The sequence below is a fragment of the Leopardus geoffroyi genome, chromosome D1 (assembly GCF_018350155.1).
Source record: "Leopardus geoffroyi isolate Oge1 chromosome D1, O.geoffroyi_Oge1_pat1.0, whole genome shotgun sequence".
NCBI lineage: Eukaryota > Metazoa > Chordata > Mammalia > Carnivora > Felidae > Leopardus > Leopardus geoffroyi.
The window spans coordinates 104,445,961-105,003,085 of record NC_059329.1 but is presented as its reverse complement, the minus strand read 5'-3'; the positions used below and the strand labels follow the sequence as shown (position 1 = coordinate 105,003,085).

General features: G+C 40.9%; 18 protein-coding genes, 1 long non-coding RNA gene and 1 pseudogene across 41 annotated transcripts; 8 read left to right on the top strand and 12 right to left on the bottom strand.

Annotated features, from left to right (window-relative positions):
• Positions 1-9,364: 9,364 nt before the first annotated feature.
• On the bottom strand, positions 9,365-37,682 carry LOC123601763 (membrane-spanning 4-domains subfamily A member 14-like). 7 transcript variants are annotated; one of them, XM_045485388.1, is made up of 8 exons: positions 37,274-37,682; positions 36,221-36,346; positions 35,844-35,897; positions 30,395-30,538; positions 25,659-25,715; positions 14,757-14,876; positions 12,072-12,128; positions 9,365-9,552 (listed from the first exon to the last, which is right to left on the bottom strand). In XM_045485388.1, exons 3-8 carry the CDS (start codon positions 35,889-35,891, stop codon positions 9,469-9,471), a joined length of 510 nt encoding a protein of 169 aa, XP_045341344.1. In that variant the 5' UTR covers positions 35,892-35,897; positions 36,221-36,346; positions 37,274-37,682; the 3' UTR covers positions 9,365-9,468. The 7 variants fall into 7 exon arrangements, with proteins under 7 accessions (XP_045341344.1, XP_045341346.1, XP_045341349.1 ...); XM_045485390.1 differs by lacking the exon at positions 36,221-36,346 and adding an exon at positions 10,733-10,814; XM_045485393.1 differs by lacking the exon at positions 30,395-30,538.
• Positions 37,683-47,575: 9,893 nt separating this feature from the next.
• On the bottom strand, positions 47,576-67,715 carry MS4A13 (membrane spanning 4-domains A13). 2 transcript variants are annotated; one of them, XM_045485386.1, is made up of 7 exons: positions 67,416-67,715; positions 65,152-65,270; positions 62,530-62,670; positions 59,239-59,295; positions 58,182-58,301; positions 53,911-54,006; positions 47,576-48,184 (listed from the first exon to the last, which is right to left on the bottom strand). In XM_045485386.1, exons 2-7 carry the CDS (start codon positions 65,203-65,205, stop codon positions 48,125-48,127), a joined length of 528 nt encoding a protein of 175 aa, XP_045341342.1. In that variant the 5' UTR covers positions 65,206-65,270; positions 67,416-67,715; the 3' UTR covers positions 47,576-48,124. The 2 variants fall into 2 exon arrangements, with proteins under 2 accessions (XP_045341342.1, XP_045341343.1); XM_045485387.1 differs by lacking the exon at positions 47,576-48,184 and having other exon boundaries at positions 58,182-58,197.
• Positions 67,716-77,886: 10,171 nt separating this feature from the next.
• MS4A12 (membrane spanning 4-domains A12) lies at positions 77,887-88,140 on the bottom strand. Its single transcript, XM_045482578.1, has 5 exons — positions 87,877-88,140; positions 84,441-84,578; positions 81,939-82,060; positions 78,169-78,274; positions 77,887-77,988 (listed from the first exon to the last, which is right to left on the bottom strand). Exons 1-5 carry the CDS (start codon positions 88,138-88,140, stop codon positions 77,887-77,889), a joined length of 732 nt encoding a protein of 243 aa, XP_045338534.1.
• Positions 88,141-104,346: 16,206 nt separating this feature from the next.
• On the top strand, positions 104,347-276,495 carry LOC123601759 (membrane-spanning 4-domains subfamily A member 4A-like). 5 transcript variants are annotated; one of them, XM_045485376.1, is made up of 9 exons: positions 104,347-104,632; positions 172,591-172,794; positions 205,167-205,265; positions 260,285-260,444; positions 261,539-261,667; positions 263,850-263,906; positions 268,624-268,782; positions 273,090-273,191; positions 276,121-276,495. In XM_045485376.1, exons 2-9 carry the CDS (start codon positions 172,724-172,726, stop codon positions 276,190-276,192), a joined length of 849 nt encoding a protein of 282 aa, XP_045341332.1. In that variant the 5' UTR covers positions 104,347-104,632; positions 172,591-172,723; the 3' UTR covers positions 276,193-276,495. The 5 variants fall into 5 exon arrangements, with proteins under 5 accessions (XP_045341332.1, XP_045341331.1, XP_045341333.1 ...); XM_045485375.1 differs by having other exon boundaries at positions 104,347-104,828; XM_045485377.1 differs by lacking the exon at positions 104,347-104,632 and adding an exon at positions 131,922-132,020.
• Positions 112,660-126,268, bottom strand: MS4A1 (membrane spanning 4-domains A1). The gene is made up of 7 exons (XM_045485373.1): positions 126,080-126,268; positions 119,782-119,956; positions 119,243-119,362; positions 118,010-118,066; positions 116,264-116,503; positions 115,387-115,488; positions 112,660-114,499 (listed from the first exon to the last, which is right to left on the bottom strand). Exons 2-7 carry the CDS (start codon positions 119,938-119,940, stop codon positions 114,281-114,283), a joined length of 897 nt encoding a protein of 298 aa, XP_045341329.1. The 5' UTR covers positions 119,941-119,956; positions 126,080-126,268; the 3' UTR covers positions 112,660-114,280.
• MS4A5 (membrane spanning 4-domains A5) lies at positions 131,228-149,698 on the bottom strand. 2 transcript variants are annotated; one of them, XM_045485383.1, is made up of 5 exons: positions 149,432-149,697; positions 146,140-146,268; positions 143,635-143,691; positions 142,277-142,429; positions 131,228-131,373 (listed from the first exon to the last, which is right to left on the bottom strand). In XM_045485383.1, the coding sequence occupies exons 1-5, from the start codon at positions 149,582-149,584 to the stop codon at positions 131,272-131,274; spliced, it is 594 nt and encodes a 197-aa protein (XP_045341339.1). In that variant the 5' UTR covers positions 149,585-149,697; the 3' UTR covers positions 131,228-131,271. The 2 variants fall into 2 exon arrangements, with proteins under 2 accessions (XP_045341339.1, XP_045341340.1); XM_045485384.1 differs by lacking the exon at positions 143,635-143,691 and having other exon boundaries at positions 149,432-149,698.
• Positions 167,198-189,595, bottom strand: LOC123601757 (membrane-spanning 4-domains subfamily A member 14-like). The gene is made up of 6 exons (XM_045485372.1): positions 189,324-189,595; positions 187,887-188,015; positions 181,524-181,574; positions 179,589-179,738; positions 176,411-176,509; positions 167,198-169,605 (listed from the first exon to the last, which is right to left on the bottom strand). Exons 1-6 carry the CDS (start codon positions 189,456-189,458, stop codon positions 167,386-167,388), a joined length of 2,784 nt encoding a protein of 927 aa, XP_045341328.1. The 5' UTR covers positions 189,459-189,595; the 3' UTR covers positions 167,198-167,385.
• MS4A7 (membrane spanning 4-domains A7) lies at positions 196,781-219,278 on the bottom strand. Of its 2 annotated transcripts, none has more exons than XM_045485382.1 (7): positions 219,136-219,278; positions 210,281-210,440; positions 205,543-205,677; positions 203,777-203,833; positions 201,848-202,054; positions 198,264-198,365; positions 196,781-197,115 (listed from the first exon to the last, which is right to left on the bottom strand). In XM_045485382.1, exons 2-7 carry the CDS (start codon positions 210,425-210,427, stop codon positions 196,942-196,944), a joined length of 822 nt encoding a protein of 273 aa, XP_045341338.1. In that variant the 5' UTR covers positions 210,428-210,440; positions 219,136-219,278; the 3' UTR covers positions 196,781-196,941. The 2 variants fall into 2 exon arrangements, with proteins under 2 accessions (XP_045341338.1, XP_045341337.1); XM_045485381.1 differs by having other exon boundaries at positions 219,028-219,141.
• A 13,868-nt stretch (positions 276,496-290,363) lies between the features above and the next one.
• Positions 290,364-300,474, top strand: LOC123601756 (membrane-spanning 4-domains subfamily A member 6D-like). Its single transcript, XM_045485371.1, has 7 exons — positions 290,364-290,476; positions 291,836-291,998; positions 293,531-293,665; positions 293,990-294,046; positions 296,905-297,114; positions 299,003-299,104; positions 299,889-300,474. Exons 2-7 carry the CDS (start codon positions 291,852-291,854, stop codon positions 299,982-299,984), a joined length of 747 nt encoding a protein of 248 aa, XP_045341327.1. The 5' UTR covers positions 290,364-290,476; positions 291,836-291,851; the 3' UTR covers positions 299,985-300,474.
• Positions 300,475-304,787: 4,313 nt separating this feature from the next.
• Positions 304,788-314,259, top strand: LOC123601754 (membrane-spanning 4-domains subfamily A member 6D-like). Of its 3 annotated transcripts, XR_006714250.1 has the most exons (7): positions 304,788-304,968; positions 306,501-306,635; positions 306,960-307,016; positions 309,875-310,084; positions 311,973-312,074; positions 312,859-313,055; positions 313,952-314,259. XR_006714250.1 is itself a non-coding variant. In XM_045485369.1 (6 exons), exons 1-6 carry the CDS (start codon positions 304,822-304,824, stop codon positions 312,952-312,954), a joined length of 747 nt encoding a protein of 248 aa, XP_045341325.1. In that variant the 5' UTR covers positions 304,788-304,821; the 3' UTR covers positions 312,955-313,444. The 3 variants fall into 3 exon arrangements, 2 of the variants coding, with proteins under 2 accessions (XP_045341325.1, XP_045341326.1); XM_045485369.1 differs by lacking the exon at positions 313,952-314,259 and having other exon boundaries at positions 312,859-313,444; XM_045485370.1 differs by lacking the exons at positions 309,875-310,084; positions 311,973-312,074; positions 312,859-313,055; positions 313,952-314,259 and adding an exon at positions 307,313-308,141.
• A 5,192-nt stretch (positions 314,260-319,451) lies between these two features.
• Positions 319,452-328,285, top strand: LOC123601753 (high affinity immunoglobulin epsilon receptor subunit beta-like). 4 transcript variants are annotated; one of them, XR_006714249.1, is made up of 8 exons: positions 319,452-319,821; positions 322,012-322,536; positions 322,980-323,111; positions 323,989-324,045; positions 324,963-325,106; positions 325,351-325,471; positions 326,273-326,374; positions 327,624-328,285. XR_006714249.1 is itself a non-coding variant. In XM_045485368.1 (8 exons), exons 3-8 carry the CDS (start codon positions 322,381-322,383, stop codon positions 327,747-327,749), a joined length of 717 nt encoding a protein of 238 aa, XP_045341324.1. In that variant the 5' UTR covers positions 319,492-319,821; positions 322,012-322,215; position 322,380; the 3' UTR covers positions 327,750-328,285. The 4 variants fall into 4 exon arrangements, 3 of the variants coding, with proteins under 3 accessions (XP_045341324.1, XP_045341322.1, XP_045341323.1); XM_045485368.1 differs by lacking the exon at positions 325,351-325,471 and having other exon boundaries at positions 319,492-319,821; positions 322,012-322,215; positions 322,380-322,536; XM_045485367.1 differs by lacking the exon at positions 325,351-325,471 and having other exon boundaries at positions 319,493-319,821; positions 322,012-322,111; positions 322,380-322,536.
• Positions 328,286-340,708: 12,423 nt separating this feature from the next.
• LOC123602737 lies at positions 340,709-344,481 on the bottom strand. The gene is made up of 7 exons (XR_006714529.1): positions 344,374-344,481; positions 343,588-343,676; positions 342,952-343,083; positions 342,701-342,757; positions 342,169-342,300; positions 341,304-341,402; positions 340,709-340,867 (listed from the first exon to the last, which is right to left on the bottom strand). It is a non-coding gene; the product is annotated as an uncharacterized LOC123602737 (long non-coding RNA).
• A 22,520-nt stretch (positions 344,482-367,001) lies between these two features.
• Positions 367,002-386,234, top strand: LOC123600550 (membrane-spanning 4-domains subfamily A member 3-like). Its single transcript, XM_045482577.1, has 7 exons — positions 367,002-367,087; positions 376,017-376,173; positions 376,561-376,692; positions 377,469-377,525; positions 378,127-378,270; positions 382,425-382,526; positions 386,028-386,234. Exons 1-7 carry the CDS (start codon positions 367,002-367,004, stop codon positions 386,145-386,147), a joined length of 798 nt encoding a protein of 265 aa, XP_045338533.1. The 3' UTR covers positions 386,148-386,234.
• A 9,065-nt stretch (positions 386,235-395,299) lies between these two features.
• LOC123602783 lies at positions 395,300-395,412 on the top strand (annotated as a pseudogene).
• A 442-nt stretch (positions 395,413-395,854) lies between these two features.
• LOC123601752 (membrane-spanning 4-domains subfamily A member 4D-like) lies at positions 395,855-402,992 on the top strand. 3 transcript variants are annotated; one of them, XM_045485364.1, is made up of 8 exons: positions 395,855-396,258; positions 396,438-396,485; positions 399,178-399,347; positions 399,688-399,822; positions 400,003-400,059; positions 400,648-400,779; positions 401,830-401,931; positions 402,398-402,992. In XM_045485364.1, exons 3-8 carry the CDS (start codon positions 399,228-399,230, stop codon positions 402,485-402,487), a joined length of 636 nt encoding a protein of 211 aa, XP_045341320.1. In that variant the 5' UTR covers positions 395,855-396,258; positions 396,438-396,485; positions 399,178-399,227; the 3' UTR covers positions 402,488-402,992. The 3 variants fall into 3 exon arrangements, with proteins under 3 accessions (XP_045341320.1, XP_045341319.1, XP_045341321.1); XM_045485363.1 differs by lacking the exon at positions 395,855-396,258 and having other exon boundaries at positions 396,268-396,485; positions 399,181-399,347; XM_045485365.1 differs by lacking the exon at positions 395,855-396,258 and having other exon boundaries at positions 396,268-396,485; positions 399,688-399,786.
• Positions 402,993-405,483: 2,491 nt separating this feature from the next.
• LOC123601751 (membrane-spanning 4-domains subfamily A member 3-like) lies at positions 405,484-418,477 on the top strand. Its single transcript, XM_045485361.1, has 7 exons — positions 405,484-405,645; positions 407,879-408,035; positions 408,540-408,671; positions 409,693-409,749; positions 410,398-410,541; positions 411,916-412,017; positions 416,192-418,477. Exons 1-7 carry the CDS (start codon positions 405,584-405,586, stop codon positions 416,330-416,332), a joined length of 795 nt encoding a protein of 264 aa, XP_045341317.1. The 5' UTR covers positions 405,484-405,583; the 3' UTR covers positions 416,333-418,477.
• A 2,266-nt stretch (positions 418,478-420,743) lies between these two features.
• LOC123602736 (membrane-spanning 4-domains subfamily A member 4A-like) lies at positions 420,744-427,016 on the bottom strand. Its single transcript, XM_045487203.1, has 7 exons — positions 426,798-427,016; positions 423,717-423,855; positions 422,977-423,111; positions 422,711-422,767; positions 422,209-422,325; positions 421,332-421,433; positions 420,744-420,951 (listed from the first exon to the last, which is right to left on the bottom strand). The coding sequence occupies exons 1-7, from the start codon at positions 426,866-426,868 to the stop codon at positions 420,865-420,867; spliced, it is 708 nt and encodes a 235-aa protein (XP_045343159.1). The 5' UTR covers positions 426,869-427,016; the 3' UTR covers positions 420,744-420,864.
• Positions 427,017-439,110: 12,094 nt separating this feature from the next.
• MS4A2 (membrane spanning 4-domains A2) lies at positions 439,111-446,741 on the bottom strand. Its single transcript, XM_045485360.1, has 7 exons — positions 446,457-446,741; positions 445,280-445,403; positions 444,611-444,745; positions 442,498-442,554; positions 441,567-441,722; positions 441,128-441,226; positions 439,111-440,264 (listed from the first exon to the last, which is right to left on the bottom strand). The coding sequence occupies exons 1-7, from the start codon at positions 446,516-446,518 to the stop codon at positions 440,166-440,168; spliced, it is 732 nt and encodes a 243-aa protein (XP_045341316.1). The 5' UTR covers positions 446,519-446,741; the 3' UTR covers positions 439,111-440,165.
• A 9,464-nt stretch (positions 446,742-456,205) lies between these two features.
• Positions 456,206-470,732, bottom strand: LOC123601748 (membrane-spanning 4-domains subfamily A member 3-like). Of its 3 annotated transcripts, none has more exons than XM_045485357.1 (7): positions 470,218-470,523; positions 464,990-465,161; positions 464,207-464,341; positions 461,688-461,744; positions 459,614-459,772; positions 457,271-457,372; positions 456,206-456,647 (listed from the first exon to the last, which is right to left on the bottom strand). In XM_045485357.1, exons 2-7 carry the CDS (start codon positions 465,143-465,145, stop codon positions 456,618-456,620), a joined length of 639 nt encoding a protein of 212 aa, XP_045341313.1. In that variant the 5' UTR covers positions 465,146-465,161; positions 470,218-470,523; the 3' UTR covers positions 456,206-456,617. The 3 variants fall into 3 exon arrangements, with proteins under 3 accessions (XP_045341313.1, XP_045341314.1, XP_045341315.1); XM_045485358.1 differs by having other exon boundaries at positions 470,251-470,521; XM_045485359.1 differs by lacking the exon at positions 464,207-464,341 and having other exon boundaries at positions 470,218-470,732.
• A 14,947-nt stretch (positions 470,733-485,679) lies between these two features.
• Positions 485,680-526,607, bottom strand: LOC123600549 (oocyte-secreted protein 2-like). Its single transcript, XM_045482576.1, has 4 exons — positions 526,571-526,607; positions 489,060-489,238; positions 487,817-487,920; positions 485,680-485,998 (listed from the first exon to the last, which is right to left on the bottom strand). The coding sequence occupies exons 1-4, from the start codon at positions 526,605-526,607 to the stop codon at positions 485,800-485,802; spliced, it is 519 nt and encodes a 172-aa protein (XP_045338532.1). The 3' UTR covers positions 485,680-485,799.
• Positions 526,608-557,125: the final 30,518 nt, after the last annotated feature.

Sequence of the window (557,125 nt, the reverse complement as noted above, 5' to 3'; positions counted from 1 at the left end):
CCTCCCTCGCTGCCTCCCCTCAGGAATCAACAACCCATTTGCTCTTGGTGTTTTTCTTTTCCTTTTTTCCCTTTTAGGTTGGAAACTAATGACCACGCTTCATAAACACTAAACGCCTAGAATAAACATACATGCATGTTTAGTTTTCTGGTGAAACTAATAAAATTTAAACTAATCAAATTTGATGCTATGCTTAATGGTTACTACGTGATGAAAGAATTCAGAAAACATGTGAAATATAAATTCATTATAGTTAACATCAAGTTGTATTTTATCCAGTGCCATTTGCTATGATGGCGTAACTGTAAGTGATAACACAAAACATAATTTCACATTCAAAGTTGTCTTGGTGCGTCTCTTCTCCCTTGTTTCCTACATTCCATTCTTGGTTGGTCCTCTCCATCCCCAAGGCCAACCCTCCAGCAGAGGGTCAAGACTTTGGAACCCACGGGCTAAAATTAGCTGGCATTCATTGTTGCTGTGTATATGTTGTTTCTTTGTTCCATTTTTGGCTAGGAGCATGATTTCTGCCTTTGACTGTTGGGGTGATGATCGTAGAGACCAGATCTTTGTGATGCCAGCCGCGAAAAAGAAATGATAATTATGTGATAGGATAGAGGCACCAACCATCGCTCCCATGGCAATCCTATTCCAGTATATAAATGTATCAAGCCAACATGTTGTACATCTAAATTTACAAAATGTTGTATGTCAAGTATATTTCTATTAAAAAAAATAAAAAAGGGCACCATCACCCATCACTTGATTTCTCTGGCCAAGCTACTTTCAAATCGAAACGACTGGAGAATCCTTTTGATGCGACATGCTAAACATTTTTCAATTCTGTCTTCCTTTGAGACGTTTTCTTTTATATCAGGTTATTTTCATATGAATCTCACACCCCAGAAGCCTGGATGGGGTTCAGTAAATGGTGAGACTTTGGGTTTACGCCTTCTGTTCCAACCCATATACACCCCCGACCTGAGTTTCCCTGAACTTCTCTCATTTCCTCACCTGATTTTGGTTTTTATTTCTATTCCTTGTCTCCTATCAAAGGTTGACACACTTTCAGTTAGTTGTGAATGAGTTTGAATGTCAAAGCATGCTTGGAGTGGAGAAATAAAGAATTTAAGTATTACTGGTTTCTTCCAGGACTAGTGATATTTTTTTTTAAATTTTTTTATGTTTTTTGTTTATTTATTTATTTTTATAATTTAACTTTATTTTTTATTTTTTTAAATTTACATCCAAATTAGTTAGTATATAGTGAAGCAATGATTTCAGGAGTAGATCCCTTAATGCCCCCTACCCATTTAGCCCATCCCCCCTCCCACAACCCCTCCAGCTACCCTCAGTTTGTTCTCCATATTTATGAGTCTCTTTGGTTTTGTCCCCCTTTCTGTTTTCATATTATTTTTGTTTCCCTTCCCTTATGTTCATCTGTTTTGTCTCTTAAAGTCCTCATATGAGTGAAGTCATATGATTTTTCTCTTTCTCTGACTAATTTCACTTAGCATAATACCTTCCAGTTCCATCCACATAGTTGCAAATGGCAAGATTTCATTCTTTTTGATTGCCGAGTAATACTCCATTGTATAGATATACCACTTCTTCTTTATCCATTCATCCATAGATGGACATTTGGGCTCTTTCCATACTTTGGCTATTGTTGATAGTGCTGCTATAAACATGGGGGTGCTTGTGTCCCTTCAAAACAGCACACCTGTATCCCTTGGATAAATGCCTAGTAGTGCAATTGCTGGGTTATAGGGCAGTTTTATTTTTAGTTTTTTGAGGCACCTCCATACTGCTTTCCAGAGTGGCTGCACCAGTTTGCATTCCCACCAACAATGCAAAAGAGATCCTCTTTCTCCACATCCTCGCCAACATCTGTTGTTGTTTGAGTTGTTAATGTTAGCCATTCTGACAGGTGTGAGGTGGTATCTCATTGTGGTTTTGATTTGTATTTACCTGAGGATGAGTGATGTGGAGCATTTTTTCATGTGTCGGTTGGTCATCTGGATGTCTTCTTTGGAGAAGTGTCTATTCGTGTCTTTTGCCCATTTCTTCACAGGATTATTTGTTTTTTGGGTGTTGAGTTTGATAAGTTCTTTGTAGATTTTGGATACTAAACCTTTATCTGATATGTCATTTGCAAATATCTTCTCCCATTCTGTCGGTTGCCTTTTAGTTTTGCTGATTGTTTCCTTCGCTGTGCAGAAGCTTTTTATTTTGATGAGGTCCCAGTAGTTCATTTCTGCTTTTGTTTCTCTTGCCTCCGGAGACATGTTGAGTAAGAAATTGCTGCAGGCAAGATCAAAGAGGTTTTTGCCTGCTTTCTCCTCAAGGATTTTGATGGCTTCCTGTCTTACATTGAGGTCTTTCATCCACTTTGAGTTTATTTTTGTGTGTGGTTTAAGAAAGTATTCCAGGTTCATTCTTCTTCATGTCGCTGTCCAGTTTTCCCAGCACCACTTGCTGAATAGACTGTCTTTATTCCATTGGATATTCTTTCCTGCTTTGTCAAAGATTAGTTGCCCATACGTTTGTGGGTCCATTTCTGGGTTCTCTATTCTATTCCACTGATCTGAGTGTCTGTTCTTGTGCCAGTACCATACTGTCTTGATGATTACAGGTTTGTAGTATAGCTTGAAGTCTGGGATTGTGATGCCTCCTGCTTTGGTTTTCTTTTTCAAGATTGCTTTGGCTATTTGGGGTCTTTTCTGGTTCCATACAAATTTTAGGATTATTTGTTCTAGTTCTGTGAAGAATGCTGGTGTTACTTTGATAGGGATTGCATTGAATATGTAGATTGCTTTGGGTAGTATTGACATTTTAACAATATTTGTTCTTCCTATCCAGGAGCATGGAATCTTTTTCCATTTTTTTGTGTCTTCTTCAATTTCTTTCATAAGCTTTCTATAGTTTTCAGTGTATAGATTTTTCACCTCTTTGGTTATATTTATTCCTATGTATTTTATGGTTTTTGGTGCAACTGTACGTGGGATTGATTCCTTGATTTCTCTTTCTGTCGCTTCATTGTTGGTGTATAGGAATGCAACCTATTTCTGTGTGTTGATTTTATATCCTGCAACTTTGCTGAATTCACAAATCAGTTCTGGCAGTTTTTTGGTGGAATCTTTGGTTTTCCATATAGAGTATCATGTCATCTGTAAAGAGTAAAAGTTTGACCTCCTCCTGGCTGATTTGGATGCCTTTTATTTCTTTGTGTTGTCTGATTGCGAGGTTAAGACTTCCAATACTATGTTGAATAACAGTGGCGAGAGTGGACATCCCTGTCTGATTCCTGACCTTAGGGGGAAAGCTCTCAGTTTTTCCCCATTGAGGATGATATTAGTGTTGGGTCGCTTGTATATGGCTTTTATCATCTCCAGGTATGATCCTTCTATCCCTACTTTCTTGAGGGTTTTTATCAAGAAAGGATGCTGTATTTTGTCAAATGCTTTCTCTGCATTTATTGAGAGGATCATATGGTTCTTGTCCTTTCTTTTACTGGTGTGATGAACCATGTTAATTGCTTTGTGGATATTGAACCAGCCCTGCATCCCAGGTATAAATCCCACTTGGTCGTGGTGAATAATTTTTTTAATGTATTGTTGGATCCAGTTGGCTAATATCTTGTTGAGGATTTTTGCATCCATGTTCATCAGGGAAATTGGTCTATAGTTCTCCTTTTTAGTGGGGTCTCTGTCTGGTTTTGGAATCAGGGTAATGCTGGCTTCATAGAAAGAGTTTGGAAGTTTTCCTTCCATTTCTATTTTTTGGAACAGTTTCAAGAGAATAGGTGATAACTCTTCCTTAAATGTTTGGTAGAATTCCCCTGGAAAGCCATCTGGCCCTGGACTCTTGTTTTTGATTGCTAATTCGATTTCCTTACTGGTTGTGGGTCTGTTCAAATTTTCTATTTCTTCCTGTTTCAGTTTTGGTAGTGTATATGTTTCTAGGAATTTGTCCGTTTCTTCCAGATTGCCCATTTTATTGGCATATAATTGCTCATAATATTCTCTTATTGTTGTTTTTATTTCTGTTGTGTTGGTTGTGATTTCTCCTCTTTCATTCTTGATTTTACTTATTTGGGTCCTTTCCTTTTTCTTCTTGATCAAACTGGCTAGTGGTTTATCAGTTTTGTTAATTCTTTCAAAGAACCAGCTTCTGGTTTCATTGATCTGTTCTACTGTTTTTTTGGTTTTGATAGCATTAATTTCTGCTCTAATCTTTATTAGTTCCTGTCTTCTGCTGGTTTTGGGTTTTATTTGCTGTTCTTTTTCCAGCTCCTTAAAGTGTAAGGTTAGGTTATGTATCTGAGATCTTTCTCCCTTCTTTAGGAAGGCCTGGATTGCTATATACTTTCCTCTTATGACCACCTTTGCTGCGTCCCAGGGGTTTTGGGTTGTGGTGCTATCATTTTCATTGACTTCCATATACTTTTTAATTCTTCTTTAGCTGCCTGGTTAGTCCATTCATTCTTTAGTAGGATGTTCTTCAGTCTCCAAGTATTTGTTACCTTTCCAAATTATTTCTTGTGGTTGATTTTGAGTTTCATAGCATTGTGGTCTGAAAATATGCATGGTATGATCTCGATCTTTTTGTACTTACTTAGGGCTGATTTGTGTCCCAGTATGTGGTCTATTGTGGAGAATGTTCCATGTGCACTGGAGAAGAATGTATATTCTGCTGCTTTAGGATGAAATGTTCTGAATATATCTGTTAAGTCCATCTGGTTCAGTGTATCATTCAAAGTCATTGTTTCCTTGTTCGTTTTTTGATTAGATGATCTGTCCATTGCTGTGAGTGGGGTGTTGAAGTCTCCTACTATTATGGTATCACTATGGATGAGTTTCTTTATGTTTGTGATTAATCGATTTATATATTTGGGTGCTGCCACATTTGGAGCATAAATGTTTACAATTGTTAGGTCTTCTTGGTCTATAGACCCCTTGATTATGATATAATGCCCTTCTGCATCTCTTGATACAGTCTTTATTTTAAAGTCTAGATTGTCTGATATAAGTATGGCTACTCCGGCTTTCTTTTGTTGACCATTAGCATGATAGATGGTTCTCCATCCCCTTATTTTCAATCTGTAGGTATCTTTAGGATTAAAGTGGGTCTCTTGTAAACAGCATATTGATGGGTCTTGTTTTCTTATCCATTCTGTTACCCTATGTCTTTTTTTTTTTTAATTTTTTTTTCAATGTTTATTTATTTTTGGGACAGAGAGAGACAGAGCATGAACAGGGGAGGGTCAGAGAGAGAGGGAGACACAGAATCGGAAACAGGCTCCAGGCTCTGAGCCATCAACCCAGAGCCTGACGCGGGGCTCGAACTCACAGACCGTGAGATCGTGACCTGGCTGAAGTCGGACACTTAACCAACTGCGCCACCCAGGCGCCCCTACCCTATGTCTTTTGATTGGAGCATTGAGTCCATTGACGTTTAGAGTGAGTACTGAAAGATATGAATTTATTGCCATTATGATGCTTGTAGAGTTGGAGTTTCTGATGGTGTTCTCTGATCCTTTCTAAGCTTTGTTGCTTTTAGTATTTATTTATTTATACGTATATTTTCATCTTTTCTCTCCTCAGAGAGTTCCCCTTAAAATGTCTAGCAGGGCTGGTTTAGTGGTCACAAACTCCTTTAATTTTTGTTTGTCTGGGAAACTTTTTATCTCTCCTTCTATTTTGAATGACAGCCTTGCTGGTTAAAGAATTCTTGGCTGCATATTTTCCTGATTCAGCACACTGAATATATCCTGCCACTCCTTGCTGGCCTGTCAAGTTTCTGTGGATAGGTCTGCTGCAAACCTGATCTGTCTTCCCTTGTAGGTTAGGGACTTGTTTTCCCTTGCTGCTTTCATGATTCTCTCTTTGCTTGAGTATTTTGTGAATTTGACTATGATATGCCTTGTTGATGGACGGTTTTTGTTGAATCTAATGGGAGTCCTCTGTGCTTCTTGGATTTTGAGGTCTGTGTCTTTCCCCAGGTTAGGAAAGTTTTCCACTATGATTTGCTCACATAACCCTTCTACCCCCATTTCTCTCTCTTCCTCCTCTGGGACCCCTATGATTCTGATGTTGTTACTTTTTAATGAGTCACTGATTTCTCTAATTCTTAAGTCGTGCTCTTTTGCCTTCATCTCCCTCCTTATGGTATATCCATAAAATGAAGCTTTATTTGACAGTGAAACAGAAGAAATTACTGATTCATTCTATAACATGGACAAGCCTTGATAACATTACACTAAGTGAAAGAAGGCAGTCACAAAAGACATTCTTATGAAATACCCCAAAGAGGTAAACCCATAGAGACAGAAAGTAGATTAGTATTATTCAGAGGCAGGGTGAGTAGTTCAGGAGTTGTTCAAATGACTGCTAATAGGTTTGGGGTTCCTCTTTTGAATGACAAAAATGGTACAATGCTAGGTAGGTGGTAGTATTTGCACAACTTTGTGAATATATTAAAAAACTACTGAAGTTTATACTTTAAATAAGTGAATTTATGATATGTGAGTGATATCTCAGTGGAAAAAAAATGTAAAGCAGGATGTGTGCTTGATTTTGTCTCTTTAGTTACGAAGTTTTGGAACAATGAGTGACCCTCAGTGACTCTTTCTTCCTTTGTGGAGGCCCCCAGGTGGGCAGGAGTGGCTGTTTAAATTTTTGTATGTTTGATTTGCTGATCAGAGTGTGATCCAGATAGTGCTGCTGTCTTCCTTCCCCTAGTAAGGAAAGAGGATGGGGTCTTGACTCTTGTTTACATCTGTGTTCCCAGAAGCAAGAATTATGTCTGATGCACAGTAGGTAGTCAATAACTAGTGTTGGATAAATGAATGAATGAGTGCCTCCAATAGTTCATCACTTGGAACTAATTCTCTCTGGTTTCCTAATTCTAATATCTTGCTCTGTGATCACAAACAACCATTCTCTAGTTTCCATATATTATGACTCTGCCTAGAGCTACTCTTCGTGTTATTCTAGACCAGACTGTACAGCAGGGTGCATGTCAATGAGGGCAAAAATTGAGGTTGAAATCCCACCTGGGCTCCAGTTGCAGAGTTGGCTCCCCTTGTGCTGAAGTTGGTCATCCAGGGAAAGGGGGCCTCAATTCCTAATTTTACTGTCCAAAGGGGGACCCATCTTCTAATTCAACCCAGAAGGCATACTGTTGCGCAATCTCTCCTCTTGGACTGGGTGCTTTTTTCTAATTCTCACAAAGGCATCTTACGTGTTGGCAGCCATGTTTTCAAATCATTGGCCCCATGAACCCTATGTTTCTTCCAAAATTATTGGCCTTTTCCTGGCATCATATCCTTTTTCATTCAGGCTGGATCCCATAGATCCAACTATTTTACCTTCTTATTAGAACTCACAAATGCAAGTTTCCCACATTGTAATTTCACCTTCTCTGTATGGAGTGTTGTAGGGAAACCCTCACAATCACATGGATAAGCAGCACAACAAATACATGGTTTCAAATCTCATTGGCTTTATCTGTGTTTTTCATCTGCTCTTTGACTATGATTTGATCCTTTCTGTATCTGATTCATATAACTCTTAACCCAAACAAGTCCTTTACCAACTACTGCCTTTCACTCTTAGATGACTGCCTAGCCATTTATTTCAAAGGAAAAATTAAGGCTGTCATGCCCTTCCCTTATGTCTCCCAATATATGTATTTACATGACAATTATTTCCTATTTGTTTACTTGCTGAGAACCAGGTATCCTTCCTCTGTTCCTAAAGTGTATATCTCTATGTCCCTGTGCTATTAACCTCATTTCCTTTCATGGGCTCATGATCCTTATTCCATCAGTTACCTCTTTGTCTGCAGTATATTCAAATCTTACTCCCTATTCTACATTTCCTCTTAAACTATATATGTTCTCAAGTCTCTCTCCCTCTTTTTTTTTTTAAGTTTATTTATTTATCTTTGAGAGAGAGAGAGAGAGAGAGAGAGAGAGAGAGAGAGAGAGCATGAGCTGGAGAGGGGCAGAGAGAGAGAGGGAGACACAGAATCCAAAGCAGGCTTCAGGCTCTGTGCTGACAGCTCAGCTGGGGCTCAAACCCACGAAACATGAGATCATGACCTGAGCCAAAATCGGATGCTCAACCAACTGAGCTACCCAGGCGCCCCTCAAGTCTCTCTTATAGTTGTAGTTTCTAGTTGATGGTTGACTGAACAGATGCTACTTCTTTCTCATGTCAACTCCAACGCCAAGAAATTAAAAAAAAAAAGCCTTGCTACATTGGAAAACAGGAAGTGACATTATTGTTGAACCAGAATCTGTGAATTCCTAGGGAACAAAAAGTATACAGACTGTACTGAAGAAAGAGTGCATAACCTAAAGACACTGCAACAGAAGATGGTTCTAAATGGTGGAAGTTCCTGCATTTCATGAGCAGACGATATACACATATAGCACACAGGTATTCCACTCCTGAATTCATTTCTTAAAGAAATGATTCAAGGGGCAAAGAACTGTAGGCAACCTAGATGTTTATCTCTAGGAGAGTGAATGTGTACAATGTTCTGGATGCGTGCCGCAGAGTGTTGGGCAGCATTTAAAAATCATTTTGATAGATGTACTGATAGCAGTGTGGATAGATCTTAAAAACGTACCGCTGAGAGAAAAAAAAGTACGTTGTGTATGTATGTTGTGCGTTTGATCTACACGAATTACAAATACATGCTTACCGTACAATGTCATGCATTGTCTGGAAACACTTAAAAATATGCATATTGTATACAATGGAACAGTTGCTCTTGGAGGGAGGGAAGTGTGAGTGGGGTATGGGGGATGGGACATGGTGTTTTTTAAAAATAGAGGAGGCTTACAGACATATAAAATTTCTAACAAGGTAATGTACCTAAAATGTTTATAAAATTCAAAGTGTGATAAAACATAAAGTAAACTTGGGGGCTAAGAGATGTAACATTTTGGGAGCTGGACTTTCTAGAAAAATGAAAATCCAAGAGACATTCATTCATTTAGTCTCAATAATATAGGGAGATATTAAATTATAATACACTCGACTCTGGGCAAGCAATGCAAATGTTAGCAACATCTAGGAAGAAGGAAATATTAGAATTTGTATTTCAAGCTAATCTATTAAGAGACACTCACAGGTAATGGGATCTTTTATAATTTATACTGACTTTATTTTCCGCAATGAGATGATTTCCTTGAGTCAGAATTTAGCACATCATCATACAATATTAGATCTAAATCCCACTCCAGAAACATTATACCCATTTTTAGAATTTCTATTGTATGGGAGAATCTATGGCCAGATTCAACTTGAGATAAATTTATGCTCACCTCCCCACAGAAGAAAAACCATACTTATCAATTAAAAATTTTATTAATGAAATGGGGGAAAGGAAATACTACGATGGACTTCATTAAAATGCATTTTCCAAGAAGCCTCTTGAACAAAATGAAGTTCTTCATTCACCACTATGCTTTCCTCCTTGACTCAGGTCATTACGGTTCTTTAATATGTAGGAAAAGGATCCCCTTCTGCCGTGTACCTGAGGTAAGTTGGATGTTAGTAAACTGAACCATTAATACACTCCCAAATAAATAACTGCAGGATTTGGGGTAGAATTTTGGAAAGAATGCTAATTGGAAAGTTCTCATCCTTGAGATTTAAAAATTAAACCATGGGCTTTTGGTGCTTTTAAAAAATTTTCCTTCCTCCTTCTTCCTCCTTTGCTGCCTTTTTCCCTTTTTTCCTTCTCTTTATTTTCTTTCTCCCTTCCTTCCTTTTTGTTTCCTTAGGTTGACAGCCAAAAATGATGTTATAGGAATAGATACATCCCTTAAAAATATTGATCACGTAAGAACATATAGTTTTCTACTCAAACTAAATTGCATTATTTAGTATAGCGTTGCATACCTATCAGTTTAAATTCTAATTGGGTCGAGAGCTATATACATTCTCATAGGTTCAATTCATGATTTTTCTCTTTCAATTTATTCATAGGGAATTATGAAGTTGACGTGTGTGTATGTGTGTTTGGTGCGTGTGATCTAAATATACGTGTCCTCTTTTTCTCCATCTCCCAGTATTAAATTTATGGCAGCCAACACTTACAGCATGAGAGTCTGATATTATAGCACAGCATTCATTTCTGTAATAGTTTAGATCCAATCTACTTTCTTGAATCGCATTTCCCACCACTCACCTCCACAAAGACTATACTCCATGCTCATTAATTTATTTACCATTTCATAAATATGCCTTGTTTGGGTTACCATCTTAATCTGCAGAATTGCTTTGCTTAAATACTCTCTATTTTGAATTAGTCTGATAAAACTATTTGGAATAGAGATGGGATTATCAGAAAAATTTTCCCCTTTGGATTTTCCACTTTCTCTTGATACTCAGAGGCTACATCTCCATTTCTACTGCAAAAGGCATTTCCTTTTGAAAATACGTGAGATGTCATTCCATAGAAATTACAAGGGTCTTGAAAGCCTGATATCTGGAACACTGATTGCCTTTTAATACATTTTCTATAAAGTTTCCCTCTCCATTGCTAGTTTCTGAGATCCTAAGAAACATATCATTTGAGGACGTTTTCCCATATTCTGGTGTTCCATAATTTCCATAATCATACATTCCACACATGACACTTCTGATAGGAATGAAACCTAATAGTCTTGGGTATAGTTTTCAAAGCTGAGATTTACCCATATCATTCTTACCTCATCTCATAGCTTAGATGAAAGGTTTCCTTGGGCTCCTTCATTTTTTTCACATTATTTGGCAATTTGCATTTCCTTTCTCCTATCAGAGCAATGGTTGATTTGATCTCAGTGATTTGTACTTTAGTATGAATGTTTCAATGCCTATCCTTACTTAGCAGATGCTTGAGGTGGAAGAAAATATTATCTGGGTATCAATGGCTTCATCCAAGTACATATGAAGGCTTAGAACCAGAAATATTTGAAAACAAGATCTGTAAGTATCTCCCTTCCCCTTTTCTCTCAAATCTTTTTTCCTACTTCTGCTCCAAGACCCCCAGGGTTCTAGGCATTCTGATTCTTTTTTTTTTTTTTTTTTAGTGTTTATTTATTTTTGAGAGAGGCAGAGCATGAGCAGGGGAGGGACAGAGAGAGAGAGAGAGAGAGAGAGAGAGAGAGAATATGAAGCAGGCTCCAGGCTCTGAGCTGCCAGCATAGAGCTTGAGGTGGGGCTTGAACTCATGAACTGCAAGATCGTGACCTGAGCCGAAATCGGTCGCTTAACCGACTGAGCCACCCAGGTGCCCCTAGGCATTCTGATTCTTAATGATCATTTCCTAAGTCTCCCTATGTATCTGGTCTAGAATACATAGATAAACCACTCTTTCCTCCACATTAACGTTGCATTCCTTCTGAGTTGTTCTTATGATTCAGTGATCCTTAAACCTGGGCCTCTGATAGGGGAACTGGGGAGGAAAGGGCAGATGTATCTTTTACCAAAGTTCTCTGATTCTGTGATGTTGAGGTCAGTTGGAGATAAAGTTTGTCTTTAGACATGAAGTAGTAGATGTGGAGGAAGTAGGAAAATGGATTTTACCATCTTTTCCAACTTCTTAGTTACTGTAAAATTGTGGTTTCTGAAAACGCCAAAGAGTCTACACTTTGCTATTCAACACGTTTTCTCAAACTTTGAAAATTAAAGGTATAAGACTTCAGCATTCCCATATCCCTGGACCTGCTTATAACCTCCAAAAAGTTCTTTTTGTTTGTTTCTAGTGAAATATCTATTGACTTAAGCAGACTCAAGCCAGAAAATCATCTATCTCTATCCTGTTCTCTCACGAGGTGTGAACATAAAAAAATTATGTAATACAAAACGTCTTTGTCGAGGGCAAATTATTGTCCCTCAGTTGTGTAGAAACCTGTTCAGTGCACATTAGTACAGTGTGTTTTCAGCTACCTTTAACACATCTTAGAGACGACACTAAAATCTTATTAAAACTTTAGTTCAGTTCTTCAAACAGGTTCATCATGGAAGCCAGTATCTTCTAATTCACCACGGGAGAAAGGGGATACTTACCACATCTTTATTATCTGAGATGTTTAGCTTTGTATATCCAATGGGCCACGGTGCACGCTGTAAACAACTCCAAGATGGTGAATAAAAACAGATATTCTGAAAGGATTTTACCACTTCTCTGTTTCCAAAAATAAAATGTACATTCCTTACAGATATTTATACATTAACACTTTAAAAATAATCAAAGCATTGTACAATTAATTGCAAGAAGGTAAAAAACTAAGAGAAAAACTACTCAATATATCCTCAGCCCCCAAACTGTGGTTATTTATATATATTTTCTTGATCATAGTGATAACTCATTGAGGACGAGCGTAAGCTGACAGTTTTCTGCCAAACGGATAAAGAGAATCATCAGTTACGTTTTCCTGTGTGTGGTTCTGGGTAAGGTCAGCAAATTTTCACTGAAGCCAGTGGACCTCTAGAGAAGATGGACTCGGAACACTCTTGAAGTTCGGTGTTACAGAACTTATTTAATGGAAAGACGTTTAGAATTAGGCCTGTTTTAGGAAAGGGCCCTAAAGAGAAGCTTACAGTGGAGGGAAAAAAAATTTGGGGTTTATGACTAGACTCAACAGAAGGGCTTTTGTGTCCTATGGGTAGGTGGTTTCCTCCTGGGATTGTGCCTCTGACTATAAACTCCAGTAGACCCATATCCTTGTAGGACACTTAGATAGTTGCAGGCCGGAAAGGCCCAAAGCACTTTGTGACAAGGCCACCATGGGCTATTGAGACCAGTTTTCAATACTGACACCATTTGATAGCAACCGAATCCATGACATGTGAAATTATGGGCATGTTGGTAGATTACTGAGGTAGTCTACTACTACTCAACTAGAGGTTTGGAGTCCATATTGATTCTTTGGCTGTCAATGTTCTTGAATAATTTGAGATGGTCAACAGGGAAGAAGACCTTGGATTTCTTGCTTATATAAGCATTGGTGGTTCGAGAGATAAGTTGGAAAAATGAAAGAATCAAGCTTATAATTGCACTCCAACCCAGGAAAACGAGACATTCCTATTGTGTGAATATAATCTGAAGCAGTATCTGGAGGCTTATGTTTATTCAAGGTTTTACTTTAAGGTATCCTTCAGGGTATGTGTCATAAAATATTAGCATTCCCTGCAGCCAGAAGATGTTTCTCTGATGTGTCATTTAACTGATTTCTGTTAGGGCTCAATTTTGTGTAGTGAAATAACTTGGAATTTAGACCATTTTTTATTAGAATGAATGTTCTGCAAGAGCTCTGACCATGAGTAAGTAGATTAACATTTCTTTTCTTTTTTTTTTTAATGTTTATTTATTTTCGAGAGAGAGAGAGCATGAGTAGGGTAGAGGCAGAGAGAGAGGGAGACAGAGAATCCCAAGCAGGCTTTGCATTGACACAGGGCTCAAACCTACAAACCATGAGATCATGACCTGAGCCAAAATCAAGAGTCAGTCACTTAACTGATTGGGCCACCCAGATGCCCCAACATTTCTTAGCTTATTTCTGTAATTGAGTCAGAGACATAAATAATTCCCTGAGGAAGTTTACAATCCCACTTGCTGTAAAATCACTTTCAAAGCTATGTAGAAATAAGAAAAATTCAGCAAAATGCAAACCAATGTATGTGCTTTGGAACTAGCTAATTAACTAAGAGTTTGGGATTTTTAAGTAAAGAGAGCTTGATGTATTAGGCTAAAAATTTAGAAACAGGCAACATCTGGTAGGCTCAAATCAGAAAAGCTGGTTTCTAGGTCTTGGTCAAAAGCCCATCTCTTTTGACCTCTGTCAAGCTCTGGGCAGATAGGATAGAACAGAAAGACAGGAATCCACAGAGAAGGTTTTAGAACTTATGGCTTTAACTCCCACCCAACTTACTTAGCACTGATTCCTATCTCCTTGCCATAATAGCTTCTTCTCCCCTCCACATGAACAAACATATATGGTTAAATGCACAAATGTCCACAGTCCCACGTGGATAGAAACACAGCTATACACACATAGTGAAACACAAACATGGACACATTTAAAACAGACTCAGACCTGCTGACAGGAAGATTGACAGACACGAAGCAGGAAGTTTAGAAAGATCCATATAGTCGTGTGTATACAGAACTGGTTACACATAACATTCCAAATCACATCCATTTATAGTGTTCGACTTTATTCTGTCTGAAGATCACATCCCTGGCGAGCATAAATCCCTGGGTCCCTGGTGTCACAAGTACATAAGGATGTTATTTCCTTCTTTGAAGATCAAATCTTGCTAGAATACACTTGATCATTTAAGGTCTGGGAAAACTGGCTTCCGAGATGAGGTACCTAGGAAGAACTGAGCTGCCCATTATGAAAATACTAGGTGGGCCTATTGTATACCAGAATTGGTATATAATACCAGTTTTGAATACAATACTAATTCAATACCAGAACTGAATATAATGCCAAACCACTCAAAACACATCTATTAATATTTAGAATACATTCCATTTGCATACTTGAGGTTTGGGGTGATCCTAGGTTTAGAAAGGTAACCTGTAGTTTGAACCACATTTGTAGCAGAAGGCACACATCAGAGTACATTAATGATAAAGGTCACTGCCGTATCCTGCCTAATACTTAACTACTTTGATCGCGCACCAAAGAATTTAAATGTAACTCTAAATCTGTGACGAAATTCTCGTAGAAACCTGGTATTTACCTCGGGCCAAATAGGAGCTTGTGTAGTCAAACTGTATATTATAAACTCAAATGATAGTATAAGCAGACCAATCACGGCAGCGCAGGCACTTACGATGTTCATTGCTATAGCATAGGACATCTGGAATAGAAAGAAGAGAGTCACCAGTCACCGGAAGTTATCCATATACATCACTGCCAGGTACATTCAAGTAGAAGATTTATACAAATCCTGATCTTTCCAGAATAGTAAAGGCCATCAAAAGGACTGTCAGAACTGCAGATTTGTCCCAATAACTGAACAATTTGGGAGAAAATAAAACTTTTGATGTAGCGTGCATACATTCATTCCTTCTCTGACAACTAATTGTTGAATGCCAATTCTGTATCATACAAACTGTCCTCTGTGTTGTTAGATAAAGAGGCAGAAAAGAAGTGGTCCTGCTCTCAAGGAAGACTGGTGAGGAAGATGAACAGTGCCTATCAGATGTGAATAAGATGGAACAAATGTTAACAATAGAGCCAAATTTTCAGTGCCACACAGGGTCAGATGACCAGAGAGCTAATATTCCAGGAGTTCGCCATGGTTCATTTAACAGTGCTAGAAGGGGAGTCATGGGGAATTTTGCTGGAGAGATAGGTGTCATCTAGATAGATAGGATTTTATCTTGAAGATAGTGGGGAATTAATTACATCCCTCAAAGTGCCATTGTTTTCAGGCCACATCTTGTTAGGCTATGTACTCAGGACAATGCATATGTAAATGTTGCTGCATAATCACACTTTGTCCATAGATGAGGTCAGAGGAGTGATAAGCCCTATGATACTTTTGGAGGATATCCTTGTCTTATACTTATTTCCTTGTTCTCATTTGCATCAGTAGAATTCTATCTTTTTTTTTTAATGTTTATTTATTTTCGAGACAGAGAGAGACAGAGCATGAATGGGGGAGGGGCAGAGAGAGAGGGAGACGCAGAATCTGAAACAGGCTCTAGGCTCTGAGCGGTCAGCACAGAGCCCGACGCGGGGCTCGAACTCACGGACTGCGAGATCATGACCTGAGCTGAAGTCGGATGCTTAACTGCCTGAGCCACCCAGGAGCCCCAAATTGTATGTTTATCTATATGCTGTTCACTGTTGTACACTGATCTTAATTTATTCTTTTGGAATAAATTCCCCTTAGAGATAATTACATTAAAATAAAATGTTCATTAACTCTTAAAATCAAGTATTATTAGTTTTACACTTTCTTTTTGATTATTTCCACATAGATTTTGAAATCAACTTATCAACAATGAGAAAAAAATCCTTTTAGGACTTTGATTGGGATTGTATTGAATCTATATAAAATCATTTGAAGGAAAACTGACATCTTAAAAGTGTTTGTTTTTCCATCCATGAACATACCCATTTATTTAGATACTGTTCAGTTTCTCTCTGTGATGTTTTGTAGTGGTCTATGCAAAGGTTTTGGAAATATTTCATTGACACTTAGGGATAAATTCTTGTTTTTTAAGTTTATTTATTTGGGGGGGGGGGGATGTGTGTGGGGAAGGGACAGAGAGAGAGGATCCCAAGCAGGCTCCATGCTGTCGGCTCAGAGCCCGATATGGGACTCACACCCATGAACCATGAGATCATGAACCGAAATCAAGAGTTGGATGCTTAACCTATTGAGCCACTCAGGTGCCCCTAGGGAAAATAATTTCTAAGTGTTTTATTTTTGAGTGCAATTGTAAAGGTGTTTTTACAAATTTCATCTCCAATACACAGAAATACAGTGGACTTCTTAATGTGAATTTGTATTCCTCAATGTTGATAAATTCTAATTAGTTGAATATTTTTTTGTAGACTTCTTAGGATGTATAGGAATGTCTATGAATAAAGCAGGTATTACCATTAACTTTTTATTTTTTATTTATTTATTTTTTTTTATTATTATTTTTTTCAACGTTTATTTATTTTTGGGACAGAGAGAGACAGAGCATGAACGGGGGAGGGTCAGAGAGAGAGAGGGAGACACAGAATCGGAAACAGGCTCCAGGCTCTGAGCCATCATGAGCCATCAGCCCAGAGCCTGACGCGGGGCTCGAACTCACGGACCGTGAGATCGTGACCTGGCTGAAGTCGGACCCTTAACCGACTGCGCCACCCAGGCGCCCCTACCATTAACTTTTTAAACTTGATGTTTTTTATTCCTTCTTCCTGACTTAACTGCACTAGACAAGAACTCCTGTACAATATTACATAAATTTGGTGAAACAGTAACTACTTGCAACATTCAGATCCAAGGGAAAAACAGGTTTTTACCATTAAGTATAATATTAGCTACAGAATTTTTTTTTTTTAAGTTTATTTATTTTTTTTTGGGACAGAGAGAGACAGAGCATGAACGGGGGAGGGGCAGAGAGAGAGGGAGACACAGAATCCGAAACAGGCTCCAGGCTCTGAGCCATCAGCCCAGAGCCTGACGCAGGGCTCGAACTCACGGACCGCGAGATCGTGACCTGGCTGAAGTCGGACGCTTAATCGACTGCGCCACCCAGGCGCCCCAGCTATAGAATTTTTTGTAGGTGCCCTTTAGTGGGTTGAGGACATTCACTTCTACTATTTTGATAAGATCCTTGTAAAAAAAAAAAATTCAGGGGCGCCTGGGTGGCTCAGTCGGTTAAGCGGCCGACTTCGGCTCAGGTCATGATCTCGCGGTCTGTGAGTTCGAGCCCCGCGTCGGGCTCTGTGCTGACAGCTCAGAGCCTGGAGCCTGTTTCGGATTCTGTGTCTCCCTCTCTCTCTGACCCTCCCCCGTTCATGTTCTGCCTCTCTCTGTCTCAAAAATAAATAAACATTAAAAAAAAAAATTTCAAATGCTTTTTCTTCATTTCTTTAATTACCCTAATATATTGAATCACACTGATTGTTTTTCGAACGTTGAACCAAGCTTGCATTCCTGGAATAAATTCTACTGCATTATGATTTTAAAAATATATCACTGAATATGATTTATGATATTTTAAGTGTTTTGACATCAGCATTCATTATGGGTAGTGATCTTCTATTTTTCTTTTTCTTTTAAGGTCCTTGCTAATTTTTGGTGTCAGGATTATGTTGGATTCCAAAAATTCCGTTGGAAAATGTTCCTTCTCCTTTGTTTTCTGAAATATTTTGTGTACCATGTGATATCATTTGTTCATTACATCTTTGATAGATTTATTACTTAACATATGTGCCTAGAATTTTCTTCATGGAAAGATCTTTAATGATTAATGCAATTCCTTTAACAAATACAGGGATATTTAATTTTCTATATCTTCTCGTCCTTTTGGTAAGTTGTGTTTTTCACAGTTTATTAGTATAATGTCGTTTATAGCATTCCCATGTTATTTTTTACAGTCTCTAGTATCTGTACTGATATTTCATATTTAATTCTTGATATAGTAATTTGTGTTTTATCTTATTGTTTCTTGATCAATCTTACCAGAGGTTTATCGATTTTATTAATCTTTTCAAAGAACAAATTTTCAGCTTTGCTAGTTTCTTGTTTATCTATTTTCTATTTTATTGGCACCTGCTCTTATCTTTATTGCTTCATGCCCTCCACTTACTTTGTATTAAATATTCTCTTTCTTTTCTAGTTTTTAAGTTGGAAATTTAGATAATTGGACTTTAAACACTTCATTTCTTCTACTATACACTTTTAAAAGCTGTAAATTTCCTTCAAGCATTGTTTTATCTCAAAAATATTGATATGTAGTGTTTCTGTCATTCAGCTCAAAATATTTTGTAGTTTTTTTTGTGATTTTTTTATTCATGTGTTATTTCTTAACTGTATTGTGTAATTTCCAAATATTTGGATTATTTCTTGGATATACAATGATTAATTTTTCATTTAATTTGCTTTCATTTTAATTTAATTCTATTTCAAGTTATTTCTGTTCCATCAGTAGGTTGCCTATAGTAAGAATAATAAACCTATTCTATAATATTTCATGCAGTCTTGTGAAATTTGTTATTATTTTCTGTTCCAATGTATGCTGTCTCTTGGTGAACATTCTATGTGCAGTTTAAAAGAGTATGTATTCTAGAGTCTTTCTCTGTGTAGTGTTTTACAAAGATTAACTAAGTCAAATGTTTCAATTTTCTACTCCTGGTTTTTGTTCACCTGTTCTATCAATTACTTAGAGAGACATGTCAAAATCTATTATGATTGTGGATTTTTCTATTTCTCCTTTTATTTCTTTAGTTTTTGCTTCATTTATCTTAAACTTCTAATATTAGATACCTACACATTTGTGGTAGTTATGTATTCCTGATGCATTAACACTTTATTACACTGAAATGTCTCTATTGGTAGTCACGTGGTATGTTTTCATATTTATTGGTTCGTAATGATTATAACACATGAGCTTCCTTATGCTTACGCATGCCCATCTTTTCATGTATATTTTTTGATATTCTGTTACTTTTGGTGGGCATTACTTGTTTGGCTAGTCTGAGGATATTGGACTTTTAACTGGAGTGTTTGTCTATTTACATGCGATATGATTATTGATATATTTGGGTTGTTCTATTTTTTTTTCTTTCTCTGCTTTGAGTTAAAATATTGTTTTTAAGGTTTTTATTTTACTCATTTGAGAGAGACAGAGATAGTGCGAGTGGGGTAGGGACAGAGAGAGGGAGAGAGTGAATCCCAAGCAGGCTCTATGACGCGAGCGCAGAGCCCAATGTAGGGCTTGAGCTTACGAAACCGCAAGACCATGACCTGAGCCGAAATCAAGAGTCAGATGCTTAACCGACTGAGCCACCCAGGCACCCCTGGGTTAAAATATTTTTTAAGCTTTTGTTTCCTTAATGGGAAATTTATTTATTTTTATTAATTTTTTTTAATCTTTATTTATTTTTGAGAGGGGGGAAGCCGGAGTGGGGGAGGGGCAGAGAGAGGGAGACACACAGAATCCAAAGCAGGCTCCAGGCTCTGAGCTGTAGCACAGAGCCTGATGCAGGCCGCCAACCCATGAGCTGTGATCATGATCTGAGCCGAAGTCCGACACCCAACCAACTGAGCCACCCAGGCGCCCCTCCTTAATGGGCTTTTTAACTGCATATTTTTGTATTATTGTATAGTCTAGGCTCTACTATATGTATCCTTAATATATCACATTCTACTCAGAATTAATATTGTCCCACTCCTTGTAAAACATAACACATTTATGGTATTTTAATTCTATTTACTTTTGTGTTACTTTCGTAAAATATTTTACTCACACATGTTATAAAATTGAAAATATAATGTTAATTTTTAAAGTGAGGTATATAATTGACATGCATGATTATATTGCTTTCAGGTGTACAACATAATGATTTGATATTTGTATATATTACAAAATGATCACCACAATAAGTCTAGTTAACATCCATCATCATACATAGTTAAAAATTTTTTCATCCTAGTGATGAGAACTTTTAAGATTTATTCTTTGGGGCACCTGGGTGGTGCAGTTGGTTAAGCATCAGACTTTGGCTCAGGTCATGATCTCATGGTTCATGAGTTCAAGCCCCACATCGGGCTCTTTGCTGTGTGCACAGAGCCTGCTTCAGATCATCTGTCCCCCTCTCTCTGACCCTCTCCTGCTTGTGCGTGCTCTCTCTCTCCTCTCTCTCTCTTTCTTTCTCTCAAAAATAAATAAATAAAAACTTAAAAAAAGATTTATTCTTTTAGCAGCTTTTTAATATGCAATGCAGTATTATTAACTATATCAGTTGCCATGTTGTGTATTACATCCCTATGATTATTTATTTTATAATTGGAAGTAGACACATTTTGACTCCCTTCACTCATTTTGCCCACCCCCACCCTCCACTTCTGGCAACCAACAATCTGTTCTCTAGTTGTATAAAGGTTTTTTTTTTTTTTTTTAAGATTTTTAGAAATTTTAGACTTTTTGTTGAATATTCATATATATATGTAAATTTAGATTTTTCTAGGCTGAGATTGCACTGTATTTGTCTTTCTCCATATGACTTAGTTCATTTAGCATAATGCCCTCAAAGTCCGTCCATGTTGTTGGAAAAGGCAAAAATTCATACTTTTTTATGAGTGAGTCATATTCCATTGTGTATGTGTGTGTGTGTTGTTCTTGTATCTTGGCTATTGTAAATAATGCTGCAATGAACATTCAGCTATCTTGTATCTTGGCTATTGTAAATAATGCTGCAATGAACATTCAGCTATCTTGTATCTTGGCTATTGTAAATAATGCTGCAATGAACATAGGGATGCATCTATCTTGTCAAGTTAGTATTTTTGTTTTCTTCAGATAAATCCCTGGAAATGGAATTGGTGGGTCACATGGTAGTTCTAGTCTTAACTTTTTCAGAATCTGTCATATTGTTTTCCATAGCGACTGCACCAATTCATTCCCACCAACAGTGCACGAGGGTTCTCTTTTCTCCACATCCTCTCCAAAACTTATTTGCTTTTTTTTTATTGTAGCCATTCTAACAGGTGTGATATTATGGTTTTGATAGGCACTCCCCTGGTGTCTAGTGATGTTGAGCATCTTTTCGTGTACCTGTTGGCCTTCTGTATGTTTTCTTTGAAAACAACAGGTGCTAGTGAAAATGTGGGGAAAGCAGAACCCTTTTGCACTGTTGGTGAGAATGCAGACTGGTACAGCCACTCTGAAAAACAGTATGGAGTTTCCTTAAAAAGTTAAAAATAGAGCTACTCTATGAGCCAGCAATTGTACTACTAGCTATTTACCCAAAGGATACAAAAATACTAATACAAAGGGATACATGTACCCCTGATGTTTATACCAGCATTATCTATAATAGCCAAATTATGGAAGTAGCCCAAGTGTCCAAAGAAGATGTGGTATATATATGCAATGGTATATTACTCAGCCATAAAAAGGAATGAAATCTTGCCATTTGCAAGGGTGTGGATGGAGCTAGAGAGTATTATGCTAAGTGAAAGAAGTAATCAGTAAAAGACAAATACCATATGATTTCACTCATATGTGGAACTTAAGAAACAAAACAAATGAGCAAAGGGGAAAAAAAAGACAGAGGCAAACCAAGAAACAGACTCCTAACTATAGAGAACAAACTGATGGTCACCAGAGGGGAGGTGGGTAGGGGGGATGGGTAAAATAGGTGATGAGGATTAAGGAGTATGCTTGCTGTGATGAGCACTGGGTGTTTATGGAAGCATCGAATCACTATATTGTACAACGGAAACTAATATTACACTATATGTTAACTAACTGGAATTTAAATAAAAACTTTTTAAAAATGTCTATTTCAATTCTCTGCCCAACTTTAAACTGGTTTGGCTTTTTTGCTGTTGCTTTGTGCTTGATCTTTATATATTTTGGATATTAACTCCTTATCTGATATATGATTTGTAACTATTTTCTCCCATTCAGTAGGTTGGCTTTTCACTTTGTTGATGGTTTCCTTTGCTGTGCAGAAGTTCCTAATGTGATGCAGTCCCATTTGCTTATTTTTGCTTTTGTTGCCTTTGTCTTTGGCGTCAAGTCCAAGAAAAAAATCTTTGTCAAGACCAATGTCAAGGAGCTTGTGGCCTATGTTTTCTTCTAGGAATTTTGTCTTCAGGTCTTGCATTCAAGTCTTTAATCCATTTGAATTAATTTTTTGTATGGTGTGAGATAGTAGTCTAGTTCCATTCCTTTGCATTGTGGCTGTCCAGTTTTCTTTAAAATTTTTTTTAAAGTTTATTTATTTTGTGTGTGTGTGTGTGTGAGAGAGAGAGAGCACACAGGAGGGGCAGAGAGAGAGAGGGAGAGAGAGAGAATCCAAAGCAGGCTCCGCACTGTCAGCACACAGCCCGATGTGGGGTTCAAACTAATGAACTGTGGGATCATGACCTGAGCTGAAACCAAAAGTCAATGCTCAACTGATTGAGCCACCCAGGTGCCCCGCTGTCTAGTTTTCTTCACACCATTTATTGAAGAGACTGCCCTTTCCCATTTTATATTCTTGGCTCCTTTGTCATAAATTAGGCGACCATATATGCATGGGTTTATTTCTGGGATTTCTGTTCTCTTCCATTGATTTATGCGTCTGTTTTTATGCCATTATCATACTGTTTTGATTACTATAGCTTTGTAATATAGTTTGAAGTTAGAGACCACGATGCCTCCAGCTTTGTTCTTCTTTCTCAAGATTGCTTTTGGCTATTTAGGGGTACATTTTTTGTTTTCAGTAGTCAGTAAAGATATTAAGAAATAAAAAACACAATATTTTATCTTTACCTATATGTGGTAGGCTAAATAATAGCTCTATAATAGATGTCATAATCCCCAGAAACTGTGACTATGTAAATATGAGGCAAAGGGGAATGTATAGATGTGATTAAGTTAAAGATCTTGAGATAAGGTTACCCTCAAATATCTGGTTTGGCCTAATGTAGTAACAAGGGTCCTTGTAAGAGGGAGGAAAGAGGATAACAAAGAAAAGACAATGTGTTTATGAGACAGAGGATAAGAGATTAGAATGGTGTGGCTCCAGCCGAGGAATGTGGCAGCCTCTAGAAGCTAAAAAAAGGCAAGGTACAAAATCTTCCCAATAACCTCCAGAAGGAAAACGGTTCTGTCAACATTCTGATTTTGAGACTTTTGATCTCTAAAACTCTAAGATAATAAATTTATGTTGTTTTAAGTCAATAAGGTTGTGGTAATTTATTACAGCAGCAATAGCGCACTAACATACTATATATTTATCATTTCTGGTGTTCTTTATTTCGTCTTGTGTGTCCAAGTTTCCATCTGCCACCACTTCCCTTCAGCCTGAAGAACGTTAATTTCCTTTGGTATTGTAGATCTGATAATAGAAAGATTTCTCAGCTTTTGCTTATATGAAAATGAATTGATTTCACCATTGATACTAAGGGGATATTTTCAGTAGGCATGGAATTCTAGTTGACAGTTTTTTCCCCCAGTGCTGTAAAGATGCCATTACATTGTTTTCTTGTGTCTTTTTTAGAGTAGAAATCTTGCACATATGTTGATATATTTGTTTCTACGAGGCTTAACAATTTTAATATTAATGTAAATGGTATTTTAACATTTGTTTATCCACTGGTTTCTGCAAGCATATAGAAAGATAACTTACTTGGTTTTTACATATTGAAGATATAAAATTCATTTATTTCTTAAAGTTTGTCATCCAGAAATATTTTTTCTTCTTTCCAATATCATATACTTCCTTTTTCTTTGCCTTATAGCAATGGATAGGACACCTTAAATAAAATACTGAAGATATATGATGATAGCTTATATGCTTCTCTTGTTAAAAGATAAAGCATTAGGGGAAGTGTTAAAATTTTCAGTTTTCACTATTAAACATGATATTATTACTCCCTCTCTCTTTTGACAGATACCTTTTATTGTTTTTTTTTTTTTTTCATTCATTGAGTTGATCACTTGATTTTTATGTTTTTAATGTGGTAGATCACATTGATTTATTTTCAAATGTTAATCTAACCTTGCATTTCTGGAATTAGTCATGATGTATGATCCTTTCTATTTGCATTTTTCACTATATTATCCTTTCTATTTGTATTTTTCTATATTCTATATTTTATTTGCTAATATATATTTTTAGGATTTTTACATCTATGGTCATGAGGGATTTTAGTCTGTAATTTTCTTTTCTTATAAGATCCAGGTAGAGTTTTAGAATCAATGATATATTGTCTTCATAATGGGTTGGGAGGTATTTTTCTTCTTTTTCTATTCTCCGGTAGAAAGTTGCATAGCTTCTCCTAATATGATTGTAGATTTCTCTTTCTCTCTTATTTTGTCAAATTTTTTTGCTTATTTTAAAGTTACCTTAATAGGTAAATATTTATGGGGCACCTGGGTGGCTCAGTCAGTTGAGCATCCAACTTCGGCTCAGGTCATGATCTCATGGGTTGTGAGTTCGAGCCCCGCGTCAGGCTCTGTGCTGACAGCCTAGGGCCTGGAGCCTGCTTTGGATTCTGTGTCTCCCTCTCTCTCTGCTCCTCCCCTGATCACACTCTGTCTCTCTCTCAAAAATAAATAAAGATTAAGAAAAATTTTTTTAAAGGTAAATATTTAGGATTATTATACATTATGTTGAACTAAACCTTTTACTATTATGCAGTGTCCCTTTCTAATAAAAATCTGATAACTTTTGCTTTAAAGCCTACTTAGTATAATATTAATACAGCTTTCTTTTGGTTGGTGTTCACAACAAATATTGTTATTCCAACTTCTACTTAAACCTGTCTATATGTAAAGTATGTTTTTGTTTTAAACTTAAAAAAATTTTTTTTTAACATTTTATTTATTTTTGAGACAGGGAGAGACAGAGCATGAACAGGGGAGGGTCAGAGAGAGGGAGACACAGAATCTGAAACAGGCTCCAGGCTCTGAGCTGTCAGCACAGAGCCCGATGCGGGGCTCGAACTCACAGACCGCGAGATCATGACATGAGCCGAAGTTGGCTGCTTAACCGACTGAGCCACCCAGGCGCCCCTAAAGTATGTTTTTAAAATAAATAACAGCAGTGTAAGATGAGGATCCAATTTTATCATTTTGCGTATTCTTTATTTGGTTTTCCAGTACCATTTGTTGAAACGACTATCCTTTCCCCATTGGGTATTCTTGACTTCCTTGTTAAATATTGGTTGACTATAAACGCAGGGATTTAATTCCAGGCTCTAGATTCTGTTCCATTGGTCTGTGCTATTTTATGCCAGTGCCATACAATTTTTATTACTATAGTTTTGTAGCATAGTCTGATATTAGGAGGTGTGATGTCTCCAGCTTTGTTCCTTCTCAAGTGACTCAGAGACAATGCTACCTCCTTACTGACTCTCCTTCTTCTGGCAAATAAAACTGTTATCACTATAGTTGCTACAAGTATTCTGACTTACCAAGAACGTTGAACGCATCCTCTCTGTTAATACTGCAAAGACTCCTGAGAAGAGAAACTGGAAACAAAAATCACATTTATTAATATACCTAGTCATTATTTTTATATATAAACTTAAAGAGTAAAAGAATTCTGGAATGCTGTAACATGAGGAATATCATCTTAATTCTTTAGTGGGACCATTGAGAAAATCATTCCAAAAATAACTCAATTTTCTGTATTACAGAGATGGGGAAGGCAAGAAGTCTCTGTTCAGTAAAACAACACATGCATTGGAAATGGAACTATGTGGATCTCAAGTTGACTTCATAGGGCAAAAGGAGTGTCAAATTTTACTTAGATTTTGTCAATCATAATCTAGTGATCCCAGTAAGGTGAATTACGAGAAAATATATCCCATTAATGAACTTACTACTAGACAATGATATATACTGGTGATTTCACATGGAAGTACTTTTATTACAATGTTAAAAATATTTTAGTAATGGAAAATATAATTCAGAAAATACTTAAGTTTCATTTTACATGTTTAAATATAAGAATTATATAATGTCTTCCATGAGTAGCTTGTGCTGAAACCTTCTATCATTTCCTAAAACTTGTTAGAAAGATGACAGGGTGTACCAGAAATTTATTTATTTCATTGGTACAACTTTACGCATGCATGGAAACTTCCCATAGCATTAAAACATTAACTATTCCATTAGTGGTAAAGGGAAGGAATGCTCTTTCCCCAGAAAAATGGGGCCACTAACATGTCAATACTAAGTAGCATTTTGGGGTCAGAAGGCTCTGAATTTGAATTCCTTGCACTTTGCTTTCTATGTGACTCAATAGAGTCACATAGACTCTATCATTAGTTTTGCTTTTTTCATTGGTAAAATGGGGATTCATATTTTCTGTCTTTCTGTTTTACTGTGTTGTTGTTGTAATAGTTACATAGAGAGCAATTCGCTGAATTATTTATACCCAACTTGGTCCTACTAGCTTCTACCTAAGGCTCAGAACTACATTTTCCAGAATTCCTTTCCTCTGATGGTCTCTGCTTACAAGTGGCCAAAAGAAAATCTGGAGCAGTATTTGGAAGAGAGAAGGGAAGGAGAAAGTATCACTCTCACAAGATCATGGTGATCGGACATGGCAGCCATGGCCTTATTTTTTTTTTCTCCTATTCCTCTGTTATGTTTTCATTTTTGTCTTCCACAGGCAGTTTCCAGACTTCTCCATAACCTTCCCTCGGCAACCCCACCCTGGTGGCCAGGAACCCATGGCTTCTTAGATTTAATTACAACTTCAACCTTTCTACTCTTGCTGGTGCTTCAGGCAGAAGCAGTTAGAGACTCTCCTTACGATTCTCCAACTCTCCTTTCCACATCTTCTCATCTCCAGGAACTCCCACATTTATGAAGACTCCGATTCTCATACGAGTTTCTGTATTTCCATAAATCTTGTGGTGGTACTGTTTTCTTAAAAAAACAAAAAAACAAAAAACCCTGCAGTGAAATAAGCACTTTACCAAGTGCTTTACCAAGTACTAAGCACTGGACCAAGAAGACTCTGTTCTTCCTTAGCATCTTGGACTTTCTCCACTTGAGGTTCTCATTCTGGAAAAGCCTCCCAGAAAACCAAAACATAAAACAAAGTCATCAGAAAGAAGACCACCACCAGGATGTTTTCTTTTTTAATGTCAGACAGAATCATGGTCATAAAGAAAATTACTGTAGTTATTTATTGTATATTGCAGGCCTCATCCCAAAGTGCAGAGCCTGAACACACTCGTTCATTCACTTTTGCAGCTCCATTTCTGGATGATGATCCATTAAAAACATCAAAGGAGTATATGAGCAACAGTGAATTCCAAATGATGTATAGTTAGATCATCAACTGTTTCAAAGATGTCAGTTCCCCTGAAGAAGGCTTAGGACATAGAGACCAGCTAATGGGGTGTGGTATGGCAAACAAACAAAACAAAAACAAAAAACCCTTGATTTTATGGGCTATAACTGATTTATAAAATTCCCATTTTCTCTATTCATACATTTATATTTGTCAGACTCATGCTGGTGGTGTATAAGAGAATATTTGGGGGCCACTTTAAATAGGTGAATCGGGCACCTGGGTAGCTCAGTTGGTTAAGCATCTGACTTGAGCTCCGCTCATGATCTCACAGTTTGTGGGTTCGAGCCCCGCATCGGGCTCTGCTGACAGCTCAGAGCTTGGAGCCTGCTTTAGATTCTGTGTCTCCCCCTCTCTCTCTGCCCATTTTGTAATAATATTGATTTTTTTTTTTTTTTTTTGGTGTTGAGTTGCGTAAGTTCTTTACGTATTTTGGATAGTAACCTCTATTGGATATATCATTTGCAAATACCTTCTCCCATTCAGTAGGTTGTCTTTTAGTTTTGTTGATGGTTTCCTTTGCTGTGAAAAAGTTTCTTATTTTGATGTAGTCTCAATAGTTTATCTTTACTTTTGTTTCCCTTGCCTTGGGAATTATATCTAGAAAAATGTTGCTACTGCTGATATCAGAGAAATTACTGCCTGTGCTCTCTTCTAGGATTTTTATGGTTTCAGGTCTCACATTTAGGTCTTTCATCCATTTTGAGTTTGTTTTTGTGTATGGTGTTAAAAGGTGGTCCAGTTTCATTCTTTGCATGTAGCTGTCCAGTTTTTCCAGCCCCATTTGTTGAACAGACTGTCTTTCCCCCATTGCATATTCTTGCCTCCTTTGTCAAAGATTAATTGACTATATAAGCCTGGGTTTATTTCTGGGCTCTCTATTCTGTTCCATTGATCTATGTGTCTATTTTTGTGCCAGTACCATAGTGTTTTGCAGTATATCTTGAAATCTGGGATTGTGATATATCCAGCTTTGTTTTCTTTCTCAAGGTTGCTTTTTCAAGATTTGGGGTCTTTATGGTTTCTGCAAATTTTAGTATTATTTGTTTTTAGTTTTGTAAAAAATGCTATTGGTATTTTGATAGGGATTGAATTGATTCTGTAGATTGCATTGAATCTGTAGACATTTTAACAGTATTAATTTTTCCAATCCATGAGCACAGTATATTTTTCCATGGATTTGTGTTGTCTTCAATTTCTTTCATCAATTTTTAAAAAAAATTTTTAATGCTTAGTTTTTGGGAAGACAGAGAGAGAGAGAGAGAGAGAGAGAGAGAGAGAGAAAGGAGCAGGGGAGGGGCAGAGAGAAAGGGAGACACAGAATCTGAAGTAGGCTCCAGGCTCTGAGTTCTGAGCTGTCAGCGTATGGACCTACGCAGGGCCTGAACCCATGAACTGTGAGATCATGACCTGAGCTGAAGTTAGACGCTTAACCGACTGAGCCACCCAGGTGCTCCTCTTTCATCAATGTTTTATAGTTTTCAGAGTACAGGTCTTTCACCTCTTTGGTTAAGTTTGTTCCTAATTTTTTTTTTTTTTGGTGTAATTGTAAATGGTGTTGGTTTTCTTAATTTCTCGTTCTGCTGCTTTGTTATTAGTATATAGAAATGCTATTGATTTCTGGGTATTAATATTGTATCCTGCAAGTATACTGAATTGACTTATTAGTGGAGTCTTTAAAATTTTCTATATATAGTATCATGTCACCTGCAAATAGTGACAGTTTAACTACTTATTTACCCATATGGATATGGATGCCTTTTATTTCTTTCTCTTGTATAATTGCTGTGGCTAGGACTTCTGGTACTATGTTGATTAACATACACAGATTTTCAACTGTACAGGGGTCAGTGTCCCTGACCTCCACATCATTCAAGGGTCAACTGTACTTTTGTTTGTATGCCACTGGGTTTTGTCATGGTTTGTTATATAACAATAGGTTACTAATAGTAACTTTTTCAATGAGAACTACTTTGACCATTCAATTTAAAACAATAACCTATATCCTTTCACTACTTCCCCAGAATCTTCATTCCCCCTTACTCTACTTTTTTTTTTTTTTTACTTCCATAGCCCTTGTAACATACTACCCCTGCTAGAATAAAGCTCCCTAAAGTCTGGGATCTGTTTTGTTTGCTGATGCATTTCAGGCACCAAGAACAGAACCTGACATATAGTAGGTACTCTATAAGTACTGGTTGAATGACCAAATTTCAAATTTCTTCTCCTTCTCTTCTTCTTCTTCTTCTTGATATTATTGTTATTATTATCATTATTAAGATTTTCACTCAGGATTTTGTGGGGACAATGTCGCATTATCCACCATACTCGCAGACATAGTGAATTTTTCTTTAGAGATTTCTTTTCAATTCCACCAAATTCTTCTCAGATCAACAGAACAAAAAGACTTCAGGTTTCTTTCCCTATGTAAATTCTGTATGTCCCACTATTTCCTTAGCAATTGTGCTCGCTCATATTACTTGCTCCACTGGCAAAATAAATGGCCTATGGGTAGTGAAATAGTCACCAACCATTTTCTATTTTACAAAAATGCACCTTATGCACTTTACTATTACTATTGTTCCCATTATCCAAAGAGCATGTAAAAAGTATCCTGTTAACAAAGACATACTCTTATTATGAAGGAATATTACTGGTAAGGATCTAGGTTCTTTTCCTATTGATAGATTCCTTTTCAACTAGATGTAAGAATACATTCATTGAGAATAGAGATTGTGAATTTTTTTTGTGTTCTATCTCTGACACACTGCTTGGTTCGGAAACAGTCACTAAATGTGATGAATAAATGAATAACAATGAAGGAATAGATTATTCACTTACACACACAGATGACCAATATGCGTATCTTGTTATTACTACAAGAGGAAGATACGCTTTTCCAAATGCAATAACTTGTGTGGTAAACAAATACGTCCAGAGCTGTCCCACGAAGTGAACAATCAGACCAGTCATTATTTGTATGGCCTGGGAGGAAAGAATGCCATTAATTAATTACTACTATTCTAGTTCAATCTTTGAAAGGAACAAACATCAAGAAAATGTCAAGATGGAGAAAAAGGTGACTACCTAACAGAATTTTAGGATTCTCAACATTTAATTTAAATGAGGAGGCTTTGTTATTATTTCAGAGCAGTTTTCAGATACAATGACTATTCACATGCCCAATAAAATTGTACTAGGAGCTTGTTTATCTACTTGGTTAGCTAAGAGATCATATGGCATGATTCTTGGAGCCCTGAAAGAATTGATCTCCCTCAATGTTCATCAGTGCCTATGTGGCCAACAATCTATACCTGCAGATACAGCTACCAGACTTGGCATTTCTGACCTTACTTGTCCTTCTCTCATCCTCCTAAAATTGAGATTTTCTTTTACCACCCCCATGCCCATCTGGACATATAGTAGAGTCCTCTGTCCTTTATAAACAGGAGTCAAAAAAAGAGATAGTGAATCCTTGGGATTTTTTTTTTAATGCTTATTTATTTTAGAGAGAGAGAGAGAGAGAGAGAGAGAGAGAGAGATAGAGTACAAGCGAGGGGCAGAGAGAGAGGGAGACACAGAATTTGTTTTTTTTTTTTCAATATATGAAGTTCATTGTCAAATTGGTTTCCATACAACACCCAGTGCTCATCCCAAAAGGTGCCCTCCTCAATACCCATCACCCACCCTCCCCTCCCCTCCCTCCCACCCCCCATCAACCCTTAGTTTGTTCTCAGTTTTTAAGAGGAGAGACACAGAATTTGAAGCAGGCTTCAGGCTCTGAGCTGTCAGCACAGAGCCCAACGTGGGGCTTGAACTCACAAACCATGAGACCATGGCCTGAGCTGAAGTCGGATGCTCAACCTACTGAGCCCCCAGGTACCCCAAGGGATTTCTGGTTTCTTATAACTCTTCCTAGGAAACATTATCAGGTGTGGAGATTGAGGAGGATTTCTGCCCACTAAAGCCAGACCCGCTACGATCGTTTCCAAGTCAAAGGAGGAGGAAATTTTTAAGCTTGTTATGTTGAGCCACAACTCGCTGTAGGGACTTTCCATTGGTTTTCAGATAGATGTTTCTCAGGTGTGCCTCCTTCTGCCACAGCTAATCAACCACCCCTCCTTGCACCTCCCTACCACTGAAACACAGGAGTTAAGCCTGAAAAATCTGAAGGAGTTATATCGGAGTTCAGATCCTAGTACCTCTTGCTTTACTCGTGTTTCTACAGTGCCTGGGGACACTGACATCTTTTTTTCCTCACAGATCCTCATAAACAGGATAACTAACTTGAAATTTGCAACAGGCTTCTGTTCTGGTATATGATTATAAGGAGAGCCAAAAAGTGGCTAGTTGGTGGGGATATCTCTCTCATTTGGAGAATACTTTGCTATCCATGCAACACAATACCATGCATTATGTGGCACTTCTGACAGGTTGTGGCAGGGGAAGGAAGCAAGGGGTCTTTGGGGTAGATAGGGCTTTTCCCACGTGGCAGTGGTGTAGAGTTTCATAGGATACAATAAATTTGTCTGAAGTCTGAGTTTAGTGAAGGATGTAGGATCTTTAAAAACTTATTTTTGTGCCTTGAGTTTGATACATTTTTTATAGATTTTGGGTACTAGCCCTTTATCTGATATGTCATTTGCAAATATCTTCTCCCATTCTGTTGGTTGCCTTTTAGTTTTGCTGATTGTTTCCTTTGCTGTGCAGAAGATTTTTATTTGGATGAGGTCCCAGTAGTTCATTTTTGCTTTTGTTTCCCTTGCCTCTAGAGACATGTCTACTAAGAAGTTGCTGCTGCCGAGGTAAAAGAGGTTGCTGCCTGTTTTCTCCTCTAGGATTTTGATGGTTTTCTGTCTTTCATCTATTTTGAATTTATTTTTGTGTATGGTTAATAAAGTCATCCTGTTTCATTCTTCTGCATGTCACTGTTCAGTTTTCTCAACATTTGCTAAAAAGACTGTCTCTTTTCCACTGGATGTTCTTTCCTGCTTTGTCAAAGATAAGTTGGCCATACATTTGTGGCTCCATTTCTGGGTTCTCTATTCTATTCCATTGATCTATGTGTCTGTTTTTGTACCCGTACCATGCTGTCTTGATGGCTACAGCTTAGTAATACAACTTAAAGTCTGGAATTGTGATGCCTCCAGCTTTGATTTTCTTTTTCAACATTGCTTTGGCTATTCGGGGTCTTTTTTGGTTCCATACACATTTTAGAATCATTTGTTTTAGTTCTGTGAAAAAATGGTGTTATTTTAATAGGGATTGCATCATGGAGACTCCTCAAAAAATTAAAGTTAGAACTGCCCTATGACCAGGCAATTGCACTACTAGGTATTTATGCAAAAGGATACAAATATGCCTGTTTGAAGGGACACATGCACCCCAATTTTATAGCAGCACTATCAATAATAGCCCACCTATGGAAAGAGCCCAAATGACCATCAACTGACGAATGGATAAAGAAGATGTGGTATATAGATACAATGGAATTCTACTCATCGATCAAAAAGAATGAAATCTTGCCATTGCAACAATGTGGATGGAACTAGAGTGTATTATGCTAAGTGAAATAAGTCAGTCAGAGAAAGACAAGTGTCATGTGATTTCACTCATATGTGAAATGTAAGAAACACAACAGGTGAACATAAGGGAAGGGAAGAAAAAAATAAGGTAAAAATAGAGAGGGAGGCAGATCGTAAGAGACTCTTAAATACAGAGAACAAACTGAGGGTTGCTAGTGGGGAGATGGATGGAGGGATGGGCTAAATGGGTGATGGGCATTAAGGAGGGCACTTGTTGGGATGATAACTGAGCCTTATATTTAAGTGATGAATCACTGAATTCTACCCCTGAAATCAGTACTACACTACATGTTAACTAACTTGAATTTAAATAATAAGAAAAAAAACCCTTTTTATTTTTAAATGATTATAAATTCACAGTAATTTGCAAAAATAGTACAGGTCCTGTGCACCCTGAACCTGGATTCTCTCAGTGGTTACATCTTATGTAATTTGTAGTATAATATCAAAATGAGGAACTAGACCTTGGTATAATATGTGCCTTAGGCCAAAACATGTTTCTTATCCCCCCGCCCCCCAAATCACTATCAATAGGCTGGGATGACACAACAAAAACTTAGTAGAAAATATAGGAGACAAGCTTCATGACACTGGATTTGGCAATAATTTTTGGAAAAATAGATAGATTGAATTATGTCAAAATTTAAAACTTCTGTGCACCAAAGAACACAATCAACAGAGTGAAAAGGCAACTCACAAGATGGTAGACAGATTTGTGAATCATATATCTGGGAAGGAGTAAATATCCAGAATATATAAATAACTCCTACCACTCAACAGTAACAAAAATAGACAATCCAACTAAGAAATGGGCAAAGGACTTGACCTTTCTCTAGAGATATGGAAATGGCCAATAAGCACATGAAAAGGTGCTCAACAGCCTAACTAATTTTAAGGGAATTGTTAATCAAAACTACAATGCCACACCACTTTATAGCTATTAGAATGGCGATCATCAAAAATAATACAAATGTTGAAGACCATGTGGAGAAATTGGACCCTTTGTGTACTGTTGGTGGGATGTAAAATGTTACTGCTGCTAGGGAAAGAGTTTGGCAGTTTCTCAAAGGTTAAGCATAGAACTACTCTATGACCCAGCATTTCCATTCCTAGGTATATATATAAGAGTTGAGAGCAGGGACTTGAAGAGCTACTTTACAGCTATGTTCTTAGCTGCATTACTCACAATAGTCAAAAGGTAGAAGCAACCCACGTGTCTATTGGCGGATGAATGGATAAACAAAGTGTAGTTATGCATACAACGGAGTATTATTCAGCCTTGAAAACAAAGGAGATTCCACATCAACTACATCACGGATGAACCTGGGACCCATTATGCTGAGTGAAAGAATCTCATCACAAAAGAACACGTGCTACATGATTCCAAGTATCTGAGGTATTACAGCAGTCAAATTCATAGAGACAGAAAGTAGAATTGTTATTGCTAAGGGCCATGGGCAGGGAGAGGGAGTGGGGGAATTATTGTTTAATAGGTACAGAGTTTTAATTTTGCAAGATGAAAAGAGTTCTGTGGAGAAACCGTCAGTGGTGATGGTTGCCCAACAGTGTGGATGTGCTTAACGTCCCTGCACTGTACATTTAAAAATGGGTTTGATGGTAAATTTTATGCTTCTGTATTTTAGTACAGTTTAAATCTTCTGTTTCAGCAAATCTTCGTGTGTATTGTGTTGGCAAGGACATGGGGGTATGGCCTTGTTACTGCTAAGAGTCTTCTTATATCTGTCAAAAGTTTTAGCTGTAATTAGTGATAGGAATAGGGAGAAGTGTGTCTATTCCATCTTGGAAACCGGAACTGGAGGCTAGAATGTTTTATTAAATGAAATGAGACCTGAACTCTTGGGTAATGGTAGATCTCATTAGAAGGGCGGTAATGTAGCCAGCAACCGTCCTATTTATTCTCAGACACACTTTAACTATTCCTTCTCAATATCCTTGCCCAGATAAGTGGGCAAGAAGGTCAGAAATAAAAACCTTTAATATCATATTATTGGGAAAGAGGAGAGGAAATTTTGGGTTCATTGCGTGCTTTAACGTAGAGTCCTCGTCCAATTCTGTCAGAAGATGAGGTAGATCTTAAATAAGTGAAGGCAATAATACACTTGAGATGTTGGGAATATTCCTGGACCAAGCTTTAATCCTGTTGGTTTGATTCCTAATCTGACTCGATCACCCAGCAAAATGGGGAGATCATGCGAAAGGATAGCCTGCTACATTTGCTGGGAGCTGATTGGGAAAACAGTGGCATGTCCTGGGGATGAAGTCAAGAACACATCGCCACTATGATCACTGGCCACAAAGCTTTATGTCGGCAGCTTCTCCTGAATACAGTTTCTACAATCTGACCATCTCATTTGGGGCCGTGTTATCATTAGCTTAACATGAAATAATTTCTAGATGCCCAAAAGGGAGTTTCTACCCATAACTCAGAGTATATTTTTCTTGGAGTGTGACTAAGTTGTAATGGTTTGGAATTATTTAAATGTAGTATTTAAAGTTATGTAGCTTTAGCCCGATGTACAGTTTAGATGATCGGCTTGCATGTGGAAAATGCAGGCATGACGTGACCATTAACCCTCTTCCGTTTGGAAAGTTCACAATAGAGGTGGTTAAAGTCTCCTCAGTTTTGCATTTAGAAATTGCGACACTACAGGCATTTAGTTGTTCAAGAAGCATTTTGCTCTTACCCCCAACAATCTTGTTTCTTCTCTTATCCACAGACGACGTCTTGGCATTTTTCACTAAGATACAATAGAGAAATGGGAGGATGAAATGTGTTTCTTTTCTGCAGGAAAATTTAAGGACAAGTTAATTTTAATCATTTTCTTGGGTTAAAATTAAGAGGAACATCTACCCCTAGAGTTGCCAATTTTTCACTGTTTTGTAGTCCCCTGAGAGAATGTTTCTCCTCAAACCATCAAGATTGCAATCTTGAAAAAAAAATCCAATAATTGTTTCTCAAATAGTCTTACTCATTTTCCAACCTTAAACTGGACTGTAGCAAATTGTTGTGTGGTGGCTTCCCTGATCCATCGATCCCTCTAGCAATTACCCATATCCCCACCTTCATGATGTCAGGGAGATTGGACTTTTGTTTGCTGAGCTTTGTTCCCTCACTCCACGCTATTTCTCTCCAAATTAGAACCTGGCGCAGGGGTACCCTCAGAATCTATCCATGTGCCTATATTGGCTGCAAGGGAAGTTGAAAAATAAAATGTCATATATTCTACTTTGGAAAGGTGAGCTTCACAAGTTAGGGATCTACAAAAATGCAGGGGAGGTGTTCAATAGATAAGACAATTAAAAATAACAGACAGCTACCATTCAATTGTGGATAACCTTTGAGATTTCTATAGAACTCCTATCAGTCCTCCCTAGACTGCATATTTAACATCCATGAGGATTTTTCCTTGATCCTAGCTGATTGGGCCAAAGGTGAGCATCTAACTTGAACTGGGTCCATAGTATAAGTATACTCTTTCCTGGATTGTTTGCGCTGGTCTCCTGATGAGAAGATAGACCTTGGGAGATGTGATTTGTCACGCCCCACCGTAATGGACAAAGTGGGAGAGAAGGTGAGTTTTGGGAGGGAGGTGAATGGAAAGGACACCCAGAGAAATGAAGAGACGGACAAGGAACAGAATTTCCTGTGTTTCTGATGGCTTTCAATCTTCCCCTTCCAGTTTCTTTTGGAAAACTGGTTGACTTCTTGCCCTTACATTATGTAAACATAGCTATTCTTATATTACGATAAATATATCTTCATTGTGCTAAAACTAGTAACAGAGAGTTTCTGTTTCTTGCAGTGAAAGTCTTTTTATTTTTTTAATGGCCTCGTCTTCTAACTTTTCTCACACGGCTTTGAGAATCTGCTCTCCAGAATCTCCAATGGCTGATGGCTCTTCTGTTTTTCTCCAGCCTCTTATCTATAACCATACCTTAAGTCTAAGACGGGTCTTCAGATTCCTCACTTACAAACTTTACCTTCCATTTACACAAACCAGGAAATCTTATGGCTTTGAGTTGCCCCTGACATGGCCTGTCAGCGTTTGCAACTGAGAAAATGTAGAAAGGCATAGTGGAAAGAGTCAAACTGAAGTTCAAATTTTGTCCTTACAAGTTACTACGTGGTCTTGCCCATATCACTTATTCTTTCAAAGGCTGTTTCCTCAGCAGCAACCCGCCCCCCCCCCCAACAAAAAACAACAAAAACAAAAACAAAAAACAATCCTGTAGGATTGTATTGGGGGAGGGGGAGCAAATGAGAGAAATTGGCACAGAACTGAAACCTGAACAGGAGCCAGCACTGGGAACACCTGCCCTGAGAGTGGTGCGCGCGGACCATGGATCCCTGCGGTCACTTGATCACAGGGCTAGAGGGGCTCGATCTCACAGGTGGTGCCCTTAGTTCGGTGCCGTCCAGCTCCGGGAGTCTTGGGGGCGGCACTTGCCCAGTGGGCGCCACTTCTTCAGCGGCGCCCCTCATTTCCCCTCGCGGGGCCCTAACGCTGCGGTTGGAGCCAAGAGCGTGGCTTGTGGGCGCAGCGCGAGGGGCCCCGCGCGGACCCCTGCACGGCGGGGGCCTCCAAGTTCTGCTGAGCGCAGGCTCCCAGGACACTGTCAGGGCGTGAGATGAGAGCTGACTCAGGCCAAGCTCTTCCTGCCTGGTGCTCTGACCACGGATCTGGGCCTTTCCCTGATTCCCTGGCCGCCTCCACAGAGACCTCCCCATCAAACAGATGTCCTCATCTCCCCTTTTCTGCTAGGTTGGGGTCAGCGAAAGTCTTTCAACCTTTAATCTCGACGCAGTGTAGCAGAAACCGTACTGGTCGGTAAACCTGGGCCTTGGTCCTTAACTCTCCTATTAGATACATGAATGCTTGGGGCAAAATATTTATCTTCCCTGCTCTTTAGATTGTTTTTCTGCACCCTGAAATAATCTATGTTCTGTGTACCTCCCACATGTACGAAATCGTGTAATACAAGCTTCAAATTTGTTGTCATCAGCTCCCAACGGCTAATATATTGGAATCCTAACTTGAGCGCCAACTCCTTGAGACCAGGTGCCGTTTATAACCTTATTTATTTATTTATTTATTTATTTACTTACTTACTTACTTACTTACTTACTTACTTATACTTCTATTTTTTGAGGAGAGAGCTCACACATGCTAGCACGGGAGAAGGGCAGAGGGAAGGAGAGTATCCAACAGGCTCCACACTCAGCCTGGAGCCTGATGTGGGGCTCGATCCCAGGACCCTGGGATCCTGACCTGAGCTGAAATCAAGAGTCCCACGCCCAACCAACTGAGCCACCCAGGCGTCCCAGGAATAATTTTTTAGTCAAAATAATACAAATGTGGCTTGGAAGTACTAGAAATTATGTTTAAGTGTTAATTGTAGGGGCTAGAAATACATATGGTTAAAACAACTGTATTTTTGTTTGTTTGTACCACTTGTCAATGTCTTTCTTTACTTTCCAACATTTGATTTGCTCCTTGTTCTCTTTGGGCTTCTGTGGACTCCCTTCCATGGCCTTATGTTTTGGTCTTAAATGATATTCTTCCCTAGGGTCCCTTCTATTTTCAATCTCTTCAGAAACTACAATTAGAAAGATCCTTGAACTAAACTTACCAATTTAGCTTACAAACTTTAAGGGGTTTTGTTTGTTTGGCTAATTCTGTGATTTGGTTTCTTAATTCTGATTTTAAGGGACTTTATAGAAGGCTTGGGATCTCTAAGATATCATCTGGCTACTACTTTATAAAGTTTTATACCTGGTTTCTTGTGGACATTTGGATTGCTGGGCCTGGGTTTCTCAATGGGACATGACATTTGCACATATAGAGTGGACCACAATCTTGCCTCAAGATCATGAAGATATTCACCTATATTAAAATCTAAAAGCTTATTGTATTATCTTCTTTAAAAATTGTGCTACAATATATGTAACATTTATCATTTAAAGCATTTGTAAGTGTACAATTCAGTGACATTAAATATGTTCCCAATGCTATATACCCATCACCATTACCTGTAGCCAAAACTTTTTCATCATACCCAACATAAATTCCATATCCATTAAAATATAACTTCCCCTCTTCTTTCCTAGTGCCTGGTAACATCTATTCTGCTTTCTGCCTTTATGATTTTGACTATTCTAGGTACCTCTTACAATTGGAATCATACAATATTTACCCCTCTATGTCTAAATACTTAACTATGCACAATGTTCTCAAGGTTCATTCATGCTGTAGCATGCATCAGAATTTCACTCCTTTGTAAAACTAAATTGTTACTTCATTGGATGTACAGACCACATGTTATTTACCCATTCATCTGTTGATGAATATTTAGGTTGTTTCCATGTTTTGCCTACTGCCAGTCATGTTGCTTTGAACATTGGTTTATATGTATCTGTTTGAGTCCCTGCTTTCAATTTCTTGGGATATACACCTAAAAGTGGAGTTGCTGGAATGTGTGGTAATGCTATGTTTAATTTTTTTGTTTAATTCCACTGCTTTCCAGAGACTACATTTTATATTCCCACCAGCACAGCACAAGTGTTCCGACTCTCTACAGACTCACCAACATTTGTTATTTTATTTTATTTTTATTATTATTTTTTTATTTTTTTATTTTTTTTTTCAACGTTTATTTATTTTTGGGACAGAGAGAGACAGGGTATGAACGGGGGAGGGGCAGAGAGAGAGGGAGACACAGAATCGGAAACAGGCTTCAGGCTCTGAGCCATCAGCCCAGAACCTGACGTGGGGCTCGAACTCACGGACCGCGAGATCGTGACCTGGCTGAAGTCGGACGCCTAACCGACTGCGCCACCCAGGCGCCCCTGTTATTTTATTTTAAATAATAGCCATTCTAGTGTGTGTGAAGCAGTATATCATTGTAGTTTTGATTTGTATTTTACTAATGGCTGGTGATGTTAAACATATTTGCATATGCTTATTGGCCATCTGTACCTTTTTTGGAGGAGTTTTTATTAATCCGTTGCCCATTTTTGAATGTTTTGTTGTTGAGTCGTAGGACTTTTTTTATATCCTGAATAGTAATCTCTTGTCATATATATGATTAGCAAATATTTTCTCCCATTCTGTAGGTTGTTTTTCTTCCCCACTTTTTGGTAGTGTCCTTTGATGCACAAAAAGATTTTAATTTTGATGTAGTTCAATTTATCTATTTTTTCTTCTATTGTCTGTGCTTTTGGTGTCATACCCATAAAATTGTTGAAAAATCTGTCATGAAAATTTTCCACAATATTTTTTCCTAAGAATTTTATAGGTTTAGCTCTTAAGCTTAAGTCTTATTCTACCTTGAGTTAATTTTTGTATATAAGAGTCCAACTTCATTCTTTTGCATGTGAATATCCAGTTTTCCCAGTACCATTTGTTAAAGAAATCCTGTCCTTTCCCCATTGGATGGTCTTGGCAACCTTGTCAAAAATCAATTGGCTGAATATGTGAGGATTTATTTCCGTCGGTCTATTCTATTCCATCGGTCTATGTCTATCTTAATGCTGGTACCACACTATTTTAATTCCTAAGCCAAAATGGCATAAATCAAAGAAACAGTTACCACTCACTCATGTGGAAAACATTTTGAATGTTCCAGACCCCCAAAATAACCTCCTCTTAGGCTTTTCTGACAACTTAGGATACATCTTGCTAATGGATACACAATATAAATCAAGATAAAGCACAGATGCTCACAGACACAATTCAAAGTGACGGTGGCTTGATGCTGAGATGCTAAGTATAGTTCTCTGGGGAAGGAACATGGCAGAACTTCTGTTGCTGCTCAGGATGCACAATGTCTGTATAATGGCTCACTGCAAAACAAATGCTAAACATTATTTTCACTTTTTGTCCTTTTTTGTTAAAGTATAAACCAAACTAAAACCTTTGGATTTCTTTCAGTTAGTGAAAACAGGCACTAATGTAGATCTCTTATAAAAGCAAACTGACAAAACATGGACTTTTGAAAAGTAGGGGACACAAGTATAAATTAAATTAACTTATAATCAGGAAGTGTGATGCCTTCACTTTGTTTTTCTTTCTCAAGATGGCTTTAGCTATTTGTGGTCTTTTGTGATTCCATATGAATTTTAGGATAGTTTTTTCTATTTCTTAGAAAAATACCATTGGAATTTTTATGGATTGCATTGAATCTGTAGATGTCTTTAGGTAGTATGGAAAAAAATATACTTTCAGTTTTATTTGAGAGAGAGCATGCACAAACCGGGGAGACGGGCCGAGGGAGAGAGAGAATCTTAAGCAGGCTCCAAGCTCAGCACAGAGCTCAAGACAGGGGCTTGATTCCACGACCTTGGGGATCATGACCTGAGCTAAAATCAAGAGTCTGACGTTCAATGGACTGAGCCACCCAGGCACCCCAATAGTATGGATATTTATAAACACTATTAATTCTTCTCTTCCAAGAACACGGGGTATCTTTTCATTTATTTGTGTCTTCTTCAATGTTAATGTTTTCAGTGTACAAATCTTTCAGCACCTTGGTTAAATTTATTCCTAAGTATTTTGTTTTTAATGCTATTGTGAATGGAATTCTCATTTCTCTTTCAGTTAGTTCATTGTTAATGTAAAAATGCAATGATTTTTTTAAATTCCCCTAGAGACTTCTTGTTTGACCTGTGGCTTAGTTAGAAGTGTGATGTTTAATATCCGTTCTTTCCTCTGCAAAGTTACTAGACTGACTTCCAAAAGGTCTTTTACTTGCTTTGATCTTTAAGCAAATTGAATCCTGAAGTATATAATACTTGGTGCTTGGTATTTTTGTTCAATATTAATCAATTCTATTATTGATGAGTATTTGGATTTGGAATTTTAGATTTTTTTCAGTTGGGCTTTGGAATTCTGATTCTATGATTATTCTATGAATCTCTTGTCTTTTGTTGAACATATGTACTAGTTTTCAGGCTATAAACCTAGGAATGGAGTTTCTAGTATTAGATATTCTTAAACTGTTATCACAAGTGGTTGTAACAATTTATGTGTTTCTAAAAGCTGGGTATATAAGTTGCAGGTTCTTTACATGATCCAAAAGAGTTGATTCTATCATTCTTTTTAAATATGTTTTTGCCATCCAGGTGGGTGGATACTATCATGTTTTATTCAATCCTATACTCTGATTTTTTGTCTGCTTGTTCCATCAATTATTGAGAAAAGTTATGAAAATTTTCCCAGTATAATCATGGATGGTCCATTCATTATTTTAGTTCAATATTTGCTTTATGTATTTTAATGATGTGTCATTATTTACATACAAATGTAGAATTATGTCTTCCTGATGGATTGACACTTTTGATGAAATTTCCTTTTCATCTTAAGAATTTTTTTGCTTTAATATTTACCCTAATACTAGTTTGTCTTCCTTTGTTCTATTTCTTTTCTTTCCTTTCTTGCCTTCTTTTGGATTTCTCACATTTTTATTTGTTTTATAAACTATTAGGTTGCTATACAGTCTTTTATTATTCTTTTTTTTAAATGTTTTTATTTATTTTTGAGACAGAGAGAGACAGAGCATGAGCAGGGGAGGGGCAGAGAGAGAGACACAGAATCTGAAGCAGGCTCCAGGCTCTGAGCTGTCAGCACAGAGCCTGATGCGGGGCTCGAACTCATGGGCTTTGAGATCATGACCCGAGCTGAAGTCGGACACTTAACCGACTGAGCCACCCAGGCGCCCCTTATTATTCTTTAAGTGATTACAATATCCACTCTCCCTCAACTTATTAAGCACTGTTATAAATCAGTTCTTTACCTTTTTCCAGACAAGGCAAAGACCCTAGAACATATTAACTCATTCATCACCTGTATTGTGCTATTTAAGTTCTCTTTTAAATATATTTTAGTATGCCTAGAAATTATTTATATAGTCACGTTCATTAATCTTTACTCAGATATTTATGCTATTTCATATTTACTTTTTCCCTTCCTACTTCTTTAAGTTTCCATGTGGGAGCCTTTCCCTTTTGTCTTAAGAACACTTACTGAACTTTCAAATCAATGCTGATGACTTTTGGCATTTGTTAACAAATCGGCTACTATTCTCTTTTGTTGCTGTTCTTTAAAGGTAAAATGTCTTTTAGCCTTGTTTACTTTAAGACTGCTCTCTCTGTGCAGTACAGAAGCTTTTTGTCTTAATGAGGTCCCAATAGTTCATTTTTGCTTTATATTGCCTTGCCTTTGGAGATGTGTCGAGTAAGAATTTGCTGTGGCTGAGGTCAAAGAGGTTTTTTCCTGCTTTCTCCTCTAGGGTTTTGATGGTTTCCTGTCTCACCTATTTCAGGTCCTTCATCCATTTTGAGTTTATTTTTGTGTATGGTGTAAGAAAGTGGTCTAGTTTCATTCTTCTGCCGATGGAATGGGAAAAGATATTTGCAAATATCATATCGGATAAAGGGCTTGTATCTAAAATCTATAAAGAACTCACCAAACTCCACACCCAAAAAACCAAGTAATCCAGTGAAGAAATGGGCAGAAGACACGAATAGATACTTTTCCAAAGAAGACATCCAGATGGCGAACAGACACATGGAAAGATGCTCAACATCACTCATCATCAGGGAAATACAGATCAAAACCACACTAAGATACCCGCCTGTCAGAGTGGCTAAAATGAACAAATCAGGAGACTATAGATGCTGGCGAGGATGTGGAGAAACGGGAACCCTCTTGCACTGTTGGTGGGAATGCAAACTGGTGCAGCTGCTCTGGAAAACAGTGTGGAGGTTCCTCAAAAAAAATTAAAAATAGATCCACCCTATGACCCAGCAATAGCATTGCTAGGAATCTACCCAAGGGATACAGGAGTGCTGATGCATAAGGGCACATATACCCCAATGTTTAACAGTGCTCTCAACAATAGCCAAATTATGGAAAGAGCCTAAATGTCCATCAACTGACGAATGGATAAAGAAGATGGGTTTATATATACAATGGAATACTACTTGGCAATGAGAAAGAATGAAGTATGGCCATTTGCTGCAACGTGGATGGAACTGGAGGGTATTTTGCTAAGTGAAATAAGTCAGGCAGAGAAAGACAGATACCATATGTTTTCACTCATATGTGGATCTTGAGAAACTTAACAGAAGACCATGGAGGAGGGGAAGGGGAAAAAATAGTTACAGAGAGGGAGGGATGCAAACCATAAGAGGCCTTATCTTAAGGACTGAGAACAAACTAAGCATTGATGGGGTATGGGGGAGAGGGGAAAGTGGGTGATGGACATGGAGGAGGGCACTTGTGATGAGCACTGGGTGTTGTATGGAAACTAGTTTGACAATAAATTATGTTAAAAAAAAAAAGACTGTTCTCTCTGTGGCTGTTTTTATGCAGTTTTACTATGATGTGTCCTTAGATGTACGTTTCTTTGTATTTACTAAGTTTAGGATTATAACCCTTCTTGAATCTATGATTTGATATTTTTTTACATTATTAATTTTTTAATGTTTATTTTTCAGAGAGAGAGAGAGAGAGAGAGAGAGAGAGAGTATGAGTGGGGGATTGGCAAAGAGAGAGGGAGACACAGAATCTGAAGCAGGCTCCAGGCTCTGAGCTGTCAGCACAGAGCCCGATGTGAGGCTTGAACCCACGGGCCATGACTTATTTGCTTTTATCTCTACTCTCCTGAAATTCTAAATACATGGTATTAGAATTTTTCATCAGTGCCATAGGTCTCTTACTCTTCCCACTCCCCACATTGCATTTTTGATCATTTTATCAATGCTTTAGTCTGATTTTTCCTTCTACTTTTTCTTTTATCTCACTGATTTCCTTATCAGCTATGTTTTTAAAAAAATTTTTTTAATGTTTTTTTATTTTTGAGAGAGAGAGAGATTGCTAGTTGGGGCGGGGGGGGGGCGGTGGGAGTGGGGGAGACAGAGAGGGAGACACAGGATCTGAAGCAGCCTCCAGGCTCTGTCAGCACAGAGCCCGACGTGGGGCTCGGACTCACGGACTGCAAGATCATGACCTGAGCTGAAGTCGGACGCTTAGCCGACTTCCAGGTGCCCCTCCTTATCAGTTATGTTTAATAGCTGTTACATTCACATATTTAGATCTTAATTTGTTATGTCATTTCTCATTTCTATTTCATTTTTATAATTTTCATTTCTCTGCTGAAATCTTAAGATTTTATAATTCTGTTATTTGGATCTATTGTGGGCCTGTGGTTTCTATTGGATTTCAGTTAATTTTTTAAATTGTTTTTTAAAAAAAAATTTTTAATGTTTATTTATTTTTGAGAGAGAGAGAGAGGGAGATAGAGCATGAGCAGGGGAGGGGCAGAGAGTGAGGCAGACACAGAATCTGAAGCAGACTCCAGGCTGTGAGCTGTCAGGACAGAGCCCAACATGGGGCTCGAACTCACGGACTGTGAGATCATGACCTGAGCTGAAGTCGGACGCCTAACCAACTGAGCCACCCAGGTGGCCCTTTAAATTCTGGCTTTGATTGAATCCCCATTGTGTATGCAAAACCTTAGTGATAACTTGATGCTCAGGATAATGCTATTTTCCTCTTGAAATTTTTGCTTTGGTAGAGTGTTAGATTTAGAGAAGCTCCCGTTAGTACAATCTGTAACTGAGCTGGTTGGGTCTCAGCATAGGTCTGTGAGAGGGATGGCCCGCCTTTGCTCACTTTCACTGTTAGGATATAGCCCTTGTAGCGAACACGACAGAGAATTCTGGATGTTTATGAGTTTCTCACTTTTCAGTGAGCCTGAGCTCCAAGTACTTGTCTCCACAACCCAAAAGAACACTGGAAACTCCTCTCAGCTTCTTAACCTCTCATCTGCTGTTTGTGATTCAGAAAATGCATCTGGTGGAAAAGCTATGCCAAAAGCTTGTATTGTGCCTTGTTTTCAACTCTGGAATCTTAGCTCCTTAAATCCAATCTCCCTAAATCCTAGATCTCAGGTTATCTTCGAACAGATGGTGTTTAAAAATTGTGGCTTGCCTTTGTTGTGTTCTTTGTAGGATGTTTGGGCTGTAAGAACCTAGTCCTTAATTGCTGAAAATGGAAACTCTCATTTTCATATTTTTAGCTACTACCAAAATCAATCTCTATAGTGAGCTTTCATTCAACTCCTAGGTACGTATTTTCAACTGCCTAATAGATCTCTCTACTTAATGTCTCATAGTTATCTTAAATTCAATTTATCCAAAAATAGAATTTATCATATTATTGAAGCCTGCTGTGTCTTTTACATTTTGTATCACTCAATCCAGAAACTGGCGGTGGGGGGTGGGGGTTGTTTTAGATTCTTTTTTTCCTTCATCACCTATGTTTAATCAGTCATTATAGCTAAAACTTACCCTCTTTTTCATTACTTTTCTGAATCATTGCAATAGTTATCCATTACTCCCTCCCACACTCTAGCCGTTCTTATCAAATTTAACCTTTCTAATGCATTTCTCCCTATTCAATACTTTTTCCTCAAAAATAAATCGAAGCCTGTCATTCCCTACTTAAAAACTCTTCAATGGCTTCCCACTATCTTCAAGATACAGTTCAATACAATATAGTCATCAATCTTTGATGATTTGATTTAGTATCTGGCCTTTTCTTCCCTCTCCAACTTTCACTCGAACTGCTCCTTCTTGTCATTGTGTTTTAATTATATTTTAGTTATTAGAATATACTATGATCATTTTCACATTTTGGTTTTTGCACTAGCTACTCTCATTTGAAATGTCTTCCCACCTTCCAATCTGCTTCATCAACTACAATTAACCCCCCTGCTCAGAGGCCATATCCTTCATAAAGCTTTCTTTCCCCTTATATTCCAACAAAAGGATCATTATCTCTTCTGTGCCACTTCATTTGTTTCATACTTCTGTGTGTGTGTGTGTGTGTGTGTGTGTATATATATATATATATATATATATATATATATATATCACACTGCATAGTCTTAATTTGTTACCTGTTTGTTTCTTCCCCTAAAACAAAAAAACAAAAAAATCTTCGTGGTGAGGTCCCTTATTAGTCTTTGATATTCCTGAGTTTAATATAATCATTAGCACACAGAAGACACTCAATGTGTGTTGAACTGAAATTCTTAGACCCATGAAATCTTTTTATAGCAACTGATGAAACCTTTTGAGAGACAAGGCCGAAAACCAACAAAAAACGGCAGCACACTTAAAAGAGAGCTACATGAATTCACTGGCATGATTGATTCTGCTGAGCAAGGCTTTCTGAAGTGCTGTTCCCTATTAGAAGAGAGGGGGAATCTGAATTCAGAACAGATTCTTGGGAGATTCTCCTAATTATGAAAAAGCAGCCTGTTCACTTTGAAAAGCAATTGAACAGATGATCAAAGCAATGATGAGAAATAAGAAGCAAGGGAAATGAAAGGGAAGAAAGACAGCAGAGACTTTCAGGGCAGGAAGGAACTTTAATGAGGAGAGAAACAGTCAAAGAGGAACAATGAAGGGACTATGAATTGGATGACTTTGGATTCATCCTTTGTTCAAGTAGAAGCTAGTTCTGGTAGAAGAAGTCATACTGAAATGTACTCTTTACTTGTATTTTAAAGTTTTCCTGAGAATTACGTAGTATCACTCACCAAGTCTTTATAGCCTGCCCTCTAGAGACAATCACAGATCTTTTTTATGGTCTCTTACAAAAGCTCTCTTAGGGAGAGGTGAAGCTTCAGAGTTAAGACAGGGTTGACAGGTTCAGAGTACTAGAAAATAATTTTTCCCTCATAATAACGTATTTAAATAGGGAAAAGCTTTCCACTTGGAGCCTACAAAAATATGTGCAGAGAAATTCCTTGAATACCGAGAAGAAAAAATCCAACTTGTTTTGTATTTTCTTTTGCACAACACCTGTGGGCTTTGTAGCAGCTTTGTTATACAGAGATATCATTAGGGCCCACAGCAGGTATGAGCACCAGGAAAAATCTCACATTTTTAAGGTTCTTAAAAAGTACTCTCAAATTCCTCTGGGACAGCTGTGAGACTATCTTCATTATGATGACTCTGAAAAAAAAATTAACCTCATGTAAATCATATCATGCTTCCTAAAATCATACATCTAATAAAGACTTAGTTTTAAAAAAAAATATAAGCAGTACTGATGTTTATAGAGTAAAATGTCAAAGTTCCATTTGTCCTCTTTCTGTCCCATCTCTACTTCAACCCACTCTCTTAATTCCTACTAGACACTGGTAGATTTGGCAGACTTCCAGACTTTAACAACAACAAAATATTCTTCTTGAACATGAACAGATGCCAGCACCCCACAAGTTACCTTGTCACGATATTTCCCAATTTCTACCCATTTCTTCCTTCCCAAAGTCACTGTCATTTTGACTTTTAGGTAATTAATCATTTCTTCCTAGTTTTACTAGCTTGCATCCCTCCGTAAACATTACAGTTCAGGTTTAGTTTTGCCTGGTTTCAAACATCATACGAATGGAATCATAAAGCATGTATTCTTTGAGTCTGACTTTCCATACTTAACATTGAATAAATGACAGTCATCATGTTGTTAAGGGTAGGTACAGTTTATTTTAATTACCACGTAGAATTTTGTTAGAGTAACATTCCTCAATATAATCACCACTCACCCATTTGCAGTGTTTCCACCTTGGGACTATTATGAATTAATATTGGTATTTCCCTGAGAGTATAACTTAGTACATTGCCACACACATTTCTGTTGGGTACATACTAGTAACTAAAATTACTGATAGGGTATGTACACCTTAACTTTCCATAATAATGCCCCAAAAGTTTTCAAAGTCGTTGTAATATTTTATATTCCAAGTAGGAGTGAAAGATTTCTTTTACCCATAGTCATTATCATTAGTTAGAATTGTATTTTGAAATGTAATCATTCTGTTAGGAAATTAATATCTCAGTGCAGTTTTAGTTTAATCTTATTATTGAAACGGTTGGATTTATGTCTAATACCTTGCTATTTCTTTTCTATAGGTCTTGTGTCTTTTATGTTCCTCCCTTACCTAGTAATACTTTCTATATATTATCTTAATTTTTTGTTGATATTATTTTTTTTATAATTTTTCAGTGTTCTTACTCATTAGTCTAGGACTTCCAATGTGCATCTTAATTTACCACAGTGTTTCAGACGAATGCTAATTTAATTCCAGTAAAATACAGAAACTTTGTTCTTGTATAGCTCTATTCCTTCCACCTTCCTTTGTGTTATTATTGTCATATTACACCTACATGTCATATAGTCAATAATACAGTGTTATAATTATTGATTTTGTAAACTTATTTCTTAAAATTTCAGAAAAAAAGGAGAAAATATGTATCTATAGAACAGGGATTGGCAAATTATGGCATATGGACCAAATTTGGCCCACTGCCTGTTTTGGAAAGTTTTACTGGAATAAAGCCATATCCATTCATTCATATATTGCCTATGGCTGCTTTAATGCTACAAGTTAGAGCTGAGTCATTGGGAATTAAGGTTGATAATCACATGACTTGAAAAAAAGATTATTTTCAATTGTCTGGGTGAGTTCAATGCAATTTACGCAATTGTCTTTTAAATCAGTTGAGAGAAGCGCAAAAGATATATTTATATTGTTTTTATAGTCATCTGTGTAATTACCTTTACCTGATGCTCTTTATTTCTTCAGGTGTTGAGTTCCATCTGATATTACCTTCTTTTAGACCAAAGAATTTCCTATAGTGTCTAAGGCAGTTCTCCTAGCCACACATTCTCTTTGTTCATCTGTGTATGTCTTTATTTCACCTTCATTTCTGAATGGATAGTTAAAGGATATAGAGTTCATGCTTGACTGTTTTTTCCTCCAACACTTTAATATGCCATCTCACTACCTTCAGGCCTCCATTGTTTCTATTTTTTTAAAAAATTTTTAATGTTTATTTTTGACAGAGAGAGAGAGAGAGAGAGATGGAGTGTGAGTGGGGGAGGGGCAGAGAGAGGAGACACAGAATCAGAAGCAGGCTCCAGGCTCTGAGCTGTCAGCACAGAGCCCCATGTGGGGCTCGAACTCACAAACCGTGAAATCATGACCTGAGCTGAAAAGTCAGAAGCTTAACCGACTGAGCCACCCCAGCGCCCCAGGCCTCCATTGTTTCTGATGAGAAGTCAGCTGTTAACCTTATAGTGGTTCTATTGTATATGAAATCAATTTTTCTCTTGCTGCTTTTAAGATTTTCTCTCCTTTTAAAATAAGTTTGGGTCTCAGGTGTCTAGGAGTGAATCTCTTTGTGATTATTCTAAGTGGATATTATTAAGCTTCTTACATATATAGAATAATACTTTTCATCAAATTTAGGAAAATTTTGGCCATTATTTCTTCAAGATTTTTTCCTGTTCCTCCACTTTCTGGGATTCTCATTATGCATATGTTGGTGTACTAGATGGTGTCCCATAGATCTCTGGGGCTGTATTAAATTTTCTTATTATTTCCTGTTCTTCAGATTGGATGATCTATATTGTTCTATCATGTTTGCTGATTTTGTCTTCTGTCAGAGATCTGCTCTTCAGTCCCTCTAGTGAGTTTTTCATTTCAGTAACAGTGTATTTCTAAACTCCAGAATTTCCATTTGGTTCTTTTTAAAAATTAGTATTTCTTTCATTTATATCATTGTTTATTAAAAATTAATAGCTTTATATAAAGAACTGTACATATTTGATGCAATTATATGAATTTAGGTGCAATTAGATGAATTTAGACATACACAAATACCATGATACCATATGACTACAATCAAGGTAATAAACATTAAGACTCTTATTTGATGAGTCATCATTTTTAATATTAATATGTTAATTAACATATTAGTCAACCTGTTTTTCTTTAGTTCTTTAAAGTCTTTCTTTGTGAAGCCCATCATTTGTCTTTCTCCTCCTCCCTAAGACTGTATCTATTGATGCTTTTTTTCAAGGGTGTCACTATTTCCTGTTTTTTGCATGTCATATTTTTTTTTTTTTTGTTTAAAAGTGAATATTTTACATAATATATTGTAGCTACTCTGGATTCTGATTCCCCAAGAGTGGTTGTTATTGCTGCCCTTTGTGACTTGCCTGTATCAATTTTGTGGAGTCTGTGTCCCTTGCAGTATATGGCCTCTGATATATCAATCTACTTACTTTTTTCATTTATGTTTTTAATCTTAAGACTGGTTTAATGGGGTTCTTCCTTGGTCAGCATACATGGTCAGCTAATCAGTGGTCAGAGGTGTGCTTAAACACCTTGTGATATGCTGTACTGTGTCTCCCTAAAGTTTATATATTAAAGTCCTAACTCCTAGTGCCCCAGAATGTGACTGTATTTGAAGACAGAGTCTTTAAAGTAGTAATAAAGTCATTAAGGTGGGCTTTACTCCAAATGACTGATGTCCTTATAAGAGGAGGGAAGACCATGTGAAGACCTAGGGAGAAGACAGACATTCAAAGCCAAAGAGAGAGGCCTCCGAAGAAACAAAACCCTGCCAACACCTCGATTTTGGAATTCCAGCTTCCAGAAATGTGAGAAATGAAATTGTAGTTGTTTTAGTCATCTGGTCTGTAATAGTTTGTTATGGTAGCCCTAGTGAAGTAATACATATTTTGAGCCAGTAATATTTCCAGCCTTTGTCAATGAATCAATGTAGCTTAGGGGATGTATTCAAAGTTTAGGCTGTTTGTAAATCTGCCCCAGCTTTTAATTTGTGTTTGCAAGGTGTCTTATTCAGCCAGGAGTGAGCAGTTTACTAGGACCCTCTCCAGTGTCCTAATGCATGCATAGCCTAGCCCATGCACATTTATAATGTTCCAGGAAACAAGGATAAGTAGGATATTATCAAGGCCCACTTTGGCTCTCTTGTTCTCCGGATCTCCCCGTTAAGTTTCTGGCTGGTTGCCAGTCAATTCCTACCCGAACAAACATCATGAGCTCAGTTAGGTTGAGTGTTATATTGGCTTTCCTAGATTTTTGGCCACTGAGATGACTGCTGTTTTAATAACACCCCTGGTCATTAAACTTTCTGTACTCTAACAGAGTAAAACCAAATAAAAACCAATCCTATGTAAACTTCTGCAAAAGGGAACCTGGGAGTGGAGGCTGGGAGGAATTGGAGCAGCCCCAAACTAAAATGTTTAAATTATTCTTAGTGAGATTTAGTGAATTTTCTTCAGTAAATGCTTCTCAATATTTTGTATGCTTTGGTAAATTTCCAGAATCTTTAAAAGATTGTTTATTGACAGTTTGTCCAGTTTTAGCATTTATTTTTAGGAAGCATTACTATATCCTCACTCAACCATTCTGGAAGCCCCACCCATCCCCTCTGTTTAGAAAACTCTTTTTTCCATGTAGTCTCAGTTACTTCTGCACTTCAGTTAGTCCCTGCATGGAGACCTTTTCTTACTATCCTATGTAAAAATAATCTTTGCTTTGTCTTTTTACTCCATTTCCTTTTACTCCATAAGTTTTCCACTTCCTTAAATTATTTATATATATATACATATATATATATATATATATATGTATATATATATACATACACACACACACACATATATGTAGTATATATATAAACACTCAAAAATATAGTACTATAATATGTATTATATATAAAATATCTAATATATAAAAGTATAGTATTAATCTAACATATATAGTACTATAAATTAATATAATGTATATAAAGATATGTATATGTGTGTATATATATACATATATGTACATATGTTTGTGGGTGTATATATATGTGTGTGTGTGTATGTTATTTGTTAATTGTGTTTCTCTTCCACTGAAACGGAAAGCTTTCTGATAGTAGGGATGTTGTCTTGTTAATCACTGCATTCTTTTTTTTAAAATTTTTTTTAATGTTTATTTATTTCTTGAGAGAGAGAGAGACAGAGTGTGAGTGGGGGAGGGGCAGAGAGAGAGAGAGGGAGACACAGAATCCGAAGCAGTCTCCAGGCTTCGAGCTGTCAGCATAGAGCCTCACGTAGGGCTCAAACTCACAAGCCACTTAAGCCAAAGTCAGCTTAACTGACTGAGCCACCCAGGTGCCCCTTAATCATTGCATTCTTAGTGCCTATTACAATGCCTAGTAAAGAGTAAGCCCTCCATAAATATGAAAGAATGAATGAATGTAGGTACTTAGCTTTTTTAAGCTTGTGACAAAATAGTCATTCTCATAAACTTCTGTAGTACTGTGGATTCTGACAGCATTTTGGGATGTTATCAAACTTGTCACTACACTTCTAGAAATCAACTACCTACAGAAATACTAGTCTTATATGCAAAGATCATTGTTTATAATTTTTAAAAAACTGGAAAAAAGATAAATATGCAGCCAAAAAATGTTGAAATAGATACTAAGGAAAAGTATGATGCTACTAAAAGGCATTGTTTTGTTTTATCATGGAAAGATGTTTATCATAGTTGAGAAAAATGCATGTGAGAAAGCAATATGAATAGGATCACACAGTTAGTAAAAAAGAAAACTGTATGTGTGGGTCTGCGTGTGTGTTTGTGTCTTTTTTGTGTGGATTTGGATGTGTGGGTATGTTGAGGACAATAACAATTTACTCTAATTTTACTTGACAGTTTCAGGTATTACTTTGGTAACTTTATAAACAATAAGGAAAAACATTAAAGGAAATAGTCACATATTCAATTTTCATGAGTTCTAACACATCGTATCATCTCTTTATAGAATGTGTGCTAGAAATCAACATCTCTTGACTTGCCGGAGACTACACGTACACTTACCAAACCAATACAGCCAAAGATTGCGTATGTTAACGCAACAGAAATCTCAAGGGAGTAAGAGAGCAGTAAAATACGTGAAACTTCCCTTCCAAGTTTCTGAAACCAGAAAATAGGGAGAAATCTTGCATTATTATCTTTAGTAAATGCAAGTACATTCACAGAAAGAGCTCCTACCGTGACAGTCAAAGAAAACGGGAAAAATAAGTAAGATGCTTTCACCATCTGACTTCCCTAGTCATTTTCTACTCCTTTGCCTTTGGCTCCACTTTTCCTAGCCTTAATTCCCCCAGTTCACCATCTACAGCTTCCGTTTTTGATCTTCATCACTCAGCCTTCTGGTCTTGCTTCTTAGAACTCTTCATTCTTGTTATTCTCTTCATGACAAGGGGCTCTATCCAAACACTTCAGTCAATAAGATTTGATTCTTCTGTCTCCAACGGTAAGATGCCTACTAAAAGATTTTATCAAGCAATCTTCATGTATTAAAACAACTATTGTTAATTACAGACCTACTTAAATGTATCTGTGTGGTGATAAAAATCTCACATAGAAATTGCTGGAACATGATGTGGAAGGATGGGTAAACACTCAAACACCACCATCTCACTTGCAAGTATAAGGTGATTATGATTTTGCTGGGATAATAAAGCAGATCCCTTCTGTTGCTGTCAGAAAGATATTTTCTTTTTTTTTTAAATATGAAATTTATTGTCAAATTGGTTTCCATACAACACCCAGTGCTCATCCCAACAGGTGCCCTCCTCAATACTCATCACCCACCCTCCCCTCCCTCCCACTTCCCATCAACCATCACTTTATTCTCAGTTTTTAAGAGTCTCTTATGGTTTGCCTCCTTCCCTCCCTGTAAAGAAAGATATTTTCAACTACATATCAGGATGAATGATACTGGTCTTAATCCTGAAAATAAATGTAGTTTTTGTGCTGGCTATAGAAAGACAAGAATGATATGCAGACGTGGAAAGAGTAACATTACAATTTTCTCTCCTTCAGTTCTATCTCTTCCTCCTTCTCCATTTTCATTCAGTTTATTTGATATCTTTTATGCAAGAAACTATTAGGTGGTAGGGATTAGACGGTAAGAATGAAAATGACCAAAAATTCTAGCTTTCTTAAGGTTTATATTCAAGTAGAAAAGACAGATAATGTAAGGTAACATACGATAAGGTTAAATATGTCAAAAGGGATAAAAAACTTGCTTGGTAATTTTAGGGGACTGGAGGTTTACCCTAAGCCATTCATATCTAGGAAGGCTTCATAAAGAGGTAAGACATTGGAAATAAGAGTAGGACTGAGAAAAATGAAGGAGGGATGCAACATTCTAGGCAGCTTTAAATTTTCATTTATTAGTTGCAGTGTAACCTATCTTGTTCTGGAAAAAATGTAATAGCACACATTACAAGTGTGACAAAATAATTAAGAAATGGAGACATAAAATAGAAATGATAATAAAGCCAAAATACATATCACACGACCTATGGTTTGATAATATGAACGAAAAATTGAATGCAAGAATGACCGTGTTTTGGGGCGCGTGTGTGGCTCAGTCAGTTAAGCATCCAACTTCGGCTCAGGTCATGATCTCACGGTTTGTGAGTTCAAGCCCTGCATCGGGCTATGTGCTGACAGCTCAGAGCCTGGAGCCTGCTTTGGATTCTGTCTCCTTCTCTCTCTGCCCCTCCCAACTTGTGCTCTATGTCTCTCAAAAAATAAATAAATGTAAAAAAAAAAAATGACTTGTGTTTTAAGAAAACGATAAAGGGAATTTAACTCGGGTGTAGGGAGTGCATGATGTCAACAGGAGGATAAAGAAAAGATTATAGAGGGTTTGAAATGGCAAGTTACCTTATCAGAATTCTGATCTAATTTTGTTGGCAGAAACACAATTGTAGCATCTTAGCTGGGAAGTTCTGGTGACCTCTTAGCTGCCAAGATTGTAAAAAGTCATTTTGTCCATACTCCTTAATTTATACATGTGAAGTGTTACTCTCAGACAAATTCTCCCCGCTTTTTGCCAGACAAGTTCAAACAGGCAAACAGCAGAGAGTGACTGAGTTCTTGATACATGATTTAAGCCTTTGAATCCCACATAAATCAGTGAGTGCCCTTTTCTTGCTTAAGTCAATTTGCATTGTATTTCCTGGCACTTACAACCAAGAGAGCCCTAATTAATAAAAATTAGAGTACATAATAAATAGTACTTGGTAATTGGGAAGACAGTGGAGAGACAAGGGTACAGGATTACATCAAGGTTTTGAGCTCTGGAGGCTGAAATAAGGGAGTCTTGCAGCACAGTACTTTTGAGGAGGCAAATATTTTCCATTTTATATCTGTTGAAATTCTGTTTGACACCAGAAGCATATCCATATGAGATATACAGGCATATTTGGAATTACAGGCCTGGAGTCTGGGAGACAAAGCAGTTCAACTAACAGGTATATGTTATCATTTGCTCCATTGACACATAAAAAAACTAAGGAACAGGGAAGTTAGGAAACTTGTCCGTAGGGTCACATACAACGAGTATTAAAGATAGTGTTTGAATAAAGTCAGTCTGGTTCTGGATTTATACTAGCAACCATTTTCCTATCTGAGAAGTATGCTTCAGGGGCATGCACTTTTTGGGATAGCTGAACCTACCTGGAAACACTGGTAACTTGATGAATTTGTGGGGTTAGCCAAGCAACTTGCTTATGTTAGAAAAGCTGGCATATGGAAAATACTGTAAAATGTTGGCTGCCTTAGTAAATGCAGGAGTAGAATTCTATAATGCCTCCAGGAAAAGATTGTGGGTCTAATATATAAGTTCATTTCATGTAATTAATCACAGCAAACAAAACTGAAACGTGTGCATTTGGGAGACTGAAATTGCTCATTAATACTGAGTTCAGGTCAGCACTGCTGGTCCCTTTATGATACAGTGCAGGTAGAGAGCGCGATGGGGGGAGTAGCAAGTTCATCCCTCATCTACAATGACTCTTCTCATTAGAATTATTTTTGAACTAAAACTTTCAAATTGTTACTTTTTGTTCTGTTGTTCGAAAACAAAGAGGAGGGGCATCTGGGTGGCTCAGTCAGTTAAGCGTCTGACTTTGGCTCAGGCTAAGATCTCACGGTCCTTGAGTTGGAGCCCTGTGTTGGGCTCTGTGCTGACAGCTCAGAGCCTGGAGCCTGCTTCAGATTGTGTGTCTCCCCCTCTCTCTGCCCCTCCTCTGCTTGTGCTCGGTCTCTCTCTTTCAAAAATAAACAAACATTGAAAACAAAATTGAAGAAAAAGAAAGTAAGGAGGAGCTCCACTCTAGTATGTTCTCATTTGAAATGGAAGATTTTTATTTATAAGTATTGCTGAAGTCTTTTGCACACTAATATTCTGGGATTCTGAATTTAAAGCCAACACAATTGAAACAGATTGTGATATCAGTGAAGATACTCACATTTAATGGAAGACGTTACTATCTTACAAAGAAATGCAGTTATTTCTCTAGTACAAGGTATACGATTGGTTATTCGATTAAATGGAAGCAAGACAGATTCATGTACATTTAGCATTTGAGGACACAAGGCAAATTGATGCGAGACACAAAAATAGGCTGCACATGAAAAGCTCTGTGTTAAACCAGAAATTACTAGGTGTCAACAATTCCAACTATAAGCATTGGTAAGCAGAATTCTTTTGTTGATTTTGGGAATCGTTTTAAGGTCTAGGATTATACTTTTCTTTCATTAGGACAATCATCAGTGACCCTACGCCTAATGCATATACACTTATCACTGACGCCTTCACATTATTTACTTGCTTTGTTTTAATTAGGCATGTCAGGAATTCAAACATTCTAGTAATATTTACCAAAAAATCATGTCAGAATTATTTTTGAATTAAAATTTTCAATCAAGGGGTGCCCGGTGGCTCGGTCAGTTAAGCACCCGATTCTTGATTTTGCCTCAGGTCATGATCTCATGGTTCATGAGACTGAGCCCTGAGTTGGGCTCTGCGCTGACAGTGTGGAACCTGCTTGATATTGTCCCCCCTGCCATTCCGTCCCTCCCTTGCTTATGCGGGTGCACATTTATTCTCTCTCTCTCAAAGTAAATAAACATAAAAAAACCCAAAATAACTTTCAATCGAGACCTTATTACTTAAATAAAAGAATTTCCTGAAGACTAGTAAAAGCTTTGTTTTACCTCCAAAGGCTTTAAAACCTTGGAAGAGAATTGTTTTAAATTAAGACGTTCCTAAGGAATTGGCCACTTACCGCTTGTCCGTAATTCCTATATGACACCGAATTAAAAGAAGACAACTCAATTATTGTTAGAACTGATGCAATAACTGAAGTAATTATGCATGAGATGTTCATGATCAAAGCAAATGTAATCTGTAAAGAAGATACATGGTAAGTTTGTTATATTCAAAATAAACATTTTGGTTGTTTGTACTGCTGAAAAAAATCATCTAGTCAAAATGCTGATCTGGTTTCTGAAGTTTCAGAGGTGTTCGTATGCTTGCCATTAGAGTAAAGTATTTTTCTGGTTTACATGATACCCAGTTAATCTGGAGGGAACAGTGAAATATCACACCAATAAGCATCAGTCTTCCATTTGGGCTTAAAAATGTTGTATTTTACAATATTCTGGGTCATATGAAAGAAAGATTAAGATAGGGTTTGAACAAAAGGAGTTCCACTGCAAAGAGGGAAAAGAAAAAAAAAGATGGAAAATGACGGCTTGTAGAAATAAGTCAAATAAGAGTCAATGATTTTTAACCCAGGATTTTCATTCTCTAGGGAGATCCATCAGCATCTTTGGATGTAAGATTTTATCTGTAAAACTGTGAGATCAGACTCATTGATTTCTAAGGTATCTTTGAGCTCTAAGATTCTGAGAGTTTTTTTCTTTCCACTATCTTACCTGTACCATAGGTGGATCCTCTGGATAGATCCTCTATCTTATTACAAGATCCAATACTATCCCCAAACTAGATAGACAGTTTGGAAAATAAAGTTTTACAGTAGTAGTATGTCTATACATAAAGGCATTATTAGGTCCTATTAAATTTTTTCTACTAGTAAAGTTCATACAACGTTAAAATAAGATAGACTACTAAACCAAAAACGCCCTATCTTTAAATTTAGAAACCTTTGCATAATGATACTGACCACTATAGAATGTGTACATTAAATTATGTGTTCCTAGATTTTCACTTGATTCTTTATTTTACAAGCATGGTAGATTCCTTCATTGTTTAGATACTCACTAAAACCTTGTAGTTTTGTGACAAGTGATTTCTAGGATACCCTAAGCATCTCCACTTACCACGCCTGGAGTTGGATGCTTTGCTACTCTTATTATGGAGACTCCTGCAATGATAAACTGGATATAAAAACATATTTATAAATACTCATTGATGATGCTCATCAACTTAAAACATATTTTTAACAACTCCTCTTCTAAGTCAATTATTTTTAGACTACCAAGAATTATAAAATATAAAGAGGTTTCCGTAGAAGGGATCAGGACAAGTTTCCATCATATAGTCATGAACTGAAACGTTATAGCAGGGTCACTGATCACAGAAACTTATGGGGAACAGTGGGCAGAATTCAGGTTGTGGGTTATGCCAAAGATGACTTCAAGAGTCCCGAGTCAGGGACCAAGTTTGCTTATATCTGCACAGACTTTCTGAACTCACTTGATTATTATTTTGAATGCTATCCTTCCTAATAAATTGAAGCCACTGATTGTAATTACTGTGCATATATTCAGATGTGGAAAAAGTGGTTCATGAGTCTATTCCAAATTGTTTGTACAAAACATACCTCTTGAGACTGTAGTCATTATTAAGGTAACAACTACATTTCATGTTTTTGCCTTTTTTTTTTAAGAGTTTCCATTATTTCATACCAGGTTACTTTGTCTATTTCCCAGAAGTGCAAAGCTATGCCATATTGTTTGAAGGTGAGCTGTACAATTCCCTTGATATATTCCTTTTGTCTTATCTGTTTTAGGCATTTTCACAAAGATCTAAGTCAAAGAATAATTTGTGGGAACACAGCATTCATGCTATCCCGTTTACAGGAAGGCCAAACCTTGAAGCTTACTAACTCCTAATTATCTTTAAGGATAACTTAAATCTGCATACTCAGCACTTCATTCTGTAACATTCTGTAAGCTGAGATTTCTAAGAAGTACACAGTGAAAGGAAGAACTAATATAAAGTTGAATTTTAAACTAGAGTGCTCTCTAGCTAATTACCAAACCATGTGCTTCACAAAATACCTTTCAAAGTTTATGACCTCAGTGAGAAGTTTTGCGTTTAATTAAACTTGATTGAAGTTTTAGATAATTTATTCTAGGAGCTACACATGCTATTTTTGTAACATGTATGATTAAACGCTGAGGGCCATGAATCATTTATCTGGATTTTGACTGCAAATTCACTATTCTACTGTTCTGTAAAGCAATGCATTGACACTTGTGAACCAACATATAAAGGCAGGGGATCTCCTAGAGGCCACAACTCTCTCTATAGCCCTCTCAAGTGGTGGTCATTTTCTCTTACAGCCCTGATACCATTGGTTCTAGGCATAAGATAAGTGGTCTCCTTGCTCCTCATTATTACTTTCAACTCTCTCTCTCGTCAAATATTGTCAGATTCTACCACCCACTATCTGTCCTGGTTGAAGTCATCTATTGATGACTTGGTCACTCCTCTTGGTGATTTTAATTCTTGTCTCACTCTCTCACACCTCTTACATCTTGGTAATTATCCTTCTAACACCCTGGGCTTGTGGTTCTTTGACTTTCTCTTCTCCAGACCTCCGACCCCATCCTATCTCAGTCACTCACTCCCATATTCATTCTCTTGTGCTTGTTTCTACCAATAAGTGTAACATCTTTCAAATCTCAATTTAAAGTATCCCACTAGGACCACCAGCTTCTATCTCTATACCTCATGCCTGTAGTATCACAACTCTAACAGTCCTTTGGATTGGATTTATAATCGAGACCCTCACCTCTCTGTTATATTCTCTCCTTTGCCAGTTTAAACTCCATGGTCAACACTACATTCACCTACATACACTTTCAACTCCTTTTCACAGTTCTTGTTTGATCACAGATCATGGTTAAATCCAAATCCTGATTAAATGCAGTTCTCCTTCCTACTGAATGCCTGCACCCATGTGGCCAAACATGATCTAAGACACACAACCATCTTGACCCATCTCACTACACACAAATCATGTTCCTAAAGCTTAAGTGAGCTCTTAATGCTTAGCGAAAGGCAAACTACTTTTCCACAATGCATGCACTCTCTTTTTCTGGATGACTATTTCATACCCTTTCTTCAAACAACCAGTCCATTATCCCATTCTCATTCTCAGCTCATGATCTGACTTCCTAATTCACTGAGATATCTGAAGCCATTGGAAGAAAAGTTCCATAAGCTCCCAATGTCCCATCTACTTGCAAATCAAAATTTGTCCTTTCTGTTCCTCTACCTTTCCATCCCATTACCCACCTTGGCTCTGTTTACATTATAGATGGACAGTTCTTTGTTGTGGGAGCCATCCTATATGTTTGTGAGGTATTTAGTCGTATCCTTGTCTTCTGCCTGCTAGAAGCTCACCCCAGGTGTGAAAACCAAAAATGTCTCCAGACATCACCAAATATTCTCTGAGGGGCAAAACCAGCTCTCATTGAGAACCACTGCTGGAGATGAACTGCCCATGGACCTAGCTATTTTATGTATTAAAATTCATCATCTCTTGCCTACACCAGTACATGATTCTAATAATCCCAACCTGCTTCCATTTATTTCATACCCATTTTCTCTCTTCTGGTTCAGTCCCCTCGATAAAAGACATGATACTTCCAACTTACTGAAGCAAATAAGCAAACCCTCTCTTGACCCAAAGTTCCCCGGCTACTACCTCATTTCTCTACATACACTACATTACACCAAACTCCTTAAAGGAGTTGTATCTGCTGTCTCTAGTTCTCCTCCTGTTATTTCTTAAACCAACTCCAGTCAGGTTTTTGCCCCACCATTCAACTGAACCTACATGTCAAGTTTATTGCTGGCTTCCATATTGCTAAATCCAATGGTCAATTCTCAGCCCTATTTGGCAAAATAACAGATTTCAATATAGTTTATCTTTCCTTAATTGTTTACTTGGCTTTGAGGATGCTGTACTCTCCAAATTTTTTATTACTTTATGGCTGTCTAGAAACCACAGAGTACACACATTAGAAAATGTGACTGTAGACTCATTGTGTGAAGAAGGACCCTAAATATGAAAACTAACCAGGCTAATGGCTATTATAATTCAGATTCTTTGTCTTCCACATATCTAAGGACAATCCAACCTGTGGTTGTCACAGTCTATTCCCTCCTGTATCCACATCTCTTATAATAGCACTGGTAAATTAAAGGGTCTCAAAAAATATCTGGTGAAAAAAGGAATTTGATTTTGAATCAGTTACCAACATGGGATTTACTTACATAATTCTGAAAACTCTGTTTAGAAATTGTTCCCTATCTTCCACTAGTGGCACGAATAGTATTTACGGCATGATGAAATCATATAAATATATTCTACTCACGATGACTCCCCATAAAGGACATCCTGCTTTGTAAGTTATAGGTTCGTATGTCCCAAAGACTCCTCTAATTTGTCCCATATACAAAATCAGTAGGAAGTACCACATGAAAACGTGAAATATGCCAATCATAATCTGGACAGCCTGTGAGAAGAGAATGGTATTAGTACTGAAACCATGCAATTTACAACATAATTCCAGTAAGTGTTAGCTAGAAGACACGTTCAAGGTTTTTATGAAAGATAAAAGTAAAATAGCAATGCACTTACCATGTATCTTCTGGATTGGTTAGCTTCAAAAGACAGCCCTAACTAGAAAGTACTGAGGTTTACCAAATAGGAGTAAGCCATACTTGGAGCAGCAGAATGTTCAATGATAATTCTGGTCAATTCTCTCATAAAAAAGTTGACAGTCTGACTCTACTACTGGCTGTCTTCCCTACCTATCAAATAATGGCAGGAGAGGAGAAAACTGAAGGTATTTGAGGAAAACTGTGGTTCTAATTGATTTGCATGCAGGAAGCCATGTGGCCAATATTTGCTTGTACATTAGTAATTTATTAAGGTTGAGTCACTTTTTGCATCTTTTATTTATCTTTTCCTTCAAGGCATACTTGTTGTGTATCTTGTTCACAAGCATGCTGGGGTGAGGCATGGTCCAACACAGAAATACAAAGAGGGGCACCTGGGTAGCCCAGTCGGTTGAGTGTCCGACTCTTGATTTCGGCTCAGGTCATGATCCCAGGGTCGTGGGATGAAGCCCTGTGTCAGGCACTATGCTAAGTGTGGTGCCTGCTTAAGATTCTCTCTCTCTCCCTCTGCCCCCTCCCCTCCCCATGCTCTCTCCCTCTCTCTAAAACTAGGGATAAAAGAAAAAGAAAACAAGAAATACAAAGAATTTCCAATGTAGACTTGCTTGTACGAGGTCTTCCTATTGGATAGGGGAGGGGTTGTGTAGGGGAAAATTATTACTTAACTTTAATTTGTAAGAAGATAATTATAATCCAAGTAAATAGGTGCCAGTAAATTTATTTCTCAATTTATATGTGGACTGGTATTTCATATATTGGATCACATTTTTAACTACTCTTTAAAAATTTCAGAGGGTACATTATTTTCACTTTAACATAAATTGTAATAGGACACTGCTTAGTGTTTTAATAGTTCCAGCTCTTGGTAAAGCAAGTAGTCTAAAAACACATAAATGCAATTGGCTAATATTAGAGATACACTTTAGAGACTTTTCTTTTATAGAAAGACCACTTTTGGGTAACAACCTTATGCATTTTTTACAGATTTAGAATTTAGGATTTCCTTTGCATCAAATTTGGAAGAATGGCATTATCTTGAGAGATTCTTTGGATTTGATTGGGAGAAAATTACAAAATCCTTGAGGGTCTGGACTTCAGTAATCTCCCCGTTGTCACCAGCCTCTAATACGGTGCCCGGCACAGAGCAGGCATCCAGTAAATACCTCTTGTAGAAGCACATCAGTATGAAGAACATTAATTCCACATGGCTTTCCAACTGTTAAGTGAGTGGGCTTGAAAAAGTGTCTCCTTGGCAGTTTTCCTGTATAATACTATGAAACATCCAAGTAGCCAAAGCTTGAAAGGGACTCTACAAGAAAGCAAGGTTGCTAGTGTGTGAAGGACAAGCTGGGTTTTCTTATTTAAAAATGGTTCTTAACCTAGAGTCAACAGATGGGATTCTAGGAGGTCACAGTCCTCTTCCCCCAATACAAAAATATGAGGGCCAAAGATTATTATATACACATGAATCTGGGGAGAAGATTCAGAACCTTCTTCCTATGTACAAAGGGGTCTGTGACTACAAAGAGATTAATAACCTCTGCTGAACAGTCAGGTGGGAGACTTAGACAATTGATCTACACAGCAGCCAAGTTCAAAGGAAAAGTTCACATCCAGTGGAGAAGTTCTTTCTCCTTCAGATATGAAAGGGCATGATCTTCCTAATTCCTTGGTGTTTATTAAGAGCTAGCTAAGCTCTCTGTTTATAACTTAAGAGACGAATTAGTAACCATCCTAGTGCATAGACATCAATACAGTAATTGAAAGAGATCAGCAATGGATCTCTTTCTTAGTTAAAAAAAATACCATGTCTTTGATTTCTTTTTGGGATTTATTTATTACCCTGTGTATATTGGTTTAGTAGGTATGCTTATATCTAAGCACGTATTTCTTTATGAAGAGACAGAAGATCAGTCAAAATTTGTAGAAGGCAATTAGCATTAAAAAACATTTTTTGGGTGAAGGGGAGTGGGAGATACAGGCTTCCAGTTATGGAATGAATAAGTCACAGGAATAAAAGGTACAGCACAAGGAATATAGTCTATATCGTAATAGCATTGTATGGTGACAGATGGTAGCTATACTTGTGTTGAACATAGCATAACATATAGTCATGTTGAGTCACTACGTTTTATACCTGAAACTGATGTAACATTGTGTATCAACTAAAAAAAAAAAAACCCAAAAATCTTAAAAGCCCATTTTTTACTTTTTTATCTTAACCAAATATGCCCCTCTTCAGATGGAAGAACCATCCTCGCTCAACTGAAATAGTGCATGTTCCTGAATTTAATCAAGAGCGAAGTCTTACTTACCCCTAAAACAAGACTGTCTGCTGTAGAGAGTTTTGAACATACACATACAGCCATACTACCAGCATTTCCTCTAGATGATTATGCTTCGAATCTTTGGTGATATCTTTATTAGCAAACTTCTACAAAACAACACAAAACACATATACACGCTTTGCTTAAAAGAAAGTTTGATTCTTTCCCTACTGTTTCACAACCACCTCCCCAAACTCTGAAGCAATTGCTTTCTTCTTTCCCTGCCTTACTTTGTAAAGGTATCAGTTTGCATCCGCCTGTTCTGAATAACAGCCTCCATAAGTGAAAGGTCTCTCTCTATAACTAAAAAGTATAGGTATATTACAGTTATTTTTCCTGAGTAGGCAACAGTGGCTCTGGATGATAAGGTATAAAGAACACCCAGGGAACAGAGCTAGAGAATTTTCAGTAAAGTTTTTACAATTCATTTGCAATGTGTAATTGATTCAATGCAATTCATAATGCCATGTTTGCATTTCAAACCCAAGTTCTTGTACTTACATTCATCATGGGCTCATGATTTTTTTTCTTTTTTTTTTTTCCTACACACATTTGCTATCTAGTTCTTCTTTCTGTGTGAAAGAACTTTTTCTGCCATCAGACAACTTACCAGAGTTGCTTCTACAATCCCAAAGGCTTCTCCTGTTCTTTTGTTATTGTTTTGTTTTTTCCTGTTATTCCTGCATTTCTCCCTGGTGTTCAGAAAACCTGGCTAATAATTGTATCCTTTATGGATCTGATGTTACATCATCCTACATCTTCTAACATGTCATACTTAGGTCAATAACATGAATCATGCTACTTAGCCCGGTGATCAACTAAGGTATGATCTTAAACCTTGAGTCTTGGTCCTTTCAGAAAGGAGGGTTTCAGTAAATGATCCCTCATTCCCTATACCCTTAAAATCTCATGATTTGATTATTTTAATGAGTCGTTAGTTTCAAATATCGGTTTTCTGAGTGTCTCTTAAATCTCTTAAAGTATAGAGACAGAAAAAAGCTAGGCAAGAATTTAAGAGCTACTGACAGCAGAGAAAATAATGTTAATAACCTAAGTATAAATAATAAGTTTTGTATATTAAAATGCCACCTCTGAGAAAGACCAAAGAAAGGGTATAGGCCTAGACAGCAACCAAGATTGATCATTTTGTCATGCTTAAATAAAAGACACAGAATTTCAGAATTCATATATAAAGTAATGAGGAAGTCATATCTAGATTGCTAGGAAAATAATAAAAAATAATTAGCCCTTTGGCGTACGCAGAAAAAATTCTTTTCACAAAGCTGATAGTGGAAGCACCATGAGTGACTTGGGGAGAATATTTAGCACCTTTAGCGTCTCCATCAGGCCCCCACCAAAACCACCAAAACTTTAATGAAGTACTCATTAAAGTACCAAGAAAAAAACAGGTTGTTTGTGTTTAAAATTCTTTAGCTTAACTGCTGGAAGGAAGAAACTAAGAAATTCGACAATATATTGCTGGAATAAAGGATAGTTAGCACTTTTTCAAATGACATTCTATCTACATTCAGTTACCCTACAACCCAGTTAAGCATCTCATTTTTGTAAAATTAGATGAATAAAAAAGAAATAATAAATAATCTATTTGTATTTATTTTCTGGTGGTCCCATCCCTAATCCCAAAAGCCAGCTGCAGAACAAGCCCCTAGCCCTTATTCCCAGCCCTATCTTCATCCCCTACACTTGCCTTATTACATAGTAATTCTGGAACAGTCACAGAGAGCTCATGTCTAGAAACCGCTTGTCCATCTTTAGCATGCAATGCCTCACTGTCTTCAGAATAAAGTTCAAACTCTTTGGCAGGGCAGATAAAGCCCTTCATCAAATGTTCTCTGCCCACCTTCTCAGCCTCATCCCTGTCACTCCCTGGGGTTCAGCCCCAACAGCTCCAAAACAACCTTCCTTGGGAAGCCTCTGCCCCACCAGTCCGTTAATACTCCTCTCCTTGCTCCCCTAAACTACATCACGGTGTCACCTCACTTTGAATGATCAGGACTGGCTCCCGAGGCAGGGTGAGCTCCCGGAAGTGGAGGGATTCATTTCTGCACTTCCAGGGCCAGACCTGGGCTGTGACCCTGGGACTCACACTTGATGAAACGGACTGGCCAAGGCCATCTGCACAAAGATGGGCGGGGCAGAATAGGGGAGGTGGGGGACACCCAATCCTGTCTCCATGCCCCCTGAGGGCTTTTAACACCGAAGAAATCGCGGAAGCAAAGCGACATCATTACCCCTCATTTTACTTGGTCAAGGTCCTAAGGATCGAGTTTTGCCCTCTCAGGTCCAAGCCGAGGCTAAGACGGGGATCCCCGCAGGGGCTGGTCTCCCTGCCCAGCAGCGCTCCTCCAGCACCCCGTCCGGGTCGTCCTGCCAGTACCCAGGCCTAGCTCAAGAGGCAGATTTCAGCTGGCGGCGCCCTCAGGGCCAGGCCCCCAGACTCCACCGGGCATCACTGAGCTTGCCAGGAGCCCAGGACCCAGCAGGCCCGCAGGCTCTTCAGGCCACGCGGGCCTCCAACGGCAGCAGCAGCAGCTGCATCTTCCTCTTGTGCCTGCGCCTGCGCCTGCGCCTGCGCAGGGACTCCTGGTACCGGACGGCAAAGAGGGCGGGGACGGTGGGGAGAGGGGCCGTGTGCGCAGACTCACTAGGGCTCTGCGGGCCACGTGGTCGGACCCGCTTGGTGTCTGGAGAAATGGCCCTTCCAAACTTCGCCTTCTGTTACTGACCCTTCCGGTGCATGTTCTATGTAATGAGTGGCCAGGATCACTGATGAAAAGTCAGTCCCTCACTGTCTCTGTCCTCAAAGGAAAATTGTAGCACAAGTGGCGCAAATGCATTTTAGGAGGTGTACCTGTTGAAAACGGCAGGTAGTTGGGTCGATGACTACCCTCCACCGTTTTTTTGTGTTTGTTTTTGTTTTTTGTGTTAAACGGAAGAAGCCAAGGAAGGAAATTAATGAAGAGACTATTTAGCGAGACACCGGCATGACTTTTTGATTCTCTTGCTGAGGTGAGTTTACCTTTCAGGTTACACCGGTATCAGTTTTCTGTTTGATGTGGAGAGTCGTGAAAACAATCTTTAGGAAAAGATGTGTAGAGAAGTAGAGGTAGCAGCCGGAGGATATAGAAGAGTCTGGTGTGGGAAGGTAGATGAGGAAGTCAGAGGTTGGGGGGAACCTTAAGCAAAAAATGTGATCTTAAATTAACTGACAAGTGCAGGTACTCCTATTATGCAATTAGCATGACTTACTGAGGCAGTAAAGTCAGGGCACAGCGGACATTCCTGCAGCCACAGAATGGCTTAATGTCATAAAGTCTCTTTTGTTCTAGGAAAATTTACATTGGTACTTGGGAAAATTAAAATTCAAGCTTGGGATGTAAATATCTAGTGAGTGATAATGAGCAAAGCATTCAGAAACAGATTTTTCTTTTATAAGGAAATTATCTAAAGGCCGCTAAAAAACCCCTTTTTGCCAAAGGCAAATTACCAGTATATGTTAAAGCCACCAAGATCTTTTAGGATCATGCATAGCCTGAAAATCAGTTATAAACTCAGTAACTTTATTGTTAGCCCCACAGGTAGGTTCCTTGCATTCTGACTCTACAGTCCCCTCAACTGAAAGAAAAGAAAATATGTCCAGGCTGTTCTAATGCCTTTACGTCTTGTATTGGTCAGTGTATCACTGAGGGTGTTTGTTTTAGTGCTGTAATAAAACACTTCAGTTTCTAACATTAGGATTGTTGTTTTGTGCTTTACCTGTCTGAGCAGAGAGCGATCGGACAATATTAAGCATTCTCTGCGCTATAGAAAGAGGAACTCGCTTGAATGTGTTATCGATATCAGGATTATGGATTTTGTAGAAATGAGAGTCCGTTTTGATGAGATGGTTCCCTATTGGAATTGGCTGCCATGATTGACTGATTGTAAAAGAAGTGATATATCTTTTCTTTTCATTTAAGAAAGGAAGTTACCTTGGATTTGAGGATTTTCTTGGACGGGGGGCCAAATATGTACTCGTCTTTATTCAGCGAATACAATACATATTCATATGTATTCGGTGTGAACATAGGCAAGAATAGACGAGTAGGTCAAACTGTGGGATGGGCAAAGTTCCTTGGTACTTCTTAATTCCTCTGATAATATCACAGATCAGTAAACCAAGTTTGCTTTTCTCAGTCCCCATAAACTGGGTTTAGAAATTCAGAATTAATTTCATTCTTGTTTTTGTCACTTGGTTCTCAAAACGCTGCATCCTTCAACAATAAAGAGGCAGTCAGTCATGGTATGACATCCAATATGACTTACTTTTTTTTGTTTTTTTGACTTTTTAATTTTTGTTGTTTAAACTGTTTTTCCATGCCGGTTATATTGTTAGTTTCTCTTGAACTGGTTCCAAGGATAACAAAGACATTACGAAGGTAACAAAAATATTATGAGGAAATGCGATGAGACCACTATGCTTCTTGATACAACGTTGTTAAGATCATTGTTGGGTCTTATTACAAGAACTCCACTGGCTATAAACCTTGATAGAATATTTTGTCGAAGTTGCTGTGAGCAATTTAATTTCACTTATGTATAGGAGAAAACAGATAACTTCCTCTGGGTAAACATTAGGTTATTCTAGTAAGAAAAATGGAAATAAATCTGTATAACACTGGGGAAACTAAACAATTGAGTTTATTGTAGATATGCAATAAATATATATGTATATTTATATAAAATATAGTATTTATGTATATGGATACATATACTTGCACACATATATACTTATGTAGTAGATTTTAATTTCCATATAATTAGCATTATTACTTAAATTCAGTTCTTTAATGAGATGCTAATTAATAGCATAAAAATTATTTTGCCTTTTTTTCCTGCATTTTCTATGTCCAGACAGTATGTTATGTGCTTTACGTGTGTTTAAAGGTAAACTGAGATACATTAAAAGTTTGAGGAGTTGAAGCAAACACTGATTTGAATTGGGCAACACAAACCGAAAAAAGGAGCACTCTATTAGCAGGAGCTAGGGGAAAGGTTTTTGTGTAGATGTGGATGCAAAGCAAGGAAGTTATGTGATTGGCTGTAGTTTAGACAGCTGCCTTCTTTGGAAGAGCCTCGTTGGTTGTTTGTGGTTAGTTGCTCTTAAGTTTAATTTTCTGAGATTGGAGTGCATTGATTCTGGTGTTGGTTTCAGTTTGCTTATGTAGGCTGTCCAGCATTAGAGCCACTCTGGTCTAATGGCCTCCTTGTTTAACAAGGTTGATCACATTGGCTTATCTACTTAAACTTCACCATTGTTATTATTTTAACTGGTGAGATTACTGAGGCTTAGAGAAGTTGAAGGTCTTGTTCATAGTCACATAGCTTATAAAATGTGCAAGTTTGCCGTCCTAACTCTAGCAGTCTAGTTCCAGAATCTGTGCCCCTTTGCGTTCTCAGGCCTGCTTCTGGAAGAGCTCTGCCTGAGGCCTGTCACGGAATTGTGCAAGGAACACTGTTGGTGGAATCACAAGGTCTAGGGATGGTTCTCAGCTCTGGTTCTGACAGCTCGTACTCCCTTGTACTGGTCTTTGACTTTGTTTTCTCCCTTGTAAAGTTAGGGTCTCATGTCTTAACGTCCCTGACATTAAGCTTTTGATTGCTAGTGCATCCGTTTCAAGGATATTCCTCTCAAAGAAACAATTGCCAGTTGCATGACACAGCTACTAGCGAAACAACTGGAGAAGAAACAGGCCGCTTTGCTTATGATTTCCTCTGAGAAAGCTCTGGTTAACATGGGTTACTAACTGCTTGAATGACCCCACTTTTCCCTTCCTGTGCCCTCATTCCTGATCTTACGTTTTTTTTAATGTTTATTTAATTTTGTAATTTTTTAAATGTTTATTTATTTTTGAGAGAGAGACAGAACGTGAGCGCGGGAGGGACAGAAAGAGAGGGAGGCACAGAATCCGAAACAGGCTCCAGGCTCTGAGCTGTCAGCACAGAGCCTGACGCGGGGCTCGAACTCACGAACCATGAGGTCATGACCTGAGGTGAATTCGGCCACTTAAACTACTGAGCCACCCAGGTACCCCTTAACGTTTATTTTTGAGAGAGAAAAAGAGTGCGCGTGCGTGTGGGCGAGAGGGGGAGGGGCAGAGAGAGAGGGGGCAGAGGATTCAAAGTGGGCTCTGTGCTGATAGCATCAGAGCCTGATGTGGGGCTCGAACCCACAAACCTTGAGATCCTGACCTGAGCTGAAGTCAGAGGCTCAATGGACTGAGCCACCCAGGTGCCCTATCCTGCTCTTATGTTTAAATTCACCCGTAAAGGGGCTCCTGGGTGGCTCAGTTGGTTAAGCCTTTGACTCTTGATTTTGGCTGAGGTCATGATCTCATGGTTCGAGGGTTTGAGCCCCACATTGGGCTCTGTGCTGAGAGCGTGGAGCCTGCTTGGGATTCTCTGTCTCTCTCTGCCTCTCCCCTGCTCGCACTCTCTCTGTCTTTCTCAATAAATGAATAAATGAATAAATAAATGCACCCATAAAGAGCGAACCCCAGAAACTGTAGATATTCCACCCTCAACCCTAATAAAGGCAGAACCCCATGTTTGTGCTTTCTTTCTCCTTTTCTCCCTCCCTCCCTGTGAACTTGCTACCTGGCCCTTAGGGCATGCTATGTACCCTCCAGGACTTGTGAGTAGTAAATCTTGTTCTTTGGAGTTTCCTGATGGTTGCTGCCGAGGTGCAACCTGCATTTACAGTAAGGACCACAAGGACTGTGCCCGTCCAGCCACAGCATTGGCTTCAGGAGGGGACATGTCTGTGGGGACTGCCACGAGCGGTAGGGCCCAGGCGAGGGCCGCAGACGTTCAGGTTGATAGCATCACTATCAGTAGGCTGTGACCAACAGAACTAGACATTGCAGCTGGCATTCAATGACTACATGAAGTGGCCTTTGGCCTAAAAGTCTGTACCAGATTATGAGTGTTGCTAAATACTTGGGGGCATGGCGGGAGTTGGGAAAACACAGCCACATCGTTTAACCGACTGAGCCACCCAGGTGCCCCAAAACACAGCCACATCGTGAGTGAGGTGTAAGCTGGGTAGATACCGGGGTAGAGAAGGAGACTGATGTAGCTCGCTGAGTACTGGGGAGCTGCTAGAATTGAGTAAAGGGCTGTCTGTTTTTTTTTTTTTTTTTTTTTTTTTTAACGTTTATTTATCTCTGGGACAGAGAGAGACAGAGCATGAACGGGGGAGGGGCAGAGAGAGGGAGACACAGAATCGGAAACAGGCTCCAGGCTCTGAGCCATCAGCCCAGAGCCCGACGCGGGGCTCGAACTCACGGACCGCGAGATCGTGACCTGGCTGAAGTCGGACGCTTAACCGACTGCGCCACCCAGGCGCCCCAAGGGCTGTCTGTTTTTATTTTTTATTTGTATTATTATTATTTTTTGGTGTTTTTATTTATTTTTGATGGCTGTCCGTTTAAAAATTTTTTTTTTTCAACGTTTATTTATTTTTGGGACAGAGAGAGACAGAGCATGAACGGGGGAGGGGCAGAGAGAGAGGGAGACACAGAATCGGAAACAGGCTCCAGGCTCTGAGCCATCAGCCCAGAGCCTGACGCGGGGCTCGAACTCACGGACGGCGAGATCGTGACCTGGCTGAAGTCGGACGCTCAACCGACTGCGCCACCCAGGCGCCCCATGGCTGTCCGTTTTTAGAGTGAAGTCAGGGAACTGGGGAGCAGAGAAGAGGTGGGCTTGGGGAGAAGAGGGAATACTTCAAAAATATAAATTGCCTTGTAGAGAATAGTCTGGGGGAGAGGAAGGCTCTGTTTGTTTTAATTGCAAAATGAAGGGAGAAAGGCAGAAATGAGCCGGTTTTAGGAAAATGCTAATGTCCGAGTCCTCTCCAGCCTGTGGGAATTAGGACACACTGGTGGTGTGGCCACATCCGCCCTCCTTGCCCCCCCTATCTGCTCAAGCACACCTCAGTTCTCTGCAGATCCCCACTTCCACAGTACTTTTGGGAGTCCCCAGAGTTTGCACCCTGTTGTGAGCACAGCAGCCACTTTCCTTCAGGGCTTGCAGGTGCCTTTTGTTTGTCTGTTTTTTTAAAAAACAATTTTTTTTAATGTTTATTTATTTTTGACAGAGAGAGAGAGAGAGAGAGAGAGAGAGAGAGAGAGAATGAGTGGGGGAGGGGCAGAGAGAGAGGGAGCCGCAGAATCTGAAGCAGGCTCCAGGCTCTGCGCTGTCAGCACGGAGCCCAATGCGGGGCTCGAACCCACAGACCGTGAGATCATGACCTGAGCCAAAGTCGGATGCTCAACCGACTGAGCCACCCAGGCGCCCCATTGCAGGGGCTTTTGTGAGGAGGTGGCTCTGCCCCAGGTGCTGTCCCCTACTGCTTCCCAAGCTCTAGAGCCTGGGGGGCCCAGCAGCCTTGCATTGTCTTCAGTCCTCTTCACAGAGCAGGAGCCTGGGTATAGTCCATGTGCAAATGAGAACACAGCTTTCCCCATGGAGCTCAACCCCGGTCATGGTCACAGTCATGGAGGCCAGGCTGGCAGCTGAACTCCACTTCCTGCTCTTTGAGCTCCAGCTTCAGATACTTGAGCTCAAAACTTCCTGTAGGATCTTTCCCCCGATTCGAACCGCTTCTCCAAATAGATGCCTGGGGATCCTGGGCATCTCCCTCCTGGTCATCCAGGTTTAGGATAGCTTCATCTGCTCCATGGGAGTAGGGGACAGTTGTGACCAGTTGAATTTTAGAGGGGTGTAACAAATGCAAAACACACTGTGGAGAAAAGAGCTTTCGGAATTGTTGTGTAGGCCTTGAATGAATCAATGATACGTACGTATCCGTGATGTATGTGTGGATTCTGGAAGGAGGACTCTGAACCCATGTATCTCATGCTGAGATCTTGACCTTCTTGAAGTCTTAGAATTTAGAATTGGTAGACACCCTGGAGCCCTAGAGATCTAATCATAACCTGTGTTGTTCTGAGGCGGGAAGACAATAAATATATGGTACATGTGGGTTCTCCTCGTGTAGCTTCACTTACGTTTCTTGAGTGAAGTCTTGTACTCAAACCCAGCATTTTTTCCTTGCACATGAAAAAAGCCTGTATATACTGGCATTTAGATAAGGCCTGCTCTACCCCATTTTATATTACCCCAAATACAAGGTATGTAAAACCTTAACTTTGTGTAAGAGCCTAGAACAGTGTTTGGTCACAAAGTAGTAATATGTTTTTTTGAGCAAATGAATGAAGAAATGAATATGTTTTTAGATGATCCAGAACGAACATGATGACCCATAGATCATCCTGGATCCATCCAGCATGATCCATAAGGCCTTCCAATAGTGATTTGGTATTAGTAATAGGCATACGACTTCTATGCTAGGGTATAATATTTCTACTCCAGTCACTTTCTCAGGTCTCAGATCACAGTTACATTTTTAGAAAGCTGAGGCAATTTAAAACTTAAAGTTAAACTTACTGATATGATTTTCCATAGGAAGTCTAACACTTAGAGGGTATAGGAATCCAAGAACAGAAGCTTTGTTTTTCTCAAGCGCACAGAACAGCACCCTCTACAGAGTAGGCACTCACTAGCTGTATGATGAGTGAATGAATGATTGAATGCTTTCCCCAATTGCATAAAAACATGTTTGCTTTGTTTAAAAGGAATCTACTACATAAGAATGTTATGCTTACAGCATTGTTAAAATTGCAGAAGTAGGCAGTCTTTTTTTTTTTATTTATTTACGCTATCCAAGGCCTCAACTTAAAATACAAATTTTAGATGGTTGAAACCCGTATCTGTTAGCATCTTTTGAGTATCCAGCCAAAAGAAGAATCAGAGGGGGCAAATCAATTGACACGCTAGATATTGAGTTAAGAGACTCTTAGGTGTGATCAAAAGGTACCAGGGCAACTTTCAGGAAGCAAGTGATGACCGTACTTATTATATTACTAAACTCCTTCTCTCCCATCAGAGTCAGGTGGTTCCTTCAACATGGACTAAAAGTTTACTATAGAGAAACATTGTTTGTTTGTTTGTTTTGGAGCTACAAATCTCTCATTCTACCCCAGACCGTAAGAAGAGTGGGAATAGGGATTAGGAACACTGTGTGGATTTGGGAGCCAGACTGCCTGGGTTCAGGTTCATGCTCCCGTCTTGCCAACTGCATGTCTTAATGGCAAGTTTTTAATCTCTCTGCTGTGGTTTTCTCATCTGAAAATGATACTTATTTAAAAAAATTTTTTTTTTAATATTTATTTTTTTTTAGAGAGAGAGAGAGAGACAGAGTATGAGCGGGGGAGGGACAGAGAGAGAGGGAGACATAGAATCCAAAGCAGGCTCCAGGCTCTGAGCTGTCATCACAGAGCCTGATGTGGGGCTCGAACTCATGAGCCATGTGATCATGACCTGAACCAAAGTCGGATGCTTAACTGACTGAGCCACCCAGGCCCCCCCAGAAAATGATGCTGATTATAGTACCTATTTCACAGGGGTGTTGTGAGCATTAAACGTATTAATTTTTCCTAAGTGTTTGGGATGTGCCTGGCACATAGAGTGGGCTAAATATTTGTTATTATCATTATTACTGCTACTAAAGTAAAGTGAGAAAAAGAATATGGAAATTTATTTGATGGAAATTTATTTCAAAAATCAGCTTTGCTAGACATGCTTCTCTTCCCTAAAGCAAGTCTTACTTTTTAAGTTGTTTATCTAGATTTACAGTATGCTACCCCTCCAGGCATTTTGAGTGCATTTAGTGCCCTCCGACCATGGGGTGCGTGTCTTTATTTTCATTTAGCTGCTGAGCTTCATGGTGAAGGGCACAGCATTCCTGATTACCCAAAATGCTAAATAGTGGGGACCCAGGCAGACCAGGAAATTTGGAACTGTGTAATAGTCACCTGACATAATACATCTGCTTTCCCAGATGCAAAAATTCCATTCTTCTCATCTGCCTCTTCCTTGATTTCAATTTCTCTGCTTCCTCTTTCCCTATATATTTTGTCCCATTTGGCTTTTAATTTTTTTTCTTTTTCATTTTATTTATTTTTAGAGAGAGAGAGAGAGAGCACAAGCAGGAGAGAGGGGTGGCGTGAGGGAGAAAGAATCTCAGCCAGGCTCCATGCTGAGCATGGAACCTACTTGGGGCTCGATCCCACAATGCTGGGATCATGACCTGAGCCGAAATCGAGTCGGACGCTTAACTGACTGAGCCACCCAGGTGCCCCTGTCCCACTTGGCTTTTAAAAATAATTCAGAAACTTCAAAAATGGGTAATACTTTGCTGTTTCCAAACTGCTTTCACATAATGTTATCTTGTATGATCTTTACAACATCTCTACTGGAGAAAGGCAGATAACAATTTTTGATCAATCTATCTGTCCTTTTTTTTTCTTCCCCTCTTAACCTAGTTTAGATTTCATAATCCATCATTTCAGTAATACTTTTGGCAGTGTCTCATGCTTTTCTGCCCCTTTGGTATTTTGTCATCCTGTCTTGCAAAACCCTAATCCTGGATGAAACCAAATAGGCACTTTATCTAGATTCGCATCTGAGCAGCCCAAGCCGTGCTGAAGCAGTCAGTTTGTGTTATAAATTTGTGAGCATCACTTCAAACGTGCCTTCAGTGTAGCCTGGCAGTCCTCTTCTGTTTCTCTGATCAGTTTATTCTCTATTTCCATGACTTTTCCAACATTACCCTTTCTGTTCAATATTCTGATTCTACACATGGCCCCAACCTTGGGTGTCACCTCACTTCCGCTTAGTTTTTAAAAATTTTTTAAAATTTACTTTTGAGGGAGAGAAAGAGAGAAAGACCACGAGCAGGGGAGGGGCAGAGAGAGAGAGAGAGGGAGACACAGAATCCAAAGCAGGCTCCAGGCTCTGAGCTGTCAGCACAGAGCCTGATGCAGGGCTTGAACCCGTGAACTGCGAGATCATGACCTGAGCCGAAGTCGAGATCTTGGAAGCTTAACCAACTGAGCCACGCAGGCTCCCCCTCACTTCTGCTTTGACAGGGATGACGCAAGGCATCGTAATGGGGTTTCCTACATCCTGGGTACTATTCCTGCAAACCTGTTGATATCTGCAACAATGACATCTTCTTTTCTTTGTGTTATGTGACTAAACCACCCTTCTGCATCACTTGGGCCATGCCTTCCATATACACTTTGATTTCTTGATGCTTATACCACAGTCATCCCTTTTCTCTAATATATTAAACAGCTCTCTATCTTAGCCGGATTGTTCCCCTTGGCTTTTAAACATGCCCAGGGTTTTCCCATTTCAGAGACAAAATAGCCATAACCCCAGTAAAACTCCCTCAGTGTTTCATCCTTGGCCTGCTGTTACCCCACTGCAAATGAGTTTGATGTACGTGAAAATACTCTGTAAATAGCAAAGCTTTGTAGTTATCCAGGAGGCAGGGTTTGATGATATGAATGTACAAAATACCGTGAGCCATATTCAGTCTTCCGGTCCTTCGCCTTTGCCAGTGTGGTAGTGGTATGTGGGAAGAAACTGTGTCAGGGAAATACATGCGGTTATCATTAGCGACAAAGTAAGAAGAATCTCAAACACAGTCTTCAAAGATTAGCGATCATCGTGGACTGTGGAGGACAGTTTCTTAAGAAGTTCCTGCAGAGCAGTTTAACCCCATGAGATTTTCTGGTGCTCTTTTTTGTTTTAAATGGCATAAGCGAGGTGGCCATTGTCTCTGGGAGGAGCTGAGGAAGACTCTGGTGCCAAGGTACTGGTTGCATACACATTTGGAATAACCGGGACTGGCTGGAAAGAAAGAATAAAAGAAGCACTGTCATTACTACAGTCCTACTCAGTCCTGTTCCCAGCCCTTTCTCCCTCCCCTGACTCAAGGCGAGCTCTTGTGAACCTGCCGTGGGACTTGACTGCTACTCTTCTTCCTCCAGCACATACTCAATTATTTTACAGAGAAGAGGCCCAGCTCACCCTGCTGGTCTTGGTGATTGCTTCGTTGGCAGAATGGGCTACAGTACAATTTGTGCACAACTCCAAGACCGAGAAGATGATCAGCAGGGCCGAGATTCCTTTCCCAGCAAGCTGAGATCAAGAAAAAAACACGCTGAAATTTTGACTCATCGGGAGGGCTCCCCGCAGGCTTCAAAAAGTTATTGGCTCATCGAAGGTGCCACTGTTCATGCTCAGCTTACTCCATGATTGTTTCTCTGTTATCACCAAATGCTTATTTCAGGGAAATGTGAATTAATTTTGAATTTTCTTTAAAATGCCGCAAAACTTTCCTTTTCTCCAGCAGACTATTTAGAAACATTGGAAAAGAAGTGCATTGTTTTTCTTTGCAATGGATTTCTTGTTTTTATAAAAATGTTACCTGCTTATGAAAAAAAAATTAAGCCATATAGAAAACAATCAATCATCCCTAGTGTCACTGCCTAGAAATAAGCAAAATTAATATTTTCTGCCTGTTTTTCCAGAACTCTATGTAGAGGCCAAAAGGCAGATAGAAAAATGGATGCGTCGTGAGACAGCAAGAACTCTTCAAGAATGGAATTGTTTTGTACTTACTGTTTTGAAGTTTGTAAATACCATTTGATTTTAAAAGAATAGAAATAAGTAAATGAAGTGTGCTAAAATTACAACTAAAAGTGTATGAAATCCATGAAGAAGTTGAAGTAATTTTAAACCTACGCGTTTCAATTTTAGTGTGGAATGATTGCTTACGAAGAATAAGGCGATTGGGCACTCTTATTTCACATCTGTCTCGTCTCACCTCTCTTCACCTTTCAGATTTTGATGATTATGTCACTTTTCACTTATTTTGGTGGGGGGGAGTGGGTGAACGTGAAAAGCTTTATATTCACTCCTGTAGCTGTCATTTCCCTTGCTGTTCAGTCTTCCAGTCCCAGATGATCATTTCATTAGTTTAGCGCTCCTTGCTAATCTTTTTACACAACTTCTCCCTGCCTTTCTAAGTTCTTGATTTAATTTACATCATGTGTGGTTGAATAAGCCTTGTTCAAGAATTTTATTGGGTGTGTTATTCTTGACTCACAGTTTCTTGTCACCAAAAACTTGATGACATTGCTCCATTGTCTTTCCTCCCTGCATGTTGCTGTGGTGGACACTGAGCCATGCTGACTTTTCTTCCAGCTTATAGGTGATTGGATTTCTCTGCCTAAAACCTTAACGAATCTGTTGTTATACTTTATACCTTAACAAGGGTCTATATCTATGCATCTTTCTCGATGGGTTTATGTGTCTTTCTCCCAGATAGGTTATTCTCTTTCAACGTAAAAGTTCAGTGATTCTCTTCGTTCAGGATTTTTTACTCAGTATCCCTGGTTACTTTTTTTCTGTACCATTTGTTGGATTCTCTACTCAGGGAAACCAAGTATTATTCTGTTGGATGAAACTTGCCTGTCTGCCATGTTTATCATCTTCTTTCTATTTAATATATTTCTCATTGTCTTCTGTGAAGACTGTGATAGCAGGTTTTCTCTCTACCATATTTATTGAGTCCCTTGTGTTTCTTGCTGTGTGTGATTTCTTTATTAGATCTGTAGTGGTTTGGGCTACTTGGTTTCTCTAGTGCCACAGTTCTTTTTATTTCATCCTGTCATTTTCTCTCTCTTTTAGAGAGAGAGAGAAGAGAGAGAAAGAAAGCATGCACAAGTGGGAAGAGGGGCAGAGGGAGAGAAAGAATCTTAAGCAGGCTTCGCATTCAAAGCAGAGCCCAATGCAGGGCTTGATCCCATGACCCTGGGATCATGTCCTGAGGCGAAATCAAGATCGGATGCTCCACCAACTGAGTCACCCAGGTCCCCCCCCCCCCATTTTATTTTCTTATTAATTAATGATTTTCAGTAGTATAAAAATGTTCATGAGAAACCTTCTATTGATAATTGGGTAATGTTTTCTCCCGTATTGTTTTTTGTTGGTGGTATTGTTTTATTTGTTATGTGTGCCACTGCTGCGACATGGTATAATATGGCTTGACCTGCTATTGGAAATTTCTTTTGTTGTCTCTGTGTTAAATGGAAAAACCTATACCTGGGATTGAATACCAATACCTGAAACCAAAGAGCTGGTTCATGTGTTAATCACAGAGTAGAGTCATTCTGTCAGAGAACAGGAATTTGAGCTAAAATTTAAGGAAGTGGTTGCCCAGACTAGTAAGGAATCTAACCACGAGAACGAGGACACTCAGTGGATTCCTCATTGGTGTGACTCACATCTCCATCAAACCAGGGCACATCTTGTGAGGAAGAGGGAAGACACGTGTGTTTGCATCCATTTTATCATCTGATACGTCTTTTGTTCTAATCAGTTGAGTTGTGTATCTTTTATTCAAAGTTAATAATAGGCATCTGAGTGTTTCTGGTGACCCATTAACCCGCGGGAATCTTAAGTTTTCTTTCCTCCTGTCTTCCTTTTTTTCCTTCCATTTCTTCCTTTAATCACTCTGATGTATTTAGATAGTTTCCTACCACTTTTTTCAGTTTTCTCATTCTTCAAGTGAACAACTGTATATAGGCCTTATGTTTGTTCAGATATAGTACAGGTGAGTTTTCCCCCGATTATATTTCTCCTTAACTTTGTCCACTTTGTCTTCCTTGTTTCCAGCTTCAACTTAAGGGCTAGATACAGTTTTGTGTACATTTTGCTCAATGCTAACTATGCAGCTGCAGCAGTGAGAAAAATAGCTTAGCTGGCACTGAGCACAGTTCTTGCTGGTGAATGTGGGCTCTGCTCTCTCTCTCTCTCTCTCTCTCTCTTTTGAGAGAGAAATGGTATATCCTGTTCCTGTGGATTTCTGCTCACTCCTCCATGTTTTCAAGGTGCACTGGAAGAAGTTAACTCTGGTGACCTTTCCTACTTCTCTTGAGGTCCTGGGATCCCATGGGCTTTTAGCATTCAGGATTTGCTGTATATCTTCTTAGAATTGACTGCTCTCCACCTAAGTCTCCTTAGCCCTCAATCGGAGAGCATTAGCGAGACTTCTCTGTATATTGTCATTTCCTGCTTTTCCTAGTTTTGTTTCTGGGGAGTAAGAAACCAGGTCAGGAGCTGTGCTCTGCCACCTTGAGACACAGCAGAATCATTTGGTTTTTCACTTGGATGCCTATTTAAATGGCGATTTTTGAGTAATTTGTGTTCTTTGGTTTGGTATTATAGAGGATATATATTGTGTTCTTGCTTCACTCCGTGGTACTTACCAAGAAGTCCCCTCATATTCTTGCCTTCTTATAAGCACTTCTGTGCACTTGGCTCTTGGGGAAATGGTCAGAGTCCATGCTTTGCCTGACTGTGGTAATGAATGGATGATTCTGTTTGGAGAACATTGAGAGGCACGTGCTTCATTTTCAAGTTGCTTCATTTTTCAAATTTCTCTAATACAAGTTGAACATCCTTGATGTGGCCAGTTTCCCTTCGTCCCGTTCTCAGTCTAAAATGAAACTACTCCATAACTTGACTGTCTTTGTTACGCAGAATTTCAAACCTCTAGAAAATACTGTCTGGGCGTCTTTAAGTCTCTTTAGCTGTCTTCCCCATCGTTCATGTGATCAACAGTGAGAGCAATAGAGGGTGTGCTTTCTGCCCCAATCCATCTGCAGAAGTGTCTCTTCCACTTTATTCTACAGTCCTAGCGATCCTGTGACGTAGTAGTGGGGCTGCTATACAGTCATGAGAGATACGTGTGAGAGTGGCCAGAGAGGAGATGTGTGGTGGGTGATGGGATACTTAGGATTGCCCAGCAGTCTTGGCTGAGGATCCCATTCATACCCGCATCCAGCAGCAGCAGAGTCACTCCAGTGGAGACAAAGATCGCACTGACCGTGTTCATGCCTAGGCTGCCTCCAATCTAATGGAGGTGACAGGAAAAAGAAACCATACGTAGGAGAAAAACGAAGCAAAATGAAATAAGAATCAGTTAAATATAATGGCTCTCAATCCTTGAAATCTTCAAACAAATTTTGAAGTCGAAATGACTTTTGTTTTTCCTGCCTCTCTGAGTTTTCTTGAAAACTGTGCTGTATGCAGAGCGTACTTCTAGTATCTGTAGAAAAAGGTACATAATACAGAGCAGAAGCTCATCCATCGCGTTTGTCTAAAAGCCTCACATACAATAACAAGTGTGTTCCCGGTTTAAAATACTAAAATGACAAATAAAGCTTCAATGAGCATTTTTCTGTGGCACGCATTGTGTGAAATTATTTACGTACATCGTCTCATGGAACTCCTAACACCACCATACAAGGTAGTACAACAAAGCATCCATTGTTACATAGATGGAAAAGCGTGTCTGCAAAGACATGTTTGCTGATAAATTTAGAAATTGACGAAAACCCTGAAGTCGCTCTAGGGACTCGATAAAAAAAAACCCAGGTTTAGAATGAGGAAGTCATTAGGCTTTTGTGGGTAGAGATGTATGGGTAGAGTACAAAATTTTCTTCAGTTTCTACAAGAAGATTTCGACACGCAGCAGGATAATTGGGAAGCCACGTCTTCAGCCAACTTGCTAGCAGTGGCTGAGTTAGTTCTTTAGAATTCACAAGAGCTTTGGCATGCCTTAGGGTTTCCCCACGGGCCTCTAAAATGCTGCTGGAAAAATTGCTTCAGGTACCATTTTAGTAGCCGTCTTCTCCAAATGGACAGATTCTGTGCCTGGACAACCTCAGTTAGAAGGAAGGATCCATAAATGATGCAGAGAAAGGGTGCTTTATTTTGTTTTTTAGATGATGACAGGAGTGGTTAATCGAGGTTAGACTGATTTTAATTTCGTTTAGTCTAGCCTAGTCCCTAGTCCAGTCTCTAGTCTAGCGTTTAGTGTCTAGTTTAGTGTCTGGTCTAGGAGAACTTGAGCAGCAGGACTCTGTGTTCCCATTTTTCCATTCTTTCCTCCTGCGCCGGATTAAATACAATCCTGAAACCACCTCTGCTCTGGTTGTCACCATGTCTTGGCAAATCACGTTCCTGCTCCTGTTTCAAAAGTAGACCAGGAAATTGCAAAAGGTGGGGAGCTGTGGCCAAGAGAGTTGAAAGACCTGTCTCAGTGATTGGTTTCATAAACTTTTTCTGTACCCAATTGGTGCTTTCAGTGATGACTTAACAAACTGTAAAACAAAAGTCACATCTGAGTAAAAATAGGCTGTGTGCAAATAAAAAATAAAAATACAAGGCAAGGCAGAACTGAGAAGTGGCAAATGAATAAGAGAGGCTTTGATACCAAAGTGGCGGGTGGGTATTTCCTGGCTCCTATATTCTGCTTTGGAGTTCCCCTAATGCAGTGTGACCCGGTGGAACCAAGGAGCCCTAGGATAAAGCTAAAAACCTTACGTATACCAGTTTCCGCTCTTGGGAGTTAGACAGTCAGGACATGGGGCTCTGCCATTTCTGAGTGGCAAATTGTGTGGACCGTGCTGGGGCACACATACCATGGAGGCAACCGGTAGAAATTTTTTTGGGGGAAAGAGTGCCCCCCTTTGCATTTTCTGAATCCACTTGCTCAATTTTCCTCTCCAGATCAATTAAATGAATCTTTCAAAGAGTTTAAAAAGTAGAAACATTCTGACTTACCAGACTAGGGGAAAACTGCTTGGATGCCAGTATATAGAGAGCACTGGTAGCAATGAACTGTAGAAACAGACACATTTATTTGTGAAACATGGGTTCTTTGGTCGTGGGAGCTTCTCTTTTAGTAGGAAAGATTGGTCTCTTTATGTTCATCTAGTTTCCCTGTCGAAAGTTCCTCTCATACTTCTCCATTTTCTGGAGTAACTTTCCGAGATTGTTTCCTTTGGACTTCTCCCTTTTTTTTTCTGTCCTTAGTTTCTCACATATAAAGAACTCATTCTCTTGTGAGCTTACCATGTGTGATGACTTCTGAGCTCACAGCTCCGTCTCTTGTCATGATCGTTTGCGTGTTTTAATCATGTTCCCGATCACCTCCTTTTGCCTCTCTCCACCCAGTACATACATTTCCATCTAAAACATAATCAGGAACTAAAACTTTGGCTTGTTGGTTACTTGATCAGTGTAAACTTGAGGGTATGAGTTTAAATTGCAGGTTAAAATGGAGAAGAAAAGCTCTTCTTTTTTAAATACTCAACCAGAGCTGCTATATCTCACTTTTACAGTGGATCAGATGTGGGGCTTTTATAAAAAAATGGGCTATGCATAGGCTCGGGACAGCGGTATCTGACAGACTGAGAAGGAGAGAGGTGTTCTAGCAGTCTACTCACAGAGATGCCACCCCGGATCGCGTATCTGCTAATAAAAGCAAAGGAAAGAAATGCAAAAACTAGTCCATAAATGGTGTCCATTAAACCTAAAATAATTCTGAAACCAATGTGCGTCAATCCAATCAGGATCTGGATTGCCTGAAAAAAGAAAACGGGCATTTTAAGGTTGCTTCTTCATTTTCAGGTATGAATGAGGCATCACTGTCGTTGCTGCTGCTGCTTTTTTGTTGTCAGCTCCGTCAAGATGCATGGCTGTCCTTTATGCATATATACCTGTACCGCAGGAGGTGGGCCACAGAGATTTTGGCAGATGCTGGAGCCAGGTCCTCGGCAGAGGCCTTGTTTGAGGTATTTGGGGAGGCTTGTAAGGATGGCCCAAGGAGAGTTCTTCAGGTGCTACTGGTTAAGCATGCAATGGTGTCCCCTGAGAGCCTCTAAAAGACTCTTAGGAAAAAATGCTTAAAAAAAAAGTTTATTTACTTATTTTGAGAGAGACAGAAAGAGCACACGTGCGTGAGGGAGGGACACAGAGAGAATCCCAAGCAGGCTCCACACTGTCAGCGCAGAGCCCAACGTGGGGTTCGAGCCCACAAACTCGTGAGATCATGACGTGAGCCAAAATCAAATGTCAGATGCTTAACCAACTGAGCCACCCAGGTGCCCCCCACAAAATTTTTTTTTTAATATTTTTTTAATGTTGTTTTATTTTTTTTATTATTTATTTATTTATTTTTTTAATTTATTTTTTTTTTCAACATTTATCTATTTCTGGGACAGAGAGAGACAGAGCATGAACGGGGGAGGGGCAGAGAGAGAGGGAGACACAGAATCGGAAACCGGCTCCAGGCTCTGAGCCATCAGCCCAGAGCCTGACGCGGGGCTCGAACCCACGGACCGCGAGATCGTGACCTGGCTGAAGTCAGACGCTTAACCGACTGCGCCACCCAGGCGCCCCAATGTTGTTTTATTTTTGAGACAGAGAGACAGAGCATGAATGGGGGAGGGTCAGAGAGAGAGGGAGACACAGATTCGGAAGCAGGCTCCAGGCTCTGAGCTGTCAGCACAGAGCCTGATGTGGGGCTCGAACCCACGGACCGTGAGATCATGACCTGAGCCGAAGTTGGACACTTAACCGACTGAGCCACCCAGGCGCCCCCCAAAAAATGCTGTAACTTTGATGGCCGTTCCAAATGGACCTGTTTTCCGCTTGGGAAATCCCTGTTATGGGGAAAATATCAATGAAGGAAGTATTGGTGAATTTATGGGGCATTAAGTACATGTTTGATAATATTCTAAACCCTTCACATTTATTGTTTCATGTAATCTTCCAACCGATTGGATGGAGACACAGAGCTGTCTGTCTTAGTTTTCTCAGGCTGCTGTAACAAAATACTGTGCTACCTTCTGGGTAGCTTATAAACAACGGAAATTTATGCCCACAGTTCTAGAGGCTGGGAAGTCCCACGTTCAAGGTGGTTGCCTTCTGGTGAGGGCTCTCTCCTTGGTTCATAGCGGGGGACTTGTCACTGTGTTTTCACATACCGGAGAAGGCTAGGGATCCCTCAGGAGCCTCTCTTGTAAGTCACTAATCCCATTCATGAGAGTTCCTCCTTCATGATCCAATAAGTATTTCCCAAAGGCCCACCTCCTAATACTATCTTTAAAGTTAGGATTTCAACATAGGGATTTTGGGAGGACATTCAGAACACAGCAGTGTCCAAGGTCATATAATTACTGAAGAGCAGATCTGGAAATTTAATATAGGAAATTGATTCCAGAACTTGTGTCTTAAGTATTGAATCCAGCCTCCCTGAAGGTTCAGCTCCCCCTCTCCACAAAGTCATCTTGATTATACTGGTCAGCGTAAGCTCTTCTTTCTTTCTAAATTCCTGTTTTATCTTATGATATAGATTATACACCTTATTACTTGGTTTTATGCTTATTTATATTGTTCTTTTTTAAAAAAAATCTTGGGTGCACAAGCATTTTCTTGTTGGCCAAGACATATCCTCAAAGACAGGGAACACATCTTTGTACCTCTTAGAGCACCTTCCTTCATCCTGGATGAGCACATTTGTGAGAAATAGGTACTGTTAGATTGGGCCAGAAGTTAACTGGAGATTTACCGTTTGTTTCTTCCCAAATGTATGCCTTAATCTGCCCAAGAAGACTGCAGATACAAAGATTGCTGTGTTTATTTCTTCAGTAGCTTTCTGTTGAGTACAGTTATTAAGTTGAATCAGAGTTGGAAAAAAAATCACAGCTTCCTAAATAGTGCTAAGAGATTCATATTTTCTTTGAATAATGAATTTCCTTGAAATTCAGACTAATGAAAGCTATGAGCCTTCTCCCTGAAAAACCATTCTTAAACATCCATCCATACACACATGACACTTTTGTATAGAACTTCAGAGGTGTCATGGGCCTCTTTTAGCCAACCACGGGTCTCAGTTGAAGCGATTAGGCCTTATATTTGGCTTTCACAGACTCTTCTTTAGAGCAGAAGTTCAGTCATCTGACCTCAGGCTTCTTATCCTCACCCTTGCCATCATCTTGATGGCAGTTAGATGTTGGGTTAATGCTGGTCTACTCTTCTCCTGGTATCACCCTGGCTGTACCATATACCGACCAAACTTGCCTACAGGCCAGATTTGGTAATTTGGTCATTTAACTCACTCTTGATTTTTGGCCACAGCTACTTTACGTTCTGAGTCTGCTGGGGCAGATGCCCCAAGTCCTACCACCTGTGGCTCCTGTACTGTTGTGGTGCTTGGGGGCTACTAATAGTATAGATGTACAGTCTTCAGGGAAAATAAATAGCTTCTGTCAACTGGAACTTTTACAAACAGAACGGCAACCATCACTGTAAAGTCCTTCCCCTGAACACCTCTCTGTTACCAGTTAGAATGCCCCAGTGGCTCCCCATTTCCACTCAGAGTACAAGCCAGAGCCTCTGTCCTCCAGGCCTCACAGGGTCTGGCCCCCACCCCTCCTCTGCCCTCCTTGAGACGACCACCTCCCTCCATCATACTGTTCTCCTTAACCGGCCTCCTTCCTGTTTTCCAGACACAGCACATGTTCTCCTCGAAAGGCCTTTCCAACTTTACCTGGAAGCTCTTGCCCTGATGTCTGCATGGTGTGCTCCTCCCTTCCTGTCTTTGCTCAGATGTCATCTTCTAAGGAAAGCCTGCTCTGATCAACTTGAAATTGCTACCCCTGCCCTTCACTGCCTGGTACTTCTTATACTTTTTATGCTTCTTTATTTATTTACATTGGTCGTCATCCCCCACTATACAGTTTCTAGAAGAATGTTCAGAAATTTTTAATGATTGGACATGTAGGTCATGAGATCACAAACTTCTCTCCACGTATAACTTATAAGGACAATCAAACCTTGCAAATGCAAAATTAAAATTCTCATAGTAAGTAGACTTACCCCTAGTATCTTTGCTTCTTCTCTAAAGTTTGTGGTTGCTGCTCCTGTAGCTGGGTTTACCATTTGTACGTTTCCTTGGCCCTGCTGACTCTTGCTGATGATTCCTGGAGACCCAAAGAAGGGAGGCTGGGCACTCTGAGCTTGTTTTGTGGGGCGCGTGAAACCCAGAGGTGGTGGAGACCCAGGAGCCATGGTGTTGCTTGGTGGGTAAGGACTGAGTGTGGTTTCATATGTTTGAGGTTGGTTTGTTGGCTGGGATGACATCCCTATGTCCTAAGTACTATAAAACATAACAAACTTGTAAATTTACCCATGAAAGAAATTAAAGACAATCTTGTCTAGTGTCAGTTTTCTGTGTGAACGCTGTAGAGCAAGTGAGCAAATAGTGGGTGATGACAACCAACGTAAACACGATCCTCGTTTGACTTTGGAAGGTATACCTCCTATAATTCAAAGGAAGCGAAGGAGGGGGAAGACAGGGATGGTTTTATTTTCCATTGATTGTTCAATTTTCTGAAGTATTTATACATATTAACCTTCCCTGAGTTCATTGCTTCTGAAGGACAACAGAGGGAGGGAAGGGATGGTGGTGGGCAGAATTACGCACCTTCTCTCCCCCAGAGATGTCCACATTCTAACCGAGGAAGCCGTGAATATGGTGGGTTACACGGCAAAGGGGGTTTAAAGTTGCAAATGGGGTTTAAAGTTGCAAATGGAATTAAGGTTGACAGTCAGCTGACCTTAAACGGAGATTTCCTGGGTTATTTGGGTGGGCCGAGTGTAATCACAAGGGTCCTTAAAAGTGGAAGAGGGAGGTAGAAGAGAGAGAATGAGGTGTGGAGATGGAAGCAGGGTTGGAGAGAGGCTGTGCTGCTGGCCTGGAGTGGAGGAAGGAGCTGGGAGCCAAGGACTAGGGTGGCCACTAGAAGCCGGAAAAAGCAAGGGAAACATTCCGTCCTAGGGCCTCCAGGAGAGAATGCAGCTCTGCCCACACCTTGATCTTAGCTCAGTGGAACTGGCGGGCTACAGAACTGTCAGAGAATTTGTATTGTTTTAAGCCACTAAGTTTACGGTAATTTATTATGGCAATAAATAGAAAACTAATACAGGGGCCAAGGATACAATTGGATGGTAAAAAGGCGGTCCAAGATTTAAAATAATCTGTCACTGCTTTTCCAAATAGATAATTCACATATGGCCAATTAAATTGATCGTCTTGTTCTATAGGAAAAATATTCTTGAGGTTCCCTATTCATTTTTGTCCTCTGAAGCACAGAGTACCTCAGGTCCTTTGTGGCCAAGGGGAATTTTGTTGGAAATCAACCAGCACAACTATATATGGACAGTAATCATTATTTACCCTTGAAAAAAAAATATATGATACTTAAAAAAGTTTGTCTTCAGTGTCCTTAGATTCCTTTAAGACTTCTTTCCCAAACCATTTTCTTGTACATTGTAAGTATTAAAAAAGTAGGAGTGCTGAATGCCTGCATCACTGTGTGAAGTATGAGTAGTCTGCTTGGCGCATCCTCCCCTGGTGTTTAATCAGTGACGCTTATTCAGACTATGTCCTAGAATCCTGAAATTTCAGAGTCTTGCCAATTGTTTTGTCTTTTACCTTGGGTTGACACAAGAGAATTTGGAGCAATACAGGTTAAACGCCGTGATTGAGGTTACATAGAAAATGTGTGGCAGAACCAGGACTAGAAGGTTGAGCTCTTGGTTGTTGGTGTGGAGCTCCCCATTCCAACCACACTGCTCACTCTGGATGCTGGCAGAGCTGGCCTGTTTATTTTTGAAACAGAGAGAGAGAGAGAGAGAGAGAGAGAGAGAGAGAGAGAGAGAGCATGAATGGGGAAGGGATGGAGGGAGGGAGACAAAGACTCCAAAGCAGCTCCAGGCTCTGAGCTGTGACACAGCACAGAGCCCGATGCAGGACTCGAACCCCAAACTGTGAGATCATGACCTGAGCTGAAGTTGGACGTTTAACCGACTGAGCCACCCAGGTGCCCCAGAATTACGGTCTTTTGATGCATGGAGAAGACTTTACAAGCCAGACTGACTTCTTAATGGTTCAGTGATTAACTTGCTAAGGCCTCAGCCTCAAGTGAGCTGTCTAGAGAGCTAGCATTTTATGAAACACTTATTATAGGCACCGTAGGGTGTCATGGTCAGGAGCAAGAACTTGGGGTTAGAATCCTGGCTCTGACATCAGCTCCGTGTCTTTGGCAAGCTTGCTAACCCCTCTTTGCTTTAGTTTCTTATCTGTAAAAGGAGGATCTTAGGAGTACCTTCCTTATAGGGTTACTTGGAGTATTAAGGAGTTATTCCGTGTAAAGTTCTTAGAATTGTACCTATTAGAACTTCATGGGTTGGCTCCATTACTGCCAAGCTGATGAAATATATTATCTCTCTTAGTCTTTAACCACTCCTGCTGCCCCCGATGAGGTAGGTACTAATATCATCCTCATTGTACAGTGAGAGAAGTGCATCAGAACCTACACTTGTAACGCTTAGCTTTGAGCTGCGCAGGTGCTAGATACAACTGAAAAAGGTGGAAAATTAAGGGGAAAGGTGGAAAACACATTTTGGAAACCTCTGAGTACAAAGGGATTACTTTTTCAGAGCGGAAACACATTTTAATTCACAAAAGGTTATTTATTTTAATTTTTTTAAAAACTTATTTATTTTTGAGAGAGAGAGAGAGAGAGAGAGACAGAGTATGACCAGAGGAGGGGCAGAGAGAGAGGGAAACACAGAATCCAAAGCAGGCTCCAGGCTCCAAGCTGTCAGCACAGAGCCCGACGTGGGGCTCTAACTCATGAACAGCCAGATGGTGACCTGAGCTGAAGCCGGACACTTAACTGTCTGAGCCATCCAGGTGCCCCACAAAAGGTTTATTTTAAACAAACAAACAGTTCCATAGCTGTGATTCTTGGAGTGACTCCCTATAGCTCTCAAATAACATTTGAGAATATGAGATTTTATAACCCATGGATGTGACTTCTGTGACTATTTAGTGCTCAGGCCCTATCAATGTGCTATTTCCCTAACTCCCCATCTGCTCCTTCACTAACTCTGGGGCCTGGAGCAGCTTTCTTAACCAAATCCATTATATCAGTCCCTGTGTCTCAGCTATGAAATGAGACTAACGATGTCATTCGGAGTGGCAGGTATGAAGATCAGGTAATCTCAATTCCTGTGAAGCTGTTGGAACGGTGCCCATCTGGAGCTTGATAAAAGGCAACTATCATTCTATTCTCAGAACCCAAAGTCTAGGTTGAAGAGGGGATGTGGGCATATGAAAAGTGTATGATGGAGATTGAACTCAAAAGGTCAGTGCCAAGACCAAGGAGCTAGGAGATGGGAGCTCATGGTTCGGTAATTAACCAGAACAAAATTTTTCTTAAGATTTTTTTTCTTTAAGCATTACAGCAATTAAATGATCTGTGCATGGAGGTGCTATCGTTACCTCCTTCCTTTCCTGTCGATCATTGTCATTTTTGTTTGTCTCATTGGGAAATTTAATAAGAAATTTCAAGGTTTTTCATTTATTTATCAACATTTTTTGATTTCACATCTGCTGTTTACTTCTTGGACTAAGGCCTGTGTGTTGCATATAGAATCCAGACTATTCATAGTTTATAAAGAGTATGCTAGTCTTCGATGCATTCTCATGGGGGCAAGTACTCTTGTAGAAAAAGGTTTAAAGAGCTGAGCCAGTCTCGATCCTTTGACTGTATACTAAAATGGCTTAATGTACAAACAGCTCTACTGGCTACCTAGTTGGTACAAAGGGAAGGGAAAATGCTCAGGGGAATAACTAAGTACTAATTCAGTTGAAATGAAGATAATCCTGAAAATGATGGAGGAAAAGGGAAACCAATGAAATGACTGTTTTCATCAATAGCGCCTTTTGTGCGATATTTTTTCTTGACTGTTGGTAAAATATTTACTATCAGTTGTCCTTTCTTCTAAAAATTAGAGCAACTGTAATTATTTGTAAACCCAAAGAACACATCAAAAATAAGTCCAATGAGGGGCGCCTGGGTGGCTCAGTTGGTTAAGCGTCCGACTTTGGCTCAGGTCATGATCTCATGGTTCGTGAGTTCATGCCCCGCGTTGGGCTCTGTGCTGACAGCTCAGGGCCTGGAACCTGCTTTGGGTTCTGTGTCTCCCTGTCTCTCTGCTCTTCCCCTGCTTGCATCTGTCTCTCTCTCTCAAGATAATAACTAAACATTAAAAAAAAAATAGGTCCAATGAGATCAAAAGCACAGGACTGTTGCAGATAAAAATTGGAAACATTTACTTTATTCTAGTTTCTTTCTTCCTTCCTTCCACATGAATGTCACTTTTAACGTTACAGGGTGAGGATGACCGCCATCTTTGAGAAGAGGTTGTAGCACACAGTGGGTCATACTTCTAAATCATTTCTACGGCGTCCCCCTCCGCCCCCCGTGCATACATACACAGGAATACTGACCGAGTGAAAATGAGCGATCTTCCCCACCACGTTTTTTTCTCCCCGTAACAAAGCGCCTCGATCAAAAAGTATTGCAGAAGCAGTGCTACAGTATTTCTGCTGTGCTCTGTAGTCCTGCGGTAGCCGCATTATCATCAGATTGCTCACAAATGGGACATCGCTTCCCCTTGTTGATGAATGTTCGTGGAATGGCACACATTTGACCCTCCTCTGTCATCTCTCTTAGCATTAACTTTTGATTTTTTTTCCCCTTGAAGTATCTTTATCCTGTGTTAGAGCAACTGACATTCTTTTTCATTTCTGTCTTGTTTTGCATTTTCCCCTTCTTTCACGTCTTCCCTCTCGTGGTCTCTTTTCCCTCACTTATCTGCTTGGCCTGACTTGGAGTCCAGAGTTAGCTTCATCCCTCCAGCCTAGAGAACGGGATGCTGTGGAGAGCCCACCTGGGGACAGACCGGCGCTGCTCTTTCTGCCCATTGATTTGGGGGAAGAGACAGAGATGTGTCAGTGGACTTACTCCGTTCCTTTGGCACCCATCTGCTTCCTCGTTTTCTTCCAAGTTCTGTGCCAGTCTGAGATGTTTATCTGGTTATTAGAGGCACTTTTCACTTCCTTACTTCAAATCAAGCCGTCTCCTCTTTTTATTTAATTCCAAAGTCCTTCTGTCCTTGACTCTCTTCCACCCCAAGTGGATACGGAGGCCCAACTGTAAACTTGGAAATAGGCTGCACTTTTACGCTTTCCTCCCCTTTGTCCTGGAAGCCCTTTCTGACACACCCAAACACGTAAGTGCTCGTTTTTTTCCAGCCCCTTGGCGCTCTCTGATACTCATTAGTGCAACATCCTAGTGCATTTCAGCGCCTTTTAAGTTAGATGAACAAAATTGGAAAATGCAGATAAGAAACAAAGAAAAGCATCCATACTCCCACCAGCCACATGTAATCAATGATAATATTTTCATTTAGATTTTTAATATTTTGTTTGTAAATACATATTTTACATAGAGACATTTATGATTTTGGACCATAAATTAGGATGAAATTAGGATCCTATTAGGATCCGAAATTAGGATCCTAATCATATACATTTCATAACCGGATTTTTTAGCTTCATGTTTTATAAACATCTTTTCATGTCAGTAAGCTCATAAGTATTGTAATTCCTTTTTTAAAAAATTTTTAATGTTTATTTTTGAGAGAGAGAGAGAGAGAGACAGCATGAGTCGGGGCGGGGGGTGGGGGGAGGGCAGAGAGAGAAGGAGACACAGAAACTGAAGCAGGGTCCAGGCTCCATGCTGTCAGAGCAGAGCCCGATGCAGGGCTCGAACTCATAAACCGTGAGATCATGACCTGAACCAAAGTTGGACACTTAACCGACTGAGCCACTCAGGCACCCCATCATTGTAATTCTTAATAGTGACACGCTACCCCTTTTTGGGGAAGTGTCCTATTACATTTCAATTATTTATTTTCAGGACTGTCTCACAGTGACACCTGAATGCCTTGAGGGCAGAGATCCTTGGGCAGGGACCAATGTCCCATCTCTAGCCCTGTGTATTATACAACACCTCAACCATGATGAGATTCATTAAATATATGTCAAATGAGTTAGTGGAGTGAATACAGATTCCTCTTCTATGTTTTTTTTTCCTTATCTGTTTCCTTATCTGTACTGTTGAAGGTTTTCTTTCTCTTGTGGTTTTTACATTTTGATATATTTTTCTAAAATGGAAAAATAGATACTGAAGATTTATGAATGCTCTGAACTTGGGAAAGTGACAGTTTCAGGCAATGACATTGCTCAAAGACTGAAAGTGATTAAAGGAACAAGAAATCAGCTTTATTTTAGAAAGACCACAGAGGCATGGTGATATTTGTCTGGCAAAGTATCACATGCCTAACATGATTCATGTTATCCAGACAGCGGAAGGAGAAAGGTGAAAATAAATGGTGTTTTTTAAACCTAGAATGCCTTCCCTTCTCCTGTGGCCTTCCAGACCCACCTCCATGCAGTAAATCTTACTTATTAGTAGACTTCTGCATTGTTGTGTCTCCTTCCTGGTCCCATAATGCCTTGTGCCTCACTAGCTTAGACACATTCTTGTAAAACCGAGTTTAACGTTAAATAGAGGTGACAGATGTCACTAGTTATTTAAAATAAAATGCTTACTTCATTTTTATGAGGGAAGAAAAAGCTTCTTTCTTTCTTAAGTGAATATGGAACTCCTTATTCAGAGTTCAGAGTTCTGAAATAAGGGCTACCAAGAAAGACAAGTATTCCAGAACATGCGTTTTCTTTTTTTTTTTATTTTTTATTAAAAAATTTTTTTATGTTTATTTATTTTTGAGAGAGAGAGAGAGAGAGAGAGAGAGAGCAAGTGGGGGAGGGGCAGAGAGAGAGTGAGACACAGAACCCGAAGCAGGCTCCAGGCTCTGAGCTGTCAGCACAGAGCCCGATGCAGGGCTGGAACCCATGAACCGCGAGATCATGACCTGAGCCAAAGTCGGACGCTTAACCGACCGAGCCACTCAGGCACCCCACAACATGTGTTTTCTGCCTTAGGTGATCTTCTCCACTAGCTAAGAGAAGGTTGTGCCCATGGTGGTATCCCATGGGATTGCAATTATATGATCTGTGACTGAAAGGATCTCCAGAGAAAGTGTGGGAATTAATATCATTAGATAATGAACTTCCAACTAAACAAGGGATATGTGATAGTAGTTGCTATTATTATGATAATAATGTAGCTAACAATTACTAAAGCTGAGTCAGAGGGAACTTTCTATAGCTGAGTCAGAGGGAGGTTAAGTAACTTGCCCAGGGTGTTAAAACTAGTAAATGCTAAATACTAAGTCTCCACAAATACCACTTGTACATAGGTTGTAACACCTGCCTTTCATAGTGAAGTCAGACTGGTCTCTGTCTGTAGTAACATCGCTTGGAAACTGAGCCTGGACCCTTCAATATGCAAATATTTTCCTTTTGACACATTTGAGTGCAGTTCTCTCACTAGGCTCCCTATCTTAGGGGTACTCCCTAGGGTAACCAGGTCACAAATGGAAATTTCTCTCATCTGCTCTTTTTTGATCACATCCCTTTGTTTCACAGAAGGAAATTAAGATGTTGATACATGAGTTATATTTTGTTAACATTCATTCTCCAATCAAAGGCCAACACGCCTTTCTTAAAGAGTTCTCTTTTGTCAACAGGGTAATACCCTTGCTGTTTTTCTCTGGATTTTCAGCATGATTTCAAATATTCACATGTAATTCATATCAACTATATTAATTTCTTGGTCAACTAAAAGTACACCCCTACTCCATTTCTCTAAAAAGGGAACAGTATTGCATTGAATTCTTCCTGCCAAATCTCTATTGCAAGTTAATAGCCCATTTCACTGACTTTATGCTGTCACTAGATTATCATTTTAGAAGTACATTAATCTGTGCTCACCTGATTTCTCAAAACCTGGAAACGACCGGAGGAGTAGTATGGTCCTTGTGAGAGTACCGTGCATATTCACAAAGTAGTGTCTGTCTTAGGTAGCCTCTGAGCGGTGCAGGCTAGTGGTTCAGGTGGCTTCTTTATACTGCAAAGTGGTTAGCTGTTTACTGTTTTCTCCTGTTTGTTCCTGTATAAAGACACCTTGTTGGGGCACCTCGGTGGCTCAGTTGGATGAGTGGATGAGTGTCGGGACTTCGGCTCAGGTCATGACCAGGTCATGTAGTTCATGAGTTCGAGCCCCGCATCAGGCTTGCTGCTCTCGGCACATAGCCCACTTCAGATCTTCGGTCCTCGCCTCCCTGCTCTGCCCCCCCCCCCACAGCCATCCCTCCCCCACTTGTGCTCCCTCCCTCAAAAATAAAGAAAACTAAAAAAAAAAAAGACACCTTGTCACACAGTAACAGTTAAATTGCTGGCCAGTTTATGAAACTGCATACATCCTAATCTTCTAAGCTTTGCGTATAAGTAACTGAGTGAACTCACATGGCAAGAATATTATGGAATCAAGTGATTTGTTCTCTTAGGCGGTGAAATTTTCAGTTGCGTATACTTATTAGAACTCTATTGTATAACCAGAGCCCTGTCATTACAACTTAAGTACAACAAAAACGCTTCTCTAGTTAGCTTTTCTAGGAAGTAAGTGATCATTTAAAAAGTTTCAAGTCTGGGGAAATCGTGGAGCCGGATTCCTAAGAAGTGAACCAACGGTCGGAATTTCAGACAGGCTTGGTTTTGGGCAGGTGTGAGGCTGCACCCTGGTTCTGCGGTTGGAGTGGAGGAACCAGAGCACTAGCCCAGAACGGCCCTCCAGGTCAGTGCTTGGCAAACTACCTGCGAAGAAAGACCATTAAAAAAAAAGTGTTTTCCATCCATCGGGAACTAACACTTTTGGGGAATATGAAAGAAATTATTCGCTAGGAAAAATAAAAAAGACAACAAGTCAAGCCCAATTCTTTTGTTAGAATCAGTGGGCGCAAAATTGTTATAATAAAAATAAAGCGGTCATAACATAGGAAAATAAAAAGTCACAAATTTGAAGGCACTGATTCATAAGCAATTAATATAATTATATTGCACATAAGTTTTGGTCTTCAAACTCGTAGCAGAATGAAAAGTTACAGAGTAAATCAAGAGTTTCTACTTTAAAAATCTATACTCATGCTTGGAACACACATTATGTGTGTCACTAAAAATTCGAAGTTCCACATTAAAAGATATTTTTTTAATATTTATTTATTTTTGAGAGAGAGAGAGAGAGAGTGACAAAGTGTGAGGGGCTGAGAGAGAGGGAGACACAGAATCTGAAGGAGGCTTCAGACTCTTGAGCGTGATGCAGGGCTTGAACTCACCTTGAACCTTGAGACCATGACCTGAGCCGAAGTCAGACGCTTAACTGACTGAGCCACCCAGGCGCTTCTAAAGTTCCACATTTAAATGAGCTTGTTTCATACTTATTAGTTTGCTTAATATAAATTGTACTGAAGGCAATGCTACTTGCAGAGGATAATGTATTTTTAAGCTGTTTCTGTTTTGTTTTAATAATACTCAGAGTAGAGAAATCAATCACACAGCAGTATGTTTATAGGAAAAGGAGAGATTTAGAATATTTTCAGCAAATACACAATAGTTATTTTAACATTTATAATAAGGTAATTGATGCCATATTCTCAGTACACGTCTTCAAGCCATCAGTAGTCAGTTCCAACAGTTTATCCAGTGCGGTTACAGAGTAACTATTTTTTTTCTTTTGGCTGAAAAAATGGACTCTGGAAAGATTAACTGCTGATTTATGGAGCTACTTTTGATGGGATATAAAAGTCGTAAGGTGATTTGTCATGGCTCTTTGCAGATATGTTAATGTCAAAACCATCTACCATTTCCTTTCTGGTTGCTGTTAAAGTTAGATTACCTGCCATCACTGTCTGTAAACACTCTGTTTTCCTAACTCACTGGCATTTGCTTTTGCCCTTTCATCTTTTCATTGTAAAACATTTTGCAGTCCTCCTGGGTTAGAAATATTCAGATTATTCCCCTCCAGGGAACTGGGTCTCTGAGACTGTAGGTCAAATATGAGCCAACCAAGAGGAGGGGAGTTAGCCAGAGGCCGGGTGCACTCGTGAATGAACGCATGTGGCTTCCATGGTGTGGCTTTTTACAAGGCTTGGAAACCGTGTGTGTGTGGTTTCTGAGCCTGAGTTGTAGCCTCAAGTGACAAGTGCAGTATGGAGAAGTAACTGTGACATAAAAGTGACAGATTTCATCACCAGATGGCCTTCAAGTTTAGTGGTTTTTTTTTTTTTTTTTTTTTTTTTTTGCATTACAGTTTTAATTCTTTTTCTGGAATATCAGGACATTATTGTGGAACCTTCAGAGACAAGAACACATGTCCTTCTGCTTCTCCCCTGACATTGTACAATCCTAGAAAATAATCAACAGTTGGGAATCTTATAATAATGCTTGTACAGTATGTCTATTTGGTTCACGTATCTTGAACCTAAAGAAAGCATTTGTCTATGAAAGACCTTGAATTCTAGTAGGTAAGGGTTAAATTGGTTTTGTGACTCTAGCTAACACTATTAAAGTGCAGAAGAACAGAGCACATTTAAAAATTCACTAGATATTCACTGAGGGCCGATTCAAGGCCCGACACTGCCTTGCGTTCTGATGAGTGAACATGACAGAAAGTACTTTCACACTCTGTGGTTCTGTGTCTTTTAGGTGCTTCTCTTCCTACTGTTCTGCATTAAAGCTTCAGCCGAGCAGACCAAGTTTCTTCCTCAGATAGGATCCTATCATCAGAGCCCTCCAAGTTGATGGCATCAGTAAGGGTAAAGGCTACAGACATTTTCAGATACTTGTATTCTGTTTGGGTCAGGTTGGGTGGTGGAGTTTCTGAAGTATTAATACCTTTCATTTCACCAGTGGGAACCCATTTCTAACATGCCAATGCTGTGGAATAAGCCACCCGCTTTCAAAAAAATTATGACATTTATTGCTCTAATTAGCAGAAGGTCTAATGTCAATCACTGTAACTAATTGCCTCCGGAGAATGTGTTTCATCATCCGAACGCCAGTTAACCATCGCCATTTCTAATGTCAACAAGTAGCTACTTGGTGTCTAGCTTAATACAGCTAAAAAGTAACCATTTTTACAGTGTGAATTGAAGTATTTGAACATAGATATCGTAACCCCAGGTCTTAACCCACAGATAGTCAGATTGAATGGGTCTGAAATGGGGTTCAGAGTTTTTAATAATCACTCCCAGTTGAAGGGAGGCCACCATATTTTGAGAATCACTGGATTATTATAGCAGAAGCATAGGGGGCTGGAAAAAGCTATAGTGGCAGATAAGCTATGTACCCATTCAGCGGAATACTAGTCAGTAATAAAAAGTAATAAACTGTTGGTGTCTACAACAGCTGATGGATCTCAGGAGTATTATGTTGAGCGAAAAAAGCCAATCTCAGAAGGTTACATACCATATGATTTTATCTACAGCGTGTACAGTCTTAAAATGACTACATACGGTTGCCAGGGTCAGCGGTGAGGGTGTAACTAGGAAGGGAGAGCATGAGGGAGTTTCTTTGTGGTTATGGAAGAGTTCTGTATTCTCAAGGGAGTGTTTTGGGGATGGTTTGACCGTGCTGGTCATTGCATGAATCTATGCACGCAATAAACTATATAAACATAAAAAATACCGTATGAAAAACTGGTGAAATAAGTTCTGAGGCTTATTATTTAATAGTATCATACAAATGTCAGTTTCCTGGTTTTGGTAATTGTGCTAAGATGATATAAAATGAGAACATGGGAGAAGGTGAGAGATGGGTGCCAGGGAGCTTTTGTGCCATGTTAGCGGTCTGTTCCTGAATCTAAAATAATTTCAAGATAAAAAGTAAAAACAAAAGACAAAGCAAACCGAGGTGGATGTGAGGCTATAAATGCGAACGTTAAAGGTGGCGTTCGAAAAGAGAAAAGGAAGGCCGAGCCCATGGTGGAATCTAATGCAGATACTCCGGGTTCAGATTCCTATTTTCCCCCTTGCTAGTTGTAACCTTGGGCAAGTTGGTTAGCCTCTCTGTCCTTTAGTCAGCTCCTCATGGGAAAGGGGAAATAGTATCCATGCCAAAGGCTTATGGTGACAGTGAAGGGATTATGCTTACAAAACACTCTTACAGTGTTTGATACATAGGGAAAGACTCGGAGAGGTGGGGAAAGAACCGTGGAGATGCGGGTTAGAGTGGCTGGGGGAACAAGGGCAAATGCAGGGGCCCAGAGGATCGACAGAAACACCCTGCAGGGAATGGGGAGGGGTGCCGGGTTGGGGAGAAGACACGGGTGGGGTGCACCTGTTGGCCCGGAAGGTACAGGTAACAGGATTAGCTACAGGTAGCGATTTGAACTACCTCTCCGGAAGTTTGAGCCAGGAGAATAAAAGCTCAAGTACTTGGAACTGATGTCGGGGATACTCGGAAAAGAGGAAGGTTGTGTAGAAGACAAAGACACGTTTACTTTTGTTCTACTCTGAGCGCCCTGAGAAGTTAGTGTTGCTGATGGAAGCCGTCTCGGAGGTGATTCTCGGAGGTGATTCCACTAGGTTCTTAAAGAATAAAGTCTAACGTAATTATTCAAAAAGGATTGGTTGAGCAGGAGATGGGATGCTGGGGTGAATGAAAAATGGCTTTTACCTTCAGACAGCTGATATCCTAATGGGAGGGTAAGTGAGTGAAAGTCAATGAAATATGCAGTTACTCTGAAGTCCAACTAGTTCATCAGATAAGAATTCATGGTGCTTGGTGGGGAAAGCACTTGCCTTTGAGCAGGACTTCCTCCGAGGTAAGAGGGTCCATGGGATCCCTGGAGCTAAGAAGCAATCTTTGTTTAAAAGCAGCAGCATGAGAATATAACTTTGTCTAATACTGGGAACCATTAGCGGCCTCTGCACTCTCACTCGTTGACTCTTCCCCAAAAGAATCAATGAAGAAGGATGAGCGGTCATGTTTGGTGATCACTTTTCATAATCTCCCCTGGGTTTTTGAGTGGGAGAAAGGGAGCCCACCCTCTCCCTGTGTTAGGAAACAGAGGTAGACATAGGGGGGCACACAAGACTGGTCAGCCCCTATCTCCACCCCCAGGTGAACATCGTGTTCACTTCCTTTCCTGTCCCTCCCCCGTGAGTTACTGCTTTCTGGAGTAGGAGGTGAGGGAGGTACGGTGTGGGCCTAGTCTCTTGGGGGCCCTGAGTTTTTTCCTCCATGATCCTTGTTTGATTTTACAAGATACCTCCCCCCTGCCACCAAGCACACCTTAGTTTTTGCATTATTAATAACAGACTCTTTTTGTGGGTGTAGTCTATCAGGAAATGTTCATTTTTTTCAGACGAGCAAAGCAAAAGAGCTTCTGTAGAAAATGTTTTTTGCCAGTTATTGGAAGGTAGAATATTTCAGAGAGAAGAGTTATCATTTAAGTGTAAAGAACATAGCCAAACAAAGAAGCCATCTCTGAGAAATTTTCAGTTCGACCCCTGCCATCCATCCAAGAGTGAATATTCAAATCTAAACTGCTTTGTTATTTTATTTTATTTTTTTTTACTTAAAAAATGTTTATTTTTTTATTTTGAGAGAGAGAGGCAGAGGGAGAGGGAGAGGGAGAGAGAGAATTCCAAGCAGGCTCCACGTTGTCAGTGCAGAGCCTGATGCAGGGCTTGAAGTCACTAACTGCGAGATGGATTTTGAGCCAAAATCAAGTTGAACACTTAACCAACCGAGCCACCCAGGCACCCTGCTTTGTTATTTTTAAAAATATTTCTGCCAGAACTTCTATGAAGAGGCAGTCCTATATCATATTTCATTGACTCTGTCACATCATTAAATTATAGAATTGATATAAGATGGCACATCTTTAGAAGGAAGACAGAGATTTTCCTTTTTAGCCTTGAGAGAGACAGTAGGAGAAAAGATGAGGCGTTTGTGATTAGACTGAAGTGTGAATCCCAGCTCCCCTCTTACCAGATGGGTGACCTTGGGAAGTGACATTTCTTTAAACTGCATTTCTTTGTCTGTAAGATGGAATCACAACCACTCAGCTGGGTCGAGATGAGGAGTAAATAATTTACTGGTATAATGCTTCTCTCCTAATGCCCGTTACATGGTGTATGTTTAACAAAATGTAGTTTCTCTTCCCCTTATTTAAACTATTATATTTATATTTCTTGCATTAAGTGCATTTCCTCGTTTTGGTCCTCTGATGTGCAGGCATAGTTCTAAACGGAGATGCCTTATGAAGAGCAGTCTTAGAGCAGACCATTGCTCTTTCCTGCCACTGCTGTCCCTTTGCTCTTTGTTCTCATTCCTGCCCTGCTGGTTGAAATGGAGACTTCAGTGACCATGACCCGACAGATTCATTACCTGGACTGCTTTGAACCTAGACGGAAGCGGGATGGGCTCAGCCGTTTGCCTCTGGATGTCTCATCTAGTCCTTGATTTTGCCTCCTCTTGTTAAGACTGTCTGCTTCCATCGTAATCTCTGATTGCCTCTAAGATCTCCCGTGGGCCACCTCATTCTCTGCTTGCTGAATATCTGAAAAGAGCAACTCTCATTTCTTCTATTATGGACAGTGGCTTGGCTCAGCAAGGTTATCCCCTACATTCAGTGTCTTCCTCTTAGGTAATGCTACAGAATGTGGTTAAATATTGGCTTTTCATTTTCTCTTTTCTCTCTGCTAACATTCTAATCATATCTTCTTTAGCTCATTGAATCTTTTCTGTCACCAACTCTACTCTCGCTATTAAATTACCTCTTCATTATTTCTTTTATTTCATTTATTCTATTTATTCAGAAATTATAGCATCTACCTTTTTAAAGGCACCCTCTCCAAAAAAAAAAAAAACCCAAAAACAAAAACAAGAAAAACAAAGAAGAAGGAAGGAAAGAGAAAGAGAGAAAGGAACATAGCTTTATTCCACACTATATGGATTTTGTGCTTTGTTATGTCTTGTATTTCCACTGTGTTTCAAATATTTGATATTATTAATAAAAGCATAAACAAAGGAAAAACACATTTTGGTGCACAAATAACACACACACACACACACAAAAGGGAAATGCTATTAGAATGCTTTTCCATTTCACTAGCAATAAATTATTAAGCTGACATACAATTTTCTGCTTAATGAATTAATAAGGAAGAGAATATGAGAGAGAGTGGCAATTTATTAAAACTATTCTAAATTTAGTGAGCAGGGTACACCTATCTTTTAGGGTGACTGTATATCTTTTCTACAAACGATATGGAACAAATTGTCACATGTGAGAAAAAGTATTGAAATCCCTTTGATTCAGTATTACCCTGACTTCTAAGGTAAATTTATTTAATAAAGGGATAAAAGGAGAATACAACTAAGTGTATTTTAGCATTAAATGAGAAAACAGATACACAGATGAATAGATATCTAGGTAGATCATACAGCCAGATTCAACTGTAGTGTTCACCAACAGGACAGTTGGGTAAAATAATTTTGGCATTTCTAGTGCAGCCATTAAAATGAGAATAGAGAGGGGCACCTGGGAGGCTCAGTCAGTTAAGTGTCCAACTTCAGCTCAGGTCATGATCTCAACAGTTCATGAGTTTGAGCCCTGTGTAGTGCTCTGTGCTGACAGCTCAGAGCCTGGAGCTGCTTCAGATTCTGAAGATTCCCTCTCTGTGTGCCTCCCCTGCTGATGCTCTGTCTCTCTCTCTCTCTGTCTCTCTCTCTCTCTCTCCAAAAAAAAAAAAAAAAAACATTAAGAAAAATTAAAAAAAAATAACATGAAACTATAGAAAGACGAAAACACATACACGAAACACATTAGAAATGTTATGCGGAGAAAAGAGTATGTCTCTTAATTAACAGGAATACAAATAACCATTAGCAGAACTGATTTTCAAGCATCATTATTTAATAAATATTGTTTGAGGACCTTCTCTGTACCACACACTCTTAAGTGCTGCAAGTTCAGTGATAAACACCATATACAAGTCCCAGCTCTCAGGAATTTGTGTTCTAGGAAGGAGAAACAAACAGACATGTCAGATTATGGCAAACAAGTGCCAAGTGGAGAGTTACGATGAAGTGTGTAGAGAACGAGGTGAAATCGGGTGGTCAGAAAACTAAGTTTTATGTTGTTTTCTTCTCCATCATTCCTTCAAAATTCTTGAAATAATGCCTTTCCAATTCAAAAGTGCATTTTAGAAGCTGTTTAAAGTGATAAGAAGTTACCTAAATTCTTTGATCTTAATGATTTGGATTCCATGGAAGGAATTTAGACCAATGGTCCTGAAACCAAAGCACATTAGAATCACGTGAGAGTTGAAAAATGCTCCAGTTTAATTAAAAGAAAAATACTCATGTGTCTGCTTCATTCAATAAGCTTTAACAAAGTTTTCTACCGTCTTGTGACTTGGATTGTTCCTGTCATGAACTTAGATTCACTGCAGCTGTTTCCTGCGAACGCAAAAGGGTAACTTCAGCCAAGTTTCATTTCCTACGAAGATGAAGGCACAGAGCTGTGGACGGATCTCTCGGCAGCTCGTTCACCGCAGGAGCTGCTGAGAAATGCTGCCACAGTTATATACACTAGGAGAGCTTCTAGACGTTTTAGGGCCAGCGACATCTCTCCACCGTCCTCTCACCTGGTCCACAAATCTGGTCTGACTGCTTTCCCTGTTGGTCGTTCCTAACCAAGCCGAGAACATACTGGTGAAGATCAAGGATGTTGTAAAAGCCTCTGTGAGTAAGCCGGGAGTGCTACAGCTGAACCCCAGCTCTTGAGTAAACACAAGCGTCCCCGCTTTGCCGCGTCCTCTTCACCACTCACGAGGGACAGCAGGTCAATGCATCTGAACGCAGTAGACCCCACAAAGGCAGGGATATCTGTCTGTGCTGCTCACTGCCTACGGCCTCATCACGTAGAACAGGACACATGGTAGGTGCTCAGCAGATATTTGGACTCGTTAAATGGACGAAGCCTCAGGCTTACCTGTGCCTGCAGGTTTTAGGCCGTCTTCCGTTCAGGGTGATTCCTTCCCTGCTCGTCACTCAAACCACTGAATCATCTCTCTCCTTCCTTTCATGACTAAACTTCCCAAAGCAGAGTCTCCTCTCACAGGTTCAGTGTTTTCCTGCCACATCCGTTTTTCAGTGAATGGCAGTCTGTCGTCTTTCCTGACTGTCTTCTACAATTGTCCCTCCTAACGCTGCCAGTGACCTCCCAATTCCTGATCCCGGTGGCCTCTACTCGTCCTCATTCCTTAGGATTCTTCCCGGCAACACTGCTCTGCTGCCTCCTTCCCCTTTGAGACACTTGTCCTTCCTCAGCTTCCAAAACAGGACACTCTCTTAAGTCCCCCTCCTGCTTTCCTGGACGTCCTCAATTTCATCTTCACTGATTTCACTTTCTCCGACAACAGCTAAACGTGGGCCTTCCTTACAAAGTGTCTGTCACCTTCTCCTGGGAGCTTCCCATTCATTAACTCTGTCAATTTGTAAGTGAATCTTTTGTGCAATTCCATCTTCAATCCTGTTCTCCCATCTGATTTTCAAACTTGTATTTGCAGGTATTTGCATATCAGAATGACCCTTCAGTCTGCAGTGTGAAATTGTAGAACCAGCCCAGTCTGAGCTCGTGATCCAATTCCCAAGCTTCCGGTTTCTCGGTGTCCCATCTCTCTCCACTAGCCCTGTCCCCATTTCATGCCCTTCCTACCCCTATCATCCAAACTCAAAGCTGAGAGAGATCTTTGATTACTTCCCTTTTATAGCTAATAAAGTCCTTCACATCCATTAAGTCCTGTCTACCCCCAAATATATTTATTTATTTATTTTTTAAATTTTTTTTAACGTTTATTTATTTTTGAGACAGAGAGAGACAGAGCATGAACGGGGGAGGGGCAGAGAGAGAGAGACACACACAGAACTGGAAGCAGGCTCCAGGCTCCGAGCCATCAGCCCAGAGCCTGACGCGGGGCTCGAACTCACGGAGTGTGAGATCGTGACGTGAGCCGAAGTTGGACGCTTAACCGACTGAGCCACCCAGGCGCCCCCCCAAATATCTTTAAATACACTTTAAATATCTCTAAACACTCGCCCTTCTCTCTACTTAATGCAGGACTAGTTCTTATTTACTCCTGTTGTTTCTCTTATTTTCTACACTATTAATTATAATTCCTTGCTTTCCTACTCAAACATCTGCAGCGATTCCCTGATGCTTATGAATTCAAGTCTGGATGCTGTGGGCATTTAAGATTCTGCACAGTGTGGCCCCGGCCTTTCTCTACTGCCTTGAGTCTAATTACCCACTAATTTAACCACAGTCCATCTAGGTGATTCTGTTATTGCCTCTGAACACGACTAGGATGTTTCTGTTTTCATCCTGTATAGGTATTGCCCCACTTACCTGGAGTATTTGTTCCTTACTCTCTTACTATAGAATTTCTACCTATTCTCAGTTCAACTCAAATTCCTCCCATTCCATGAGATTTTCTTGTGATGCGCTAAACCTTCATAGAGCTCAGTCCTATCCCGTAACAGTATTGAGCAATTGTTTTGTGCTATGAACTAGGGCATTTGACTGTTATTTAGTCCTTCCTGGCTGTCTTCTATCTCTTAAAATTATTTTTATTGGAATACAATTCACACATGGTAAAACTCATCTGTTTTAAGTGTTTTTAAATGGCATTCCCAAAGTTTTATGACCATCACCACTATCAATTCCAGAGTATTTTCATCACCTCCAAAGGAAACCTGAGAGTTACTCTACATTTCCCCCTCCTCCCAGCCTCTGGCAACCGCTAATCTACTCTCTGTTTCCATAGATTTGCTTATCATGGGCATTTTGTATAAATCGAATAAGAAATCTGTGGCTTCTGTATCTGGCTTCCTGTACTTAATGTGAAGTCTGTAAGTGTCATCCATGTTGTGGCATGTACATGTTGTGGCATGTACCAGTACATTGTTCCTTTTGATGGCTGAATAATGTTTTATTATATGGATACACCACGTTTTCTTTGTTCATTGGTTGGTAGACATTTGCGTTGTTTCTGGTTTTTGCCTGTTACGAATGATGCGCCTGAGAACGTTTGTGTAGACGTTTCTGTGTAATTGTATGTTTTCAGTTCTCTTGAGACTATGGGTGGCCCACTGGGTCTTATAGTAACTTTACGTTTTTCTTTGTGAAGAACTGCCAAAGACATTTTTAAAGAAGTCACACCATTTTCTATTACCACTAGCACTATATGAGGTTTCCAGTTTCTTCAAATACTCACCAACACTTCTTACTTCCGTTTTGTTTATAGCCACCCCCGTGGGTGTGATGTAGTCCTCATTGTGGTTTCGATTTGCATTTCCCTAGTGACTAATGATGCTGGGCATCTTTTCATGTGCCTATTGACAATTTGTATGTTTCACTTGGAGAAATATGTATTGAGATCCTTTGCCACTTCTTAAGTTGGGTATTTGTCTTTTTAATTGTTGAGTTGTAAGCTTTCTTGATACTTTTGGATACTAGACTCTTATCAGACAAGATTTACAAATGTTTTCTCCCCTTCGATGGATTCTATTTTTACTTTCTTTATAGTGATGTTTGTGGCACAAAAGTTTTATTTTAAGCACATAAGTTTTTAATTTCAGTCATGTCCAATTTATTTTTTCATCATTGCCTAATCTAATATCATGAAGTTTCCACCTAGGTTTTCTTCTAAGAGTTTTCTAGTTTGGGCTCTTATGTTTAGGACTCTGATCCATGTTGACCTAATTTTGTGCATGGTGTAAGTGTCCAATTTCATTTTCATGTGGCTGACCAGTCTTTCCACCACAATTTATTGAAAAGATTATTCTTTTTCCATTGAATTTTCCTGAACCTGTGCTGGTTATCTTTTTTACCCCAACAAAATAGTTTTTATTTTATTTTATTTTATTTTATTTTATTTTATTTTATTTTAATTTAATTTAATTTAATTTTACTTTATTTTATTTTTTATTGAAGTAAAATTGGCATATAATATCCTATTAGTTTCAGGTATACATATAGTGATTAAGTATTTTTATACATTCTGAAATGATCCCAAATTAGTCTAGTTACCATCTGTCATGATACAAAGTTATTACAGTGTTATTAACTATATTCCATTCCCAGTGATGCAAATTACATCCCCATGGCTTATTTATTTTATAACTGGAAGTTTGTATATCTTAATACCCTTCGCCTATTTTGCCTACCCCTCCCCCCCCCCCAATCCCTCCTCTCTGGCAACCACCAATTTGTTTCCTGTAGCTATGAGTCTGTTTCTGTTTTGTTTATTCATTCATTTTGTCTTTTAGAAATCACATATAAGCGAAACCATGTGGTATTTGTCTTTCTTTGTTTCTTTGTTTCTTTTTGTTTTTTTGAGAAAGAGAGAGAGGGAGAGGGGCAGAGAGAAAGACAGAATCTTAAGCAGGCTTCATGTTTGGTGCAGAGCTCTACTCAGGACTCAATACCATGACCCTGGGATCATGACCTGAGCCAAAATCAAGAGTCAGACGCTAAACTGCTTGAGCCACCCAGGCACCCCATGCCCCAAGATTTCATTATTTTTTATGGCTGAGTAATATTCCATTACACACACACACACACACACACACACACACACACACACACCTTTCTCCATCTATCAGTGGACACTTAGGTTGCTTCTATATCTTGGCTGTTATAAATAATGTTTCAATGAATATGGACTTGCCTATATCTCTTTGAAAATTTGAATAAATTTTTTTATTTCTTTGGATACTCAGAAGTGGAATTGCTGGGTTGTATTATAGTTCTATTTTTAATTTTTGAGGAAATTAAACCTCCTTACTGTTTTCCATAGTGGCTGCACCAGTCTACATTCCCACCAGCAGTGAATGAGGATTTCCTTTTCTCCACATCCTCACCAGCACTTGTTATTTTTTGTCTGTTTTGGCAATAGCCAATCTGATCTGTGTGAGATGATATCTGATGTAGTTTGCGTTTGCATTTCTCTGATAATTAGTGATGTTGAGCATATTTCCATGTGACAGTTGTCCACCTGTATGTCTTCTTTGGAAAAATGTCTATTTAAGTCCTCTGCCCATTAAATTTTTTTTTTGATATGGGACAAGAATATAGACCATAGAAGTGTAGGTCTATTTCTGGGGTTTCTATTCTATTCCATTGATGTATATCTGTCTGATTCCATTGATGTATATCTGTTTTGTGCCAATACCATACTGTTTTGATTACTATAGCTTTGATTACTATAGCTTTGTACTATAGCTTTGAAATCAAAGACTGTGATAACCTCCAGCTTTGTTTTTCTTTTTCAAGATTGCTTTGGCTATTTTGGGTCTTTTTTGGTTCCATACTAACTTTAGGATTCTCTGTTCTAGTTCTGTGAAAAATGCCATTGGTATTTTGATGGGGATTGCATTGAATCTATAGTTTACTTTGGGTAGTATGGACATTTTTAAATTTTTTTTTAATTTTATTTATTTTTGAGACAGAGAGAGACAGAGCATGAACAGGGGAGGGTCAGAGAGAGAGGGAGACACAGAATCTGAAACAGGCTCCAGGCTCTGAGCTGTCAGCACAGAGCCTGACGCGGGGCTCGAACTCACGGACTGTGAGATCATGACCTGAGCCGAAGTCGGTTGCTTAACCGACTGAGCCACCCAGGCGCCCCAGTATGGACATTTTTAACAACATTAATTCTTCCAGATCATGAGCACAGTGTATCTTTTCATTTATTTGTGTCATCTTAAATTTCTTTCGTCAATGTCTTACAGTTTTCAGGTACGGGTCTTTTAATTCCTTATTTAAATTTATTCCTAGGTCTTTTATTCTGTTTGATGCAGTTGTAGATGGGATTTTCTTAATTTCTCTTTCTGGTAGCTCATTATTAGTGTATAGAAATGCAACCGATTTCTGTATGGTAAGTTTGTGTCCTCTGACTTTACATATTTCATTTGTTAGCTTAAGAGTTTTTGGTGGAATTTTTAAGGTTTTCTATATATAGTATCATGTCGTTTGCAAATAGTGACAGTTTTACTTCTTTCTTTCCAATACAGATGTCTTTATTTCTTTTTCTTGCCTAATTGCTATGTCCAGGACTTCTAATACATTGTTGAATAAAAGTAATTAGACTGGGCATACTTATTCCTGATCTTAGAGGAAAAGCTTTCATTTTTTTCATTGCTGAGTATGATTTTGGCTGTGGGTTTGTCATAAATGCTCTATTATGTGGAGGTACATATTTTAAAAAAATTTTTTTTAACGTTTATTTATTTTTGAGACAGAGAGAGAGACAGCATGAATGGGGGAGGGACAGAGAGAGAGGGAGACACAGAATCGGAAGCAGGCTCCAGGCTCTGAGCCATCAGCTCAGAGCCCGACGCGGGGCTCAAACTCACGGACTGCGAGATCATGACCTGAGCTGAAGTCGGACGCTTAAACGACTGAGCCACCCAGGCGCCCCTATGTGGAGGTACATATTTTCTATACCAACTTTGTTGAGAGTTTGCTTATAATAGGTACACTTTTAAATCATCTCTAATTAAGCACTACAAGTTTTGAGGACTTGGAGCTTCTCTTATCTTTAGGTATACCCCTCTATACTTTACAGTATTCCTTACCCATAGTAGGTGCCTGGTGGATATTTTGCTACTGTCTGTTTCTCCAATCAGATAGTGAGGCTCTAAGAGGAGGGATCTCTGCTTATTTTTGCTCATCAGAAGCCTGAGATCAACAAATATTTTTGGATGAATGAATTGCTTTAGGATTTTTGTTCTCTCTTGCAGAAGAATGCATAGGAGGCACGAATAAGTTTCTTCTAGTAAGTCAGGAAGGGAAGTGATGAGTGAAGAGCAAACATAACTCCAGAGAATAATCTGAAATTAGCTTTGATTTTGCCACCATATGATCCTACCATATTCATTTTATATTACTTGGTCCTCATTAGCTCAGAACATACAACCAGCTTTTAAATTAAAGGAAACCCGTTTAAGAATTTTAGACTTGGGGCACCTGGCTTGCTCAGTCAGAATAGCACACGACTCTTGATCTCAGGGTTGTGAGTTTGAGCCCTGCATTGTGTGTAGAGATTACTTAAATAAATAAAAGTTAAAAAGCACTGCAGACTTAATGTAGGAAAATTTCTGATTTGAACCTTCCCCATCAATGTTTTAGGTTTTTAAAACATATCAAATCCATAAATGAACTCGTGCTCAGTCTGAAGCTACCATTTATATGTATTGGATCTTTGGCTGTTTACCTGCCAAAGTGTAAAATTAATTTCCTGGCTTTTAACATATGTCATTACAGACTTTGTCAATGTTTGAAGTGTAAAATCACATTCTGCAGCTCCAAAAGTGATTTGCAAAAAAAAAAAAAAAAAAAAAAAAAAAAAAAGGCCCTTAGTACTCAATTATAGAGGAATATTGAATTATGTTATATTATGTTATATTGATTAATGAAGTACTAAGTTGCAACTAACTAGCTTATGAGAATTATGTATCAATAAGGAACAATATTTATGATATAATGTTAATTATAAAAAAACATTATATTATGTAGTGATTGCAGCCAGGTACAATTATGTATTACTATGAACTGGAGTGATCAACCATCCTGGTTTGCCTCTATTTAGGTTTTAGCACTGAAAGTTCTGCATCTCAGGAAATCCCTCAGTCCCAGACAGACTGGGATGGTCAGTCACCCTCTTAGGAACAAATTGCCAAAGGGATAATTGGAGAGAAAAGTCATAGCAATGATTTTCATTCTTCTTTAACAATAGACATTAATGGTGTCTCAAAAGAAGTTATGTGAGGTTAGTACAAACTGATTATGGTTTGAGATCATAAAAATGAATAAAATAACTAATATAACATTACGTTAATTATACTTGAACAAAAATACATATATATAATAAAATTTATTTTTTTAAAACTTTTTTCTTTATATATTTATTTGAGAGACAGAGACAGCATGAGTGGAGAGGGGCAGAGAGAGAGGGAAAGAGAGAATCCCAAGCAGGCTCCATGCTGCTGCGCAGAGCCCGATGAGGGTCTCAAACTCACAAAACCAAGAGTTGGACGCTTAAGCGACTGAGCCACCCAGGCACCCCAAGAAAATAAAATAAAAATTTTAAAGACACAATGGTTTTGGAGAGGGATCCTCACATATATTTCAGAAATGGAGAAAATAAGATAGAAGACAGAGCTTATCTTCTTTGAAGATTTTCTCATTAGTTTTTTCCTTGGTCTGCCATTGCTCTCTTCCCTTTCCTCTAGTTCAGGCACATTCCGGAGTGCTCAGTGTGAGAAATCAGTTATTCGATTATTAAATCTTCTGTGAAAATTTTCCTTGGGAATGCATGTGTGTAAGAATACACTGACACCCGAGGGCACCTGGGTGGCTCAGTCCATTGAGCGTTGGACTTTGGCTCGGGTCATGATCTCACAGTTCATGAGTTTGAGCCCCACATTGGGCTTGCTGCTGTCAGCACAGAGCCTGCTTCAGATCCTCTGTCCCCCTCTCTCTGTCTGTTCCTCCCCCACCCACATTCTCTTTCTCTCTCAAAAATAAAAATAAATATTAAAAAAAAAAGAATACACTGATATACATAGCTGATGTCGTGACATCCCACAGTTCAAACCCGTATTGGGATTATGTGAATATAAACTTAAGGCTATAGGAGCCTCCCTTGTGGTCTGACGTTACAAGAATAGAGAAGACTGGGAAAACACTGTGTTGGAATCATCTGTTTCAGACAAGAACACAAATATAGTTTTATTTATTTAAGGCTAATTTTCAGGACTTTACATATAGAGATGTTTCATCTCTCTCTCTTTTTTTTTTTTTTTCTAAGCACAGGAAAGATCTTCTCTCGGTGGTCCCTAACAAAGTAGAAATATCACAAGGCATGGAAATTACTTTGACTGTTGACCTGCCAGAATCTGGCAGGGTTTATCATATAGAAAATGCCCAAATGTAATTGATAGGGTATAAACATTCTTCCTATGTAGGGTACTAGTATCTCTGAATATGAACAGGAATTGAGAAGTAGGGTAGCTATTACCTGAGATTTGGCATTGTAACTAATTACATTATTTTCAAACATGATCTGTTTTGAGAATGTCCATAGTACTTAGTGTCTGCATTATGTAACCTAACAACCAAGTATATATTAATGATGTGAGTAGTTTTCCAAATGTTGTGAATGTCTGTGTTTTTTATCCCTGAGAAGCAAAACTTGATTTCTGACTCTTCTGTGTCTCTCCGAACACCTATTTTATGCTAATCAGAGAGTAGGTGCTTATTAAAACCTGTTGACTTTGCTCAGGTAGTTTATACAGGCTGTTTGGTTATTTAAAACATTTTAGGGTTAGAGTAGGAAGATATGGGTACAAAAGAAGGCTCTCAAAATTACTAGCTGTGACCATTAGCAAATTACCTTTACTTATTTTTAAGTTACTTAGCCTCTTTGAATCATTTGTAAAATATGGATAGGGATTTTTTTTTTCTTGATGATGGAAGATCAAATCTAGTTATTTGATAAACTACTCTGTGAAATGGAAATTAGTCTACAAATACAACCGTTGATTATCATTTAAGATGTGGGTACTCATTATGGCATCTTCTTTGATTCTTTCTTCTCTTGCCTAAAGGCTGAAAGTAGGTAGACAGTGCAACCAAGAGCCTAGAGCAGGAGTTAGGGAAAGTTAAGACAGATACAGACATGCCCATTTATAAGCTGCGCTGTTTGTATGAAGAAAGAGCTGGGTGTTGGCCACTAAGAAGTTCCCTGGTGGGGTGTAGGCACTCGAAGAGTGTACCACAGTGTCAGCCCCGTAGAAAGATAGCTGGAGTAGTTCCTTATCTCACCTCCCTACCATTACCTTTTACTCTCTTTAGGACAGTGGTGCACAAGGGACCCCACAACATACGTAGATGTGGAAGGAATTAAAGGAAGTGTAGGGATGGCCTGCACAGTGGTTTATCTTTTTCATCAGGGGCAGAGTCTCTCTGTTGCAGAGGGACGAGGTGGAACCTCTACTCCGACCGCTACTGCAAAGCCTCGCCCGGGAAGGAGGCCGGTGAGCACTGCCGAGGTGCAGCCCTTGCTCTGCCTTGTTTGAATTTCAGTAAGCTGCCCCAGACAGGAAACGTGCCGACATAGTCGCCTGCCATGGCTGGATTCTCTGCGTGAGAGAGCGAGCGAGCGCGAGCGAGTGCCAGTGAGCTGTGGTCACTCCGTGCGAAGGCCAGAGAGACATGTGGAGGGTGCCTGCAGAGGGCCTCAGGAAATGAGGGTGAATACGTCTCTTGGAAGCTGTGAACACTAATGCCTAAGAAAAGGAAACAGAAGACAGAAAAAGAATAGTTTAAGGAATGCTATCGTTTTCTATCGGTGAAGGTTCCTGGTCTTGAGGAGGTTCCGGAAAGTTCATTTCCGTTTCCTCCTCCTCTTCTTGGACTGGAATGATTTCAATGTCTTCTTCGTTCTTTGGTTGGGAAGATACTTCAGTCAGCTCGACCGCTTCTTCTGTTATTTCAATTAGCTGTTCTTTTTTGTCTTCGGCAGCTAACAGGACAACTACATCCTGGAATACAAAATTAAACAAGCGTTTCTAGACCTTTACTTTTGGTGCATTTGTCAGCAGTGTCTGTGAATGTCTATCAAAGACCTCCTGTTTTCTGTGTCGTTTATGCTTTTTCCTATATGCCTCCAGATACCGGGACTGATTTCCCACGTGCCCAGATCCTCACCAAATCACCCATCAAAGCTCATCTGCAAGATCAGCAGATATTTGCCACTTTGCCTGGAATGATCACACAGTATTTTGGGAAAGAACGCTGCAGTAATGGGCGAATTTAGATTCGAGTTTTGATTTGCCTTTTATTGCCTATAACCTTGGGAAGGTAATTTTCTCTCTAGTCCTGTTTTTCTCATCTGCCAAATGAAGGACTTGTGACAGTCTCTCGGTTGTATCGTGAATCTAACATTCTGTGGCTCTGAAGCAGTTGATACAGCTCTGTCACGGGGATATTCGTATCTCCCAATTGTGGAGCCTCTTTGACCCATAGTTTTGGAAGTGGGATCTGATGAAAGGGTGGCGGCGGGGCGGGGTGGGGAGGGGAATGCTGGGAAATGAAGTGGACGAACCAGTGCTTTCATCAGCCTGTCCGGCTTCCACACGTTACATGTGGGATCACGAAATCAAGATGGACGCCTGGAGCGGGGCAGAGCTGAAGGCTCGTGAGCACACGTACTGCAGGGCTGTATCCTCTGTCTAACCTTTAGACTGGCTTCAAATTTCAAGACACTTTTTCCTCATTATTGGTATTCTCTGCTTTCCAGAAATCTGCCAAGACCATTTTTCATGAAGCTCCTAGTCTCAAAGTTACGTCAGATTACATTCTCCAGAAATGAGTTTTTGTAGACGTGATTTCCTAGAGGGGCTTAGTGGACAGGATGGCTACTACTCACAGCTTTAGGTTTGGAGCACAGTTTTTTCCATTCACTCTCAACAATGCCAGCTGTCACAAGTTTCTGGAATAAGGTAAAGACCACCATCACGGCAAAAATGCTCTGAGGAACGACAGAAAAAGTGAAGGCAAGAATGTGATAACAGCTTAAAGAATATGGTTGGTACTCAGTAAATGACTCTTGGCTACAATTAAATGATTAAAAGATCAGTTCTGTAGAAGATGGGTTCTTTAGAAGATGAATTCTATAGGTGAGTAATGACCAACTGTAAACACTACTAGTTATCTTCATAACCCCGACCCTTAGCACAGCTGCCTTCACAGACGGTTAATGCATGTTGCTGATAGGAAATAAGGTAGCAGCAATTAGTTGAAGAATCAATTCTATGTAGGAAAAATTAATCAGTGACTCCCAAATTAAGTTGTATCCAGCTTTAGGTGTTATGGTATCACAACCAAGGAAACCTGTCTACACTCGGGAGATGCATTTTTCCCCTTCAGAGTCTCCACTAAAAATTCACTGAGGCAAAAGGTGTTCATAGAACTTAGGTGCTTCTTCAATGTTCACCTTAATCATGCTAATAAATGTTAACCGATACTAATATAAAAATGTTAAACAAACACGTAGCACCTTCTGTGTACCAGTTCTAAATGTTTTTGTATATGTTAACTTACTGCTCAAAACAGCCCTGTGAGGTGAGTACTGGTACTTTCCCCATTTTACAGTTGAAGAAACTGAGGCAGAATGTGGTTAAAATTCTTGCCCCGAAGCCAGATAGGCAGTAAGTAGCAGATGTAGCCAGTCTGGATCCAGAGTTGGCACTCGTAATAAAAATGCCAGACTTCTTTCCTGAGAAGAAATCCAGTCTCACACTTACCAAGAAAACAGATCGTATGCTGTCACAATATTTTATAGACAGAGAGTTTTTCTCAGAGGGCTTACTCTCCGGTTGACAGGTGTGGATGTCAATATATGGCTTGGGACTTTTAAGAAGATTCAGATTCTCCATTTTAAAAAAATGGGAAATTGCAATATTAAATATGTCCATGATCAAAAGAATCATTCCAGAAATAGCAGCAAAGAGGCTCAGTGAGTTCATTATCATTTTCCCTTTGACCTGAAACGGAGACATAAAGACATGTTAATGGGGTTTGATTTCATTTGGAGAATACAAGGTAGGAAGGAATTCCAGATCCCATTCCTCCCATTCATAAAGGCACTGCACCCAAATCATCCTAAGCCACACTTCTCTCAGTGGTTTTTAATGTCCTTGTCACCGTAAAATGAAAACCTTCATCTCTCATTCCTGTTCCTTCCCCAGTCTTCCTCATCTCATTTTACCCTGTCACATCCAATCAGTTTATCAAGAGAAAATTTTAGGAATACTCCTAAATTCTTCTATTTTGCATCCTTGCAGTTCCTTTCACTGCCCCTACCACCACGCTGGTTGCATTCGGTAAATACTGGCTAAGTGAAGATAAATAGTCTTCAGCTTATATATGTCTGCCTTAGAAGGTAGAGGGAAGAAAGGGAAGGAGGTTCTTGCATCACCATGAAGTGGGTGTAGGGAGGGAAAGCGCAGATAGAGCCCTCTGGGTCTCTACCATCAAGTGGAAACTAACAGTAGCAAGAACACCACCACCTACTCCCTATTGACATGGGTTGCAATCAGCCTCAGTCTGCCATCTTCCAAAACATAATTAGGGCCGATGCCTCGGGGTAGCACCGGTGAAGGGTGTCAGAATGAGTTCTACCTGCCGGGATGATAGAAGGTCAAACCAGGAAAATATAAGTGACAGGTACCATAATAGTATGGGATTATTGATGGTTATTTTAAGACCTATATAGTTCATCCCTGGCTATAGGACCTACAGATTGCAAGTCAGTAGGACTTGCTGTATCTGGAAAATAAAAACAACTTGATCTTCCTAAATATTTTTTTTTTCTTCAAAACCTGAGTTTAGCAAGACCACCTCTTGAGAGGAGCCATTTCAATCCACTCCATCCGTCCCTGGCTTTGGAAGTGCCACAAGTCAGTAATAGCTTATTAGTAAGTATAAAAAACTTGGGGGAGGAAACTTGCTGGTAAGCTCATGACCTGGATGTAAGTGTGTTGGGAGGGTTATAGGACAAGACCCTCTGTAGCTCCTTATATAGCCTCTGAAGCACCTGCATGTATGTTACTCCATTACATACTCATGACCATATGGTAGCACCATTTTATAGAGGAACGGAGGGGCAAACTGACTTGCTCAAAGTTAACGAGGATTGAGTTTATCGTGGTATTGATTAGAGTTTTCCTAAACGGTGGTCTGAGAGAAAGTACACGGCTTTCAAGGAGACCTGTTAGTCTCACACATTTAACATTCATAAGACCATAAGCATGTGGCTGTTCTTTGGTCTGCCTTTAATTCTGTTTCTGCGGACATAATTCAGGTAGGCCTCATTTCCAAGTTTTTCATGAATAAAATCACAATAGCTTTCTAGAGAATCTTTTGCCTTTTGGGGTTGAAAGAGAACTCAGTGCTACTGTGATTCCAAAGGTGTGTAAGGGTTTTTGTTTTCAACTGAGAAAGTAGGCATTTCTCGGATGCGTGGGGAAGAAGGACATACGGTTACTTGCCAAACTTTTCCTGGGGTTTTTCTCCGCTGCTACCAGGAGTGATCCAGAAATGATATACTGTGAAAAGAGAGGTGGTGGGTGGGGAAGGTATGGGATAGATGGGAGAGGAGGCAGACAGGGAGGGAGGCAGAGAGGGAGATGGCTTTTAACATGGAGAACTGGTTGTTAAAAAGCTATCCACATTTCCAACCACTTTCACCAAACTGTCCAGCCATTTTTGCAGTATTCATTCATTTTTCAGCAGTCATAGTTCTCCTTTTTGCATGCTCAGCTATATTCAGCTGATGCCTTTTATGCAACTAACTGGGGAGCTGCGACCAGGAATATAGTAAGACCAGAGGCAGAACACAAGTTTTTGTGCCAACGAATACTAACACTGTGAATTTAAAAGCTTCATTTTTAGTTTCTCTCTTTTCTAAGTTTGTGGAATTTCTCTTTGGAGTTCACAGTGATTTCACTGATTGTGATGCCAGGGAAGAATGAATCAAGGTGGCCTGAGTGCCACGGGCACACGCCATTAAAATGTTTGCTGCTACAGGAATTGATGGTGATCATTTCCCATCTTCCTTGTTCAAGCTATGAAATGGAGGGGACGCTTGCTTTCATCCATCTCTCTTTGTTTTGAAAATCTCAGTCCTGGGCGTATCTTTCTGGTAGTAACTGTGAAAGTCTAATGGGGATATAAACATGACTCTGCTGTACCACACCCAGACACGGCTAGAAAACATGTACACGAAACAGTCATGAGGATTGCTCATGACAGATTGCTGCTCTGCTGGTCAGCCAAAGGAGATTCATTTGGGATGGGACTGATTTCACCACCTGAGATAGTAGCTAAAGAGAATTGTAGGAAGAAGGAATAGGTGGGAGGAAATGGTATGCGCCTGCTCCTTCCTGCTTCTGGAAACACCCTGCCGCACAGTCCGAATGTTTAGTGCCCTTCTCACCCCTCTCCACATTGACTTTGGAGAGTCCTGCTTTGAACGGTCTTCCTTCCCTGTGTAGATCCATGCAGGGCACCTCTTTCTGAATTTACATGAAGTGTGACCACTGACTCAGGGAGATTCATACTCGGTTCCGTCAACCTCTCCTTCCACTAAATTACTGTCACCTGATAACCTATTTCTCAGCCACATACTTGCCTCATCACAGAAATAATCTAGCATGCTATTGTGGAGCTTTTCAACCTTTTTGTCTGCATCACTGCCCAAAGGGCTGTTAGTTGTTACTCACCAGAATACCTCCCCAGAGAGGGTACCACACAGTCATACAGATGGGTGCATAGACCTCCATGTGGATCATCAGGAGGCCACCTAGGGCCATGTGGAAGAGCCCGTTCATAATCTGGACAGCCTGGAGAGAGAAGTAGGGGTCTGATGAGGAACTCAAGTCATCATCAAGTCAGAAAGCAAAGGCTGGAAGCCCTGATTCCGGACCCGGGGCTGTGTAAAACGCCTAAAGGAAGTGGGGAAGGTGCCAAGATCTTTGTCTTGTTGCGATCTGCTTTCCTCACCACCTGGGGCATTTCCAAGACAGATATGTCTGGGATGCTGGTGACAAACTGGGATGGGAGACCCCTAAATATGCAGACCGCAAAATCAAAAGGAGACATAAGATCACCGTGACAACTTCTCTGTACATCCCTGAATTGGCACGCTGTGTCCGACATAAAGGACACCTCACGTTGGATTGCATCCTGTACCTGGCCTATAGCCTCTGCTTGTCTAGGCCAGAGAGTCTCGCCGATATGGAACGGGGCACAGTTGACTTACCCCCAGTGGCTTAGATTCCTTCATGAAGAAGTTTTGTGTAGGGCCCACCACCGAAGGCATCTTTTTGGGAATTATTTTTTGAACAGGATTCATGGCAGTCGGACCTTTCATAGCATCTGCTGGGAGAGTTCCACTCATTGAATTTCTGGGTGTCGCCATTTCACCCTTAGAACTCCTAAAAATAAATAATAAAACGGCGGGGGGGGGGAGAGAATAGGATTTTCAGCGGTCTTTTGTCTCATGCATTGACATACTTTTCCCTTTATTCTCTCCGTGAGTGTCGTTGAGGATAGACATGGACTTTTCCCAGTGGCTTTGGGTCTGAGGCAAAGCCTACTACTATGTTCTAGCATCTCAGGCAAGGACATTGGGCCCCTGGAAATCCTGCCGGTATTCTTGACAACAATGTTTGGGGCATACTTTATCATGGAAGAGAACACCATGCTCACGTGTCCACATGTCCTGTTTGTTTCTCATCCCTGAATGCTTTTCTTACGCTCTCATGTTGGAAAGTGTATTTTGTATTGACTTTTCCTTGTCCTTTTGCTTCTCTGCCTTTGTCCATTGTGATGGGCCAGAGGCATCATGAGAGATAAGTGTCTGACTTCGGCTCAGGTCATGATCTCGCGGTTCACGAGTTCGAGCCCCTCTCTGCCCCTCCCCCACTCGTGCTCTGTCTCTGTCTCTCTCTCTTTAACATTAAATCTAACATAACATTAAATTTAAAACATTTTAAAACATTAAATTTAACATAATGTCTCTTTAACTTAAAAATGTTAAAAGGAGAGAGAGAGGGAGAGTCAGATGAGGACCGTCCTTAGTCAGCAGAGGCCGATTCTAGTCTTCCTTTACCACCAACTCTGCAACCTTGAGTAATCACTTTAAGGAGGTTCTCAGAGGTTGTATGTAAGACTGTGGCCTCCTGACACGGGTTGCCTAGGTTTAAATCAAATTCTGTTTGCGGTGAAACTACAGGAAAATTCTTTAAACTCTGGGCCTTATGCTTTTCAGCTGTAAGATGGGAATAATAATTCTTGTCTTATGGTCTAGGGTTTCTGTAAGACTCAAATGGACTGATGAGCTGTGTGGGGCTGGTGTCTTCATTTAGGTATATCTCAAATGTCAGCCTCTCAGAAAAGCCTTCCCCAAATCCTCGGTCCACAGCGCAGTCTTTTTCACAGCACCCGTTTTATTTGTGTACGTGGCCCATATCACTGCAGGGAATTACCTTGATTATCTGCTTGCTTGTTTACGGTCAGTCTCTTCCCACTAGAATATAAATTCCTTCAAAGCAGAGACCTTATCTGTCTTGTTCAGTATCTAAATGGGGCCTGGATTGAATAGTTTCTTGATATTACTAAGGAAATAAATGTATGTAAAGCACCCATGTCTGAATAATTAGTGCCTGTTTTTGTCGCTCTTCTTGTTTTTACTATTATTACCTCTGTAGGCATTAGTTTCTGTATTTTTCCCCGTTGGAACAATGAGACCAACGTCCCTGTCACAGACCTGTTGTGAGAAAGAGGTTCAGACGTGAAAATGCCTCCCACGTGGGGAGAGAGGAGCAAGTGGTGTTTGTTCTTAGAATTCATGCTTTATTCACTTCTGAAGTTAGACGGTGATTATTACCGAGACCCTTTCCAGCTCTCATGTTTTAAGACTGCCCAGTTTTCTTCATCTTGTGCTTCGTCTTGGGATTTATGTTTGCATCAGCTACTTATGTGAATTCTATCGGGTCTTTCCTGGGCCCTGGAACTCTCCTTAGAGATGCACCTTTGGTCTCGTCCTTGTTGGCTGTCAGTCACGTAAGGAGCCTTGGAGACAAAGACTGTCTATCCAGCTTGCTTATCGTACTGAAGTCACACCAAGCCCAGCACTGGTCCGGACCCCACAGGTCCTTGGGAGTCACCCAGGCCTTACGTTTGCACCCAGTGTGTGGTTACAAAGAGATTTCGCATCCTCAGTTCATTGAAGCCTCACAGAGTAGACAAGGGATGAACTGTTGCTTTCATTTTGTAGAAAAGGTGGCAAGGGCACAGAATAGTTAGTCCCTTGTTCCCAGTTACGTGACTACTGGAGATCGAAAGTGAGGGCTTGGACCTCTCCAACGAGGCATCTATGGCTGCTTTGTCCCCCGTGCAGGCCAGGGGTTCAGCCTTTCACTTATGAACCTCTCCCTACTTCGGGTGGATGTGACATTTGGATGACTACTATAAAGCAATTGAAAACAGACTCCCTGTCAGGAGGACAGAGGAGACTTCGGCTGGGTGCTCTGCACTCGATTTCACCCCACCTGCCGATTACCAGATGTCATGCGGTCTTGGAGGTCTCGGTGCTTTGCACCACAAACCACACCCAACAAGATGACTGACAAAAAGGAGTGTACTAAGGTAGGCCTCTAAGGAGCCTCCAGATTGATTCTGGCCAGGAGGCAGAACTTTGGGAGCTGGTCAGAAGCTCAGAAACCATTGTGGCCATTTGATAAATGAGGAAACTGTGGCCCAGGGATGGGCCGCGCCTCGTCACAGACCTTGCACCTGGTGACAGAGCCGACCAGAAGGCAGTCACCGCGGCTCTGAGGCCAGTGCTCTCTCTGCGGCCCCACAGCCAGACCATGTCGTGTAGTTGTTTATGGAGCATCCTCTATGTGCCGGGGTTACCGCACATTTAGTTCCAGGTCGCCCAACACCTGTCTTACCCAGAAGGCATCTTGTCTTTTTTTGCAGGTGTGGAATGCAGGTGCAGAGGGGTTGGTTCGTTTCCCCATTTGTAGGAAGGGAATGGGCTGGGAGTCACCAATTCCTCTCCAGGGGGCTCATTTTAGCGAGGACAACTTAAAGAGCAAAGGTCATCAATTATCTGGACAGAAGGAAATGATGGGACTAGTGTGGTTTGAATTTCTCCTTATTTTTCAGCTGCCTGAGGCTGTGTCACTGTTACTGGTGAGATAAACCTCTTAACATAAGCAAGTTCTGCTGCGGCTGTATCTGTAATGGCTAATGGCAGTAATGACCACTGGGGGGAAATGTTTTATTTCACTGGTAAAAATGTGCCTGGGTGGCTCAGTTGGTTAAGCGTCTGACTTCAGCTCAGGTCATCATCTCCCAGTTCGTGAGTTCAAGCCCCTCATCGGGTTCTCTGCCGTCAGTGTGGAGCCTGCTGCGGAACCTCTGTCTTTCCCCCCTTCGTTCTCTGCCCTTCTCCCATTTGTACTCTCTGTCTCTCCCAAAATAAATAAATAAACTTAAAAAAATGATGTCTCATTATGGCAACTGTACTCCTCTGAAGGCTTCAACACATATTACTGTAAAATAGTTTATAGACACAAACATACCCATCATTTTGTATGGAAATAAGCTTTCTAAAATATGTACATATTTCAATGCCAGGGCATTGTCGACCAGGAACTGAAAATTTTCATTGTATGGGAATACATAAAATTAGACCACATACTCCCAAGGATATTGTAGATTCCTGCAGCTTTGCCCTGTGGTTGTTTCTTAATTGTTCACGGTGATTTAAAACGGTGCCCGGCACACAGCTCTGCTCAAAGCCCGGTTCGTACATCCGCAGGGGTGACTGAGCACATTGGCCAAAATGTGGTAACAGCAGGATTTTGTGCTCACTAAACTATATCACCCTCAGGGCTCGGTTTGTCTGACACTGCCTCACTCTATTACAGCGACTTCTGCAAATCTCTTCTGGTTTTTCAAAGGCACCACTGTTTCTGGGTGCATCCACTGCAAGACAGTCTCACAGCCTGTATGGGTTTGGGTTTGAATAATGACTGTTTAGGTCCAGTAATTACATCACTTAATGAGAAGTTCAAAGCTGCCTAGCTTTCGTTACCTCCACTTCCTCCCCTGCCACTCAAAATAGTTCTGTGTTTCTGCCCTTTCTGGTCCTGTGCGCTGAGCTCTGAGGAGGAATGTTCTTACTTCCATTCCCTCTGCCTGGGCTCCTCAGCCCCTCTCCAGCCCCCCTCCTTCCTCCAGGATGGCAGCCCCTCAGGGCAAGCGGGTCTTGTGTCTTCAGTCCGTGTGCACTCGCGTGCCACAGAAAGTGCTAGTCCCAGCTCTGCGGCCTGCCACGTCTGTGATCTCGCTACTCAAAGTACTGTCTGAGAACGTGGGAGAATTTGCAATTCATAATGTAGTAAACGCTCAGAGGATAACTGTGTCTTTTGTAGGACTGAGATGTACCGCAGCGTCCCCATTCCCAAAGCCCCTTCCTTTCATCCAGCAGCCACTGCCCAGGCCCCCCTCTGTCATCCCCGGCGTCTTCAGAGCCCCTCCACTCTGTTCCTCCACTTCTTCCCCACCCGTCCCCTCTGGGGGCCTCGCAGCAGGTGGGCAGAGCCACTGGGCTGAGGCCACTTTGTGCAAGGACTGCCCTGCAGAGTCAGCGGCCTTTCCTCAGGCGTGAGCACTCAGATGGCTTTATTTCTGTCCCTCTGGCACCCAGGTTCCAAGAGCTGGAGCCACGGTTCTCTCCAGCCCCTTCACCTCCACGCCCAGTCAGGGCCCAAGTCCTGCTGCTTCTTCCTCTGTAAGGTGTTTTCTCTTGCATGCGGACCATTTTCTACCTCCAGTGTCACCCCGAGTTTCTCACTTCCTCCGTTGGTTGAGCACAAAAATCGTACTCTTCTGCCTTCAGTCTTGCTCTCGTCTAATCCATCCTCCACAGGGGCGGCTAGAGCAGGCCCCGAATCACTGCTTTAAGTCCTGCTCGATCTGAGCTTCAGCTCTTTGTCTAGTCTGTCTTGGCCTCGTAGGAAAACCTGCGCCTGGCCCCCCCACCGCATGGCCTTCACGGAGCCTCTCGGCGTCCCATTCGGAAGCCACACCACACCGCTCCCCGCTGGACCGCTGGTCTGGAGGTATCTTCCTCTCTCTTCCCTCTCCGCTTTGAAATGCTCCCCTCCTGCCCCCTTCACGGTCTCCCCATTAGACATTCACATCCTTGGGACTGTTCCCGGCACGGGCTCCTTCAAAGGCCCCAGCTCTCTGTATCCCTTACTTGTCCTCAGCTGTTTTCTCCTCTAACTGGGGGTATGTTCCCCAAGGGCTGTCCTGCTAGGGTTACGTGGAGAACCTGCTTTCCATGTACTACGAGCTCGATAGATGTTAAACCGAACGACTTCCTCAGCGAAGATTCCCACGTGAGCACGCAGGATGTTGGACCAAAAGGTGGTCATTTCACCTCACCTGATGATCAGTGACATCAGGCCATTTTGTGGAAAACAGGGAAAGGCGGTCACATTATATACTGGTTCAGGAAACAATTATGACATGGCTAAAGCTCATCTTTGTTGCCCTTCATTAGATCTTCCTCATCTGCAGTGCCCACTCTCACTGCAGGCTTCTGTGATGGATTTGAGGCAGGATCTGACGCTCCGTTTCATGTCCCTCCCCCCCCCCCCATCCTCCAGTCCCCTCCAGAACATGTTAGCCTGCAAGGTTTAACAACATTTGGGGTATTCACATTTAGCAGCATATCTTTGGAGACCAAATCATTCAAAGCAAGAGAAATGGAAATATTTTCATTATAACCACGGCTGATTATTTTCTTCTTCAGTGCAAGGTGGTTCTAAGAACCTTAGGATTTTAGCTCATTTAATCTTATGTAAAGCAACGAGTGTTAACCGTCACCCCCATCTTGTGGGTGAGTAAAACCAGGGATGTAGAGGTTTGGTGACTTGCCTGTATCTATCAGAGGCCCCAGGCCTGCCCTGTGTCACTCACCTCCTGTGTACGTGGGACACCAGCAGTGGAAGTGAACCACTGTAGATACCTTATAGGCGGTGGACCTCCGGTTGGAGCCCAGCAGATTGGTAACCACGCTCTCGTCTACGTGCTACAGTCTGCTGCTTTTGTTCGGGACACCCAGTTCACTGGCCAGCGTCTTTCTTGAGGGAGGGAGTGGTTCAGAAAGCGGGTGGGCAGCAAAGCCTGGTACCCCTCCTCAACTTGTGACACTGTCAGAAAACCCAACCGGGGAACGAGAAACTTGAGTCTCCAAAACCATCCTATGCTTTACAAGTCACTCCCTTTTAGTCTTTTTTTTTTTTTTTTTTTAAGTTTTTATTTATTTTGAGACAAAGAGAGTGTGCAGGAGGGGCAGAGAGAGAGAACCCCGAGCAGGCTCCACACCGCCAGCACAGAGTCCAACGCGGGGCTGGAGCCCACAAACCGTGAGCTCATGACCGAAGCCGAAATCAAGAGTTAGACGTTTAACCGACGGAGCCCCCCGGACGCCCCCTTTTTAGTCGCTTAAACAAAGCAAACTGGTTGCTTACCTGCGTGTCTGAGGCCTTAGGTCGCAAGGCTGACTCAGATGCTGGCTGCCGAGTTCACTTCCACTGCTGGTGTCCCACGTACACAGGAGGTGAGTGACATAGGGCAGGCCTGGGGCCTCTGATAGATACCAGGTGACAGGAAATCAGTGGCTTCTGCTACCTTGGCCTTTGCCCCAATCACTTTGGTTTAATGCACACATGCCAGAGCCAAAGGATATACAAAAAAGTTTCTGCCTTACCACGAGGTTTCACTTCTCGAAAAGGATCCCAGGGGACTGCCTGGCGTACTTTACGCTCCCCTAATTAGAAGAACTTTGCAGCCCCCACCCTGTGAGCAGGTGTGGACGGTGGGTCCCCAAGGGCAAGAAGGGCTCTAGAAACTCTCTACAGATGGGCTGCTAGGACTTTTACCTTTTTACTTCACTTTTAGGAGTGAGTGGGTGGGAAGAAGTCATCCAAGCAGAGAGATTCAGGAATCAGTAAGCCCGGTTGCTCGGGAGTATTGCAGGTATCCCTCTGCAAGCGTTGTCCACGTTTGCCCGCACTTAGGGTCCTCGTGGGACCACGTATGTCTCGTGTGGGATTTACTAGAAATGGCCTAAAAAATATACTTTGGTATTGTAGAGCACAGACCCAGAAGCTCGAGGCAAGAGTTGCGTGTTTGGGGATACAAACTCAAGTAGCACTTTTACCTACAGACTCACTTTTCCCACCATCTTTCTGGCTCTCTTGCGTCGCCTCTCTCTTCAGTCTGGCCTGGAGCTGTGCTAGGGGTAGATCAAGTGAGGGATGGAAGAAGCCGGTGGCCAGGAAAGTGTGAACATTTGGGAAAGGAATTTTTGCCCAAAGGTTTCGTACCCCTTGCCTCCACCTATACAACCCCTATGTTCATGTTGTTGGATTTTTTTTTTTTTTTATTGCTTTTTAGTTTCCTTGTGCATCGCTTTATCTCATTAGGGAGTCAGGGCTGTAACTAAGCAATTGTTTGCCTTCATCTAGTGATGAAAGAAGGCAGCACTCCTGCCAAATCTGAGTTAATTCCTATCTTCCCTCCATCTCTCCCTCCCTCTGTCCCTCTCTCTGTTCTCCTCCCTCTCCTCCTCCCTCCCTCCTCTCTTCTCTATTTCTCCTTCTCACTCTCTATTCTTTAAGGTGGTTCGGACTGGAGGGTCATAAGCAATGGGTGGTAATCATTCTGGAGTGGCTGGTCTGGGTGCAACATAAAAACAAACACCTCCCCACCACTGAAGCAGGTCGTCAGTGGAACGGGCTACCATTTGAATAGAGGACTTGCTGTCATCAGTGTCCACACGTGAAAGGCACGCAGTCACCTCCCATAAATTTCGTAGAAGGGAAGTGGGACCATAAGCTCCACCATCCATCTCAGATTCTGGTTGTGGGTCTGAGGATCCGCTGAACTGCTTGAACGGTTGGTGCCGGGGACGATCATTAACGTGACATCGGAGTTGTGGATGATGGGGAGGCGTGAGGCCGGAGTCCAGGACGGTGGGTGGTCACTGGAGCGCACCTTCATTTCAGTGAGCATGGAAACAGGGTCCGGGCTTGCTCACGTATGGCATCAGTGAGGCTCGGACTGGGTTTGCACAACCTGAATTCCACATCCTTTTCTCGTGTCGGCCCTGTTCTGCCCACGTCTGGCTTAGAGTGTTTGCTACCCTGTTCTTGGTGGTCAGTGAGATCAGTTAGGCGGCTCTATAATAAATAAACTTGAATTTGAATAAACTTGAATTTGATTCTGCGTAAACAAACAAACTTTCACTTTACCTTTGCTGGTTTGGATCGATTGACCTTTCAGTGCTTGAGTGTGTCGACATCCCCACCACAGTTTGGATTTGTCGGTAGCACTTGCTCCATAATTTTTTTTCTCTCTGTAATGTTTGAGGATATTGGGTCTGCCACCCATTTAAAATCTCTCCCCCTCTGAATTCAACCTCCTGTCATTACCTAGTGGCTTTCTTGCTTCCTGATGATGGTCTCTTTCTTCAAGTCTACACACAAGTTTATTAACTAAACTTTAATTTAGTTCAGTTTGCCTTCCTTTTATCCCCCCACCTCTTAACACTTCTACTTTTTTTTTTTTTTTTAATCCTTGGGACATTTTGCCTCTCCTATGAAAACTACATTCTACAGCACAATGATATCTGTCCTTGCCTTACTCAGTCAGCCTTACTACACGTCCCTTGAAAGCAGGGCTAGTTTTTCTGATTGTTGAGAGATTGTGGTTCTGTTTTGGTTCTTTCTCCCCCTCCAGATGATTATCACAATGCTCTCTCCAGTATCAGGAGGTAATATTATGGTGTGTTCCCCAAGACAAGGCGCTGCTCAGCAAGGCATCGGGGACCCCGAATTATCTGGTGTTGGAGGGTTTCGTTTTCAGAGAATTGGTAAGGGAGAAGCAGGGTTCCTGAGAGGCGAAACTAAAGATCTTACTGAAAATAGATCTTGGTTATGACTTGGAAAATGTCACTGTTGTGTTTGTAAATCACTGATACCAAAGGAAAACGTACATTCAAGTGTGTAAGAGCTTTGGAGTTTGCGAGGTCTTCCTTCTGATCCGAGGAACTACTTTATATTTTTAACAGGCAAATACTACTAGTTGAGCACCTACTTATATGCCAAGCACTGTCCGTATAACACCTGTAGTATTGATTCCGTTTTAGGATTGTGGAGACGAACATTCAGGAAATGAGGGAAACTGGCCCCGAGTCACATAAGTGATGAAATGTGACGTTGAGAAAGCAAGAAACCCTCAATTACACATTTGAAAGAAATCCTGCCATTTACGATGCGATTTTTAACTTCTAGGCTCTGGTTAAATTAGTTCACATTTCATTTAAAGCTCACGGCAACCCCATTAGGTAGGTATTACTGTTGCATTTTAGTCTAGGAATTCAAAGCTCACAAAGGTTAAGTAACTTGTTCAAGTCCTTAAGCTTTAAATGGCAAAACTAACACTGAGACCTGGTTCTGACTTAAAAGCCCTTACCGTTAGGCGATGGTGTTCCCACCCTTAAATAGATCTCATACATCCACACATCTCAGCCTTACTCGGCTGCCACCTAGTTTTCATCAGAACATGACTCCACTGGAAATAGATATTTTAAGTAAATAAAATGACTATTTTTCATCAGAATCTTGCTCCCCCGTCTCCTACCGTCACACATGTACGCATAGGCCTTTCTCCTTCCAGCTTATGGCAGAAACGAAAACCTGATCGTGTATTTCTTTGCATATGCTAAACGTTTTCTGCGCCGAAAGCAGCATAGGATGATGAGATTTGGAGTTTGGCGTCTTGATTCAAATCCTGGTTCTAAATCCTACTCCCTTTTGTAGTCTCAGAAAACTCAACCGCTTTGAGCTTCGGTTCGCATGCCTAAGGGGCAGGCTCCACATAGCTCCCCCAGAGGGCTGTCCTGACAGGTGGAAAGACAGAGGGAAGATCCCCAGTACTTGGCGGATAGTGTCAGCGGAAGGAAATGCAGTGTAAGGCTGCCGTCTCTGCATGCAGCCTGGGAATCTCCCGGCGTCCTTGAGGCTCTTTCAGGGGGTCTGTGACCTCAAGATCGCTTTCATAATAATACTGAGACCTTAGTTCCCCTTTCCACAAGTTTAGAGCGGTCTCTCCACAGGCCACAGAACATGAGCCATCACATCAGACGGGCTGCGAAAGCAGTTACCACAATCCAGTTGCCTTCCATTAAGCTAGAGAGAAGCTCTGCACTGGAACCACCTGGAAATCTTTACAAATTATTGATGCCCAGCTCTCACCACATTTTTATTTGATTGCTATGGGGTGGGGTGGTGCATTAAGGGGGGGGGGCGTTTATAAAAGTTGCTCGGGTGATTTGAATGTGCAGTAAAGTTAAATGGGCATTTGATTCTCAATGGGTATAAAGTTTTTGTTATTCAAGATGAGTAAGTTCTAGAGATCTGTGCAACAGAGTACTTAGTTACTAATACAGCATTGTACACTTTAAAATATGTGAAGAGAATAGACCTCACATTAAGTGTTCTTGCCAAAAAACAAACAAAAAACAAACAAAAAACCCTCAAAAAAGCACAGGAACATTTTTAGAGGTGATGGATATGCTGAGTACCTTGGGTATGGGGATGGCATCAGGGAATACGTATACATGAAACGTGTGCATTGTTTTGGTATATAAACTATACCTTTAAAAAATAAAAATAAAATAATGTTAAGTAACCTAAAAAAAAAAAAAAAGAGGATTTGTAAAACTATGTAGCAGCACCACTCTCCACACTAATTTTCTTTTTTCTTTTGGAAAAAATATCATGTTAATAAAATGTTGTGTTAATAAAATGTTACTTGTATTATGTGTGATGGGTCTTGAATAATTGTTTTGAGTGTAAAGGGGTTCTGAGGCCAAGAGTTTAAGGGACGTTGGTACGTGGGTGTAGGGATCAAAACCCTGGACTCTGGAGCCAGGCCACCTGTTGCTGTCATGGCTCTGACATTGTGGGCTTTGTCACCGGGGGCACTTCACTTACCCTCTCTTGACTTCAGCTCCCTGGCCCATGAAATGAATATAACAGTAACATTCACCTCTTAGACTTTTTGTGAGGTTCAATGAGTAACACACCTAAAACAGTTAGCATAGTGCCCGGACCGCTCTAGTGGCTTTTACTGATATATACCTTCATTGTTAACTGTTCTGGTTATTATGAGTGGCTAACATTAATGACCTTGCAGGATCATTGTAAAATGTGTGGGTCGAGCCATTCTTCCAGACCACCTCATTTTTCCATACAACCATGGAGAAGGAGCCGTTAGGTGGAGTCTCTTGGAGAGATCGGCGGGAGACGTCACGGACCTGCTCACCCCCACACCGTGGGCTTTGGCTCATTTCTCTGTTTGTACGGTGGCCATGCTGTGTTGCTCAGTGGATGCATGAATAACAGGAGGCGACAGCAAGGTGACCATGTGATTGAGGGAGAGGAGGACCTGGCAAGGATGTGTTTTATTAGCCAGAATGTTCCCAGAGCCCACCCTCTGAAGTCACTCCCCTTTTGCTTCAGACAGTTGCCAGCCTTGAGGTTCTATGTTCCTGCTGGCTTCTTCTCCCACACGGAACTCGCCTCTTTAGGAGGTGAGGAGGAACTCACCTAAAGATCGTAACACATCTTTATTCCCACAGTACGCTTCAGCACCATTAGTCACAGTTGCAACAATAAAAGCATCTCTTCAGAATTGAGAACGACAGAGAGATGAATAATTCAATAACGCTGAAGGCCATCAACATAATCAAAATTCCCTGGAACGGAAGAAAAAGAAGAAGAAGGAAAAAAATGGAGAATCATGGTATTAGCACAATAATGATTTTTCTGATGACAGTGAGGTAGAAATGCCCAGGTGGGAAAAGCTCTCCCACATGTCTCAAGTGCATCCCGTGCCTACGAAGCAAATTAGTGCAAGATCATGAGAATATACAGCCATTTTAACACGCAGGACGGCGTATTATTTTCTTAGAGAAAGTCATACAAAACAATACATTTTCTGTATTATAGGCAGGAAAGCCTCCATTTTATAAATATATACCAATATAAAAAATGATATCAAAAAAGTAGTCTGTTGAAGGAGAAAGATTAAGAAATAGGAAAAAAAATAGAAGCAAAAATAGAAAAGGAAAGAAAGAAGAGAGGGGAAAACCCTACAGGGCCCAGAAAAAAGAGGAACATGTCGAAAAAGGCATACAGATCGAAGCATAGGCTAATAGTACCATCTTCGTTCTTTTTGTAACTGCCAGAGACCCTTAAAATGCTTTGTATCTTGGCACCAAAGAGCACGAACAGCACATACACTTTGTTGGGAGCCCAGAGGCTGGACACGCAGTGTTCTGCCAGTGAAAGTGTGTGAAGATCATAGGGTTCACATTCTGTTCTGCAACCGTGTCTACGTGGTGTGAGTATAGGTTGACAAACTGTTTATTTTAGAGTCACATGGTTTTTATTTTATTTTATTTTATTTTATTTTATTTTATTTTATCTTATTTTATTTTATTTTATTTTATTTATTAATGTTTATTTATATTAGAGAGAGAGTGTGTCTGTGCATGAGCGGGGCAGGAGCAGAGAGAGAGGGAGACACAGCATCTGAAGCAGGCTCCAGGCTCCGAGCTGTCAGCACAGAGCCCGACGCGGGGCTCGAATCCACGAGCCAGGAGATCATGACCTGAGCTGTACTCAGAGGCTTAACCGACTGAGCCACCCAGGCGCCCCTCTGTTTTGTTTCTTAGTAGTATCCTGCCGTTTGAATAGTCCGTTTCTTTAGCCACTCTGTTGTTGATAGACATTTGAATTGTTTCTAGTTTTTACTATTAGAATAGATTTTCTGTGAATATTCTTATATATATTGTGGAGACATAAAATAGGCCTGATTAATTTTCATAAAAACTGCCAGATAGTTTTCCAATGTGGTTGAGCCATTTTACATTCCCACCAAAAATGTATAAGAATTCCATTTGCTTCACATTCCTGCCGCCAACATTTGGTTTTGCCAGTCCTTGTAATTAAAGTCATTCTGGTGTGCATACAAATATTGTGATTTGAATTTGCGTTCTTCTCATAACTGATAATGTTGAATAAATTTTTACATGCTTACTGGCCATTGGCATGTCTTTCTTTGTGAAGAGCTTGTTCAAGTGCTACTCTTTTTTTTTTTTTTTTGTCTTTTTATTATTGATTTTCAGGAGTGCTTAATACTTTCTGGATATGGGTCTTCAGTCAGATAGATGTATTGAGGAGATTAACTCCCATTCTGTGCCTTGCCTTTTCACTTACTTTTTTTTTTTTTTTAATTAAGTTATGATTGGTATATAAGCCTGTGTAAGTTTAAGGTATACAATATGTTGATTTGATACACTTGTATATTGCAGCATGGTCACCACCACATTGGTTAGCTAATTACTTCCATCATGTCACCTAATAATCAATTTGGGGTTTTTTTTGGTGGTGAGAATATTTAAGATCTAATCTCTTTGCAACACTAAAGTATATAATACAGTATTGTTAGTAATATTGACATTGCTGTGCATTAGACCTCTGGAGCTTATTCATCTTCTAGCTGGAAGTTTGTATTCTTTGACAAGCATCTGTCCGAATTCTCCACCCCGCAGCCCCTGGTAACCACCATTCCACTCTCTGTTCTCATGAAGTTGGCTTTGTAAGATTCCACATGTAAGAGATATCATACAGGACTTGTTTTCCTCCATCTAGTCGGATGGAGATTTCACTTAGCATAATGTCTTTAGAGTCCATTCGTGTTGTTACAGACAGGTGGCTTTCCTTCTTTCTCATCACTGAATAATATCCCATTGTAAGTGAACCACATATGCATCTGTTCATGGACGTCTAGCTTGTTTCCATGCTTTGGCTATTGTAAATAATGCTGCAAAGAATATGAAGGTGGCTCATATCTTTTTGAGTTAGTGTTTTCTTTTCCTTCGTATACATACTCAGAAGTGTAGTTGCTGGATTCTATAGTAGTTTTATTTTGAATTTTTTTTGAGGACCCTCCGTATTGTTTTCCATGGTGGCTGCACCGATGTCCATTCCCACCGCCAGTGCACAAGGGATCCCTTTTCTCCACAGCCTCACTGACTCTTGTTATTTCTTGTCTTTTTGATAATAGCCTTCTAACAGATGTGAGGTGATATTTCATTGTGGTTTTGATTTGCATTTCCCTGATGACTCACGATATAGTGTGTCTTTTCATGTACTCGTTAGCCATCTGTATGTCTTCTTTAGAAAAATGTCTATTCAGATCCCCTGCCCACTTTTTAATTTTTTTTCTGTTGTACAAGCTCTTTATATATTTTGTATATCAGCCCCTTATTAGATATGTGACTTGTAAATATTTTCTCCTATTCCATAGGTTGCATTTGCGTTTTATTGATGGTTTCCTTTGCTTTACAGAAGCTTTTTAGTTTGATGTAGCCCCTCTTGTTTATTTTGCTTTTGCTGCTTTTGCCTCAGGTATCAAATCCAAACCATCATTGCCGAGACTGATATCAGAGAGTTTACTACCTATGTTTTCTTCTAGGAGTTTTATGATTTTAGGTCTTACATTCAGGTCTTTATTTTGAATGATCTTTCTATTCATTCAAAATAGATAGATTTTATCTATTTTGAATTGATTTTTATGTATGGTGTAAGATAGTGGTCTAGTTACATTTCTTTGTGTGTGGCCTTTTAATTTTCCTGATAACCATTTATTGGAGAGACTGTCTTTTCCCCATCATATATTCTTGGCTCCTTTGTTGTGAATTTTTAAAAATTTTTTTTAACATTTATTCATTCTTGAGAGAGAGAGAGAGAGAGAGAGGGAGAGAGAATGAGTGGGGGAGGGCTAGAGGGAGAGAGAGAGAGAGAGAGAGAGAGAGAGGCAGAATCCGAAGCAGGTTCCAGGCTCTGAGCTGTCAGCACAGAGCCTGACGCAGGACTTGAACCAACGAACTGCGAGATCGTGACCTGAGCCAAAGTCGAACGCTTAACTGACTGAGCCACCCAGGCTCCCCTCCTTTGTTGTAAATTAATTGATCATACGTGCATACGTTTATTTATGACTCTGTATTCAGTCCATTGACCTATGTATCTGTTTGTATACCTTACTGTTTTTGAGAACCATAGCTTTATAGTACATTTGAAATCAAGAAATGTGATGCCTTCAGCTTTGTTTTTCTTTCTCAAGATTGCTGCTCTGCTCTTTGGGTCTTTCGTGGTTCCATGCAAATTTTAGGATTATTTTTTATTTCTGAGAAAAATGCCATCAGTAGTTTAATGGGGATTGCATTGAATCTGCAGGTTGCTGTGGGTAGTATAGGCATTTTAACAATATTAACCCTTCCAATCTATGAACAGGGGATATCTTCCCATTTATTTGTGCCTTCTGTTTCTTTCATCAGTGTCTTCAAGTTCCTTCACCTCCTTGATTAAATTTATTCCTAGGTACTTTATCTTTTTTGATGCAATTGCAGATGTGACTTCTTAATTTCTTTCTCATGGATCTTTATTAGTATGTAGAAATGCAACTTATTTTTATATATTTGTATTTGGATCCTTCAATCTTATTGAATTCATTTTATTAGTTCTGATAGTTTTTTTGGTGGAATCTTTACGGTTTTCTGTGTATAATATGTCATCTGCAAACAGAGACATTTTTACTTCTCCCTTTCTCTTCTCTTCTCTTCTCTTCTCTTCTCTTCTCTTCTCTTCCCTTCCCTTCCCTTCCCTTCCCTCCCCTCCCCTCCCCTCCCCTCTTCTTTTTTTTTCATTTTTTTTTCCCTTTCTTCCCCCAATTGCTCTGGCTAGGATTTCTTGTACTTTGTTGAATAGAAGTGTTAAGAGTAGGCATCCTTGTCTTGTTCCTGTGGGCTTGTCATATATGGCCTTTATTATGTTGAGATAGGTTTCTTTATCTCAGTGTGTTGAGAATTTAAACTGTGTTTAAATTTTGCATGTTAAATTTTGTCAAATTCTTTTTCTTCATCTGTTGAGATGGTCATATGATTTTTATTGTTCATTATGTTATTGTGGTATATCACATTGACTGATTTGTGTATGTTGAATCTGGCATCCCTGGAATAAACACCACTTGATAATAGTGTATAATACTTTTAATATGCTATTGAATCCAGTTTGCTAATAACGTGTCGAGGATTTTTACATCTATGTTCATCAGGGATATTGGCTTGCCATTTTCTTGTGGTGTACTTGTCTGGTTTTGGTGTGGGTATTCCTGGGCTTATAAAATGAATTTGGATGCTTCCACCTTTTAGAAGAGTTTAAGAAGGATTGGTATTAATTCTTCTTTAAATGTTTGGTAGAATTTGCCAACGAAGCCATCTGGTCCTGGATTTTTCTCTTTTGGGAGGTTTTTGATTACTGATTCAATATTCTTCAGGGCTAATTTGCCAATGCCAATTGTTTTCAGTTTGTGTTGGTTTGATATCTCTACTTCAACTTTACTTTTAAAGAACATTTTCACTGGACATAGAATTCCACGCGTTATTTTATTTCGGCACTTTAAAAATGTCATTCTGCTGTCCTGCGGCCTCTATCAGGCCTCCAAGTGAAAAGTCAGTTGGAAGTTTACCTTTATTTCTTTGAATGGGATGTCCTATCTTCTGGCATGAGTGGTTCTGTCTGGTTTTTGTTTGTTTACACTTAAACGTAATATGCAAAAAATGGTAGAAATTCTAAATTATGTTGTCTTCCTCTGGAGATGATGTGATTTTCTTCCATCAGACAGATTAGGGGAAGGTTACCTTGATAAGAATAATTCCAAGGATGGATTTCAGTTTTGTGGGATGGCTGATCTGTTTCTTTTGTCCTTGGTTCTAGGGTATAGTCTTTCTTCAGAAGTGAAATTTCGGGGTGTTTCCTAGACTCCACCACTGCTGTTGGTGGACTCTGAACAGTTTGTGTGTATGTCCCCAGCACTGCATGACTGCTGAAACCTATTCTTGGCCTTTTAGCCTCTTAGCTTCCTATCAACTTGGCTTCTGAGCTTTGCATCCTACACGTAGGAGTCAGCAAATAACTTGTGGAGGAATGCGATGGAGCATTTTGGGTTTACTTCAACGTGTACAATTCTTACACGATCCTTGCACTTCAAATCCTGGCGGCTGTGGTATCTTTCATGTATATTCAAACAGCTGGAAATGTTTTGAAATAAGATTTGTATATTTAAAAATTCTTTTTAGTGTTTATTTATTTTTGAGAGACAGAGACAGAGCATGAATAGGGGAGGGACAGAGAGACAGGGAGACAAAGAATCCGAAGCAGGCTCTGAGCTGTCAGCACAGAGCCTAATGCGGGGCTCAAACCCACAAACTGTGAGATCAGGACCTGAGCTGAAGTTGGACACTTAACTGACTGAGCCACCCAGGTGCCCCAAGGATTTGTATATTTTATGAGTATTTTCTGTAAACCAGTCATTGGCTGTTTTACTCCTTTCTAATGTATGCATGATTTCCTTTTTACTAATTTCCATTCTTGTCATTATATATTAATTTATTCTTCTTTCTTTGGGCTAACTTTTTTCTCCTTTAATCCCTGAGATTAATGTTTGGACCATTGTTTTTCAAAGTTTCATAATTTATAGTATCTACATTTCTAAGCTATGAATTGCCTTAAAGTATTGTTCTACCTTCTGCCCTCAAGGTTTTGAGCTTTCATTTCAGAACATGTTTGGATTTATATTTTAATTTTTTCTCTGATCCGATAATTCCTTTGAAGCACACTTCTTCATATCAAACCACGTAGGGGCTTTTGAAATTATTTTAAATCATTGTTTATGGTTTTATTGCATAAGACATACACTATGACTTCAACCTTTGGTATTAGTCTGAAATTGTCATATTTACCAATATATAATCATTTTTTGTGTGTGTGTTACAAAAATGTGTATTCTGTTGTTGTTGGAATAGTAGACAAAATAAATCTGTGAGCTAGTTTTTTACTTTTGATGATACCATTAAGTTTTAAAACATATCAAAGTCTAAAGTTCTTCAAACCTTCACCCTCTTCTCAGGGAAAACTCAGGCCCTTAGCAAACTCAAATAGCAAAAACACGATTTGCTCCCTTCTCTATTTACATGTTAATTCTGACTGGTATTTTATTATTATTATATTTTTAATTAAAAAAATTTTTTTAATGTTTATTTATATTTAAGACAGAGAGAGACAGAGCATGAACGGGGGAGGATCGGAGAGAGAGGGAGACACAGAATTCGAAACAGGCTCCAGGCTCTGAGGTGTCAGCACAGAGCCCGACGTGGGGCTCGAACTCATGGACCACGAGATCATGACCTAAGCTGAAGTCAGCCACTTAACCCACTGAGCCACCCAGGCGCCCCCTGACTGGTATTTTAAATACTTTATTTTTAATCTCAGTGTATCTTATTATTGCTGTATTACACAAGCAGCCTTCACTCGTATTTGTCCATGTGTTTATCACATTCTTTGTTCTTCCTTCCTTCTTGTGTCTCATTGTGCTATCATTTTCTTTGTACTTGGAGTTCATTATTATTCCTTTAATGCTGCTCTGCAGGAGACAAGCTTGAATTTTGTGTCTCTGAAGAGACTTCATTTCACTTCATTCTTGTAAGATGTTTTAATGGGCCATGAATGATAGGCTCTTGGTTGGTATTTTTTTGTTTGTTTCAAAACACTGAAGGTATCGTTCGGTCTTTGGCTTTTATTGTTGCTTTTGAGAAGTTAACTGTTAGTCCAGTGGCTTCTACTTTTTCCTTTTGGTAATTTTCATAGTCTTTAGTTTTAGTTAAGATTATTAAGAATTGATCATGGAAGGAAACCATGATTTGAAAAGTAACTGTACTTTGACTCAGCAAATTGAAGTGCACCAAAGCATGATATGGATGCAAGACCAAATATCTAAGTTCAAGGTTTTAACATAAGGCTTCTCAGAGCCTTGTGTTCAAGGTAAGACCACAGAGAAATGTCTTAATGGTAATTCCATGTGAATTGATGTTTTCCAAAAATTAGACCACTGACTATCCTTGCAACTATTCTAGTTTGCAACTCTGAACAGATCCTTTCCAGACTACTGTTCCTCTCCCCTAAAATTACCTTGTGACTACTCCAGCTGATGAAAGCCTATAAATGCTCTTTTCTGTTTCCCCCTTATTGCATCTGAGACCCTATGCTCTCCTTTGATTAGCAGATTTAATACATTCAGCTTTTAACTGCCTTTGATTTTCCTGGTGGTCTTTGAAGGTGCCAGACAGCCACAGAGACCCCCAGAGAGGTCTAGCCAGACCCCTCACCTTTTTGGTCCTGGTCCTTTGACTCATTTAGTGACTATTCCACTGAATCTGTTTGAGCAACCCTGTGCAGGGTTTGCACATCCCTGTTGATGAGGGGAGTCTAGCACTTTTTATTGAATAGTGTTTATTTGTCCTAGAAATCAGGTCTCCCAGGACTTTTTCATTAGCCCTTCACATTTGTTCTTGTTTACTTTTTACTTGGTGGGGGAGGAAAAAGACAGTCTGCCAAAGCTTTGCCACTAACCATCCTGTTTTCCAATCTGCCTTTTATCTATGTTTTTGTGTATCTATAAGAATAAATCATGGGGTGGGGGAGCGCCTGGATGGCTCAGTTGGTTAAGTGTCCAAGTTCAGCTCAGGTCATGATCTCACGGCTCCTGAGTTCAAGCCCTGCGTCAGGCTCTGTGCTGACAGGTAAGAGCCTGGAGCCCGCTGCAGATTCTGTGTCTCCCTCTCTCTGCCCCTCCTCATTCTCACTCTTGTGTGTCTCTCTCTCAAAAATAAACACTAAAAAAAAGAATAAATCTTAGGGAAGGAATAATTATAGATTTAAAATTCTGTCTTCTTATTCAGCCACCAGGACTAATGAGTAAAATGTCTTTTTGACCAGTATCCTCTCTAGGACCAATTATCTTGGATCGCTTAGTAAAAACTTGTGAGAAACCTTTTCCAGTCTTGTCTATGTGTAGGAAATTGGCTGTAGGAGAGACTCTTCTTCATATATTCCACCTGTTGGAGGCTGCTGATTCCTTGTATCTGCAGGCAGGGGTAGATTTTCTAAGGCCTTTGCTGTCCCTGATATCTTCTTACTTCCTGGTAATCATTGACTAAATCCTCAGAAATTGATTCTGTGTTATATCTCGGTGAATTATATAACTTCTTTTCTGATAACTGGTTATAAAATTTGTCTTGCCCCCCCCCCCCCCAAACAGATGTGGACTACTTTCCCTTGCCAGCCAGCTAATCGTTTTTGTGTGACCTTAGGCAGGGGATTGGTTATTTTGGAAATACCATCAGGGAAAGAGTACACTTGAGTCTTTTTTCATAAGATCTTATGGAAACCACCACCACCACCACTACCACACTTATTATAGACATCCAAGCTATAATCTAGAAACCTCATGGAAGCAAATGGTCTAAAAGATTAGGACAGCTAATGCACAGGTGGCCCTGTGCTCCTCACAATTAGGAACTAGGCTGCTTCCTCTGCTCAAGATGACCAGAACAAAATTATTCCCCCTTCAAAATGACAGATGCCATTGATGACGATGGGCTTATCATCTTGGCTATTTTAACTCCTCTGTGCTAGTTCAAGGTGCTAGGTTATTGGTAGACAACCCTACATACACAGTATTACCATGGCAACCTTCCTTGAAAATCAGTATTGTCATATTTCTTCATTCACTCAGGCCGACAATAAGGGACAAGCTCCTGAAACTGATCCAAGAGGAAATAGAAAACCTAAATACATGGATGACAGTGATTGTAAAAACATCTCACAAAGAAAAACCCAGACCCAGGAGACTTCACCAGTGAGTCTTCCTAACGTTTACAGAAAATTTGATACCAATTTTCACAAAGTTTAACAAAAAGTATAAGAGGAAGGAATATTTTCCAACTCATTCTATAATGCCAGTATTAACCAGACATAAAAAACAAAGACGTCACAAGAAAAGATGATTATAGGCCAGTATCCCTTATAAATATAGATGCAAAAATCTTTAACAAAGTACTAGAAAGCTGAATCTGATAACATTTGTAAAGGATTATATACCATGACTGAGTGGGATTTATCCTAAGAATGTAAGGTTTATTTAAGACAAAAAAGGCAATCAGTGCAATGCAGCATAATAATAGAATAAAGGACAAAGACCTCATGATTGTCTCAGTAGATCTAGAAAAAGAATTTCACTAAATTCAACACACATGGTAAATACATTTAACAAACTGGGAAGAGAAAAAACTTATTCAATCTGATCAAGTCCATATAAAAAACCCTCAGCCGACAGCATACCTAATGATGAAAAACTGCATGCTTTCATTTTTTAAATTTTTTTAATGTTTATTTATTTTTGAGACAGAGAGAGACAGCATGAACAGGGGACGGGCAGAGAGAGGAGACACAGAATCTGAAGCAGTCTCCGGGCTCCAAGCTGTTGGCACAAAGCCCGATGCGGGGTTTGAACTCACAGACCGTGAGATCATGACCTGAGCCAAAGTCGAATGCTTAACCGACTGAGCCACCCAGGTGCCCCATGCATGCTTTCATTCTAAGCACAGGGAAAAGATGAGGAAGGATGTCTGCTCTTGCAATGTCCATATTTTACTTTTAAAAAAAAAATTTTTTTTTAACATTTATTTATTATATTATTTTGAGAGAGAGAGAGAGACAGAGCATGAGTGTGGGAGGGGCAGAGAAAGAGGGAGACACGGAATCTGAAGCAGGCTCCAGGCTCTGAGCTGTCAGCACAGAGCCCGACGCAGGGCTCGAACCCATAAACCGGAAAATCATGACCTGAGCCAAGTCGGACGCTCAACCAACTGAGCCACCCAGGCACCGCAATATTTTACTTTAAAAAAAAATCGTTTAATTTTATTTTTCAGAGAGAGAGAAGCAGAATATGAGCAGGGGAGGGGCAGAGAGAGAGGGACCCAAATCTGAAACAGGCTCCAGGCTCTAAGCTGTCAGCACAGAGCCCGACGTGGGGCTTGAACTCATGAGCTGTGAGATCATGACCTGAGCCGAAGTCAGACACTTAACCTAGTGAGCCACCCAAGTGCCCCACCATATTTTACTTCTGTAAGGACTCCCTTTTCCTCAGGTGATTACTTTCCAGCTTTCTCTGCAAATTTTGATGGGTCTTGTTGACTGTTTTTTCTGTAGATTTACATCTTTTACATTACCTTAAACTAATATTAGTGGTGTTTTGGAAAGATTAGAAGTAAATCCCTGTTTTCAATGTATACCATGTTTTGTCAGAAGTCCAGACTAAATATTAACGCCAAAACCAAAACCATAAAAACATTCCCCTCGTGATTCTAATGTACCTCTAGGGCTATGAATTACTACCGAACTGCTCTACCTGTAGTTTTCCTCTTGTAACACTCGGTCTTTTATATTACACTCATTGGTACATGTTTTACCTTCTCTACTCATCTGTGAAATCCTAAAGGTGGGGGTTGTAATGCGTTTATTTTTCTATTCCACAATGCCTGGTATAACCTATAAGATACTATTATTTCTGTAAATGTTCGTAAATAAAAGACAATACATGTGTCTACAATGTTATTTAGATTTTGCTGATCGGGTGCTAATAAATCTTTACGATTACCCCCATTATCCCTTACTGTAAAAATGTGGCATACTTACAATGAATAGGGTATTAATGGCCCGGCACCGACTATTTGTGTCTTCATGGCCACAAAAGTAGTTTTGATCTAGAACGAGACCAAGTGCGATGAGAATAATTCCAGCTGTTGCTGCCAAGGCACTAAGAGAATTCATTGCTTGGGTTGTCTTCACCTGAAAGAGATGAACATAACACTCAGGCTATAGGCAGAGCAGCGGTGGGAAGACCGGGAGAGGGTTTTAGTCACAGCATTGCAATGCCACTAGGCAGCTGTGTGATCATCTGTGAGACACTTCATCCCTTCGGGTTTCGGGTTCTCAGCCACAGAATAATGGGATCCAGGGAGCTCTGAAAAATCCTTCTGTCCTCCATGATCTGTACCCGAGTTAACTCCCACTTACTTGGGGGAAGGAGTGCACACTGGACAAAAAGGGACTTAGGCGTTGTCACCTTGCATTGCATTTTGATGCCCTGGTAAAAGTCATGACCTACTTACATTTTTGTTTCATGACTCTAACTAAACATTGTATTTCTTTGCAATTTTTAGTTCTTCCCCAAACTTTAAACCTGCAGGGGACACCCTGGGCTGGAATTACTTTCTTGGCTTGTTAATTAATATCTCACATTTTTGATTCTTTGAGAAAAGTAAAAATATTCTACTTATAATTTATCTGTAAGTTAAAATCTCACACTCATTAACACTATATTATTTATTTGAACTTTTGCTTATAAGGTTTAATTAGATTGTCTTCACGGTATGCCTGTCATGTGAGCTAATAAACTCGTGCCTGTTGAAATGTCTGGCAGGAGATAGGACCACAAATACTTACAAAAAGAATGACTGAGTGTGTCACTGAAATGCTGAGACCCATTTTACCTTTTGGCTTAGGAACTTGGGGATTTATTCTATGTTTCAGTGTTTTCATAAATAAGAAACTGGATTACCTAGAAGACTCTCCTGGCACTAGGGGCGCTTGGGTGTCTCGGTCAGTTAAGTGTCCAACTTAGGCTCAGGTCATGATCTCACAGTTCGTGGGTTCGAGCCCCACGTCGGCTCTGTGCTGACAGCTCAGAGCCTGGAGCCTGTTTCAGATTCTGTGTCTCCCTTCTCTCTCTGTCTTTCCCCCACTTGCACTCTGTCTCTCTCTCTCCCAAAAATAAACACTAAAAATTTTTTTAAAAAAAGAAAAGAAAACTCTTCTGGCATTAGTGTTTTATGATTCCATGGACAAAAAAATCCAAAATGCCATCAATTGGTATCAGTACTTGACAGTTTGTGGAATTGTAGTGGTTTAAAGTTTTTCCAAATTCATTTTCAAGGCTAGACTTAATTATTTCAATGTTACACATTTTTTAGGAAAGGAGAAATCTAACTCACCAGGCTTCCTGTGGGTTTTCTTTCCAGTGCAACTAGGAAGGCTCCAGAATTAATGAACTATTAAAAAGAATAAATATCTTAGTGATGGGCTTGTTTAGCTGATGCTAAAGAGGTCTCAGAGAACAGACCTCTCCGTGTTTCTTGTACATGCCTTCTTAATTCCTATGATCTTCAAAGCAGTGAGCGAGATGCCTCAGGTGACTATCTACAAATGAGTAGCGGACAAAATACTGAACTAGAAAGTAGCTTTAGTCTTAACTATCTATTTGAACACTGGGCTTTAGTTTTCTCATCCATCTTCCTTTTACAGCTGTTGTGGACTCAGCTTTGATATCACGACACATTGGTGTCAAATCAGTTCACAGCCAATAGGATCAGGTTCTGTGATCCTTTTAAGAAACATCCTCCTTGAGGAGGGCACCTGTTGGGATGAGCACTGGGTGTTGTATGGAAACCAATTTGACAATAAATTTCATATTAAAAAAATAAAAAGAAACATCCTTCATGCCCATTTGCGATCCAGTGTGTTCTCCCAGCTAATAGGCTGGGCATTCTGAAAAAAATCCCCAGGATTTTCATGGAGGTGAGTCATACATGGTAGCATCATTACCTGGTAGAAACTGCAGATGGGATTGCAGCACACCCATTTTTAAGTTTCTGGCCCCACTGCCTGGTATTTCTTCAGCCTCACCTCTTACCCTCACTCTCTGTGCTGAACTCTTACAGTTCTCAGAATAGAAAGTGTCCCTTCTCCCTTGGCAGCAAGATATCCCTACCCCTTACCCCCAGCCATTCCCCACTCCCTTTCTCTGTGTGTGCCCTCCTCCTGCTTAACCACTGGCCCTTTAAAACTCCCATGAGACTGGAAGTATCCCTGGGAAGTCTCCCCTCCTTTTTGTGGGTGCCCTTCCTCTAGAGGCAGCTTGCGTGTCTGTTCTCACTCATCACACCATATGGTAATTATCCTACTCTCCACTTGAGAGACCTCGAGACTGAGAACTGCTTTTTCTATGAATTCCCACACACTGTCTCTTCTCTGGCACTATACTAGGTCCCAAAATAATGTTTATTGAATGTTATGAAATGTGATTAAATGTCTCTGTGCAGCTCAAAGATACCTCTGTTTCTTTACTTTTCTAAAAAGTTCTAAAACTTTTTTCTAAAAAGTTTCTTGACTTTTCTAAAAAATTCTAATTAAGAATTCCCTCCTTTACTTTCATCTCGACTTCTGTAAGCACTTTCTACACCCTCTGTGGTATCATTAATCCCAGTACCTTGAAATGACCTGTTTACATGTTTGCTTTCTTGGTAAACTGAGAGCCCTTTGAAGGAAGTGCCCATGTATTACTCTTTTTGTTTGTTTATTACCCACCCCCCCCCCAGATTAATTGAGATATAGTTGGCATGCAGTGCTGTTTAGGACGTACAGCATAATGATATGACTTAAACATAGTGTGAAATGATTATAATGAGTTTACTTGACATCAGTTATCTCATATAGATACAACCCCCCCAAAAAAAATGAAAGAAAAAGAGGAAAAATAATATTTTTCTTTGTGATGAGAACTCTTAGAATTGACTCTCTTAAAAAATTCTATATGTATCGTACAGCAGTGTTAACTGTCATCCTGTCGTACATTTGTCTTATAACTGAAGTTATGCTTATTTATCTCATAACTGAAGTTTGTGCCTTTTGAACACCTCCCTCCATCCCTTCTCTCCTCACTCTCTGCCCCTGGAAACCTTAAATCTGAGCTCTAGTTCTATGAGGTTTTTTAAATTCTAAATATAAGTGAGATTGTACAGTTTTTGTCTTTCCCTGTCTAACTTATTTCACGTTAACATAATGCCCTCAAAGTCTAACCATGTTATTGCAAGTGTCAGGATTTTCTTCGTTATTTATGGCTGAGTAATACACACACACACACACACACACACACACACACACACACACACAAGTATGTATATACACTTCTTTATCCATTCATCTGTTGATTGACACTTAAGTTGTTTCCGTATCTTGGCTGTTTTGAATAATGCTGCTACGGACATGGAGGTGCAGATATATCTTTAACATAGGGTTTTCATTTCCTTTGGATATATTTCCAGAAGTGGAATTTCTGGATCATATAGTAGTTCTATTTTTTATTTTTTGAGGAAACTTCATACCGTCTTTCATAGTGAGGGTCCATGTATTATTAACCTCTGGATCCTCATTGCCTTCCTCTATGTGTCCGGCTTATAAAGATGGCAACTTATTTTGAAGGAATTAATGGACAAATAATGTTAAGATCCAAGGAAATGTTCCCACAGGAACTTCAAGGCCCAGTGATGGAACATCAGCAATTCTGATGAATTAATGGGGAAAAAATTTCAACAAAGTTGATTCTTATTTTAACTTTTCAAAGCATATCATGCAACTGAATGCAGCTCATTTTGTAATTAAGAATTCCCTAGTATTCCTGTTGGCGTGGCCTCAAATTTAACTCAATTGCCTATACTCACCAAAACAGAGCTCCAGAATGGATATCCTGAAATAAATATAAAGGGGAACCTTGGGTATGGGTTTTCAAGGGTAAAAAGGAAAACAACTCCAAAGAAAAAGTTCAGCAGTCCAAACAGGATCTGGATAGCCTGTAAATAGAGGAAAAGTCATGATGAGGAGGAAGCAAGACGGTAGGTTCCCTTTTCAAAAAGTGCATGATCCTCTTTTGGTTAAAAGGATTTGGCAATTACCTTCCTTATAAATAAGGGAAGGATAGCAGAAGCCCTTTTATGATACTCCCAGGTGTTTTCTTGATCCCTTTATCTGATACTTTGTAATAGGTAAAGTGATCTAAATCAGTGTTCTGGAAAATGTAGTCCATGGACTGGCAACATTAGGATCTGCTGGGAATTAGAGATGAAAACTCCCAGGCCCTGTATCCTGTATCCTATACTTAGTGAGTAGAATCTCCAGGTGAGGCTGAGAAGTCCATGTCAAACTCCAAGCATCAGGGAAATGCACTTCCAAACCGCAAGGAGATAGGACTTCACATCTGTTAAAATGGCTATCATCAAAAAGACAAGAGAGCAAATGCTGGTGAGGATGTGCTGCCCTGTTGGTGGGGATGTATTACCATGGAAAAAAGTGTGGAGATTCCTCCAAAAATTAAAAATAAAGCAAATAATGAATACAAATAAAGCCAGGGTTTAACAACTGCTAGGGAAGATGGGTGAGCGTGACATAAAGAATGGAAGGGGTACCGTGTGTGAGTCTGTTTTCTCTGCCCTCTTATTCTCCGTCTGTCTTCTCGGTCTGAGTAATCTCATTCACTCCCATGGTAACTATGACCTTTAAGTAGGTGAGTTGTGAATGAGATCATTTTCCTCAAGTCCAGGTTCCTTTGAGTAAGTTCAACGCAATAGCCACCGCCCATCCTCTAAACTATTAAAATTGTTTCCTGCCTGGCTTTTCCGCACCAGCTTCCTTTTTCTCTATTCCAGTGTTGTGTCAGTGCTGAAGTAGGATAGCGAGACAGAACCAATCCGTTTGAAACAAAGCTGCCCAACATTGTTTGAAACAAAGCTGCCCAATCTGGTGGTCATCCAATTCAGAGAAGTGTTTAAAAATTACAGATTTCAGGGGCGCCTGGGTGGCGCAGTCGGTTAAGCGTCCGACTTCAGCCAGGTCACGATCTCGCGGTCCGTGAGTTCGAGCCCCGCATCAGGCTCTGGGCTGATGGCTCAGAGCCTGGAGCCTGCTTCCGATTCTGTGTCTCCCTCTCTCTCTGACCCTCCCCCGTTCATGCTCTGTCTCTCTCTGTCTCAAAAATAAATAAAAACGATAAAAAAAAGAAAAATTTAAAAAAAAAATTACAGATTTCAACCACCACCACCACCCTCAAAATCGCTGTTCAGTGGTTCCGGAACAAGGCCCAGGGACCTGATGTATGTATTTTATAAAGCTCCTTAGGTAATTTGTTGGTTTCACAGATTGGAAGCTACTTGTCTCTATTGTAAAATCAAAGTAGGGGTGGGATATAAGATTCTTGGCAATTAGGTCTCCACAAATTACCTTCCTGGTTGTTTCCTTTTCTCTCCCAGTTAGTTCCTAAAGGTGATTTTTCACATTTCAAACAGTTTTGATAAAATATACATAACAAAATTTACCATACTTACCATTTTATTTAAATTAAGAGGCTTTACTTTTAAAAGTGGTTTTAGGTTCACAGCAAAATTGCATGAAAAGTACAGAGTTCTCATGTATTTCCTGTTGCCTTCCCCCACTGCTTCCCCCACTACCAACATCCCATACTGGTACATTTGTTGTCATTGATGAACCAACACTGACACATCACTGTCAATCAAAGTCCATAGTTTACATTAGGCTTCACTCTAGGTGTTGTACATTCTGCGGCTTTTGACAAATGTGCAATGGTGTGTATCCACCATTATAGTATTGTGCAGAATAGTTTTCCTGCCCTAAACATCCTGCCCTCCACATATTCAACCCTACCTCTTCCCTTCATCCCCTGGCAACCACTGATCTTTTTGTCTCCATACTTTGGCTTTTCCGGAATGTCACATAGTTGGAATCATATAGTTTGTTGTCTTTGCAGGCTGGCTTCTTTCACTTAGCAATGCATATTTTAGGTTCTCCATATGTCTCTTCATGGCTTGATGGCTTATTTATTTTGACCATCAAGTCACATTCCCTTGTGTGGATGTACCGCAGTGTATTTATCCATCCTGATTTTTCTTATTTCTTTTTTGTTTGTTTGTCTTTTAGTCAATCCCCTTAAATCTTTCAAGTCTAATTTGCTCTCTCCCAGCTCTTCTTTGCCATTCCCAAACTACGCTACCATGAGCTCTTTGTTCACAGTGCTTTCTCTATCTAGAAAATTCTGCCTTCTTCCTTTCCCTTCATTTCTACTTATTAAAATTCCATCACTTCTGGGGCACCTAGGTGGCTCAGTTGGTTAAACATCCAACATCCAAAGCCCCACATATAAAAATACCATATCATGTTATCAAAATGAATTCTGAGTTCTGATTGGCAAAATATAAAACCGTACAACTCAGTAACCCGGGATATAGAGCATGATCTATTGACTTCTACTTGATTTTCTCTTCCTTTTCTCTGAACTTGACTAGGAAAAAACTCCTAGTTGGTCATTTTGGAGATTTTTACTTTAATTGTGACCTTCAAAAGCCCAGAGGATTCTTTTCCTCTACATAGAAATTTGTACATAGTTGGTTTAGAAATGTGACACTTCCTGATTTGAATGGAAATAAAAGTTGGAATTAGCTCCTACCTTGAAACATTGCACCACCAAATATTTTTTTCTCTTTCTTCTCCCCCCCCCCCAACCCCCATCTTAGTTTAGGCTTCTGAACAAAGTAATAGAATCTATAATACCCTGATGAGGTGGCTGATTAAGCCCATGGTTCATAGACTGGATGGCTTATAAACAACAGAAATCTATTTCTTATGATTCTGGAGGCTGAAAGTTTGATAGCAGGGTGCCACAAGGTTGGGTTCTGACGTAGACCCCCTCTGGGTTACAGGCTGGAAACTTCTCTTTTGTAACTTCACATGGTGGAAAGAGAGCTACTTACCTCCCTGACCTCTTCTTATAAAGGCATTAATCCCACTCATGAGAGTTTACCCTCATGAACTAATTACCCCGAAAAGATCCCACCTCCAAACACCATTACATTGGAATTATGGTTTCAACTATGAATTTTGGGAAATACAAACATTCAGTCCCTAACACACCTCAGTAGAGTATACATTAGGGCAGATCTTACTTACCCCTAAGGTTTTCATTTTTGTGGTAAGTGATTTTGGAAAAGGGCCACTAGATTCATAGGTTGTGGCTATAAACTCTGGTGACTGGAACTTGGAAACAGTGATCTCCGGAGGAAATACAAGAAACACAGGATTGTGTGCAGAGTTTGAATCCATTATGGTGTAGTTGATATTTTAAAATGAAAAAATGTTCTTGTTACTTCAGTCTAGACCATGTTCTTCTCCTGTTCCAAGGCTGTCTGGAGCGCTGGCATTGTTGTGCTTTGTCTTGGAATTATAGAACCACAGCGTCATGGAGTCATAGAATATCAGGACTGGCCGAGATCTCGAGGTTAGTGAGTAAAATTTCCAGGACTGGGGGTCAGAGGACCTGCCCAGTAGTTCTAGTGCAGTCAGAACCTCACCGTGACCTTGGACAAGTCATGTGCTCTCTCTTAGTTTCAGATTCCATATATTCACATTGATCAGGCTGGGCTAGATGATCTGTGAGGACATTTTCCTTCCCAAATAAATGAGTATTAGGAACATTCATTCTAGTTCTCTGTCTTCAGGAGGTAGGGGACAAGAGCTCTCAGGCCCTCAGAATTAATCAGTAATCCACCTCTTGAAGTATATAGTGGCTGTTTAGGTTGTCACTTTGTTTTTGCCACCGGATTTTATTAGCTTTATCTGTGAACAAACCCCTTCAACACTGAATGGTGTGGAACAATCACCATTTGATTTTGCTTACAATTCCATGGGTCATGTGGGTGTTCCTACTGGTCTGGTCAAGCTCAGCTCTTACCAGCCAGGTTTTCTCTGCATCTGTGGTCAATTGGTGGGGTGGCCAAAGCTAGATGATTTAGTGTGACCTCAGTCACATAGCTGGCAGTTGACAGACTCTTGGTTCTTCTCTAACTCACAATGTTTTTTAAACTTTTGCAGAATCATGTGTGCTAATCTCTCATTGACCTAAGCAAACTGCAGAGATGGCCTATATTTAAGGATAAGAAAACAGACTCCATCTCTTCATGGGAAGATCTGTACTGTCATATGCAAGGACCTGCATGAAGGGAGGAGAAAAATTTGTATTCATTTATATACTTTCCTTTGTCATCCTCTGGTGTTTCCTTTTTTCCTTTTTCTTTCTTTCTTTCTTTCTTTCTTTCTTTCTTTCTTTCTTTTACAGTTTATTTATTTATTTTGAGAGGGGGGGAGAACATGAACAGGGGAGGGGCAGAGAGAGAGAGAGAGAGAGAGAGGGAGAGAGAGGGAGAGAGAGAGAGAGAGAGAGAGAGAATCCTAAGCAGGCTCTGCACTGTCAGTGCACAGCCTGATGCAGGGCTCTCTAACTCACAAACTGTGAGATCATGACCTGAGCTGAAATCAAGAGTCAGATGCTTAACTGACTGAGCCACCCAGGTGCCCCTGGTGTTTCCTGATAAGATCAGGTCTCCCTAAATTGAAAATCCTGATGTGACAGCCTCTAGCCACTTTCCAGTTAGAACATACTAAAGTACCAATCCCCTTATAGTTTTTTCTGAATTTACTTTCTTGCATTCAGTTTTTCAGAACATGGAATCCTAATGGTGATCTTCCTTTATGACAATCCTTTGATATTGGGTTAGTGTTCTCTCAGTTAAGCAAACTCTATTCCAGTATACTTTGTAATATACCATTTCATCCCCATTACTCATGTTGTAGCTTTCCTATAAACCTTTTTCAGTCTTTCTCTCTCTCTCTCTCTCTCAGCATGATGATTGGCACAATGTTGTAATAGTCATAAAATGGTAGAAAGATAACCTGAAGTTTTGATTATGCTTTAATTCATGCAAGCGAATTCTGGAGATGCAGTTCTGGAAGTCTCAATCCTTGGAACATAAAAACCTAGAATTAATTCCCAGGCCTTTTATTAACTAGGTATGAGGTCTTGGCTAAGTGATATATTAACTTACATATTCATATTAAGTTACCTATTTATTAAAATATTGCATCTTTTATCTAAAAATGAGAATAAAAATTGTTACCTTGTAGGGCTTTTGTGAGTGAATTATAAAATATCTGGCAGGTAGTGGATGCTAAACAAATTATAATAAAAAAAATAGCAGCAGTTAGCATTATTTTTATTATAATTGCTGTTTTAATCATGATGGCTAAATGCTTTGTTTTACTTGGTGTTTGCAGTATTTCCAAAGTTTATTTTGCCTGGCTCTTTATCAGATAAGTGTTCAACGGATTTTTGTGACCTTAGCTATAGGAGCTTTAGAAATGTCAGAAGTTATTTTACCTCATTTCTACATTTCAGGGTGGCCATGGAATGCTGTAGCCCTCCTGATAATAAAGCATCTAGGTCCTTCGATACATGAATGAGATAAATTTGTGCACTGCTTTTCTTTCTTCCTATATCTTTCCATTTCTTTTCACTTTCCAATATGCTAAAACCTACAATTTCCATGAAAAATGCTCTCGTTCTAAAGTGGCTTATGGAATAATGTATAATACCCCTGTATTCCTCAGTGTTCCCAAATCAAGCTTCATTTGAAGCCTCTTACTGCTGGCTTTTCCAGGAAAGTTGCAATGATCCAAGCGACCGACCTTCTCTGATTCACAGTTACTGGGGTCAAGTCTTCTTCCCTCAGCTTCCCTAATTCCCATGCTAGAAAGTTGCATGAAAGGCCCTCTGTGCTTTCTCTTATCCCTCTCTTCCTGTAGCTGAAGCTCAACTTTGCCTTTAAATTTCTTGTCTTTCTCTCTGGTGCAAAATCTTCCCCTTTTTGAAGATGCATATTCATACTCTCGGCAGCTAAGTATTGAGACCAGATGTCACCTGCTTAGGTGTTTGCAGATCCTCTGGTTTTCTCTTGCTCTTTCAATTACAGAGATCTTATCCCATGAATGATTGATGAAACCCAGTGCCCCTCCCAGGTATATCTCGGAAGGGGTAATTGGATATGAGGGAAGGGGATTATTTTAACCAGGGACTAAGGGGCAAACAAAATCATTTCCCAGAACATCATATAAGTAAAAACATACAGTATATCAGAAACTAAAAATAAAGCCTTTAATCAGAAAGTAAGAAGGATACTGAAATGTAGGGTTTCTTTCCTTTTACTTTATTTTATTTTTTATTTATTTTAGAGAGAGAGAGTGCAAGCAGGAAAGAGTGGCAGAGGGAGGGAGGGAGGAAGGGGGGGAGAGAGCATGAGAGAGAGTGTGAGAGTGTCCCAAGCAGGCTTCACGCTCAGCATGGAGCCGGATGCGGGGCTCCATCCCAAGACCCTGGGATCATGACCTGAGCCTAAAACAAGAGTCAGATGCTCAACAACTGAGCCACCCAGGTGCCCCTGAAATGTAGGGTTTCTGAAACCAGTGATACAGTAAGTATATCTAACAGAGAAGCTTACAGATGGCTAATACTGTCTGTGTGTTCCAACCTTTCAAAGATAAACTTTTCTCATTATTTCCCTCTATCATGTGAGCAGACAACGAAAAATTACTAGAAATAAGAGGAAATGTGAAATACAGAAACTGAAAGAAAAAAAGGTCAGAGACTATGTAAGAGAAGAAAACTTGACAAAAAAATCCATTAATATACTCAGAAATGTAGGAAGAAATATTGCATCCATGAAATGGGAAGAGACACTACACAATGGAAATAGAGAACAAATAGATCTCTTGAAAATGAAAATGAAGAATGCCTGGGTGGCTTAGTCGGTTAAGCGACCGATTCTCAGTTTTGGCTCAGGTCATGACCTTATGGGTTCATGGGATTGAGCCCCGTGTTGGGCTCTGCACTGACAATGTGGAGCCTTCTTGGGATTCTCTCTCACCCTCTTTCTCTCTGCTCCTCCTCTGCTAGCATGTGCTTTCTCATGAGCTCTCTTTCTCTCTCTCTCTCTCTCAAAAAAATAATAATAATAATAATAATAATAAACCTTAAAAAAGAAAAAAAAAAAAAAGAAAGAAAACAAAATTGATAGCCAAAAAGAAAATATCAGTAAAAGTATTGGGATGTAGTAGAGAAAATTAACCAGAATGTAGGGAAAAAAAGAGCAAGGTAATATAAAAGAGAGAAAATACAATAGTAATAATAACAATAAACTGGCTAATTCAGGACATTCAATAGCAGTTACAGAAAGAGAAAAGAGAAAAAACAGAGGAGAAAATCATTTAAAATTTTGCAATTAAATTCTCAGAATTGATGAAAATAGACCCACATGAATAAATTTCAGTATAGTTGGTACAAACAAAAACATCCTTTAAGATTCCAAGAGGGGAAAAAATTGAGTCACACCTAAAGGACTAGAAACCAGAATGGCTTTGGACTTTTCAAACAGCAATAGTAGAATTGAGGAGACAGTGAAGCCTTAAACATTCAGAAGAAAAAGCTGTTCTAATCTATAATTTATAGCCAAGACAACCCATCAAACTTTTGAAGATATCTAGATTAAAACATTTTCAGACATACACATTTTCCAAATGTTACTTTCCATGTGCTTTTCTTCACAGGGCCACTGGAGACATGGAAGGGTATTCGGACTCATCAGCCATTAAGGAAAATGTAAATTAAAGCCACGATAATATATCACTACAAACTCATTAGAACAGTTAAAATAGAAAAGTGATAATACCAAATGCTAGTGTGGATGCAGAGAAATTGGATCTCTCATACGTTGCTGATGGGAATGTAAAAATTGTAAAGTCACTTTGGAAAATAGTTTGGCAGGTTTTGTAACTCAGGAATTGCACTCTTGGACATTTATCCCAGAGAAATGAAACTTCACGTTAACACAAAAACCTGTACGGGAATGATTCTAACAGCTTTCTTCATAATGGAAAAGTACAGAAAGCAACCAAATGTCCTTTAGTCGGTGAATGCTTAAAATCTGGTGGGAGCATACAATGAATGGAATGCTATAAAAAGCATAGACTACTGATACACACAGCAACATGAATGGGCCTCAAAAGAATTATGCTTAGTGCAAAAAAAAAGCTCTCAAGAGCTTGAATATTGTATAATTTTATTTAGGTAACATTCTTGAAATAGCAAAGCAATGGGAAGGAAAAATAGTGGTTGCCAGGAGACAGAGGTAGGGTTGGTGGTGAGGTGATAATACAAGGAGGAATCAAAAGGAGTTGTTTTGTGGGTATGAAACAGTTCTGTATCTTGACTGTTGTGATGGTTACGGAAATATATACATAGGATAAAATCGTATGGAGCTAGACACAGCTAAACACATGCACACACACACAAATGGATGACAAAAGATGTCAGAAACTGAATAATTTTAATTAACTGTAAATGTACCAGTGTCAATTTCCTGGTTTTGATATCGTGTTACAGATATATAAGATATAACCAATGGGGGAAGGTAGGTGAAGGGATACATCAGATACTTATCTTTGTAGCTCCAAAGAATTTTGAATGAGCCTAAAAATACTTCAAAATGTAAAGTTAAAAAAACTTCACAGACTTTGAAAAGTAAAAAAATATATATTATTGAGGTATGTACCAAAATAAAGTATATGTGGGTATTTACTTTTATTTTTATGTTAGAAAATGATCCAGAAAACAGTTCTTAGGAACATTAAAATCAATGTGCTTCCATATCTTGGCTGTTGTAAATAATGCTGCGATATGCGTGTGAGTGCATATATCTTTTCAAATTAGTGTTCTTGTTTTCTTTGGCTAAATAACCAGTAGTGGGATTACTAGAGCATACGGTATTTCCATTTTTATTTTTTTGAGGGACCTCCATACTCTTCCACAGTGGCCGTACCAGTTTACATTCCCACCAACAGGGCACAAGGATTCCTTTTTCTCCACATGCTTGCCAACACTTGTTATTTCTTGTCTTTTTTATTTTAGCCATTCTGATATGTGTAAGATGATACCTTACTGTGTATTTGATTTGCATTTCCCTGGTGATTAGAGATGTTGAGCATCTTCTCCTGCGTCTCTTGTTCATCTGTATGTTTTCTTTGGGAAAATGTCTCTTCAGGTCTTCTGCCCATTTTTAAAAATCAGATTGTTTGGGGCTTCTTGGCGTTGACTTCTATAAATTCTTTACATATTTCAGATATTAACCCTGTGTCAGATATATCATTTGCAAATATCTTCTCCCCTTCAGCCAGTTGCCTTTCTATTCTGTTGATGGTTTCCTTTGCTGTGCAAAAGCTTTTCACTTTGAGGTAGTCCCAGTAGTTTTTGCTTTATTTTGTTTTGTTTCCATTTCCCTTGCCTTAGGTGATGTATCTAGAAAAATGTTTCTGTGACCAATGTCAGTGAAATTACTACCTGTGTTCTCTTCTAGGATTTTTATGGTTTTAGGTCTCAATTTAGGCATTTAGTCTATTTTGGGTTTATTTTTGTGTATGGTGTCAGAAAGTGGTTGACTTCATTCTTTTGTATAGTGTCCAGTTTTCCCAACATCATTTGTTGAAGAGACTGTCTTTTCCCCTTTGTATATTCTCACCTCTTTTGTCAAAGATTAATTGGCCATGTAAGTGTGGGTTTATTTCTGGGTTCTGTATTCTGTTCTATTGATCTTTGTGTCTGTTTTTCTTAATATGAAATTTATTGTCAAATTGGTTTCCATACAACACCCAGTGCTCATCCCAACAGGTGCCCTCCTCAATGCCCATAACCCACCCTCCCCTCCCTCCCACCCCCCGTCAACCCTCAGTTTGTTCTCAGTTTTTAAGAGTCTCTTAATGTGTCTGTTTTTGTGCCAGTACCATACTGTCTGATTGCTACAGCTTTGTAGTATATCTTGAAATTTAGGATTGTGATACCTCCAAGCTTTGTTCTTCTTTCTCATGATTGCTTTGTCTACTCACGGTCTCTTACGGTTCCATACAAATTTTAGTATTATTTGTTCTACTTCTACGAAAGGTGCTGTTGGTATTTTGATAGGGATTACATTGAGCCTAGATATGGAAGTGACCTAAGGATCCATAGATAGAGAAATGGGTAAAGAAGATATGGTGTATGTGTACACACACACACACACACACACACACACACACACATTATGAAGCCATAAAAAGTGAGATGAGATCTTTCCATTTGCAACAACATGGATGGACCTAGAAGGTCTAATTATGCCAAGTGAAACAAGAGTGAGAAAGACAAATACCATACGATTTCACTCATATATGGAATCTAAAATACAAAAGAAATGTATGAACAAATACGAAGCAGAATCAGACCCATAAATACAGAGAACAAACTGATGGTTGCCAAAAGGAAGAGGGTGAGGGGGATGGGAAATGGGTGAAAGGGAGTGAGAGATACAGGCTTCCAGTTATGGCATGAGTAAGTCATGGGAATAGAAGGCACAGCATAAGGAACATAGTCAGTGATGCTGTAATAGTGTTGTGTGGTGACAGATGTTAGCTGTACTTGTGGGGAGCACAGTGTAACATACAGAGAAGTTGAATCACTATGTTGTATGCCTGAAAGTAATGTAACATGGTGCATCAACTGTACTCAAATAAAAAAATTTTAAATCAATAAATGTGTTATACCCATATGTGGCAAAAGGATGCAAAAGTCTACTGTACTTTCTTTTGTTTGCATTTTGTTTTATTTTTCATAACAAGGGAGGATAAGCAAGAAATCAGTGAAATTTAAAAAAAGGCTGTGGAAAAAAATCCAGGGATAATGGAAAAGAGATTTGGGGATGACGGCTGTGTACCAGCAATAGAAGGTGGGTAGGCTTCTCCAGGAGAAGTTTCTCCAGGAGAAACTCCTTCAAAATGAAAAAATGGATATGATTTGTGATATGAATCAATGTGTTAAGAAATTTAGAAAGCTGGAGAGTTCGAAGTTGAAAAGGAAAGAAAAAAGAAAAAGCAAGCAAGCAGGTAAAGAAAAACACCATTCCAGAGGAACAAACACTGCAAGAGAAAGAATAGTTTATTAAGTGGCTCAGTTCTGGTGGCATATATAAAGAGATTAGAAAACACATGTCTCTCTGCCTAAACTGTGAGTTTATAGAGAGAATGGAGGATGGGGCACATTTATTTGTGTCATCATGTTGGGGGTTGGAAAGAGGAAAGGGAGTTAAATTCTTATCTCCCACAATGAGGAGATCTGTGCTTCTTCACTTTCTTCACATAAAGGCTTTCATAGAAAATGATACTTGTCTGGCGTGTGGCTGAATTAGAGGTGCTTAGAGTTCCACGTGGAGCTACTGGTTACTCAAGATAATTTCGTATGACTAGTTATCTTTAAAATCATGTGAATATAGAACTGTGGTTATTGGAACCCTAGAAAATGACTGCTTTGGTTGCGTGTGTGACAAGTCAAGTTCATGTAGCAAAAGGAAAAATAATGCATCAAGATATATTGAATCATCTTTCTTCTTTCTTTATTGTGCATCAGGGATGTGATCAGAAGAATTATGGCACCCAAGAAAGTTCCATGCCCTAATTCCCAGGACTGTGAATGTGACAGGATATCACACCCAAAAATAGGTTACCTTGAATGGCAAAAGGAATTTTACTGTGTTTACTTTTAAATAGGGAGATCATCCTAGATTATCTGAGTGGGTCCCATGTAATCCTGGGACCCCTTAGAACTAGAAGCAGGAGAAGTTTGAGAAGGATTTGACAAGTCATGGTTGTGTTGAAGTTGGAGAGGGCCACATGAGAAGAAATGGAAGTGGCTTCTAGGAGCAGAGAGAAGCCCCCAGGTGGCATTCAGCCAGGAAGCAGGGTCCTCTGACCTCAGATGTGAGGAGCTGTGTTCTTCCAATAAGAAGTCTTCCAACTTGGAAGAGGACCGCCCTCCTCAGGACCACAAACCTGGCCAGTACTCGAATTTTAGCCAAGTGACGCTCTGAGCAAATAATCTAACCAGGCTGTTTAGGACTTCTGACACACAGAAACAGAGATAATAAACTTGTGCTGTTTTAAGAAGCTGCATGTCTGTTAATGTGTCACACATCAATAGCTAATACAAGGGGAAAAAGGTAAGGCTGTTAACCATTTTGAACAAGGTTTTTTGTCTTAGCAGTTCTATTACTCTGAGGAGGCTGACCTCTCTGACAAATAATTCCATGCTTTCCTTGGCCTAGTACCATAAAAGTTTTCTTTTTTAGGTCACAAGCCAACTGAATGTTCAGCAATGGATTTAATGTATGCAGTTATTTATGAACTGGGTCAGTTCTCCATACATCTTAGCATCTTCTGGGTCCTGGATTCTCTGCATCTGGCCAGTACAGGAGGGAAGAGAGACTATGAGAAAAATACAGGGGATTTGAGGAGCCAAGCCTAGGAGTGGTGAGCATTGCCTCACCGACATTCCACTGGTGGTTACCTTCTCACCCTCTCAGATCCCTCTCACCTGCTGTCATCCGTAAGTGGGAAATTTAATCTAGCATATCAAAGTGTACTTGTGAACAGTCAGCTCATTTTTCCCCCAGGGTCTTGGGAACTGTAGGTATAAGGTAGTATTTGAAAATCAACTCTTTGGGGCGCCTGGGTGGCTCAGTCGGTTAAGCGTCCAACTTCAGCTCAGGTCACGATCTCGCGGTCCGTGAGTTCAAGCCCCGTGTCAGGCTCTGGGCTGATGGCTCAGAGCCTGGAGCCTGCTTCCGATTCTGTGTCTCCCTCTCTCTCTGCCCCTCCCCCGTTCATGCTCTGTCTCCCTCTGTCTCAAAAATAAATAAACGTTAAAAAAAAAAAATCAACTCTTCCCCTGTCAAGTGCCATCTCCCTCTCCCATCCCCCAGCCAAAGTTCCAAAGGGAACCAGTGCCCGTCACCAAACCTGCTTGTACCGCGCAAACACCCAACACTGTGCTTCTGTGGATCCATCCCTCCCACGGGCCTGCCTCCCTCCCAGTGCTGCAGGGCCCCTACCACAGGGGACCTCTGATGGCAAAGCGAGCTAAGCCTGCCCCTCCTGCCCCTGTGCACCTTGCAGGTCCACCCCGGCTAATACGCCCTTGGCCAGATCCCATGGAAGCAGCACCACAAGCCTGGCAGTGTGCAAGCAGCCCAGACAGGGGCCACACCACACCACAGCGAGTCCTGCCCCTGGGAGAGGGGAAGATAAGGTACACACCAGTCTGACTGCGGCCTCGCCCACCAACATAAGTTACTCTGGACAGCACAGGGGAAGTACCCTGCAGTTTGGAGCTACCACAGGGACTACCCAAAATGACGAAACGGAAGAATTCTCCTCAAAAGAAACTCCAGGAAGTAGAGACAGCTAACGAATTGATCGAAACCGATTTAAGCAATATAACGAAACAAGAATTTAGAATAATGGTCATAAAATTTATTGCTGGGCTTCAAAAAAGCGTAGAGGACAGCAGAGAATCTATTGCTACAGAGATCAAGTGACTAAGAAATAGTCATGAGGAACTAAAAAATGCTATAAATGAGGTGCAGAATAAAATGGAGGCGGCCATAGCATGGATTGAAGAGGCAGAGGAGAGACTAGGTGAATTAGAAGATAAAATTATGGAAAAAGGGGAAGCTGAGAAAAAGATAAAAAAATCCAGGAGTATGAGGGGAGAATTAGAGAAGTAAGTGATGCAGTCAAACAGAACAATATCCATATCCTAGGAATTCCAGAAGAAGAAGAGAGAGAGAAAGGAGCTAAAGGTGTACTTGAACAAATCATAGCTGAGAACTTCCCTGATCTGGGGAAGGAAAAAGGCATTGAAATCCAAGAGGCACAGAGAACTCCCTTCAGACATAACTTGAACTGATCTTCTGCATGACATACCAAAGTGAAACTGGCAAAATACAAGGATAAAGAGAAAATTCTGAAAGCAGCTAGGGATAAACAGGCTCTAACTTATAAAGGTAGACCCATAAGACTAGTGGCAGACCTATCTACTGAAACTTGGCAGGCCAGAAAGGAATGGCAGGAAATCTTCAATGTGATGAGCAGAAAAAAATATGCAGCCAAGAATCCTTTATCCAGCAAGTCTGTCATTCAGAATAGAAGGAGAGATAAACCTTTTCCAAACAAACAAAAACTGAAGGAATTCATCACCACTAAACCAGCCCTACAAGAGATCCTAAGGGGGATTCTGTGAGTGAAATGTTGCAAGGACCACAAAGTAGCAGAGACATCACTACCTGCATGAAACCTACAGACATCACAATGACTAAACCCATATCTTTCAATAACACTGAATGTAAATGGACTAAATGCTCCAACCAAAAGACATAGGGTGTCAGAATGGATAAAAAAAACAAGACCCATCTAATTTCTGTCTACAAGAGACTCATTTTAGAACTGAGGACACCTTCAGATTGAAAGTGAGGGGATGGAGAACTATCTATCATGCTACTAGAAGTCAAAAGAAAGCTGGTGTATCCATACTTCTACCAGACAAACTAGACTTTAAATTAAAGGCTGTAACAAGAGATGAAGAAGGGCATTATATAATAATTACAGTGTCTATCCATCATGACAGCTAACAATTATAAATGTCTATGTGCCGTATATGGGAGCCCCAAAATATATAAAACAATCAATCACAAACATAAGCAACCTTATTGATAAGAATGTGGTAATTGCAGGGGACTTTAATACCCCACTTACAACAATGGATAGATCATCTAGACACAGTATCAATAAAGAAACAAGGGCCCTGAATGATACATTGGATCAGATGGACTTGACAGATATATTTAGAACTCTGCATCCCAAAGCAACAGAATATACTTTCTTCTCGAGTGCACATGGAACATTCTCCAAGATAGATCACATACTGGGTCACAAAACAGCCCTTCATAAGTATACAAGAATTGAGATCATACCATGCATACTTTCAGACCACAATGCAATGAAGCTTGAAATCAACCACAGGAAAAAGTCTGGAAAACCTCCAAAAGCTTGGAGGTTAAAGAACACCCTACTAAAGAATGAATGGGTCAACCAGGCAATTAGAGAAGAAATTAAAAAATATATGGAAACAAACGAAAATGAAAATGCAACAATCCAAACACTTTGGGATGCAGCGAAGGCAGTCCTGAGAGGAAAATACATTGCAATCCAGGCCTATTTCAAGAAACAAGAAAAATCCCAAATATAAAATCTAACAGCACACCTAAAGGAAATAGAAGCAGAACAGCAAAGACACCCCAAATCCAGCAGAAGAAGAGAAATAATAAAGATCAAAGCAGAAATAAACAACATAGAATCTAAAAAAACTGTAGAGCAGATCAATGAAACCAAGAGTTGGTTTTTTGAAAAAATAAAATTGATAAATCTCTAGCCAGGCTTCTCAAAAAGAAAAGGGAGATGACCCAAATAGATAAAATCATGAATGAAATTGGAATTATTACAACAAATCCCTCAGAAATACAAGCAATTATCAGGGAATACTATGAAAAATTATATGCCAGAAAACTGGACAACCTGGAAGAAATGGACAAATTCCTAAACACCCACACACTTCCAGAACTCAAACAGGAAGAAATAGAAAACTTGAACAGACCCATAACCAGCGAAGAAATTGAATCAGTTATCAAAAATCTCCCAACCAGTAAGAGTCCAGGACCAGATGGCTTCCCTGCAGAATTCTACCAGACATTTAAAGCAGAGATAAAACCTATCCTTCTCAAGCTTTTCCAAAAAATAGAAAGGGAAGGAAAACTTCCAGACTCATTCTCTGAAGCCAGCATTACTTTGATTCCCAAACCAGACAGTGACCCAACAAAAAAAAAGAGAACTACAGGCCAATATCTCTGATGAATATGGATGCAAAAATTCCCAACAAGATACTAGCAAATCGAATTCAACAGCGTATAAAAGAATTATTCACCATGATCAAATGGAATTCATTCCTGGGCTGCAGGGCTGGTTCAACATTCATTCGCAAATCAATCAATGTGATACATCGAATTAATAAAAGAAAAGATAAGAACCCTATGATCCTGTCAATCAATGCAGAAAAAGCATTTGACAAAATTCAGCATTGTTTCTTAATAAAAGCCCTCAAGAAAGTCAGGATAGAAGGAACATACTTAAACATCATAAAAGCCATTTATGAAGAGCCCACAGCTAATACCATCCTCAATGGGGAAAAACTGAGAGCTTTCCCCCTGAGATCAGGAACACGACAGGGATGTCCACTGTCACTGCTGTTGTTTAACATAGTGTTGGAAGTGCTAGCATCAGCAATCAGACAACAAAAGGAAATAAGGAAATCAAAGGCATCAAAATTGGCAAAGATGAAGTCAAGCTTTCACTTTTTGCAGATGACATGATATTCTACATGGAAAACCCGATAGACTCCACCAAAAGTCTGCTAGAACTGATACATGAATTCAGCAAAGTCGCAGGATACAAAATTAATGTACGGAAGTCAGTTGCATTCTTATACACTAATAATGAAGCAACAGAAAGACAAATAAAGAAACTGATACCATTCACAGTTGCACCAAGAATCATAAAATACCTAGGAATAAACCTAACCAAAGATGTAAAAGATCTGTATGTTGAAAACTATAGAAAGCTTATGAAGAAAATTGAAAAAGATAGAAAGAAATGGAAAAACATTCCGTGCTCATGGATTGGAAGAATAAATATTGTTAAAGTGTCAATACTATCCAAAGCAATCTACACATTCAATGTAATCCCAATCAAAATTGCACCAGCATTCTTCTCAAAGCTAGAACAAACAATCCTAAAATCTGTATGGAACCACAAAAGACCCCAAATAGCCAAAGTAATTTTGAAAAACACCAAAGCAGGAGGCATCACAATCCCAGACTTTAGCCTGTACTACAAAGCTGGAATCATCAAGACAGCATGGTATTGGCACAAAAACAGACACATAGACCAATGGAATAGAATAGAAACCCCAGAATTAGACCCACAAAAGTATGGCCAACTAATCTTTGACAAAGCAAGAAAGAATATCCAATGGAAAAAAAGACGGTTTCTTTAACAAATGGTGCTGGGAGAACTGGACAGCAACATGCAGAAGAATAAAACTAGACCACTTTCTTACACCATTCACAAAAATAAACTCAAAATGGATGAAGGACCTGAATGTGAGACAGGAACCATCAAAAACCCTAGAGGAGAAAGCAGGAAAAAACCTCTCTGACCTCAGCCACAGCAATTTCTTACTTGACACATCTCCAAAGACAAGGGAATTAAAAGCAAAAATGAACTATTGGGACCTCATGAAGATAAAAAGCTTCTGCACAACAAAGGAAACAATCAACAAAACTAAAACGCAACCAACGGAATGGGAAAAGATATTTGCAAATGACATATTGGACAAAGGGCTAGTATCCAAAATCTATAAAGAACTCACCAAACTCCACACCCGAAAAACAAATAATCCAGTGAAGAAGTGGGCAGAAGACATGAATAGACACTTCTCTAAAGAAGACATCCAGATGGCCAACAGGCACATGAAAAGATGATCAACATCACTCTTCATCAGGGAAATACAAATCAAAACCACACTGAGATAATCACCTCACTCCAGTCAGAGTGGCTAAAATGAACAAATCAGGAGACTATAGATGCTAGCGAGGATGTGGAGAAACGGGAACCCTCTTGCACTGTTGGTGGGAATACAAACTGGTGCAGCCTTCCTGGAAAACAGTGTGGAGGTTCCTCAAAAAATTAAGAATAGATCTACCCTATGACCCAGGAATAGCACTGCTAGGAATTTACCCAAGGGATACAAGAGTACTGATGCATAGGGGCACTTGTACCCCAATGTTTATAGCAGCACTCTCAACAATAGCCAAATTATGGAAAGAGTCTAAATGTCCATCAGCTGATGAATGGATAAAGAAATTGTGGTTTATATACACAATGGAGTACTACGTGGCAATGAGAAAAAATGAAATATGGCCTTTTGTAGGAACGTGGATGGAACTGGAGAGTGTTATGCTAAGTGAAATAAGTCATACAGAGAAAGACAGATACCATATGTTTTCACTCTTACGTGGATCCTGAGAAACTTAACAGAAAACCATGGGGGAGGGGAAGGGGGAAAAAAAAGTTAGAGAGGGAGAGAACCAAACCATAAGAGACTCTTAAAAACTGAGAATAAACTGAGGGTTGGTGGGGGGTGGGAGGGAGGGGGGGTGGGTGATGGGTATTGAGGAGGGCACCTGTTGGGATGAGCACTGGGTGTTGTATGGAAACCAATTTGACAATAAATTTCATATTAAAAAGAAAATCAACTCTTACAATTTTATGAAAACCTAACCTAGGTTAGGTTTAGTAAGGTTTAGGTTTAGTAAGACAGTTAAAAAAAAAAAAAAAACAATTAGATTTCCTTTAAGTAAATCATCAGTGCTCTGGCTCCCTATAGCCTTTTCACCTGGTCTTATAAACAGCTGCTTCACACATTTACATTCCTTTATTGACTCCTAAACACATTTGATTTTGTCAGCTCTAGACTCAAACTCATTGATGGGACAGTACAAGGTACCTCAAAAAGGGGAGCTAAGGGAGAGATTGGCTTTGAAAAGCAGAGAAAAGTGGAATTCTTGGAGATTGGAAAGTTGCTGTTGGCCCCAGGGGGCTTTAGGGGCCTCTGACCTGCTCCCTAGAATCATTCTCAGTGGGACGGAAAAACCTCTCAGAAGATGGTTTTTATCTTTCTTACATTTTTACATTGTAAGTCCAGACCCTAGACACTGTATTTTTGCAATTTTGGAAAAATATCCTGTATTCCAAGTGTGGTACAGAAGCATTAAATTCACAGGACACTTGGGGTCTAATATGAACCAAAGCAATGAGTTTCTCGGTGATAAGTGGTGTGGACTAGCCACAGGAATCACCTCTCCAAGGACTTGCACTATTTTAAGACCCCAAGACCTTATGGTACATGGTGCATCAATGCGTGTGTGTGAGTTTGTTGGATGGGTATGGAGAAAAATGGGCAGAACTGACTGCATGGGTTGGATTCTTAAAGAATATGATGAAGAATTACAAATATTTCAGTCCACACCCAAGTTTGTGGACTGAAACACATCACATAAGCACCATGTAAACATGTGCTAATCTAGCTGAAGCAAAAGGGAGATTTATTAGTATTACTCAGAGTCGGTTGAATACAATCCTACCCCTCCACAGCCTCTTTTTCTCTTCCCTTTGTCTCTCCACAGAAGGGGATCACTCCCCTCTGTGCCTACGCTGCCCGTTTTATCTCCCCCAGTTCACAATCATGCACCTGTGGCCCACCAGGTTGTCCCTGTGGGCCCCTGGAGACGTCTCTGTCACTCTGCAGCCCAGACTCTTGGAATCACAAATCCTCTGGCTGTGTTTGAGGGATGAGTTCAGGTCCCCCTACTCCTCTGCCATGTTGGATTCTTCTCCAGAGCCAGTTGAATACAAAGTGGCAACCATTTAGGAACTGGAGGCCAACTCAGGTAGGGACCTGACCAAGGTTGAACCAACTTGGGAAGCTCAGGAGGTTAATCCTTACTACAGAGGCAAAGGCAACAAGGAGCAGATTACCAGTGTCTCTGGCTCTATGCCTCATTATTCTACTGCATATAACTTCACTCACCTCTAAGTGGAGAGTTTATGTTTTTAAAAATGACTGAATGCCTTTGAAAAAGACTTGAAAACAAGTTTTTGTGTGGGATTCTTCTGAAGACACAGATATGACCCAGTATGGGGTGACTCACAAGGATGTGAGAGAACTAAAAGAGTGTGAGATTTCAAAAAACAAGGAGGTTGGAGAGAGATCCCTGGAAATACTTATCTTAGACTTTTTGAAATGGGAAGAAAAATGCAGAAGCCAACAAGCGAGATGAAGAGAAAGGAGGGTTACCAGGTCCAAATGTATCAGAGAAGTTGAGGAGAAAGAGGATTGAAAAAAAATGTTATTAAGCTTGGAGGATACAGGGTAACTGATGGCTTTTCACCAGAAAATTTGACCATCAAAGGTCAATTTTCTTTGACCATTGAGGATGAAATTAGATGTGTGAGTGTAGTGAGTTAGAAGTGAGTGTAAGCATATGGAGGGGAGTAGAAGTTTGCTCAGTGTATCACAGTCTGTCCTACTTTCTGTTTTGACATCTGCATCCCTGCCCTCCCCTGCCTCCTACTTCCCTGTCTCTAAGTACATTTTGTTCTCTCCCTGTCCACTACTTCTGTACTCATTGCCACATTATACCTCGTTAATAACTGGGCAAACTTAGAGTATATATCCTCCACGTAGATTTGCAGAGCAGGGAGTAAAGTGGGTGGTTGGAATCGGCAAACCAGGGGAGTGGTGGGATTGGTTTTTATTTCCCACAGACTCATTTGGTTCTTGCACCTTTTGAGAGCATACACAGACTTCTTTCTGGTTGACTTACTGAGCCCCTGTAATACACAGAGTGAGAGGCGAGGAATATTAGCGCCATAGAAAAGCAGGTCCATTAAGTATTAAGGTGTAAAACAGAAATAGACTCATAGAGAAGAAACCGGTGGTTGAGGTGGGTGGTGTGAGAAAAATGGTGAAGGGGATTAAGAGGTACAAACTTCTGGTTTTGAAATAAATAAGAGGTGGGGGTGAAAAGTACAGCAGAGGGAGTATAGTCAATAATATTGTAATAACTTTGCATGGTGATAGGTGGTGACCACACTTGGCTGTGGTGAGCATTTCATAATGTATAGAATTGTCAGATCACTATGATGTACACCTGCAGCCAGTATTGTATGTCAACTATACTTCAGTAAAAATGTATTAAGCTGTAAAATGAGTTGGCGATCATAAGTTGAAAGACTAACACTGACAACAAAGTTTAAATGTGAGTTACTCCTTCAAACCCAGAAAATTCTACTATGGTGTTAATGTTTGTTGTCATTTTATTTTAGTTAAGGGCAAATCCTTTGAGTGTTTTGCAGGCCCTTTGTTTTCTGGTGAGTGAATAGGTAGCAACCATACTTGAGAACATAGGTTGGAGGAGACTATATTGTTTTTCCTTATTTTGGTTGCATGCTTGGGAGCATTGTGGCATTTGGGTAGATTTTCCATGTTAGTCAGAGTCCTCAGATTGCTGTTGGTCTTTTGGGGAACATGAGGTAGAAGTTAAAGTCATATCATCTTGGTATGAAGCTGAGCAAATTGAAATGTTTTTTCGCACATCTTGTTCTGAATTTATATCAGACAGATAGGCCAAATTTGTGTCTTGTACTGAGCTTTGGCAGGAGAAACAACAATCTGGATTTTTGTCTTCTGACTGCTGGTTGTGTAGGTTTTGGTATTTCATGCTTTCTGGTTTGTTGTCTCTTATTTGCATGGTTTCTGTTTGCATACCTTCTTTTTGGATATCTGTGGATTTAAGGTCTTGTTCCACATCTTGATACTGACTGTCGTTGAATGGAATGCTTTGTAATTGCTGACGTCGAGTTATGACGTGCACATTTTGGGCTTCTTGGTATAGAGCTTTCTGCTTTAGGGACTCTTTCTCTAGTAGATCTTGGGTTTGCCAGGCTTGGGATTCCCACCTCAGGGAATGTGGCATTTCAAGTGCCAATTCTTGTGCTTTCCACTCTTTGTTTCTCCAGCCTTGAATTCTCCGGTCTTGGAATTGTTGGCTTGAAGATTGCCAAGCTTGGTATTCCTGGATTTGGGATTGCCAGTTTTGATGTAGCTGCTTCAGGGATTTCTCCTCTTGGGCCTGCAGGTTTTCAACCTCCTCATGCTGGGGTTGTTTCTTGGGGGATGTCTCCATATCAATCTGTTGAGCTTTATCTTTTCTGTCTTTGGGTTGTTCCTTTGGGGATTTCTCCTCTCGGACTTGCAGATCTTTAGTGTGCTCCTGTTGGGTTTGCTTCTTGGGGGATTTCTCCATATCAGTCTGTTGAGCTTTATCTTGTCTATCTTTGGGCTGTTCCTTTGGGGATTTTTCCTCTTTGTCCTCTTGATATTTACGTTGTCCACTTGGGGATCGCTGCCGTAGGGATTGTTCCTCTAAGACCAGCAGCTGGTCTTTAGTTCGCTGATCTGAGGACTTCTGTTTGGTTTGCTTAACTTGGGTTTGCTTATCTATGGAGTGCCTCTTTGGGGATAGCCAGTCCTTGATGTGCTGGTCTAGGGATTTCTTTCTTGGGGATTGCTGGCCTTGCATTTGCAAGTCCTGGGATTTCTGTTTTGGAGTTTGCCAGCCTTTGTTTTGCCTGTATAAATCATGTGACTTTCGGGATTGCAGGTTTTCATTTTGCCAGTCTAGGGATTGCCACTTTGTGGATTTCCTGCTCTGGAATTCCTCCTGAGATTTCCATTCTTGGGTCAGTAACATGACTTCTGATTGCATGTCTTGGTATGATACACGTGCAAGTTGCTGGTTTCGATGTTGAAGATCTAGGGCTTGCTGATCTAGGCGTTGTATATTAGAGGACTGGGCTGCATGAAATGCTGGGGCTGCAAGTAGCATGGATTGTGCTGGCAGAGCTTGTAGTTGGGAATGCAGATCTTGGTAAAGTATGCCTTCAGATGGCGGCTTTTGGGATATCATGTCTTGGGATAATATATTTTTAGATGGCATGTCTTGGGCTAATGTGTTCTGGGATGGTGTGTCTTGGGATGGTGCATATTGATATGGCATGTCTAGGGCTTGTGTATCTTGGGATGGCATGCTCTGGTATTGTGATTCTTGGGATGATATGTCTTGGTATGGCATGTCTTCTGATGTCAGGCCTTGAGACTGTGTGTCCTGGTATGTTGGGGCTTGAGATGCCAGGACTGGCAGAGCCTGGGGTGGTAACATTTGGAGGTTTTTTATGTAACTGGATGGGAAAACTTGGAGTGGCAAAGCGCGGGACTGCAGAAGTTGGGTTTGATTTTCTGGGTGATGTGCAATAGCAGATTTTAGGTCTTCATCTTTCAGTTGTTTGGCATATGGGATCTTTTCTGTGGACCTTTCCAGCAATGTGGGAAGCAAAGGTTTCAGCTTAGGTCTTTCCTCATAAACTTGTGAAGGTGGAGAAATACTTTTCTGTTGTTCATCTAGCATAGACACAGAAGATGTGTAGTAAGTTTTACTGCTTCTCCTCCTTGAATGTCTGAAGGCTAAAGGATTTCTTGTGACTCTTAACTTGAAGAAAGTATAGCCTCCAATGAAAACAGGTTGTATGTTTGTTGTTGAATCAGCAGTGGAGGACTGTTCTTGAAGCTCAAATTGTACTGCAGTATTTTCTTCAGGGACAGAGAGTTCACTCTCTTGAGTAACATCCGAAGGCAAGAAAAATACAATCTATAAAACCAAGGGGTATAGAAAACATTAATGGAATAATCACCTTGGATGTTCTTTTCTTCTTGTATTCCCAAATTATTTTTCGCCTCTGCCTTAAGACAGTAGGGAGGACACAACATCTACACAAGGAGTTAGAAAACAAATACCAGTACTAACAGTGTCTTTACCATCGACTCACTGGTTTTATCACTATTTATCACTATTACCTCAAATATTGAAAAGGGGAATTTGGTTAAGATTGTCTGAAATATTCTTCCCATACTTAATATTATAAAGCTTCTAAGAAATTTAAAATAATCTTCTCAGCATTCATATATTCAGTTTTATAATGATTTACTGTTCACCTGCTAGGTGAACTAGATACTGGAGATCAAAACTAATTGGATGTGGGTGTTGTCTATAAGGTGCTCGCAATTATAGGTATACCAAGATATAAATAGACAGTAATACAGTTTAGCAAATGCTATTATAGAAATAGGTGCTAAGTGCTTTATGGGAATGTAGAAGTCATGACCTAATTCTGAGGGCCAGGAAATTGCTTCATTGAGGAATGTTTGATCAATGTCTTGATGGGTGGACAGGAATTCCTCGGGCAAAAAGGTAAGATGAAGTAAGATAGAAGTCAAAATGCAGGTAGAAGAGGCAGTGGGTAGAAAAACAAGGCTATGATGCAGCATAGTGTGAAGGCAGATGATAAACAGATACTGTTGGGTGGTATGCTAGCTGCTATAAGTTGAATGTCTGTGTCCCTTCAAACTTCTACGTTGAAACCTAATCTCCAGGGTGATGGTATTTAAAGGTAGAATGTTTGGGAGAGGTATTAGTTCGGGGGTGGGGCCCTCGTAAATGGAATTAGTGCTTTTATAAAAGGGAACCCCAAAGATCTCCCGTGCCCTTCCCTCCATGTAAGGACACAGTGAGACTACCAGCTATGAACCAGGAAACAGGTTCTCACCAGACTCTGAATCTACCAGTACCTTGAACTTGGTCTTCCCAGCTTTCAAAACTATGAATAATAAATTGTTGTTGTTTAAGCCACTCTGTCTTTGGTATAGCAGCCCAGATGGACTAAGATAGAAATTGATGCCAGGAAATGGGAGTGCTGCTGTAACAAATGTCTAAAAGTGTGGAAGTATATTTGGAAATGGGTAATGTTTGGAGGCTAGAGGAGGTTTGAGTTCTACATACTAGAAAAAACTTATATTGCTATGAATGAACCATTAAGGGCAATTCTGGTGAGAGCCCAGGAAGAAAAAAAGAAGAGCTGTAGATAAAGCCTTAGTCTTCTTAGAGAATACCTGAGTAATCCTGAACGAGATGTTCGTGGAAATATGGACAATAAAGGTCATCCTGATGAGGTGTCAGACAGAAATGAGAAATATGTTGTTGGAAGCCAGAAGAAAGGTGATCTTGGCTATAAAGTTGCAAAGAACATGGCTGAATTGTTTGTGTCCTAATGTTTTGTGGGAGGTAGAACTTGCAATAGTGAAGGAAATGATGGAATTTCATGTAGTAAATAATGAATATTATTAATAATGAATGGTAAATATTTTATGTAATAATGAAATTTAGCTGAAGCTATTTTTTTTAAGTTTTTCTTTCTTTTTTGAGAAAGACACAGAGAACACAAGTGGGGGAGGGGCAGAGAGAATCACAGGCAGGCTCTGTGAGCCTGATATGGGGCTCGAACCCATGAACTATGAGATCATGACCTGAGCCAAAACCAAGAGTCAGATGCTTAACCAACTGAGCCATCCAGGCACCCCTAGCTAAGCTATTCCTAAGAGGTGTTGAAAGTGAAGCTTGAATCCTTCAGATAGCTAGCTAATGGTAAAATATGAGAAGAGAGACATTACTTAAAAATGGAATTGTTAAGCAAAAAGAAAGCAGGACCAAGTCTATCCATTCTGCAAAAAAAATGAGAACACTAAGAGTATGGCCGTGACTTGTTTGATAAGGAAATCAGTATAGATCAGCCATCTCAACAATAGCCAGAACCTATTCTCCAAGCAATGGAAGAATGACACCAAAGGTGATTCTGAGCGCTTCAGGGGCTGCCACTCCTACCAGGGGCTGACAGTGTAAGAGCCCTGGAAGAAGAATGATTTCAAAGGCTAGGACCATCTCTCTGGTTCAAGCCAAGCCAGAATGCCCCCTCCCAGTGTCTCAGAGGAGGGCACCACCGCATGGGCTGCAACCAGCTGAGCCGTGGGAGTGTGACCACCCCCACTGAGGTTTCAGAATCTGCCATGTGACAGAGCACGGGCTTGGGGCCCCACCCCAGCAGAGCCACAGGCATGGGACTCCAGCCTGGAAGAGTCAAAGGGCCCAGGCAGAGAGCTGCTGCAGAGGCAGAGCTCAGGCAGAGAGTTCCTGTGGGGCCTTCCTGCTGAGCCACGTGTGGTTGGAAGCCAGAGCATCCAGCCAAAGGGGGTTACTCTTGAACCTTAAGGTCTGTTTGTCCTGTTAGGTTTTGGACTTACTTGGAACCTGACCTTTTCCCCCCTTATTTATCCCTTCTGGAATGGGAATGCCTATCCTATGCCTGTCACAACACCGTATTTTGGAAGGTTGGTGTCATAACACACTTGGTTGCATAGGCTCACAGCTAGAGAGGAATTTGCATCAGGATGGATCTTACATTGAGTCTCACTCCTATCTGATGTAGATGATACTTAGATGAGACTTTGGACTTAGCCTTTAAAGTTCATGCTGAAACAAGATAAAGACTTCTGGTGCTGTTGGGGTGGAAATAATATATTTTTCATGTGAAAGGGCATGAATTTGGGGGACAGGCAGGGATGGAATACTATAGATTGAGTGTGCCCCCTCCAGATTTATAAGTGGAAACTTAATCCACAGCACGAAGGTGTTTGGAGTTGGGGCCTTTGGGAGGCAATTAAATCATGAGTGTGAAGCCTATATGAATGGGGATTAGTGCTTTTATAAAAGAAACCCAGAGAGCGCCTTTGTCTTTCCCACCAGGTGAGCACACAGTGAGAAGATGGCATCTGTGAACCATCTGGCACCCACCAGGCCTGAATCTACTGGCATCTTGATCTTGGACTTCCAGCCACCAGAACTCTGAGAACTTTTTCTTGTTCGAGCCACCCAGTCCATGATATTTTTGTTACAGCAGCCTGAAGGTACCAAGACACTAGGCCAGGAAATTTGGACCTTCCTTTACAGGTAAATGAGATCTATTGAAGTTTTTTTAAACTAAGTGACAGCATCTGATACAACCTGTAGCCAATGCTTCCCAGTCTTTACTTTTTTTTTTTTTTTTTTTGAAAGGGGCTGTCATTACATCCTCAGTCTGCTGAGTTTTGCCATCCTGTGTCCTTTCTAAGGTCATCCATAGAGTCAGAATAGACTACTTGTTCTGTTTGATGAAGTGATTGGAACTCTGAGTGGTTAAATGACCTAATGATGGTTACCTCTCTGATTGAGGGCAGGCCTAAAATAAAATGCCTGCCACATTCTCTTGTATGATCATTGTCATTCCCCACCTTCTAATTTGTTTTCACATCTATATTTTATCACCATTGGAGGGATATTTATGTGAGGATAAATAGTACTTTAGGGGAGATTTATGCATTCTCACTTACCCTAAAACTTTTGTTTCATTTGAATTGTAATTTTTTTTCATTTGTTAAAAGAAAGATTTGGAGGCATGAATTGGAATTTCTTTAACTTTATTCAAGATTTTAAGTGTATGATTTTAAATATACTCCTCTCTAACGGTAACAGTGATTGCCAGGTGCTGGACAGAGTTCCAGAGTCATCTCAAGTAATTATTATGACATTTATATGAGGTTATTTTCCTTGTTTTATAACTGAGAGAGCTGAGATTCAGAGATGTTAAGTAACCTGACCAGTGTCACAGAACTATTAACTGGTGAGGCTAGGAGTCATACACTGCAGTTGAATTCTAGGTCCTGCACTTTTCTCTCTCCTCTCCTCTCCTCTTCTCCTCTCCCCTCCCCCCCCCCATCTCTGATATATGCTTTATAATAACCACTTCAGTTACACCTTACTCCAGGGTGGCTATTACTGAAGACTCTATAAAATAATGTTTGGGGCACGGTGGTTTGCACAGAGAAGTTGTTTGATAAATAACTCTTTCCTCTTCTTGGGATCAGAGTGCATATTACATAACATCTTTGTATTCTCTTTGTACTTTTCACATTGCCATGCCACTAAAAAATAACCCTTTCATGGGGGCGCCTGGCTGGCTCAGTTGGTTAAGCATCCGACTCTTGATTTCAGCTCAGGTTATGATCGTACATTTTGTGGTCTCACGAAATGTGAATCATCAGTAGATAATGGAAAGTAGATGTAGAGACATAAACTAGAAGGTATGAGGGGCTGGAAGGAGGAGGAAAGGGGGAGTTATGTTTTATGGCGCAGTTTGTATGGGGATGATGAAAGAGTTTTGGACATAAATAGTGCTGATGGTTACACATCATTATGAATGAATTTAATGCCATTGAATTGTATACTTGTAAGTGGCTAAAATGATAAATAGTATATTATGTATATTTTGCCACTAAAAAAGGATTACTACATGAAAGCTACAGAAATGAAGACAGCATGGAATATGTGAAAGGATCGACATGCAGATCAGTGGGACACAATAGAGCATCCAAAAAGACCTCATATAAATATGAGGTCATATGAGACCTCATATAAATATAAATATTTATATGAGGTCAATTGATTTTCAACCAAGGTGCCAAGGTGATGGGGGAAGACATTGCATTTTTGACAAATAACATTGGCATAGCTATATATCTCCATGGCAGGGGTGCGTGAACTTCTCACCTCAGAGCTATATAATGTGTAAAAGTTAACTTGACATCTGTTAAAGATCTAAACACAAAAGCTAAAGCTATAAAATTTCCACAAGAAAATAGAGAAAAAAATCCTTACAGTCTTGTAGGCAAAGCTTTGTTGGGACACAAAAAGGACTAACCATAAAAGAAAATAAATCACAAGTTGTTATGTGAAAGAAACTATTAAGAAAATGAAAAGGCAAGCCAAGGCTGGGAAGAATAGTAGCAATACATATATCTCAAAAGAGGACTTGTGTTAAGAATCATTCAAGCTCTTGTAATTCAATAAGGCAATGCAATAAAAGTTGGCTAACAATTTAAAGAGACACATCTCAAAAAAAAAAAAAAAAAAGAGGACAATAAACACATAGAATCTCATCATCATTTGCCATCAGGGAAATGCAAATTAAAACTACAATGAAATTCTACTACATACACACTAGAATAACAACATTATTAATACAACTGGCAATTCCAAGTGTTGCTGGTTATAGAGAGCAGCCATACCTCTCATATTACTTATAAGAATGCAAAGTGATACAGCCATTTTGGAGAACCATTTGGTATTTTCTTACAAAGTTAAGCATCCATTTTCCATCCCATCTAGCAACCAGGTCATGGATTTGAGAAATGCAAAAGAGAAATGACACCATATGTCTACCCAAAGATGTGAACTCAAATGTTCATTGCAACCACATGCCCATCGGGAAGTACACAGATAAGCAAATTGTGGTGTGCCCTCACATAAAAGGAACAAAGTATTGATACATGAGACAGCATGGATGAATCTCATGAATATGCTGCTTAGTGAAAGAAGCCTAGACACAAAATGTACTTATTTATGATCCACATATGTGAAGTTTGAAAAAATAAAAACTAATCGAGGTGATGGAGATACTGATTGCAAAGAGGTTCCAGAGACTCCTTCGGGGTGATAGGAATTCACTATATCTTGATTATAATGGTCGCTAAACAGGGGTGTACAATTTGTCAAAACCCCTTGAATTACATACATTTAAAATGGGTGCATTTTATTGTTAGTAAATTATACTTCTACAAAGTTGATGTAAAAGAAGAGTGGGGGAAAAAACCCCACTTAACACGGGTCCTGGAATTGTTTTTTGGGATTTAGAGAGCAGGCTCAGGAACCACATTATTTAAAAAAAATTTTTTTTAATGATCACTTACTTTTGAGAGAGAGAGAGAGACCGACAGAGAGAGAAAGGTGGCACGAGCAGGGGGAGGGGCAAGGAGAGGGAGACACAGAATCTGAAGCAGGCTTCAGGCTCTGAGCCATCAGCACAGAGCCCAATGCAAGTCTTGAACCCACAAACCGTGAGATCATGACCCGAGCTGAAGTCGGAGGCTCAACCGACTGAGCCACCCAGGCATCCCTGGAACCACATTATTTGAGTCAGAATCCTGATGTTCTGTGAACCTGGAGAGGTTACTCTTTGTGTTTTAGTTTTTCATATGTAAAGGAAGGGAGTCTTGATGGTTTTGTTAGCATTAAGTTGGTGCTAAGTGATTATAACAGTGACTGACAGAGTATTAGTAAGTGTAAGCTGTAACAATTATAAATAACAGGAGAATGGCTCTTAAATATTTTTCTTCTCTGCCTCTCCTCTGGTGAGGGGATTGACTCACACAGCCTTGTGGCCCAGGGAGAAGCTCTCCGTGTCACAGTAATATAGGTTCCCATTAAGTCTGTTTCTCTTCATATACTCTGGCAGGGAGAGAAGGAGCTATGTCTGAACAGAGATGACTGGACAGCAAAGGGGGCAGGATGGCTGCCTCAAAGGGTGGAGTGAGCCAGCCATCGCTGTTAGTTAAGCTTGTCTCTCCTTGACCTGCCTCACCTCAGAAGTTGTAGTTCAACATCTGAGAATACTGCTCTGCCCACTAATAGGCTGGGGGTCACCTTGCAGTGTCCCCACAGGAACCCATTCTTGCAGTAATATCCAACGCACCTCATCGGAGGTTGTCCAGCACTTGCTTCTGAAGGAGGAGATAGTCACAGAGATGCCGAGCTCTACTATGCTGATGACCAGTAAGACTGACAAAATTCCCTGCAAATAGTGAGGATAAACATATGGCATTTGGAATGAAAGCTGTATCATTTTAAAGGTAAAAGCCAAGGACTATTTACATTGTATGACCAAGTAAGGAAGGGAAAACCCATATTTTATTAAATTTTTTTTTTCAACGTTTATTTATTTTTGGGACAGAGAGAGACAGAGCATGAACGGGGGAGGGGCAGAGAGAGAGGGAGACACAGAATCGGAAACAGGCTCCAGGCTCCGAGCCATCAGCCCCGAGCCTGACGCGGGGCTCGAACTCCCAGACCGCGAGATCGTGACCTGGCTGAAGTCGGACGCTTAACCGACTGCGACACCCAGGCGCCCCGGGAAAACCCATATTTTAGATGCCCCCACAGCCATCAGTGACTGAACAATTTTCATCTTATGTCTTTTTGACAAGCAGAGATAACAAACCCTAATGCCTGTAGGGGCCAGGCAACCATCCCAAATAAGTGAAATGGAAGGGGAGACAGTAGAGAATAAAGATATTCCTAGGATGTGTCCATTTCCCAGTTCTGAGCAATAGTTACCGTGTGGGAACAAGGACCCCATGAGGTCTTTATTCTTTCCTAAGGAAGCTGGATATACAGATTTTTAATGTGAAAATCTCCAGCTTTTCCTTCACTTGTGGGAAGCAAATAGAGCCTATCTGCAGGCTGGATGCAGCTCACAGACTGCTGTTTTGCACACTGTGCTTCAAGGGAATAGTTAGACGAAGAAGCAGCATGTGAAATAGCATGGTGTCCAAAAGCTTAGACTGTGAAGACTGAAAGAGCTGGGTGCAGTCGGGCCAAACTTAACTTGGTCGCGTGACTGTGTCTGTAATTCTTGGTTTCCCTATAACCCATTCAGAAGCCTGGATTTCCCCCCATTTGTTGGTAAAACTGAAATATATGAAGTGCCTACTGTAAATTTGCTGTTGAACAAGATAGACCTGCTCCTGGTCATTGTGGGATTTGCATCAAATAAGGGGAGCAAAGAGTGACAAGTAATTAGACAGTTATTTTTAACTACGTTGCATTACCTGCCATGAAAAAGTATTGGGAGCCATGCACTACTATAGTGGGAGATCTGAACAGGTCAGCCCTGGGAAGGGTAGAAGCGGGATCAGGATGGACCTCCTTAATGAAGTGAAATTTAAACCGAGGTTAAAGAATGAGGGGGAATTTTAATTGTGTAGGTGGAAGAGGGTAGGCACTGGGCTGGGGAACATTGGAAGCAGGGGAAAGCTCGTCTTATGGTCCTGGGACAATAGGTATTTAACACATTAAGGAATTTGGGGAAGTGCCAGAAGTGTGGAGTGGGAAGGGTAATGACGCGGAATAATGTTGGAAAGGTAGGCAAGGTAGGTGTTACAGGGTCTTGTAAGCCTTTTAAGATGTGGGTCTTAATTCTGTATTTCACAAGAAGCCCTTTAGTAATGTGCTCAGATCTGCATTTTTAAATGATGACTCCGGCCACAGTGTAGACAAGTAGATTTGTCTTTGAGACAGAAGATATCCATTCAGGAGATGTCTAGAGCCCACTGTTCTGGCGTGTGTGTGTGTGTGTGTGTGTGTGTGTGTGTGTTTTAAAGCTTATTTGTGATGTTTGAATTACACTAAGGAATTGTGGAGTTGTATACACATGAGGTCTTGGAACGGATTGTTCATGATTCTGCATGTAGGCACTAATCCTGCAAAATCCCTAACTGTGCAAAGCTGAAAGTAGACAGCAGAGTTTTATAAATCTGGAGATTTAACCCTTTTGGTACACGGTTTCTCCCTGATTCATACTAACATAATGAACAGTAGTGGTCTCCTGTCCACTAGAAAAAAGAGTAAGGGATTATAATATATTGTATTCTTGGCCCAATTAGGACAGGATTGTGTTCCTTACGTAGTGTTCTGGCTTTCCTTAGTAAGTTTTTTTGAGTCTAATTCTGGAGTTGACCTCAGACCTTAGGAGTTGACAATATGGGATTGTTCTTAGGTTCGCTTTTACAGGTGATTATGAGGATTAAAAAGATCTCATATGCAGTGACTGGTAGTTCTTTTCTCTTTCCTCTTCATTTGGGGATACAATTTCCCATGATTCTATTTCATTTCAATCCAAAAGGTCAAGTCTCACTAACATCCTGGGACCAAAGCCTTCAAGATGTGGCTGACGGAAATAGAATGAAAGCCTAGTATGTACTTGGGGAAGTAAAGGGAGAGGCCTCTGGGAATCACTGACATGCATAAAAATAATGTCACTGAGGGGCGCCTGGGTGGCGCAGTCGGTTAAGCGTCCGACTTCAGCCAGGTCACGATCTCGCGGTCCGTGAGTTCGAGCCCCGCGTCAGGCTATGGGCTGATGGCTCGGAGCCTGGAGCCTGTTTCCGATTCTGTGTCTCCCTCTCTCTCTGCCCCTCCCCCGTTCATGCTCTGTCTCTCTCTGTCCCAAAAATAAATAAACGTTGAAAAAAAAAAAATAATGTCACTGAATACTTACTAGATAAATATTGAAAATTACACCTACAGTTGCATTTCCTGGCAAAGATACATCTCATCTGCTGTAGTGAGTAACATTGCTACATTTATGTAAAATAGTTTATGTTCTAAAATTATTAGAATACATATTAAGTGGCTTAAACACCTTCTCCCACTGTATTTTGTTTTTAGTATTAGTTGAGTAAACTCTTTAGATCATTTTGTTCCTCTTTAATTCTAGAAAGGTAAAATTTAATCTAATCTACGTCCGTACTAATAGTAATAGCCAAAACCTATTTGACTGTTTACACTGTGCCAGGCAGTGTTCTAATTTAAGTAACCCTCAGAACAGCCCAATGAGGGAGATATTCTTATTATCTTCATTTTCCACACAAAGAAAACTGGGGCTTAGGCAAGTTACAATATTAGGCCAAGGTCACAAGTGTGTAAGTCACACAAGCAGGGTTCAGATCCTGAATCACAGTGTCTTCTCAAGAGTCTGTTCAAATGCTGACTCGACTTCCATTATTAGAATCAAAATTAATGACTTGATGCATCGTGAACATAGCTCAGATAAGATCATACAGAGTGTAGGAGAATGGAGTAGGACCACTTACATTGAACAGGTTTCTACCTATAACACATATTCCTTCGAGGGAAGGCATCTGGCAGTACTTGTGCTGGTACCTGTAGCTGATAATGGTTAGAGTAATCCCAGCCACCGCAACCAAGGAACTGATGACATTCATGGCTGTGACACCTTGTCCCTAGAAAATAGGTTTTAAAATAATATTAAATAAAAACCAAACCAAATAAAAAAATTCTTGTAAGAGGCGCCTGGGTGGCTCAGTTGGCTTAACATCCACTCTTGATTTCTGCTCAGGTCCATGATTCCAAGGTCATGGCATTGAGCCCCTCACTGGGCTCTGTGCTGAGCATGGAACCTGCTTAAAGATTATCTCTCTCTGTCTCTCTCTCTCTGTCTCTCCCCCCCCCCACTCCGCCCCCTCCCCTGCTTGCACTCTCTCTCTCTCAAATAACAAAATAAAAAAATAATTAAAAAAAACATGTGCTTAAAAAAAAAATTAAAAAAAATTCCTTGTAAGAAATTCTTAGTGCATTTGTCTTTCCAGATACGCCTCAAGGATGAACTGTTCCATCAGGTCAGTATACTTAAAAGGCAAGACAACTCAAATTCTGATTCATCAAAGTCAGAAGACAAACTACGTTTTAGAATGAGCCAGGAAGCCACGAAAGGGAATGGGTAGAGAGGGAGTGCTGTATGGTTAATGCTAAAGAAGACATTCATTTTATCCTAATGCACCATCTTTCATAATCTACAAGCAAAATGGTGTGTTAGAAGATATCTTGGCCTTATAATCAGACCTAATTTTGAGTCCTAGTGAACTAGGACCTTGCACAAGGTAACTAATCTCTGGGAAGCTCAATTTCTACCTCGAGAAATGAGAATAATGTCACCTAATTTTAGGGCAGTATCCATTTATTTATTTATTTTAATAAATGTTTACTGTACCCCAACTATGTGTCCAGCACTGAATTAGGCCCCTGGGACACAAAAATAAACACAGTAGATGAGGTCCTGCCTTCCTGTGGCTTATATTCATTCCCCCAGAGGATTCAAACAATAACCAACCAAATCACTAACATATTTACAGAGTGCTACAAATTTGGACTGGGGTTTAATGATTTCCTTTCTTGATTTCAGTGTCCCAACATGGAAGGTATTAAAAGTCCAGATTGCCCTACCAAATTCCCTTTACTCACTCCATATACATACATACATATATATATATATTCCTACTCACTCCATATATATATGTTCCTTTATAACTTGAATATATATATTCAAGGCATCCTGCCTGCCTCTGTCTACGTAGCTCTCAGTGAGTCAGGGTTAGGTCTGCCTATCCTTAGTTTATTCCTCAGCTCTTAAGGGAACCAATACAGAGAAAAGAACAGCATTGGGTCATTATCTGTAGTGTCTGTACTTATTTCTATGGGTGGAGAAAGATGGGGGCTTTCCCATAGTTCCCCCAGAACTTTCCTATAGTCTGTAGCTATTCTTAGAGGGAAGTGGCAGAGGACCATAAAAAACAGTGTTAGAATGGCTTTAAGAGAAGGCTCACATATCCATAGCCTTAAAAAAAAACACGAGTCATTGGAAGGTAGTACAGACTTTTAAGTGTCTTTTCTGTGTAATATCTAGTAAATTCTCAGAATAACCTTTTGAAGAAGGTACTTTTCTCTTCAAGTTGACACAGCAATGAGTGATCGCCTTGATTCTATCCCAGAATGATCTGCTATCAATGTCAGACTCTTTCTTTCAGACCCTGGGCAGGTCCCCAAGAAAAACTTCTGTTGGTGGGGGTGAGAGCTAATGGTGACGTTGGCAGGTAGGGATGACCTGAACTGCAAATTTGATGTCTAAAGATTTTCTTGGGAGATCCTTTGTTTTAAAGGCTTTATATAGAAAGATGATGCAAAGCAAGCAGAAGGTTTTAAACTACATAGAAGTCATGAAAGTAACTTACCATACATTTTTTCTTCTCATTGATTCCTGTGATGTATCCCGTAATAACAAACTATTAAGAAGAAAAGAGATAAAAGTTAGCAGGTAGTGTGTTTGACTCTCTTACAGTATAAATTCCTTCAGAGACTATATTGTAATCTCTATGTCTGTGAATCTCCCCAACTATGTGGTCTTTCCCCCTGAGCATCAGGGAGGAAGGAGGGCAGGCACTGATGTAAGAAGAAATACTGTGTTGGATATGCCCAGCACTGAACAACACCCCTTTGCCAGGGTCAGTTGGGAGAGGCAGGCCCTTCTTTAAGGTCCACAAAATACCACCCAGATGTTTGGCCTAGCTGGGCTCTACACAGAAAGGTAATCCTGGACTCTGGGCCTGGAAGAGGGAATGGTGAGCTGTGTCTGCTCTCAGCAGATGGAGGAAGACGTTCAGGGCAGAACCCTCTAACGGCTGATATCAGGGCTGGAATCTAGTATAGTTATCTCAGCCACTTCTTGTATCTGGAACATAGAGTCTTGTACAACCCAAGGAAAGCGGAGAACTCTGTCACCCAAAGTGGAGCCCCATATTCATTTGAATATTCTGGGAATGAGAACTTCTGTCGGAATTGGTGTTGGACCTTGAGGACATCTGGGTCTCAGTGTTCGGGACCTCAAGGTGACACACGGAGATCAGAAAGTTACCTTTGATTCCTCCCTCCACTTCACTGCCCACAACAGATCACCACTGGATCAATTCTACCTCCAAAGCGCTCTCAAAGCTTCCCATCTCTTCTGTCTCCACTGTGGCCCATCTAGGTCAGGGAATCCCCTGGATTCTTGCAGCCTCCTTTCAACTGATTGTCCCAGGTTTGCTGTTACCATCCTTGAATTCGTTTACAGCTCAGAAAACCCAATGATGTTTTAAAGATAACAAGTCTTCAAATGTCACTCTCGTGTTTAAAGATTATCAGTGGGTTCCCCTTGCTCTCATATTAGAGTGGCCACATTCTTAATATGACCACAAGGGCTGGCACAACCTGGTTCCATCCTACAGTTTTGGCCTCATTTTGTGCCAGTGCCATAGACCCATTGGTCTTCTTTCTGCTGTTCTTTCCCATATCAAGCCTCTCACTCATGCTTTGCCTTTGCCAGGGGAGGCTTTCCTTGCACTTCACCCAGTGGACACCTATGTGCAAAGCACTTCCCTGACCTCTATGCCAGGTGAATGCCCCATTAAAGCTTCACAGGGCATCTGGAACTTGTCTCTTAGAGTACTTAGTGCAAGTGAAATAGCGTATCTGTGGAGTCATTTTTACTTTTCCACTTCCAGCTTCCCTATCATATGACAAACCCCATCTGTTTCTAAGAGGAGCAATTCACCACCTCCCTAAGAGGGCCTTGTTTGCCTCTCAGCACCTACAACACTGCCAAAGATAGACTATGTGCTCAGTAAATATCTTCTCAGTGAAGAGTGGAGTTTTAAAGAGCAGCATGCCAGAACCTCACTAGAATCCATCGGTACAGGTCACACTGAGTCACACTGGGGAAATTCTGTTGTGAAATAAGGAGGTGGGGAGTTGGTCTTTTTGTTTCTCTACAGTGTGGCATGTGTAGTTTGAAGATTATAGTTCATATTACAGTATTTCTATTTGGAAAATGAAAATACTACTAGTTGTGTTTGACCTGGAGATTATAGAAAAAGCATGGAATATTTATGTTTGTCAAAAGAGCAGGTTTTTAATAAAGACAATAGTCTCATTTAATTATTTAATGAATTATTATTTAATTCCTTTGTTCATTGAGTTATGTCTACTATGCAGCATGGTTCTAGCTTCTGAGAATGTAACAGAAACTAAAATAGATAATACTTTTGCCATCTTGGGAGGGTACGTTCTAGTGAGGAAAGCTGTGTTGAGTGTACCCTTAAATATTGTGGCACAAGATTAGGAACCAGAGCTGTTGGGATTGAATGGAACTAGCAGTACACTAAGAATTATAATTATGGCTCTATAAATAACTAGATGAGTGACACTCATAAAATTGTCTCTGGGAATAATAAGGGGACTAAACAACAATAGTCATCTTTAAAATTCTCCTTAAGCAGAGTGTGATGCTAAGTGAAATAAGCCGTACAGAGAAAGACAGATACCATATGGTTTCACTCTTATGTGGATCCTGAGAAACTTAACAGGAACCCATGGGGGAGGGGGAGGAAAAAAGAAAAAAAAAAGAAAAAAGAGGTTAGAGTTGGAGAGAGCCAAAGCATAAGAGACTGTTAAAAACTGAGAACAAACTGAGGGTTGATGGGGGGTGGGAGGGAGGAGAGGGTGGGTGATGGGTATTGAGGAGGGCACCTTTTTGGGATGAGCACTGGGTGTTGCATGGAAACCAATTTGACAATAAATTTCATATAATAAAAAAAAAATAATAAATAAATAAATAATTAGGGAGAAGAAAAATAAATAAATAAATAAATAAATAAAATTCTCCTTAAGCTATGAGAGTATATGATTCTATGAGTGCTAGCTAGATATGTTTAAATTATTATCTGTTCTTGAGATTAAACAACATGGTACTAAACAACTAATGGGTCAATGAAACAGTCAAAGAATAAGCTTTTAAAAATCCACGGAGACAAATAAAAATGAAACTACAGCGGTCCAAAATCTTTGGGATGCAGTGAAAGCAGTTCTGAGAGGGAAATATATGGTGATACAGGCCTACGTCAAGAAGCAAGGAAAAACTCAAATAAATAATCTAACTTTACACCTAAAGGAACTAGAAAAAGAAAAGAACAAAGTCCAAGGTGAGTAGAAGACGTAAATAATAAAGATCAGAGCAGAAATAAATGACATAGAGACTAAAAAACACAATAGGAAAAATCAGTGAAACCAAGAGCTGGTTCTTGGAAAAGATAAACAACATTGCTAAACCTTTAGCCAGACTCTTCAAGAAAAAAAGGGGAAGGATACAAATAAATAAAATCAGAAATGAGAGAGGAGAAGTAACAACTAACACCACAGAAATACAAAGGATTATAAGAGAATACCATGAAAAACTATACACCAAGAAATTGGACAACCTAGAAGAAATGGGTAAATTTCTAAAAGCACACAATCTTCCAAAACAGAATCAGGAAGAAATGGAAAATCTGAACAGGCTGATTAACAGTAATGAAATTGAGTCAGTAATAATAATAATAATAATAATAATAATAATAAAAGTGAAAGTCCAGGACCAGATGGATTTACAGGTGAATTCTACCAAACATTTAAAGAAGAGTTAGTATTTCTTTTTCTCAAACTATTCCAAAGAATAGAAGAGGAAAGAAAGCTTCCAAATACATTTGATGAGGACAGAATTACCTTGATACCAAAGCCAGACAAAGACACCAAAAAAAAAAGGAAGACTACAGGCCAATATCCCTGAGGAATATAGATTCAAAAATCCTCAATAAAAAAGGTGCCTGGGTGGCTCAGTCAGTTGAGCATCTAACTCTTGTCTTCAGCTCAAGTCATGTTCTTATGGTTTGTGAGTTCAAGTCCCATGTTGGGCTCTGCACTGACAGTGTGGAGCCTGCTTGGGATTCTCTCTCTTTCCCTCTGTCTCTCTCTGCCCCTCCTCAATTCTCTCTCTCTCTCTCTCTCTCAAAATAAATAAATAAATAAACTCTAAAAAATTATTTAAAAAATCCTCAACAAAATATTAGTAAGCCACATTCAATAATACAGTGAAAGGATCATTCACTATGATCAAGTGAGATTTATTACAGGGATGCAAGGATCGTTCAATATTTGCAAATCAATCAACATGATACACCACATCAACAAAATGAAGGATAAAAATTATATGATTATCTCAATAGATGCAGAAAAAGCATTTGAAAAAATTCAATACCCATTCATGATAAAAACACTCAACAAAGTGGGTTTAGAGGAACATACCTCAACATAATCAAGGCCATGTAAGAAAAACCCATAGCTAACATCGTACTCAGTGGTGAAAAACTGAGAGCTTTTCTGCTACAATCAGGAACAAGACAAGGATGTCTACTGTCTCCACTTTTATTCAACATAATATTGGAGGTCCTAGTCAGAGCAATCAGGTAAGAAAAAGCAATAAGAGGCATCCGTATTGGTAAAGAAGTTAAATGTTCACTATTTGCAGATTACCTGATACTACATGTAGAAAATACTAAAGACTCCACCAACTCCACCAAAAACAAAAAACAAAAAAACAAAACAAAAACAACCAGAAGTAATACATGAATTCAGTAAAGTTTCAGGGTACAAAATTAATACCCCCAAATCAGCAGTGTTTTTATACACTAATAACAGTGCCCGAAGCCATCTACAGATTCAATGCAATCCCTATCAAAATACCAACGGCATTTTTCACAGAACCAGAACAAATAATACTAAAGCACTAAATTTGTGTGGAATCACAAAAGACCCTGAATAACCAAAGCATCTTAAGAAAGAAAAACAAAGCTGGAGGGATCACAATTTCAGATTTGAAGATACACTACAAAGTTATAGTAATCAAAACAGTATGGCACTGGCACAAAAGTGGACACATAGCTCAATAGAACAGAATGGAGACCCCAGAAATAAATCCATAATTATATGGTCAATTAATCTGTGACAAAGGAGATAAGAATATACAGTGGGAAAAAGACAGTCTCTTCAATGAATGATACTGGGAAAACTGGACAGCTATATGTAAAAAAAAAAAGAATGAATGAAACTGGACTACTTTCTCTAACACCATACACAAAAATAAACTTAAAATATATTAAATATCTAAATGTGAGACCTGAAACCATAAAAATCCTAGAAGAGAGCATAGGCAGTAATTTCTTTCACATCAGCCATAGAAACATTTTTCTGGACATGTGTCCTAAGGCAAGGGAAACAAAAGCAAAAATAAATTAGTGGGACTGCATCAAAATAAAAGCTTTTGCACAGTGAAGGAAACCATCAACAAAAATTTAAGGACAACCTTCTGGATAGGAGAAGGCATTTGTAAATGATATATCCAATGAGGTGTTAATAACTGAAATATATAAAGAACTTTTACAACTCAACACCAAATAAAGCAAACAATATGATTTAAAAATGGGCAAAGGACTTGAATAGACATTTCCCAAAGAAGACATATACATGGTCAATAGACACACGAAAAGATACTCAACGTTACTAATCACCAGGGAAATCAAAACCACAATGCGATATAACCTTACACCTGTTAAAATGACTAAAATAAAAGAAGACAAGAAATAACAAGTGTTGACAAGGATGTGGAGAAAAAGGAATGCTTGTACACTGTTGGTGGGGATGTAAATTAGTATAGCTACTGTGAAAAATAGTATGGAGTTTCTTCAAAAAATTAAAAAGAGAAACACCATATGATCCAGCAATTCCACAACTGGTTATTTACTGAAAGAAAACAAAAACACTAATTCAAAAAGATAAATGCACCCCTGTGTTTATGGCAGCATTATTTGCAATAGCCAAGATATGAAAGTAACCTAAGTGTCCATCAATAGACAAAAAGAAAAGGAAGACGCAGTATATATACAATGGAATATTACACAACTATAAAAAAAGTTGAGATTGTGCTATTTGAGACAGTGGGGATGGAACTAGAAGATATTATGCTTAGTGAAATAAGTCACACTGAAAAAGACAGATACCATATGATTTCACCTATATGTGGAATCTGAAAAAAAAAAAAAAAAGCAAAACAAAAAACAGATCCAGACCCATAAATACAGAGAACATACTGACAGGTGCCAGAGGGGAGGAGTAGGGGGAATGGAGAAATGGGTTAAGAGAAGAGGGACATACAGGCTTCCAGTTGGGGAATGAATAAATCACAGGAATAAAAGGCACAGCATAAGGCATTCAGTCAGTGACACTGTAATAGCATTGTATGTTGACAAATGCTAGCTACGCTTGGGTGAGCACAGCATCATGTATAAACTTGTCAAATCACTATATTGTACACCTGAAACTAATGGAACATTTTTTGCTGGCTATACTCAAATAAAGATTGTCTACTCTCCACCTCCATTTCCGTATTTGCAAAAGAGAAAGTAGGATATTTACCCATCTGATCTCCCAGGTTGGTAGTAAGGAGCAGATGACTTACTCTACACACAGGGCTCTGGAAACTTTTAAACACTGTAGGCCTAAGAGCAGTTATTACTGTGATGATGGTAGATGCAATGACCAAATGGAGTTGCTTCTCTTGCCACAGAAGGGACTATCTGGTCTCCTTGGGGACCATATTCATGGGATTCTTCACCCTGGGACCTGACTTGACGCAGTTCAAACCAGTCTTGATAGTAATTTCGCGAAAGCTCCTAACTGGTAGTACTCACAATAAATGCTCCCCAGAATGGATATCCCGTGAGGAAAACGAGGGGAAATCTCTGGGAGAAATGGAAGTAATTGAATGCAAATATGGTTCCAACACCCGCAATGATCAGAGCGAGCAGGATCTGGAGAGCCTGGGAGGAGAGAAATGGGTACATGAGGTCACTGGTACCCCAGCCTCTTGGGACTCTCCCGGGCCCCTGGGACATCCCACTATGCTTATGTCACACCTCCCTCGACACGAATGCCTTCCTCTTCCGTTTGCCCACTGCCCTCAGAGCTTCAGAAAGTCCGGTGTCTCTTTCTTCTTCTCACTTACTTGGGTCCTACAGGTTCACGTCTTTCACTTTCACCCTTCACTGCTTATTATACCCCCTGTATTACCAGTTTACCTTGCGCCGGACAGATAGGAGTACATGTTTCCATATCCAGTCTGTGCTTTTGGAACTACGGCTCAGCCCCGTTCTCTAAAATCTGTGAAGTTTGCTGATCTAGAGTGGAGGGGCTGGGGTGAGGTTTATGTCTCGTCTGCTCTTCCGGCAAGGGCCTGTCCAGAGGTGAGAGTAACCCAGTGGGCTCACGGGCCTGTGAGCAATCTGCACCATTGGTGGTCTGACAGGGCTGATGGCTCTTCTCAGGATACAGCTTCTCCTCCAGCATTCTGGGTTTTTCCCCCAGCCCACACCTCTATGGCACCACCCAAAGTGGTACTTTTACTCTTGTACTAAAGATAGAGGCTGTATACATAGCCCTCCCCTCGGTACATGCATGACTGAAAAATGTTTTGTCTGTATGTCTACATTGTGGCTCACGGTGAAGCTTTGGAGAGAGTTTTCAAAGAACCCCCAATGCCTGGAACAGCACAAAGGGGAAGTTTAACCTCTCCTCACATGGCTTTTAGCTCCAAGGGACATGCCACCACGCCCTGAGGTCTCCTCCTCAATAAAATATTTGGGGAAATTATACCAGTTTCCTGCCTTTCTCTCTGCCAGGATTCAAAGAACAGTATTAACTCCACATGAAACAGCCCTAGGATTTCCTCAGGGTTAGGGAAGTTATTAATTGCAGGGTTAAATGAGCCCCCCCACCAAGAAACATTTCTAAGACATGTTCATAAATAAGACATTTCTAAGGCACTCTGTGTGCATTTCTAAACAGAATTTTTATTTCTCTTGTTCATCAAAATCTCGGAAAAATGGTATTATTGGCTACATATTGGCTCTTCTGCTGAAGATCTGCTTATTTGTACAAGCAAATAACTTAGGGGGTTTTATGATTAATGAAGAAGGAAACATTGTAGGCAAAACGTGAGGGAAAAGAAGGGGAATCAAGTCCCTTCCTGAAAAGGAATCGAGTCCCTTCCTGTGTCTATTCAGACACACCTGGAAAAATAGCTTCTTTTCTCCCTTCCGAGGAAAACCCGTGGACAGGAGAGCACTTACCCCCAAGACTTTTGGCTCTCCCTTCAGGAAATCCAGCAGAGAGCTCTGAGGCTCATAGGGAAGGGCAGTCAGTACTGTTTCATTTGGTTGTATCATGATGTGGGATGATCTTTGGTCCTCAGATGAAGACTCCATGATTCAATGGCAGAGCTCTATTAGAAGAGTAAGTGATTGAAAAGCACAGCTAGAGTCATGGTCTTCCATTAGCCTCCCATGGAGTCCTTAGCAATGAGCCTTAGCAGTTGCCCTACTCACTCCTCCCTCCACAGAATCAGTCATTGAGTCATAGAGTCTTAGAATTCTAGAGCACATCCAGCTCCTGGGATCCACTTGTCCAGAAGACCTACTTTCTTTTCAGTTTGTGTATAAACAGGTGACAAACACACACACAAAAATAGATGGTGTACGTGAAAACAAATCCCAGTACCTATGCTCATGAGATACAAAGGAACTAAGACTTACGGAATATCTATTCTGTTCTAGATTCTGTAGATAGTGTTTTGTTTTGGTATCTGTTAACGTTTAGTCTTTTAACAGTTCTATAGTGCTGAAACTGAGGTACAGAAAGATTACGTTGCCCAAAGTAACATACTAATGGGTAGGGAAAGGAGCCAGACTCCACTTGTCTGTCTCTAAAATTTGTGTTTTTTCCACCCTCTTCCGAAAGGCCTAAAGCTCATCCTACTCAAGGCCTTTCTGGTTTAAACAATACAAGTATGATGAAAGGAACATAAAGTGCCTTTTGCAATTTTGCTTTTCATGTTTAATTCTTTGTAGTCCTGTATTTGTTATGATTTTAAGTATTAAACCATAAAGGCGAATGGTTTCACAAACCCAAAAACCATGTATGTACAAATGTCATCTTGAGTATTTCCTAGTTGGTGGCAACCATGGCCAGCAGGGTCTCTCAGCCTCGGCACTGCTGGCATTTGGGGCCTGATAATTCTTGGTTGTGGGGACTTGTCCTGTGCACTGTCGGACACTTGGCAGCGTCTGTGGCCCCTGCTCATTAGATGACGGTCCCACGTCCCCAGCTATGACAACCCAGATTGTCTCCGGACATTGCCAGATGTCCTTTGGGGGTGGGGAACAAAATCATTTCAGGGTGAGAACCACTGATGTAGAGAAATAATTGCAGACTGTGTTCTGTTTTTTTTCCTGATAAAATGACTCCTTTTCACATCCAGACTCCAGAGAGAGTATGTATTTCTCAATACAGCATTTTTCTGCCAACATTTATTCAGATACATTTTAATTTAGGCGCCCAAAGTGCAACGCAACATTTTATTTTATTTTATTTTATTTTATTTTATTTTATTTTATTTTATTTTATTTTATTTTATTTTATTTTATTATTTTTCAAATTTACATCCAAGTTAGTTAGCATATAGTGCAACAATGATTTCAGGAGTAGATTCCTTAGTGCCTCTTACCCATTTAGCCCACTCCCCCTCCCACAACCCCTCCAGTAACCCTCAGTTTGTTCTCCATATTTAGGAGTCCCTTATGTTTTGTCCCCCTCCCTGTTTTTATATTCTTTTTGCTTCCCTTCCCTTGTGTTCATCTGTTCTGTGTCTTAAAGTCCTCATATGAGTGAAGTCATGTGATTTTTGTCTTTCTCTGACTAATTTCGCTTAGCATAATACCCTCCAGTTCCATCCATGTAGTTGCAAATGGCAAGATTTCATTCTTTGGATTGCTGAGTAATACTCCATTATATGAATATATGAGTATATGAGATATATATATAATATAATTATATATAATATGTTATTATATAATGTAATTATATAATAGTAGAATAATATATATTAAATATATATTTATATATAATTATATAATATATATTTATATATAATTAATATAATTATATGTAATAAAATATAATAATATAATATATATTATAATGTATATAATATAATAGTATATAATATATATATAATTATATATATATATATATAATGTAAGCACATCTTCTTTATCAATTCATCCACCGATGGGCATTTGGGCTCTTTCCATACTTTGGCTATTGTCGATAGTGCTGCTATAAACATGGGGGTGCATGTGTCCCTTCAAAACAACACACCTATATCCCTTTGGATAAATGCCTAGTAGTGCAATTGCTGGGTCATAGCGTAGTTCTATTTTTAGTTTTTTGAGGAACCTCCGTCCTGTTTTCCAGAGTAGCTGCACCAGGTTGCATTCCCACCAACAATGCAAAAGAGATCCTCTCTCTGCATCCTCGCCAACATCTGTTATTGCCTGAGTTGTTCGTGTTAGCCATTCTGACAGCTGTAAGGTGGTATCTCATGGTGGTTTTGATTTGTATTTCCCTGATGATGAGTGATGGGGAGCATTTTTTCATGTGTTGGTTGGCCATCTGGATGTCTTCTTTGGAGAAGTGTCTATTCATGTCTTTTGGCAAGGCAACGTTTTAAACAAAACAAATTGTGGGACAGGTCTGTACTTAAATTCTAACCAGAAGCGACAGATCACCAGAATCACGTGGAGAAGTCGTGAAAAGCATGCCGTGGCAATAAAAGGGAGGTGGACCCAGGGCAGTGCTGACTCACACTGCAGCCACACTCTGCAAGAAAAGCACCTGTTACCAACCATTGTGATTATTTGGCGATCAAGGAATTACAATAGATTAAGCATTTTGTAACCTGACATGTTGGTTTGCCATTCACACATAGATATTTTATTGCCTTTTATTTAACATTTGGGGAAATTGTATGGGAGCTTGGACTGACTAATAGCATATGGTTTTTCCTGTAAAATGATGCGAAAGAAGCGTCTTCATGAAGAATACCTGATTTTTAGGAAAGAATAACTGATGATAAACAGGAGACACAATTTTATCTGCCTTGGTCCTTTCAAAAAAACACATCTCCTTTTATTGTTTTGAGCAGGTTATTGTTGTCAGCCTCTGCCTTTTCCCCCTGCTTCTTCTTAAAGATGGGTCCTTTGATAATATTTCAGTCTATGAATTCAGACCAGAAGGCAGAAACTAGCCTATTCCACGGAGAGGCGAGGTGAGAGGATCTCTGTGGGACAGCTGCCAACAGGATGATATTCTTTGGGTGGAAATGGTATTCCCCCTATTCCCTCTTGCTTTCAACCTGCAGAAGACCACTCTTAGCGTTTGGCAGGAAACATTTAGCACTTAGCATGTGCCAATGCCGCTTTAAATAACATGAGATACTTACTCCCTCCCTAGAGTCACCCTTGTGCACGTGCTACCATGTCACTCTCGCAACAACTTTGGGTGGTAGGTTTTATTATCACACCCATTTTAAAGAGGAGGAAACAGGTCCAACGTTAATGCTGGTAAGGGTTGAGGCTGAAATTTGAGCTTGGCTTTCCCTTACATCTTCCATGCAACAATCTAGTGTGTGTGTTCTTTTTTTTTTTTTAAGTTTATTTATTTTGAGAGAGAGGGGTGTGGGGAGAGAGAGAGGGAGAGAGAAAAAATGTGAGCAGGGGAGGGGCAGAAAGAGAGAATCTCAAGCAGGCTCTGAGCTGTCAATATAGAGCCCGATGCGAGGCTTGAGCCAAAATCGAGAGTTAGACGCTTAACTGAGCCACCCAGATGCCCCTGTATTCGTTTTTTTGTTTTATTTTTTTTAATTACTATTAACTACCACAAATACAGTGGCTCAAAAACACACACAAATGTGTTATCTTACCATTTTCATGGATCAGGGGTTGAAGCAGGGCCTAGCTGAGAGGCTTTGTTCAGGGTCTCACATGGATACCTATCATCAAGGTGTCAGGCTGTATTTTCATCTATAGTCTCAAGTGGGCAAAACCTACTTCCAAGCACAGTCAGGTTATTGACAGAATTTATTTCCTTGTGGTTGTATGACTCAGGGCCCTGGGTTTTGCTGGTTGGCTGCCCTCAGTTCCCTGCTTTCTCAACATGACCACTCCCATCAGGCCACCAGGGAGTATCTTCACCCATGCTGGTTAAGATGGGAAGAAGGATAAAGAACTCGTGGTATGGATTTGAGTATGTGTGGCTCAGCCACTAATTGTGAGTTACCTTTTGGGGAACCTGCAATTTTATTCCAAAAAGTTGAGAGAACACAGAGTTCTAATATGTATGTTAAATATGTGCAATGTCTGCTTAGACTTGGTTGAAAGTGTTCACTCCTTTTCTTGCCGAGAATTTATTAGACCTTCTTGGTAGTGGTTCTTGCCTGATTGAGTTCCCAAAGTGAATACAGTAGTGAGACAAAAGAGGGAGTAAAAAATGACGCCCAAATCCCTAGCTTTAGAGATTGAACAGATGGACATGCCATTTATGAAAGACGACCAGGTGGGGGGAGTGGAGGGAAGTTGCAAATGAAACACACAATGTCTTGACTGCACCTGCTGTCAGTTTGGAATATTATTCCAGATAATTCTGAATATATGCCAGATAGTATTATTTGAAATCTTACTGAAATCTTATTCCAGATAATTCTAAATATAGTTCTCCAGATATTCTTAAGAACCTTTCTGTTGCCAGAGAAACAAACAAATAAGAAATGGATCCTGGATTAAATATTTTAGGGGCTCCTGGGTGGCTCAGTCGGTTGAGCGACCGACTTTGGCTCAGGTCATGATCTCACGGTTTGTGAGTTTGAGCCCCGCGTCGGACTCTATGCTGACGGCTCAGAGCCTGGAGCCTGCTTCAGATTCTGTGTCTCCCTCTCTCTCTGCCCCTCCCCCACTCATGCTCTGTCTCAGAAATAAATAAACATTAAAAATAAATTAAAAAAAATATTTTATTGTGTTGCTTGGCTTACAGAACAAGGAAGATTCTCCAAGGCCCTCCACCCCCAGTGTAAAAATACTAATACACACACGTTTGAAAACACACAAATAGGGGTTGAAAACCTCAGAAGAGGCTAGTAAGTGAGTGCCCTCGCTTCTAGATTAGTGGGGGTTGACATACAATTAACAAACAAATAAAATACATAGTATGTCAGATCATTGTGATTTGAGGAAAAAATAAGCAAGTGACAGGGAGAGAGAGCTGTAATTTTATGTAGGTTGGTGGGGGAAGTTTTACTGAAGCTAAGCTATTTGAAGAAAGACCCAAAAGAAGTGAGAAAGGAAGCCATGGAAATAATTGTAGGAAAAGTATTCCAGCCAGAGGGCCAACCAATGTAAAATTTATTTTTTAATATTATTTTTAATAACTTTTTAAAAATGTTTATTATATTTGAGAGAGAGAGAGAGGGAGGGGCAGAGAGAGAAAGAGAGAATCAGCACAGAGCCCGATGAAGGGCTCAGACTCACAAACCGTGAGATCATGACCTGAGCTGAAATAAAGAGTCGGACACTTAACCGACTGAGCCACGCAGGCGCCCCCTGATGTAAAATTTCTAAAGAAAGAATATGTCAAGTGACTGGAGTAGAGAGAGCAAAGGGGAATAGTTAGAGGTCAGAGCAGAAATGAGAGTTCAGATCCTATAAGGGTATTTAAGGACTCTGGCTTTTATTTGGAATGAAATGGAGTGGGTTTGAGCAGAGAAATGATATGATCTGATTTGAGATGGAAAAAAAATTCGCTCTCTGCCATGCAGAGAACAGACCGAGTGGTGTAGGTGCCCCACTAGTTGGCTCATTGCAATAATGCCAATGGGAGATGATGAACCAGAGTGCTCATGAGATGGTGAGAAGCAATCAGACTCAATATATTTTGAAGTTAAAACTAGCAAGTTTTAATGCTAGGCTGGATGCGGTGTGTGAAAAAAACAGAAGAGCCAAAGATGACCCCAAGGTTTTTGGAAGATCATGTTTTAAAAGGATTTGACTATGGAGAAGTGGGGGATGGCTCAATAACTAGATGGGCCAAGGGGTCCAAAGTAGCTTTTTCAAAAGTGTTTTTATTCACTTATAACACAGAAACAAGAGAACACAGTTATATGTATATAACTCCAGCATCCAGATCAAGGAAAAGAATGTTTCCATGAGCCCATAGACCCTCTGGGTTCCTTTCCAGTAACTACCTACTCCCAAAGGTAACCACTATCCTAGTTCTGACACTATTAGCTTAGCTTGTGTTTAAACTTTACATACACAGAATCAGACCGTATGTACTCTTTTTATGTAACCAATTTCTTTTTATTTATTATTATAATTTTTAAAATTTATTTTTTAGTTTATTCCAAGTTAGTTGGCATATAATGCAATAATGATTTCAGGAGTAGATTCCAGCGATCCATCTCCGATATATAACACCCAGTGCTCATCCCAACGTGTCTTCCTTAATGCCCCTTAGCCATTTAGCCCCTCCCCCACCCTCAACCCCTCCAGCAACCCTCAGTTTGTACTCTGTATTCAACAGTCTCTTATGTTTTGTCCCCCTCCCTGTTTTTATATTATTTTTGCTTCCCTTCCCTTATGTTCATCTGTTTTGTCTCTTAAATTCCCCATATGAGCGAAGTCATATGATATTTGTCTTTCTCTGGCTGACTAACTTCACTTAGCATAATACCCTCCAGTTCCATCCACGTAGTTGCAAATGGCAAGATTTCATTCTTTTTGATTGCCGAGTAATATCCATCTTCTTTATCCATTCATCCGTCAATGGACTCTTTTATGCATGACCTTTTCCCCCCGAACATTATGTTTGTGGGATTTATCTATACAGCTGCATGTAATTGTAGTTTGTCCACTCATGTTACTGTTTAGTACTCCATTGTATGAATATACCAGAATTTTTATTTCTCCCTTCTATTGTTTATAGTCATTTAGATAGTTTCCTTTTGGAGGCGATTATGTGTATTACTTATATGACCATTTCTGTACATGTTTTTGGAAAACACGTGTATGCATGTCTGTAGTATATTCCCCTGGGGATAGGACCCAAGGCCTTTATTGGGTCTTTACTGGGTAGGTGAGGTTGTTTACTCCAGTACAGTAATAAAATTATGGCTAATTTCTTCTTTGGTCTAGAACCTAGATGGGGAAGAGCATTGTGGTAAGTTACAATCTTTGAAGCCAGATATTTCAGAATAAAGTCATTAAATGAGACAGAATATTGAGCCACATTCAATTGACAGACATGCATTTCATTCAATTGACAGAAACGGAGCTGTATCTTTTTGAAGTACTTTTAATTTAAAAGTTCTTGCAATCCCTACTATATAACATTTAAGCAATATGAGTGTGAAAATAATACGGAAGTGGAGACTGCATAGCCATGTGATTTGGCCACTTTACACCAGCACAAGCGTGCACATTTTCTTCTCTTATTTAGGGCTGGGTGAACCACTTTCTGTTCAGTTTACCCACCTGGGATTTGAGAGACTCTTTCCTTTTCTTTTCTTTCTTTTCTTTTCTTTTTCTTTTTCTTTTTTTTTTTTTTTTTTTTTGAGAGAGAGAGAGGGAGCATGAGCAGGGGAGGGAAACAAAGAGGGAGAGAGAGAATCCCAAGCAGGCTTTGCATTGTCAGTGCAGAGCCCGATGCGGGGCTCGAACTCACTAACCATGAGATCATGACCGGAGCAGACATCAGGAGCTGGACGCTTTAATGACTGAGCCACCCAAGCACCCCAAGAGATTACTTTCAAGAGCAATAAAATGACTCTCACTGAGCAAGTGCAAAACAAAAACCGTTTTTCTAAAGGTTTCTTTCAGTGTCTAAAGTAGCTGAAATTTCAGGAAAGTCTAACCACACTTTGCCAGGAGCCCTGGCTTTCTCCTTTTTCTTCTGAGGCGTTACTCCAATGCATGACCTTGAAGGATTTTTGACATGTTGGATATGACCTTGTGATTGAGGCATGGAAAATGTACTCTGGAAAAGATAAAGTTTATTAGTGGGTTTTAAACTCTGATTTTGGAAGCTTTTTTTGATCCATATTTGAAATGCATTTCCCCCAAATGTATGGTAGTTGCCTTTCCAACTTTACCAAAATATAAAATGCATCAGTATTGGTTCGAACAAATGCTATGCTGTGATCTGCTAATCATATTACCATTTACCAATAAGATCATAATTGAGTCATAATGTATTCCTTCCCTTGAAATAATTTCTTTTTTTTGTCTTGGAAGGCAGGAGGTTTATTTTACACCGGTGGGCCCAGAGGAGATCATTCTCCAGAGATCTAAGCCCTTTAAATAATTTCTTTAGAAAAAAATGGGTTTTAGAGAAAAGACCAGCATTTTCGAATTGTAATGTCATGCCCTAAGAGGAAGTAAGGAAGAACACAGGACACCATCAGCAGAAGAGAGATGCCCTAGTAAGATACAACTGCATTCGCAAGGGAACAGAGTCATGGAGACTCTAGGGAGGCAGGTGGCTGTGTTCATGACAAGAAGAAGGAGATACAGGCTTTTCATTCTCAGCCCGTCAGCCTACATCATTCGTTCTCCTTGTGATTTTATCTGAGCCTTGGTTCTTTTATAAGGGGTTGGAGCAGGTGATTTCTTTCTTATTTTTGAGTTTATTTATTTTGAAAAAAGAGTACACATGGGGGAGGGGTAGAGAGAGGGGCAGGGAGAGAGAGAGAGAGAGAGAGAGAAAAAGAGAGAGAGAGAGAGAGAGAGAGAGAGAGAGAGAGAGAGAATCCCAAGCAGGCCCTGCGCCACCAAGGCAGAGCCCGATGCGGGACTCGAACTCACGAACCACGAGATCATAACCTGAGCCGAAGCTGGACGCTTAACCGACTGAGCCACCCAGGCGCCCTTGGGGCAGGTGATTTCTAAAACCATTTTAGCCATTCTAATAAGCAGGTCTTCTGGTTTGCGGGCCAGAAGGCACTAATAATCTCAGATACCAGTGTCATCGTGAAGGAGCCCATTCATAGAACTCTCTCCTCACTCTGAAAGTTGACTGCTACGTGAACCTCATTGCCTCCTCTTTCTGCCACTTTTTAGACCCGGAACATCACAGCTCCAATGTCGGGACCCAGCAGGTGTCATGTGACATGTTAGAGTACTCACCCCTGGGTTCTTGGAGTACAGCTGTTTCCACCAAAGGATGGAAGCGTAGGTAGCCGTTAAGAGTTCCAGCACAGTGAAAATGAGCATCACCACCAGCACCCCCTGTGAATCAAGACAGGAACAGTTGGTGCCATCAGCTAGCCCTGTGCCTGACTGAGAGGAGACTGGGGGTGAAGGCTCTAGCCGTGGAGAGAATAAGGCACAGAAGCAGAGAAATAAGCAGCAACGGTTTCCTCTCAGAACCGTGGGATCCCACATTCTGAGACAAGACTAACCCTTCCTTTATCACTAGTTGTTTTCACTGGTGTGATGTTTCTAGTGTGGATTTGCTTTTACTTATCCAGAAATGGTCTCAGTTCATCCTTTCCATCTGAAATCTGTTTTTTTTTTTTAATTCTGAAATTCACCCCTCTTATTTCTCTTTGCACATGTCCTCTCTCCCTGGCAGGCTTACTGGGGTCACATTAGATGTGTGCTGGTTCTTTTCAGTTCGCTGCCTCCTACCTGTCTGTTAACCCGTCACTCATATGTTTCAGATTTTCACTGCGATGTGTTGTGCTCCATGTGATTTGATCAGACCTCAATTTCACTTCACTGTTTATTTCTCTGGATATGTTGAATCTCCTTTTTAACTGATAACACTAAATGGTTCGTTTCAAAGATTATAATTTTCATTTCTAATCATACTGCTTAGTTCTTTTTCAAATCTACTTTTTTTTTTCTTGCTGTCATGTTATCTCATGTTGGTTTTCATTCCTTTTCTTTATGTCTTTATTGTTGAAAATATGTTTTCATTATGGTCTTCCAAATTGGTATATAACCTCCAATTCTTGAGCAACCAAACTTTCATATTTGCTGCTGTAACCCATTTTTTTCTTAGGTTTTTCAAAATATTTTTCCTCTCAGGTGATGTCAGTATATGGGTGCGTGGGGGAGGATTTAAAAAAAAATTTTTTTTTAACGTTTATTTATTTTTGAGACAGAGAGAGACAGAGCATGAGCAGGGGAGGGGCAGAGAGAGAGGGAGACACAGAATCTGAAACAGGCTCCAGGCTCTGTGCTGTCAGCACAGAGCCCGACGCGGGGCTCGAACTCACGGACCGTGAGATCATGACCTGAGCCGAAGTCGGACGCTTAACCGACCAAGTTGGTTTTTTTTTTTTTTTAACGTTTATTTATTTTTGAGACAGAGAGAGACAGAGCATGAACAGGGGAGGAGCAGAGAGAGATGGGGAAGGATTTTTTGATATGTAGGACAGACCCATTAGTTGGGTTTATGGATGACTCCCTAGATGGAAACTTTAGGTTTGATTCTGATAGAACCTCAGGAAATCCAGACCCAGGAACAGTTTTTAAGTGAATCCCTGTATTTGAGGTTTGTTTGTTTTATATGGAATTTGGATTTGGATACTGTCCATCCCTGCACATGGCTTGGTGAGATGATTTCATCCTAGAAACCTTTATGGTGGAGTTTCTTTAAGCTCCTTGGGATGTTGGGCAGAGTTTTCCTTGTCTTATTTTCATAAATAAGGTACATATTCAGTCTCTGCTTCTAACATTTTTGCAGGACACTCAGTGTGGGCTTGAAGAGCTTCAGATTTGTCATGGACATTGAAATGCCACTATCCCAGCTTGTAACACCTATATTCCCATCCAGGCCTCCCTGGTTTTCTGGTTTCAGCTCTTACTTGGTTGCCCGGCTGCAGGATCCTTCTTAGCTCCTGGAACCAACGATGCCTTTCTTCCTTGATCTTTTTCTGCCTCCCACCCTCTCTTCCTTCTTTCTTCCAACCTCAGATATACATCTTGAATCTTTTGATGTGTTACTTTGCTCAGGTTATCTTTGTGTTAATAAAGAACGGACATTTGGAGTCAAGTCCTACTGCAACTTCTCCGATTCTGCAGAAGTTCTCTGGTTGTCTCAGAGTAGGAGTCAGTTTGATGTATTGAGTTTAGTTTCCATTGAGTTAAACCCTCATGCCCCAGCAGGGAGGATGTCTCCCTCACCCTCCTGGCTTTGCTCTGCACCAGGCTGATGCCATATCCTGGGCTTCCCCGCACTGATTTCTAACCAGATGCATTTCTGTGCCCTTCCACTTCCTCAAGCTCCTGTATCAGGGGGGTTGCTTTTGGCAACCTCTGGGTCACACAGGCAGACTCACAGAAGTCTGTGAGTCTGGAAACTTGCACACACGTTCTGGGATTCCTGAGACACGTCCAAGGGAATAAGAGAGATTTCATCTATCTCCCTGGCTCCTGCTAGAGGAGTCACAAAGGAAGAAAATTTTCTCCCTAAAAGGCCAAAGTTTATGGTTTTAAAACTATGAGTCTGTATATAGAGAATTGACGAAGCCAATATTTTTATCGTCAACCACTGGTGACCATCCAGTGTGGGGGGAAAAGTGGCAAGAAAATGTTGCAGAGATGATGGCATTTCTGCTAGGATTTGAATCCATTGGAGGCTCGTCTCCCAGCCCCTTCTCCCTCTGCCAGCCCAGCTGGGCCAAAGTATAATTATGTGTTTGGGCTTAAAAAGTCCAAATTCTGGAGCTAACTTAATGTGGATAAAATTCAAATAAAGAGGGCTATTTCTGCCTGCGTCGAGGGGGTAGAAAATGCCTTTTCAACAAAGGAGGCACTCCGAGAGCTAAACCTATTGAGAATGGAATGTTTTCTATGCAAGAAAGACTGCTGACCTTATCTTCTTTATCCACTTATCTATCCGTGGACTCTCAGGTTGCTTCCGTATCTTGGCTATTGTAAATAATGCTGCGGTAAATACAAGGGTGCATATATCTTTTCAAACTAGAATTTTTGTTTTCTTTGAGTCAATTCCCAGTAATGGAATTGCTGGATCGTATGGTATTTTTATTTTTAATTTTATGAGGGACTTCCATACTGTTTACCACAGTGGCTGCACCATTATACATTCCCACCCAACTAGTGCGCGAGTTTTCCCGTTTCTCCACACCCTCTCCGACACTTGTTATTTCTTATTTTTTTGATACTAGTCATTCTGATAGGTGTGAAGTAATACCTCACTGTGGTGTGGGTTTGCATGTCCCTGCTGCTTAGTGAGGTTGACCATCATTTCATGTGTCTGTTGGCCATCTGTATGTCATATGTGAGATAATGTCTATTCAAGTCCTCTGCCCGTTTTTTAATTGGATTATTTGTTTTATTAGTGTTGGGATGTATAAGTTTTTATATATTTTGGACATTAACCCCTCGTAGGATTTATCATTTACAAATATAAGTTGTCTTTCTGTTTGTGTTTTCCTTTGCTGTGCAGAAGCTTTTTATTTTGGTGTAGCCCCAACAGTTTATTTTTGCTTAGTTCTCATGCCAGAGGAGACATGTCTAGAACCCACAAGTCTTCTTTATTTCCTTTTTTGACTTGGCACAATGCATCCCCTATATTTTGCAGTCTGCCGACAGGACTCAACCGCAGTTTGGGGGTTTTTTTTTTGGTCTGCTTCCAGCCATTCAGATCAACAAGGCACAGACTGCCGAAAAAGCAGAGATTATGCAAAGGAGAGAAATAAGAATTTCACGGGCAAGATATTCAGTCTGAAACTACTTACCGTCAGACTGACACTAGCCAGGAGACAGTCCTTGAATTCATAAGTTGAATAATAGTACCCCGAATAAGGCAGTGAGGATAGGTATTCCCTTTCTGAGTCACACGGTCGAGAGGCCGTCTCCAAGGCTACCAGGCTGTCAGCAAGGAGGAAGAGGCCTGCTCCAGCAGCTAGAGAACTCGCTGCACTTGCGGTCAGGGTGCTCATGGCCTGAGAAAGAAAATTTGCATTGGGATGTCACAACAGGAGCAGCATGTGATGCTATTAACCCTCCATCCATTGTACTACATCGTTGCGTCCCTGAGTCCGTTTCCCTTGTAATCTATGCACTCGTAGGGGGCACAGACTATGTTTTATTCACCTCTGTATCCCTCCTCACTATCTGGTTTATCACCTGATACAATAAGTAAATGTTTGTCGAGTGAGAGAATGCACACGTAACTCCTCCTCCGGTATAGGAGTTCTGGATCCTTGGCTCTCTGCAGCACTGAAGACAGAGATGGCTTGCTGACTTCCCCAACGGCCTTAGAGTCGTTCTATTGCTTTCAGCCCTTCTAGAATAGGACCTTTGGTCCCTCCTACACCAGTCTATGGCTTTTATTTCCACGAAAGAGAGAACTGGAGAAGCTAGAATACCTACCTATAGGTGGATCAGGCCCAAGAACCACGTTCACCACATTCTGATTTGGGTCATATTCTATATTTCGGGGCAAAGGGTTCTCGCAGAATATGATGCCTCTGCAAAGACGCTGAGGTGCCACACTCTGTGCCAGGTTCCCAGCACGTGCTCATTTCTCTTTGAACGTCATTCAAGGATACTGTGTGTCTGGGGGATGACTGCTCTGCCCTTCCTTCTCCCTTGGCCTGGGAGCCGTGTGGCTTCAAGTGCTGAGTTCCCAAAGGAAGTGCCGATGGAATGGGCGGCGCCTTTGCCCAGAGCTGCCACGTGCGCACTGGAGCCCACGTCCTGTCTTGTGTCCTGCGTGCGGAGCCCACATCATGCTGGGTCATCCCAAGTATGGTTTTCCCTTTCAGGGTATTCAGGACGCTTGGGAAGCCACCTGTGAGAGCCACAGCCACATGTTCCTCTTCCCCATTTTATAAATGAGAAAACTGAAGCCCAGAAAAGGAAGGAACTTTTCAAGCACACACGCGGGTCAATGACAGATCTGAGACGAGAGTTTCCTGGTGCTGGGTCCAGAACTCTGACTCCATCCAGTGGGGTGAACTCTGTCCCCTGGTTCTGGGGTTTAGATTCTAGCTTCAAGCATAAGGAACATATACCAGCCTCAGAACGCCATCTTCTGTGCCCTCAACCATAGTTAACTAGATCTTGGATCTTCCTGAGTCAGGATGTGGCCCTTCCCTAAGTCATCTTTGTGAGTGTGTGGCAAGGCAGAGGGAAAGGTTGCTAGAGTATCAAAGACCCCACCCACACACTCCTGACTTTTGTCAGGAAAGTGGCTACAGTCTGTTAATTCCTTGTTTCTGAGGGGGTGGGGGAGCTAGCCACAGGATCTAAGCCCACACACCTCTGCCTCTGACCTTGCCGTTTAGGGAAATTGGCTCATTCTGAGACAGGTTTTTCCGGAAAAGGAAGTCTAGGTTCTAGAAGGTCATCTACCCTGTTCAGGGCCAAGCTAACAAACTGCAAAGACTCCATGGTTTATTTAAAATTGTCTACCATTGAAGCAACTGAAGTAAACCTTGAAATATGACCCAGGAGCACATTGCATAGGGGAAGAGTACTGGTCTAGGAAACAGGGAATTTGGCGTTTACACCCAGTTCTGTCACCGGACCAGCAGTGAGAACTCTCTCCCCTGCTCAGAGCCCTATTTCCCTAAGCTGTCAAATGGACACTGAACTAGAGTTATTGCCTCTGAAGTTCTTTTTATTCCGGCGAGCTGAGATTCGACGGCTCTCATACTTACAAAGGGCAAAGTTGCCTTTTTCCCAGAAATGATCGAGAGGGATCCAGTAATGGCAAACTGCTCAGAGAAGAGAGAAATGATCAGTTCAGTTGTCTTGTGGAAATGTGTGCACCATGTTACTATCCATCAATCAATAAGTAATGTAAAACTCTTAGAGAGATAACACCGTAGGAATGGTGTCGGTCCATATTAAGAGAGAGGCCTTATTTCTACTCTCAGGATGCTTAACATTGACTTTAGAGAAAGGGCAGATGCACAGAGGATTGGGATTTATGTTAGCGAAAATCACTGTGAGCTGAGGTGGCCTGGAGCGGAGGTATACGCAGAAAAAGAACAGTGCTAAGTTATGAGGTGGGAAGAGAGGAGATTGAGGAAGACCAATGACTTGAAGGGATATGAAGGTAGGAGCAGCCGACAGAAGCACGTAGGAAAGGGGCTCCAATGACAGAAGGTACAGAAACACGTGAGCTTCAAGCACTGGTGTAGGGGGCCTGAGTTAGACTGGGAGTTGAAGAAAGGGGGAGGTACAGGGTCAGGTGTGAAGAGTCTCTCATCCTGAAGCCCCAGAAGTCAGTATTTTAAGTTTATTTATTTACTTTGGGGGGGAGAGAGCAGGGAGGGGCTGAGAGAGACAGAGAGAGAGAGAGAAAGAGAGAACCCCAAGAAGGCTCCCCACTCAGCACAGAGCCCAATGAGGGGCTCGATCCCATGAACCATGAGATCGTGACCTGAGCTAAAATCAAGAGTTGGACATTTAACCGACTGAGCCACCCAGGTGCCCCCAGAAGTCAGTATTTGAGCCCAGTAGTGTAAGGATCTGGCTGGTGGAGGGAGAAAGTTCTAAGCTGGAACATTGGTTAAGCTTGTGCCTTAGGGATTGGTAGTAGTCACAGACAAAGAGGGTCCAGCATGAGCTGTTCCTGCCTTTCATAAGGGAATGTGGGAGCTCAACCACTGATTAGAGAAGTAAGGATAAGTTGTGCTCTGGGGTCAGGAGCAGGGCTTCCCTGCATCACTGCATAGTTTGCGTTCACATAAAGGCTGTATCCATACAGAGGTGATGTCCTGTTAGAATTCATCTGCCCAGAATGTGTGATTTTTCCTCCTTTGTGTAGGATACTACATGGAAAAGAAGTGGCCCTTTATGGGAGGCATGACTAGACCCTGGCTAGTCTCCAAAGAAAAGGACCCCTTTCCATGAGCCTTTAGATGGAAAGTAGCAAAATAAAAAGTTTTCCAAATTCTCAGGGTTACTTCTGAACACATAGCAAGAGTGTCCTTGCTTCCCGTGAATCTTACCATCACCAGTTTGATTCTCTGCATACCTGTGGCATTTACCCATGGTGCTCATTTTATTTTAAAAATGATCTTTTCACTCTTTACCTGACAGGTGGATTATTCTTACACCGGAGGGAATGCAATGGCCTCATCAAAGACCCAAAGAAGAATGTGAAAAATCTACTTTTCCAGAGGTCGGCTGTGAAGCCAGGTAAGAAGTGTTGTGCTGGTATGCCCACTGTATTACCCTCTTGCCTCCTGCCCTGGCCAGCTACTCCCTGGGATGGTGACACAGGAGGAGGGATTAGACTCCTCTGCTGCTCTTCCCGAATGGGAGAAACGTGACATGGGATGATGACAGAGAGAAAGCTAGAGGCCTTGGCCACCTGCTCCTTTCTCCCCACCTCTTGGGACTGAGTCACTCATGATCTAGTACCCACTTAGCGTTTAAAGAGCATATCCTTTCTTGGAGACCCCATTCTACTCACACATGTAGCTGCTACAAATGGGTACCCAGACATCAAAATGGTGGAAGTTGTTGGCTTGAAGTGGGAAGAGTAAGGAGCAGAAACCAAAATCGCCCCCAAACTTGAAATCAGCAGGCAGCACATAATCTGTATAATCTACAAGAGAGAAGACGGAAAATGCTAGGAACATACTTTGAACAGATGAAAGTGATTATTTGAATGTACATTGTGTTTATAAGGAGTATAAAATATGCTATAATGTGTCATATTAAAAGGGGGGGGGAGTATTACAAGGAGCCAGTAAGCATTCTCTAAGAGAAACTCATGTATACCTAACCTCTTCCTTTCTGATAGGATTAATAAACTAGCAAATCAGGAAGTGATAATATATACATTTTAATTTTATTTTGAAAAATATAGTTGACATTTTTTGTTGTTGTTGTTCTAGGAAAAGTAGGTGGAGAAAATTGTTCTGGACAATAGTCCAGTTGGATGGATGTAGAAAGCAAACTTACCAAGGGAGAGTTAATAAAGGGCTCAATTTCAATTGAAATAAAATAAAGCCATAATTCATCTTACCTTCTTCATCATTGAATTTTGATAATAATTACTGTTTTTATGACACCAGTGGTAATAGTCTACATTTGTTGAACACTTTCTACACTCTGGTTATTTATCTCATCTTGTTTATGGATGAGAAAAATGAGTCACTGGGAGTTTAAATAGCTTGTACAAACCCACACAAATGGCCAAGTGGAGGAACTAGGACTTAGCCCTATTACTTTGATCTAGAATCCACACTCTTACCCACTGTTTAATGCATATGCAATTGAAAGATGATACAAAAACATAGGAGAAATAATGTAAAGTCAAGAGAATTCAACCATTCATACAATTAATATTTATTGAATATCTGTCCTGTGCCAGCACCAGGGAAATGAAGCAGATGAAAGTCACTGCCACTGGCCATGTATTATGTCCTTTACAGAGATGTTCCTTGGAAAGTGGAATTAGTTAGGAGCAAAGTAGTAGGAGGCCCGAGGAGTACTGGGGACAGAGTGCAAACCCTGTAGGGTTTTGTAGGCTATTTTATCAACTTTGCCTTTTGTTCTGAGTAAAAAGGGAAGTGAAGTGGATAATTTTGAGAAAGTGATTTCTATTTTTAAAAGATCATTCTAATGCTTGCCGCATCGAGAATAGATTATAAGGAAACAGAGCAGGGACATCAATAAGGAGGGCATTGTAGTAATTCACAGGTGAGATGATGTTGACTTGAAAATGACATTCATAGTAGAGGTAGTAAGAAGTAGTTGGATTCTAGTTGCATGATGAAGAGTAAGCCTCTAGGATTTACTGACAGTTTGCATGTGGATTATAGAAGAAAGGAATGAAGGTTGCTTCCAAGGGTTTTGGCTTGAGCATCTGAAATGATGGTGTTGACATTTATCTGAGATGGGGAATGTTGTATGAGGGGTGGGTTGGGGGACAAAAATGAGGATTTCAGTCTGGGACAGGTTACGGGAGAGGTGTAGATATCTCAGTGGAAACGTACATAGGCTGTTGGTTATAGGAGTCTTAACTTTACAGGAGAGAGCCATGTAAGGGAAATAATATTTTTCTTCCCAAGCCATCAGTGAAGATCATATTTAAAACTATATTACTGTGTGAGTTTACCACTGTAGCAGATGTAGCAACAAAATGGGGACTGAGCAATGGAGCACTCCAAATTTAGGGTCAGATAAATAAATAGAAACAATCAAGGAGTATAAAAGAAGCAGCCAAGAGGGAAGGAGGAAGACCAGAAGAATGTGATGTCCAAGAAGCCATATGATTAAAATGTTTCAAGTAGGAGAGGGTAGTCCGCTGCATCAAACACTTCTATTAGTTCAAGAACATTAACAGTGGAGACTTGGAAATTGGGTTACTAATGTGGAGCAAGGGGGACAAATCCCATTGGATGTGTTTCAAGAGAGAATATCATTCAAGAGGAGCTGGAAACATTAGACTTCCCACCCCATAGAGGAGTGTTGCTGAGAAGGCAAGTTGCTGGTGGGGCATTAGCTAGAGGGCCTGCGAAGTTATAAGTGTCTGTTTCTGCTGTTTTGTTCTCAAGATAGGAGAAATTGCAGGAAGATTCTTTCCTCATGGAACCGATCACAAAACATTTGCAGAGAGCATGGGGAGGATTACTGGAACGAGTAATGAGGGATGGGATTCACTGCACAAGGGAGGCTCATCGTTAATTAGAAGATGGGCATTTGGTTAGTAATGGGGAGGGGAGAGAGAATATATGGCACCGATGGGAGTAATTGCAGATGTGTGGCAGCTTGTGGACCTTCTCTCCAGATTGCCTCAGTTTTCTTAGTATGTTAGGAAGCCAGGTAATCACTGGAGAAGGATTGAAACCTATTGAAATAGTTTTCTGGGGTAGCAGGAAAGTGAATGGATGAAAGAAATATCGTGTTCTTTTTAAGCAGCTTTTACAGTCCCTTTGAGGTTATGGTCATAAATCCAAAGTGGAGTCCGTGTGTGTATTTGCCAAGGTTAGTTGCATGGGTTCAGGGGCAGAATAGGCAAAGGGGCAGAGTTAGAATTAAACCAATGTGGCAGTTTTTCCTTAAGGAGGACGAAGCTGTTGATCGTGGCTAGGTGAGGAAGGCTCGATGAAATAGGGATATTATCAGTAACTCCCAGAGAGGTTAGAGAAAGTTAGCATCGACATAGAGTTGGAGGGAGTGATCTGGAAAGATCAGAGGTGATGGACTATGGGATGCTTGAAATGTAGATAATGGTGGGTTTATTGCCGTTAGTATTGGTAACGTCCAGGGTACGACTCAGGAAATGTTTGTCTATGGAAGGATGGGCAACATACCTGGGGAGAAGAGGTCAAGGAGCAGACAGGACATGATATTGGAGGGATCATATACATGAGTATTGAAATAGCCAAGACTTACGATACGAACTCTACCCTGGGAGTGATAGTGATTGAGGAGTCAGTATCTTGAAGATAAAAGGCACATTATCCAGGAGAGCAAAAATAGTGGCAATGACCTGGAATCCTTCTGTAGAGCAAGAGAACTGTGAGAATGGGGCTCTCTTGTTTTGTTTTGTTTTCTTTTCTTTTAACTGTATAGTTCATCTATTACCCTAAACGTGTAAAATAGTGACTGGCACAGTGAAGGTGCTCAAAAAATGACAGCTGAATGTATAAATGAATAAATGTATTTCCAGTGTCTCTTACTGATTGCTGAAGCACACAGTGAAATGTGTTTGTGATTCTAGGCCATAGGTAGGCTAGATTGTAGGGAGCAGGACAGGTCTACACAGAACCAGTTGTCTGGAAGAAGTAAATTAAGGAGTGAGTATTGGTAAATGATAGTAGAATGACAGACGTTAACTGGTTTTATTTTCAAGGAAGATAGTCATCAACTGATTTTTCTACGGATGATCACTTTTCAAAATTGCCGCTACATCATTTAATGTCATTTTCTAAAAACACTGATTGTTTTTAGGTTTTTACATGAAACTCATTCTCCTAAAATTTTAATTCTCCTATCAATTCTCGATTAGTCCTAATATTAGGATTACCTAAAAGAACTTTTGAAGTTTGTGACTATTAACAATTACTTGAAATAATTATTTGTTTCCAGTGCTCAAAATATAGGTAACATTTTTAAAAATATCTCTTTTGGGAGGAAGACTGAAGTAGGACTTTTCAGATACTACATAAAAAGGGTAACTATGTTGTTTTATTTTTCTTTTTCAAGTGGGAGTGAATTACTTAGTTGGATGACACGAGATTTTTTTTTTAAGTTTATTTATTTATTTTGAGGGAGAGAGAGAGAGAGAGCACAAGATGGGAAAGGGCAGAGAGGAGGAGAGACAGAATCCCAAGCAGGCTCCATGCCATCAGCGCAGAGCCCGATGCGGGGCTTGAACTCACATACTGTGAGATCATGACCTGAGCTGAGATGAAAAGTCAGCCGCTTAACCAGCTACACAACCCGGGTGCCCCTGGATGACATGAGATTCTAAAATAGGAGCTTTTAGAGACTGAGAGGAGAGGACTGATCTAGAAGTGCCCGAGAAGCAAAGAGACTGCCTCCACTTCTATGCCCAGAAGAGAGGGTCACAGTGGAAACAGTGCCCTTGGGAGCTGGGTTCCTGTTTGCACGATTGATGAGGAGGCCTTTGAGAAACAAATCCAGGAATGAACCGGATTATGCTGGTAACAGACCCTGAATTCTAGAGGAGACAACCAGGCAGGTTTCCAAAGTCAGAAATGAATAGGAGTTGGGTCTTAAAAGGGGATAGTCAGAACCAGGTGGACATTAAAGTCCTGAGTATGAAGGATGATGACTGGGGACATTCGGATGTCTTACGGTGAGGCAGACAGGGAGAAAATGTATGGTGAGGTTAGTCCAGATCGTCTCATCTCAAAATGGTTAAGAAATGAGCTCAAAATAGATCTAATTTAATCACATTGAGTAAAATCATGTGCTTAAATCCAACATCTACTACAATAAAGACAAATGACAGGAGACTTTCTTATGTAGATTTCAAGTGGAGACCTAGTGGTTTTAGTTGATAGAAAGGCCTGAGGAGGACACAGTCTTCCCATAAAGTGCCATTTCATGTCCCAGTTGGCCTGGAGTCAGAGACAAAAATGAGAGACTCTCCCAGATCCATTGTAGATATGTAGTGTGGGTATGTTTGCAGTATTTTCCACAGTGTCTCCCTTCCAGTGACATGGACTTACTCCAAGGACTGTAGTTTCTTTTTGCAGAGTGTTTGGTGGGTTGTCCTCTTTTTGGTAGCTGTGTCTAGGTTTCTCTCTTTTGGGGATGATGATGCCATTTGGAGTAAAGCTGTCAAAGGCTCCCTTGGTCTTGGGCTTTGATAGCATGATCCTGGCGATGCTGGAAGAGGCAGTGAACTCAATTAGGTCCTGAGGTTCGACTTAAAGATATGAAACCATCTAAGATTTTTCTCCATTGTCCAAGAGGCGACCTGTCCTTTAGGAACGAAAGTTAATGTGGGGAGCAGTCTGGAAAGCTAGCATGCTTGGCACAGTCCATCCATTGTGGACAGAAAGCGTGTCACTGGGAGAAAACTGTGAACACAATTGAGAGGTGAACCATTCATATAGAACTTTCCTTGCGGCCTTGAGTGGATTCACCTCGCTGTCCTTCCAGTGGCCCCTGCTTCCAACATCCCTCTCATTCCTGTGTACCTCTGCTTCCCCTGTGCCGCACTCCCACACCACACGCCCCAGGATTGTACCTTTATGCTGCACCTTTGCTGCTCAGTCTTCCTTCATAGTCTCGTTTTCTTTCCATTAAGATGTTGATTAGCTGGGAGGCCTGGGTGGCTCAGTCAGTTAAGCATCTGACTCTTGACATCAACTCAGGTCATGATCTGAGGGCTCATGAGATCTAACCCCGTGTCAGGCTCCGCATTGAGCATGAAGCCTGCTTGGGATTCTCTCTCTCTGTCTCTCTCTGCCCTTCCTCACTCACACTGCCTCTCTCTCTCTCTCTGTCTTTCAAAATAAATAAGGAAACATTTTAAAAAAAGATGCTGATTAACCCTATTCCACATCTCTTTCTTGTATAGGTCCTGTCCCACAGAGAATGACTCCCTTGCCCATATTAGCTTAATAATTGTTAATATGAACATTTATTTAATGCTTGCTGAATTCCAGGAACTAGGCCATTGTAACTCTGGTCTTTAAAGCAACTTAGGTATTATTAACCTCACTGTATACATTGGAAACTCGGGACTAATAAGTTCAAGTTCAAATACACCTGGCACATTGAAAGTGTTTAATACGTGGTAGCAAATATAATACTAATCACTGTTTTTAAGTTTATTTATATATTTTGAGAGAGAGAGAGAGAGCTCATGCACACATGTGAGCTAGGGAGGGGCAAAGAGAGAGAATCCCAAGCAGGCTCTGTGCTGTCAGCATGGAGCCCCACGTGGGGCTCGATCTCACGAACAATGAGATCATGACATGAGCCAAAATCAAGAGGTCAGACGCTTAACTGACTGAGCCACCCAGGTGCCCCAAATATAATTATTATTATTCCGTGTTTGCACAAATGTCTGAACCAAGTCAGTGTAGCTTAGAAGCTCGTGATATTTTTCTAAATATCACATTAATTCTCCTCATCTTCCATTCTTCTTTCCTAACATTGGCAATTTCAACATAGACTCAAGGAGCATAGCATCTACTGCCGACCAGCTCAACAGTGTTTCTGGTCTCTGTGATGTGGGTAGCAGAGTCCAGCCCCTGGGATGCTCCTTAGGTCTGTTCTTAGCACAACATCCTCCCTCTTGAAAGTCATAGTTTGGATAAAGGCTTGTGATAATCTGGTGGTACCACAGATCTCTGCTCCCTGATCCTTCTCCTCAATGTCCGGGCTCTTTTGGATGGGATGCATAACATACAAAAATTAGAACTGGCACCCACAATCTCATTACTAGTGAGGGTGATGGGAAAGGGCACTGGGCTGGAAGTCCAATGCCTCAGCATCTAGTTGCATGTCTGAGCATAGGTCTTGGAGTCCAGTCCCATGCTCATATTCTAGACCTACCAATTATTACTAAACTCACGGTAAGCAAGTTGTTTTTAGCCACTTCATAGGTTCACAGTGAGGGAGAGATGAGATGATGCATGTAATGGGTTCAGTATAGAGCAGGGCACATGATACACTTTCAATACGTATTAGTTATATCTAAAGCTCATTGGGATTCCAGCTCAGATATTTATTAGTTGGCCACAGGCAGGTTATTTCCCCTCATTTATCCTCAGTTTCATTACTTACAAAATAGGGATAATAAGGCTATCATGAAGGATGCTTGTGAGGATTTGGATGAGGTGATTTAGGTGAGTGCCTTTTGTTGTGTCCCTGTGATCTTTATCAGGTGCTCCATTGTGCTCAATAAAAGGTTGGTGACCTCCACTCCATTTCTGCTCCTAGATCTGTGCCCTGGTCATTTTTCATGCTCTCTGGGCATCAAGTACCTTATTTGAAAAGTTATTAAAAACAAAGTTCTCCCTGTCTAAGGAGATAATTTTCACTTTGGGGGATTTTGGAGTCTGGACAGAAGTATGGTTGAGGTAAGATGAACGAAGAGGGAAGTAGTGTTGACACTGAATCCTTTGCAGTAGATCTGGGGCAAAGAGGCCATGGATGAGCATTCCAGCACATCTTTAAGATGAGTCTTAGCAATCCCTATCAAAATGACACCAGCATTCTTCACAGAGCTAGAACAATCCTAAAATGTGTATGGAACTAGAAAAGACCCCAGTAGCCAAAGCAATCTTGAAAAAGAAAACCCAAGCAGGAGGCATCACAATCCTGGACTTCAAGCTATATTACAAGGCTGTAATCATAAGACAGTATGATACTGGCACAAAAACAGACACTCAGATCAGTGGAACAGAATAGAGAACCCAGAAATGGACCCACAAATGTATGGCCACCTAATCTTTGACAAAGCAGGAAAGAATGTCCAATGGAATAAAGACAGTCTTTTCAATAAATGGTGTTGGGAAAACTGGACAGCAACATGCAGAAAAATGAACCTGGACCACTTTCTTACACCAGACACAAAAATAAACTCAAAATGGATGAAAGACCTAAATAAGACAGGAAGCCATCAAAATCCTAGAGGAGAAAGCAGGCAAAAACCTCTTTGACCTCAGCGGCAGCAACTTCTTACTCAACATGTGTCTGGAGGCAAGGGAAACAGAAGCAAAAATGATCTATTGGGGCCTCATCAAAATAAAAAGCTCCTGCACGGCAAAGGAAACAATCAGCAAAACTAAAAGGCAACTGATGGAATGGGAGAAGATATTTGCAAATGACATATCAGATAAAGGGTTAGTATCCAAAATCTGTAAAGAACTTATCAAACTCAACACCCTGAAAACAAATAATCCAGTGAAGAAATGGGCAGAAGACATGAATAGACACTTCTCCAGAGAAGACATCCAGATGGCCAACCGACACATGAAAAATGGTCAACTTCACTCATCATCAGGGAAAAACAGATCAAAACCACCATGAGATACCATCTCACCCATGTCAGAATGGCTAACATTAACAACTCAGGCAACAACAGATGTTGGCAAGGATGTAGAGAGAGAGGATCTCCTTTGAACTGCCGGTGGGAATGCAAACTGGTGCAGTCACTCTGGAAAACAATATGGAGGTTCCTCAAAAAATTAAAAATAGAACCACCCTATGAGTCAGCAATTTCACTACTAGGTATTTATCAAAAGGATACAGGTATGCTGTTTCACAGGGGCACATGCACCCCAATGTTTATAGCAGCGCTATCAACAATAGCTAAAGTATGGAAAAAGCCCAAATGTCCATCGACGGATGAATGGATAAAGAAGATGTGGTATACACACACACACACACACACACGTGCACACACACGCACACACACAATGGAGTATTACCCAGCAATCAAAAAGAATGAAATCTTGCCATTTGCAACTACGTGGATGGAACTGGAGGGTATTATGCTAAGCGAAGTTAGTCAGAGAAAGACAAAAATCATATGACTTCACTCATATGAGGACTTTAAGATGCAGAACACATGAACACAAGGGAAGGGAAGCAAAAATAATATACAAACAGGGAGGGAGACAAAACATAAGAGACTCAAATACAGAGAACAAACTGAGGGTTGCTGGAGGGGTTGTGGGAGGGGGGATAGGCTAAATGGGTAAGGGGCACTAAGGAATCTACTCCTGAAATCATTGTTGCACTATATGCTAACTAGGATGTAAATTTAAAAACTAATTAATTAACTTAAAAAAATTTTTTTTAATTCAAGAAGAAGATGAGGCTTAGATTTTCCTCTATGTCAGAAGCAAGACAGGGATATCCACTCTCCCCACTGTTATTTAACATAGTACTGGAAGTCCCTGCCACAGCAATAAGACAACAAAAAGAAATAAAAGGAATCCAAATCGGCAAGGGAGAAATAAGTCTTTCACTATTTGCAGATGACATGATACTTTACATAAAAAATCCAGAAGACTCCACCAAAAGATTGCTATAACTGACACATGAATTTAGTAAAGTTGCAGGATACAAAATCAACATACCGAAATCTGTTGCATTTCTGTACACCAATAATAGAAGCAGCAGAAAGAGAAATCAAGGCATCAACCCCATTTACAATTGCACCAAAAACAATAAGATACCTAGGGATAAACCTAATAAGCAAAGGGGTGAAAGACCTGTACTCTGAAAACTATAAAAAACTGCTGAAAGAAATTGAGCATGACACAAAGAAATGGAAACACATTCCATTATCATGGATTGGAAGAACAAATATTGTTCGTATTATTAAAATGTCTACATTACCCAGAGCAGTTTACACATTTAATGCAATCCCTATCAAAATACCAAACATTTTTCACAGAGCTAGAACAAATAACCTTAAAGTTTATATGGAACCACAAAAGGCCCCAAATAGCCAAAGCAATCTTGAAAAAGAAAAGCAAAGCTGGAGGCATCACAATTCCAGACTTCAAGTTATATTACACAGCTGTAGAGATCAAGACAGTATGGTATTGGGACAAAAATAGACATATAGATCAATAGAACAGAATAGAAAACCCAGAAGTGGACCCACAACTATATGATCAATTAATCTTCCACATTGCAGGAAAGAATATCCAGTGGAAAAAAAGTCCCTTCGACAAATGGTGTTGGGAAAACTGGATAGCAACATGCAAAAGAATGAAACTGGACCACTTCCTTTCACCACACACAAAAATAAATTCAAAATGGGTTAAAGACCTAAATGTGAGAAAGAAAACCATTGAAATCCTAGAAGAGAACACAGGCAGTAACCTGTTTGACATTAGCCATAGCAGTTTCTTACTAGATATGTCTCCTGAGACAAGGGAAAAAAGCAAAAATAAACTATTGGGACTTCATCAAAATAAAAAACTCTGTACAGTGAAGCTCCCATCCCTACAGAATGGGAGAATATAATTGCAAATGATAAACTGATAAAGGGTTAGTATCCAAAAGATAAAAAGAACTTATAAAACTCAATACCCAAAAAACAAAGAATCCAGTTAAAAAATGGGCAGAGAACATGAGTAGATATTTTTCCAAAGAAGACATACAGATGGCCAACAGACACATGAAAAGATGTTCAACATCACTGATCATCAGGGAAATTCAAATTAAAACGACAATGAGAAAAAGAGAGGGTACTATCAAATACCTATCCTATACTAGGCACCATATTTGACTTTGGAGATTTTGAAAAGATTTTGCATAAAAGATTTCAGAATATAAGAGATTTCAAATCTGAAAAGAGATGGGATATATACCATCTGGTAGAAAAAAATGTAAATATGGAATAAAATATTTTTGGAACTATAAAAAAAAAACTACAACGAGATACACCTCATACCAGTTAGAATGGCTAAAATTAACAGCAGAGGAAACAACAGGTGTTGGCAAGGATGTTGTGGAAATGCAAACTGGTGGAGCCACTGTGGAAGACAATATGGAGGTTCCTCAAAAAGTCAAAAATAGAGGGGCGCCTGGGTGGCTCAGTCGGTTAAGTGTCTGACTTGGGCTCAGGTCGTGATCTCATGGTTTGTGGTTCGAGCTCCGCGTTGGGCTCTGTGCTAACAGCTCCGAGCCAGGAGCCTGTTTCTGATTCTGTGTGTGTCTCTCTCTCTACCCTTCTCCTGCTCATGCTCTGTCTCTCTCTGTCTCTCAAAAATAAATAAATTGTTTTTCAAAAAGTTAAAAATAGAGCTATCCTACTACCCAGCAATTGCACTACCAGATACTTACCGAAAGGATACAGAAATACTTATTCAAAGGGATACATGCACCGAGATGTTTATAGCAGCATTATCAACAATAGCCAAATTATGGAAAGAGCCCAAATTTCCATGACTGATGAATGCATAAAGAAGATATGGTGTATATACACACACAATGGAATATTACTAAGCCATCAAAAAAATGAAATCTTGCCATTTGCAGTGTCATCGATAGAGCTAGAGAGTATTATGCTAAGCGAACTAAGTCAGAGAAAGACAAATACCATGTGATTTCACTCATGTGGAATTTAAGAAACAAAACAAGTGAACACAGGGAGGAAAAAAGAGAGGAAAACCAAGAAACAGACTCTGACCATAGAGAACAAACCGATGGTTACCAGAGGAGACGTGGGTGGGGTGGGTGACATAGGTGGTGGGGATTAAGGAGGGCATTTGTAGTGAGCAGCGGGTGTTATACGTAAGTGTTCAATTGCTAAATTCTACACCTGAAACTGATATTATACTGTGTGTTAACTAACTGGAATCTAAATTTAAAAAAAAAAAAAAGAAAATGAGGCTCAGAGAGGGTAAATAGTTTGCATAGTATTGTATATCTAGCATATGATGGAGGCAAGCCTTGAACCTGGGCAGTGTAATGCCATTGCTCTTCTGTGGGTGGGTGTGCTGTGCCCATCTAGCCACACATGATGCTCAGCCCCTCTGTCTTCCCTCCCTTGTAGCCAAGGTCCATTGACTACCACTCTCCATATTCATCCACAGGAGATCTTCTGACCTTGGAGATTTGTTCCCATATTCTGGAAACTTGACTTCTGCTGCACTCCTGTGGTTTGCTAGCCCAAATGTGCAAGGCAAAGACTGGAAGGGCGGTTCCCAGGTTCTGGGGGAGGAGGAAATGGGGAGTTGCTGTACCATGTGTAGAGAATTTCCACTGTGCAAGATAAGTTCTAAAGATCTGCTGTTAAGCACTGGGCCTTCAGGTAGACATACTGGAGTGTGCATTTAAAAATCTGTTAACCAATAGATCTCACGTTAAGTGTTCTTACCACAACAAAAAACTAAAAGAATAAAATTGGGAAGAAGGAAGGAAAGAAAAAAGGTTGCCTCCCAACTTCAGGATTTAAACAAAAGTCTCTGTAGTTCTGGATTCTTTCCTATAGGATTCCTTCCTATATTTTTCAGTCCTCATACCCAGGGACTACAGGATCTACTGGGTTCTAGTCCTGAACATCTAGCCAGGACCCGGATGCCTGGTTGGTACCCTTACCAGATTCTCGATAACATGTCTATTTATTTTCTTTTATTATTTTTAATCGTTTTGTTTAAAAGAGTGTATCACATAGCAATTGCAGTCAAAATAGGGAATACATTTTGAAGAAGAAAAGGAAGTTCCTTAAATCTCAGCTCCCACCCAATAACTAGCGTTTCATACATATCCTTTCTACCCTCATTTTCTCCCTGTCTTTCTCTCTGTATGTTTACACACATCCATTGTTCTACATAAACAGAGTGGTTCTATACATGCCATTTAGAAATCTTTCTGCACTCAACATTAGTCTGTGGACATCTCTGACAGTCATGTATGCAGATAATAAAACTCCTAAACTCAAAAGCTACATGGTAAATTCTGCTACCTGATACAGTGTGGATGAACCTTGAAGACAATATGCCAAGTGAAGTAATAAGCCAGTCACAGAAGGACAGATGTTGTCTGATTGCACTCCTGGAAGGCACTCAGAGTACCCAAGTCCCTCACGACAGAAAGTACAGTGATGGACACCAGTGGCTAGGAGGAGAGGGAAATGTGGAGTTAGTGCTCCATGGTCATGATCATGGGCTTTCCGTTCCAGAAGATGAAAAAGTTCTGGAGTTCAGTCATGGGGATGGTTGCACGAGAATGTGAATGTACCACACCACCGAACTCTACACTTATAAATGGTTAAAATGCTAAATCTCGTGGTACATATATTTCATCACGACGAGAAAAAAGCCACTGTATTCAAATTAATAGACGTTTCAAGATTCATTTAACCAGTCGTGTTATTTAGGTTATTTCTCTCTCTCTCTCTTCTTTTTATTATCATTATGAACAGTGCTACAGTGAACATCTTTGCACTTCTGTGGTGCCTCGCCTGTTCAGTCATCTCCTTAGAGTAACGTTTAGAAGTGGATTTACTGAGTTTAAGGCTATGATACTTGTATTGCTGCTTTTTAGAGGGAATGCTGTAGAACCAGGATTCTGTATGGTTTCACAAGAAGTCCCCAGACTAATGCCATCATCTTCAGACTCCGCACTCTGAGAGGGATACTTTGTCCCTCTACATTCAAGTGGAGGAAAACTTGGGGTGGCCCACCACATTTCCAGATGGTTCTAAAACCCCCATTTTGGAGATAAATCATAGCTTAGAGGACTGCTCTGCATACAGCGATTTTCTCTATGACAGAAATAGATTGAACAACAGGCTCCTAATGCAGGATCCAGGCTAATTGCACAGTATTTTCCGAGAGCATATTCTGTGTAAGACTGAGCAACATACCAAGAAATGCGGAGAATTGTAGAGAATTGTCACCTCAAGTCTTGGAGGAAACCTAAGGATTGTTTCACCCAATTCTCTTGTTTGGAAAGTGAGTAAACTACAAACCGGAGCAGGGAATTGACTCACCAGTTCATGCAGGTGCTCAGAAGAGAGAGTAAGAATCTGATTCCTGGCTGGCTATTCCAAGGACAGTCATCTCCCCCCAAAGTTCAGGATGCAAATGAACATGCCCACCTGTTCCTGGAGCCCAGTCCTCTGAGTGGTGGCTGGCGGGCCAGCTTTCTGCTTGGGAGCTCTCAGCCAGAACCTCCTACTGGCTGTTCCTGCCAGAACACTGTTGGTCCTTTGCTCTCCAGCCTGAGACTTCCTGCCCTTTTCTCAGAATAGTAGTTATGATTACACAAGATATGGGCTTCACTGTACTTACATTCAACACATGAAAAATACCTCTGCTTCCTCTTTATAAATTTCAAAGTTTGGAAAATAACACAGACTACAAGTAACACCTAAGAATAAAGAGCTTGTGAAAACTAGTGATGGTCCCAGTTAGAATTTATTCCCCGCATCGTAAAAGTAAGTCAGTCAGTTCTGTCTTCGCCTGAGTTTTCTGCCTACTAAATAGGGATGGACAATAATAATTCCACTGTTGGCTTTTGGGAGAATCAAAGAGAAATGATGTGAAAAGCTTACAAAAACCAGGCACTCCATAACCAGTGATAACAATGATGTTCATTTTGGATTTGGGAGAATTTATATATTTCCCCATTTCCCAGGCTCTTAGGGCAGACTGAAAGCAACCTATGGGGACTTGCTGCCCAACTGTCACTTCTCTGAGTGCCTCTTTGTTCTGTGCCTCTGGCTTCATCTCTTTGTGCTCTGGGAAGTCCAGGCACATCTTGGGAAGGATTCAGTGGACGGGGGTCAGAGGCAGAGACCCTGACTACGTACAAGCTCACATTCTGGGAAGTACCGGGTGTTGGGGAGACATTGTTGCCACTTGTCAAAGCCTTTTAAGGCTGCTTGCACAGCACCCTCTGCTCAGATCATTCTAGGAAGTGTGGCCTGTAGCAACAGCAGGCGGCATGACATTCTCCATACTTTCTCAGTAAGCCAGGGGTGTTTAAGAAGCTCATAGGATACTTGGAGAGAATTTTAGTCCAATCCTTTTATTCTCCAGATGAGGAGCCCACCACAGGTCACTCATCATGGGACTAGAATCCAAGGCTTTTGGCAGCTGGGTCCAGGTGTGCACCAGGGCAACAGTCTGTCACTTTGTCATCGTCTTCATCCCCACGGCCAATGTCATCGTCATTGAGGAAAACCCTCGTGGTCCAGACCTTCCTCTGGGTCTGCTAACTACTAAACAAGTTGTCAAAGAAGGATGCTGGTCATTGGGCTTCTCTCACATCTCTTCTAAGTCTGAGAAGGAATTCATGGGAAAATCAGTTAAATATCCAGTCAGTTTTCTCATATAAAAAGGGATAATGAAAAGGTTTTCTGAATTTTTGTGAGGATTCAGTCATATATTGTCACATATGTAAGTCTATATACTGTGCTCAGCAGAGAGTCTTGACATATATTAGAATTTAAAAAAATCTGTATTCTTTGCCCAACATCTTCTCCCACCCCCTTTACAGAAAAGTGTATTTCAGGTCTCAATAGTTTTTCTACATTAACTCTAAATCCATCCTCCTGGGTATTGATTGAAATACCTTAGCCCTTTGCAGAGTTCTAGTGCTCTAGACGGCAAACGATTCATGGTGCTGAGCTTGCTTCAAGGGTGCAGACTAGTGATTTCCCAATTTTCCACCCTCTCCACCCCAGGCTGACTGTGAAGTTAGAAAACATAGAAATGGATCTCAGATCTCTATGACCTTGAACAGAGATGACTGACATTTTTTTTTTCTCCAGAAATAGGGGACTCTGACTATCCAGGAGAGGTTCCCAGAGCACGGTTCATTATTCTCTTTGGGATCTGAGCTCCCCTTTTCTTTCTTTCTTTTTTTAATAATATATATATTTATTTTTTTTTTAAATTGACATCCAAGTTAGTTAGCATGTAGTGCAATAATGATTTTAGGAGTAGATTCCAGTGATTCATCCCCTACATGTAACATCCAGTGCTCATCCCAACAAGTGTCTTCCTTAATTCCCCTTGCCCATTTAGCCCATCCCTCCACCCACAATCCCTCCAGCAACCCTCAGTTTGTTCTCTATATTTAAGAGTCTCTTCTGTTTTGTCCCCCTCCCTGTTTTTATATTATTTTTGCTTCCCTTCCCTTATGTTCATCTGCTTTGTGTCTTAAATTTCACGTATGAGTGACGTCATATGATATTTGTCTTTCTCTAATGGATTTCGCTTAGCATGATACCCTCCAGTTCCATCCATGTAGTTGCAAATGGCAAGATTTTGTTCTTTTTGATTGCCGAGAAATACTCCAGTGTGTGTGTGTGTGTGCGTGTGTGTGTGTGTGTGTGTGTGTGTGTGTTTAGCTGTGCACTACACCATTCTTGAATAAAGTCACCATGAGTCTGTAAGAAACATAGGGAGTCCCAACAGTGAAGAAGCAAATTATCTTCTTACAATTAGTGTTGAATTTGCAAGATAATTTCTATTGATGTATGTGTATTCATCTTGGTGAGCTAGATTCCTTGTAGGCGTCACATAAGCTGATTATGAACTCATTTGAAGATATAGCTGAAAATATTTGAAAAACTATGAAACAACACATTTAAGACTTTGTAAGATTTCTTTCTATTTTCTTAAACCAAATGGTAGCTGTGTAAGGATATGAAACCATTTTACTATCACTTAGCAGATATTATTAAAAGGCATTTGAAGGATGCCTGGGTGGCTCAGTTGGTTAAGCATGTGATTCTTGGTTTTGGCTCAGTTCAAGATCTCACGGTTCATGGGTTTGAGCCCCACATTGGGCTCTGTGCTGGTGGCATGGGGCCTGCTTGGGATCTACTCTCTCCCTCTCTCTCTACCCCTCCCCCGCTCAAACTGTGTCTGTCTCTCTCAAAATAAATAAACTTAAAAAAATGAATTTGGAAGAATTTTATATTTCATTTTTAAACACACACACACACACACACACACACACACACACCCCTACGTTATATCAGATTTTAATGGCATTTTAAAGACAAAAATTTCTTCATCAGTTTTTTCCTATAATTTTGACTAGCAATTAATTTTGAGTGTGAAAGGTAAATATTTCTAGGAAATAAATCAAAACTGAATATAGTGTCTCACAACAACTGATTCAACCCACTGAAGCTGATAAATGATTATAAATTTTGAATAGTAAGACTTATTCTAAACTCATTTTCCCCATCAAGAGTGCTAGTTTTCAGTCTTCAGTTTACATAACCACTATGAAACGGCCTTATTAGCAGTTGGAAAAACCCTGACTTTCCCCACTCAGTGATTTCTTAATGAATTTCCTCTCTGGGGTATTTCCTTACAGGCACATGTATAAACACAAATCAGATTTCTTGCTTGCTTGCTTGCTTTCTCTCTTTCTCTCTCTCTTTTCCTTCCTTCCTCCCTCCCTCTCTCCTTTCTTTTCTTTTCTTTCTTTCTTTCTTTCTTTCTTTCTTTCTGTGTCTCTCTGTCTCTCACTCTCATGTTTGGTAGCTCTGATGATGTTTATTTTACTCTTTGACACATGTCAAATCTTACCAGATAATGGGATTAAAATCTTATGAACTTTCTGATTCAATATACATGTGATGTGAGATTCTTAATATTGAATTTTGAAAAGCTATCTTATTGATATGAAATGTCACCTTCATTTTAAGTAAGTGGGATTCAGACAAAACCCCTTCACCACTTAACTGATTATAATCATACTAACTCTTGGCATTCGATAGTCAACTAGATTTACTGCTACAGAGAATTTCTTATTTATTTAATCTATAATGATTTTCATTTAAAATTACACTTACTTGTGATTATTTTTATTGTAGTAAATAATATTGCCCCAATATGTACAGTGATGACATTATTTTAATGCATTTATTTAAGTAGAAAAAGTGAGTTAGTTAAAATAGGTAAATTACTACTGGCGTATAGTCATGTTTCTTTAATTATAGAATTTGGGGATAGAGCACTTTTTCTGAGGAAGAACATCCCAATTCTTCTCTAAGGAGCATCCCATGGTGTTAAGGAATTTAACAGCTCAATTCCTCAAGCATGAGTATAGTAGCAATACGAAGAAAAGAAAAATAATATAGCACTTTTTCTCTTTGGCTTTTCAAAATCTTTGTAACTTGTACTTGAAAAAGCAGGATTCAAAGAATGCAAAGAAAACAATCTTATTCTTTCCCCACAGCAGTTCTGTCCAAACATCCTCAATAGGACTGCATCTCCCCAGCTTCTTATTTAAAATCTAAGGCAAGTTGCTTTCAGGGAGTAAAGAGTTCAAGCCACTTGAGTATTTAAAATGTACTGTTTTACATAAGAATCAAATTTTATTTTTTTTAAATATGAAATTTATTGTCAGATTGGTTTCCATACAACACCCAGTGCTCATCCCAACAGGTGCCCTCCTCAATGCCCATCACCCACCCTCCCCTCCCTCCCACCCCCCATTAACCCTCAGTTTATTCTCAGTTTTTAAGAGTCTCTTATGGTTTGACTCCCTCCCTTTCTTTTTTTTTTTTTTTCCTTCCCCTCCCCCATGGTCTTCTGTTAAGTTTCTCAGGATCCACATAAGAGTGAAAACATATGGTATCTTTCTCTGTATGACTTATTTCACTTAGCATAACACTCTCCAGTTCCGTACACAATAAAGAAATTGTGATTTATATACACAATGGAATACTACTTGGCAATGAGAAAGAATGAAATATGGCCTTTTGTAGCAAGAATCAAAATTTCAACTGTCATTTACTGTGAAAACACCTCTCAGTTTGGGTCTGCTTTAGACAGGACACCTCCTTCCTGGAGGAAAGAGTACTCTCTCTTTTTATCTGACACTCCTCCCCAGCTTGCTAAGGGAGATTTCTGTTCCTTGCAGACTAAGGGGCGGAAATGAGGAGAGCTGAAGGGCAGAAAACATCTTCCTCGATTGGTACCTTCCCACCTTGATGTCAGGCTGGTAGGGGTTGAGCGCACTGGGGGTCCATCACTGGGATTCCTTGGCTTGGCGCCTTTGGGATTCCAAGGCCACTTATTAGCTAGGTGCTCATGATTCCCCCTACATCCCACCCCAGACTGTCCATCGAAAATCTCCAGTCTCATTCTCTTCAGGGTCTCCTTGCTTCACCTGATGTCCCTTTGCAGCAAGGTCTAAGACCACTCAGGTGGTTTCTTTCCCATGGCTTACATGTGGAAGGACAGGCCATCCCAATACTATTGTTCCCGCTTAGCTGTGGCAGACAGACTCTAGGGTGCTCTATTGCTTCCTGCTTCCGGTGTTCTGGCCCTTTTGGGATTGCTTCCCCCTGAGTATAGGCGAGACCTATGACTTGTTTTGAGTAAATAGAATACAGCACAGTGACAGGATGTATGTGATTATGTGCATGTGATTACATGATCACATTACAGGAGGCCAGCATGTCTTCCTGGCCTCTCTTTCTCTTTCTTGCTGGCTTTGAGGAAGCAGGCAGCCATGTTGAGGAGCTCCACGTGGCCAGGGACTGTGGGCTGCCTTTAGGAACTTAAGAGTAGACTCTAACCAACAGCCTACAAAGACTTCCAGGCAATTACTCAGGGGGAAAAACAAAATGGTGGGCAGGGGGTGGGGTGGGGCTCCGTCCCTCTGTCCTACAGCTGCAAGGAATTGGATTCTGTCACCAACTGGGGAAACTTGAAAGTGAATCTTTCTCCCAGACAAGCCTCAGTTGAGACCAAAGCACTGCCAACACTTTGATTGCAGCCTTGTGAGACCCTGAAGCAAAGAACCCAGTTAAACAGTGCCGAGTCCTGACCTATAGAAACTGTGAGATGATAAAGCCATGTTGCCTCAAACCTCTAAGGCTGTGGTAATTTGTATGCAATGATAGATAAATACACTGGCCATCAGGGTCAAAAGCCCTAGCCCTGGCCTCTTTTAGTTCCTCAGAGTGTATTAGACTCAAGTCTATCAACTTCCCCAAACTGTGAGGCTCCACGTTAAGTTCCCCCCGGGGGGTCCCCTTGCCACTTGTCTCTGAGCCTAGAGATGAGGGAGTTCTCCTTCCTTCTCCTACAGTGGGAAGAGGGAGGGCGGGAAACTCAGAGAACCTCCACGATTTTCTTCCGGTTAGATTGTCAGTAAAGTTTTCAAGTGACAGTCTGTTGCTAATGAAATTCTCTGAGTTTCAACTCCATATTTAAATTTCTTTTATAGGCTGGTTGAGAAAACCATTTTTGGCTATTTCTTTTGCAACTTCTGCTCCGGTGAATGGCACTTCCGTTTGTAGATAGGGAGCAATCATCAAATAAGTCCCCTGGCAAATCAAGAAGGGGGTGGTGATGGTGCTGGGAGTAGTCCCCCCAAGTTCAGGAAGTAAGGGGAAGCATGGCCTGTAGAAATTTTTAAAATAATAACAAAACTGCCATCCGCCTTATAACATCCACGTGTAAGCAATTCTAAACAATACCGATAATAAAATACTCTCCGGGGGAAAAAAAATCTTTCGTTGATCTAAATTCTGAAATAAAAGCGGCCCGTTCCTGGGCAGATCCCTCCCACCTGCTCCGTCCTTGGCAGGACGCCGGGCCATCTATTGGAACCTGAGCACAATCCCCTGCTGTGTGAGTCCTGTAAACATCCGGAAGGGACAGCTTCAGCTTCTAGCCTTTCCAATACTTTCTGCTCTTCCGCGGGACCCTTTGCTGCCATCTGCTGGGAAACTGTGAAAAGCACATAAATCCGTGATGGTTGCGAAAGTGACGAGCCTCACAGATGGGTGTGCGAGCGCGCACTCCTTTGTGGTGCTGCTGTGCGGGTGCGCGCGGGCGTACACGCAACTCAGAAAGCACGTGGAACGTTTGGCTTTGTCTAACATATAAAGAATTCCATGAAAATCTTCCACCTTGCTTTTCTTTTCGTTTGGCCTAGCGGGAATGGTGCCAGGAGATCACTTGGGTGGGCCTCCGGATAAGTGTTGAGCGGGAAGTGGGGAAGGAGGAGGCGGGACGCTTTGGAGAAAGTGAAGGAGTCAGGCTGTGGCTGGGTGGGCTTCGCTTTGTTGTCGAGGAGAGCACAGCGGGGAAGGAAAGGAAGAGGAGACGGCAGCTCACCACTACAGAGGAAGGACGGTGCCAGGCACTGTTGTTAAGTATCGGCTCATTATTTTCTCACCCCCTTCACTCTCCCTATTGTGCAAGGAGAGGAAGACACGGGGGAGTGAAGGGACTCACCCAAGATAAGATTGTTTTATGTCTGAGGAAGTAAATGGCGAGGCTTCTGGAGGGAAGGTGCGCAGGCATCCGATCCGCGGGGTTAGACATGCGTGCCCTGCCCTCTCTGAGCCCATCCTGACCCTGAGTGAGCTCTGGGAGGACACTCTTGGCAAAGGGACTCAGGGTGATGCCCAGGTCAGCGGCCCGAGGTTCCAGGACAGGACATGCCCACGCGAGCAGCCTCTCTCTCTGCTGTGGGTCCCCCAGAAACGAATGCAGGTGAGCAATTTCCATTTTCTGTGAGGGCATGAGGAAGGGAGTGTCCTTTGCTTCTGCCTTTGAAAATAGAAACAAATCTTACACCAAGCCGGCTACAACTCTGTCATTAGCGCTCACCCCGGAGGTCACAGCAGAATGTCACCTACTGGTCACTGCATGCGTCTGAGACTGAACGTCTTTGCCTCCTGAGTTTGCGAAAACATTTATCCTGTCTCAGCGGGGGGTGAAGAGGGAAAGGAAAGCATGACTGTGTCTGACTGTTGGGGAATGGAAACTTGATACGTTTTCATGAGACTTGTCTTCCAACTACTTTAAGTGTTTTGAGATGAAGCCTACTGTTTGATTAATGTAAAGTATCTTTGAGGCTGAAAGCCTTCTTTCCCATCAGTTCTGAAGAGAGCAGTCCCTCTGCCTTTGATGATTCACGTGCATGACAATGACATCTGGTCCCGCAAAGAGTACTCTCACTGTTGTTCAGGAGGGTACCCTGAAACACAGAAGAGGAAGAAAGAAGATCAAACAAGAAGTATGTGTATTATTGAAGTGACTGGGAGGCTCAGTCAGTGAAGCGTCCGACTTCAGCTCAGGTCATGGTCTCACAGTCCGTGAGTTCGAGCCCCATGTTAGGCTCTATGTTGACAGCTCGCAGCCTGGAGCCTGCTTCAGATTCTGTGTCTCCCTCTCTCTCTGCCCCTCCCCTACTTGCACTCTGTCTCTCTTTCTTTCTCTCTGTGTCAAAAATAAATAAGCATTAAAAAATTTTTAAAAAGGAAGTATATATATTATTTATGTACACTAACACATGTACTTAATATATGTCTACACACACATACATATACTTCTTGTTTGACATTCTTTCTTGAATATCTTAAATTTCTTAAAATATTTATACATGCCATTCAGAGACTTTCATAAGCTGCAAAGCAGTATGAAACTGGTATGTTAAACAATAATGACATAATTCCAGTGTCCATAGGAGACTTATAGTTTATTTTTTCTTCTTTTATTGTTCTTGTAGTAGTTCTGAAAGGATCAGGTCTGCTTCACAGAATGGTAGGATGATAAATGTTTGAGAAGAATTTTTAGTGTTCATATTGTAATTAATGACATTTTTGAAATACACACAAGTTGGGGCGCCTGGGTGGCTTGGTCGGTTAAGCGTCTGACTTCGGCTCAGGTCATGCTCTCGCGGTTTGTGAGTTCGAGCCCGCGTCGGGCTCTGTGCTGTCAGCTCGGAGCCTGGAGCCTGCTTCAGATCCTGTGTCTCCTTCTCTCTCAACCCCTCCCCTTCTCTCACTCTCTCTCTCTCTCTCTCTCTCAAAAATAAATAAACATTAAAAAATTTTTAAAAAATACACACAAGTATAGGAAATGATAAAAACTGATAGCTACATATTTACCCTAGAGATTCAAGTATTTTCATTATTTATTTTCTGTATTTATTTAGATTCACCCTTTCCCTGCTCAGAAATTAACGGTTGCACACAGCATTAAAGCTTCTATTTTTGTCTCCTTTCCTCCTTCCCTAGAGGTGTCCATAGTGAGGAGGGAACTTCCTTGATCTCTAAGTCCACATTTCCTGTGGCAAAACTTCCCATAGAGAAATACACCTTCTTTCCATTCCTTCACCCCCAACTCTCCTTCAGAGAAGGAGTGATATGTGTAACTGCAGAGTTTGGAATCAGGGATTGGGTTCATACAGCTCAGCCCCCATGACTTCATTCGTTCATTTGTTCACTCGTTCCTTCCTTCCTTTTCTGCTAGATGTTTCCTCTTAGAGGAGAGACCTGTACTGTCTCAGATCTGCCAGTGATTGTTTGGTTACATCGATTAAATTCTATCTGGCCTTGAACTGAAGGAATGCTTTTCTTTCAGCTTGCCACAAATAAAGTGATTTGTTTTGTTTTGTTTTGTTTTCACCTGAATATTTGCTCTTATTTTTCAAGTGGTTTCTAACCATGGGATGAGAAGAAAGGGTTATTTTTTTAGTGGTTCCCTAATCCCCCTAAAATCTGTCTCCAGAGACTAGGAACTTTAAAATAAAAGTAAAAACTGGCATTTGGGGGAGTTTGAGGCATGTGTTGGAGCCTTGATTGGGTGGCTTCAGGTCAATAATCAGTTGAGTTCAGTCTTGGTTAGAAGTTGGCAAGATGAGAATATGTTTCTTTGACGGGTCAGGTAATGCTGGGAGATGAGATGACCAAGCCTCATTTGGACGATGGATGCTTCTGGGGCAGTTGAGAGTATTAAAGGCTAATAGCAGGAGTATGTTAGGAAGACAAAAATGCCCAGACCAGAAGATAAGGGAAAGGAAAACAGAATATGGTCTAACCAACGAACAACGTCAACCTTTCATGAATAGATAAGGGAATGGGCCAATTTAAGAGGCGTAGCTCAGTGGAGTCTTTCAGAAAATAGGAAAGAAGGATATAGAATATTAGGGTCATATGTGATTACTGCAGAAAAAGAGGCTGCAGAGAAAAGAAACATTTCCACTACTTTGAGGGACCATGGTATTTTGGTGTGAAGTACCATACTAAACGCCTGTGGACTTAAAAGGTAAGAAAAGGGACGCCTGGGTGGCTCAGTCAGTTGATTATCTGACTCTTGATTTTGGTTCAGGTCACGATCTCACAGTCATGAGGTTGAGCCCCAGAGTCCCATGTCCGGCCATCCTTAGCCTCCCCCCCCCCCAACCCCCCCCCCCCCCCCAGCCTGTGGCTTCACAGGCATAGATAGAAGTTTAAGTCCAGGATTTCCGTCAGAGGGATTCTTTGGCTGAATTACAATGAGGACAAGGGAAACTGCACCTACGAGCCTGGTTTTATAGGCCTAAGTGATCCCATTGCAAGAGAAAGTGGGCACAGCTACTGTGGAAAAAGACCATACCGCTACAGAGATCTCACACTCGATGCAGCATGAGGGTTCCAGGGATGCAGAAACCAGAGAGGAAAAGCACACAAAGAGGTTCTGAATAAGCTCAATGGGACAGAAGTGCCACCGGAGTGACTTCATAACCTGGGGTGGCCACAGATTTCTATGTTTTGCAAAAGTACCTGTGATGGTTAATTTTATGTGTCAACCTGACTAGGCTAAGAGAGGCCCAGAGCGCTGGTAAAACGTTATTTCTGTGGGTGCCTACCAGAGGGTGTCTCCAGAAGAGATTAACATTGGATTTTGAATCGGGTGACTAAAAGAAGATGGCCGCCACTGCTAAGTATGGACTCATTGAATATGCCGAGGGCCTGACAGAACAGAGAGGAAGGGTGGCTGTGCTCTCTCTGCTTGAGCGGAGGCATCCATTTATTCTTCTCTCAGACATTGGCACTCCTGCTTCTCAAGTCTTTCCATTGGGGCTGAAGGACACAGCCAGCTTTCCTGGCTCTCCAGCTTGCGGGCAGCGGCCTGTAGGATATAACCACGTGACCAGTTGCTGCACTACATCTTCTCTCTCTCCCCCCTCCCCCCCTTCTCCCCCTCCCGCCCCCCCGTCCCCTCTCCCTCCTATTGGGTCTGTTTCTCTAGAGAACTCATAACATAGTTCCATAATGTCTCAAAGCCTACCCTGAGAGAGAAAGCACTGTGCCCCCTCACCCCACCGCAGACAGCATTTTAAAAAGGTGCCCAAATTCAGTTTTGTTCAGCCATCTTCCATTCTAGAAAGCCAGAATTGATTGACATCCTTGAGCATGAAAATCAAGGTTGCTTTTTCTCCATCTACATCCTTCAGATACTTCCGAGTTACCCCTTTGGTGCTAGGAAACGGTGTTGTAGGATCTAGGTTACCTATGGGGAATCTGGAAACAGAGCTTTTCATGGGATAACTGTTTGAAAGGTTCGTTTGGGGCTGGTTTTCTAAATTTTGTAAACGTGGAGCAGAGGAAAGTTGGAATGCTGCCAAAGGATCCCCAACTCTATGCAGAGTCTGAGGGAAGCATCCCTGGGTGAGAGATCAGAAAATGCGGCCCAGATGAAAATGGGGTAACACACTGGTCTCCTCAGATCCGTTTTCCACTTTGTGCTTCCCAGCAGTCCGTGACTTGTGGTTGGAGATCCACGTGGGTTTTTTTTTTTTTTTTTTTTTTTTAATTTTTTTTTTTTTTTTCAACGTTTATTTATTTTTGGGACAGAGAGAGACAGAGCATGAACGGGGGAGGGGCAGAGAGAGAGGGAGACACAGAATCGGAAACAGGCTCCAGGCTCTGAGCCATCAGCCCAGAGCCTGACGCGGGGCTCGCACTCACGGACCGCGAGATCGTGACCTGGCTGAAGTCGGACGCTTAACCGACTGCGCCACCCAGGCGCCCCAATCCACGTGGTTTTAAGGAGCTGACTTCTCCCCTCCTTCCAGGGTGCTCTAGCCCGAGGCTGTCAGTCAGTGCCTTTGATCCCTCCCATGGCAGTGATTGGTTCAGCCTGGACATGTGACCCAGCAGGGTCCAATGAGAATGATTGTCAGTAGTCTTGTTTTAAAACTTCCGACCAGGGGCGCCTGGGTGGCGCAGTCGGTTAAGCGTCCGACTTCAGCCAGGTCACGATCTCGCGGTCCGTGAGTTCGAGCCCCGCGTCGGGCTCTGGGCTGATGGCTCAGAGCCTGGAGCCTGTTTCCGATTCTGTGTCTCCCTCTCTCTCTGCCCCTCCCCCGTTCATGCTCTGTCTCTCTCTGTCCCAAAAATAAATAAACGTTGAAAAAAAAAAAAATTTAAAAAAAAAAAACTTCCGACCAAAATAGACATAAAACAAAACAAAACAACCGAAAAAAACCCACAACCCTGGTATAAAATCTAAATGTCTCCAGGTGTGCTCAGTCAGAAATACAGAATATCACTTTTTGCTTCCTTTGGTCATTGGTGTGCAGCACTAGGAAAAACAGGCGCTGGGAGGTCCTCCTGTAGCCGAAGAAACAAAACCTTCACGAGGTTAAGAGCCACAGAGTCCTCTGTAAAAGCAAAAACCCTCTTCGAATTTATTTTGTTGAGCGAAAACAGATACTAATGTAGGTCTTTCATAAAAGCCAAGTGGCGTAATGCAAACTTTTGAAACATGGGAGATACCTGTGTTCTGTTGGATCTAGAATATTTTAAACTAATTAATTATGCCTTATACATTTGTATGAAGCTTTTTTTATACAATAAACAATGTGCTTTCTTTCTATTGCTTTCTATTGCTTTTAGAAACACAAAGATAAGAGGCGCCTAGGTGGCTCGGTTGGGTAAGCCCCCAACTCTTGATTTATTTTGGCTCAGGTCACGATCTCACAGTTCAGGGGTCAACTCCCCCACGCCCACCCTCTTGTCGGGTCAGGCTCTGTGCTGACAGAGCAGAGGCTACTTGGGATTCTCTCTCTCCCACTTTCTGTGCCCTTCCCCCACTGGTGCTCTCTCTGTCTCTCTCTCAAAAACAAAAACAAAAACAAAACACAAAAATGATTTGTTTACTGTGACAAAGATCACTGTCTCTCTGATTCAAATTGCAATTCAGACGGGCAAATTGTCTAAATACTGTACGCTGGGCCCTAGAAATTAAGGCTAGAAAATGAGAAGACAAGCAACCAGCTGTTCTTGAGGAAAGACATGGGAAGAGAAGCTGGAGAGAGACAGTAGAGTTTGTCTTCTCTAGTACAACCAAGGGGAAAACTTGGGCTCCCCTCCCACCAGGAATTTCGGCTCACCCAACGGTGCCTAGGCTGGTAGGTTTTTCCAGGCCGTAGAAAATTGATACTAAGCTGAGGAATCCACTAAAGACTGTGACAATTCATGATTATTTATTATTTTGCACTCGATGGCGCAAAAGAAATATGTTAAGAAGATGTCTAATGCTGATATCGAATAAGTATGCTGCCTACAACTGCTACCTTGTCTTGTTTCGCTCTTGTTCCAAATTTAAATTATCTTCTCTGTCACTTCATTGCTCCCTTAAAATGTTGGCATTTTGTTCCATGAGTGAAGAGGAACCCGAAAACAGATTTGCTGCCTCTCCTCTTCCCTGCTTCACACAGCTTGGATATTTGGCATTTGACACTTGGTCACACCACTGTCCATCCAGATCAGTGTGCGCAAAGGTCAGCGCCTTGAAAGCAGAAGCAGTTTGTTACGATTCTAACACAGAGTGACAAGTGAGAGACCTAACTGGGAGGGAGCCAGGTCCTGGATGCCCAGGGCACTGAATGCCTCCTGCAGGCACTGAGCCTCCTGCAGCCACCAAAGGATGACAAAATTGCATTTGTATTTCCAGAGGTCCCTAGTTAGTAGTGTTTGCAAGGGCAAGGAGAGGCAAAGACAGGTCAGAAGATGCAAAATAAAAGGGCAAAGCATGTAATATTAATATTAGACAACAAAAAAGTCCTTATGACCAAAACACACAATACATAAACAATAAAAAAAAATAATTTGAAGATTTGCCTAGAGATCGGAGAAACTAACAAAAACACCAGTCGTGAGAGTTTTTAACGTGCGTCTTGCAAGTTTTGAGAAACATAAGCAAAAAAACCCCAGTATTTGAATCATAAAATGCTTGACTTAACCAGTATAAAGGAAACATGGTTTTTAAGCTCACTTGGTACATTGATGATAATTCACCATAAATTCATCCCCAAGAAGACCTCATTCAATTAAAAACAAAAAACTCCAGGTCACATTCACTAACCCCATTGCAAGAGAAGTGGAAATAAATAACACAAATATTTGTTACCACTATAAAAAATTTCAAGACTTATGAAAATGTATAGATTTTTAAACTCTCCATAACCAAACAAAATCTGAAGTGAATATATTTTGTTCATATTGCAACAAACGTGTGAAATAATGGTTTGGAGGACGAATTAGGATGGGGGAAGCAATAGAAACTCAAACTCTGGCATCAGGAGAATTCTTCTAGCGCTCAAGGCACAGCCTGCACCATACCGACTACAGGCATGCGGAAAACAGTGCCGTCTTCAAGTGCCCAGCAACACAAAGACGCACAGTTCTGCTAGCACCTGCCCTGTAATGCCGATTCTTGCCATCTCCCTCCCTCTCGTCACCCTTTGTCCCCGAATATTCCCTCACAAAACGTCCCCTGTTGGCTTAGCCTGTACCTCAAGGCTGCCACACCCCGTTCTCTCTCCTTCAAGTTTCTTTGTGAGTTCTGTTTTATTTTTTTTTTTTCTTCCTACACAATGGAACTTCCTAGTCAGTTTCCTTTGGGTAGCTTTTCTAGAAGCTTAGGAAAACAAACAAACAATCATCTTTATGGCTACTTGCCAAGCACCTTCTTATGACCTGCATTAGCCCTGAAACAATTCTGCAAGCTAGTTATTGTTAAGTCAGCTTTGTCTCTGTGACAGAGCATGTACGTGATTCACATCCGTGGAATGTTTAACGCCTTGTATGACCCCAAGAGAGGATTCGAGTAAATCTTAGTGTTGTATACTATAGTGGACCTACATTCATACTGCTGTCGAGGTGTTTTGCCATGCCGTACGTCCTAGTTCCCTTTGTGCCTCTTTCTGTCTGCAGCTCCTTCATTATGAAGCTTACTCAGTCTCGAATAGATATGTGTGGAAGGAATAAACTTGAGTTTGGAGCCGGAAAATCTAGGTTCAAATCCTGGATCTTGCAACTTACCAGCCATTTTGACCAAGTTCGCTGCGGTTAGGCAGTGCCCTGAGTGGCCCAGGGTTGCCCCCTTGTGAACCTGTGATAAACTGGATGAATGCAGAGCCCTGCACATTCCACTTCTTTTTTTGTGCCAGAGCAGTGCTAATGTCATGGAGACCCTCACTGAGGAGGCCCTTCAAACGCGTACACAACCACACACAGTTCTTAGAATGTAAAGGTGCAGGACTGGACTCGACTTGAGAGACCAGTATCCGTCTTAGAAATATGGGACATCAGGGCTAGAAGGGACTCGGAGGTCTCCCTAACTGAAGTAGGAGAAAACCGTGGCCCCAAGAAAGAACGCAACTCAGATCATGAAGGTAATGGATTAGTAACCCAGTTTCCCTGACCGTTCCTTTTCCTCGGTAACCTGCCTCATCTCCTTCACATTGAGTTCATATATGCAATTGAGCCACAAGAGGGAGGCGGTGGGCAAGAAAACGTGCTCTGAATTTCCACCTAACCCCCCGTGTCTGGAGGCTCAGGGAGGCTCTCCAGAAAGGCAGGCCTACAGCTGGGGTTGTGTGTACTAGATCTGGTTGGATCCCACTTCAATCCTATGTTAACCTGCGGACTTAGTGGGTAAATTAATTTATCCCTCTGAGCTTGTTTCCTCTGTTTGCTAAACGGAGATACTAATGTATAGCAAGTTGTTTGTGAGGATAATTGAGATTGCAGATAAAAAGCTCAGCACAGGGTTGATTCTCAAGATAGGTGTTCACGATGATGACAGATGATACTGACAAGGCTTTCATTTCAATGAGCACTTTTTTGTGCCCTCCATCCCATCTCATCCTCTGCATATCCTCTACATCTCATCCTCTAGAGGGCAGGCGAAAGGAATCATTTGGACTGTGTCTGATTGTTATGTGCTCCAGTCTCCTCTCTTCCCCATCGCCACGTTCTGGAAAGTCTGAGCACCTGCCTGGAAGTGGGCTTGGATTAAGGTAGAAGGAGAGAGTGACGCTAAAACCTCACCCGATCTCATATTCTGTGGGATTTGGGTTGTGGATGGGACACCAGAAACACCGCCATGCCCTCTTGTCCTTTTTGTGGAAAGTGGACCTTGCTGCAGAAGGTGAGGGTTGAGGAACGCTCCAGGATGAGTGGCCAGGTGGCACCACCAATGCCTGGCTTCCTTCCTTCCATCTTGGTGGAGCAGCCGCTGGCCTCGGATGCAGGAAACAGCTTGAACCAGAGCCCGAGGCTCCTGCATGCCAGGAGTTGGGCATCTGGACCACGCACCATGGAAATCTGTCAAGGAGGAGCTGTTGGAGTAACTCGTGGTCTCTGGAGCTAGGGGTGTCTTCGGAAGGGATGGAGCTCACCTGGTCCTTTCTAATGACGCCGACAGATGAGAACAGACTTGCACGATGCCATGGAGTGGGCCAGGGGAAGAGTCAGGAAGAAATTACAAAGTAAAATGAAATCGGGACTTTGAATAGTTCTGCAATACCCAGGTCCCTCATGGCTGGGCCATTACCACTGTTGAGTGTTCTGTTGTTTCATTTGATTTTTCGTGCTGTTTCACACACTGCGGAGCTTCACCGTTTTATGCTGACTCTTCTGCAGCCCTGCCTCCTCCACAGGAATTTTAAATTACCCACACCCCTTCTTAGGCCAGCCATGAAATAACCAACCACCTTATGTTCCCCGAATGCCGCCTACGGTTCTCACTCCCTATCCAAAATGGCTAATTGAGGCACCTGGGTGGCTCAGTAGGTTAAGCGTCTGACCCTTGATTTCAGCTCAGATCACCATCTCACAGTCATGGCATCGAGCCCATTGTCGGGCTTTGCCCTGACAGTGTGGAGCCTGCTTGGGATTCTCCCTCTCCCTCTCTCTCTCTGCTCCTCCCCTAGTCTCGCTTGAGCACACACGTACTCTCTCATCTCTAAAAAATTAAAAAAAAGAAAAGCTAATAAACGATTTTTTTCACAAAGAATTGAGGTGAATAAAATTGAATCTAACTTAATGCACAAGTATTATTATTCTTCTAATAATGTTGGACATCGTGAGTGGAATCAAACAATTTTCTGGAACCTGATAATACAGATCCCTAGAGCTCACCGGCAACTCTTTGGGCAGAGGAAATGGAAAGAGCAAAGCTCTTGAGGCCAGTGTGTGCCTGGTGTTTCTGGGGATATGGTGGATCTGAAGTGGAGGGCCAGAGGGTGGAAGGGGACAGGGCAATGTTGTCTGCCCATCTGCCCTGGCTGGGGGCCAGATCATAAAAGGACACTGAGGACTTGAGCTTTCATTCTGAGTGGCATGGAAGGCGTTGGGGGATTCTGAGCCAAGGAGAGACAGGATCTGACTTGTGGGTTCTCAGCATCACTCTGCCACCATGCTGTGTTGAAAACAGACCACAGGGGGGCAAGAGGAGACATGGGGAGAACGGTCAGGAGGCTATGTAGTGACCCAGGAGAGAGGGTGGTCTTTCAGACCACAGTAAGGCAGCTCAGAACAAACCTGGGGGGGCTGGTTAGGCACTTCTCTTTCTTCCCCTCCGCCTCCCCACGTTCAGCCTTATCGGATACCCAGTTATCAGCCAGGGTCTCCCCAGGAAACAATTCATCCCCCAGGATTCATTTGAAGGGGCTTTGATGAAGGCCATTAGGGAAACTTAGAAGGGGTGGAAGGCACCCAAGATGAGAAATGGCAAAGCTGCGCCCCCTCTCGGGCTGAAGGCAGGAGAGGACGACCGCATTACTGGAGTCCAATGAGAGCAGGAGTCGGGGAAGAGGAGATGGTCTACAGGCTAACTGTGAAGGGCACAGCTACAGCAGAGGCCGTGCCGGCGCAGGGAGAGCATAGGGGAAGAAATGCTTTGCCCCTAATTCTCCAAACAACGCCGCATGGTTTGCTTTATTATCCCAAATTTATAGGAGATTTGAGATTTTCCCAGGGGCACAGTTGGCGAGTGGCCAGATTACGTCTGGAGCTCACATCTGCTGCCCTGGGACCTTTCTATTGTACCACATGGGGTCCCACCCTGGGAGAAATGATGAAATGAAACTTGGCCTTGGCTCACGGGGCTAATGAATGTGGAAATTGGCAGTACGGGTGGATGGGAAGACAGGGTATCCACTCGCTCCTTTCCTGCCCCTCCAGGGAGAAAAAAAGAGGTGGCAGTGAGTCTAAAAACCAACCTCGGTGTTTCCATTGCTCTTGCTGATGTTTTATGTAGTCGTTCTTGTGTCTAGAGTCACCTTCTAGAGGGTCAAGGCTGCGGCTCACTTAGAGTGCGGGAGGGGGCACACTTGTGTGCCGTTTACCTCCAGGAGCCCCACCAGGTTCACAGGGTAAAGACCAGAGAAGAATGTCCTGGTGCTTCTGGCTTAGACACCATCTACTCTTTGTTACAGGAGACACACGACTGGATAAGATGTCGGCCTCGCCTCCTGGAGTCCTGTGTGCAAATGCTACTGTGTTTGCAGACAGCTAGGCTCGAGCTCTCCCAGTTGAAGAGTTCAGCTGGCCCCAGGGTGTATCAAGGCCTGGGCTTTATGGCTCAAGAGGCTCAGGTTTGCAGAAGGAGTAGTCATGAGATACGTGTGGAAGGTGGTATAGACGGCAGGGGAGGAGGTGTTCCAATCAGCTGGTTCATACTGACAAAGAGATGGTCAGATGGGAAGGAGCCAAGAATCTCTGTGGCAGCTAACCAAATGTGGAAGCACTGGGGGTCAGGGGGGCTGGTCCTTAGAACGTGTCTCTTTCGGTTCCTCACTTGGAGGATGAAGAAACAAAACGTCACCGGCGTCACTTTGAGTGTAGCCGCTGAGCAGAGATGAAAATTGGGGCCATCTCACTCCCAGTTCTGTACCTTCTCGTCTTTGGCCCCCTTGCTCCTCAGTCTTCACAGAAACGAGTTCTGAGGTAGAGTCCAGCGGATTCTCTGTGTTCTGGTTTTCTCTGGCTACTACTGCGCATCTCTGCCCCCTGTTAGCTCCTGCTCCTACGGTTTTCATTCCCTTTTCCTAAAAGCCATCCGCAAGAGCTAAAATCTTACTGAATCAGGCTTCATTGGCCCCTCAAAATGTTTCCATATAGAGTAGATCTTCAAAGTTCTCATGATAAGAAAACAACTGTTTTAACTGTGTGCAGTAAGAGACGTAAACCAGACATTGTGGTGATCGTGTTGCAATCCATGCAAACGTTGAATCATTCTCCTGTACACCTGAAACTCATATAACGCCCTATGTCAACGATCTCTCAAAAAAGAAGTATCAAATATAGAAATCCAACCTCCTAATTCAATTGAAAGAGTTCTTGTGCTGGGGGCAGGGGCGGGGCGGGAATGGGCAGACAAGTTTCAATCCGTTTGCATTTGAATATCACTCCACAGTTTACAAAACATTTGCATGTTCTTTGTCTCAGTTTATCACAGACACCGATCCTCTCTCACCAGAGCTCAAGCGGAGGGCAGATAAATTGCCTTGTGCTGGGGCTGTGAAGAACTCTTAGGGCTTGCCCTCTGAGCTTGGCATAGAGGCAGAGGTCCTCCCCCATGAAGAGTGGGGGTTCTTCAGAGACCCATCTAATTTCAAATCTGGACTTCGCACTTCCTTGCTGTGTGATCCTAGCTTGGTGTCCTAACTTCTCTGAACCTCAGCTCTAACTTGGAACTAATGATAACCTTCCTTGTAGAGCTGTTGAGGAAATTAAACAGAGATATGTCTGTAAAGCATCTCGTCTCGCGCCCTGCTCAGATGAGCCCCTCGATAAACAGCAGCTAGTTCTCAGACTCGGATACCCCCAGAGTCAACTTCTGTTACTGCAATGGCACATCCAGGGGCAGAACTCACAGCCCCAGTCCCTTGAGCTTTAAAAAAAAAAAAAAAATTGTGTATAATTTTAAGTCACCTACTATTTTATGTATTAAAACAAATTATAATGAATGGTTGCTGGAGAGTAGCATTACTTTGGATTAATGAATCTACTCTAGGAAGCTTGAGATAGCTGATCATTCCAAGTTCAGGGGCCAGAGGAAATGACACTGTGAGAAATACTGTATCAAGCCACTGAAGATGGATTTGGAGAAGTGCTAAGATATTTTATTTAGCTTTTTTGGGAATTTATTTTTTCCTGCTGCAAAGTCACAAGATAAAATCCAATGTACCAAAAATAATGTCTTTATCACTCTTGATAAAACGGAAGTGTGGGGAGAATTATTTGCCGTAGACTGTTGGTGATTATTATTTTCTGTGAATTCAGTGTTCAAAGAAAGGGAGATTAAATTTCCCTGAAGTTGTAGGCCTTTAGGGGCGCCTGGGTGGCTCAGTTGGTTAACTTCTGACTCTTGATTTTGGCTCAGGTCATGATCTCACGGTTTCATGGGTTCAAGCCCCGCATCCTGCTGTGCTCACTGAGAGCACACAGAGCCTGCTTAGGATTCTGTCTCCCTCTCTGCCCCTGCTCTGCTCTCTCTCTCTCTCAAAATGAATAAGTAAACTTAAAAGGGGGGGGGGGGCGCCTGGGTGGTTCAGTGGGTTAAGCTTCCGACTTCAGCCCAGGTCGTGATCTCATGGTTTGTGGGTTCAAACCCTGTGTCAGGCTCTGTGCTGACAGCTCGGAGCCTGGAGCCTGCTTCTGATTCTGTGTCTCCCTCTCTCAGCCCCTCACCCACTCACGCTCTGTCTCTCACTCTCTCTCAAAAATAAACATCAAAAAAAAAAAATTGTAGGCCTTTAGAATTCATCTTTTGAAAAAAATAAGAAACAATGCTTTTGTTTCCTTTTAAAACATATACATTTGTTCAGTTTCAGTGGTTTGACTCGTCTGAAATCCATTCTCTAAGAAGTTGAGATAAAAACCTAGTTTGCTCAATCGGCAAAATGATTGCAGGGCAGTAAATAAGCGCAGTTGAGTGAGCTGACAATGGTAAGGAAGACTGTGATATGCGTACATTGCTTTGATGCGGGCAGGGGTTCGTTGGGCTATTGTCACTGAACAGACCCTGTCCTTATGCATCTCTAACAATTATTTTATGTATTAGTAACGTATAGGCACAGGTGTCTGGGATTATATGTCAAACATGTTAAGAGTGATTTCTTAAGAAAGGTACCTTTCTTTGCTGCATATCCACCCTTTGCAAAACCATTCTGTCCATAATAATGGAGGAAGCCCACACAGAAAAATATGCTGTGTTTGTGTTTTTAACTTGGAATTATACAAACACTGGGGGAAAATATCTTTTCTTGAGAGATAGCATGGCAACATCCTTCCTAGATTCAAAATAATGCAGAGCAGGGCTTAAATATATCACCTCAACTTTACATGACCCCCAGTTTCTAATATATTTGCTCTCACATTTTTTGTTTGCTCTACTATTTAATAGCAGATGTCTGAGGCTTTTCCTTTCTCTTTTGCTGAGGTTGAAATATAATTTCCTCTGATGATATATCTCAACTACCTCAACTGCCTCCTAACGCACCACCTGCATCCACCGCCTCCATTTGACTCTGTTTTACCCACATAACGTCCAATAGAAACGTCCCCATGTGATATCCGGCACCACTAAGTGAAATCAGAAAAATGAATAAGATACACCTTCAAAGGTATAATAGACTGGGAAGAAAACAGATACAATATAATTTCCTTTTAGTTTAATTTAGTTGGCTTTAACGTTTATTTATTTGTGAGAGAGAGACAGAGTGCAAGCAGGGGAGAGGCAGAGGGAAAGGGAGACACAGAATCTGAAGCAGGCACCGGGCTCTGAGCTGTCAACACAGAGCCCTACACGGGGCTCGAACTCATGAACTCCGAAATCATGACCTAAGCCGACATCCGACTGAGGCACCCAGGTGCCCCGATACAATACCATTTTAAACTGATGGCTATTCTTGGTGGGTTAAACACATCTAATTTTCTCCTCTCATGAAACCTAACAAAAATGATAGCAAGAGGTAGGAAGAAAGTTATAGGTCTACAAATCCAAAAACTATGGGAGAAAATGGTGTCACATTTTCTTTTAGATGTCAGTAAGCAGATGGGTATGTAGCCAATAACTTAGCAGCCCACAGAAAGTAGAAATCCGACTGCTGGAGCTAGAAGCCTGGAAAAGGAGTGATCCCCATTGGCAGAAGTCAGTAAGGCTCAAGAATTGGGAGTGCCCCCAGTTGGATGTGTCACTGGACATGGTGCATTGATGGTTCTAAGAAGTTAGTGGATACAGTAAATTAAGTAAACTCACGAAGAAGAATGAATTAAGATCTTAGCAGGCCTAGAGGGTAACCAGTTCTAACTGGAACAGCAGAATACGGGGCTCCAGAGGAACGTCTCCAGAAAAAAATGAAACTGATGAATTGTCCTTTGAGTCTGTAGACATTGAGAGTTTTGCATTCATGGTGGAATATTTGGGAATTAATTGCTTTTAGGTATATGAAAAACCAAGCGTATGAAATGTGAGGCAGTTATTAACTCCAGGGAAGAGAAATGGTTGAAAGAAGATACAATTATGTGTAGTAATTTAGCCGCAAATGACTAAGACACTATATATTGATCCAACTAAAAATTATGATAAAACTCTTTTGGGAGATTGAGGGAAAAGAAAGTGTTATGGGGGGGGGGGGGGCTTCCAGAGTAACAGAGGGGGGTGTAGGGGTTAGTCCATTGTCTTTAATAGTGGGGAGTTAGTTATACAAGCCCAAAATTAAAAATAGTATTAAATACATTGAATTCTAATACATTAGAAATATGGAAGTACACACAAAAAAAGAACAACTAAAAATTTAAATACTTGCTTCTAGACAAAGGAAATTAGTTGAGACCAGGGTAAGGGGACACTAATGACCTCCTTCAGGCTAAATCCAATGAACATTTTGTTGTTGTTTTGCTTCTCTGAATTCTTTAGTATTACTGGAAATATTTCTTCCTGTGTTAACAGTGTTAAGCAATTTATGTGTATTATCTAAGATAATCTTCTTAAGAATCATATGACATATTATCTACATTTTACAGATGAAAAAACTGAAGTTCAGAGAGTTTATTAGCCCCAGCTCACACAAGGAATGGGATTCAAACCTAGCTCTGTGTGATTCCAGACTCTACACTCATGATTCCTAGTACTCTGGCCCTTTCTCTTCCTTTAAGGATAATTTGATTCTCAAAATTGCCATGTGAATTTATTTCCATGATTATTTTTTTAATAACACTAACCTGGCCACCTCCTACAGCATCCTCTTGGCCCATATGAATTCCACGCATCCCAATGTAGTTTGCCCCACTCTTTAGCTCCCTCTGCCATAGGCAGCAATGTGTCAGTGTCCTGTCTTCAGACATCTTCCGGGCCAAGTTAGGCAAGAATCTCTAAGCCATTGCAACTCAAAGGGTCATGTGCCAGTTAACACACGACCTTGCTTATGCTCTGCTCTGGTGGCAGCTTGAGGCTGACTTACGGTTTTCTGAACCTCAATAAGTAAAATTCCGCTCTTGCCTTCTGACAACCCCTTCTTCCAAAACTTTCAGAGAGTTCCCTCGCTGACCATGCACTTGTCTTTTTGTGAGGGCTAATGTGAGACATGCCAAAAACTTCTACACTCCTTTAAATTCCCTTCAAAAATCCTCCTTCTTGATGATGAATCTCTAGGATTTTCTGAAAAGGGTTGTTGGGTATGATGGTCATTAAGTAGTTTTGCTAACTTTTTTAAGTTCTGGAGAAATGGACCCAAAGCTGTCTTTAATTTGGAGGTACTTGTTATTTTCTGATCTTTGTTTCAAATAAATCCAGGGCCAATAGGAAAAATCACAATCTGCCTCCTATTGTTTTCATGTTGTCTTCGGTTTTGTCTTCTTTTCCCCGTCTGTGATATGTGGAATGTGTTAAGGTGTTGAAATTTACCATTGGGTAAGAATAATGAGACTACAAAAAAAAAAAAAAAAAAGAATAATGAGACTACGTGCAATGATGAATCTGTCTATGCTTTATCTCCCCTTGGGGAGGGAAAAAGGCGTTTTTGTTTCTCTGGGGGATAGTTACATTATATTAGATGTGCGTATTTTTAAAAAGAAGAGATAGATTAATGATGAATAAAGCTTTTGATAGTTGTAGGTCTATGAACTAGATGTTCAAGGAATGGAAAAGAGTGGACATGTGGCTATGACTTGACCAGCATCATTTTCTAATTTTTCTGAAAACATATCCAGATTTTCTCCTCTTAGAAATACCCCTCCATGGGGCGCCTGGGTGCTCAGTCAGTTAAGCATCCAACTTTGGTTAAGGTCATGACCTCGAGGTTCATGAGTTCAAGCCCCACATCGCGCTCTATAGTGACACTGTGGAGCCTGCTTAGGGTTCTCTCTCTCTCCCCCCGCCTCTCTCTGCCCCTCCCCCACTTGTGCGTGCTCTCTCTCTCTCTCTCTCTTTCTCTAAGTAAATAAATAAATAAAACTTAAAAAAAAAAGAAAGAAAGAAAGAGAAGTTCCCCTGCATAATTGCAAATGGTGTATTAGGATACCTATACTCATTCCTTCTATTTCTTATGTTGGGATCATGCAGTTTTTGAGTTCCAGTTGTTGTATATGTTATATTTTACATGAAAAAGCACTTACGCTTCAATGTCTTATTGCTTTATATGTTCAATGCTATTTCATGTTTTTTTATTATTTCATACTAGCTTTTTGCTGGATTATATCCTTTAATAATTCAAAGCAACTCTGAGGTGGCCTTCTGTGTCCAGATGTTTCTTAGATAATACGTTTTTTGTCCTTGCTTTTGAGTGTTAATATTTTGTAGGACTTCTTAGAGTTACTGTTCATTGTGTCCTTCCAGAAGGTAGTGAAGTTTCTGCACCTTCTAACCTTAATGATCCATGGAATCTGCCCGTTCCTATTTTACCCTTCAAAGTATCTCAAGAGACTGGTTTTCAGTTGAAACGCTTTTGGAAATACCAGAATAATCCATCTTGGAACCAAGTGGTCGTAGTCAAGGTGACCTCTGCCATCTGGTTGGGCTTCACCAGTGGCAGGAATTGAAGAACAGGAGGAGAGATAGGTGGAAGAATTTATAGAGCTAAGGGTGGCTCATCATCTCTGGGGACTTTTCATTAATGACTGGAAATAATAAGGAAACTTAGAGAAGGGAGCCTGATATTTGGGATGCTTTTTATTCAAGGACATTTGCTGATTCTGGTGCATGTCCAGTGGTGTCTAACTCTGGTTTTGCTTTTCATTTTATTGATTACTAATGAAATTAAACATGTTTTCATATATTTTGTAGCCATTTGGGTATTCTCTTTGTGGATGCCTGGACAAGTCCCTTGAACAATTTTCTGCTGGGTTGTCTCTTTTCTAGCTGATACTTACATGAGTTCTTTCTATGTTATGGTTGCATATCCTTTCTTGATTATGTATATTTAAAATGTCATCTAATATTCAGTGGATTGTCAATTTTTGCTTTATATTTTTAGAGGTTCTGCTTTTAAGTATATACACATTTAAAGTGGTTCCATCTTCCCGGAGATTTTGACTATAATAATTTATATAGATTATATAATTTATACTATATAGATATAAATATTATATCCATATATTTATATACTATATATAACTTATAAGGTTAAATTTGTCTGATATTAATAAGACTTTGGTTTAGGATTTGCCTGATACATCTGTTCTCATTCTTTTACTTTTCACTATGTTGTATTTATTAAGATTTACTTTTAAAATAGTAAGTAATCGGGGCGCCTGGGTGGCGCAGTCGGTTAAGCGTCCGACTTCAGCCAGGTCACGATCTCGCGGTCCGTGAGTTCGAGCCCCGCGTCAGGCTCTGGGCTGATGGCTCAGAGCCTGGAGCCTATTTCCGATTCTGTGTCTCCCTCTCTCTCTGCCCCTCCCCCGTTCATGCTCTGTCTCTCTCTGTCCCAAAAATAAATAAAAAACGTTAAAAAAAAATAAAAAATAAAATAAAATAGTAAGTAATTAAGTTTTGGCTTTTTTATTTGGTTTGAAACCTTTGTCACTTATTACACATAATACATGTACTCATATATTTGGAATTAAATGTACAGTCTTACTATTGTCTTTCCTGGAAGAAAAGTAAAAGTTTTAATTCTTACCAGAATTAGATAAATCAGATATACATGCTGTGATTTTTAGAGTTATAAGTAAACACATAGTCAAAGACTATAAAATTGTCAGACTAATGGAAGGGAGAAATACAGTAAGTAAAAAAATGCTGAAAAAATACTCATATTGAAAATAATACAGTAAAGAGGAGATAAGAGAATACAGAGCAGTTGCCAAAAAAATCAAAACCACTTTTTGTTTGTTCATGTGTTTAATCTATTTACTCTCTTTTATGGTACTGATTTCCTTAAATTCTCTGTGTCTATTCACACTTTAACTTGGTAATAGCTTTTTTCATGTCAGTGAATATACATTCTGCTCACCACAGCCTACATCTGATGACCATGAGGGAGGAGTAGGCCCTGAGCCTGGTCATGTGTGCAGGGAGATTGTGACTTAAGCGGGAGAGCACCCTGCTTCTCTAGACCAAGGTGCCCTCTGAGCCTCCTTCATCAGAATCCTAGCTCTAGAGGGTATAATTATAGTCAGGACTTTCATGTGCACGCCAATTCCAGAAGACCCTCCTCCCTACTTTCTCTTCTTCCCCTGTTATTTTAGAGGTTTGAAGTTATTCCTGCCTCTGTTCTGCTTCTCCCATCTGTGTATTTGCGGGGAGCAGAACTGTAATTTTGCTTGGGAAACAGTTCTCAACCTTGGGGCTAAACCACATTGCTGTGCAGTGCCTGGGTGAGGGAGGAAGGGACAACTGGCCCGGATCTTTCCAACATTATTTTAAAAATCAGTGACCTAAACAACTGCCCCAGGCTCTGCCCCACCCCCCTGTTATTTATAGTTTCTGACACTGAACTTGAACTCTGTGTTTGCTCTTATTTCTTTGGAAGTTTTCTTCTGTGCTTACTTTGGGGTAGAGAGATTCTGTGTATGCTTCTCTCTGTCAAGTCATTTCTACTCCTCACTGTGTTTCCATAATTCTTCAAAATCACTTGCCAGCTACTGCTGTCTCTAACTTTTTTGGCATTTCATGCAATCTGGAGTGAGAGAGGAGACTGACCCTTGCCATCAGTCTGGCATCCCAGCCTCTTTTGAAGTCATGAAACTCTCTGTCGCCTCTGGCATCTGTGATGGCACATTTTCCTAGCTTTCCTAATACCTTCCTAGCTCCCTTTTTCTATCCTCTGAGAACTTCTACTTCTGCTAATACTGGTTTTATCTTCCCTCAAAGGGTTTGGTCTTCTCTGTCTGCACCTATAACCCTGGGTGATTTCATCCTTCTGCCTGATACAGCTGCCTGCTCTCACTCCCTGGCTCCCTCCAGGTAGCCAACTCCTAACTGCCAACCCTCTTTGAAGGTCTTGACAAAGTTCAAACTATACACACTCAAAATGTTACTATTTGTACCTGTAATTTTGTCCCTGCCCTTGTCTGTTATCCTAGTGAATGGTCCTATCACTCATTCAGCTCCCTAAAACAGAATCTGAGTGTCGTTCTTTCCTGTCCTTATCTTTGTCGTACACATCCATCCTACCACCAAGTACGACCATTTCTACTCCCCAATCATCTTTCAAATGCATTTGCTTCTCTCCAACTTCATTAGCCCCAGTGGCGGTTCAAGTAACTATCATCTGTTCCATGTATAACTGTAGCTTTCATGAGTCTACCTCTGTGACTTCAGTATTATTTCTTCCTATTGTTTCTCTACATGGTGCCCAGGACAATATTTCTGAAAAACTCTTTTTTTTTTTTTTCATTTGGAGAGTGATAACTCCAGCGGATTCCAAACAAGAGTCGTTTGAATTAGACAGGACTGTATTTCAATCATACCTGCACCAACTCTATGCATCTCTCTGATGTTCAATTTCAGCTTCCGTGAAAACCAAAGTAGACATACATCTTAAGCATATGGCCTAATGCATAGTAAATATCTCATCAATTTTAAATATAGGTTTAACTGCATTCGTTAACATGAAGACTTTATAAATTCTCATTACTAGAATAAATTCCAAAGTCCTGAAGGTGAGGTAAAGCCCTGGGTTATCTGTCTATTCTTACTGTCTGCTCCTGCTCTGCTCTTCAGTGATTATGAAGCTTTTTCAGTTTCTTGACTGCCCCATGATCTCTCTTGCCCTTTGGTTTTTCTTCATTTTACTGATGGTGTTGGAAGGCCCTTCTTCCCCTAACTCTGCTTCCATTCTCCTGCTCATTCATCAGGAAGTCTCTTCTGCATGCCCAGAGTTGGGTTAATTAATCCAATTCTATTAGCTCTCCTAGACTATTCTACTCTACTTTGCAGGGAACTGGTTATCCTGGATTATGGTGGCGTATTTACTTGTTTGTATGCCTGGTAGTCTGTAAGCTACCCGGGGGCAGGACTGTGTCTATCATTTTTCACCATTTAAAAAAAAATTTTAATGTTTATTTATTTAAAAAAAAAATTTTTTTTTATAACCTTTTATTTTTATTTTTGAGACAGAGAGAGACAGAGCATGAATGGGGGAGGGGCAGAGAGAGAGGGAGACACAGAATCGGAAACAGGCTCCAGGCTCCGAGCCATCAGCCCAGAGCCCGACGCGGGGCTCGAACCCACGGACTGCGAGATCGTGACCTGAGCTGAAGTCGGACGCTTAACCAACTGAGCCACCCAGGTACCCCAATGTTTATTTATTTATTTATTTTTTTTTTTTAATTTTTTTTTTTCAACATTTATTTATTTTTGGGACAGAGAGAGACAGAGCATGAACGGGGGAGGGGCAGAGAGAGAGGGAGACACAGAATCGGAAACAGGCTCCAGGCTCTGAGCCATCAGCCCAGAGCCCGACGCGGGGCTCGTACTCACGTACCACGAGATCGTGACCTGGCTGAAGTCGGACGCCTAACCGACTGTGCCACCCAGGCGCCCCTGTTTATTTATTTTTAAGAGCAAGAGAGACAGAGCACGAATGGGAGACTGTGAGAGAGAGAGAGAGAGAGAGAGAGAAAGAGAGAGGGAGGGAGAGGGAGGGAGGGAGACACAGAATCCAAAGCAGGTTCCAGGCTCGGAGTTGTCAGTACAGAGCCTGACGCAGGGCTGGAACTCAGCAACCGCATGATCATGACTTGAGCCGAAGTTGGACCTTAACCGACTGAGCCACCCAGGCACCCTTTTTTTCACCATTTTATCTTCAGTACATAGCACACTGATGACTCAAAGTAATTTTTCTTTAAGAAAATGTTTAATGAATAAGAACTGAACACCACTAGCTTTCTCCTCCATATAAAATATTGAGTTCATATTGCAAATGAGGAGTCTTATGTTCAGAGAAATAATAAGGCCATGAATAAATGGTTGGAACCGGCTTTGTCTTAGTCAAATACCAGGCTCTTTCTATGATATCAGATGCCTCTTCGATTTAGAAATGTGTCTTATTAATTGCTGTGTAATGAACTTGTTGCCATCTTACAGACATTCATCCCTAATGTTGGATTTTCATGTAAATAATATATTTAAATTGTGTATAGAATGGTAACATGCAGTTTTCTAGGGAGATGAGAACAGGTGAAAATGTGTGAAATTGTGAAGAGGAGCTTTTGAAATGAGTTTTAAATGCCATTAAATTAGTTTGTGTATGTAAAGACCTTCGAGCAGTCTGACCCACAGTCAATCATCAAGCACTGATTTCCCCTGCTATAAGATAGTAATAATATACTGTAGACTAGAGACACAGTTTCACACATGCTATTATTTTCCTATACAAGACCGTATGAAGCAGTCACTGCTTGTTCAGCAAATTTCACAAAAGACATCCACACCCATTTTAGGGACACTGAATCAGTTAGTGCTTCCGACAAAAAAAAAAAAAAAAAAAAAAAAAAAAAAAAAGGAACCAGCTGTGCATCTCAGAAATACTCAGCACTGCCTTTGGGCTTCAGAAAACCTGCAGGAGAGGAACGCAGATTTGACCCGACTGAGGTGTGTAGCGGGTGCAAGCGTTGTGTGTGGACTGAAGGCTCTTGCCCAGAGTCTCCGGCACTCATAAGATATTGCGGTAGATATTGCGGTCTTGAAGAAAGGTAGGCACCTGCCTTCCTGGCTCTGGGGCTGATGGTTTTCTCATCGGCTGGTTCTAGGATCCCTGGGAGCCGAATGAGAGAGGATCAGGTCACTTCTCACAGCACGAGCTGGTATCCTGGGTTGGGGTGCATGTAATGCGCCTTCAAATGTGTGTTTGGGGGGCAGGGCTGAGGAGCATTTTTTTTGCTGCAGAGGGTGGGGGTAAGGACAGGCTCCAAAAGGCTGATGCTAGATGAGGAGGTTTCAGTTGCTTTTGACCTCTCCATCCCTGTGCTGTTAGGAAGCTGAAAGCAGTAGTTCATGCCTTTCACTAGATATTTCATGTACTCTTGACAAGGCCCCTTCTTCCTGGTCTTTATTCTCTGTCTCTGACGTCATTTTTATAATTCAGCTTCGGAAAAGCTCTGCCTCATGCAGAATTTGGTGGAGATGCTGTCAGGCAAAGGTGGGTGGCTAGTTTCACTCCAGCCCTGGGGTAGGCTGTGGCCTGACCTAGTTCCCCAACCCTGTTGGGCACCGTTCGTGAGACACCAAGCCATAAACCGAGGAAGTCCACTAAAGAAAGAGTATTTGTGGATTCTTGACATCCCTGAGATCAGAAAGAAGCTGGAGGCAATTATGCCCAATGCACTTTCCTCAGATGAGGTCAGTGAAACCCAGAGAAGGGAAATGATTTATCCGGAGTCACACTAGTTAGTAAAAGATTCAGGACTGGAACCCAGATGTCTTGATTCCTAGTCCAGACTTTTTCCTTACCCAGGTTCCTGTTTCTACTACCCCATTATCATCCCCAACCAACTGTCCAAGTTCAGGGCTCCTTTTGGACCTCTCTTCTATTTTATACGTGTGACAAAGAAGGAGAGGTGGCCCCTTCAGACCTCCGTTGTCATGTTCCCTCCTTGGCAGTTATGACCCAGGAGAAAAATGGTGATAAATGTTAGGAAACAAGAGACGGGTGTTCGTGCTCACCCACAAGGAGATTTGGTATCAGTAGAAGAGTGGGGAGTTTTTTAGGTTTCTCCACACCTATAACAGGAACAACAACAGAAAGATGCTGTAGTTGTCAATAGCCCAATGTATGTCACAAATGATATGGTGAGACTGTGGTTTGGAATCTTCCCCAATCCGGAGGAAAAGACTACCTACCTGAAATTTCTCTGTTGTTTGGGCTTCCTTCATATTTGAATATAGGGAAATTGAATCCCCTGGGGTAAACACACTTTGTCCTTGGGGCATTTTCCTTCCCTAAGTAATTAGCACATGGATTTTTGTGGTAAGAAGATAGTAGGCAGTTATACAAAATTTATAGGCAGAGTTGTTTATTTTATTTTTTCGTTTATTTATTTTTGGGACAGAGAGAGACAGAGCATGAACGGGGGAGGGGCAGAGAGAGAGGGAGACACAGAATCGGAAACAGGCTCCAGGCTCTGAGCCATCAGCCCAGAGCCTGACGCGGGGCTCGAACTCACGGACCTTGAGATCGTGACCTGGCTGAAGTCGGACACTTAACCGACTGCGCCACCCAGGCGCCCCTAGGCAGAGTTCTTTAGAAAGACCAGAGCATCGGCCCAGAGTAACCAGGATGTATGTTACTACAGAAAGATGGAAAGACCGTTAGAGTCATTTGAAAGCATTATTTTAATATAGTGTCTGCTCAGGGAAACTCACAGTCTTATGAGATATAGAGGAAGAACCACCACGGATGTTAGACAAGACACGATCTACATTTCCTAAATCCTCAGTCTGAAGGTATGTCTGAGAGATCAATGCAGACATTTATTTGCATTAAAAAGAAGTACACCAAAGTACCCATTCAGCTGGACTAAGAAGAATTATCAGTAGTTACCTTTACAATACTTTTGGCCTCTCTGATGTAAGGAGGAAATAACTGACATGTTTTTTTTCCAGCTTTATTAAAAAATAATTGGTATACATCACTATAAGTTTAAGGAGGACAGCATGATGGTTCGATTTATATATTGTGAAGTGATTACCAAAATAGGTTCACCTCACATCTGTCTTCTCATATAGATACAATAAAAAGAAAAAGGAAAAAGACAATTTCTCCTTGTGATGAGGATTCTTAGAATTTACTCTCTTAGCACCTTTCCTCTACTCGCATAGCCATGTTAGCTGGAAGTTTGCATCTTTTTACCACCTTCCTCCATTTCTCCCCTCCCTCACACTTTGTCTCTGGTAACCACAATTCCGATCTCTTTCTGTGAGTTTGGGGTGTTTTGTTTTGTTTTGTTTTGTTTTGTTTTGTTAAATAAGATTCCACACGTAAGTGAGATCATACAGAATTTGTCTCTGACATATTTCGCTTAGCATAATGTCTTCAAGGTCTATCTATTTTGTTGCAAATGGTAGGATTTCCTTTTTTTTTTTTTTTCAAGGCTGAGTAATCCAGTGTGTGTGTGTGTGTGTGTGTGTGTGTGATGCTGCCATGAACATGAAGGTAGAGATACCTTTTTAAATTAATGTCTTTGTTTCCTTTGGATATTTTCCCAGAAGAGGAAAAGTGGAATTGCTGGATGATATGGTCATTCTATTTTTTAATATTTTGAGGATCGTCCATACTGTTTTCCATAGTGGCTGCACCAATTTACATTCCACCAGCAGTGCACAAGGGCTTCTTTTTCTCCACATCCACACCAGCTTTGTTCTCATGTCTTTTCGATGATGGCCGTCTAACAAGTGTGAGGTGATATCTCATTGGGATTTCAATTTACATTTCCCTAATGACTAGTGATGTTGAGCATCTTTGCATGTACCTATTGGCCTTTTGTGTCCTTTCTTTGGAGAAATGCCTTTGAAGATCCTTTGCCCACTTTTTAACGGGGTTATTTTTTTTTCAATCGAATTATATGAGTTCTTTACATATTTTGGACATTAACCCCGTATCAGATATATTGGTTTGCAAATATTTTTCCCCATTCTATAGGTTGTCTTTTCACATTGTTGATGATTTCTTTTTTTTCTTTTTTTTTTTTTTTTTTGAGACAGAGAAGCTTTTTTTTTTTTTTTTTTTTTTTTTTCAACGTTTATTTATTTTTGGGACAGAGAGAGACAGAGCATGAACGGGGGAGGGTCAGAGAGAGAGGGAGACACAGAATCCGAAGCAGGATCCAGGCTCTGAGCTGTCAGCACAGAGCCCAACGCGGGGCTCGAACTCACGGACCGCGAGATCATGACCTGAGCCAAAGTCGGACGCTCAACCGACTGAGCCACCCAGGCGCCCCGATTTCTTTTGATATGTAGAAGCTTTTGGTTTAGTGTGGTCCCACTTGTTCATTGTTGTGCTGCTTGTGCCCTAGATGTCATATCAAAAAGTTCATTATCAAGACCCATGTCAAAGAGCTTTATTCCTGTGTTTCCTTTTCGAAGTTTTACGGGTTGAGGTCTTACATTGAGGTCTTTATCTATTTTGAGTTAATTTTTGTGAGTGGTGTAACATATAGGTCCAGTGTAATTCTTTAACATGTAAACATCCACTATCCCAGCACCGTTTGTTGAAGAGACTGTCTTTTCTCCATTGAGTATTCTTGGCTCCCTTGTCCAATAGTAGTTGACCATATAAGCTCGAGTTTATTTCTGGGCTCTCAATTCTGTTCTGCTGGACTGTTTGTCTGTTTTTCTGACAGATTACTGTAGCTTTATAGTATAGCTTGAAATCGGAAGTGTGAAATCAGAAGTGTGATCCCTTCTGTTTTGTTCTTTGTTTCAGTTTTCCTTTGGCTAGTTGGAATTTTCTGTGATTCCATATAAATTTTAGGAGTTTTCCACTTCTGTAAAAAAAAAAAAAAAAAATGCCATTAGCCTCGTGATAGGGAATGCACTATGGCTTTTGGTAGTGTTGCCATTTTAACAGTATTAATTTTTCCAATCCATGAACATGGACTACTTTTCCACTTATATGTGTCTTTAATTTCCTTCATCAATGTCTTGTAGTTTTCAGCATAAGGATCTTTAATCTTCTTAGTTAAATTTATTCATAAGTATTTTGTTGTTTTTGATGCTATTGTCTTTTTTGTCACATTTTTAAGTCTAGTTAGTTAGATGCTATTGTAAATGTGATCAATTTTTTCATTTCTTCTTCATAAATTCCATGGTTGGTTTATAGAAACAGTACTGATTTCTGTATATATTAGTTTTGTGTATTGCAACTATATAAATTCATTGATTATATCTAATGATTTTTTGGTTGAATCTTTAAGATTTCCTATATATAAAATCATGTCATCTGCAAATAGGAGCAATTTGACTCCTTCCTTTCCAATTCTGGTATCTTGTATTTCTGTTTCTTTTCTGATTGCTCCAGCTAGAACCTCTAGTACCATGTTGAATAAAAGTGGTGAAAATGGGCAACTTTGTCTTGTCCCTGATCTTAAAAGAAAAGCCTTCAACCTTTCATCTTTGAATATGTTGTTAGCTATAGACTTGTTACATATGGCCTTTATTAGGTTGAGATATGTTCCTTCTATGCCTATTATGTTAACAGTTTTTATCGTGAATGGATGTTGAATTTTGTCAAATGTTGTTTCTGTATCTTATTGAGATGAACGTGATTCTTTTCCTTCATTCTGTTACTATGATGTATCACTGATTGATTTGCATCTGTTGAACCATCCTTGCATCTCAAGAATAAATTCCACTCGATCATGGTGAATAATGCTTTTCAATGCTTTCAATGCTGAATTCGGTTTCCTGGTATTTTAATGAGAAATTGTGGATCATTCAGGGATATTGGTCCCTGGTTTCTTCACTGGTAGTGTCTTTTTCTGGTTTGGGGATCAGACTAATGCTGGCCTCATAAAATGAAGTTGGGAGGTTTCCCCCTTTTTGATTTTTTGACAGAGTTTGAGGAGAATTGGTGTTAATTGAATTTTTGGTAAAATTTACCAGAGAAGCCTTTTGGCACTGGGCTTTTCTTTGTCGGAGATTTTTTTTTATTAGTGATTGTATTTCCTTACTAGTAGCTGGTCTATTCAGATTTTCTATTTCTTCCTGATTCAGTCTTGGTAAGTTGTAGGTTTCCAAGAATTTTGTCATGTCTTCTAGGTTGTTCAGTTTGTCGGTGTAGAAGCCTCTTATGATCCTTTGAATTTCTGCAGTATCAGTTGTAATGTCTCCTTTTTCATTCATAATTTTGTTGATTTGGGTTTTTCTCTTTTTTCCTTGGTTAGTCTAGCTAAGGGTTTGTCAATTTTGTTTATGTTTTCAAAGAACCAATTCTTAATTTGGTTAATCTCTTCTATTGTTTTTTAATTCTATATGTCACTTATTTCTGCGTGTGCACACACTGGGCAATTTTAATGCTCCACTAATTTATAACTCTAACTTAGCCTTTCCTTCTTGTTTGCACAGAGCCTCAAAATAAGTCTTAGTTGAGGAATTAGGGAATCCTCAGGTCTTTTCTGGGCACACATACAACATACGTATGTGCATGGCCTTCTAGATTCCCAGGGATTTATTAGGAATTTTTCAAAGATCCCTGCAAAAATATCATTCCTGTTTATTTCCTTTAATTATTTTTTTAACCAGATTTTTCTTTATTCCAACTGTATCACTGCCTCAAGAAGCTGTGAATTAAACTATTTCTGATGATTGCTTTTAACAAACACCTTGAGGCTAGGGCTTCTGTCACTGAATGAGCCTTGAGTCACTCAAGTAAAGATAAGATCTTTAAGTGGAGCTTTTCCAGATGTCTTCCAAACAGGTCAAACAGTGACAGTTCTCTGGAGATGGGGCTTTTTAAGGATTTCCAATTTTGTTCTGGCTCATCCACAGGATCTTAAGTGACTGGTTTCTATAGCTGCCATGGTTCTAAGACTTTTAATTTTCAGGGCAACACAGTTGTGAGAGGATAATGGGAAAAGGAAAAGTTAAAACATGACAAAGCTAAACAAAACAAAACAAAACAATAGAATCAATGAAACCAAGAGTTGGTTTTGTGAAAAGATCAACAAAATTGACAAACTTTTAGCTACAGTAACTAAAACAAAAAGATGAGGCAAATAACTAAAGTTATAAATGAAAGAGGACATTACTACCAAATTTATAGAAATAATAAAAGGATTGTAAGAGAGTACAATGAATAATTGGTTCCCCAAAACTTGGATAGCCTAAATGAAATGGATAAATGCCTGGAAACACACAGTCTATCTAGACTTACTCATAAAGAAACAGAAAATCTGAAGAGATCTATTACTAGAAAGAAGATTGAATGAATCATTGAAAACCTCTCAACAAAGAAAAGCCAAGGACCAGATAGCTTCACTGGTAAAATCTGCTAAACATTTAAAGAACAATTAACACCGATCCTTATCAAACTTTTCCAAAACATTCAATAGGAGGGAACACCCTGTAAGTCAATCCACAAGGTCAGCAATACCCTGATACCAAAGCCAGATAAAGACATGACAAGAAAACTGCAGAGCACTATCCCTTATAATTATTGATACAGATATCCTCAACAAAGAATTAACCAAATTCAACAGCATATTAAAAGGATTATATACCATGACCAGGTCAGACTTATACCTAGTATGTAAGGATAGTCCAACATGTAAGAATGGATCAATTAATATGCCACATTAACAAAATGATATAAATAATCACATGTAATCATCTCGATGCAGAAAAAGCATTTGCAGGAAAAGCAAAGTTCAACATCCTTTCATGATAAAAAAAAAATTCAGAAAGCTAGAAATAGAAGGAAACTACCTCAACATAATAAAAGCCAGATATAAAAAATCCACAGCCAAAATGATACTCAATGGTAAAAGAATGAAACCTTTTCCTCTAAGATCAGGAACAAGGCAAGGATGCCTGCTTTTGCCACTTTTATTCAGCATAGAAATTGAAGTCCCGGTCAGAGCAATTCGGCAAGATAAAGAAATAAAAGGCATCCAAATTGGAAAGGAAGAAGTGAAATGATCTCTCTTCACAGATGACATGTTTTTATATGTAGAAAACCCTAACAATCACACACACACACACACACACACACACACACACACACACACACGCACGCAACTGTTAGAACTAATCAATACAGGAAAGTTGCAGGACACAGAATCAACACACAAAAATCAACTGCATTTCTATACACTAACCATGGACAATATGAAAAGGAAGTTAGGAAAATAATTCAGTTTATGAAAGCATTGAAATAATAAAAGATTTAAGCTTAAACTTAACCAAGGAGATGAGACATGCAACACTGAAAACTATCAAATATTGCTAAAGGAAATTGAAGATAACACAAGTAAATGGAAAGACATTCCATGTTCATGGACTGGAAGACTTAGTACAGCTAAGATGTAAGTATTGAATAGAACCAACGCAATACTCAGATAAAGAAAGTGTGGTTTACACATACAATGGAATATTATTCAGCCTTAAAAAGAAAACAAATTTTGATGCATGGCTGCAACATAGGTGAGACCAAGACATCTTGTTAGGTGAAACAAGCCAGTAACAAAAGAACAACGTTGCATGACTCCACTTAAATGAGATTTTTACAATAATTCAGTTCCTAGACACAGGAAGTAGAGTAATCTTTGCCAGGGGCTGGGGATAGGTGGACACAGGGAGTTACTTTAGTAGGTACAGAGTTTCAGCTTCAAGTAGAAAAAGTTCTGGCGATGGATGGTGATAATTCTTGCACAATCCTGTGAGTGCACTTAAAGCTACTATACACTTAAAACTGGTTTAAATGGCAAATTATATCCTGTGAATATTTCACCACAAAGGAAAAATGACAGAGTTCAATATGCTTACCAAAATTTCAACCACTCTCCTTGGATAAATGCTTTTTAGATTGTCGCAAGATCTTGTTCAATGTCTAGAGTTCTGAAAAAGTTGATTTTCAACATTTTTCCGGGGGGATCTCTGTGCTTTTAGAGAAGAGTAGGTTTTCAGATGTCCTCAATGGGAAATTCTGGAGGCAATTGTCCCTCTACTATATTTTTGCTTTCTGTTGGTCTTGTTTATATTTGTTTATTTTATCTCCCTTCTTGCCTTTTTAGCTGATTGGAGCACATTTATCTTTTATCATTCACTTTTCTCATAATATTTTCCATTCTTTATTGAAAAAATTACACAACCCACTTCTTATCTTTATTGGTAACTCTTGATTTTTTTATCCTTACTTGAAATCTAAAGTTACTATCTTCATCCATCACCCAAATAAAACAAGGATGTTAGAAGACCAATTGTCATCATGCCAGTCCCAAGCTTTGATTTTTTTGGGGGTCCAGTATTTTATATTTTGTCCTTTGTTTAACCTAACGAGTTAGATATTGTAGTTCTTATTTTTGTACAAACAATATGGGTCCATGCATGTTTACCAGTTTCTTTGTTAACCATGCCTTCTCGTATCATGCAACATCCTTGTAATTCTGTACCTCTAATCTTTCACATCTCTTCTATTGTGGCCATTTCCTTGTCTCTGTGGCTCCTGGGCCATTTTTCCAGATTTATCTTCTAGTTCACTTATTCTCTTTTCAGTGGTGCATTGCTGTGTAACACATTTACCAAGTTGGTTTTGTTTTGTTTTGTTTTGTTTAACATCAACATTGTTTTCTTCCATTTGAATTTGTCACATCACTTTTGCACTTTATCTGTGCTTTCTCATTTTTGTGACTCTGTTCTTATTTGACTGTTTCATCCATAGTTGTTACATCTTCTGTATCCGACTATCATAATATCTGAGGCACTTGGTGTTTCTCCTCACCAAAATCTCTTGGTCTTTGTGCACTTGGCGGGTCTTTGATTCTGATGATACACTCAGATGAATCTAATCTGTAGGATTTCTTGGAGATTTCCATCAAGAATACTCGCTTCCTTCTTTGAGGACTCCTGTGTAAGAATTATTCAGACACCGATGGCTGTCTACAAAAGTGGCCTTTTGATGTGTTTTCTCTGGTGTTCCCAACTTTGACTTCTCAGAACTATGCTTGCCCAGGGAAGCTGCAGCTGTCCGCAGGTGGCATTCATTCTCAGGATGCTAAACAAGAGTGTGTGTTTTATACCTCAGCGGGCTTCTTGTCTTTGAGAAGTGTACTCTGAAATCCGAGGCGTGGTGTCTTCCTGCTTTGATATTCTTTCTGCATTTGCCCCAAACTCATCCTCGTGCAACCTTCACTGTTTTTGACAATTACTTCGTCTGAGTTATGATCATTTTAGTTGTGTCCCAGTTTCAAAATGGAGTTCTGATTTTCTTTCTCTGTAGTACTTTTGGAAATCTTCTAGAACAGAAGAAGAAACAATGACTTTTGGGTTATATCCTCTGTTTTATTCTCCTTCATGTTACGTATTCCTTATGAGTTAATTAATTATTTGTTTCTGTCATCTTATTTGCAAGGTTTTTACTTTGCTTACTATTTTCTGATTTACTCTTTTGTCCTGTTCATTGTACTGCTTTCCAGACTTTGAACATGTCACTAAAATTAACTTAATGTTTTAAGTGATTAATCTTTATTTTCATTTGGACTTTTTTTTCCCCTATCTGTTTCTGAAATGAACTCGTTTGTTTTTCTTATTTCCACCAGGGTTTTTGCTAGATCACTAATAATGTATGTCCTTTGGCCTAGCATGTGTAAATAAGGTTAATAATGCTTTCCAGAGAAAATGTTTACTCTTTGACTTTGTGCTACAAATGAAAGAGCAGACATGTCCCAACTTGAGACTTTTATGGAGCTTCAGGGAAGCATAAATGGTATCAAAATTGATGGTGGCTTTGCAAAGACTTAAGTTTCACTTCCCTCAAAATTTATGGATGTGAGCCATGCGGCATCTGAATACAGATGCAAATGAATAAAGTGTTCAGGTGGTTTAAATGTATTGCCACATAATCTGACTGGGATTACTATATTGAGGAGAGGAAGCAGCATAAGAGTGTTATGTTTGTGCTCTGAGTCTCAGAAAAATAATTTTATGTGCCCTTGCTATGCATTAGCAAATCAGGATTTAAAACATTTTAATGAGGGCAAGAGATTTAAATTCTCCGTGCCAAGGCTGTGATTTGGGATTGTAAATTCTCTCCGCAACGTCCAGAGTTTATAAAGTAGGATCCAAGATTAAATAAATCATATTTAGTAAAGATGAACCTGGAGAAAGTTTCCAGCTCAGAGAACGTAACTGTGCTCTGAGTCAAAAAGGGAGATTTTACAATACACAGGAACACAGTTTATTCCTATCATAAAATTTACCTTTCAAAGGAGAAATGGCTGACCTCAAGGGGATATACAATAACAGGGACAGAGATAATAAGTGCGGACTTCATGTATTTGAGGGGCCCGCGTATTCACTTCAGTTCTCTCTGGATTTCCCTCTCTTCAGTGCTTTCTGGTATCTTGATGACACAGGGCATTTCTCTCTCTCTTTTCTCTCTCTGTCTCTTTGTTTCTGTCCTTAAGGTGCTTCTTGTTCCTCTTTCCTGGCTGGCTCTTGCAAGAGCTACATTTTGCAAGGACACCTGGGTGACATAGTTGGTTAAGCATCCGATTTTTGGCTCAGGTCATGATCTTGTGGTTCATGAGTTCAAGCCCTGCGCTGGGCTCTGTGCTGGCAGCTCAGAGCCTGGAGCCTGCTTCAGATTCTGTGTCTCCCTCTCCCTCTGCCTCTGCCCCCTTTGCAGTGTGTCTCTGCCTCTGTCTCTCTCTCTCTCAAAGATAAATAAGCATTGGGGTACCTGTGTGGCTCAGTCGGTTGAGCGTCCCACTTCAGCTCAGGTCATGATCTAACAGATCGTGAGTTTGAGCCCCACTTTGGGCTCTCCCCGTCAGCGCAGGGCCCGCTTCGGATCCTCTGTCCTCCTCTCTTTCTGCCCTTCCCCCACTTGCGTTTTCTCTCTCTCTCTCTCAAAAATAAATGTAAAAAACATTAAAAAAAAGTCCTTTGTAAAATAAATAAATAAGCATTAAAAAAAAAGAACAACATTTTGTAAAGATGTTCTAATAGCTGTATAATGCAGGAAGGGAATGTAGACCCCAGGTTATCCTGTCATTTCCAGGACCTCATCCTAAATTACATTTCTTACCGCAGCCCCTTTTCTGCCGCCATGGCAACCATGCAAGGAATGGAAGGGACCATATCAGAGGCTGGTCCTGGTGGGTACCAGCCGGAGCAGCCCGCTGTTATCCAGTCACATCTGTGGAAAAGGATGCCAGAGAAGTTTTTGAAGGGGGAGCCCAAAGTTCTCGGGGTAAGTCAGTTACAGATCTGGGAGAGGCCAGTCGGGTTGTAAACTCATAGCCGATGAGTTTTAATGCCAAATACTCTGTCCCATTAGCCTCACAATACATCAGCCAGCCCTAGGGGCCTGGGTATATGATGTTCAGGCCCTATCACTCAAAAATGATATGATGATATTCTGTTATATCTTGCTTCTAATTCAGTTGTATTTAGAATATAGTGGCTTGGGATGGATTCTAGGGTGGTGCGTCATCTGTGATAACTTTAGCTTCAGTGGAGAGAGGCAGCAAAAAAAAAAAAAAAAAAAGAAAAAAAAAAGGCCACATGTCCGCCAGCTGGTGTCCACCCAGCACGTCTTCCTGATAGTTGATTGCCCCGCATTGTTACTATCTCTGGGGAATTTTCTTAACCTGCTCCTCAGAGGATGAAAATTCTTCAGCTCCCTCTGCATTTCTGTCTGGAGTCTGGGGGCGGGGCGGTGTGCCTAAAAGAAATGGAGAGTTTAAGGAAAGACAGGTTAGTGCAGGTGGAAGGACAGTGAGTACAGGGGTTTATCTCTAGCCCCAGCTTTAAACCAAGGGGACAGAGTCATCACAACACACTTTGGATCCTTTTTATGCTGTGGGATGACCGTACTCCAGCACTTTGATTTTTAGAGCCCTGGACTCACTCATGTCCTCAGGCCCTAGACACCGAGAAAGTAGCACGTTGCACTTCTCTTTTTCTTCTCCTGTACACTCCTTCCTTCACATTATTTTCCCTTGCTCGAATAATTTTTAATTGCTTCCTGATTCCTGGGTCACTGCCGTCTGAGAGTGTAGTATGTAAAGGAGATCAACAGCTATGGTAGACTAGCAGCCCCCGGGGGTCAGTAAAGCACCTCTGGGTAGGTCCTGGTACATTCTTTTTACCTTGAAAATGACCGAGGCAACTGGGATAGACATCCCAAGAAACTACTTGAGTAAATTAACATATCCGTAGTTTTTTATAGGAAAGCAAAGTGACAGGAAATATCATGACCATCTGACTGTTTCAGAAGACGGAGAAGAGGGGTGACCTGGTGGTCGGAAAGGGAGTGGTAGCTAATCAGTTTTTACTTGCTAGGTCGTGCAGATCCTGATTGCCATGACGAACCTCAGCCTGGAAATAATAAAGATGAGTGCCACATTGCCATTTTCTGACACACATTCTGTTTCAGGGCTGGACGTGTACATAATTGGGAGGCCAGTGATGGTGAGTAGAGTACCTTTTGATATAGTTGGAGACAGCATAAAATAGTTGCTAACATCCTGAGCTTTGGAATTATATCCTAACCCTATTTTGTAGTTCTCTAACTTTGAAAAAGATATCTAATCTTCTTTTGACTGCATTTTCTCGTATTTCAGGTAGGAATAATAACATAAGACTCGTAGAGCCGGGCAAATTAAATATTTAATATGTATCAGGATATCACAGCAGCATGTAGCAAAAGACCCAAACCAGAATAGATTAAACACTGAAAGCACTGATTATTTCACAACAAGAAACCCAGTAGACTTTGGTGGATTTTTGGAGCATTGTAAAGTTTTACTCATCTATATTGTTCACATTCCTTGTTAAGTTTTTTTCTCTCAGAAACTTCATATATTTTTGCTATGCTAAATGAGGTTCTCTTATTAAATTTTATCTTTAAACACACAAATACATGCATATTTGTATATAATTTCTGTTTATAATGTTCTTCCCATGTGCCTTAACGAATTTTCCTAGCATTTATAGTTGTTTTTAATTGATACTCTTGGAGGTCTGCAGTAAACATATTCATATTTAACTAACAGTAATTGTAAACATTTTCCTCAAATATTTCTCTTATGTAGTTATTTTGGTTAATATACTAAGGAGAGTAATACATAACCATCTACATCGTTATCTTGATTTTGACTCTAATAGAGATGGCCCTAGTGTTTCCCTGTCAGCATGATAAAGACGTCTAATATTAGAGACAAATGTTCCATCATGTTATAGCAAATGAAGCTCTTCATGTTTTATAAATAATGGTTAAGTCAATAAGAATGTTGAATGATATAAAATGTCTTCACGTTGTAAACATAAATAACAATTAGCGTGTGAATTTTCTCCTCAAATCTGTGTTTGTAAATTGTAATAATATGCAATATTAAAAAATCTGGACATTTGAAAGAATACCCCACATAGTCATGATGCATCTCATATAATATGATGGATGATTCTCCCTGCTTTTTTTTTTTTTTTCCAGAAGTGACTTAGTTTACCCTAACCATTTCCATGTCTTGGTACTGAGAAATGTTTGAAGAAATCTACCAAGCTGTTTCATTAGATCAGTCTTTTTTCTGGTATTAAGATACAATTTTTCGGAGCACCTAGGTGGCTCAGTCGGTTAAGCCTGTGACTTTGGCTCAGGTCATGATCTCACGGTCGTGAGTTCAAGCCCCGCGTCGGGCTCTGTGCTGACAGCTCAGAGCCTGGAGCCTGCTTCAGATTCTGTGTCTCCCTCTCTCTCTGCCCCTCCCCTGCTCTCTCTCTCTCTCTCTCTCTCAAAAATAAATAAACATTAAAAAAAAAACGTTTAAGATACAATTTTTGAAACTCCTGAAATCAAATTTGGAAAGCAAACCCAGAAATTCAACAGTCAAATAGTTTAAGACAGCAGGTCTAATCAACTTGATTCCAGCTGTTTTAGCTATATGGAAAATAATTACCCAAATGATGGAGGCACATGGAATAATATAATCAACATCTAATATGTAATTGAAAAACTTTCTTTGCTACCATTTTATTTACAACTTTTAATAGTCATTTTTTTTTATTTTTTTTTCAACGTTTATTTATTTTTTTGGGGACAGAGAGAGACAGAGCATGAACGGGGGAGGGGCAGAGAGAGAGGGAAACACAGAATCGGAAACAGGCTCCAGGCTCTGAGCCATCAGCCCAGAGCCCGACGCGGGGCTCGAACTCACGGACCGCGAGATCGTGACCTGGCTGAAGCCGGACGCTTAACCGACTGCGCCACCCAGGCGCCCCTAATAGTCATATTTTAAGACAGAAACTTTAGTTTCTCTTCTTTTATAATATTTCATTAAGTTCTGGTACCATATTAGGGTTCCTTCATGTCAGGAATTTAGAAACTTTCACTATGTTTCAAGGCCCTCAGTTTAAATACCATTGCAGAGAGACTTTTTTTTGAAAGTCTTGATAAACTCTCCTGTGAATCCATCTGGTAAAATTTCTCTGTTGTTTCTGGGAAAAGAGGAGACTTATTTGCATTCTCTGGTGTTTCTTCCAATATAATTGGTCTGTTTAACATATTTATCCCAGTTAGGGGTAAGTGTTAGTAAGTTGGGATTTCAAATTTTTGTTTAAAGGTTTTTTAACTGCATTTTTTTTCTCTTGTTACTAGTTTATTATTTCAGGGTCCTTGTCAGTTGTAGCAGGAATTAGAACTACAAAAGGTCTGGTGAGTAATATTTGCTTTCTTCATTTGTTTGTGTGTGTGTTTTTGTTCCAAAAGAGGGATTAACCAAGTGTGTATTCTGCCCGAGTAGAAAATAGAGTTTGTTTGTTTTTTAAAAATCAAGAGAGATTATAAGTTTTACATAGCTGCATTGGTCTTCCAGAAATTATAATAAAAAAATGGCTGATCATAAAATTTCTGATACGGGAAGGCAGTTGCTGAGAAACTCTTTATGAAAATAAAGAGAATTCCTAAAAAGGAATGTCAAAATGGGACCCGTCAAACAGAGCCTGCACCTTGAGACTCAGCCCATAACAGTGGCACCACGTGCTGGTGTGGCAAAATATTTATTGACTTATTGATTAAAATGTGTATTCTGTATACTTTCTTCTCGAGTGCACATGGAACATTCTCCAAGATAGATCATATACTGGGTCACAAAACAGCCCTCCATAAGTTTACCAGAATTGAAATTATACCATGCATACTTTCAGACCACAATGCTATGAAGCTTGAAATCAACCACAGAAAAAAGTCTGGAAAACCTCCAAAAGCATGGAGGTTAAAGAGCACCCTACTAACGAATGAGTGGGTCAACCAGGCAATTAGAGAAGAAATAAAAAAATATATGGAAACAAACGAAAATGAAAATACAACAATCCAAACGCTTTGGGACGCAGCGAAGGCAGTCCTGAGAGGAAAATACATTGCAATCCAGGCCTATCTCAAGAAACAAGAAAAATCCCAAATACAAAATCTAACAGCACACCTAAAGGAAATGGAAGCAGAACAGCAAAGGCAGCCTAAACCCAGCAGAAGAAGAGAAATAATAAAGATCAGAGCAGAAATAAACAATATAGAGTCTAAAAAAACTGTAGAGCAGATCAACGAAACCAAGAGTTGGTTTTTTGAAAAAATAAACAAAATTGACAAACCTCTAGCCAGGCTTCTCAAAAAGAAAAGGGAGATGACCCAAATAGATAAAATCATGAATGAAAATGGAATTATTACAACCAATCCCTCAGAGATACAAACAATTATCAGGGAATACTATGAAAAATTATATGCCAACAAATTGGACAACCTGGAAGAAATGGACAAATTCCTGAACACCCACACTCTTCCAAAACTCAACCAGGAGGAAATAGAAAGCTTGAACAGACCCATAACCAGCGAAGAAATTGAATCGGTTATTAAAAATCTCCCAACAAATAAGAGTCCAGGACCAGATGGCTTCCCAGGGGAGTTCTACCAGACGTTTAAAGCAGAGATAATACCTATCCTTCTCAAGCTATTCCAAGAAATAAAAAGGGAAGGAAAACTTCCAGACTCATTCTATGAAGCCAGTATTACTTTGATTCCTAAACCAGATAGAGACCCAGTAAAAAAAGAGAACTACCGGCCAATATCCCTGATGAATACGGATGCAAAAATTCTCAATAAGATACTAGCAAATCGAATTCAACGGCATATAAAAAGAATTATTCACCATGATCAAGTGGGATTCATTCCTGGGATGCAGGGCTGGTTCAACATTCGCAAATCAATCAACGTGATACATCACATTAACAAAAAAAAAGAGAAGAACCATATGATCCTGTCAATCGATGCAGAAAAGGCCTTTGACAAAATCCAGCACCCTTTCTTAATAAAAACCCTTGAGAAAGTCGGGATAGAAGGAACATACTTAAAGATCATAAAAGCCATTTATGAAAAGCCCACAGCTAACATCATCCTCAACGGGGAAAAACTGAGAGCTTTTTCCCTGAGATCAGGAACACAACAGGGATGCCCACTCTCACCGCTGTTGTTTAACATAGTGCTGGAAGTTCTAGCATCAGCAATCAGACAACAAAAGGAAATCAAAGGCATCAAAATTGGCAAAGATGAAGTCAAGCTTTCGCTCTTTGCAGATGACATGATATTATACATGGAAAATCCGATAGACTCCACCAAAAGTCTGCTAGAATTGATACATGAATTCAGCAAAGTTGCAGGATACAAAATCAATGTACAGAAATCAGTTGCATTCTTATACACTAACAATGAAGCAACAGAAAGACAAATAAAGAAACTGATCCCATTCACAATTGCACCAAGAAGCATAAAATACCTAGGAATAAATCTAACCAAAGATGTAAAGGATCTGTATGCTGAAAACTATAGAAAGCTTACGAAGGAAATTGAAGAAGATTTAAAGAAATGGAAAGACATTCCCTGCTCATGGATTGGAAAAATAAATATTGTCAAAATGTCAATACTACCCAAAGCTATCTACACATTCAATGCAATCCCAATCAAAATTGCACCAGCATTCTTCTCGAAACTAGAACAAGCAATCCTAAAATTCATATGGAACCACAAAAGGCCCCGAATAGCCAAAGGAATTTTGAAGAAGAAGACCAAAGCAGGAGGCATCACAATCCCAGACTTTAGCCTATACTACAAAGCTGTCATCATCAAGACAGCATGGTATTGGCACAAAAACAGACACATAGACCAATGGAATAGAATAGGAACCCCAGAACTAGACCCACAAACGTATGGTCAACTCATCTTTGACAAAGCAGGAAAGAACATCCAATGGAAAAAAGACAGCCTCTTTAACAAATGGTGCTGGGAGAACTGGACAGCAACATGCAGAAGGTTGAAACTAGACCACTTTCTCACACCATTCACAAAAATAAACTCAAAATGGATAAAGGACCTGAATGTGAGACAGGAAACCATCAAAACCCTAGAGGAGAAAGCAGGAAAAGACCTCTCTGACCTCAGCCGTAGCAATCTCTTACTCGACACATCCCCAAAGGCAAAGGAATTAAAAGCAAAAGTGAATTACTGGGACCTTATGAAGATAAAAAGCTTCTGCACAGCAAAGGAAACAACCAACAAAACTAAAAGGCAACCAACGGAATGGGAAAAGATATTTGCAAATGACATATTGGACAAAGGGCTAGTATCCAGAATCTATAAAGAGCTCACCAAACTCCACACCCGAAAAACAAATAACCCAGTGAAGAAATGGGCAGAAAACATGAATAGACACTTCTCTAAAGAAGACATCCGGATGGCCAACAGGCACATGAAAAGATGTTCAGCGTCGCTCCTTATCAGGGAAATACAAATCAAAACCACACTCAGGTATCACCTCACGCCAGTCAGAGTGGCCAAAATGAACAAATCAGGAGACTATAGATGCTGGCGAGGATGTGGAGAAACGGGAACCCTCTTGCACTGTTGGTGGGAATGCAAATTGGTGCAGCCGCTCTGGAAAACAGTGTGGAGGTTCCTCAGAAAATTAAAAATAGACCTACCCTATGACCCAGCAATAGCACTGCTGGGAATTTATCCAAGGGATACAGGAGTACTGATGCATAGGGGCACTTGTACCCCAATGTTCATAGCAGCACTCTCAACAATAGCCAAATTATGGAAAGAGCCTAAATGTCCATCAACTGATGAATGGATAAAGAAATTGTGGTTTATATACACAATGGAATACTACGTGGCAATGAGAAAAAATGAAATATGGCCTTTTGTAGCAACGTGGATGGAACTGGAGAGTGTGATGCTAAGTGAAATAAGCCATACAGAGAAAGACAGATACCATATGGTTTCACTCTTATGTGGACCCTGAGAAACGTAACAGGAACCTATGGGGGAGGGGGAGGAAAAAAGGAAAAAAAAAAAAAAAGAGGTTAGAGTGGGAGAGAGCCAAAGCATAAGAGACTGTTAAAAACTGAGAACAAACTGAGGGTTGATGGGGGGTGGGAGGGAGGAGAGGGTGGGTGATGGGTATTGAGGAGGGCACCTTTTGGGATGAGCACTGGGTGTTTTATGGAAACCAATTTGGACAATAAATTTCATATATTATAAAAAAATAAAAAAAAAATGTGTATTCTGACTCTGTACAGAAAGGATTTTCTTTTGGTTTGTAGGGGAAGGAATTCACGTTAAGTCTGTTCAGTAAGGAAAAACAAATTTCAAACATTACTCTCATGCCGATATGCCTTTCACAAAGCCAATAAAAGGCAAAGGCCTAGGTCTCAACCAATGTTTTTGCTGGCTAGAGACCATATTTGAGTTTTCTTTGCTCAAAGGATAAAGATCAGACGATGGAGCATGATCTGTATGGTTTTTCCAAATCTGACCTCGGTCTGTCTCCCTAGCATCTTGTCCAGCTGTAACTGTTAAAATCTCCCTCACGCTACAGCCACATTAAGCCTCTCATGCTTTCTTGGAGAAGTTTGGTTGTTCTAAGAAGCTTCCACAACTTCACCAAGAGAAGAGAATGTAGAAAAAGGAATGCAGAGCAGAGGGAGGTCGTCCACAGAAAGCGCAGAGGCGTCAGAGGCAAGCAGCATCTGGAAAAGAATGTGCAGCCAGGCACCTGACCTAGAGGGCCGTGGGAGTTGGGCACAGACAGTTCTGTCCAGCTGGCATGTGAAAAAGAGTTTATCTCCTGGGCCTAGGGGTTGTCTGAAGGATTCAAGCTTGGGAACAACAGAATCATATTTGTGTTTGGGCAGGAGACGACCTGAAAGGGCTTGTGTTTCAGGAAAGAAACAAGTGAGGAGACAGTCCAGTCATCAAGATAGAGAAGGGGGACCAGTGCAGGGGGGGGGGGGGGGCGGGCAAGAAGTGATGTGTGCAGCGTGGCTAATGGAAACACCCCCGTGGATACTGTTGGATTGTTGACTTGATTTTCCTTTCTTTCTAGATTCAAACTAGCCTAGGATTAAACATCTTCAGTTCTGTCTTGGCCGGAGTAGGGGTCCCCTTCGCTATCTCCTCCTTGGAAGACTTTCGAGCAGGTATCTCTGCCTGCATCTTTTATCAGAGGTTGGAGAGTTGTTCCATGGCCATGGCCATTTTAATGGTGAGCACTTCCTCTCTTCCTGCGATACTGTAGGGGAAGCCAGGCACAGGAGCCCTGGCCCTGGCAAAAGTACCACACTGTATTCCCTAACTGATAAATGACTCACTTTGGGAAATTGGAAATGATTGAAGAATAGGGCCATCTTTTATTCAGAAGGCAGGCCCACATCTCATCTTTTTGTTGTTGTTGTTCCTTTCTGTTTAATTCGAAATCACCAATTCTGCAATCCACTGTAAAAAGGGAGCCCAGATGTCAATCCCTCTGTGTCCCCAGGGCTCCCTGATGGAGTTACCTGGTTCTCTAATAATAGACTAAAATTGTCTTGAACATTATCCAATGAGTGGTGAATGACCTAGTACTCCTCCCCACCTCTCTGGATGCTCTTGAAAGATTAAGCCCTTTGAGCCTCAATATCCCACTCCTGGCAAATTCTCAATTTCCACTCTGTATTTCACTACTTGGCTGTAGACCTGCCCTCACTTAGGTATTATCTTAATGGCTCTGTTCTCCAAATTGCCACTTCCACCAGAGCGTACGGGTTGTGAAGCTGTGGGCCACTGGGTAAGCACGGGGAGGGGGGCGCTATTGTGGCACAGCTGTGACCAAAATGCAATAGAATCTTTATTATTAAAAAGTCTAGGGGCACCTGGGTGGCTCAATCAATTAAGCGTCCAAATCTTGATTTCTGCTCAGGCCATGATCATGCAGTTTGGGAGCTCAAGCGCGGTGTGGGGCTCCAGGTTGACAGTGCAGAGCCTGCTTGGGATTCTCTCTCTCTCTCTCTCTCTCTCTCTCTCTCCCCCCTCTATCTCTATCTCTGTCTCTATCTCTATCTCTATCTCTGTCTCTGTCTCTGTCTCTATCCCTCTGCCTTTCTCTCTCTCTCTCTCTCAATAAATAAATAAACTTAAAAAAATTTTTTTAGGTCTAGTATCCATTCTCAGGACCACTGAATTCCTTTTGTCTCTCCTGCATGAGACCTTCCGGCCTTTCACTGTGCTGCCTCATCTCTCCCTCACTGACCCTTGTCTTCACCCACACGTGGAACCTCCGCATTCTTCCGAACTTATCCCAAATGCAGATCAGTTGCACTGCCTCCTCTAATCCTAGATATATCCTGAGTGCCATCCAGTCACACCAAAATAATCTCTTGAGTGTCTCTGCTAAACTAATTTCTACTCCTCTTAAGATTTCTAACAGCTCTTATGGAGTGCAAGTTTATTTCCTGCCGCTTCCTCAGAATCAGAGGGTTTCTTCCGAGAGCTTAGATGCTTCCCCCCTAAGATCAGATGGTGAGAAGTTGACAAGAGCAAGATGAGATTCTGTGCCTTCCTGCCTCTGATGCCCCTGTTTGTATTTATATTCAAGTGTCCTCTCTCCTCCTCCTGAAGAAGAAGCCTACTTTCAGTTTCTGCAGTTCTCTCCACTTGAGGTCTACAAGGGCACAGTAGACGAGGACAAAATCTAGAATGGACCAGCTGCGTGGGGCTGGCTGCCTGGGTGTGGAACCCGCGCAGGCACAGGGGGCTTACCAGTTAGAAGAGTGATACACCTGGTTTACTGCTCTACTGTTGCCGTCATAAAGTTCTTAATAATTTTTGAACAAGAGGCCCTGTAAATAAAGTAGCTGGTTCCACCTTCTTCTCAATCACCTGCTCCCAGAGGCTGTCACGTATCCCTATTGTGTGAACACTTTTTCTGCCTGGCTTTACAGCAGAGCAAATCCATAGGGGTTCCTGGAATCTGAAGTATCTGGTCTGTTCTTACCGGGGCACCTGCACAGTCATTCCACAGACCTGTGAGCCCATATTTTATGGTGGGTCCTACAGATGGCGCCCTGGGAGATGAAAGAAGGGGACCAGGCTCCTACCAGTAGGAAGCTCCTTGGAGGAAAATATAGAAATACTGGAGAGCACAGAGCTCCTGGGTGGCTCAGTCAGTCAAACATCTGACTCTTTTTTTTTTTATAATTTTTTTTTAATGTTTATTTCTGAGACAGAGAGAGATGGAGCATGAAGAGGGGAGGGTCAGAGAGAGAGGGAGACACAGAATCCAAGGCAGGCTCCAGGCTCTGAGCTGTCAGCACAGAGCCTGATGCGGGGCTTGAACTCACGGGCCGTGAGATCATGACCTGAGCCGAAGTTGGACGCCCAACCGACTGAGCCACCCAGACGCCCCAAACATCTGACTCCTGATTTCAGCTCAGGTCATGATCTCACAGTTCGTGAGTTTGAACACCGTGTCAGGCTCTGTTCTGGCAGCGCAGAGACTGCTTGGGGGATCCTCTCTCTCTCAAAATAAATAAACATTAAAAAATGTTTTTAAAAGAAATAAACATTGGAAAGCAGCTAGAGGTTGATGAAGGCCCAAGGACTTACTTTTGAATGTGATTCTAAGAAGAGTGAAAAAGTGAGCTCTTTGTAGGAAAGAGTAGAGCACACACTATCTGGAGTCATTAGGCAGAACAGTATGAAATTGCCAATGATCAACTCTGCTTGGTCTAGAAAGACAGCGGCTTTATATGGCTCAAACTCATGTATTATATATATTTTAGCTACTTTTTGTTGGAAGTCCAGCCTGACTCTTTTTTTGAATATAAAGTTTTATTGGAACATAGCCACAACCATTTGATTTCATATTATCTGTGGCTGCTTTTGTACTATAAGTGGAGAATTGAGTATTTGTGACAGAGACCTTATGGGCTGTAAAACCTAAAATATGTGTTAGCTGGCCCCTTGTAGAAAGTTTGTCCATTCCTGGTCTACCCTACCAGATTGTAGCATCCTCAAGGTTAGGGAAATCGTCTATTTATTTGCCGTTCTGTCTTCTGTGCCTATGACAATTCCTGAAACATAGAGGCTACAATATGTTGAAGAGATGTGTAAATAGATAAGGAAAGGACAAATGCAAATATTCTCAAGGCTCAGCTGAGTCTGTGTCACACTGTGTCACTGTGTCTGGACTCTTGGGTCTATTGACTTTTCCACAAGAAGATAGGTACGATCCCTATCCGTGGAGAGAAAAAGAATATTTAGACCAAACAATTCCAGGCATCCAATTCAGATTTTTAGGGTAGTAAGAGGACTACCTAGTGTTTCTCAAATCTGACCATACATATTGGCTGAAGATAAGCCCAAAGCCAGTTCTCTGGGGAGATGGGTCACAGACTGACTAGCTGGGTGTTCATTGTTAGGTTAGTTTCTTCTTGTCGCTGTAACAAACTACTGCCAATTTAGTGACCTGAGACAACATAAATTTACCATCATACAATTCTGGAAGTCAGAAGTTTGGAATGGTTCTCACTGGGTGAAAATCAAAGTGCTGGCAGGACTACATTCCTCTCTGGAAGCTGAGAGGGAGAATCTGTTTCCTTGACTTTGCTGGCTGCTCGAGGCTGCCTACATTCTGTGGCTTGTGGTCAAATCCTATCTTCGAAGCCAGCAGTGCAGCATCTTCAAATGTCTCTTGAACTTTAACTCTTTTGCCTCCCACTTCCACTTAGAAGGATTCTCTAACTATTTGGGGCCCACCCAGATAATCTGAGAATAATCCCTCCATCTCAAGGTCAGTTAATAACCAACCTTCATTTCATCTGCAAAGTTAATTCTGCTTGGCTATGTAACGAGACATCTCCAGAGCTTCTGGAGATGAAGATGTGGACCTCTTTGATATTCTGTCCACAATTATGACTCTGCCTATAACTACCAAGACGGGAGTTGATACTGTTGTGTCAGCTCTATGGAACTTCTGGTGCTTGAAAGAACTAAGTTATCTTTATGCCCCTAACCCCTCCCCCGCCCCTTTAAATAGTTTTCCCATTCTGTCCCCACAATAGCAGTGGAAGGTAGAGTGTAGGGAAAAGCAATTATTTTATTAATGGAAAAACTGAAAGCATGAGTGGTACTCAACAGGCCAAGAATTGGCCAAGGGTATGGCTGCAATTAGCAGCCAGTTTTTCTGACCTCAGGCCAGTGCTTCTCTTTTGGCATTGTAATCAGATGGTCAGCGCTTGATTTCTTTTCTTTTCTTTAAGTTTATTTATTTATTTTGAGAGAGAGAGAGAGAGAGCGCGTGCGAGCTAGGGAGGGCAGAGATAAAGGGAGAGAGAGAGAATCCCAAGCAGGCTCCACACTGTAAGTGCCAAGTCTGATGCTGGGCTCGAACCTATAAACTGTGAAATCATGACCTGAGCCAAAACCAAGAGTCTGACGCTTAACCAACTGAGGCACTCAGGTACCCCAGACGATCAGTGTTTTAAACTTGTCATCTCTGTTCCTCACGGTTCTTGGCTATGCATTTGTTCCTAGAGTCTGGATGCTGTGGTGCTCCTTTTAACCGTGCTAGAGTTCTTCGTTGCTCTGACCCTATCTGCCTTTGGATGCAAAGTCACCTGTTGTCATCCTGGTGGGGTGAGTATTAGGCTTCCCTTGAAGCTGTCTGTATTAGTTTCCTGTTGCTGTGTAATACATTACAGAAACATAGAGGCTTAAACAGCACACCTTTATTACTTCTCAGGTTCCATGGGTGACGAGCCTGGGCACACCTCAGCTGGCCCCCCTGCTCTGGGTCTGACAAGCCTGTAGTCAACAAGTGGGCTAGGGCTGCGGTCTCAGCAGACCCCTCTCATCCTCTTCCATGCTCCCATGACACAGTTTATTTCCTCTCAGCAGTGGAACTCACAACTCACTTCCACTTTGAGGCCAGCAAGAGAGTGAAAACCTCTGATGCCTTCAGTTCCTTTTAAAAAGTTCACATGATAAGGTCAAGTCTATCCAGAATAATGTCCTTCTTTTAATTGAAGAATAATTTTTTTTAGTCTTTTTTTTAAGTTAATTTATTTTGAGAGAGACAGAGCAAGTGGGGGAGAAGCAGAGAGAAGGAGAGAGAGAAAGAGAGAGAGAGAGAGAGAGAATATCCCAAGTAGGCTCCCCACTGTCAACTAAGAGCCCAATGCAGGGCTCAAACCCATGAACCTTGAGATCATGACCTGAGCCAAAATCAAGAGTTGGATGCTTAACTGACTGAGCCCCCCAAGTACCCCTGGTGTATAATTAACATACAGTGTTATGTTAGTTTCAGATGTACAGCTTAGCGATTTGACAGTTCTATTCATTACTCAGTGCCCACCACAGGAAGGGTGGTCACCATCTGTCACCATACAAGGTTCTTACAATATAATGGATATATTCCCTAACTCTGCATCTTCGTGACTGATTTATTTTATAACTGGAAGTTTGTACCCCTTAATCCCCTTCGTCTATTTCGCCCGTCTCCCCACCCTCCTCCCCTCTGGCAACTACAAGTTTGTTCTCTGTGTTTAAGAATCTGGTTTTGTGTTGTGTTTTAGATTCCATGTGGAAGGGAAATTGTATGGTCTTTGTCTTTCTCTGCCTTATTTCACTTCGCGTAACCATCCGTGTTGCTGCAAATGGCAGGACAGCATCCTTTTCTTATAGCTGAGCTGTGTTCCATCTATATACACATACGTACCCATCTTGTTTATCCTTTTATTTATCAGTGGACGCTTGGGTTGCTTCTATGTCTTGGCTATTGCAAATAATGTTGCAGTAAACACATACCTTTACAAATTCGTGTTTTCGTGTTCTCTGGGTAAATACCCAATAGTGGAATTACCGGATGATATGGTAGTTCTATTTTTAATTTTTTGAGGAACCACCATACTATTTTCCACAGTGGCTGCACCGATTTACATTCCCACCAACAGCGTACAAGGGTTCTCCTTTCTCCACATCCTTGTCAACACTTAATTCCGGTCGTTTTTCATTCTAGCCGTTCTGACAGGTTTTTAGGTGATATCTCATTGTGGTTTTGACTTGCATTTTCCTGATACTTAGTGAGGTTAAGCGTCTTTTCCTACGGGCTATCTGTATGTCTTCTTTGGCAAAATGTCCAAAGAATAACATCCTCTTTGATAAACTCAAAGTCAACTGATTGGTTACCTACTCACAGGAGTGACATCCCATTATACACAGGTCCCACCCATACACAAGGAGAGGGAGTCACACGAGGGCATGGGTCACTGGGTGTCATCTTAGCATCTTGCCTACCACAGTGAATAAAGAAAAGCTCATTTTCTCCATCCTCGCTCCCACAAAGGGCCTCCTCTCTTAGTCCAGATCAGAGAGTACTTCACAATGGAGAGGACCCCAGAGAGTGCCAGGTTTCGACCCATTACCCCTATCATAGCAACCTTCCCTGGGCTACTGAAGAAAGTCAGGCTTTCAAACTTTTCTACCAATGTGCACACATCTGCCCATCTCTTACCCTGAGACTGGCAGCAAATCTTCCTGGCCACTGAGCAGAAAGAACATCACATAGAGAGAGGATTGGTACATGGGAAGAGAGAGAGAAAAGACCAAGAGGCACCAGGAAGAAAAGGAGAAGGATCCCTTCCATGAACTGAATTAAAATGCCAGGAGCTGCTCATTAATTTGATTACCCAAAGGCAAATCATAAGACAGTAATCACTTGGCGAGATTATTTCTCTCTTGCTCTTCTCCCCCATTTTGTGCCTCTTTACTTTCTTTTGGGGTTTCCATGCTTCACCACATCTCCTGCCCCACAGAAGAGAGATGGACTAACTCTATGAGTGGACCTCTGCATGTCAAGGCCCTAGAAGTTAGGGTTTTCAGCAATTCGTAATGACTGCAATTTCATTAGGTGAAACGTCTTATTTTCATTGACCAAAGCATTTGCACAAGGGAGCAAATGCTTTAGTGTCGTAATGTCTAGACCTGAGCTCCCTTCTGCTCCTGGAGTTACAGAGCTGGAAATGCTGCTCCCACAATTCTCTTGGTGTGGATCCGGAGGAGCAAGGTCTTTGAGGCACGTGATGCCTAAGTTTCGTCTCTTCCCGGTTCCATCCCACATCCCGCACCCCTACACCCCCACACAATTTCACACTGAGTTTGTGGAAGAAAGACCAGCATTTTCCTCCGTTTCCTGATGATTCCTTCCATTCTGAGTTGGCGTAGTTTTTGAAATGATTGAGTCATGGCCAGCAAATCAGGATTTGGGTGTGTTGTTGCCATCATACATAAAGAACCTAATTTGGAAGAAGAGCACTAAATGTCCCTTAACACCTTGGTTTACTCCACTTGCTGGGCAGCATCATCCACTTACAGGGTCACTGTCAGCATCTCATGCCAAGAGCTATCAATGCATATTTTTCCAAGATCCAGTCTGATCTCCAAAATGCCAGAGAAACCCCACCAAGTTGATCTAGAGATCGAATCCAGAGAAGAGAGAGTAGGGTCTGACGATGATATGGCTACTTGGTTGACTCACTTACCTGCACCATTCTGATTGATTTCACAGGTTGTGTTGATTCTGCCATCGAATCCTCATGTGGTGGAAACAGCATCTCCCACACCATTTACAGAGGTCTGATGTCACCAACAGATCAACAGCAAAATCTTCCAGAAAACCTATCCTGCCAGTTGGGCAAGGACACCACTTGGGGAAGTACCAGAATCCAACTCTGATATATATATATACACATATATATATATATACATATATATATACGTATATATATATATATACATATATATATATGTGTGTATATATATATGTGTATATATATTTCAGAATCATGTTCTCATTTTCCCCCAAGACCTCAACAACTCATTTACTGGCTCTTTATCAACAATAGCAGAAATTAAATAAATAAATCATGCATTTAATGAGTCACTGGTGCTTGAAAGTGTTTATCCATCTTCAAAACTTTAGATAAGGACATTAAGTTGGTAAGTTAGATTCAGCAGAAGGTCAAAAAGGTATTGCTGAAATGAGGACTCCCTGAGGACTACATTTTTCTGCTTCCCTGGCCAACACTCCTCCTTCTGATTTAACTTTCTTCTCCTGCCTTTGGAAGTGCAAGGTGGGTTTTTTTTTTAATGTTTATTTATTTATTTATTTTGAATGAGAGCACGAGCAGGGAGGGGCAGAGAGAGAGGGAGAGCAAGAATCCCAATCAGGTTCCGAGCCCCACGTGGGGCTTGAACTCACGAACGGTGAGATCAGGCATGACCTGAGCTGAAACCAAGAGCTAGGTGCTTAACTGACCAAGCCACTAGGCACCCCATAGATGTGTTGATTTTTTAAATGACAGCTCCCTCCCTCATTTATCATTTTTTCTCCAATATTTCATTTCCACTGTACAGTTTTTGGTGCACAGCATTTATCCCCATTTGTTCTGATATCATGACCTGAATTTCCTCTAAAGAACCACCATTCCCTTACTCCCAGTTCATGCACAGGGTGAAGCTTACTCTACCCCCAACTTCTCCTAGATATGGGCAATGGCAGAATTACATCAGCCCTACTAAAGTGGCTGGTTCTGTAGTAGGTTAGTGACCTAAGAAAAACCAATTGTATAAACGACACATTTCCGATCAAAGCTAATCCCAGCATTTTTGCTTCCCACGGACCAGGAAAGAGAGTCTTCCTCTTTTCTCTTTCCTGTTGGGCTTGGAGCTGTGCCGATAGAAATCTGATGCTATTAGCAGTCATCATGCTACTGTATGAGTCCTACCAGAGGCAAGTGCTTACAGAAGAGAGCAACACTGAGAGTTTCCAAGTGAAAGATTAGTCCCTAACAAGTCCTTCAAATTTCTGATTCAAGGTGTCCCTGGAATTGGGCCAACTTCTGGAGTCAAGCCAATCCCTGAAGTTTTAGACATATAAAGAAATTAAAATAGATCTATTCAAGTACTGCAGTAACCACACGAAATCCTCCTATGGCTTCTTCTCTAATTCAGAATAAAAGCCAAAGCTCTTGGGGTGCCTAGATGGCTCAGTCGGTTAAGCATCCGACTTTGGCTCAGGTCATGATCTCACGGTTCATGAGTTCAAGCCCCACATCAAGCTCTGTGCTGACAGCTCAGAGCCTGGATCCTGCTTCAGATTCCATGTCTCCCTCTCTCTCTGATGCTCCCCCACTCACACTCTGTCTCTCTTTCCCTCAAAAATAACTGAACATGAAAAGCCAAAGCTCTTACTAAGTCCTACAAGACCCTAAATCACTTGATTCTTTGCTGTTTTTTGGATTTTATAAAATACCCTATACTCATATTTGCTGAGATGTTGCTTTGAGTTCATATTAAATGGCCAGAGAGTGTCTTTGGTAAGAACGTTTGCATACATAAACCTTTTTATATTTATATTCACATAAGCACTCTAAGAGTAGTGCATTTTCAGTTGTAAAAATTTGTATGAACATTCCAGCCTATTAGAGGAAGATGTTTTGGTTCTAACTTTTAGAGAAGACTGCCGCATTTCGCATCGTATCATTTTAAACTTCTCAGTAACCTACAGGTCTGTTTCTATTGATTCGTTTTTCTCCTGGTTATTGTCATTTTTCTGCTTCTTGGCATGTAAAATAACTTTTGATTGGATGCTAGATGCGGTCATTTTTATGTGGTTGAGTGCTCAAACTTTCTTTTTTCGGAGTATTACACTTTATTTCGGGAAGGCCATTAAACTTGTAGACCAGTCTGATTCTTTTGAGGCATTTTTTTTTCTAATCTAGGTTTTTATTGTAGCAGAACACTGTAACTTGTAAGTCCTTATAAGTCCTAAAATTTACAAGGAAAGTAAAGTATGATTTGTGATATTTTTCCTTTACCTTCTTCTAATTATAATACTAGTTCACTACAGAAAAAACAGAAAATCTAGGAATGTATGAAACAAAGCTCACCAATAATCCTACCATTAGAGATAAGCATTGTTAACTTGCTAATGTATTTACATATATACATATATGTACGTAAAAATTAAAAAAATAGCTTTGGGTTTATATGGCATTTCTAAGCCTATATTTTAATGTTTTTAAAAGTCTTTAGAGGGAGGCTTTAGAGTCATTATTTTAGGCCAGTTTACATTTATTATTATTATTATTTTAATGTTTATTTTTGAGAGAGAGACAGAGCATGAGCGGGAGAGGGGCGGAAAGAGAGAGGGAGACACAGAATCGGAAGCAGGCTCCAGGCTCCGAGCCATCAGCACAGGGCCCGACGTGGGGCTCAAACTCATGGACCATGAGATCATGACCTGAGCTGAAGTGGGACCCTTACCTGACTGAGCCACCCAAGCGCCCCATAGATTTATTATTAAGGCTTAACTTTTCTGGAGGTCCTTACATTTTAAGTGTTCATAGAAGACTCTACATTCCAAGTTATAGGAACTTGAATGTCTCCCAGTTCTGTGTGAGTTCTGGTAATCACTAAGCTTGAAACTACTATCTACCTGTTGAAACCAGACCACAATTGATATATTCACATTTGTTACCTTTTGCTAGATGTTGAAAGCCCTGCATTGACTGCTGTCCAATGTCTGAAAGTAGTTGTTTACAATTGTTTCAGTTTTCTAATTGTACAGAGTAGTCTGCAGAAGAAGTCAGGTGCCATGATGACAGGAAGAATTGATTTTTTTTCCCTTCAATTATAAAAGGATCTCTATAAACATAGTTGTTGTATTTTTTTTATTTTGTTTTCCAATATTTAAAATTCATTTCAGGGTGTCTAAACTGGTAATATCATTAAATCAATACTTGTCTGATCATCTAAAATCTTCAACCATAGAGCTCAAGTGTAACAATTTTCATATGCTCATTTTCTTAAGCCACCCTATTTAGATTCCTTAAGAACTAACTCATAGAAGTACCTGAGTGGCTCAGTCAGTTGAGCATCCCACTGTTGATTTCAGCTCAGATCATGATCTCAGGGTCATGAGATTGAGCCCCATGTCAGGACCCACGCTGAGTATGGAGCCTGCTTGGGATTCTGTCTCTCCTTCTCTATCTGACCCTTTCCTGCTCACGCTCTTTCTCTCCCAAAACAAATAAATAAACATTACAAAAAAAAAAAGAATGAACTCAAGAAAGACACTTGCACTTTTCAGTTGTTATTTTATATTTAAGTTCTGATATTTTCCAATGTCTTCATATAGTAATATCTGGACAGTTTTGATCCATGTTCAAAAGTTTTTGTTTTCAACCATCACAAATGGTGGTAACATAATGAGACTAAGCCATACAAATTTCTGGACAAATATTTAAATTTTTGAATTAATCAAAATTTCCTTGGTTTGATTTTTTAAATAGCTATATGATAAACACATAAAAGATATATGAAGTCACTTGCTTCTGATTTCGTGGTGGATGGGGGAAAATATGACTCTTAAATTAGAGATGTGGTCTAAACAAAGCTGACAGTGTGTTTGGCTTCCTCTGGAACTTCCTCAAGGTCAACACTTTGTTTTTTACTGACTGATATTTGGTGGGATTGCTACAGTTCATGTGATTCCCAGGAACTTAACTAATTTTGATTAACCTGTAGGGCTAAAATTTAGACTTTTTTGTCATGTCCAATGAGTATGGACATCAAACAGAGAAAGTTCTGAAAGTCCCTGTGGTTGCCCCCTGATCACCTACAGATGTGGATGTTCCCATTTTCATCGTGAATGTCAGCAAAGTGTGGTATTTTCCCACAGAGAAAAGGTCAAACATCTTGTTCCAATTCTTCTCAGTTACCACATACAGCTTCACCAGAACCACCCCCTTCTTTTTTTTTTTTTTTTTTAAAGTTTATTTATTTTGAGAGAGGCAGAGCATGAGTGGAGGAAGGGCAGAGAGAGAGGGAGAGAGAGAATCCCAAGAAGGTTCCCAGCGAAGTCAGCGCAGAATCACCCACTTCTTGAATGGACTTCTTCAGCTGGGCCAGGTGGGCTGACGGTCAAGAGGAGGAGAGTCACAGTCTGGCTGAGGGTCACGCACCTCTCGGAGCTTTGCAGCCCACTATCATCCAGGCTGTTCTCCTTCAGCTACCAGACCAGAGTGCCTCAGTCCATATTGACTGCCTTTGAAAATTGATATTTTTTTTAAAGTTGTTTTTTCTTCTAAGTATTCCTTCCCTCCCAAATTTGATTAAAGATGATGGAGAGCAATGAAAAATTTCCCACTTTACCTGTAGTTCTGAAACCACAGAGGCTGTGCCCATAACAAGGTTCTTAAATGAAGTATATTGCATATTGCATATATACATGTGTATAATATATATGTTATATATATATATATATATATATATATATATATATATACATAAATTTTAAGTATACACTATATATGTGTATATATATTTTTTTCTTAAGTTATGAAGTCATGGCAAGGTCTGGGTGTAAGATCAGAGTCCTTTTTTTGTTGACAAAGGCTATCTTTACCAGATGAAAATTCTATCTAGACTACAAAATTTTGTTATTTAACACTTGGTTAAATTGTCACTTTCTTTTGATTTCTTGGTGGATAGAGAAAAATATGACTTCTAAATTTGAGATGTGGTCTAAACAAAGCTGACAATGTGTTTGGCTTCCTTTGGAACCTCTTCAAGGTCAACAATTTGTTAATTAGAATATCATTCTACTTAAATTTATTTTGGAACAAGGGATGAACTTGGGATACAAATGATACAAATTTGCATTCAAATCCGTCATGTGGGTACAACCCAAGTATTCTCCTATCAGTTTAATTCTGTAGAAGTCTTATGAGAAATTTGTTTTAGTTTTAGTTCACCTAGCCAATGGGGGTTTCATATTTCAAATTTTTTTTTTCAATTTTTCTGTTTGGAAGACGTCTGGCCCAAAAGAACATCGGTTCGAAGTGTTTGTTAGCAAATATTATTGCTTCTCTATTCTTAGATTTCCCAAATCAGTCTTGTTTCACCAGTTTGCACATTTGAAAGGACTCACCAGACTGCCTAGAATGTCTCCCATGAGACTTTTATCTAAAGACAAAAGGTACTTTGCAGCAAGAGTCAGTGCAGGCTAGCGTTGGAGACATTCCAGTGCTCCTCATTGACCCAACCAGATACGTGAACCATGCTAGCTCTGGCTCGAACTTCCCAGATTTGTGCAAGAATCTCTCAGTATCTCCTTAAGTAGTCCAGGCAAGGCTTATTAAAGCAGTTAGGCTAGTTGCAAACTATTAGTCAAGAAACTGATATGGTGGCGGGGGGCTGGTCACCAAGGTAGTTTGGGATTCTAAACAGCACATCGTAAACCCCAATGTTCTTGTCTCAACCAGGAGTCAAAATCCAGACATTCATTCAGACATTCAGGAATCCCCAGGGATAAAGATTGAGGTTTCCCAGCACGGCTGCAAATTAACTCTATCTCTATAACATCTTTCTTCAACAAATATTTATTGAGCACCCACCACCTGCCAAGCATGTGGCAATGAACTCCCCAAGCTGTCTGAGACCCCACAGAGCTGACATTCTAGTTATTTCCGAAGTTACAGTTTTAACACATTCAATGGAGATTTCTCAGTTAAAAGTGACCACGGAAAATTGACATCATCTCTAAACTTCACTTTCCCCATTATAATTAACTTCCCTTCTCCATACTAAAACCCCTCTGACCCGCAAACTCAGGGGAGTTAATACACATTTAATTTAATGCCTCCGTCCTGAGGTTATGTGTTACCCAGTGATATGACACAATAACATTGAAGAGAAGGCTGTTAAATAGCAAAATTCAACCAAGTAGTTTAAAAGATCCAATTGGCTTTATTGAACAGTTCATGAATCAAGCAGCACACATTCCAACAAAGAGAAAGGTGCTCCATCAAGCTACATACAGAAAAGGAAAGGCTTTCAAAGGCCGAGAGGGAGCAGAAAAAGGAAATTATTAGCAAAGAATGCATTGTTTTAGACAAGGTCATGATCCTGAGGGGGGATAGGAGGGGTCTATCAGTAAATTTCCTAGAGCTGACCAGGAAATTCCATGTTGACTGGTTAGAGGTTACATTATTGGTTAGGTGTTAAGTCTGGGTTTGCTGATGTGGGGATTTTTAACACAAGTGATTCCATTAGGGGCCCGTGGTTTTCTCCTTTACCAGGGCAAACACAAAAGAATACATGCTATATGATTCTATTTGTTGAAATATCAAAACTAGGAAAAACAAATCACCGATATTAGAAATCAATATGGTGGTTACCTTTGGGGATGTAATGGCTGGAGGAGAGCTCAAGGGCCATGTGCCTCTGAGGATTGGCACTTGTCTAATTTTTGATCTAGGACAGGGTAATGTAGGTGTATTCCCTTCATGGTGATTTGCTGGACTATTATGCTTTATGCACTTTTGATAGTCCTCTAACTAAAATATCAACATTAAATCCCTGTCTCCAGCTCTGTTTTAGGGAGAACTTGGGCTGAGACCATTAAAAGTTAATTTTAGAGGCGCCTGGGTGGCTCAGTCAGTTGGGTGTCCGACTTCAGCTCAGGTCATGACCTCACGGTTGGTGAGTTCAAGCCCTGTGTCAGGCTTTGTGCTGACAGTTCGGAGCCTGGCGACTGCTTCAGATTGTGTGTCTCCCTCTCTCACTGCCTCTCCCCCATTCACGCTCTGTCTCTCTGTCTCTGCCTCTCTCTCTTTCAAAAATAAACATTAAAAATTTTTAATTAAACTAAAGTTAATTTTAAAAATAAGGGTTCTGCATCCTCAATGCAAACAGATTACATATGAAGAGATTTACCTAATATGTAATATACACATAAATTTGTCTTTGTGTTAATCAGTTTCTTCAGGCTGTCTCTGCAGGGACAAAAATTTTCACCAGCATTGAAATTTTCATTCCCGGTTTAAAAGGAAGGAAAACAAACAAGCAAACAGCAGTCACCCACATAAGGGTTTGGGGGATTCAGCATTCCACATTTTTTTCTTAACTTTCTGGTTTCCAAGGACATAGGACTCTGAATCTGCTTCTAGCCCAAACTTAGCAGTAACCCCTTTATATATAGCTCTGCTTTGATTTAAGCCAATCAAAATACTACATTTAAAGTTTACCTAAATACCACCTTTCCTCAAATCCTAAAATAATTCCACCTCTTCCTCTGATTAGATGGCTCTTAGTTCCTATAAACCCTACCCGCCCCACAACACACACATTGGAACTGATGGTCAGAACCGTTTTACAGATATACACATATATGCATATACTGCTAAACCATTTGGAAGTAAGTGTTCGACATCATGATAGTTTGTCCCTAAATACCCAGGGCATATCTAAGCCTAAAATTCTCCTATATAACCTTACCACTATAATTATATCCCAAAATTTATTAATATAATAATCCAGTATGTAGTTCCTCAGAAACTCTAAGATCAAGCTATAAATGTTGTATCTTTCTTGGGAAGGCATAACTGTAACAAATTCTCTTAAATAAATTAATCCTAATTATGTTTTAATGTTTATTATTTCATGAAAAAATTAGCCTAGATCTTGTGTTAGTCTGTCATGGCACAGTTTAACCCATTTATATATTTCAGGTAGAGCAATGTTTCCCCAAGAAGCTGGGAAGTTGAATGCAGATATTGACTTATTCAGAGAGCCATAAACCTTGGCATGCCCATAAAACTGCTGTCTTTATCAGTTGGGCCACATTAAATTTGAAGGGAAATATTTCAAAACATTTTCAGATATAAGCCATGAAACAAATACCAATAATATATGTGGGACACAGATACCTCATTCTTTTTTATGGCTGAGCAATATCCCACTATATATATTTTCCATATATATATATATGTATATATATATATATATATACATATATATATGTGTATATATATATATATATATATATATGTATACATACACACACATATATACATATACCACATCTTCTTTATCCACTCATCTATCATTGAAGACTTAGGCTGCTTCCATAATTTGTCTATCATGAGTAATGCTGCAATAAACATAAGGGTGTATATATCTTTTCAAATTGGTATTTTCATATTCTTTGGGTAAATACTAGTGGAATTACTGGATCATACGGTAATCCTGTTTTTAATTTTTTCAGAAACCTCTATCCTGTTTTCCACAGTGGCTGTACCAGTTTTCATTCCCACCCACAGTGCAAGAATGCTCCGTTTTCTCCATATCCTCATCAACACTTGTTTCTTCTGTTTTTGACTTTAGTCATTCTGACAGGTGTGAGGTGATAGCTCATTCTGGCTTTGAACTGCATTTGCCTGATGAGTAGTGCTGTTGAACATCTTTTCCTGTGTCTGTTGGCCATCTGTATGTCTTCTTTAGAGAAACGTCTGTTCGTGTCCTGCCAATTTTTTAATTGGATTGTTGGTTGGTTGGTTGGTGTTGAGTTGAATAAATTCTTTATATATTTTGGATACTAACCTTTTATTGGCTATGTCATTTCTAAATATCTTCTTCCATCCAGTAGATTGTCTTTTTGTTTAGTTGACAGTTTCCTTTGCTGTGTAAAAGCTTTTTATTTTTATGTAGTCCCAATGGTTTATTTTTGCTTTTGTTTCCCTTGTCTTAGGAGACAAATCTACAAAAATGTTGCTGTAGCCAATATCAGAGAAATTACTGCCTGTGCTCTCTTCTAAGATTTTTATGGCTTCAGGTCTCACATTTAGGTCTTTAATCCATTTTTAGTTTATTTCTCTGTATGATGTAAGAAAATGGTCCAGTTTCATTCTTTTGCATGTTGCTGTTCTGTTTTCCCAGCACCATTTGTTGAAGAGACTGTTTCCCATTGCATATTCTTGCCTCCTGTGTTAAAGATTAATTGACCATACAGTCATGGGTTTACTTCTGGATTCTCTCTCCTGTTCCATTGATGTATGTGTCTGTTTCTCTGCCAGTACCATACTGTTTTGATTACTACTTTGTAGTGTATTTTGAAATCTGGAATTGTGATGTCTCCAGCTTTTTTCTTCACTTTCAAGATTGCTTTGGCTATTCAGGGTCTTTTGTGGTCCTATACAAGGTTGAGGATTATTTGTTCTAGTCCTGTGAAACATGCTATTGGTTTTTTGGTAAGGATTGTATTAAATCTATAGATTGCTTTGGGTAGTATGGACATTTTAACAATATTTGTTCTCCTAACCCAGGAGCATGGAATATCTTTCCATTGGTTTGTGCTATCTTCAATTTCTGTCATGAGTGTTTTATAGTTTCCACAGTATAGGGTTTTTTCTTTTTTTTGCCTCCCTTGTTAAGTTTATTACTAGGTATTTTATTATTTTTGGTGCAATTGTAAACAATGGGATCACTTTTTAAGTTTCTCTTCCTGCTACTTCATTATTAGTGGACAGAAACGCAACAGACTTCCGTATATGTGGAATACAAGTAGAAAGCAAATGATCTGAGACTATTCCTTAGCTAAAACGAACAAGGTTTTATCCTATTAGATACCCCCTGTTGCCCACAGAGATCAGAGCCAGGGGACCATTTCTTCAAATCACAAAGATCCTACACACTTTAGTCCACTTAATTCTCCGTTGGAGGACCGTTTTCCCCTTTCTTACTGTCTACTACCTGCTTCTTCTTCATTATGTGAAGAAACTCTTCACTTATGTAGGATTGTCTCAGTCTTTGCCATGAACTAGCTTGTGCTGGGCTCTTGCCCTTCCTTCTCCAAATCCCTTGAAGGGTAGAGCAGGTGGTCAGGCTGTGTTTTCATCAGCAGACTTCTTGTTGCCCAAAAGCCATTTATCCCCAGCCTGTGAGCAAGACTAAAATTCTTGCAAGATAATATTTGTTTTTTTTTTTTCTTTCCCAGTCCAAGCATTTAGGACTTTCTTAGCTTTTTCCTCAAGATAACCTACCAATTAGAGATGAGGAAATAGTGGGGGAAGTACAGGAATATGTATAAATGGAGGAAGGAAAAGACTATTGTGTCTACTAGTTTATAACTTTTGTTTTCCAAAAGTCCAAAGAATAAGATACTGCTAAAGAGGTTATGATAAGTGCTCAGAAACAGACAAGTTCCCAGTGTTTGGGTACACGAAGAGAAATGGAATGGAAGCAGTAGTCATGATAAAGAGAATAACAGATGTCCCTAGGGACTTGAAGAAGATTCCTGTTGTCCTGAAGAAGACAGGGGGCAAATGCTTGGTGATGAAAGCTGAGAAGGCAGATGGGACCTGGATAAAACAACCAAGCTCCAGATGGCTGTTTGGGGTCCAAAGAGTTTGGGTCTTCTTATTTGCCAAGTAGACATCCTTATCACAATGACCTGCTTTGATAGATGAACGCCAAAATTCCCTGCCAATCCAACTCTTCGTCACTTATACACGCCTGCTTTGCGAGCTCTGCCACAGGCAGAAGGGAGACTTCCCACCTCTTAGCAGAATAAGATAACAAGAAATTAACTTCAGTGGCAGCAAGATGGTAGAACAGGAAGCCTCAGGCCCTCATTCTTCCATGAAGACGCCAGATTAACTGTATCTGGCCAAAGTGCCTCGTGAGCTTTCTGGAAACCAGTTAAGTCACAGCATCTCAGGCAAGCACAAAGCCAAGGAGAGATGCATCTAAGTGTGTGAAAAAGCATGTGATATATTACCCACCCTGGCACAGTGTGGTATGATGGGGAGAAAACTCTCCTCCAGCTCTTTCCTCAGGAGGGAAAGAACAGTGGAGGCAGAGTATGTGTCTACTATTCTGGATTTTCAAGGGGCTTCCAGAGGGATTGGTTTCTGTCTCATTGGATTCAGAGTGCCGATGGAAACTGGCAGTTTGGCTGCAAGGTTGAGGGTCACTAAGAACAAAGGCAACCACTGCGGCTTGTCATAGCGGCAGAGTGACTGTAGTACCTCGGACAGACATCAGGGGAAGAAGATGTATGGGCTCCAAAGAAGAAGTGGGCAAACCTCTTTAACTGGGGGGTCTACATGTACAAGCCCAGAGAAGACGCATCTCAGAAAAGGTTGGAGGGATCCCCAGAATCTCTAGCCATGCTGATTGGCAAAGGTCTTCCCCGTTATGAAGCCAGTTTGAAAGACTGGAGGAGGTGGCTTTTTTTTTTTTTTTTTTAATGTCCAAATCTCAAAAAAGATCACAAAGCAAAGAGAGGAACAGGAAAGCATGGCCCAACCAAACCAAAGTAAATCTTTAGAAACTGACCCTAAAGAAAAGAAGGTCTATGGGTTACTTTATCTCAAAAAGATTCCACACTCATTATTTATTGCATCATTATTCCCAATAGCAAAGAGGTGGAAACAACCCAAATACCCACTGGCAGGTGAATGGATAAACCAGAAGTGGCACATGCATACAGTGGAATATTATGCAGCATTAAACAAGAAGGAGATTCTATCACACGCTACAATGTGGATGAAGCTTGAGGACATCGTGCTACGTGAAATATGCCAGTCAAAAGAGGACAAACGTTGTACGATTCTATGGCTGTGAGGACTCTAAAGTAATCAAATTCATAGAAACAGAAAGCTGAATGATAGTTGCCAGGGGCTGAGGGTGGAGGAAATGGGAAGTTGTCATTCAATAGGTATAGAGCTTCCGTTTTACAGAAAAACGTTCGAGACATCTGTTGCATGACAATGTGAATGTACTCAACACTAGTGAACTGTAAATTTTATGTGGTTATATAAATATAAATATAATTATAAATATAAATATAGATAAAATATAAAAACTAAATGGAGTGCCTGGGTGGCTCAGTTGGTTGAGTGTCCTCTTGATTTCGGCTCAGGTCATGGTCCCAGGATCGGGGATCGAGCCCCGCATTGGGCCCTGCACTGGGTGTGGAGCCTGCTTATGATTCTCTCTCTCTCACTCTGCCCTCCACTCAAATAAATACCATACAATAAAATAAATAAATAATCTAATGCAATTTTGAAAATAAAAATAATAAAAATTTTAAAAATTAAAAATTAAATCAATGAGTTAAATAGCAACAATGGTTCGTCTCTTGCATACTTGCCTTTGCACAGAAGTCACAGAAAAAAACCTTTTTGCTTCTAGATCAATGGTTTCTCAATGAGGCGATTTTTGTCTCCTCTCCACTAGGGGACATTTGGCAATATCTGGTGACATTTCTAGTTATCACATCTGGGGTAGGCAGTGTTACTGGCATCTAGAGAGTGCAGGACTCCCCTGCCCTGCAAAAAAGAATTATCCAACCCAAAATGTCATTAGTGCTTCTCCAGAGAAGAGATGTCCTAAATTATAAATCACAGGTGTTACTGCTCTGTCAGTCCTTTCCCTCCAAGTTGGATTGGTGGAGTCCAGACTCTGGAAATGAGAGATGGTCAAGGTGGGATGGGTCTAAGTCGAGAAAACAGAGAGAGGAGTCTCTTGTTCAGATATTACTGAAGCCCAAAAGAAAAAGGAGGAGGAGAATGCAGGGGATAGAGGGAGGCAGGGAGGGAGATTGGAATTGGGTGTTTGAATGGTGTGGATATTGGAGGGAAGACAGGAGATAAAGCCCTTTTGGACTACCACTCTGTATGGTCCGGTACTAAGCACCTTGCACGTGTTGTTTCATGCAATCCTGTAACTCGTCTGCGATTATTTGAAGCTATAATTGTATAGAGAGGAAGACAGACTGTAGAGGGAGTCTTTGCTTGGTTGATAGAATTAATTGGTTATTAGCAAGAGTCTGTTCCTTCTCTCAGACTCATCTCTCGAGTTTAACACAAGAGAATTGCATTAGTAATCTGTGCCATCTAGTCCTGGGAACTAAGCTAACCTTAATGGTGTTTCTTAACTCTTTTCTTTAATGTGTGGAGTTAAGTGCAGAACCCAGAATCCCTTGAGGTGACAGTGATGGGTTGCAACTGTGTTCCCCGGGTTCCTTCTGGCTCTCCCCCAAGGGAAAGAGGAAGCTTGTGGAATGGGGCTGTTCAGCCTCTATGACTGGCTCCGGTGCTGGCATCCTGAGCCAGCACCCTGATATATCAAAGTTGGCTTCCAAAGAACGTCCATCTGGATGCTTGAGGGTGCATAGGACCCCTCTGCTTCACAAAAGCATCCCAAGTCTGAGTTTGTTAAATCTGTGCAGGTCCTTCCCCAACTACGCCCCCATCTGGTTTCACCACTTCCTAGAAGTGTCCAACCTTTCTGGGACACAGAGATCCATTGCTAGAGAGAGAGAAACCAGAAAAGAAAGACCACCCTATAGCAGGCAGCATCTAGGCAGTGGATGCTGAGAGGCTGGTTCAGCCTGTCCAGAGCCTAAGGAACTGGAAACAAAAAAATTTACATAAGTAACAAAAACATTTTTTCTATATTCTATTATTACTGTTATTACTTATATATTATTGAATGCCTCTTGAAATCAGCATAGTCATTATCACCATTATTATGACTATAGTTAGCTATATGTTATTTAATATTATTATTTATCAATATCACTATCACGATCAATGTTACTATTATTGAATGCCTCTTGGAAACAGTAAAGGCCTTCTATAAATATTTTCTCTAAACTGATTCATAACAAATCTCCAGTGTTGGTACTGTTGCCCTGTTTAAGAGACTTGAAAACTGAGGCAGAGAAGAACACCGACTTGTCTGATAACACAGAGCTAGGAAGTGTTGGGGTGGCAATGCACACACAGAGCTCAGGGAATCTCACGTTCTCCCAATCTTTAGGTTTTCTACTGGAGACTTTGCTGAAGATGCTAGGAGTTTGGGGGAAAAAAGGAAGTGCAAGCACATTTCACAAATCCACAATCTGTAAGTATCACATCCTGTGTGGCTATAAACTCTGGACTGAGGAAGGGCTGGTGATTTTCAAAAGGCGAAGACCAGGAGAAAATTCTACAGGACTGTGTGAGAACCGAGAGTCTCCTGGGAGTTTGAGAGACCTCAGCTGCAACCAACAGGCTGGTCCACGGGCACAGGTAGGCAATGTCCAGAGACTGTTTTCAACTTCTGACTCCCCTGCTGTGCCTCCCTTAGAGGGGATATTGGATCGGAAGCTCCTGGAGAGAAGAGGCACCAGATTATTTTGGAAATAGAGCAGGCAGAGGGAAGGAGTTCTGGATTAACTCTTGCTGCTGTTTTCTAACTGTGTGATCTCAGTGAGTCCCTTACCTGAGGTCACGTGATCAACGAGAGCACAGCTCTTGCCCCTTCAACTGTTCTTGGGCCTTGTACAAACTGGACAGTCCAGGGGCTGAGAACGGTGCTATGAGCAGAGATGCAGGCTGAGCTCGTCGCTAATACTGCAGGCAGTTTGGTCACTCGAGGCTGGCAAGTGGAAGGCTCGGGCCTGGAACCTGGCTTTCATGACTTTGGTCCTGTTACCGTATTTCTACTTGCTGCTGCCTCTCCAGAATGAGTCAACACAGGCACAGGCTGCTGTTGCCAGGTGGAAAGGATGAAGGGGTCACACGATCTAGTGAATTGTGCAAAGGCTCCATACTCAGGGGGAGCTGGGGTCCAGTCCCAGCTCTACAGCTCTCCAGTTATGTGAACATGCCTGAGTAATCATCATAACTGCAAATATCTCTTCGGCATTAACTCTTTGCCATGCATGTGTGCAAAGTGGGTTTTATTTCCCTTCACAACAAGCTTTTTGATTCTGAGTTTCCCTCACTACGGCATGGTTTTGGTAACTAAAGAACCAACTAACCTACAGCGTTGTTGTAAGGATTAAAAAGGCATTATAGGGTGGGGGCACCCGGCTGGCTCAGTCCGTAGAGCATGTGACTCTTGATCTCGGGGTCATGAGTTCAAGCCCCATTTTGGGTATAGAGATTACTTTTTAAAAAAAAGGCACTAGAGGATAATGTCTCATAAAATACAACTTAAAAATACTTGGGATTAATCCTAATAAGTATTATTATTGGGCTAAAAAATGGACAGTTAGGTAGCGTGAGAAGTACAGAACCCGAATAGGAAAACACTGATGAATAGAACCCTTCCTGCATCTCATAACTGGTAGGGACGTTTGAGGGTGAAATTCTTGGAATATTTGGCTATTCACTTGTTGTGGGTAGAACCAGGGGAGAGATTTCGACGTATTGCAAGTTTTGTGTGACCATCTGCCTCTCGAGATTGGTGTGCCAAACGCCGTTGGGAAACAAATATTCATGATGCCAAGTATTTGTGGTTTTCACTGCTGCATGCTGTATAAATTTCCTTCCCTAAAAGAATAGGTCAAGTCCAGACTAAAGGGCAAATACTGGCTTCCAATTTTGGGAGGCCTGAGAGCTCTATACTTTTTAAGAACTGAATGTGTTTATTTTCTCTTCCAGGGTTCGTGGCACAATCATGCTATCACGGTCCATGACCAATGAGGCCATTGCAGTTCTGACACCAAATGGCATCAGCTTCCCCCAAAGAGGGGAACCTAAACCCACCAACCACAGGCAATACAACCTCAAGAAACAACTAAAGGCAGAGGTCAAAGTTCTTGGGGTAAGCCCAATTCAGAACGTGCTGGAATGGGATGGGGAGGGGGGGCGGGGTACAGGAAAGAAACTGTAGTCTTTAGACTATGCCATGGTGGCTCTTAAGTTTTGCCAGAGGGACTCTGGGTTCATGAGTAGTCCAATGGAAGCCACTTGTAGAGCCATCCAAACCTTCCCCAGACGTAAGATGATATTAAAAATGTTTTTCCCCTCTTCTGAATACTAGCAATTGAGTCTTTGTTGATGTTTCCCTAGTTTTGCAATAGCACACTCCTCTTTTTATAAAAAATCACTTTCTTTTTTTATTGTTTTTAATGTTTCATTTATTTTTAGTAGAGAGAGAGAGAGAGAGAGAGAGTATGGGCAGAGAGAGAGCAAGACACAAAATCTGAAGCAGGCTCCAGGCCCTGAGCTGTCAGCACTGAGCCTGATGCAGGGCTCAAACTCATGAACCACAAGATTGTGGCCTGAGCCGAAGTCAGACGCTCAACTGACTGAGTCACCCGGGAGCCCCCAAAATCACTCTCTTGAAGTGTAATCAGAGTACAAAAAGCCATATGTCTACATGTTTTACCAGAGTAATGGTGATAAATAATTCCATATTTTATGTATGTTTTTTTCTATGTGTTCACCAATTGCATGCTTAGGCAACCTGACTGATGTTTTTGAAGGGAATTTTTCCCTCACCACAAATCATGAGAAAAATAAACTTCTCTCCCCTCTTTTATCCTTCCCTTCTGAGAACAGGGATGATATGTGTCTTTTGTTAGCTTCTCTCCTCTCATGCATGATTTGCTAGAGCTCTGCGGACTGAAGGGAGGAGAGCTGGGAGGGATATATGTAGGACTGGAATTATCTCTGCAGTTATATGATCTAAGGCTGCAGAACCTGGGGGGACCCTTTGCCTTGCCTCAAATACATGATCCTGTGGGGTACTTTGAGGTTCGTGGGACATAATGTTTGGAAAACTGCTTGGCAAATATTCACAGGGCTGGAAATATCTGCAGTGGGGGTCAAGGAGGCAACCTTGGCTCCTTGGAAGCCAAGATCCACAGCTGTAGGGACGTGGACTGGAGGGGTCAAGGAGCCGACCGGAGGGTCAGGTTCTCTGTTGTGTCCAGCAGGGTGTGGGAGATGAAGGGAGGGACTTCCACATCACCAGTGCCAAGGCGGTGTGAGGGCTCTCAGATCGCCCCTGTTTCCATAAGAGACAGCAGAGTCGGTAGTAACAGAATGAGAGAGCCAGGAAAAACAGTCCAACACTGAGCCGGGAGCAAGGGCCATGAGCCAGAGAGGCAGAGATGCTCGAAGGCTTGCTGAGCACTGCCAGATGGCCCGAGACTATAGTTTTCTGTGACACAGCAGCATTTCCTCCAACATCTTTGTGGAGCCCCCACCCCAGACCTTTTACAGTGTCTGTATCCTTGCTGGGATCCTGTAGACGGTGATGATGTGCGAGGACCCTGGGAGAGATGGAGAGGCTTTGCCTCTCCAAACGCTGACTTTAATCCTCTGTCTCCCTTCTTCTTCTTCCAACAGGCTATTCAGATCCTGTGCGGGGTGATGGTGTTGAGTTTGGGGATCATTTTGGTATCTGTTCCGTCCTCTCCATCCTTTACCCCGGTGTTTTCCACCCTTTTGAAGTCTGCTTACCCATTCATGGGAGGCTTGTGTGTGAGTAGAGATCCTTAGGAGGACAAGCGGGGTGGAAGTGGGAAGAAGATGCCAGGAGGACAGGCTGCGCACCTGTCAGCTCACTGTCTGCCGGGAGCAAGGGGTCAATGTTAGAACATGTTTCCCTGTGCGTATAGCCCAAGGAAGAGTTGAGTCGGGTGGGATAGCAGGAGTCACCTGATTCTACATCTGTGTCTTGGTTGGCTCAAATAATCATTTCTTCTGAAGATCACCTTACTTTTCATCTCATCACCTTGTGGCTAACACTGCGGCTTCGTGTATACGTAGAAACTGACCTCACCGTTGTCTCTCCTTTCTGAGTAGTTTGTCATTTCTGGAACTCTGTCAGTCATCATGGAGAAAAAGTCAACTAAGCCTTTGGTGAGTATAAGAACTCTGTCCCACTACTCATGGATCGAAACGAAATTTAGGGAGAACTCTCCAGGGTCAATGTCTCCACCTTGCAGGTTCAGAGCGGATATTTATCAGAGTCAGGAATGGAGTCTGGATTATCCATATTCCTGTCCAGTGCACCCTCCTCCGGTCACTGCACGCTCAATCACAGACTTCATTCAGGGTACTGTCTTATACTCTAGATCAGTGCCCAGGAATCTATTCTAGAAAAAGTCTGCCTCCTTATAATGCACTTTTGATGGTGACTGGACTTTAAATTTAAGTCTTCAGGGACGAAGACGGTGACAGTGTTACAAAGAGGTGTATGTGTTGTGGATTCTGTCCAAACCCTTGAGAAAAGCCAGTCAAAATTGTTATGTGGGGAATTCTCTCTCATTCTTTTATCTATCTGATCTAAAACTCAATACTTTTGGAGGATCTGAGTATAAACTCTCGAGTCCTAAAAGGTGTCATTAATTATTGGTATTGGATAAAAAAAAACAAATTTTCCTGCGTTTAACTCTTCCAGGAAAGCCAGGATTGGGAGTGGCAGGGAGAGGAAAGATGGATTGTAGGGAGGTTTCTAATCTGTAAAGTTTCACTAAATCTTCACTCAATCCTAGGTCCCTCAAGTAGTTTGATGTTGGGGGTCACATGTGAGAATGCCATAGAACAAAGTAGCAGAGAAACTCCATTTGGAAGCTCTGCTTAAAAAAAAAAAAATCTCCTGAAGAGAGCAGGAAATTAGAGTGAGTGCTCAAGACAATGCCAATCCCCCTCTCTCTCTCTCTCTTTCTCTCTCTCCCTCTCTCACTCTCTCTCTCATCAGACTTTAGAGGTTGATTACTCGGAACCCTTACCTAGCCCCCAAGCTGCTAGATCAGTGCTGTCCTATAGAACTTACTGGAATAGCAGAGATGAAGCAATCACACTGCCAGTCACATGTTGCAACTGAGAACCGGAAATGTGGCCAGTGAAATAGACAAACTGAACTTCAAATTCTATTTCAGTTTACTTTAAATATAAGTAGCCTGTGGCTAGTGACAACCGTATTGGATAATGTTTCTAGGGGCCCCCCAGGGGGGCTCAGTCGGTTAAGCATCCAACTCTTGACCTTGGCTCAGGTCATGATCTCATGGTTCGTGGGATCAAGCCCCGCACTGGGCTCTGTGCCGACAGTGCAGAGCCTGCTTGGGATTCTCTCTCTCATTTCCTTCTGCCCCTCCCACACATGCACATGCTTGCTCACTCTCCCTCTCTCTCAAAATAAATAAATAAATAAATATTTTTTTAAAGACTAATGTTTCTAGATTATCGGGGAAGCTTATGGGACCCTTACCCCAGAGAAGAGCAACACCAGAGTGAACAGAGCAGCAAACTCAAGGCCATGGGGGTGTGAGCTTTGGGTGCACTCAGGCTCACCAAGTCATGAATCTTGTAGTGAATTCTACTGTGTTCACACATTATACCAGCCCTTTCTGAGGTGGAGGGAGAGTGCTGTCCCAGAACAAACCTAAATTATTCTAAGAAACCTATACTCTAGAAATCAGGTTATCAGGAGGCCCAGGAGCGTGCACCTTAGTCATTATTTTAGGGAATGGGGGTTTGGAGGAGAAAAATGCCCTGCCTATTCTCTACTGGGCCCCAAATCTCCAACTGCTGAGCCCCTAAAGGAAGAGGAACCTAGACAGGATTATGTGATATTCTTTTTTTTTTTTTTTAATTTTTTTTTTCAACGTTTATTTATTTTTGGGATAGAGAGAGACAGAGCATGAACGGGGGAGGGGCAGAGAGAGAGGGAGACACAGAATCGGAAACAGGCTCCAGGCTCCGAGCCACCAGCCCAGAGCCCGACGCGGGGCTCGAACTCATGGACCGCGAGATCGTGACCTGGCTGAAGTCGGACGCTTAGCCGACTGCGCCACCCAGGCGCCCCATGTGATATTCTAATTTGTGGCTACTGGGAGTTCCCTGGACCACACTCACCTATAAATACAGCTTTCAGGATCATCCTCGCTCGAGTCCCCTTTCCTGTGAGTCGGGGTAGAAGAGACCACATCTCTGAGCTCAGTGTATTTGTTGCCCTCACTCACTTCGTACGTGTGGAAACGAGACCCAGAGTGGAAAATGGAACTGGGGAACGGAGCACAAACTGAGAGGGTCGCAGGCGAAGCTACTACCATGATGTCAGCTTCCTAACACCCAGTCTGACCTTCTGCCTCACCCTGCCACTCACGTGCTACACCATCCTCGGGCCTAAGACTACAACTCTCTCTATACACTCCTTCATACAGAGCTCTGGGTATGACCACTCGTTCATACAGAGCCCTGGGTCTGTCCACTCCAGGGCTCACCTAAGCCCGACTACACTGTGTCCCCATATTCCTATCTGGGTGGCTGGGCGTTGAAGAAGGTGGGGTGCAAGGAGGAGCGCCTTGCTTCATCTGCCTCCTCTGCTTCCACCAGGAGTTTCTGGATGAGTTGGGGGAGAAAGAAATCACATCTGCCTTTGGTCATACCTTTTAGGGGATTCTGTAGACACGGCCTCAGGAAGCCCAGCCATCAGTCCTGGGTAAAGGATTCAGGAGAGGAATATTCTCTGTCACCTACTGAAGTCCTACGTGGGGAGAAACATTTCATTTATTCATTCACCTAGCCAAGATGTACCTTCTAGGTTCAGAGATGTTGCTAAGTGCTGGGGAGACATACAGGTTTAAGTCTACCCATGCTAGACTTCCTGAAGGACACAGATTAGAAAGTCAGGTTCCGCAATGCATTGGCAGAGAGGGATGATAGAACGTTGGTTGCTCATCGGAAGTGATTCTTACTCAGCATTTGTCTGTCAGGTTCAGAGCAGCGTGGTTGCAAACATTCTGAGCTCTCTATGTGCTCTGGTGGGTTTCATTCTCCTCTCTGTCATGTTGGATGCTGTGGATCCTGCCTTTCGGAAGTGTACCTTCAACGAAGAGCAAAGAAAACCTGAACGGACTACATTTAGCTATTTTATTAACCCATATATGGACAAACAATGCATCACGGCCAAAACCACTCTGACCGTAAGTATTTTTAGATGGGTTGTTCCAGTCATATGAGGTTTCTGAAAGCCTTGACTTGTCGTTACCCCTTCTGTTGAAAATCTGTCTAACTCTTTCTGGTTTGGGCATCTGGGGGAAGGCCAAGGCTCTGTCTTCCCAAAGAGGGGGGCACTGCCCGACCGAGATGACAGGGTAGGCTCTGGGGCAGTGAAATGGAGTAGAACAGGCAATGACAAATAAAGGTGATAAGGAAAAGCTAAAACTTACCTTGATAGAGTTTCTTAATAATCAAAGTAATTCTGTTGTTAGAGTCATAAAATAGGAGTTTGCCAAACCAAAAATCTTGGCACGAGGAAAGGTAAATTCAGAAAGGCAAAGACAGCAGGAAGATGTAAGTGATCAGGAAGCATGGAAAGTATGTGTACTAGGGTGTTAACTTGGCCTGAGCAGACATCAGGCCCAGCACTGAGAAGTAGAGGGTAGGAAGTGTGACCCTGGAGGTGAGGGCTTCTCCTTCCGGTGACCGCAGTGATGAACAGTATTGATCGAGTGAGAACGCAGCATCATTGCTCTTTGTTATAACTTACAGAGGTGGAATTTATTAAGTTGAGAAATATATATAGGAGGATGGAGAATGGCAACTGATAACAATTGGCACTGTTAGGGAAAAGAAAGCAATGAAGTTTGGCTAATAGAAATAATGTCTTAGGTTGGAGCATTGAAGGGTATGTGTGTGGTCAGAAAACCCCGAGAAAGACACGAATAAAAGGGCTCCAGAATATCTGTTGTCCTGCAATCACAAAAGTGGGTGATGTCAAGGACACAGCTGGAGGATGGCCAGAGCTGGTCAAGCACGTGCTTGCACACCACTCCTTATGGAGCTGGCCCAAGGAACTTGTTTCCCTCCAGGTTCGTGATATGATCATGGGGAAAAGGTACCTGCAAATGAGGTTGGCAGTAATTGACATAACCCCACACTTGGTGGAGCCAGCTCATGGTGAGAATCATCCTGGAGAGAAGTTTAGGAGGGATTTGTATAATGAATAAAGTATGAATTGGTGAGGGATCATTTTGCTTTATAAATAAAGGGACTATAGTGAGCTTGCTTGCTAGGACAATTTCTCGTTAACGTCCACGAGTTGCGTTTCCTCTTCCACTGTGTGTAAATAGACGAGAAGTTCGTGCAGTCACATTTGCTCTCCTGTCCTATCATCTCGCCCGGTCTGCACGAAGGCTGCCTCAGGACAGAAATGGTAGAACCTAGTCTCTTGGTGGAGCGTCTTTTTTGAGTTGGTTTGCTTTGTCAGTGAGGGTGGCGGCTTTGTTTATGCTGTGTTTATTGCCTTGATTGTTCTTTCTCACTCTCACAGACATCAAGAGAGGCTAAGAAAGCCCATCCAGAGGGGGTGTTAATATTGCCTTTTACAAAGGACTTGCACCAATGAGGTCAAAACCTCATTGGTTCTCAGATCCCCCTGAGAAGGAAGTATCATGGCGCACATTTGACAAATGAGGAAACAAGCTAGAGAAGCAGAGACTTCGGGCCCACTCAGCTGCTTGAGCGGTAGAGGTGAGGCTGAGACAAGAACGGGAGCTGGCCTTTCCCAGCCTGGGAGTTATTATACCATTAGCTGAGTCAACGATGTAATCAGATACAGCTATGTCTCCGAGCGAAACGTACAATGCACAAAGTGGATTATGTGTAGCTGATGTAATTACAGTTCATCCTCCCTCTCAAGGGTCTAAATAAGCAAAGGGATTAAACTAAGCCAATTGCTAGGCTGGGCAGGAGCAGTGTGCTCTTCACTCTGTGATGGTTGAGGCCTTCATCCCTACAATCGCCGCCCAACAAGGGATGAGGGCTTCAGTTGACTCAAGCACTGCCAATCTTGTATTTCCTCCACTGCAGGGAACTCTGTCTGTGATGCTGATTTACACGGCGCTGGAGTTCTGCCTGGCTGCGCTCTCTGCCGTGATTTGGTGGAAACAGGCTCACTCTGACTTCCCTGGGGTGAGTGTGCTGGCCGGCCTCCCCGAATCCTGCCAGGTGTATTTCAGGTTCAGGGTTGTGTTGAGTGATGTCAGCTAGAGTGACTGACGGGCTGGCAGTTGTCGGTCATGAGATATACATCGGAGCTGGTTTGATGGGGATGGAAGACAGATGAGGAAAGCAGATAACGACTGGGGAGCTGACTGGCTGAGGGTCAACCAAATGGAATGGTTGAACCTGAAAAATGGACCGGTTCGGTCTCCTATCTTGTAAATGCAGAAACCTGGAAGTTAAGTGGCCTGCCTGGCATTGTGTGTGAGTCTGTGCTGTGCTCGGGTCCCTAGAACTTGGCTTGTGTCTTTCCTAGACAGCCCCAGTCTCCTTAACGGTCTTGACTCAGTGAAAGATATTTGCACATGACTGGATTTGGCAAACGTCCTTTGCTCTGGCTTCACCTTCCTGTGATCTTCAAATTCTTTTTTCACCTAAAAGATACTTTTAAAAACTTGTTGTTTCAAATCCCATGGGACAGCACCCTCCCACCACCATAGACTCACAGCTTCATTTAACCAAATTAAAAAGCCTTGATTTATCCAAAATTTTATTACCGAAAGCAGGATGAATACTGAGCTGATGAGCAGCACTTATTTAAAGAGCTTAATGACATGCTACACTCATCTTGTATAACACACATGCATACACACACACACACACACACAGATTGGAGGAAATGACATCGAGAGATGTATATATTAAGCTGAACCTTAGTGAAGTCTGAAGAACTAACATATTTTGTTTCTTTTAGCGTGTGCTTTTCCTGCCTCAGAGTTGCAAGAATAAATCCAGCACACCCTCAAAGGCATTTTGTGACCCTGGATATGAAGAACTAGTAACTTCTTAGGGGAAATAGTCATCAGAAATTTGGCTTTATGATAATGTATGAAGACCAGCCAGAGAAACTCAAGAAAGCAAAGTTTGAGTTCCCTGAAATGTAGCGTTTAGGTAATGAGCACTGGAAATGTATATGTTTGTTTTCTTGTTGCTGAATATATGTGTTCAGTAGGGGGGGTCTTGGTTTGGCATTAGGTAAAAGCACAGATGTGTAAGTTACCATCGACTAGACCGCCAAACAGTCAGACATTTACCAAAAACCTAGGTAGGATCGTGTGATTTAGTGATCATGCCGAAGTAAAGGAGACAACTCTTTCCTGTCCCCCTTAATCGCCAACAGGAGTTAACTGACTTACGGCGGCGTTCCGACTCTTTCATAGTAGACAGTAGTGTTCCCTCACAGGATTTTACTCATCACCACATGTAGACAAGCCCCGTACAATTAAACCTCAGGAGCTCTGTAAGTAATTGGCTTCAAAATAAAATCTTTATTTGATTTCTATGATGTGTATTTTATCAATACCACCAAACAATTAACTCAATTCTACCTGGAGATAACATCTAACCCTACAGGTTAAGGGCTCAGTCCTATTAGACTGTGACCCTACCACCCTCTTCCCACTTCAGATGCCAGTAGTAGGTCCAGATTGTCACCTGAGCTTCTGGCCCACTGGCTACAGGTGGAGGTTCCCAAGCCCCCTCCTTAGTTCAACTAATTTGCTAGAGTGACTCACAGAACTCAGAGAAATGTTTCACTTACTATTACCAGTTTATTGTAAAAGGATATAACTCTAGAAAAGCCATAGGGAAGAGATACAGAGGGCAAGGAATGGGAAATGCTGTGAAGGACCACTCTTCCCGAATCTCTTTGTTTTTACCAAGAAGCTATCCCAATCCTGTTCTGGCGTTTTATGGAGGCTTTGTTACATACCCATGATCGATTAAATCATTGCCCATTGGTGATAAAACTCAATTTTTACCCCCTCTCTCCCCTCTCTTCTTTCCAGAGGCCAGGGGGGTGGACTGAAAGTTCCAATCCTCTCATCAATCATAAGGTGGGTTTCTCTGCTTGGGGAGGGTCCCCAACCTATCCTTAGGTTCCCTGAGGGCTTTTCCCAAAGCTAGACTTCTCTTAGCTTTGAGTCCTTTCTCAGAAAAGGCAGCCAGCCCTTTAGGCAACACTCAAAGTCACTTCTTACCATTGGTTCAACATAACCAGCATGTTAACCACCTGTGTCTTTTAAGCGGCCACGCCCCTCAAGCCTGAGTGAAATGAGATTGGCATCTACCTTGAGATCTGAAGATGTATTGAAAACACGTGTGTTTCACATAGAACATGCTCCGTTGAGTTTTATTTTCAATTTTCTTCCACCACCGCCACCACCCCCCCCCCCCACCAACTTTTTCCCTTACGCCAACTTGATTCTCTAAACAATTTGAATCTCTGTCTGCCTCTGGATTTTGAAACTGATTAATCTCCTAAGATCTTTCATTCCTCCAAGAGTGTCTGTACAGGGCTCTAAACAGAGAATCTCAGACTGCAGCAATTTATTTTCTCTTCCCTTTGCTGCCAAGGAAGATTTTAGAATTAAAGGCATTTTTCTTTTTTTTTTTTTTTTTTTTTTTTTTTTTCAACGTTTATTTATTTTTGGGACAGAGAGAGACAGAGCATGAACGGGGGAGGGGCAGAGAGAGAGGGAGACACAGAATCGGAAACAGGCTCCAGGTTCTGAGCCATCAGCCCAGAGCCCGACGCGGGGCTTGAACTCACGGACTGCGAGATCATGACCTGGCTGAAGTCGGACGCCTAACTGACTGCGCCACCCAGGCGCCCCTAAAGGCATTTTTCAAAGCTTCTGCACAGGTGACTCTACTGACATCCAGTGGTGATAAAGAGAAATGCTTTCCCTCCGCCCCCCCCCCGCCCCCGCCCCTGAGCCCCCCAAATAAATAGAAAAGGCAAGCCAGGGTAATAATTCAGTGTCCATGGAGAATTTCCCTGTGGGCAGCTAATATGACAGTATAAAATCACACCTGCAAACTTTGTCTGCATATGTCATCAGTGAGAGGTGACAATGCATCTTTCAGAAATAATTTATTATTTGTATCTTCAAAAAGACATGAACCATTACTATAAGAAGCTAGAATACCTATATTCTTATGAAATAAAATAGGCTTTAATATGAGGCATTATTAGAGAGAAAGAGGGATATTTTATCATGATAAAAGGGTCAACAGAGCAGGAAGAAACAAGGGTAAATGAAGGTGTAATTAACAGCAGAGACCCCCAAATATAGGAAGCCAAAACTGACAGAATTGAAAGAATTCAGCAACTGCAATTGGGTTTCAATATTTTATTCTCAATCATTGATACGAAAGCTAGACAGAAAATCAAGAAGGAAATAAAAGACTTGAACACTATTAACCAACTTAACTTGATGCACATATATATATAAGATAAATCTTAATATAGGGGCACCTGGGTGGCTCAGTCGGTTAAGCGTCTGACTTTGGCTCAGGTTGTGATCTCACAGTTCGTGGGTTCGAGCCCCGCATCAGGCTCTGTGCTGACAGCTCAGAGCCTGGAGCCTGCTTCAGATTCTGTGTCTCCCTCTCTCTCTGCCCCTCCCCTGCTCATGCTCTGTCTCTCTCCCAAAAATAAATAAATATTTTTTAAAATCTTAACATAATGTAATATATATTATTTGTAGTAATGCATTTGTTATACAACAATAGAAAACAAATATAGATCATATGTTAGAACTTAAGACAATAAATTTTATAAGATTGAAATAATATAAAGTTCTCTGAACAAAACAGAATTAAACAAGAAATCAATAGCAGAGAGACTTTGTGGAATCCCCATATAGCTGTAAATTTAAATCACTCATTTCTCAATTGACTATGGGTCAAAGAAATTAAAAAAAAAAAAGAAATTGGAAAATATTTTAAATTGAATAAAAAAGAAAACATCAAATGTATGGGAGACAGCTAATCCTGGGCCTAGAGGAAAATTTATAGCTTTCAGTGCTTATATCAGAAGCAAAAATGTCCCAAATCCATAACCTTAAGCCCCCTCCCATGAAACAGGAAAAAGAGAGAGAAAACTAAATCCAAAGTAAGGAGAAATAAGGAAATAATTAAGGCTAGAGCACAGAAAAATAATGAAGAAAGACTAAGGAAAGCAAAGTTAACCCTTTGAAAATGCCAGGAAAATGAACAAACTTCAGCTACACAGACCAAACAGAAAGGAGAGAGAAGACACACATTATCAAAATCAGTTATGGAAGAGGAGACCCATCACCAACTCTACAAAAATTAAAAGCATTATAAAGCCCTTATATATAATTCCGAACAATTTTATGCCAGCAACTTACACAAATAAATGAAACTGTAAGGTAGACATAAATTACCAAAACTGATCCAAAAAGAATTAGAAATATATGAATGTATCTATAACAAGTGAAGAAATTGAAATAATATTCAAACGCTTTGCCACCAAGAAAAGCTCAGACCCAAATAGCTTCACTGGAATATATCAGATACTTAAAGAAAAATAATAACAATCCATTATAAACTTCTTCACAAAAGAAAGGAGGCGGGGGGGCGCCTGGGTGGCTCAGTCGGTTGAGCGTCCGACTTCGGCTCAGGTCATGATCTCACACTGCGTGAGTTCGAGCCCCGCATCGGGCTCTGTGCTAACAGCCTAGAGCCCGGAGCCTGCTTCAGATTCTGTCTCCCTCTCCCTCTGTCCTTCCCTTGCTCACGCTCTGTCTCTCTCTGTCTCTCAATAAATAAACGTTTAAAAAAAATTAAAAAAAAAAAAAAAGAATGAAAGGAGGGGACGGTCTCCGCTCATTCCATGAGCCAAAGCCAGACAAAGACATTAGAAGAAAGGAAAGCTACAGAATAATGTGCCTCAAGACTGCCATTTTTTTTCCATTCTCCTGAGGTCACAAGGGCAAAGTCAAATAAGATGCCGATTCTGGTGATACCTCTTTTATCACAGTGTCAGTCATAACCCAGGCAAGGGGCATCTCACCTGGGGGCTTGTTTCATAGAGTCTTTGTAGAGCCATTCTGAAGCCGCAGCTTTTGAGGTATTTCCATGGCTTCAGTAGGCGTCGACCATCACAAGGCAAAGGAAGGACAGTAGAGCATTTGCCCTCTTTTGAGTGTAAATGATGCACTTCTCCGTTAGTCCATTATACACTAATTTCTTAGGAGCCATTTTTTTTTTTTTTTTTTAAATTTTTTTTTTTTTTTTCAACGTTTATTTATTTTTGGGACAGAGAGAGACAGAGCATGAACGGGGGAGGGGCAGAGAGAGAGGGAGACACAGAATTGGAAACAGGCTCCAGGCTCTGAGCCATCAGCCCAGAGCCCGACGCGGGGCTCGAACTCACGGACCGCGAGATCGTGACCTGGCTGAAGTCGGACGCCTAACCGACTGCGCCACCCAGGCGCCCCAGGAGCCATTTTTATGGATAGAACCCTTCCTGCATCTCATAACTGGTAGGGACGTTTGAGGGTGAAATTCTTGGAATATTTGGCTATTCACTTGTTGTGGGTAGAACCAGGGGAGAGATTTCGACGTATTGCAAGTTTTGTGTGACCATCTGCCTCTCGAGATTGGTGTGCCAAACGCCGTTGGGAAACAAATATTCATGATGCCAAGTATTTGTGGTTTTCACTGCTGCATGCTGTATAAATTTCCTTCCCTAAAAGAATAGGTCAAGTCCAGACTAAAGGGCAAATACTGGCTTCCAATTTTGGGAGGCCTGAGAGCTCTATACTTTTTAAGAACTGAATGTGTTTATTTTCTCTTCCAGGGTTCGTGGCACAATCATGCTATCACGGTCCATGACCAATGAGGCCATTGCAGTTCTGACACCAAATGGCATCAGCTTCCCCCAAAGAGGGGAACCTAAACCCACCAACCACAGGCAATACAACCTCAAGAAACAACTAAAGGCAGAGGTCAAAGTTCTTGGGGTAAGCCCAATTCAGAACGTGCTGGAATGGGATGGGGAGGGGGGGCGGGGTACAGGAAAGAAACTGTAGTCTTTAGACTATGCCATGGTGGCTCTTAAGTTTTGCCAGAGGGACTCTGGGTTCATGAGTAGTCCAATGGAAGCCACTTGTAGAGCCATCCAAACCTTCCCCAGACGTAAGATGATATTAAAAATGTTTTTCCCCTCTTCTGAATACTAGCAATTGAGTCTTTGTTGATGTTTCCCTAGTTTTGCAATAGCACACTCCTCTTTTTATAAAAAATCACTTTCTTTTTTTATTGTTTTTAATGTTTCATTTATTTTTAGTAGAGAGAGAGAGAGAGAGAGAGAGTATGGGCAGAGAGAGAGCAAGACACAAAATCTGAAGCAGGCTCCAGGCCCTGAGCTGTCAGCACTGAGCCTGATGCAGGGCTCAAACTCATGAACCACAAGATTGTGGCCTGAGCCGAAGTCAGACGCTCAACTGACTGAGTCACCCGGGAGCCCCCAAAATCACTCTCTTGAAGTGTAATCAGAGTACAAAAAGCCATATGTCTACATGTTTTACCAGAGTAATGGTGATAAATAATTCCATATTTTATGTATGTTTTTTTCTATGTGTTCACCAATTGCATGCTTAGGCAACCTGACTGATGTTTTTGAAGGGAATTTTTCCCTCACCACAAATCATGAGAAAAATAAACTTCTCTCCCCTCTTTTATCCTTCCCTTCTGAGAACAGGGATGATATGTGTCTTTTGTTAGCTTCTCTCCTCTCATGCATGATTTGCTAGAGCTCTGCGGACTGAAGGGAGGAGAGCTGGGAGGGATATATGTAGGACTGGAATTATCTCTGCAGTTATATGATCTAAGGCTGCAGAACCTGGGGGGACCCTTTGCCTTGCCTCAAATACATGATCCTGTGGGGTACTTTGAGGTTCGTGGGACATAATGTTTGGAAAACTGCTTGGCAAATATTCACAGGGCTGGAAATATCTGCAGTGGGGGTCAAGGAGGCAACCTTGGCTCCTTGGAAGCCAAGATCCACAGCTGTAGGGACGTGGACTGGAGGGGTCAAGGAGCCGACCGGAGGGTCAGGTTCTCTGTTGTGTCCAGCAGGGTGTGGGAGATGAAGGGAGGGACTTCCACATCACCAGTGCCAAGGCGGTGTGAGGGCTCTCAGATCGCCCCTGTTTCCATAAGAGACAGCAGAGTCGGTAGTAACAGAATGAGAGAGCCAGGAAAAACAGTCCAACACTGAGCCGGGAGCAAGGGCCATGAGCCAGAGAGGCAGAGATGCTCGAAGGCTTGCTGAGCACTGCCAGATGGCCCGAGACTATAGTTTTCTGTGACACAGCAGCATTTCCTCCAACATCTTTGTGGAGCCCCCACCCCAGACCTTTTACAGTGTCTGTATCCTTGCTGGGATCCTGTAGACGGTGATGATGTGCGAGGACCCTGGGAGAGATGGAGAGGCTTTGCCTCTCCAAACGCTGACTTTAATCCTCTGTCTCCCTTCTTCTTCTTCCAACAGGCTATTCAGATCCTGTGCGGGGTGATGGTGTTGAGTTTGGGGATCATTTTGGTATCTGTTCCGTCCTCTCCATCCTTTACCCCGGTGTTTTCCACCCTTTTGAAGTCTGCTTACCCATTCATGGGAGGCTTGTGTGTGAGTAGAGATCCTTAGGAGGACAAGCGGGGTGGAAGTGGGAAGAAGATGCCAGGAGGACAGGCTGCGCACCTGTCAGCTCACTGTCTGCCGGGAGCAAGGGGTCAATGTTAGAACATGTTTCCCTGTGCGTATAGCCCAAGGAAGAGTTGAGTCGGGTGGGATAGCAGGAGTCACCTGATTCTACATCTGTGTCTTGGTTGGCTCAAATAATCATTTCTTCTGAAGATCACCTTACTTTTCATCTCATCACCTTGTGGCTAACACTGCGGCTTCGTGTATACGTAGAAACTGACCTCACCGTTGTCTCTCCTTTCTGAGTAGTTTGTCATTTCTGGAACTCTGTCAGTCATCATGGAGAAAAAGTCAACTAAGCCTTTGGTGAGTATAAGAACTCTGTCCCACTACTCATGGATCGAAACGAAATTTAGGGAGAACTCTCCAGGGTCAATGTCTCCACCTTGCAGGTTCAGAGCGGATATTTATCAGAGTCAGGAATGGAGTCTGGATTATCCATATTCCTGTCCAGTGCACCCTCCTCCGGTCACTGCACGCTCAATCACAGACTTCATTCAGGGTACTGTCTTATACTCTAGATCAGTGCCCAGGAATCTATTCTAGAAAAAGTCTGCCTCCTTATAATGCACTTTTGATGGTGACTGGACTTTAAATTTAAGTCTTCAGGGACGAAGACGGTGACAGTGTTACAAAGAGGTGTATGTGTTGTGGATTCTGTCCAAACCCTTGAGAAAAGCCAGTCAAAATTGTTATGTGGGGAATTCTCTCTCATTCTTTTATCTATCTGATCTAAAACTCAATACTTTTGGAGGATCTGAGTATAAACTCTCGAGTCCTAAAAGGTGTCATTAATTATTGGTATTGGATAAAAAAAAACAAATTTTCCTGCGTTTAACTCTTCCAGGAAAGCCAGGATTGGGAGTGGCAGGGAGAGGAAAGATGGATTGTAGGGAGGTTTCTAATCTGTAAAGTTTCACTAAATCTTCACTCAATCCTAGGTCCCTCAAGTAGTTTGATGTTGGGGGTCACATGTGAGAATGCCATAGAACAAAGTAGCAGAGAAACTCCATTTGGAAGCTCTGCTTAAAAAAAAAAAAATCTCCTGAAGAGAGCAGGAAATTAGAGTGAGTGCTCAAGACAATGCCAATCCCCCTCTCTCTCTCTCTCTTTCTCTCTCTCCCTCTCTCACTCTCTCTCTCATCAGACTTTAGAGGTTGATTACTCGGAACCCTTACCTAGCCCCCAAGCTGCTAGATCAGTGCTGTCCTATAGAACTTACTGGAATAGCAGAGATGAAGCAATCACACTGCCAGTCACATGTTGCAACTGAGAACCGGAAATGTGGCCAGTGAAATAGACAAACTGAACTTCAAATTCTATTTCAGTTTACTTTAAATATAAGTAGCCTGTGGCTAGTGACAACCGTATTGGATAATGTTTCTAGGGGCCCCCCAGGGGGGCTCAGTCGGTTAAGCATCCAACTCTTGACCTTGGCTCAGGTCATGATCTCATGGTTCGTGGGATCAAGCCCCGCACTGGGCTCTGTGCCGACAGTGCAGAGCCTGCTTGGGATTCTCTCTCTCATTTCCTTCTGCCCCTCCCACACATGCACATGCTTGCTCACTCTCCCTCTCTCTCAAAATAAATAAATAAATAAATATTTTTTTAAAGACTAATGTTTCTAGATTATCGGGGAAGCTTATGGGACCCTTACCCCAGAGAAGAGCAACACCAGAGTGAACAGAGCAGCAAACTCAAGGCCATGGGGGTGTGAGCTTTGGGTGCACTCAGGCTCACCAAGTCATGAATCTTGTAGTGAATTCTACTGTGTTCACACATTATACCAGCCCTTTCTGAGGTGGAGGGAGAGTGCTGTCCCAGAACAAACCTAAATTATTCTAAGAAACCTATACTCTAGAAATCAGGTTATCAGGAGGCCCAGGAGCGTGCACCTTAGTCATTATTTTAGGGAATGGGGGTTTGGAGGAGAAAAATGCCCTGCCTATTCTCTACTGGGCCCCAAATCTCCAACTGCTGAGCCCCTAAAGGAAGAGGAACCTAGACAGGATTATGTGATATTCTTTTTTTTTTTTTTTAATTTTTTTTTTCAACGTTTATTTATTTTTGGGATAGAGAGAGACAGAGCATGAACGGGGGAGGGGCAGAGAGAGAGGGAGACACAGAATCGGAAACAGGCTCCAGGCTCCGAGCCACCAGCCCAGAGCCCGACGCGGGGCTCGAACTCATGGACCGCGAGATCGTGACCTGGCTGAAGTCGGACGCTTAGCCGACTGCGCCACCCAGGCGCCCCATGTGATATTCTAATTTGTGGCTACTGGGAGTTCCCTGGACCACACTCACCTATAAATACAGCTTTCAGGATCATCCTCGCTCGAGTCCCCTTTCCTGTGAGTCGGGGTAGAAGAGACCACATCTCTGAGCTCAGTGTATTTGTTGCCCTCACTCACTTCGTACGTGTGGAAACGAGACCCAGAGTGGAAAATGGAACTGGGGAACGGAGCACAAACTGAGAGGGTCGCAGGCGAAGCTACTACCATGATGTCAGCTTCCTAACACCCAGTCTGACCTTCTGCCTCACCCTGCCACTCACGTGCTACACCATCCTCGGGCCTAAGACTACAACTCTCTCTATACACTCCTTCATACAGAGCTCTGGGTATGACCACTCGTTCATACAGAGCCCTGGGTCTGTCCACTCCAGGGCTCACCTAAGCCCGACTACACTGTGTCCCCATATTCCTATCTGGGTGGCTGGGCGTTGAAGAAGGTGGGGTGCAAGGAGGAGCGCCTTGCTTCATCTGCCTCCTCTGCTTCCACCAGGAGTTTCTGGATGAGTTGGGGGAGAAAGAAATCACATCTGCCTTTGGTCATACCTTTTAGGGGATTCTGTAGACACGGCCTCAGGAAGCCCAGCCATCAGTCCTGGGTAAAGGATTCAGGAGAGGAATATTCTCTGTCACCTACTGAAGTCCTACGTGGGGAGAAACATTTCATTTATTCATTCACCTAGCCAAGATGTACCTTCTAGGTTCAGAGATGTTGCTAAGTGCTGGGGAGACATACAGGTTTAAGTCTACCCATGCTAGACTTCCTGAAGGACACAGATTAGAAAGTCAGGTTCCGCAATGCATTGGCAGAGAGGGATGATAGAACGTTGGTTGCTCATCGGAAGTGATTCTTACTCAGCATTTGTCTGTCAGGTTCAGAGCAGCGTGGTTGCAAACATTCTGAGCTCTCTATGTGCTCTGGTGGGTTTCATTCTCCTCTCTGTCATGTTGGATGCTGTGGATCCTGCCTTTCGGAAGTGTACCTTCAACGAAGAGCAAAGAAAACCTGAACGGACTACATTTAGCTATTTTATTAACCCATATATGGACAAACAATGCATCACGGCCAAAACCACTCTGACCGTAAGTATTTTTAGATGGGTTGTTCCAGTCATATGAGGTTTCTGAAAGCCTTGACTTGTCGTTACCCCTTCTGTTGAAAATCTGTCTAACTCTTTCTGGTTTGGGCATCTGGGGGAAGGCCAAGGCTCTGTCTTCCCAAAGAGGGGGGCACTGCCCGACCGAGATGACAGGGTAGGCTCTGGGGCAGTGAAATGGAGTAGAACAGGCAATGACAAATAAAGGTGATAAGGAAAAGCTAAAACTTACCTTGATAGAGTTTCTTAATAATCAAAGTAATTCTGTTGTTAGAGTCATAAAATAGGAGTTTGCCAAACCAAAAATCTTGGCACGAGGAAAGGTAAATTCAGAAAGGCAAAGACAGCAGGAAGATGTAAGTGATCAGGAAGCATGGAAAGTATGTGTACTAGGGTGTTAACTTGGCCTGAGCAGACATCAGGCCCAGCACTGAGAAGTAGAGGGTAGGAAGTGTGACCCTGGAGGTGAGGGCTTCTCCTTCCGGTGACCGCAGTGATGAACAGTATTGATCGAGTGAGAACGCAGCATCATTGCTCTTTGTTATAACTTACAGAGGTGGAATTTATTAAGTTGAGAAATATATATAGGAGGATGGAGAATGGCAACTGATAACAATTGGCACTGTTAGGGAAAAGAAAGCAATGAAGTTTGGCTAATAGAAATAATGTCTTAGGTTGGAGCATTGAAGGGTATGTGTGTGGTCAGAAAACCCCGAGAAAGACACGAATAAAAGGGCTCCAGAATATCTGTTGTCCTGCAATCACAAAAGTGGGTGATGTCAAGGACACAGCTGGAGGATGGCCAGAGCTGGTCAAGCACGTGCTTGCACACCACTCCTTATGGAGCTGGCCCAAGGAACTTGTTTCCCTCCAGGTTCGTGATATGATCATGGGGAAAAGGTACCTGCAAATGAGGTTGGCAGTAATTGACATAACCCCACACTTGGTGGAGCCAGCTCATGGTGAGAATCATCCTGGAGAGAAGTTTAGGAGGGATTTGTATAATGAATAAAGTATGAATTGGTGAGGGATCATTTTGCTTTATAAATAAAGGGACTATAGTGAGCTTGCTTGCTAGGACAATTTCTCGTTAACGTCCACGAGTTGCGTTTCCTCTTCCACTGTGTGTAAATAGACGAGAAGTTCGTGCAGTCACATTTGCTCTCCTGTCCTATCATCTCGCCCGGTCTGCACGAAGGCTGCCTCAGGACAGAAATGGTAGAACCTAGTCTCTTGGTGGAGCGTCTTTTTTGAGTTGGTTTGCTTTGTCAGTGAGGGTGGCGGCTTTGTTTATGCTGTGTTTATTGCCTTGATTGTTCTTTCTCACTCTCACAGACATCAAGAGAGGCTAAGAAAGCCCATCCAGAGGGGGTGTTAATATTGCCTTTTACAAAGGACTTGCACCAATGAGGTCAAAACCTCATTGGTTCTCAGATCCCCCTGAGAAGGAAGTATCATGGCGCACATTTGACAAATGAGGAAACAAGCTAGAGAAGCAGAGACTTCGGGCCCACTCAGCTGCTTGAGCGGTAGAGGTGAGGCTGAGACAAGAACGGGAGCTGGCCTTTCCCAGCCTGGGAGTTATTATACCATTAGCTGAGTCAACGATGTAATCAGATACAGCTATGTCTCCGAGCGAAACGTACAATGCACAAAGTGGATTATGTGTAGCTGATGTAATTACAGTTCATCCTCCCTCTCAAGGGTCTAAATAAGCAAAGGGATTAAACTAAGCCAATTGCTAGGCTGGGCAGGAGCAGTGTGCTCTTCACTCTGTGATGGTTGAGGCCTTCATCCCTACAATCGCCGCCCAACAAGGGATGAGGGCTTCAGTTGACTCAAGCACTGCCAATCTTGTATTTCCTCCACTGCAGGGAACTCTGTCTGTGATGCTGATTTACACGGCGCTGGAGTTCTGCCTGGCTGCGCTCTCTGCCGTGATTTGGTGGAAACAGGCTCACTCTGACTTCCCTGGGGTGAGTGTGCTGGCCGGCCTCCCCGAATCCTGCCAGGTGTATTTCAGGTTCAGGGTTGTGTTGAGTGATGTCAGCTAGAGTGACTGACGGGCTGGCAGTTGTCGGTCATGAGATATACATCGGAGCTGGTTTGATGGGGATGGAAGACAGATGAGGAAAGCAGATAACGACTGGGGAGCTGACTGGCTGAGGGTCAACCAAATGGAATGGTTGAACCTGAAAAATGGACCGGTTCGGTCTCCTATCTTGTAAATGCAGAAACCTGGAAGTTAAGTGGCCTGCCTGGCATTGTGTGTGAGTCTGTGCTGTGCTCGGGTCCCTAGAACTTGGCTTGTGTCTTTCCTAGACAGCCCCAGTCTCCTTAACGGTCTTGACTCAGTGAAAGATATTTGCACATGACTGGATTTGGCAAACGTCCTTTGCTCTGGCTTCACCTTCCTGTGATCTTCAAATTCTTTTTTCACCTAAAAGATACTTTTAAAAACTTGTTGTTTCAAATCCCATGGGACAGCACCCTCCCACCACCATAGACTCACAGCTTCATTTAACCAAATTAAAAAGCCTTGATTTATCCAAAATTTTATTACCGAAAGCAGGATGAATACTGAGCTGATGAGCAGCACTTATTTAAAGAGCTTAATGACATGCTACACTCATCTTGTATAACACACATGCATACACACACACACACACACACAGATTGGAGGAAATGACATCGAGAGATGTATATATTAAGCTGAACCTTAGTGAAGTCTGAAGAACTAACATATTTTGTTTCTTTTAGCGTGTGCTTTTCCTGCCTCAGAGTTGCAAGAATAAATCCAGCACACCCTCAAAGGCATTTTGTGACCCTGGATATGAAGAACTAGTAACTTCTTAGGGGAAATAGTCATCAGAAATTTGGCTTTATGATAATGTATGAAGACCAGCCAGAGAAACTCAAGAAAGCAAAGTTTGAGTTCCCTGAAATGTAGCGTTTAGGTAATGAGCACTGGAAATGTATATGTTTGTTTTCTTGTTGCTGAATATATGTGTTCAGTAGGGGGGGTCTTGGTTTGGCATTAGGTAAAAGCACAGATGTGTAAGTTACCATCGACTAGACCGCCAAACAGTCAGACATTTACCAAAAACCTAGGTAGGATCGTGTGATTTAGTGATCATGCCGAAGTAAAGGAGACAACTCTTTCCTGTCCCCCTTAATCGCCAACAGGAGTTAACTGACTTACGGCGGCGTTCCGACTCTTTCATAGTAGACAGTAGTGTTCCCTCACAGGATTTTACTCATCACCACATGTAGACAAGCCCCGTACAATTAAACCTCAGGAGCTCTGTAAGTAATTGGCTTCAAAATAAAATCTTTATTTGATTTCTATGATGTGTATTTTATCAATACCACCAAACAATTAACTCAATTCTACCTGGAGATAACATCTAACCCTACAGGTTAAGGGCTCAGTCCTATTAGACTGTGACCCTACCACCCTCTTCCCACTTCAGATGCCAGTAGTAGGTCCAGATTGTCACCTGAGCTTCTGGCCCACTGGCTACAGGTGGAGGTTCCCAAGCCCCCTCCTTAGTTCAACTAATTTGCTAGAGTGACTCACAGAACTCAGAGAAATGTTTCACTTACTATTACCAGTTTATTGTAAAAGGATATAACTCTAGAAAAGCCATAGGGAAGAGATACAGAGGGCAAGGAATGGGAAATGCTGTGAAGGACCACTCTTCCCGAATCTCTTTGTTTTTACCAAGAAGCTATCCCAATCCTGTTCTGGCGTTTTATGGAGGCTTTGTTACATACCCATGATCGATTAAATCATTGCCCATTGGTGATAAAACTCAATTTTTACCCCCTCTCTCCCCTCTCTTCTTTCCAGAGGCCAGGGGGGTGGACTGAAAGTTCCAATCCTCTCATCAATCATAAGGTGGGTTTCTCTGCTTGGGGAGGGTCCCCAACCTATCCTTAGGTTCCCTGAGGGCTTTTCCCAAAGCTAGACTTCTCTTAGCTTTGAGTCCTTTCTCAGAAAAGGCAGCCAGCCCTTTAGGCAACACTCAAAGTCACTTCTTACCATTGGTTCAACATAACCAGCATGTTAACCACCTGTGTCTTTTAAGCGGCCACGCCCCTCAAGCCTGAGTGAAATGAGATTGGCATCTACCTTGAGATCTGAAGATGTATTGAAAACACGTGTGTTTCACATAGAACATGCTCCGTTGAGTTTTATTTTCAATTTTCTTCCACCACCGCCACCACCCCCCCCCCCCACCAACTTTTTCCCTTACGCCAACTTGATTCTCTAAACAATTTGAATCTCTGTCTGCCTCTGGATTTTGAAACTGATTAATCTCCTAAGATCTTTCATTCCTCCAAGAGTGTCTGTACAGGGCTCTAAACAGAGAATCTCAGACTGCAGCAATTTATTTTCTCTTCCCTTTGCTGCCAAGGAAGATTTTAGAATTAAAGGCATTTTTCTTTTTTTTTTTTTTTTTTTTTTTTTTTTTTCAACGTTTATTTATTTTTGGGACAGAGAGAGACAGAGCATGAACGGGGGAGGGGCAGAGAGAGAGGGAGACACAGAATCGGAAACAGGCTCCAGGTTCTGAGCCATCAGCCCAGAGCCCGACGCGGGGCTTGAACTCACGGACTGCGAGATCATGACCTGGCTGAAGTCGGACGCCTAACTGACTGCGCCACCCAGGCGCCCCTAAAGGCATTTTTCAAAGCTTCTGCACAGGTGACTCTACTGACATCCAGTGGTGATAAAGAGAAATGCTTTCCCTCCGCCCCCCCCCCCGCCCCCGCCCCTGAGCCCCCCAAATAAATAGAAAAGGCAAGCCAGGGTAATAATTCAGTGTCCATGGAGAATTTCCCTGTGGGCAGCTAATATGACAGTATAAAATCACACCTGCAAACTTTGTCTGCATATGTCATCAGTGAGAGGTGACAATGCATCTTTCAGAAATAATTTATTATTTGTATCTTCAAAAAGACATGAACCATTACTATAAGAAGCTAGAATACCTATATTCTTATGAAATAAAATAGGCTTTAATATGAGGCATTATTAGAGAGAAAGAGGGATATTTTATCATGATAAAAGGGTCAACAGAGCAGGAAGAAACAAGGGTAAATGAAGGTGTAATTAACAGCAGAGACCCCCAAATATAGGAAGCCAAAACTGACAGAATTGAAAGAATTCAGCAACTGCAATTGGGTTTCAATATTTTATTCTCAATCATTGATACGAAAGCTAGACAGAAAATCAAGAAGGAAATAAAAGACTTGAACACTATTAACCAACTTAACTTGATGCACATATATATATAAGATAAATCTTAATATAGGGGCACCTGGGTGGCTCAGTCGGTTAAGCGTCTGACTTTGGCTCAGGTTGTGATCTCACAGTTCGTGGGTTCGAGCCCCGCATCAGGCTCTGTGCTGACAGCTCAGAGCCTGGAGCCTGCTTCAGATTCTGTGTCTCCCTCTCTCTCTGCCCCTCCCCTGCTCATGCTCTGTCTCTCTCCCAAAAATAAATAAATATTTTTTAAAATCTTAACATAATGTAATATATATTATTTGTAGTAATGCATTTGTTATACAACAATAGAAAACAAATATAGATCATATGTTAGAACTTAAGACAATAAATTTTATAAGATTGAAATAATATAAAGTTCTCTGAACAAAACAGAATTAAACAAGAAATCAATAGCAGAGAGACTTTGTGGAATCCCCATATAGCTGTAAATTTAAATCACTCATTTCTCAATTGACTATGGGTCAAAGAAATTAAAAAAAAAAAAGAAATTGGAAAATATTTTAAATTGAATAAAAAAGAAAACATCAAATGTATGGGAGACAGCTAATCCTGGGCCTAGAGGAAAATTTATAGCTTTCAGTGCTTATATCAGAAGCAAAAATGTCCCAAATCCATAACCTTAAGCCCCCTCCCATGAAACAGGAAAAAGAGAGAGAAAACTAAATCCAAAGTAAGGAGAAATAAGGAAATAATTAAGGCTAGAGCACAGAAAAATAATGAAGAAAGACTAAGGAAAGCAAAGTTAACCCTTTGAAAATGCCAGGAAAATGAACAAACTTCAGCTACACAGACCAAACAGAAAGGAGAGAGAAGACACACATTATCAAAATCAGTTATGGAAGAGGAGACCCATCACCAACTCTACAAAAATTAAAAGCATTATAAAGCCCTTATATATAATTCCGAACAATTTTATGCCAGCAACTTACACAAATAAATGAAACTGTAAGGTAGACATAAATTACCAAAACTGATCCAAAAAGAATTAGAAATATATGAATGTATCTATAACAAGTGAAGAAATTGAAATAATATTCAAACGCTTTGCCACCAAGAAAAGCTCAGACCCAAATAGCTTCACTGGAATATATCAGATACTTAAAGAAAAATAATAACAATCCATTATAAACTTCTTCACAAAAGAAAGGAGGCGGGGGGGCGCCTGGGTGGCTCAGTCGGTTGAGCGTCCGACTTCGGCTCAGGTCATGATCTCACACTGCGTGAGTTCGAGCCCCGCATCGGGCTCTGTGCTAACAGCCTAGAGCCCGGAGCCTGCTTCAGATTCTGTCTCCCTCTCCCTCTGTCCTTCCCTTGCTCACGCTCTGTCTCTCTCTGTCTCTCAATAAATAAACGTTTAAAAAAAATTAAAAAAAAAAAAAAAGAATGAAAGGAGGGGACGGTCTCCGCTCATTCCATGAGCCAAAGCCAGACAAAGACATTAGAAGAAAGGAAAGCTACAGAATAATGTGCCTCAAGACTGCCATTTTTTTTCCATTCTCCTGAGGTCACAAGGGCAAAGTCAAATAAGATGCCGATTCTGGTGATACCTCTTTTATCACAGTGTCAGTCATAACCCAGGCAAGGGGCATCTCACCTGGGGGCTTGTTTCATAGAGTCTTTGTAGAGCCATTCTGAAGCCGCAGCTTTTGAGGTATTTCCATGGCTTCAGTAGGCGTCGACCATCACAAGGCAAAGGAAGGACAGTAGAGCATTTGCCCTCTTTTGAGTGTAAATGATGCACTTCTCCGTTAGTCCATTATACACTAATTTCTTAGGAGCCATTTTTTTTTTTTTTTTTAAATTTTTTTTTTTTTTTTCAACGTTTATTTATTTTTGGGACAGAGAGAGACAGAGCATGAACGGGGGAGGGGCAGAGAGAGAGGGAGACACAGAATTGGAAACAGGCTCCAGGCTCTGAGCCATCAGCCCAGAGCCCGACGCGGGGCTCGAACTCACGGACCGCGAGATCGTGACCTGGCTGAAGTCGGACGCCTAACCGACTGCGCCACCCAGGCGCCCCAGGAGCCATTTTTATAGATGTAGACAATTGATCGGTGTGATTTGTCCCCGTTCCTTTGGCTGGCGCTCCTCCTACTGGCCAAAGAGGGAAAAGCTCACTCTTGGTCTTGTTAAGCAGGAACGCTAAAAAGGAATGCTCAGCTGACTTGCCATTCTTTTGCAGTTCCTTACTCATCCATTTTGCTAGATCCTCAGGTCAGGTTTCTATCATTTCCATATTATACCGGGAAGTCCTATTATCAGCAACTGATTTTTTTTTTAATTTTTTTTTTAACGTTTATTTATTATTGAGAGACACAGAGCGTGAGCAGGGGAGGGGTAGAGAGAGGGGGAGACATAGAATCTGAAGTAGGCTCCAGGCTCTGAGCAGTCAGCACAGAGCCTGATGCGGGGCTCGAACTCACAAACTGCGAGATCATGACCTGAGCCGAAGTCGGTCGCTCAACCAACTGAGCCACCCAGGCGCCCCAGCAACTGATTTTAAAGCCTGTGCCACCTCAAACCGAAGGGGTTCAGTAACCACCTGGGCATTCCCTTTATCAAAACCTTTTTACTTATAAATAAATCCTTAGTAATATTTTTAGTTAAAGATGAATCTGGGTCTTCAATGCAATGTCACTTCTGATGCCCAATGTTCCAGTGGTAGCGGTTAGGGTTTAATTTCTTTTTATTTAAAAAAATTTTTTTTCTTACATTTATTTATTTTTGAGAAACAGAGTGAGACAAAGCGTGAGCAGGGGAAGGGCAGAGAGAGAAGGAGACACAGAATCTGAAGCAGGCTCCAGGCTCTGAGCAAGAGGTCAGCACAGAGCCTGATGCGGGGCTCGAAACCACGAACTGTGAGATCATGACCTGAGCCGAAGTCGGATGCTCAACAGACTGAGCCACCCAGGCGCCCCAGGGTTTAATTTCTAAAGAAGACTCATAGGATCCAAATGGACTATGTGTCCCACTTTAAGATCTATTTTGCAGGACTAGGACATGATATAGCAACAGCGTTAAACTAAAGATGTGCGTTCCAGCTAATGACTGCCACATTGCAAGGGGTCCATAATGAAGGGCTTGTGTTCCAATTGCCCTCCCTTTCCCCCTGTGATGCACGTTTGTTTTTGATAAGGAATCCCAAAAGAAAACCTCAGGACCAGGACCAAATTGTATTGGTTTGGGGGCTTCTTATACCTGGCTTGTCACATGGGCATGTTATTGCAACCAGCCCCAATAACATACCATTCTGTGGTCTCGCTGAAGCCACGTACACATCACTAGTCACACTGTTATCAATAAATAATGCTGACAAGCTGGCACAAGCCACCCAGAAACTCCTCAGACCCCTGGTTACAGAGCAACACAATGAATCCACGTGGCCATGCCTTGACTAAGGGTCAGTGCCCCACAGGTACTCCGGAAAAACCTCTCAGGTCTGTTTCAGGCTTGCTGAAATTAACCCCAACAACACAGGCATGGGTTTGGACAGACTTGGTTTGACTAATTACTCCTTGTGTGATCTTGGATCAATTCTCAGCTTCCTTTTTTTTTTTTTTTTTTAGTTCTAATATATAGATAATAAGTAGATCCTTGTGTCTGTCATGTAAGGACTGGAAAAGAAATTCTGAGCACTATTCACTATACCTCGGATAAACGTTGGATCTATAGGTGTCACACTCAGATGTTTGAGATAAGGAAAAGGAAACATTTTAGCCTTTCAAAAGCATACTCTCAGCAAGGAGAAAAAGCATTTGGCAGAGAAGAGGCCAGGGTTTGAAGGCATCTTTTTTGGTAGGGGTGCCTTAAATTTTTTTTTTCTTCAACGTTTATTTTTATTTTTTTGGGACAGAGAGAGACAGAGCATGAACGGGGGAGGGGCAGAGAGAGAGGGAGACACAGAATCGGAAACAGGCTCCAGGCTCTGAGCCATCAGCCCAGAGCCCGACGCGGGGCTCGAACCCACGAACCGCGAGATCGTGACCTGGCTGAAGTCGGACGCTTAACCGACTGCGCCACCCAAGCGCCCCAGGTAGGGGTGCCTTAAGAACGGAACTAGAATTAAACAGAACTATTAATATAAACATGAATCAGGGAGTTTGGGTCTAAATAAAAGAATCAAGTGGAAACCGATACAGTGGAATATGCACCATCAGAAGAGTTCAGAAAGCTGTTATCTCTGTTTCTGAGTGTGGTAGATTGTTGATTATCTTCTGATAATATTAAGGCTAGCTTATCTTTACCGCCCTTGTATCTAACCTAAAGTTGGAAATAAAGAAGCCTAGAGTAACAATTCTACCGTAACAATCCTTCTCCACGGAGGGCCAAGGGCAGGGGGCAACTCCATGAAAGATATGAAACACAAGGTTGCAAACCAGAACAGCTTGCTACTTAAAACCCACCGGCAGCCTGGGATAGACATCAAGGTAGGTGCAGCTCATTTTTGGTTGTATACATTCTGGCTGAATTTGGCAACGATTCCGGGCTTGAGTCTGGGCTGGGGATAGGCAAAAGCCCTGGATTGGGAGCAGATCCAAGCTGGAAGAGTGAGGATCCAGGGAGGGGAGGAGACAGCAGAAAAGTCTTTCTCTGCCAGCTTGGGAGTGGCTCTGGGTCAGTATTTTCTCTTACTGTCATTTGTTTTAGTAAGGATATATGCACAGATAATATGATTACAAATACGTTATCTATTGCCCAGGGTCAGCTTTTTGCTTCATTTGCTTCAATGTTATAAAATTAAAAAGAAATTAATAAAACTTTGTAGGCAGAGTTGGAGCCTCAGCCCTGAGCCGCCAGCTCATTTTCCTTCCTTCTGAACTCAGAGACCATCGTTATTTTTCCCTTCCCATCCATGTAAGACTTTTACCACATGTAGGTATGTGCATGTTCATACACATGAGAGGACAAGGTTTTATTTACTTTTTTTTAACGTTTATTTATGTTTGAGACAGAGAGAGACAGAGAGAGACACAGCATGAATGGGGGAGGGTCAGAGAGAGGGAGACACAGAATCTGAAACAGGCTCCAGGCTCCGAGCTGTCAGCACAGAGCCCGACGCGGGGCTCGAACTCACGGACCGCGAGACCATGACCTGAGCTGAAGTTGGCCGCTTAACCGACTGAGCCACCCAGGCGCCCCTTACAATTAGAGTTTTGAAAAATAAGATTATCTTCTTCATCAGAAGCTGAATATGACTTTTTTCTTTTTTTTTTTTTTTAACTCTTGAGATACACAGAAAGGTTTACACGGAGGCAAGTGTGTGATAGAAGTAATTCAGGAAGCTTTTAGAGCAACATGCACCACCCTTAATTTCTGTCCGTCCTTTGCATTGGAATTCATAATTTACCCATTAAAGTGTTACTTGTTTCTGTTTTAGAAGGTCAGCAATAGATTCCAATCTTCCTTTCATTGTTTATCATTAATTCATTTAAAAAGTAAAGGATAGTCTCCCGTTAGATGCCGAGCGAGGTTCTAGATGCTAAAGAAAGAGATCAAGAAAACCTGGTATACTAGGATGTCAGCCAGAAAATGAAACATTTTGCTACTACTTTTTATATTTCACTTGAAATATTCTGCAGTTGATTTCATCGTTAGAAGAGAGGTGTTTCACTGAGGGTGTCATAACCCGATAATCCAGGTATTTCTAATGACAATGTAAATAGAAAAAACCTTTTGGCATGGAATTTAGGATGTGTAACACTTGCTCTTATCCTTATCCCACAAAAGGGAATTTATGAATATGAATGTTAAAGGGATACTTATTTACAGTAACAAAAATAGGTCACTTAAAACATATACGGCATCGAGGGGCACCTGGGTGGCTCAGTCGGTTAAGCATCCGACTTTGGCCCAGGTCATGATCCCACGGTTCGTGGGTTCGAGCCCTGCATCGGGCTCGTGCTGATAGCTCAGAGCCTGGAGTCTGCTTTGGATTCTGTCTCTCCCTCCCTGTCTCTCTGCCCCTTCCCGGCTTGTGTTTTCTCTCTCTCAAAAATAAATAAATAAAATTTAAAAATATACATATATGGCATCTTGAAAATGCTTAATAGATCATACCATTATCTTTTTTAAAATATTGTGCAAACAGAAAAGTGATAATTAACAGACACTTGGATAGATTTTTAATATATAATGTGAAGTGTAAAACATTTAGAGACAAGGGTGCACATAAACCATAAGTAAACTCTCAAAAACCATTTATGTGTATCAGCAAAGACTTGGAATGAAGGCAAATATTGCTAGTTGTGTGTGGCTAATGTACCTTTATGTGAACTTTTCTCTTGTTTTTTCAAAATCTTATAATGCAGCCATTATGTTAAATACAGAAAAATAGTATGGCTTTCTGAAGAAAAAAAGTAATGTAGGCTTAGAGGAAAAGGCCAATCGAGTGAGATCCATTCTGTTCTATTCTAAAAATTCATCATATGGAAATTTTAGGCAATGATACAGAGAATTCATAGGGAAGCTTAAATTGCTCTATTCTGAGGAGAAAAGAAACGAACTGGAAACATGCATCACGTTGCATATTATTAAATAAGTTCGATGAATTGTCTCAGTAACATGACTTGAGAAAATCCTTATGAGGTCACAGAAACGTTGCTATTCCTAAATCACAGCTGAAGAAATAGAAACTCGGAGAATGTACCTGAATTGTCCAAAGCCACCGAGCAAATAACAGGAAGTCGCGATTCACGCAAGGGTGTGCCTGACCTTAAGGTATGCATTCTTCCAGTCCAATCCACAGCTCTTTTTTGCAGACATGTGAGAAACAACGGAGGCGTCCGCTCTACAGTGGTGAACATCTTGGGTTTCTAGAAAGTGTAAGGAAGCTGTCCAAGCCCCCGTGGTACTATTTTCCCATCCCTGCCTGTCTCCCACTGCTGTGCTCCAGAATTCCATATTCCATTGATTCCATCCTGGAGGGCTGCAGAACCGCCCCCCCCCCCTCCCCCGCATCCAGGCGTCAAGTACAGGTCTCTTACAGAATGAGTGATGTCGTTGCTACCGAGGGGACTGCTGGGGGCATTTCAACAAATGAAATTCAAAGTGCGCAGGTGGGACGAGCAGACGCACCCGATTTAGCTCAACGTCTACACAGCAAGCTGCGTGATTTCCTTAAAAAGAATCTGCAATCCCTGGGTGTAAGTTACCTTTAGCCCTGTAGACGTTAGGGGGTGAGTATGGAAAATTAAGTGGTCTACAACTTTATTTGGGGTGAATTATTTTATGCCAGCTCATAAGACTGGGTAAAAAGTGGGTAAGAAAATATATCTGGGAGTACACTTAGGTCAGATGTTTTGCTTTGAAGGTGTTTCAGGCTCCCAGAGTTCAAATGGGATGTTTGTGCCCAAATATAATATCCCCATGACGTAATATCCATCCACAGGGCCTGGGAAACCAACACCATTTTTTTTTTTTTTTTTTTTTTTTTTGGATTTCACTCTTCCGAGGATTATTTTTAAGACCCAGTGAAGGTGGAAAAGATAAAATGCGATTCATATGTGGCCTTGAGATCGAGGGAGAAAAGTCTGTAATGTAGAGAGTTTTTCCACTTCCCCCCTGTATTCTATTTTTGTTCCTCCAGGTAGCTCAGATAATGATTGGCCTGAAATGTTTCTTATTTGGGATCATTGAGATTTTTCTTTACTGGCACTCTGACTTAAGGAATCTTTTATTCTGCTTTTATATTGGTTACCCGTTCTGGGCTGCAGCATCTGTGAGTATATCTGTTTGAACTACTTTGGGAATCAAAGAAGTTATTTAGAACTTGTAAATAAAGGAAAAATATATGTAATTAGTTTATCCTCTCTTTTTGTAGACAATAGCTGAGACTCCTTTTTAGACTCTGTTAGAGGCACTGTGCCAGGTAGATAGGGAATTTGTTAGGAGAGAAAGTGACAAAGCAGCCTCAGGACCAATTGTAAGTGTTTGGAGAAAAAAAAAAAGTGCTCCTGAGTCCCATGCTCCCTCCTTTGAAGGGAGAGATCATTCCTACTTGAGAGGATCCAGGTGTACTTTAGATAGCAAATGAGGGGCACCTGGGTGGCTCAGTCGGTTAAGCATCCAACTCCGGCTCAGGTCATGATCTCACGGTTTGTGAGTTCGAGCCCCGTGCTGGGCTCTGTGCTGACTGCTCAGAGCCTGGAGCCTGCTTCGGATTCTGTGTCTCCTCCTCTCTCTGCCCCTCCCCTGCTCATGCTCTGTCTCTCTCTGTCTCTTAATAATAAATAAACGTTTAAAAAAAATTAAAGAAAGCAAATGAACTTTCAGGTTGGAATAAATTTGGATAGGTCAGGATGGGGGTAGGATGGGGGTGTGTAGGGCAGAATCATCCATCCTATCCAACTCTATCACGGTCAATGGCATCTACCTTGAGTTCTTGCCTCACTTTCTGTCCACATCAATATTCTTCCATCCACATGCCCCAAATGGATACACATTCAACTTGGTTCGATTCAATGCGTTGTTCTTTAGGAATATTCTTTTGGACTGGGAGAGATGTGGGGTTCAGGTTAAGTCATCCAAGGTGGAGGTGGGTGATGTGGATAGGAAAGCGTTCTCCCCCGTTAATGTCTTTCCTGTCTTATGAACAGTTCATCATGTCTGGATCTTTGACCATCTCGTGTACAAGAAAACAAACAAAATTTCTGGTGAGTATCAGTTTCCCTTTTGCTCATTTAATGAGTTAACAAGAACAGTTGACTCTGACTCTCTACAGGAGGCCAAACCAAAACAAGATTTGGATATTCCAGTCTATTTCGTTGACTTGCAACGTTTTCTTCAATGATCTATTTCATTGGCTTGCAACTTTTTCTTCAATCATCTGTTAATTCTTTACAAAATGAGACATACACTTAGCTTTTTTAAGAGAAGAAATTATCCAGGGGTGCCTGGGTGGCTTAGTTGGCTAAGCGTCTGACTCTTGACATCAGCTCAGGTCATGATCTCATGGTTTATGCATTCAAACCCTGTTTCAGGCTCTGTGTTGACAGTGCAGAGCCTGCTTGGGATTCTCTCTCTCTCTCTCTCTCTCTCTCTCTCTCTCTTCCTCCCTCCTTCCCCCACTTGCTTTCTATCTCTCTCTCAAAATAAATAAAAATTAAAATTAAAAAAAGAGGAGAAAGTATCCAACTGTCTGAATTTTAGCCTTGTAAGAAGCAAAAGAAGGGGGTCTTCACAGATAGATCCTTGTTTCAGTGGTTGAAGAGACACATTTTGGAAGGCTAAGATGGAGAGGGGTGCACATTTGTGTTTGTATCAGGGAGCTTCTAGTTCAGGGTGGACATATTGCAAATCACTCCTACCAGTGATATCAGAACAAACAGAAACCCCATGATGTTGGCTCCATGGGCTTTCATTTCTGGAGGATCACTTCTTCCCTTCTCTCCCATGATGTAGAGTGGCTTGCCAGAAAACTGCTTCAGTAAAACAGGAAATTGAATTCCTCATGAAGGATCCCTTACCTTGGCCCGTGGAGCCAGGGCGTGCCTCCAGGGTACTGCAGAAGAAGTGTCTGGAAATACAAAGGGCCCTGAGTATTTCCATTAAAGGCTTTATTCTCTTCCAGATCGAAGTCAGTATTGGAGCTAACATTATCAGCACACTACTTTCAAGCACTGGGATAATTCTTCTCTCCGTGAATTTAGTTGACATAGTCTTACTTGAATGCTGGGAGTTACCGGCGTGTTCGTTGGTTAAATCTTTTATAACTGTAAGTACTAATTTGTTGGATGGTGTCTTCACACGTGATGTTTGTTTTCAGTTACCTCGGCCCTCAGCGACTAAAAGCCTATGATGAAGTTTCCAAACGTTGAAACGTGATAGGAAAACAAATAAATATAAACATGACATTTGTTTAAAAAAAAAAAAGTGAAACAACCTGATTTCAGAATTGCAGAATTATGTGTGTACATTTCTGTGTGTCATTTTAGGAACACGTGTTCTTATTATTCCAGATTTTCTCTGATGAACATGGGCTGTTCTAAAAAAAAATGATAAAAAGACTGCTCACAGATCAGTGTGCCCAGAGAGGAGGGACCTGATCTGGAACATTGAGGACTGGCCTATGGATTTCTGGTAGTGAAAATGATACAAAATTTGGGAGCTGGTCTGAGTCATTTTAATGTTAATTTAAAAGATCAATGGAGGGGTGCCTGGGTGGCTCAGTCAGTTGAGCATCTGACTCTTGATTTCAGCTCAGGTCATGATCCCAGGCTCATGGGATCGAGCCCTGCATCAGGCTCTGCACTGAGTGTGGAGCCTGCTTGGGATTCTCTCTCTCTCTCTCTCTCTCTCTCTCTCTCTCTCTCTCTCTTCCTCTGCCTCTCTCCCCATGCTCTCTCTCTATTTCTCTAAAATAAAAAAATTAAAAAATTAAAAAATAAAAGACCAATGGAATGTTAGTAAATCCATCCTTTCTGTGAGTAAAGTTGAGTCACATGATGTGTGTACGTGTATGAATGTGTGTGTGTGAGAGAGAGAGAGAGAGAGAGAGAGGGAGAGAGAGAGAGAGAGGGAGAGAGAGAGAGAAAAGTCCTGGTGTATTCAGTGTTTGACCAATGCGCATGAAAAAATGGCTGAAATAGGAGTAACTAACTCTAGAATGTTAAGGGAGTTCTTTTGCAGAGCTCTGCCATTTAGAATTCCTATAACTCATATTTGTTTCTGTAGGAGTTTATTTATGGTCGCTCGCTGAGGCAAGGTTTGTGCCAGATCCAATATTGTGTCTCAATGGAATGGGCATATCTTAGACAGGAAGTGCATTGTCCTCAAAATATCCACTAACCCTGGCCCCTTGCCCCCCGGACAACCAGGATGAGCACATTGCAAACTAAAGCTGGTTGGGGAAATCTTAATTCTTGCCCTTCTCTTCTGTAGAATATTGTGATCCTTCAAATGATACTGACTTGTGTGCAGATTTTCATTTCGTTCTCACTCTGTGGGCTCACTTATACCGTGGATGGCAAGGAGATCAGCTGGGTGAGTAGCCTTTTTTATTGAGAAGGTGAGGAAGCATTTAAAGCATCACAAAGAATCAGATGTGTTAATAGTTAACTTCAGTCTCTGGTTGTATCGAGAATTGGCAAAAACAACAACAACAGCAAACACCCCCCAAAAACCCTCTTAATGGCAAGATGGGAGATGGGAGGTTAGAGAACAACAGTTACATGTTACATTCGCCAGCCACTCCATTTTCGAAATATTCCTTTGTATAGATACTTCATTCATAGTCAGTTTCCCTCATTCACTCACACATGTATTTCTTACTCATCCATCTAAAATATACTGAACATGTATTACATTTACTGTGTTGGGAGATGGGGAAACAGTGGCTTTTCCCATATCTTTAACAAGTGGATGTCATAATAGATCAAATAAATACTTAAGGAAAAAAGTAGCAGCCAAGTAAGAGATACAATAGCTCTAGGAACACGTAAGTGTGATTTCGATATTAATTCCATACTTCATAATTTTTCATGGAATCCCATCAGTCATACACACCCCAACACGTCAATGTGCTCACACACACAGACGTATTCATACGTGTATATGTAGTCTCCCACATCACCACATGTGCGTTGCTCCATATTGATTCTGCAAAGCCCTCATAAATGGTTGGCCTTTGCTACATGCAAAATGTATCATACTGATATTTCTGTTTCCACGTCCCTAGGACAAAAGTCAGGGGGACATATCTCATTGTGTTCACGGATAGCATTTTATTATTTTTTATGGAATGACTGTCTCTCTTGCTACTACTCAAATCCCTGTAGATACTGGCATGGACTGTTGGCTACATAAATACCTGACAAGATCACCGAAAAAAATGTATTTTACGGTGGTTCCAGACATGCCTAGAATTGCCCTATCTCTGCCTAGGCTGTTGTGAAAACATTGGCCGGCCAGGGTGTTTCAGCTTTGGCATTGTAGACATTTTGGAATGAATAATTACGTGTTGGGGGGGGGAGGGGGGTGGGAGGAGGGGACATGATCTGTTTAGCAGATCCCTGGCCTCTATCTGCTCGATGTCAAAAATTTCTCCCACCCCCAATTTTGGCAACCGAAATGTCTTCAGACATTGCTAAATATCCCCTGGAGGGTAAAGGTACCACCAGTTGAGGATCAGTGGGCTATACAGAGCACTGCAGCAAAAAACTTACAAGATCAAATAAAAATCACTGAAAATCTGGTTGAAGTAATTGTCGATGTTGTGATGTCCTATTTCTAGGCTTCTGCACTAAGTTGCTTGATCAGATCACATTCTGAAGATCCTTATCAAGACTTACTGACTCAACCTGAAACTTACGAAGATTTAGTGCTTCAAGACATAGACCAGGTTCACTCTCATCCATGAGACACCATTGAAACATTTTTTACCACACCAGGGCATCTTGGATCCATGATGGCAACCAAAGACAGATCTAATAGGAACCTTCTACAAATCCCCTGCTCCCCGTGTCTTTTATTATGCACTTTCACATACACAGACACAATTAGCACGGATATGTGCTTAATTTCACAGGTGACCAGCAAATAATAATATTAGCATTGCATGGCCTAATAGACCTCTTTTCATTGGGATGGTATTACCATTTTTGAGCCAATTTCAGTTCTTAGGCCTCAGAGAGGAATTTGTTGTTACCCACTTACTCCTTCCTAGAAACTGTACTTCCCTCTGGGTTGACAGTTTATTCAAATGAAAAATCTTTGTGCAAATAGTTTGGGTGAGTAGTGGCATGCCATCTGACACTGGGTCCAATCTAAGTTTCTTTGACTGTTGAATGTACTAGGTCTCCCTTGCTTGTGTCAAGGTGAACTTGACAAAATGTAATGCGATACAAAATGCACACTCTAATGTATGACACATAGTAAAAATCTAATGCAACCTCATCATTACCTGAATGCTGATTTAATCAACCTACTGCTCAATCTTTTTTCTTTTTTTTTTAATAGTGTCGCTTTCTTCTTGGTGACTGGGTATCATAGTGTTTTGTTTTTGTTTTTGTTTTTGTTTTTGTTTTATAAGGCACTATCCAGGGTTTGGTTTATCAAAGGCAAATTTTTAGGTTAGGATTTGTGTGTCTATTTTTTAAGAAGCAAAGAAAAACATCAGTAGGCAGGAAGAGAAGATAGAAGATAATCAAATGAAGACAGCAGGGGTAGCCTGCTCAGGCTGCCATAAAAGAATACCACAGAATCAACAACGGATATTTACTTACTCATAGCTCAGGAGGCTGGAAGTCCAAGATCAAGGTATCAGCTGGGTTGCTTTCTCTGAAGCCTCTTTTCCTTGTTTGTAGATGGCTGCCTTCTTGCTGTGTCCACACATGGTCTTTCCTGTGTATATGTCTGTGTCCTAACCCTCCTGTGATAAGGACACTGGTGACAATTGGATTGCATAAAATATGGCTTCATTTTATCTTAATTAGCTCTTTAAAAGACACTATCTTCAAATACAATCCCCTTCTGAGGTATTGAGCATCAGAACTTCAACATATACATTTTAGGAGGACACAATTCAGCCCATAACAAGAAAATGCAACCAGTAAAATATACCTTAGCAAGCCAGTTCCAACTGTATACGAAGTGGATCTTAGTTTAGAAGGAAAAATCTAGGAACTATATTTATATATCAACTCCTAGCTGTCGCTATTTAAAAGCTGTTCTCAGGAATTATTAATTCCCTGGCAATATCTTCCTGCCATGTACATATGTAGGACCTACCTCTCTGGGGTTGGAGAAAGTCCTCAGGCAAAGAATCGAGTGTGTGCTCTAGAAACAAGGCCTGTGGGACATGGGTTGGTCAGTGACCAAACAGTGTTGGCCAAATCATGTCCTGCTCAACTACACTCATTCCCTACGCTAGAGCCTTTTTTCACATGAAAACTTCTCAAAAACAAAAATATTGCAATAGAGGAACAAGCAATGGTACCCACAGCTACAGTTGTTCTGAAGTTTCGATAGTATCCATCAATTCCTTCTGTTAAGCTCCATTTTAGATTCCACTCACCCTCGCTCAGTACTTCTGATTGTCTCAATTTCTTCTCCATTAGGGCAGCCCAGACATTCTCCTTTGAGAGGTCTGAGCCTCTGGTTTCATGCCTTCTCCAGGCCATGGTTGTTCCATTTACCTATTTGTGGTTATTACGAGACATGGAAACATGAGGAGGCATCCTGGTGAATCCCATGAGTTCCTGACATAATCCCTTACACCCCTATCACTTAAGAGCAATACTAATTCCTCGAAGAAAGTGGGTTCTATAGAGTACCTTCTTTCATTTTCTTCTGATTCACTGGTTTGAAGATTCCAAAATGACTCACTGTTACTAGTTTTGGTGGAACCCTTACGGTGTACCTGATAAATGCCTCACCCCTGCCTCATAGGAACCAACACTCTACTTCAGCAGAGAATAAACTTCCGGGAAAAGCATAAACTTTACAAATGGATCACTGGGATATTTCTTGAGAGGGGTCACCGTATTCTATCCATTAGGGTTATAACAATACATAATAGCCACTGGCTCAGAGATACATATAGCCGTGTAAAGGACAAAGCCCCAACTCCCCAGAGTATGACAGAGTCTTGCAGTATATTTAAGAAGTCATTCTGGAATTCTAACAGGAAGAAATTAAGAACTTCTGTTCATCATAGGACACTCTTGGGACAGTGGAAACAGAGGCCACTGACTGGGGGAAAATATTTATAAAACATATATTTGATAATAGTCATGTATCCAGGATACAGAAAGAACTCTCAAAACTCAATAACAAAATAGCAAACAACCCAAGTAATACATGTGAAAAATAATTGGATCTGGTGAATCTTCATTTCACCAGAGAAGATGTAGCAGTTACAAATAAGCACGTGACAAGGTACTCAAGATCACTGGTTGTTAAGAAATGCGAATTAAGACCATGAGATTCTTTTATACTCCTATCAGAATGGCTAAAATGAAAAAGACTGATCATAACAAGTATTGGCAAGAACGTGGAGAATAGAAACCTTCATATGCAGCTGGTGGGAATGTGAAATGATCACACTGGAAAACATTTTGGCAGTTTCTTAAAAATCTGAACACATACTGATGACCCAGATATTCCACTCTTGGGTAAGTACCCAAGAGAAATAAAAGTATATGTTAACACAAAAGCATATGTACACAAATGTTCATAGCAGCTTTATTCGTAATAGCTTTCAACCGGAAACACTCCAAGTGTCTGTTAACAAGTAAGTGAATACACAGATTGTAACATATCCAAACAGAGGAATGCTACCACCAAGCAATAAAAAGGAATGAACCGTCCGTAGACAATGCAACATGGATGAATCTCAATATAATTACACCAAGTGAAAGAAGACAGAAAAACTACATGCTGTATGATTCCATTTATATAAAATAGCAACAGAAAGCAGATCAATAATTTATGGTAATGGGGATGGGGGTGAGGAGGGGCAGGAAATTTGGGGGGAGTGATGTTTCTGTTCATTATCTTGATTGTGATGATGGTTCATGGTTGTGTATATAAGTCAAAACTTTTCACATGGTAGTCTTAAAACAATGATGGTGTTTTATACACCAGTTGTACCTCAATAAAGAGTTTTGTTCTGTTTTTAAGACATTATTCACAGGCCAGAGACTATTCCTCCAGAAAGCAGAAGCCGGAAGATAGATAGATGGCTAAGATGAAGACAGTTCTTCAGACAACTTTTCTAGCTGCCTTTACTCTCATGAGAATCAGTGCTCTCTTTACAGAAATTCAGAAATCACCCCTTGTCACTTGTAAAACTAAGAACATGCTCTTTCCTGGCAGGTGAGACACCATTACCATCTGGTTGGGTAGCTTCAAAAAGTTTGGATTCAGGCTCCAAGTCTTCCTCATATTACTAGACCCCGATTGCTCAGTCCTGTGTTTCTAGCTTTCCGTAATGGAGATTAGGTTATATCAGGTTACACACAACCCATCCACTCCCCTGATCTAGAGGGTAAGATCTTATCACACCTCACTTTAGTTCCCTAAACTAATCTCCTGCTAGAGGAAAACAGCTCTTCTCCAAATATCCAGAAAACAGGGAGGAGCTATCTCTGCCCCAGGACTACTCACTCAGGGTGGGTCTCCACCAAGCATGTTATTGACTCTCTAAGAGAGTGAGAAGTGGAAATTAGCTTGATTCTTTCCCCGGTCCTGCAACCAAGAGATGACAAATGCTACTTTTAAATCTTCTGTGTTCCTCAGTGCAGATGAGGTATGCTGGAAGGTTCCCCTTTTAGGGCCTAATCTGATTGTGAGTGTCAGATGTATATATAAGATTGTTTAACTCTCGTGAGCAAATCATGCCATCCATCAGCTACAGAATATTTCACAACCAAGTAAACAGGGCATACTAATCTTCTTAGATATCTTCTATCTTTGGACTGTCCCTTGAACCAGGCCTTCTTGCAGCCTTGATCGTTTATAGAATTTGAAAGATACAACAACAACTCAATTAAGAGTAAAACAAACCATTAATCAGAGGTCCCAGTTGCAGCTATCTATCTAAAATGGGAAACGTTGGGGCGCCTGGGTGGCCCAGTCGGTTAAGCGGCCGACTTCGGCTCAGGTCATGATTTCGCGGCCCGTGAGTTCAAGCCCCGCGTCGGGCTCTGTGCTGACCACTCAGAGCCTGAAGCCTGTTTCAGATTCTGTGTCTCCCTCTCTCTGACCCTCCCCTGTTCATGCTCTGTCTCTCTCTGTCTCAAAAATAAATAAACGTTAAAAAAAATTTTTTTAAAAATTAAATGGGAAATGTTTTCAAAATGAAAATTACTAGAGGAAAAAAGTCAAAACAAAACAAAGACAAAGGGGTATTTCTGAAGACTAAGCATTCTGGAAATCAAACGGGGTTTCCTTAAGAAATAATGAATAATATTGAGGACCAAGATTTGTCCTAAGGAGTTCAAATCTATTAAATGAATCAATCCTCACAACTCTTATCCGAGGACAGTGCCTATAAACAATGCTTTTACCAGTTAGGAACAAGAAATCTAGAGAAGTTAAGTGCCTTACACATGGTATGCAGGAAGTAGAAAATGGTGTGATGAGGGTAGACCCTGAAACAGACATATGGAAGTCTAACTCCTTACACATAATAGAAATTTGTTTCTCAGGCACACAATAATTCACATTGAGCACCCCTAGCCAGAAGCAGCTCTTCCCCAGGTGGTGACCCAGTGACCCTGACCTCATCCGTCTGGCCTTCACCATTCCTTAGAGCCCTATACGTATGTTAGTAAACTGTAAGGAAGGCACAACAGAGGAGGTCACCATAGGAGTCCATGCTCCAGACCTGTCAGTAATGTTCCAGAATGAGGTCTTAGTATAGAACTGCCTGCAGAGGATGCTAAAATGTAGTTAACTCTGTGTCTAGAATGGACGGCAAAATAGACTCTGAGCAAGAGTGAGTTTTCTCCACCACCTGTAATTCTGTTGGCAAAATTACCCACTGGCATTTTCCCATCTCAAAACATACTCACTCTTCTCATCAAAGGAAACAACTCCACCCAGTCAACATACTCGTCCTGAGAACCGGAACCTTTGGGTGTATGTAGTCTGCTTCATCTGTTCCGGCTGTTATTCCTCACAGTCAGAGACCTCTGAATTAAAAAGCAGCAACACCAACAACAAATCCGTTTATTTTCCATCGCCCCCTACTCTAATTCGTGTATAGTCAAGGGTGGGAAACAACAGTTCCAAAAAGGGAGGAATGGAAAACATGCAGACGTCCTTGGTCTACAAGAATAATGGAACTCTGTAGGGCCAGTGTCATGACCGTTCCCTATGTTGTCAGTGAATGAGGTTGACTGTAGAAAGCCTGCTTCAGTGTGGAATGTGCTTCTAGTCCATCGTCTCCTAGGGCCCTGGCTTAAGTGTGGGCTGGATATAAACCCAGTCACTCTGACTCCGATCCTATTACAGGAAACAAATAACAGGCACAGGTACATATTGATCTCAGGAACGATTTGCTCTGAGAGAAAAAGGACCCGTCACCTGCCTTATGAGAATATAAAAAACTGATAATATATCTATACACATTAGATACATGTAGAGATGAGAATGGGCCAGTTGAATATGCAAAGGCAATCTGGAAGCAAAGAGTGCTCTCCTGTAACTAATCTCATTTTCCTTCCTCCACTTTTATTCAAGACTGACTTTCTCTTAAGTTCTGCAATTAAAGGTACACCCACTGAAGTGAAGAATGACTTTTAAAAGAACGAGCCCTGGAATCAGATGCTAGTGCCGTTAGCCTGTGATCTTGCAAAATTACTTATTATCTCCATGGTCTCTAAAAGAGGACAATAGTAGACCTGTATCAGAAGGCTGTTTTGAGGAAAAATGAGATTTTGTCTACAAAGTACATTTTGTCTGCAAGGTGCTTTATACATCTACGAAGCTGGACATATGCTAAAAGCTCAGTGAGTATTAGCCAATATTCTATCAGGCCTGATACTAGCTCTCTATTTTGCCTTATTCTGTGCTTTATTTAAATTCCTATTAAAATACATATGAGCTGCAACATTATGCTAAGTGTAAGAAGCCAGACATGTTGTATGATTCCATGCATAGGAAGTATGCAGAATGGGTAAACCCACATAGACAGCGTGTGGACTGGTGGTTGTCAGGGCCTGAGGGAGGGGAGAAATGGGGGAGAAATGTTTATGTTATGTGACTTTCACTTCAAAAAAATTGTGGGGCGCCTGGGTGGCGCAGTCGGTTAAGCGTCCGACTTCAGCCAGGTCACGATCTCGCGGTCCGTGAGTTCGAGCCCCGCGTCGGGCTCTGGGCTGATGGCTCAGAGCCTGGAGCCTGTTTCCGATTCTGTGTCTCCCTCTCTCTCTGCCCCTCCCCCGTTCATGCTCTGTCTCTCTCTGTCCCAAAAATAAATAAACGTTGAAAAAAAAAAATTAAAAAAAAAAAAAATTGAAAAAAAAAAATTGAAAAAAAAAAATACAGTATGGGCTTAGTTAGAAGTCGCTCTTGGATTTGCCATTGGAGAAGATATGAAAGGAGACATTGATGGCCGACCACCCCTTCCCAGACGGTGGCCCTTCGTCCTCCGCGGGAGTCCAAGCATCCGAAGTCATGCCTACAGGCTCACACATCACTGCACTGCACCAGCGTAAGAACGCACCGGGGCACTGCTCGCATCTGTGCCTCTCGTTTCTCCCAGTATGAATTCCTTGGTTTTGCCATTTCACCCTTGCTACCTTGAACTCCCGATCTTGTCTCCGCTGTCACCCTTGGGGATTTGAAATTTTGTCTGGCATGCTTCTCCCTGACCCAGGCTCAGTGTCTAATACGGTCCCCTTCATGCCATCCAACGACCAAAGTGGTTAGCTCCGCCTCCAGGAATTGTTCTTTTTTCAGCAGGAAGTCTGGATGAAAACAGGAAGTGAGGGAAGACCCAGGTTAATGCAGTGATTTCTCATTCTCCCACCACATCTGTATTGTCTTTGCATTCTGTGTCTTGGCAGGGCCTCTCCGGCCATTTTTAATTTTATACCACAATAAATGCTTCCATTTCCTAACCAGGGATTATTTAAGCCCATGAAACCTGCCTACCTGGACGGTGGCTTCCTGACCACATCACTTGTTTCTGCTGGAGAATCAACCTCGCCAAATTCCTACACTGAAACCCCTGTTTCATATTTGGCTCAAGGCCCTAGTAAGTCCCTGACGCTTCTACCGTGAGTTTTTCAAGCCACTGTCTATCTTTTTTCTTTCTTTCTTCTAATTTTATTTATTTTTGAGAGAGAACGGGGAGGGGGGAGCAGAGAGAGAAAGAGAGAGAGAATCTTAAGCAACCCCTGCACTGTCAGCCCCAGCACATGGGGCTCACGAACTCACGAGCCACGAGACCACGACCTGAGCCGAAATTAAGAGTCAGATGCTTAACCAACTGAGCCACCTAGGCGCCCCAAGACATTACCTTTCTTAACTCGTGAATGCCCCAGGTTTTGAGAAGCATTTCCTTCCCCCATCTCTGTCCACAGAGGCATATGCTGTAGCGATTTGTGTGTATCTCAATTCATCTCCTTTGTAGAAGCACCTTTTATCAGGTGCTTGAGTTGTGCCTTCCTTCTCTGACACAGAGAGGCTAGCAGGATGTTTTCATCTGAAGGCCTTCCCTTAGAGGCTTAACATTGACCTTTCTCCTGCATATTACCTCAGGAAACAGTAAATGTCTGTCAGCCTATCTAAAAGTGGTATACTCTTTAGAAATGCACAGACGTAATCTCTTTTTAAATCTTATTTTAGAGAGAAAGAGAGTGTACAAGAGGGAGAAGAGAGCAGAGAGAGAGAGAGAGAGAGAGAGAGAATCCCAAGCAGGCTCCATGCTCAGCACAGAGCCTGACACAGGGCTCAATCCCCCAACCCTGGGATCATGACCTGAGCCAAAATAAAGAGTCAGACGCTCAACGCACTGAGCCACCCAGGCGCCCCCAGTTATAATCTTTGAGTATGACTTTTGAGCCTCTGTACAAGCCTGGGGGTTTCAAATTCAGTAGATTGCCCTATTCTGTTTGCTTCTCAGTGCACGTTCTTCTTGGATGCCTTCCCAGACCAGACTGCCCATTTGAATTACAAGCTCACGAGTGCTTCAGAAAACACAGAAGACTCTCCTGAGCTGCAGGAAAAAATAATTTTCTCCTCCTTGATGTGTGAAAGACTACTAGGGAACACTTTTCTTCCTGCAACAGCCGATAGCCTACTGTCTTCTTTGGCATGTTTAGCTAGTTTCTTTACTGAGAAATTCCTCCCACGTGTTTACTGTGATGGTTAATGTTATGTCCACTTGGTTGGGCCACAGTCCCCAATTATTTGATAAAACCATTATTCTAGATGTTTCTGTGAAGGCATTTTTTAGAGGAGATTCACATTTAAGTTGGTGGACTTGAGTAAGACAGATTACCCTTCGTAATGTGGGTGGGCCTTGTCCAAGCAGTTGAAAGTCTTAGCAGAAAGAAGACTGACTTTCCAAGAGAAAGCAGCAGACTGCCTTTGGACTCAAAATGCAACATCTTTTCTTCCCTGGGCTGGATCTCCAAACTACTGGGCTACCCTGCAGGTTTTGGACTTGCGAGCCTTGATAATTGTGTGAGCCAGTTCTTTGAAATAAATCTCTCTCTCCTCTCTTGATAGATAGATGGATAGATACATGAATACATATACAGATACAGAAATAGTTATAGATATCCCTTATTGGTTCTATTATAGTTTATAGATATAACTAGCCACCAAGGGACCGTGATATTATTCTCTCAATGGCTATCTTAGAAGAAACCCTGCATGGCCCTTCTACAGGGCAGCAAAAAGGTAATTCCTCCAAAAAGGTAACGTCTGTGCAGGAGGTTACCATCTGTGTGCATTATTCTACCCAAAATAGTAGTTTTGTTCTCTTTTGAGTGGTCCGGACTTAAGCACCAAGTACTGAGATTTGAGAAATACCCGATAAATATTATTTATCTTCCTTCATCATGTTTCTACCCTCTTGAAAAATAATCAAGCAAAACAGAAGAAGATCAAAACGTCTGACAATGGTAGATGTGGCTTATAACTGGTGGCTGCTCGATTTCCCAAGAGTGGGTCTCAGAATGACACAACCATGCAAAGTCATGGCAGGGGTGGCCCCACACAGGGTTAGCACACCGTCACGGGCAGCAGCCCATTTTTCCATAGGGAGCAGTAACTCTCTACATGATGCCAGGTTCCTCCTCCCTGGTGTAACAGAATGCTTCCTCCTTTCTGTGGAAGTAGGAAGTGATGGATAAGAAAAAGGCCAGAAATGTTGTTCTGGTGGAGCTCCCTCCCCCTGGAAGGAAACACCCTTGGAAGAGAAAGCAACCCTCCAACCATACCACACCGCCCAATAGTTACCCCTGTTCTATAGATGGGAGAATTCAGATCTAGCAAAGATAAGATCTACTCCTGTAAGGGGTGCCTGGGTGGCTCAGCCAGTTCACTGAGTTGGATGACTCTTGGGGTTTGGCTTAGGTCACGGTCTCACAATGCGTGAGTTTGAGCCCGGTGTCGGGCTCCACACTACTAGCGCGAGGCCTGCTTTGGATTCTCTCTCTCTCCCTCTCCCTTTGCCCCTCCCCTGCTCTTTCTCTCCCTCTCTCAAAATAAATAAATAAACTTAAAAGAAAAAAACACTGTTGAAAGTCACACCATTCATAAGTAGTTTGACTATAGTTCATGCCCGAGTCTATCTATTGTGGGGGAATCTATTCATGCACTATTCTTTCAACGTTTATTTATTTTTGGGACAGAGAGAGACAGAGCATGAACGGGGGAAGGGCAGAGAGAGAGGGAGACACAGAATCGGAAACAGGCTCCAGGCTCTGAGCCATCAGCCCAGAGCCTGACGCGGGGCTCAAACTCACGGACCGCGAGATCGTGACCTGGCTGAAGTCGGACGCTTAACCGACTGCGCCACCCAGGCGCCCCCATGCACTATTCTTTATAAAACAACACTAGCGGGGCGCCTGGGTGGCGCAGTCGGTTGGGCGTCCGACTTCAGCCAGGTCACGATCTCGGGGTCCGTGAGTTCGAGCCCCGCGTCGGGCTCTGGGCTGATGGCTCAGAGCCTGGAGCCTGTTTCCGATTCTGTGTCTCCCTCTCTCTCTGCCCCTCCCCCGTTCATGCTCTGTCTCTCTCTGTCCCAGAGATAAATGAACGTTGAAAAAAAAAAAATTAAAAAAAAAAAAAAAAAACAACACTAGCTTTTCATAGGAAATAGAGAACCCCTTTGGCATGCTTTATGCCAATGAAATGTGAGTTGAAGCATTTAAGGAGCTGGCATTGCAAATACGCACATTCTCATAAAGATCATGGCCTGGTGGTTTACAGAAAGATTCTCATAACTGGATTAACTGAAGGATATGAAACAAAATAAAAAGAAAAGAAAAATAATGAGGAAATCTCTAACATGAATTATTGGGTAGGCTTAATTATCATTTTCAAAAATAATCAGAATCCTCTCTCTCCGTGGTCTGGGCATCTCCCCGTGAGGATAGACCATATGCGCCATTACTCTGCTTCCTCTGATGTGTCCCTCCTCGTTCTACTTAAGGCCCCTTCCTCGCTTCATCCATCATAGACCTACTGAGGTTGCCACATGGAGTTGTGGTTCATTAATTTTCACTGCTTTATAATGTTCCTAAGTGTGTACATATTCTCCTCTCTCGTGCGTCTGTGTGTCCATTTATTTATTTGTTCAAATACATAAATATAAAAACAAATGAATAAAATTTTTTTGACATCTTGTTTGACAAATTTTTCATTTGTATTTTTATTTGTGTGTATATATATATATATATATATATATATAATCCACATGCTATAGATGGATGTTTGCATTGTTTCAATTGTTTGCTATCCTTCCTTTAAGATACCTTGTGGTGCCTGACTCCCAGTCTACATGAGTACAAGTGTACTCTTGGGTCTATACCTAGGAGTGCAAGAACTGGTTCTTAGGAAATGCAGTATGCAACTTTATGAGAAAACTTAAAGTGGTTTTCCGAAGTGCTTTTTTTAAATCAAATGTCTCCTTCAAAATAAGAGCAAATATTCACATTGGTCTGCATGTTAGCCAACAGCTGGAGTTACCAGGTTCCCTAGTCAGTGGGAAGTTGTGCCCCATTATGGACTTAACCGACATTTCTCTGGAGACTGATGAGGTGAATTTTCTCGTGTTTCTTTTTGATTTGCATGTCCTCATCTATCAAGTCCCTGTTAATATTTTTTGCCCTTTTCTATGTTTGCTTTTTAAATTGGTTTGGGGCCATCTGTAAAGACTCTGTACATTAATCCTGTTGATGTTTTGTGTGTTACAATTATACTCTAGAAAGTTACTTCTTGATTTTTCACTCTGTATTTCTTTTTAATTGAAAAATTAATTTTTCACGGACTGTATAAAACATACTTCGGGCAACTTTTATGCATCTTGTTTGACAAATTTTTCTGTGCCTCAACATAATAATATATCCTTCTACACTGCCTTATAGATTTTGTAGTGGTTTTCTTTTCTAAATTAATCCATTATTCATGTAGAATTGCCTTTTTTTAATGATGTGAGTTATGAGTCCAATTTTACCTTTTTTCCCCCTTAAGATCACTTAAGATTAGTGGTCCAGCATCATGGATTTTCCCCACAATGTACATCTGGATCACCCATCGTTTATTAACTGGAAGACAAACCAGTGTCTCCTCAAACAGGACAAGTAAGGATTGCTTAGTAAAGGGTTGTTTACATCTCGCTTTAAAATATGTAGATTCCTGGGTGCCTGGGTGGTCATTAAACATCTGACTTTGGCTCCGGTCATGATCTAATGGCTTGTAAGTTCAAGTACCACATGGGATGAGCTCGAGCCCTGCTTCAGGTGAGCCCTGCTTTTCTCTCTCTCTCTTTCTCTCTCTCTGTTCACCATGGAATTCTCTCTCTCTCTCTGTCTCTGCCCCTCACTCACTTGTGCCCTCTCTCTCTCTAAAAAAAAAAGGGGGGGGGGACATTCTCCTGAATTATCTCTTGGGCCCAATATAATCACAGTCCTTGGCTCGAGCCCCTTCGAAGCCAGCAGTGGGGGGCCAGGCCCTTCTCACACTGCATCTGTGACTCTTTGATTGTCATATCACTCTCCATGACCACAACCAGAAAATTTATCTACTTTTAAGAACCTGTGTGATTCTATTGGGCCAGAAGGACAATCCAGGATTAGTAATCTTCTTAATTCTTTTGGCAATGTTTGACTCCTGTTTGCCATGTAACATATTTAATGGTTCTGGGAATCAGGATCTAAAGAGTTTTGAGGACTGATTTTTCTGAATACCACACTGCCCTTGTCTGAGAGTGTTATCAAGGAACATAGGAAGAAAAATATAGGTTATATTCTGTTTGACACTAGCTAAGAATTCATTGGCAGTAGAAATGTCCTGGATCTTCATCCAGAGGGGCAGAATCTAAAAAAAACTAGGGACACATGGAGCTGTTGGAATAAGAAGTAACCAACATGGACTTCTTTCCTCTGGTGAAAGATTTGGCACGACATGGACTGATACAAGAAAATCTGAATCAAGAAGCTTATTTCCATTTACACAGATTTGGAGACCTTAAAATGACACTGTTTCCTGATTCCTTGAAAAGCTGGTAGATCGTACGGTGGGGAATCAAAAGAATAATCCTCATCAGCAAATAAAAGCAGTCTTTATTATCCTGTGTTTTGTCACAGCAAGATTCCATGTATGTAAACTTAAGAACAGTCAGACAGATGTACTCTCAGTCTTAGTCCCATGTGGTAAACAGCCAACTGAGGGAGATTCAACAGGTCAAACTGACTGGAAATGCCACACCACAGGGATCTATTGAAATGCAACCTCGTCATACAAATGGTCAGGAGAGGGGCTGTTGTCATTATTTGGCAAGAAAACCACCACCTGTGGAAAAATCAGAACATTAGATTCTTGTAGTCGACAATAGGGAGAAAGAAACCATCTCATTTGCTTTAGAAACCGTATGGTCACTGAGCACCTTCCTTCTGAATCCTGATACTTTGCAGGTCTAGTTTCCCATTCTTGCCTTAACCTTCCTTTCCCTACACCTCTTCAACAATGCCAGAAGTGACCTTTATTCGAGAAAAAGAGGACTCTTCAGTGTCTAGGGATAGTTCTTTGGCTGAGTGTGGTTGGCTATTTCCCTGTGTCTCCCCCTGTGTTACTTCCTTCAAAGATGATAAAGACTTTATACATGGAACAGCACTTTCCCTCTTCCTAATCTTCCCCACAAAAAGAATAGAGGACACACACAGAGAACGAAGCAGAGTAGAGAGAGAGAGGGAGAGAGAGAGACCCCATAAAGACCCAGAACACTCACCTTGTTGACGGAACAGGCCGCCCTGCACACAAATACGGAGAGAGCCAGAGCAATGCAGCCTTCCGCCAGAGACAAGAGCAGCAGTCCGGTTAGCATGCCCTGGAAAACACATGGGAAACCCCCACAGGCTATAGAAGACAGAAAAGCAGGTATTGTAAGAGAGAAAATTGTTGGCAAAATTTCACATCTGGCACTAGGAACCCCTTTCCTTAGGAGGGATTCCTGAATTTTCTCCCAATTCAAACAACTTGAAAATGGATTGTTGGAATTCTACTCTTACTCACAGGGTCTAGAATGTCAGGTAAGTCTGGGTGTGTCCATACTGATTTCTGGTGGTTTGTTTGCCTGATTGCTACCCACCTTTCATGACCAGTGTTGACTTTTGGGCCTTACACGTCTCCTTTGGTCCGTCTGCCATTGTTCCTTATGACACACGACACCCTACAGTTAACCCTCCGAACTTCTCCCTCACTCTGGTTGCACCATGCAATTCAAATACCAACACACCCTCCCCAGTCACATCAGGAGGTTGTTCATGGAGCACCGGGAACACGAGTTTTTCTTTTTTCTCTTCGGATGGCTTTTCAAATCAAGAGAAAAGTGCCCCAGGGAAAACTGAGTTCTTGCAGAATTTTCCACTCACCAACCACACATCGGGGCCTTCAGACACGAATGGTACTAAAAAGCTAACTTTTTTTTTTGCTCAGTACTCCCAGCAAGACGCAAAAGGCTAGGTCCCTCAGCCTTCAGGAGAGTGTCCAGAATCTAAGTAAGCAACGGCTGCCAATTCCATGGTGAGAATTAAGAGAAAAATTCCAACAAAACCAGTTAACAGGTTGCCATGACTGGGACCGGATATACTTACTATAAACGCAACTGCGTAGGAAGACTTCCACATCACTGTGTCATACATGATTATTTCTTCAAAAATTATCACAATTATGCCAATGCCTGCTACGGTGGCACTGACTGTATTCATTCCCAGGCTGCCTTGGATCTGAAGGAGAATAAGAGAGAAGAGTTGTTGCAAACCTTTCTCGTGTTCTTCCCAGGTTAGATGTGCCAGTCGGGGACATTCAGCTCATCTGAGCTGAGTCGGGGAGTTTACTTGGAGATCTTCCCCAGTTTAAAAAGGAACTTCTGGTAAAGTTGTAGTTTTGACTCCCTCAGGCGCTCTCGTATAGCAAGCACTTGGGCACGCGGAACCTCACAGAGCACAGAGCTGAGCCCATCATTCTTGCCTAAGTGCCACGAAGGAAGCACTTCTAGGGACCCCCCTGGAACCACTTCTAGGGTCCTTCTCTAGAGAACCAGCAAGTTGTAGGTGCCTTAGCCTCGTAGCTGAACAGCTCCTTACTTCACTAGACCTATCCGAGCCTCCGCAAGGAAACACTTACCAAACCCTTGGTTACTTTCCTTCCAGCAGCAATGGACAGCGCTCCAGATATGAAGAACTGACCAGAGAGAGAAAACCCACTCAGAGTTTGTCCCATCCACCTGATTTCCCCCGCTCCTCTGCCAGTGTTATCTACCCAGTCAGCCCAAGATTAGGACCTAAACAGCAGTGCATGGGTTTTTGAGAGACAAAGATGAAGGTCTTGAAGACCCTTGAAAAATTTGAAACGCTGGAAAAATCACTAATACTCACAGAGAAGGGTCCCCATAGGTGATAGCGTATTTCAGTGGTAATGCAAAATTGAGAATCATAGTCATATAGGGGGAAAGGACTGATCGTCACACCCAGGCACAGTATTATCAGCCCAATCAGGATCTGAGCCACCTGGAAAGTAAGAGACATCCTATGAGGGGCAGCTTCTCAGGAGGAAGATTCTCTCTCAGATCAGTGCCTGTTAACCTCTTTCCCACCACTGAGACCCCAAGCCTGAGAAGGTCCCAGGAAGGTGACAGTCTACAGAGTGAATCTTTTTCCTTGTCCAATGCAGGACATTGACGTTAGTCTGCAAGTATTTATTCATATAATTACTACCTAAGTAGAATTTTTTTTTTTTTTTTTAATTCCAGTGGTGGACAGCTTTCCACCATTTCTTTCCACTTCCTGAATCTGTAAGGTCTGTGACGTTCAGGATGGTTCCATTCAGTTCACGACCACCGTCGATGATCTAGAGAAGGGGGGTATTGCGAGGAAACCCCAGTCTTGTGTCAGGAAGCCTGCCCCTCCCCACAGCCTGCACTCTGATCTCGGGCCCACTCACCCCTAAGACCTGGGGCTGCCCCTTCAGGAAGAGCAGCAGACTCTGCTGCTGCGAGGGCAAAACCCAGGTACCTGGCCAGTGTGGTTGGGTTATACTCTCACTCTCAGGAAGGTTTATCGTGTAGTCCCGGGCTGTCTCTGCCTCAAATGTCCGTGTGTTACTGTTGACAGCAGGAAAGAAAACACTTCTCAGCATGGATTCACTTTTTTCAAAGGTTTATTTATTTTTGAGAGAGAGAGAGAGAGAGAGAGAGAGAAAGCAAGTGGGGGAGGAATGGGCGGGGGTGGGGGGGGAGGACAGAGGATCCAAAGCAGGCCCGGCCCTGACAGCGGCCATCTCCACGCGGGGCTCAAACCCACAAACTGCAAGATTGATGACCTGAGCCAAAGTCAGCTGCTCAATCGACTGAGCCACCCAGGCGCCCCCTCAGCATTTCACTTTTAAATATCTTCCTTGTTCCTCAGCAAAATCCAGGGACAGGGGATTTGGTGTCTCTGGCATAACCCAGAGTTTTCCTTCTATCCCGGTTCCCATACCTACCCAAGCAGTCAGCTCAGAATAACCTAGACTGCGTTCCAGCTGCCTCTCCTTGGCAATGTGCACACAGTTATTGATCCTAAAGCAGAGACTCTAAACCTTGCAAGACTGAAAGCCAGATATTTACCTTCCGCTCATATTCCAGAAGCAAAAGCAACTGTCCGCTCACAGCAAGATTTCAAGCAAGATTTTTCCATTCACAAATTTTCTCTAGCTCAATTTACGGAATGCCCCATAGTCCAGACACTTGTATGCCTCCCACCTAGACGCCTTCTCGGAGACAAAGCATGGGGTAAAGATGAGAAAAGATTTCTTCCTACCTATGCATCTCCTCAACACACACAAATGGGTGGTTGTGCCTTCTGCGGCGTGGTCTCGAATTCACAGCGTTCAAAGACAGTGACCTGCTCTGATGTATGATGCGTGAAGAAGACTCTGTTCGGGGTCCCGGGTTGGCCATTTGTTTCCTGTGACTTATCTCAACCTTCCCAGATGAGTATCTGTGATGTGCTTCAGCTAAGATAATAATCGAGCTCCACTTCTCACACATAAAGACTGTATCAAAGGGCACACGTGTTCTCAACACCAGCTCCTCCCCACTGCTGTGCTCCTCTTCGGGACTAGGCAGAAGTCTGTGTTTGCCCAGATCCTCAACGACTGGGACCCACACCGATGGGGTGTTGGAGTGGTGGGGTTTCAGAGCTGTCGGCCGAGAAGAATTGTTGAGATACCTTTGGTGCCAAAAAGGTGATTTTATCAAAGCACGGGGACAGGACCCGCGGGCAGAAAGAGCTGCCCCAGGACCGAACCATGAGAAGAGACTGGAGTTGGGGGAGGTAAAGTCAAGAGGAAGTTTCCAAAGTGATTTTCACATGCCAAAGAAGACACAGGATCCTGGAGGCCCAGCTACTGTCCAGCTCAGGTTGTTTTTCCCCCTAGCAAAGCATCAACATTAAGACGGTGGGGAGTTCCTGGAGGAATGTTATGCTCTGCCTGCTTCAAGTATTTGTCAACGGGCTGTGGGTTATAAGGAAATTGAATTTTATCTGCCATTTCTTTCTGCCTCTGTTTCCCACATCACACACTATCCTGGCTTGATGTAGTAGAAGCTGCATGCAAATGATGAGTTTTCATAAATAAAGGCTTTGCTGAAGCCTCTGATGAGGGAGCTGAGGGCCAAATACAGGCTGGCCTACCCTCCCCCCCCCCCCCCCAGCCCCGACCAGGTGGAATATGTCTGATATTCCTCGGACACTCCTGGCTACCCAAGAACAAAGGAAAGGGGTTTAAATGCTTGCTGTGGTGATGTGGGAAACTAAGGTAAATGACAAATTAAATCCCTACTGCCTATAGCCCATTGCCAAGTCCTCGAGACCGACAGAGTGACCTCCCTCTAGGAGCTCAGCTGCCTCAAGGATGACGCTTTGCTGGGGGCAAAAGAGAACCTAGGCTTAGCATTGTCCCAACCTCGAGGATCCTGTAAGTCTACTTCCTTTGTCTCAACTGCCCCAGGATATACGCTGGCACTCATGCTCCAAACTTATGCCTGACCCACCACCCCCCCCGGCCCCCCGCCCTGAAACGCATCTGAGGGGTCTCATGACTGAGATTTTATTAAACAGTGATAAGTGGTGTTTTCTTAGCAACAGCTAACCCCTCAGTGTCCTGGAAGCCTCACTTCCAAAATTCTTTGGAGACTTACTCTATCCCTGAGCCCCTCCCTGAGGAGATATAATGAGTTACTCATCAGGACCTCAGTGCAGCTCTTCCTGCCCATGGGTCCTGTCCCCTTGCTTTAATAAAGTCACCTTGTTGCACCAAAGATTTCTTCAAGAATTCTTTCTTGGCCGTTGGCTCCAGACCACTCACCATCACCCCAAAGCTTCATCAGCCTCTGTTTTAGTTAATTCTATTTTATGTTATTTTATATGAGCAATGAAGTTGATTTTATTACATAACATTTTCAACTCCACAAGACACTTTCCATATTAAACGTTGGGTTGCATGGGACATTTTTATCACAAGTTGATTTTTTCTGGACTTGTAGTCCATGGTAACCTCTTGTAACCCACTTCACAGAATGAAAACGGTGTTGTTCTTCTGCCCGATTCTAGCCGGATGCACCACGAGGAAGAAGGATCTCCGAGTTATCCGTGACATGTGTGCCTGTGAGCATTTATGCAGATGGTGTCTCTCTCCCAAATTCCTTCTTTCTCCTGTTAGCCTGTCCTCCTACAGGCTGACACACTGATTCTCGAAGGCATCACCTTCCATAACCAATATCCAACATATTTCCTGAATAATAGCAAAAGCCCCATGATGGTGATGCTTATGTATTAGAATAACTCTCGAATTCCCCTACAGCTCTGAGGTCCTTGTAGTTTGACTTCCAGCCATAACCACTCCCCTGAGAAAGTGCTCCCTCTACTGTCCGTATTTAGGCTAACAAGTCCTTTTCAATATGATAAGGTGCCTTTAGGCCACAGTTTTGGTTTTAGGCTATAACCTACGCAGCAGTCCCACAAGAATCCTACTCTCTTGGAAAAGGTGTTTTGTTCTGGGCCTCATACTGACAAATCCCTCCTACATGGTGTGAATCTTGTTATCGCCACGAAGTTCCAGGGGTTTGTATGGTCTCAGCCCATCTAATAGTATTGCAATTGGCTAGAAATGTCTGGAGACACTCAGCTGGGCCCCTGTGAGCTTCCCACAGATGTCTCCCCTTTCCAAACCAATGTTAGGGATGGACCAGCTTTTGTGGTTATTATGATTGCAAGACACCCTTTGGAAGCCATCTTCAGGAAACTCTGAAAAAATAAAGATTTGTTACAAGACCAGGAAATCACACAGCACACCGTGGTCACATTGTGAAGTCAAGGGTGGGGGGAAAAGAGAGAGCAGGGGCCTGGGGTTCTGCTCTTATTGGGGACAGGGTGGGGGCCTAGGGTCTGGGGGACTCACTCTTTGCCGGTGAATTTAAAACACAAGAGTAGGAATTTCAAGCATGGGAAGAGAAAAAACAAGCGGCCCAAGGTATCAGTCAGGGAAATCGCCAAAGATCTCTAAAATAAAGGGGTCAGTGCCAGAGGTGTTATGACTCTTTACCAGATGGCTGGCAGTGTGTTTATTCTAGATGGTTGTCTGGGAAGTGGATCCCTGTTTGAAAGAACGCCTCTCTCCAAATCAAAGCTTAAGTTGGCAGGCACGTGCATTACCAAAAACAAAACCAAAAACGTCAGGGCTTACACTATACCTGATGAGGTTTTTGGGTGATGAGGGGTTCATGGGGTTCTGAAAGCCAAGAAAGCACTCTTAAAGACGTCTTTGGTGCAAAAAGGTGATTTTATTAAAGCACAGGGACAGGACCCGTGGGCAGAAAGACCTGCCCTGGGCTTGTGAAGAGTGGCTCATTATATACTCTGGGGCCAGAAGTGGTAAAGTCAAAAGCGAAGTTTCCGAAGAGACTTTCATATGCTAAAGACTTACTGGAAGCCTACCTATTGTCAAGCTACAGTTGTTTTTCCCTCTAGCAAAGCATTAACATTAAGATAACAGGGGGTTCCTGGGCTTTAGGCTATTGATGGGATTGCCTTTTTCTTGTAGACTGTTGGAGACTTTTATCAGTTAACCACTTGGTTTTTTTGTCCTTTCCTGTTTTGGGGTAGTCGGGACTGTCCAAGAGATATCACACATATCCCACCTGGGGCGGTGGGGTGCGCTAGCTTGTACTTTGCCCTCTGCCTGCCTTATGCTCCCTCATCAATACTGATGCATAAGAACTCTCCTCTGAGGGCAACTCTGTTGGATCCAGGCCTTTACCCACTGTGACTGGTTAAGTCACAATATCTGGAGCTCAAAATGTGCTTCCACTTAGGGATCAATCATGTACCCCCAAACTTTCCTTTCTACTCAGTAGTATCTAGAATTAGTAATATGTCTCCTTATTGTGATGTTAATAATCCGTGTCAATAATGATCTGCCCTTCTGCTGATCTTTCTAGAAAGTGTCATAATTCTTACACACTATTCTCTGGGGATTTCCTATCCCTTTGGCCCTAGTTTCTGCTATACATACAGTTTTTTTTTTTAATTTTTTTTTTCAACGTTTATTTATTTTGGGGACAGAGAGAGACAGAGCATGAACGGGGGAGGGGCAGAGAGAGAGGGAGACACAGACTCGGAAACAGGCTCCAGGCTCTGAGCCATCAGCCCAGAGCCTGACGCGGGGCTCGAACTCACGGACCGCGAGATCGTGACCTGGCTGAAGTCGGACGCTTAACCGACTGCGCCACCCGGGCACCCCATACATACAGTTTTTGAGTGGAAGTGATTTTAACTGAGCAATTTCTGAGTAAATAAAACTCTTCTCAGGAGGTCATGGAGGCAGAAGGCTACAGATAGTAAACCTATCACCTCCTATTCTTTCAGACATCAGGCTTTAAGCAGGGACACTAACAATAAGCAGGTAATGGGATCTTCAACTAATTTCTTACACCTAGTGCTCCCTATCAATCTGCCTTGGTCTGTTTTTCCCCGAATCCCACAAAGATGGGTGGGGAGCTGTCCTGATGAGGAGAACCGAGTCCAGAGAAATGTAGATAAAATGAAATTTCCTTACAACGGGCAACCTACTAATACCCAAGACACGGACAATGTAACATTCCTCAAGGAACTCACAGCTTCCTTAATGTTAATACTTTGCTAGAGACTAAAAGCAACCTTATCTTGACAACAGCCAGAACCCCAGGATCCTGGAAGTCTTCTTTAACATAAGGAAATCCCTTTAGAGACTTCCATCATCTCTACCCACCCCTACTTAAAAATATATCATCAGTCACACCTCACAATCATAATGCAGCTCTTTCTGCCCAAGGGTCCTGTCCCAGGGCATACTAAAACACCTTTTGCACCAGAGACATATCCAGAGTTCTTTCCTGACCACTGTTCTCAGTGACCTCACATCAGTCCCAACAGCCAATCCTTATCCTGTCCATTCACCCCTTCCTCCTTCTTGCCTTTTAATCCTAAAATTGCACCACCTCTTTTGAAAACTGACTAGCAGTTTCCAATAAAGCTGAATGTGTGTGTCCTGAGACAAATGTCTGGATAAAGAGAGCAGGTTTGATAGCGAAAGGAAATTTTAAATCCTACCAACTCAGAATCCTCTCCATAAAATGTGGGAAATGATGTGGTTTGATGTGGGGTGCATGAGGGAACGGTCAAGAAAGAATTCTTAAGATGTTTTTTTGGTGCGAAAAAGGCAGTTTTATTAAAGCACAGGGATAGCTCCCGTGGGCAGAAAGAGCTTCCCTGGGGTTGGGAGGAGTGATTGATTACACACTTTTAATTTGGGAGGAGTAGAGACAAAGGAAGTTTCCAAAAGGGTTTTCGTATGTTAAAGAAGACTTCCAGGATTGTGGTCAAGTTAAGGTTGTTTTTGCTTCCAGCAAGGTATTACCATTAAGACAGCAGGGAGTTCCTGGAGGAATGTCAAACTCCCCTGTCTCAAGTATTTGTCAATGAGCTGCAAGTTATAAGGAAATTTTGCTTTATCTATATTTCCTTTTGCCTTTGTTCTCCACAGCAGAAAATACAGGAAACAACTTTACTTGTTTTAAGTTTATTTATTTATTCTTAGAGAGAGAGAGGGAGAGAGAGCGGGAAAGAGAGAGAATCCCAAGCAGGCTCTGCAGTGTCAGCACAGACCCCGACGTGGGACTCGAACTCAAGAATCACGAGATCATGACCTGAACCGAAGTCAAGAGTCAGATGTTTAACTGACTGAGCCACCCAGGTGCCCAAGTTTTACTTTTCTTTTTAATGCCACTGAATTTATTTATAGTTGTATTGCCAAGTCTACAATATCCACAAATTTTGCCCATAAAAAAAAATGATGTCAAATTGACACACAATCTTACCATACCTTAGGTGTATAATATACTGATAAGACATGTCTGCACATTGCAGGGGGGGAGAGGAATCTTCCTCTGCCTTTCAAGTTCTTCCAGCTGGACTAAGAATTCAATTTACATGAGACAGATTAACAAGAGGGGGAAAAAAACCAGTTTTATTATGTGTGCACAGGGGTCCGATGATGAAATTGAGGCCCGAAGAAATGACCAAGGCAGGCAGTTTTTAGATATTTAAACAAAGGGGCGATCCATTTGGGAGGAATTTACAGGAGAAGGAAAATAGATACATAGGAGCTTTCACGAGTAAGGAATTCTTTTTTTTAAAAATTTTTTTTTTTTTTCAACTTTTATTTATTTTTGGGACAGAGAGAGACAGAGCATGAACGGGGGAGGGGCAGAGAGAGAGGGAGACACAGAATCGGAAACAGGCTCCAGGCTCTGAGCCATCAGCCCAGAGCCCGACGCGGGGCTCGAACTCACGGACCGCGAGATCGTGACCTGGCTGAAGTCGGACGCTTAACCGACTGCGCCACCCAGGCGCCCCATGAGTAAGGAATTCTAAGTGGAATTTGGGCTGAGGTAGAAGGTTAGGAAAAAAAGTAACGTGGTTTATTTCTACACCTTTCTCAATGTGAAAGTCCCTTTCTCGGATGATAGAGTGTCTTTTTTCTTTTCTTTTTTTTCTAACCCTCTTTTACTTTAAAAAAAAAAATTTAATGTATTGTTGAGAGAGGGAGGGTGCAAGTGAGTGAAGGGCAGAGAGAGAGAGACAGAGGGAGAGAGAGAGAGAATCCCATGTACTGTCAGCATAGAGCCCAAAGTGGGGCTCAAGCTCAGAAACCGTGAGATCATGACCTGAGCTGAAGTTGGACACTTAACCAACTGAGCCACCCAGGAGGCCTAGGGTATCTTTTTTTCTTCTTAGTACGGGAAGGGTACCTTTCCATACAGGAGATTTGTTTCCTGCTTTCAGAGGGACAGAGGAGGGTCTGAGTGTTCTGGCAGTGACTGTTTCCCAAGTAGCTTTCATTCAATACAATCAATATGCCATTGCGGTACATTTGGGGGTGGTCTGCCCTTGGCCCCTACAATGTTAGGCTGTGCTCACCACAAGTGTAGCTAACTCCTGTCACCACAGGTGATTACAGCACCACGGACTATGTTCTCTGTGCTGGGCCTTTCACTCCTGTGACTTATTCAGGCCAGAACTGGAAGCCTGGACCTCCCACCCCCTTCACCATTTTCCAGTTTGACTTTGAACAAGCATATATGCCAGTGTCCCTAGTGCATCTGTAAGAGCAAATACAAGTTAGAAATAGAAGGATTGATTTGCCTTGGCAACAGTAAGGGAAAAGTCTCCCCCCCTCCCTCCTTGGGATATTTACCTTAGAAAACTAGTAAGTTCCTCCTCTGTCTTATGGAAATGTATGTACATCTTTTTGAGACAGGAAAACTGAAAGAGTCTATAAAAATCTCTTTGCTCCTTTTCCTGCTTCTATTCTCGCTAGGACCTGCACCCTTACCTCAGTCTACACATGCCTCAGAATGCAAAGAAGTATGTCCTCCTCGAAAGGGACAAGGAGTTCATGATTTCTCTAGAATAAATTACATCTAAGGAAGGACAGGTGAGAGAATGACGGGACACAAAGCCATCGTATGTGTATTCCAGACCACTGACGCTAGACATCTCGATGCCAAGGCCCCCTAGCTCCAAGAAATGACACCTGGGCCCTCATCTGTGTTCTGATAGGTTCCCGGATACCTGAGAGGACACATACACCAGACCTCCATCCTCCATAAATCCCCCAGACCCTGATCAAAGACGAGGCTCATGCTCCTTTCCTTTGAGTCTCCTGGATGGTCCATCTGTATCTCTTCTGTCTAAATCTTCAATAAACTCTGTCACCTCCTCCTGGCTCCCGCCTGATTTCCATCCTTCTTGAAGCCAAGAACCCTCTTGGCTGGTCCTGCGGGACCCCCTCTAGGTCTCCAGATCCGGCCTGCCAGCATCGTCTTGAAAAGGCAAATATGTCTCTTGACAGTTTTAAGACCCAGGAATGTCTTTCTCAAGCACCTGGGAACCATCTCTTTGAAAAATCGTCGCCAAGACGGTGCCCTTAACTCCTGGTTTCTGTGGAGGGTAGGAGTCCATCTCCAAGAGGCAGCTCTCACTAGGTTGCAAATCTGCTTCCTGATAGCCTGCACAATGGTCATACGTGGATGTCTTTGTGTCATACATCTGAGAAACATTATTGGGGAAAATGTAAAAATTGTTGAAGGGTCTACATTGTCAGGTAAATGTGATGTGACTGATATAATCGACAGGAACTCAGTAGAACCTTGTTGGTCACATCACATTCTGGCTTGATGTTTATTCACTAATGAAATGGGTTTTTTTCTCTTTCTCCTTTGTGGAAAGATTTTCTGGGTTGGGAGCAGACTTTATTTCTCATCATATTTCCCCAGCAAGTCATAGTTAATCCACCAAAGGGATTTTTATACAGCTAAGAGATACAATCCTTTAGAGACATGTTCCCAGGAATAAAGACCATTGAACTCCTGGAAGAGGACTTGGTAGCACATACATTCTTTTCTTTTTCATACTAAATTTATCTAGCCATCGGAATAGCCATCTGTACTAGCTAGCTGTCTTTGTGTGAAGGAATAACAAGAATCCGGTATCTCTATGACAGGCAGATGGTTACAGTTTGGAGCAAGGCACTAAGCCAAACACTCATAGTGGCAAGGAAATGGTGATACTATCTTTCTTATTGTTTACATTTCAAAGAGATGGCTCTAAAGCCCGTAAGAAAAATATTCCTGCGTTGTAATTTGGGCAAGAGGCCTATTTAGCCTTTAAAAAAACATTTACATACATACCAAAGGGACAGAAGAAGGATTCACAAATACTAGGTTTCTCAAAGAAACGGTTTAAAAAGGAGATGGGAGCGGGGAAGAGAGAGGTCTATTTCCATTTGGCAACAGGGAAAGTTCTAAATGTTTTTATTCACCATTACAGTATTGCCGAAGCCCCAAAGTGGTGGCTTAGGAAGGAAAGTCTATTCCTTTAGGCAGAGAGGTAGCATCAGGAGTGGAATCCTAGAGTAAAGGACTGAACACCTCAATTCTGGTCAGGGAATAGTGGAGGCTACTTCAGAGAAGAAATGCGGGACCTAAGGATGACCATATCTTACCACCATCCAAACAATCCCATGTTGTTTCTTGGAAGTTGGTTGAGAAAAAGTAGATGCCCCATTAATGGTCTGTTGATATCTGATTGTCTTAGAGATGCTACACCCAAAATAAGTCTAATATTAGAAAAGTTGTATAGTGGAATCAGGGTAAGATTTTAAGGCAATTTTTTGAGGGCGATAAAGAGAGTATTTTAGTGACAGTTTTCTAGAGGATAAGCAAAGGATTCAATCATCCATGTATTGGAAAAGAGTAGGATTTACTTCAAATGATGGTTCAGGTCATTTTTTTTTTTTTTCCAAGATTGTATTTAAATTCAAGTTAGTTAATATATATAGTGTAGTGCTGGTTTCAAGAGTGGAATTTAGTGATTCATATCTTACATATAACACCCAGTGCTCATCCCAACAAGTGCCCTCCTTAATGCTCATCACCCATTTAGCCCATCCCCTCACCCACCTCCCCTCCACCAGCCCTCAGTTTGTTCTATTTAAGAGTCTCTTATGGTTTGCCTCGCTCTCTGTTTTTATCTTATTTTATTTTTCCTTCCCTTCCCCTATGTTCATCTGTTTTGTTTCTTTTTTTTTTTTAATTTTTTTTTAATGTTTATTTATTTTGGACAGAGAGAGAGACAGAGCATGAGCAGGGGAGGGGCAGAGAGAGAGAGAGAGGGAGACACAGAATCTGAAGCAGGCTCCAGGTCTGAGCTGTCAGCACCGAACCTGACGCAGGGCTCGAACTCACAGACCGCGAGATTATGACCTGAGCTGAAGTCGGACGCTCAACCGGCTGAGCCACCCAGGGGCCCCCATCTGTTTTGTTTCTTAAGTTCCAAGTATAAGTGAAATCATGGTATTTGTCTTTCTCTGACTTATTTCACTTAGCATAATCCACTCTAGGTCTACCCACGTTGTTGCAAATGGCAAGATTTCATTCTTTTTGATCGCTGAGTAAGTATATATAAAATAAGTAAGTATATATAAAAATATAGAAGTATATATATAAAAATATAGAAGTATTATATATAAATATAAGTATATAAGTATTATATATAATATAAGTATTATATGCTTTATATTATATTATTATTATATTATATATACTATATTATATATAATATTAATATATTATTATATACTTTATATATAATATAATACTTATCTAAGTATAATTATATATATTATATATTATATATTATATATTATATATTATATATTATATATTATCTCACATCGTCTTTATCCATTCATCTTGATTTACAACCTGAGAGCCATGTGCGGGTAACACAACCTGAGGTATGGCTGTGTAAGTGCATTGTTGCTTTTCCTAAGTGACAGCAAACTTTTCACATCCAGGAATTATGATGGAAGTAGAATGGAGCTCTACTACCATGAAATGAACAGAATCTGAAGTAGTGGAAGAAAAGAACAATTTTCTGATTGGAAATCATTTGTTCAAATGCAAGAGATCATCTTATTCACAGCTCTGAGATCCTGAACAAGCATAGCTTATTCCACGAAGTGTCTTTGCTAGTGGACCCCTGTCCACTATTAAACAGGCTTCTCTAAGATATGTTCAACCTTCTTTGTTTTCGATCCTGCACAATTCATTCTAAACCAGATGTGGTTTCTTGTTTCAGGTTACTGAAGGAATCAGATTTTGTGGTTGGTTGGTCGGTTTTTAGGATCCGTGGTAACTTTTAAGGGTTCAATAGTCCGCATCAGTGTTCCTTATCATTCATAATATAATAAGGACATTTCTAGTAGATCAGACAAAATTGCAATAAGCAATCTAGAATCTAGAGCTGGGAGATCCAATACAGAAATATACCCCTTGTTCTGATATACATCCTGGGATATCTACAGATAATCCACCTGAGCCATAGAAAATGGTGATAACCCATTTACAGAGAATATCTTGGCCTAATAAGACCTAACAGGGTTAGAGTTATTAAGACTATTCAGGGGCCTAAAGGACAGAAGTAGTTTGGAAAGCAGAAAGATCTATAGGTTTTAAAGGAACTTAAACAGACTTTGCTAAATTTCTCTCTGTCTACCACCTCTAGCTCATATTACACTGTAGTTATCTATGGTGATAACTCTCTTCCTGGAGAAGGTCCTCTGTCTAAATTCTTTTAGGCAGTTAAGGGGAAGGTCAAAGTTTCTTCCTGAGTGGTTTGGACCTTGTTTGTTTTCAGCTTGAAATAGTCTGCATGCCAGAGTGGATATCTTGAGGTGATTAGTTAGTTCTGAACCCTACACTTCCCATTAATCTGGCTGATAGATAAAGATCATAAATTCTTAAGGCTGTCACTTTCCAGCTAAGGCAAAAACAATTGTTCTACTAATGTCCTTTTCCCTTATCAACATAAGCGTCTTTATCTAGCGTGTATCACCTCATCAGTGACTTTATCTACTGTACCATCTCATAGCAGATATAGAGGCTAAATAGACTGCCACTTTCATATAGCATTTTAATTGTTTTATGTTTTTATTTTATTTTTGAGAGAGACAGACAGACAGAGTGCAAGCAGGGGAGCAGCACAGAGAGAGGGAGACACAGGATCTGAAGCGGGCTCCAGGCTCTGAGCTGTTGGCACAGAGCCTGACACAGGGCTCGAACCCCCGCACTGTGAGATTATGATCCGAGCCGAAGTCGGACGCTTCGCCAACTGAGCACCCAGGTGCCCGGACAGACTATTTTATTTTATTTTATTTTATTTATTTTACTTTATCATTTTATTTTTTCCGACATACTATTTTAAATAAAAGTTACGAGACAGCCTGCACAAGGACACTCAGCCCCTCCTCTGTCTCCCCTGAAATCAGGAAAGAAATCTCCCGTGTGAAAGATACCCTTTCACAGCAGGAGGGACAGAGATATCCTTTTCACCAGAGATAGAAAATTTAGATCCAAGAAGGCTGTATAAACGACACTTGTTACTTTTTGCTAATTTACTGCCCCAGCCCAAATTCTGTTTAGAGTTCCTTACTAATTGAAGCTCCCAAAGTTAAGTTGTCTTTGTCCTGTCAATTCCTCACTGATTTATTGTCTGTCTAAAAGTATAAAAATTTCCTGCCTTGGTCATTTCCTTAGGTCTCAACTTTATTCTTGGGCCTCCATAGGCATGTAGTAAAACTTTGGAGATTTTTTCCTCCTACGAATATGTCTCATGTAGATTGCATTCTAAGTCCACCGGAAGAACTTGAAGGGTAGAGAAAGAATTTTTTCCTTTCCTACACTGATAAAACTGCAAGCCTATACATTTGGTTTGAACGTAATCCTCTTGGTTACCTACAGTTTCCTCCGAATGTTCAGCAGGTTGTAATGGCAGTCAGGAGCAGTTCTATACCGATATTCTGTCTTTGCTCCTGTCCTTAGTACTGAGCTGCTACACATCCAATTGTATAATCAGCTTTTGAGTTCTTGCTTCGTTTTTGTATTCTTGAACAAAACATCTTGAAGACATTGTACTTACCTGTGTTAGATCATCACCATTCTCTCGTGAAACACCCCAATTCACAGCCTTCCAGTTGCCTTGATCTTAGTATTTAGAGCTCCTCACTTACAGTTCGACGATGAGACAACACACATGATGTCACTGTTCCCTTTTACAGAACCTGACCAGAGATTTCTGAGTGTAAAGTTTGTATTCTTTTTGTTCTTTGCACTAATTCCACAACTGCTAAACACAATTATTAGGACAATCTTCTTCTATAACAAGGATAGTGAAAATATAGAGAAACTGATTCTTGAACTCAGCCTCCCTCTTAGATGAAATGTCTTAAATCAGTACAAGAATTCTAAACTAATTATCTTTCTACAAATATTGAGGGAGACTGTAAAAGGGAAAAATCACACATTAGCTAACCAATGTGAGCACTCCTAGGATTCATACTTGTCTCAAGATGATTCCCTGGGATGCTTATATCGGTTCCCTAAATAGCTACGAGGCAAATATCTTGGCCAGTTTTCTATTATATTGATGGATAAGGTCTAATGCTCATTGGAAATAATTAAGTAACTGAGATCTTTTAAAAACATGGTCTAGAAGAATTCTTTGTAGTTTGGAACTTGCAACGTTAAATCTGTGGCAAGGTAATAATATTAGTGTTTTCTCCAAAATGAGAAATGTTTCAGAAAGGGGTCTGGCCTTCTCAGTGAATTACTCTCAGCACAGTAAACTTTCTTTAAAGGAATAATCTGTTCCTAAGATGTATCCCCTATTGGACAAAATTTCAAAACTGAAGCTCAAAAAAGAGAATTTGGATAAGCCCCAGAAATTGGCCTGGGGCCAAACTTATTTTCTATCAAATGGAGAGGATTTGCCATATGTGTAGTGACTTGGCCCATAAACATCATTTTGTTCCACCAGGGCCATAGGATGATACCTCTGTAAGGCATCGGTGTAGCACAGAGCTTTCCCTAGGAAGCAGTATACTGGGCTCTTTGGGGGGGTACAATGTGGTGAGGTAGCTGGGCATTTCTCTCATTTATGCTAGGTTTTTGCTTCAACAAAACTGAATTCCCCCGTTGTGTAAGAAAATAATTATGCAACACAGGTACCCTCTAGCCTCTACGTCCTCCAGAGAAGGTATTAAGATGGGTTAAGATGCGGAGTCTCTCTGAGATAGCCTTTTAGCTTTTGTTTTGAAACATTCAGACCTTTATCACAACCTACAAATGTTGATTCCCAGAGCCTGACACACATTTTCCTCCTTCGGTCTACCAGTTGTCCAAGAAGTCAGTAGTGGGTTATGTGAGGGAATTATCAGTATTGGAAAACTTGACATTTTGAGAATCAGAAACCACTTTGTCCACAGAACAATCATGACATGAGAAGAAGATAGGGAATATTCCCTGTGGAAGTTACATTGTCTTAGGAATTCTCTGTTTTTTAGAACTCAATTTTGACCTCATAAATAATGACATAAGGGTGCCTGGCTGGCTCAGTTGGTTAAGGGCCCAACTCTTGATTTTGGCTCAGGTTATGATCTTTCATGGGATCAAGCCCTGCCTTTAGCTCTGTGCTGACAGTGCAGAGCCTGCTTCGGATTCTCTCTCACCCTGTCTCTCTGCCCCTCCCCCACTCATGCATGCATGCACACTCTCTGTCTCAAAATAAACAAATAAATTAAAAATAACAACAACTAGGGGCGCCTGGGTGACTCAGTCAGCTAAGCGACTGACTTCAGCTCAGGTTATGATCTCATGGTTCATGGGTTCAAGCCTCACATCGGGCTCTGTGTTGACAACCCAGAGCCTAGAGCCTGTTTCAGATTCTGTGTGTCTCTCTCTGTCCCTCCCCCACTCACACTCTCTCCTTCAAAAATAAATGAATTAACATTAAAAAATATATTAAAAAAAAAAAAAAAACCAAAAACATACTTCCTTGCAATCTTCTCAAAACCCCCAATTATTCTTCTGGAGAAGAATCTACAGATAAGGAACACCAATGCACCTGAGAGAGAAAACCATGGCTGGCAATGACCTATCATTTGTCTCTGTCTCTGTTCTTATCTTTCCTGCTGTTACCAGGAGGGCATGATATCAGGAGGGTTACTCCTGTTGGGGAAATATAATTGAAAACAAGATCTTCTCCCAACCATGAAAACCTGTCCACAAAAGTAGAAGAGAAAGAAAACATTTTGCATAACAGATGTTTCAACTGTTCATTCAAATTTCACAGGACAACACTGCTCTGAGGGTAATGAGCACAGTTGGTCAGCGTAACATTGAACCATGTTGCCAATCATTTTTCGTAGGTAGCATTAAAATATGTACCTGGCCAGCATCAATATACCCACAGGATCCAAAGTGACCAAGAATTCGTTGTTCCCACTCATGAATTCTACTTTTCCAGGTTGTTTCTTTTACAGGACAGGGAAGTCAAGAATAGAATGTCAGTCCTAGTTAATACCCATTCTTCACTCTCAGAGACTACTAGGAGGGGTCTTCTAAGTCCGTGCACTTGCCTTTCCATGACACTAAAGGGAATGTATTACCTCTCTGGCTGTTGGCCATGGCTGAGCACCCATATGCCTTTTCATTTCCTGAATCGAAGCATCAGCTAAGGCGTCAACCCCCATATTCTCATCTGAGCCAGCAGGTGCTTTTATTGTTGTTCTGTTCTCTTTTCTTTGGGAGGCACCAAGAGGAGCCAAATTAATTCTTCCTCTAAATTTCTATGTAGATTTCGATAACAGAGTACCTCACATGGCGATGATCCTTCTTGTTTGGTTATCTAGGGCCAATGCTCCTGATCATCTAGAAAGCCTGTTGCCTAACATCACCTCCACAACACGCATGTATGTGTTAATCTTACCCTCCTGTGAGGCCTGAGTCAGACTCTTCTTCCACAGCTAAATAAATTGCTATCAACTCTGAGTTACTCTGTCTCACTCCATCTAGATTTTTATTGCCTTCCAGATAGCAATGTAGTCATTAACCCAGGAATTCCCATCAGTAAACTATGGGACCTTTTTCACCTTCAGCAGGAGAGAATATTAGGATTCAGATCCCAGCAGTGGGACAAGGAGGTTCTCAGAGGGCTCCTCCCTTCCCTATTTTATGAAGCAACCAGATGGCACTGTGCCCTTGAAGATACCACCACACACGATGAATGAGTTTTTCTGTGCCGCTTCTCCTGGAAGGTCTGTCCGAAATCACCAAATATTTCTACCCTTTCCTTGCAGAAGCTGCTGTAATCAACTCAGTGGCAAACCAGCTGCCTCTCAAATGGATTCCAAAAGGAAATTGCCTCGGGCAGATTTTTTAAATTAAAAAAAAATTTACTGTTTATTTCTTTTTGATAGAGAAGGAGAGAGTGCACGAGTGTGGTAGGGGCAGAGAGAGGGGGGAGAGAGAATCCCAAGCAGATTCTGCACCGTCAGCACAAAGCCTGATGTGGGGCTTGAACCCACGAACCGTGAGATCATGACCCGAGCCAAAACCAAGAGTCAGACCCTTCACCGACTAAGTCACCCAGGTGACCCTGCCTCAGGCAGTTTTTGAGACCCAAACTCAGAACGCCTTCTCTGGGTAGACCTGTTTGATTCTTTCTCAAGGTCCCACTCTGTGTTCGGGTTGCAGATATATCTCCAGTATTATCCCAGCAGTTGGATCATAAGGACACGGGAAGAATATCTACACGATTGCTCTCTATAAATATTTTAATGGCTCTTCTGATCAAGAACCCACTCAAATTCAGATTTCTTGCCGGTGACTATGTGCATAGAGCCCCAAAAGATTTTTAGATGTGGGAAATTGCTATTGCTCCAGAAGGTATATTCCATTTGGCATGAACATTTGCTGTTTTTAGGTAGGCCTGCCAAACCGACCTGTTTTCCCCATCTGAATCTCTGCAGAAGATTAGCTGTCATAACATTTGAAAGCACCCACTTGTAAAAGGTTGCATACTACCTTTTGAAGTAGGGGCGCCTAGGTGGCTCAGTTGGTTAAGTGTCCAACTCTTCATCTTGACTCGGGTCATGATCTCACAGTTATGGGATCAAGTCCTATGTAGGGCGCTGTGCTTGGGGTGGAGTTTGCTTGAGGTTCTTTCTCCCTCTGGGGCCCCTGGGTGGCGCAGTCGGTTAAGCGTCCGACTTCAGCCAGGTCACGATCTCGCGGTCCGTGAGTTCGAGCCCCGCGTCAGGCTCTGGGCTGATGGCTCAGAGCCTGGAGCCTGTTTCCGATTCTGTGTCTCCCTCTCTCTCTGCCCCTCCCCCGTTCATGCTCTGTCTCTCTCTGTCCCAAAAATAAATAAACGTTGAGATTCTTTCTCCCTCTACCCCGTTCCCCCACTCACATGTTCTAAATAAATAAATAAATAAATAAGTAAAATTTACTGTCCCATGGTAATATCATCAAGGTATGTATTGAAGTAATCATTAAGGGAAATATCAGAGCATCATCAGTAAAGTGATGAATCAAAATCATGCACCACCCAAAAGATGGACTAGGAAAACCCCACCACCCTTCTGTAATATCCCCGCCCCAAATGCATACACTCATTCTATCATGGTGAAACACCGGACAAGTCCACACTAAGAAACATTCTGTAAAACAGCTAGCTTGGAATCTCCAAAACCATTCAAAATCATAGCAAAGAAAATACAAAACTCTTCTAGACTAAGGGGACCAAAGAGATAGGGAACTAAATGGGTATATGATTCCTTACCAATTCATTTTGCTATAAAGGAAAGTATTTTTGGAGTAGTTCTGGGAATTAGATGGTACCACAGTATCAGTGTGAATTGCCTGGATTAGATACAAAGTTCTTCATCAAAGATATCATGAAGTTATGTAAAAAGCTATCTACTATATGACAGAAGGTATCTGCCACAAGTATAATCAATAAAAGGCTTATTTCCACATGTATCAGCACCTCCTACAAATCAGTAAGTCAAGGAGACAAAACAATGGGAAAAACAGATGACACTTCAATAGACACTACCAAAAGTTTAAGTGTCCAATAAACACATGAAAAATAGATACTCTACCTCACTGGAAAATAAGAAGTAAAACCAACATGCAACCAGCCTTGGTAAAGACCTGAACTGCTCTCCTCATAGAAAAAAATAGAAAAATGGGTGCAATCTATGAAAGGAGTATTTCCAGAAAATGTAACGGAGGGAGTACAGGGATTTCATTTCTGAGGGGATGAAAACAAACCCGATGAGCCCTACATTCAGGATCTCTGCCCGGAGGAATAGTCCAACTCCCAGAGAAGAAAGCAAGATCAAATGAGGGCATAGTTGTTTTATTGATTTGAAAAGACAGAGACCTTAGTTCAGGGAGGCTTGTGTGATTTAGAAATTGCAGGGGGAGTTCGGAAGAGGAGGCTAGGTGGAAAACGCACTCTGCAAATCTGCTTAGGAGTCCCTGAGTCTGCTTTACAGTAAATCACGAGGTACAGGGCAAAACTCCACAAGCCTGGACAAAGGAGAAGTTGAGCCCAGTAAGCCCAGTGATTCCCAAAGTTTGTCTAATGGGGAAGGACGCTCGGGCTGGCGTGGAGAGTCCTTGGTAATCACTCAGCACATTCAGCAGAGACCACAAAAAGATCATGCCTGAGTAAAAGGGATAAAGTTTGCCAGGATAAGGCTACTTAGGACCCATACTGACAAAGTATAAAAACAAACCGTGAAAATATCAAACTGATCTGTACATAAGAGAAGTGCCCAAGGCAATGAAGACCAGCATTACGTAAAAGAAGAAACAAAATACAGTCACTCCAAGTAGCATGCACAGTATGCACTATCCACACAAAAATTCAAATTTTCCAGACCTAACACTAAGATGGAAATTGTGACCTACAGCCAGGAAAGCAATGAACTGGAATAGACCCATAAATGAAAGAGTTAATGCAATTACGTGACAAAGTCTTCAAATAGCTATTATAAATAGTATAAATATCCTCAAAGATTAACATAAGCACGACTATAAGGTATATTGAAATGAAATATATATTTTTTAAGAAATGAAACCTTGAGAGATAAAACATACACTCTCTGAAATGCGAATTTCACTGGATGGGGTTAAGAGCAGATTACATAAAGCAGAGGAAAAGGTCAGTGAACGTGATGGCATAAAAACAGACAATATACAAACTGAAGCATAGAGAGATAATGTCTTAAAATAAATAATCAGCACTACAGTAATTTGTAGAAGAACACTAAGAAATTTAACACATGTATAAATGGGGTCACGTAAGAAGACAGAATGAGGCCTGTTGGTCATCTGGATGTCTTCTTTAGAGAAGTGCCTATTCATGTTTTCTGCCCATTTCTTCACTGGATTGTTTTTCGGGTGTGGAGTTTGGTGAGTCCTTTATAGATTTTGGATACTAGCCCTTTGTCCGATATGTCATTTGCAAATATCTTTTCCCATTGCATCAGTTGCCTTTTAGTTTTGTTGATTGTTTCCTTTGCAGTGCAGAAGCTTTTTATCTTCGTGAGGTCCCAATAGTTCATTTTTGCTTTTAATTCCCTTGCCTTTGGAGATGTGTCAAGTAAGAAATTGCTGTGGCTGAGGTCAGAGAGGTTTTTTCCTGCTTTCTCCTCTAAGGTTTTGATGGTTTCCTGTCTCACATTCAGGTCCTTTATCCATTTTGAGTTTATTTTTGTGAATGGTGTGAGAAAGTGGTCTAGTTTCATCCTTCTGCATGTTGCTGTCCAGTTCTCCCAGCACCATTTGTTAAAGAGACTGTCTTTTTTCTATTGGATATTCTTTCCTTCTTTGTCAAAGATAGGTTGGCCATACTTTTGTGGATCTAATTCTGGAGTCTCTATTCTATTCCATTGGTCTATGTGTCTGTCCTCTTCAGGGAAATACAAATCAAAACCACACTGAGATATCACCTCACGCCGGTCAGAGTGGCTAAAATGAACAAATCAGGAGACTATAGATGCTGGTGAGGATGTGGAGAAACGGGAACCCCCGTGCACTGTTGGTGGGAATGCAAACTGGTGCAGCCGCTCTGGAAAACAGTGTGGAGTTTCCTCAAAAAATTAAAAATAGATCTACCCTATTACCCAGAAATAGCACTGCTAGGAATTTTCCCAAGGGATACAGGAGTGCTGATGCCTAGGGGCACTTGTACCCCAATGTTTATAGCAGCACTTTCAACAATAGCCAAATTATGGAAAGAGCCTAAATGTCCATCAACTGATGAATGGATAAAGAAATTGTGGTTTATATGCACAATGGAATACTACATGGAAATGAGAAAGAATGAAATATGGCCTTTTGTAGCAATGTGGATGGAACTGGAGGGTATTATGCTAAGTGAAATAAGTCAGGCAGAGAAAGACAGATACCATATGTTTTCACTCATATGTGGATCCTGAGAAACTTAACAGAAGACCAAGGGGGAGGGGAAGGAAAAAAAAAAAAGGGTTAGAGAGGGAGGGAGTCAAACCATAAGAGACTCTTAAAAACTGAGAACATTGGGGCGCCTGGGTGGCGCAGTCGGTTAAGCGTCCGACTTCAGCCAGGTCACGATCTCGCGGTCCGTGAGTTCGAGCCCCGCGTCGGGCTCTGGGCTGATGGCTCAGAGCCTGGAGCCTGTTTCTGATTCTGTGTCTCCCTCTCTCTCTGCCCCTCCCCCGTTCATGCTCTGTCTCTCCCTGTCCCAAAAATAAATAAACGTTGAAAAAAAAAAAACTGAGAACAAACTGAGGGTTGATGGGGGGTGGGAGGGAGGGAGTGGAGGGTGGGTGATGGGCATTGAGGATGAACACTGGGTGTTGTATGGAAACCAATCTGACAATAAATTTCATATTAAATAAATAAACAAATAAACATTAAAAAATATTTTTTAAAAAAGAAGAAGGCAGAATGAGGGCAAAGAACAGAAAAACACTGAAAAAACTACGGCAGAAAACTTTGTAAATTTGGTGGAAATCGGGGGCCCAATGACTCAATGCAAGATATCCTAAGGAAGATAAATGAAAAGATGACCCTGTTAAGGCATATGCTAATTAATTTTTTGAAAACCAAAAATCAGAATATCTCTAGAGTTGCCAGAGGGGGGGAAATGTGTACAAACAAAGAGATGGATGGTAACAAATTTCACGTTAGAAAATACACACTAGGCAAGGAAACAAAAAATGGGAATTTATGAAGTGCTGAGGGGACTATACCTGATGAGTATTCCTTCAAAAATAGACATGTTAGCAGAAGATCTAAGGCAATATTGAAAGGGTGCCTATCATTGAAAGGCAGAACTGCTTCTGGTAAGGATTGTTATATTGAGGATTCTTCTATTGGGTGAATTTTTCAAGCTTCATGCAGCTTTAGCTGAATTTATACTCCCTTTCCAAGTGGTTGGTTGACCACTGGAGTATGGAGAAAAGACCCTTATGGTAGCCAGGGGGAAATGGAGAGAATAAATATAAGCTTCTGCATATTACAGAAAAGACGGTGTCCAACATTTGAATCCTTATCATTGTGTTGTTATCTACCACCAGAAGCCAGCAGTCTTGAGAACAGCACAGAATACAGAATACAGAAAACTATGATGTCCAGTTTTAAACTAAAAATTCCTATGCATGCAAAAAATGAGAGGGGGTGGAGAAAAGAAGGAGGAGGAGAGAATGATGGGTGGAAGGAAGGAGAGAAAGAAGGAAGGAAGGAATGAAGGAAGGAAGGAAGGAAGGAAGGAAGAGAAGATGTAACTCATGGTTAGTTTTAAAAAATAAAAAAAGATCATAGAAACTGATTGAGTTGAGCCCAAAGACCAATCATTAGTAACTCTGTGTTCTGAAAAGGGAAACCACTTTTCTCTTGCCAGCACTCTCAAGAATAAGGAAAATAATATAGTTGACCCTTGGACCACACAGAAGTTAGGGGCATCGACCCCCCACATAGTAAAAAATCCAAGTATAACTTTTGATTCCCCCCAAATTTAACTACTAAGAGCCTACAGTTGACCAGAAGCCCTACTGATATCATAAACAGTTACCACATATTTTGTATCTTATTTGTATTATATCTGGTATTCTTACAGTAAAGTCAGCTCGAGAGAAGAAAATGTTCAGAAAGTCATAAAGAACAGAAAATGAATTTTTAGTACTGTACTGTATTTGTAAAAAAACAAATCTGTGTGCTGGCGAGGATGTGGAGAAACGGGAACCCCCGTGCACTGTTGGTAGGAATGCAAACTTGTGCAGCCACTCTGGAAAACGGTGTGGAGGTTCCTCAAAAAATTAAAAATAGACCTACCCTATGACCCAGCAATAGAACTACTAGGAATTTATCCAAGGGATACAGGAGGGCTGATGCATAGGGCCACACGTACCCCAATGTTTATAGGAGCACTTTCAACAATAGCCGAATGTGGAAAGAACCTAAATGTCCATCAACTGACAAATGGATAAAGAATATGTGGTTTATATATACGATGGAATACTACTTGGCAATGAGAAAGAATGAAATCATGCCATTTGCAACAACGTGGATGGAACTGGAAGGTATTATGCCAAGTGAAATAAGTCAGAGAAGGACAGATATCATATGTTTTCACTCATATGTGGATCTTGAGAAACTTAACAGAAGACTGTGGGGGAAGAGAAGGAGAAAAAAATAGTTACAAACAGAGAGGGAGAGAGGCAAACCATAAGAGACTCTTAAATACAGAGAACAAACTGAGGGTTGATGGGGAGTTATGGGAGAGGGAAAAATGAGTGATGGGCACCGAGGAGGGCACTTGTTGGGATGAGCACTGGGTGTTGTATGCAAGCCAATTTGACAATAAATTATATTTTTTAAAATAATAAAAAAAATAAAAATAAAATCTGTGTACAACTGGACCCCCACGGCTCAAACCTGTTGAAGAGTCAACTGCCCTTCAGTGTCTTCCTGGAGGGATTTGAGGAGATGATGTTCCTAAAGTTCTCAGCACAAAACCTGTTTCACCAAGTTTCTAAAATCCCATCGGCCCACATTTATTTCTGTCAGTTCCTTCTGAACAAGAGAAAGGAGACGTGGTACCAGCCTGACAACTACTGGCAATGCTCCCCGGTACCACGTTCCTTCAAAGGTGTGTCTGAGGAGATGCTCCAGATGAGGCATGGACTCGAGGCTGAGGCTGCCGATGAAGGACTCATTTTAACTTATTGATGATGGGGCAATGAATAGAGTTTTAGTCAGCAGACTGGAAGAACGTGGAATCTGAGGGGTGGCAAGTAAAGGAATAGGCTAGAATGCTCCTAATTCTGAGCAGTGAACTTTGAGAAGTATCAGCACATCACAGCCACTTATCTGGAGAGTACTGGATGTGGGAGCACAGCCAACGAGGAGCCTCACAGAGATCAAAGTGGAGATCTGAGCCCCCACGTGATGACTCAGTCTGTGCCAGACACGGAAGAGAAGCCAACACCTCAGGAGACGCCAGGCCCCCACCTCTGTGTTCTGGAACACACCAGGTATGCACCGCTCTTCACTCTTCTTCACGATTCTGAAGGGCACCTGAGGGGCTTCTTGGGTAAATTCTGGGATGTGGAGACAAGACCCTGACTCTGGAGACAAACAGAGCCCGGGCAGGGGTGGGGCTCTGGTGCAAGGCGTCTGCTTCCCCAGGAAAATGGCTACGTGGTATTTCGTCTCCCTGCTGTCCTGCCTCCCTTCCCTGTATCCTCACTTACGCTTTCCTGAGGGAACTGCCTTTATGGTAAATAAGCTTTCCTCTGGTGGTGTTTCCCAGGGGACCCATGCAGGAGTGTTGTTTGTAATAAATGTGATTAGGGGAAAGTTTTTCTTTCATCAAGTAGGAAATAGGCTTTGCACAATTGTGTACAGAAGACGGTGGGATGCCTCCAGTAACATATTTTTGGACCTCAAATCGAGGAGAATTCGCGTTTGGATCATGTGAGCATCCTTTCCCACGCAGGGGAAAGAGGGGGCAAAACTAGCCTCTGAATCCTTTAATATTAGTTTAATTACTGTGGGGTACAGAATGGACAAGATAGGGACGCTGGGTGGCGCATTGGTAGTGTTTCACAAACATTGCCACGGCATAAACACAAGACCAATAAAACACATAAACGAGGTAAAATCGTACTTAAAAAGTGGTTTAGGGATTCTCCTTCCAGCAGGAAGTGTGAGGAGGTTTACAGAGCTCTCTTCAGGCAAACTGGTAAGAATTCTTAAGAAGCATTTAATGTGTCTACACGTGGTCGGAGAGCAAGTGAATACTATTTACTGAAGACAAATCAACGAAAACACAGGGACAGAAAGCTGGAATCTGTGGTATTTGAATCTAGACTCGCTCCCTCTGTGACCCCTCCCAGCTCCCACTCAGACGGCCATCTTCCCGACAGGAGGCAGGACCTCGACATTTGGCAGCCTGCCCCCCACTACCTGTTGTGAGGCTAAGCTCCAGGTGAGTGTGCCTGAGACGTGAGGCTCCTTCTTTTCTTCTCAACCCCCTGCTTGAGGATGAAGGCTCTTCCTTGGGCACAGCATGGCTGAGAATACTGGGTCCTGACTGCCCCACTCCAGCGCATGAGTTGGGTTCCATACTGTGAGAGGCAAGCTGAGGGGACCTGGGTCTGTTACCCTACCCCACTAAGCACGTGGCTCCTAAAGTAGTGGTGTCGTTCATAGAGAAGTATGTCCTTATTCCTATACCCCAGCACTAGAGCTATGATTTACTTTTGTTTGTTTTTGCCTGGGGGTAGGGAGTAGTAGACCATGGAACAGAGGTCTCCAAATCACTCCCCAAAGGAAGCAACTTCATTTTTTTTTTCTATTTTCATTTTTCTTTTTTTAATTAATTTATTGTTTAACTTACATCCAACTTAGCTGTGGTGCAATGATGATTTCAGAAGATTCCTTAGTGCCCCTGACCCATTTAGCCCCTCCCTCCTCCCACCACCCCTCCAGTAATCCTCTGTTTGTTCTCTATATTTAAGAGTCTCTTGTGTTTTGTCCCTCTCCCTGTTTTCATATTCTTTTTGCTTCCCTTCCCTCATGTTCATCTGTTTTGTCTCTTAAATTCCTCATATGAGTGAAGTCATATGATCTTTGTCTTTCTCTGACTAATTTCGGTTAGCATCATACCCTCTAGTTCCATCCACATAGTTGCAAATGGCAAGATTTCATTCTTTTTGATTGCCGAGTAATACTCCATTGTATAGATATCCCACATCTTCTTTATCCATTCATCTGTCGATGGACATTTGGGCTCTTTCCATACTTTGGCTATTGTCGATAGTGCTGCTATAAACATGGGGTGCATGTGCCCCTTCGAAACAGCACCCCTGTATCCCTTGGATAAATTCCTAGTAGAGGAAGCAACTTCATTTGAAACAGAGTGTGAAGGTGAAGCCTAAAGGTTCTCTCAAAAACAGTGTAGATGGTAATGAAAGGCAATTGAAAACACATCAGATTAACTGGAGATATATGCTAAATCATACACTGGCAAGCTTCACAGGGGAAAATGGAATAAGGCCTGCCTGGGGCCGGAACAAGTTTCAATTACTGACTTGGAACTCTTTTCTTTCTTATTTTTAAATTTAGTTAACCTGTAGTGTAATAATGGTTTCAGGAGTAGAATTTAGTAATTCATCACTTACCTATAACACCCAATGTCCATCCCGACAAGTGCCTTCCTTAATGCCCATCACCCATTTAGCCCATCCCCTCACCCACCTCCCCTCCAGCAACCCTCAGTTTGTTCTCTGTCTTTAAGAACCTCTTAAGGTTTGCCTCCGTCTCTGTTTTTATTTTTCCTTCCCTTTTCCTATGTTCATCTGTTTCATTTCTTAAATTCCACATATAAGTGAAATCATATGGTATTTATCTCTATCTGACTGATTTGGCTTAGCATAATACACTCTAGTTCCATCCACGTTGTTGCAAATGGCAAGATTTCATTGTCTTTGATCAACGAGTAAATATTCCCATATATATATATATATATATATATATATATATATATATATACCACATCTTCTTTACCCATTTGTCAGTCAATAGACATTTGGGTTCTTTCCATGACATAACACTTCCATAATATTGTTGATAGTACTGCTTATAAACATTGGGGTGCATATGCCCCCTCAAATCAGCATTTTTGTATCCTTTGGGTCATAGGGTAGTTCTATTTTCGTTTTTCTGAGAAACCTCCGTATTGTTCTCCAGAGTGGCTGCACCAGTTTGCATTGCCCCCAACAGTGTGAAAACGTTCCCCTCTCTCCGCATCCTGGCCAATACCTGTATTTTCCTGAGCTGTTAATGTTAGCCATTCTGACATGTGTGAGGTGGTATCTCATTGTGGTTTTGATTTGTATTTCCCTGATGATGAGTGATGTAGAGCATCTAGAACTACCTCTTTAAAGAGCTTGATGTGTGTGGGTGGCGGGGGTGGGGGGGTGGTCACCTGGGTGGCTCAGTCAGTTAAACATCCAACTTTGACTCAGGTCATGATCTCACAGTTTGTGAGTTCAAGTCCCGCGTCGGGCTCTGTGCTGACAGCTCGGAGCCTGGAGCCTGCTTTGGATTCTGTGTCTGCCTCTCTCTCTGCCTCTCCCCCACTCATGCTTTCTCTCTCTCTCTCTCTCTCTCTCTCTGTCAAAAATAAATAAACATTAAAAAGATTTTAAGGGAGCTTGATTTTGATTGCATACCTTTGTGGAGTCATTCAAAATGCACTGAAAGGGCACTGTTGAAAAGAGTAGAGCAGTCAGCCTGCAATTAGTGGAGATTAATCACTGCTTGAGGGCAGGGAAAGAAACAGTCAAAGCAAGCTCTGAGAAAACCAAGGTCATCCCAGGGTGACTGCGGGCACACCCACGGCTCTGTTCCCTGGAGAGAAACATCAGAGGCTTCATACTGAGTGGGGGGAAGTAAGCTTACTAAAATAGTCCTGCCAGGGAAGATAAACGTAAACAAAGAAATAAAAATAGCAAGCCGAGGAGGGGTACAATTCCCAGAAATGCTACAGTATATTACCTAAAATGTCCATTCTCTAGCAAAAAATTACAAGACATGCAAAGAAGCAGAAACACATTAGCATAGATAAAGAGAGGCTTTTTATAACGCTAAAGGGGTCAGTTTCACCAGGAAGACACAATTACAAACATATATGCCGCTAACAACGGAACACCAAGTTATGGTGTTACCGGTAGCAAAACCAGACGTTGAGGGAGAAAGAGATAACTCAACAATCACTGTTAGAGACTGAACGCTTCAATCCAATAATGGATCAAACAGTTAGGCAAAAGGTCAACACTGATACAGGAGGCTTGAACAAGCTATACACCAACCAGACCTGATAGACTTATGGAGAACATTCCATCCAACAACAGAAAGGCTTTCTTCTCTAGTGAACATAGATTAGTCTCCATAATAGACTATCAACTAGGCCATAAAGCAAACCTCAATATATTTACAAGGATAGAAATAATACAGAGTATGTTTTCTGACCACACCAGGAATGAAGTTAATGGTTAGTAATAGAAAGGAATTCGAGAAACTCACACACACACACACACACACACACACACACACACACTAAGTAGCACACTCCTAAAAAGCAGGGGGTCAGGGAGAAAGCAAAAGGGAGATTAGGAAATGCATTCATGATAAATGACATATACTTATGAAATGCAGCTAAAGCAGTGTGCAGAGGGAAATTGGTACCTGAAAATACCTATTTAAAAAAGAGGAACAATCTTGGGGCACCTGGGTGGCTCCGTGGCTTAAGCGTGTGACTTGGGCTCAGGTTGTCATCTCGAGGTTTGTGAGTTCAAGCCTTACATAGGGCTCTGTGCTGACAGCTCAGAGCCTGGAGCCTGCTTTGGATTCTGTGTCTCTCTCTCTCTCTCTCTCTCTGCCCCTCCCCTGCTCATGCTCTCTCTCTCTCTCTGTCTCTCTCTCTCTCTCTCTCAAGAATACATAAACATTAAAAAAAATTAAAAAAAAAAAGAGGAACTATCTCAAAATCAATAACCTAATACTTCACCTTAAGACACTGGAGATTAAAAAATAATAATAATAATACACTTAAAGCAAGCGGGGGACACCCAGGTGGCTCAGTCAGTTAAGTGTCTGACTTCAGCTCAGGTCATCATCTCATGGTTTGTGGGTTCAAGCCCTGTGTCAGGCTCTGTGCTGACAGCTCAGAGCCTGGAGCCTGCTTTGGATTCTGTGTGTGTGTCACTCTCTCTGCCCCTCCCCTGCTCATGCTCTGTCTCTCTCTCTCTCTCTCTCAAGAATACATAAACATTTAAAAAAAAGATTTGTTTTTTTAAAGAGGAACTATCTCAAAATCAATAACCTAATACTTCACCTTAAGACACTGGAGATTAAAAAAAAAAAAATACTACACTTAAAGCAAGCAGGGGACACCCAGGTGGCTCAGTTAAGTGTCTGACTTTGGCTCAGGTCATCATCTCATGGTTTGTGGGTTCAAGCCCCGTGTCAGGCTCTGTGCTGACAGCTCAGAGCCTGGAGCCTGCTTTGGATTCTGTGTGTCCCTATCTCTCTGCCCCTCCCCTGCTCATGCTCTTTCTCTCAAAAATAAAATAAACATTAAAAAAATTTTTTTGAAGCAAGCAGAAATATCAGAGCAGAAATTAATGAAATACAGAACAAAAATAAATACAAAAAAAGCAATGAAACTAAAAGCTGGTTCTTTGAAAAGATCAGCAAAATTGACAAATCTTTAGCCACATTGAATGAGAAAAACAGATAGAAGTCTTAAAAATTTGAAAGGAAAGAGGGAACATTGCTACTGATCCTACAGAAATAAGGATTATAACTGTATACTATAAGCAATTATATGTAAATGAATTAGATTTCTTAGCTTAATTGGATGAATTTCTAAAAGACACAAACTACTGAAAAGACTCAAGAATTTGTAGGGAACACCTACAAATTCATTCTATATGCCCCGTCTTCCCCTGATAGCCAGACAAGAAACTATATTACCATAAAGGAAAGCTACAGACTAATATCTCTTAGGTATCTAGATGCAAAAATCCTCAACAAATACTAGCAACTTGAATCCTGAAATATATCAAAGAATGATAAGTTCGCTTGGGTGGTTCAGTCGGTTGAGCATCCAACTTCGGCTCAGGTCATGACTTCATGACTTCAGCCCCATGTGCGGGGCTCTGTGCTGACGGCTCGGAGCTGTAGTGCCCGAAGTTCCTAAACCTCCCACAAAAGACCACCAGAGTCGTGAGTCAAAGCCAAGCGGCAAGGGGCGTTTATTGCAGGTTCGAACCTGGACCTCTGCGCACTCGTTACCGGTGACGCTAAGAGGCCTCGATCAGAGTTGGTATAGGGTTTTTATAGACAGGGACAAACAGCATAGGTGAGTGAGGGTCCGGATTGGTAAATTCTAAAGTAAGGACATTTGTTATTTTCAGATTGGGCGTCCTTGGTCTGTCCTTCGGCGAGAAGGCTTTGTCCGTTACTTGTGGTGGGAGGAGAAGAAGGGGGAAGGGGAGGAATGTGTTAAGCAAGCAAGATTACAGAAGCGAAGGACGCCAGTTAGTTTGTGTACAATTACTACAATTACTTATTTCATTACATATCAGACTACATTCATTTAGGAAGGTTTACAACCCATTCTACTACACAGCGGGTTACATCCAGGAAAGGTCTCACAATGCTCATAGCAAACAGCAAGCAAAACAGACTTCTCAGCAATTGTATTTTTTATCAAAAATCCATAATAAGCAGAAAAGAGAACCTAGCTTTAAACTAAGGTAGGGCTGTCATTTGGATTGTTCCTTTCAGGAGCCTGGAGCCTGTTTCAGATTCTGTGTCTCCCTTTCTCTCTGCCCCCTTCCCTGTTTGCTCTCTGTCTCTCTGTCTCTCAGAAATAAATAAACATTAAAAAAAAATTTTTCGTGAAAGAATGATATACAATGACTACGTGGGATGTATCCCAGGAATGTGAGGTAGATTTAAAGTCTGAAAATCAATTAATGTACTGCACCGTCACCTAGAAAAATGCACCATCAAAAAGAAAAACTTCACATGATTATCTCAATAGATACAGAAAAAGCATTTGACAAGATCTCATACCCTTTCGTTATAAAAACCCTCAACAACTAGGAATAAAAGGGAGCTTTCTTAACCCAATAAAGGCATCTATGAAAATCCCGCAGCTAACACAATACTTAACTGTGAAAGATTGGAAGCTTTCTTGCCAAGAGTAGGGATAAGACGAGGTTGCCTGTTGCCACCACTCCTGTTGTCAACATTATTGGACATTATTGTCAACTTCCATTATTGGAAGTTCTAGCTAGGCAATTAGAAAATGAAATAAAATAAGAAGCACTCAAATGAGAAAGGAAGAAGCAAAACTGTCTCTATTGGCACATAACATCGTTGTGTAGGTAGGAAATCCGAAGGACTCCACTCAAAATCCATTAGAACTAATAAACTAGTTCAGGAAGGTACAGGTTACAAAATCAATATACAAACATCCCTGTAATTCTATACACTTGCAATGAACAAGCTGAAAATGAAATTAGTAAGACAACACTATTTACAAACATCCAGAAGAATAAAATACGTAGGAACGCGTTTCGTACGAGAAGCATAAAATTCAACGCTACAGAAACATTATTCAAGTAAATAAGGTGTAGTTAAATGAAAAGAAATCTTATGGATTAGAATATTTAATGCTCTTACAATGGCAATAGGCACCAAGTGACCTGTAGAGATTCAGTATTCTCTCTCTTACAATCCCAGCCGGCTACTTTGTAAAAACTTGATACACTGATTCTAAAATTCATATGGAATTGCAAGGGACCCAGAATAGCAAAATGTTTTTTTGTAAAAGAACAAAGTGGATGACTCACACTTTCAGTTTCAGAGCAACAATACAAAGCAATAATAATCAGGACAGGGTGGTACCAGCATAAGGATAGACATACAGATCAATAGAATAAAATTGAGAGTCCAGAAATGAGTTCATCTATCTGTTTATACTCAACTGATCTGTGACAAGAGTTCCCAAACCATTCAATATGGGAAGAAGGTCTTTCCAACAAATAGTATTGTTGGATAGCCATGTATGAAATGATGAAGTCGGACCCTTAGCTTATACCATAAACACAAATTAACCCAAAATGGATTAAAATCTAAATTTAGAAGCTAAAATTAGACTCTTAGAAAAGACTCTTAGAAAAAACCTAAGAGATTTTTTTCTCTAGAAGGTCTCGATCTTCATGACCTTGGGTTTAACAATGGATTCTTAGAGATGAGACTGAAAATATATGAGACACAGAAGAGAAACAGATCAAGTGGACTTCATCACAAGTAATGCTGGTCTTCAGAGGAGACCATCAAGAGAGTGAAAAGTCACCCACAGAATGAGAAAAAAAGTATTTGCAAATCATATGTGAGATAAGGGACTTGTATGGAAAAAAAATAAGGAAGTCTTTTAACTCAATATTAAGACAAATGACACAATTTTTAAATGTACAAAGGACTGGAATAGACATTTCTCCAAAGAAGATATGCAAATTCCATTAACACACGAAAAGATGCTCAAAATCATTAGTTATAGGGAAATGCAAATCAAAGCCACAATGGGGTACCAGTTCATATTCACTAGAATGGTTATAACCAAAAGGTCAGTCAATAACCAGTGTCGTCAAGGATGTGGAGAAACTGGGACTGTCACACACTACTGGTAGGAATGGAAAATGGTGGATCCACCCCGGAAAACAGTTTGACAGTTCCTCAAATGGTGAAACACAGAATTATCAGATGACACAGCCCTTCTACGCCACGTCTACACCCGAGAGAATTAAAAACATAAGGACACACAAAACTTTGCACATCGTTGTTTACAGCAGGATTTTTCATAATAGCCAAAAAGTGGAAGCAACCAAAATGCCCATCAACTGATGGACAGATAGACAAAATGTAATATATTCTTACAATGGGATATTCCATGGTCATAAAAAAAAAAAAGAAGGAAGCAATGCCCATGCTACAATATGGAGCAGTTCTTCCTGGGCCATCTTGCCACCTAATCCACATAGAACTCGTGTTGAACCCCAGACACAGAGTGACATATTTCTGTAACCTAGAAAATTTCCCAGACACCTGTTAAGTGACTTTTGTAAGCCTCCATCATTTTCTTTTTCCTTTCTTTTTCCTACTTTTGCTACGAAGGGCCTGCTGTGGGCACGGTATTGGGATCTACAATCGTAGACAAACATGACTTGGCCTAAGAGTCCTTTATGAGCTGTAAAGTCTACAGAAACAGAAACACGAGTGTCTACTTTCCTACTAATACTTCTCACAGAAGAGCACAGAGTACTGTACCTAGTGAGCAGTGAATAGTGAATCTGATGCTGTTAATGGCTGTTTTCTGCACAGAATGAGAGAAATTGTGGCTTCCAGTGGGATAGCTGTGGATGTTTCCTCAAATCAAAACCACGGTGTCCGGTTAGGGAAGGCTGTAACGCCTGACACCTCAGGACACACACCAAACAAGCTGCAGAGATTCCTGAAGGAACATCTCAAACTCCTGGGGGTAGGTGAGCCTCAGCCAGGTGCAAGTTTTAGTGAAGAGAAACTAGAAGGTTTTTGTTTAATCTTGGGTGGGGGGGTGGGAGGGGTTGGGTAGCTTGGGAGATAGTAGAGTGCTGGGAATCCCATGGAGGAGGCCTTGAAGGACACCAGGGTGTATACCTGTAGGGGTGACTCCAGGCAAGAGACGGGCAAGCTGTCACAGTGATGTGATTTTAGCTGTTGCCAGTACAGGGAGCAGATACCACGGTACCCAGCTCTACTTAGAAGCTCTTCTTAGTGACGTCTGATGGTCCAATCCACGGGTGGCCTCTGTGTTTGAACAGAGAAATCTTCTCTCTTGGAATGTTCGCCGACGTCTGTATTTTATTCTATTCTGTCTTTTATCCAGGTGGCTCAGATTATGATTAGTGTGAAATTCATCGTCTATGGGATAATTGGAATTTCAGTTCTCCATTACGCAACACCCAACACCAGTTTCTTCTCATTTCAGATAGGCCTCCCGATATGGGCAGCTTTACCTGTGAGTACATCTGACTTATACCTAAAATAATTAATAGTCAATTAACTCTTCATTCAGTCATCCATCAAATTGTGCACTGGCTGCCTGCAAAGGTTGCAGAGTTTTCAAACTTGCCAATCTAAGGTTCAATATTTAATCTCAGCCATTGTAGACTTTCCATTGTCATAGGAGCCTTAAGGTCTATGTGTTGGTGATTATTCATTAAATTCTAGGTAGCATACAGCTATACAGTAAAATCCTGCTCGTTTCCTTTAAGAGACTCTATTGGGTTGGGTTATTAGATAATTCCTGGTTCACCCACAGAGTTCTCTTCAAATATGCATAGAATATTGAAGTGTTGAAGATGATGGTCATATAGTGAACAACTATTCCTTTGAACTTGTCTTTTCCTGGCCACAGCTACTGAGATGAGAATCATGGGATATGAGTGCACTTAGTCCCTTCTCTGAAACTCAAGATATATTTAGCTCTCTTTTTAAATTTTTCTCTACCTTCCATGGAAACATTCACTGGATTCCTTTGATTTCATCCCCTCTGCTTTAGACAAGGATTTTCACCTTTAGATAAGGATGGTCAATTATTTTCATAAGGACGCGAAGACAGCCATGAAAATTTAGTCACGCACTGTATGCAGTTCAATAATCTGCCCTACTCAAAGTTTTGAAGGGATTTTCATAGGAAAAGAAAATACACACTAAGGGTAATTGATCCTTTAGACATGGCCAGTTAATGTGCAGGAAGAAGTGCTAATAAGCTCGTTTCTCTCTCATGAGCAGTTTATCATTTCTGGATCTATGACAGTTGTGTCTGCAAAGAAGCAAACCAAAGCTCTGGTAATGTATCAGTTAATTCATATTTCATTTATAAATAGTATGTGGCCTTGTAACACTCTGATATCCTATAGAAGGCCCAATAAGCCAGAAGTTCCTTGTTTTTCAGTACATTTGTGGACAAGTACAAATGTCTTTTCTTTCCACGAATTCATCTGATCACTCTGGGTCTGGATACAATCAGAAGCCTCCTCAGGTTTAGATAAGATCTATTCCCTTGGGTTTTCAGAACACAAATCTCCATGACTAAAATTTGACATAGACTTTATGGCCATGAGTAATGTTGATATAGAGAAGTGAATCCCTTTAGGCTTGAACAGAGTAGACATTTATTTGGGCTCATCCATATCAGGGAAGAGAAAGAATGAAAGCTCACAACTGATGCTTTTTCCTGTGGCATATTTTATTCAGCTGTCAGCTGCCTCCAGCTTTCCATTGTGGGTTTCCATTTAATTTAACTGCGACACAGTTAATTAGTACCCAGAAGAGGTATTAAGAATTATTTGTGAATGTCTCTCCTGGGAAAGGTTTATGGAGGCCTGTAAGAAATCAGAAGTTAAGGGTCCTGGATATTTTCGGTGAATGAACTTTTTCTGTATTGCAGCTGAGAGGAAATCTGAGAGCTAACACTCTCAGCACAGTTGTTTCGAGTATCGGAATTCTTATTCTTTCACACAACTTAGTAAAAATCACCTTCGTGAACTGTGACATGGAAAATTTATGTCCTGGTGTCACATCAGTTGTAACTGTAAGTATTTTTCTTCTGAATGCTGAAAAGCCTGCCTACGTATGAGGCCCAGGATCAGGAGATAAGAGATTATAGGCACAAGTCTAAAAAAGGTTCCTTCATTTGAATGGATCCATCATTTCTAGGTAAGTCCGATGTCGTTTTAACGAGAGACAAAATATTTGCATTCAATACAAACAAGGGCAGGAACCCAAAATTCCTTTATGCCAATTTGATACCTTCACGAAAAATTGCAAACAAATGTACCAATGTTATTTACTTCTTGGTCCATGATTGGGGTGATTTCTATTGTCTGCTTTATATTTTAATGTTCCTACAAATTTTCTACATAAATATGCATTCTGTATACAATTAGAATCCAGGTAAAACCAGGAAAACTCTCTGATTTGAAGAGAGCAGGGAGCTGAGAGTCAGGAGAAACCAAGGCATCTCGAGTTTGTGGGAGAGCACACTTGAGAAGAGAGATCTGCAAATAGATAATTCTAGATCTATACCTAGGTCCCTTTAAATATTAATTACAGTACTTATCAGTGCATGTGCATGAAAAAATACCTGAGGGCAGAGGAAGGATCACCCCAAATGATTAGAGGGAACAGTACCCAACATTCACCTAAGGCCAGGTATAGAGTCTGTTTCCATCTGCCAGCCTGTAAAAATATCTTGTAACTGACAAGATAACATTACAATGTCTCACACGTAATAAAAAATGACCAGACATACAAAGAAACAAAATAATATGTTCCATAACCAGGTGAATCAATTGAAACAGTCTCAGAAAAGACACAGATGTTAGAAGTAGCAGACAATGACCTTAAGAGTTACTTTATTCTGCGTTCCATCCTTTCAAGTTACGTGCAGACATGGAAGATATATGTTTTAAAGTCCCACATCATGGGGCGCCTGGGTGGCGCAGTCGGTTAAGCGTCCGACTTCAGCCAGGTCACGATCTTGCGGTCCGTGAGTTCGAGCCCCGCGTCAGGCTCTGGGCTGATGGCTCAGAGCCTGGAGCCTGTTTCTGATTCTGTGTCTCCCTCTCTCTCTGCCCCTCCCCCATTCATACTCTGTCTCTCTCTGTCCCAAAAATAAATAAACGTTGAAAAAAAAAAATTAAAAAAAAAAAAAAAGTCCCACATCAAACTTCTAGAGAAGAAAACTACCATGTTTGAGAAGAAAAACTGGCCGATAGGATTAATGACAGAATTAAACCTTCAGGAAAATAAAATACTAACGAACTGGAGGAAATAATACTAAAAACCATCCAAAGTAAAAAACAGAGGCACAAAGTACACGTGAAAATATTAAAAGAGCATCAGTGACCAACGAAGTAACTTCAAGTTATTGAAGAGACATGTAACTGGAGTCCCCACAGAAAGCGAATGTAGGACAGAAAAAAAATATTTGAATCAATTGGGTGAATCTTTCCCAAAATTTGGTAATACTTGTATACTCACAGAATCCAAGAAGATGAATAAAGCATAAGAAAACAAAAAACAACTGTATCAGGGCACATCATAGTGAAATTTCTCAAAACCAATGATTGAAAGAAAGTCTTTTTGTTTTTAGTTTTTTAATGCTCATTTCTTTTTGAGAGAGAGAGAGAGACAGAGTGCAAGTTGGGTTTGGCGGGGCGGGGGGGGGGGGGGGGGGGGGGAGGTGTCAGAGAGAGAGGGAGACACAGGATCGAAGCAGGCTCCAGGCTCTGAGCTGTCAGCACAGAGCCCGATGTGGGGCTCAAACTCACGAACTGTGAGATCATGACCTGAGCCAAAGTCGGACACTTAACTGACTGAGCCACCCAGGCACCCCCTTAAAGTAGGTTTCAGAGCAAGGTATACAACTAGGGGTGAAAAACGTCATTTATAATGATAAGGTGATTTTTTGGAAAAAATGAACGAGACAGTCATTGAATTCATAAAATAAGAATGAAAAGAGAAGCCAGACTGGGAGATAGTATTTGCACAGCTCATGTCTGTCAAAGGACTGGCACCTAGGATAAATTTCTGGAATATATAAAGAACTCTCAACAATAAAACACCAACAATCCAATTTTAAAAATGGGCAAAAGATATGAAGAGACTCTGCTGAAGAAAATATGTGCATATGGCAAATGGACACACGAAAAGGCATTTAATATGACTAGACCAGCCTTTAGGTGAATATAAATTTGTTTTTAATGTTTGTTTATTTTTGAGACAGAGAGAGAGCATGAGCAGGGGAAGGGCAGAGAGAGAGGGCAACACAGAATCTGAAGCAGGCTCCAGGCTCTGAGCTGTCAGCACAGAGCCCGACGCAGGGCTCGAACTCATAGACTGTGAGATCACGACCTGAGCCGAAGTCGGACACTTAACCAACTGAGCCACCCAGGCGCCCCTTTAGGTAAATATAAATTAAGAGCATTACAAGGTATAACGACCTACCTAACACAATATGCATAATTTAAAAAATAGTGGCAATACAGAATGCTGTCAAGGATGCAGAAAAACGGGATGTGTTCTGCATTGCTGGTGGGAATGTAAAATGGTACTCTGGAAAGTATCCCTCAGGAAAGTAGTTTGTCAATTTCCTAAAACACTAAAGATACACTTAACATGCAACCCAGCAATCTCACTCCTGGGCATTAGTCTCAGAGAAATAAAAACTGAATTCCACACAAAACCTGTGCTTGGTTGTTCACAGAAGCTTTTTATGTCACACACAAAAACTGGTAACAACCAAGGGTCCTACCGCAGATAAATGATGACTCATCTATGATACATACACACAACAGAATACTACTCAGCAAATAGAAGGAGTGAATGATTGATTCACAAAACAGCTTCTCTGGATCTAAAGAGCATCATGCTGAGTGAAAAACTGAATCTCAAAATATCACCAATTGTATGATTCCACTTACATAGTATTCTCAGAATGACGATATTATAGAGGCAGAGAACAGATCAGTGGTTAACAGGGGTTAGCGATGGTGGAAGGAAAGGAAGTATGTGTGGCTATGGGAGAGCGGCATGAGGGATATCTCTGTGGAGATGGAATAATACTGTCTTAACTGTGGTGGTGGTTACACAAATCTACGCACATCATGAAATCTCACGGAATCACACACACATTATTCCGACGTTAATGTCCTGGTTCGATATTGCACCATAGACACATATGATATAACCATAGGGAGACAGTGGATAAGGGTAAATGGGACCACCTTGTGCTCTCTTAGCAACTGCCTGTAACTTCCCATCATTATTTCCATATAAAAATTGAAAAAAATGGGAAAAAGGTAGAGTAGGCACTTCAAAAAAAGATACACAGACGGCAAATAAGCACCTGGAAAGATGCCACTAGTCATTAAGAAAACACAGATTAAGATCACAATTACTGGGCACCTGGGTGGCTCAGTTGGTTAAGTGTCCAACTTCAGCCCAGGTCATGATCTCATAGTTTGTGGGTTCAAGCCCCGCATCGGGCTCTGTGCTGACAGCTCAGAGCCTGGAGCCTGCTTCGGATTCTGTCTCCCTCTGTCTGCCCCTCCCCTGCTTGCTCTCTGTCTCTCTCTCTTTCTGAAATAAATAAACATTAAAAAAAATTTTTTTTAAACATCACGATTACCTATTACCACACATCTGCTAAAAGGGACTGACATCATTTATGACAACCAGTACCAACTTGGCCTTGTAGACAATCTCAACCATCTTTCAGATGAATTACTATAAAAGAAACTTTAACCTCTAGGAGACTTCTGGTTTTGGTTAGGAGACCAGGTTCAGGAGGGGGATTGGATCCGTTTCTCCTTGAGTCCCCAAATCCATTGAAAAGACTTGCTCCTATAGACACTGCATCTTTTCTGCTATTTGAGAACGAACAATATTATAATATTAACAACATAAAGTGATCACTGTGGAAAGGAAAGTAACCAAGACTATTTTTTTAATGCAGTCACTGTTGTGTTAAAATTCATAGGAACAGTGACTTTTTTTCTTCTGAAATCCAGTTTGTCAAAAGCACCACATATATTTTTTAATTCTGATTCAACCTGGTATCACCATTTTATATAATGCTAAGGTGCTCCCCACAATGGGTCTGAGGTGAAGCTCTGGGATATGGGTTTTCATAGGGCCATGGGAGGAAAATCCAATGCAACGGAATTTTATTCTCTTTAACAGGGTCTTGTGGTTATACTGATGATCCTGAACTGTCTGCAATTTTTAATTACACTTGCTCTGTCTATGCTCACCTACAATGTGGATGGCAAGAGAATTGACTGGGTAAGTAACAGTTCTTGAGAGAACAAGGGTGCAACTGATTGTTTTATTTAGTGATGTGGGCTATGATTATTTGCATAATTTTTGAGAGAAACAAAGACAAAACGGGTGGTGTAGAATTTCTGAGAACCACTCGTTTTTTGTTTTTTTTTTTTTCATTTTTTTAATGTTTAATTATCTTTGAGAAAGAGAGAGAGAAAGACAGATTGTGAGCGGTCGGGGGTGGGGGGCAGAGAGAGGCAGAGGCTCAGAATCCGAAGTAGACCTCCAAGCTCTGAGCTGTCAGCACAGAGCCCGACGCGGGGCTCAAACTCACCAGCCATGAGATCATGACCTGAGCCAAAGTCGGTCGCTTAACCAACTGAGCCACTGAGGTACCCCTTTTAATTTTTTAAAAGAGTCTACTTATTTATTTTGAGAGAGAGAGAGCAGGGTAGGGAGAGAGAGAATCCCAAGCAGGCTCCACACTGTCAGTGCAGAGCTCAACCTGGGGCTCGGAACCCATGAACCGTGAGAACCCATGAACCCATGAACCTAAGCCACGATCAAAAGCTGGACACTTAACCGACCGAGACACCCAGGAGCCCCATGAGAACCACTCTTTATATGCTAACTTTCCAGCACACTGATTAATGCCTAGGACAATCAGAAACTTTCAACCATGTTGACACTGAGTAATTCCATTTTTTTGTTAGCTTATTGGTTCATTGATTCATGTATGTATCATACACAGAACATCTACTGGTGGGCTGCACCATGTGGCATGGAAAAGATACAAAAATAAGTCCTCCACTTGAATAATTCAAAGCATAATTAGGAACATCACCCCACGAAGGGATAACTTATACTGTCGTGGTATTGTGCTGTAGAAACTCAGACTACCTCCAAAGTACCTGAAAGTTGTAATTTTATTCTCCTTTCCTGTAACAGCTCAGAAGTCAGCGGACCACATCTGGAGGTATAGCTTTAGCTTCTTCGTTGTGTGGCTTCTCTTTCCCTGTAGAAGTTGCTGCTCTGATGCCTTCCTTCGTCAGCCGGATCTTTGCCATATGGCCACACCGAATTGCAAAAGCTGTTGCATAATTTAGCCACAAGCTGGGCAGTTGTTTGTGTAGTTTAAACCTACGAGTTGTGCTATTTGAGGATGCAGATGGTACTGAAAACCGGTAGACAAACAATTTCCTATCACGCTCTGTTCGCTGACCACCCGAATGCCCTATTCAGCTTCCCTCCCCCAAAGTGAATGCACCACCCATTCACTTTGGAAAATCATCAAGGTGGAAAATCCAAAGTCTCATGCATTTGTTATAATTGGCTCAAAGTACAGGATTTCTGAGTGGTTTGCCATTTTAGCCTATAATTCTGGAACTGCTTACTTGTTACTTAAGAAGCTACTGAATAGAAGTCTTGTTATCTGCCCTCGCTTCCACTCAGAGCCAAAAATAATAGCTGATTAGGAGGATTAAAAATCACACAAATCCCCACTTTGAAAAACAAGTCATTGATAACCTTAATGTTACCCATCTATAGGAATTATGATTTGCTTAGGCAGGAGTTGAGAAGCCCAAACAAGGATATGGCTTTCTCCTCTTCTCATTTATTAAATAGCCCTTTATTATTATTGGTTTGCCCTCTTTGGGGGTTGCTTGATTTTTGCACCCCACGTTCTGATGGTACAAGGGATCTGGGGATTGTTTCAGATGCCAAATAGTTCCAAGTTTTTGCAAGGTAGGCCTTTGAGCTTGTGAAAAGAAAATATCTTTAAACCATCAGGAATGGTAGAACAGCCTTGTTCTCTTTTTTTTTTTTTTTTTTTTTTTAATGTTTACTTATTTTTGAGAGAGAGAAAGACAGAGTGTGAGTGGGGAGGGGCAGAGAGAGAGGGAGACACAGAATCTGAAGCAGGCTCCGGGATCTGAGCTGTCAACACAGAGCCGGACGTGGGGCTGGAACGCTCGGACCGTGAGATCATGACCTGAGCTGAAGTCGGACGCCCAACCTACTGAGCCACCCAGGGGCCCCCAGAACTGTTTAATGTTAAGGAGTGGGTGGGAATTTTTTTATTTTTTACTACTAAGAGGCAACTTAAGAAAAATTTTTTTTTAATATTTATTTTTGAGAGAGACAGAGCACAAGCGGGGCTGGGGCAGAGAAAGAGGGAGACCCAGAATCTAAAGCAGGGTCCAGGCTCCGAGCTGTCCACACAGAGCCCGACCCGGGGCTGGAACGCACGGACCGTGAGATCATGACCTGAGCTGAAGTCGGAGGCCCAACCGACTGAGCCACCCAGGCGCCCCCAGCCTCGTTCTCTTTAGTGGTGAATTTCAGGTCTGTATCCGTGAGCGCTCTCTCAGTTCCATCCCTTGTATGTGTATTCTAGACAGCAGGAAAAGAAAAGAAGCACACACACATGTATTTTAAGTGTGCCAGTCAAGAGTGGTTCACAGTAATTTTTCTTACATCCACTTGGCCAGGTCTTAGAATCTGGCCATACTGAGATGAAAACAGCCTTAAAATTAAAGTCACAAATCAGTAGCCGTTTGCTCAGATAAAGGCAAATGATTTTTTTTTAAGGAAATAAGAGAAAATGTAGCTTTAACCTCATACAAGTGTCTTTTAAAAAGTACCAAATACATTTTTGGAAAACACAATGATCATCCCTCATAGAAAATCTTATATATATTCTCTCATGAAATCTTTACACATGTATATATAGGCAGCCATAAAAATCATACACACACACACACTCACACACACACACACACACACATATATATATATATATATATATATATATATATATATATATATATATAAAACAGGCGCAGATTAATTTTCTAGGCCTTCGTAAATATTTAGGGTTCCCAGAAATATCCAGGCTGCTTTTTCCACATTAAAGACAGAAAAGAAAGGCAACGATCTCCTATCTCTCCCTAGTTTGTGTCATCCTGGATATCAGTCGATTTTCTTTTTCCGTTACCTCCTACAAATCTTACGGATGTAGGGAAATAAGCTGAAAAACGTTCACACACATCCTGACACTGGGTAACTTGGCAGTGTCGGTGGTGACTGACCTTGACCTCTACTGTGCCCTCCCTGGGGAATATGTATTAAATCACAGCAGCTCAGAGTAACATGGGGTAGCCTTTGGAGTCCAGGGTATACCTTAAGGAAGAGGACTGGAATAAAACTCTGAGGATTTAGGTGAAACTATTCTTTTTTTTTTTTTTTTTTTTTTTTTTTTTAATTTTTTTTTTTTTTCCAACGTTTATTTATTTTTGGGACAGAGAGAGACAGAGCATGAACGGGGGAGGGGCAGAGAGAGGGAGACACAGAATTGGAAACAGGCTCCAGGCTCTGAGCCATCAGCCCAGAGCCTGACGCGGGGCTCGAACTCACGGGCCGCGAGATCGTGACCTGGCTGAAGTCGGACGCCCAACCGACTGCGCCACCCAGGCGCCCCTAGGTGAAACTATTCTGAATGATATTTTGGCTTATTCACAGGTTTCTGCATTATCTTTCCTGAAATCGGCTTCCGAAAGTCCTTATCAAGGCTTGTTGCATCAGCCTTCATTCTACCAAAATCTTGAGAGGAAGGACACATTGTTATACTATAACACCTGAGACGGAAGTACCGATGTGAGAATATGCTTCTGCTACCTGCAGTCATGGAGATGGAAACTGGAAGAATAAAACGAGATAAGGCCAAAACCTTCTTTGGATCCTCCTTTGTTGACTACTATTGTATTAGTCAGCATAGACCATGATGCTGTAATAAGATTTCATCCCTGAAACACCTGTACTTATCATAACTTAACCGTATTAGTTGCATGTTCCATGTGACCTATTAGGTCACAGCCACCCCTGCCAATTACAGTCATATTAAACCAACACAGACTGAAGGGTTTAGCTACAATTCAGTAGAGGCTTGAGTACAGGTGAGAGACAGGTTTACATCACGGGCCATCGTTGGTATCATCTCTAACCAATCGAGCTTCTAATCAATAAAGGATTTCTCATTCTCTTTTCATGGAGATAAGTCTGGCTAAACATTACAGCCATTACCAATATCATAGGCAGCTTCTCAAATGTAAAAGACTAGTAACGTATTGTTTTGATCAAACATTTATGGTGATTATTTTTCTTGGGATAAAGAGGCCAGAGCACAAGCCTCTCTTACAAAACCTCCTCAATATGATTTTTAAAATTCCTTTTTCTCTTTTTAAAAATTTTTTAATGTTTATTTATTTTTGAAGGAGAGAGAGAGAGAGAGACAAAGCGTGAGTGGGGGAGAGGCAGAGAGAGAGGGAGACACAGAATCCGAAGCAGGCTCCAGGCTCTGAGTTGTCAGCACAGAGCCCGACGTGGGGCTCGAACTCATAAACCATGAGATCATGACCTGAGCTGAAGTTGGACACTTAACCCACTGAGCCACCCAGGTGCCCCAAAGTTCCTTTTCTTCTAAGTTTTCCCCCCCAACCTGGCTTTGTTGAGGTATAATTGACAAAATTGTAGTATTTTTAAAGTGTACATATGATGATTTGATATACGTATATACGGTGAAATGATTTTCACAATCAAGTCAACTATACATCTATCACTCCACATAGTTGCTGTGTGTGTGTGTGTGTGTGTGTGTGTGTGTGTGAATGCTCAAGATCTACTCTGTTACCAAATTTCAAGTATATAATTCACTATTATTAATTATAGTCGCCATGGTTTATATCAGACCCTCAGAACCTTTTCATCTTTTCACTCTTTCTTTTTAAGATTTTATTTAAATTCCAGTTAGTTAACACACAGTGTGATGTTAGTTTCAGGTGTAGAATTTAGTGACTCAATGCTTCCATACGACACATCCTACAACTCTTTTTTGCAATAGTCTTCACTGAACTCTCAGCACTACAGTGAGGGTTCGATTCCCTATGGCACACTTCAAGGGAAGGACAATATATGTATCTGCCCAATTATATATCTAAATTGGAGGGAAAATCTAGCATTTTCCTTTTTGAAGTCATACACTTTTTACCTTTATAGAAATAAAAAACAAGAGCTCAGATGCTTACCACCACTCTACTAATGTGTAATTGACCTATAAAAAAACTGTATGTTTAAACTACAGATCTGGGGCACCTGGGTGGCTCAGTCGGTTAAGAGTCCAACTTCAGCTCAGGTCATGATCTCACAGCTTGTGAGTTTGAGCCCCACATCAGGCTCTGTGCTGACAGCTCAAAGCCTAGAGCCTGCTTCAGATTGTGTCTCCCTCGCTCTCTGCCCCTCCCCTGCTCACATTCTGTCTCTCTCTCTCTCTCTCTCTCTCTTGAAAATAAACATTAAAAATTAAAAAATAAATAAATAAATAAACTGCAGATCAATTATGTGAAGTGCCTGGGTGGATCAGTCGGTTAAGTATCCAACTCTTGGTTTCGGCTCAGGTCGTGATCCCAGGGTTATGGGTTCAAGCCCCATGTCGAGCTCCATGCCTGCTTGGGAGTCTCTCTCCTTCTCTTTCTACCCCTCCCCCTTCAAAATAAATACACGTTAAAAAAAATAAAGTACCTGGGAAGGATCAGCTCATACATTCGCTTGCTGTGTTCAGGGAACCTCCTGGGAAAGGTTTAGAAATAGATTCTCATAAAATGATGTTCCTTAGTCTTGCACTAACATCTAGTTAAGATTGAATGATGTTTGGGGGACACAGGTATGTGTTTCTCCTATTTTCTTACATATGGTGGCTTTTCTCTTAGATTCTTAGATGGCTTGCTCAGGCTGTGCTGGTGCCTAAGGCTCATGTAAGTTTTCCTTGAGTTGTCCCATGCAAGGAAAATGTAGGCGAATATTAATCTTATAAAAGCTATTTGTTAGGTAACGGCACTAATTATTGGAGAAGGTCATCATTGTCTAAGGGCATTTCTTTTTCCATAAAAAAAATTACCCAACTCTCTGGCTGCAAATTTAATGTTGCAATTTCATAAGCCCTTAGAGCACTTCCAAGCTGTGCTGTGAAATGATCTCAACAGTGGGGATCATTTGCAAAGGTCAGGAAATAATTCTCCTAAAACCCATATTCTGTCCAGAATGTGCAACACGGAGTATTTTGGTCCCCAAGGCTGGCTAGCTAGTTTCCTTGGTGCTGTTTTATCCAATTTTACATAGCAAATAATAAGGATTTTTTTTTTAATCAGGGTAAGTACTGTGATCCATGAAGAAGATGTACTTGATATGGAATTATATTCTCTAGGTGTTCATTATTCTTTTTTTTTAATGTTTATTTATTTTTGAGAGACAGAGAGACAGAGACAGAGACAGAGAGACAGAGAATGCATGGGGGAGGGGCAGAGAGAGGGAGACACAATCTGAAGCAGGCTCCAGACTCTAAGCTGTCAGCACAGAGCCCGAGGCAGGGCTTGAGCCCACGAGCAGTGAGATCATGACCTGAGCCAAAGTCAGATGCTCAACTGACTGAGCCATCCAGGTGCCCCATAAGTGTTCCTTATTCTTGTTGAGAAGTAGGATATTGCGCAAAAAGGCTCTCACTTCCAAAGGGTGTGTTTTGTCAATCAGGAGTCAACAAAAGAAAAATGGTAAAATACCATTTTGTCATCGTGAAGAATGAGTCACAATTTGTCCAAAGAGACATGAGAGAGGAGTGACAAAACTCTTGAGCTAATTATAGTATTATGAAGATATAAGAAAAATACACTTTTTCCTAACAACACACAGAATAAACACAAATACATTTTTTGTCTTTTTTTCACTTTTTAAAAAATTTTAGCGAGGGATGGTGGGAAAAGGGCAGAGAGAGAGAGAGAGAGAGAGAGAAAATCCCAAGCAGGCTCCACAGTCAATGCAGAGCCCCACGAGTGGCTCAGTCTCACGGATCATGACCTGAGCTGAAATCAAGAGTTGGACGCTCAGCTGACACCCAGGTGCCCCACAAAATACATTTTGAGTATGGGAAGACAGAGTGCAGGAACTGTCATTGCTAAGGATTGGAATAAAGCCAGAAAATCATGGGATAATTCTTATCAGATTATTAGCCTGCATTAAACACAATGCCACCTGGGTCCTTTTACAAATTCAGTATCTAGGGACACCTGGGTGGCTCAGTTGGTTAAGCAGCTGACTTCAGCTCAGGTCATGGTCTCCCAGTCCGTGGGTTCAAGCCCTGCATCAGACTCTGTGCTGACAGCTCAGAGCCTGGAGCCTGCTTCGAATTCTGTGTCTCCCTGTCTCTCAGCACCTCCTTTGCTCACGCTCTGTCTCTCCCTCTCAAAAATTAATAAACATAAAAAAAGTAAAAAAAAAAAACCAACAAATTCAGCATCTAAATACTAACTTCTATGTGTTTATGCCTTGTCTTTCCTACTTATTCTTCTCATTGAAAATAAAAACAGTGATTTTTGTTTCCCCTTGGATATTCTCCTGGAAAAAAAGGCATTAAATTTCTATAAAAGGATGAATAGGTTTTACAGGATGTAATTGAGTCAGAAAAAATATTTCCGTTTTCCTTTATTGTTTCTAGGTATTTTCGTCATATAGCATGCTTCACAAAATCTTTATAAGTGCACTCTAGAACTGGAGTTGGAGCTCCAGTAAAAACATCTTTGTGGGGCAGGAACACCAAAACTAGTGGTTAATGTTTCATTTCAGCCTCATTGATGGGGTTCAACATATTTTAAGACAAAGTATCCAAATGGAGCAAGCTTGCAGGCTAGGACCTTCTGTTTCCTCTTAGAGTGATTTGACATTACTTATTACGTTACTTACTAGCCTTTCTAACTCTCCTTAATAAGACAGAGGTCACAACGTTCTCCAGTAGCCAATACACAATGTTAAACGCTTACTAATATCATGTCTTTCCTGCTCAAGATTTAAAACAGTTCCATTGTCTAATGTCTTTCATTTGGCATAGCGCCCATGTTTTACTCTGAAGCTTTATGGGTGGGAATCGCATATGGAATCATAAAGATTCGTCCTTCTAGCTGATCTTCTTGGCCAACACACCCTCTGTCAGCAAGAGAAGTGCCAGGTTGTAAAGAACAATAGTATCAAGGGACACAACTATGGATGTTCAAGGAGGAAATCCAGACACCTACCAGGGCCAGTCGGGGCCAATGCCTTTCCGTCAGGAGGCACAGACCAATCTGCAGAATTTCCTACAGGGGAGCCAGTCGTTCTGGGGTGGTTCATGTTCCCCTAAATTAGCTGTAGGTCAAAGTTACAGGAAGACCTAAGACAAGAGTGTGGAGTGATCACAATCATTCCCGTATCCAGAGGACAATGGGGGCGTCATCAATAAGAGGCTGCATCTACCATTTAGTCCAGTCTCCAAAATGTCCTGGATTTGAGAGCTCTGAATTTATTTATTTTTTTTTTAATTTTTTTTTTCAATGTTTATTTATTTTTGGGGCAGAGAGAGACAGAGCATGAACGGGGGAGGGGCAGAGAGAGAGGGAGACACAGAATCGGAAACAGGCTCCAGGCTCTGAGCCATCAGCCCAGAGCCTGACGCGGGGCTCGAACTCCCGGACCGCGAGATCGTGACCTGGCTGAAGTCGGATGCTTAACCGACTGCGCCACCCAGGCGCCCCTTGAGAGCTCTGAATTTAAAATTTAGACGCTTACACAAAAATTTCTCCAAATTATAGGAGCTCCTTCAAACAGGAGGCAATTAATTTGCAAAGAGTAAAGTTTATTTCTCCTAACTCAGAGGCACTTTCTCATTTGCTGGTTGAGCCAAATCATGATTGGCTTGATGATCATTTGCATGTGCATTATGGCCAAAGCCTCCTTTTCTGTGTTCTGCCTCTATGCCTGCAATTGAAAATTCCTCCATTTTCCTTGGGGAACCAATCTTTGTAATCACTTCGATTTTTCTAGCAGTTAGACTATGTACATATTCTTAATATCTGTTTCATGTGTTGTTGTTTTTGAGCACAGAATTTGGGGAAGCCTATTGAGAATTAAGAACCATTCAATGCTAGGAGAGAAGACTACAGATGATATGTTCATAGACTGACTCGCTTCACTCTATTCTTATATGAAGTTAATTATATCTAGAACTCTGTCTATTATGTCAGGAAAGAAAATTACAAAAAAAAAAAAAAAGAAAAAGAAAAAAAAGATGACTAGTTCCTCTATGGTTTTGGAAAATTAAGAGTCACAGAATAGGTCAATCTATGTTTCCAAAAAGACCAAGCTGTCTCAACTTCTCAGGTGTCTCTTTGCACTGAGTTGAGGTTCCGGAATGATTCTTTCCCCCCAAACTCCCTAGAATTCTTTTCTGCCTTATACAGGAAAAATTCCATAGTGGAGGATAGCAAATTCTTCCGTAACTTTTCAGAATTTCAACTCACGGTGCTTAGTTCTATTTTAAATGTAGGGCACACATGTGTAATCATTTGTCAGTTTAAAGAATGTGAAATAAGAACGTGCTTTCGGAATCTCTTTCAGATATATGTCAGCCTAGGATGAACACTGTGAATGCCATATTAATAGGAGTATGGCTCATAGTCTTTGCTGCCAGTTTGGGCACATTCATTTATGACATGCAAAACATATTAGATGATTTGCTCATTGTTATAAGGATTTCCTGGTCCAGTGAAATAATTTCCTGGTATTTTTCCACATGCACAAAATGACTTCCAGAATGTATTCTCAATGCAGGTGGCAGAAATGCACAGATTATCACCGAATGGCCACTTGAAGTAAGAAAATCAGGGCCGTGACCCTGAATGAATAAGTTTCTCTGTGCTCTAAGTTATTGGTCATGCGAAGGCATGCGTACCAGGTAAAGCTAACTAAAACCTTTTTTTAGGCGAGAGCAGAATGAATGTCAATGAATTCATTCAGTGAATTTGATGCCTGTCCCTGGAAGGTAAACAATGAAAAGTCTAGATGTTTTGTTCCTTTCAGAACGATGATAGACAAAGCCCACGATTCTCTCTACAGACATCACATGGAGCCTATGCTGCCCTGATACACTGAGGACATAGTCAAGATTACTATGAAGTTCAAAAGGGTTGTTAAGATACTCCAAATTACATAAGCTTCAATAAAGAAATCTTTGTAAGTCAACAGGCTTTTTTTCATGTTAGTGATGTCAGGAAAAACACAGATAACAGGAGCTTGTGTCACTGTGTGAATGTAACTACAAATTTGAGTGTCTGTATGATATAGTGGTTAACTATGCTGCACAGTCACTTATGTTTGCTCTGTAGAGGAAGTCAGCGTGGGACATTTTATCACTGATGAGAGTAGGTCAATCATTTATGAATGAGAGCGAGCACGGTCAATGGCAAAACACATTTTGCTCAATCCTGTAAACTTTTTCTTCTTTTTAATGTTTTTTTAAAAATTATTTATTTTGAAAGACAGAGCACAAGCAGGGGAGGGGTGGGGAGAGAGGGAGAGAGAGAGAATCCCAAGCAGGCTCCATGCCGTCAGCACAGAGCCCAATGCGGGGCTCACACTCGTGAACCGTGAGATCATGACCTGAGCCGAAATCAAGAGTTGGACACTCAGCCGACTGAGCAACCCAGGTGCCCCCCGTAACCTTTTTCTATACGGGATTTTAATTGGCAGGGGATTATTATTCTAAGGCTCATCCCCTTTGTGCTTGAACTTGCCATCTGGGGGCCTCTGCATCTAGTTACCAGGGCTGTCGCTATGATGTGGTCTCAGGGAAGGTCTGTGGTCCAGAGGACTTGGAATGTTTTCTGGGACATTCTCTGCCATTTTTATATTTACCTCCTTATTGTTGTTAGCCATATAAAGCATATTAAAGTCCTGAGCCCCTGTGTCGTGTTACACGTCTGTGTGAGAAGCCCCTCGTGTTCAGTTTTGCCCCTAGGATCCACGTGCATAAGATTAGACTGGGTACAGATTGAGGAGGTGTCTAGGTAGGTGTAGGTGTTTGGATCAGAACAAGACAAAAGTAACCCCAAGAAGGATCCACAGGACATTGGGAGACCTAAGGCCATGGGCCAAAGACATACCATATGCTCCTCTGTTGTATGTCTTGATTTCTCCACAGATGGCAGTTGACTTGTCCTCCAATGAGCATGGACCCTCTATAACATCTCCATATCATGATTATGATGATGTGGCTTCCCAACCCACTTAAGTTGTTTCATTTATCTCTTCAATGAGCAAGTCTTGGATTTGTTCTAGTTTGTGTTCTTGAAAATATATCCACGTCTCCATAGCAAAGAGGGCCTAAAGTGTCCTCAGAAATGTGGGGGTCACAGGTTTGTTAAAGCTGACTTTGTTACAGTCGCCGGCTCTTTCCATCAGTGTATGACCATTGAACATAAAAAATTAAGTATACAATGCTTATGCCATCAGGACTGTCATCATGTCAGAGCCTTCTTAACAAGAAGAAAGAGACTGTTGGAAGTCTGTTGGAGATTTAAGACACTGGTCTGCTCCTGCAGAGCATATCTCAGGACCACTGACCCGTACAATTTCTGGAAAGTCATTCACTTCAGACCACACTGTGAATGCTATTTGGAATTATGCAATAAGCCATCTGTGCCAGAGTGTGATTTTTCTGATGCTTTCTCCACAGAATATAAATAGCAATGAACTATAAATAATTAAAAATAAACCCTGTCCTTAACATCTTACCTTGTAGTAGGCTCCCCAGTTTCCTGGGTCTTTGGACTTGGACCCAAATTATACATTGGCTCTCTGGGCTCCCACTGGCCGATTGTGGAACTTGGGACTTCTCAGCTTCCATAATCACCCATGCCAAGTCTTTATAATAAGTGTCATTGCCATATCAGTGCATCCTATTGGTTCTGCTTCTCTAGAGAACCCCGATTAATACAAATAGATCTGTATCATGAAAAGAAACTGAATTCATAATTGAAAGGCTTGTCACACAGAGAAGACTGGGGGGAGATGGCTTTGTTCCTGAATTCTTTTTTTTTTTTCAACGTTTATTTATTTTTGGGGGGACAGAGAGACAGAGCATGAAAGGGGGAGGGGCAGAGAGAGAGGGAGACACAGAATCGGAAACAGGCTCCAGGCTCTGAGCCATCAGCCCAGAGCCCGACGCGGGGCTCGAACTCACGGACCGCAAGATCGTGACCTGGCTGAAGTCGGACGCTTAACCGACTGCGCCACCCAGGCGCCCCGCTCCGGAATTCTATCAAACGTTCAATGAAGAAATAATACCAATATTACACAAATCCTTTCTGAAAAAAGAAGAGGAAGAAAACCTATGGAGCTTTTTAAAAATGTTTATTTTTCAGAGAGAGAGAGAGAGCACACAAGTGGGGGAGTGGCAGAGAGGGGTGGGGGGACAGAGTATCTGAAACAGATTCTGTGCTGACAGCAGATAGCCCGATGTAGGGCTTGAACCCACAGACCATGAGATCATGACCTTAGCCGAAGGCAGGCACTTTAGAGGTTATTTTTGAGGCAAGCAGTAACCAGCTCTCCCACCCCCCCCCAAAAGGATTTAAAATATCATAGGAAAATAAAATATGGATATATTTACATGAGCTTAGACCCATATATCCTTACCAATATTAATAAATTAATCCCAGAAATATGTATAAAAAAAGATACTTCATAACCAAACTGGTTTATGCCAGGTGCATAAGATAGTTTTACACCTTTGAATACGGCATAAAGGAGAGAAACCGTATGGTCATTACAACAGGTGGAAAAAAAGCTGTTGAAAGAGGTGAACTCCTTTCATAATAGAGCTTTTCAGCAAATTAAGAATATATTGAAAAATCTTCAGGTTAAGAAAAGGCAGAGCAGGGCTCGCTTCAGCAGCACAGGTACTAAAATTGAAACCATTTACAGAAGATTAGCATGACCACTGCACAAGAATGACATGCAAATTCACGAAGAAAAGGCACAGCACTCCTTTTGATGGATTTAAAACAAAAGCTAACAAGAACAGTGACACTTAACTCTTTTATACAGCTGTTGCCAGACCCAAGGATAGGAAAAGAGCATCTTTTCTTCCCCGTAGAAGCTTTACCTCAAATGCTTATGCCTTGCAGGAAGTGGGGTGGTGGTGAGGAACAGTGAGATTCTCCATCATTCATGATGGGAACCCATGGGCAAGTCCCATGCGAGAACCCAGAGAAACCATAGAGTCGAAAGGATGCCATATTTCTTCTTTCTAAGTTAAAGGATAATTTAGCAAAGGCTATAGTATATGCAAAATCTCCCTTATATTTTTGGATAATATAATTCCAGAGATATGGGCAAATAGCACATTACTCCCACCTCTGGGTTTCCTGGCTTAGGCTCTATAAGTATTGAGTGCTATTTTCCTATAATGATTTGTCAGGCAGTAGAAATGGGAGTAAAAAAGCTAAAGTCACTATAGAAGAACTATCATTGTTAACCAAACATACAAAGGATAATCTGGAAGCAAAGAGGGTAAAAATCCCATATTTATGGAAAAATCTCATATTTTTTATCCAAGGTGAGGACTTCTATGGACAAATTAAGATTTAATTGTAAATCAAAATATCGCCCCAAACAGAGAGCACATGCTTCTTTCAAAAGGTCTTTGGGAGGGGGTGGGTAAATACGGATTGAGATTTGCCCTCACAATGAGAAAAGAGTGTGCAAAGCTTTGGCACTCAAAACTGTGGCTATCTGAACAGCAGAGATAAAGGATTATCTCTGCCAACATGATGCAATTTACCCCATCAGAGAAACCCATCTGCAAGAAATACAGTACAGAAAGACGCCTTTTAGGGTGAGGCTTCATTATCTCTTCATACAACAGGGAGTTATGTCTTGTTGAGGAAAACCTATGTATACCAAATTCCCACAGCCTATAGTGCCTGATAGGAACACAGATCATATACTGCTTGATGCTCTGGGGAACTTCCTTGGAAAGACTCTGAGACTGACTCTTTGGACTGATGTTTCCAGGTCTTGTACGGATATCTAGTTAAGACCCAATGCAGTTTGAGGACAGAGGTATGTATTTTTCTTTTATTCTTATTTTAGTGGCTATTCCATTGGCCTGTAAGGGGGCACTAGTTATCTGAGAAGGACATAAATGTCTAAGGGGATTTTTTTCCCATAAAAAAAAAAAATGCTTGACTTTCTAGTAGCAAACTTAATGGTACAATTTTATTTTTAATTTTTTTAATGTTTATTTTTGAGAGAGAGAGAGCACAAAAGCATGTGAGGGGGAGGGGCAGAGAGAGAGGGGACAGAGGATCCAAAGCAGGTTCTGTGCTGAGAGCACAGAGCCTGATGTGGGAATCGAACTCGCAAACCATGAGATCGTGACCTTGAGCTGAAGTCAGACACTTAACCGACTGAGGCACCCGGGGGTTCCTTAATGTTACAATTTTAAAGACCCATAGAACCTTTTCAGATTGTGCTTTGAAATGATCTCAGCCATGTAATCATTTTCAAAAGAGAGAGAACAAGTGGTCTAAAAATCATATTCTATCTAGAATTTGCAACACAGACTACTTTTCCAGTGTTCCCCAAATCTAGCTAGCTAGTTCTTTCCATGCTGCATTATCCAATTTTTTGTAACAAATGATTACTTCTGAAATTTTTTCTGAATAAAAGAACTTTGATCCAAAAAGGAGATATTCTTGATCTGGAATGATCTTATAATCTTTACTCTTGCTGAGCAGAAGTATAGGGCATTGAGTGGGCAATCAGTTCTAAAGACTGCTTTGTAAATCAGGAATCATTGAAAAAATATTTTTAAAAGTGTTGACTTTACCATCATGAACAGTGAGTTACAGTCTGTTCAGAGAAACATATTTTTGCTTCAGATATGATTAATAATAAGGAACAGGATTAAAGCTTTTGTAAAAAGCAAATTAGTGAAGACAGTATCATACTATTTATAATGTTACAAGATGTAAGAAAAAATACACATTTATTTCCATACCTAACATAGATACTCTGTTGGTAATAACAACAGAGATGATCAGTGTGAGAAGACGGTGTTCATTGAACACCCACTGAAACAAGGGTAGGAATAAAGTCAGAATATCATGGAACAATTCTATATAAAAGATTATTGGTCTGCACTAAACACAAATACTTCTATTTCCACTTGGATCCTTAGGCAGATCTAATGTCTAAATACTAGTTTTCTTTGTGCGTGGCTTTTCCCCATCCATTTTCCATTTGAAAGTAATTATTCAGGATGCCCCCCCCAATAGTAGAAAACCTCCCCAAACTCAACTGTTTAAAGCCTAGTGTTGAATGGAAGCCTTACCAATAACACAAACAGTCAATTAACAAATATATTTTATGTTACATGAACTACGTACTACATTCTTACAGTAAAGTAAACTAAGGGAAATGTTACTAAGAAAATCATAAGGAATAGAAAATACACTTACAGTACTGTACTGTAAAAATCCACATTTAAGTGGATCTGTGTGGCTCAAAACTGTGCCATTCAAGAGCCAACTTTATAGTGTTTTTTTTTTTTTCTTGGTCAATCTCCTAAGAATAAAAGGCATTAATTTCTGTAAAAGAACCATCAGATTTTATAGAACTTAATAAAGGTAGGTAGAAGAAATATCGGTTTTATCACTACTGTTTTAATATATTTTCCTGATAAATTTGAACATACCTGTATCCCATGCAGCTAAAACTTTTTATAGTGAATTCTAGAGGTGACGTGAAATTGTGGCTGCATGGACCATATACCAAGATTCCCATGATCTCATTTCAAAAAGATCTGTACACAAGACAGAGTATCCATTGCCGTCATGATGAAGATAGCAAAGATGATACTATTTTTTGTTTATACTCAGGATGGTCCCTGTGCTCAAATAAAGAAAGATTTCTTGGTGTCAGAGAAGGAAAGCCTTCCGAACGTGAGCATTTTTGCTTAACATTTCTGTAAGCAGATCACGAGTGGAAAAGTGAGGATTTGGGCTTAGGCAGACACGGTTCCAAGCCACCTAGCTGGCTATGCCAGTGCAGAGCCATATGGTCCCTTCCGGACTTCCTGTGAGTTGTGCCTAGTTTGTATGGTGACTTAGAGGTAGGAAGAGGGAGCCAACTCAGAGTCTAAGAACACGCATGCTGCATTGTGGCTTCTTGAGTCAAATGCCGTGCGTTCTCAAACTTCAGAAAGAACTTCCTGAACCCAGAGACCAAGCAATAACAGCTCGGTCAGATACTACCTAGGAACAGAGGTGTAAATGAAAGAATTCTGCACAGCAAAATAAGGAATCAAAGTAACAAATATCATCTCTCCATGGGGCCGGAATACCAGGACTAGTGGGTGATATGTATTTTCAGCTTCAGGGCTGAGATGGCCAACCTTGTTTCAAGACAGAGCACCCATAAGACACATGCACCCAAGCTAAGATTCTCAGCTTCCTATAACGTAAGCGTACGTTACTTACACAGCCTTCCTGAAACTCAATATAATAGAGAGTATGTCAATCTGAACTGCCTGAGGTACATCGTTAAATACTTAATAAGTGTCAGATTTCCCACCCTTGAGAACTGAAACAATTACAAGTGTCCTAATTTCTTACATTTAGCACCATACCTGTCTTTTACTTTAAAATATTTATGTGTGTTAACTATTGCATGGAATCAAAGAGACTAATCCTTTTACCTGATCTTTCTGGCCAACGCATGCTTCACTTGTGTTGTGACTCAACACCCCCAGCGGGGTGAGCAACAGGGTTGTGAAGAACAACGGTACCAAGGGACACAACTATGGATCTTCAACGAAGAGATCCAGCCATCTACCGGGGCCAGTCGGGGCCAATGCCTCTCCCTCAGGAGGCACAGAGCAATCTGCAGAATTTCCTAAAGGGGGAGCCAGTTATTCTTGGGGTAAGTACAGTGAAGGTCATCTAAGGATTCTGAGGTGGCTCACATTCTCCTAAATTCACTCTGGGCCAAAGCCACATGATTACCTAAAAGTGTGGAGTGGTCACAGTGATTCCTATATCGAGAGGACTATGGGACTTTTAAATAAGGGACCGCATATACCATTTAGCCAAATCACCAAAGTGTTTTATATTTGGGAACACTGAATGTAAATTTAGGTACTGATCATGGAATCCCCAAATGAAAGTAGTCCTGAGTCATTTACAACCTCCAAATGCGGGGCAAGTAATTCAAAGAGTAAAGCAAATTCCTCCTAACTCGAAGGTACTGTCTTACTTTCTAGGTGAGCCAGATCATGATTGGCCTAATGAATATTTGCCTGTGGATCATGGTAAAGGTCTTTCTTTCATTCCACAAACTACATCTATTCCTAGAGAACACGGTATATACCTTCATTTTCCTTTTGGGACCAATCTTTGTAAGTAAATTGGAATCACTTTGATTTCTGTATTACTTAGAACTTACGTAAAATCCTTAATAGTTATCTATCAGCACAAAATTTAGGGGAAAGTATTGAGAAATATTTGGTGTTAGGAAAAAATACTATAGAATGAGAATACATTCACAGACTAACTCATTGAACTTTATCTTTGTACAGTTAATTTTATCTGGAACAATGTCTATTGCGTCTGGAAAGAAAACAACAAAAAAAATGGTGCGTTTACCTACAATTTCAGAAAATTAAAAGAGGCATAGCATAAATCAGCCTTCATTTCCTGGGGTGCCTAGGTAGGTCAGTTGGTTAAGCATCCAACTTCAGCTCAGGTCATGATCTCAGGTTTGTGATTTTGAGCCCTGCATTGATTGGGCTCTGTGCTGACAGCTCAGACAGAGCCTGGAGCCTGCTGCAGGGAGATATTGTGTCTCCCTCTCTCTCTGCTCCTCCCACTCTCTCTGCCCCTCCCCTTCTCTGCTTATGCTCTCTTTCTCTCATTAATAAATAAACATTAAAAAAATGTTAAATCAACCTTTGTTTCCAGAATGATCAAGCTGTCTCAGATTCCCAGGTTTTTCTTTGCCTTGAGTTAAGATTCCAGAAGGATTCCTTCCCTATTCCCCCATAGGTCATGCTGTCTCTGTCTGGCTCAGATGAGAAATTATCCAATAGTGGGTAACAACCCTGGGCATAATTTTGATGAATTCCAATTTTACTTACATTTTAAATATAATGCATACATATGTACAACCATTTGCCAGAGTCAAGAGGGTAAGAACAGGGACTCCGTTTCTGATTCTCTTTCAGATCTGTAGCAGCCTTGGAACGAACACGCTGGCTGCCATATTGGCTGGAGTGTCGCTAATAATCCTTGCAATCAGAACGGAAGTCTCCAGTCACTTCTTATCAGAAACAGTTTTAGCTCGTTATTTCTTAATTGTAAGTATTGAAAGACCTAGTGGAAAAAATATCTCCTGATATCTATCCACATATATGAAATTCTTTGCAGATGTCATTTTCATCCCAAGGGAGCAAGGGGGGGAGGGGCGTGTGGCACCTGGATGGCTCAGTCAGTTAAGTGTCTGACTTTGGCTCAGGTCATGATCCTATGGGTCGTGGGTTCCAGTCCCACGTTGGGCTCCTCACTGACAGTGTATAGCCTGCTTGGAATTCTCTCTCTCTCTCTCTCTCTCTCTCTCTCTCTCTCTCTCCCTCTCTCTTTGGCCCTCCCCAACTCATGCTCTTTCTCTCAAAATAAATAATAAAATAAGCTTAACAAAAATTTGAAAACGAAAACAAAAAACACAAGTGGGTAATAGGGCATAGCTTAAAAGTGACAAATCACCTGAAGAAAGATGGTCAGGGCCTTGACCCTGAGTGAATAAATATCTCTGTACTACACATTATTGGTGATGTTAGGATCTAAGTACATCAGGTGAAGCTAAGTAAAACCCTTACTTTAGATAAAACCAGAATGGGTGCCAATGAATTCAGTCAATGATTGTGATTGCTGTCTTCATCAAGGTAAAGAAGAGTCTAGTTGTTGAGTCCATTCAGCACAATGACAGACAAAGTTCAGGATCCTTTCAAGAAAGTACGTTCAACAAAACCGACACTGATCTACTGATCATATGATGAAAATCACTATGAGCTACAAAGGGATCTTAAAACATTCCAATTTGTAGACACCTCAAGAAAGCATGGTTTGCAAATGAGCAGGCTTTTTATCAGTGGGTTATGTCGAGGAAGAAAGTGGATAACGGGATCTCACTTCATCTGTGTGAAAATTATAAAAGAATGAAATTGCAAATTTGGGAGTCTGTAAATTAGAGTCATTACGGGTATCTCTGCCCAGATTTTATCTGAAGGTGGGGCCAGACTGGGATATTTTCCTACCCTGGGTTATGAAGGAGAGTGTGCAGGGTCCACGGCAGGCCCTCTCTTTCTCAGGCCTTTAATCTTTTCTCTCCGCATGATTTTAATTTGCAGGGGATTATGATTATGAAACTGATCCTCATAATCCTGGGACTCATCGTCTCGGTGTTGCTGTCTGCATTTGGATGCAGTGCTGTCTGCTGTGATGTGACCTCAGTGAGTTTCTGTTATCCCGAGGACTCAGAATGTGTTTTAGGGTATTCTCCGCCATTTGTACATTTACCTCTTTAAGTTTTACTGAACCGTTCAAACCGTAAAAAACTCTTAAGCCCCTCTTTCATGTTCGGAGCCCCTCGCACTCTGTTTTGCCACTAACAGCCGCCAGCGTTAAGATTGACCCAACACCGATACTGACAGGGCGGAGCTTGCCTGGGACTTTCATTCTCTCTCTCTCTCTCTCTCAAGATAAATGAATAAACTTAAAAAAAAAAAAAAGAAGAAGAAGAAGATTGGACCGGGCATTAGTGGAAGGTTGCTTGGCTGGACGTAGACGTTCATGTCAGAAAGAGTGGCCCCAAAGAAGGTCTGCACGTTAGGAGAACTAGGACCAGGGGCAAGTGAAATGTCATATCATATCATGAAATGCCATCTACTGTGCTGTTTTTTTTTTTTTCCTCCACAGGTGGTTGTCGACTTATCCTCCAATGACTGTGGAGTTGCCGTAGCCTCTCTTTATCATTATTATGATGACGTGGCTTTCCAACATGCTTAGTTGTTGGAGATACCAACTTTTGAACCATTCCTGGACTTCCTCTAATTGTATCATTAAAAGTAAATCAGTAATCAGGTAGTAAATAGAGTCTTAAGTGTCTGGGCGGGGGGGATCCAAGGTCATAGATTTGCTGATGTTGACTCTGCTGGGGCCCCCTACTCTATCCTCAATTATGATTCCATTTGGACATGATCAATGAAGTATGTGATCCCTCTGCATCAGCACTGGCATCGTCTCATACCGTTGGCGGTATGAAGAAAAGGAACACACCAGAAAGGTTGTAGGTATTTGGGGATTCTGGTCTGGCCTTGGAGGATGTGTGCCAGAACAGCTGATCCCCACAATTTCTGAGAAGCCCTTCACTTTGGACTATAATGCTAATGCTATACTGGGAGCTGTGCAATAGGCCAGCTAGGGAGATCATGTGCTTCCTGACACTTTCCCTAAAATGTACAATTTTCTATGACATAAATGAATTAAAATAAACCCTGCTTTTATCCTTTAACCTTGAAGTAGCCATAATTTTCCTTTATTTTCCATTTTGGCGTTCTCTGTCCCATTCCGATTATACATCATGAAGTCAGTGATGGCCTTTTCAATTCAGGGTCCTGTAAAAGCAACCCAATGAGTAAAGTGTGACTGATGTTTGAAAATAGGGAAATACACACACTTTCTGCACACAGGTTCTGCTTTTTCAGTGATTGAGCCCCTGCAGGTCCTTATTCTCCTTTGCGTCGTGGATCCTGACTCAGCCTGAAGTAACCCACACACTGTGTGGCAAGGGAATAGTGATCATCACATTTCGACTTTTTGGAAAGGCCTGGAACACAAGCAAACCTTATCTCTTCTTTAAATGCTTTTTCACAGAAAGGAAAGTCTGCTATACTCATTTACTATCTCTAGATTTTTTAAAAGATTCTGTAGGATTTTCTACATAAACAACAATGTCTTCAATAGGGACATTTATATTTCTTACTTTCCGAACTTTAGGTCTTTCTTTTCTTGCCATATGACCCTGGCTATGACTTCCAGTAGATGTTGAACAGGAGTGGTGAGCACATATACGCTAGTATTGGGGAATAAGTAGTCAGTATCTCACTGCTGGGTATGTTGTAACTGTAGGTTTTTGTATATGACTTTTTCCGGATAATGGGAATTCACATCTTTTCCTAGGTTTTTGAGAGTTTTTTCTTTATCATGAATAAATAAATTTCGTCAGACACGTTTCCTGTATATTGAGAAGATCATGTGGGTTTTTGTATTTATTCTGTCAATATGATGAATTTTACGCATTGATTTTTTTGTTAAACCACTGTTGCCTTCCTGAAATAAACTCTGTTGGCTGTGGTGTGGTATCTTTTGATATACTTTTGGATTTGATGTGGTAACATTTTGCTGTGGATTTCTGGACCTATGTTGAGAGATATTGCCACATAGTTCTTATATCTTTGTCTTGTTATGGCATTGGAGCGATGTTGACCTCGTAACATAGAAGGGATTACGTCCAACTTTTTTTCCCTTAAATATTTGGTAGAATTAGTGATATATGATGGAGTTGGTTTTGTTATTGTTGTTGTTGTAATGGTTTTTGTCTATACACTCAATTGTTTAATAGGTATTAAACTAAGGAGATCATCTATTACTGAGTCAATGTTCATAATTTGTGTCTTTCAAGTAATTATTCCATTTCCTTCAAGATGTCAAATTTTCTTCCTAAATTTATTCACAGTATTTCTTTATTATCCTTTGGATATCTCTGGATTCTGCAGTGATGTCCCTTCTTTTATTCCTTACATTGATAATTTTTGTCTTCTCTCTTTTTGCCTTGGTCAAGCTGAAGAAAGTTTAATAATTTTTATTGATTTTTACTGTAATGCTACTGTAATACAGTTATATATTAATACTTTGCTTGGTATATTTGAGCCTGGCCATTGAAATAGATGATGGATAGGTAGATAGATAGATAGATAGATAGATATAGCTAGCTAGATATAAATTTAAGTGTCATTGGAAATATAATTATTTTTTGTTTTTGCTCATGTTTATGTTTATTTATTTTAGTGAAGTTAGAGTTAATAAGGTGCTAATGCAAAGACCAAGAAAAGTTTGTTGAAAATATGAATTTCCTAGAAATTGCTCCAAAGGAAAGAATTTTATTTAGTAAGTTAAAAGAACAAATATAGTCTTTGTCAGATTAATGGAAAGAAATGCAAAGAAAGTGAGCACAAAATAAAACTATAAATTGGTATTGAGGATCACGGTGCTAATGCTTGTAAAAAAATTTATTTATTTTTGAAAGAGAGACAGAACACGAGGAGGGGAGGGAAGGAGAGAGAGGGAGACACAGAATCTGAAGCAGGCTCCAGGCTCTGAGCTGTCAGCACAGAGCCCAACATGGGGCTCAAACCCATGAACTGTGAGATCATGACCAGAGCCAAAGTCAGACACTTAATTGACTGGGCCACCAGGCACCCCACGGTGATAATGCTTCTAATTTTGAGCAACAAAACATGATTTATATCGATTTTAGTGATGTACATCAAAACTGCTTATCTAGAGTTCTAGGTGTGGAAATATAGCAAATGAGGAAACACAGAGATCTGAGCATAGATTTCTCTCCCCTACATGTTGGCACAGTCTTTGATAGACATACAGGACACATAAGCTTAAGAAGACGACAGGCTCCCACATTTGTGTGGTGGAACAACACTAGGTAGGTAGAACTTTTTTTCCCCCCATTATCCAGAGCACCAGAAAGTACTTTTGTCTATGTTCTGAGAGGGAAAGCCGTGGAACCTGACAGAGACTGAACAGAATGTGGGCTCAAGGCAGAGACAGTTTTTCCTTTCTTTCCACTGGTAGATATTCAACGTCATATATTTTAGGAAATTTTTAAAGATAATGCAGAAAGTTTCAGTGACATAGACACATCTGATCTTGTCTACATTCCTGCTTTCTGACTTTCTGATTATGCAAACAACTTTACCCATCAGCGGGTAGATAGTAAGGCTTAGCTTACCAAGGAAGTTTGTCTCCAGCCCTATTTTCTAGAAGACCCAGTGTAAGATACAGGGGAATAATTTGGTTAGAATTGTGATGCAGAAACTTTTCTGTCTACGATCTGCAAATGAAATTCAGAACATCAAGAATGGACATGGGTGAGTCAGCTAAGTTCATAATAATATTCTTAGAATCATGACAGTTTTATAACTAATCTGGTAGAGACACGACGAGGAGGACTAGGTAGGTCTGAAGCTATATTAACTCATAAAGGGTCATTGGGCTTTGAAGTCAATACTTAAGGTGAGGACATCGTGGTAAACAAGGCTAATTTTTGTATTGTTGAGTAACCAAGAAATACTGCAACGTCATTCTCTAAGTAGGCAACAGAGGTGGAGAGCAGCATTCGTTAGAAAGAGGACGGCTGTAAATGTGAAAGTCCTACTCAAAATACTGACCGTTTGGATGGTAGCTTCAAGGAGCACTAACAGGTTCAACTACAGGCTTACAATTTGATAGAATATTACAGATGATAATCACATAGCTGCAATAAAATATCATTAAAGGCATTAGTGAATAAAAATGTGCCCAGTATTATGGTCAGCATTTTTAATCTAAAAATACATACTTGTTGAGTGAATGGATGAATACATAGTGACATTTGCAGTGAGGAGTGATAGGGGATACTTTGGGGGGTCAATAGTGTGTTTCCCCCCCAAAAAAAGTTACGTTGGGAGCAATGGCTCCCTCAAACACTCAAACCTGTTACGTGTGGGCTTCGGGAGGCTAAAAAAAGGATGTGTTAGTTTGAGGCAGGCTTCGCCTAAAGAGCAGATTTTTACTTATCAGACCCATAGCTCTTTGGTCCCACATCTATAAATATGTCTGTGAATTTGGGCAAGTTATTCACCATCTTTAGGTATAAGGGTCACATTTTAAAAACATAGAATAACTGATTGATGAGATCCTCTCTATTTATGAAATATTAATGAACGAGATTCATCCACCAAAGAAATAGAAAAAAAAAATCTCTCTCGTTTGCACTTCTAGTGTGATCATACAAAATAAATTCCTTGTTTCAGCTCTTTAATGAAAAGCAACTACTGGGAATAGAAACATTGAATACTTATGATTAATCTTAAGTGTCCCGTAGGAGTTCCATGTCATGATATCTTAATCTTTTCATGGAGACTGCAAAGAAGTTTACACACTCAAAGAGTGTTGGAACTGATATACAATAACTCTTTTTTTTTTTTTTTTTAAAGACATTGAGCATGGATCTCAAGAGCCAGAAACTATGTTTCCACTTTGATTCAGGAAATCTAAACATAAGTAGCTATATAAAGGGTCTAATTCCATATCATTAGCATAATAGGAGGAGAAAACATAAGAAGGAATTGTACAAATTGTAAGCAAAGCTAAACTGAAACCTAATAGGGAGAGTGATAGCATCACAAATACCAACGTAATAAGGAACAAAGTCTGCCCCTATTTCCCCAACTTAATTTAATGGTACAAAATAGTCCTAAAATTGATAGAGTAAATGATGATATAGAAATAAAAAGCAAATATTTGGTAAAAAAAAAAAAAAAAGGTTCAAAATGAGTTAGTTTATGAGGGAAACCCCTCTTGGGTTTGCTCTACCATGGAAATCCATCATTGTTTTTGACGAGTACCAAAGCACACCCTAACTTCTTGAGAAGATAATACTAGAATTTATGCAACATTACATCTCTGATGATACTAAGAAAATTGGATACATCATTTCCAGTATCACACCTATGAAGCAGAAGCATGATTATATTTTATGTTGACAAACCTAGGGTTTCAACTAAATACAACTCTCATTGCCACACAGTGATCAAAGTTAAGGTGGCTTTTACATAGTGTATCCCGCGGTCTCTCCTATAATTATGGATACCACTCCTATTCTCTTTCATTCCTAAGATTATCTTGGATTGGATGATAAGTTACATGATATGTTTAATTCAATTAAAGGGAAATGTCTTTCATTCAAAACGCTTTGCGTTTAAATCTCAGGTGATTTTTACTCCACCAGGGATAAGGCGAAATAGATATATCACCATTCCCATTGGGGGTTCTTTTATACAAGTCTGTGGCCACATGCAATGTTAAAAAGAAAAAAAATCCTGGAGGCTATCTTACAGTTACGTAGGATTTGGTATTTCTCAACCTCTGTCATGTCTCTCCTTGCTTACCACATCAGTGATATCAGAGTCAGCAGCATGGACACATACGTATCACTTGGCCAATGCCTTCCCTTCATACGATAAAGACTTCAGATAAAAGAAGCCCAGTGTCTACTTCCATTATAATAAGATTAACAGTATTGGGCATATGACAGTGCATATCTGATGCCATCTATTACAGAATGAGCAAAACTTCGGATTCTGATGGGAAGTCTGTGGACATTCCTCCAAACCCAAACCAAAGTACCCCATTAGGAAAGACTGAAAAGCCTGGTACCCTGAAACATTTACTCGACAAGCTGCAGAAATTCCTGAAGGGGAATCTAAAAGCTCTGGGGGTAAGTAAGTAAACACTATAAAGAATTTTGAACCAGAAGCTGGGGCATATCCTGAGGGTAGAGGGTTATTCTGGCTAATTACCCTGACATAGAGGCATCAGGTTATTATCTGTGCAACTATTCTGTGGTGTGGAAGAAAGACACTTCAATTAAAAGCAAAGGACCACGTTTGTAGGAGGATGGGAGGGATGCATTAAGAGGAGACCGCAGAAGTCCTAATCTCTTAGATGAGCCTAATAGTGACTGTGTCTTATTGGAGCAAGGTTGACCCCCATGGGCAGACCTCTGGGAAAAAATAAAAAGCAGACTCTCCAGGAACTGACTCTTCTTAGTAGATCTTTTCATAATATTCAAGGGATTCAAACCTTGAAAATGGGTGACCATGATGTTTGGACCGAGTGCTTCTCTCTCTCCTGAGAAATGCTCACCATTGTCTTTAAGACATTGTTTTTGTTTTGTTAATTTGAATGGTTGGTAATTTGGTTTGTTTTGTCTCTTACCCAGGTGGCTCAGATTATGATTGGTGTGAAATGCATCTTTTATGGGATAATTGGATTTTTTGCTTTTGATTCTGAAATGTACCCAACTGTTTTCTTCTCAATTTACACAGGCTTCCCTTTATGGGGGGCATTGTCTGTGAGTATCTCACTTATATCTCAAATTATTATTATTTAATCCGTTATTCATTCATTCATCAACTCAACACACAATTTTTGTGACATCTTGCCAATTCTAGAGTACTTGCAATGACACTTAGTTAAGATTTAACTTTCAACCTGAACTTTATTTTACATTTTTTTATTTTTGAGAGAGAGAGAGAGAGAGAGAGAGAGAGAAACAAAGTGTGTGAGCAGGGGAGGGGCAGAGAGAGGAGACACCGAATCTGAAGCAGGCTCCAGGCTCTGAGCTGTCAGCACAGAGCCTGATGAGGGGGGGCTGGAGGGGGGGGGGGCTCCAACTTGAAGACCTGACTGTGAGATCATGACCAGAGCTGAAGCCCGATGCTTAACTGACTGAGCCACCCAGGCACCCCTCCCAACCTGAACTTTAATATATATTCTAATATAATAATACCCTTAAGTTCTATTCATTGCTATATAGCCTGAAGCTATTCAGTAACGATCTTGCCATTTTGCTGAGAAGAAAATCCTGGGTTTGTCACATGGGACAAGTATCTCTGAAATGTAATAATATTTGGATTAGAGAATTTGCTGGGTGGGAAGGGTAAGGAGGTGTTACTCTTCTTAAGTCATCACCCTTCTTGGCCAAATACATTGAGAAAAGTGCCATGTAATTTGAGTTCACATGTTCCCTTTTCCGCACCCCAAAGTGTGTCTTTGAGTTATATTTATTTATTTTGTTCTCTCCACATTGAATAAGTCATTTCGCCCTGTGGTTTTTATGTCCACTTCTCTGATTTAGCTAAGGGAATTTTACTGGTCAGAAAAATAAATTATAACTATGGTACTTTAATTGTGTGGTACACACACTTTAATCATCTGCTTTCCTCTGAGTTCTGAAGGGATGGCCCTAGCAGGTAGGAGGTGGGGGGGCGGGGGTACTAGATATGAAGAAAGATATGCATCTGGAAACAGGGTGGAAAGGTGACTTGGAAGAAGCCACTGCTCTGTAGATACCTTTCTTATCTTCTAAACAGTTTATCATGTCTGGATCTCTGACTGTTGTGTCTGCCAAGAAGCAAACAAAATCACTGGTAAGCTAACAACCTTCCCCTTTGTCATTCAGGGAGAAAATGAGCACTTATAACATTCTGAGTTTCCCACGTGAAGCCCAGTCACCCTGGGGATTCATTATTTTGTAGTACTTTCATCGTGTAACTGTCCCTTTGGCCCAATGAATCACGTGACCATCCTATGTCTAGACACAGACAGGCTGGATCTCCCTGGATTTTAGAATTCTGATCCCCATATCTCGTCACCATAAGAAGAGTGAGTAAAGATTTATGTAGCTATTCAAGCCTCGTTATGGTAATGGGGTGGGGTGACGTTTAATAAAGAGAAAAACATGGCTTAGGCTTGAGCAAGGCAGATTTTTACCTTTGGTGGAGGGAGGAGCTAATAGGAGGAGAAAACAAGAGACGCTGACAAAAATGTACATAATATTTTTATCTTATCCATGGTATGTGTTCATGAAAGATCAATCTTCTCTAACTCTTCTTCTCGCAATTGTGATTTATCATTGAACCAAATTGGCACTATAAGGATGATGAATGCCTGTAGATTTCACGGATAAGTCAATGAAATCAGAATTCTCTCCCCAGCATGTAGGGTCTAGAAGCCCCTGGTCCTTAACTTATAAGCTAGTTACGTCTTTTTTTTTTTTTTTTTTTTTTTTTTTCCAGCTGAGGAAGAATATAGGTGCTAACACTCTTAGCACATTGGTCTCGATTGTTGGGATCTGTATTCTGTCATATAATTTAACAAAAAATTTCCGCTATGATTGCAAGAAGGAAACTCTCTGTTTGGGCATCAAATCAATTGCAATTGTAAGTATTATCCCCCTGAATTCGGAGAAGACTGAATGCTTATCTGAGCATGATGAAGATGAGACCTGATCATTGGTATATTTCAAGAACATGACAAAAATTCTTGCTTCCAGAGTCCTTCCAAATGCCTCTCTACAGGTGCAACAATTAGAAAGAGAAAAGAACTATTTCTTTTCAATGGCAGAGAGCCCCAATTCTGTGGTCTCAATTTTATTTTTTCTGGAAAAACTAGAATGATATTAAAATCTGAGTCAAAGATTGGGGAAATTTTTACTTTATCCTTTATTTTTTAAAATTATTTCCTATTATAATATTCATCACTGCTAAGATTGTAAAAATAAGTTATTACCCAAAGCTACCTGGAGAATGAATGTTTATTCTGACTTGCCACTATTTGAGCGTAATCCTTTTTTTTTTTTTTTTTTTTTTTTTTTGCAATAAAGCCATGTGAAAGAAATGCAGACAAATGGTCTGAAATAGAGGAGAGAAAGAAATCAGGGAGAAACCAGTAAAAGAAACCAGGAACATTGGAGTGTGGGAAGACACATTTTACTTATGAGGACAATGACAAAAATTTTCACAACTGTTATTTAATTTTTACCCTAAAGCATGTTCCAAATTTAGGAGACATTCTGGGTTTTTTTTTTTTTTTTAATTTTTTTTAATGTTTATTTCTTATTGAGAGACAGAGAGACACAAAGCATGAGCAGGGGAGGGGTAGAGAGAGGGGGAGACACAGAATCCGAAGTAGGCTCCAGGCTCTGAGCTGTCAGCACGGAGCCCAACGCAGGGCTGGAACTCACAAACTGTGAGATCATGACCTGAGCCAAAGTCAGTCACCTAACCAACTGAGCCACCCAGGCACCCCGGAGACATTCGGTTTTAATTAGAATTGAGTCCAGTGGAAAACTGGGAAATTTTAGTATTTCACTGGGGAGATCTGAACCCTTACCATTTCTGCCCTGTTTATTGAGAAAAGTCAGCTTTGCAAGCCTTGGCAACATTTCTGATCTCCATGACTGAATAACAATAACTTCAATAGTAATATTACTAATAACCCACCCTACCACCAATAATAATAATAATAATTTTAATAAAAATCAAAAGTGGAGTAGTTATTATGAATTCTGTAATGTCATCAAGTTTTACTTCCCATCTTGTATTAGTATGTTCAAGAATGTTTAATATCATCTCTAACTCTTGCTTTTCTGTAACAGCACATAGATTTCTGGGCTCAGACCCAACTTCATTGCACCATTTTGTATAATGTGATGTGTCCCCTTTTGACGGCCTGATGTGGGGCTCTGACATAAAACTTTCTAAACTATCATCAAAGTGGAAGGTAATGCATGACATTTTATTTTCTTTTAACAGGGACTTGTGATTGTCCTGATGATCCTAACTTGTCTGCAAATTTTAATTTCACTCCCTCTCTCCATGCTCGTCTATAATGTGGATGACAGGAATATTCACTGGGTATGTACAATTCTTAGAAGAAAGAGGATGATTTCAACTATTTCGTTAAACAATGTGGTCGGTGACTCTTTTCACCGTTGGTAAAATGAACAAAAGCATAAACTAGAAGTGATTCTGTGGACAACCTGGAAGCTACTAGCTGTGTGTTGAGCACACTTGGAATACACAGTGTGCAATTCTCTATTCCATACGGAAACTCTCACCCATGGGTATCTATCCTTGACTTCAAACATCTGTCCATCCATCCATCCATCCATCTGTTAATTTACTATGTGAAGTACACTCTTTAGTGTGATGAATGTGCAACGTATATATCATCCAAAAATAATAAAATCAAGGTATAACTAAATTAAAAGCCTGAAAGAGATGAAATATATTATTGCAGGTATATAAAGTTGACAATACAGCTGACAGTTACAGCTGACTGGAAACACAGATATAGTTAGAATTTTATGTTTTATTATTACAGGTAACAGACGTAGGTAACAGAGCTAGTAGCATACTTTTCTCAACCTCATTACCTGGTTCTTTTTTGTGTGTTGAAATTATTGCCACAACTGTGTCAATTAGGGTTAAGTCAGACAGAAAATGGAAGGGTTTCTGGTATTGAAATCCCCCTCATTTCAAGCGTATAACATTATCACAAGCAATTGGATTACATGAGTCTAAGGGCTGGTAAGCAAGTCTGAATTCCTCAGGGCAGGCAGTCAGGAAAGGAAGGCCATAGATGGGATGGACCCACGGGCACGGCAAAGGTAGATCAGAAGTCCCAGTGGACCTGAGTGGATTCTTTACTCAGAATCCAGTCATCTCATAAGGCTGAAGTCCACGTACTGGATGCCTGGACTCCTGGAAAGTCTGGGGATGGTCTGATAGTTCTCTGCTGTTATTGGCAGAATCCAGTGGCCTGTGGTATGGAACTGGGATTGTTGGCCAGGAGTCATTCATGCTCAGCTCCTAGAAGCTGCTCTTGGATCTGTTCAAGAGGTTCCCTCCATTTCAGTAACAGAGAGCTTCCTCTTTGTCAAACAGTTTTCACGCTTTGAATCACTCTGACTTCCTTTTCTACCATCCAGAGAACACTCTGCCTTGAAAGGACTCCTATGCTTAGATTAGGCTCATCTGGATAACGTTTTATTTTGTTTTGTTTTTCTGCCATATGATATAACACAATCACGGAAATGACACCATAATATTCTTCCCACCACAGAATACTTGTGCAGCACCCAATGAGAAAAGACACAGAGAAGGGGAAGACATATTTATTCTTGTAAAGCCATGGATCTGAAGGAAAATGCGGATCTTCTCTCACATTACACTGGACAATATGTGTTGCATGACCACACTGAGCTGTAATGGAGGCCACAGAGTTCCATTAGGCTCAAATCTAGCTCAAATATACAGAATTTCTATTCTTTTTTTTTTTTTTTCAACGTTTATTTATTTTTGGGACAGAGAGAGACAGAGCATGAATGGGGGAGGGGCAGAGAGAGAGGGAGACACAGAATCGGAAACAGGCTCCAGGCTCTGAGCCATCAGCCCAGAGCCTGACGCGGGGCTCGAACTCACGGACCGCGAGATCGTGACCTGGCTGAAGTCGGACGCTTAACCGACTGCGCCACCCAGGCGCCCCCAGAATTTCTATTCTTAAAGGAAGATGAGGAACATTCTCAATCACATTCTTCTCTATAGGCACCAAATAGACACATCTACCTTCTTCCCCACACCTAAAATACAACTCACCAGCTCACGAAGGACAATAATCCAAACCATTTGTTGCTCTGGAGTTACTGTATCTTTGTAGTTCTCTACAACAAAAACAGAAGTATTTCATTGCAGTGAGGGCTGAAAGACAAATTATTTGCCCTATTTCTACTTACATTATATAAATGTGGACTTGACCAAAAATAATGATAAAACTTCAACCTGGAGATAAAAAGAGAAATGTGAAATCACTGATCTATGGCAATTACAATATGTTCCAAGGCAGGAATTATGGAGACACCCTGCCCCCCAAAAGCCATAAGATACTTAAGTTATGTCATAGTTCCCTTCTCGGGGAGGTATTAACTTATCCATTTTCCTCTCTGGCTCTTTGTATGCTAATTTTCATGGCCCTCGCTAGAGTAGACATTGGAGAGTATGCTCTTTTTAGGTATTCTTAGATATTTCTCAGTATTTGCATCTGCTCTCTACTAGTATACATGGTTTTTATATGTCAAATATTCTCTGGCTACTGTAAGTCAGGTTTTTGCCTTCTATGACAACATAGTTGCACCAAAAACAGGGATGGAAAGGTAGATTCTTTATTGTCAAAATGTGGCTTTCACCTCTGGATCCACGAAGGACCTCCTGCTATGACATCCACATCCCAATCAGCAGAAAGGAAAAGGGAAATGAGAATACACACCCTTCTTCTTAAGTGTGTAACTCCAAAGTGAGATTTACTACTTATTCTCACATTTTGTCGGCTAGTACTTAAATATTTTCCCATACTTAGCAGCAAGAGAGCCTAGGAAATATAGTCCCAATTTTATCTCCATTTTCCAGTTTAGAAACAGGTTATATTGTTAAGAGAAGAAGGGAAATGTCAGCAACAGCTCTATGGGTTAAGCATTATTTAAAAATTATGAAAACACAATAACCATCCTTTATTTATAAAACCTTACATTATTTTCTCTCATCAAATAATCATTCATTGTAAGAGACAGACATCAAATCACAAATACAAAATACAAAATACAAAATACAAAAATAAAATTTTCTATGCGTAATCACACAAAACATGTTCAGACACTCAAAAACTTATGTTCTATTAGCAACTCATTATTTTCCAGCCCATCAGCAATGCATCACATGTAATGTCCCAATATTAGCTGGGTTGGCATTCTTCATACCAAAATGATTAAAGAAGGCTCTACTATCTCTCCCTATTTCTGTTGTTCAAGAATGATTTTAATGGATATGTTTATAGTTTCCTTTATCTTCCTCAAAACTAAATACTAGTAACCCAAGTAGATTGATACTCACCTGGCTTAATATCTGGAAAAAATTAACCATTGGGTAGGTTTTTTTCCAGTTGCATTTAAATTATAGTTCATTAACATACAGTGTAATATCAGCTTCAGGTTCAAATATACAGTGATTCATTGCTAACATACAACACTCAGTGATCATCATGACAAGTACATTCCTTAATCCCCATCAACTATTCCACCCATCCTCCTTCGACCTTCCCTCTAGTAACCCTCAGTTTGTTCTCTATAGTTAAGAGTCTGTTCCTTGGTTTGCCTCTCTCTCTTTTTCCCTTGCTCATTTGTTTTGTTTCTTAAATTCCACATGTGAGTGAAATCATATGGTATTAGTCTTTCTCAGACTTATTTCACTTAGCAAAATACTCTCCAGCTCCACCCACGTTTTTACAAATGGCAAGATTCCATTCCATCCATCAGTGATGTTGAGCATCTTTTCATGTGTCTGTTGGCCATCTGGATATCTTCTTTGGAAAAATGCCTATTCAAGACTTCTTCCCATTTTTTAATTGGATTATTTATTTTTCTAGTGTTGAGTTTGATAAATTCTTTATAGATTTTGGATACTAACCCTTTATCAGATATGTCATTTGCAAATATCTTCTCCCATTCCATAGATTGCTTTTTAGTTTTGTTGATTGTTTCCTTCACTCAGAAGCTTTTTATTTTAGTAAACTCCCAATAGTTTATTTTTGCTTTTGTTTCTCTAGCTTCAGGAGAAATATTTAGAAACAAATTGCTACAGACGATGTCAAAGAGGTTACTGCCTGTGTTCTCCTCCAGGATTTTTATGGTTTCATGCCTCATATTTAGGTCTTTTATCCATTTTGAATTTATTTTTGTGTGTGGTGTAAGAAAGTGGTCCAGGTTCATTCTTCTGCATGTTGATGTCCAGTTTTCCCAACACCATTTGTTGAATCATTGGGTAGTTTTAGTCATGATTGAAACTGAACTCACCCTCTACCTTTTTTGGAGAGCAGCCATTAAGTTCCTCTGGCCCCAAATCCACACAATTAATCTTTAGAGTAAGAGAGCATATATTTGGAGACAAATCATTGAGGACTTAGATTATATTATTCTTTATGGTTTATTTTACAGACTTTACAGATTATTTTATGGATTATTCTTTGGCTTCTTTGCAGATTTCTGTATTTTTTTGCTGGAAATCACCTTCTGAAAGTCCTTATCAAGACTTGTTGCCTCAAACTTCAATCTATCAAGAACTTGAATGTAAAGAAGAAACACCTTCACGTTATCCCACAGATACTAGTAAACAAATATGAAGCTATACTTCTGTATTTTGGATCCACAGTGATAGCAAGAAGATCATACTGTGACCACTGAGGCATAAATATACACGTGTGAGAATACAACTGTGTGGTTCAAAGTCATAGAGACAGCAACTAGCATCTATAGCATCAAGAATTTGGTTGTCACTATTCTTTTGGTTGGATGTTATCACAGGCTAGGTGTATGCTCTGTAACAAAACTTAACTTTGAAATATTGGTGGCTTAACACATCAGAAGTTCATTTACTGCATACTTTACATGTTCATTGTTAGTTGGCTGTTTAGACCCACACTGATATGGGTTCTGCAAAATAAAATAATATCTCAAAAAGTTTTTTTTATTTTGCCGAGGTAGGGAAAAAAAGTTAGAAGTTGGACCTCTGGCAATGAGATACTTTGGTCGAGAAGCATGTGTCATTCTGGCCACAGCTCATTAAATGGTGACCTTCCCAGTGCTGTGTGGGAGACAAGAAATGTAGAGGGACAGAAAATATCAGTGAATAATATTATCTCCACCCCAGTGTTCTTCATCAGCCAGGATCTATTTTCTGAGATCACAATTCATTTTCCTTATTCATTCATTACTACATGTTAGAAAAAAACTCAATTCCTCCAACTCTCAAATGTATGAACATAAAGCTCCATTCCTTTCTTAAAGCTCTGAAGTTTAACCTTTCTTTGATGAAGCACAGTGAAGTCAATGGAGACCTTTCTGGACCAGTCGTGAACACTTTGCATGAAGTCTTTGGTCCATCATTTTTACACTCTGTGACTTTGGATGTGTTTCTTTCCTGACTAAACATCAGTTTCCTTATCTTTCAAATGGCCTCACTTGTGCTTACTCAGTTCTGATTGGGATATACATCAAGGAAAAGAGTAAATATATGCAAAAAATACTTTTAATCATACAAAATACTATAGATTATACTATTTAATTGGTCTAGTGTTAGGTTAATTATATTGCATCATTCAGAGTACATTAGGCTTTTGTGATGATATTTTACATATGTAAGCTTATATATAAAAGCTTGTGTTGCTTCGTTGGCTCACTGACAATCAAAGTGTTACCCATTCCCCTAGAATATACAACCAGAATGTTTCAAAGTCTAGTAAAATTAATAGTGCGTCCATGAGATCCAACAATTCCATTCCTGTTCTATACAGTATCATAGCTTCTACACACGTATGGCAATTAAAATTTAAGTTCTTTAAAATGAAAAAAAGATTCAAAGCCCATTTTCTTAGTGTCACTATCCATGTTACAAGCGTTCAATGGCCACTTGTAGTTAGTCCAAAATATATGAGGGAGAGGGCTGATAAAACTAAAAGGAGAAATCGACAAATATCCTATTATATTTGAGACCTCAACCCCTCTTTGACAGCTGATATATCACCCAGGTAGAGAAGCAGAAAGGATATAGATGACCTGAGCAGCAGTATCAATCAAGTTGACCTAATTGACATTTATAGACCTCTCCATCCAACAACAGAACATACATTTTTCTCCAATGTGCATGGAATATTTGCCAATATTGGTCGCTTCACGTGTTAGGCAACACAGCTCAACAAATTTAAAATAATAGAAGTCATACAGTTGTCAGACAATAGCAGAATTGTGATAGGTGGAAAATTCAAAATTTTTGGAAATCAAACAACATATTTCAAAACAGCCCGTGAGCCACAGGAAAGTTTTTAAAACGGGTAGAAATATGGGGTTTCTTTTGCTTTTGGGGGGCACTTCTTGTGATTTTTTTTTCAAAGCCAGATGTGATACATCATATAATAGATGGCTAAAGATAGAAATATTTACAGATATGTGTATAAACATGGTGCAGTGGACTGTGTCCCCCCTTCCCAAATTCATATGTTGAAACTCTAGCCCTCAATATGATGGTATGTGGAGATGGGGCCTTTGGGAGGGAATGAGATAGTGAGAGTGGATCTGTCGTGATGGAATTAGTGCCTTATAAGAAACGACATGAGGGAACTTACTTCCTCTCTTTGCTCTGTACTATGTGAGGATACAATGAGAAAATGGCTTATCTGGAAGCCAGGGGGGGAAACCGAGCATGCTGGCATCTGGATCTCAGATGTCCAGCCTCCAGAATTGTGAGAAATAAATATTTTCTGTTTAAGTTACCCACTATATAGTGTCTTGTTAGAATAGCTCAACTAAGACATATGAATTAGTAGACAGATGTATATGTTTTCCTCTGTTAGCTAAGAGAACCTAAAAGAAATGACAGCCCAATAGTAACAAGCACGCCTAGAGCCCAGATCTTTATTTCTAGTATGGTTCTCCAATAAGAAGAAATGGGCTGCGTGATGAAATGGCTGATTCTAAGACGTGGGCAAGAAGTTTGTAAGATGAGGGGCGCCTAGGTGGCTCAGTCGGTTGAGCATCTGACTTCGGCTCAGGTCATGGTCTCACAGTTCGTGAGTTCGAGCCCCGCGTCGGGCTCTGTGCTGACAGCTCAGAGCCTGGAGCCTGCTTCAGATTCTGTGTCTCCCTCTCTCTGCCCCTTTCCTGCTCATGCTCTGTCTCTCTCTCTCTGTCTCTCAAAAATGAATGTTAAAAAAAATTTAAAAAAAAAGATGTAAGATGAACCTGAGAACATGGTCATGTCATAAAAAGAAGCAAGTGCCCCAAATGAGACGCAATGATAGGGTCCATCAAAGGGACACAGGAGCCACTGAACGATCTCCCAATGATCAAAACAGAAACAATTTGAGCAGTAAGATAAATTGGTATTAGATTAAAACCCCAAGAATGTATAAATATTCATAAATTCATACAAATACTTGAATGCATAAATAAGTGAGAGAAAATTGACAAAACCCCAGGGCAGAATATCAAATAACTTATGAGGTTACTCTACCTTCAAAGCAGTAGATCTTAACTCCCTGACTCCTTGAGTCCAGGCTGCACACGGTGGCTGGATAGGGACATCCTTCTGAAGAGTACAGTATAAAAAGTCAGGGAAAAGCTAACTTTAGTGTGGAAAAAACTGAAAAACTGTACTCAGTGAGGTGATTAAAGCCAACGTCAACAGCGTAAGTCATGTTGATAATATGTACCCTTGATTGGATGTGATAAGGATCATATTGTACTTCTGACGTCTTCCTCCCCAAACCTCAAAACACTAGTCTGATCATGAGAAAAATATCAGATAAGCTCCAGGTGACGGACATTCTGCAAAATACTTGATCAGTATTCCACAAAACTGATGATCAAGTTTTGATGATCAAGGTCATCAAAAACAAAGGAAGTCTCAGAAATAGTCACAGCCAACAGGAGGCTAAGAAAACATGGAAGCTAAGTCTAATGTCGTGTCTTGGGTGGGGTCTTGAAAGAGGAAAAAGGCACTAACTAAAAACTAAAGACATCTGAATAATAATAATGCTGTAATGATAATGTATCAATATTGGTTCATGCTATACTAAGGTAAGATGCCAACTGATTTGGGGTATATGGGAACTCTTAATATTTTCTCAATTTTTTAAAATAAATCTGAAGCTGTCATAAAAGGAAATAGTATTCAAATTATTGCAATGTGATACAACGACATCAAAATGATTAAAATGAAAATCACATGATATCAGGGTACAGATGTACAATACCTGGAATTCAGGCATTGCTAGAAGGCAGGTGCATATGCCATATGCACTTTGGACATGGCCTAGCAGTTCCACTGCTATACGTAGACCTGATGGAATTTTACACACACACGTACCAAAATATACGGATACATTTTGCACGCACGGCATGATTCGTCCCAAATCGAAGCATCCCAAATATTCATCAATATTTACACATATAATAGATTGTCCTGCAAGTCTTACAATAGAATATCTTGCAGCGGTATGAACAAAGTATTACCACTGGCAATGGCGGGAATGAAGTTCACAAACATGCTAGAAGAAAGGAGCCATAGCCAGTGCATATATTTCACAAGACTCCATTTTATGAAATTCAAAGATGCAACTCATATTGGTGGTAAAAGTCAAGACAGCAGTTAAGCTGGGGATCTTAGTGAGTGAAAAGGGAATTCACCATTGTCTGAAACTGGTAGTGTTTACTCATGGATTCGGATGCTGCTTACACGAGGATGTCCACCTTCTATATAACTAAAAATTGGGGGCACCCGACTGGCTCAGTCAGTAGAACATGTGACTCTTGATTCCTGGGTTGTAAATGTGAGCCCCATGTTGGGGGTAGAGATTACTCAAAAATTAATATCTTGAAAAATATTAGGCAGCTGTTACAACCATGGTCTATTCAGTTTTCTGTATGTGTGGTATAGGGCCTTTACAAGTTATGAGAAATGACACTGTGCATCCTAGTCATTTGAGTGGCAATAGGACGAAGTGGGAGATTGGGACTCAAAACCACAATCAGCAGCAATAGAGGAGAAAATGCACTTTATTTGGTTGTGTAATAACTGTGCTGCTGTGCACAGATGAGAACACTTCCTGGCAGGCAAAGAGATACACAATGAATAATATTTTCAAAAGCAGGAATTATTCTATTCAAACTCCAGCTCCTCATAAATATGTTCATGGGGGGCTATTGCTGAAGACACCTTGTCATTGGTTGACTGGATAATCACCACCTGTGGATATTGAGAATAATATATACCATTATTCACATCGTCTTTCAGCTAGAGGGATTCGCATTTATCCTGGTGATGCCTACCTTTTTTGTGTATTCTAGGACCTGAAAATTAAATGTCCCTTCCTTCAGGGCCTTACATCCCTCACCCGATAAAAATTGATATCCCGCAAGACCTATGAGGTTCCTGGAAACATACACCATAGCTCTATCCGTGTATTCCTCTGTCTCCTTCAGTTTCAAGAATGACTCATGTACATAACTATCTTTCCATCACTCTGCTTCCTTATCCTTCTCATTGGTCCAGAGAGGAGGAGAGAGACAGTGAGAGAAACAAAAACGTGACAAATTTGAACCCTCCATCAGGTCCTCAACACTCACCTGAGTGACAAAGCAGGTCACCTTGCACCCAAATACAGAAAGAGAGATAGCGATGCTGACTTCCAGCAGGGAGAGGACTAATATCACAATCTCAAACGTCCTCTAGAAAGGAGGAGCAGATTCCATGAGGAGAGAGAAGAGGAAAAGGAAAGGAATATTAATAACAGATGGATACTTCCCCTGGCCCTGGATCCTCTGATTCCAATCTGACTCCTTCTCCCCTACGGAAACAGGTAAATTCCCTCTCATAACAAACCAAAAAAAGAAAAATTGAAAAGCAAATCCTAAAATAGCAGAGGGGAGTTCTATTCTGGAACTTCATTAAGTGCAAGGAAATTCAGATGAAATCACATGTGTCTGCATAGTTTTCTGGGCTTAGAGATTCTCTGTGTTGTCCACTTCAGGTTATTTTCATCCCTGTATGAATTTATACCTTTTTCTCATCTAAAGAGCAGAGAACCTCCGGGTCTGTGAAAGCGATATCATTGCCCTTTCCTTGTACACACACATACCCCCAGAGGCTCTGAGCATCTTGGCCTGGTGTCCTGACTCTCCTCAACCCACCCACAAATGACACAAAGCCTGCTGAGCCAGCCCAGCGGTCCACCCCCATCGTAACTTGACCCTGGAGACTAAAGAAAGAGCCTAATGATCAATTCTCTAACATAACTGCATTCAGAGAAGAATGAGAGAAAAAAAGGTAACTGTCCTGGTAGGTCCTAGCAGCAAGGGGCTGAAAATTCTCCCAGTGAGCTCAAAGTCCCAGATCTTATGGTGATAAGCCAGGATTAACTGGGAGACAGTCATCTCACACTAGTATGCATTTAGATAATATAAATATAATTGCAGAAAATAAAAGCAGCTCAGAAACACTTACAAGAATAAGACACTTTTTCTCCGGTGCAAATAGAACAGTCAGTTCTATTATTAACACGATTATCCCTATCACTCCTGCAACAGCACTGAGCAAGTTCACTCCCAGGCTGCCTTTGATCTGGAAGAGAATGATCAGTGTCCCCTACAACCCTCTGTTTCTTCTCCTTCCTCCCTTCGGAGAACACAAAAACATTCATTCATTTGGAAGGGGTTGAAGACACATTCTCAAATAATTTTCCTAAGTCTGAGAAAGAAAAGAGAATGCTGCTGAAGCATTGGATTCTATATTCACAGATTAATCCCAAGGATGGAGTTTCAGACAGTAGGGGCAAAAAACAAAAACAAAAACAAAAGGTAAGTCAAACCTCAGTTTCCTTATGGAAGAATTTGCCATGACCCCCATAGAGCCCAGATGATTCAGAGAATCAGAGATCATTTCTTTTGCCTTGAGATACAGCACTTCTGATTTTACTTGTTGCTTCTGGGCCCAGGGACATACTTACCAGGTTCAATGTCATTTTTCTTCCAGCTGCAATAGACACAGCTCCAGATAAGAAGAACTGAAAATGGAAGAAACCACTCAGCCTGGTGAGCCTACACCTGTCCTTCCACCTACCCTAGAGGTCATCAGAACCCCAGTCTTTAGGCCACATACTTTGCTCTAAGAAGTAAAATCCCAGGTCACATCATTGGTTTGTAAGAGGGAAGGCTGGAAGGAATGTTTGTGAATTCTACCGCGGAGGAAGTTGAGATATTCCAACATACTCACAAATAAGGATCCCCATACAGGATATCCTGAGACCATGGTAAGAGGATAACACCAGTAGTGAAAGTCAGAAGAATAAAAACACAGACCTATAACAAACAGGCACACTTTCATCAGACCAATCAGGATTTGAGTCACCTGGGGAATGAAAAAGAAGATACGCTCAGAGTATGAAGCATGCAGGCTTCTAGGAAGATGATTTTGTGGTCTCTACACAGAACTCCCATCCCCTGGTTTTGAAAGGGTTCCCAGAATGAAATCCTTAGGAATCCATGGCATTTTCTCAAGTTCAAGACTGTTTAGAAAGGTTTTATGGTGCGGTGCCTGGGTGGCTCAGTCAGTTAAGCATACAACTTCAGCTCAGGTCATGATCTCACTGTGAGTGAGTTCTGACAGCTCAGAGCCTGGAGCCTGCTTCGGGTTCTGTGTTTCCCTCTCTCTCTGCCACTCACAGTCTGTCTGTCTGTCTGTCTGTCTCTCTCTCAAAAATAAATAAACATAATAATAATTTTAAAAAAACTAAAGATCTTATGGTAACCTTCTTCCCCACCCCCCTCACTAGGGAAACACATTTTCCTTTCAGATTCCGGATCTCTGGTTTTGAAAAAATCTATTTCCTGCCACTAGGAAGGTCAGTTTATGACACAGCTAATCACATCTCAGGAGCCACAAGGGACAACTGTTCTCCTCTCTGGAAATGGCTATTTCCCCAAATACTATGCTTGGAGGTCAAGCTCACTCACCCCCAGTATTTGGGGCTCCCCCTTCAAGAAGATCTTCAGGTTGTCTGTCTGGTCTACTTGGATGATGTTGTCTTTCTGGAGAGGATTTGGGCCAAACCATCCAGTTGTTCCTTTGGGTGTATCAACATAGTCTTTAGTGCTGTAAAATGTAAATATTTTACAGAGAACAGATCCACTCTCCAACCCCTTTATTCTAGATATGAAGAACAGCCTTTGGAAAAATGGTATCATAAGGCAAGTTTGGTGTGACGGTAAGTTAAATTAAGTTATAATTTCACTCACACACTGTGTAAACTTGGGCAAGTCTTTTTTTACCATCTCCGTGCCCTAGGCTTTGAAACTATAAAAACGGTGTGCTTGGGGTACCCATCTTCTGTTGCTTGCCATACATCCATATGATTTCAAAAGATTTGTACATATACAATTAGAATTGGTATATTCTAATATTTATTTATTTTTGAGAGACAGAGAGAGACAGAGTGCGAGCAGGGGAGGGGCACAGAGAGGAAGACACAGAATCCAAAGCAGGCTCCAGGCCCTGAGCTGTCAGCACAGAGCCTGTTGTAAGACTTGAACTCATGAACCGCGAGATCATGACATGAGCTGAAGTCGACGCTTAACCAGCTGAGCCACCCAGGTGCCCCAGAACTGTATATTCTAAATAATTAACATCGTCATTATTTTTCATGTATTATTATTAAATTTTAATGTAAACATTCATGCAGGATGCTTAAATTTATATCCTCAAGAAAAAAAAATGACTGATGGAAAGTGAATCGTTATAGAGAGTCCTGAAAGGGATATGTGTTATGCTTTTTGTTCACAAGCATACTATCCATTCATTCAGTCAGCAAATATTGATGAAATGTCTATCAATGAAATGTGCCAGACCCTGTTACAGGTTTTGTTGCTTAGGACCATAGCAACGAATAAAACACACATAATTCCTGTCCGTTGGAAGCCTACGATACAGTAAAAGAAAATAAGTATTTAATTTATATCATGAATTTATAAGTGTGTGTGAATAGAAACTACGTAAAATGAGAACCTTCACTTTCCATGTAAGAAAACTTAGTTTTAAAGGGATTATATCACTTCTTCAATGTCAGTCAGCATTTCTGTGTTTGAAGCGAATGAGAATTCAATTTCCCTTGCACACTGGCCTTTGCTAATGTTCCCCTATACCACAAGCATAGTGCTGATCAACAAAAAGCCCTGATGAGCCAGAGCTGAGTCAACATGGTTTTCGGAGGTCCTTTTTTTTTTTTTTTAATGTTTTTGTAATGTTTTTATTGATTTTTGAGACAGAGACAGAACATGAGCAGGGGAGGGGCAGAGAGAGAGGGAGACACAGAATCCAAAGCAGGCTCCAGGCTCTGAGCTGTCAGCACAGAGCCCGACGCGGGGCTCAAACTCACAGACCGAGAGATCATGACCTGAGCCGAAGTCGGACGCTCGACCGACTGAGCCACCCAGGCACCCCTCAGAGGTCCTTTTAATTGTCTTATACTCCCCTTGCAAATAGATTTGTTGCAGCGATAGCCCTTATTCTTTACCCTTCTCTGCATTCCTACAAGTGCCACATGACTTTACTGTCATATAAATATAGCTACTATCAAATAAATGTATTTCCTTCTCCCCTTAATTCTGATTTCAGCCATGTGACTCACTTTGGCCAGTGAGATATCAGCAAATGTTTTAAAAGCACAGGCTCTTGAATTCATGCCATGGCTAAGAAAACATAGCTGAGTCACCTTGCTTGAGGATACAAGACACTGAAAATGCAAGATGTCATAACATTCATGTTGGCTGAAGTCATCCTCAATCAGATGGCAATTATTGACCTTCATTCTTATGAGTGATCCCAGAGGATTTCAGAAGAACCATGCACACCCACGTGCAGACTTTTCAGCAATATACACGTTTATTGCTTTAAGCCATTATGTTTCAGGAGGGTGTTTGTTATGCACCATTACTGTGGCAATAAATCACTGATGCACCCTTGTTTGTGCTGTCTGATATGCTCTGCCCTAGTTCTAATGTGACCTATAATTAGTGTGGTTTCTTTATATTTCCCAGTTTCTTTCTCATTCTTTAGCTTTAAAGAAAAAAAGATTGGTCATTCCTGAATAGTCTCCCACAGGAACAGAGATAATTATAAATAGACTTGAGCAGTAACTTCACTACCTCTGTTGAGGAAAAAGATCACTGACAGAGATTTGACAGCTCTCTGTTCAGGGATCAGGATCCAGGTCTAAGCAAAACATCCTGAAGACAAAACTTAAACTTGTGACCTTAGATGACATCAGCTCCCAGATCGTTTTTGTGTGTGTTTAAGGCTCATAAATACGGGGCAATGTCACAACATGCTAGTATATGATCTTATGTGTCTCAAAAAAGAATAATAGCTTTTTAAATTTTTTTAAAGTTATTTATTTATTTTGAAAGAGAGGGAGAGCACAAGCAGAGGAGGGACAGAGAGAAAGAGAGACAGAATCCCAAGCAGGCTAAGCACCATCAATGCAGAGCCCAATGTGGGGCTTGAACTCACGAACTGTGAGATCATGACCTCAGAAAGAATAATCTTTCTATCACAAGACAGAGAATAAAGAATGGACCACAAAAGTTTCCTTAGATGATCAACTTTCATAGTTTCCCTCTCAAATCAGGTCGGGGAGAAGCCAGGGTGTGTTGAATTACCTTCTGCACATGAATATACACAACAGAGCCATTTACTAGGAAAGGAGGGCTCTGTCTGATACCTTCAGTCAGCCATTTCTTCCCTTTCCCTTCCTTCAATTTCTCTGGCTCAGATTCCATTTATTCTGGAAGTTAGTTGATGTTTTCCCTTTGAAGAAGATGTTGAAGGGGGCAAAATTCTGCAGCCTGAACATTCACTCCCACATAAATGAGAGCCTAGCCTTCTAAAGCCAGGTCAAGAGTAGGTTAACTTGTCCCAAAGTTCATTCACACCTCAGCCTGTACTAGACATTTTTGACCCACATTCCTACATATCACCTGCCAATAGCTCAACCCAGAACTCTTCCTAGAAGCTAAGAACAGAAGATGGGCTCTTCCTACCTTTGCATCCCTCTAGAACTGCATGAAGTGGGAGGTGCGAGCTCCTCCGGGCCATCGTTCCATAACACCATCTCCACTGAGGAGTCTGATCTGATCTGAAGAGTAATTGGGCAATCATCTTCAACTCTGTGTAGTCACCATTATTTCCTGTGGGTCATCCTACCCAGCCCACCACAGTGAATAAACTGTGCTTGCATGAGATAGTGAAGCCACGGACAAACTAACAACAGAACTTGCTTTTAGATCTTGATGGCACTCCCAGGCTGTTTTCTTAAGTACCATATTTAAGGCTTTTCATAGCAAAACCTCAGTCACAGGAGAACACGTGATTCTGACTTTTATCCAAGGGCCAAATAGCAACCAAGAATAAACTTGAATTTGTGCAAATTAACATTTTGCTAACAAACATCAGGACGAAAATCACTAACCACTACAATTGAGTATACTAATCATAGGTACCAACCAACCCTTTTGATAGCCCTTTTCTCTTGGCTACACTGGAAAGCTCTTCCCCCTCTACCTTTATTGATTATTATTATGATTATGATTTTGCTTGAGATATAACATGTGATATTCTACCCTGGTCTTCCAAGATGGGTTTTCAAAAATTTACCCACAGCCCCTAGGTCCCATCAGTTGGTCTACAAAACCAGGAAAGATATTCCATTTATTTTATGGCTTGCTAATTACTTGATTTTTTTTTAAATCAGAGAACCAATTGCTGCAGAAGATCAAGAGGTATAAATGAGACCCCCAAAATTTGGTTTTTTACTGATACTATTTTTTTCTACAATATATAACATAAATAAAAGTTATATTCTTCCCACATTGATATTCCATGCTCTGCTCTTTGCATGTTTCACTGGATCTGAAAGTCTGCAAAAGGGAGGGCATTCTGTTAGGATATGGGCAGACAAAAGTAGAGTTGTTCTGACAGTTCAGAACCTGGAGCCTGGTTCGAATTCTATATCTCCCTCTCTCTCTACCCCTCCTCTGCTTGTGCTCTGTCTCTCAAAAATAAAAGGGGGAAAAAAAAGAGGTTAGAGTGGAAGAGAGCCAAAGCATAAGAGATTCTTAAAAATTGAGAACAAACTGAGGGTTGATGAGGGGTGGGAGGGAGGGGAGGGTGGGTGATGGGTATTGAGGAGAGCACCTTTTGGGATGAGCACTGGGTGTTGTATGGAAACCAATTTGACAATGAACTTCATATATTGAAAAAAAATAAAAGAAATAATAATTTAAATAAATAAATAAATAAATACATGTAAAAAAGTTAAAAAACAAACAAACAAGAAACATAGTGATAGATTCTCTCTCTGCCTCTCTCCCTCTGCATCTCCCCCATGCATGTGCACATGTTCTCTCTCTCTCTCTCTCTCTCTCTCTAAAAATAAATAAATAAAAATTAAAAAAAATTTTAAACCAGTATTCAGTACCTAGAAAAGAATCATGCAGATGAAAAATAAAGGCCACTTACTTGGAGTTAATATTTGCAAGATATATAAATTGCACAGGATTAACACACACTAAAGGCTAAATGTTTGTGTACCCTCCCAAAAAGATGGCTAAACATTTCAGCCTCCTGTGCTTTCAGCTGATGGTTCTGGGAGGTGTTTTACACACTTTTTCAAAGGTATTTGGGTAATCGAATCCCACTTGTGCAAAATGGTGGACCTAACCATCGTGTTTTGGCTTTCCTTCTCCCTTCCTGTCTACTCTCCCCACCCCTTCTCACAACTTTCTGAGCTGACCATCCAATAAACCCTCTGCACTCAAATCCTTGCTGCTTTTAGGGGAAGTGAGTAGAATAGACCCGGAAGTGGCTCTAGGAAGAAAATCTATTAGATTTTGGAAGTGTCTACACAATCAGATAATCATAAAGATTCCATATTAGGGGGAATTATAACGATGATCTCTAGTATGCTGTAACATCACTACTGAGACTCCAGACTGCAGTAGGTAGGAGTGAGGTCAGTGTAGAAGAGAAAGCTTTGAGTTAAGCAGTTTTAGTGCTTTGAACAATATGGGATAAGGATTGTGGCTGTAGCTGGTGATATTAACTGCATTAGAAATCTAGAGGAAAAGGAATAAAATTCTTAGGTCAGTTAAATATCAATGCAATACACACTATGGAAGTCATGAGGCTTCCCTTAAAACACTTATAAATATATATATTCTGCAGCCATAGAGCAGACTGTGTAAAAAACCAAGCACAAATTTAAAATTTTAAAGATAATACAACTGCAAAGGGCACCAGACACCTGTCTTTAATAAGGCTTTTATTGTATTGTCAGGGACCTCAGTTTTAGGGGAGCTGTGTGGCCACTGGTGGGGTTTTCTGCAACTTCCTACCATGGACAGCAGCAACCACATCTTAGTTTACTGGAAACAGCTGTTATTTTCCAACTACGTCCCTTTCGTGCCCTTTGATATTCTTATCTGTCTCTTTTCTGATCTCCTCCATACCCCCACTCATGAAGCCTCAAAATTCAGGGTGCTACAGGAGAGAGGCAGTATCTTCCAAAGTGATTGAATCGTTTTATGTTCCAGTTTCCCCCCAATGATGCCAGCACTTGGTATGGCCAGTCTTTTTCATTCTACCACGCTAATAGATGTGAAGTAATCTCATTGTGATTTTAACTTGTGTTTTGAGCTCTTTTCATATCATCCTTTGTTTATTTGGTCAAGTGTCTATTCAAATCTTTTGCCTCCTTTTAAACTGAATTGCTTTTTTTCTGGTTATTGAGTGAAATCTTTGTATATTCTGCATGCAAGACCTTTATCTGAAATATGATTTAAAACTCTTTACTCCCCGCCTTTTCTCATCTTTTCATTCTACATCAACATCTTTCAAAGAACAGATGTTTTTAATTTGAATTCCAATTTGCATTTTTTAAAGCAGATCATGCTTGCACTTCTCCAAGTTCACCAGCAAGGGCAAGAGAGATTTTTCTCTCTAGCAAGAAAGCCTCTGACAGTTTACAGGGTAAATGAAAACCTGGAAATTCAAATTTTTGAGTTTTCATGACCGTATCCCCATTCCAAAATCTCATCACCCCATTGTTTTTCACTGGGGTCCCTGACAATACAACTTGGCAGTTTCTTAAATGTAAAACATCTTTCGTAGGACTGAGCCTTCCCACTTCTAGGTGTTCACCTAAGGGAAATTAAAGCTTGTGTCCATATAAAGTCTTGAACATGAATGTTCGCAGTAGCTTAATTTGTCATAGACCAACCTGGACACAGTCCAAATGCTCATCGATAGGCAAATTGATAAACAAACTGTGGTAAGTCCATACAATGGAATGCTACTGTGTACACGCAAAAGCGTGGATGACCACCAGTAGAAGGTTGCTGAGTAAAAGAAGCCCAACATAAAAGAGCACATGGTTGTCAAAAGAGATTACATATCTTATCACATTATGACTGGGAAAGGAAGAGAGGCAAGAAAGATAACGTTGTTTTTCAAAGAGGTTCCTCTTTCTGGAATAATCTACAAGGTCACCTTTTCCCACACAGGAAATGGAATTATCTTCAACACCATCACTGGGCACATTCATGTCACAATAACCACAAGGAAAGATTTTATATTTAGTGAGTGAATCTACCCTCCAAGATGCAAAGGTTGGGCCACACATTATGCACCGCAATACAGACCCATAACTATGGTTGAACATTTTCACAGAGACATGGGAGAAAGACTGTCTTGAACCTATAGCTTACAGTCCTCACTTCCACACCTACCAAAAACCCTCAGAGTTAGTAATGGCGAGTCATCTCTGGCAACAGACACCTGTGTCCATCCTGGCATCCCGTTCCATCCTAAATTTCTCTCTTCCTGGTAGAAGATATAAATTAACCCATACAGGAAAGGGAATATGCAAATAGGTCAACATCCAGCATTTGGTAAGATTATCTTGAATATGTATGTTGGATTTTTATAATGGAAATCGGTGGTGGCGGTGGGGGGTGCTTCTCATTCCACATCCTGCTTTGTGTAAAAGGGGCTGGAAGACCGGGGTCAATACTTCCCAGATACTTTAGCTAGTGTTCTAGAGGCAATTTATGCTCTGCCCATGATACATGCTAGAAGAAGATCTGGTAGGAGAAAGAGAGAAGTTACGTACTTTTTTTCTAAAATGGCAGGAAAAGGGGTGGATGCATGTTTCAGCAAGCACGAGGTTTACCAGCAACATTGGTTTTCCTATCGGTCACTTGCCTCAGTGTTTTAGGGTAGCTGTATGGCCACTGGTGGGGCTTTCTGCAACTTCCTTCCTATCATGGAACTTCCTATCATCCTATCATCTTAATATACTGGAAACAGCTGTAATTTTTTAAAAGGATAGGCAATGGCAGTGTCTTCCTGAATCTGGCTCCCCAATAATTTCCAACGTTTTTTAAAATTTTTAATTATGGTAAAAAGAAAATACAACCAAAAATTTGGTATTTTAACCCTTTTTAAGTACAGTTTCAGCACTGTTAAATACATTCAGATACATGTGCAACAGCACTTAGAACTATCTCTTGTTGGGGCGCCTGGGTGGCTCAGTCAGTTGAGCATCTGACTTCGGCTCAAGTCATGATCTCACAGTTCGTGGGTTCGAGCCCCGCATCGGGCTCTGTGCTGACAGCTCGGAGCCTGGAGTCTGCTTCAGATTCTGCATCTCCCTCTCCCTCTGTTCCTCCTCTGCTCTCACTCTGTCTCTCTCTCTCCAAAATAAATGAAGATAAAAAAAAAATATTAAAGAACTATGTCTTGTTGCAAAACTGAAACTATACCCACTGAACAACTCATATCCTACCCCAATCCTTGGCAGCCACAACTCTCCTTTCTGTGTCTAAGAATCTGACTTCCTTAGATCCTCATAACAGTGGAATCAGAATCATACACCATTTGTTTTTTGTGATTGGCTTACATTACTTAGCATAATGTCCTCAAGGCTCAGCCATGGTGTACACTTGACAGGATTTCCTTCTCTTTTGAGGCTTAAAAACATTCCATTCCATTGTGTGTATAGACCACGTTTTCTTTATTCATTGGTCTGTTGATGAACGTGTGGGTTGTTTCCACCTCTTCTGTTACTGTGAGTAATGCTGCAGTGGGTGTGGGTGTGCAAATATTTCTTCCAGATCCTGCTCTCCATGTATCCCCCGAAGTGGAATTCCCAGATCAAATGGTAGTTCTATTTTTTCACTTTTTGACGAACCCTGTACTGGTTTCCGTAATGGCCGTACCCATTTACATTCCCACCAACAGAGTGAAAGGGGGTTCTTTTCCTCACATCGTTCCCAATCCTTCTTATTTATTGTTTTGTTTGTTTTGAAAATGGCCATCCTAATCTACTACAGGTTTTTTGCTCTTTGGTTACGATGAGGCTTAGATGAAACATAGACAAAACAGGTCATTTTAAGCTGATGGCAACTTAACTTTAATGGCATACCAAAGCTCCCCCCATTAACTCCCCTTTACACTTTTGATGTCATAATTTACCTTCTTGACATGCTGTATTCATTAATAAGTTATTGTGGCTATTGTGATTTTTACCACTATTTTTCTTAACATTTATACTATAGTTATTAGGTGGCTAACATGCCAACCCGTTACAGAATCGGTCTTCTAAACCCGAAGGCACATTGACCTTTACCAGTGTATTGCGTACTTCCATGTCCTTAACTAACATCTTTTTATTCCACCCCGAAGGTCTGCTTTCAGAGATTCTTGCCGGGCAGGTGTAATGGTGATCAACTCCTTCAGCTTTTGTTTGTCTGGAAAGATCTGTATTTCAGCTTCATGTCTGAAATAACTTTGCTGTATACAGTATTCTTGGTGGGTAATTTTTTTTCTTTCAGCACTTTGAATATGTCATTCCACTATCTCTTGGACTGTTGGGTTTCTGCGGAGAAATCTATTAGCCTGATGGTTGTGTAGGGTTTCTTTGTAGGGTGGGCTTCCTGCTGGGGTCCTAAAAGCAGTCAGCAGGAACTAAGGAACTACATCCCTTTCATGTTCTCTGGTACTCTTATCTGGCTCTTTCTGGATCTCCTCCATACTCCCAGTCATGGAGCCACAAAACTCAGGGTGCTACCAGAGAGAGCCAGGTTTCTCCAGCAGTGAGCTGCACAGCTGTGGCAGCTGGGAATTCACGCGTTGCTCTCACTTTTCCCTGAGAGAGGTCACCGCCAACCACTTCAGCCCCCATGCTGTGGCTCCTCAAGGAAAGGGCACCACAGGAAGTTCCTCTAACACTCTCCAATGTGTCCAAACTTGGCATTTGTTTTGGTTTTGCTTTGTTCAGAGTGCTAGAGTCTTTCCTTGGCAAGACTGGACTTCTACAAAGTCTCTCTTTTGCCTATGAGTGCCTGCCCAGGTGAGCCCTCTCCTGGTTTTCCCCTACTGGAGGCCAAGGGGTCTGGGACCAGGTAGCAAGCTCCCACGGGTTCTGCAGCCCCTCCTGACATCTGTCTGCTTGACTCCAGATGCACAAGTCAGCAAAACTCTTCCTAGGTCCCTTGGTGTTTGGCGCTGAACCCCATAGCTCTTGTAGAGGTGCTTTTGTTCACAGATGGAAGAGTCAATGTTTAGTAAGGGGAACAAAGAAGAGAGATATCTTATGCTTCGTGATGTTGGTGTCATTTCAATGCTCCAAGTTTTCCACATCAGGAACAAGTGAACAATCACTTAGAAGATGGCAGAACTCATCTATTCTACACGTCTCATTACCAAGAGAGGTGGCAGAACCAAGTGGAAACAACATGGCTATTAAATCAAGCTGGCTTGGGTTTAAATCCCAACTCTGGAAATCTACTGGCTAAATGGCCTTCGGTGAATTATTTTTATACTTGTTGTGTAAAGAACCTTACAGATTTTAAAGAGAGATATTGTTTACCTCTCAGTGTGTTTTAGGGATTAAAGTGAACTAAAACAAGGCTTCCAGCAGAAGGCTAGAGACCTAGTGGAAATTCAATTAACTTTCGCTTTATTCTCGTGGGAGTTAGAATTCCAGTTCAGCTTTTTGAAATTTAGTTGATTTCCTATGGTAACTTCCCTGCTAAGGATATTGTTCCTCTTTGTTCTAATAGTGTCTCTATTCACCCAAATGAATCTTTCTTTTTCTCTCTCCCTATTTGAATATAAACTTCTGAAGGACAGGATTTGTAGCATATTTCTTACCTTCTGTGACAGAGTAAAGTATCTGGAATTCAACATGAGATCAGCCATCATTCTGTTCTATTGTCATATCCATAGAATCCCATTAGATAAAATATCTATGTTATTTACGAGGGGCAAAAATGTGTCCAGAGGCTGGAAGTGATAGTTGTCTATCCTATGATACTTGTTTCTTGAAACAAAAAAATATTGAAAACTACCACACCATGTAAAAGATGTTCCTAACTTTCTTACATAGACTAATTGCTAACACTCCTTCTGACTGGCTTAAATCTATCCTTGTGACCAAGTCCTTACAGAAGCATGGGCCAGAATCCAACCCAAAACGTTATCTGAGGCCACCAAAGAACAAGAACAGGAAGTGAGCTGTTCTATCCGGGCACCTTTTTGCCACAGCTGAATGTTAGAGCCCAGAATCTCCCTTGATTATCCATCCCTCTCTTCCCTGTGTTTCAGATTGAGGCTTTTGCACTGTTTTCCTAGGAGTTCGTTCCTTATAGGTTAATAGTATGTGTTAAGATATTTCTCATCACCCAAGAGAAATGTTTTTATAAGTTGCCCTCCCAAGGCTCATCTGGAGGCATTTTTTTCTCTATAGCGTCTCCTCACCTACTTCTCTGATGGTTTAGGGCTAAGACAATATCATCCTCTAATGTACATTTCATGCATTTCAATTTAGTTAGAAATATTCTATGCGAAGGCTGCTAATAATTTCCTTCCCTGGTCCCTTCCAGGATCCCATACGCACTTTCTCCCGCTAGAAATGACAAGGTACAGGTGAACTTTGTGAAGGGCTTCTGAGAAGGTGGGATGGTGTGTCTCTTTTCGGGTTCAAGATTAGGCATCAATCTTTATGAATGCAGTATATCCTATTCACCATTCCAGGCACGTGGCTACATGATCTTTGGGCATGCATAATGAATTTGAAATAGTTATATTTCATATACCCATTTAAGAAATAAGAAAAATAACCTAAGATAAAATTGCCCAAGGTCAGAGAGTTGGTATCTAATGCAGCTACTGCAATTTGCTTCTGATTGTATTATATTCCCAAGTTCACATTCTAAACAATTCCTGTTCCTCGATATCATTCACCAAAACCCTAGGCAGGGCATCCCAAAGAGAAGCTGTTTGAGAGACATAAATTGAGCCCACTTGACCGTTTGTGGAGTGAGTAGAGGTCTTCCGGGCGGGGGGGGGGGGGGGAGGGGGGGAAATACTCATGAAACATAGCAACTATCAATGGACTTTCACACTCTTGCATATATAAATTCACCTCAACACTCTACATAAATCTGAAATTATGGATACAGTACCTTATTTTATCAGTGTTTTTTGTAGGTAAACCCAACCCTCATAGAATTGAATAATTTGGGAAATTTTATTTCTAAGACAATTTTCAGAAAGAAACCTTAGGTGAGCTTTTTGTCAGAAGAGTTGAGAACAAATATTATTGTTGCAGACACCTTGCTAGGACACACGTTAAATAGCATCAGCTAGCACTGATTGCTTCTGCCATCCCAACTACAAACTTAATAATTGTGATTTACCAAAAGCACAGAAATATCAATTAGAAATCTTTTGTCACCTTTTCAACAATTTTCTGTTCATTTTAGATGGAGAGCCCGAAGTCCACAAAAGGAAAAGACTATTCCCAGTTCACATTGCATAGCAAATAAATAAGAGTCAGGACCAACTTGTAACATGAGATTCATTTTTTTTTAATGCTTATCTTTCAGAGAGAGAGAGAGACAGAGTGTGAGCGGGGCAGGGGCAGAGAGAGAAGGAGACACAGAATTTGAAGCAGGCTCCAAGCTCTGAGCTGTCAGCACAGAGCCCGATGCGGGGATCGATCTCATGAACTGCCAGATCATGACCTGAACCAAAGTTGGATGCCTAACTGACTGAGCCACCGAGGCGCCCCAAAATGAGGTTCATGATAACAAGTTTTTTAACCCTTTATCCCACCATTTATTGACAAGACATGGCTGACAATTGTTCTTACAACTGTTTTCTGTCCATAGGGTTATTTATAGATTGTTCCATTTGATAAAACATTGATTAAAAAAAGAGGACTCCACACCCTGTTCTTGGTCCCAGGCAATTGAATTGGTGCTTTGATTCTCTGTCATCCTTGGTCAGACCCTCACCCTCAAACACAAACACAAACACAGATAAGAAATCAACTGAAATTATTTCAATTTATTGCACAAATACTAGTAATTGAGGATACATCAGGAAGATCACAAGTACACTAACAATTATTGATCACATACCACATCACAGGGTGAAGTGGTTATGAAGCAAAAAATGAAGGCTGGATGAACAGGTGTGCATTAGGCAGTTTTCATGGAGTAGATGACCTTCAAGTTGAAATTCTTAGAAAGATAATTTGAAGCAATGAATGTGTGAAGAAGGCCAGTTGTGTGCTCAGGGTATGCCTGAAGTGGACATATGATAAAAGGCAGGCAGGGGGCAGGACAACTATCAGAATGGTCTTGAGACAAAAATTGTGTCATATACACAGGAAAGATATAGTCAATAACATGGTTAAAATATGAATTGAGTTAGAGAAAGAATGATAATGTACAATTGTAAAGGATCCATTTCTCTTTTTTTGCATTTTTTTTTGCATTTTTTAAGTTTATTTTCATTTATTTTGAGAAGTAGAGCAAACAGGGGCAGGGCAGAGAGAGAGAGAGAGAGAGAGAGAGAGAGAATCACAAGCAGGCTCCACACTGTCAGCACAGAGCCTGACACAGAGCTTGAACTCATGAACCATGAGATCATGACCTGAGTCAAAATCAAAAGTCAGATGCTTAACTGAGTGAGCCACTCAGGCACCCCAGACTGAATCCATTTCTAGGGGTCCTGGTAGACCAGGCTTTGGAGTTTGGATGGGAATATATATGCCATGGAAGTGATGTGATCAAGAATGGTGATACAATATAACAAGCAACACAGTGAAAGGGTATATTTTCATGTTGCTATTAAATTTTGAGAAACACAATTTTATTTCAGAAAAATGAAAGTAGAAAACCTGAGGTTCTAAGGCTAGATTAAGCATACCAAGTGTGTGGTTATGTGATCACTTTTATGGCCTGGGGAAATTAATCTCTCCCTGTCACTTTTTAATTTTGGCAAAGTATATAAAACATAATTATTTTATTAATGACTTGTGAATAATGCCCCAAGATGACTCTTCTGACCCTCCACAGGACTCATCTGCTTAGGCTAAAGCTGTGAATTATTTTTTCCTCCTCTTACTAACAAAAACATCCACAGCAATGTAATCATTTTGCTTATTTTTCTTTGTGATTTTTGATTCGCAATCTATTCTCTTCTCATTTCACATATACCTGCATTGTCTCTTTCTAAATGCTTCTGCAGATGTTCTATTCACTTACCACCAGCCCCTGGTTCAAACTTCTCTGCACCTCTGGCATTCATTCACCATTGCTACTTGCTCTCCCCATCTCTGTGCCTCACCTGGAGGCAGACTTCTCTCTTGCCTACCACACCCAGGACAAGACGTCTCTTGTAGACTTCTCTCCCACCCTGCCAGCGGATGCTGTCTGAGCTGGCGAGTTATTCTCTCTTTATCTGACCTCTCTCTACTTTGAACTACCTGCTCTCTACTGTTCCACAATTCACTTTTCTGACTAATTCTTGTATCTTCTACCCTAAAATTTTTTCCTTCCCATCACCCCTGTGATTATAGGCATGTGAAAGTTAACTTGGCTTCCCTTTTATCTCAAAATAATTCCCCCAGAGTATTAATCTGCTTCATTAATGATCTCTCCAATAATGACACCAAATTTCATTTTGACCAAAACTCTGTATTAGATGCCATCAGGCTCTCTCTACTGCATTTCTTTTTTGTCTCCTAAAAATAAAAGCCTAATACTGAGCCTAATTTAGGTCTATAGGTGCTCCTCCCTCATCAATGCATACTTTTTTTGTGTGAGAGGGAGAGAGAGAGAGAAAGCATAAGTGGGGGAGGGGCAGAGGGCAAGGGAGAGAGAATTCTAAGCAGGCTCCACCAGTGAGGAGCCCAACTCGTGGCTCAATCTCACAACCATGAGATCATGACTTGAGCCAAAATCAAAAGTCAAACACTTAGCTGACTAAGCCACCCAGGCACCCCTCATCAATTCATATTTCTGACTTCCTACATCAGATTCATCAATTCATATTTCTGACAATCCATGTTTCACACACACTTACCAGGTATTCTCCTTTGACCTCAGACCCAGTGACAGAATGTGTTTATCAACCAATCGCTTATCAAATCTTGTCTTTTAATTCAACTTGTTAACAACGTCTACCAATTTCTCTTTCACTCCACGTTTTAGGTATGACCATTTCTCTCCATCCCCACTGACTCCATTTAATCTCAAGTCCTCATTCATTTATTCTTCTTTCATTTCAAATTCCTCATTAAATGATCTTTCCATTTATGGTTTTCCTGGTTTTTTACCCATCCATATCACCAGATACTGAGTAACCTAGTAAAACTCCCCACTGCTCACTCATCATTCTGCAAACATTATTGAACAAAATTGTGTCAGTGAATGTGAAATATGAATGATTCAGAAAATATACAGATTTTTGTGAGACTTTGTGTCTTTGAAAAAAATGTATGATCATTAAGGGGATGTAAAGTATTTGCATATGGAGGGGCACCTGGGTGGTGGCTCAGTCGGTTAAGCATCTGACTCTTGATTTCTGCTCAGGTTCATGAGTTTGAGCCCCATGTCGGGCTCTGTGCTGACAATGCAGAGCCTGCCTGGGATTCTCTCTCTCCCTCTCTCTATACTCCTTGCACTCTATCTCTCCCTCACTCCCTCACTCCCCAAAATAAATAAATAACCATTAAAAATATTTGCATGTGGAAGTTATATATAGTGTAAAGTGTGTGTGTGAGTATTTGGTTTGAAAAAAAATTATCATTTAGAGAAAAGAACAATTTTGACTGGAAAACCTTAAAGAATGAGGAGGGACTTAAGGTAGGGATTGAAGAAAGAAGAAATTCAAGCAAGCACAGAAGAGATGACAGAACATTTCAAGTTGGGGTGCAGATGCGAGATGGTCAAACAGTGTATTTAAGAGAGAAAATTGAAGTGGAATTAGAGAGTGGGGCCATTTGAGTTAGTTTTAAGTGTGTGTGTGTGTGTGTGTGTGTGTTCCCACAAAAGACCTTTAATCCTGGCAGGTAAATTATTCCTAATGTCTTAATTTTACATATGAGAAAAACCAGATTAAGTAAAAAAAAAATTAAATAACTTCCCACAACCCACTCAACTAAAGCAATAGGCCTGGGATTCCAATGCGTTTTCTAAGATCTGTGATCCTTCTAACATTCCATGTTGGGCTCTCCACATAAGATCAAACATAAGCAGGAAGCATCCATTGCTAAGCTGATGTGATAAACATCCACCAAAATGATTAATAGAATAGAATTCTTTTCAAATTTCCATTTGACTATACACCTATTGCTAATTATCTGCCAATTGGCCTCCTTCTCACCTCCAAATTCACCTTAAAGTAATTTCTTTCTTCTTCGCAACTCAACCTGGCACCTGACCCAGTGGTATATCTTCTCAGAATGTTCCCCCATCCACTCCATAAATACACTTTGAGGTCCCATGATATAGGAAACTGGGAAACATGAAGTGAAAGAGACAAATGTGGAAAACTTAGAACACTTATTTGGTCCTCAGTATACATTTGCTGAATGGGCTTTGTCCTTTAGGTGCTTACAGTCCAGTAGGGGGACATATATCACGCACATCTGTAGCCCTTATGAACTCTGAAAAGGGCTAAGAACCAAACATGACCGAACTGTCAAAGTTTAACTCATCTCTCAACCAGACTTCCTCTTGTTTCCTCTATTTGCACCATTATAGGCACAGAGTAAATGCTAACTGATTATTCGTTGACTTCCCACAAAAGTAGGTATGAGACAGCAATAGAAAACAAGAAAAAAAGGAGTCAATCATATCTAAAAATGGGTGAGGCAGGGGGAATCTAGGCGAGCAGAAACAACAGATAGAGTATTACCATCTGGAGAATAAATCTTAATGTAAAACTGGCAGACCATAGAGAGAATTGAAATTTTGTCGGTAGCCCCTTAAACAAAGATCTTGGTTTTTTCTAGACCTTTTGCTGTGAGTCAGAATGTTCTGAACACATAATTCTTATGAATCAGCGGGAGAAGATGTCTCCCCTTTGTCTTCCAACTCACTGTAAATTGGCGAATATATGTTTAATTCTTCATAAAGACGATCTTCTGGAATCTGATGAGGGAAAAATGATTTAATATTAATCACCAGGAATTTTCCACCACTAGACGACTTGTTCGAGAGATCTATCTCATCTCTTTTGACTTTCTGAGTGTCACTCTCTCTCTCATTACCCTGTAATTATTACTTCCATCTCCAATAAACCAAGCCAGGCTGGCTGGCCAAGTGGGCCCAGGAGAAATTACATCAGTCAATAACAAGCTGGTGAGACTACTGTGTCTGAACTTTGGTATATCTGCTGTCTTATTTATCTTTGGAGGCAAGTGATCAAAACAAAAAAAAGGCCACCAGACTTGAATGCTTTGGCAAATGGACAGATGAAGGGAGTGTGTATCATCTGGAAGATTTGAGTCCGTGCTTGTGCAAGTATTGGTGAGTCCTTTTCATACATCAAAGGTATAATGGATGGGTAAGGCAAGCAGAAATGTAGTTGGTAGTCATGAATTAGGAAGGAAAGAAAATTGAGCCTTCAGAGCAAGTAAGAAGGTGAAAGCCAAGAAAAAAGAGAGAGTAGGAACACATATGAGGGACCTATTCTGGAAGAGAAAATAAGCCCAGATACCTGGAAGTTTCCATCACATGCTACTTTCACATTTGTCTCTCATGCTCAACCCACAGCCTTTTCTAAAATTATGAAAACTCTACTTTCCTCATGCTCAGTCATGAGGATATACCCGGAGATTGGGGCTTTTACAAGTGGAAAAATGTGATTTAAAATATGAGATTTGGGAACCAAAATACTGAAACATGAAGAAATAATTTTCTAGAAGAAATGTTCCCAGAGATCCAGGACGTACTTTTAAGATGAAGCTCAAATTCTTCAGTTTGTCATTCAGGATTATCAGGCCTCTACCTACCTTCTTTTCCTGGAATACTTCTCCAAGGCCATAGATCATGAGTGACACAGCACTACAAAACCCCAGGACGGTGAGAAACAGGATCATTGCCACGATCTCCTGTTGAACAATAACCAACAAGTGGAGTCACAAGGTAGGTGCCCTGAAAATGTGCTCCATTATAGCAGCCCCTGATTTCATCACCCCCTCAACATGATCAGTCCCAATGAAGTGACATACGCATGGGGACACCACACGATGGTCGTCCAGGCAGGTGACTCCAACCTCACAGAATTCAGCTGGGAAGGGGTCGGCAGCCAGCATCTCCATACATGCACCCCCAGAACACTACGTTATGTGATAGAAGTTACAGCAGAGGATGGGGTTCACGGAAAAGGGAAAGGGAGCTCTTACTTGGATTGGGAGTCAGAATCTTAGCACTTCCACAAGAAATACATACGGTGGAAAACCAAGCCACAAAGCAGAAGTCATCTCCACGAGCTTCCTGGCAGTTGTAGATATGAGGCCAGCAACTCTTCAAGTTGATGGTCAGGATGAAGATTCCTATTCCTGCAACAATGCTGCTGACGGTGTTTGCTCCCAGGCTTCCCCACACCTGATGGTGAAGGACAACACTCAGACCTGGGCCTCCATCTGCCAGCGCATTCAGTAGACCTCCCTGCATTCTTACGGCTGGTTGCATCCAGTAAATTCTGCCTTGGCTCCAAATGTAAATTGAAAAAGGAAATCTTGGCAGGGTACTCATTGTTTGCTAAGCATCTATAACCTTCTTGCTAGGACTGTAGTCAGGAAGGCCCTTGTGGACACACATCGTCTCTCCTCAAGCAGTCTCCTTAATCAGAAACAAATCAGGGGTGCCTGGGTGGCTCAGTCAGTTAAGCCCCCAACTTCGGCTCAGGTCACGATCTTGCAGTTCGTGAGTTCGAGCCCCGCGTCGGGCTCTGTGCTGATGGCTCAGAGTCAGGAGCCTGCTTCCGATTCTGTGTCTCCCTCCCTCTCGGCCCCTCCCCTGTTCACTGTCGCTTAATAATAAATAAACGTTAAAAAAAAAAAGGAAATAAAAAAAAAGAAACAAATCATCCATTTGACGATATGACTGTACTCACAAGGACAAGGCCCAGTGTGGGGATATTTCTTAAAACAAGTGTCAAGGTACTGATGCTTTACTGTCTTTTTAAGAAGACGATTGATATTGTAATGGTTATATTTTTAATGATTATATCCAACACAAAGTAGATTGGATAAAAAAAAAAAAACCACATCCACATTCACTCATTATAGGGGAGATGATGGCACATCTCCCTCAAGACTCCTAAAATTCCATTTTTCTTATTTTCTCACAGATGGATAAAGACAGAATTGCAACTCACCAGATATATGGCATATTTCTTTTCAGACAGAATTGGAAAAAATCCGGAAATAGCAAACTGTTCAAAAGGAAGGAAGGGAGAAATAAAGTGAGTCTCTGTCTTTACTTCCCCTTTCTCCCCTATCCTCCAAATGTAAGGTTAAGTTGTGGGTACTCTATAAAGCTATGTATTAATATTTCCCATAAGCTCATCATTGTTGAGTTCTTATGTCCTATAGGGTGCTTCTCAAAATTAAGTGTGCATATGAATCATGTGACAGTCTTGTTAAAATACAGATTATTATTTTTTAATGTTTATTTATTTCTGAGATAGAGAAAGAGCAGGGAAGGGGCAAAGAGAGGGGGACAGAGGATCTGAAGTGGGTTCTGTGCTAACAATGGGACTCTAACCCATGGACCACGAGATTATGACCTGAGGTGAAGTTGGACACTTAACTGACTGAGCCACCCAGGCATTCCCAGATTACTTGTTTTAATTGAAGTATATGTGACACACACACAATGATACATTAGTTTCAGGCATACAACATAGTGATTCGACAAGTCAATCCATTACGCTCTGGTCACCACAGGTATAGCTACCATCTGTCCCCGTACAACGCTATTACAATACCACTGACTATACTCCCTGTGCTGTGCCTTTTATTCCACGACTGATTCCTTCCATAACTGGAAGTCTTTATTGCCCACTCCCTTTCACTCATTTTGACCATCCTCCAACACCCCTCCCCTCTGGCAACCTCCAGTTTGTTGTCCGTATGTATGGGTCTGTTGCAAAATGCAGACTTTTATCCAGTAGGTCCTGGAGGGGGCGTGAGATTCTTCATTTCTACCAGGCTCCCGAGTGATGCTGATCCTGACAAGCTATGAGTTACTGTTGGAGTAGCAAGGTCCAGCAGACCTGGTACATGACTGTTGTAAAATGGCTCTCATTTTGTTGTAATTATTTGTTTGTATGAGCATCTTGTGTGTTAGAGTGTCAGCCCCTTTGGGCAAGAAGCGTGTGTATGTGGCATGCATATCTTGGGTCTCACATAGGTCATGTAGACATAAAGTAATTATGAAGATGTACATGAGTAAAGATTTCTTGAAAATATAAGTCAATAGCACAAATTCAAAACAATTCCAAAGGTTCAGAGTGTATGACGGGTAGAGAGACACCTAATAAGCGAAGCGTATGGAATGAAGGACAGTAGAGAGACGTGTCAAATAAAATATGGCAAAGGTTCAAAAAGAGTCATGAACGGGTGCCTGGGTGGCTCAGTCAGTTGAGCTGACTCTTGATGTTGGCTCAGGTCATGCATGATCCCAGGGTCATGAGCATGGAGCCTGCTTCAGATTCTCTCTCTTACTCTCTCTGTCCCTCTCCCCCACTTGTGCTCTCTATCTCTAAATGAATGAATAAATAAATAAATAAATAAATAAATATATTTTTAAAAAGAGATACAATGAGAAAGCACCTAAAAGAGTTTCCAGGACATAGTATGAGTTTATCAGATACCCTTGGCCTTGTTTGACCTTGTCCTCCTCACCTCCTCAGTCTCTTCTTCCTGCCGTCATGAAGATAACTTGACTGACAAATAGCGTGAGGGATATTTTTCTGGAATTGGATTCTGAATGTTTATTTATTTATTTATTTATTTTGATGTTGATCTCTATTTTTGAGAGAGAGAGGAGACAAGGGGGAAAGGTGCAGAGAGAGATTGGGAGACACAATCTGAATCAGGCTTCAGGCTCAGAGGTGTCTACGCAGAGCCCGATGCGGGGCTCAAACCCAGGAACCATGAGATCACAAGCTGAGCTGAAATCGTACACTTAACCAACTGAGCCACCCAGGCGCCCCTGGATTCTGAAAGTTTCGATTCATTTTTTATTAGCTAAATGTCCCTTGGACAATTCATTTCACTTTCATTAATCTCAGGTTTCTCATCTGATAAAAGAGTACTAATGTGCTTACCCCAAGTGCTTTGTAAACTGCAATACATATATATATATATATATATATATATATATATACTCTAAATACTAGAATAAATAGTTGGTTAGATCTGATGTGGGCAAGAGAAAAGCTACATGCAGTGTTATCTCAGAGGCAATTGTAGATGTTTACTCACAAACATTGCTCCCCAGAATGGGTAGCCTGCTTTAAATGATGAAAAAAAATCTTCCTTAAATTCGGAAACATTGATCGCAGAGCAGACGATTATTCCAAAACAAAGACATATCAAAGCAATCAGAATTTGTGTTACCTGTGGAAAAAGATGCATATGTTTTGTAAAATAAGAAGGTATTTTTTCAAGACTGCATCAACGTCCTTATGATGAAGGCCAAACATGAGAAATTGCTTGGGTGTCTTAAGCCATCCTGAGACAGAATTCAAATGCAATATTTTCTAGAATCATCAGGCCCCTCTACGAATGGATACAGGCATGACCTGATGCAGGGATGGCCAATGCATTTCTCATGTGCCTTTATTTACATAGTCATGGTAGACATCAATAATTGTTCTTTCCATCGAGGTGCAGACAACGATTATTAATTTGATATTCGTGATATTAACCCACCAGCAACTGACCAGTGTTGGCAGATCCTCTTTGCCATTCTTCTCCTAGTCTTCATGAGGAAATGCTTCTCTCTGCTCAACCGGGACCCATGTTGCCTCCTCATCTACCAGGTTTTTCATGCCTCATGAATCCAAGTGGGGAAACTGTTCATACACCCAAATACTCTGGCTCAGAGTAGAGCCAGTTCTACTCGGTTGATGTGGGAAGATGCTCACTCACCCCCAGGAATTCCAGCTCCCTCCTCAAAAACCTCAGCCAGGTACGGCTTGGTGGGGCTGGGGCAGCCTCCTCCCGTAAGGCGTTATCATGGAGAGATACTTCCGAAAGTTCGATCTGGGGCACGCTGTATAGTTTAAGCAGAAATTCAGCCGTGAGAAAATTCTCTCTCTGTGAAGTTCTCAACTGACAGGAATGGGGGGGGGGGATTGATTATTTTTTCAAAAACAATCTTTCAGTGAAAGTCTTCATTATAATGTATAAGAAACTGAGTCAAAGTTAGTGGCCAAGATCACTGTCTGGCTAGTGATTAGAGGAACAAAATGGAACAAAAAATGAGCCAAGTCTTCTTATTCTTGGTGTGGGGTCACTACCAAGTTCTTTCTCAGTGATCTACGCTGATAAATAAACATAAAAGCAAACAGACGCGTTTACCTATGTGTCTCTCAGTCTTTTTAACCCAGAAATGGACCTGAATATATTTTGCCAACGACACACTCACCTTCATGTGCACAAAGGAATGGCTTTTAAGGGTTGGTTAAATCTCTATTCTTGTTTTCAGCCTCAGAGGAGGCTAACCAGAGCTACTGTCCCTTCTAAAACTTTGGAATATACTTAACATTTTGCAATAATATTCAGTCCAATATTGATTCCCAAAGCTCTATCATCAGCCTCTCCTAAAATCTTTAAAAGGAATGTCTTAATAACATGACCATCTTCAGTATTCAAAGGAAAACTGAATTATGCACCTTCCCCGCCACCCCCTGTTTTCTCTCTAAACAGTGGGACAGGATTCCGTGGAAGGAGATTCACAAAGATTAAACCAGGGATGAGCCCAGGGTTGTTCTGAAAACTTTCTCTCCCTGAACACACCTCAGATGCAGAGGCAAGAAATCTCAATCTTCGTTAGTACGAAACCCCCCTACCTCAACCCCACAATATAAGGTCCTTCTGTGAGGAAGTTCACGTTATTCCCAGTTCCCAAGCTGAGCGAAAACCTTCCTCCCCATCACCCAGAGAGAACGAACTACTGGCAAAGTATAGCAGATAGCTTCTTTATACTCGATGTATTCATTAAACCAGATGGGTCTGTGCCTAAATCCATGAATTGGCGTCTCCCCGGCACTGTCGCTATCACTGGCCCACTGGGAACAGAAAGCAAACAGCAGCCTGTACCTACCTGGAGGGGCTTTGTGGCATTGGGAAAGCAAGACCTGCCCCGCTACTACTTTCTGTGTCCATTTTTTCATGAGCTGAGCGAGCGACCCGTGAAGAATGCTGTCACGATGAGCCTTAGTGGGCTTCCTCTCACCGTGTGCTCCAGATGGTCAGTGAGGATGGGTTGTCTCATGACCTTGATGACTATCTTCATACTCAAGGCATGTGTCCCAGAGATAAGCTTCCCAGCTGATAAAGAGCAGTAGGTTTGTTTGTGGTTTTGTTATATCGAAGAACAAAACTGAGGGACTGAACAGGGACAAGTATGGAATGAGGAAATTTGAGACTCCTGGAGAATAGACCCGCCTGCGACCCGGACCATTTACAGAACCAGAAAGAACAAAAAACAAAAACAGTTGAGTGGAGACTGAGAAGGTGAGAGAGAACCGCAGGACAGAAAGAGATGTTCTTCTCTTCTGGAGCTTTCTCTACTTGGCCGTTTCTGTGCCAGAAGTTTTCCAAAGGTACCCTTGAGAAGCCTGTGTTCCCTGTTTATTTTTTTTAATTTTTTAAATGTTTATTTTTGAGAGAGAGAGAGAGAGAGAGAGAGAGACAGAGAGGGGAGGGGCAGAGAGAGGAGCCACAGAATCCGAAGCAGGCCCCAGGCTCTGAGCTGTCAGCACAGAGCCCCACGCGGGGCTTGAACCCACAAGCTGTGAGATCATGACCTGAGCCAAAGTCAGGCGCTTAACCCACTGAGCCACCCAGGCATCCCGTCTTCCCTGTTTAAAGTGTACTTGCCTTCACGCACAAAGGCTGAAACACTGTCTGCAAGTGTGTCTTAGCCTCTGGATCTCTGAATTGGTCTCTGACTTCAATATTTATTGTCTTTCTCTCTCTTCCTGACTTTTGGACACTATTTCTAGGAGTCTGCAGCAGACAGGCTCCAAGACTGGACAGGAAGAATGCCGTGGGCCTTTCCTGATAGAGTGTGGCAGCTAAGTGTTCACATGAAAGACTCCACGAGCTGCTAAATGTTACACTGACTCTGCTGCTTTGATTTCTGTGATGGTGAGGATGCAGCCATGGAGAAATGAGGGGCGTGAACTTGGTAATAAATCTTATAGGCCAATCAAATCAGCATCGGACCGAGCAAGGTATCTAAATTAGGGTCCCAGCTTAATGAAGGTGCTGATTTTAATAGCATAACTAGCTAGAAAAATGAATACACAGGTAAGATTCACAGATCTGGGATTGTTTTATTTGAGTTTAACTACAGACATAACCCAGAGTTGCTCTTCCTTAAACTACGAGATGCTACAAATTGCACCTCTAGTCAGTCACCTGCAATGTGTCTCTGAGATGTGATAAAATTCCCCCTCGTTCTCCAGGAAACTGAGATATGTGTGTGAACAGAAGACATTACATGATACATAAGCATACCTTTCATGACAGAAATTTACTAACCCATGTGCCATCTTCCCACTGTGCCTCTGGGGACTTGTGGACCTAACCGATGTCTTATTGGAAGTAAGAAATAACACTCCTTACACGTACCCCAATGTTTATAGCAGCACTCTCAACAATAGGCAAATTATGGAAAGAGCCTAAATGTCCATCAACTGAAGAATGGATAAAGAAGATGTGGTTTATATATATAATGGAATACTACTTGGCAATGAGAAAGAATGAAATCCTGCCATTTGCAGCAACATGGATGGAACTGGAAGGTATTATGCTGAGTGAAATAAGTCAATCGGAGAAGGACAGATATCATGTTTTCACTCATATGTGGATCTTGAGAAACTCCACAGAAGACCATGGGGGAAGGGAAGGGGAAAAAAATAGTTACAATCAGAAAGGGAAGGAGGCAAACCACAAGAGACTCTTAAATACAGAGAACAAACTGAGGGGGGATGGGGGAGGAGAAGGGAAAGTGGGGGATGGGCACTGAGGAGGGCACCTGTTGGGATGAGCACTGGGTGTTGTATGGAAGCCAATTTGACAATAAATTATATTCATAATAAAATTAAATTAAATTAAATTAAATTAAATTAAAATAATAAATGTTTTGCAAATGGAAAGAAAGAGGAAGAAAGAAAGAAAGAAAGAAAGAAAGAAAGAAAGAAAGAAAAGAAAGAACAGTCGTTTACTTACATATTTATCCAAAAAGGACATCAGGCTCTGGGTCAGGCACTGCTCTGTCACCGAGCATGCAGGAGTGGATACCATGGTCCCAGCACTGGCCCCACTCACCCTCACAAGCTAGCAGAGTAGGACGTAGATAAATGAGATCAGGTCTCCAACATGTCAGATGCCGCTGGAAACACAGGAGATTGTAACAACTCTACGTGATAAGGGCTACGCAGCGTTCAAGGAAGAGATTCCCTGAGCCAAGTATCATTTGAGCCAGGATTTAAAATTGCTTGCTTCTCCCTCAGTGAAATGAGACCACATCTGCTGGCAAATTGCCTGAAGAAATGCCTGTTGACGGTGTTTCCTGGGAGCCCGGAATAGTGCATGATGCATGCAGCAAAAAATTAGAGACTAGGCTTGAGATTTAGACGGGAAATAAATGGAGGATGGTCTTTGGTGTTCGGACAGGATGCTCGTTTGCAAGAATTTTCAATAGCAAAATGCAGATCAGAAACGGAAGACATAGCTTCGGGCTTCTAGACTGTTTCACATGTGGGTTTCACCAGCCCCCTCGTCCCACCGCTCTTGAGAGGCCTACCCTCTCCTGGACCCACATGTGGGTCCTTTCAGCATGCACTGTTGTCTTTCACAATCGTGAACACTGAAACCTAGGCCAACATGACTTTCCTGTTTTGGTGGAGGCAAAATTGTCCAGATGAGTTTTAATCATGCCTCTGACTGAAAGGAAGAAATAATAGTTAAAGGTTTCCCGCAGGCCGTGCATTTCCTCCTCCGGGCAGTGTATTTGCAGGCACTTTCCATCCATGCAACATCTTTTCCACGAGCGAAGCTTCTTCTCCAGGTACACACTACATAATGGATTTGTCTTTCCAAACTCAGAAGAAATTTGCTTTCAGATCCCATCTGAACAACTGTTTTCTCAAACTGAATGCTCAGTTTCCTTGAGATAAGTAGGCACCAGTTTGCATGTTACAAATGGAAAGTTGCTATCTCTTAGCGGGTATTTTCTGATACTCCCAAAGGGATTATTACAGCCTTATTCTCTCTGTCTCCCCCTACCCACCCTCTGGTTTCTACAACCCAGAGTATGGGTTCAATAAATACAACAGAGGGATGCCTGGGTGGCTCAGTCGGTTAAGCGTCCAGCTTTGGGTCAGGTCGTGATCTCGTGGTTCGTGGGTTCGAGCCCCGCGTCGGACTCTGTGCTGCTGGCTCAGAGCCTGGAGCCTGCTTCGGATTCTGTGCCTCCCTCTCTCTCTGCCCCTCCCCCACTCACGCTCGGTCTCTCTCTCTCTCAAAAATAAACATTAAAAAAAATTTTTTTAAATAAATAAATAAATAAATAAGGGTGAGAAGCCCAGAGAAGCCACAACTGACACCAAACTCCAGGATTCCCTGGGAAACTGGGAAGGAAAGGAAGGAAGGAAATAAGAAAATATTGTTCTTTTTAAATAAGAAAAACAGGCCAGGTGGCTCTAAAAAAAAAAAAGAAAACCTTTGTCTCTTCATTTACATGACTCCAGAAATGGGAAGAGAAAGATTGACACAGACTGCCTCAGGTGCTTAAAATCTCCTTGAACCCTTCTTTGAAATTGGAGCTTATCTGCCAGTCTGGGCCACTGAACTGCCAAGGTCCTGCACGTGTTCATTCTTTATCTGCTCACACTCCTTCCAGCTCCCCAAATGGCACTTTCACAGGGAAAATCATACGCATGTAATATATTTGTTCTCTTGTGACCAAAAACATCTGCTTAGTGGGGAGAATATGAGACACCTAGAAACATGGGCAAGGGGCAGACATCAACTCGTATTCCTCGTATGGATGATGAGCTTGTGAGATTTCCTGAATCCTCTGCCTTTCCCGCTGCCCTCCTAAAATAACTATATTGGGATATTTGCTCAGATTCATTTTTTACTGTTTTCAGTATTATTCCAAACTTTTCACAATTTCCTATTCTTTATCGGCTTATTGGTGAAAATGTAATTTTTTTAATGTTTGTTTATTTTGAGGACAGGAGGGGCAGAGAGAGAGGGAGAGAGAGAATCCCAAAGCAGTTTCCGTGCTGTCAGTGCAGACCCCCACCTGGGGTTCAAGCTCACGAACCGGGAGATCATGACCTGAGCCAAAATCAGGAGTCAGATGCTTACCTGATGGAGCCACCCAGGTGCCCAGCAAACGTAATTTTATCTCCCAGTACCTTCCAAGTGTGGTATAAATTGCCTGTCAATCCTCTTTTTCCCATTGCTAACCCTGGAGAATAAGGTAGCACAGATTATTTGCTGAATCACCTGTCTACCCTTGTTCCAGTCTGGACTGGTTGCCTCTAAGCACGTCACACTGCGGTCATCGTAGTACTTTCCATTGCCCTGTCTGACACTGGGTTCCCTATTTCCTTGATCCTGTGTGTTTCTCTTGCTTCGTGTACCATTGCAGGTTGGTAGTGTTAACCTTAAAGAACAAAAACACCGAAAACAAAGACAAAACAACAGCCAGTTGTTTTAACAGCAAAATGAGTTTGCTCAGGAATAGCAAAGGAATTTGCAATTTGAGACAAGCAAAGTATGGCAACCTGCAGGCGAGTCCAAAAAGACAAGGGAAGCTCAGCTTTTATTAGATTTCAGAAGGAAAATAAGGAGGATTATTCTGTACAAGAGTTCATTGGTGAAAAACAAGGATTTGAGGTTGTGGTGGCTTTTCACTGGCTGCAGGTGGAGGTGAGTGCGTCGTTGCATGGACAAGGAGAAATCTTTCTTCTTTTTCTTAAAAGCAGAAAATAATTTTTTTTATGTTTATTTTTGAGAGAGAGAGAGAGAGACAGAGTGCGAGTGGGGGTGGGGCAGAGAGAGAGGGAGACACGGAATCAGAAGCAGGCTCCAGGCTCTGAGCTGTCAGCACAGAGCCTGACGCGGGGCTCAAACCCACGAACTGTGAGATCGTAACCTGAGCCGAAGTAGGATACTTGACCGACTGAGCCATCCAGGCGCCCCAGAAGATAAAATTCTATGTGAAAATATCCTCTCTTGCTAAAATAATTCTTATCTTCCTTCCTCCTGCTGGTAAGGCAGGCTGGGGTGGGGTGCGGGGGGGGGGGGGGGGGGGGGGAGTGGTATGTGTGCGAGAGCGCCCCCTGCAGGGCTCCCTAGCTCCGTTTTCAATTTACTCATGGTCAGGGTAGAACACACTCTCCAGTTACAAGCTGGGAAAGGGTACCTGGGAGATAGGGTTTTTGGGATTTTGCTAGCCTGAACATTTCCTGTTTTACACCCTTGTACTTGATTGAATTCTAAAGAGGCATAGAGTTTGAACGGGAAAATATTCTTTTGCTCAGAATCATTCACTCTATTTTCTTCATCTATAGTTCATTTTAGCAATTCCAATGTAACTTTTAATTACAAATATTTGTATGTGCCATGTATTTTCTCTCTAGAGATTTGTATAATATCTCTTCACCCATTGAGGTGAAAATACATGATGTTTGGATTTAATGTAAATCTTACACATTAATTTTACTGGATAGTCAGGGGCCATTTTTGAACTGGAGACCCACCCGTGTACTTTGTTATAAAAAAAAAAATTATCCATGTATTTTTTTTGATAACTTCCTCATTTAAAAAGTCTGTTTCTTTCATCTTTGTGGGCCGCTTATTAGGGAGATGGCAGACATCCAGAATTTGTCTCTATTTTCATGTCCTTCTCACATGTAGAATACACTCATTCCAGCCCAATGGCTTAACTCATTCAAGCATCAACTCAAAAATCTTAATGATGTGGAAAACCAAGGCAGAAGGAAAAAATTAATTTTCCTCACAACTTACAGCCATTGACAAGTCCTTAAGAGAGGCAGAGTGACCTTTGTCTGGGAGCTCAGCTGTCTTAATGATGACACTTTGCTAAGGGCAAAAGGGAATCTCAGCTTAACATTATCCTGACCCCCCAGGATCCCAAGTCTACTTTAACATATAAAAATGCCTTTGAAAACTTCTTTATCTCTACCCCCTCCCAAGACATATTTTGGCAATCATACTCCAAGCTTATGGTCCCCTGATAAACATCTGAAGTGTCTCATGACTGAGTTTTTACTAAACAGTAATAAATTATCTTTTCCTAACAATAGCTAGCCCCCTCAAGGTCCTGGAAACCTTGTTTCCAAAATTCCTTGGAGACTTAGGCTGTCCCTAACCCCTTCCCAACCTGAATGTATATAATCAGTCACCCGTCACAAACCCAGTACAGCTCTTCCTGCCCAAGGTCTTGTCCCCATGCTTTAATACAAACACCTTTTTGCACCAAAGATGTGTCAAGAATTCTTTCTTGGCCATCGACGCCGAATCCCAACACTTCAAGCCACATCATTAAGTCCCGAGTCTCAGCTAAGCAACATCTACATCAGATATGGTGAGACAATTCATCTAGAGGCAAACACTTTTATGGACTACTCCGGTTCATTTTTAATCAGTATCAAATTGTGACAATTTATCTAACCCTTTCTTGGGTTGTGGCTTTATTTTAAATGTTTGACTTCATGAATTATTATTCAATGGAAATAGGGACAAAATGACCCTACACCTTACAATTTTATCTCTTAAGGTTTTTAAAAATTTATTTATTTACTTTGAGAGTGAGCAAGTCAGGGAGGGGCAGAGAGAGAGGGAGAGAGAGAGAGACTAAGGATCTATACTGATCTTTAAAAAGGAAAGAAAATTTTCCCCACTTGTAGATGCACATATAGTGAAAAATGAGCAAGATCTTGAAAGGAAAAATCATACAATTAAGGAGAATAACTGAAAACTATAAGACATTAATGAAAGAAATTGAAGAAGACAAAATTAATAGAAATATATTCCATGCTCATGGACTTAAAGAATTATACCGTCAAATGTCTGTACTACCCAAAAATAATTATACCATGCAACTAAAACAATGTGGTATTTTCACAACAACAAAGTTCCTCAAAGAGGAAGTTCTGGATAGATGCTTGAATGTTTGTGTGCTACAATATAGTACACAAATTTCTAGAATTATTAGCTTTCTAAAAAAATGATGATGATGATGATGATGATGTCATTCTCTATAAAGTAAATTACAGATGTATTAAATAATCATGTCTCCATGGACTTGAGGTAAGGAAGGGTTTCTTGCACAAAACACGAAAGGCATAAATCATGATGAAACGTTGAGTAAATACAACTACAACAAAAACGTGGGGTGGAAACTTAACAAGAGCTAACAAAAACATCAAAATAAAACAAAACAAAATCAGAATGGGAGAAGATATTTGCAACAAATGCTGTTGAACAATACAAACAATGTATGTGTTCCTGAGACTTTCAGTTCCAGAAATAGGCTAAATTTCAGAGGTGGTTAGGTGAGAGTTCGATTTCTATTTTCTGAAATTCTCTTACATCGCCTTCAGTTTAATACTGAGGTTAGTTTTTGCCACGACCACTAGTAGCTACTAGTTCCAGCTGCATCTTAATTCACAAATACGTTCCTCATATTTTACATTTGTCAACAAAGACTCCAACTTAATGATGATGGTTCCACAACTGAATCAAGCCTTGGTCCAGGAACATTTTATGGGCTGATAGAGTCACAAATGGAAGTGTTCTGATGGATCTGGATCTATCATGGTGGAGCCCAGGGTGAGGTTAACTCCCCCAAAATCTCAAGGTTGCCATCAATCTGGGGATAGCTAGAATGAATGCTGGCTAGTCAATCACAATATCCACTACAGGATGTCAAAATCCTGTAGCGATCCTGTTTTGATCAAAATTTGTTAGCCGTTATCTTTGGCAAAATGCAAAGAAATGATTTATTTATTTATAACATATTAGAGGAGAAAAATAGAATTAAATAATGAAAATGTTGATACAAATGTTACTACAAATACCTTTCCTTCAACTGAAGTTTTTTGCCTTGTGTACTGTATCAGATTCCTAATCAACCTTTCCTCCACTAACTCCTTCCAAAGGAGATCTCTAAATTTCAAGTAAGTGCATGGCTTGTCCACATTTATCCAGTGGTGTGCTGGTGGATATTCAACAACTGGCTTTCCAAAGCTAGAGGGTGGGGTGGGAATGTGACTTGTGGCTTCTACCAATCTCTGAGGTGTAAATACTACCACCATAGCCAATTGTCAGCTACCAAAAATATGTTAACTTGCGGTCCCTGCAAATTTAAAATCAGCTCTCACAAGTCGATATAAGCCAGCTCAACACCACTGCAGAAATTTTCAACTGCTTCTGAAGACTCCTAGAGTTGCTCTGTCTTGTGGTCTCCTGTGAAGCGTGTGCTTTTTCTCTCTCCAAAGTTTTACCTTGCCATCTTTCCCATACACATCAAAGTTAGATACACTAAACTCTCCTGTTAGTTCCCTGGATATCCCCAATTCTCTTCAGCTGAAAGACTTTTGCATGAATCCCCCTTCATTGTGCAAATTCTAGTAATCGTTAAGACCTCATTTTAGAAGAAAAGTCTTCTAAAAAAATGATATCCCCTCTAACCCAGGTTAGAAATTCTCCCTATGTCTTCCCAAGATTCCTATATTTTTCCTACCACAGCCCTTATTACTGCATGTTGTAATTACACATTTCCATTGGGTCTAAATCCCCCACTATGAGCAACCTGAGAGCAGAGACTATATATCATTCTCTAATGCACATCAAACTTTTCACACAGTGCATGCACATAGCAGACATTCCCTAAATATTGCTGAATGGATTAAAAAAACATAAAAATATAATATATATATATATATATATATATATATTATATATATAATATTGGTCCAGGGACCAATATTATATATACAATGAGTGTGTGTGTGTGTGTGTGTGTGTGTGTGTGTTCTGAAGAAGAGAGGCAACAATTAGTAGAGAAGAGTATGAAAGAATTTTTGCCCATGTGGTAAACATGATGCTAAGAATAGCCTATGGGTATGAACTTATGGACATTATGAATGACTCAGCTCAGTATCCAGAGAGGGGAATTAACTTCTAAATCTGAAACATAAGCACTTCAGCAGAAGATAAATCGGGAACCAGATATATCAGGAGGAGACTTAACATCAAACTGCCACCTTAAAAAGACAGCCATTGATGTCACCAGGGGGATGGGAGGAGCCACAATGGAAGTGAGGGTTTCTGCCATCCTCCCTGCACATCTGACCACCGTCCCACCCCAGCCTTAACAGCAGTGGCGACACCAACAACGGCCACTTAGTACTTGCGGTTCTATGTACCACTTACAAGGGCTGAAGCCTTATAACAACCGATGAGGTAGTCCATTGATATTACACCTATTTTATGGATGAGGAAAAACAGGTCAGGGAGCTTAAGTAACTTGCTCAACTTCACACAGGTAACAAGTGACGGTATCACAATTTAAACCCAGATCTGTAAGGATCTAAAGCCCTTATTCCTTATTTCTTCGTTTTACAGTTTCTCGCCATCCTTTGAAGAACAAATGTGGATTGATATTGCTCTCAAAGTCCCCGATTGACACCATTGTTTACGTATCAGGGCTTGTGGGAATCTCAGAAGCTGACCGAAATAAAACCTCTGAGACATGACCCTACCCCCCTCAAATGTGAGAAAAAATGATCTTAACGATGATAATGATGATTTTTTATTTGAAGTTTTACAATGCTGACGTCAGCTAAAGTCAAGAAGCATTTTTCTGCAATGCAAAAAACATCTGACTCGTTTTCCTTCTCAATGGGTGGTTGGGAGTTGGATTTAGAGAGAATTCATAAAACGGGAATTATTCTGCCTGCTTCCTTTAAACCTTGTAAGGCAATGGAGTAGGTGGGTAAGAAGAAAGATTATGGGAACAACTTTGGAGTGGTGAGCACAGAATTTACAAAAACAAAAAAGTTGAGTCAGATATTCAAGTCTCTCATGCTTCGTGCCGTAAAGAGAGGAGGCTCCTGTCTTCCTGAGGTCTTTGATGAAGCTCTGACTCATTGGAGAGTTGAGGTTGAACTTCCTTGCTCTCAGATTTAGTTTCATCAGGAGGCATTTCTGCTTACACAGAATTACCAGGTGAGGAAATCGCCTGGAAAATAAAATATCAGTTTCCAAGAAAAGGATCATCATCTCCCTCTCCTTCCATCCCTTCCTTAATCATCATGATTATCGTCAATAATATGTGTTCGCTGATTACTACTATGCTAAAGTTTTATATACATAGTCCTCACAACAAATGTCAGAAGACAATGAAAATGTTTTCATCTTATAGGTGAGTTACCTAAAATCTAGAAAGAATTCATGGTTTTTCCTGGGTATACAGTTAGAAACTGACAGGTTACATGGAAATTATTGAACTTAATTATATCTGTATAAAAATATGTTAAATATTATTATTATATTATTATATTGTAGTAACTGTATTATTATTGATATTGTCATTTATTAGCACACTAATTATATTACTATAAGATCATACTGTGATGTTATAAATGTATTGAATATTATTTTAAATATATTGTTTCCGGTTAGATTTTCACATCAGAATCCTTTTCCAGCCTTCATTCCATCCCTCACTTTCATACCATCTCTAACTCCAGGAACCCCACAAATCCTTACTACATAAAAGTATATCTTTTCAACTCTGGAAGTCGGAGAGAACCTTAAACCTTAGCAGACCATGTGAATTATTAGTCATGGAAACAAACTCACCTCTCTGGAATTACATGCGTTTTCTGCACACCACATGGCTGAAACAGAGATGCTGATGCATAATTCCAGCAAGGTAAGGATGAGCATTAGAGACATGATGCCCTAGGAGATATGATGCCTCATATGACACATAGTACAAACATTCAGAGGGAAAACATGTTATCAAGAAACCAAATATAACATCTCCCTCCCTTAAAACAGAACAAAGTGAACCATAGATTAGGTTTAAGACACAGGCACACACCAACATTCTTTAAGAGACACCTCATCAACCTAAAAACATAGAAACTGGGGCCTGGGGGGCTCAGTTGGTTAAGTGTCTGACTCTTGATTTTGGCTCAGGTCATGATCTCACGGTTCGTGGGATCAAGCCCCATGTCGGACTCTCTGCTGACAGCATTGCCCTGGTTGGGATTCTCTCTCTCCCTCTCTCTCTCTGCCTCTCCCCTGCGTACCCTCTCTCTCTCTCTCTCAAAATAAATAAATAAACTTTAAAAATAAGTAAATAATGGGGCGCCTGGGTGGCTCAGTCGGTTGAGCGTCTGACTTCAGCCCAGGTCATGATCTCGTGGTCTGTGGGTTCGAGCCCCACATCGGGCTCTGTGCTGACAGCTCGGAGCCCGGAGCCTGTTTCAGATTCTGTGTCTCCCTCTCTCTCTGACCCTCCCCTGTTCATGCTCTGTCTCTCTCTGTCTCAAAAATAAATAAACGTTAAAAAAATTTTTAAAAATAAGTAAATAATAAATAGATAAATGGAAAAAATTTACCTGGAGAGAGAGATACATTGCATTTTTTATCAACCACATGACGTGGTCACAGCTGAAGAGGCTGTAAAGGCAAAATTCTGATATTCTTGCTAACGTCTAGGAATCTGAGTCATAGCCAACTAAAGAAACGAGTAGGTAGTTCAGAACAATGGACAAAAATGACCCCCCACCATTTCATTAATGGGATTTTATTAGAAGGTTTATGTGTCTATGCCATCCCTAGAAACTAAACACTAAACTGAAATATTAAACACAAAATTACTAGACTAGCGATCATGCTATTATCACTGAGGCACCTCGAAGGAGAAGCAAACACAAGATTGCTCCAGAAGGAAAATACTACAACACCCACCTGAAAACAACAACAACAACAACAACGAAAAACCCAGACCCATAGAAATATAAACTTAGATAATTAACAATACATTTCAGAAAGAAAAAAAATGAGGCACAAACTTCTTTGCCAGCAAACAGGAGGACTGGGAGTCAGGCAGTAAAAATAGGTCATCAAATAGGTCATCACGGAGAAAAAAGTCAAATTTAAAGGAAAACCTTAATTCTAAATTGACCTCAGAAGAGGGAGAATATCTAACGCAAACAACAACATCATTTGAAAAGTTTCTTAGGGAGCTTCCCTTTAAAAATAATATACCCCCAAAATTCCAACTTGAAGTATCACATTCCAAACTTCGGTGACTCATGATTCAAAAATCCCAGGTCACAGAGAACACTGTAAATCTCCCAAGTCAGTTTTATTAAGTAAGATATGAAATTTTAAAAATTTCATTTAATCTCTCTGGGGAGTGTAATAGTAGCAGCAGCAATAAATACTAATATTATAACACAATGTGCACTGAGTTTTTTTTTTTTTTTTTTTTTTTTAATGTTTACTTATTTTTGAGAGAGAGAGACAGAGTGTGAGCAGGGGAGGGGCAGAGAGAGAAGGAGACACAGAATCAGAAGCAAGCTCCAGGCTCCGAGCTGTCAGCACAGAGCCCGATGTGGGGCTCAAACTCATGGACCGCGAGATCATGACCTGAGCCGAAGTCGGACGCTCAACCAACTGAGCCACCCAGGCGCCCCAATGTGCACTGTTTTAATTGCTCATCAAATATGAACTTGTTTAACCCTCACATCAACCCTGTGAGATTGATACTATTACCGTCCTCATATCAAAGATGAGCAAATTGGGGCGCCTGGGTGGCTCGGTCTGTTAGGCATCCGGCTTCAGCTCGGGTCATGATCTCACAGTTTGTGGGTTCAAGCTCCGCATCCGGCTCTGTGCTGACAGCTCAGAGCCTGGACCCTGCTTCAGATTCTGTGTCTCCCTCTCTCTCTGCTCCTCCCCTACTCATACTCTGTCTCTCTCTCTCTCTCTCTCTCTCTCAAAAACTAATAATAATAAAAAAAAGATGAGCACATTGAAACACTATCTAATTCACCCTTCATTGTAGAGCTAATAAGTGGCAAAGCCCAGATTCAAATCAAGGTAGCATGATACCCGATATGATATTCTTCTGTACATTTGAGATCATTTGGAATATTTTATAATTAAACATAATTTTTGAAAACATACGTTTGATAAGACGTCCATGCAAATGCATAAGTCCAGTGACTGTGAAGACGGACATTCCTTGAGAGAATACTTATTAACTGCTAAATTGATCGAGACCAAAACAAACCCAACTAGAGCAACGGTAGCGCTGGCAATATTCATTCCAAAATTGTGTTCCACCTAAAAAAAGAACAGGAATTTTCAATTAATATAGGAAGCATATGCTTCCTTCCTTTGGTAGCAATTCATTTAAACCCCCATCTAAGACCTGCAGGTCTTAAGAAGAACTTTGGTTCTTACTCTGAGGAAAATATAGAGTCCCTGGAGAATTTTGAGCAAAGGGGCAATGCAGTTAGATTAATGGGAGCACTGAGGTCTCAAGCAGGACTAGTGTAGACAGGGCCAGCGGTAGAAGCAAGGAACCCGGTTAAGAAAGATGGTGTCTGACTGGATGAGAAACAGTCAAAGTCAGATTTAGCTTGAACATAGGGCCAACAGGATGTGTGAATCAATTGGATTCAAGATTGTCAAAGAAAGAGAAGTCAGGGATAATCCTCAGGGTTTGGGCCTGGGAATCTGGAAGGAGGGAGTGCCCATCAGCTGATATGGGGAGGAAATGGAGGGAGAAGGTTGGAGGAGGAAGATTAGGATAGAGTTTGGGAGATTTTAGAACTCTTAAGTGGAAGCAATGAGATCCACCAGCCTGTTGCCCAGAGGGAGATCTAGGCTGGAAGTGCTTATTTCAGGGTTGTGGGCATGCAATGTCACTTGAAGCCAGGAGCATGGATGAGGTCACCAAAGGAGTGAGTAGGGCAGGTAACAAGGAATCGAGTTCTGGGGCACCCCAACTTTTGAAGGTCAGAGAGAAGCAAAGGAAAGGAGATTGAGAAGGGGACACTGAAAAGACAAGAGGAAACCAGCTAATGGAAGTGATCTAGAAGCTAAATGAAGAAATTATTGGAAGAAGGAATGAGTGATCCACTGCGTACTAAATGCTGCCCATGAATCAAGTTAGATGAGGACCGGGAATTGATCTCTGCGTTGCCAACAGAGAAATCAGTAGTGATCTTAAGGAGAGTGTTTACAAAGATGTAACAGGGAAGAAAATAAAGCCTTATTATAAAACAATGCCCTTCCTGGGTAGATTGGAAGTTCTTACTCGATAGGTAGGGAAGAAAATAAAGCCTTATTGGAAAATAAAGCCCTTACTGGGTAGATTGGAACTGGAGACAGAGTGTAGATAATTCCTTTGAGGAGTTTAACTACAGAAGGAAAAGCAAATTGTGCCCATAGCTATCAGGAGAAAATAAGGTCAAGGTATTTTTTTTCTGCTTAGATTAGTAACTGGATGCTGATAGGCTGATTGAAAAAATCTAGCAGAAAGACATTTGGAGTGATGCACTCAGGTGGGAAAAAAAGGAACAGAATCTAGTATTCAAATAGGGATGACAGCTTTGAAGAAAATCAGAGTCACCTACGGTAAGAAGTTAGAATAAAAAACGAATTGGTTCAGACCTGTTCTGTGAAGTGGATGTTAGAGAGGGCATCTGAATGTTCTTTTCTAAGGGCTTGGGTTTCTCAGAATAGGGAGCAAGGTCATCAACAGAGAATAAAGGTAAAAGAAAAGGGATTGGTGTTCAAGGTGGCCATCCATGGAGAAGGCACAGTGAATGAGCTAGGAAAGGCGTGTAGCTGGCAGAGAGATGATTTAGTGAGAACACATAACAGGGACTTATGAAGTGTATAAGGAATCACTAAAGGAATAGAACTTTTGGCTTTTGGGTGTGGACTTAGTGGTGGGAAAGGGTACACTCAAAGTAGTTAGAATTAGTCAAGTTTCACAACACACAAAAATCAAGAAGCCTTTTTCTGAGCTTCAGATTCATCAAATATTCAAAGTAACCATCCCAGGAATCATTCACAATCTCCATGATTTTCTGATAATTTACCATCTGAATGCCTTAAGAGAATTTTCTTGTGCATTACACAAGACTCGGTGTCTCAGTTGAATTCACCAACCTCTACTCTCTTGTTATTAATGGGTAACTTATTTCTAGTTCCACAATCATAGGAATACAGGAAGACTGCCACTTACCAACCTTTTTGTGGGCTTTCTCCCAGCTGCAACAGACAAGGATCCTGAAACAATAAACTGTTTAAACACAGGAAATGAAACAGATAAGAGAACATTAAGTCTCAACCATTTTCATTTTGTCCTCCGTCAATTAGTAGATATCTAGCAATGGTTGCATAAAATTTCTTTCTAAAATTCACACTCTATCACAGAGAATTATACTTGATGTTGCTCATCATTTCGTATGAATAAAATTTTAAATTAATTAAAATTTTGAGCAAACATGTGATATTTTATTACATCTGTTTTTATACATTATATGAGCGTGCATACTTTAAAAACATAAGATAAAGACATATATGTAATGCGATATAATTATCTTTATGCTTATACTTATATTAAATGTAAATAATATTTATTTACATACACATGCATATATAACGTCATTCTCATATTCTGACTCAAGCTTCAGATGAGGGTTTGATTTATTGGATTAGATGTTCTGAAAGAACTTCAGCAAGTCTGTCTACATTGCTATACCCACTCATTTTAAATGATTATTTTGATAAGCTATTATTTTCATGACTCTAATTTTATAAAGTGAATTCTCTACAAGTTGATGGCTTTCTCAAAATTTCATGCTGTTTTATACCCCACAAATTCTTACAACAATTTGCCGAGCCACGCCTATGGTTTGAGGGCAAAGTTGCCAAAATCATGGAGAGCAAGAGCTGGCTCCATAGATTCAATTCTCGAATATTCTGCCTGAACACAAAGGAACAGGCTTCGGATTCCACGTCAAATAACAAGATGGTTGTCACGAGAAAGTTCAGGGTCACTAGAGCTTTATGGTCGAGAGCATATGCACCCTGACCCTATCTTCAGCTTGTATTCATTCAGTCACCTAGGCTCAGTTTTTGCCTACTTTCTTTTTCTGTAAAATAGAGATGTGCATATCCCCATGTTAATATTACTGACCTTATAGCTATATGGGGATGGAATGAAATGATACATGATGAGGTCTTGGAAATTGGCCCGGCACACCTAAAGCACTTGTATTATTAACAATAGCTAAGGTTTTTATGTATTTTTTCCCCATTTAAAAATGGCCCAAAAAGAGGGCCCCCATGTTATTTCTACTATCTTACTGAAGAAACTAAAGGGTAAGAGCTTAGATATTTTTCTCAAAGGTCAATAAGGATGGGTAAGAGGAAGATTGGTTCATAGAAGGAATCACATGGTCAATAAACAGCAGGGCCCGTATACAGAGGGAAGGGGAGGGAGACGGGTGTAGTTGCAGGTAAGGCCAGATAATGTCATGGCTCTTAGACTTTACTCCATCAGCGATAGACAGAGCCGGGGCAAAGCTTCCAGCGATGGGAATCCAATGGTCAGATTTGAACCTTCATGCTGAGGATGCTTTCAAAGAATGAGCTCTGGCTTCCTGACCACATTTTCCCAACGTACTGACCCCAGCTTTCTGAGAAAAGAAAACTCTTTCCTGATGGAATAACTGAAACACTTCACCATCCTCTGTTCTACAATATGGAAGTTTTCCATTTAGATAGTCAGGATTCATTATGCAGAGAAAATGTGTACTTCAGGTTTTCTAGAAAAATTCAGGCTCCAAGTATTTCATCAAAATGATAGTAGGAACTATCTAAAAATTTCAGAAATGTTAAATCCAAATTACGTGTTTTATACTGCATCCAGAAACTGAATGTCATCTTTTGTCAGCATATGAGATTGTTGCCAAATTATGAGCAATTTTGTTTTAAAGAAGATCTGAAGGTCGATGATTCTGAAAAACTAAACTCATGAATAAATTAGAGCCCCAGATTTGCTATAAATTTATATCTTCTTCATTTGCCAATTACATGTTCCATTTACTATTTTCAACTAAACTTGCCCATCTTGGATTTCATGGTAGTCTGAGACCGAACACTTATAAATTCTCAAAGGTCTAACACCAGAATAGACAAGAAAAAAAAAAAAAAACAAAAAAATTAGTGTCTGATTAGCAAATAGTTCCAACTAATTACCTTTTTAAAAAGAAAACATCAGGTAGTTGATAATCAAATAACAAATTTATTTATTCAAATAAATTTTAAAACCACCTAGAACCAAAGCCTATTTTATTGTTTCTGTTTTGACTCAAATAGGGGAAATCAGTCTTCTGATTTCCAGACTGTAATCAGCAGGCAAATCTCTTATCTCCCAAACCAGGACTCTCTTGACTGCACAAGACAATTCACCAATACTCATTTTTCATTTGATTTTCTTAGCATCCATAAATGTAATAGCTGGATTTAATGCATGAATACATCAAGTTAATGTTTGAGACTTAATTTGTACTCAGCAAATATGATTTCTCTCACTCAAGAAGGCACCTTGTTTTTAAAAGTTGTGTAAGGAATTACAAATCAAACCCACAGCATGCAATCTCCAAACAACCTAAAAACAACACTTTAGTTATCTAACACATTTCTAGCAGTGGTATCTAAGAAATGATCTAGGGTCAGGGGAACATGAATACGCACAAAAACAGCACCCCATACTGGGTAGCCTGTGTAGAAGACCAAGAAAAACGGGCGGAAGAGACGAAATATGCTTTGTAAGGAACCTAGAAAAACACCCAGAGCCAGAATTGTTGCTCCATTCAGGATCTGGACGGCCTATAAGAAGGAAAAAAGAAAAAAAAAAGCATAATGGTCATGTACTAGTGTCCATGGAGAAGAGACCATTTGAATTTTCTTCAGAAAGGAGATATCATTGCTGGAAATGATGACAATGTCAAGCTTAACTGGGCAAGGCCTTATTCTGGGAGGTTTTCGTTCTATGCCATTCCCACCGATCCCAATGGCAGCCCTTCATCACCACGTCTCTCCCTCCTCCTGTCCATTCTCACAAACTCCTTCCAGACAGTGGTAGAAAAATAGAGGCAATATGGCTGGCAACACAAACGGGGTCAAATATCTTCCTAGCACACCTTGGGGCCATAGTATGATGAAGGCACTCAGACATTAAACAGCAGTTCATCCAAGCTTTTGTCAATCCAATTTTTAGATCTAAAATACGGAAGGCATTCATAAGAACTCAGCCTCCCGAGGTGGTGGTCAGACTGGAGTCCATTCTCCAATGCTGACTGGACAGTTCCTACTCCCCAGGTCTAAAATGGGTCCCAGTCTTTTCTTAAAGAAGCAACATTATTGACTTAGTGATGAATAATTCAGAAATCTCTCCTGATGAGGATAGACAAGGTTTTCCACATGCTATTTATTTTCTTCTGTCTTAAACCAATTTGTAAACTAAAGATGACCTACCCCAAGGGCCTGTAGCTTCTCCTTCTGGTGATTTTGTGATCCATTAATGGGCTGGTAGACAGAGTTATTCACCACCTCTGGTTCCACCTGGCTCGCTGGGGTACCACCTGCTGAGTCTGCCTCCAGTTCTGCATTCTCATCTCCTCGGGAGGCCATCTGGGGTTATTGATGGCTATCACAGAAAAGAAATCCAAAGGTTTGATGTTTTCCCTTTCCCCACCAGCTACAATTTTTTTGAGTGCAACAGAAGGGTTCATTTCCGTCCATACATCAAAATGACTCTCCACAAATGGAGCATCAATTTACATTGTTGAATTTCATTTTGTCTTGGAGTAGTAGACACCATCAAACTACTGTAGTAAGTCTGAGTGCCTCACATAACTTTGAAGCAGTGAAGTGTGATTCCTTTCTCATTTTTATATGTATGTGTACATTACATAGCCCCTCTTTCTTCAAATCAATCCTGGACAACCAGACAGATGGTTTCACTGAGAGTTGATCTCTTGGTTGAGGAAAATGACTTTGGTCAGCTCCCTATAATAACAAGAAGTATAATTTATTGAGTTGCTACTACATGCCAGCTACTGTCTGGTTGTTGTGATCGTGTTAACATATTTAATCCTCCCAACAATCTATGTTGCGATATTATTATTCCGATTTTAAAGATGAAAAAATTGAGGCATAGAGAGGTCAGATAACTTACCCACACTTAACACAGCTCATAACTGAGTTCAGCTCTATTAGGGACATTCTACTTTAAGGTCGAACATTTTTTAATCGTTATGCTATATAGTACTATATGGAAGATACCGTTCTGGGTCACCGTTCGGTACAGCGGAAGGAGTTTAAGCACCGTGGAAGAGACGAATCTAAATCCAAATTTGGCCACTTATTAGCTGTGTGATCTAGTAATGGGAGCCTCAGTGTTCACATATGTAAAATGAAAATAATTTTAATTTCATATTAACATGGCAAGAGGCAACTTTGATAAGGTCTGAAGTCCCTAACCTAATAGACAGTTGGTAAATGTTAACTTTAACTCATACTCTGCCTTGTGGCAAAAAAAAAAAAAAAAAAAGACTCAAAGTATTGTATATAAGGTTCACCAAACAACCACCTGAATCATTACACCTAAAAAAGATGTGTCGCTAAAATATACACTGGGGGCGCCTGAGTGGCTCAGTTGGTTAAACGTCTGACTCGGTTTCAGCTCAGATCACCATCTCATGGTTCATGAGTTCAAGCCCCACATCAAGCTCTGCACTTTCAGTGACTTGGGATTCTCTCTCTCTCTCTCTCTCTCTCTCTCTCTCTCTCCCTCTCAGAATAAATAAATAAACTAAACAAAATTAAAAAAAAAAATATATATATATATATATATACACACACACAGTATGTTCAATCGTGAGCAATATAACTTCCTAGTGGGAAAACTGATAAAGGGAAACTTGTTTCAGATGGAGTCAGGACGCCACAACAGGGGCTTCTCGTGCCCTGTCCCTCCTCCTCAGTTGCAGACCCAACAGGAAGAGAAGCACTTGGCACCTTCCACTTTACTATCCCAGAGAAGAGCAGCCCAGCCAACAAGAGGCTGTCACAACTAAAAGCTACTCTATTTCCAAGTCCCAGTCTGCTGCAAGGGACTTTTTGTGTATAACAGTAACTCCTAATTCCCCTCTTTCCCTCTGTAAAAGAGCAGTTCCTTCTCTTTGTTGTCTGCACTCACATATGATTTTGTGTTAGCTTGCTTGTCCCAAATTGCAATTCTCTACTCTTCCTGAATAAACCCATTTTTGCTGGTAAAATAACTGATAACAGGCTTCTCCAACACAAAGTGATTGCAAAATGCTTCTCTGCTTTTATAACCGATGAGGTGGACAGTAGGAGATTAACCACAGGGGCACCTGGGTGGCTCAGTCGGTTAAGCGTCTGACTCTTGATTTTGGCTCAGGTCACAATCTCACAGTTTATGAGTTCAAGCCCCACATCGGGCTCTGTGCTGACAGTGCAGAGCCTGCTTGGGATTCTCTCTACCCCTACTCCACTTGCTCTCTGTCTCTCTCAAAATAAATAAATAAGCTTAAAAAAGCTTTTTTTTTTTTTTAAAGAAAAAAGAGATTAACTACAAACCCATTATATACTGCTGAATTCTGCCAAAACTATTGACTTTGAGTTTAGAATGGTTTCTTAATTTCTACTTTTTGTTGCAAATTGTACGGCAGATCTATTATTCTAATAATTTCACTCACTTTTATCAGATTAGATCCATGCTGCTTCCTTTCAGGATAAGGTTTACCTTTCCAGTTCTCTATCATAAAGGGTATGTGTCATGCTTATTTATTCACAAAGGCACTAGGAAGGTGAAAGTCAGAACACATTCTATCTTTAACTTTATCACATTGAAAATTGCTATTTTACCTCTCATCAAAATGTCCTGCCAATACTGAGTTCCATGCTAGCATTTAGGTACACGCTCTGTTTAAACACTGATAAATACAGAATGACAAGGAACCCTTACCTTCCATGTTCAATACTATGCACGGAATCCAAGAAGGAGGAAATATCAAAAAGTTGACAGCAAAGTCTATTTTAATGAATACCTAATGTAATCCTGGTCAGGATGTATAATAATAAGAATGGCCAAACAGGGCCACCTGGGTGGCTCAGTCGGTTTAGCGTCTGACTTCAGCTCAGGTCATGATCTCGAGATCCATGAGTTCGAGCCCCACATCAGGCTCTTGCTGACAACTCAGAGCCTGGAGCCTGCTTTGGATTCTGTGTCTTCCTCTCCCTCCGCCCCTCCCCTGCTCGTGCTCTGTCTCTCTCACTCTCAAAAATAAACAAACATAAAACAAAATTTTTTTCATTCCCTCAAATCCCTCTCTCATCTATGTTGAACATCACCTTGCAAAGCTCAGGCTTAACATTTATCCATTGGGAAATATGTATATATGTACATTCTTTTAAAGATTTTATTCTTTTTTAAGTGATCTCCACACCCAACACGGGGCCCAGATTCACAACCTCAAGATCAAGAGTTGCATGCTTCACTGACAGCCAACCACATGCCCTGGGAAATACAACCATATTTTACATAAGATATCTACCTCGCTAAAATGTATTAATGTGGAGAGCAGTGCTCGTTCATGATCAGATACCTGCTTGCCTGTTAGTCTAGCTTCACGCCTCCCCCTCCCTATCTCACAGCTCTGTCCAGCCATGTTTCATTTCTTTTAATGCCCCCCAAGCATCAAGTTCTCAAAAGTCTTCAACTCTCCTTCTCAGTATTATTCCTCTCTTCCTGAAACACGTTTTCCCTCAAGCTCCACCTAGAAAATTTCTGCTCTTCTTCCAGACTGACTCTCAGTCCACATGCCACACTTTCCTGAGGGAAGCCATCTTGAGTCCTGGCCGGGTCTGGAGGAAGCCTCCCCTTTATTACCTCAGAACGCCCTGCCCTCTGCTTCCCTTTTCCTACTACTTACGTGCCTGAACCTCAACTGACTGGATGTTCACCTGTATCTGATGTCTTCCCATCCTGGTAACCCCAGGGCCTAGATCTGTGTCTGTCACATGCTGCGCACTCAGCAAATACATGCTTAATAAATAAATGAACTTTCGGTCCAGCTTGATGTAGCCATGCCTTATGAATGATAATGTGAAATATGTTTGTGAGGATTGGAGCCTCTCATACAGAGAAACTCCCGAGTAGTTCTGGAAGGAGGAAATCTATCATTTATTTTTTTAAGGTTATTTATTTATTTTTCTTGAGAGAGAGAGAAAGCTTGAGTGGGGGAGAATCAGAGAGAGAGGAGAGAGCAAGAATCCCACACAGGCTGCACACCAAGAACGCAGAGCCCAATGCAGGGCTCAAACCCACACACCACAGGGTCATGACCTGAGCCAAATTCAAGAGTCAGATGCTTAATTGACTGAGCCACCCAGGCACCCCTCTAACCACATCACTTAATTTGACTTTTTTATTTTGTTATTTTGTTTATTTATTTATTTTGAGAGAGAGAGCACAAGCAGAGGAGGGGCAGAGATGGGAGGGGCGGGGGGAGAGAATCCCAAGCAGGCTCGTGCTGTTTGCGCTAAGCCCAAATGTGGGGCTTGAACTCATGAACCATGAAATCATGACCTAGGCTGAAACCAAGAGTCAGATGCTTAACCAACTCAGCCACCCAGGTACCTCTTGATTTTTTTAAAATAACTATAAATGGGGTGCCTGTGTGGCTCAGTCGGTTAAGCCTCTGACTTCAGCTCAGGTCATGCTCTCATCGTTCATGGGTTCAAGCCCCATGTTGTGCTCTGGGCTGACGGCCCAGAGCCTGGAGCCTGCTTCAGATCCTGTGTCTCAGTCTCTCTCTGCCCCTCCCCTGCTCTCTCTCTCTCTCTCTCTCTCAAAGGTAAATAAACATTAAAGAATAAATAAATAAAAATAAAATAACTATACATATCAGGGAGAATTTTCAGGCTTCAGACAAAATAAACTATGTTCAATAATGTGGTCAATTGAGCTTTTTTTTTTTTAATGGGAGAAGTGTAGATTTCCTGAGAACCCATTAAGTTCACCTATCTGGCTTTTAGTGTGTGTCAGGCATTGCACTAAATGCTTTACCCATTTAACCACCATATGTCTCACACATCCATATAAATAGGTACTGCTACTATGATCCTTTCCATTTTGCAGGCGAGAAAGTGGAACACCAGAAGACTTAAGTAATTTGCCAAAACCCACAAGGCCAGCAATTTCAGGAGCTGGAGACCCGAACCTGGCAATCTGGCTTTCAGAGTATCGTTACCGTCCCTCTGAGCTCATGCAGAAACTCATTTCCTAAATCCTTACTTCAGATGCGTCCAGACCATCCCTCATTCCCACAGCCGGCAGCCGAATTTGGAGGCAGCCACTTGGATTATATATATCTAAGAGGTGTGTGTGTGTGTGTGTGTGTGTGTGTGTGTGTGTATGTGTGTGTGTAGGTGGTGTCCATGCCCGTGTCTTTCCAAAGAAATAACTAGACAATTATGTCTAACATTTTGAACACCAGAGGAACAATCAGACTCTAAGGGGAAGCCATGCTCGCAGCTGAAAGTTCCAAATCTCTACGTGACAACCAACCAGAACACTCTGCAGACATCCTCACGGCCCACTGACTCTCCTGGGTGGCACCCAGGAGACAAGAAAAAAGGGGGCTTTCTCTGAAGAGCGAATCTGTAGGGTTTACCTTGGAGGCTTCAAGCGTTGGAAGACGTCTTGCCTCTGAAGCCGAGTAGGAGACGCTCAGTAATGACGGCGACGGTGTCCTTTCTGGAAAACTGCAGCCTCTTTGGACTCAGGCTTAATGTACCTTTGCCTGAGACAACACTCTAGAGGAGTCGGTGAAAATGTGGTGCTGGCTGACTGAAGAGTGTGCCAACCACACAGGCACCTGGGACGACTCTGCTTTCAATGCGCGTCCCCAAGGCTTGCCGTTGATTAGGAAACTGGCAGCAGGAGTAACTGTCTGCTGGCCCTGTGACATTGCTTAACATATGGTTGGACCAAGAAATGCAAGCAGGAAGTACAGGGAGATGGGTGGGAAAGCGTTGTGGGATGGGGGGTGTCGAACAGTCACTTGCCCAGTAAGAAAAGAACGAAGTCAGATAGTAAGAGCAGCGTCTGGAGGAGGGAGGGTGGTCACACACATCCTTACGTTCAATTCTCACAGGCTTAGACAGGCTGGTTCGTCTGCCAACGTCAAAGATACAAAAATTAGGCAAATTGTAGTTTAATGGCATTGAATGATTGCTGCGTACCAGTCGTCACTCTAAATGCCCTGCGCGAATTAACTCACTTCAGCCTCACAGTGACTCCAGGCCGAGGTACAACGGGTAACCCAATCTCACAGAAGACAAAACTGCGGCATAGAAACGTTAACCAGCTTTCCTAACCGGATCCAGTGCCCAGCCAAGCTGTGTGCAAACCTCAAGCTCTGGGTAGGGTGAGGTCAGGATCATGCCTGCTACTCCCAGTGTGGTTTGTAAATAATGATGCCTCCTGGGGTGCCTGGGTGGCTCAGTCGGATAAGCATCTGAGGTCAGCTCAGGTCATGATCTCATGGTTTGTGCGTTTGAGCCTCACATCTGGCTCTGTGCTGACAATGCTGAGCCTGCTTGGGATTCTTTCTCTCTCTCTCTCTCTCTCTCTCTCTCCCTTTCTCTCTCTGCCCCTCCCTCACTTGCTCTCTCTCTCTCAAAATAAATAAATAAAGTTGAAAATAAATAAAGAGGGGCACCTGGGTGGCTCTGTCAGTTAAGTGTACGACTTCAGCTCGGGTCATGATCTTGAGGTTTGTGAGTTCGAGCCCCGTGTCGGGCTCCATGCTGACAGCTCGGGGCCTGGAGCCAGCTTCAGATTGTGTCTCTCTCTCCCTCTCCCCCTCCCCCGCTCATTCTCTGTCTCTGTGTCTTAAAAATAAATATACATTTCCTTAAATTTAATAAACAAATTAATTAATTAATTAATAAAGCCTCTCTTCACTTTCAAAAGTACCCCAGCTCAGAAGATACATTATTGGGAAAATGAATAAAAAGAAACCTCGTTTGTGAAAATGGTGTTGGGAAGCCAAAAGCAGGCAGCTCTCATGCCCTACTGCTTCCCTGGAATGGCAGAGCCCACAGGAAACCTCCCTTCTCAAGCCATACTATTTTGCCTTCTTTAATACCCAGCAGAAGGAAGAAAGGTGTTTCTCACCTCACCACCTTCTCCTGGCAACAGCCCAGCCAATGAGAGACAGTCACACTCAGCCAACAAGGAGCCCCTACACTTAGAATTCCCTTTTTCCCCCAATGGACTTTTTGTTTCTAACAGCCCTCCACAGCTCCACCCCTTTCTCGATAAAAGAGTGGTCCTCCCCTTCCTTTTGAGGATTTTCCTATGGTTTGCTGTAGCTTGCTTTTGTCACGTTGCAATTCCCTACTATTCCTGCACCAACCCATTTTTGCTGGTGAAATGACTGGCAGTTTTATTTTTAGGCTTAACATTCCACAATCATCCTAAATAAATAAAGTGCCCTTAAATAGATGATGGGAAGATCAGAGCCAAGAGGCAGTAGGGCAATAAATCACATGTGGAGATTCAAAATGCAATCTTTAGGAAGGTCACAGGACAGAGCCTGGAGGGAGCAGCCCATGACTGGGTGAGGTCCTCATTCTAGAAACTGGAGCAGAAGGGGAAACTCGGTCCCAGAAAAGAGAAAAAGAGGCCAGATACCATGACCGAAAGAGCGCTCTGGGAGGGGACATGGTGAACTTGGACTCTGAATATGAAGTGAGTGGAGGCCTGGCAGCCAGGAAAATGTAATCATGTGCAGGAGCTCTGTGACCAGGGCTGGTACCCGAGCCTGGAGTAGAGACTCTGGAGCTTTGGATGACAGAGAAACTCTAAACATAAGGAAATAGCTAACAGGATGGCAGCAAAAGGTATGTTCCTCATGTTTCACTTTAGCCAGAGCCATTGCAAATGGAATACTGATGAAACAGCAGGAGGAGAAGGTGTGGGGGGGGGGGGGAGGGACAGGGATGTAGGGAGGGGGAGGAAGTGAGGGAGGAAGAAAAGGAGAAGGAAGAGGGAGAGGAGGAGGAGAAGGAAGAATAAGAAGGGAAAAGACAAGAAAGTGCTCTCAGGGAAGGAGAGGAAGAAATATGAGTAAGTGAGGAAAGGAGTAGTTTCTTTTAACATACTCGTTTTAAATTAAGAACTGTAGAAAAAAAAAAGAGCTCTGAAAGGAAGTTAATTAAACTCTAAGACTTCAGTTGTCTCGTTTGTAAATATAAGACCATAGTACCCACCTTAGAGAACAGCACGTATAAAGATTAAATGACAGAATGCATGCAGAGGTCTTAGCAACTAAGATCTTTACATGCATTGGAAATAAATGAATAAAAATGGGAAGGCTCTTCAGTTCCTTAGAGAGAGAGAGACAGATTCTGAGAAACTGCTTTCACAATTTGCACAGATGACTTCTGCTGGTGTGCAATAGTCCGTAATTTCAAGAGAAAATGTTTTCAAGGATGCTGACTAGCTTTTGGTGCTGCAATAACATAATGAATAATCAAGCTCAAAATTCAAGTTGTTAATTTCCAAAAGGAAAAAAAAATGAATCTTGATTTGAATGAAGTCAATATTCCAGCTGTTCATCCACATGGGACCCATTAAGACCTTGAAAAGTGATACATTTCTCAAGCCTTGTTTGTCTTAATCCAGTTACTAAGTACTGTTTGCATCCTTGCTTTTATCCCTACACCCAAGTGCACGCTAATGTGTGCACATACCTACTAAAATCATGCTCTTCTTGGGGCAGTACCTTTATATATCTTAGTAAGCATACGTATTCTTGTTAAGAAAAAAAAAATAGTTAACCATCTAAAATCTCTGACTTTGAAATATGTTCAATGTGTCTGGCTCATTGCTTACTAGTTTATAGCTTTGCAAGTTTCTAAGTCCCTGCTTGGAAACCATGCCCTGCCCGGTGTGACGTTACTTAGTATAATCATAAGACAATAAAAGGTTGTGGTAGACAAAGATTGCTGTTACTAGGGTCTGGAAATAGTGAGCCATCAAATAAAATGAAACCAATGATCAGAAACAAGCCTTATTCTTTCCTGTTTTAGCCTCATGCTATTTTTTTAGACAAGGCGGGGAAATACACTTGTACAGATCTAGTCTTAGACTTTGGAGGAAGGCATTGCATTTTTAGAGTTGCTCAGGAAACCAGGAAGAGTTATCATGATATTTGTTGGCAAAAAGAGAAATAGCCTACATAGAAAACATTAGTAAAGTGTTCCTCCTCAACTTCCAACTACCTCGTGGAATCATTTGGGTGAGCCTCGCTCACCAAAGAAGGACTGTCTCTATTCTCAGTTGTTCTCACTGTAGTAAAAGCACTGGAGATGGGTTTAAGAACTTGTTCAAGGGCCAAAGCGTTTAGGAGATACTCAAAGCTGAGCAATCCTCAGATCCTAAGCCACAACTGGGGAATATCCTCAGAGTCAATGAGTGGGGTGGTTCCCAAAAGGTAGCTAGGGGTCTGACTTGTCTAGGGGCTCTGGTGACTGAGGAAAGGCCCCCTCACCACCAAGAATGATGTTTGATCAACTCAACACCCCTAAAACAAATAATACAGTGAAGAAATGGGCAGAAGAGACAAATAGACACCTTTCTAAAGAAGACATCCAGATGGCTAACAGACACATGAAAAGATGCTCATCTTCAGGGAAATACAATTCAAAACCACAATGAAATACCACCTCACACCTGTCAGAATGGCTAAAATGAACATATCAGGAAACAACAGATGTTGGTGAGGAAGTGGAGAAAGGGGAACCCTTTTGCACTGTTGGTGGGAATGCAAACCGGTGTAGCCACTCTGGAAAACAGTATGGAGGTACCTCAAAAAAATTAAAAATAGAACTACCCTATGACCCAGCAATTACATTACTAGGTATTTGTCCAAAGGATACAAAAATGCTGATTTGAAGGGGCACGCGCTCCCCAATGTTTATAGCAGCGCTATCAACAATAGCCAAATTATGGGAAGAGCCCAGATGTCCATCAACTAATGAATGGATAAAGAAAATGTGATATATATATATATATCATATATGTGTATACATATATATATACACATATTCAAATACTACTCAGCAATCAAAGAGAATGAAATCTTGCCATTTGCAACAACGTGGATGGAACTAGAGTGTATTATGCTAAACAAAATAAGTCAGGCAGAGAAAGATAAATATCATATGATTTCACTCATGTGGAATTTAAGAAACAACGGATGAACATAGGGGAAGGGAAGGAAAAATAAGATAAAAACAGACAGGGAGGCAAACCATAAGAAAATCTTAAATACAGAGAACAAACTTAGGGTTGCTGAAAGTTAGGTGGGTAGAGGGATGGGCTAGATGGGTGATGGACATTAAGGAGGGCACCTGTGATGAGCACTGGGTGTTATGTGTAAGTGACGAATCACCAGGTTCTACTCCTGAAACCAACACTACACTGTATATTAAATAACTTGTGTTTAAATAAATACATTTTTTAAAAAGTTTCCAAATTAAGAAAAAAAAAAAAAAGAATGTTGTGTAATCAATGTCCAGGACAGTCTTAAAGATCGGCATGCTGCTGACTGAAGGATCAAAATGGTCTCACTGAATTAGCACTGGCAGGTGCCTGGTGGGAGCAGAGCTGCTTCTCAAGTGTCAGATGCCCATGTGGAAGCTGGAGGGAGCAGCCTAGTCAGAAGGAGCCCAGATCTCTATCTTTCAGGCCCCAAGGAAGAGTAAAGGTCTAATTTCCATGCCAGTTGATGAGAGAGGGGACCCTAGGAGACACCAGTGAGGGGGGCATTGAGGAGAAGATCCAGGTTTAGGAGCCTCATATAAGCCACAGTGAATCCCTGCCCAGACCAGGGGCTTTGCATAAAACCTTGTGAGCAAGAACCCTTAGTCCTGCAACAGAAGGGATAGTCTTGTCTGAAGAATGCTATGGGTGGAAGATGAAGCACTTTATGTGGGGACTTTATCCCAGGAACAAGAGAAAGAGCAGGAAGGTCTACTGCACAAAGCCAAGTCCATAGCAGTCTCTGCATAGAAACCACGCCCATTGGAAACCAGCCCTGTCTTCATGGGCAGTGGGGACACTGAGATGCAGGAAGGCATACCAGCTGCTGGCCTTGTCTGGAACAAGATCCTGGGTCTTAGACATGAACCTCTAATGTGGGAAAAAAGTAGCAGAAGAAGGAGCTTCTGGCCTGGGTAGGGCCCATAAGTGAGTGACTACAGGCCTTTGGTCCAGCCTATTACATCAGCAGACACATGTTCAATCAATATTCAGGACTAATTGGAAGATGCATAGGCACCCACTTCTATTTCTAATCAGGATATGAATTTGGCAAGATGTAGTGCTAGCAAAGGGGTCACATGAAAACACAATCATTTTGATTATAGAGCCTGTATTTCTTCTACTCTTCCAACGTAGTAGCCCCAAATCAAAAGATCACATTGAATGAAATAGAATGAAAAATAGTGATATTTTAAAAGGTCTCCCCATAAATAAAGAGTGATCCTGAACTCTGAAAAATATTGATATTCAAAAGGTCTCCCCATAAATAAAGAGTGATCCTGAACTATGAAAAGTATTGATATTTAAAAGTCCTCCCCATAAATAAAGAGTGATCCTGCACTCTCTACAAGTCGGAGGGTTCTGTATTGTGTATAAACATTAGAATTCCTTAGTGTCTACTGCTTTTCTTCTTTGGAGAAGACTGAAAAGGTATTTTAGGGTCAAAAGCTGTTTCTGAAGGAAATAGACCCTATGCTGTTCTAGTCAGATTATTCTGTTGACAACTCATAGGAAATAAAGTCCAAAGCTAATAGAGAAATAAGAACCAACAGAGTAGTGATCACTCACTCACACTGCTAGAACACTGCTTTGCTCTGGCTGGATTCCTTGGGACCAGAGTTTCCAGATAAAATTCAAAAGTCCCAGTTAAATTTTAATTTCAGGAAAACAACAATTTAAAAATATATATAACTATGTTCCATATGATATTTGATTATTTAAATAAAGTCTCAAGTATTGCATGGAATACAATTATAACAATAATAATGTTACCACAAATCCAAGTTTAACTGGGCATCCTGTATTCTGATCTGCTAAATATCCTACACCTTACTTAGGGCACAGATTCCACTCGATTCTTTTGGATTATTCCTATTGCCAGACATGTTGTAGGCTCTATGCTACCACTCTGCCTCTCAGCCCACCATGGTATTAGACTTCTGGTTTGTAAGTGGCTATGGGGCTCCTCAGGAAAGAGCAAAAGAGTTGGCAGCAAGCCCCAAGTGAAGCATATCTACAGGGATCCCACCCTGATGGATCTGCCCCAACTTATTGGCCAAGTAGACCTTCTGAGCATCTTCCAGTGGCTTCTTGGTAAGTCATTCTCTGAGTAAGCCATCAAGTTACTCTTGCCTCCTCAGAGTCGGCCTGCATATTTTTACTGGGTAGTTTGGGGGCCTTTTAATGGGCTATTTGGGGAACTCCCTGCAAGCTGTGATCAAGAGCTTACCTGGGTCCATCCCTAGATGGGCTGTGATTGAACTACTCAAGTGTAAGATGTTGGGTGCCTCAGTCCAAATGTCTTTAGATCTGTACTGCTCTCCCCCCACTTCGTGTTTCCATCTCCTTTCCATCTTTCCACTAAAATCCCTATTGGCCTTCTCAGTACTTTTTCTTTTAAGAGTGTGTATTTCATACAACAATTTTAATTCTTTTTTTTTTTTAGTTTATTTGTTTATTTTGAGAGAGAGAGAGAGAGAGAGAGAAGGGGAGGGTCAGAGAGAGAGAGAGAGAGAGAGAGAGAGAGAAAATCCCAAGCAGGCTCCACAGTGTCAGCACAGAGTCCGAGGTGGCGCTCGAACTCACTAGCTGTGAGATCATGACCAGAGCCAAAACCAAGAGTCAGACACTTAACCGACTCAGCCACCCAGGCACCCTGAACAATTTTCATTTTCTAATAAAACAATAAATTCCAGTCAAAAAGTCTAACTGATATACATTAAATGTATCTCCACGCAGTTGGGTTCATATGTGATGGAGGTATTGTGCCTTGTAGTCAGGCTAGCATATTTTCTATGTCAGGTTCATTGAACTGTAATTTATATACAGTAAATTTCCTCCTTTTTCAGGTGTATAGTCTTCTACATTTAGCTAACGTTCATAGAAGCGTAAACACTACTGTAATCAAGCTAAAACAGCTACACATCTATTAATTCTTGGCATGTTGAACTTTTTCCTTTTTATCTACAATTGATCTGGAACTCAATCATGTCACTAAAACCTACTTCTCAAGAAAAAGAAGCCTTACTCTCACCTGTCCCTTGGCACTTCCCAAGGAAAGCAGGAATACATTTGCAAAAGGGAAATCGGCAGCTTTTAAGCATATGAGCTAATCAATACTAACTCTTTGATAAGTTGTAATTATGCTAAGTCCAGCTTTGCCTGGGGCCGAACTGAAAAACAAAGTACCTATTATTATATTGGCTTTGTAAATGTTCTGAAGCAGAGAATGAACATATACACAAAACCTTACATTGCTATGGAGACTCAGGGCAGGCTACCCGCTACAAATTTACAAGAGGAACATTTAACAACAGAGATATTCTTGTGATTTTATTTCCATTTTTTGATTTCCAAAAAGGACTGGCAATTATTTAAGGGACACCTTAACCAAAAGAATTATTTTGAGACTGTGCAATCTTTGCATGTTCGACTTTTCAACCCACCAGCTCTTGTGATATATTGCCCAACTTGAGAAACCCACAGTAGATTTTATACACATTCGCCTGCCTGAATGATGGTGAAAGCATCTGTACATAGGGTGAGGTCATAAAATAGATACAGACTGAAATGTTGGGCTCCTGATGCCTGGGTGGGGGAGGGTCTTAAAACTCACAGTGGAGTTCACCTGAGTGAGAAATAAACTTTTGCTCATTTCAGCCAGTGACATTTGAGGTCAGATTCTGGTAGCAGAACCTAATCAATACTATCTGGTGCAGCAGAGAAACAAGCTTATACTGTTTTGTACAACTGGCAGTGTGAGACCTTACATCTAAGTTCATTGACTCCTAGATTCGAACTGTTCAACAACAGTCAAGTTGCTCTAAACTATTATTCAAGAATAGTCTGGGGTTGATGGTTTTCCTTAAATAACTTTAAAAAAAAAAAAAGCACACAAGATTACATAAGCAAACAACAGCAACAAAAATCCATAAGGCAGTGGCGGGGGCAGGGTGGAACAAAGGACTTGTTCATATATTTTTAAATTAATTCTAGAAATATAGACTTGATTTAATAAGCTCTTATATATCTTGCACACAATGAAAGAAGAAAATTAAATGGAATTTAATGGAATTCGGTTAAGAAAAGAGATCCCACAATCATATTCTACCCGTTGCTTTATTTTCTCAAATGGCATTCAAGGTGGTCTTCAACTAATCCAGTTAATGGTTACCTTGACATCTCAGCAAATGGGAAAAATGTCCTTCCGATCTTCAGTCTTCCCAATATTAGTATATATTATTACTATCTGTACAATTGACTGAGCAAGACATCTATTTGTCATGCTTCATTATGATTTATTTCCAAACCTACTTTAAATCCATTTGGAAATTCTTTTTTCTATTTCCAAAACACATAGAAAATTAGTCCATATATTTTCCATTTCTACTGCCACGAAGGCATGATAACATCATCACTTGCCTTAATTACTTATAAAATTCTTACAATGCCTCTAAGCTACTGCTCTTATCCATTGTTCATAGGGTAATAAGATTGATTTTTAATAATTTGTTTTGAGAGAGGGCAAGTGGGGGAGGGGCAGAAAGAGGGGGACCGGATCTGAAGCGAGCTTTGTACTGATGGCAGAGAGCCCAATGTGGAGCTCGAGCTCATGAACCATGAAATCATGACCCGAAACAAGTCAGTTGCTCAACCAACTCAGCCACTGAGGTACCCCTGATTTTCAAATATAAATCAGATTACATCACTTCCCTGCTTACAATGCCTGCAGTGACTTATCACTTTACTAAGATAAACACAAAACAAAACAAACAACAACAACAACAACAACAAACAGTACATGTTCCTACTGGTAGCCCAGACAGATTCCCCATGATAATATATTTCTGTGGACATGGGTATCTGTTTCTTATTTTGGTAAATGACTGAATAATAAAATCATTAAAGGCAGTGCACAAAGCACAGTATAATTCTCACAATTAATGGATATTTTATTTACTTTTTGTAGAAGTGAAGCTAGGATGTATATAATTAAATGTTAACAAAGCCTTAAGGGTAGTGGATTTATATATGATTTGATTTATATCTGACTTGTTTTACTCTTAAATATCTAATGTTCCCTGTTTCATTTGGAAGAAAGAGAATCTGAAATGAGTTCTAATAGAACCACATGAAATGGATGGTTTTATATGTCAAAATTACTTTCAAAAGTTTTTAAATAATACAGATACTACATATAAAATAGAAACAACCAGAGGTGCCTGGGTGGCTCAGTAGGTTAAGCATCTGACTTTTGATTTCGGCTTAGGTCATGATCTCATAGTTCATGAGTTTGAGCCCCACATTGGGCTTTGTACTGACAGCACAGAGCCTGCTTGGGATTCTCTCTCCTCTGTCCTGACCCCAGCTCTCTCTCTCTCAAAATAAATAAACTTAAAAATACAATACAATACAATACAATACAATACAAGCCATTAAATTCATGATCATTAAAGATGATGGGAGAGTTTGTGAAGGGAAGATTGGAACTGGATTTGTTCTGGTCTCATCATTAAATGTTTGTGTGAATTGAAGAAAGATGTCTTCCCCTTTCTGACACTGCCTGGGGAATCAAGTGGCAGGACTGGAGGCCCTTCTAGAATCCAGCCACATCACCTTCATCTTGTAGCACAAAAATATTTTAAAAACTTGTTGCCTCACACCCAATAATTTCTTTTGTCCCAAGCAATTATTCATCCTCCTCTATATCCTACTAAATCTGTTAGTATAAAATATTCTTATTTCCAGATGAGGAAAGGGCCCTCTCTGTTCATAGGTATGAACTCTTTTAGTTTTACTGAGGGCTGTGCAACCACTTTAGTAGTTTTCTAGAGAACTAAAGGTCAGCAATTTAAAATGATTTGAGTGGGCATTGAGGCGGGCACTTGTTGGTATGAGCATTGGGTGTTGTATGTAAGCTAATGTGACACTAAATTATATTAAATAAATAATAAAATAAAATAAAACTATTTGAGGCAGCACGGGGTAGTGGCTAATGGCAGAAAGACCGAGATCCAGATCACCTACTTTTTTTTATTGTTTTTTTTATTTTCCTAATTTTATATTTTATTTTTTCCAGCCTTTTTGAGGTATAATTAGCCAATTAAAAGATGTGTATATTTAAAGTATCCAATGTGATGTTTTGAAATACATATATATTATGAAATAGCTTGACAATCAGGCTAATTTTAATATTAAATCCATCAACACACATAGTTACCTTTTTTTGTGAGGAGAATACTTTTTTTAATTTATTCATTTTGAGAGACAGAGTAAGCAGGGGAGGGGCAGAGAGAGAAAGAGAGGGAGAGAGAGAATCCCAAGCAGGCCCCCCACTGTCAGCACAGAGCCCAACATGGGGCTCAAACTCGCGAACCATGAGATCATGACCTGGGCCAAAAGCAAGAGTTGGACGCTTAATTGACTAACTCATTCAGGCACCCCTGTGATGAGAATTCTTAATATCTACTCTCTTAGATGATTTCAAGTACACCATACATATTTACTACAGTCACCATGCTGTATATTGTTTCCAGAACTTATTCATCTTACAACTGAAAATTCATATCCTCTGACCAACATCTTCCCACTTCTTCCCCACTGTTTCTCTGTTTCTATGAGTTATGTTATTTTAGATTTCACATGTGAGTAAAATCATGCAATACTTGTCTTTCTTTGTCTGACATTCTAACCATAATGCCCTTCAGGTTCATCCATGTTGTCACAAATGGCAAGATTTCCTTCTTTTCATGGCTGACTAATATCTATATTCATAATATATACATAATATGTCATGTATAACACACACATTTTTATCCAGTTATCCCTCGATGGATGTTTAGCTTGTTTACATATCTTGGCTGTTGTGAATAGTGCTGCAGTGGACATGGGAGTGCAGATACATCTTTGAGATACTGATTTCGCTTCCTTTGGATATATGCCCAGACATGGGAGTGCAGGATCACGTGGGAGACCCATTTCTAATTTTTTTGAGGAAACCCCATATTGTTTTCCATAGCAGCTGTACCAATGTAACACTTCCAGCAGCAGTGCATAAGGGTTTCTTTTTCTCCACACTGTAGCTAAAACTTGTTATTTTTTGATTTTGTGATAATAGCCTAGCAGATGTGAGGTGATATCTCAGGGTCTGGAGTTGCATTTCCCTTATGATCAGTGATGTTGAGCACCTTCCCACATACCTGTTAGCCCTTTGTATGTCTTATTTTGAGAAATGTCTGTTCAGTTTCCTTTGCCCAATTTTTAATCTGGTCGTTTTCTTGCTATTGAGTTGTAGGAGTTCCTTATATATTTTGGTTAGTAATCCCTTGTTAGATGTATGCTTTGCAAATATTTTCTCCCATTCCATAGGTTGCCTTTTATTTTGTTTCTTTTGCTGTGCAGAAACTTTTTAGTTTGAGGTAATCTACTTGTTCTTGCTTTTGTTGCCTGTGCATTTGGTGTTGTATCCAATTCATTGCCAAGACCAATGTCATGAAGTTTTCCTCCTATGTTTTCTTCTAGGAGTTTTACAGCCTCAAGTTTTTAATGTCTTTAATCCATTTTGTGTTAGTTTTTGGCCGTAAGATAAGAATCCAATTTCGTTGTGTGTGTGTGTGCAAATCTAGTTTTCCCAAAGCCATTTATTGAAGGGACTATACTCTCCCCATTGTGTATTTTTGGCAATGTAGGAGTGCCGCCATCACTGACTCCATCTTTGTTCTTCCATCTTGTTCATGCCTGAGCAATGACCTCCATTGGGGCTATGTGTTCCACATGGAGAGAAGGTTAATGTGTGCCCAGACTGGAATGCAAGAAGGCTTGTTTTGATGGTCCCTAAAGTGACATCCAGAAGGCTCCACTTTAGGTAACGAGTAGAGAGGACTCGTATACAGAAAGTCTCACTTTAGGTAACTATCCTGTCACCTCACCACTTTGTCCCTCTTTCCATAAAAGCTTGGTCTGGCCTTGGCAGAGAATAGCAGCAGAGAACGGGGGTGGAGAATAGCTGTGTACTATCTGGATAACTACCTGCCTGCCCACATCCTCCCTGTCGGTAAGTAACCCTGACTAAAACTCTATGTAAATAGCATAGACTGGCTTCCTTCATTTTTTGGTCTTGAAGTACTCTCACAGGCTGGAGGATACTTTACTGAACCTCCTCCACCTTCTAATAAGCATCTTCATTGAAGATTAGTTGATTTTATAGGTGAGGGTTTATATCTGGGCTCTCTATACCATTCCATTGTTCTATATATCTGTTTTTATGCCAGTACCGTACTGTTTTGATTATTATAGCTTTGGAATATAATTCAAAATCAGGAAGTGTGATGCCTCCAGCTTTGCTCTTAAGATTTCTTAAACTATTCAGTCTTTTTAGTTCCGTATGAATTTTAGGATTTTTTTTAACTTCTGTGAAAAATGTCATTGGAATTTTGATAGGGATTACGTTGAATCTGTAGATTATTTTTGGGAGTTCAGATATCTTGACAGAATTCTTCTAGCTCATTGATTCAGGATATTATTTTGTGTTTTCTCCAATTCTTTTCATCAAGGTTTTATACTTTTCAGTGTGCAGATCTTTTACCTCCTTGGTTAAATGTACTCATACGTGTTTTGTTAATTTTGATACTATAAATGGGATTTTTTAGATTTTTTTTCATACAGTTCCTTGTTTGTGTGTAGAAATGCAACTGGTTTCTGCATGTTGATTTTTTTTTATCCTGCAATTCTACTGAATTTGCTTATTACTCTAGCAGTTTTCCGGTGGAGTCTTTTTTGGTTTTATATATATTAGATGAGGTCATCTGCAAACAAATAATTTGACTTCTTCCTTTCCAATTCGGATGCCTTTTTTTTTTTTTCTTGCCTAACTTTTCTGGCTAGGATTTCCAATATTATGAATAGAAGTGGTGATGTTTGACAAAATTTAACATCTTTTCATGATTAAAACTGTCAACTGACTAGGTACAGAAGGATTTTCCCTTCACATAGTAAAGCCTGTATCAGACAAGCCCATAATGAACACAATATCCAATTGTGAGAAGCTGAAAGCTTGGCCTCTAAGACTAGGAAAAGACCACCAACTTTAAGAGAAGCTGGCAAATGATTTAACCTATGTTTCTTTTCTCATCTGTAAAATTGGTACAATCGTCATACATAACTTTGGGGTTATTAGGATTAAGTGTGCTGTTAGCATGTGCTAGTAACATTGTCTGACACGTGTTAAGCCTCACCGAAGTGTTACCTTTAAGCTTCATATGAACTGTCAAAGGTAGATGCCCACTGTGACAATCTTTAAATTCTTGGACAAGTAACCATAAGCAGGGGCGCCTGGGTGGCGCAGTCGGTTGAGCGTCCGACTTCAGCCAGGTCACGATCTCGCGGTCCGTGAGTTCGAGCCCCGCGTCAGGCTCTGGGCTGATGGCTTGGAGCCTGTTTCCGATTCTATGTCTCCCTCTCTCTCTGCCCCTCCCCCATTCATGCTCTGTCTCTCTCTGTCCCCAAAAAAATAAATAAACGTTGAAAAAAAAATTTTTTTTTAAGTAACCATAAGCAGCATTTTATTGTAAATGATATAATAGCAGCACTTCAATTTTTTTTAATTGAAATATCTTAGTGAAAAATACCTTGGCAAAATCAGATTCCAGACTCACGTAACATTCAAATACACATTTAATAAGCAATTGAATGGCACAGCTCCATCCTCATAAACGATATAAGAAATATCCCAAAAGTCAGAAGAGACTTTTTTGTGCGTTGCATGGTAAAACTGCCTCCTTGGGGAAAAGAAGGGGTCACAGGCAGCTGTTGATAAATGGTTATAAGAGGATGATACTGTGATAGGATGATCCAAACTTTCACCACCTCAATCAGTCGATTATTTCAAGTGTGGAAAAGTCACATCAGGGAGAGAACAGAAAATGTGACATCAAATTTCAGTTAAGAAAGTGGTTGTTGAAATCCTAGAATATGAATCTAATTTCCTTCTGCAATAATTACTCAAATATGATATACACAGAATTATTTTTAGGAATTGACTTTACTAGTTAGGAATTATTTTTAGGAACTGACTCTACTAATTAGTAAAGCCCACACAAGTTAAAGTATCTTCACACAAAAGGACTTTGTCTTTCCCGAGAGTATGTTAAATTTTAGATTCTGCACAAATTTACTCTCTGGCACATTTAGATACCTATCTCTATTCTTTATTTTTACTAAAAAAAATATTAAAAAATTTTTAATGTTTATTTACTTTTGAGAGAGAGCATGCACACACCAGTGGGGGAGGGTCAGAGAGAGGGGGACAGAGGATCCGAAGCAGGCTCCACTCCATAAATAGCAGAGAGCCTGATGTAGAACTGGAACTCACAGACTGGGAGATCATGACCTGAGCTGAAGTCAGATTCTTAACCAATGGAGCTACCCAGGCGCCCCTACTAAAAAACAAAAAATATTTAGAACATATTTCTCGAAGGTTCATATCAATTGGATCAAATTATTGTCATTGAAGACATATTGTTCTACCATATAGAATAGAAAATAAAATTTTTGTGAGACAGAGATACAGAGAGAGAGCAAGCGAGGGAGCACGCATGGGGTGGGGCAGAGGGAGGGGCAGAGAGAATCTTAAGCAGGCTACATACCCAGTGAGGAGCCCAATACAGGGCTCAGCCTCATGACTGTGAGATAATGACCTGAGCCAAAAACAAGAGTCATATGCTTAGACAATTGAGCCACCCAGGTGGCCCTAAAAAATAAAATTCAAATGGCTAGTATAAATTACCTATTAACATTAAATTAATCAGCTATACCCCTAATGAATAAAAAAATGAAAAATATACTTTCACTGAATCAGGACCTTTACTGAATTAGGGATGTTTAGGGATAAGATATCTAAGAAAAGATTTATACTAACTTTTTTTTAGTACAAAAAAACAGTTTTTCGAACAAAATTCATGATGCCAACTCCAAGTCTCCATTTCTCCTTAAGGAGGGAACCCGTCTGACTTGAACTTAGTAATCCTAGCTCTTCAGGTATTGTCTCAAAGTCAGCAATAAAGGGACTGGGGTCCAATTTTATTTCATTATCTGCAGAAACTGGTGTGAGCCATACTGATTTCCTAAAAAACAAAACAAAACAAAAAAAACAGAAGCAGATATTATTGGCATACTTGGTACCAGGTCATTCTGAGTCTACAGGTGGGGACAAACTTATTTTTTTACCACTGTTTAACACAGTGGCCATTTTCAGTATAATGATTTAGGGGTGTGGCACAGGCCTAGACCTTCTGCATAACTGATGATTTGTAATGCTTGCTTCAGTAAAGTACCAAAGTGCCCAGTGGAATGGATTTAGATAAGTGGATTCCTAAGAACAGTAAGTAAAAGCTGTCAAAAGCTTAATCTGACCCCATGCAGCGGTAGTAAAGGATGTGTGTGTGTGTGTGTGTGTGTGTGCGTGTGTGTGTGCAGCAGTAACATTTATGCACCAGTAACCTAATCATATATCTGTTGGCCTTGTTTCCATTTTTTTTCTAAGGAAGATAAGCTGCAAACAACATCAAAATTACTATCGAAGTAGAAATGCTGTAGTCATCATAATTAATCTGGTGGCCTACGGAGAGGCAATAGCTCCAGGGCATTATTTCAGAGTGTTTTATATTACTGGAAGCATCGGCTAATATATAGGAATGAAAATGTGTGTGTGTGTGTGTGTGTGTGTGTGTGTGTGTGTGTGTGTGTCTACAGAATCCAGTGTTAGTGTCAGCTACTCCCCAGAGTATTGCTAAATTCCTCAGCCTTCGATTTGCCTTATGGAAATAAGTTAAAAGAAGATCAAAGTATTTAACAATAAGAATGTATGTAATGTACACTTAAAAATGGTTATAAATTTTCTATGCTAATTTGGATGTAAATTTTAAAAAATAAAATTAAAAAAATGGTTACAAATTTTATCTTATGTATATTTTACCACAATAAAAAATACCAATTCTCGGGCACCTGGGTGGCAGTCGGTTAAGCAGCAGACTTCAGCTCAGGTCATGATCTCATTGTTCGTGGGTTTGAGCCCTGCATTGGACTCTGTGCTGACAACTCAGAGCCTGGATCTTGCTTCGGATTCTGTGTCTCCCTCTATCTCTGTCCCTCCCCAACTTGCACTCTGTCTGTCTCTCAAAAACAAACAAAAAATGAAACATTAAAAAATTTAAAAAAAAAATTCCCCCCCCACAAAAAGGATTCTGATAATGTTATAAGATACTATACACTTGCTCTGAGCTCTACCTTCTTTTTTTATGTCAACTATTTCCATATATCAAACAAGGATGAAATCTTTTCCAAGATTTGTAACTCGTAAAACTCAACATGAATATTACAATGACATGGTAAAGTGTTTCAGTATTCACCATTCCACTTGGTCTCAAAGTTTATGTGGGGTCCCTTTGGGATTCAGCATCTCAGTTCCACAAAACTGCAAGCAAAGTTCATCTAATGATTAGGCTGATAAACCTTTCCTTTCATGCATTTCCATGAGTTAGTATTAAAATGAAGGACTAGTTTTCTCTTTTTAGTCATTCACTGTATTCACATGGAATTAAACCAGGAGATGTACTAGGGAATTATAAAGGAGAAGACATTAAAAAACAGCATCAGGTTTGACTCTTCCACTTATTAAGGCGACTGGGTATCTAATGATTCTGCTTTGCAGTTCAGTTACCGTAAAATAACCTAGTTACACTAGATTGCATATGTTTTGATTCTAAAAAAAATATTACATTAAAAAATAAAAATACTCCATATTATTATAAATGTCAATTTCATGTTTGTTTGGAAATATGCTTACGGGTGAGTCAAATCTAAAGTCTATGCTTTGCAGAAGCATCTGATTAGGTAAAGGTAAGATGGATGCTTTCCAAAGGAGTCTGGTCTATTGGACTGACCTAGAGGCAGAACATTCCAAAGGGATTTTCTGGCTCTCACAATGCACAATCCTAGGGTTAAAGAACATCTCTGTTTGAAAAAGGAGGGTATCCTCCGAAACAACCTAGAGGAGCACGATATTTAAGCAGAAGGTACTTCTCGTAACAGGGGAGGCATACATACGTTTGTATTCTAGTTTAAGATTTATGCCTAGGGGCGCCTGGGTGGCTCAGTGGGTTGAGCGTCAGACTTCGGCTCAGGCGGCTCAGGTCATGATCTCACAGCTCGTGGGTTCGAGCCCTGCGTCGGGCTCTGTGCTGATGGCTCAGAGCCTGGAGCTTGCTTCGGATTCTGTGTCTCCTCTCTCTGCCCCTCCGCCAACATGTGCTCTGTCTCTCTCTGTAGTGAAAATACTTCTTCAGTGAAAATACTGCCTCAGGGCAGTTCAAATGATCCAATGAATAGGATAAACCTTCCCAGGATTTGTGACTCTTCCCCTTTGGAGCATCGAATGAAACTTAAAACTGTCTGCTAAGCTTTGGTGAAATAGAAGAGGAGCTGAAGGACAATTTAAAATCGGTTTCCTGGGGCGCCTGGGTGGCGCATTCGGTTAAGCGTCCGACTTCAGCCAGGTCACGATCTCGCGGTCCGTGAGTTCGAGCCCCGCATCGGGCTCTGGGCTGATGGCTCAGAGCCTGGAGCCTGCTTCCGATTCTGTGTCTCCCTCTCTCTCTGCCCCTGCCCCGTTCATGTTCTGTCTCTCTCTGTCTCAAAAATAAATAAACGTTGAAAAAAAAAAATTAAAATCGGTTTCCTAACCAGTCAGGAAACCTGTGCTCTTGGGTCCTGTGCACATGGATGGACCAATGTTCAGTGGATGATAAGGAAGGGACCATGTTGTCATCTGCCCATAAATAACGATAACTAGAAGCAAAATGTAATCCTTAAAACAAACAAACAAAAAAAGGCAATAATTTTAGAGCCAGGTATAAAGATCTAAAAAACTACTTTAAAGTTATTTTTAGGGGCACCTGGGTAGTTCGGTTGGTTATGCATCCCACTTCAGCTTAGGTCGCGACCTCACGGTTCATAGGTTCGAGCTCCACATTGGGCTCTGTGATGACAGCTCAGAGCCTGGAGCCTGCTACGGAGTCTGTGTCTCCCTCTCTCATTGCCCCTCCCCTGCCTGCACTTTATCTCTCAAAAATAAATGTTAAAAAAATTTTTTTAAGAAGTTATTTTTATAAATAATACTGTACTCACCTTTGTCTTGATCCCACGGTCATGTACAGGGTATATAAAATCATATGCAGAGGTCTGAATCCAAGTCACAGGGCAACCTGATCCCAGGTGCAATTCATCAGCAAATATATACAGATCGCTATTGTGCCCACATGGGCTAACCAAGATCATAACCCAGTCCATTGAACAACTTACTGTCACTACAGAAAGAATCATATAAGAAAGTGTCAGATGTGTATTTACATCCGGGAAGAGCCCAAAGAATATTCAGCTCTGCCCTTCGTGGTAAATAAAAGGTATTTCTTTCTCCGGCAAAGGTAATCAAGGCTTATAGAATAACATATAAAGGGTTTTCACATTACCGATTTTTCCAAAATATCTGCATATTATCCTCAAATAACTAGGCTTCATTTATTTCACAGGGAAGAAGATCAACACATAAGAAAATCATAATCTTCTAGTCCCCTGCCTCCTCTAAACGAGATTATATTCTAAAGAGGATGATGTATCTGGGACCACACAAAAGGCACAGAAGTAAATTGCAATGCATTCAAATAGGAGAGATGTATTCCCAGTAATGCTCTTTGGAGAGGGAGAAGGGGAAAGCGTGGGAGAGTAGAATCCTGATCTGGAACAGTCCCTACCAAAGACAGTCAGGGCCACAGAGGAAAGACTCTGAAGGGAGAAAATCCACTGCCTGGGATGGCAGTTCTGTGAAGGTTTCCATGTAAAACCTATTCTTATCCTTTACATTGAAATCTTCAGTCAGTCAGGAATAATCACTATTTCTAATGGACTCATTTATCCCGTGGAAGAAGTAAAGACGGACAGTAACCAGAGCTTCTCAGAGCGCTGATCAGAGTTGAACTGCATGGATCCTACTAATGTTCAAAAAGAAAACACAGATTTATTGGCTTTAAAGAGTCATGATTAGTAGTAGGGGGGAAAAACTAATGAAACAGGTTACAAAACTTCCAAAGTGGAGAACAAAAGAGAATGGAGAAAAACAAATTGAAACAATTTAGAAGAAGGCAAAAAAGCCTTAGGGGAAGAGACAAAACATCAAAGCAAACAAACAAACAAAAAGGACAAAAATTAAGCCATAGGGGGATCCTGGGTGGCTCAGTCGGTTAAGTGTCTAACTCTTGCTTTTGACTCAGGTCATGATCTCAAAGTTGTGAGTTCGAGCCCTACATTGGGCTCTGCACTGGCAGTGCGCAGCCTGCTTGGGATTCTCTGTCTCCCTTTCTCTCTGCCCCTCCAATGTGCTCTCTCACTCACTCTCTCTAAATAAAGAAAATAAACTAAAAAAAAAAAAAAAAGTAAGCAATAAGATGATTGCAATAAATGAACTGCAAGTATGTCAACAATAATAATAAATGTAAATGAACAAAATACTTCAGGCCAAATGACCAACAGCCAAATGAAGAAATTATAATGTATTTATATAATCAACTTCTAGGTAACATGGCAAATATAATTATAAAGTATCAATCTGAAAATAGTTATGAGAAAGAAGCAAGTCACAACACAAACCTTATATATCTAACGATAAAAAGCTGAAATGACAGATAACCATTTTTTATAAAAGATTTTTTTCCAAACAGAGACTATTCTTCGGTAGCCAGTACCTGCCCCACACTTAAGGCATGAGACTCATAACCCAGAACATGACCCCACATCTCATCAGATACAGCCTCCTCATGTTTTGCAAAAGTGGAAGTAACCGGGTTTAAATCTTATCTTCCTATTTCGACGCTAATATAAGTTGCTCTAACACAACCTGTCATCCAAGCTAGGATAAGTACTTTGAACTTGGATTTCATTTCGTAATTATCTTTATATTCACAGCTGCACAGAACCCAGGGAATGTTGAATATACATAGTTTGAATTGTAGCCCTTGTTGATAGTACCACCTGCACGCAGAACTTCCGGATGAGCAGAAATTACAGAACCTCCCCCTTACTGTTTAACAAAGGGAAGGGGCGGGAGAGAGTGAAAGTCTGACTGGCCATCCAACCTATAGGAAGGTAACCTTCTTACAGCTGGCTGGATAGGGCTTGAATTCTATAGCTACCCAATTATTAGATTTTGAAAAAACTGGTTAACACTGCAATGCAATTTATTCACGAGTCAGTGAAGGCCACCGAATGGGAAGATTCACAGTCAGGATGAACAGAAGTTCTGGCAGTTTGACGGAGTGTACTCAGAGCCTCAGTCCAGTTAGTGGACTGGGCTGGACTGGTTCAAGTGAATGTGCACACAAGGTGGCAATGCTAGTCAGTAACTGGAAAGTTAAGCTACAGTGGTTTGGGATGACATTTAAGACAAATTTCCCACACTCCCAAGGTCTCCTGGGAGCTGTAGGTGTTCTAAACAGAGCCACAACCAAAGCACTTACATGCTTTGGAGCCTAACAGAACCTGGAAGTAAATAAAGTAGTGACCTCTTATTCCAGAAATAAGTAGTTCAGTCACTGCTGAAGTCCGATCAATGCCTCCTGTCCCCCACCAGCATCTCTCTAAAGGCAGAAGAAAAATTAAAAAAATTGGGGCACCTGGGTGGCTCAGTCGGTTAAGTGTCCAACTTCAGCTCAGGTCTGATCTCATAGATCATGGGTTCAAGCCCCGCACTGGGCTCTGTGCTGACAGCTCAGAGCCTGGAGCCTGCTTCGGATTCTGTGACTCCCTCTCTCTCTCTCTCTCTGTCCCTCCCCTGCTCATGCCCTGTCTCTCTCTGTCTCTCAAAAAATAAATAAACATTAAAGAAAAAAATGTTTAAATAAAGTAAAGCAACAATAGGAGTATGCTCACTAATACTCAGGTGTGATAAGTGGCTCTTGTCTCCTGCAGAAAGGACATAAAGTGATGAGTAAATTGATAAGGGCTCCAAGTTGAAAGCCTTGCTTAAAGGCTGCCTTTGGAAGGCATATGTGAGCAGATCTGTGGTCAGAAAAATTGTTAGGAAGATTTTCCTTCCTAAAGCAATTAGGATAACCCGTCATGGGTGTTTTCCATTATTTATGCCGATCTCAATAATATACCACACGCCACATATGATAATGGCAGTCTGCACATCATCTAAAAATTAAATTACCTGTGCCATGAAGCACAAAGCATACACCTGATTGACTTTGACCCTGTACTCTTCACAGATGTGCTGAGTAAACTGCCCCTCTATGGTAGCTGTAGAAATATTAAGAGCTGGAGGATGATCTTCCCACAGCAAAAGCTCATTAAATTACCTCCCAGTAGATGACTCTTGCATCAATTTACGAATTGACAATAAGTAGTCATTGGAAGAAATAGTCAAACAAACGACTTTAAAAATGACCATCTGCCATCAATATTTATTACTTCTCACTTCATACTTCTCACAAATAAGTCTACCATGACTCTGAGCAAGCCAGTCCTGTGTCAAGGGGCTGTCTACTTATTATCTTCTTTCCTAAAGCACTGGGGCTTTCCCATTCCCCTTCCCATTACATTCCCATTACAAAGTAATAATAGAAAGTCGGATCACACAATGAAGAGAATGGCTAGAGGTTCAAACCTTGACGAGGAAAGCTTCCCCAAACAGTAATAGGGACCAGTAGACCTTGGAATACATTCAGGATATTCTTAAACACTTTGGAGGACCTAAGTCTTCCCAGGGTGAAAAAATATTCATATGTCATGAGCAAGAGATTCCAACACTTCGTAAGCCAGTAAGTTCTGGCTCTTTACAGATAAACCATCAAGAAAGTAAAAAAATTCAGGGAGATGGTTTGTGGGGAAAGTGGCATAGGAGAAAGCAGGTGTTCTATATTAGTGACTTTCACCTCCAAATCGTTCCATGAGTTGGAAATATTATCCTACTGTCACCTAGATAAGAGTATCAGAAGGATCCTTCCTAGAGGAAAAAAGATTGCGACAGTTCAAAGATGGATTCAACAGGAGAAGTGGCTATGGACATACAGGGAGTCCAGGCTTCTGTTGTCACTTATTTTTCTCATACTAATCTTAGTCAGTCTGACATTATGAGGTCATGCCTCTAGTATCTGAGAAATCTGAGGGAAAACCCGAGGAACACATGTAGCTGCCACACAAATTGGCTGAAGTAGCTAGAATCTTCCTTGCACCTGAGCATCATAGATCCCAGCCAGGCCTCAATGCCCTGCTTCCTCACCCCAGATGACCCCAACGCCCTGTGCTCCCCACTCCAGGTGCCCCCAATGCCATGTGCCCCTCTATCCTAGATGGCCCCAATGCCCTGCATCCCCTTACCCCAGAGGGCCCTGACGTCCTGAGTCCCCCACTCCAGATGGCCTCAGTATATTGACTCAAGTCTCCTCAGCCCGAAAGCACTTCCCTTCCAGCTGCTTGTTAAGATCTGAACTCTTCGGGAGGAGAGTTCCTGCATGGAAAGCGACCATAACTCCTCCAAGAAAGTGTTCTTTAGAACTGGCCTCTACCATAGATGCTCTCAGTGCAAGGCCAAAAAGGCAGCAAGGAGCGACCAGACTCCTAAAGCCATAGAGACCTTCATCTGGACAGAACCCCAGCCAGGACTTCTCAGGAAACAGGAAGTGGTGCGGCCTTACGTGATTTTATGCGGCATCCCACACTCAGCTGTCTTCATTTTCCTACTGATTTAGATAGGGCATGCGGCACCCTCTCAATGTCAACCACCTAAAAGCTGCAACTCTCCAGATTTCCCAAACACTGACTCTCCGAAAGGCATATCACACAAAAAGTGCTATTTGATAACAGATGGTGTCTGCATGAGGCCTGTTGAGACCATCTGGGAGGCTAGCATGGCACATGACATTTCCAGTGCATGCTAAATTGTAGGAAATTATTGGCACCAGCTGATTTTTGGGTGTCCAGCTAATATGTGGAACAGCCTAAGTCATATACGTTTGAAATCAAAAGATGATTATTTCTTCTTTTCTCTGACTTTGGCTGGAAGAATCAGCAGCAGGGATAGTAAAGTGACTTGCCCAGAAACAAACATCCCCAGGAGGAGACAGGGACCTATAGAAAGCCATCTTTCTTGGCATCAAGGAAATCTAAAAATCCGTCTTTATTGATTTGTCCATAAATTAATGTTTTAGTTAGTTTAGCCAGGTCAAGCCTTAAAAGTATTTACTTATGGGGTGCCTGGGTGGCGCAGTCGGTTGAGCGTCCGACTTCGGCCACGTCACGATCTCGCAGCCCGGGAGTTCGAGCCCCGCCTCGGGCTCTGGGCTGATGGCTCAGAGCCTGGAGCCTGTTTCCGATTCTGTGTCTCCCTCTCTCTCTGCCCCTCCCCCGTTCATGCTCTGTCTCTCTCTGTCCCAAAAATAAATAAACATTGAAAAAAAAAAAAGTATTTACTTATAACACGGGAGAATAATGTTTTTTTCATGCTGAGATTTCTTAGAAAAGAAACATTTATATTCATGTATTTTGTCCCCTTGCGCCATATATATAATTTTATGTATAATAAGTATATATATTCATTCCAGTACTCAGAAGTTCCAGCTAAGCATTTTTAAAATAATTTTTTCCATCCTGTTTTTTTTTTTTTTTTTTAGAGTTTATTTATTTTGAGAGAGAGAGAGAGAGAGAGAACAGGGGAGGGGCAGAGAGAGAATCCCACACAGTCAGCACAAGCCTGATGTGGGGCTTGAACTCCCAAACGATGAGATCACGACCTGAGCTGAAGTCAGATGTTTAACCCACTGAGCCACCCATGCACCCCAAAGTTCCAGCTAAGCATTTTTTTTTTTGAGACAGAGAGAGACAGAGCACGAATGGGGGAGGGTCAGAGAGAGAGAGACACAGAATCTGAAACAGGCTCCAGGCTCCGAGCTGTCAGCACAGAGCCCGATGCGGGGCTCGAACTCACGGACCTCGAGATTGTGACCTGAGCCGAAGTCGGCCGCTTAACTGACTGAGCCACCTAGGCGCCCCACTAAGCATTTTTTTTAATGTTTATTTATTTTTGAGACAGAGAGAGACAGAGCATGAATGGGGGAGGGTCAGAGAGAGAGGGAGACACAGAATCTGAAACAGGCTCCAGGCTCTGAGCCGTCAGCACAGAGCCCGACGCGGGGCTCGAACTCACGGACCGCGAGATCATTACCTGAGCCGAAGTCAGAGGCTTAACCGACTGAGCCACCCATGCACCCCAAAGTTCCAGCTAAGCATTTTTTTAATGTTTATTTTTGAGACAGAGAGAGACAGAGCATGAACAGGGGAGGGTCAGAGAGAGAGGGAGACAGAATCGGAAGCAGGCTCCAGGCTCTGACCCATCAGCACAGAGCCCGACATGGGGTTCGAACCCATGAGCTGTGAGATCATGACCTGAGCCGAAGTCAGATGCTTAACCGACTGATCCACCCAGGCACCCCATATGTTTATCTTTTAAATCATTCCAGTAGAAGCATCTAGTATTGTTCTAGAAGGCATCAGAGTCTACTGCTTAAAAGCTTCTACTGCTTAAGAGAGTTTCTCTGCTTTCAATTTTCACAAGTTTGGGAAAACTAGTTAAACAAGCTAAGGCTCATATTCATACTCTGTAAAAAGGAGGTAATAATACTATTTCCCTCGTAAGTTTATTGTGACTATTAAAAGGGATAACAAATGTAAGTAGTGTAGCCAAAGCTAATAGTGTACAAAAATATATATATATAAACAAGGTACATAGTGTACAAAAGTACATATATTTTCCTCAAACCTGAGTGCAGTGAATTCAGGTTTTATATACTTTTCTAAGGAAGCCTTCCAGGCCAGGAAAGAGGCAGATAATATATTCAAAGTACTAAGTGAAAAAAACTGTAGGTGTTCAGCATTTGTGACTCTCAAAGGACTTCTTAAATTCTTATCCTCAATTATTATTTTTAAAGATGCTGGATTCAATACCACAGTGTTTCAATACTATATATTTCTGAATCTGTTTCATAAATGATATTTTTCTAAGCATATGTATTCATACATGAGGCAACAGTTTGGGAATCTTTTTTTTTAAGACTTTAGGATTGCTTATGAAATGTGAGAATTTTCATCTGTGTACAATTAGAAAAACTTGCTTGTCATATATGCTACCCCAATAGCTTTTTACTTGTAAACATGAGATGACTTCTAAGTCCTCTAATTGTCTCTTTAGACTTTCTGTCTCTTGAAAGCATCTGCTAACATTTTACTAAAGAAGTATTCATTGAAACCTCAAAAAAAAAAAAAAAAGAATTATTTAGTCTTCACTTTCAAATATACTGGCCTAAAATTATATCATTTTGGGAAACCTGGGTGGCTCAGTGGGTTAAGCATCCATCTCTTGGTTTTGGCTCAGGTCATAATCTCACAGTTTGTGAGTTCAAGCCCCGCGTCGGGCTCTGTGCTGACAGTGCAGAGCCTGCTTGGAATTCTGTCTCCCTCTCTCTCTGCCCCTCCCCTGCTCACGCTCTCTCTCCCTCTCTCTCTCTCTCAAAAATAAATAAGGATGTCCTTTTTTTTAATGTTTATTTATTTTTGAGAGAGAGAGAGACAGAGTGCAAGCAGGGGAGGCGCAGAGAGAGAGCGAGAGGGAGACACAGAATCTGAAGCAGGCTCCAGGCTCTGAGCTGTCAGCACAGAGCCCCACACAGGGCTCAAACTTATGAACCATGAGGTCATAACCTGAGCTGAGTGGGAGGCTTAACCAGCCACCCAGGCACCCCTCTCTCAAAAATAAATAAATAAACATTTAAAGACAATCTATTGGTAAACACTGCAATTGTGAAACAATTTAATAGGGAGTAACTGAGAAGAATGGTTTCCTGTGCCTAAATTATTTGTGCAAAGTTTTTTAGAATTAGTGATCATTTTTAATTCCCGCTATAGTATTTTATGTTCTTATAGTGATTTCTCTTTCTTTTCAAACCCAAGTTTCCTTTAATTGTTTCCTTTTTTTTTTTTTTTTTCTGTGCAGTTAATTCTCTAGCAGTTGAGAAGCTCCTATATATTTCATTCATTGGATGTTTTATTCTATTTTTATTTGTTTTAAAGTTTACAATATTACCTCTGTGTCAAGGTCTCCAAAACCATCCCCAGTTTTGATCATTTGCTAGGAGGACTCAGCACATAGTCATATCACTCTATGATTTATTATAGCAAAGGATACAGAGTGAATGGGAAGGCGCACGGGGCAGAGTGCAAAGGAAACCAGGTGGAAGCTTCCAAGGGTTCTCTCCCAGCGGAGGCACACAAGACGTGCTTAATTCGTCCAGCAATAAGTGGGTGGCAACATGCAAAATGTTGTCTACCAAGGAAGGTCATTATAGACTCCGTGTTCAGGGTATTTATCGGGGACATTCTCTGCCTACCACCTACCAAAATCCCACATTCTCCGAAGGAAAACAAGTGTTTAACATACAGCATAGTGTTTGCAAAAAAAAAGTTTTGGCATAGTGAGCCTCTGTCATTAGAGTCATGAGAACTCTCCCGAAATCCAAATTCTCAGATGCTAGCAAGCAGGCTTTTCTTAGTATGGCAGTCTCAAGTCTGGTTTTTTTACTATTTATTTTGAGAGAGAGCGAGCGAGCAGAGGGATGGGGCAGAGAGAAAGAAAGAGGGAGAAAGAGAACCCCAAGCAGGTTCTGCACTGTTAGCGCAGGCCAGACATGAGACTCGAACTCACAAACCATGAGATCATGACCTGAGTGGAAAACAAGAGTTGGAGGCTTAACCGACTGAGCCACTCAGAATGCTCCTCAAGTCTGCTATTCTTAAATCTGTTCTGCATATCGGTAAATTGTCAAAATGGGTTGTCTTACATTTTTCTGTTATCCATAGCTAATTCATTTCTGTAGCAGGCAGAATTCTAAAGATCCTTTTTGCAATGTATTCAATCAAACATTAATCTAGGTACCACTGTGAAAGGATGTTACAGATAGAATTAAAATCAAGGACTTTAAAACAGGGAGATTAACCTGGATTTTCTGAGTGATCCAGTCTAATTACATAAATCCTTAGAGTGGAGAATTATTTCTGGCTGGAAGCAAAAGAGGGATTGCTTCAGAAGGGGATATCAGTAAGATCAGAGGTTGGTGAGGAAGTCCACCTGCCATCATTGTCTTGGAAAGGGTCCATGAAGGAAGGACTCTGGAAGGCCTCTAGTGATCTCCAGCCGACAGCCAGCAAAGGTAACAGACTTCAGTCCTACAACTACATGAAATCAAATGCTACCAACCTCCCGAATCAGCCTGCAGACAGGGTCTCCCGAAAAGCCTCCAGAAGAAACAGCCCTTCTGACAACTTGAATTGAACTTGGTGAGGCTCCAAGCAGAGAACCCTGGTGAATCACGTGGTGGTTACACTCCAACCATCAACAAAAAAAATGAATAGACAATCTGTATTCCCTTACCACATTTTCCCAATGTTTTGTGATAATTTGGGGTTTTACTTCCAGATTTTATATTCCAGTATGAAATTTAGGCCAAAGAATAAATTTTGCTAATATATCGACCTTCTAACATTTATTTGCATTTACCTTTTTTTAGTACATATGCTCACAATTCTTTTTTCTTAATGTTTATTTATTTTTGAGAGAGAGACAGAGAGAGTGAGAGAATGAGTGGGAGAGAGGCAGAGAGAGAGGAAGACACAGAATCTGAAGCAGGCTCCAGGTTCTGAACTGTCAGCACAGAGCCCCACGCGGGGCTCGAACCCAAGGGCTATGAGATAATGACCTGAGCTGGAAGCTGGACACTTAACTGACTGAACCATGCAGTCGCCCCTCTAACAATTCTTTAGAGGGGATCTGTATGTTTTTTATTGTAATCCTTATTTTGTTTTGTTGTTGATTCTCACGTGTTTAGAGGGTGTCTAAGGTTAATAATGCTTTAAGATTATAAATTTTTCTTAATCTCCTTTTTTGCCCTTCACAAATGAATTCTAGTTAGCCTGAATACAGGAGGGAAATGATTAAACTAACACTATGTCAGAATTTTAATGCCATTATTCCATACAGCTCTAACACCCAAGTTGTCAGATAATTCTGATACAATTTAATAACTTTTTATGATGTGTGTTGGCCATATAATTTGAGAATATTCAGTTTGGCTATAAATACAAGAAAAGAAGAAAGTGGTCAAAATTCATAAGAACACGAGCAAGCAAAAAGATTGTGAAACATAGTGCTAATTAATAGGATGAGTTAACTAACCAGAAGTTGTATGATAGGATACGTGCTGGAAGGCTGGTTTGTACCAGCACATCCCCAATGACCCTGTTAATCACTATCTTGAGAATGCAGAAATCGTGTCCTCCCTCTATATTCCCATCAAGCAGAATGTGCAGAAAAACATGTTCAGTGCTCAAGGTCAGGGACTCCAGGGGGTGGTCAACCCAGAGTGTCTCCCTTGTAAGGAAGAGTGTCCAGATGGCAGGCCTTGACCTCCTTGGGTCACTGGCCATGCAAGGAGGGAAAAGGCTAAAGAGAGTTGCAAGGCTAAGTTGCTACGCTATCAAAGTTTGCTGCACCTAGATCAGAAGCAGGTTTGTCGAGTCCTCTGCTCCTGGATACCCTGTAAGCAACTTCCTCCAATAAACCTAAGTCTCAGCCTCTGTCTCCGGGCGTTTTCTTCAGCCCCGCCAGACCATAGCCCACCTTTGACTTAGAGTCTGCTGGGGTATCGCTACACAGGGGCATGACAAGGATGGATAGAATAAATAGAAAACACAGAGGAACGACCAAGGATGAACCTGACATTCACTAGCTGTTAGCAGGTTATTGATCACCGATGTTAACCTTAAAAAATAAAACTGTCAGTTATTTTATCAGCAAAAGATGGATTAATTCAGGAATAGCAGAGAATTGCAATTCAGGACAAGAAAGCTATGGCAAAACCAGAGCCAAGTCTGGAGAACGAAGGAGGAACGCTCTTTTATAGGGGAAAAGGGGCAGTTGGGACGGCTGTTACAGCCAAAAAAGTCCATTGAAGTAACCTAGGAGTTGGAACTATAGTGAGTTTTCATTGGCTGAGCTGTGACTGTCTCATTGGCTGGGCTGTTGCTGGGGTTTAACAGAAACGTCACTCTGCCTGCTGCTGCGATAGTAATGGGCAGCAGCTCAAGTCATTTCCCCTGAAGGTTGCAAGGAGGCCCCTTTCTTCCTGTTCAATATACACTTGACAAGGAGTGGTAGGGCGTGAAGCCTTCGTGAGACCTTCCGTTGCTGAAGCTCCCAACGCCATTTTTGAGAGGTTTTCATTTATGAATTTTCATACCAGGTGATTATCACCCTCTAGAGTTCTTCTTTCTCACAATCATTAAGACCATCAATCAACACAAAAAAGCAAGAGGAACCCTCCTACCACATCAGAAATCTTCCTTGCTTCAGATCTCAAACCAAGGTACCTCGGGAAAAAGGAAATCGAGGAGGTGAGACTCTTCAGATGTTTGGAAATCTCTTGCCTCCTCAGCTGTGGGTGATGATCTAGCATTCTGGAAAGAACCAAGAAGCCCTTAACACAGTTGGCTTTTTCTTCTTATGGCTGAAGTTATTATAATTATAAATAAGAAATTCAGGAAGGAGAATGTGAGAAGCAGCTCTACACTATACCCCCAGATACCAGTTGTGTCTTCCCCAAACACATGGATGTGTCTGAAATTATGTCTTACCTAATATTTGATATGCATCCGTTGGACTATTAAAGCGGGGCTTTGCAGATGCTTTGAGGGATCCAAGTGGATGATACAGAAGATTCAGGAGAAACACTTATGAATTCACTGAAAATATCGTGCTTTTCATTTACTCTGGGTTCTCACGAAAACAAGCCAATTGCCCTGCCTCCCAGCCAATGACTCAGATTCGATAAACCTGGGACAAGACGTGTTAATCTGTACTTGTAACCTACTGCAGGAGATTCTGATTCAGGTAAACAAATTCACACAGCCATGGTATGGTCTAAGTTTGGAAAAACACTGCTTTCTGATTAAATTTTTCTCCACCAAAGGCATCTTCTTATGAATGTGTACATCCTTGGGGTGCTGAAAAAAGGTGCTTTTAGAACATTTTTGTCCAATGAAACCTAGTGCAAAATCTTGAGACAAAGGGATTGTGGATAGGGATAATAATGTGATCTGGTTCCATATTTTGGCAAAAAACCAAAGCTTCAAAAAGCTCCATCTCAAGAGTAAAAGTTTAATAAATTACCTTTAGAAATTATATAGTATGTCACATAGATGGCCTCAGCTTCTAAATGCAGGATCATTGTTGGCGAGCATTGTCAAATTTAGCTATAGGAATCTCCAGGATTATGAATTAATATAACAAAGGACAAGCAAAACTGTACACCTTTCATCATCAGAAACCTCAAGGTTACGTCCTTTCCATAAAATATTTTTATTTGATTTTATGTTCTTTAAAATTAACAGGAATTTATTTTAGGGTGTCTATTGCTTAAATTAATATTTGGGCTTGAGAGCCTTACAGTAGATTAAATATACAATTTCTATTTGTGAATTATACTTCAATACAGCTGAAAAAAATCCTTCTCTTTTAAAACTTGCAGGGGGGAAAAGGAGTATCTGGGTGGCTCAGTGGGTTAAGCATCCATCTCTTGGTTTTGGCTCAGGTCATAATCTCACAGTTTGTGAGTTTGAGCCCCACATCAGACTTTGTGCAGATGGTGCGGAGCCTGCTTAGAATTCTCTCTCTCTCTCTCTCTCTCTCTCAAAAATAAATAAACAAACAAATAAAAACTTGGGGAAAAAAAGAATCTGAATCTTAACACTATCCGCAAATGATATGTGTTAAAATACCACCCAGGGATATTTTAACACTATCGCCAAGTGATATGCATACATCGTAAATTTTGAGAAGCAAAATGGCACAGTGAATGGATAAGAGCATCAGACTGGGGTCTGAATTCTGAGTCTGCCCCTGGCCAGCTCTATAATCTTAGGCTGGGTACTTAACTCCAAGCTCTGAGTCCCTCATCTGTAAAATGGTGACAATAATCGGATGTAGCTCTGAGGGTTCGTGTGAGGACTGTATAAGATTATGCTCAATATCTGCACATCGTATGCCCTCAACAAATTTTAGCTAAATGTATACAGCTATTGTCATTGTCCTAGTTGGAAGCATTTTTTCCCCCATCTGGACCATTGTGATAACTCACTGCCTGCTTTTCTAGTCTTAGCCTATTCTCATTCCTCCCATCATATACTCCAATGCAAGTTATTTCCACTAGAAAAGATCAGATTGTGGTCCTGTTCTCCTCAAAAAACTTCAAGACATCTCATTGCATTTTAAGCCTCTCACTGCATTTGTAAGCCAAATTTCTTTGCATGAAACCCACAGCCTCCTACTCTGAATGCAGCCCAGAGAGAATGATACGGTAGACGCAGGGAACACCTGAGTGGAGAGCTCCAAAATTTTGCCCTTGTTTTTTGTTGAGAGATTATTCTTTCTCCATGGAATGGTCTTGACATCCTTGTTGCAAATCAATTGATCATAGATGTGTGGTTTTAGTGGTGGATTCTCTAGTCTATATGTTTCTCTTTATGCCCATAACATAGTTTTGATTGCTCTACCTTTGTAGTATGTTTTGAAGTTGAGACGTGTGAATCGTCCAACTTTATCCTTCTTCAAGATCGCTTTGGCTATTTTGGATTTCCATGAGTTTTAAGATCAGTTTTTCCATTTCTGTTTTTAAAAATGCCACTGAAATTTTGATAGGGATTTATTTAACCTGTAGATTGCTTTGGGGGGAGTACTGTCATGTCAATTACACAGAAGTTTTCCAATCCATGAACACAGGATGTCTTTACATTTATTTGCTCTTTAATTTCTTTCAGCAGTGTTTTGTAGTTTTCCATTGGTTTCCTTATCTATTCCTGCACCAATATCACACTGCCTTGACGATAATCAATTTATGTTTTGTCTTGATATTTGGTACAATAATCTTTCTACATATTCTCTGAGAATTCTTTGGCTATATTTGATCAATTGCCAGCCCATAATTTCTTTAAGTTTGCACTTCCTTACATTTTTCCATCTTTTATTTTATTTTATTTTTACCTTTCAAACAAATTTTTAAGTGTACGGTTCAGGATGGTTAACTATAAGCACAATGTTTTGCAGTAAATATCTAGAACTTTTTCATCTGCCATTCCCTAGTTTTAAAAACATGCTTTCCAGGAGCACCTGGGCGATTCAGTCAGTTAAGCGACTGACTTTGGATTTCAGCTCAGGTCATGATCTCATGGTCATGAGTTCAGGCTCTGCATCTGGCTCTGCACTAAGCGTGGAGCCTGCCTAGGATTCTCTCCACCCCACCCCCACCTCTCTCTGCCTCTCCCCTGCTCATGCACACAGGCTTTCTCTTTCTCTCTCTCCAAAAAATAAACTTAAAAAAAAAACCTGCTTTCCAAGTTTAAGTTTAAAAGAGAAAATCTGATTTGATTAGTATTGGAATGAATCTATAATCCCCAACCAGGAACATAATATCTCACCTTTTTTAGGTCTTTTTAGGTCTAAGCATACAGTTTTATAATTTTCTCTTTGGAGTCCTTGTATATTTTTATTTATTTATTTATTTTTGAGAGGGGCACCTGGGTGGCTCAGTTGGTTAAGTGTCCGACTTCAGCTCAGGTCATGATCTCAAGGTTTGTGGGTTTGAGCCCTGCACCGAGCTTTGTGCTGACATCTCAGAGCCTGAAGTCTGCTTCAGATTCTGTGTCTCCCTCTCTCTCTCTGACCCTCCCCCACTTATGCTCTGTCTCTTTCTCTCTCTCAAAAAAAAATTTAAAAAATATTTTTAAAAAAGTATCTTTAATTTTGAACGAGCACAAGCAGGGAGGGACAGAGAGAGGGGGCACAGAGGATCCAAAGCAGGCTCTGCACTGGCAGCAGGGAGCCAGATGTGTGGCTTGAACTCGCTAGCCACGAGATCGTGACCTGAGCTGAAGTCAGACACCCAACCAACTGAGCCACCCAGGCACCCCTGAGCGCTGCCTATTGATTCCACTATTACACCTCACCCAGGGTTCTCAACCTCAACATTATTGACATTTGGGGCCAGAGAATTCTTCATGTGGGGGGCTATCTTATGTGCTTTAGGGTGTTTGGCAGCATCCTGACCTAGACCCACTAGCTTTCAGTAGCACAGCACCAACACCACCCCTTGTCATAGAAAAAAAAAAGCACATCTCCAGATATGTCCCCCGAAGGCAAAGATGACCCCTGGATGAGAACCACTGGTGTAACATACCATCACTGCCTCTCACTTGAGGTTCTGTCCTAGGGAATCTCCCCACTTTGGCCTTTGCTCCCTCTTGTGTCTATTCTCCATACAACAGCCAGGGTGATCCCATTTTTAAAAGCAAACAAAGAGGGGTGCCTGGGTGGCTCAGTCAGTTGGCATCCAACTCTTGATTTTGGCTCAGGTCATGATCCCAGGGTCATGAGATGGAGCCCCACATCTGGCTTCACGTTGGACGTGGAGCCTGCTTAAGATTCTCTCTCTCTCTCTCTCTCTCTCTCTCTCTCTCTCTCTCTCTCTCAGATGAAAAAATATACACATGAGCAAACAAACTAACTCAAGTCAAGGCATGTCACTCCCTCATTTGAAGCTTCCCAGTGGTTCACCAATCTTGTTTTGAATAGAAACCAGGTGGTCACATCAACTTTGGGAAACTTATGACCTACCCCATTCTACTCCAGTTGTTTTGTTTTGACCTCATATGCTACTATTCTCCCCGCCAACTACACTTGCTCTGTGAGCACTCTGGGCATGCTCTCCCCTCAGGGACTTTATGCTGGCTGCTCCCATGGTCTGGAATAACCTTGCATCCAGGATCTGCCTGGCTCACTCCCTCACTCCCTTCAGGTCTTTTGTCAATCTTCACCTAGGGAGACATTCCCTGGTGTGCCATTTTTAGAATCACAATCCTCACCCAAATTTTCCCAAACTCCTTTCCCTGCCTCATTTTGTCCTCAGTAGTATTCACCCCTTCCTGGAATATGACTTAATATACTTTGTGCTTTATATTTCATCTCCTACTGAAGTAAATATATATATATATATATATATATATATATATATATATATATATATATATATATATAAAACCATGATATAGAGATTACTTAAAAATAAAACCTTTAAAAAATGCAAAAACCGGGGTGTCTGGCTGGGTGAGTCAGTGGGGCATGCAACTTGGGGTTGTGAATTTGAGCCTCAGGTTTGGTGTAGAGATTACTTAACAATAAAACATTTTTTAAAAAAGAAAGAAAATATAAACCCCACGGGTGCATGTGTGTGGAATAAATAAACAAATATGCACTATTACCAGGTTCCCCTCTAACTAAACCTAGCTAAGGGCAGGAACCAGCCACCAAGCAGAGAAGTTTGTAATTTTACCTCTAAAAACCTCTTTATGGTGAGCATAGAAGCTAAAATGATACATGCCAGCCCTTCGATATTTAGAGACAACCATGTGAAATAGGACTGTATTTTACTGATAAGTGAGTCTCCGTAAAGTTAAAAGCAGAACAGTGTCTTTTTAGATATTTAAAGGTTTTTTTAACATTTATTTACTTTTGAGAGAGAGACAGAGTGTGAGTGGGGGAGGGGCAGAGAGAGAGACAGACACAGAATCCAAAGCAGGCTTCTAGGCTCCGAGCTGTCAGCACAGAGCCCGACGCGGGGCTCGAACTCACGAACCACGAGATCATGACCTGAGCTGATGTCGGACGCTTAACCGACTGAGTCACCCAGTCGCCCCTCTTTTTAGAGATTTAAAATTATAGATTAGTTTTTTTTAAATAGAAGAGAATCGAGGTATCATTCAGTTCCAGTTCCATACCAGCTTCTCAGATTCCTATAAAATAGCACATTAAATCCTCAGTCCTAAGCATTCACTTCAGAGATTGTCTCTGAATATAGAAGTAAAAAACCAATTTCTTCTTGCAGTAAAGGTACATTGTGTGATTCACAAGGGATGGAACATTCAGAGTCTCCCTGAAATGGAAGAAATACAGTAAAAAAAAAAAAAAAAAAAAAAAAAAAGTCCAATATAGACATTACTTAGCTTTTTCTAAGAACCTGGAATTCACAAGTAAAGCAGCTGATATGTATGGGGGAGGGGACAGGGAAGGGGTATCCACTGAGAAAGAGATAGGAGGGTAGTCTGAAAGAAAGGAAATGTTCTATTCTTGAGACGATATTCTTTTTTTAATGTTTATTTATTTTTGAGAGAGTGTGCGCAAGGGAGGGGCAGAAAGAGGGGGACAGAGGATCTGAAGCAGGCTCCGTGCTGACAGCACAGAGCCCAGTGTGGGGCTCGAACTCGTGAGCCATGAGATCATGAGCTGAGCTGAGGTCGGATGCTCAACCAACTGAGCTATCCAGGCACCCAGAGACCATATTTTTAAGCATCTAATGATTCAAGTGCAATGTACGCGTAGGTGAATAAGGATATTTCTGCCTCTTTAAGCTATGAACAGCATCCCCGGGTGCTCTAGTACTGTCCTGCTACTCTCCAGAAAACATAGCTCCGCCCTTCATTAGTAGCTACAGATCAACAGACACGCGGATGTTTTATAATATCCCTTCATATATGACTTAAGACTGAAGAACTGTACTGCTTTATGGGCATCTGGCTCTCCCAAGAAGAAGTTGCCACATAGTTTCATGGCACTTCTGTGTTCACTTCCCCAGAAATCATCAACATATCTAAGCCACCACTTTGTAGGCTGTTTGGCACTCAGTCTTTAAGATTCAGAACTTTGTTCACAATGGAACTGATGGGTATTTCACCTTTGCATTGATCATGGAATTTCATAGAATGCCCAAGAAGGACAATACTCTTACTCATATGGGATCCCTACAAGTTAGTGACAGATATAAAAACCCACCACGATGAGCAACACCTTCAACACATACAGGAATGTATGAATTTGCAATTCTCAAACTGGAAGTTGTTTAGGCACAATGCCCCTTGATACAAATACATGACACCTCCCTGCTAATTGTATAGGCTCTTATCTAGGACACACCTGAATCAAATCAGTGGGAGCACTACTGGTATTATCCTCTCTCCTTTCACCTTCATGTAAAAGAGAGTGTTGACAAAAATGAGAGAAGAAAATAGAGAACTATCACATCAGGCTAAAGATCTATTCAGACTCTGGGGTCTACAAGGCTGAACTTAACAGCCAAATTCCTATTACTAGTAGATGTATTGATTTCTGCTTATTTCTCCAGAATATTCTAGGCAATGTTTGTGATTCTAGGTAGCATGGGTTTAGAAGCCAAACTCTGGGTTTACTTCCTGGGTCTACCATCTACCAGCAAATTATCTTGAGCAAATCACTTAATTTCCTTGTGCATCAGTTTCCTCGACCATAAACTGGCATCATAGTATCTACCTCATTCAGCTGTCATGCAGAACAAACACATTCACACAGAAGTGCTTAGAACAATGCAGAAATAGGGTATGTGATTAATAAATGTTAGCTGCTATTTATTATTGTTATTATCTGTGAGAACACTGTGCAGTGTGGCTGTTTAATCACAGAGAGAAAAAAAAAAATCTCAGTTCAAGATTTAACCAGAAAAATTGAATAAAAAGAAAGTCCTGCCACATCTCATAAGTTTGCTAAGACCTCAAAGTTGTTATGCTCTAAGGTGTGATGACCTTAGACTTTCTCAAAAGGTTCAATCACTAAGATACAAAAAGAAATCTAATCTCCACCCATGGATGCTATTCTACTCTGTTCATCCCTCTCCTACATCTTCAGCTCAGGACAGGACCTACTGGTCTTGACTCCTTGATGAGTTCATGTGTCATTTAGACTTTGTTTCTTTTTAGACTTTGCTTCATTTAGACTTTGTGTATCTCCTTTGGAAATCTTGAATATGGGCTCAAATTTAAAATGAAAATAACCTGATTTGGCTTTTGGGGCACCGGGGCACCTGGATGGCTCAGTTGATTAAGCATCTGACTTCGGCTCAGGTTATGATCTTGTGTCTCGTGGGTTCAAGCCCTGCATCCGGCTCTCTGCTGTTAGCATGGGCCACTTTGGATCCTCAGTCTCCCTCTCTCTCTGCTCCTCCCTTATGCGCATGGCTCTCTCTCTCAAAAAAAATTTATTTAAAAAAGATCTATCAGGTTTTCAGTAACCCTGACACATGTATCAAAAAAATAACCCCAACAACAACAACAAATTATCCCATTTTCAGTATTCCTAGCATTCCTGTTTCCTAGGTGACAATTATAATAACTTCTGAAAAATGCATGGCCAGGGATCAACAGATTGATGTTCCCGTTAGGGTTTTGTGGCCCCTTCCTCTGGTTATGCCATTCAACCTTTCAGGTTCGGTTTCTTATCTAGAAGGCAAAGATGAAGCCAGGGGCCACGATAGGAGTCTGGCGTGTCATACTCACTTTTGGACAGCACACAATAGTAGCATTTCAGCTCTGTCACTGAGATACACTTAATTTTAGTTTTACGCAGAAGAGTCTCCTGGAGAGGCTAAGGGACAAGAAAATATTTTAAACCGATGTTTATCTCAAGTGTCTCAGAAACTTATGTATCCTTCAAACCCCTTAAAAATGGAGACACTCTCACCAAAGTGACTAGAGACAGCATCTGTTCAGAGGAAACCAGGCCATTTTCTAAATGGACAGGTAGGTTAAAGTCTGGCACAATGCTTGTAGACAAAAGGCAACCAATTCTTGGTTGAAAGAGAAAGGATCTTAGTGATTCATATTCGAGAAAGTGTTTGTTTATACCCCCTTGAGAAACACCATTCTGGTCAGTGGTAAATAGCCAGGAGCTTTGAGAACCTATGAATCCAAGATGGAATCCCAGAGCCACTTCTACTCACCATGAATCCCTGGGAATTTTATTTAAACAATTAAGTCTATTTCCTTATCTCTGAAAAAGCAGTGATCATGGTGGTAAGGAACAACTGTGATGAAGTTCTCAGCGTATGGTAAATGCCTAACAGGGAGAAAAGCTGGAAGGAAGGAGTTGAGACACTTATTAGCAAAATGCTTTCCTAAAAGCATTTCATATGTGATTCTCAAATAGGGCTCTGTTCTTGACTCCAAGAAAGGATAAGATGAATCAGAGGTACTTATATGTTTTAAATATAATGTTGCTATTTCCTTCAGATATATCATGCTCCTAATAGATAACTTGAAAATATAAGCATAGATAAAATGGAATTCACCTACTATCACTGCCCATGGATGCTTCAGTTAATATATAGATATTTCCAGCTGCTTTCCATATAATTTGATATAATTTTATATCAAAGTTGATGATGCTCCCCTAATTGTCATGGCGATGAACCTATAACGTTCTTCCCAAATCCCCTTCAGTAAAGGGCCTGTCACCCCAGCTGTTGGAATGCTGTCACCAGAGAGCCTTCAGTTCTCAGCCCCTTTAGGAATTGTCACAGCTGCAGAGAGCTGTCTCACCAAGGCCACAGCCCTCTCCTGGGATGGCCCACTTCTGGTGACTTATCCAGGAGGAATATGAAGCTCCCTGCAGAGTCAGTCAAAGCTGTCTTTGGGCCCACATCATAGCTCACTTTCTCCCTTTGCCCATTCTTCTTTTTCCTTTTATAGGTGTTGACTCCCAAGGACACTTTTTTTTTTAATTGAGATATAATGGATGTGTACCACTGTATAATTTAAGGTATAAAATGTGTTAATTTGATACATTTATATTACAATATGATTGTCACCATAGCCTAAGCTAACACCTCCACCACATCCCATAATTATCTTTTATTTTTTTTTTGTAGTGAGAACATTCAAGATTACTCTCTCAGTAACTTTCAAGTATATAATACAGTACAAAACTATAATCATGATGCTATGCATTAGATTCCGAAACAGGTTCATTTTCTGACTACAGGCTTGTGCCCCTTGACCAACAGCTCTCCCACTTCCTCACCTCTCAGCCTCCAGTAACCACCTTTCTATTCTCTGTTTCTATGAGTTTGACTTTCTTGTTTTTAGATTCCACATACAAGTGATATCATATAGTATTTGCCTTTGTCTGACTTATCTCACTTAACATAATGCCTCCAAGGTCCATCCATGTTGTCACAAATGGCAGGATTCCCTTCTTTCTAAGCAATGTGTACACACACACACACACACACACACACACACACACACACACTGAAACTTCTTTATCCATTCATCTGTTAACAGATATTTTGGTTGTTTCCATATCTTGGATATTGAGAATAATACTGCAGTGACTATGGAAGTGCATCTATCTTTTTCAAGATCCTGTTTTCATTTTCTTTGGATATATACCCAAGAAGTGGAATTACTGACCATCTGGATAGAAAATCCTTAAGACTCAACCATAAAATTTTGAAACTAATCAATGAATTCAGTAAAGTTGCAGCATACAAAATCAACATAAAGAAATCAGTTGTGGGGGCGCCTAGGTGGCTCAGTTGATTAAGTGTCCAACTCTTTGATTCAGCTCAAGTCATGATCCCAGGGTTGTGGGATCGAGCCCCATGTCAGGCTCTGCACTGAGCATGGAACCTGCTTAAGATTCTCTCTCTGTCTCTCTCTCTTTCTCTCTCTCTCTCTGCTCCTCCTCCCTGTTCATGTGTTCTCTCTTTAAAAAGATTTTAAAAAAGAAATCAGTTGTGTTTTTATACAACTAACAACAAAATACCTGAAAAAGGAATTAAAAAAACAATCCCATTCACAATAACATCAAAAACAATAAAACACCTTCACAAGGAAGTAAAAGATCTGTACCTTGAATACCACAATACTTTGGTATTTTGTGTGGGGATACAAACAATGGAAAGATATCCCATACACGTGGATCAGAAAAATTAATACTGTTAAAATGTCTGTACAACCCAAAGCCATCCGCAGATTCAATGCAATCCCTATCAAAAACTCAAAGGCACTTTTCACAAAAACTGAAAAACTATCCTAAAATTTGTATTGAACCACTAAAGACCCAAAATAACCAAAGCAATCCTGAGAAAAATAAACTTGGAGGCATCATGTGTCCTGATTTCAAACCATACTGCATCTAGTTCCAGATGGCAACACAGGAAGATCCTGAACTCACCTCCTCCCATAGACACAATGAATTTATAGCTATTTATGGAACAAATTCCTCAGAGGAAACCCAAACTCCACTACAAAACTACAGTAATCAGAACAGTATGGCACTCGCATAAAAATATACACTTCTTAATGAATATCCTCCAAGCCCCATCCCAAATTTTGCTTTCTGTGGAACCCAATCTATGACATTCAACTAGACCGGACAAAGTTCTATTACTTTTCTTCACATTTCATTTGGAATAGCAAACAAAATAAGTAATGTTATGGTATAGTTTCACTGGATGTTAAAATTTTTAATTAAGTCAATATCCCAATTATGTTTTTAGCAGTGATTTGCATCATTGATCTGTCAGTGTGCCAGATAAGGCACACCAAGATCTCTGGTGAATGGGGCTCGAGGCAGGTAAAGCATTAAACACTTACTTTGAAAAGTCTTCTGATGCTTGCCTAGTGTTACTCCCTTCTTATGACTGCACTTGGCTAAACTTCATGAATTGTAATGTATCACTATTTCTGGAGGCTGCCTGACAAACTTGTAATGCATGGAAAATGCTTTTCTCCTCTCAACCCTGTCAACTTCCTGACATGCTCTGTCTCTGAGTTTTTATATAAGAGGAACATATTAGAGTTCACACCTACAGCCCAACATCAACAACAAAAAGTATTTAGCATCTCCTTCCTTAATTTCCTCTATCCCGAATGTAACTATCAGAGAAATCAATCTAGACATACCACGAATGGAAACTTAATGACCTCTGGTTTGTGGGGCTGTTGAGGACCCATAAGATACTCGGGTTTTAAGTAAAAGCCATTCCTCTTTGGTTATGATGCCACAGTCATGACGATGGTAGAAAAATTCATAGTAAATATTGTGGTAGGGTCCCCTCCCTAAGGAAAGAAAAACAAAACAAAACAAAAACCTCAAGGCAACCTGGCTATACGCATATGTGACAACATCCCTCAAGACCTTGTAACACGAGACCCCTTAATCAGACTGCACGTCTGTGTGTTACCATATATGGGAGAGAAAGAAGCAGAAAATATGTAAAAAATTATGCCGTGTGGCATTCAGGGCTCAGTTCTTCAGGTACGAACCCAACTAAGCGGTGCCGGCAGGAATAAAGTTGCTTCCCTGGAAAGAAAAGCCTGGGTGTCACAACTGTCTGTGTGAGAATCCTGCTACAATATGCTGCAGCCAAGTGTGAGTTACAAGGCAGTCGTCTCCCAACAATGTTTTATCAGGGTTCGTATACATATTGTGAAATATCATGGGTTTGATCTTGGCATAGAACCAAAAGTTGGTGCAGTACACTTGCACAGCTATGAAGTAGAAAAGAGAAACTTTTTGTTGGTATTACTATTACATAGATCAGCTCAGAAAATTTTAGCATGACAGAAATGAAGAGATCATCTCACATTGGGCTCTGTGCTGACAGCTCAGAGCCTGGAGTCTGCTTCAGATTCTGTGTCTCCCTCTCTGTCTGTCCCTCCCCCACTCATTCTCTCTCTCTCTCTCTCCCCCCCAAAAATAAACATTAAAAGAAAAATTTTAATGGAAAAAAGAAAAGAAAATTTAAGCAAATCTAGCAAGTTATTATGGACTTAATAAAGCTGGATAGTGAGTCAATAAATATGTATATAATTCCCTATAATTGTTTTAAGTATTTACTAAATAAATGAAAGAAACCAAAAGCATAATGAATGCACTTAAGATTACAAGTGTTCACACATCAGATCTGGGTGGTCTTGTCAAACAAGTAGCTTAATGAGAGTACAAATCCTTACTGCGTCTCTGAAATTTCAGCATCAGAAACTGACGGCCAAAGTTTATATTTAGGGCAACCAGCCTCCCAGTTTGCCCAAGTCAGGAGACAATTTCAGCACTACAAGAAAAACATCAAGAAAACCCAGATGGTGGGTCACCCCAGACCCAAAGCGCTAAATCCTGCCTCTCAAACACAATGGGTGTGTGAAGACCAGGATAGAGGACCAGCTGAGCCCCTGATAAAGCTTCCTTTCTATAGGTCACACTCCACAGAGTCCTGAGGTCCAGCCTCCACTCATGGAAGTCTTCTTATATGCTAAGTCACATTTTTTTATTTTATATTAAACCCACTCCATGCCTAGGAGTGGCTCAGTCGGTTAAGCATCTGACTCTCGGTTTTGGCTCAGGTCATGATCTCACCGTGAGTTCGAGCCCTGCATCGGGCTCTGCACTGACATTGCAGGGCCTGTTTGGGATTCTCTCTCTCTCTCTCTCTCTCTCTCTCTCTCTCTGCCCCTACCCTACTCACACTGTCTCTGTATCTTTCAAAATAAATAAATAAACTTAAAAAAAAAAAAAAAACCACTCCACATACTTGAGCCCCAAGAACATGACATGGCCTCAAAGGGTTCAGAAGAGAAGGGAAGTTGGGCAAGAAAAGAAACCAAGTTTGGGCACATTCTCCAGCCCCAGTACTAGAGGTGGTACTGGACCGAGATCAGGCATCCAAAAGAAACTCCCACCGTATGCATCCTTAGTTTTGCTAGGGTTCGACGAGATGAAAACTTTGAATAATCCAAAAGCCACAGCTAAAGCCTCTTCTGTCAGCATCTATTAAGAATCTCTGATTCTCCATGTCCTATGTTATACCTGACCAATTCCCAACACAAGTCCATATCATACAAAAAAGGAGAAGGAGGCTTCTCAACCCCAGGAAAGTTTTCTTTTTTCTTTTTTTTTTCAACGTTTTATTATTTATTTTTGGGACAGAGAGAGACAGAGCATGAACGGGGGAGGGGCAGAGAGAGAGGGAGACACAGAATCGGAAACAGGCTCCAGGCTCCGAGCCATCAGCCCAGAGCCTGACGCGGGGCTCGAACTCAAGGACCGCAAGATCGTGACCTGGCTGAAGTCGGACGCTTAACCGACTGCGCCACCCAGGCGCCCCATCAACCCCAGGAAAGTTTTCATCAGCCCACACCGGAAACCAAATCCCACTCAGGAAACAGGAAACTGGGAAGAGAGGCAGCTTTAGATGCCAAAATAACCAGAGCACACTCAAGTGCGAATAATTAACCACCAACTTTAACAGCACACACATGCCGTTTTTATTTCATCGTCTAAAACTTAACACTTTTTATTCAAATATCCAAAAACATGAGCAATGGTAAAGCACCATGTGCATTTGACTCTTCCCCTGGAACAGTGCATTTTGTGGGTCTACAAAAGTGCCCAGGAAACACACACAAATTGGAATGTAACTCGCTATTGGGGTAGAATCGTACAGTGAAGGAGGCAGGCCTTTTAGATAGGATTCAAAAATCAATAGGAGGTTCTAGTTCATTCGCTTTAGAGTCTTGGTCATCATATATGGAGTTATTTTTATGCACTAAGGTTTATTTTCGTAAAACTCTCTACTATCCTGTAACACCCATCTCCGTGTCTGAGCAGTAAAATAACAATAATAAAATAACAACAACAATAATAATAATAATAATAATAATAATAATAAAAAGTGTAAGAGAATTCAATTGTCCTGTGCACCAGAAAAAACAAAGCCCTGAGAACTGAGGGGTTACAAAACCAATTTCTCCTGCTTTCATCTTATTCTACCATCCAACCTCTAAGCAGTGGCTCTCAAACTTGACCAACATCACAATCACCTGAGAGCTCCCTGCCACTCAGCACCAAGAGCTGAGCCCCAGCCAATCTCCTGATTCAGTAAGGAGACCTCAAGACTCTGCATTTCTAATGAACTCCCAAGTGATGCTTAATACTGACTGTCCAGGGACCGCACTTTGAGAATCACTGCCCTAAAGTGTTTGCCTTCAGAGCACGTGCTGAGTCGGGACCCATTAGCAGTATTCCCCAAGCTGGAAGGAACAGACACGTCACCCGGCCACCTTGTTATAACACCTATTCTGATTCAGAAGGGCTGGGGTGGGGGCTGAAATTCTGCATTTCTAACTAACTCTCAGATAATCCCAGGGATGCTGGTCTGTGAATCATTTTTAGCAAGACCTAAAAACACTTTATACAGAATTTAGATTCCTTTCTTCAAGACAAAAGATGCAACTAAAAAATGGAAATTCAAAATCTCACTGGGAAAAGCAGCCTGAAGGAATGTTTGGTTCCAAAGCATCCTGCTTTTTCTGTCTTCAGATCACCAGTTCTAGACTTCAGAGGGCTTGTGCTCTTTTTAATAGTACAGAAGGAGCAGAAGCTTACAGAAATTAGAAATGATTAGATAGATGCACTTAACTTGCATCTAATACCATTCCTTGATATTACCTGGATCTTTCTTTCTGTCTTTCTGTCTTTCTGTCTTTCTTTCTGTCTTTCTTTCTGTCTTTCTTTCTTTCTTTCTTCCGAGAGGGCACAAGCAAGCAAGAAGCAGAGAGAGAATCCCAGGAGGGGCAGGGAGAGAGAAAGAGAAGTGGGGCTCACCCAAAGCAAGCCTTGTGTTTACCCAAAGGGACACGAGCTCACCTGAAGCGGGGCTCAAGTTCACCCAGTGTGGGGCTCAAACTCACACACTGTGAGATCATGACCTGAAGTCAGATGCTTAACGACCAAGCCACCCAGGTGTCCCCGATATTACCTGGATTTTTACCTGCTACGTTCACAGACTGTTCTAAAAGTAAAGGCCACTAAAGGACGAGATCTTCAAGGGCAAGGACTATTTCCATGTATTTTTGCATTTCTATAACTTGGCAAACCTGGTACCTAATAATAGATTGGGGGTTGGGGTGGGGTTGGGGGTGAAGCAAGCAGTAAAAAAGAAAGAAATAGAAGTAATTAACATTTTTTCTACCTAAGAGTTTACCAAATAGTTATGTTCCCATTGAATATAGACACAAATATATATTAATGTTAATATTGTGCTTTTAACATTTTGTGTTAGAAAAAAACATTAAACATCATTTCACAGATATTGCCAGCTAGGTGGGCAGTACTAAAGGGAGGTCCAAGTGAAGATCAAGCCTTGGACACAGATGGGCATCACAGTGTCTCCAGTTAAGTAATCTCTATGCCCGGCATGAGGCTTGAACTCATGACCCTGAGGTCAGTAGTTGCATGCCCTTCCACCTAAGACGGCCAGGCGCCCTTCAGTAACAGCATCTTAGCCCCCATCCCTGCCAATCTGCAAAACTACAACTGTTAGCAACTTGTTAGCAAGCTGATTAAGGAACAGCTGGTTTAAATCTTTAAATTACCTGATTATATCTCTAGGAGAGCAGTGCTTTCAGGGTAAGGATGAAGGCATTGAAAACAGGATCATCTCTATCTCTGGGTTATTTGTCTTCTTTCGACTCATGAGCATCTATCTTCAGGCTTTCGTGATCCTTTTTTTTTTTCTTTTCCAATAAACTCCCAATTCCTGAAAAATCTTTAAGTACTTAAAAAAAAAAAACAGGGGCGCCTGGGTGGCGCAGTCGGTTAAGCGTCCGACTTCAGCCAGGTCACGATCTCGCGGTTCGTGAGTTCGAGCCCCGCGTCAGGCTCTGGGCTGATGGCTCAGAGCCTGGAGCCTGTTTCCGATTCTGTGTCTCCCTCTCTCTCTGCCCCTCCCCCGTTCATGCTCTGTCTCTCTCTGTCCCAAAAATAAATAAACGTTGAAAAAAAAAAAAAAAAAACATTGCAAACTACATTTTAAGTACTGAAAAGCTTTAATAACGTCTTTTTTTATTTTTAAGGTTTGTTTATTTATTTATTTATTTTGAGAGAGAGACAGAGTGCAAGCAAGGGAGGAGTAGAGAGAGAGAGGGAGACACAGAATCCAAAGCAGGCTCCAGGCTATGATCTGTCAGCACAGAGTTCCACGAGAGGCTAGAACTCATGAACCGTGAGATCATGACCTGAGCCAAAATTGGACGCTTAACCAACTGAGCCACACAGGTGTTCCACATATGTCTTAAAAAAAAAAAAAAAGAAAGAAATTATTTCTTTATTTTGAGACAGTGCATGTGGGGGGGGGGGGGGGAAGGGGGGGCGGGTAAAGAGAGAGAGAGGGAGGAAATGAGAGAATCCCAAGCAGGCTCCACACTCAACTCAGAGCCCCACAAGCGGCTAAATCTCATGGATCATGATCTGAGTCGAAATCAAGAGTCAGATGCTTAACCGACTGAGCCACCCAGGCGTCCCAATAATGTGTGTCTTAATGAAAATACATTTCAATTTTTGTCAGTATGGGCAGTAGGAATGCAAGATAGGATTTTTTCCTCTTTACTTACTGTATTTGAGGTTCTAGAAACCTCCAGACTTATTGAGGGTGATCATCTAATGTACAGGCCAATTTGAGGTTTCCCAGTTGTCCTCTGTATTGTCTTCGTATGGCTATATATTGCTATTTGCTTTATTCTGAGTACAATAAAGACTGATGCATTGGTTTTATTATCTCTCTTTAATCTTCTATCATACACTAAAATCTTACCCTCAACTTTCTTTTTCAGTTTAAATTCTATTATTTTTTCCTTTTTAAAAATTAAGGCAAACTTGGGGTGCCTGGTGGCTCAGTCAGTTGAGCATCCAACTTCGGCTCAGGTCATGGTTTCACGGTTCAAGGGTTTGAGCCCCACATCGGGGTCTCTGCTCTCAGCAGAGAGCCCACTTCAGTTCCTCTGCCCCCCTCCCTCTGTCCCTCCCCTGCTCACGCACTCTCTCTCACTCTCAAAAATAGATAAACATTTAAAAAAATAAGGCCAACTTTACAGACAATAAAATCCACTCTTTTTATATTACAGTTCCCTAAGTCTTGATAAATGTATACAGTCAGGTTACCACCACAACAATCAAGACATTGAACATTTCCATTACCCCAAAATGTTCTCATATACCTCTTTGCAGTCAGCTGATCTCCGAGACCCAGCCTCAGGCAACCACATATCTGTTTTCAGTCCCTATAATATTGTCCTCTCCAAAATGTCATTTAGGGGCACTTGGGTGGCTCAGTCGGTTGAGCGTCCAATTTCAGCTCAGGTCATGATCTCATGGTTTGTGGGTTGTCTGTGCTGACAACTCAGAGTCTGGACCCTGCTCCAGATTCTGTGTCTCCCTCTCTCCCTGCCCCTCCTCCGCTCATGCTCTGTCCCTCTCTCAAATAAACATTAAAAAAATTTTTTTAATGATTTAAATGGACTCATACAGTACACAACCTTTGTGCCTGCTATATTTCTTTTAGCCTAACGCTTCTGAGATTCATTCAAGTTGTTAGCGGTAAGGGTACTTTGTTCCTCATTACAGCTGAGTAGTATTTCATTGTGTGGCTATTCCACTAGTTGTTTAATTATTTATGAATTGATAGAGATTGAGGCTGTTTCCAGTTTGGGGCTATTGTGAACAAAGCTACTATAAATATTTGTGTATATGTCCTTGTATAGACATATATAATAATTTTTCTTGGATAAATACTCAGAATTGGAATTTCTGGGTTGTATGGAAAATCTATGTTTCATTTTTTAAGAGGTTGCAAATCTTTTCCAAAATGATTGTGTCATTTTGAAATCTCACCAGAAATTTAGATTTTTAATTGCTCACCCATACTTGGTGTTATGGGTCATTTTAATTTTTGCCCTCCTAGTAGGTGTGGCCCTCATTGTCCTTTAAATGTGCATTTTGCTAGTAATTAGTGACATTGCACAACTTTTTGTGTGCTTCCTTATCATCTCTCTGTCTGTTCAAACATTTTGCTCATTCTTACTGAGTTTTCTTCTTATTGAGTTACCCCTCCTGAATCTTCTTTTTTATGAAGATTTCTTTTTAGAAGAGTCACAGCTAGCTGTCTTAATATGTTTCACAATATCCATTCAGAATATGTCTGATTATTTCCTCATAATTAGACTCAAGTTAAACCTTTTTGCAAGAGTGAATCATAGGTGATGTTGTCTCCTTGTAGTGAAGATCTCATAAAGTTAGGAACATTTACAGATCTTTCTCATTGCTCATTTTTCTAATTTCTTTTTCTGCATTATGTTGTAGATTTCTTTATGTATCAGGGAGATTATGCTTTTATCTGTGACGTAAGATGACAATATTTGCCTCCCAGGCAGTCATTTGTCTTTTGACTTCATTTGTGGTATTGTTGCCATTGAAATTTGTTTAATTTTTTTTTAATTGTATTTGGCTGCATTTTACTTACTGCTTCTGGAACAGGAGTCGTAATTAGAACAGATTCCCGGGGCGCCTGGGTGGCGCAGTCGGTTAAGCGTCCGACTTCAGCCAGGTCACGATCTCGTGGTCCATGAGTTCGAGCCCCGCGTCGGGCTCTGGGCTGATGGCTCAGAGCCTGGAGCCTGTTTCCGATTCTGTGTCTCGCTCTCTCTCTGCCCTTCCCCCGTTCATGCTCTGTCTCTCTCTGTCCCAAAAATAAATAAACGTTGAAAAAAAAAAAATTAAAAAAAAAAAAAGAACAGATTCCCTCTACACTGTTCACAAAATAATTAACACAGCCGGCTAAGTCCACAGTGGGCTTTTTACAAGGACCAGCGGAAAGTCAGTCCAGGGCCAAGGAATCATTTGCCTTTGTCATTTGTAGTTCACTGCCATTTGTGTTTTTGTATCCAGTGCGATCCCCAAGACACCTAACTGACTCACATGAACTCTCAGGTAAGTAGCTAGTAACACTAAAACATTTCAGGTTTGTCCCATTAACACCTGCGTGCAGATGGAGAGAAGGGGGAGGGGAAAGGAGAGGAAGGAAGGCGAGTGGAGGGGAGGGAAGAAAGAAAGAAAAGGAAAGAAGAGAAAGAAGAGGAAGGAAGGGAGGAAGGAAAAAGAAAGAAAAGAAAAAAGAAGAAATCTCTCTAGCTATGCTGTCCACTGGTCCCACATACAGGCCTGGCTTCTGTCTAAGGGAAACAAGACACCTCGGTCTTACCCTCAGTCAGCTCTGGACCAGCTCAGCTAACCTCGTCTTTCAGAGCCTCTGAAAGGAACACTTCTATTCATGTCAAGAAACCCCTGTACATGTCTACAGCTTTTCCTTCTTGCTGCTTTGGGCTTAGAGTTCCATTTCTATTTGCCAGGCTTTTTCTTTCACATGAAGAATTGTTTCTCTTGTAAAATTTACAGGATAAGGGATGACTCACAGCAGAGGGTCCCCAATATTCACACAGTTCTCTTAATTGCTCAGTAATTTTTTTTTACAGTATCTGTAGGTCAAAAGAAATACTAATGGCTTCATGTATGAAGTGGTTACATCAAAAATAATTTAGTATAGGGGCGCCTGGGTGGCGCAGTCGGTTAAGCGTCTGACTTCAGCCAGGTCACGATCTCGCGGTCCGTGAGTTTGAGCCCCGCGTCCGGCTCTGGGCTGATGGCTCAGAGCCTGGAGCCTGTTTCCGATTCTGTGTCTCCCTCTCTCTCTGCCCCTCCCCCGTTCATGCTCTGTCTCTCTCTGTCTCAAAAATAAATAAAACATTAAAAAAAATAATAATAATTTAGTATATATTTATGCCCTAACAACTTCATAGCCATTTGAAAACATGCATTGAAAGAAAAATTAATGTGCTTACTTTATTGATTAAGTAACCACAATTACTTACTAACAGAATGTGTATGCCTGTTTGACAATACATAGCTTCTCAAATTTTGGAATCAGATTGGACATCAACATTCTATTTTTTGTTCCACATTTCTTTTCCCACAGTGACTGCTTCTGCTTTTTACAGCAACCACAACACCACCAGCCCCACAAGGATACGGCCTCACTGAAAGCAACACAGTTCCATCAGATGTCAGAACTATGGGTTACCTTGAACGAGCTATTTGTACAGCACCTGCCAGCTTTCAAGCATCATTGTGTCCCTGGAAATTTTAAATATTCTCTGGTAGCCCTGGACTTCTCTGCAGTGCCTCTGGGCTCCCAGGACACTGTATAAGAACCATGGAGTTAAGGACAAGTTTTGCACATCTGTAGAAAAGTCTGACATGTTAATGGCCCTTTTAATGGCACAGTAAATTCTCACAAATAGGCTTCTTGTTAAATTACAGAAGAGGGACTCCTGGGTGGCTCAGTCAGTTAAGCGTCCAACACTTGATTTTGGCTCAGGTCACCATTTCACAGTTTGGGAGATTGAGCCCCACATCAGGTTCCGTGCTGACAAGTCTGCTTAGGATTTTCTCTCTGCCTCTCCCCTGCTCTCTCTCTCAAAATAAATAAATAAACTCAAAAAAATGAATGAAGATAACCACATGTGGTATACTTTGTTTTATGCTTTTTCTTGTTGATCTATTCATTCAATTCTTCAGTAGATATCTATTGAGTACCTAATAGGACAGGTGCGTGTCTCAGAGAAATGAAAGCTGATTTTCACACAAAAACCTAGATAGAATTGTTCCTAGCAGCTTTATTCACAATGACAACATACAGAAAAATACACAGATGGCAGAATGCCACAACAGCCCATATGTCCTTCATTGAGTGAGCAAACAAACAGTGGTAACCTAGACCATGGAATATCGTTGGGCAATAGAAAGAAACATTATTGGGGTGCCTGGGTGGCTCAGTCAGTTAAGCATCCGACTCTTGATTTTGGCTCGGGTCATGATCTCGTGGTTCGTGAGTTCAAGCCCGCATCAGGCTCTCTGCCGTCGGCACAGAGCCTGCTTGAAATTCTCTCTCCCTCTCTTTCTGTCAGTCCCCTTCTCTCTGTCTCTCTCAAAAATAAATAAATTTTTTAAAAAATTTAAGAGATCTATTCACCCTCAGTGGTGATGGATCCTTAGAAAACAGACAATATCATTACTCCCTTCATGAAGATAAATGGACACATCTTTCAGGGAAAATTTAGCAGTAAATATTAATTACCTTTAAAGTGTTTGTACTTTATCACAGGGGCACCTGGGTGACACAGTTGGTTAAGCATCTGACTCTCGATCTTGGCTCAGGTCAGGGTCTCACTATTTGTGAGCTCCAGCCCCACATCAGGCTCTGCACTGATGGTGCAGGGCCTGCTTGGGATTCTGTCTCTCCTTCTCTCTGCCCCTCCCCCTGCTTGTGCTCTCTCTCTCTCTCTCTCTCTCTCAAAAAAAAAAAAAGAATAAAGTTTTACACATACAGCATGTATATATTCACTATACTTATATCTGTACATGGTGCAATATATATATATATATATATATATATATATATAGTAGGTATATATTTACCTACAGTACACACACACACACACACACACACACACACATAGCTTTTCACAGGCCATAGGAATTTTGAAAATCTTCTGATTAAACAGACTCTGCAGGAGATACATATGGCTCACCCATGAGCGTCCATCAGTGCTAGTCTACCGCTGTGTCTCTCTGGAAATATGTCAAACCTGGTTTTACCAAAGGTTAGACTGTCTGGCCTCTAAGGAGAACAGTAAATCAAGATACTGGGACTCTGTCAAGGTTGATTTCTTACAGACAGAGAAGTAGTCAAGGTTAGACCTCCTGGTCTTGTTGACTTCTCCTTCCCATGTTGATAAAATCCAGCCCAGTCCCGCAGCTATTGGGGCAGCCCCTATTAGCAGAAAGAAAGAAAGAAAGAAAGAAAGAAAGAAAGAAAGAAAGAAAAAGAAAGAAAGAAAGAAAGAAAGAAAGAAAGAGAAAGAAAGAAAGAAAGGAAGAAAGAAAGAAAGAGAAAGAAAGAAAGAAAGAAAGAGTGAAAGAAACAGAGAGAAAGAGAAAAGAAAAAAGAAAGCACACCATAAACTGTGGGGGTGGGGAAATGCTCCAGTGGTGGGGGATGAAATGCATCCTGGGATCAGAGCTTTGTGGCATCCCTAACTCATCCCACAAAGTACCAAAAATTGGCCTACAAAGGTCCTAGCAAAGACAGTCCTCCGGACACTGTGTAATGCTTGGTTGGGCTCACTCTGTATATCACTGTGGATTTCCATACCCAAGTGATCGAGAGAGAGTGGGACGTCAGGATCTGGAGCTGACAACAGGTTACCGGCCTTCTCCCTCTTCTCTGAAGTGGCTTAATTGAACACATCTGAGTGTGGCATCAGGTATAAAAACACTGCAGGCTCCCCCAGCCCCTCCCAGCTTCCTGTTGCCCGAGGAGCTCTCGACCCGGCATCCAGCATCATGAAGGCCTGTGTGGGTTTGGGAGGATGGCTGCTCCTACTCGCTTCTTTGATTTGGACGTGTTCTGGGCAAGAGCCAGGTATCAAAGGTGACCCCGAATGCTGGTGCCTTGAAGGGGGAGTGTCTCAACCACCACGAGCCGTGGGGCTTCTGGTAACTTAGACTCGATTGCCCTTCCCCCTCCAAATTTTAAGAACTCTGACTCTCCTGGCTCCGCACTTTATTTTCCCCTTGTGTCCACCCAGATACTGTTGAATGAGTGAAGGAATACTGAGCTCAAGGAGTTGTGTTTTCTGCAGGTTCTAGGAATTAGTCTCTCTTCTCCCACTTCTTCCACATGTCAGCTGCTGGAAATTCCCACCAAACCGTCCTTGGACCTTCTGCTCTGTCATGTGGCTTTCTCTCCCCTTTCCCAGCACCTCCTCTGTTCTTTCACTTTAAACCTTAGCCCCTTGATCACACGTTAACTGGCCTGCCTCGTCGAACTGCCTCTCTTCCCATCCAGAGCATCACTGCACAAGATGCAATGCAAGTGCCTGTTTCTTAAGATGCGACTCTGACCAAACCCCTCCTTAAAAATTCTGGTGCTTCAGGGCGCCTGGGTGGCTCAGTCGGTTGAGTGTCCGGCTTCAGTTCAGGTCATGATCTCACGATTCATGAGTTTGAGCCCCGCGTCAGGCTCTGTGCTGACAGCTCAGAGCCTGGAGCCTGCTTTGGATTCTGTGTCTCAGTCTCTCTCTGCCCCTCCCCGGCTCGTGCTCTGTCTCCCTCTCTCTCAAAAGTAAATATACATTTAAAAAAAATTTTTTTTAATTCCAATGCTTCCCAGCAGCCAGCTGGATGAAGCGTAAACTGGCCTTCAGCATGCCATAAAGCCTGACCTCAAGCCACCTTTTGATTCCGTGTGTCTGGTTCCTCCCCAAACAGGGGCTGTCAGACTGCTGGTTTCCCCCACAGGCACTGCAAGGTCCCACTCTGGCACCTGGAGAAAATCTGGTGCAGAACCCCTCATAATATATTCAAGCCATGTAGATCACAGACATTGGATCACATCAAAAGAAGCAGATGTTAATTTAAAAACTAAGAGATTTATAAACTGTTCTAAATGCTCAGAAGGGAAAGTTAGTCGGATTACAAGTGCATGTAACAAGCAGAATTGATGTGGTTCCCAGGGGACAGGAGAGCCTTCCTGAAGAAGTCCTATGTAAGGTAGGACCTTGGGGATGTCCTGTCTTTACTTGGGGTAGGACTGAGAACAGGGAATGACTCTCTGCTTTTTTAGCTTAAGTTAAAAAAGAGTTGGGCAAAATGTCTCTGTTTCTGAAGCGGTGATCTGTGTGTAGGCTGTTGGACTGTGACCAATGTGAACGGAACACAGGGAAGTGGAAAACGGTGACTTGAGTAGACAAGGGAGGGTAGAAAGGGCAGTGGGGGGGTCTGAGATGAGGGGGTGTGGATCGTAAGCAAGAAGGCCATCCTCTCTGCACAGGGCATGCTCTAAGAACAAGCCTTCCCCAGGCCTGGGGTGATGTGCTGGCCCAGCCATTCATAGAGAGCTGAAGGACAATGTCCAAGTTGTAGGGAAGCTAGGGATAGAAGATTCTGTGATGGAAACATCAGGACTCAGGAGTGAAGCAGGGAGGAAAAAAAATCAAACATGACCACCTCCCCTTTGTGCAGGTTCCCCACGAAGAGAGCACAGGATCTGTCCCCACCCCATCTGGCCCTAGAACCTGAAAAACAGGGCCTGGCTTACTGCTGGGGCAGATGCCAGGTTAGAGCAGCTCATGTTAAGGACTTTGGTCTTTTTCCTACTCACTGTAGGAACCCCAACCAGGAGACCAGGGTCGGGTAATAAAGATGAGAATAGTGTGCTGAGAACCGTTGCATTCGTTTGACTTAGGGTCTCAGCCACCCCACAACTGCTGTCAGCAGTCACAAAACCAAGTCAGGTGGATGAAGGATTGTGGAAGGCTGAATGACTTCTCAACAACTAATCCCCTGTAAACCAGTTGTGTGACGTGGTGGAGCCCTGGACTGACTGGGCTTGCCTGCCAAGATGACCCCTGACACTTGGCCAGCCAGGCCCTTGAGTCCCTATTTCCAAGTCTGCCAAACACAGAGACCTCATTCAATTCCTCAAGGATATTAAGAAGTTCAAACTTAATATTAGAAATGTGATGGTCCAAGGAAAGAATGAATATGCAGGTGCTTTGTAAAGATAAATCACTCTCAAAGTTTTGGACTATGAAATTGAAACCGTGTGTGTGTGTCTGTCTGTCTGTCTGTCTGTGTCCCAGTGGTTGGAAATGCCTGGTAGCAAAGAGGCATATGAGGCTATTAGGACTTATTGTCATGGTCAAGTGTCTCTTGTACTTCAGAGCCGACAATGAGTAACTGTGCAATTTCTAGAGTGGTCCCCTCTTCTCTGTGGGGGATACATTCCAAGGCCCCCAGTGGCTGCCTGAAACCATGGGTACTACTGAACCTTATGTATGCCATATTTCTTCCCATACGCACATACCCACGATGAAGGTTAATTTATAAATTAGGCACAGTAAGCAATTAACAACAATGGCCGATAATAAAATAGAACAATTATAATAATACAGTGCGATAAAAATTATCACTGTCTTTCAAAATACTTTATTATACCATAAGCACCCTTCTTCTTGTGATGATGTGAGATGATACAATGCCCACGTGTTGAGATGAAGCGAGGTGAATGACGCAGGTATTGTGTTGTTCCACACCACCCCATTCACTGCTACTGACCTTCTGAAGTCAGAAGGAGGATCATCTGGGCGCCTGGGTGGCTCAGTCAGTTAGGTGTCCGACTTGTGATTTCAGCTCAGGTCATGATCTCATGGTTTGTGGGTTTGAGCCCCATGTTGGGCTCGGTGCTGTCAGTGCAGAGCCTACTTGAGAGTCTCTCTCTCTCTCTCTCTCTCTCTCTCTCTCTCTCTCTGCCCCTCCCATGCTCGCTCGTGCATGCATGCTCTCTTTCTCTCTCTCAAAATAAACTTTAAAAAAAACAAAGAGGAAGATCATCTGCTTCCTGACCACAGTTGACTGCAGGAAACTGAAATTGCAGAGAGGAAAACCACGGATAAGCAAGGACTCCTGTGCCCTAACTAAGTTCACCTTTGATACTAAATCTTGCCCTCGTGCACTCAGGCTCCAGCAGCTTTATTTGGGCTACTTCTGTTACTATAGTAACATCACAATACTTCAGGTCCCCCACAAAGGTCTAGAATCCGATCAAGCCCTTGCCTCCTTTCCTGAAAGTAAGGTCCATGTTATCCTTCTGTTTCTCCCCTCCTGGTATTTAGGACAGGTGGCATCAGAATGCTCAATTTCCGTCTAACATTTTCTTTCCTTGCCTATTTACCTGCTGTGGGCCTGACTATTTCCAGCAGCAAAGGCATAGCAGTAAAGAGCATAGTTCTATCTTTCTGGATAGTGACAGTGGTAGTTTGGGCCAGGGTCTTGGCCAATCCCAACACCCAGTCCAATACCAATTGGCCAATCTAATACCCATGAATCCAAATTTTTTTAATGTTTATTTACCTTTGAGAGAGTCAGAGAACTAGAAAGGGAGGGGCAGAGAGAGAGGGAGACACAGAATCTGAAGCAGGCTCTAGGCTCTGAGTGGTCAGAACAGAGCGTCGTTGGCTCAAACTCATGAACCATGAGATCATGACCTGAGCCGAAGTCAGACATTTAACTGACTGAGCCACGAGGCACCCCAAGTGAGATAAATTTTGAAGGTAAAAGTGAGAAGACTCAGGAATAGACAAGATGCAGGTATGAAGGACAAGGAGTTTGAAGAAATCCTAGCATTTCACGGCTTAGAAGTTGGATGGGTTGTGGTGCTGTTGACCGAGGTGGAGAGCAAACCAGGAGTAGGGTCAATCAGAGCTCTGGATTGTACACGTACCTTTGAGAGAAGTATTCCAAATATCCACTCAGATGTCTAGCAGCTAATTATAGAGGTAACTCTCAAACTTGGGAGAGAGGTCTAGGTCAGGCATGACAATGGGATCCCCCAAGGTAATGTGATATAGTCCAAAGAGCAATGACCCAGAGTGATTTTTCAGTCCCAACTCTGTATTCTGTGACCCTGAAAAAGTCCCTTCATTCTCACCATATTTACTGCACACCTGCTACTGTGTGGCACACAGCCATGGGCAAAAGTTAAAACATGGGATCTATTTTCACCAAGTCCAAGTTTTCTAATACTAGGTGCTGGGGAACTCAGTTCCTAGCACGAATGCCCTAATAAAGATGCAGTCCTCTGCTCCTCCACCCAAGATGGAGGCTTGAAGACACATCACCACGCTTCTTTCTCAGGTAAAAATCCTGAGTGCTGTGTGAATTCACTCTGGTCACCTGGGAGTAGCAGTCTGAGAGAGGTAGAGAGCCCCATGTAATGCCGTGAAGGGAATCGTGTTTTCCACAGATCTCGAAGTTCCATTTCTTGTAGTTGAAGATGGCCTTCCTTCTTGGTACCTAATAGTCCTGCTCAAACATCTTGCAGCTGTTCACTGAAACAGATTTGCTAACTGTCTTCTTTTTTCTTTGCCTCCTTTAACAGTGTTGGTGGAATGCAGCCGTTTGAATTTTCTCGTTGTAGTTAAAAGAGCACTGTTTTACAGAGATGAATTGGTAGGCCCTGATGAGTTATTTCTGGGGACTGGCTGTCAGGCAATTCGAGTATGGCCGGACAAACTTGAATTTGACTATCCTGTTAGTCTGTGCGGAATTACGACGCAGGTAAGAGAAGGAATCGTTTTCCCGGGTACCATCTGTACAGTCTTTGGAAGCACGGCTTTATGTTTGTTCTTATTATATATTATTATTATAACAGGCTACTGGTCTTGATCATTGGTACCACAGACTGAGCAGATGCATAGAAAGAACCTGAAGAACATTTTCTGTTTTCATTCACCAGAGACCTACCGTGTGTAGGACATGGACAGTGAATAAGAAACTCAAAGAGCTTTCTCTTAGGAAGTGTAGCATACCCATTATTACATGGATAGCATGATAGATTAGCCAGCATTTTCACACAGTTTCTAATCCTCAGAATTTCATGAGGTTGATGTCATCTACACTTACGTAGATTAAGGAATTGAGGCACAGGGGCCAGTGATGTAACCAAACTCGGGAAGTCAGGGCCAGAAACCAGGTCTGCTAACACCTATGCTAATAAGCTCTTAGTTTTATTTTGTTTTCAGTTAGACTCTGGGATAAGCAACTCTAATTATAGAATGTACGACAATGACTTTTTTTTTTAGGACCATGGGGATTTGGAGGAAAGGGAGATCTGGGAGGGTCTTGAACTAGCAATCTGCTTTACTTGTTCTTTTCCTCACAAGAGAGTACCAAAAATCTGAGTACCAATATCCTAATAAGGAAAGCTCTGGGAGGGTTTTGATGTAGGAGGTTTCTACCACACCAAAGGTAAGTATAATACATCCAATTTATCTCATCTTCGTGGGCGTTGCTTTAAACATGGGGCTAAATATTTTCTGCCAGGAACCTGGCCTTCAAGTCACAGGTAAGGGAAAACTTGGACATGGGAGCATGAAGTTCCTTCACTGGACCCCCTTCCTGGACCCATAAAGATCGTGGTCTGAAAGCACAGTTCATGCTGGTCCAGCACCTTGCACCAGCCCTTATTCCCCCCACAATGCCATGCTAGTCACTTAGCTCTACTCCACTACACCTGCCTTGGAGAGATCCAAAGGCATTTGAGATGCTTCTAGAGGTTCAAGGCGCCTGCCACTCCTAGAGTCCTTGGCAACAGCCTAACTCAGTATTGATCAGGGATCAGGTATCAGTAAGCAGGGATGATTTTTTGCCTCCCCCTCCCTCCCCCCCACTCAATGGTCATTTGGAAATGTCTAGCACCAATTTTAGTTGTCAAAACTGGGCAGGTGGTAGGGTGCTACTGGCATTGAGTGAGTAGGGGCCACACACGATGTTAGCACCCTACAGGACAGTCCCCACAACAAAGGATTATGTGGCCTGAAATGCCAACAGCATCGTAGTTGAACAACCTGGCCTAACCCATCGCACTTGCCCTCTCCCCCACCTTTGTGCTCTGAGCAGCCTTTCGCTAAAGGAGCTTAGAACCGTGAGAGCAAACACAGCCTCAACTCTTAGCCTCATTGCTACATAAACCAGATGACAACACTTCACATTTCTAAAACTGCTTTTTTTCCTGTTTCACCCCTTCACTGGAATCACTGAACCAGACAAATCAAGAGACCCCAGGAAATATATGCTTCATCCATCTAATAGGATACTATGCAACTAATAAATGTATACAATAATCCAACAGCTTGAGAACCTCTCTATTGAAGTAGGGAAACAAGAGATCTGTAGATCTTTTTTTTTTTTTTTTTAACTATATATATAGTATATGTTGACTATAAAAAAAAGAGGCGGGGGAAAAAAAAGTTAGGTGGAAATACATGCAAATTGTTACAGAATGAAAACAGGCTGATCTGCTTATAGGAATTAAATCTCATTTGTTGAACACCAAATACACTTCAAAATTCCCTAAGAGGAGTACATGTTTTCCATTCAGAAAACTCAGTTGTTTAGCACAAATACATGATTTTCCGTTAGCTGTCTTCCTTTTGGTCTAAGTGTTTTTCAAGGATCTGGAGACCAGAAGTAAAGAAAAAATACCACGTTGTAATACGGAGATCAGAGAAAGCATTTCAGATCCCCCTCGATAAGGGTCATCTTAAAAGTCCTCTTCTCGTGGAACTTTTCTCCCCAGCAGCTGTGGAAAATTTTTCCTCCCTAGAGTCTTGATTTGATGAGTCTAACGCAAAACTTTCAGGGTCGAATGACCTTCAACCTCCAGTTCTATTCAAAAGCCTCTGCCACGCCTTCTCGTTTTGTTGTGTGATGCAGCTAAATGCCTCTGCTTTGCCAAAGAGAATTTAACTACCCTAACTGGGGTAAATATCATGATCTCTGGAGACACTGTGTGGCCAATTTTTTATTCGAATATATTAAAATATGTTGAGACAACTGAACACCTGTTTCAAGGGCCTCTTTTCCCACCAGGTCTTCTGTGATGGAGCCGTCTTCCATTCCTGGCTCACCTATGTACCAAAGAATCAATCCATTTCTGCTAAACTTCCCCTGGAGTGTACAGTTCCCAGGTCAGTCCAAAAACTCCATTGGCTCCTTCCTTCAATACCGATAGCTCTTTGCTGAAATGCACTGCTATCTACTTGGAAACCTTGAAAACCATGACTGTTTTTATATAGCTTCTCAGGGTGTCTGTCAATGCTATTGAACCTCTACAGAAGCCCACTACTCAGAGGTCAAAGCTCAGGACAAGTGAGTTACACAGAATTACAAAACCAGGAGTGGACTTCGCTTCTTAGTTTTAGACCCTTGGGTTCCTTCTATCCCTTCTCCCACAGATCATGAAACTTGCTGCCAAACATAACTCACAGCACCAACACTTGACGCACAGCATCTACGGAGATTTCTAAGGCAGGAAGTTGAGGTTTGGGAAGGCAGAGACATAATAATCCATTTCCCCTCCTGCATTCGAAATCCATTAATAAATCATAGGCTATGAAAGATGTCAATCAGAATGTAGTTTTATTTATAGTAAAGCCACAGGCAAATGAAGCTTTAGCCCTACAACTGGAAGGCCTCATGCAAGTCCCCCTGAAATGAGCTTGCAGACCCAGGGGAAGGAAGAGCTGGAAAAATACAGGTGTCCCCCTTGCCTATAAAGCTCCGCAAGTGCTTTTGGCAGAGGTCGGCCTCCTGGTTGTGGAGCAGACCAGAGCACGGCCCTCTGAAGTCGGACTCCACAAAGAGAACGGTGGTCTGCCTAAACTAAGCATGGCCAGTTCCTTCTCCCAAATTTGCCATCAGATAATACTTTCCTGCTTCCTTAGAAAATTAAGGGACAGGACCTAGAGAAGTTAAGTTGTTTTTCCCATAGATTCCTGTCCTGGAAAGTAGTATAATATACACCTGTCTTCTCTGGAAATTTCAAAAAATTAGAAGAAAAATAGTACCAAACAGCTTATTAAAAAAAGAAAAAGAGGGGCCCCTGGGTGGCTCAGTCAGTTAAGCATCCGACTTCAGCTCAGGTCACAATCTCACAGTTTGTGGGTCCAAGCCCAACATCAGGCTCTGTGCTGACAGCTCAGAGTCTGAAGCCTGCTTTGGATTCTGTTTCTCTCTCTCTCTCTCTCTCTCTCTCTCTCATTAATAAATAAACATTAAAAAAATTTAAAGGAAATTCTATGGTTTAAGCCATAAGTATACAATTTCTTCTAAGCCAGTTGGAATTGAATTGTGGGGACAGGATCAGAAAGTTTGTTAAGCATTGAGTCTATCAGGTCACAGCTTTTGAGTGAACATGCTATTGGATTTTCAAAGTCTTCTGCCATGTGTTTTTGTTCTGTTTTCTGATAAGATTAAGTAACTCTGCTTTGCCAGAGAGAACTTTCATTACCTTAATTGCTAATGAACTTGTTTATTGAACACTTACTATGTGCCAGCCACAAGTTTAGAAGAACTTCAGGCATTTTAATCATCATTATCAACCCCATGGGTAAGGCACTCATATTGTCCCCATTTAATGTTTGAGAAACTTGGGCACAGACACATTAAAGATTTGCAGTGTCACACAGCTAGAGACTCCTAAATTTAACTCTAGGTAGAATGGCTGGAAAACCACTGCCTTGTATCCCTAGGCTCTGCAAGTCTGTATTGGTTAGCAAGCTCTTGTGTCAGCTTCCAACCTGACCAATGTTGTCTTTCAAACAGAAAGAAAAGACCTCTATTCCATCTTGATTAATGTATTAATAAACTTCAAGACATTCTAGGAAAATCTTGCCTTAAACCCAGTACTGTCTTCCAGCAAAAATTACAGTGAATATATTCTTGAAATAGTTTTTCTTAATTTAACAGAGGATAGTTTCTGTGTCCTTAAGTTATTATCTAACAAGGAGGGATTTGGTGAGGGTCTAGGGAGTTGAACAAGGACATGATCATGCATTGTGCTTAAGACAAAATAAAAAGTTATAGCTGTTACAGCAAGGCCAGGCAAAAGCTGGGTCCAAAGTTCAATCCCAAAGTTCAGAATGATATCTTAAGTCTTTGTATTCCTTTTTAATTCCCTTTCCCCAACCTTTTGAAAGCTCCTGTGTCTCACCTGATGAGTCCTATAACAACACTGAAGTGAGCAATGGTGGCTTCCTCCTATCCTCACCTGTTCAACACTGGTTCTTGATACAGTACAGATACTGCATGAGATGTGGCTATACCCACTGGAGAGAACACTGGGTAAGGATACTTGCAAAAGCCAACATTTAATGTGCCCAATCAGGTACTCTATGACGAAAAGAAAACCGCATTTGGGGCAAGTAACAACAGGTAAAGTCTAAATCCCCGCTGAAGTATAAGTGGCATACAATTCTGTAGTAGAGACATAGAGGTAGAGTCCCGTTGGGTTCTTTCTCTTGTGCTTGGAGCACACCATACTTGGTATTCGTATGAGGAAGACCCTCTACCTTCCCGTCTTATAATTCTCTCCTCACCCTAGGATTTTTTTTTTCTTGAACAGGAAGGGTTTCACTCTACAAATTTCATGCCTAAACATCTGAGTCCAAAACCAATGACTGTAAGAGAAGGACTTGATAAGTTTAGAGGTTACCAGATTAGAGCATCTTTCTTATCTTTTATGGGGCAATTAAATATCTTAAGGTGGGAGAGGGCCCTTTAAAGGAACCAAATGAGCTAAGTCATTTGGGTTTTCCCACTGGGTCCAGTTGAAACAAAATTGTAAACATGTAGAAGACTCCCTAGAATTTTGTCTTCCTTTTTGCCTATAATCTCTAAGAATTAGGCCCTACATTGCTCCCAGTCTTAAAATCTATACTATCTCAAGACCATCTGGGATATAACTCCTAAGAGTTAGAGGAAAATCATATCCTAAAGCTAATCTTATGTATTTTAGCTGTTTCCATGCCCATTTTAGCCCATGGATTTGAGGTCAGAGAGAATCTTCCCCCTCCTTTGAACAATATCCCATCTCATAAACACCAAATATCAGCTAATTATGGACCTTGTTTTTCCACAGTCCACACCTTTTTATGGACCACACAATTATTCACTTCAAGAGCATTTCTCCCATCCTTTCACCGATGACTTTTAGAAGCTTTTGCCCTTGGACATTCAGCAGCAACATGAAAGTAACCCAGCCCAGTCATGTGGCATTTTGTTTTTATATACTTACATGTTTTTAATTCATTTTGTAATCCCTTTCACAATGCCTTTGAGAAGAGGCCATTTGTATTTTTAACTTTCAATGTGGCCACAAACCCATGAATAAAAACTGACACATTTTATGGTATATCTGTGTTTACTGCATTTCTAATTTAGCACTCCATGCTATGGGGCTGAGTTACCAACCAGCTGTTGAACATGGGTGCTGGTTGTGTGCAGTAACATGGCTAGTAAGATCACATGGAAGAGAATGAATAGAAAGTGAGACCCTGGGTGGCTCGGTTGGTTGAGCGTCTGACTTTGACTCAGGTCATGATCTCATGGTTTGTGGGTTTAAGCCATGCATTGGGCTCTGTACTGACAGCCTGGAGCCTTCTTCAGATTCTGTGTGTCCCTCTATCTCGACCCCTCCCCTGCTCGCTCGCTCTCTCTCTCTCTCAAAAAGTAAACATTAAAAAAGAGAGACAAAGTAAGCAAGTAGCCAGCCATATGGATATCTAGACATAACAGGAAGGGTAAAGCCCTGAGACAGAATGCGGTACCTACAATAATGCCATTTAAAGTAATTAGGGATTTATGCAAACAAAACAGCCCACATTTCACATTGAACTTAAAATCTATTCATCCAATACATTAGAACAGTTAGCTTTGATGGAGGATTGATTGATTACATCGGTTAAATCAAGACGGGGGGTCTTGCATCGGCCAATGATCACAATGTGTGATTAACTTGACCCTTGAAATCTCTTTAAAAAGTATAATCACCAAGTTAGATTTTGTCAAAAATTGGAAACAGAGGAAGCTAGGCCTCTCAGCTTTCCCAGGTGGATAGATATAACAGTGAATAATTAGTCCCTCAGCAGCTCAATCAGAGTGTTTAGTATTCCTAAAAATCATCGCACAGGGTAGCCCTCCACAAAGTAAAGAGGCTCTTGAACTTTATCATGAATCACAATCACCCGGGGAGCTTGTTAAAACACAGCAAGAATTTGCATTTGTAACAAGTTCCCAGGTGATGCTGATTCTGCCACTCCAGAGCCCACATTTTGGGAACCACTACATAAGGATGAAGGCTACTCTATGGACAACATCTTCAAAAGTCCTAATGATGCTCTAAAGATGACTCAAAATGCGTCCACTTCCTTGGTCTATACTCCAGGTCTCAGGAATATGGAGTTTCAAGTGTGTGGAGAGCTTTCTCTTTGTTCTCCAGATTAATGAAGCGATCATGTACATGTCAGTGTAGCATTATGCATGAACCGACTTTAGGCTTCTCAGCTCCATCAAATTCCAGTTGCTTGAGAGGTTCTTAACCTGTGATCTAGCATGAGGAAGGCCTTTGTGGAGTTACCTTCTACATGTTTCCTTGATTTGGACATGTTCTGGGCAAGATTCAGGTGTAGGAGTACAGTTTACCTGATAGTTTGAAAGGGTGGTTTCTCGATGACCATGAGTCACGGTAAAAGATGGCTTCACCTGCCTCCATTTTGACCTGAGCCTTTATAGTTGGGTTCTTCATTCCAGCTTGTCTCTTGGCTCAGGCAGAAGACCCTAAGGGCAAAGCATCCCCTGATGGGAACAGAAACAACCCCCTCAAGCAATAAGGACTGAGCTGAGCCAGGGAGACAACGCCTGTGATTGACTCCAAGACAGTGACCTATTTGACCTTCACTGCCCACCTGCATGTACCCACTGACCTTTGCCCCACATTTTCCTTATATAAACCTGGAACTATTTTTAGCACTTTGGAGATAGTCTTTGAGACCTTAGTCTGCTGTCTTCGCGGTGTTGGCCTCACTGAAATAAATTCCTTTCTTGCTTCACGGCCACTCATTACTCTGCCTTTGGATTTTGTCAGCAGTGACTGGCAAACCCAGCCTGTTTGGGACCCCTGGAGCCACACACTCTTGTACCCCTACACCCCAGCCACAACGGAACTCCTAGGCTAGTTGCTAAAAGCTGAGAATGAATGGTTCCAATTGGCCCTAGATATTATCTTTTCCTTGGGTCTGATTAATACTGTTGAACAATCGATGAACTCACATCATTATCTTCTCTCTCGAAAATATAGTCTGAGGGTTCACAGAATTAACTGGTTTTGCCTCTTATCCCTCATTTCCTCCCATTTAGTCATCCATGGCCCATCTGCTCTCCCTTCCTGCAGATGGTAACTCCATTGTTCTTTTACCTCTTCACACTAAGTCACATTGCAACATATCATCAACTACTGTCCCTTATCTGATTGTATCTCCTCCCCTCTACCCCCAGAACACTGTAGTGTAACCTTAACTACTCCTTAGTTCAATTCTTTAAAATTCCAGAGCTTGCCTACAACCACCCTGGTGAAACAGACTCAAATTGTATTTCACCTTGCACATAAACCTCACTCAGAGCCCCCTGTCTGATGCCTGCTCATCTAAGGACTTAAGGGAAAAACATACATGACTTTTTTATTCTGCTGTTTAAATAACCTGTCTCCAATACCATATGAAGACCATACAGATTCTACAGAAAAGGCACCTGATCTTTAGAGAAGAGACCAATGTTATGATATGACCATGCAGCTCGTGGTGGTGAATTCTATCTTGACTGGGCCACAGGGTGTAAAGACATTTGGCTTATCGTTCTTCTGGGTGTCTGTGAGGGTGTTTCTGGATGAGATTAACACTTGACTCTGTAGACTGAGCAAAGCACAACGCCCTGCCTAGTGTGGGTAAGCCTCAATAGAACAAAGAGTCTGAGTAAGAGGAAACTCCTCCTGCCTCATTGCCTTCAGGTTGGGATACTGGTTTTTCCTGCCTTCAGACTCAAGCCAAAACTGGCTCTCTGGGTCTCAAGCTTTTGGACTAGAACCACACTGTTAGGTCTCCTGAGTCTCCAGCTTGCCAACTACAGATCTTGGGACTTATTAGCCTCCATAATCACATGAGACAATTCCTTATCATACATACAAACATACGTACCATTTGGTTCTACCTCACTGGAGAACCCTAATACACAGCTACATAAATATTCCTCAGTGCTAACGAACAATACATTTTACTCTAATCGCCTTATGAATCTTTAGTAATAATAAATGCTACATTTTAGGAGGTTTTATTTATAATAATGAGTAAAGTCTCTCTTCAAGCTGCCCCAAATGATGGATTATTGTGGACACCTGACAGGCTTCAGTTATAATAACACAAAGCAGCTGGTCCTCTCACAACTTCCTGTTCCCCAAACCGATGTTGCCTTGGGTGCTGGCCAGATGAAGGTTTTCCTGGCATTAGGAGGGCTGCACCTCCTTTATGCTGTGTTTTGGACTTGCTCTGGAGAACAGCCAGGTATTTATAGGGTAATAGAAAACATAGTGGGTAACTGATGATCAACGAAGAGGCTAATTCTTGGACTTTCCAAATCTGAATGTTTCAATCTGCTGTTACGTTGCTAATAACTAAGGGTCTATGCTAAGTGATCTGCTTTAGATGACTGAGCTTGGGATGCCTTGTCTCCCAGCTGGCTTTACCACAGGTAGCGTCCTTTGCCCTGCAACACCCTTTCCCCCTTTAAGGATCCTTATCATGCTATAAGGGAAATGGGGTTGGTTGATTAGATAGAAGAGGTTTCCAATGTATCTGAGATGGAAAGGTTATCTTGGCTTTAGCCATGGAGAAAGATGCCTGGACAGAACCCTGGAAAAGAGAAACACATTCACAGTATATGTATATGTATCAAATGCTTATCTCTGGATTCATTAGCTATTTCAGAGGGACCTTTACTTTTTCAGCTTGGTGAACTAAGATGCCAGTAATTGGAATTATTTGTAGCAGAAATTTTGACACTGAGGCCAAGAGAGTTATATCCCAATACATTTTCAAGATACAGAGTCTAGTCTACCCCTAGAATCCAATTATTTGAAATACACATAAGGACTTTGGGATGGAGATTCTTAGTGCTATTTCTAGAGAAAAAATAAATGATCTCTCACAGCTGCAGAGACTAATTCAAAATTCTGATAGACACAGATCCTGTATCCCACAGTACTTTTTTTTTTTTTAAGTTTTTTTTTTTTTTTTTTTTTTGAGACGGGAGGGGAGGGGCAGAGAGAGTGAGGGAGAGAGAGAATCCCAAGCAGGCTCCATGCTGTCAGTGTAAAGCCTGACACAGGACTTGATCTTACAAATCATGAGATTGTGACCTCAACCAATGTCAAGAGTCAGATGCTTAACCAACTGAGCCACCCAGGTACCCCTCCCACAGTTGTTTTTTAAGACTTTTTATATAGGGAAAATCAGGGGGACATAAGAATGTAGACATCTGAGGCCCATTCCACATTTAAAGAATTGTCATTCTGAGAATTTTGCCAAGGAACTTGTTTTTTTAACAATCGCTGTAGGTGACTCCACAACAACATTTTAGTAAAGAGCCAGTGACTTTATAACTACCTGATTCTAACCACAATTGGGACTCAATGTGAAGTCACTTTATGTACATGTTCATAGTGGACAAAATTAACTCTCAAAATTTGGCAAGATCCTTCGGTTCTTTCCTACCACATGAGTTCATTTGAATATCGTCCATATGCTAAGCTTTCTGAGATCTTCCCACTATTACTATTATCTCCCTTGAACTCTTCCAACTATCTATACAACATATTAACTTGGATATACAATATTTATCTTTAAATTTTTACATCTAAAATGAAATGCACACATTTTTTTAAAATCTCAAACTTGCCTCTCTCCAGTTTTCCTCATCTTAGTTAATAGTAGTACCACCTATCCAGATTCCCTTAGAACTCTCACTTTTCCTCCCCTAGCCCCACATGCACATGCATCCAAAATGTTTCTAGAATCCCACTGGTTCTGCCCATCTCTTCTACAAAAACTCAAGTCCAAGCTGCCAGCAACTAGTCCTGGTCTATTTGAGTATCCTTGTAACTGTTCTCCCTGATGACACTCCATTCCAACAACCTCCTCTCCTTCTACCCACTAGAATGAACTTTTAAAATCATAAATCAGATCTTGCTTACCCCACAGTGTGCTCACCATGGTTCATTATGTTCTAACCACACTGATCTTTCTGTTCTTGGAAGTCACCAACCAGTGTCTTTACATTTCTTTGTTTTTTTTTTTATTGACATATCATTAACATACAACGTTACATTAGTTTCAGGTGTACAACATTGTGATTCAACTTCTCTATATGTTATGCCATGCTCACCACAAGTGTAGATACCACCTGTCACCATACAACACTATTACGATATCACTGACCGTATTCCCTAGGAAATCATCAACAAAACAAAAAGGCAACCAACCGAATGGGAGATGATATTTGCAAATGACTTATCCAATAAGGGATTAATATCCAAAATATATAAAGAACATAGACAACTTAAAACCAAAAAATTGAAATAATCTCACTGGCCAGAATGACAAATGACTTAATGCCTGAGTCACCTTCTGTTAAAAAGAGAATATCTAGTCTACCCACCATATATGAACCAAAAAGGGAGAATGGACAGGCCAATGGTTTTGTGTGAACTCACGTTTATGATTTTAGTACTGAGATTCTCCAGTGGTTGGAAATGGCCAGCAGCTAAAGATGGCTTTAAGACTATGAACAATTTACTCCACTATACTATAACTATAACCTAACTATAGGTTAACTTTCCAGTGGTTCTATGCTTGCCTCCTGAAGAAAGCACATAATTCCGTTCTCAGATTTTCCAATTAATCCTCTAAATTATCAGCAGTCTCAAATTACTCTGGGATTTAACTACCAGATCTTATATTTCACCACCCAACTTCTTGACTGCTAGCGACCTTTAATGCTTCAACTAATAATATTATAGCATCAATTGTCTTTGGCTGATTGGGCATAATACCTCTTGAAGTCACCAGCTCTTTCCAATCCTTTATCAGCAACATCCAGGCAACTTCATCTTTGGGGACCTCTCTTCACCACACGTCCTAAGTTCTACTTCCATTTCAGTTCTCCCCAAACACAGCCCGTTGTGATCAGGGAGGGTCTGCACAATCTTCCCTCTTTCTCAGTAACAGGTAGTATTGTTCATGTATTCATTCAACAAATACATATTGAGAATTGATTGTGGGCTTGTTCTTGGCTCTAAGTTATACAACAGTAAACATAACAGACCAAAGCTTCATTCTTTTTTTTTTTTTTTTTAATTGTTTTTAATGTTTATTTATTTTTGAGACAGAGAGAGACAGAGCATGAACGGGGGAGGGTCAGAGAGAGGGAGACACAGAATCTGAAACAGGCTCCAGGCTCCGAGCTGTCAGCACAGAGCCCAACGTGGGGCTCAAACTCGCGGACCGCGAGATCATGACCTGAGCTGAAGTCGGCCGCTTAACCGACTGAGCCACCCAGGCGCCCCCCAAAGCTTCATTCTTATGGAGCTTATATTCTTATGCAAAGAGGACAATATTTGAAACAATTATAATTACTAGATCCAATTAGTAGTAAGAGAAAAGTAGTATCAAAAAGTTACACCTGGTTAAGCTACAATCACTACGTTTCTATACCAATTTTGTTAGTTTTAGTTTGATCAAATAACTGTATTTGGTTCAGAAAATACCAAGATTAAATGTAGATATTAAGATTTAAAACATAGGCTTTGCTTTCTTGAACTTCAAATTGGAAATGAGGGTAGGCAGACCATTGCCAGTAATTACTAATATAAATGCCACAGTGGAAATGGCCTTTCACTTAGAACTGCACAAGGGGGCATCTACAATCTTGTTTGGGTCAATTCTCATCCATGGATATGATCACCTGGACTCTTCTTGGTGGTAGTGTTTCAAGGGAGAAGGTAAGACTATGATCATCCCCTCTAAAATATATTCTCCCCGACCAACAGGGATGCCTTGTATACTGTTAACTGACTCTGAGCTTCCCTGACCTTCCATGGCACCACTATATCATCTGACACTTTTTCTTTTCTACCTCTCAACAGTGTATGTACGATGCAACCCCTCTTTGTTCTTGGCCAGGGTTAAGTCAACTGCATTTCATAACGATCTACCTGTGGCCCCTGATGAAGTGTTTCTGGGAGATCGATGTCCTGTCACCTCAGTTCATCCAGGATTTTATGAGTTTCGATACCATCCCAAGGACTGCAACATCAGGATTGAGGTAATTAGGTATCTGGCTACTTAACTAAATCTCTTAAAGACTTTCAGCCTCACAAACTGCATGTTGTGGATTCTTCTTAGTTTTTCCCTACTAATAAGCTGAGCTGATTTTGCCAAATGTCACCTAGGCCCTGGGAAGTAAAAGAAGGGAAGGAGGAACGGTTTCTACTTGTCAGTCAGCAGTGACTAAACAAGACATAGAATTTGTCCTAAGCTTAGAGACAGGCTTTTCTTCTCCCCCGTCTGTCTCCCTCCCCCCGTCTGTCTCCCTCCCCCCGTCTGTCTCCCTCCCCTCCCTCCCCTCCCTCCCCTCCCTCCCCTCCCTCCCCTCCCTCCTTCGTCTCCCTCCCTCCCTCCTCTTTCTCCCTCCCTCCCTCCTCTTTCTCCCTCCCTCCCTCCTCTTTCTCCCTCCCTCCCTCCTCTTTCTCCCTCCCTCCCTCCTCTTTCTCCCTCCTCTCCCTCCTCTTTCTCCCTCCCTCCCTCCTCTTTCTCCCTCCTCTCCCTCCTCTCTCTCCCTCCCTCCTCTCTCTCCCTCCCTCCTCTCTCTCCCTCCCTCCTCTCTCTCCCTCCTCTCCCTCCTTCCTTATATCAGGGGTTAGCAAATTATAGCCTAAAGGCCTGATCTGGCCCACTATCTACTTTTATGTGGTCTGTGAGCTAAGAATAGATTTAAATTTAAGTGATTAAAAAATAACAAAAGAAGCATAACACTTTGTGATAGGCAACAAGTATATGAAATTCACATTTCAGCATCCATACATTCAGTTGGAACATTCAGATGGAACATCGCCAGCTCAACCTCTTTTCATTTGCTTACTATCTCTGGCTACTCTCGCACCATATCACTGGGACAGAGGTCACAGAGCCCACAAAGCCAAAATGATTTACTATCTGGTCCTTTAGAGAAGTTTGTCCATCCCTGCTCTGTAGTATAAAAGCTAACCAAGAGGCCTCAGATGCCTCTACATTTTTATAGCCTTAAGACACAGCCAGTCTAGGGGCGCCTGGGTGGCTCAGTTGGTTGAGCGTCCGACTTCGGCTCAGGTCATGATCTCACAGTCTGTGAGTTTGAGCCCCACGTCGGGCTCTGTGCTGACAGCTCAGAGCCTGGAGCCTGCTTCGGATTCTGTGTCTCCCTCTCTCTCTGCCCCTCCCCTGCTCATGCTCTGTCTCTCTCTTTCTCAAAAATAAATAAAAACATTAAAAAAATTTTTTTAATTAAGTAATTAATTAAAAAAAAAAAAAAGACACAGCCAGTCTTTCCTGGCTGCAGGCAAATGGAGGAAAGGTGTGAGTGGTTGACACATTTGGTATCTGCCATCTCCTGATGTCTCAGCTCCCCCGAGAGAATCTGGCCCCCCACCTGGGGGAGGGGGCGGTCAGGATGGGCAGAACAAGAGCATCAGTCTAAGGAGGAGTGTGGAGAGTTGGAAAGCCTCATAGAAAACTTTGATGCCTTGCCACCACACATAACTCCTTTCATTCCACCCAACCCCTGTGAGAAACCCTGAGGGAAGGTCCTCTCCTCCATTCAAAAACCAAGAAACTAAGACTTATGTCTTTTTTTAAAAAATTTTGAAATTATGTTCATGTTCTGACAAAAATCTGAGGATGTTGATGACAGTTAGTGGTGGGGCCAGGTAAGCTAATGGGAGAGCTTCAATTACGTTAAATGAATATTGAGAATCCATTTTTTTTAATGCACAAATACTCATGGTAGCAATCTCTAGATGATGAGATTAAATTTTTATATTGTCCATACTACATTTTTCATATTTTCTTGAAAAAAGTTATTTGTTAAGAACCTATAAACCTACTTAAAGTACTCTTTAGGGGTACTTGGGTGGCTCAGTTGGTTAAGCATCCAACTTCGGCTCAGGTCATGATCTCACAGTTCATGAGTTCCAGCCCCACATTGGGCTCTGAGCCTGGAGCCTGCTTCGGATTCTGTGTCTCCCTTTCTTTCTGCTGCTCCCCTGCTCACGCACATGCACTCTCTCTCAAAAAAAAATAAATAAATAAACATGTAAAAAAAAACTTTTAAATACATAAAATACTCTTTATAATTAGATGTATCTCTTCCTCATCTACTATTCACAACTCATGCTCAGGAACTCAAAGCTTCTTAGAATCTAGAGAAAAGTTTCTCAAGAAAAGAGGTTATAAACCCTTTTTTTAATGTTTATTTATTTATTTTGAGAGAGAAAGCGTGCGAGCAGGGGAGAGGCAAAGAGAGAGAGGGAGAGAGAGAATCCCAAGCAGGTTGTGCCCTGCCAGCACAGAGCTTGACACGGCTTGATCCCACCAACCGCAAGACCATGACCTGAGCCAAAATCAAGAGTTGGTTGCTCAACTGACTGAGCCACCCAGGCGCCTCTATAAACCATTCCTTGATAATTATAGATAATAACTTTGAGGCAATATGGTTCAAATTCAAGTAGCAGGTGCTCCCGCCTCCTATGAGCCAAACCTTATACCAGGTGTTAACTCTTCTGGCCACTTAGGAAAAAGCCCTCTTCCCCATTGGGAAGATGCCTTTCTGCATGCATGTGTCTGCTTTTTAGAGCTGTTGACTGAGTCATGAATTCCTAACAAGATCTTTAAGCTGACTTACACTCTCTCTTTGTCTCTTCAGGTCCTCCCAGGAAAGCATATCCTTTTTGTATCTGAAATCATCTTTAGGTCAAAGTTCTCAGATCTTGAAGCTTCCATACCTGTGGCCTGCATTATCTTCCAGTAAGTCTAGAATGCCCAAGTGGTTTCAGGCCCTCTCAACTGCCTTTATCTGCTCAGGGGAGGCAGGGAGGGAGCACTGAAGCTGAGAGACCAAGTTACTATGACATGGTGGACCAGACCCTCGTGAGACTCTTACCCCCTTGATGCCCTCTTATTCTGTGCTCTTGACCTCCCAGCTGTGCTACTTGTTACCAGTGTGACTTTGGGGAAGTTACTTTATAACTCGGTGCCTCAGCCTCCTCGTCTTATAGGGAAGATTAAATGAGACAACGCACATAAAGAGACTGGAAAAGCTCTTGCTCATAAGATGCACGCAGGACACAGTGGCTGGTGCCATCCCTGTATCTGTTCATTCTCTATAGTGTGTGTAGAGCTGCGTGTAGGACTAGGTCTGACTTCACCATCTACCCAGAAGCTCTTAGACTGAGAAATCAATTTGTTCTCATTATATTTACAGTCCGAATTACAAATTATGTTATCTCTTAGCCAAGACCAACAGCGAATATTAGAGGTCCTGATTCACCCACAGGGGATGGGAGTACTGAACACTGATGGGCTGGGGAGAGAAGGGAAGCTTACTAGAATACTCGTTTTGACTTTAAATGTTAAATATTTCAAATGTCTCTGTGACCTGTGGGATAGGACTCCTATTGGCTCATTGAGACTCTACTTTTTACAATCATCTAAGATTGTTAAGTTTTGAATTAGTGATTATTCATCAGGTAATAGCAAATGTGGTGGCACATTTGGGAGGGCCCTCTTTTATATAAAGCTTACTAGGTCCAGTCCTTAAACTAATAATTTATTTTCTTTTTAAAAAAAAAAAAAAACGTTTACTTACTTTTGAGAGAGAGAGAGAATGTGAGCAGGGGAGAGGCAGAGAGAGAGGGAGACGGAAAAATCCCAAGCAGACTCCACACTGCCAGTGCAGAACTGATGAGGGGCTCGAACTCACAAACCATGAGATGACCTGAGCCAAAATCAAGAGTTGGACATTTAACCAACTGAGCCGCCCAGTCGCCCCAATAATTCACTTTCTAAAATGGAACAGGATGTAAACATTTCATACTGTTTGGCCCATCAGGGGATAAGGATACTGATGCCAAAGGAGGAAAAGTAAGGGTCAAGGGCCTGGCTTCAGGTTCTAAACCTCAGTCACCAGGACTTGCAAGGACCCTAATTCCATCCCTCTCTCTTTATCTGCTTTTCCCTTCTATAGCCGCCCAGCTCCTAGAGGAATAACCACAGGAAACGATGCAAATAAACAAGGTGGCCTCAAGAAAAGATCAGGAATAGCAAATTTATACATTGGAGAGACAGTCAACAGGAAAGGGAAGGTGAGCTTACTTAAAGCACATAGATTAATGCTGTCCACGGACATTTTGTAACCACAAACAATAAGATTTTTACAGGGAAATTGTGTAAATGCCTGTGCTTCCAGTTCAGGAAAGGCTGGTTCATGCTTCCTTGCTTACTAGAGGTGTTGATCTTTCTGGCAGCCGCTGTCTGTCTGGCATTAACTGGCATATTAACTGGCATTAGCCATGTGACTCATCCATGCAGGATGAGGCAATGGAGGAAACATCCTTACCAAAATCAATATTAATAGAATTTTAAATACACATGTTTTAAAATTAATACGAAAATCATAGAATGTGGAATTTAATGAGGTAATAATCCATAAGAATGTGCACTCAGAAACATCTTAAGCTCGGACTCTGTCCTAAAAGGATTAAATGGCTGCCAGGGAGGACATTTCCTAAATTATACGGATTTTCCTTCCCAGACAGCAGAGGAGGAAAATCCTGAATATATACATTAGTATGTGTTACTAACCTGGGATGTAGCTCTCCATGAAGAGAAAAAGCTATAAGCTAGAGGTGGTGAGCACTTTTTAAAATTTGGGATAGGCACCTGGGTGGCTCAGTCAGTTAAGTGTCACACTTCGGCTCAGGTCATGATCTCACGGTTCATGAGCTCAAGCCCCACGTTGCACTCTCTGTTGTCAGCACTGAGCTGAGTCCATCGTGGATCCTCTGTACCCCTCTCTCTCTGCCCTTCCCCCACACTCTCACGTGTGTGCTCTCTCTCTCACAAATAAACATTAAAAAAAATTTAATGGGATAGGTTACAGATGCTATTTTAAAAAAGATATATACCACATTTCTCTGATAGATTCCACTGATAAAAAAAGCAAAAATACTTACATCTTTAGACATATACAACTCCTATATTAATTTTTTTAGGACATGACCCCAAACATTACCTCTTTTCTTCCTACCCTCACCATCCCTCCCTGTGACTTGGGAATGTTAGGCCTTTGGGGGCAAATGGTAGAGAATGACACTGGAGCAGATTCTGGCTCCTTTTCTCTTTGCAGAACTACCTTCATGTGCAGTTTTGGTGCTTAAAAAATCACACAGCTTGTCTCTCTCCACCCGAGAACTTGGAAGCAGATATAAATCCCTATAGCTGTGCCGGGGACACTGCATGGGAGCTGCTGGAATCCTGTCTGAGGATCCTGTGTGTTCTCATACATTTTTAAATGTTTTAGAGGGCTTGGTTTTTAATGGAATGGCCCTTTGTTGCTTTACGATCCCTTATTTAGAAGGGTCTGCCTCTGCTTTTAACTTCAGAAGGAATCATAATAAAATGTGTTTTCTTTTCGTGGGTTAAGCATTTCTTAATACACAGTGCTATGGTGCCTCATCATCCTTAAAACTTGTTACATGCAAGCTGAGTTTGCATTGGTTGTTCAGGGTCTGTAGTCGGTGGTTAATGCTAGTTAGGCTGAATAATAGAGCCTAGAAATCCAGCTAATCTATTTGGGACTCTTAGAGTAAATTAAAGAACTGCTGGAAACGAATGAAGTTAGTGTTGTGGGTGGAAAGTTTCCTACTTCAGCTCACATGGCTCCATTCCAAAGAAAGGAGAGGAAAAACCATTGCAAGTGCTTTCATTTTACTAATGGGGCTCCTGGTGGCCAAGAAGGAGGAAGGTTTAGTCCTAGACTATCAAAGCCAGTGCTATCAGCTGGGCTGTTGACTACTGGTCCAACACGACCAACAAGTCCACAATTAAACTAAAATCTTTCTAATGTTCTCTGAACAGAACTGGTTCTGAATTTAGGATATGCCCCATCGTACGTAGTATTTGGAACTCTTTCCAGAAATCATTTGTTCACTATAATATACATAGCTCCATCTCACCCATTCTCCAGGATTCCTCAAATCTTTCACTACCCCCCTGTTTAAATACTATGGATCAGGGGGCGCCTGAGTGGCTCAGTCAGTCAAGCATCTGACTCTTGGTTTCGGCTCAGGTCATGATCTCAGTTTTGTGAGTTCGAGCCCCACATCAGGCTCTGTGCTGACAGCGTGGAGCCTGCTTGAGATTCTCTCTCTCTCTCTCTCTCTCTCTCTCTCTCTCTCTCTCCTGTTCCCCCACTCACTCTGTCTCTCTCAAAATAGATAAACTTTAAATACATACATACATACATACATACATACTATGGATCAGAATAGAAAGGGGAAAAAAAAGATGTTTTGAGCCGTGGACATAATAATAGAGCCAAATATCCCAGAGCAGAGCAAATATTAGTCTCATACTGTATTAGTTTGCTAGGACTTCCATGACAAAGTACCGTAGACTGGATGGCTTAACCAACAGAAATTTATGTTCTCATAATTCTAGAGGCTAAATGTCTGAGATCAAGGTGTGGGCGGGGTTGGTTTCTCCTGAGGCCCCTTTCCTTGTCCTGTAGATGGCTATCTTCACACATGCCCTTGTGTGTGTGTGTGTGTGTGTGTGTGTGTGTGTGTGTGTGTCCCCTAATCTCCTCTTCTTATGAGGACACCAGCCATAGAGCATTGGGGCCATCCTAACAACCTCACTTAACCTTAATCACCTCTTTAAAACTCTATCTCCAAATACAGTCAAATATATGATTTGGGGGGAACCAGTTCAGGCTGTAACACTTCACCATTTGACCCCCAAAGTATATGTCCTTTTCACATGCAAAATACATTCACCCCAGCCCAACAGCCCCCCCAAATCTTAAACCATTCAACCATCAACTCTAAGTACAAAATTGTATCTGACCATCATCTAAATCTGGTGTGGGTGAGACTTGAGGTACATTGATCCTGAAGCAAAATTCCTCTCTAGCTTCAAACCTGTGAAACCAGATGAGTTATCCGCTTCCAAAACACAATAGTAGGGCAGGCATAGGATAGACCTTCTGCAATAATGTGAATAGAAGAATTATATATGTGGCCATTCAGATGACCAAAATATACTTGTCATATATATTTGAACTTCATCCACAGTTACCCACTCACGGCTCCCCAAACCTTTGGAATTTCCTGAACGATAAGGGCAACGGGAGCATCTTTTGTTATAATATTTGGTCTCTGGTCCTTGGGTTCTGAAATCCCTTCAGAGAAGGAAAGGTGGCATAGGTGTCTTGTTATTCATAAAAAAAACCCTAACCACCATACCTGGGTTCCTGTTAAAGAAGTGACTTGCAAAGCACCTAGGAATGTAGGCGTGTTGCCAGGGGAAACAATCATGATTATAGGATTGGGACTTGCAGTCCAACCTCCTGAATTCTGGGGAAGGGAGAGGGTCTGGAGGTTGAATCAATCACCAATGGCCAGGGAGTTAATCAATCATCCCTATGTAATGAAGCGTCCATAAAAAACTAAAGGGAGAGGGTTTAGAGAACTACTGGGTTGAAGAACTAAAACGCTTCCCTGTTCCACCTCACTGAGCCGGGCTCTACAAGAACAGAGGTCCTTTGTTCAGGACTTAGCCCTGTGTAGCTCTCCATCTGCCTGCTGATTTGAATCCTTTAATATTTCTGTAATAAATCAGTAACCTAGTGAGTAAACAGGTTCCCTGAGTTTTGAAAGCCATTCCAGCAAATTAATCAAACACAAGGAAGGGGTCGTTAGAGCCTCCAATTTGTAGCCAGTTGGTCAGAAACACTGGTACCCCGGGCTTGCAATTGGTACCTGAAATGGAGGACAGGCCTGTGGGACTGAGTCCTTTCTTTACCCATGGAATCTGATTTTATCTCCAGTAGAGACTGTCAGAGTTGCGTTGAATTCTCGGACATCCTGGTGGTGTCCAAGAATTGCTTGTTGGCATGGAGAAGCCTATATACACACACTTATACACAGACAGGAATTGGCCCAAGGTACCTAATTTACATTCTTATTCCAAAAAGGAGAAATTGAAAAGAAGAAAGGGATCACAGGTCCCAAGCAAGTCCAAAACCTAGCAGGAAAAAAATCCTTTTAGATTTTAAAGCCTAGGAATAATCCTCTTTGGCTCTATGCTCTGTACTCAGGGCCTACGAGGACAGTACCCCTGGCTCATTGGCCCTGGGCCCTGTGGTGGCAGTGTCAGCCCTGCCAAACTCCAAACCACCTTCAGGGTCATTTTTCCCTTTTCTTGAAGGGATAACACATGTTCACCACAGACAGCTCTATTGGCCTATCCTGTAGAATCCCAGAATTCAGGGGGCACGGGTTCATGATGTCGCAGTTCATGGGTTCGAGCCCCACATTGGGCTCACTGCTATCGGTGCAGAGCCTGTTTCAGATCCCTTGTCTCCCTCTCTCTGACCCTCTCCCACTTGCACATGCTCTCTCGCTCTCTCTCTCTGAAAAATAAACATTAAAAAAAATTTTTTTTTAATGAATCCCAGGGGTGCCTGGGTGGCTCAGTCGGTTGAGCGTCCGACTTCGGCTCAGGTCATGATCTCGTGGTCTGTGAGTGCAAGCCCCGCATCGGGCTCTGTGCTGACAGCTCGGAGCCTGGAGCCTGCTTCGGATTCTGTGTCTCCCTCTCTCTCTCTGCCCCTCCCCAGCTCGCGCTCTGTCTCTCTCTCTCTGTCAAAAATAAATAAACATTAAAAAAATTTTTTTTAATTAAAAAAAAAAATGAATCCCAGAATTCTGACAACAAAGTGTCAGCAAGATTGGGTTTTTTTTTTTTTTTGGAGGCCTCTCTCCTTGGCTTGCAATCTTCTCTGTGTGTTCACACATGGCCCTGCGTGTGTGTGTGTGTGTTTGCGTCCTATTCTCCTTTTCATTTCAGATGCCAGTCATATTGGATTAGGGCCCATCCACATGACCTCATTTTCCATTAATTACCTCTTTAAAGACCCCATCTCCAAATACAACCACATTCTGAGATACTGGAGGTTAGACCTTGAATATATGAATTTGGAAATGGCTCAATTCAGCCCATAGCACATACCTAGATTTGTCATGTAATCCCAAAACTGGAAAATAAGGTTTTCTTGTATGGCCAACAAGAACAAACGAGATTAATAAGCATTTGAGCAATCTCTGGCAAAGTAGAAGAGACAATTGTTAAACACTTTATAAGACAGAATAAGGGTTGACTACATTTTGAATTATTCATGACATGGTTTGATAAAATAGGTTTTAACTATTAGCACACCAATCAAAAATAAAATCTCATCCAATTTTCATCCTTGGATTTTATTTTAAAAATGTGTCTTGAGAATTTAATTCTCTAAAACATTTTTTTAATGTTTTGCAATTTAAACATTAAGTAAAAATAATCAGCATCAGGAACCAATACTTCTTTGACTTCTGAATTCAGAGCATTCTTTCCTGGCCTAATTTCTCAATTTGTGATGCCAAGCTTCATCCTTAACAGAAATATGCATGAAATAAGGAAAGATAGAAATCAGGGGTTGACAGGGGCGCCTGAGTGACTCAGTCAGTTAGGTGGCCAACTTTGGCTCAGGTCACAATCTCACGGTTTGTGAGTTCAAGCCCCACATTGGGCTCTGTGCTGATGGCTCACAGTCTGGAGCCTGCTTCGGATTCTGTGTCTCCCTCTCACTCTGCCCCTCTCCCGCTCGTGTTCTGTCTCTCTCTCTCTCTCAAAAATAAATAAATGTGAAAAAAATTAAAAAATAAAAGACATGAGGGGTTGGCAATCTATATCCCATAAGTAAAATGTTATCAAAACATAGGCATGCCCATTCCTTTCCTTAATAGCTGCTTCCTGGAACTTCTACCATGTTTGTTTTTTTGGATCAACTTTATAATCATGTTATTAGACCCCCCCCCCCCAAAATCCTATTAGTATTTTGATTGGAATTGCACAAAATTTTCAGATTTGTTAAAGGAAAATTGACATATTTACAGTTTCTTATCCAGTAGCAATGCATTCTCTCTTTAGTCAAGCCTTGTGTTATATTCTACAGATTTTCAAGATTTCCTGATTAAAGGTGCAGCATATTTATTTTCCACTGTGTATTTGTTTGCTATTGTGACAAGAACTTCTGCTATTTGTAACTCCTGATAACAGGATATGTATTTATTATGTCTATGATTATTTTGTGTATTGGCATACTACATATAGTAAATATCATGCATATTGTGTATTTTGTCTAATATGTATCATAAATAAATGTTTGTGTTCCCCCAAAAGTCATATGTTGAAACCTAATCCCCAATATGATAATATTTGGAGGTGGAATCTTCGGGAGGTGATTAGGTAAATGAGGGTGGAGCCCACGTAAATGGGGCTACTGCCCTTATAGAAGAGATTCAGAGAACTCCCTTCCCCCTTTTGCATGTGAGGACACTGTCAAAACACATTTGGGTCATCTGTGAACCAGGAATTGGACCTTCACCAAAGACCAATTCTGTCTGCACCTTGACCTTGGTCTTGCCAGCCTTGGAACTGAGAAATCAATTTCTGTTATTTATAAGCCACCCACTCTATGGCATTTTTTATGGCAGCCTGATTGGACTGACCATACGGATATATGTTAAATATATTAATTTTAGTGAGTTTTATTACTTTTAATAGGACAACTTATTGATTTCTCTTACTATTTTTAATTTAAATTTCTCTTACTTATTCAAAGCCAATTCCTTTGAAGGGTTCAGATATTAAGCCTACCACCAGAAAAAAATTATTTTGTCCCATCTTTTTAAATTTAAGAGAGACGTTATCTCAAATATTAGCTGATGGCTTCCTGTCACTAAACTCTGTCAGCCAGTGTTTGGAGGGATTAGATACCTAAATCAGATGTTTCTGAAGTATGCCTGACTACATTTTTCCCTAAGTAATGCAATGTCCTTTATGAGCAAGCTACAAGCCAGAATGGCATGGGGGCTTCCAATCTCCTGGAAGATTCCAAAGGTGAGCCCTATCTGGAGTATGTACAGCTCCTTATATGTATATTTGGGGTAATAGGTCAGGAAAAGTAAGCAAACCGAATTCCATTTCCATACGTGACCAATCTCTTAAAAGAATTATGCATCAGAAATTGCAAGGTACAATGTGAATGATTGGCAAGGGATGTGATGTTGTGTGTTACATGTTCTTTTAAGAAAGGTCATAGACTCCTAGAGCTCCTTAGGGAAATGGAATCTTCAAGATGCCCAATGAAGCCAACATTCCCAGAGTGGAGCTGAGTGTGGGGGAAAGCAGTGCAGATCAAAGATCAAATGCTGGTGACCCACTGAGATTAGCTTGGCTTGATCTGGATACTATTACTTTTTTTTAATGTATTAATTAGTAGCCAACATTAAAAAGCAGGAAACTGGGGCGCCTGGGTGGCTCAGTCGGTTAAGCGTCTGACTTCAGCTCAGGTCACAATCTCACGGTCTGTGAGTTCGAGTCCCGCGTCGGGCTCTGGGCTGATGGCTCAGAGCCTGGAGCCTGCCTCCGATTCTGTGTCTCCCTCTCTCTCTGCCCCTCCCCCGTTCATGCTCTGTCTCTCTCCGTCTCAAAAATAAATAAAACGTTAAAAAAAATTTTTTAAAAAGCAGGAAACTTCATGTTAAACTTGAAAACTTTTGCATTCTCTTGAAAACCAAAAGATCTACAACATTTGGGTTTGGGTCAAGTATGGAATATACCCTCAAAAACTAGGTTAGGCTCTCCAGTATGACTCCATTTTCATCATTCCTTACTTACTGATATATGTTACCTACCTAGACCCTACTTATTTATAAAAATTGTATTCTTTTATAACACTATCTTCCAAAAACTAAAAAAATATGTAAGGAAATGTATAAGATTTAGACAACTTCCTGACAAAGCAGACCATTTGGGGAGGAAAAAAAAATCCACGGAAAAGCTTTTTTTTTTTTTTTTCATGTTCATTTCAGGGTCACTACTGTCTGCCTCTGGTTCCCATTCAGGAGGTAGTGGGCTTTGGACTTTTAAAGAATGATGGAAATAGTAAGTAGAAATATTTTTTGTACGAAGGCAATGGATTCATCTCAAATGAATGCTAGATATGAGGGAGAGAAGATACAAACTATAACCACCTTTAGCCCTAGTAAATGCAAAATCCTTGCACATCTTGTATATGAAAAACTGTAAGATGTGTACCAAAAAATCTATTAGAACAAATAAACACCTTCACAAATGTTGCATGGTAGAAGATAGTTTATAGAAATGCAATTGATTTTTGTGTAACTGAACAATCTGGGAATGAAAGTAAGAAAACAGCTCCATGTATAATAGCAAAAATGCTATCACAAGAACTAAAGATTCCAGATAGGGAGTATAGCACCTGCGTGCAACACAGAAATAAGAAGATGCATTTAAGAGACTAGATAAGACAATATCACATTATCCCATTACCCACCCCATAAAGCCCATGCAGCCAGCACAGAGGCACCCTCCCTTTGGGGAAGAGAGAGTGAAGTGAGAACCAGACTTCACCATGGACCCCGGCACCATGTCCGTACCACCACCAGGACAGCCCCCGAAGACCCAGCCTCCAAGATGTCTCCCAAGGACCCAGGCTCCCAGCCCACCCCAGTCTCCATACCAACCCCCTGAGACTCAGGCTCAAGCTCACCCCTGCAGGAAGTAGCATACGAATAGAAATAAAGGCACACAGAAGGAAGAAAGGACGACGTAACACTGTCTCTGTTTGCACATGACATGATTTTTTATATGGAAAACCCTAAAGACTCCACCAAAAAACTGTTCGAATAAATGAATTCAGTAAAGTTGCAGAGTACAAATTCAACATGCAAAATTCAATTGTGTTTCTATACACTAACAACAAACTATCTGAAAGAGAAATTAAGAAAATAATTCCGGGGTGCCTAAGTGCCTCAGTCAGTTAAACGTCTTTTCATTTTGGCTCAGGTCATTATCCCAGGGCTGTGGGCTCTGTGCTGAGTGTGAAGCCTGTTGGTATTCTCACTCTGTCCCTCTCCCCTGCTCTCTCTCTCTCTCTCTCTCTCTCTGAAAGAAAGAAAAGAAGAGAAAAGAAAAGAGAATTCCATTTATAATGGCATCAAAATTGATAAAATACGCAGGGCCCCAGGTGGCTCAGTTGGTTAAGTGTCTGACTTCAGCTCAGGTCATGATCTCATGGTTCATGAGTTTGAGCCCCACATTGGGCTCTCTGCTATCAGCACAGAGCCTGCTTCAGATCCTCTGTCTGAATATATACATATAAAAAATAATAAAATACTCCAATATTTCAGATTCAAAATACTCAGATAAATCTAATCAGTAAGACAGAAAGATCTTTACACTGAAATCTATAAAATATTGATAAATCAAAGATGACATAAATAAATGGAAACATATCTCATGTTCATGGGTTGGAAGAATTGATATTATTTAAGTGTCCATACTAACCAAAGCAATCTACAGAATCAGTGCAATCTCCATAAAAATTCCAATGGTATCTCACAAAAATAGAAAAAGCTAACTAAAAATTCATATGGGATCACAAAATACCATATGATATTGCTTTGTTGCCAAAGCAACAGAGATAACAAAGCTGGAAGTCAAACTATCTGATTTCAAAATATACTACAAAGCTACAGTAATCAAAACAGCATGGTAACAGCATAAAAACAGGCCCATATAGACCAAAGGAACAGAATAGAGAACCCAGAAATAAATCCACCCACTTATAGTCAGTTGATTTTCCATGAAGTTGTCAAGAACATACAGTTGAGAAAGGACAGTCTCCAGTAGTGTTGGGAAAACTGGTTTTCAACATAAAACATGAAGCTAGACCCTTATTTCACTCCATATATAAAAGTCAACTCAAAATGTATTAGGAATCAAGACTTAAATGTAAGACCTGAAACAATAAAACCATAGAAGAAAACAGGGAAAAACTCCTTGACATTAGTCTGATCAATGAACTTTTGGATAGGACCCCTGAAGTACAAAGCAACAAACTACATTGAACTAAAAAGCTTCTGCACATTAAAGGAAACCATCAACAATAGAGTGCAGAGAAAACCTACAGAATGGGAGAAAATATTTGCAAACCATGTATCTGATTAAGGTTAATATCCAACTATGTAAGGAACTCAATTCAATAGCAAGAAAACAAATAACTGATTAAAAATGGGTGGAGGACCTGATAAGACATTTCTCAGAAGACATACAGATGGCCAACAGGCATATGAAAAGGTGCTCAACATCACTAATCATCAGAGAAATGCATATCAAAACCACAATAAGATATCATCTAGCACCTGTTAGGATGGCCATTATCAAAAAAAAAAAAAAAAAAACCAACAAAAGATAACAAGTGTTTGTAAAAAGAAAGGGAACCCTGTGCCCTCTTGGTAGGAATGCAAATTGGTACAACTGCTATGGGAAACAGTATGGAGATTCCTCAAAATATTAAAAATACAACTACAATATGACCCAATCCCACTTCTGGGTACTTATCCGAAGGAAATGAAATCAATATCTTAAAGAGATAGCTGCACTTATGTTTACTGCAGCATTATTTACAATTGCCAAGATTTAGAACCAACCCAGGTATCCATCAAGGGATGAATGGACAGAGAAGATGTGATATACGCATAAACACACACACACACACACACACACACACACACACACACACACACACTGGAATATTATTCAGCCATAAAAAAGAAGGAAATCTTGCCATTCACAAGATGGATGGACTTTGAGTACTTAGTATAACGCTATATGAGATAAGTCAGACAAAGGACAAGTCCTGTATGATCTCACTTGAGCATAGAACCTAAAATAACAACAGTGAACTCAAATGCAGAGAACAGATTGGTGGTTGCCAGAAGCAGGGGTGAGGAGAGTGAAATGGGTAGAAGTGGTCAAAAGCTACGAAATTCCAGTTATAAAATAAATGGGCCATAGGGATGTAATGCACAGCATGGTGACTATAGTTAATGATAATGTACTGTATATTTGGAAGATGCTAAGCATAAATCTTAAAAGTTTTAATCACAAGTAAAAAACACATTATAACCTTATATGGTGATGGATATTAACTAGGCTTGTGGTGAGCATTTCACAACAGAGACAAATTTGAAATTGTTAGATTTTTTTTTTTTGCTTAAATGTAATAGAATGTTATATGTCAATTATATCTCAATAAAGAAAGTAACAAAAAAAATTTCTCAAATTGCTAATGCAAAGACCTACAACCATAGAACTCTTAGCATAGTCATGGGGTGCCTGGGTGGCTAAGTTGGTTGAGTATATGACTCTTGATTTTGGCTTGGGTCATGATCTCAGGGTGGTGAGATCTCCCTCTACCCCTCTCCCCTGCCTGTGCACTCACTCTCTCTCTCTCTCAAAAAATTAAATTAAATTAAATTAAAAAGAAAAAAGAAAACAGGAAAATCACAAATCTTCTTATCTTGGATTAAATGATTGTTTCTTAGGACACCAAAAGCAGATACAGCGAAAAAGGAAGAAAAGAAAAGAAAAAAAAAAGATGAATTGCATTTCAAAATTTTAAAGTTCTGTGCTTTTGAAAACATTGTCAATAAAGTGAAAAGACAACCCATATAATGGTATAAAATATTTATCTGAAAAGGGACTTGTATCCAGACAGAAGAAGAACTCTTACAGGTCAATAAAAAAAAGACCCAATAACGCAATTAAATAGGTAAAAGAGGGGCGCCTGGGTGGCTCAGTCGGTTGAGCGTCTGACTTTGGCTGAAGTCATGATCTCACGGCTTGTGAGTGCAAGCCCCGCGTTGGGCTCTGCGCTGACAGCTCAGATCCAGGAGCCTGCTTCAGATTCTGTGTCTCTCTCTCTGCCCCTACCCCAATTGCACTCTGTCTCTCTCTCTCTCAAAAATAAATAAACATTAAAAAAAAAAAAATAGGTAAAAGATCTGAACGGCCTTTTTCCAAAGAGATATACAAATGGCCAGCAGGTACATGGAAAGATGCTCAATACCATAGTCAATAGGGAAAGGCAAATTGAAACTCCATCAAATACCATTCCACACCCACCATGATTACTAGCATAAAAGAGAAAGAAAATTACAGGCATTGTCAAGGTTGTGGAGAAATTGAACCCTCCTACACTGCATGCAAAATGAGACAGTCACTTTGGGAAACAGTCTGGCAGCTGCTCAAAAACTTTAAATATAGAGTTACTGTATGGGTCTGTACTTTTACCCCTATGTATTTACCCAAGACAATTGGAAACCAAGAATCTTGCTCACAGTTGTTCAGAGAAGCACTCTTCATAATACTCATAAAACGGGAACAACCCAAATGCGGTATATCCATACAATAAAACATTAGTCAGCCCTAAAAAGGATTAGGGGCGCCTGGGTGGCGCAGTCGGTTAAGCGTCCGACTTCAGCCAGGTCACGATCTCGCGGTCCGTGAGTTCGAGCCCCGCGTCAGGCTCTGGGCTGATGGCTCAGAGCCTGGAGCCTGTTTCCGATTCTGTGTCTCCCTCTCTCTCTGCCCCTTCCCCGTTCATGCTCTGTCTC

What these genes read in the sequence shown, in the direction of transcription:
- LOC123601763 (XM_045485388.1), bottom strand. Translation starts at nt 35,891, where the DNA reads ATGCCAAGACGTCGTCTGTGGATAAGAGAAGAAACAAGATTGTTGGGG. An exon ending in AAGAAACAAGATTGTTGGGG is followed by an intron (nt 30,539 to 35,843) that starts GTAAGAGCAAAA and finishes CTTTCCTCCCAG; the next exon opens with GCCATACAAATAATGACTGG. An exon ending in GGATGCGTTCAACGTTCTTG is followed by an intron (nt 14,877 to 25,658) that starts GTAAGTCAGAAT and finishes TTTCTATTCCAG; the next exon opens with ATGTCCTATGCTATAGCAAT.
- MS4A13 (XM_045485386.1), bottom strand. Translation starts at nt 65,205, where the DNA reads ATGGCTGTATGTGTATGTTCAAAACTCTCTACAGCAGACAGTCTTGTT. An exon ending in CAGACAGTCTTGTTTTAGGG is followed by an intron (nt 62,671 to 65,151) that starts GTAAGTAAGACT and finishes CTCTTCTCACAG; the next exon opens with GCTGTCCAGATTATGATTGG. An exon ending in GTCCTTTATGGGGAGTCATC is followed by an intron (nt 59,296 to 62,529) that starts GTGAGTAGAATA and finishes TTTTATATCCAG; the next exon opens with TTTATCATTGCAGGAGTCTC.
- MS4A12 (XM_045482578.1), bottom strand. Translation starts at nt 88,140, where the DNA reads ATGTCATCCCAGCCAACAAACCAACCTCAAACATATGAAACCACACTC. An exon ending in AAGAAGCAAAGATACTAGGG is followed by an intron (nt 84,579 to 87,876) that starts GTAAGTCTACTT and finishes TTCTTTTTTCAG; the next exon opens with GCAATCCAGATCCTGATTGG. An exon ending in CAATCACCAAGACCAGCAGG is followed by an intron (nt 77,989 to 78,168) that starts GTGAGCTGGGCC and finishes CTTTCTTTCCAG; the next exon opens with CCAGTCCCGGTTATTCCAAA.
- MS4A1 (XM_045485373.1), bottom strand. Translation starts at nt 119,940, where the DNA reads ATGGCGACACCCAGAAATTCAATGAGTGGAACTCTCCCAGCAGATGCT. An exon ending in AGGAATCTAAGCCACTGGGG is followed by an intron (nt 119,363 to 119,781) that starts GTAAGTCAACTG and finishes TTCTCTCTCCAG; the next exon opens with GCTGTCCAGATTATGAACGG. An exon ending in CTCTCTGGGGAGGTATTCTG is followed by an intron (nt 118,067 to 119,242) that starts GTGAGTAACAAC and finishes CTCTTTTCACAG; the next exon opens with TATATCATTTCTGGATCACT.
- MS4A5 (XM_045485383.1), bottom strand. Translation starts at nt 149,584, where the DNA reads ATGGATTCAAACTCTGCACACAATCCTGTGTTTCTTGTATTTCCTCCG. An exon ending in CAAAAATGAAAACCTTAGGG is followed by an intron (nt 146,269 to 149,431) that starts GTAAGTAAGATC and finishes CTCTATTTACAG; the next exon opens with GCTATCCAGATCCTGTTTGG. An exon ending in CCATTAATACCCTATTCATT is followed by an intron (nt 131,374 to 142,276) that starts GTAAGTATGCCA and finishes CTTCCGTTCCAG; the next exon opens with GGAATTTTGATTATGTTGAT.
- LOC123601759 (XM_045485376.1), top strand. Translation starts at nt 172,724, where the DNA reads ATGATATTTTTGTTACAGCAGCCTGAAGGTACCAAGACACTAGGCCAG. An exon ending in GGGAGCCCAAAGTTCTCGGG is followed by an intron (nt 260,445 to 261,538) that starts GTAAGTCAGTTA and finishes TTTACTTGCTAG; the next exon opens with GTCGTGCAGATCCTGATTGC. An exon ending in TAATTGGGAGGCCAGTGATG is followed by an intron (nt 261,668 to 263,849) that starts GTGAGTAGAGTA and finishes TCTTGTTACTAG; the next exon opens with TTTATTATTTCAGGGTCCTT.
- LOC123601757 (XM_045485372.1), bottom strand. Translation starts at nt 189,458, where the DNA reads ATGGAGTCTTCATCTGAGGACCAAAGATCATCCCACATCATGATACAA. An exon ending in GAGAGCCAAAAGTCTTGGGG is followed by an intron (nt 188,016 to 189,323) that starts GTAAGTGCTCTC and finishes CTCTCCTCCCAG; the next exon opens with GCTCTCCAGATCCTGCTCGC. An exon ending in GCTGGACAACCTCCGATGAG is followed by an intron (nt 169,606 to 176,410) that starts GTGCGTTGGATA and finishes TTGGTTTTATAG; the next exon opens with ATTGTATTTTTCTTGCCTTC.
- MS4A7 (XM_045485381.1), bottom strand. An exon ending in CATTTGTAGCAGCTACATGT is followed by an intron (nt 203,834 to 205,542) that starts GTGAGTAGAATG and finishes TTCTCTGAGCAG; the next exon opens with TTTGCCATTACTGGATCCCT. An exon ending in TGTACTCCAAGAACCCAGGG is followed by an intron (nt 197,116 to 198,263) that starts GTGAGTACTCTA and finishes TATCTTTTCCAG; the next exon opens with AGTACATTTTCCATGCCTCA.
- LOC123601756 (XM_045485371.1), top strand. Translation starts at nt 291,852, where the DNA reads ATGCTATCACGGTCCATGACCAATGAGGCCATTGCAGTTCTGACACCA. An exon ending in CATTCATGGGAGGCTTGTGT is followed by an intron (nt 293,666 to 293,989) that starts GTGAGTAGAGAT and finishes CTTTCTGAGTAG; the next exon opens with TTTGTCATTTCTGGAACTCT. An exon ending in CGGCCAAAACCACTCTGACC is followed by an intron (nt 297,115 to 299,002) that starts GTAAGTATTTTT and finishes CCTCCACTGCAG; the next exon opens with GGAACTCTGTCTGTGATGCT.
- LOC123601754 (XM_045485369.1), top strand. Translation starts at nt 304,822, where the DNA reads ATGCTATCACGGTCCATGACCAATGAGGCCATTGCAGTTCTGACACCA. An exon ending in CAGAGGTCAAAGTTCTTGGG is followed by an intron (nt 304,969 to 306,500) that starts GTAAGCCCAATT and finishes TTCTTCCAACAG; the next exon opens with GCTATTCAGATCCTGTGCGG. An exon ending in AAAAGTCAACTAAGCCTTTG is followed by an intron (nt 307,017 to 309,874) that starts GTGAGTATAAGA and finishes TTTGTCTGTCAG; the next exon opens with GTTCAGAGCAGCGTGGTTGC.
- LOC123601753 (XM_045485366.1), top strand. Translation starts at nt 322,114, where the DNA reads ATGCATTCTTCCAGTCCAATCCACAGCTCTTTTTTGCAGACATGTGAG. An exon ending in CGTTCTGGGCTGCAGCATCT is followed by an intron (nt 323,112 to 323,988) that starts GTGAGTATATCT and finishes TCTTATGAACAG; the next exon opens with TTCATCATGTCTGGATCTTT. An exon ending in ATGGCAAGGAGATCAGCTGG is followed by an intron (nt 326,375 to 327,623) that starts GTGAGTAGCCTT and finishes TCCTATTTCTAG; the next exon opens with GCTTCTGCACTAAGTTGCTT.
- LOC123600550 (XM_045482577.1), top strand. Translation starts at nt 367,002, where the DNA reads ATGACTCAGTCTGTGCCAGACACGGAAGAGAAGCCAACACCTCAGGAG. An exon ending in CGATATGGGCAGCTTTACCT is followed by an intron (nt 376,693 to 377,468) that starts GTGAGTACATCT and finishes TCTCATGAGCAG; the next exon opens with TTTATCATTTCTGGATCTAT. An exon ending in AGAAGCAAACCAAAGCTCTG is followed by an intron (nt 377,526 to 378,126) that starts GTAATGTATCAG and finishes TCTGTATTGCAG; the next exon opens with CTGAGAGGAAATCTGAGAGC.
- LOC123601752 (XM_045485364.1), top strand. Translation starts at nt 399,228, where the DNA reads ATGGATCTTCAACGAAGAGATCCAGCCATCTACCGGGGCCAGTCGGGG. An exon ending in GGGAGCCAGTTATTCTTGGG is followed by an intron (nt 399,348 to 399,687) that starts GTAAGTACAGTG and finishes CTTACTTTCTAG; the next exon opens with GTGAGCCAGATCATGATTGG. An exon ending in TAGCTCGTTATTTCTTAATT is followed by an intron (nt 400,780 to 401,829) that starts GTAAGTATTGAA and finishes TTTAATTTGCAG; the next exon opens with GGGATTATGATTATGAAACT.
- LOC123601751 (XM_045485361.1), top strand. Translation starts at nt 405,584, where the DNA reads ATGCAGAAACTTTTCTGTCTACGATCTGCAAATGAAATTCAGAACATC. An exon ending in GGAATCTAAAAGCTCTGGGG is followed by an intron (nt 408,036 to 408,539) that starts GTAAGTAAGTAA and finishes TCTCTTACCCAG; the next exon opens with GTGGCTCAGATTATGATTGG. An exon ending in AGAAGCAAACAAAATCACTG is followed by an intron (nt 409,750 to 410,397) that starts GTAAGCTAACAA and finishes TTTTTTTTCCAG; the next exon opens with CTGAGGAAGAATATAGGTGC.
- LOC123602736 (XM_045487203.1), bottom strand. Translation starts at nt 426,868, where the DNA reads ATGGTGTTATGGAACGATGGCCCGGAGGAGCTCGCACCTCCCACTTCA. An exon ending in CTGTATGGGGATCCTTATTT is followed by an intron (nt 422,768 to 422,976) that starts GTGAGTATGTTG and finishes TTCCATTTTCAG; the next exon opens with TTCTTCTTATCTGGAGCTGT. An exon ending in AGAAAAAGTGTCTTATTCTT is followed by an intron (nt 421,434 to 422,208) that starts GTAAGTGTTTCT and finishes CCTCCTTTCTAG; the next exon opens with AGGACGTTTGAGATTGTGAT.
- MS4A2 (XM_045485360.1), bottom strand. Translation starts at nt 446,518, where the DNA reads ATGGACACAGAAAGTAGTAGCGGGGCAGGTCTTGCTTTCCCAATGCCA. An exon ending in AGAAATATGCCATATATCTG is followed by an intron (nt 441,723 to 442,497) that starts GTGAGTTGCAAT and finishes CTTCACCATCAG; the next exon opens with GTGTGGGGAAGCCTGGGAGC. An exon ending in TTGTGGCTTGGTTTTCCACC is followed by an intron (nt 441,227 to 441,566) that starts GTATGTATTTCT and finishes ATTGTTCAACAG; the next exon opens with GAGATCGTGGCAATGATCCT.
- LOC123601748 (XM_045485357.1), bottom strand. Translation starts at nt 465,145, where the DNA reads ATGGCCTCCCGAGGAGATGAGAATGCAGAACTGGAGGCAGACTCAGCA. An exon ending in AGAAGCTACAGGCCCTTGGG is followed by an intron (nt 464,342 to 464,989) that starts GTAGGTCATCTT and finishes TCCTTCTTATAG; the next exon opens with GCCGTCCAGATCCTGAATGG. An exon ending in GCATGGACGTCTTATCAAAC is followed by an intron (nt 457,373 to 459,613) that starts GTATGTTTTCAA and finishes CATATCTCCTAG; the next exon opens with GGCATCATGTCTCTAATGCT.
- LOC123600549 (XM_045482576.1), bottom strand. Translation starts at nt 526,607, where the DNA reads ATGCCTTTGCTGCTGGAAATAGTCAGGCCCACAGCAG. An exon ending in AATAGTCAGGCCCACAGCAG is followed by an intron (nt 489,239 to 526,570) that starts GTAAATAGGCAA and finishes TTCTTTCTGTAG; the next exon opens with TGACAGTAAGTTGTTCAATG. An exon ending in ACCGTGGGATCAAGACAAAG is followed by an intron (nt 487,921 to 489,059) that starts GTGAGTACAGTA and finishes GTGCTCCTCTAG; the next exon opens with GTTGTTTCGGAGGATACCCT.